Source organism: Anomalospiza imberbis, chromosome 1 (genome assembly GCF_031753505.1).
Source record: "Anomalospiza imberbis isolate Cuckoo-Finch-1a 21T00152 chromosome 1, ASM3175350v1, whole genome shotgun sequence".
Taxonomy (NCBI): Eukaryota; Metazoa; Chordata; class Aves; order Passeriformes; family Viduidae; genus Anomalospiza; species Anomalospiza imberbis.
The window spans coordinates 147477810-147969368 of NC_089681.1; the positions used below are offsets into that span (position 1 = coordinate 147477810).

The following is a 491559-nucleotide window of genomic DNA, read 5'->3' on the forward strand; positions in this document are numbered from 1 at the left end:
ATCAAAAGCAGTAGATTTACAGATGCTGGGCATTTACAGATATGGCTGTTCTGCCAAACTATGAGCATGATCAGATTAAACGTCTGTTTTTGCCTCAGAGTGGAAATTGGCACTCATCCATCAGTTCCCCAAATTCAATTCAACAGCTCCTACAGATTGCAAACATGTTTCCTCTGTGGCTGGCCTGTACCAGGGTCAGGGGTACAGATGCAGGGGTCAGATACCTGCCAGCCCTCAGCATCACCCAGAGCTGTGTCTTGTCCTTAGCTTCGTCACAAATGCATTTGTCTGTAAGTTAGCATGTCATGGAGTAATCGGGCAGGATGCCTTAACTGGAAGCAGACACACAATTATCTGTCCTCAGGTCCCCAGGTACAGATTCCCCCCAGGTGTCCGGTGGTGGTGGAGAAGACTCAAGGGATCAGGACAATGGAAAAATACTTCTCACCACATCAGGAGCTTTTTCTCAGTGCATTTTTCAGAATGAGAGCGAATAGGGTGGGGAGGGATATGGATGGCCCATCTAGCACAGCCCTTTACTTACTGCAATTCCATTAAGGCATGCAATCGAAGAGTTTTAATTTTATGGTGTCTGCACTGGGGACAGAAAAGCTTTTCATTTACCCTTCTCCATTGATACTTTGTCTGTGAACCAAGCATTAACAAGTAGGTTTTGCTGAAGATGCATCCACCAGTAAATTGCTCTGCTACAATGTGGGACTAGAGTGGATGGATTTCAATTTGCAGAACTCCTGGCTTCTGTTTCAAAATCTGCATTAACTCCTGAGTTGACCCTTGGCCTATCATGAGCTGAAATCTTCTTATCTTATTGAAGTGGCAAGGAAGAGAGTGCCAGTCTCATTAGACCCTTTCTGAAGTCATTTACTCTGGGTTCTGCCTGCAATATTTCTCTCAAGTCTCTATTTTCATTACATTAAATTTGTCTTGGGAGGGAAGAACTCCTTTAATTCCTCACTCGGCCCAGTGCCACGGGGCTTCCTTCCCTCAAGAAGGACAGGGGATATTCCAGGTCTTTGCCCTGCTCTTCAGCAGTCTCACCTGCCAGCTTTGTTTGGGGAATGATCTCAGAAGATGCAGCTCTGTCAGTGGCAGTCCAGCTCCACTCTTTGCCCACGCAGGTTTTTAATGATGCTTCTTTGAGCCTGATGTCTTTTCTGCGTAGAAGCAGAGACCCCACCAGCCCACCAGCAGCACCCCAAAGTACCCTTTTGGGTGCCTGCTCCTGGCACTTGATGAAGAAAGGCAGGATGCTTCTCCTCCAAACACTCAAAAGGTACAGAAAATCTTGCTCCATCAACCCCTGCAAAGCTAGAAGTCTCATGTTTCACCTGCAGGTGCTACCCCAACCAAATCCCCTCTGCCACCACTTTTGTGAGAGCTGAGATGCTGTTTTCCAGAGGTGCTGCATGGTGAGGTGCAGATCTGCTCTGCCTGGTCTTCACCAGTTCACAAGTATTGTAAATGCAGGTGAACCCGGTGGGAAGAAATGCTGATGTCTGACTCCAGTCCAGAAGGCTGAATGATTTCTTTATTATAACTATGCTATAATACATTAATATACTATTTAAAGGAGATACTAAAACTACATACCTACTTTTTCTAACTACCATAACTAACTCACTCACAACTTGTGACCCTCTCTGAGAGTCCAGCCACAGGTGGATTGGATTTGCCATTAGGCTCAAACAATCCTCACCAGAATCCAATCAAGCAATCACCCCAGGTAAACAATTCTCCAAACATATTCCACATGGGAAAAATAAGGAGCAGAAATAGAAATTGTTTTCTCTTTCTTTCCTCTGTGCTCCTCTATGAAAAATCCTGAGAGAGAGAGAAGAATGTGCCTGCCACACACAAGGGCTTGTGCAATGCTGCTGCAGGATTTATTCTGCCCCAAGTTTGTTCTCAAAGTCCCTCAGCCTCACCAAGCAGGTGACTTCACACCTTCATGCCTCTCCTAAACTTCACGCATCCATTTCCTAGACACCCTGTGTCATTATTGCTGCCCAGATCCCACACAACCCACCAGAAGGGCCCCTCCACACCCCTTGAAAACCTCCCGGTCCTTTAACAATCAGTTCAAAGCACGAGGCACCGCTGAAAGCCCAGCGATGGAGCACGGTGCCGGCAGAGCAGATGTGCTGGGAGGCAGCAGGGCAGGGGGCCCTGGCAGAGTAGGGGATGGCAGCTGGAAGACAGACGGCCTCTCCACTGCCTCGTGCCGGGGACGGGGGAGCCCCTTCCAGCCTGTCCCTGCTGCCGTTGCACGCTCACATCCTCGTTAATAACATCCAGCGGATGTGATGGATGGGTAGCGCTCGGGGATGAACCACGGCCAGCTGCCTGGAGCTGCCCTGAAAAAGCCATATTTAGCCAAAAGGCCAGCGGGATATTGTCCTCATCCTGCCAGGTTTGGAAGTACAAGGGACATCTTTGATGATATTGTCCCCATCCTGCCAGGTTTGGAAGTACAAGGGACAGCTTCGATTCCCTCGCTGAGATGATGTTATTTGAACTGCCTGGTGTTTCCCGTGGGGTGGGTGACGCTGTACTCCAGAGAGCAGAGAGGGTTGCAGCTGGATCTCTTTGTGCCAGAAAACAAGGAATAGCTTCTCCTGAGTGGATGTGCTGCTGTTACCAAGGTGTTTTGCCTCTCAGTACACAAAAACACCTCTTAACTGGGAAAATAACTGCCAAATTTAAATATTGCTGTTTCAAGATGTTTGTACCTCTGATTTTTGAGCTGCAGCTGGGTAAGTGAAGACCAGAAAATAAAAGCAAACCAAGCAACTAAAAACCCACACAGACACACAAACTGGAAGATGCAGGCATGAAAATGATAGAAAATTAAATCCATAAAGGCCCCCTTGGTCTCAACCAAGTGTGCTAAATGATGGGTGAGCATCATCCTCCTATGGGTCTTTTAACAGGGATGCTTTTAAAGTTCACAGTTTCACACAGGAACTGGATGCGATGCCAATATCATGTCAAATTGAAAAGATTCATTGAAACAGCTTTAAATGTTTATTTGCTTCTCTGAAACCACTCTGAGGATATGCAGAGTTGTTTCTGACATGAGAGTATCATGGATTCAAGTAAATATAGTCCTGCTATCAATAAATAAAGAAATAAAAAAATAAATAAACACAACAAGTGCAGCAAAGCTCCCCTAAAATAAGATATTTTAGAGGAAATGGGCCAGATCTTCCAGTGGTGTAAATAAGTGTCTGCCCACTGAAGCAAACCAACCTGTGCTGATTCACCTTAGCTGAGCACCTGGTTTTAATTTCAATATATTTTATATATGAGAGTGGCAGACACTGAAAATAGCTGCCTGTCTTTAACAAGGGGCTGTCATTGACCTGATGGGAAGAAGCCAAACAGTGCTGCAGAGCTCATTGCTCCTACCTGGGACAGGCACAGTCAGACACAGCTCTTGGCATCAGCTGGGGTTTTTTGGCATGCTGGGGCTTCGGTGGGAGTCCTGGAAGGTTTATAAAAGCAAATGGATGTGAGTGGCATTGGGAATGCCATGATATAAATCACCCTCCTAGCAAAGCTGATTTAATTGCTGCTGAGTCTCTGCTTTCTCTCTGTATTCCCACAGCCCCTCACCAAGGGGCTACGACAACCTTACCACCTCCTCTGTGGAGTAAGAAATGGTGAGATAAGGACATGAATTCCAGAGCTGGAAACAACTCTGAAGAGCAATTCTCAGAGCTGGAAACTCTGAAGTTTGGGAAACTGAGGCAGGGATGTTATATCTTGCAGGTTCATCCATCAGAAACTGTTCCTTCCAATTCCCAGTGACTCTCTTCCTCTGCCAGAAAAAGTTATTTCTTTTAATCTCATCCCTGCCACACCTTGAGGGAGAGGCCAAGGGGTCATGATCACATGGGGTTTGATTTCATGGGAACATAGGATAAAAACACACCGAGATTTGTATTTGATTCCTTCATTTGCAACTGATTTTGAAACCTTTGGAGTTGTATTTCCAAGCTCTTTCCCACAGAGAGCAAAGCTGTGAGTTTTCTTAAAATATATATTGCACAAATCAAAGAAACAGATAGTCCTCGAAAATCTGAAGACTCCAGGAGGTGGGGATTGAAAAAAGAGAGACACACTCCTATCCTACTGCTCTCTGAAAGCTCACACTGTAACCGCTACATCTACCAAAACAAGCAGCCCTGCAACACGCGCTCCCACCACCCCATCTCGGGGATGGGGATGATACTGGGGGCTGAATGCTGTCCCTAAACCCAGCTGGCAGCTTTGGGACACTCACTTTATCCAGACAGATGCTCCCAAGGGTGACAGGTTTAGTGACAGCCCACACTGGGTCAATCCCTGTCTTCCTTCCCCTTCCACCTGTGTGGGATCACACACCTACACCCACCTCTCCAGCGCAGCGTTGTGCAGGGAGTGAGCTAAAATTAGCTGGGTGGATTTCATGTCACACAGCTTCCCTCTGCTTTCGAGTGCTTGGCTTCCTGCTAAATTTAAATCAAAGGCAACTGGTAAACAAAGGTTTGGTGCGCTCTGCTCTGACAGAAATAGGCACTGCAGCTATTTTTATCCTGCAGACTACACACAATGTGTGTCCAAGTTACAAGCAGCAGCAGTAAAAATATCCCAAAGACAGTCAAGACACCACTGTGAGCAGTGAACAGCAATGAAACCACTCTGCTCTCTGAATGCCAGCAGGGCAGCCTTATCTAGACCCTAATTTCTCCCTTTGAGGCTCATCACACAAAAGCCTCACAGGAAGGAGATGAGGTTGTATGTCATGCTTTGCACGTTTGGGTTTTTTTTTTCCCCTCAGGTTTTGTATTTTAGCTTAAACTGAATAGTGCACTGGAAATAACAAAGCATCTTGATCATAGGCTGGATCTACAAGGGCTATTTCAGCTCTGTGCAGTGCTGACACACATGGATGAGATACTCAAGATGAAGAAAGAGGTTTTACCTTTCAGGTGACTTTCAGGAGAGGCTCAGGCTCAGATGCTCCAAGGCAAAGGCAGGAAGTGGTGTTTATAGCACTCTTAGGGTTGATGATGTTTATTCTGCTAACCCTGGGGTAGCTGCCCTTGTGGGACATCACAGGCAGTGCTGAGCAGGACAGAATGCACTTACCTGGTGAGTCACACACAGTCACCTGGACACCTGTGACAGGAATGGACACTGGATTCAGACCCTCTGGGAGAGGGTACAGAGCACTGATCAGCTGGCCAGGACTTCCATCCTCAGAGTCTTCCCTCCTGTCTCAGTCCCCACAAGGTTTTAATGTCATGTCAAGGTCAGGCATATCCCTGGCCTTCAGCAGGGCTTTGTGGAGCATTGCAAAGGGGTCAGACCAGACAGTGCTGTCTTTAGATTTTTAATTTTCTTCCTAGTAGCTGGTATAGGACTGTAGCTGGTATAAGTTTTGATTTAAGATGAGAATAATTTTGATAACACACTGATGTCTTGGTTGTTGCTAAGCTGTGCTCACCCTAAATCACAGACTTTTCAGTGCTCAAGAAGCTGGGAGGGAGCGTGGCCAGGACACTGACCTGAATTCCTGAACGGACCAGAGGGACATTCCATACCACAGAACATCCTGCTCAGTGCATAAACTGGGGGCAGCTGGCTGGGGGTCCCTGATTGCTGCTCAGGGTCAGGCTGGCACCAGGCACTGGGTGGTGGGAAATTGTCTTGTGCACCACTTGTCTTTCTTGGGTTTTATTTCTCTCTCTCTTTTTGTTGTCTGCCTTTTCACTATGATTATAATTATTATATTTAATTGTTGTTACGTTTTATTTTATTTCATTTTAATTATTAAACAGTCTTATACCAATGCATGGATTTCACCTTTTCTTGCTCCAGTTCTTCTCCCCCCACCAGCAGTGGGGAATGTGAGCAAGCAGCTGTGGGGCACTTAGTTGCCAGCTGGAACTAAATCTCAGCACCACCTTGATTTGGACCTGCCTCTGGAGCCATTGTGCAGGCCAGCTGACCCCAGGCAGCAAGCCCACAACAGAGCAGAGATGGCTTCTCCCTTTCTCAGCCCTTTCTTCCCACCCTGGAGACAAATCCTGTGCCTGCCACGGGGGAGCAGGCGGTGATGGAGGGGTTGCCACCTCTGGCAGCAGCTGGGAGGGCAGTGCCCCACAGCTGGCACACTGGGCACAGCTCAGAGCTTGGGAAAGGAGAGACCTGGCTCCCCCACCAGCCCTGGCTTCTCCCTTGGCTCTCATTTATCACCAGTACAGGAACAGCAGGGCCCTTTTATTTTATGCAGCAAATCATTAAGAAGAAATGAGGGAGGAAAAAAACCCTTTTAGTAACAACTGTAGAAAAAAAAAAAGGAGCAGGGGAGAGGCAAGCATGCAACCACAGACAGATAAATGGAGTCTGGTTACAGAAGGCTGGAAGTTCAGCTGGGAAAGGGGACCATAAGGAGGGTGAGACCTAACAAAAATCCCCTGGGGCAGGGCTGGTCTGGAGCCAGCAAAGAGACCCAGTGTCCTCCTGGGGCCCAGCATCAGCGATCACAGACACGCGTGAACCTTTCAATTACCTTTGTGTGACCCTTCAAAGGAGACCTGAGCTCATCAAGACCTGCTGAAGGCACACAGGGAGGAGACAGAGTGACCCACTGAGGATGCTGGGTCAGCATCACTGGGAGGCATTTGGAGTGGCTTGGCTTGCTGCACCAGGCTTAAGGTAGGGCTGTGGGAGCCTGTGTGAGTTTGTGGGGTACCAAAGAAATATATCCAGGTCTGTTTGCAGCAGAAGATTCTCACCCATCTGCAGCAGGCTCCTTGCACAGAGCCACGTGTCTTTTTCACCCTCCCAAAGATTTAGCAAAGTCAATGCCCTGAGAAGGGCTTGCTGGGTTGGTTTTACAATATCCACCTCCTTGGGACTGAAGGTTGGGGTAGGCAACTGCCAGAATCTGTCATTACCCTCCTTCCTGTTCCTTGCCAGCTTTATTTTATACTGTTTTTTTTATTCCTCAGAGTAAAAGCTTCCCTAACTAGTCATTAACCTCAGTCACAGGACACAACCATTAAACATTATTGTGGCTGTAACATGGTACATTGGTTGCAAGCATTTCCTCCAGCAAGGGAGAATAAAGAGACCTGCATTAAGGTCAGGATTCTCCTGCACATGTATTAAATCAGCATCTGGCACCACAGACCTGTTGCAAGGAGTGTGTTTGAATGGAAAGGACATTTTATGGGAAGAGTGCATCTTTCTTAATTAAACACACAAGTGAAGAAACCCATCTTCAGTTTTGTTTCAGAGAACAACCCAGGCATTCAGATCCCATACTCGGCTTTCCCCATGACACCACAGCCCACAGCCACGTGGCTGATATGTCCTTTGTGGAGAGACTGTCCTTAACCTGCTCAAAACCTTCTCTGTACTCACAGCCCTTCCTGGGCTCTGGAAATAGCAGCTTCTACAGGAATCAATTTTGTGAATGGGACGTAGAGGGGTCCTCTGTGCCACACGCTGCTTGTAGACACCAACTGAGGGACGAAAAACTGCTTTGAAGCTTACAGTAGACACAGCTTTTGCTGCCCACCAGCTCTGCAAAGCCCCTAGGCTGGATCTCACAATCCTGAAACACAAAGAGAGGGAGGGATGCTCACTATAACCATTCCTTCATGTAGCGCTCTGTGCCTGCCTGATGCGGCAATCAGCTGTCTGGGAACGTCCTGCATTATCCAGGGAGCCTTCCTGAGAGGAAGACAAACCTCCTGTGTCTCGGTGCAGGAGGGAGCACAGCACGTGACCTCCTGAAGTGAAATCTCTGCGGACGCAGCCCCGGGCTGACGGGGAGTGGTTGCGATGGGTCCTGCCCGTTTCCATCCGTCAGAGGACCCAACGAGACATGACTGATGTGAGTGGAGCTGACAGAGGCTGAAGACCACTTCCCCATCTGGGGACGTGCCACCAGGCTAGGGGGGAAAGGCTGCCTTTTCCCACGTGGGGGCTGTTTCATCCAGCGCAGGGATCCTACAGCTGCAACACCTGCCCCACAGGCTTGGTACGAGCTCCCCTTCCACCTCGCTGCCTCCAAGAGCCCATCCTAAATTGGAAGTGGCATGACATGAATGGTTTCCCCCTCCAAACCAGGCTGACTTCCCACAGCAGGCTGGGGATCTGCCGGTGCTCCTTGTCACACATGGACGCCCATCGGGGAACACGGCCCCGTGACTGACAGGGTTTAATGAAGACCTTTGATGTTCAAGGGAAGCGATGGCTGCTGGGCAGGGTCGGTTGAGTCAGAAGAAAAGGACAGGCTGAGGCTGGCCAGGCTGAGCCCGTTGGGCTGGCAGGGCCCCATCTGGAGCACTTAAGAGCTGTCTGGCCAGAGCCAGGCAGGTTGGAGGTGGGCAGTTTTGTCTCCCCGAGTCACCGTCCCCGTCACTCACCTGGTGCCAGCACCACTGCCTGCAGGTCAAAGCCTGGAATCCTCTCTCCTTCCTTGTACCCCAGGGCTGAACTCACACCTGCTTTACAGACAAATGAAAATGTCAGTATTTAATCAGAGAAGTTGTTAACAAGAAATCTCATCAAGAAAGACCTGGGAATTCCAGTTAATGACCCCACAGTTTCAACCTCTCACTGGAGTCATTGACGTGGTGAGGGAAGCACTCATCTTTCTGCAGTCCCAAATTGTGACTCTGTCCCGTGAAACAAAACAGCATCACCCATCCCTGTGGCTGAACACCCTCCATGCAGGTGTCCAGCTCAGTGTCCATGCTCCCACACACAGGCCCCATCCCTGGAAGTGTTTAAGTCTGGGTTTGTTGTGGCCCTGGGCAAACTGATCTAATGGGTGTCATCCTTGACCATGGTGGGGGAGTTGGAACTAGATGGTCTTTAAGGTCCCTTCCAACCCAACCACTCTAGGATTCTATTATATCATTCTGTGATTCTATGAGTTAAGGCTCTTACACAACTGGAGCAGCTTTGGTGGGAAAATGAAGAAAAACCCTTGTTTTGCCCAGCAGTCTGGGAGTTTTCCTGGAGATGAGAGGGTAGATGAAAAATTCCTTTAAACAACAGGGAATTTTGCTTCCTTAGAGCGTGAAGACCAAGTCCATTCAGAAGTTTGAATTAGTAGCTGTAGAAAGAGCCATCTGGATGTTTCAGAAGTATGTCATCTTTGTCTACCATAAATATTTTTTCGACAATAAAAAGGAAAATTAACAAAAGACACAACAGCATTTTTTTGTCCAACTCTGGTGGTGACATATTTCAAATTTTTCCCCTGACAGAGTGTGTTTTAGCTACTAATTGCATTCCCATGTCCTTTCTAAGTGCCTTTTTCTTGTCACCCGTGATACAAAGGCAGGAGATTAAGGTAGAAGAGCAGCCCAGTTTTACCATGATGGCCAAATCTACAGGCACTGCACATCAGCAGAACGGGATCTTCTCAGAAACAGCAATGTTTGCAAACAGACAAATATTTTAAGCAAAAGGAGAGGAGCTGAGACAAGTTTGAGCAGGACTCCAGGCATCACCTGGTAAAGCCAGCAATTGTGGTTTTGCATGTCCAGAGCAGGAAGGAGGGGACAGATGGAGATTTGTGAGGTAGTGAGCTTTGTTGTTTCCTAAAAGGTTTTTCCAAGATTTTCTGCCCAAGTACACCACGTGGACAGATTACAAGCGAGACCCAGCCCCACCAAATTGCAAAGGACCTTGACTTTCCCTGTTAAACCCCACACTACTCCACTGAACAGTTCATTTCTCACTCAGAAGGAGGTTAAAATATCCTGGTGTGGTTTGTGGGGGAAGGCAGTCACTGCTCACACAAGTCCTGTGGAGGAGGCAGGTTGGGGTTTTCCTCTGAGTCAAATTTATGGTCCAGAGACTGTCTGTGTTTGGGGGAATGACATGGACATCAGCCTGCTCCAGGGGAAAGGGCTGAATGCTGCAAAGTCAGGGAATTCCTCTGCTCCTATCACCAACCTCAAGGGGTAGAAGAAGTCACTAATGACAATTTGTCTTGTAATTTCTGCTTTGGGAAGTCATTTCAGGGTAGCACTGCATTAAAACCACCTCCAAGACCTTTCCAAAGGCTTTATTACAATTTAGAAAGAATTTTGGTCTAGTTCTCTGAGGGGGTGAGGCTTCTGTGACTCTAGTACCTGTCTGTGCACATCTCAGACATGGCTTTTCCAAAAATGTCCAAAACCCTTGGGCAATTTTGGCCATTTGACCACCAGTCCACAAAGACATGAGGTTGCCACCAGCTTGTGAATGCAGGTGGGCAGGGATAGGAGGGAGGCACAAGAAGCAACACAAGCCCAGAGACACCAGCAAAGAGCAGAGAGGCCTCCTGGGTGAGAGACAAATGCTCTGGGGATGTTCCAGTCAGAGCTGTTACCCCGTGAGAGGTGGGACACTCTCTCCACAAGGCAAAAAGCCATGGGAAGACTACACGCGACCTGAATAAACATCTTCCTGGCTGAGGAAGAGGGAACCTGGCTGGCTGCTCATGGTGGTTTGGGTCTGAGTCCTTCAGTCTGGCCCCACAGGCTGATGCAGGGGCTCTGCCCTCCTCCCTGCACGGGCTGGTGGACAAGTGATTCATGTCACGAGAGGGGAAATGCAAGAGCAGAGCAGAAATTAATCACCCTCTGCCGCAGGTAATTTAATTCATTCTCCCTCCAGGAGGCAAGTGCCTTTGCACACTAATTAGATAGTTCATCCTAATGGCAGCCACATGATCTTTTTCTTTCCTTCTTTACAACTTTCAGCAAAATGGCATAAAAGCTGATGGGTGTTTAAAAGGAAAAGAAGCAGTGATACCCTGGAACAAGCCCCATGTGCCATATGGCTGAGACAGGACAGTTGCAAAATCCCACAACGTGCTTGCTCCATGGGTTGTCTACACTGTAGTGCTCTTCTCTGCTCACTGCCTCCTCTGCCCTAGTTCCCAGACTTTGGGGTATAATTATAGAAAAACAGCAACTGAAGCTGGTTTAAAAAAGATGGCCTTTTTCCATGGGAAAAAAAAAAAAAAGAAAAAGCTCTGAAGAAAATAACAAAAAAAAATTGGCAATGTGTTAATTTCTTTATCACTCTCTTTTTTCTTTTTTTTTTTTTTTTTTTTTTTTTTTGAGATAAAGAAAACAGACAATGTTCTATCTTCCTCTCCCTCCCTGCCCACCTGTTTCTGGGAGAAAGTGAGGAGGAGAGAGAAGGGAAAAACCCTGTGTTTATAAGCTTGTTGTTTTCAACAGTATTAAAACATTTCTACCGAAGCTGACACTTTCTAAGGAAATTCTCCTTTTACCTGAAAACCCCCTTTGAATTCAGGAAAGCACAACTGCTTGTCAGAACAAAAATAAGAAAAAAAATATCCCTGTTTTTTAACTTTCCTCCCCAAAGCTATTGCAAGGTGGCACTGAAAACACAGACACTTCTGGGTGAGGAGCCTTAGAATGCAGATTGTGCAGCCTGGGAGGTGAGGAGGATAAGATCTGCTGAAACTTTACCATCATGATGAGACTTCTGTATGGGGGCTGGCAAGGCTTAGTCTTTATGATTTCAACCACATTTTATTAAATTAAGCACAGGACTTGGGGCAGAGTCAGGGTCCTCATGACTGTTTAAACCTCAGTCTGAGAGGTTGCAGAGCCAGCAGGGTCCATCCAGAAGCTCACTGGGGATGCAGAGGCTGCAGGACCTCACTCCTGCTGAACGACACCAAGAAATGCCCAGGTGTAGATCTGGTGGGAGGAAGGCAGGTATGGCCCCACAGGGATGAAAAACACCTTTATTTCCAAAATAAAGGATGTCTGAGCAGCACTGTATGATCCATATAAGGTTTTGAGACCCTTTCAAGGAGGGTTTAATGCTGCAGAAGTCACCTCAGACTTGGGTCTGTTCACTGCTGGGTGCCAATCCATCCCATCCCAAGAAAAGCCATGGGCTGCAGTGCCTGCCCCTTTCTCTGTCATCTCCACCCTTCCCTTCTCAGCAGAACACTGAGGATTTTTGCAGGTACTGCCCCTCATGGAGGAGATCTCAGACCATCCCTGGGATACATTTACATTTCTACCAAAGTGTTGAATTTATTGTGGGATAAATAGAGGAACGCAGGGAACTGGAGGCCAAATCTCTCATGCATGAGCCATGCCCTTGCAGAAGAGGACAGAGCCTTTCCCCACACCTTCAGCAGGGAAACAGGTGAGTGTCCAACCCTGAACCCACCACCACCAAACCCTACTGCTTGGAGGCCCTGTCCCCTCCATCCAGGTGTGGGCTAGGAGGACAAGAGCCTTGCAGTGAAAGCAAGGCTTCTTGCAAAGGTTTCCCCCAGCAGCTCCCACACTTGGAAGCACAGTCTCAGCCCCAGTGCCCTCATCTCTCTGCCTCAAGTGCTGCCCTGCCTTTGATAGATGACTTTTATTAACATTTCCCTGCTGAGGCTCCCGCCACAGCCGCTGTGCCAGTGACACAGCGTGAGAACTCACAGAGGGGTAGATGACAAGTGATGAAATGTTGCTGGTCAGGCCAGAGAAAAGCTTTTTTGGGACTGCCCAGTGCTGTCCTGTGCGTGCTCGGGACTAATATCAGCCAGTCCACAAAGCAGTCTCTGATGGGAGAGGGAGGGGTGACTCTGCTCCAGCTCCGGCTGTGTCCTGCCTCAACCCTTCCCTGGTTGATCTGGTGCCTCTTCTTCACCATGGGGATTGTCTGTAAATCCCCTGGGGACAATTAAAGCCCTGCTGCCTGCACATACCCTGCATTTCTAATGTCCTTCTGCCCTCCACCGACAGAGGATGTGCTGATGCCTCTGGGTCACTTGGAGGGATGGTTGTTCCCTGAGGAATGAAGTGTTTTACAGCATCTGATTTGGTTTATTCTCGGGTTTTGTATCACCAATTCATCCCATTCCAATGAGAACAATCAGCCATTGGAACTATCTCCCCAGGGAAGAGTTGCATTCTCCAGTGCTGGACACATTTAAGATTCAGCTGGGCCATCTTTTACCAAGAAAGGTTGAACCAGCTCATCCTTTAAGTCCCTTCCAACCTGGTATTCTGTGATTCAATAAAATTGTCCTCTTAGGAATAAAGCAGCAGGTAAAACACTGCATCAAAATTTACTTCTTCTGGTTTTTTACTTTTTTTTTTCCCCTCAAGGGAGTGCCAAGGAAAGCTTATATTTATGCATAAACACTTTTCAGCCGATACATTTAGAAGTAAAAAGAACCTTACCAAGAAGGTGCAGAGAATGTGTTTAGGAAATGTCAGAACCTGTGAAGTCTCAAAAGGCCCCTGAGCCACACCAAGCCACACAGGAGGCATAAAGGAAATACAACAGCAAAACCCCCTTCAATTGCTTAGCACCCATGTCTGACATTTCACACCTGAGCCCTCCAGCTGCACGGGAGGAAAAAGCTTTCCAGTGGGATTACAGCTCCTAAAAGGCTGATTATCACACACCCACAGGCTTTGATCCAGACTTTCCCCAGCCTCTCAGGGGACAGGCTCCCTCAAGAGCCATCTCTCCCCTGATGGGCATCTTGCAGGTGTCGTGTCTGGTGTCACCAACCCTCCTGTGCACACGCTGCTGGCTCCCCAGGCATGAGCTCCAGAAATCCCAGCACAAAGGCAGGACTCCTTAGGCTGAAACAAATCCATCTGGGGATGTGCACCTGGATTGAACACGAGCTACGCTGATCACAGGAGTGACCCATGCTCCATCCATGGTGAACTCTCCCAGCTGACAGCCTCAGCCTCACACCTCCCCACAGAGAGCCATCCCAAACTTAAAAAGGCTACAGCTCTTCCTTCCCTGGGAAGTTTTGTTTCTAAAACTTCCAAAATTTGCATCAGTTCACGTAACACCCAGATTTTTTTCCATTTCTCTGCTACAGCAGTATCTTGGCAGCATAGCAAAGACCCCCTGGATCCCCCTGGAAAAGCAAAAGGAGAGAAATGGGAGTAAAAAAAGGGTTGGTGGTAGGGCAGGAGGGTCTGACATTTTTTTCTGATCCAGAAAACTCAGATTTTCTATGCCTTGTTAGGAGGCTGGAAGCTGCTGTTTAGTCAGAGGTGTCAGCCAGCAGTGCTGGCAGGAGATGGATGAGCTGCAGTGTGGCTCTGCAGAAGGTGCTGTGGAGCCAGGCTGCCCTGAGGAGCAGCTTGGGCAGAAGGCAGCAGGAGAAGGCTGAGGCAGGACAGAAATGCCAGGGAAGGGACTGTGTGACACAGCTGTGTACAAGAGCCAAATGCTCCTCAAATAGCCAGAGACAGCAGAGCTCTGGGATATCTTCAGGCTGAGCTGACAGCTTGGCTCTGGGGGGTCACGGGACCCACCCTTGGTGCCTCAGGATCTTGATCCTGTCTCCTGCAAGGTGCTGATGGGCCCTTGGTTGTAGTCCCCAGTCATCCATTTGGGCTGTTTGAAGAGAAGGGAGATGTGTCCTCCAGCATGTCCCAGCAGGACCCCACCACACTGCCTGCTGCCAAACCTTTATCCCAAACACAGCATCTCAGGCAAACCCACAAGACAAAGATGCTGAAAGTTCTGCTTTATTTTCTAGAGTGTAACATTAATTACGAATTTACTTTGACATTCACTGCACTCCTAATGTCAAGGATGTGATTTCCCCCTGCTCTGGACTTGGGTACAATGCTGCCACTGCTCTGATGCAATCTGGAGGTTGCTTTATTGCTTCCCTGTGATCACTCTCAAGACATCTGACCCTGCCTTTCTCAGCTCTGCAGTGATGCCCTTGTCACACTGCTGGTCTTTGCAGGACATCTGCAGCTGCCCTGATGCAAGCCCAAAGGAGTCAGTGATCAGTGGCAGTGTAATTGTGCTCCATGAATTGTCACTGAAGAGCCTGGGCTCTTTTGTGTGGCTGTTTCTGAAGCGGAGGCTTGACTTTGTTTACACCAGATGTTCAGAGGCTTTGCCCTGTCAGTGTCCCCAGTCTGTTCTGGCCAGGAGAAGACCTCCTGCATGGACACTTCCTAGGTGGGAGAGCAAGTGCTGACAGAAATGTGCTTTGGGAAATAAGAAAAATATTTGCCTCTTTTGTATTCAGGGCACACACAGCCCCTTCCTACCCCCAGGACCTCCTGCTGCAGAGAGAGCCCTCAGTCCACATCTGAGGCAGCCTAAAAAGCTGCAGCTGTGCTTCTGCACCAGGTCCTCTGCTGGAACATTGGTGGGGTAGACACTCCAGCTGAGAAGTAAGAGAAATCCCTGGCTAACACCTGCCCTGGGATTTGGGAGATTTTTTTCTCTGATGTGCCAAAGGTTCCCAGTGACTTAACCCCTCAGCTCCTGGTCTGTAACAGAGGTGTTGATGTGCCCATCCCTCTCTGCCTGGAGAGCTGTGTGAGATGGTGAGGCAGCAGCCACAGAGGCAGCTTGAGCAGTCAGGCAGAACGAGACAACCCATGCCCAAGACTTTGATCCTGAAATGGTGTCTTAGGGTAAAATTCAGCCCCAGACTGCTCAGGGGTGATCTAGCCTTGGCTTGATCTCATCTGATCCCTGCGGCATGGTTTGTTTTCTGTTTGGCTCCTACCAGATGTTTTTAGTTGGGAAGTTGCATTCCCCTGAGGGTGGGATATGTGCTCCCTCAGTTTCACAGTCAGGGTTTTGCTGAACAAGGACACCATGTCTATACCACTAAATAAAAGGGGCTAAGAGCAGTTGTGCAGCCAGATGGCACAACACAGGTCCAGAAACCAAACCCTCTTCTCCTCTCCAAACCCAAACCAGGGTGGCCTCAGCCATGCTGACAGCTGGGGTTGGTCCCTGCCCCATGCCAGCCCTTGAAGAGTCCCCAGGCCCTCTCTGGGAGAGGAGGATGCCGTGCCAAGGAGCTTGATGACAATTTAACAGTACGGACCATTGTGACTGCCTGGTGCCTGGCTTAGTGCACAACCATGAATGTTGCCTCAGAGCTTCGGGGCTCCCCCTTGGTGCCTGTCCTCTTGTGACATGGAGGTCTTCAGGTGGGCACACCCAAGCATGAACCAAGCTTTGGGGTCCCAACTTTAAACCTCCTTTGTGGGCCTGCATAGAATTCCTGCATTATGGAGCAGCAGGATGCAAACCTTTTACCCTGACACTGTGCAATGCAAAGGGATGGTGTATCCCCACTGACTTGGCATCCCACTCCCAGCAGGTCAAGACTATGGGACCAGAGGCTGTCACACACACACTCCAGGAGCTGGACTGAGTCTGGCAAACACTTCCATAAAACCCTGCCTCTAGATCAGCTCTGCTCCACAGCTCCAGTTCTCTGCTGCTCTGAGTCTTCTCTCCTTTGTACTTGACAGGTGTTATTTTTCTCTGCTCAGGGTATCCAGGATGGGGTCTGGAGGGGTTACTCTGGTTACCCAGGATGTACAGTCAGTGTACAAATTGCCTTACTCACAGAATCACAAAACGGTTTGGGTTTAAAAAAAGGATCTTAAAGATTATCTCATTCTCAGCCCCTGCCATGGGCAGGGACACCTTCTGCCAGGCCAGGCTGCTCAAATGTGTGCAAACTTACCCAAAATGCACCTCCTCTCTCAGGGTCACGGCATGTGCACTTACCTGTTCATCTCCACTCACCCTGCGACTGTTTTTTCCAGGAGAATCCCGGGTGAACGTGGCCAGGAAAATCCGGATGCAGCAAAATCTAAACAGAGACAGGCACCTCTTGGAGTGCTTTACAACCCATTTGCTCAGCTCAGAGGGGCACGAGCTGCAGCACAGCAAAGAACAGGGATCTTGATGTCTCTCTTGGATCAGATACAGACAGTAGCCTGTCTAGTTACAGAGAGCACTTTCTTTGATTAAAAGCTAATAAATATTCATCCCTTTCCTCTCCTGCCATCCCTCCCAAATCCCCAGAGACAAAACTTAGACAAGCAAAACTGGTTCATTTGTGATGTATTCCAGTGCATTGCTCCAAAACACTTGGAATCCTTCCAGATAACAGTGCGTGGCTGCAAGGGCTATGGATCACCAAGGAAAGGGCCAATACTTTGCATTCACTTAAAACAAGGCTCAGGTCATAAAGGACATGCTCATTATTAATGGTGGGTGTTGGGAAGCAAAGTATAAAGCGTACACAGATCCTTATCCACAGCTAATTCCTCAGTAAATTGGCAGAGATGCATCACTGCCTGCAGAGCCAGAGACAGAGAGGAATTGGATGTTAAGGACAGCTCAGTTTTGCAGGAATACAGATGTGCCATCAGCTGATGAAAACCACGGTGAGGAGCAAGGGGAGAAGATATATCAGTAGTGAAGGCTGTCTCCTTTTAAGGCAAGGAAAACTAAACTCTCACCAGGAAAGAACAGATGCAAACAGATGGAGAGATCGTGGCCAGTGCAACAGCGCAGCGCCCGCTGAGCCAATCCTGGTGAAACACAGACTGCCAAACCAAGCCACTGTCACCCAGGAGGAGACCAGAGCAGCCAAGGGCTTATTCAGCACAGAGATATTGCTGGAGAAAACCAGCCCTGGCAGAGAAATATGGAATAGATGCAAGACTCTGCTGTCTCAACAGAGATTTAAGCCACAGCCCTGCAGGGAAAGTCCCCTGAGGGCACTAGACTGTGGATGGAGAAGAGCTCCCCATCTCTGCATGGAAGCCTATCCCGTAGTTATCTCTGAAGCTGCTATAAACCTCTGTTTTTCCACTTCTTGACTTCCAGTCAGAGTATAGAGCAATTATTTCTTGGGGAAGGGCTGCCTTCAGCCCATATTGGTCGGGGGTCCAGAAGTGATCAAACTATTAGTAAAATAGTATTATTAGGATAATAATTGATACATAAATAGTAATAGTATATATCAGTTATAATAATCTATAACTATGATTATTATTTCTTATGATTATTACATCCAAGCTTCTGCATCTTCCTGCATCGTGGGAATGTGCTGCTGGGACCCCAGGCATGGTGTGTGCTCAGAGTGAGCAGCAGCATGTTATCCATGTGCTTCTGCAACCCACCAGCCCCCAGCTCTGCACAGCACCAGGCTGGATGCAACCCCACCAGAATCACAGTCCTCAGCAGCCCAGAGACAAACCTCCATCCAATGATCTCCGTGCTGTTTAGGCACAAGTAAACCTGTGTCCACTTCCTGGCCCTGTAGAAACCAATCACTTGTGCCTTTCCTTGAATGCTCAGGCTTCAAGCTAGATACTGACAGCAGAAGTTGGTAGAAGATGAAGTCTTGCAATTTTCCAGCAATTTTCCAGCTTTGTGGGGGCTGTTGGGCAAACAAGAACCAAGAAGGTTCATGGTTGGGTTTCAGCTGGCACGAGTTCTGCAAAGCCCATACCGTGGGCCATTTTTTCTGCTGAGCTAAGCTTTGCTTGGCACATCCTGTGGTGGGTCCTGAGGGAGCCCAGGGTTGCTCTCTGATCCTCCAGCTGGGTCCCAGCCAGGCCCTGCCAAGACATCCCTGGTGTGGGGTCAAGCCTTGTCTCAAAAACAGCTCAGCTGATCAAAGCAATGGAGCAGGGAAAAAACAGTGGGAAACTGAGGATCCTCATCATTGAATGGAAAATCCTTCCCCAAGGACGGTATCCAAACACCCAGGTGGTACTGGAGAGCACAAAGGCACCACACACATGGCAAAGGGACTCTGGTCCTCAGTTTGCAGAGATCCAGGCTCTGGGGTAAGAGCAGGAAGCTTCTTAAAAAAAAAAAATGCAAACTGCCCTTTCAAAGAGCTTCCCAAGGAAATGGGATGCTTGCAGTGATACCCACATAAATAATCCCTTTTTCCAGAGCCCTCATAAGCTCCCTTTGCCCATATAAGCTGAAAGAGCTCTCAAGGGCAGAACAGCCCCATGAAATACATGGCCATGCCATCATTTTGGGATTTAAAATGATCAAGGCGAAAACCAGAAACTTTTTTTTTTTTTTGCTACCGTCACTGTTCACTGTTTCAAACCCTTTTTCACATTTACTTCCTCTTCCTCTGTGGGGTTAGTCAGATTTCAGCACTTTTAGACCTCTGGTAGATTCTCTTCCTAGGGGTGTCCTACAGCACAGACCTCAGGAGTCTTGGAGATGCTCTGCATGTTTCAGGGACTCAAGGGTGGGACAAATCTTCCGTACCAGGGAGTCAGTCAGCTACACTGGGAAATTAGTGCTTTTCATTTCTTCTGTGTACCCCAAATTAACAGGCTGGCAAACTCCCTTACTCCTTTGCAGGACTCTCCTTGATGTCACAGAAGAAAATCTTGGAGCAACTCAAAGAAAAGCACTCAAGGCTCCTCTAGGGCTGCCAAAATCAGTTAAATCTCATGCTTGACTTCATCTTCAAGGTCTTCAGTTCAGCAGGACATAACAAGGAAAATCCTTCAGTAAATCTGGCAGGGGAAAAGTAGATTTGGAGGCGTGGGGGGGGGGGGGGAAATTCTGTATCATCTCCGAGCTAACATCTTTTTTGTGTAGTCTATATGTGCACATATGTAGGTGTGCATGTATATATCTATATCATCTATATCTATATATATATTATATATATGTCATATTTGAGGCTGTTAGGCAGGTCAGACTAGTTCATGTGAGTAATTTGCACAGCTTTGCTTAATAGAAAATATTGTGTCCATCCACAAGCTTAAAAAAAACCCCATAGCTTTAGACAGGCAAAAATTAATCTTGGATGGGGACAATTTGCTGAAACATTCTCTAAAAGGTCCCAGATGTATTTTTGCATTTGTTTGCCATTTTGCAAGACCCTGGCTATGGTCCTTTTGTGTTCAGAAGGTTCAGACTTCACAAATGGTGTGGTTTAATGCATGACTGTTAATGAACTCATTCAGAATTTAAACCAGCACCAGAATCTGATCCACTGCATCTCTATGCAAATACACTCTCAAAAGTACTGTGCAGGAAGTGACCTGCTTCCACTAATGCCCAGATAATGAGGAAATGAGGATTTATGCCACCAGAGACACTCCCCTCTTGGAGCACATCTTCTGAGACATTCAGTCAAGAAATCACTTCAGCACAGCCTCCAGAGGGAAGCCTGATCATTAAGAAATGACATTTCTGCACCATGTGATGAATGACAATTGGGCTGGCAGCTCAGCTTTCATCCAGGCTGAGGATTCATCCCACCAGAGCACTGATGTCAAGAGAAACAATCCCTTCCATTTAGAGTTTGGGCCAAGCTTCAAATACAGGGAATGAGGGCGAGAGCTTGGTTTCCTGGGAGTCCCAGGATCTGTTGCAGCATATCCTCAAAACCCTTCCATAAACACATCCCACAGCTTAACTGCTTTGAGTCTCTTTTCACTGCTCCCAAAGCAGGCATGTCCCAGGCTACCACAGCTCATACAGCCCCAGCAGTGTCAAATTCCAAACCACAAACCACTGTCCCTTTGCACCCTAACCAAGATTCTTGAAGGTGGACACTGGGGGTCATGGTGTCTTCCTCAAAGTCTGTGTGTCCCTCACAGCAGGCGTGACGTATCCAGAAGGGCAGTGGTTTGATACAGATCCCAGCTAGGAAATACAACCATTCCCCAAACCCAGATTGCTTGGGACAGGGAGACAAGTTTATCCTTCACAAGGGAAAAAGTTGGGGCACTGTTGTGTTGGTGTTTCCCTTCAGTGGCAGAGCTGGGGTTCTGATGAGCTCAGAGCTGATGCGTTGGGAACCAGGATGGGACAGATGTCTCGCGGTGAATGACATCTGGGCTGATGTTGTCTTTCTGAACACCTCATGTGGGACTCCCACTGGAGACAATGGGGAAAAACAGATCCCTGCAAAGATCCCCCCACTTTCTTCTGCTTTGGTGCCCATTTTAGATGAGAAGAGTCTCATGGGATGGACTTTTACATAAAAAGGGCTGAGAGCACCAAATCCAATGCAGACCTTGTACCTATCCCAGAGGTGACTCTGCCTGCACACCTCACCTCAGGCTCTGAGCTCTGGAGGACCTTGTCCCATTTTGGAGGCCTGTCTAAATTCCCCACCAAAAACAAGAGCCAGCTCATTCTCTTCTTGTGTTTTACCACAGCTGGGACACACCAAACTTGCTTTTCATCCCAGCAATTCCTCTTCATGATCCTGCACATCGAACAGCACTGAGCTGCCACCAGACACTCCAAATGCTGAGATGTAATAACCAGCCTTGTGTCACATCCTAGGCAGGACCATTCCATCCCTCTAAAGAGGAAGACACATAAAAGTGTGAGGAAAGGGGAAAATCCAGCTGTGGTAATTCTGAAGTGCTTGCAAAAAAAAACCCTGAAACCAATGTAATTGGATTATTTAAGACATTCTTAACCAGTTTTTTTCTGCTTTCCCTCCATTGCAGCTGGAGGTGCCAGTCCCAACACATTTGTGATGTGCAGAGCAAGTTCTGTATGGTCCCAGGAAATTTCTTTATTGTCAGTACATTGCTGACCCCCTTGGAGATTGCTGGGGTGCTTAATTCAGCTGAAGAGTGATACATTGAAGTGTTCTACATTTTTTTAATTGCTGGTCATCTGGAAAAAAAAAATGCCTGTAGCCACCAAAGCTCTCAGTCACTTTGAAATGGAAAGTTTTCCCCTTTGCACAATCTTCCAAGTATTGCATGTGGCCTAATTCTATAATTACAAAATAGATCTGAATTGCTTCAAAGAAGCTGTTGTGTTCCAGCAGGTACATAACAAGTTTATAGTATCAGCTAACTGCACTGTTATATAAGGGTTCAGAATGACTTTTGAAACCAACAGGCAGACCTGCCAGGTATCAAATATATCTTGTTTTGTTTGGGGAATTCTTTATTAATACCTCATTATGAAAGTAACCTGTGCTTTCTCCATCCATTCCAGAGAGGATCTAAATGTTAATACTGTGCAGAAAGTGCTGGGCTTGATACTGAGCTCATGCACATCATCTCCACTGACCTCAGTGGTTAATTTTAGACACCAGCAAAATCCAAATTATGCATGTAAGTCAACATCTCAGAGCCCACATTCACCAGAGCTGTGGTGGCACCATCAAATGGGAATTACAATGGTTTAAGCAGCTACTGCCAACTGCTGTCCATCTGGAGTCAGGCTGGTTTGAGCTCATGTCTTCAGCCTCACTGGTGGGGATGATGTGGGAGCACCCAGCTGAAGGGGACATCTGGTCTGTCACAGCAGCTCAGTCATATCCAGCTGTGACCTTACACCCTTCACCCAAAGAGGACGTGGGAATAAAGGTGGGGTTTGCCACAAAGAAACTCTTGCTGTTAACTTCTCTCATGGGTGAGACTCTTGAGAGCTCTGGGTCTCACAGTTATGAAAAAAAACAGTTTTTTATAAAGACCGTCAGGGCCAGGCACCACTTCCTCATGCACCCTCAAGGATAAATGGCCAGAGTGGATCAAAACAATGCAGAAGGCCTTGGGAGGAGTCACAGTACTTAGTAGTTGGGATGAGGGACAGCGTCCTGATTTTCTGCCTGGCTATCCACATGTAGAAAGTTCCATGTCCAGCAGGTATCTGGGCATTACGTTCAAAGGAACTTGAATTCCTTCCCAAGCCTGAATTCCCCATTAGCCCCCATCTCTTAATATCTCCTTACAGGGCACTTCCCTGCTGCAGCTACTGCCTGTCCTGGCAGTAAAGGAGGGTGAAATCAGGAATCACCCCATCCACCTCCTCAAAGCTGCTGTGACAGCGAGGGGGGGGACCCTCTGACCCAGAGCACACATTTGCACTTTGTTATCAGCTATTCACCCTCCTGTTGCAATGGGATATCTGTGGAGCTATAACTTTGTAAAGTCAGCTCAGCCTTTCAGGAAGAGATTTCTAATTTTATCCAGGCCATTCATACACCCTTAATTTGCAACAACAACAACAACAACAACAACAACAACAAAGCTGTTGCAGGGTTATTATTAACTATTGGCCAAGACAGAATGAACTCCAGGCTTGGCTGACTCCCTCTTTGGTAGTGAGCAATTGCACAGACAGCACACACATTGCTGGTTTTCTTCCCAAACGTTTCTGCTCCTGAGTGAGGATGTCTGAAAGCCAAAGCAGGAGAACCTTCATCTCACAGGTGTAGCTGTGTTGTCCAGGCTCTACTTCAGCCAACTGGGTTTGGAAACTTCAGCCAGCCTGGAAACTTTGGCTCAGCCTTGCTCCCCTTCCACGCATTTATAATGCCCTTGCCCTGCAAAAATGAGTGGAAAAGTCCCCACTGACCTCACTCAGGGTCTGAGATCAGATCTCAGACACAGGGAGGAGTGGATTTTTACCATCAGCTTGTGAGGATCATGTGTCCCCACTCCCCTCTGAACGCTCACTGAGAGCTCAGTTCCCTATAGTACAGAAGGACAAATCCAAACTACTCTACAAGCACACAAGATAATCCTGGGCCTTGGTAGCAATGTTTTAGTCTTCCCCAGCACTGCTTGCCAGGGCAGAGATGTAAAATTCCCTAACCTGGATACCTAGAGCCAGCCAGGAGAGGATTTCCAGCCATACCCTCATATGCAGCTATGCCATTAGTCAGTGTGCCTGTGACATGTTGGCAAGCGGTGATTAATGACAAGTGTTCAGCTGTGAGAAGTCTTTTTAATAAAACAGCTAAAGTAACAAATAATAGCAGAAAGAAAAGTCAAGAAAGCCACATCCTTATTAACTGAGGTGGTAGACCAAGGATTCAAGAAAACCCAAACGATCTTAACCAGAAATATTGCAAAGGTTGTTACCTTTTCCCTGGAGTGTCCCAAAAAAACCCTAGCTATTCTTATACCCATTGTTGTGGGATTTGCCACTTGCTTCACACCTTTGACTTTGATGAGATAGAGGTTTTATCTAGATTGAGCTTTTAGAATATAATGAATACTCTCAGAGAGAGCCTACAAAGTAATATTTAAAAAGCACTGATACATGGGCACAACAATTTATCTTGAAGAAATTCATGTACAGCTCCCTTGATTTTATGTATTTTTGTAATTCAGGTTGCCCTCAGCTGATTATCACACTTTAGGTAATGTGTATCTATTTATTGTAAACATAAAATCCAATACAATTATAAGTTATTCTTTCCATACAGCGGCAAGAGTTTGTGATGAAATCTTTTTGACAGTGCTACTTTTCCCCACATTCACCCTAGAAAAATGCTCTTGCTAACACAGCAGGTAATCTCATGGCTCCAGCTGCTCTTGCTTGCATCAAGAGAGGATCCACACAGCACCCAGGAAATCCTTCACCACAGACATAAATCAGTTTGCATCCCACATCCACCCGAGAACCTCATCCCAGAACTTCCTACCAAATCTCACCAAACTGAGAGGGGAGACAAATCAAGTCCAGGAAAAATGCACCCTGGATTTGTGAGTATGCAAAGTTGTGGGGCCTGGGGACTTCCATGGTAACTCTGTGTATAAACAGGACCAAACAGCTTGAAGTAGCTGCTTTCCTTGCAAGGCCGATGAACAAAATATCTCTGTAGCTTGGCCAACACAGCAAGCTCCAGCCAAATGTAAATAGCCCGTGGGGCTTTTTGGCACTTTGCTCTCTATTTTGCATACAGCTGGTAATGTTTTAAAGGCCAGGCCCAGCCAAGGGTAATGCTTCCAAGAGCAGAGCAGGAAACACTTTGTGTACAGAAAAGAGTCCCAGGAGAAATCAGTCAAATCTTAAGGCTTTTTGTGTTTCTTTCTCCCTCCCCAGATCAATCAAATCATTTTTATGTTAAAAATTTCCAGAGCTCCAGGTAGATGCGGCCGCCTCGCTCCGTGTCTGGGTGTTTGGTGGGAAAGGGAATATTTTGGCTCCTGCAGGCACATAAACACTTGCTGTGTGTAGGCAAGTCCTGCAGGGCACATCCATGACGTCCTTCAGGGCAGAATTTCTGGAGCTGGCTGGCAGGAGTGCCACGTATGACAGAGAGCATCAAGAGAGGAGCAAGACTGTAATAAGCATCTGGTGACACTCCTTGAGTCTTCCACAGGAACAACACCAAGGAAATACCACAGTATTTCCAGTTATCTGGATATCACTCAGCATTTTGGTAAAAATTAGCAGGACCTAGGACTTAGGATGGGTTAGTGTGATAAAGTGAGGCAGTCACTACTAAAATGCTACTAAATCCTTGCTCTCCAGCGGCTTATCCTTGCCCCTGGGATTTCCCTCTTCATAGAATGCTGAGGAACTGGGACTCCACAATTTTGTTTGTTTAGAACCACCGTGTAGGGCATGGAAAGGACAAATCTGGCTCTCCTGCAGCCTCTCCTGTGTGCAGAGGGCTGGGGAGGGGATGCAGATGAATTGGACAGAGCAGAACCACACCGAGCATGCAAGGCTGAAACAGGCAGTCACGAGGATTAATATTGCAGCAGAAATTTTATTATCATGTGTTTAAAATCACGGTGTACCACCAGACACATTTTGCCCACCTTGTCCTCTCCTTTTCAGCCTCATTGTGTGTGAGCACATTTGAACATCAGGACCACTGTGTCCTAGAGGGAGACTGTCCTTCTGTTAGCTGTCCCAGTCCCTTGATTATTCAGGTTTGATAGATGAGTGCTGGCTGAGTTAGCAGCAGCCATCAAAGCTGGCAGCAAAAGGGAATATATGTCAATAACTCAGAAAAGGGAAGCAGAAACAACTTGGAGAAGAGTCATTGCTACACCCACATGAAGTGAAATCAAAAGTCCTGTTTATCAGAATTTAGTGTCCTTTACTTTGCATCTTACAGATGTCTGTCCTTCCACAGGTAATTCATATCTGCAAAGCCAAATCACTGCCCTGCAGACACGGCTGGAGCACAATGGGAGGGTCACACTGCAGAGGGACCCCAGGGGACAGATGGGGGCTGTGTGCTGCTGTCAGATGGCACAAAGGGATGTGTTTCATGTCTTTGTGTTGTGGCTGCACATGGTGGGCCAGCCAGGGAACAGAGAAATGGGGGGGAAACAGAGTTGGGTTCTATAATGAAAACCATGCATTTGACCCCTCTGGCTGGGGACATGGCCAAAATCTCATTGTTGACTTTAAAGATGACAGAATTGTGTCCTCTCCCCTCAATGCTTTTCACTCTGACTGGATTTGACACATGGGTGTTGGACCATCCACAGGATGCAGAAACTCTGGTACTGCCAGATCCCCAGGAACCAAACTGTCCTTGGCCATGGGGGCACGATGTTACACAAACATTCAGCCAATCCCTTCCTTCCAGAGCAGGTACCCATGGGCTGCACCAGACATGGTTCAAGATCTCATCAGGCTGCTGAGCAGGTCCTATCCCAAACTGCTGAGAGAGGCTGGGCTCAGCCCCAGCAAGGGCCTGCAGAGCCACTTGGTTTGAACCCATAGGAAGCCAGCTTTAAGCTCAGTTGTCCCTTACTGATGCCAGAAGAATTTTTGCCTGGATGCCTCCAGGGAACTTCAGTGTTGCCCAGCATAAGCTGCAATATCAGAATTCATCCCTTTGCTGGTCTCAGGGAATGGAGGTGAGATGGCCTTGCAAGACAAGCAAGCACAAACAGCTAAAAAAACAGGATAAATATGGGACATAAATATGTGATGTTACAGGAGGCGGTTGCATAAACTTATTTTATTGCCACTTGTCTGCAAAGGCCAACATAACTCACTCCCTTTGCCTCACTCTGTCATTCCTGAATAATGAGATGGCCCAAGCACGCCAAGAAATACTTCCTCACACCCTGCACCTGGGAAAGGAAACAAAGGAATGGGGATTTTTAATAATGATCAGTGCCCTGCTCTCCATATCCTGCATATCTGATGTGGTTTGTACCGATTACCAATACAATCTGGTCATTCGTGTTAGCTCCTCTCCAGCTGCCCCCTGACTTAGCCCCTCTCTCTGGAGTTCTTCAGGGGTGATCCAAGTACAGCAGAGCCCAGATTCTGCAGGCAGGGGGTCACAGTGTCTCATAAGCAGCTCTCAGCCAGCACAGCCCATGCACTGGTCTGTGCAAAGACAGCCAGCACAGTGGCAATACCTGTCCTGGGGCTGAATTAACCTATCCTGCCTCTCTGTGGGGCTTTTGGTTCACCACAAGCCATACAGGAGTACTCACAGAGCCAGGCTGTGCCCAGAGGTGCTGACAAGGGCTTGACCTGTGCCTCCAGCAGCAGCAGGGAATCTGCCTCGTGGTTTTAGAGAATTGCAGACACTGTGCTAGTCACACTGGCAGATGAGAAATTAATATTTACTACAATTCAGCTGAAAACCATCTCCTTCCTACCTGCCCCAGAGGACTGTGAATACAGGTGGTGTTCTCCTCACTCCCTGCCCTGGCCAGCCACAACGCCACAGCCTGCTCCAGCCCCTGCATAAACCAACACACACCAAGAAATGTGACAGGCATGTGTGGGATCAACTGTGCCAGAGCCAGAGGGGACAAAGATGGATGAGGTTTGCAGATATGCAAGCCACAGAGAGGCTCTTGGTGCCTGTGGTGGGGCTGCCCTCCCCAGCCCATTGCTGTGGCACAGGGGTGGGTGGGCATGCCAGAGCCCACATCCATCCGCAGCCTCTGCCTCCCGAGGGCAAAGCAGAGACAGAACCTCTCTGCCCTGTGCTCGCAGCCTCCACAAGCAGGAGGAGTCAGAGCCAGAGTCACTCATCCTATGCCAAAGGGCAAAGCAAGAACAAAGGGAACAGGGGTCAGCAAAGGGAGCAGGGCTTTTTTCCAGAGCCCACAGGGGAAAGCTGCTGTGACACCATGCACAGGACATCAATGTGCAGGAGGTGCCTGCTGGATGAGGCACAGGCAGAGAGCTGGTCCCCAGCACCAGTCCTCTTTCCTCCTGTTACTTCTGAGCCACCATGGTCCCAGGGACAAAGGAAAACAGGCAATTCTTGCTGCCTTCCCACAAGTGGGTGACAGCAGCATTTCCCCAGCTTGCCCAGGCTGCATCCCCTCCTCTCTCTGGGCTGAGAGACGGAAGCTGTAAATCAAGGTGTCCAGTGGAGGTTGTAAGGGGATAAAGCGTCCTCAGTAAAATTTGTCTGACAAGTAGTCACAGCTGAGATATCACTTGATGAATGGCAGCAGAATTCCCAATGCGAGGTGATGGATTCTCCATGGCTGTGAGCAGACTGAGCTCTGGAGAGGCTGGCAGGGCTTTAGGACATCTGTCACTCGAGCAGGTACACGTGAGGATGTACCCAGTCACACACCCCTGACATGTCCCCCTACACCCCTCAGCAGGAGCAGCACAGGTAGCTTTTCTTTCCCAGTCACCCCCAACTAGGGAGAGCTGACTTTGTCATTGAGCCATCAAAATGGAATCATTAGCTTTGCTCCTATCTGGAGTATTTTTCTCTGCTCCACTTCGTGGTCCATGTAGATAAGAAAGAAATAAGTAATTGCCTCACCTATCAAGGGTGGTTTCTCCAGAGCAGAGCCAACAAGAAGTGACAATCAAAATGGGCACCTCAAAATGGTTCGATCTCTTTTAGATTGAAAAAGTGTTAAAAGGTGGAGCTACATGGGCCATGACACTCACACCGAGTGCCAGGGCACGGGGCTCACACTTTATCAGATTATGTCCCTAGAACTGGACCCAACACCACAGCTGAGCTCTGCTGTGATGGGAAGGTTCCCAGGGGTGAGTTCAAGAGATACAGGAGAAAGTTCATGTCCTGATTAAAGCCAAGAACCCCAAGGGTTATTTTCAGGATGGTGAGAATGTCCTTGGTCTCATGGAACAAGCTCCAGCCAAATGAGGATGTACAGCCACCCTGCAATAAATCCTCATCCCTGTTTATGACATGATTATAAATGTTATAGCAGGAACTGTAACAGAGAATATAGTCCCAGATATGGCTTGGAAAAAATAATCAGAGCAGGGCTTTCCATTTCTTTTTGCTTTACTGAAGATACCAGGAATTTCAATAGTTGTGCTACATCTCTGAGATATTCTGATTCTCAGAATATCCTGAGAATTGTCTGCTGAGCAAGAGTCCTAAGAATTATTTAGGCTATAAAGAAGTGAGGTTGTCATAGGCATCTTCTCAGAATTAGAATTGCATTTCAACTTCAAAACCACTTACAGTATCTCAAAAATAAAATACAGGTGCCTAAATTCACCCAGCTGGAGCACATATTAGGTAGGTTTTACTTTGTCTGTCTTCTATCTTCACAATTTTTCTCTGCCAGCTTCATGAGCCTCAATGTCCTGACTTTTTATCTTCCCTCTGGGGGCATGTACCTGGCACTGCCTGCACAGAGAGGTCCCACTAAGAACCAGCTCTCACCCAAAGAACAATATCATGGTCCTGATCTATTCATGACACCAATATGCCCACGTTGCTCTCATCAGACCCAACAAAGAATTATCTTACACATTGGGGAACAAGATTTCTGAAAGGCGAGTCTTATTTTTCAGCTCAAGATTTCATCGCTCAGCAGATGTGCTTGGTGGAACAGGAATTTAGGCAAAAACACTTGCTTCTCACTAAAAAATAAGTATTTTGTTTCTGGGAAAGGTCCAGTGTCACTTTGTGACTGGTTGTGGGTGATGCATAACTCAAGCATGCCGGAAAACCAGTCTGGTTTGCACCAAGGGACAAAAATGTGCATTACAGCTGAGGTCGTTCCATCCATATTTCCTTTCTGCCAGGCCCAGCCACAGAAGCTTGTTCAGCTGAGAAGGAGAGGGATAGAGCAGCTTTGATGCTGGCATCCAGTCCGGGTCAACACACTACAACATGCTACAGTGATGCTCCAGATACAACCTGCACTCAGCAAAAGTCTCTAACAAACACCACTGCAAGGCAATCCCTCTAATTTCAGTGGGAGTTTTCTCAAAGAAAGCAAAAAAAAAATTAAAATCCAGAGATGCATGAAGATATCCACAGACCAAGATGACACTTGGTTCAGGTCCTGTTTTAGGTTCTATTGGCTGGAGCAGAGATCCAGCTCTGCTGTGGGATGTCCAGACCCCCAGGTGAGGGACTTCTGAAAGTCACTGAGTGCCATGAGCTGCTAAGCAGCATCTGGGACCTACAAAAAGTTACCAAGCCTCCTAAACTCTCTTCTTTCTTCCTTTTCTGGATGATGAGAAATTTTTTGAAGGATGAACCGACCTTGTACTTCCCTCCTTTATCCTTCCACTCTCACTGTGCCCTTCCCTGGGTTTGGTACCAATCTACAGCGACAGCACATCATTTAAGTGAGGGGAAGGCTGACATTTCCTAAGCACTGGGACTTTCTGAGGTTTGATAGAGATGACAAACTTCATCAGGATGAAGATCTGGGCTTTCTTGTGCGTGACCCTAAAACAGGGAGAACAATAGACTCACATCTTTGGCAGAGAGGACACCAAGGTGAAATTTTTATCTGGCACCAAGTCCCCAAATAGTCCCCACTGGTGTGACAACCTTGGTGAGCACCAGGGTCTGCTGAGGGGCTGAGATGTATGAACATCTCAAAGAGGGGTCAGCTCAGGCACTCAGGAGGATCTCAGCTGTGCTTCCTAGCAGATGATGCTCGAGAATTACCTTCTTCTGACAGACATTGAGTTGGAGCTGTAATCCAAAATCTGTCACTGCTACAGAAACTGCTACACAGGAAAAAAAAAATCTCATGTGGCTCTTACCCTTTAGCACTTTGGCTTTATCTTCACAGTAACTTGCCTTGCTGCTGATAAGGATTAGATTAACACTGACAAGGAACATGATGGAGTCTAACCATGTCAGGCAGCTGGAGAGCTGCTCTGATGATGTTTAAACCAACCAGCACATTTTGGGGGGATGTTGGTTCTGGTTTAGTGTGGAGGACAGGGCCAACCCAAGGCAATGGGAATAAGGGAGAGCTGACATTTTTTTTATAGGCATCTTTTCCTATATCTGTATTTTTTCATGCATTTATACGCCCTTAAAACCTGCAGCCAAAGTGGGAAATTCCTAGAAATACGTCTTCCCTTTTAAGGTACTCTCTGTCTCCAGGGTCACATCATCAACTGGAGTACATGGAGCTACTCTGAGAAACTCTGCAGTGAGGGTGGAGGGGCACTGGAGCAGGCTGCCCAGAGAAACTGTGGCTGTCCCATCCCTGGAAGTGTCCAAGGCCAGGTTGGATGGGGCTTGGAGTAACCTGGGGTACTGGAAGGTGTCCCTGCCCATAGCATGAGATTGGAATTGGATGACCTTTGAAGTCCCTTCCCACCCAAACCATTCCATGATTCTGTGGTTCCATTGCAGACACAGCTTGGAGTTTTTGTGATGTCAGAGATTGGTGTGGAGCATCTAGGTTGGGCCAGCTGGATACCAAAGAGGAAGAGTGATTATTCCTGTGGGGCATGAAAAGTGTCCTGGGCTCTTTGATGGGATCTGTCTATCCTACGTTAGGTCAAAACACCTAAGGAATTTAAACAGTCACTTTCAGAGGGGGTGACTGCAGAAACCAGCCTCACAGACTCAGCTGCCACTTCCCAGCTGCTGGAAGAGGTTATCGGAGATGGTCAACTTTTAAGATTTGTCTGAAGCAACATCTGGAAATCCCTCAGTGCTTTCCTTGGACTTTGGCCACTACAGGCAAGATCCAGGTTGGCACTGCTGCACTGCTTTTTGCATTGTTTTGGTGTCTGGCTACAGTCTGCTTTGAATAAGTGAAAGATGCAGCCCTGATCATATGTTGCAGTCATTTAGGTGTTGGCCAGGGGACAAAGGATTAGGACTGGCCTTGGAAGTGCTACTTTTTTATCCCTTTTACTCTTCCTGTGCCAGGTGGCCTTGGTAAACTCATTCAACACTTCTTTTGTAGCATCTCATTCACAAGAGGAGCATTGCCCTACTCAATCTTTCCAAAATTTGTCCTCTTTCAGTGTTTGGCTTTATTATTGATGATATTTTTCCTGTGTTCAGGTAAAACACTAAAAGGTTACATCTTTTAAAGTACTAAAAGGTGTGAGGAACCTCTTCTCCATGCGTTTATAACTTCTTGCATATTCTGGGATTGGTGTAATTTAAATAAAAAAGGGGGTTGGAGGAGAATTCCAACCTAATTACACATTACAATGGTGTTGTGCTACTTCTGGGAGACCAGCCAGGCATTTGGAAAGAGGTTCAGCTCCCAGCGGGGATGAACTGACAGGACAAAGGAGAGAAGGCTGGGGAGTAATCAGACATAAAATACAACCAGAGGAGGGTGGCCCAGCTTCAGCCAGGAGCTGGTAATATTGCCCACACCATGCAGCACGGACACAGCAGGCACATGGCCAACCTCAGAGGTAAATCTGGGTCACGGTGGTTTGAATTCAGGTGCCCCAGGCTGCACCTTCACTGAAAGCCTGGCACCAGGAGCACCCTTGAGTCACAGCTGAGCCTCTCACTTGCCACGGGCCTCCTCAGAAGTTGTTTCAGTCATCCCAACACAGTTCCTAAGAGCTCTGCTCCCTTTGGAACACCTGAGGGGTTGTTTCAAACAGCCATCCCAACACTGTGACAAAGAGTTTTGCTCCCTCTGGAACACCTTGGAGAACGTTTCAAAGTACCATCCTAACACAGTGCCCAAGACCTCTGGTTCCTCTCTCATCGATGCAGCAGCTCTGCACGCTCTGGCAGAACCTCACTCACTTCCAAGATGCTGTTAAAATCATCTCCCAGCTTATCTCTCTTGCACAAATTCCCAGGGCAGAGACAGGACTACAGGACCACCTTCCCCATATTTTCCCTACTCCCACGAGGTTTCCCTGGCTGAGACCAGCTGTTGAGGATGGTTTATAGGCAACGAACTCATGTCCCTTGCAGGTCTGGACTTTCTCAGCATACAAAGCACAGAAGAGGGGTGTCCTGGCAGCTGCGTTTGAAAGCTCTGCTTAAATGACTGTGAAGGGCCAGATGGACTCCAGCCCTGAAGACTTGAGTGCCCTATTTAGTGGGGATGCAGTGAGTTTTTGTGTGCAGGCTGTCTCAGTATTATTCTCCAGCCCTGGTTAGGAGCACTCCATCCAGGCTGGATCTCCAGATCCATTCAGCCAACAGACTGCAGGAACAAGTCTGGTGAGCTGAACAGTGAGGAGCCAACCCATTTCACCAGCCCTTCAGATGGTAACAATCCTTTCCAGCCCACAAGCCCGTGAGCAGAAGAGAGGAAAGACTCCAGATTTTATCCTTAATTCTGAAAGTTATTCATACTACCCCTGTTACCCAGCATTAGGAAGGACAATGTTCCCTTATATGGTGAAGAAGAATTGGGGAATATCTGCAGTACATTCTCACATCTGTGCTCAGCTGAGCCTGGCAGCACATCCTTGGGAATGCAGAGGTTGGAACCGCCAAGAGCTGCGGAGCAAAATGCCTCCATCCTGCTGTGAAAAGGGGGATGAGCAGATATGGGTGGAAACACTGCAAAATGGGTCACGTTGAGCAACGCTGCTCCATGGGTCTGTGGCATCTGATCTGGGATGTTTTCCCCTGCAAGTCTGGAGCCCAGTGGGAAAAGGAGACTGGCAAATGTGAAAACAACAATAAGAAAACACTGCAGGGCCAGCTCCCGGAGAAGTCACTAAAATGGGGCACGTAGTTCCTCAAAAGACCCAGAAGGAAACTGGTCCTTACTAAAACAAATAGATGCAGGCTCCCCTAATGAAATCCTTCAACATCTACTTGTCTGATATGAAGGTCAAGGTTTGAAATTGTGGAGACTTAGGAGGAAGAAGAAGGGTTCAGACAACTTCTCTAGGAAAAAATGGACAAGACCTTTGGGGAGATCCTTCCAGCAGATAGCATTAGGGATATAAAGAGGGAGATGTTGCCACATTTCTCTGCTGATGGAGAATTTTGGGGTTTCAAATACCGATACCTAGTGCATGAGACACATCTGAAGGGATGCCCAGGCAGTTTTTGCCCAATTATTGACAAAGCTCTTCACCACATTGATTTCTCACACCCAGATGTCCAACCCTCTTTCAGAAAGGATCAGCCATTCAGTAGAAGGGTTTAGGTTTTGCAGGAACTTTGTATGCACATTAAAAAGACCTAAGCATGTTTTTAAGTGCAGTCCACGAGTCTGAGAGTCCACTGGGACAGCAGAGAGGAATGTTCTGTTTAGGTCACTTGTAGCTGGCTGAAAGAGACACACACAGTTTCAGAACCCAGCAATGCTGCTCAGAAACCCGCTCACCACCTCTACCCCCAAGGATCTACAGATGCTCTGGAAATCAGAGCCTGTGTCAAGCTCCATATTTGAAAAACTAAACAGAGGCACTCTGATTTTCAAAGGTGCCAAGCACTTTCGGTTCCTTTTTCTCCTAATGGCCTTTGTTGTTTTTTTAAAAGTAGAACACTTGAAAAAACCCTTTAACATGTAACCAGTGTTTGGGGAACATCCTGTTCCAGAACACAGCTCCACACATCAGAAAATGGCCTGATTTGCAGGAAAGACCTTTCTTCCCATAGAGCAGTTTTTGAAAGACAAGCATCTTAAAAGTATCTGGATTCAATAGTCTTAAAAAAAAAAAACAAAAACAATAATACCAGGCAGTAACCCATCCAATGTCACCCAGCACAAAAGCCCACCACCTCCACATGCTGGAGATTATGCAGCTCCAGGAAATTCTAAAGCCCTGCTGTTGTAATGGAAGTACCCCAGCACTCTGATTTCCTCCTGCAGGTTGTATGAGATGTGTCTGGCAGCACACTCTGTGCCTTCTTCAGGTCAGCCCTGCTCTGCCTATAAAAACTTTGTCCCTTTCTGCCAGCTCTGTAGCAAAAACATCCCAATCCAAACACCTGGAGGGAAAATTGCTTTCCCTGTGTTGGGACAGAGGTGATCAGACAAGGGTGCAGAAGAAAAATTGGGTGCTGGCTAATTAGGCTTTATTTATGAGCAGGTAATTAGGTGTAGCTGTAGTAGTCATGTTGCAATGTATTCCTATTTCATGGATGTGCCTTAATTCTGGAAGTCTCTAGGAACAGCCACGAAGGATGATGGAGGAGGGAAAGCAGACTCCAAGGCCCAGGAGTGAGCTAGCACAGGAAGGGAATTCTGAGACTGCCTGTGTACAACCCCTGTTCTGCAGCCTGGACTTTCAGGCTGTTGTCCAGACTCCAGGTATGGAGCTCTTGGATAGAGCAGCAAATAAAGAGTTCCTTTCACTGCCAGTGCCGTGGTGTGTGTGTGTGCACTGCAGGTCAGCCTGGGGATCAGGGGTCCTGTGCTCTCCATCTCCTGAGCATGGCTGGGTGCAGCCACCAGCAGGCAACAACCTTCTCAGAAAAAGAACACTAGGGAGGGAATGGCCTGGATTAAATGGGTTCAGGCAGGTTCCCCAACCTCTGGCTGTTTTCTTACCTGTTCTGCCTCCTCCTTGGTGGGGGGATGTCACATGTGTGATGTGCTCACTGCACACCCTCTGCTGCCACACCCAGCAAAATCCATTCCCTTTCCTTTTCAAAGGCTCCCAACTCTTGTTTTTAAACCAAATTTCCTCTGGATCTGTCAGTTCTGTTACAGTCAGAGAGGATGCCAGCAATGATGCCTTGACGTGTCTGTGTTTCTCACAGTGAATAATCAAAACCAATGACATATCTCAGTGCTAAGATCCTCTGAGACATCCTCTGAAAATTCACCAGATCCTGAAGTGGAACAATCCCTGTTTCATACACATAAATATGATTTCATTTGCTCTGTGTGAGGCTCTGGGGATGCTGCAAGGATGGAGCTCCTCTCAGCCGAGGGCCTTGCAAACACATGTAGAGACAAGTTCCCTGCTCCAAGGACCTTCATCCAACCTTCCACGGCTGATGGGGTGAAGGCGAGAGGAAACCCTGCTAAAGTCTCCCAAAAAATGAGGTGGAAGCGCCCTCTTGTGTTCTTGGAGAGGCTGCGTGGGATCGTTATCCAAAAATAGGTGGGTGCACGTTCTCTTCAGATCGTTTTGCAGAAGTAGGAAGCACCTTGGCTACCTAAAGGATAGAAGGTGGAGGACAGGGAGTGCTCCCAGTGTGACACCGTGTGATGGAACCCAAGCTCCATCTCTTACTGTAAACGCAGTGGAAAAGAGCTTGCAGAGGTAGAATGGAAATGGGTTCTGTCACAACATCAAGACACCCAGCGAGGAGCCCACCACACTCAGGCAGAGAATGTGGGCAGGAAAATGCCAGATGGGGGACAGCAGTGAGGGGATTTGTGAAAACAAACTGCACATAAAGTTAAAATAGACTACAATTATGTTTTCAGAGTATTTTTGCCTTCTAAATCCCTTCTAGAGTGGGATGTGGTTGGGAGGCTGGCTCAGGGCATCTGCCAAGGAAGATTTTATGCCCTGAACCAAGTAAGTTGCTCTAGTACCTCCCACTCCCCACTCTCTGCTTGGCATAATGCTCCTTCAAGTACAGGGAGAGCAGGGAGGTGTGGGACACTGATGCTCAGGGAAAAAGGCCCTGAGCAAGGCTCTGCCTTGTCCCTGGACACCTTTACAAGCAGGACTCTTGAGCATCAGTGGAGGAGCCATGTCTTGGGCTCTGTCCCCTGTGCTCACTCAGCTGAGATGCATCAGGGGGAGCAGGTGGGTGCAGGTCTCCATGAAAAGGCAGAAGCAAACCCTGGGCAGGTGGTTCAGGACAACCCTCATTGTAAAAAATCTATTTGGAAAAGACCTACCTGGAAACAACACTTTGATAGCCCCAAAAAAACTACCATTTTTAATTGTCTGCCTTCGTTGAATAGACAAACTTCCCAAATGCCCTTGGGGGCACCCTTGGCTATTTTACAATGGACCCTCTGAAGTCAGGGGAGCAGTGAACAGCAGTCCTTCGAGGTGAAAAACTAACAACCCAATATTGATTATGGAAAATGTGTGCAAATCTCATGACAAACACCCTATTTAGAGTATTTGCCTCTGCAGTTATGAAGACAGGACAGAGAACAGGGTTGTAAACAGAGAAACAAAGCTCAGAAATGCAAAGATGTCACAAGCAAGGAGAAGGGAGAATGAATCAGGGCTTTGAGCCTCTGCAGTTGGGGGTTTATCCACAGCATCTGTCCACAGGTAACTCTGTTTCCCATGCTGGCAGCAGAAATATGTGGCTGAGCAGAAGGAAAACCCAACCTTCCCCCTGCTGTGTGTGCTCTGGGCTCTCTGACCCCTCTCCATCAACAGCCCACACATCCCAGAGGGTTTTTGTCTTGTCAGAGGCTGCCAGCACACTCCTCCCTGTGTCCCCATGTGGCTGCAGACAGACTCTCTCTGCTGGTGGGGACATCCCCAGGCTCCATGTGTTTGGCAGCTGTGGGATGCACAGGCAGCCCCCAGATCCCTCAGTGCACCATTTCCTGTGGCCAGAGAGCACTTTCTGTATTTTGAGTTAATGGTGGCACCACGGGCTGGGTGGTTTCAGGCTTCACAAATCTATTTACAGAAAAAAGAAGAGCTGGAAGCAATCTCTTATTTTTACCTTTTCTGCTTTCCAGAGACCCACAGAAGCACACCATTGTTAATAATAACAATAATAATAATAATAAAAATGCTGAATAAATCTCACTTGAAGCCTGCTTTGGTATGCAAATACTCCCTCCCTATTTGCATCTTTCTAAAGATGCATGCAGATATGAAACCAGATCTATTCCTTAGCAGTTGCATAAGGTTGGCATGTGAAGACCTTCAAGGTAATTATATAGGATTCAGGAATGCAGCTTCTCAGTGAGGACTTGCAGGCATTAAAGTGAAATAAAACTGATACCCAGCCAATTCATCTATGGCTTGCAAGCCCTTGCAGCCCACTGCAAAAAAACCCAAACATCTGCACCTTTTAACCTTACAGTTCTATCTGACGTCTGATCTTGAAGGTCAAACTAGGCTTGATGGAAGAAAAAAAAAAAAAATAGTCTGTTTTTTAGGCTAACATGAGCAGTTTGGAGTGCTGGCACATGGAAGACTGATGCAATTCTGCCCCATTCCCCATCCCCTGGCCCAAACCCCTTTTTCTGCTCCTAACCACGCACCAGGAGGGAACTGAGCCCGAGGAGCAAGGGGAGGGAGGCAGTGACAGCTGCCAGGTGCCCTGGCCAGCTGGAGAGAGGCTGAGGATGGGGCAGGGCTGTGAGCCGGGCCCTGGGGAGGTGCCCAGCATCCCAGCATCCCTGGGTGCTGTGCTGCAGATGCACTCAGGGCCAGACCCCAGCTGAGAGCGATGGAGCAGCACACATTTTCCTCCTCCTGAGACGAGGGAAGCCGGGTTTGCTGCCGGGCTTTCAGCAGCAGGGCAGTGATGCAGGGCTTGAGCTGCTCCTTGGCTCCCTGCCCACTCTGCTGAGCCTGGAGTGAGGAGCAGCTCCCTCTCACCCAGATACGCCCTCGCTCCCTTTGCCCAGGCAGATCTTCAGAGATTTCTCACCTCTTCCCTGCAAGGCTCGTGGTCAGGGCTGGCAGGCAGCAGCCGCTCAGCCAGATCTCCCAGAGTTGCTCCTTTTCCTCTGAGTCTGCATTTTCAGGTACAAGAGTTTGGGCTGCCAAGAGTTTCTAGTGCAGGCACAGGGGGAAAAAAAAAATACACAGTCGTGGTCACCAAACCTTTGCACTCTTTTCAAACAACCCAAAAATACACTGCAAACTGTGCACAAGGCTGTGTTTACCAGGGATGCTGAGAGGCTGCTGTTGCCTTTCCCCTTCCTTTATCATCAATCAGGGCAGTGTGTATGCTCCAGGCCCTTAAACAAAACAGGGATAAACCTTATATTGTGTGGCTTTTGCCTCATATTTGCCCAAAGAGTACAAAAGCACAGGGTGTGCACACTGTGCAGTTTGCAGACACACACACACAGAGCCCCCATGGTGTCTTAGAGGCAGCCAGGAAATATTTCCTCCTCACAAGAAATGTATTTTTGCTGGTTTTAATTTTCAGAGCTTCCCAGGGGGGAAATAAAAAAAGATACTTTTCAATGAGAAGCTGAAGCCTGAACAATCTGTGGTTTCACATTTTGCTGGGTGGAAAGAGGGTGGAAGGAACATCCACCTCCAAACACTTTCATAAAGCCATCACATGCAATCACCCCTTTTCACAGGGAAAGGTCTGTGAAATAAAAATGTGATCAGCCTGATGGGACACTGCAGCCCCATACAGTCAGAGAATGATGGTTTATACACTAAAGATTGAAAAGATGAGGTTTTCCCTTGAGAAAAAGCAGTGCCTGGGATGAGCAGAGCACTCAGCATAGGAGAGTCGCCCAGCTTTTAGCTGCGTGGGCTTATTGTGCTCAGAATTAAAGGTAGCTCTGGTTCTTCCTTTCTTTCCTTCTTTTCTTCCTTTGTCCCTTCCTTACTTCCACATAAACAGGCAGTTTCCCTGCTGTGATAAGTGAGTGAAGACTTGGGGGATGTGACCTGTACCAATGGAAAGGCATGGGAGAAATTAAGGGGATTTGGGGGACAGTCATTTGACTCTGAGAGCAGCTCAGGAAAGTGTGGGGAGTTGATCCACAGATATGGTTGCAGCAGGGTATCCTGCTGTGTGGGGGAAAGCTGATGTTCCCCTTCCCAACGTCAGCCTGGGAGATCCATGGTCAATCAGTGGATCCAGGAGGAGTGGATTCAGCTCAAGATTCCTCCAGATTGAGACAGCCATGGGGGTGGGCACAGAATCCACCTGGGAGCAGGGCAAGGAAGGGTTTAAACAGCAGCATTTTGGGGAAATGAGTCATGTTGTAAGTTCTAAGTTCATGTTCTAAGAAAGAGATCTCATACCCCTGGCATTAAGTTGCACCACAAGAGGCGGTGAGCATTGAGAGGAGCCCATCAAGGTGCAGCATCTGGCCATGGTGGAGATGGCTGACCTGCAGCTGCCTGGAAGGAGCACTAGAGAGGTGGGGATTGGTCTCTTCTCTCAGGTAACAGGGATAGGATGAGAGGAAATGGCCTCAAGTTGCACTAGGGGAGGTTGTGGTTGGAACATTTCCTTCACCAAAAGGATTCCCAGGCACTGAAACAGGCTGCCCTGGGAAGTGGTGGGGTCACCATCCCTGGAGGGATTGCAAAGGCGTGTAGATGTGACATTTGGGGACACATTTTAGTGACGGACTTGGCAGTTCTGGGTTGATGACTGGATCTGCTGCTCTCAAGGTCTTTTCCAACCTAAATGATTCTCTAATTCTCTTTCATTCAGAGGGGGATGCTCTGCTGTGACAAGGAGAGACATCCTCAGGTATTGCTCGAGGCCAGCTCTGCTCCTCAGGGAGGGGGAGGCTGTGTGAGAGCAACCCACACCATCAAAACCATCAAACACCAAAACCCATCAAACACCAAACACACCTGCTGCTGTCCCACAGCTGGGTGCTGTGCACCACGAGACAGTCACAATTGGGCAGCATTTTAGGGTGCTATCTACTCACAAACCCTGTCAGGACCTACAGGCTGTGCCAGTGCTGTTCTCAAAACCAGACCCTAAAACCCTAAACTAAGGGCACCAGGAGCCTTCTCTTTCAGTGTTTCATTTCTCACAGTCCAGAATGAACTTCATTTCACACACCCTGTGGTGGTGATTGGATCTATCACTGATGTCCTGAGAGCGCTCCACTGAAGTCCAAGATTTGCTGCATTTCACTTACTGAGGCCAAACAGGAGCTGGAGTTGGCCTGGGATGTCCCCATACCCCTTGGCCATCTCTGCAACCCAACCACCACCTGAACTTGAGAGCATGGAGACCAAAAATCTTCAAAATTTGTATCTTTTCATTACCCTGGGGAAGCCAGAGGCTTCTTGAAGTGGAAATTGCCACCACAAAACCCAACAACTACAAAGTTCCCCCCCCAAAAAACCCAAGCTTTCCAACCTGCATGAAAGAAAATCAGAAGAAAAACCTGGCAATCAGGGAATATTCAAAGGGAATGTGCATCCATGAAGGCTCTTGCACCAGTTTTCCCATGATTCCCACAGATAAGGCATTTGTGTTCCTACATGTTGGGATGAAGCTGGAGCCCCACAGTCCCAGGGGGCACAGGGTGAGCACACGTGGGGTCCCTCCCCAGCACGTGCCAGGGCTGTGGAAGCTCATTAAAATGGACCAAGAAATGTGCCAGCTGCAAATGCAAAGACAAGACTTTTCAAATAAGCCCCATTAGTTCCACATGTGCATTTGATAGATAATTTTTATTTTTTCAGGTTACGTAACATGAAACCAATAATTATGGAAATGAGTGTGAGGATCCAGATAGTCTCCAGAAAAAGCAGGCAGAGACAGGGAGAGTGAACAATACCAGAGACTTTGCAGGGATTTTTCCTCCCTTAATGCACCCATCCTTAGCAAACTGCTCGTGCAGAGCCCTACTCAGCAGACCAAAGGAAAGCAATTGGCTCTGGGAGCTTCATCTCCCTGGAGCTGCACAGGGCCTTCAGCTGCAGGATTAAAATCTGGCTGTGCAGTCACATATCCAGCCCTGTGGCCACACAGGCAAATGGCTCTCCTCACCCCCAAAAAATGTGGAGAATGTGCTGGAAAGAGTGCAAAATCTGCTTCTTCCCTCAACTGCTTGTAGCTAGTTTGCTGTGAATTCCTTGGTTGGGGATCAAATCTGGAGGAAACAAACATCACAATCAGTATTTTTCAGAAAACCATTTATGCATCAATCTGTTTATAACAAATAGCAAATCTCTATTCACACCCAAACTGATTTATTCTCTCATGCTTGCTCACACCCCACCATCCCCACTCACACTCCTCTGACAAGCAGAGTACAAATCTGTGTGCAGCAAAGCTGGGCACATGGGGAGGAAAGAAAGAGGAACACGCAGGTTTTTAGTGGGGATACTGATATCAAAACAACATTTTACGATTAGGGGGGAAAAAGTTTAAAAAAAAAAAAAAAAAAAGTAGAGGTGATTACGTAAACTGCTGTCCCTGTCTGGTCAGCACAAATCTCGTGTGGGCTTAGGTCAGTCTGTTTGACACAGCTAGAAACAGTTGTCTGTGTTAACCATTAGCAGCTCCCAGTTCAAAGTTCCCTGTGAGCTGCCTCTGTTCCCTGCCAGCATTCCCTGTGTCTGCCTCAGGTAAGGTGCAGGCAGCACTGCCCACCCCTGTCCGTGTCCATGTCCATGGAATGAGGCACCAAACAAACCTCCCCTTCCAGCCTGGATGCTCCCTCCAGAGTATCTGACTACAGCAAACAAAACCAAAAAGCACAGCTTATTGCTCTAAGTGCAGTGGCCAGGCCTCAGAGTGCCTGGAATAAAACTCCAGCCCCTACCCTGGAAAAGTCCTGGGATGCAATCACAGGACAAGGAAGGGTGGGTGGTTCTAACAGGTAAAGGTGTGATCCAAAGGAGAAGCATGGAAGTGGCATCATCTGCTGCCTGTGGAAGCATCTGGAGGACTTTCTACCACCCTCCTCATATTCTGCAGGGAAACCCCCATTGTTTGAGGGAAAAGGGTGTGATGTGGCTCTTTGTCACTAGAGGAGAGAAAAGGAAGCTTGGATTCTTAAAACCTCTCAGCTGCCTTTTCTGTCCAGCTGTCATCGGGATAGAGACACACAGAAGTCACGTGGTTGTTTCCACCTTTCCTCCTCAGGAAACTGAGGAGGTATTTGAGGTTGGCTGCTCTTTCAATTTCAGCCCCCAGTTTTTAATTAGAGTTGATGACATCTGGAAAGGCCCTTTCAGAGGTACAGTCAGTGCTAAACTGTTTGTTTCCCTTGGAGAACAGGAGCAGAGTAGCCAGAACACAGTCTGTGTCCCAAATATGTCAAGGGTTGCTGGAAAGAGCATTTGGGGACCACAGGGGTGCTGAATGATCCTCACAGCACCTCTTTACACCTTGTCCTCCACCTGGGGGAACTGCTGGAGCTCAAAAAATCACAACCCAGCAAAGCTTCCAGTTTCTTCAATGTATCTCTTCCAACTTCTCACAAGGCAAGACACAAACCCCAGGAGTCTTCAAGAGTGATTCTTTCCCTTCCTTGGTTGTTGGAAGAAAAGTTGTTTTGCGGACTCGTACATCCAGTCCCTCCATCCTCCTAACTACTCCCCCACTGCCTTGATTTGCTATTTGGAGGCAGATCAATGTGATTCAGGCCCCTCTTCCTAGTAACATCTCAGCATCAAGATTTCCTGCCCATCTTCCCACAGATCCTTGCCAGCAGAGCAAAGCCAGAGCACCGCTAATGGCGAAGGCTGAAATCGCCATGAGATGAGCAAGGCCCCCAGTAGAGACAGTAGCTGAGGAATCAGCCTGAGGCTCTGTAATCCTGGCAAAAACAGTTTCAAAACACACTTTATCTAGTGAGGGTGCCTCAGAGCTGTGCAGGGAATTGTTTCATGCAGCCCTTTTATGGAAAGAGGCGCTGGAGAGCAGTAGTCCCCGAAATAATTCACGAGGCTTTTAGCAGCCTCTATTACTCACTATTGGAAGGACTGAAATGCTCATTGTTTCATTCTGGCAGCCAAATCCTCCTCCACTAAAATAAATAGCTATCAAGGATGCATCCCAGCTTCAGAGGTTTGGGTTGCCCACAAAATTAAAATCCTTCTATCCTCCATCAGGTTTGTCTCTTGATAATCCAGCAGCTGCTACAGTCGCTGGAATTTTCCCATTACCATGCAGGGCATCCTGCACAGTCCTCCATGAAGAATTGTCCATCAGTTCAGGGAGACCCTGGGAGAATGTCTGGCACAAACCTGAGCATGTACAAAGCCAAGGCTCAGCTCCAGGCTGGTCTCAGGCCCTGCTGAAAGGAACACAACTGACACCATGACCAGAGTCCACCATGTGGAACCAAACTTGTATCTATCCACAAGGCAGAGAATTAAAACCATTCGTGCTTCTCAGTTGTTCTAGATGCCGAAATAAAAGCTGAGTAAGGAGGTTTGTTCCAGTAAGAGCTGAATCAGAACAGATGGAGAAGTGCAAGCTATTATTCCTACAGCAATGACACGGACACTCCATTTGTTTATCCAGATCTCTGCCTTGCCCTGACTCACTGGCTTCCCATCTCAAAGGTTTCTTGCTTAGTTTAGTCATTTCTGGGTAAATTATTTTCCAACTTTTGATGTCAAATGAAGCTTTCTTGTTCATTATAAACCAACATGGTGATCTGCTCTTGTTTGTGCACTGGCTTTGCTGCTTGGTCAACTTTCCAGCATGAGCAGAAAAAATCCCAGGGAGAACCTTGCAGTAACCTAGTTATTGTTAGGTGAAAAGCAGCTCTTTTTGTGCCATGGTGCTCTAGAGAGGTTGAGGAGGCAACTTTTGCCCGATTCTGACTTTAATCAAACTTAGATTTTGGCTAAATCAAATCTCCTCAGTTGGTCCTGCCTCTGTTTCCCCTAATGGTGAATTATTTCAATTCATTTCATCTGGACCCTGGCCTGCCTTTCATTTTTGCCAGGAGTGTGTTCCCTGGAGCTGTTAACACCCCAGAGAGAAGCCTTCTCCTGCAGCTCCTGCAGAACCTCCCCAGCAAAGCCACAAGCCCAGGGGACCACAAATTGAACTGAAAACATCCTTGGTTTGGAGTATGGGTGTATGACCTGTGCCAGAAGCATCCATTTTAAAAATCCCCTTATTACAGTGGAGCTCATTCTGAGACAAGGTGGGGACACAGATTCCAGCAGCTTCCCACCTAAATCAGACTCCAGCTTTGGGTCTAGATGGCTGTGGGTGCCCAGCCAGGGTCTGAACTTATCTGGTGATTTTATGGGGAGGAAGGAGACCTCAGTGGTTGGCAAAAACCTGACGGAAGGAGGGAGGAGGCTTCACCTCCTCCGCTCTTCAGTGTCAGCTCTCCAATTCAACACCATCCCCATTTGCACATCAGCTTTTAATATTTAATTGCAGCTCTGCCAAGGGACTTTGCCTCCTCTCCTGCACAGGAGGGGGAGAGGAAGGAGGCAGCAGCGTGGTGCTGGAGAGCCCCAAGGAGACTATCAAATGGCAGATCTCAGGCAGAGCGAAGCGCTCTAGCATGTAAGTGATTTTACACAAAAACCCCTCCCAGATCACAGGAGATGGAATGAATTAATATCAGAAAAATCCTGTAAACCCTTAGCAACTGGGGGGATGCTGTGCTGGCTGTGGGAACTGTTCAGGGTGGGCTGAGAAGGGTATTTTCATCGACTGCCTGTATTTAAGGGAAAGGAGGGATAGGGAATACTGCTCCCTAACAGGCTCATTTTGCCACAGAGTAAATCCCTGGCGGGCCCTTAACCTGGAATTGTTTAATGTTAGACCACAAAAATGGGAAACAACCCCTTAACTGTGGGAGGTGGGAGCCTGTGATCTGCAGATCTGTCTCTCCTCTAACACCATGGGAAATGGCCTGGAAAACAAACAAATAAACAAACAAAAAAAAAATTTAAGCAACTAGTGAGAGATGTATTTCCCTCCCTCCGGTCTTTATTTCAGATGTCTTAACAGGCATAAGAAGGGAAGCAGATATTCACAAGTTGCTGAATGATATTCTTATCTCCCCTAAAATCTGTCCATTTTGAGTGCATCTGAAAGTGGACACCCAAACATGGGTGGACAATGACTAGACACTGAATAATATTCAGGCCAGAGCCACAGAAAATGCTGATGAAACATTTTTTTTACAAGCAACGTGGCTTTTAGAACAAATACTTTCAAAATGTAAATACAAGTACTTCATAATCCCATAGTTCAAATGTCTGTGTCAGTAATTAAAAAGCAATTACATATAACTTGTAGGTCCCCAGAGCTCTGTCTACACTCAGAAAATGAACCCCAGATGACCTAATGTACTTCCAAGTGTCAGATCAATCACTGCAAATACAATGCCTGAGACTTCTGCTGCACATTTTTGAAGTCTGGAAAACAAAAACATTTTTGGCAGAAGAGGCCAAGCGGTTCTTAAATCTCCAGTAACTGTCTGAATCCAGAGCTGGTTCAGATCTATGTGATACTGGAAACATCAGAAAATTTTAACTGATGATGCATATGCAAATTGCATTAAATAACTTTTAAATTATTTAAAGCTAATTTTCTTCACGTCTTTTCTTCCTTCACATCTCTCACTGTCACAGAGGTGAACTTGGGGATCTAAGAGAATGAGATAAGTGGTAGACAGAGTAGAAAAGACCATTTCCCTGCATTAAGTGTGATTTAATTTAACTTGTGTCTGCTTTAGCCCCATTTTGTTTTTCAAAAGTGAATTTCAGTGATGAGGTTTGCAGATGGATCTGTAGAGACAGCATTTGTTCCACAGCCTTTTGCTGATGCCCTGGTCCCTTGAGTGGAGATGGACACACCAATTTTTGGCCTCTTTTCCCCGAGTCTTCACATCCAGCACCATAACCTTTGCTCTCTTGTTTCAATGCCAGCAGCTCTCTTGTTTCAATGCCAGCAGACAGAAAACATGGAAAAAGCTGAGAAGCTGAGGCCAGCTCAGTCCTTCCCTTCCCTGTGCCATTCTCCAAGGAGCAATCCAGAGCTCAGGGCAGTTCTCCTGAGGAAAGCTGTGTCCGTCTCAGAACTGGTTGCCAGGTGGGTGGTGTTTAATCTGTGGTTGAAGTTCACCTCAAATCTGAGGGGGTTCCAGGGAGGACTCTCCTTCTCCACCTCTGTAACAAACAAATCTCACTCAGATAAGATCTTTCCCAAGCACAGCATCCCAAATTGTCAGGTCTTAAGTGAGAGGTGGGTGTTTTCTGTCACAAGTGCTCCTATCTGTTCTATATTTCCAAATTATGTCTTGAAAGACAACTCCTGATTTAAAATCCAGACACACTCGACAATCTTCACTAAATAAAATGACACAGAGGAATTTACCCTTGACCCCAAGGACTGGAGCATTCCCAGGTGGACAATTAAAGTTTTTAATCTTGGTAGTTTGTAAGGTGCCACAAGGGAAAAGAGCAAATGCTGGAGAGATGAGCTGATGGGGAGGAAAGAGGGGTATGGGCACTGCATCCCCTCCTGGTTTCTCTCAACTGTCTCTTACCAAAAGGCTCCTGGGAGAGTCACATTTCAGCCCAAGCCTCTTAAGGGCTGATTTCTGTTCTTGTTACAACCCATAACTGAGATCAGACCAAAACGCTGCCAAGCGTGAGACAAGATTAGGAACAGAACCTAAAGTACATATCCCTCTATGTAAGAGTGACAGAGAAGCTGTCAAGTCTGTCTCTTGAACTTCCCCATGGGACAGTTTGGTTCCAAATATCCCAAAATTGGTTCATTTCCACTGCAAATAGCCATGTCTCTGACAGGGTCTTTGGAGAAAGCTGAGAGTGCACTCCCCCCAGCGCGGAAGTGAAGGAAGGTGGTTTATTCTGTGAAGGTCTCACTCACCACTGGTGTTATGTTGGGTCAGGTACCAACTTGATAAATCCCTTTACTTTAGGTTAAAGTTGAATAAATCGACCTTCTGGAAAGCCCGAGTTCAGCTCCAAGCTATAAATCAGCAAAGTGCAATAATACACCTCGTTCAGGCAATGCAAACCCCCTACACATCCCCCGCCAGTGGGGACATGGATGCTCCAGGGACACTTCTGCATGGAGCTTGAGAGGAGAGGGCTCACAATGGCTCTGGCAGTACAGCCCTGAGCCAAAACCAGTCCTCTCAGGGGGATTTCTCACCTCTCTGTCACTCTTCAAGCTTCCCTTTGTAGTTTATTGGCTTTGATATTTTCCAGAGGGTAGGGGAAGGCAGAACAAGCCTGTCCACAATATGCAAAAACATATTCAGGCTCAAAAGGGACTAAGGTGCCATCTCCTGTCTTCCCTGCAGGTACCAGCGCATCTTGAACGGTGAAAAAAACATGACCAAGCAAGAACATGGCAAGGTGAGAGCCAAAGGCTCAAAGCTGCTGGTGTGGGCTGTCCTCACAACATAAAGCTGCAGTCCTTGGCAATGAGAGACAAACAAAAACTCAGCATTTTCTGCAAAACCCAGTGCTGTTCTGAGAAAGCCCAGGACAGGTCAGACCCAATTTCCTCTTAGCATGTACAGATAGACTGGCATACATAAGATGTCCCAGGATGGAAATTTCAGGTTGCTGTGGAATGAAAAAAATTGTGGAGGTAGAGAATAACAGAAGATAATCAGGAAGTGAAGGACCTGGCAGAGGATGCATCTCAAATTAGGTACCTGTGTCATTTCTGCCATTCTACTCCACCATTCTAGCACCTTCTTGGTGTTTTTTACTGTAATGGGACTTAAACATCAAGTTCATGGGTAGATTTTGCATTTAGGGGTCTGCAACTCAGGATCTTAAATGGAATTCCCCCCAGCCAGAAGCTGTGACTACTGTTCTCACATCGTGACAAAGGGACACTTCTCACCTGCTAGTGTTCCTCATATTTTGATTGCAAACTCACTGGCATAATGTGCAGTTCTCAGCTCTGTGTTTGTTCATTTGACCCTGCTTTGTGATAAGGGGCCTCTTACAACCTGGAATAAAAAGGAGAAGATAACACAGGGGAAGCCAGATATTCTGGATTTCATCCAGCTTTTCTGCTAAAAATGGGGGTGATTCCCACTGACGACAGAAAGATGAATTCCACCTAATTAAACAAAAGGCAGAATCTGAACATTTTTATTTTCAGTTCAGGGTTCTAAGAAGAAACTGCAAATTTCTTATTAAATGATAGAGAAGGGGATTTTCTCCTGTTTGGAAACACATTTTCATAGAGTAGGAGGATGGAGATGGGAATTAAGCAATGATCCAAGAGAGGAGACAATCACTGGCCATATTTTTTCTACACCAAGGCTTTCTTACATGTTCATGGACAAGTCAGGAGTGTTCACCAGAAGCAGGCAAGACAGAAACTTCAACACTTCAAAAACAAGCTATTGTGTCCTTAACATTCATTTCAGAGAACATAGAAAGTGGAGGGGTACTCTTTCATTCCACAAAGTTAGAAAATCAACAGATGTGGTGCTTGAAGTAGAAAAGTAGGAAGGAAAAATTTCACATGGTTTATTATTTAAATTATATAAGAACCTATTTTGATGGTTTGGGGTTGTTGTTTTTGGTTTTTTAGCTCATGGAAGCAAGATATCCATCACAGAACAATGCCATTCCAGTGGGGAAAAACTGTACCTTTCCTCGAAGTCATCCCTGCGATATGTGCCCAAGCAAGCCCCTGGAGGGTGTTCCTATCCCTAAGACTGGTGCTCCAGCAAGGAATTTCAGAGGACTCCTGGCCAGCTCTGACATCCCTAAAATCACCCCACGCTGTGAGAGCTCACCCTGTGGTCCACTGGAGGCACCATCTCCCAAAGGCTCTTGGAGGAAGAGGGAGGCTGATCACACCAGCATCCTGACAACAATCCAGCCCCTGAGCTTGGAGAGCAAACCCCCCAGAGACCCAACCTTCCTTTCCCCTCTCCAGAGCATCCAGAGGAAGGCACGATGGAGTCCTGCCACCACCACAGGGAAGGAGTCTGCTGCAAAGGTCAGTAGGTGCTCTTCTCCAAAAGGCCCTGGAAATACTTTTTATCCCTATAAATTCCTGGACTTCATGGTGGTGATTCATCACCCACTGATGTCAATCCCTAGGCACAAGGGACAGGTTTCCCTGTGGATGTTTGTCTGGTGCCATCCAGCCCTGGGTGATTTAATGCCACCAGGGGCAGAGGTCAGATGTTCAATAAACTGTTCCTCATGATCATCCTCTTCCTGGAGGGAAGGAGTTGGTAGGAATGGGCAGCCTGGAGAAAGACCTACATCCAGAAAACATGGGAAAGTCTATCAACCATGTTGATATCATCTGGAATATCAGTTGTGGATGAGATCTTATCAGAAATTATCTTGTCCATCTCTTTGCTGTATGCTATCAGCTCACATGAGGGACTGGTCCTTCACTGTGAGTGCGGCAAAGGGCAACACCTTCCACTACTGGGTTTGAGACACAAAAATCATTGTGGGAGTTGGTAAAGGAAATGGATGGATAGTCCTGTCTCAGAAATCAAGGCCAGGTAGGGAAAATACCACTTAGCTCTGGAAATGAGGCAGAGCATCAAAAAACTGTGAAGCACAGCCCTTGGAGAGAATAGATCAAAGGCTGGGTCCTGCAGGGGGAAAAAAAGCCACCTTTGGCTCTGGAAAGCCTCTGGTGCTGTCACTTTCCCCACACTGGGTCTTTGTGCAGCTCTTCTCCTCCATTTATGGGAATTTACCTGTTTCCCTGCTGTTGTTCCCACACAGGAAGGGAAGCAGTCCTGGGACAGGCAGGGGATCATCTCCTCGGTGCCAGATCCAGCTGATGACTCAGGAACGGGCAGAAGCTGTGAGTTGGATTTATTTTGGTTTCCAGGCATCATTGCTACCCTGTTTCCACCTCTATAGATGCAGCTGGGAAGGCTCTGCTTGGTCCTTACACGGAGCTGTGTTTCCCACAGAACCCCACAGCAGACACTGACCAGGCAACGCTGGCTGGGGACATGTGGGTCCTGCCAGGACAGGACACTCAGGAATATGGCCAAGGATAGGGAGCACAGAGAGCAGACAAGCCCTCGACTGCAGCCCTGATCAGTCCCACTGCATGGAGCTGGCAAATCCCAGCACAGCCGGGATCTGGGCCAGTGATGAGTCCACAGAGCCATGCTGGCTCTCCCTGTGCTGTTACCCCAGCAGTTAAAAATAGCTGCTATTAAATACCAAGGAAGAAATACATCCATGTTTAGTTTGGGATGAGTAATATCTCCCTGCACCTCAGCCTTGAGGAGAGGAAGAGGGAGAGGTTCCTTTGTACCTAACTAAGGAGCCTTGGCCCGGCTCCTTTTTGAATTTGGCAGCAGCGGTGTATCAGAGAGAGTCATCCTTGGCTTAAGATAGGGCATGTAAGTGATCCCTAATGTTATGATATCATCGGGACTAAAGCAGGTCAGGGATATTTCAAGGCAAGAGGCATCTGTCAAGAGTGAAAAATCCAAGGTTTGCATGGGAAAGAGTAGAATTTTACTGAACTTTGCTGTTTGACTTGGTGCTGAAAAGACCAGATCGCCAAAAAATCCCATAATGACTGAATTAGAGACCACTGGACCATCCCAGGATTTTTGCCCTGGATCAGGAATCCAGAGTCCCCTTAAACCATGTATTTAGTATTTGTTCTTTTTTCTTTCCATTTCTTTCTTGCCTTTCACACAAGAGGGGGAAAAAGGATCACACGCTGCCTGGATTTGAGACCCTGTATTTAATTACCCAGCTGCATGGGAAAAGAAGTCTCACATGAGCACACAAGCGATGGAGTTTTCCACAGCATTGCTGGGTTTCCACAGCATTGCTGGGATTTTTTTTTTTTTTAGTATCAGAGCACATGATGTCACCAGGCTATCTAGCTCAACGCTGTCACAGATTTGTGTGCCTTTTCGAGTGCCAGGAACGTCTTTTCCCTGGCTGGCCAGGGGTGAATCATGGCCTATCTTAGAGCCTTACACCACTCCCCAGCCCCTGACTCAAAGGCCTTGTAAATAGCCATGGCTTCATGTGGTCGTGCTTCATTGGAAGGGCTTTGTGTGAGGTCCTTCTGGGGAGGCAATTCCATCCAGGGAGCTGGGAATACCACAGCTACCACTGAGGTGGGTGCTGGATTTGCTCAGAGACAGGAGTTGTAATGCTTCCTAAAAAAGTCCAGGAGCCAGCTGTCCCAAATCTCTCTGGGACCAGACACACCCAAGGCTGTACCTGTGCTGTGCTCTGTCATTCCCATGGAGCCAGAGAGGTGCTGGTGCTCCACGAGCCCCAGCAGTGACCAGGGCAGATCTTCCATGGAAGCCTCCTCACCACCCCACAAGGGTGGGGGACAGCCCCATTCCTGAGGGATGAGGAGGGGACACCCCCAACTTGGGATGGGGAAAGCAGTGTTGAGTGGTTTGGAGCCACACAATAACACAATCTACGCACAGACCACAGTTCTCATGGGCTGGGGTGTCTGATATGAAGGACAACAGCTTGGCAGTGTGTGAGTTTGTGGGCCCCACGCTGGGCAACTCCCTGAGGGCTCCCCTGGTGGGGGGAAACCCTCCTGAAGCAGTTCTTTGTCAGGAAAAGCAGCAGAACAGGATCTTTTCGGTCTTCAGGTTCTTGTTTTATTGTTATCTTATCAAGGCTTCAGCACGCTGTCTGCGCCCAGACCTTGCATGCAGGAAAACAGCACAAAAATGGCCAACAATCTCTTGTTACAAGGCCTTTTAAGTCTAATCAAAAACTAAACCACCCAATTAAGAAGTGACACCTAGATTATTTCCCTTTCTAATCCAGTAACTGACCCCTAAAGGTCCGCAATGCGGATTTTTCTGCCCAATTACAAGATACCACCCAAACCCAAGAAGAAGAAGGAAGAAGAAGAAAGAAGGAGCTCGAGAGAACACCCTGTATCCTTCATCTTGTACCCACCTACAATATGCTAAAAATCCTAAAACCTAAATTCCTCACCCATGTGACATACTAAACTACTCTATACAATCTCTACACTCTATTTCACACTTTTGTGGTCTCTAGTTTACTTTGAAGCTTAGGAGGCCTTCTCCATGAATGAGGGTCAAAGTCAGTGTTTTCCTGGGAGTCAGAGCACCCCAGGGCAGACAGGGAGATATTCCCCTTGCCCTGGGTTCCCACAGCAGTGCTCAGGACAGCTCTGCTGACTGGAGCTGGGTTTATCAGCAAACACATGTCAGTCTGGAGCTGAATAACTGTACAAAAAGTCAAAGCACCAGTGGCTGCATCTCTTTCCAGGCACAGCACCTGAGACACTGCTGCAGGGCTGAGCAGTGCTCTGGGGGATGGCTTTTACACCCCTTAGAAAAGTACATTCCCAGGCAGCCAAAACAGCTGGGCTGTGTGTCCCTGGTCACGCTGGAGATATCAGATGATCCAGAGGAAGCTGCCACCAAGGACGTCACCAAGTCACGGATTAAAGGGGTCCAAGTGGCCATAGTCTGCAGTAATGAGATGAAACTGAGCAAAAATCTTCCCAGGAAGGAAGATGGCAAATCAAGGAACCATTTTTCCCAAAGGGAAATAGTTGAAAGTTTGAGTCCTTTAATATTCAAAAGGAGAAGGCACCAACTAATTCACTGCAGGTAGAGTCTCCTGAGTGCTCTGGATTTAAAAATCAACAACTTCTAGATGAATTTTGGCAATCAGAAAGAGGGAATAGTGGCCAGGGAAGAGAGGAGAGGGACATGCACAAAGGTTTGTGTGTGTGTGTGTGTGTGTGTATTAACACTGTTCCATTATCCAGGGCTGAAGGGCACACGGGGGTGTTACCTTGGTGCAGAGCAAAGATGAAACGGGAGCCTGAGGTGACTGCAAATTGCAGAGCATCCAGGCAGCCTCAAACCCACCTGCAAAGCCCACCTTCCCCTTTCTATTCTACTCTACTCTATTCTATTCTACTCTATTCTATTCTATTCTATTATTCTATTCTATTCTATTCTATTCTATTCTATTCTATTCTATTCTACTCTATTCTATTCTATTCTATTCTATTCTATTCTATTCTATTCTACTCTATTCTATTCTATTCTATTCTACTCTATTCTATTCTACTCTATTCTATTCTATCCTATCCAATCCATTTCGACCTCTGCACGAGGGGAATTTTAAAAGCAAGGAGAGGAGGCGAAGGAGCGGACAGGAAACAGGGGCGTCCCCCATCCTGCACGCAGAGAGACTGGGGTTTGGCTTAAGGGTTTGCTGAACAGGGGAGGCTTCATCCCCTGCTGGCTGCAGCACCCGCACGTTCTGCTGCGAGGGGGTGCGGTGCCATCTAGCGACAGCAGGACTGACTCACTGCCATCCCAAAATCCAGCTCCGCAAGGATGCTCCGGACGCTGCGTCCCAGCCCCAGCGGTGGGGGAGGTTGCCACCCTCCCTCTCGCCGTGACCCGGGGCTTTGCAGCCATCGTTCCGCCGTCTGCACCATGCTGCTCAGCAGATGGGCTCGGCAGAACATCGCTAGTGAGCTGGAAAGGTCTGAAAGGCGGGGGTCGGGGGGGGATGCTGATTTAAGGTAAAAGGCTGGGCTTGTGCCAGAGACGGCTCCGAGTTCAAGGAAGCTCCAGCACTTGCCACGATAGAGGCTCGTACAATCAAAATGATCCTTAAAAGCTCATTTACCTTCCAGCAGCTGCTTTTCATGGGCACGAGAAGCAGGAGCTGAATATCAGGACTCCTGTACCTGTCCAGCCCTCGCTGCTTTGTGCCTCTGCAACCCAGGCAGGAGGGAAACTTGGGGTGTTTAAGCACGAGATCCATCTCGTGCCCCAACTCTAACACCTCACATCACAGAAAGAAGGGGCAGCAGGACCTGCCACCCATCCCCTGTCAGCTCTGCCAGCCCCTGTGACCGATTAGGGAAGCGGGGATCACAGGCATTTTTTGGGGAGGTTGTCACGGGAGCACACACTATCCAGGGCTGAAGGGCACACGGGGGTGTTACCTCGGTGCAGAGCAAAGATGAAACAGGAGCCTGAGGTGACTGCAAATTGCAGAGCATCCAGGCAGCCTCAAACCCACCTGCAAACCCCTCCTCCCACTTTCTATTCTATTCTATTCTATTCTATTCTATTCTTCTATTCTATTCTATTCTTCTATTCTATTCTATTCTATTCTATTCTATTCTATTCTATTCTATTCTATTCTATTCTATCCTATCCATTTCGACCTCTGCACAAGGGGAAGAATCCAGGGATTCTTGGAGGGCAGGGGAGGGATCAGCCTCTGCTGATCAGCCTGGCTGATATCTGCCAACAATCAAAGCAGACAAGCTTGTCCCTCCTAATTGGCTTTTCCTGCAAGCTCCAGTCTCTGCTTTCGCTCAATCTAACCTAAAGTGCCTTTCCCTTGCTAAGACCCTCCTGCCCTCTTCACTGGGCTTCCAGCAACAGCCACCCCATCTCAGCCAAGAGCTCAGGGCTGCCCTCTGCTCCAGACCTGGGGCTGCTGATCTCTCCCCTCACACACTCAGTGCCTCTCAGAAAACCCCAGTGCCTCCGTGATTTATTTTTCCTCATTTCCTGCCTTCTAATTAGTGCTGTGTGTCAGACAAGAGGAAAAAACCCTTTCCCCAGGAGCTGTGCAGAGCTGCCAGGTAGCTCGGATCTCTCAGGGCTGCAGGAGCAGTTTGCAGGGGCACTGATGGGGACACACGTGGAAGTCACAGCCCACAGCAGAGCAGGTCCCTCACCTAGGGATGGAGAGGGACAGCAGGAGAGTGAACAGGCAGCCATGTGTGCAGACAGAACACACAGATGTTGCAGATGAGAACAGAACTCCCCACAAATACACCCTGTGTGCTCCTGCCAGGCACAGGCAGCCCATGACACACAAATACCCACTGCCAGCTGCTGACTGAGCTGATTTGCTCTGCCCTTTGCCTCTGGCATTTCTGTCCCTCCATCCACACGGAATAAATAAGATATCTCAGTTCCCAGTGTGCTGCTGTGTTTGCAGACACCACTGCCACCCACTTGTGCTACCTGAGCGGGTGTGTGCTTGCTGACAGCCCCTGCCACCCCCACCCCCTGCCCCACCACCTGGCTGGCCATCAAGGACCTGCCTGTCACCCTCCCAGCAGCTCTTTTTCTGATCCTCATGTATGGAAGGAAGCAACAAAGCATCCAGAGAGCATCAAAAGGAGGGGTGATGATCTCCAGAGGCACAAGGGGTAACACGGACAGCAGGGGAAGAGCAACTCATGGCCCTGCAGGATGGATAAAGAAACTGGGCTGTGGTAGAGAGGAGCTGGGCCCTGCCCAGCCCTGTGAAAACAGATGTTCACCTGCAGCTGGACAGGCTGTGATGGGATGCGATGGCACGTGATGGTGGCAAGGAAACCACAGCTCATGCTGAACTGCAGCCTGAGTGATGTGTGGTATCCTCTCCTGGTACCTGCAGACCTACAGGGATAAGAGACGGGCAGCAGCCCCACCAAACACCCCTGAAAAAGTCCAGCAAAACTACTCAGGAGAAGTGCATGGAAAAACTTAAACATCTCAGTGCTTAAAGTGGGCATATAAAATGAGGGAAATGAACGTTTTACGTGGGGACATAGTGAGAGGACAAGGGGGCATTATTTAAAACTAAAGGAGGAGAGATTTAGATTAGATGTTAGGGAAAAAAGCCTTTACTCAGAGGGTAGTGAGGTATTGAAATGGATTGCCCAGAGAAGTTGTAGATGGTCTAGTGGAAGGCGTCTCTGTCCATGGCAGGGTCTTGGGAATGGGATGATTTTTAATGTCCCTTCCAACCCAAACCACTCTGGGATTCTGTGAAACTGGAAAATCAGCATCAGTTGCTTGGCCCTTTTACAACAAAGAGCATGGAGTGTTTTATCTCAGGTGATGGGGACTTCTGGAACTGGCACAGCCAACCCACATCTTCCATTGCCATGGGGTGGTGTTCTCAAATATGCACTCTCTAAATGTGCCAGAAAAGCAAAACAAAGAGAGAACAGCTGGGCCTGGTTCAATATTACTGGGTACATCAGTCAAATTGTATCCCAGCCTGCTGAAGCTGGACTCTGAAAGCCACCCCCAGAGCCTTTGGTTATGTTTGTATTTGTGAGTGAGCTTGGCCAGGCAGGATCACCAGCTCTGGCACACAGTTTTACCCACCATTTACATGCTAAAATAGTACCCTTTGCCCAGCTGAACTTTGAGGGCATCCAGAGTCCTCCAGGTTTGAGTGCTTCATTATTATCCCTCTCCAAACTCTTCCCAGAGCAGCTTCCTGTGACGCCACATTGCTGCAATGATAGGAGCAATTCCCAGCTCACCATAAAACAGGTAGAGTGGCTGCCCTTCTTTAGTCACTTTCCCCAAAGAAATATTTTTCATTCTTGCCTCTAAAATACTGGAACTGATGAGGAAATAAGGAACCAGAAAATGTAGGTAATACCTCTCACCTTCCCAGCGTTTCTCTTAAAACTTTGGCTGTGGCCAGAGGTGACAGGGGGGCCTGGCTGTGAGGATCACAGCCTGAGGACATGACAGTGAGTCAGGGAAATGCCTCTTCCCCATTGCACCACTGCCTGGATGCATCCCCATCCCGTACCAGGTTACACCAGGGGTATTTTGAATGAATAAATTCTGAAAATAAGCCAGGGCCCCAGCCTTTCCCAACCCCTGCGCAGGATTGCTGGCACTCGTGATTGACTCAGCCTGGTGGAAGAGCAATTTCACTGTTCCCTAAAAATAGACCAAGTGGTTCATCCTCTCAACATAGCCCAGCACCCTGAGATAAAACCACCTGCCAGAGACCACTGGGAGGCAGTGAACAGGACTGAGGGTGTGGGGTGTGGAGCAGGGCTCCTTTTGGGATACACAAAGGGCTGCCTGGCCCTGGGTTTCACACAGATTTTCCACTGGGGCTGTCTGAGACGTGACTCACCTGTTGGGACTACAGAGACCTCCCTGTAAGTAATTTTGGGGTAGACTGGAATGGGGTGAAGTGTTGCATGAATGTGAACCTCAGACTGATCCTAAAAGGCAGGGCGAAGGAGGATGGATGCTTAGTGTTTCATGCTATGAAAGCAGTGCTGCAGCTCATGGAAAGCCATGGATTTTATTCTGCAGGCCTGGCTCTTGGTAAATCCTGTTCTGTGCCAGGTGTGTTCCATGTAGGGTGGCTTTGGTTTGGTTCAAGACCATGGTTTAGGGCACCTGGGTGTGTTCTAGACAGAACTAGAGCATTGTAACTGTCTGCTTTTCTTCTGTCCTAAAATACTGAAAATCCCAGCTTTGAGCTTAAATTCATGGGGACAGATCTTAGTGTCTACTCTGTCCCCCCAAAAAAATACTGTTATTTATGATCACTCTGACCACTTTGAGCACAAGTAGGGGGAAGAATCTATATGGTATCCAGTTGAGCCAGAGGGATGCTGGGGGTGGAAGGGACACCTTCCAGACCCAAATCCTGTTCAGGACTAGTAGTGGGTAGGCAGCAAAATGTGAATTATTCAGAAGGAAATGAGCTTTGCTTCATCTTACATCCCTAGGGAACAGGAGACAGGGAGGATTAGTTAAGGAGGGAATTTCTTTCCCTCTTTCTTCAATCCCCATCTCCAGAGAGGGTTGAAAAACGTGTTTGCTACCCTAAGCCAAACAAAGGGCTGCAGGAGCCTGTGGGGTCAGCAGCACTAATATGGCCATATCCCACTCCCTGTCTGTGCTCACATGTGTGGAAGGACGCTCCAAAAACCTGTGTCGCTCTAAGATGGAGCAGAAATGTGCCCCTGTGTGTGCACGTGTGTGTCTCCCACCCGATTATCCATTTGCCTTTTGGCCCTAAGGGCTGTCTCGTGGTCACCAGGAGAGCCAGGACTTCAGGTCCACCCCTGGGGATGCCCCTCAGTCACCGTGGGAAGGGCCTGACCTCAAATGAAAGCAGCTTTTTTTTCAGCTCATGTGTTTGTCAATGGCCAATATTTCCTTCTGAGATTCGTGTCTGGCTGATGGTTGTGAGAATAACAGAAATTCTGTGGCTTTCCCCAGATCTCTCCAGGCCTCCAGTTTTCACCCAAATCTTTGTATCGAAAAAAATGAAAAGTACCTTCAGATTTTTGTTAGGAAAAAAAGGGATTCAGGGAAAGAAATATGGAGTTGTCTTCTTTTCCCTAAGCCTCAGGTTCAGATATCATTTTGTGACAAGAGCAAAATATAAAAATCCATATTCCTGTTCAGGCAAAGTGGTAAATTAATCACTAGTGGCAATTAAAGGATTCAGCACAGGTGGAAATTTGTAGGAACATCTTGCAAAGGCTGTTTTCAGCCCTTGAACAGACTCAGTATTTTACAGAATACAAAAGCTGGTTTTGGGGGGAAGCCCAGCAAGGAACCAGAATGCCCTAAACCTGTTACTAAGAGGGAGAAAATCCTTCTTTAGCACTGGTGAAAGTCCCAGGACTGGGTCTGAACAGAGTAGTAGGAATCTTTCCCTGAAGGACTGAAGCCTTACTGGTATCTTCCACTTTCCAGCCAACCATTTCTCTCCTCTTCCATATTCCTGCTGGCGATTTGCCTCACTCAGAAACAAATGGAAATTCCTGGGAATCTCAGTAGCTACAAGTGGGTTTGGGGTTTTCTCTGTAAAGGATACTGCCAAACTGGTTTGGGGTGTGACCCTTTCGTCCAAAACAGTGTTAAGTTTTCTTGGCTGCCGGCGATACAGAGCCGACAGCAGCATGGAAACACCAGGACAGGAATAGAAAGGCAAGGCAGAGCCTTGGAGCTCCTCGGGGCACATGGCATCCCTGCAATGCCCCCACGTGAACACCATGGCATGGCACAGAAATGCTGAGAGATGCACGGCCCCCATCCCAGCTGGGCCCTGCATCCCAGGCAGGATGTGAGGCTGGGGATGCTCGCGGGGCTCGCGCCTGCACACACATTCCCAAGGTATCTCTTCAGAGGGGTGAGAGAGGGCTGCCCTTAAAAGGTCTGGTATTTGTGGCATGCCAAGAAGCCCTCTCCCCAGGCTGAGGCTGTTCCAGTGGGGAGCTGGGTGTTGCTTTTCCTGGGGAAGGGGGTTTTAGGGGGAGGGAAGCTGCTGTCGTGAATGGTCATCCTGAACTCCTGGCTGTAGGAGCTGAGATGCTGTGCTGCAGGAGGGAAAAGATCCTGGGAGAGGGGTTAGGGATAAAAGCAGTGCTGAGGATGGGCTAGAGGAGACAGAGAAGCAGGGGAATGGATGTCAAGCAGGGGTGTTCATCACCATTCCAGTGAAAAACCCCTCTGTGAATAGCAGATAAAGAGTCACTGGAGGGCACGAGAATGAGCGGGGAGTGATCCACGGGGGGCAGTGACACACAGCCAGGGACAGAGTCACTAAACAGCCACTCGGCCTTGATTAACCCTTTATTAACTTAGCAGAGGGACACAGAGGAGGCAACGCCGAGGGCGCAGTCGGGGCTGCACCCACCTCCTCCAGGCCCTTGGTACCCAAACCTTGGGGTGATGCTGGAACCCTCCCTAAGGGAAGACAAGCCCGCAGCAGTTGGCCCACGCGGGAAGGCCATGTCCCCAAACAGCAATGCCACTCGCAGCTGTCTCTCAGCAGAGCTTCTTGGCATTTTTTTGCTGCCCGGAATAGAGGCCTCCACATTCCTGGATTTTTGCAAAGCCCAGAAATAGCCCTGAGCTGTCTTGGGGCAGATACTCAGCTCCGCCTGAGGCTAAATTTTCCCAACTCTTCTCAGAAGCTCTTTAAATTACCTGGCGGGTCATGATGCTGCTCCTGCAAAGGACATTCCAGCTGATACCAAAGAGCCAAAAACATTTGCAGAAGTGACCAAAGATCATGAACCTTCAGTTTGGAGGTGCTGGAAATTGCAAAGAGATCTGATTTTGTAAATCAAGGGCAGGAAACAAGACATTGCTCAATAGATGTTTTTTCCTTCACCCCCTCCCACCCTCTCAGATGTGCAAATGCATGTGCAAAACATTAATTATTTTACTATAATTATTACATTAATTATTTTACTGTAATTAGTGGACAATTCCTAAAAGCATGAAATTATAATTTAAATCTTATTTCCTCTTCAACATAGCTGGTCTTTAGTTACATTATTTTATTTTACCTCTTTGCCTAGCACCTTCTTCTGTTTCTGGTGCTTTTCTTTTCAGCCCATTTCCCACCCCAGAAATCACCTATTAACTCTGTGTATCAGAGCTCCTGTAATAATTGCAAGATATGGCTTGCAAACAAGGCAAAATCTCTCTTAAATCCTTTCAAAAGGGAATAATTTCTATTTATTTGTGTTAGTCATTACATTTATGTTCTATACCAGCAGGGCTCCCGACCTCTAAATCAGGGATTTATTGTGTGTGATGCTGGACAAATTTATTTGAAAGGACGAGGTGTGCTCATGAATGTTTGGAATCAGAAAAAAAAAGGCTTGTTGGGTTGTATGATTTTTATTAATCATCCAGCTGTAATCAGTGCTGTTCTTATATCTGGTAGGAGTTGGTAGGTGAGCATGAGAAAATCTCAGTAACTTCCTTTTAAAGGTGGATTCCTAGCCCGTATAGTTATAACAGGTGCTCTTTTACCAAAACAGCAAAAAACCACATGAATTCTATGCAAAAAGAGCATGTTGACAATTGTCACTCTGGCACATAATGGGCCGACCCACGGCAGAAAGAAAAAGCTTGAATTTCAAACAGTCGCAGTCCTTTGTAGGACTGAAAATGAGAGAAAGCACTGCCGTTTGAAAAGAGAACAAAGTGTGATCCAGGCATCAGGAGGGAGCACCCGTGAGCGTGTGCAGGGTGTTTTAGAGCACGACTGGTCCTCAGTCTTTGCTAGATTCCAAAATCCCATCCGTGCTCCCTGTTGCATCTTTGTCCCACCCTTTTTTCCCCTTCCTTCAGAAAAAACAGATGATATTTTAACATCCTTTAAAGCCTCATGAGTGGGTCATGAGGAACAGATAGAGATTCTCTCCTGCCCAAATCCTTTCTGTCCCAAAATTACCCTTCCCTGCCCACCCATCACTGAAGCATCCCAGATCCACTCACCTTTTCAGCAGCCTCCAAACTGGGGTAGCAGGGAGCCTGCCCTGCTTCCCACACCTCCCTCAGAATGTGTCCCCTCTGGCAGAGCTTCCCTGTGGACCAGGGCCGCTGGCAGAGGGGTTAGGGCAGAGATTTAAACCTTTCCCTGCTGGCTGAGCATCCCCAATGGGCTGCCTGGCTCCTGGATTAAGCAGCAGCACTGATTTCCCAGCCAGCTTTTATGGGTGCTCACCCATCTGTACAAATTCCCCCAGCCCAGCCATGGAGCTGTGCCGGTGTTTAGGAGTCACTTTTGTCAGGGAACTGATTCTCTGGGGAGAAACACTGGGAGGAGGATGGGACAGATGTGATTCTGCGCATGGAGCTGCCACCTCCAAGGGCAGAGGCACTCAGAAATGGGGTCCTCATCTGCAGGGATGTGCTTCCAGCTTTGGGACAGCTCAGTGAGGTGCTAATGTTTCACTGGGATGAACAGCAGGGACAAGCAGGGGGTACTGGCAACATGTCCAGTCACACAGGGGTGTCACACACTCCTGGGTCAGGAGGCTGAGTTGGTAGTGACCGTCTGATGGGGGTAACCCATGGCTGATCCCAGGCAGGGGGGAATACCTGCCCCAAATTCCCAGGAAAAAACCAGCCCAGAGAGCCACAAAGCAGCTCTTCCTTGTCAGTTCACCTCCATCCCCTTGGAGCAGAAAGTTGTTTTCACAATCTGATGAGATCACTTGTTTGCCTGCCCTGACTCCCCTGGTGCTAAGGAGCTCCAGGACAGGAGTCCCTTTGCTCCTGCTGGTCTCTGAGAACTGGGGTTGGGTCCCGCTCCACGGCATGCACCAAGTGTCTCGTGGTACTGGAGGCAAGGCATAGCCAAGGCATGAGGCCACAGCACATCAGTGCTCCATGGCACAGGACAGCCCAGGCCCAGCAGCCAACACAGCAAACCCAAAATTGACCTGCAGAGCAGCAAAGTCAAGCAGACACTGAGCAGGGGATGGAGGATGCCAGATTCAGGAGGAGATGCTCTCTGCAGCACTGCTCCCATCAGTGAGCAGTGGAAAGGGGCAGGACCCTGGCAGAACTTGCCCCACAGGGCCATCCCTTTCCCTCTGACTTCCACAAGCCCTGTGCAAGCCCCCATCTGATCCCAGGCCCCGTTACACAAGCCCCAGCTCCCGGAGCGCCGTGGGGCGCGCGCGGCGGCACAAAGGGCTTTGCTTAGCAGCTGTGTTTGCTCAGGGCGGCTGATTTTGGGAGCACAGCTGATGACATGTGGTTGGCCAGGCGACCCGGGAGACTGGTGCTGAGCTTGCAGCTTCCTTTTTTAAGAGGTGACTCAGGCGCTCGGTAGCTCACTGGGGTTGGTGGTGGGAGCCGGGCTGTGAAGGAGTGCCAGCAGCAGAGGTGGTGGACACCGACAGGTGGGTAGCGTTGTTTGTTCGTTGGATAAAGTGGTTTAAATAGAAAGTAGATGAGACAGAGCTGCCCTGTTACTGGTGAGATGGGGTTTTCTCAAGAGAGGGAGGGTGCAGAGGTTTTGTTGGTGATTTGTTTTCCACTTGTTAGGAGTTGGCTGCCAGGTGTAAGATGATTCTGGTTCAAGAGACCTGCAATATTATCTCCAGCAGGAGAAAAAGCAGTTGAGTGATTTATGGGCAATAATTGGAAAGGAAGTGAGTGAACTTTTAGATGAATATATATTAATCTTTTCCCCCCACTGCCTTGCCTACTCCCCCTGTGATTAGAAATATCAGTGAGTACGAACGAATACAAGGAATTATTTTCCCCTGTTGCAAGTTTCCTCCCTGCCTGCCTGGGGTGTGACTTACGGGGCAGAGAGGCTGTAAACCAAGCCCGACCTGCACATACACGGGGCATGGGAAGAACTCAAGAAGGCCAACAGCTGCTCCTTATGGACAGTCCAATCATTGCAGCCCCTCACACAAAATGTGCAGATTCATCCGGCGCCAGACAGTGACACGAAGGACATGTTGGCGACAAACGCCAGCAGGGAGGAGTGTTCCCTGTATCCTTCATTTGGACAGCAGCGCCGTCGGCCGCGGTGCCAGCCACTGTGTGGGATGGGAGGAGGGGGGCTTCAGGAGATCTTTTCCTCCTATTTTAGCTCACAGGGGATGCTTTAATGCCTGATGTATCGTGTTTAACACCCCTGGTGCCGCAGTGGTGCAGTCAATCAGCGCGGCGCGGGATGCATCACTCAGCGCTGGAGCGGATGCCGAGCGCGCCAGCGGAGCCCTTTCGCTCAGCGAAGCAGAAATGTGCAGCCTGGCACTGGTTTCAGACTCGGCTTCCACCTCATACACAACAAATATCACCCTAAGCCTGGTGTGCATAGCGACCTTTAGCTGTGCTTCAGCATCTCCGGCTGGGAAGCTCCCTGCTCCCTCCCAGGGGATGCTGTGAACCTGCACCTTGCTCCCAGCTCCCGAGGGGTCCTTGGTGCCGCTCGGATGTCGCTATCCGCGCACACGTGACAGCTCAGCCCTCTCATTAGCGGAACGAACTGTTGTTCTTTAGCTCTTATCTATAATTAGTGATTTAGAGGGAGGCAGCAGCCTGTTTCGCCAGGCAGAGACCAGATTTTTGTGCAAGCGCAGAGCCAGTACAGAGGGTTGGAGCAGCTCTTCTCCAAGGCAGGAGGCTTTGTGAGAAGTGATAAGCAAACACAGGGCTGTGCACAGCCTGTGCACAGAAAAAAAATCAAAAATGAGAAGGGAAGAATAAAAAAAAGAAAAGAAAATAAAAGGCAAGCCGTAAGGGGATGCCTTCAACAAAAGCCTTGTGTCTAATTATATCTGTCATTAAAACAAGCCCTGTGGCCTTTCATCCATCCAAGCTAAAGGGTGAAGGAACGGGCACCACTGACACTGTGCTATTTCCCACTGCCTGAACTGGAAATCTTCCTCCAGCTGCACTATTTGTTCGTGGCTGGAGGGGCATGTTGCTTTTCTTTGTGCAGTATGTGAACCTACAGGCTTATAGGTCAGTATAAATTATATCATCTCAGCAGTAATACCCACAGCCCAGGGTGGGAGGAGACCGTCAAATGCCACCAGCCCAGCTCATGGACACAGGGATGCTTTTGCTCAGCACTTCTCACCAAAATGGTCAAGCACAGAATCACTTGTCTTAGCCTAGGTGGGGTCCCTGCCTTGCCATGAGGTGTTCCCATCTCCTAGATGTGGTTTTCAAGGCAACCAAGGGCTTGTGTTCATTTTCCCAGCCAGAAAGGCTGAAAATGTGTGCTTGGTTTCCTTTCTACCTCAAAGGTTCACTGTACCCAGTTCTCCCCATTGCTCTTACTGTGGGACTTAGCCAAATCTCATTACCATGCAAAGAAGAAACTTGCTGTTTGCCAGAGTGATTGGACTCCTTTTTGCCTTTCCAGTAGGTAATTCAGCAATGTAGGATGAAAGAAAGACATTCCCAGAGAAGATTTTTCAAATTCCTCAACAAGGAATTTTCTCAGATTCCCCAAAGGTTTCTGCAGTTAGTTCAGCACACGCTGCAAGGACCCTTCTGATGTCCCTAGGACAAAGGGGAACAGTTTTAAACTAAAAGAGGAGAGATTGAGATCAGATATCAGGAAAGAATTCTTTACTATGAGGGTAGTAAGAATGGGTTGTCCAAAGAAGTTATGGATGTCCCATTCCTGGAAGTGTTCAACACCACTTGGACAGGGCTAAGAGCAACCTGATTTAGTGAGTGGCATCCCTGACCATGGCAGGGGGGTTGGAATGAGATGTTGTCCAAAATTCCTTCCAACACAAACCATTCTATGATTTCCTGGATGCTGCTCATCTCAAAAATACAGGATCTAGTCAAAGTTTGGGGTGTTTTGAGCAGACTGGGGGAAAATGATGCAACCAGAGGGTGGTTGAAACCTCACAGCCTATCTCAGGAGGCACCTTGTCTGCCCCAGCCTTGCCACTGTCTGCAGTAGCTGTAGACAGATAATTCCCTTTGACTCAGTGTTTAAGCTGTGGACAGCAGAAATCAGGGAGAGAGGTGATCTAGATGGAGATTTAGGGGGGGGGGGAAAGGCATTAAGGAAATACCTTCTGTTTCCTCCTCTTGTGCCCTAGTGACCTCCAGCAGAACTGGGCAGCTAAATCTGTATTGCATCCCACTGCTTCCCCATGTATCCAGCTTTGGTTCTGCATCAAAATGCCTGCACACCTGCAGGAGCAGCTGCAATAAAGGGCAACAGAAATCTTGAGGTTTAGCACCTTCCAGCAGCACAGCTGTCAGGGTCTGACAACTCACTGAGGTCCCTCTGCTCTTATCATCATGGCTTTTTGGTGCATGTTTGTGCCTACAGAAACCGGTATTTCATTTGAAGCACATTTTTAGTGCATGGAGTTGCTTCCCATCACATTAAAATAAAACCAGAGTAAGTTTCCTTCAGTATTTTAGAGAAAAACTTCAAAATCTGAACTTAAAATTCAGAACACAGAGAAGAAGAGTCATTAGCTTGTTGTTTTCTAATTTTTGTGATTTGGGGACTGAGGCTTTAGGGCAAAGAATGCTGGAATGGCTGCAGTGCTTCTAGTGTGCACATATTAAAAAGTACATCAGCCCTTTCCTGCCTGTGCAATAGCTGGATTTGTGGAGAGAGAGCCCATTGTTCAAACCAAAAGCATTGCAAATACCTCACTAAATCCGAATGCAGCAGCGCAAGCCCTGCAGAGAACGGGAGAACCTTCTCGTGTTTTCACAGTGGGAACAGAGAAATGACAGCCCTGACTAACCTGGAGGGCTGAGATGCACCCTGTAGGTGTAAAGCTCTACATATTATGTATGTCTGTGATGGGAGGTGGAGATAACCATCCTCACACCTGGCAGATTAATGCAAAAAGAAAGTTATTGGCTACATTTTGAAGTTGCTTCTTTCTTTGGAAACTGAAGCTCCAGTGGGGGGACCCCATGAAAGCTGGTGTAGCTCAAAATATCTAAATTCAGAGCAGGGTTTGAGGCTCTGCCGAGGGCTCCCTGGTACATAATGTGGCAGATCTCAACCTCTTCATCTCTCCTGAAATGAGCGCCCAGGGGAGAGGCAAAGATAAGTGGATGTAACTGTTTGTGAGGCACACCCACAGGAGAGTGGTGCGGCCACGGAGCAAAAAAAGTAGGAATTGGCTCAAGTTGGATATGTGCAGCTCCTCCATGTCCTCTGACTCGCTCCTGTTTGGTGATGGCCTTGCCCAGGGAAGCAGGAATGGGACTATCAGGTCACTGCCAAAGTGTCACTCTCACCCAGGCTCAACAATCCACCTCAGCCACGAAGGAGATGGGAATGTCCATGTTTTTTCCCTAAGCCAGAAGGGTGTGATGTTAAGTTTTGGGGGACCAGGGAGGGGGTTGTGGGAGGCCTCGGTGTGCAGTGCCAGAAGCCCCGCAGAGCCCGTGGTAAGCGATGCTGGCCCTGCCCTCCTGCCTGTGGCTCACACACCTCTGTCCCTGTTTCAGATGATCTGGCACGGTCACTTTTAGACCCATCAGGCAGCACCAGCCGCACACTTCAGCAAGGACGAGGGAGGTCCTCTGCGCCCTCCGTGAAGGAGCTGTCGGCTCTGTATCTCTCGCAGACAGCTGCTGCTGCCGACGCCAGCCCCACACAGCCGGTAAGGACCGGGTCCCCCCACTCCCCAGCCACCAGCGGCATCCCAGCAATGTCCCGCCAGCAAGTGGCTGTGAGAGGGTGACACAGAAAACGTGTCTGGTTTCGTAAATCTGAAGAAACACCACGTTTGGTTTCCCAAAAGTGACCATTTTCCCCTTGATGCTTGCAAGTGTAAGATAAATGTGTACAAACACATGGGTATATCGCATATTTATTAAATTCACACATGCACACACACACCAAGCACACACATCCACTAGCCTGTGCAGTTTACCCATAATAAGATTTCCTCTTTATTTGTTCATTTATATTCACATACATCCATGGAGGAGGTAATCAGTACAGAGTAACACGTGTCTCCATGCTATCCCCATTCTGACACACACACACACACACACACACACACATATATATACACATATATATATGTCCATATATGCCACATTCAAGCATAACTTTGCAGTGCAACTTCCCTGGGCTTCTCTGTTTATATCCCTTAGTGTGGGATCTAGGGATTTAATCCCCCACTCCAGGCTGATCATTGGGTCACAGGATAACACAGGTTATAAGGGTTATGAGGCATATTTTTTCCCATTTCCCCAGTTCCACTGGTGATCCAGGAGTGACATGGGATGGGATTTCATATCTGGACCCTTCCTGCAGGCACGTTCAGGTTTCCCCACACTCTGAACCTTTTATGGGACCCCTGTTCAGAGATGCAGTCTCTCGAGTGATTATCAGGGAGTGGTCCAGATGAAGCAGACTCAGTTGAAAATAAATAAGTTGACACTGCAATTGTAATTTGGAAAATTACAGCTGATTAGATAACCAATATTTTTTTTTTCAAAGCAATAAATTACACAATTCATAATGCAATTACAAATGTTGATCAGATTAATTTTTTAAAATATTTAAGTATAAGAAAAAATATAGGCTAAATCAAACTTTGGAGAAATCAGTGCTAATTTTGTTTTTCCCCTAACTTTAAAAAAAATATGTTTGGGATTTTGCTTGTTGACTGAGACATTAGGAAACATATATCTGATTAACCTGGAATAAGTCTGCTTTCTCAGCTGTTCAGAACTGCCAATGAACCAAAGGAGAAAATCACACCTGCATGGTTTTCAGTTCTCTGTAATTGATATAGACATTAGCACACATAAATATATAAAAATATATATGCAGATAATGTGTCTTGCTGTGTAGTTTAATGGCATTTCTCCTCATATCTTTTCCAGAGTACTGAGAAGGAAAACTCCATTCACTCTCCCCACAGACAGAAAAAAAGCAAGGTAGGAAATGTTTAAGATAAGCACCGTTATCTAACCAAATATTTGTGGCCTGTGAGTGTGATCTAAATACCCACACAAGGCAGCCAGGAGCACTTACATACTGAATATAGCTATCAGCTGCTCGGCTGCCCTTCCCCACATTCAGAAGCTCTTCACAGATTTAAAAAAATAAATAACAAACAAACCCCTTATTTTAAAAGTGCATTCCAACTACGTTGGCTCATGTGAAAGATTTGCGTTTTTCACTTGCTGCAAAATATGCTGGTTTTGGTGTTCTGAGTGTGGGTTTCTTTTACTAATGTTCGAGACTTATTTTTAGCCAGAACAATCTGTGTGTAACAGAGTGAAATAACACCGTGCACCATTGCTTTGAGCAACAACTAATAATATTCCAGGCATAACTCTGCAGACATAACTGCACAGGCATGCCAAGGGTCAGCAGATCTGTTGACTGAAAGGAAAGCCACCAGGATTGCAGTCTCTTTTAGACAACGATTAAAGGCTTCAGCTTCCCTGTGGATAAATGCCCAGGCAGTGCAGGTTGCAGGTATTCAGTTCAGTGTTCAGTGCCCAGGATGCACAAACTGAGAAGAAAAATTGCAGAAATGGAGGCTCAGAGGGAGACTGGACACCCACAGCCCACTCTGTTCACTTCTGTACCAACACTGCTGTGAATTTGAGATGAGCTGAGTATAAACAGGCCTAACTTTCCTGGCCCCCAGCTACACGTGTTACTCCCAATCTCTGGTCCCTCAGCCTTACTTTTCCTCCTCAGGCAGCACAGATCATCCGGCCTGCTGACTCCAGCAGTTTGCAAACCTCAGTTAGCCTCATGCCTGTACAAGTCTGCAAGTCAGAAGGGCTTTATTTAAGTCTCCAACTGTGTAAATGTGTATCTACTCTTGTGCAAATGGGGCACACTTCTGAGTGCAACAGAAAAAATCACTAATCAGATGAACATCCTTCCCCAAGCCCTCCCTCCTGAGCAGTGAGTGGGCACCCCATAGTGCTACCAAAAGCTCATCATGTTACCTCACCAGCCAACCTCATCAGTTCAGTTTGACACTTTGGTTCCTTCTCCCCATTCTCTTCTTGAGACCTCTTCACAAATAGCTCCTTGGCTTTCTCCTGCACCCAGATCTTTTGTTCCCTGCAGGTCCTCAGCCAGGGACACAACATCTCTGGACACTGGCCAGCAGGAGGGAGAAGTTAACTTTTCACTGACTTCCCTAAGTCAGCCTTATCCTTCTTGTGGTCACTCTCTCTTGGTCTCATAGCCCAAATCGGGCACCTGTGTTGTGCTCTAGCTGGACTGAATCCTGGGAATTGTAGACTAACCACCTCACCTGGATTAGAGACCTCGCTTTGCTGTGGAACCAGGGCTAACACCAAGCCTGGAGCGTGTGCAGTGATGTGATGTTTTGGAGTGCTGTGTGCTACTGAACCAAAGGTATGAAGCTTACTGGGTGCATGGATTTCCCCTGTTGGCTTTTCCCTTTGCCATTCACTCCATTAACAGCCACGGGAATGGGGGGTGAGAGGTGATGCTGACGTTTAAAACTGTTTCCCCAAAGATGTCAGAGGCTCAGAAATCATCTAAAGTTGCCATCCAGAAAATGGAAGATGACTTGCCTCCCCCTCCAGCCGTTGGCTCAGTCCAGGTCGTCGCTCCAGGGGGCCAGGATCTCAATGCACTCCCTGTGCCTCCTCCAAAGCAAGCCTTCTCCAAGTTCTACCAGCAGCGCCAGGTGAACGAGCTGAAGAGGCTCTACAGGCACATGCACCCCGAGCTCAGGAAGAACCTGGAAGAAGCTGTGACTGAGGACCTGGCAGAAATGCTTAACACCGAGGATCCCAATGCACAGGCCTCCGTGAACCTGGATAAAGTTCTCCCGGGAGAGGTTCAGTCTATGCGCTGGATTTTTGAGAACTGGGCACTTGACTCTATTGGGGACCATCAAGCCACGAAGAAGCTGACAGAAGAAGAGATCATTCCCAGTGGGGATGTGAAAAGCACTTCCCTGAGGTTTGAAAGCCAGTCCATAAATGGATACAACCTATCAACATCAGCCAAGGTGTCAGAAACAGACCTCGCCAGAGGGGATGTTCGCACTGCCCGGTGGCTCTTTGAAACCCAACCACTGGACACATTAAATAAACTGTATTCGGATGAAACCGAGGTGCAGGAGGCAGTTCTCAAGGAGCCTGTCCAGGGAGGTGACGTGAAAGGCGCCAAACAGCTCTTTGAAGCACAGTCCTTGGATGCCATAGGACGCTGCTCCTCGGTGGAGGAGAAGAGCATCCTACAACTCAAGTCAGAGATCCAGGAGCTTAAAGGTGATGTTAAGAAGACTGTCAGGCTCTTCCAAACAGAGCCACTCTGTGCCATCAGAGACAAAAGTGGGACTATCCATGAAATCAAGTCCGTCTGCCGCGAAGAAATTCAGACCAATGCAGTCAGGACAGCTCGCTGGCTCTTTGAGACCCAGCCCCTTGATACCATCAACAAGGACACTTCCAAAGTGCAGATAATCCGTGGGATTTCACTGGAAGAAATTGGAAGGCCGGATGTCAGTGGTGCAAGGTGGATATTTGAAACTCAGCCTCTGGATGCCATCAGAGAAATCACAGTTGAAGAACAGGACTTTAAGGCTTCGACAGATTTTGTCACAGGAGCAGATGTCACTAAACAACGATTGCTCTTTGAGACGCAGACTCTTGACTCTCTGAAAGGAGAAGCTTCAGAAAGTGTTGCAGCCAAAGAACAAGTCATTGGAGGTGATGTGAAGTCTACGCTCTGGCTCTTCGAAACGCAGCCAATGGAAACCCTGAAAGACAATTTTGAGGTGGGACGTTTGAAGAAAGTAGAGCTTTCAGCAGAGGAGAAGGGAGATGTGAAGCAAAGAAAACATGTCTTTGAGACCTGTCCCCTTGGCAGTATCTCCAAAGCATTTGAGGAAGAAATTCCAGCCACCAGCATGGAAGAGGTAGTGAAAGGGGATGTGAAATCTTTCAAGACCCTGTTTGAAACTCTCCCCTTAGACAGCATTAAGCAGGCTGATGCTGAGCCCGCCACCAAAGAAGAGGAGGAGAAGATTCCAGCTGGCAATGTCAAAGCCAACCAAATCCTGTTTGAGACAACACCCCTGTATGCCATCAAGGATAGCTTTGGCAATTTCCACGAAGTCACCTCTGTAAGCAGAGAGCAGATCGTCAGCGGTGACGTCAAGAACTACAAGTGGATGTTTGAAACCAGGCCCCTGGACCAATTTGATGAAAGCATCAAGAAAGTGGATATAATACGGGGGATCACAAAGCAAGAGGTGGTGGCTGGTGATGTCAGGACAGCCAAGTGGCTCTTTGAAACTCAGCCCATGGATGTCATTCATCTCCAAGCCACGGAAGGGGAGAAGCATCCCTCAGTGAAGCGGGAAATCTCCCAGAAGGGGGATGTGAAGACCTGCCGGTGGCTGTTTGAGACCCAGCCCATGCACACCCTGTACGAGAAGGCTGAGAAGAAGCAGGAGGAGGATGGCAGCGTGCCCCAAGCCGATGTGAAGTCCTACACATGGATGTTTGAGACTCAGCCCCTCGACTCCCTGAAAGGCCAGGAGGAGCAGTATTTGCAAGTCAGTAAGGCCTACAGTCAGGAGGAATTACAGGGAGTGGACGTCAAAACTGTCCGGCACCTGTTTGAGACTGAACCTTTGGGCAGCAGCGCTGTCAGTGAAGCTGACCGGAAAAAAACCATGCGGTACTCCAGTCGTGTGGAGTTCCAGTCTGGAGAAGTGTCCAGAGTGAAAGAGTTCTTTGAAGCCAAGCCCTTGGACACAGCCACCAAGCCAAAATCCCAGAAGGATGCTGAAACAATTGAAGCTGGGTCTGTGCACAAGTTCACGTGGCTCTTTGAGAACTACCCCATGGACACCCTGAAGGACAACTCTGAGGGCATCCAGGAAATACCTCCTGAAAAGGATGCCAAGGGGGGAGATGTTGGAGGAAAAAGGTTCGTATTTGAGACCTATTCCCTTGACCAAATCCATGACAAAGTGGATGAGACAGAACTCCAGAAGATCCAGAAAGACACCATGAGCAAAGCTAATGTCAAGTCCTGCACAATGCTCTTTGAAAGCCAACCTTTATACGCCATCCAGGATAAAGAGGGAGGATACCATGAGGTCACTTCAGTGCAGAAAGAAGAAATCATGAAAGGTGACATGAAAGGTGCCCGGTGGTTGTTTGAAACTAAGCCCCTGGATCAGATCAAGAAGGAAGAAGAGGTGTTTGTGATTAGGGCTGTCACCCAAGAGGACATCAAGAAAGGAGATGTCCAAACTGCACGGTGGAGGTTTGAGACAGAGCCTCTTGATTCCTTCTCAGGGGGAAAGTTGTCTGTTCCCAGAACAGTGGATGATGTGCAGAGGGGAGATGTTCAGTCCAACAAGCAGCTCTTTGAGTCCCAGCAAGTGGGCCAGAAGAAGTACGTGAGGATGGTCAGTGTCAGTGATGTGCAGCGGGGTGACGTGAGGACATCCACTTGGCTCTTTGAGAACCATCCTGTGGACTCCCTGTACGGGGATGCAGAGAGAAGCTCATCCATGAGCACAGTGCAGAGAGAGGACAGCCAGAAAGGGGATGTAAAACGCTGCACCTGGTTGTTTGAAACCCAGCCCATGGACACCCTTAAGGACACAGAGGTGACGGTCAGCGCTGGGGCCCAAGAAGAGATCCCTCGTGCAGATGTGAAAAGCACAACGTGGCTCTTTGAGAGCACGCCTCTAGATAAATTTAGTGCTTCTGAAGGTAACATAGAAATAGAACTGAAAGAAAGAACCATGAAGGAGACTTTAGAGACTCTCTGCACTTGCCAGGCTATACAGCATGATGGGATCCTCATTGAAGCTAATGATACAGAGAGTGTGAAGATGGTGAAGTACCAGCTCAGCAGCCCAGGAGCTCCAGAGATCCTGAAAGAGGAGATTGTGGGAGGCCACTTGCAAAGGATTATGCTGCAGCTCCTGCACAGGACCAATGTGGAAGCACAGAGTATGCTGGTGGAGGAGGACAGAGAGGGCAAGATCAAAGTAAGCCCATTGCAGCTGTTGGACCAGAGTGAAGCTGTTAAAGGCAAAGAGGACTTGAGTGGAGACGTAGCCAAGGCCTTACAGGGTCTCCTCAGTCAAGATGCTTCCATCAAAAAGGGGATGGTCCTACAAGAGACAAAGTCGGGATCACTGAAGATGACTCTCTATTCCCTCCTGTTCCGTTCTGTCCAGCAGAAAGTCGTCAAGGGGGATGTGAAGTCAACAATTGGGAACTTGTTGGCTTCTTCTCAGGAGCAGAAAGCAGCAGCCACCATCAAGCGTGAGGACAATGAGAAGGGAAACGTCCAACTTTTTGCGAGCTGCATTGAGAAGGGAGACCTCAGCTACCTGAAGAATCTCCAGCAGGAGTCAGAGATACAATCCCTCATCTCTTCCCAAGCAGAGGAGGAGGGGGCAGATGAGAGCAGTCCACGGGTTGTGCATGGGGCTAACATACATGTCTTGACAAATAAAAAACAAATGGAGAAAGTAATTGCAGGAGGGGAGCCAGGGGCTGTGGAGGGAGCAAAAAAGGGATTTGTATGTGAAAGCTTGGGCAGAGAGGGTGTGTTAGAGAGAGAGGCTGTGCATGCAGCAGGTGTGGCAGGCACCACTGTGCAATGTCTTGGGAAGCCCCTGCCCACAGCGATGGGAAAGGAAGAAGTTCTGTCTGGAGGGCTTAGGGTGACTACAAAGTCAATCCAAAGGGTTGCTGATGCCAGCAAGAAGGAAGAGAAAGAAGAAGCCACCGCTGCCCATTTGAAGGAACCAAAATCTATGATACAAGGCACATTTCCAACACAAGTGACAGCTCAGAGGGCAGAAGTGGATGGGAAACAACTGAGTGTGGTGCCTGGGGAAGCCAGCCAGACTCAGGCAGAAGAAAAAGCTCTGGGGACTGATCTCCAGGCTGCGATGCAAAGCCTGAGACTGGCAACAGCAGAAGCAAAAAACATTCAGCACCACGTTCAGAGCAAGTTCCAGAGGAATAGGGAGGAGGTCCACACAGCCTGCAGGCAGCAGACAGTCAGCTCACAGGGGACGATGACTCTTCAATCAACCGTACACCAAAAGGACTCCTCATCTACCAAGCAGGAGAGCAGCAGCACTGCCACCAGGACCACCACCACTAGAGTCCAGGAGGCATCCAAGACCCATACAAGCGTGTCTCAGAAGAGCATAGCATCACACAAAAAGGTCAGTGCTTCTGAGGAAGTACAGGGACGACACCTATTGAGCCAGGAAGTCCAAGTTGTGCCCAGTAGAGATTTTAGCATTAAGGATGGCCTTTATACTGCCACACCCGTGAAAACCTATATAAACCCTTGTGTTGAGTCTGATTACAAAGAGCAATCAGAGCAAGAAGAAAGAGATGTTGATGTCAGAGGGGATGTGCAGACAGCTATCAGAGCACTGCAAAGTGCCGCCACAGAACAGCGCCTGGTAGAAAAGGAGGATGTTGTCCGAGGTAATTTAAAAGCCACACTTCAGTCGCTGGAAAAGTCTAATGTTAATGTCTCCAAAGGGGATTTTAAAGCTGCTATGATATACAGAAATGCAGGGCAGTCCTATTCTGTGTGTAAAAAGAAAAATGAGACTCAACTCGCTAGTAACGAGACTGCTGTAGTGGCTTCAGGGTCACAGGCTGATAATGACTTTCCTCCTCCTCCCTCAGTTGCTGTGATGAAAGCAGAGCATTGCCCACCCTCAACTAAAGCAACAAGAGAAGGTGCCCTTCCATTACCAACCAGCAAAGATGAAGCCCCAGGATGTTCTGCACTACTCCAGACCCCTCTTCCTCCTCTCCCTTCTCTGTCCTGTAAACCCAGTGACCAGAGTCCTGCAGAGAAGACCAGGATTCCTCCAAAACCAGAAACTACTGTCCCACCCAGGAAAAAACCTGTTCCCCCTCCAAAACCTGAACACCTCTTACATGAAGCACATTCTGCCTCTGCAAATTACAGCACAAGCAGATCAACAAAACCCATCCCTCCACCCCTGCCTCCAAAACCTTCAGGCTTGAGGGAGATCAAGCCAAGGCCTTCCCCCACAGAGCTGGGATTAAGCTGCATGGAAGTTCATGAACAATCAGGCTACGAGGAGGTTCAAGCAAAATGCTGCAATTTAGAGACATCTGTGAAGAAGTCTGTCACAGTTCAGGGTATAAATCCAGAGAGAAAGCTCCCAAAATACACTGCCAAAACCCCTCTCCAAATAGCAGAAGAAAGGTACAAGGCCAGCAAAGGAGGACAAGGAAAGGTAGAACCAGACAATGCTAAGACCTCAAAGCCAATGAAAAATGGAGTGGTTGGTTTTGAAGTCAAGCAAAGAATGATGAGTGATAAAGCAGCTGCTCCAAGGAGATGCCCAGGCGAGGTGGCTCAAAGGCAGATAGAGCTGTGCCGAGAGGAGAATGGGTGCTCTTCACTGTCATCTCCAGCCTGTCCTGGCAGAGCACTGGCACAGGATGTGCCAGGACAAACTGAGCCAAGCACCTCCCCTGTGGGTCACAACAGCCCTCCAAAAAGAGGAGATGGCACTGCACAAAATGCCTCATCGAAGGTGGAAAGGGAAAGTGTATCTAATTCCTATGGATTGTGGGATAGTCAGAGAGTCGTGCAGCAGGTGCATGAGAGGAGGCAAATGTCTCATTCAATGTCCTTCCATCAGCAGTCAATGAACTCCTTTGAGGAGCACCAGCAGGGAAACAGCAGGCAACTGAAATGTCCTGATAGGGAGGCAGAGATACCTGCCCAGGAGATGCCAGCCGTTGTTATGAGAGAGAAAAAAAAGAGAGAAACAGAAGATGAGCGTCGGAAGAGGCTGTCAGTACACAAAGAGGAGATCATGAAAGGCAATGTCAAGGAGGCTATGGAGATCTTTGAGAACCTCAGGAGACAGGAGCAGCTGCAAGAGATCTTGAGCCGAGTGAGGGAGTTTGAGGAGGAGACAAGCAAAGTGGATGTGAAAGCTCTGAAGAGCTTCTTTGAGAAGGTCCCTGAGTGGGTTGTGCGCCAGAAGGCCAAGCAACAGGACAAGGCTGAGGCAAAGGAGGACGCTGACAGTGTCTCCTCAGTGGATCTGGTTTTTGAGGACCTGGAGCGAGCAAGTGCTGAGATTCTCCACCTGAAGGAGCAGACACTTGCCCGCATCCAGGACATCGAGGAGGCCATCAAGAAAGCTATTTATTCCGTTTCTAATCTCAAGTCTGAGTCAGACATTGCAGGGCTCTCAGGGCTGTTCAAGGAGTCTCTGGGGAGCGCCCAAAGCTCTGTGAGCAGTAGCAATATCCGTAAGATCAGCATTGTATCAAGCAAAGCCAGGCAAGAGGAAGTCATGCTGGAGTCAGGGGAAGCAGCATCTGTGGAAAGTGCAAAGGTGGCAGAAAAGACAGAGGCAGCCAAGACAGAGCTAGAGGTCCCCCGCCTCATTCAGTCTCGTGTCAGCTCTCCCTCCTCACCTTCCTACATCTCCATTGAGTCTGCTGCCAGGAAACCAGCAGAATCACCCAGGACAGCACATTCCCCCCAGGATGGCCCTTCACCAGACTGTCTTGACTCTCCAGGAAAGAGGGAGGCTTTTGCTCAGAACAGCTTTAGCTCCTATAACCACCCCTCAGCAGGGTCTGCTGGGCATGACACAAAACCCTTAGAAAAGAGATCAGACTCTGTCCAAACAAAACCTGGGCTCAGCTCCATGAAACAGCACATGCTTGGCAATGCCAGCCATCCAACCAGCGACAAAGAGAAGTCTTCTCTGGACACCTCCAAAGACAGCTGCCACTGTGGGATGAAAGGCAGCTTTTCAGAATACCGCTCCAGCCCACAAAATCCACGGAGGCAGAAAAGCATCTTGGAGCTGCAGACAGGGCCTGACGGGTCCAAGCTCTACGGAGCCACCCGGACTGTCATGGAGCAGTATGAGGAAATGGACCAGTTTGGAAACAAAATCATCACTTCGTCCACCACAGTCACCAAGCAATCCGAGACACAAACGTCTTCCACACGCGATGTGGTTTCTCATCCCCAGTATGAGGTATCTGCCTCACCTGTGTTTCGGAGGTACTTGAAGAGCCCAGGTGAAGACTTCCACACCAATGGGAGTTTTCAGGAGCCAGGAGTGGTCTATGTCACCTTTGGCAACTCCAAGCCAAAGAAATAGATTCTGGAGAACAAGAGAGGACTGTATAAGACAAAAGAGAAAGGCCACGATAAACATTTCTCCTGTTTTATCCACATTACACACAGGGATTTACCTACACCCTAAGGACTTCTCAGGGTCATCGTCTTGGTGTTTGCACACAGACAGGACAAGTGCAGCCTGCCTTGACACTGGAGAACAGCCCTCACCTGGACAACCCAACAGACTTGGTGCTGCACCACAACCCAGAGTCCTGGCACTGTTAGAAGCACAAGGGAAAAATCCATCCATGGGCACTTTAGGGTACTTCCCCTAGAATGTTTGGTGGGGGTGGTTGGAGGTGTTGGATCAGGCTTCTCTGAACTACTGCAGAAGGAAGGATAGGTAGGATCAATTAAAGAACTAATCAATCTGGTCATTGGCAAACAAACACCTTTATGGTACCTTCTTTTTCTAATAAGGGCATCCTACACACACACACACACATATTTTTATATATATATATATATATATATATACATACACACAAGTTCATATTGATGGGTGGGTTGGATAGGTTTTCTCTTAGCCAGTAAGAAAAGAAAAGATAAAAAAGAATCTTGAGTTTTTGTCACTCTTGGACTTGGGGGAGTTATTTATCAGTTTGTTTTTCAGTTCTTGGAAAGTGTTTGATGGTACTGGAAATAGTAAAGCTAAGACCTACAGCTACTATCAATGCCATTCCCCCAAAGACAGATGCTATAAAAGATTCTTGAGTCAGAATGGCTACTGCTTTATTTTCTTTATTTCTAGAATTATAATTTATTATTCAGTATACACAAACCCCTTAGTTTAGATTTTCCATGATTTCCTACATGTTTACTGTTTAAATTCATTTTGAGACTTTGTAAAGTAATTTTTCTTATTACAACTTTGTTTTGTACATTCTCAACTCAAGATTTTAGATCTTTTGTGGCTTTTTTTAACTTCTATTGCTGCGTTCTGACGGTAAACTTTACCTTTAAAAATACTTTGGTCTGGTTGAGTTTCTTTTGTTCAGTGCTTGTTTCCTCTGAAAATACCTAAAAATCATCTCTCGATGGACCAGCTGAATCACACATTGAGAGCACTCTGAGTCACTGGAGGGATTTGGTCTACATCTGCTTTACAATGAGGGTGGATCATCAGCCCTGCAGCAAAGTGTTCATACTCTTATCTGAAAAACGAATCCAGGGTGATACAGACCCCCCAGTCCAGGACTCTGGGTAGGATGGGTACACCTGGAAAGGTCTGGACACTTGTGTGTATCCCTTTCCCCCATGGGAGAAGGTAGCTGAGGTGTTGGACCCCCCACAAGCCTTACAAGGAGGAGCAGCTGATGACCAGTCCTTCCTCACTGCTGTGCCTCAACTTACCTCACACTGAGCTCAGAGGTGGGAGGGTGGCAAGGAGTTCACTCCAGGTGTGGGGAATGTGAGGAGCCCATGGAGGGACCAGACTGTTTCCCACAGAATCACAGCATATTCTGAGTTGGAGGGGATCCTCAAGGACCATCAAGTCCAGCTCCAGGTCCTGCACAAGAAATCCCAAAAAATCCCACCATGTAGCTGAGAGCATTGTCCAAACACTTCTTGAGCTCAGGCTGGTGCTGTGACCACTTCCCTGGGCACCTGCTCCAGTGCCCAACCACCCTCTGGGGGAAGAACATTTTCCTGACATCCAACATAAATCTCCCCTGACAACAATTTCAGGCCATTCCCTCAGTTCCTGTCACTGGTCACAGAGGGGAGATCAGTGTCTGCCTCTCCTCCTCACGAGGAAGTTGTAACGGCAATGAAGTCTCCCTTCAGTCTCCTCTTCCTCAGGCTGAACAGACCAAGTGTCCTCAGCTGCTCCTCCCACTGCTTCTCTTCAAGGCCCTTCACCTTCCTTGTTGCCCTCCCTTGTCCTTCTTGTATTGTGGTGACCAAAACTGCCCACAGGACTCGAAATGAGGCTGTGGACCTGTGTCCTACAGCCTGGCTCAGACTTAGACTGCCAACCTCTGGGTCTGATTGTAGCTCTTCTGATTGATCTACAGGCAGACATCTCTTTGCTCAGTCCATCAGTTTATCTGAGAATGAGACAGTAATTTCATTTTAAAAAAATAACTAAGTTATCACAGTTAATGTTTGCCTTTTTTCCTCTGAGGAAAAAGAGCCCACACTAATGAATTAGGAGCAGGACACTGGAGAAGAAGGGACAGTTCAGTGTCTACCACTCCATATCCCTAAGCTCATAGTTAGGTTTTAAATAGCAGCTGTCATCTTGCATTATGAGCACCTTGTTCAAGGTGTTCTAGACCACATCAGAGTTCTGCTTCCTCCCCAGAAAAGAGGTACATTACCAGAATGCATTGATTTGTACCTAGAACCCCATAGATTTGAAAGACATGCCAAAAGAAGAACAGGGACATCATTTTCAGTTCCACGCTAAAGGCTGAACCGGAACAGCAGATCATAATAAACTGAGCAGACCTATTTTCAGGCAATCAGTAAAAAAAAAAAAAAAAACTACTTAGACCTTCCCAATTCCTTTAGTAGGATGAGTCTCAAAAATAAGGGAGACTTAGTTATCTGGAGATCATCTTCAAAATTTTTTAAACACTCCTTTCTTCTCCCTGTTTGTTTCCATCACACAGGGATGTTGTTCCATTTCTCTTGTTGTTTCATTTCTCTTGAAGGACTGTGGACCAATTTTAGTAAGCTGCATACAGGTTATTTGGGCAATGAAAATTACTCCACATAAACTCAAATAAACCCAAATGTCCTGCACTGCCACTGCTTAAAAATGCCAATCTTATTGTTTGTGTTTCTGGTTTTACAGGATTTTTAAATGTCTCAAAGAGCCATTTATGAGGCTACAATCATTTAAGACTAGTTTCTTTCATGGTATTTCCATCAGCTAGAAACTGAAATATGATGAGGAGACAGATGCTGCATTATTTCAGCGCCATACATGGCTCCTTGAGACACTGAAAGAGCTGGAGAGAAAAAACAAATGCAAAGATTTGAAACTCAAACACAAGCTGAAGGATCGGTTCACATTCAGACTTTGCAATAATAAACCAGCAGAGCACATACAAACTTTCAGATCCCAAATGAGTTGTCACAGATTTTCTGTGATTTTGGGGTACAAGACATGACATTGTTCACTGTTCTTTGCCCTGGTGGGTCTCTGCATTCTCACACAGCAGATATTTTCAAAAGTAAGCAGGATGGAAGAGTTATCTGGACCAGGAGGCAGAGAACAGTTGGTATTGTCAGAACTTTACCTCCTTGAGGGGTCAAAGGACAAGTCCAGCTACAGGTTTGGTTCTTTTGCAGCAGTGGACAGGAAGCAGGCTTCATTTGAAGTGCCCACAAAAAGTACTGCCCTTCCCAGCTCTGTCAGTCACTGGCCTCCCTGAGGGCACAGTCTTCAGTCTGAAAGATTCGTGCTCGCCAGGGAATCACAGAATCGTTAAGGCTGGGAAAGCTCTCTAAGACCATCAGAGCCAACCATTAACCCAGCACCATGCACATGCCACTAAACCCTGTCCCCAGGTGCCACACCTACACATCTTTTAAATCCCTCCAGGCATGGTGACTCCACCATTGCCATGGACAGCCTGTTCCAAAGCCTGACAAACCTTTCTGTGAGGAAATATTTTCCAACACCAAATCTAAACCTCCCCTGGCACAAATTGAGGCCATTTCCTTTGGTCCTATCACTTTTCTACTTGGGAGAAGAGACAACCCCCACTGGGCTGCACCCTCCTGTCAGGGAGCTGAAGAGAATGAGAAGGTGCCCCTTGAGCCTCCTTTTTACTACAGGCTGAGCCTCCCCAGCTCCCTCAGCTGCTCCTCACAAGCCCTGTGCTCCTGACCCTTCCCCAGCTTCTCTGCTTATCAATAACACAGGCATTTTCAGGCTGACCTCCACTGCTATAAAAAGGTTTTAATTCACACAAGGAAAAAAAGGCAACAACTGATAAGCCATAATCCAGCTGCAGCTTTCAGCACTGCAGTAATCAGCAGTGTGCTGGAAGAGCCTTCCAGGAACACCCTGTAACTGCTTTCCACAGAAGCCTTAGGATAATTTCCTTGCCCACAGTGCCATTCAATTGCTTCTAATCACCTCTCTATCTTCCAGACCATTGACAAGTACACCTCTGAAGAGCAGGAGTGTTTGCCATGTGTCAGACAAGGATCATTGAAAATAAATCCCCCTGTGAAAGAGACCAGTATCCCCTATTAAAGGTTACCCCACTTTGGAAACACACTCCAGGAGTTCAGACATTCATTCCCTGCTCAGAGGAGAGATCCTGCTTGTTTGTTAAACAGCTCTGCTTCCTTCTTTGCTCATGATTGAAGGAAAGCATTTTTTTTCTTATATAACACAGACATATTAAGTTACTCTCTTCTCTGCCAGGACACAGACCCCTGTGCTGGGTGAGAGCTCATCGCCATCAGAGGAAGTTCTGCAGTCACACTGGTGAAATTCACCTTGCAAGCAGATCGATTTTGTACAGCTACATGGGCCTGTTTCAGAGTAGATGTTTTAGATTCTTTAGAACCCTTAGATTGCCTTAACAGGACCTCCACTGAGAATACTGGGAGTTTAGACACCCATTACTGCTGTAGTCACTTACAGGCCTATGGTCTGCTCTCTGCAAAGGACTGGAAGAGCAGAGGGGTGCTGGGATCATTTCAGACTGAAGGAAAGACAGGGATTTTGCTTACATGCTTCCCTCTAGAAGGAAGAAAGAAACCTCAAGATGTTAAACTCATCTTCTTGAAAGTCTTCACAGGAAACCAGAGATGATTTGGCCTTAATGGTATGTTCAGACAAATGGAAGTTAAAAGTTAAAAAGTTAAGAAGTTAAAAATTGGTTCCCCAGGTGTCTGTTGCAAGGGAAAGACGAGGTTTTGTTCCCTGTCTTGTTCTTGTTCATGTCCACTCATCTCTTGAGATACAGAAACATCTTTTCTGTTTCATTGATACACAGAGCCAGAGAATGTTTTGGTTTGGAAGGGACCTTAAAGATCATCTAATTTCAAAGCCATGGGCGGGAACACTTTCCACTAGATCAGGTTGCTCAGGGTCCATTCAATCTGGCCTTGAACATTTCCAGGGAAGGGGCATCCACAGTTACTCTGGATGCCAACTTGTTTACTCTGGTCACAGCTAAAATCTGGCCATCAGCCACTCCACATGAGAGCAGAAAGTGAACTTGCCTTTTCTTTGAGCTGAAAATGCTGCAAACCAGAGTGGGAGCATATGGGAAAAAAACAGAGGGATCAGAGAGCCCCAGCAAAACTGTGGCAAATAAGCTCCATACAAAGAGGCAGAGCTGCCCTGATGTGAGGGAGTGTCAGTACTTAGAGCACTGATCTGTCAGAGTTAGGCTGGGCCCAGCTGTCCTCCTTCTGGGGCTTTGGAAAGACCTGCATTTCAGATTAACTCACCAGCTGAGCCTCTGCTTTGCACCACAGGGAGGGATGCACAGAGACATTCTCACTGCCACCTGCATGCTCTGGGTCACTTGACCATGCAGAACACCTGGACCTACTTCTACAGCTCAGCTGATAGCCAAGATTCTTTTCCCCCCCCTCTCTCTCCACTACTGTGGCTGGTGCTGGCAATGAGTTCCAGAGAATCTCTCTGGAGATTCTCTTCATATAAAGAGATGTTTGGGGAATCAGGTTATGGCACACAACACAATCCAGAGAGTAAAGACAGTGGAGTAAACCACCAGATCCATAGAGCTGTGGAAGCTTTATGCTGATATGAGCTGCCTTTCCAGGGCTTGGACTATGTCTGTGTGAGCAGCCATAAGACACCAGTGATTCCAGGAGTTTTTGACTCAGAGCCACATTTCTCACATTTCTCACCTCACTCAAGGTTTTTAAATAATTCAGCTGAATGAATCATTTACTCTCAACCAAATGAACATATTTTTTCTCATCAGAGATCCAAGGGTGTTCTGTCTTTCTGTTCTGATTGAAAATTAACACTGACCCATCCAAGATGACAGGCAATTTGAGTCAGACAGGAATCTGAACTCTCACAATAGATCTGCAAGAGAACAACAAGAAAACGCAACGCAAGCAGAGATTCAGTAAATTACCTTGCAGATGCACTTCCAAGTGGTCATGATTCAATTATTTAACCTCAGTCTCTCCTTCTTCAGCCCATGTTGAAAGAAATGTGTGCCTCCTGCCTGAAGCCTGTCTACCCCATGGAGCGTGTGGTCACTGACAAGGTCTGTGTGCACCGCTCGTGTTTCTGCTGTCGGGTCTGCGGGAGGAAGCTGAGGTGAGTGGTCAGGCTCAGGTGCATTTATTTTTAAGGGATGCCCAAGTAGTTTCCATTGAATTTGTCCAAGGGTAATTCTGACAGAGCAGGACTCAAGAAATGAGAAAAAGGGCAGGCGGTTTCCCCGAGTCCATCTGCCTCTCCATCACTGGAGGCTGAAGTCTGCCCACCTCAAGCCTGCAGACACCTCTGGATCAGGAATCTGCATGGATGGTGGTGCAAGGGTAAGCTGAAGTTACAATAAATATTTACAGTTTGGGAATACTGATAGAAGATGTTCTTGGAGGAGTTATTTGGGTGCCTCCTATGTTCATAAAATCATTAAGGTTGGAAAAGGCCTCTAAGATCATTGAGTCCAGCCATTTATCCAGCTCTGTCCAGCACCAAATCATGTTCCCAAGAATCACATCAAGCCAGGTAGGCTGGAAAGCACCTCTGGAAGCCTTCTCAGGCCCAAGGAGGGCAGGAGTTCAGGAACATGTCCAGGAGAGGTGTGAATGGCTTCAAGGCTGGAGGTTACACAGTCTCAGTTGGGGCCCCCCTTTGAACATCTGACCACCAGTGAAAATGTCTTTTCTTGCATCTCATCACAATTCCCTGTGTCACAACTTGTTCCCATTGTCTCTCATCCTGTTTCTGCCTGTCTCCAAGAGCACGCCAGCCCTGTCTTCTCTATAACCTACCATAAAATAGACACACACAACCATGAGTTTCTCCCTCCTAACCTTCTCCTGGCTAACCCAGCTCTCAGCCTCTCCTCAGATGACACAGGTCCCTCACCACTTTAGTGGCTTTTTGCTGGATTCCTTCCAGTACAGCAATGTCTTTTGCTGTGAAGAGCCCAAAACTGGATGAAGTACTCCATATGGAATCCTGAAAAAGTCAAATATAGAGGAACATTCACTTCTCTTTGCCATGCAGCTCAGGACGTAGTTGGCTTCCCTGTCCCCAAGACACAATGCTGACTTGTTTTAGCCTGTCAGTGGCTGAGACAGCCACCCCCTGTGAGGCTGCTTGAAATCCTGTTGCCCCCAGCTCTGCAGACACTTCCTCCCATCCTGCAATTGCTGTATCATGGGAGCCCTGGGCACTTTTACCCATAAGGTTCACGCTGTGCATTCAGGGGCAGAGATGAAGTGCTGGTATGTAGCCTGGCCTTTAAATGAGAAAGGGCTTGCACATAACCTGGGCTACAGCCCCCAGAGGTATTGCAAGGAAATGTTTAATTTTTCATGTTGTTTTGGTGTTTGAAAGAAAAATCAAACACATTCTGAGAAAGCCAACACTACTTTTGAAAGGTTTCGTTCTTCAACCCCCTCCCTCCCTTCTCCACTGAGAAATGATTTTGCTGAAGGCCTGTCCATCAGTGCCACAGCTCCCCTCCCACACAGCCGCTGACAGCTGTGCCAATGTGTGTTTTCCAGCTTGCAAAACTGTGCTGCTCTCCACGGGGTGTTTTACTGCCAAGTCCACTACAAGCTGATGGCTGGGGCTGGAAGCAGAAGGGAGATGGAAAAGCCGGAGCACCACCAGGTTCAGCATGGACCACAGCCCCGGGACTGGTGTAACAGGGCCAAAAAGACTGAAACAAGAGAGAAACCCACATCCTTCAATGTACAGCGTGATCTGCAGCTGGCTGAGCACAGGAACAGCAGAGCTGTCCTCAGGGGGAGCAAGCTCAGAACAGTCTGGCCACCTTCAGAACCAGCCTTGGCTGTAGATGGGAAAGCTGGAAATGGAGTGTGTTCCTGGAAAAAGCCTGCACTGAGCCTGCAAACTTACCAGGCTGCAGGCAGCAGGGCAGGCAGGATGGTGCTCAGGAGTCAGCAGGGAGCAGTGGAGAAGGGAAGATTCTTACCTGGAATCCCCTACACCAAGGAAAGAGAGCAGGTGTGTTCCTGGCCCAAGAACAGAGAGCAGAGAGGCCGTGAAGAGACTGGGGATGGGGATGTGCCTGAAGGGAAGCGGGGTGGGAAGGTGTCCCAGAGAGTGGCTGCAATCCAGCAGGGCCAAGCCCAGCTGAAGACTGGACCTGCCTGTGCCTCCCTCCCTCCCATCCTGGCGCCTGTGAAACCCCTGCCTAGTGCCTCACTTGCTCCCCACCCCACACACCAAAGCACTAAACCCACCCCCAGGATGTACCTGGGGGGCACAGGGGGCTGCACTCTCACTGCCACGGAGGTCCCAGTGACACAAAACAAGGTCTGTGGGTCGCTGAGCACACCCAGTGAAGGAGGCACAATCACAGATGACGAGCCTGAGCTGATCGCAGCCACCCCAGATACCAAGCATCACCTTGGAGAGGGAATGAACAGCACACAGACCACTCATGTGCCAGGAGAGCCCAAAACCAGAAACACCACGAATATAGAGCTAAGATGTGTAGCTGAGGATGCTGATCCCTCTGAAGATGAAGCTGAACAAGCCCATTCCCCCTCTGGAGTGTTAAGGACCTCTTCTGTATCTTCTGGTCACCTGGAGCCAGGAGGGCCGGGTGTGTCACCTGAGATCACTGAAATGTTAAATGAGAAATCAAAGGCAAACACCAGAGAACTCCCTGGCAAACAGATGCCATTAACTTTGGGGGAAGTTATGCAGCCATCCAGCAGAAGTGATTTGCCTGGAACTGAGAGCAAAGGGGCAGAATTTGACAAGACAAAAGAAGAGAAGCCAGTAACTATGTCAGCTTCTCCGGAAGAGCCCAGTCCTGAGCATACATCTCAGGAAAATGAAGCTGAAAAGAACAGAGACTCTTCAGCTGCTTGTCCAGACAGAACAGATGATCAAAATGTGTCCTCTTTACAAGAAACAGAACCTCAGGACACATGTGGCCCACTGAAAAGTAACACTCATGAGAGTATTTGGAGACATGACACTAAATCATCTGGCAAGGATTTTCTAGTATCAACAGACACACCTCTGAAAGGAACTTGTGCCCCTTGCCCCTCACATGATGAAGTCAACAACTGCAAGTCAAAGGAATCCAGGGAAGTTCTTAGTGAAAACACCTTGCACATTTCTGAGCAACCAGCCAAGACATCAGAATATTCCAAACCAGATACATCCTTGGACAAATGCAGAGGCCATCCAGTAGGTGAAGAAAAAGTGGATCTGAAACTTCCAGGGGACAGCACTGTGCCTATGTCACAGACTGGGGCCCAGAGCAAGGAGGCCAGAAGCAGCCAAGCCTGTAGAGAGACATCAGCTAAAGGTTTCAGGCTTGGGAAAAACCCCTTCATCACCCTTTTTGGCTCTGAAGACAAAGGCAGAACTCCCAGGAAAGAATCAACAACCCAGAGAAAACCCACAAAACCCCAGTCAGCCCTTGCCATTTTGTTTGGTCACTCCTCAGAGAAGAAGCAGAGTCCACCAGAAAAACCTGCGGGATCCTCAGAACAAGTAAATATTGATGGCAGGACAGAAAAGGCCCAGGGCCTCCTCAGCTCCTGCAGCAAAGCAAAGCAAAATGCCTCTAAGAATGATCAGCTGCCAAAGCCTGGAAAGGTGGAGGTGTTCCCTAAACACATCCAGGAGAGCTCTGGAGGATTCTCAGGCTCTGCTAAGGGCAAGGAGGCTGATGTCCTGCTGTCAGCTCCCAGCACAGCCATGTCACATGGTGATAAATGTGAGAGAATTGAACTTGATATTCATGACCAAGAGTCTTTAAATAGTCAGATTTGGCAGCAACACGACAGCTGTTGGTCCCCTCTCATGCCAGCACAGAAAAGTCAGAAAGAAGCTGTAGGAAGCTCAAATCATGGAACAAACCCTCTACAGCTTCCTCCAGAGCTTGTGCCTGCAGCTGACAACAGCAAAAATCTCACCAGGGAAGGAATTCACCATGATGCTCATCTGCCAGGAACCCAGAAGCTGTTGAGCTTGGATGTCCAGGACACAGTGGCACAGGATGGAATATTTTTTTCACCAGGCAATTCAGAAGAGTTACCCAAGGATGCTGAGCTTCAGTTTGGCAACATGGATTTTCTGGGGGGCGGTAACTTGTACTTTTCTGGACAACAAGATTTCCCCAGTGTAGCAAATGAAACTCCAAATTCAGATTTGCAAAACTCAGAGGCAGAAACTCCACCTTTCTTTGATCCAAATCCTTCAGATTTATTCCAGGAAATCTCATCAGAAACAAACGTCTCACTAGAGCTCTGGGACACCTCCAGCCTCTCACTTCTTGATGGGCAGGATGAGATTAATGTGAGAGACCTGGAAGGGATTCAGAGCTGTGAACTCCTGCTGCAGGTGGATCCACAGCGCCAGGCTCCAAAGGCAGCAGAAGAAATGTTTGGAATGGGTCTCAGTGCTGAAGGCTTCACGAAAAAGCATCTCCCTACTCAGGATGACAATTGTCCCTCAACATACATGTTCAGCAGCTGTGCTTCTGAAACTTCTAATCAGGGTGTCTTTGATCATTTTCATGTTGATTCAAGCAAAATGGGCCAGGAGGCTTCTGAAAAAATGAACAGGAGCAGAAAAACATCAGGAGACAAAGAAGATTATGACAGTCTGTCTTCTGAAGACTTGGAGATGTTAAATTATGACCTTTCAGAGAAGGAGTTCTTTATATAGGTTAAAAAAAAAAAAAGGTTAAAAAACCACACAACCCTCCCTTCAGCACAAGTTTGCTGATACAGGACCAAAAGTGATTATTGAAATCAGCTGCACAATGATAAGCAAAGAAAAGTGAAATGAGTTTGCCAAGGTCAGAAGGGCAGAGGAGGGAAACGAACCCTGGTGTCTTAAAGTCTTGGGGTGTGGGGACATTGCTAAATCTGCTCTCCCTGTGCCACTGCACTCTGCTCCTCCCTGAGTGCCCTTTGCATATATATTACATAAATTGCATAACATAAATGCTATAGGAGTTAACAATTATACTCATGATAAACAAGCTCAAGAGAAACCCCAGAGGATCAAAGCATGAACACATGCACTCTGAAAAGGGTCATAGAGCATATCAATTCACATGTTTTAATCAGCTGTCTGTAAAAAAAAAAAAAAAAAGATAAAGGTGTTAAAATGATTAATTTTTAAAATGGAACAACAACAAAAAAAAAGAAATAAAATTAAAATAAATAAATAAATAAATAAAATACAAAATAAATAAAATAAATAAAATAAAATAAAATAAAATAAAATAAAATGAAATAAAATAAAATAAAATAAAATACCCCAATAATCTCCTTGCCTCACCAGTGCCAAAATAACCCTGGCTCTGTCAGATCTGCTGGAAGAATAAAGCTGCTTGATGACTGCATCTACTGCAAAGCAGTATCAGTTCTCTGTGCAGGGAAACTGCTCAATCAGCATAAATCAGGGAAAAAAGGGATATCCTTGAAATTTATATGATTCATTAAATGCTGAAGTCAGTCTCACCTTGGGGTGGGTCAAAGAGCTCAGGGTAAAGGAACGGTTGGCTCAGAGCTGTGCCTGAAACCTGGCCAGGCAGTACTTGGTGGTGGAGAGGAGAGATCACAGAGATCAGACACCTCTCACTGGAGCAGTGGGAAGTGGGTGGCCCTGTCACCTGTGCAAAGAGGCTCAGAGTGATGGTCCAGATAAGTTGTCACTACCAGATGACACCCATAAACCTGATCTCTCCCTGCCAGCTCTCAGAGGAGGAGGAGGGAAAAGGCAGGAGCACCACAGTCAGTGGGTATGAATCTATTTCCCCACAATTCAGCCCAGCACAGAGGTGTCCAAAGGGGTCTCCAGCCACTGCCACTCCTGATGTAAAGAGAAAGCCAAGTCCATGAATGAATGCATCAGTGCTCTGTTTCCTGCACCAGGCCTCATTCCCAGGCCCTGGTTTCTCTTCCTGAACTTCTCTCTAGGACGGTCCCCCTCCCTTGTCCTTGACATGGATGTACAGGCTCCCAGCTGTCCAGTCCTGGCCTTCCCTGAGGCCTGCTGGTCTCTGATGCTCCCTCATAGAGGCTTCTCCATTTTCAGGAGGCTTTGCAAGCCTTACTGATCCACCTGGGCAGAGCTGCTGGACAGAGTGGAATAAGGCCAGGATCCCTACAAGTGGGGCTGCAGCAAACAGCAGCTTGCAGGACTGCCCCAGCCTTTCTCCCTGAGAGATCTCCACCATGTAGGATTGCCTCACTCAGCCCTAGATGATGGAGACAGTTATGAAGACATCTTTCCATGAGAAATGTCATCTGAGGGTGACAAAGGACTCAAGTTCTCCCAGGGCTTCAGAAGAGCCTGTCTGGTCATGGCTGGAAGAAGAGCTTTAAGGAAGGAGTCACATCTGCATTAGCATGTGAAACTCACTCAGGTCTGGGTCGTTCTCAAGGAGGTTTTATAGTCATAAATTGGACCTCTACCAGAGAAAATTCCTCAGCTGGGGGCTGAGAAATGGCAGGGAAGACCATGAGCCACACACAACAGGGTGAGCCTGAAGACTTAAGCTTGTTGCACACTGATGGAGAAGGCAGGACAGGGACACAGTGTCTCTGCCAGAGCAGATCTCCTCGGCCAAGTCATCCCACCAAACAGCCAGAGAGCATTTAGGGTAAAAGGAATATCTGTAAATCGTGTAGCTCAGCCTCCTGTTCAGGGATTTTCTCTGAATAACAGCAAGTCCACTCATCCAAGGATAAGGATGCAGAGCTGAGTGATGTTTGGCTGTGTGGTGTGTGCAGATGATAAATGCACAGCACTGGTGTGAATTTACACAACTCTAAGTAACTTTTACTCCTTTCTTCCTTCACTCTGAACAGCACTAACCAGTATGATCTCACTCTCCCACTCCAGCTTAGAGGTGATGCTTTAAAATAAAATATTCTTCTCCTTTACTGACTTTCATAAGCACAACAGTGCTATTCCCACTCATGAAACACCACTCCAGGTTGTGTGACCCAGGAGTGACTTTGCTGGAGGCTCAGATATACTATGGGCATTGAGAGTGAAAAACAAAGCATTGGAGAGGAGATTTGAACTGAGCACATTAGTGATGTGCTCATGGCTCTGGTAAAAGCAGCCGGGAGCTCTGGTAAAACCAACTTTTGCCAAATTACACACAAAATTTCACATACTGAGGGCAATCCAGCTAGCCAGTTTAACAGGAATAAAGACACAAGCCACTCGGGGAGTCTACCCAGGAAGCAGCTCAGATGTGCAGCAGAAATCAGGTCAATCTGCTTTTCAAGTGACATCAGAACCTCAGGCAAAGCCAAGCTGGTGTCATTTCCCAAATCCTGTGTGCTCTGAAGGTCTCTGTGTGTAACCTGCTGTTTTCCCTGAGGGTACTCTCTAAGCTAGGTCTATTTTAGGATTATCATCAAGAAACTGTAGCTTAGATCCAGTTTTATGACTAACCAGGGTTTCTACAAATGAAAACAGAGAGCTTGGGACACAGCTGTCAAGAGCAAGTCTATTGGACTACCAGATATATTTCCAGGTCCAGAGGGGAAGTGTTCTTCTGCTTCTCTCACATATTCTCTTACATATCTCTGTCTCCAGGATGTGCTATATAGTCATTAAACCATTAGTGGGAGCAGCAAATTTACTCTGTTTGCATCCCCACTCCCAGCAAAATTAACCCTCATTTGTAGAATCCCAACTTCATACCTCAGACAAAAACCTTGTGCTGCAGCACGGTCACCTTCAGGAAGCCTTGTGACACTTCCCGGGCTGGAGAAGGACAAGATGTCACTATACTGTCTCCAAGAGTGGCAGTGCTCTGGCACCTTTGTTCTATTCCCAAGAGCAGGGAGGGAAAGGCAGGTGACAAAGTGCAGCCTGGAGCACTGCACTGTATCATCATAATACGGACTAGTGTGCCAGTCCAGGTGCTCATTTTATCACTCTGGATTAGGGCTTTAGTGCCCACACAGTTTAAACATTAATATTTGCCTATTTAAACCATAGGCACCAGTGCAGCCTGGCCACAGAGGTGCTTGCCATGGCTGAGTTTGGGGATCTTTTATGTGCTCTGGGGGAGTGTGGGCTCTATCAGAAACTGCTGATCCTGCTCCTCTCCCTCCCACTACTTCTCAATCCTTTCCAAATGGTTGGCCAAGTGTTCATGGTTGTGGAAGTGCCCCACCACTGTGACACCAGCTGGATCCGCGCCGTCGGCCCCAACCTGACGGAGGAAGAGCAGCTGAACCTCACCCTGCCCCGCGGCGCCGACGGGGAGTTTGAGCAGTGCTCCATGTTCTCCCCGGTGGACTGGGACCTCGATGCCATCCTGGCCTACGGACTGAACGACACGGAGAAGTGCAGCAGTGGCTGGGTGTACCCCTCAGAACAGCCACCGTCCCTGCTGACCGAGGTCTGTACTTGCTGCTTGATGAGACAGGGGCATGGAAAGGAGGGGATGGGAATATCCCAGCTTGTGGTTTGGTCAGCCAGTGCCAGCTGTGGTGGGAGGGGGTGGAATATCCTGGCCTGTGGTTTGGTCAGCCAGTGCCAGCTGTGGTGCAGTCAGGTTGAGATTTACTGTGGGATTTTGCCTCCATCACACAGATGGCAGCTGGAATCCCTGGGAGCTTGTCGCAGGAAGGCCATGATGAAGATGCCTGGGGAGGGCACAGGCAGTGACCGTGGGGGTGTGAGTCCAGTACATGTTCTGCCCACCATCTGTCCCGTTTCCACTATCCAGACCCTTGACTTTATGATGTAACTGCCTGGAGAGACCTTTTGGGCATCCCTGCCACAGTATCCCCTGTTCTTCAGCCTGGTTCTACTCACATCAAATTCTCTGTGAAAGACATTTACCTTCCAAGTGCTGGTCATTGATATTTCTTGGGCCTCCAGAAACCTTCAGGGCTGCAACAACACATGCCAGGGCCCATGCAGTTGAGCAAAAGCCTTGTTTATCAGCATCCTCATCTTCTCCATTCTGCCTTATCTCCCACCTTCTAGTTTATAGGGTAGTGGTCTGTCAAAGGTTGTACTTGATGTTCTTGGAGGTCTTTTCCAGCCTAAATGATTCCATAATTCTGTGATTCTCCCTCTGAGGACCTTTGTTCCTTTCTCACTTTCCCTCATTCCTCCTCCCTCCTTTCCTATCTGCCAGCTCCAGCACTTTCTCACACATACCTTCCATGGAGCTGGGACAGAGGAGAATGTCCAGCCTCTGGCATTTGCAAAAGCTCCTTGGTGTCCCTGAAGCACCAAGTCCATTTCAGACAAGGCTTCTCTGGAGGTGTCAGCAGCTGCATCCCCTCCCCATTCCTATGCTGGTCCTCCTTTATCAGTAAAAAACACTGCTCTCCTCCTCTTTCTGCCCTGCCTTTTGAGCCAGAGAGGAAAGCTGATACAGATCTCATTCTAAGGCCACAATTTAAATAAAACTTGACAACCAGGACACTCCCTCAGGGACCTTTGGGCTGGAGGGGAATCCTGCAGATCCCAGCACCCAGGGGATGGGTACCAGCATGCGGAGGCATGCTGAGCACCTCGTGTGCCCATCCCACCGTTGATTGGTGTCCTAAGTGCTCACCATGAAAGGCTCAAGCCCTTGTGAGGGGTTCTCTGCTCCCAGGGGCTGGAGCAAGAGCTCAGGCACCTAGATCCTGGATCTACCACCAACCAGAAAGGCTGCCCAACCCTGGAAAGCAGCTGGAGTTTGTCAAAAGCAACAGCATCTGTGTTTTCCTTCCTCCAGTTTGACCTGGTGTGTGACAGGGCAGTCCTGAATGATGTCTCCCAGTCCATCTACATGGCTGGGCTTCTCATTGGAGCCATGATCTTTGGGATGCTAAGTGACAGGTGAGGAAACACAGTTCCTTCCCAGAGACACTGCCCAGCACCAAGGGACAGCCCAGATCCGGGTGCAGACTGTACATGCACTGCTCCCTTCACAGGATGCAATCCCCTTGCCGGAGATAGGGCATCTTGACCCACCTGAGAAGTCTGGAAATGTCTGAGGGTTGAAAAGAGAGGTAGATACAGCCTTGTAGGGGGTAGGGTCTTCAGGAATCACAAGTTTAGCCCCTGCTGTGTCTCAGGCTTTGCCAGAACCATGATGGGTCAACATTAGAGACATTGATTTTTCTGCACATTATTTCTTGGGGTGTATAGAAGAGCTATGTTTACATGGATGTCAAATCTCCTCTGGTTCTCAAATCACTTTGCATCCTTCCTGGGCTCATCCCTCTCCCCTTGGGGTCTCTCCAGGTACTGACTGGGTCTTCCCTCTTCTTCCACAGGATAGGCAGGCGGCCAGTCTTTCTCATCTCCATCCTCATCCAGGGGGTATTTGGCCTGGGAATTGCCTTTGTGCCCCATTTCTATGTGTTCATGGCCTTCAGGTGTGTCGTGGGAGCTGCGTTGTCAGGAATTATGATTACAGTCGTATCCCTGGGTGAGTGGGAGGCCCTTGCCCTGAGGTAGCAGATGAGGCCTCACAAGATACAATAACAAAAGAGTGCCCAAAAAAAAAGCCTGAAACTTTGTTTTTCCTTTTAGCTACAGAATGGGTTGGTGTCTCCTACCGGACAAAGGCACTGTTGATTACTCACACGGCTTTCGCCATCGGGCAGATGATGGTGGCTGGTTTGAGTTACGGGATTCGCAACTGGAGGCTGCTGGAAATTGCAGGATCTGCTCCTATGTTTGCCCTTTTCTTCTACATCTGGTAAGGAGGAGGGCAGACCTTCAGGAGGACACAGCACTGATGTGAGGGGTGTGAGTGAGGAGGAGGCAGCAGCTCAGAACCAAGCTGGGTCTTTCCCATTGCAGTGCGGGTGCTGGAGGAGCTGCTGCAGAGCTCAGCACATCTCCCTGCACACTGGACGGCTGAGAGCAGCAGCTGCTTTGCTTCAGGTCTCCAAATGTGGCCTTTGGAGCCTAAATTTAGGGGACTTAGACCCATTGATCCCATGGGCCATTCCCTTTAGAGTAGGGCTTGATGATCCTTGTGGGTCCCTTCCATTGCAGAAGATTCTGTGGTTCTGGGATCTGATCCTGTGGTGGCCAAGGCTTGCTGGACATGGTCCCAGAGAAAGGGGCTGTGGGGGAACTCAGCAGGACACAGCAGCATGTCCTGGCCTCCTCTCCTGGCAGGGTGCTCCCAGAGTCAGCTCGCTGGCTGGTGACCAAGGGCAGAATCGAGGAAGCCAAGAAGGTCCTGCAGAAGGCGGCAGCCACCAACAAGCGCAGCCTCCCACCGGAGCTCCTGGAGCAGGTACTGGGGGGTTCCTGTCCTCAGACACTGCCCTGGGCCTTGCAGCAGCCCCCGGAGCTCAGCTCATCCCAGAAACATCTCTCCATTCCCACTGGGGATGGTCTGGGCACAGCCTGGGGGGGACTCCAGCTCCAGCTGAGCTCCACAGGGATGAGGTCGGGGAAGAGGCCCAGCTTCTGCTGAGGCTCAGCCTGGAGCCTTCTGGGGTCCCCCTGGGGATGTGGGAAGGACTGAAATGCTTGCCTGCCTTTTCTCCCGTGAGGATTCCAGGAGTGGGACTGATGAGCACAGAGTGTCTGTTTAGTCTCTGGGTTTCCATGCAGAAATGCCTGAAGGGGAGTTCCCTCCTTGCCAATCACAAAGTTCCTACGCTGGGGAGATGTTCATCCTGAGGAACCTCTCAGTCACCACCCCGTGTGCTGGGCAGCCAGAGCACAATGGGGCTGCCCTCCCTCCCAGAGCACTGCGGGTCACAGGCCTGTCCTACTGGGGCTTTCCATGGACTGCAGGTGGAAAAGGAGCTGGACATGGGCTTCCTTTTGCTACTTTGACTCTTTGACTTTCTGTATTTTGAAGTTGAAGCCTGAGAAAGAGGTCAAGTCTGGAAGTTTCCTGGATCTCTTTCGGACAAAGAACCTGCGGAATGTGACTTTAATCATGTCGTGTGCCTGGTAAGACATTCCCTGGTCCCCTCTGCCAAAACTAGTAAGTGAAAGAAAAGAAGTTGATGCTTGAAAAGAACAGTAAATTAAAGTGATTTTTCTAGTAACATACATATGTATGTCTTTATCTGCTATCATTCTACCTCCACATACTGGAGCATTTACCATGTCTGGGCATGGGAAGAAGATCATTATCCATGATACTGTGGGTTTTCTTAGAAATGCTTGAGTCATTCCAGCTTTGGCAATCCCTGGGCCCTGGAGGAGTTTTGCACCTATCTAGACGCTTTGTGTTCAGTCTAGAATTTGCTGACCATATGGAAATCCATTCTGCTTTATCTCTGGCAACTACGTCTAACACAACTGTCAAGGATGCTGACTAGAAACAAAAAAGAGATTGTTGGGAATTTAAATAAGTTGCATGTATTCTAACCTTTCTAATTTTTGGTTATAAACCCCCAGAAAACCATCTGGTGACATGTTCTATTCTGCTTTACTTGAATTTCAGGTTTGCAGATAGCATTGTCTACTATGGGCTGAGCCTCAGTGTGACAGATTTTGGTCTGGACATCTACCTGACACAGCTGGCCTTTGGGGCAGTGGAGCTTCCAGCTCGAATTTCCTGCATTTTCCTGCTGGAGTGGTTTGGGAGGAAGAAAGTGCAGGGCATTCTCCTGCTGCTGGCTGGCCTGATATGTCTCATCCTCACTGGCATTCCTGAAGGTGAACCTTCCCAGCCTGTGAGCAGAGCTGGGCAGTGCCTGCACATCCCTACCCTTGTTCAGAGCCATCCTCCCATCCTGGCAGACCCACAATCACTCCCACAGGCTCAGCTGCCCCCACTGTCACAGCCCAGGCTGCTTCATCCCAAACATTCTGGCTTCCCCTCACCTTGGATTCCTTCTCCCTCAGGGCTGTGCCTGGTTCTTCCACAGCTCCTGGTCCTTGGCTGGCCGTGTCCATTAGACATCACCCACCCACTAGACACTACCACCATCTAGCAGAAAGCTATAGCAGAAGAAGTGCTTTAAAAGCCACCATATCTCCCTTTCTTGGATGAAGAGAAAAAGCAAATGCCCACTCCCTCTCATCTGTTTGCATCTGCTTGTGCCCCATTCCATACCCCACCCCTGCTACTGTGCCAGGGCTGTGAGTGAGACTGAAGGCAACAGTGGGGCTTCCAAATGCTTTCCAGGTCAGGGACATGGCATTTGCAACCAAGCACTCCCCAAACACCTGTGCTGGCTCAGCATCTCACTTCAGTTGCAGATCTAGAAAATACCCAAGGCCTCAGGAGAAATCTGGGTTCCCTTTGCCAGAGGGTATTTTCCAGGTAAGGGTATGCTGGGGATCATTTCCAAAGGGTTAGGTGGTATGTTTGCTTAGCAAGTCTATTAGAAAGGGCCATCCCAAGAAATGCCACTGCAGTGAGTTCTGGTCCCAAATGGACCATCCCCCTGGAGGTTACAGTGGTCGTCTCTCCTCCTCCCCTCAGACCAGCCCGTGGTAATCACCGTCCTGGCCATCATCGGCAAGTTCACAGCCACGGCCGCTTTCTCCACCTCCTACGTCTACGCCGCTGAGCTCTTCCCCACCATTCTCAGGTGAGATGTCCCCACACATTAGAGCTTCCTTCTGCCATGGCTGGAGGTGGCCATGGGGCCACATTCAGTGCAGGAGTGCTGACCCCTGCCCACACCTCCCTCTGCCCCTCTCTCCCCCAGGCAGACGGGTGTGGGGCTGTGCTCAACCATGGCGAGGGTGGCCGGGATCCTGGCCCCGCTGATCATTCCCCTGGACCAGTACCACCGGGCCATCCCCAAAGCCATCTTTGGGAGCATCCCTGTGGTGGTGGCCCTCTTCTGCATCCTGCTGCCCGAGACCCGCGGCATTGACCTGGCAGATGACACTGGGAACGAACAACCTCCATATGAGGTGGGTACATGGAACTCTGAATTTCAGGGAAAAAAAATAACCAAAACCATAAATTTAAGGCAAAGAAAAAATGTCAGAATCGGGGATGAATACAGTCTCATCTCCTCCTCTTTCCTTCTTATCTTCAGGAGCAGAAAACTGAAGTGTCTCTCTGAGACACCAGAGATTATGACAGACTTGGAGAAGGACATCTGCAGATGCTCAGAGAAGAAGCAATGATTGGACAGGCATCTACCAACAGTCTAGTCTGATTCCATCATTCTTGAAGCAGACCAGGGAGGCATTGCTGCCTGGAAACTGGTCTTTCAGATGGCGAACACAATATCCATGGTCACAGGGAGAGGAGATCTATTTCACTCTGCCTTTGGAACAGATGCACTTCCAAGTGTCCCTGAAACCCAGTTTGGTCATGCCCGGCTGGCCTCTCAACATGTTCCCCAGTCCTTTGCAAGCTGGTACCACTGGAACCATCCTTGTCGTGTTTTACAGCAATAAAGAATCACTGTTGCAGTAAAGACAAGTTTCTTCATCCACCATAGCCAATCTTTATTCTTCACAGCTCATATCCATATGGTTTTCTAAAGGCATTGTGTTTAATTCTAATTGGTTAATAATTTATTGCAACTCAGTTCATTGGTTTGTAGTTGCTCGTGTCCGTGCATGCTAAAGGCTTTCTTCTTTACAGATGTTTACTTTTGTCCTTCACGGATTCTCACGAGTACAGACTTCTTATTTTCACAGGTGTTGGATGGTTCTCATGGGTAAAGGTTGCCAGGCTGATTCTCACAGATACCTGTCAGGTCAGCTGTTAGCTGTACCCAGCAAAGCAGAAAGCCTGTGCTATGATTTTACAAGGCCTTTCTTTGTAAGGTTTTACCCGTATGCAACAAATCACCAGTAGAGTGGCTGTACTGGGTAAAAGCGGGCGCTGGGTTTGTCCCTCCTGCACTCAATCCCTTGGGTCGTCGGGCTGCGCGTCAGCCCAAGCCTTGACGTTTGATCAGGATGTCACTGCACCCCTGTCACACACGGATTTAGCTTTTCTTTCCATGCGGTGTTGAAGTTGAGTTTCTACATGAATAATATAAATTATGCTCTGAGTTTGATAAGAGACACTTGTAATGCAATATGTGAATAATAAATGGTGTTGACTCTTTTTTTTTTCCTACTGTTTCACAGTTGGCCTTTGTAACTGCTCTTGGCTCTGGAGTGTTTTCTACACAGAAGTTGTAAGTCTGTAATTTAACATGCAGATGGAAATGAGACACAAACAATGCAGAAATAGAGTGTTAAAGCAGAGTGGCTGAGTTCAATAAGGACTTTTTTCTTTTTTCAAAGTCTTCCAATGAACAATCTGCATTTATTTTCTCTTCTAGCAGCTGCCGAAGTTTTCTGAGTTGCATGGGAATGCTGCAATCCAATGCCAAACTGGGTGGGCATTTGGACAGTTTTCCCAATCACGGTGAGCCTTTTACAGTGCCCTTTAGTTGGCTGCTGCCAGCTCAGTCATGACATTTTAGTGTCATCTAGTGTCATGCAGAAGGAAGAGAAGTGTGGGCTCCTCTCCTCTGCTAATTTGTTTGCCAGCAGAGGATGTATTTCAGTGCCCTGTGATGAATCTATCTCCTCAAGCACATCAAAGAAGGAGAAGGCTGCTCACTCAGATTTGCTGCACCCTTTGGTTCCCAATCTCTTTGTGCTCTAGTAAATGGTGTTTTGAGGGCTGGGGTGTCCCAAGTCCAGGCCAGATGTTCCTGGAGCTGATACTCATTTTGTGCTTTGGCTTTGGGGCACAAAATCACCCCAGTCATGTGAAACTTGGCCATGTCTGGAGATGGGATAGGGAGTTTGCAAGATCTGGGCTTTGGCACTGGAGGGAATGGAACTGGGGAAGGGGCTGGAGCACCTGGAACAGCTGAGGGAACTGGGAGAGCTCAGCCTGGAGAAAAGGAGGTTCAGGGGGGACCTTCTCACTCTCTACAAATCCCCAACAGGAGGATGCAGCCAGGCGGGGGTCAGTCTCTTCTCCCAAATAACAAATGACAGGACAAGTGGAAATGCTCCCAAGTTGCACCACTGGAGGTTTAAATTGGATAATTGGGAAAATTTCTTCTCCACAGACCTGTCCAAGAATGGAACAGGCTTCCCAGGCCACTGGTGGGGTCACCATACTTGGGGGTATCTAAAAGACGCATAGCTGTGTCATTTAGGGATGTGGATTCATGGTGGATCTGGCAGTGCTGGGATGATGGCTGGAGCTGGAGGTCTTAGAGGTCTTTTCCACCCTAAATGAACTAATGATTCTATGGCTTCTTGCAGAGTCAGGAGAGCAGCTTTAATGCTCATCTCCTCACCTCCTCAGCCATTCCCTGCTGGGTCCCTTTTTGCAAGCTTTGCCCTTCTCATGGGCCTGGGGCTTTCCAGCATGGGGTCAGGTGAAAGGAGAGGGTGATGTCCTCTAGGTAAAGCGGAAGGTCCAGGATTCTGACACCTCTGCCCCACAGCACAGTTTGTTGGTGTCACTGACACTGAAAATATGCTGATTATCTCAGTGGTCCCTGTGGGGCTCCTCTGACAACAGGAGCTGTTTTGGCCCTGCTTCTGTGTCTTGGGGTGATTCTATGATGATACTCTATTCCTGATCATTTCCTTTATGTTCACAAATGGCTGCTGTACTTCTTGGTTGGTCTGGGGGATGGTTGTGAGCCCTGGGGGCTCCTGCACGGACTTTGTTCAAAGACTCACTCCAGGGTGTGCTGGGTGCAGTGCAGACTGGAGGTTACTTTGCTGCTGTCTCGGTTTAGAGACAAATTTAGGAGAAAACAGTCTGGAATTAATGTTTCCTCCAAGAGAAGGGCTTCAGTAATGCCTTTTGCCAATGAGAGAAATGAATACCAGTGGGTGAAAGTGAAAAAAAACCACCCTGATTATTAACAAAGCAAGGTGCCTGCAAGGCACAGAAAAAGACTAAATAAATGCTAGATATTTATTTTCAGAACCTTACCCCCTACCCAACAAAAAAACTTTAAAATGCTCAGAGAATAAATAAACAGGCTGGCTGGCCATATGGCTGGGAAGGCAAAAATGGCAGTGGCCCTTTGTCTCAGGGAAGGAGAAAAAGAAAACGAGTTCATGTAGCAGCTAGATGGGAACCTGCTGAACCTCTGGCATTGGTCTCCTCCTCACAGCAGATGAAGTTGATGGATTTTGATGACTTTTGTCTTGTTGGTTCAGATTTTTTTTTTTCCTGAGGCCTCAGGCTTGGAGCAGCTCCCACCAGTCCCCTGCAGGTCCTGGTCCATCTTGGTGATTGTCTGATTTTTGACCAAAAACCAAGCCAAAAGAGTTCAAGAAAAACAAAAGGAGGATCGCTGCTGCAGATCAGGGAAAAGGGTGGGGAAAGAGAAAAAGAAACTTCTTGCTTAAGCTACCAAAAAGAAAAGTTAGTTAAGCAATAAAGTAGCTGCCAATGTCCAGCACAGGGCACCGAGTGGGCACACCTGGGAGTGAGTCTTAAATTGCAATGCAAGATGTGGCTGGGGGTGTGTGTGCTATTGCCATCTGTTAAAACCAGGTGGGGCAGTTTTCTTTATCTCTCCCACAGCCAATCCTCCCTCCAGGAGATCTCTTCTGTTCATGGCCAGTGAGTGTCCCTGCATGGCTGAGAAAATTCCTTCATCCCCTGGGGAGATGCTCCGCCCAGGGGGAGGAGCCAAGCATTCCTACCTGGATACAATCTGATTCCTGCAGCACCACAGCAGCCTTTGCCCACTGCATTCCCAGAGGAGCAGCTTTCTTCCCCACTGCATTCCCAGAGGAAGCCCAGGCCCACCTCCAGCAGCCCTGGAGCTTCAGAGGAAAACTCCACCTTTGTCCAGGATCCCTGCTCCAGCAGAAGCACAGCTGGCACTGCAGGAGGGCTGAGCCACCATGGGATGGGACTGCTGCCACCACCCTGACCCACAGGGTGCCAGTTCTGTATTACTGCATTTTTATTTTCCCAATGAAGAACTGTTATTCCTACTCCCATATCTTTGCCTGAGAGCCCCTTCATTTCACAATTATAATAATTGAGACAGAAGGGTTTATTTACATTTTCCATTTCAAGAGAGGCTTCTGCCTTCCTTAGCAGATACCTGTCTTTTTAAAACAAGACAGTCTTTGAACAAAGCCCCCACTGGGGCTCCCAGGCTCCCAACGCTTTCCCCAGATCCATCTTAAAAGCTACACCAACCATTTCTGGGCATAAAACAGACAGGGAATAGAGCATCATCAAAAAATCCCCCCAAGATAGTTGCTTAGCTAGCTTCGTTTTTTGTTGGCTTAAGCAAGAAGAGTTTTTTTTTTTCCCCTTTTCCTGGCCTGAAGAGACTGCAGCAGCAATCCTTTGGTGGCTTTTGGTTTTTTTCTTTAATTGTTTGGCTTGGTTTTGGTTCAAGATCAGACAATTGCCAGAAGCCAATCAGGCAGGAGTGCTCCACTAAAATCCACCAGCTTCATTTGCTGTGAAGAGGAGACCAACGCTGGAGGCTCCACAGGCTCCCATATGTTTTGCCCGAGCTGCTGCATGAACTTTTTTTCCATACCCTGAGACAAAAAACTGGGTGCCATTTTGTTCCTCCTGCCACACAGCTGGTCTCTTTGTTTCTTTCCCTGGCATTTTGGGGTTTTTGTTGTGCTGTGGGGTGTGTGTTGGGTTTGAGGTTCTGACGGTTCAATATTTAGCATTTGTTCAATTTTTTTCCTTTGCCATGTGGGCACTTTGTCAATAAACAGTTGGTTTTTTCACTTTCAACCACTGGTATCCATTTTCTGATTGACAGGAAAAGGGATTACTGAAGCCTTTTTTCTTTAGCAGAAGCACTCATTCCACAGCATTTTCTCCTAAATTTGTGTCTAAAATGAGAAAACCTGCTCTTCCCAGCTAAACCTCTCTACCCTATTTTGTCCTTATCACTTTGGCAACTTTTTGGCTCCCTCCCTTCAATATGGAATCATCCTCTTTGCTTTAGTTACTCCTTAGGTCACATTTTACCCTTTGCCCATGGCCTCACAATCATGATAGCCCAGAACACCCCACTTTGTGCATGCAAAAGTGTATTTGCATTCCCACAGGTTTATGTTTGCATTCCCACATGCTGTTCCAGCACTCCTGCCTCCACTTTGTGCTGTCACCTCTACTCATTACAGTGCAAGGCCGTGTGTGGGCTGGCTAGGAGTGACATTAAGGCACTGCAAAAACATTGGACATCCTCCCACTTGTGCTGAGCTGGGCAAAACATGAGTCAAGCTATTCAGGTGCTCTTCAAGTGCACAGTACAGAGGTATTCAAACTCACAAGATTCAGTGATCCAGAGAAAAGCAGATAAAATATAATAGAGAACTGTTGGAGTGAGACCAGAGGAGGCCACAGACATGATTAGAGGATTGAAGAACCTTTCCTCTGAGGAAAGGCTGAGAGAGTTTGGATTGTTCTGCCTGAGGAAGAGAAGGCCCCAGGGAGACCTTAGAACCTCTTCTGTTGCCTAGAGGGGCTCCAGGAGAGCTGGAGAAGGACTTGGGACAAGAGCATGGAGTGACAGGACAAGGTGGAGTGGCTTAAAATGGACAGAGGGGAGATACAGATTAGATGTTAGGAAGAAATTCTTCCCCCTGAGGGTGGTGATGTCCTGGCACAGGTTGCCCAGAGAAGCTGGAGCTGCCTGTCCTAGGGTGGCTTTATGATGCTTGTATCCCCAGCCATCTGTTCTGTTTATGCTGGATATTAAGTTCTCCACCTTTAGACTGGTTCTGAGAGCAAAGGAGGGGAGAAGAAGCACGGAGTTTGTTATCAGAGACTGCACTTGCTCCCCCACATCCTTCTCCTGGACTGTGTTGTCTGCAGCACGGACAGTGGGAGAGAGCTCTCCTTTGCTTTTAGTTAGTTTTTAGCTAGCTGAGGCAGGAATGTTTCCTGGGCTGTGGTTTTTATTTTCCTTGGAACTGTTCAGCCCTTTTCTGGACTGAAAACCCACAAAAACACTGGGAGATCACGCCTTTGGCCCACTGGGTCCCAGGATGTGGCATTTTCCAGAGCAGGAAGGACTGATAAGAGACTGAGTGATACAAGCTACACCCCACAAAAAGTTCTTTCTAAATTTGCTGTCTCTTCAGAACAGCGAGAGGTTTTATTGTTTAAAATTTTTCATTTTTTATGTTTGTGAATACTTTGTTTGTTTAAAAAAAACCAACAGGTTTTTCCACTTTTCACCATGAAAATCTTTTCCCAAACCAGCTGGGGGAGAGGCCACTTGAATCTGCTTTCTAGAAGGACCCTTTTGGAAGTTTCCTCCCAGATTTGCCCCAAACCACGACACTGCCCCATCCCTGGAAGTGCTCAAGGCCAAGCTGGATGTGGCTTGGAGCAACCTGGGATAGTGGAGGGTGTCCCTGCATGTGGCAGGGAGGGACTGGAACAAGATGATCTTTAAGGCCCCTTCCCACCAAAACCACTCCAAGATTCCATGAAATGGATCTTCAGCCCACAGAGGCCCACGGAGGCACAAATGAGCTGGAAGCAGAAGTACATCAGCTGTGCTTGGATGCCTTTATTTATGAAATGAGCTAAAACCGAGTCTCAGAGTACAATTTCCGAAGTGGTTCCTTCAATAACTATACATTTGGCTCCAAGCTCTTCCCTCAGCCTTTACCTTCAATGCCTTGTTTTCCATAAAAGCCTGAAGGAGGCACTCCCCAGCTTTTCCAATGAAAGGGCAAAGGACTGAACACCCTTGTTCTCAGGGTACTGAAGGTGAGCACCACAGTAAATCCTCTGAAAAGCAGTGCCAGAGAGAAAATGGCACCACAGTCCCCTCCTGGCAGGACAATGTCACATGGCACTGATTTTATCCAAAACTCTGTCTTGATCAAACTGAATATCCTTGAGGTACTTTGGTCCATGGAAAACATTTAGGCATGACAATGGAGAGAAGAAATACTCTGGTTTAACATTTCTTGACACTACCAGAAAAAAAAACCTTTGAGCTATACAGTCAAAGACGAAGAACCACCATGCGCAACTCCCAGGCTTCTTCTGTACCCATCCAGTGGGAAAAGAAAGTTGGACTGAGGGGCATGAGATAATATGAAGGGAAGCACAGGAAAAACACATTTTTTTCTTCACAGTATAAGACAAAAGCAGTCCTAAATCTTTTAAAGACAAAATGGATCCGGCAAAAAAGGAATAGATTAGAACAGAGTAGAAAAGACTTAACATTTCCCAGAAAGATTTTAATTTTTTTTTTTCTAAGAGACTAACTGCCACAACATCCCTCAGTTTCCTGGAATGGACAAATCAATTTGGTCCACACTGTAGCCCAAGAGCACCATTTTCCATGCCCAAACCATCATGACAGGCATCAAATCAAAGCCACTAGCACTGAAGGGAAAATTCTACTGCCTGTTAAACGTCCTTGCTCTCTGCATGCTGTTATGCTGTTTCTTCCATCACTTTTTTTTTTCTCAGCTGAGTATCACAAAATAAAAAAAAAAAAAGGAGTGTTTTTATGAGAGAAGGGGATGATCTTGCTAGACAGTCACGATAAATCACTCCTTGCAAGTGTGAGATTATTTTCAGTGCTGCATCTGCTTCAGCTCTCCTGTTAGTGAGCCCAGTTCTCTCCTGCAAGTTTATTCAATGCTCTAGTGAGTGTCTCACTGGACAAAGTATAGTCTCACCTTCTTGGAGACATAACAGGAAAAATGAAAAGGAAGTTCCTCCATTCTAATTCTTGATTTCTTTCTTTTTTCCCTCAAGTAAAAAGCACCTAATTTTCTCTGGTGAGAGTACTGTTGGACACCAGTGACAGCCTGCAGTGCCTGAGGACAAGCTACAGAGGGAGATACAGGAAGGCAAAAAAGACAAGGAAACCCAAGAACTGGCAGTGATGGCCTAAGCAAAGGTAGTGTCCTGTGGTGGAGAGACCCTGCCTGTCCTCAGTGTCCACACAGCACTGGGCTGCCCTTATCCACAGCCACCTGCAGACCCAGCTAGAAGTATGTGGTCTTCGTGCTCTCATTGTCCTGGCCACCACCTTTTCCTTTTACTTGCCCATTCTGAGAGCCGCTGGTGGCATTTTCGCAGACCTGATGAAAGGGAAAAGGGTATAAAAGCAAGGAAAGGTGTGTGAAGAACTGATGGTAGCTGTCCCTGAGACAAGCAGCCTTCAGCAACTTCCTGACTGTTCCTGTGGATACCCTTCTCCCAGCAAGACAACAAAAGTATTGGGGTGCAATTCCACCCGGTCCCATGGGGAATGCGGGCTGGGAGCTATGAGAGGGTGACAGCCAGAGGATGTGGCTACAAGGCACCAGCGCTTCCCTGAGGAGGGCAGAGGGAGGAAGCACTGGCCGTTCTATCCCATGGACAGGAATGAAGGGATGACCTCTACGTGCAGGATTATGGAATCTCCTCCTCCCCTCCCTCCGCAGTGGGACAGCCCCACTCCATGCCCTCCCACCTCTGTAACTCCTAAAGAAACCCCCAGCGCATGCAATGCCGAGGGGCTCCCCCAGCGCTGGCTGCCCACATCCCCACCCCAGAGGCAGCACCAGGGACCCACCTCAGTCGGGGGGTGGCCGTCCCCTGTGTCATCTGCCAGGTCGGTGCCGCAGGTCTCGGGTAGCAGGACACAGAGCAGCCCCCCCAGCACGGGGGCGCTCCCGAAGATGGCCATGGGGATGGCCCGGTGGTACTGCCCCAGGAGACGAACCAGCGGGGCCAGGATCCCGGCCACCCGCGCTGACATGGAGCACAGCCCCACGCCCGTCTGCCTGTGGGAGCGAGGGGCAGCAGGAGGCGTGGGCAGGGGTCAGCACCCCCAGGCCACCACGGGGATGAGCGTGGCCATGGGGACAAGTGGGATCCTGCTCCATCACCACTGCCAGCCCCGGCAGAGGGAAGCTCTGATGTGTGGGGAGAGCTCACCTGACGACCGTGGGGAAGAGCTCGGCAGCATAGACGTAGGAGGTGGAGAAGGAGGCTGAGGCAGCAAACTTGCCAATGGTGGCCAGGACGGTGGTTGCCACGGGCTGGTCTGAGGGGAGGAGGAGACACAGCTGCTGTGGGATGGGGGAGAGCTCAGCACCACTCACGGATGGAGACTGGAGATTGCAGGGACAACTGTGTCACCTGCAGGGAGCCATTGCCTCTGACAGGGTCTGAGCATGGACCAGACTGCTCTGGCCCGGTGGCCACTTTCAGTGCACTCTGCATCCATCACCTCACTTCTCCAGGGATTAATTTTCCCAGAGCACAGCTCTGTTGACAGAGTGCCTACTGGGCTCAGCTCTGCCCTCCACTATCACCATCAGCGAGAAAAGTTTTGGTTTTTTGGAATGGGCCCTTGTGGGTTCAACCAGGCCCCTGCGGCCATAGGCAGCTCAGGGATCCTAGAGGGATGTGAGCCACCCTGGCTGGGAGGACGGAACCAGCAAGGGAAGGGTTGGGGCTCTGTGCCTCCCTGTCCCAGAGGATGTCCTCTCTGTGTGGGACGAGGTCATTCACCTTCAGGGATGCCGGTGATGATCAGACACACCAGGCCACTCAGCACCAGGAGAACGGCCTGCGTTTTCCTCCTCCCGAACCACTGCAGAATGAAGATACAACCAACACGGGCTGGGATTTCCACTGCTCCAAAGGCCAGCTGAGTCAGGTAGATGTCCAGGCCAAAATTTGTCACGTTTAGACTCAGCCCGTAGTAGACAAAGCTGTTCACAAACCTGAAAGCCAGGCAGGGTGGCACTGAGCAGGTATCAGCTATGAGGAAATGCAGCATTGATCTCCAGTGACAACATTTTGACCAAGCCACAGCATTTCAAAGGAGTTGTAAAACCAGAAGAATAGCACAGGCCTGCCAAAACTGGAAAGGCTATAACCTTTCCTAAAAAGCATCTTAAACAGTCAGAAGCAGAAACACCCATCAAATAACACTCAAAACCCACAAGGTGAATTTCTTGATGACTAATTGTCAATCCCTTCTTTTCTTTCATCTAGAATTTTGGGAAGAATGCACCAGGGAATGTCTTACCAGGCACACGACATGATTGAAGTCACGTTCTGCAGGTGCTTCTTCCTAAAGAGATCCAGGAAACTTCCAGACTTGACCTCTTTTTCAGGCTTCAACTTCAAAACACAGAAAGTCAAAGAGTCAAAGTAGCAAAAGGAAGCCCATGTCCAGCTCCTTTTCCACCTGCAGTCCATGGAAAGCCCCAGTAGGACAGGCCTGGTACCCGCAGTGCTCTGGGAGGGAGGGCAGCCCCATTGTGCTCTGGCTGCCCAGCACACGGGGTGGTGACTGAGAGGTTCCTCAGGATGATCATCTCCCCAGCATAGGAACTTTGTGATTGGCAAGGAGGGAACTCTCCTTCAGGCATTTCTGCATGGAAACCCACAGACTAAACAGACACTCTGTGCTCATCAGTCCCACTCCTGGAATCCTCACGGGAGAAAAGGCAGGCAAGCATTTCAGTCCTTCCCACATCCCCAGGGGGACCCCAGAAGGCTCCAGGCTGAGCCTCAGCAGAAGCTGGGCCTCTTCCCCGACCTCATCCCTGTGGAGCTCAGCTGGAGCTGGAGTCCCCCCCAGGCCGTGCCCAGACCATCCCCAGTGGCAATGGAGAGATGTTTCTGGGATGAGCTGAGCTCCGGGGGCTGCTGCAAGGCCCAGGGCAGTGTCTGAGGACAGGAACCCCCCAGTACCTGCTCCAGGAGCTCCGGTGGGAGGCTGCGCTTGTTGGTGGCTGCCGCCTTCTGCAGGACCTTCTTGGCTTCCTCGATTCTGCCCTTGGTCACCAGCCAGCGAGCTGACTCTGGGAGCACCCTGCCAGGAGAGGAGGCCAGGACATGCTGCTGTGTCCTGCTGAGTTCCCCCACAGCCCCTTTCTCTGGGACCATGTCCAGCAAGCCTTGGCCACCACAGGATCAGATCCCAGAACCACAGAATCTTCTGCAATGGAAGGGACCCACAAGGATCATCAAGCCCTACTCTAAAGTGAATGGCCCATGGGATCAATGGGTCTAAGTCCCCTAAATTTAGGCTCCAAAGGCCACATTTGGAGACCTGAAGCAAAGCAGCTGCTGCTCTCAGCCATCCAGTGTGCAGGGAGATGTGCTGAGCTCTGCAGCAGCTCCTCCAGCACCCGCACTGCAATGGGAAAGACCCAGCTTGGTTCTGAGCTGCTGCCTCCTCCTCACTCACACCCCTCACACTGCTGTCATGTCTGCAGGAGCTCTGTCCACATCCTACTTACCCGACACAGAAGAAAAAGGCAAATATAGGAACGGATCCTGCAATTTCCAGCAGCCTCCAGTTGCGAATCCCGTAACTCAAACCAGCCAAAATCATCTGCCCGATGGCGAAACAGCAGTGAGAAGTGAGCACTGCCTTTGGCCGGGAGGAAACACCGATCCATTCTGTAGCTGCAAGGAAGAAGGAAGGCTCAGAGTCATCTAAATTATTTCCCCTGAGGCAAACAGGTGTTTCCCTGGAGAAGAATTATTCTGGAGGTGAGGATTAGACTGACCTCCTGTGCTGGAACACTTGCCCTCCTCTGAGCACTGGCTGGGGAGAGATGCTCCCCAAAGCTCTGACTGAGGGCTGAGAAGTTGCCAAAGTACCAAAGGACAGTGCAGATCAAGACCTGTCCTCACCGTGGTGTTTTTCTAGCCAAACATGAATTTTTTTTTTTTTTTGAAGACTTTTCTATTGCATCTTGAGATGCCCCAGGGCAAGGGCATCCTACTCACCTAAGGCCAGTATTGTCATGGTGATTCCTGACACGGAGGCCCCCACAACACACCTGAAGGCTATGTACACATAGAAATGGGGCACAAAGGCAATTCCCAGCCCAAACAAGCCCTGGAGGAAGATGGAGATCAGAATGACTGGGCGGCGGCCGATCCTGGGGAGAAACAGGGAAGACAGGATCAGTGTCTGGAGAGACCCCATGGAGATGGCAAGGAGCCCAGCAGGTTATAGGGTGATTTTTATCACCCTGATAAGGCTCAGAGTAGACTGTGGGGTGACAAGCAAAGCACTGTGCACACATGCTGTGTCTCTCTCCCTTCCCCTCCCTGTGTGGCCATGTCCTCATGGTACCTGAGGACTTTGGTCAGGGTCCCAGTAGTGAGAAGTGGTAACAAAATGCACAGGGTGCACAGTCCAGACAGGCTCGCACCACCTGGTCAGTGCTGTGCTGGCTTTGCACAGACTCTGGGCAGAGGGCTGTGGCTCCTCACCTGTCACTCAGAGGCCCAAAGATCATGGATCCCAGGAGCAGCCCTGCCATGTAGATGGCCTGGGCAATGTCATTGAGGTCCTTCCTGTCACACACCAGGTCAAACTGGAGAAAGGAGAAACAGATGCTTTGCTATTCCCTCTTCCAAGGATGTGAATCCCCACAGTATGCACAGGGCATGCAAGTCAGAGGTGGGACAAGCCCTTGGGGCGCTCAGTGGGCTCCCTCTCCCATGCACTGGGACCTGCAGGAGCCCCCCTCGTCCTGCCCAGCCAAGCCAGGGGAGCCTCCTGGTCAGCAAATTTTGCTTTAGGTGGGCCTGGGAACAGAAGCAGCAGCTTGCTTCCTGCCAGACCACCTGAGCTCCCAGAGGAGAAAGGATGCAGTGCTGATTCCTGGGACAAGCAGTTTCTGTTAAAGAGATGTCCTGCAATTGCCAGCTTCCAGAGGACATCAGTGGAAACAGTGACATAGGAAGGATCATAGAACCATAAAATGCTTTGGGTTGGAAGGGACATTAAAGATCATCTAATTTGAACTCTCTTGCCATGGGCAGGGCACCTTACACTAGACCTGGCCTTGAACACTTCTAGGGATGGGACAGTCACAGCTTCTCTGGGCAACCTGTGCCAGAGCTTCACCACCCTCACAGTGAAGAATTTCTTCCTAATATTTAATCTAAACCTGCTCTCCTTTATCTTAATTTAGCATTTTTCTCAGCTGATAATTGTGATGTTGTGGGCTGGACTAGACAACTTTTAAAGGATCCTCCTGAACCAAACCATTCCATGATATTAAAGTGGAAAGGTTAACCCTTGTATGCAGAGGGATGGGGAAACCCAGGGGCAGGAGATCCCTCCAGGAGTGATTCATCTCCCCACTGGCACCTCTGTCACAGCCTGCACCCTCTCCAGGAGCACACCTGGGGCCTGCATGGTGGGGCCAAGGTCCCCAACCCACACCTGCTGTAAATCCCAACCGCACCACGGTCAGGCACCAGCTCTGAGGGAACTGTGGCCATTTGGGTGCCTCGTCCCTTCCACATCCCAGCACATCGAGCAGCAAGTACAGACCTCAGTCAGCAGGGACGGTGGCTGTTCTGAGGGGTACACCCAGCCACTGCTGCACTTCTCCGTGTCGTTCAGTCCGTAGGCCAGGATGGCATCGAGGTCCCAGTCCACCGGGGAGAACATGGAGCACTGCTCAAACTCCCCGTCGGCGCCGCGGGGCAGGGTGAGATTCAGCTGCTCTTCCTCCGTCAGGTTGGGGCCAACGGCGCGGATCCAGCTGGTGTCACAGTGGTGGGGCACATATGGGACCATGAAAAGCTGGCAGAACTGGTGGAAAGCCACACTGAGGCAAGGAATCACAGACAGCAGCACCAGGCATTTCTGGAATCGTCCAAAATCACCAACTGCTTTCAGAATTTCCCCGACACCTGACATTGGTGGCTGTGTCTGGGACAGGACAGTGCCGGGACAGACTTCCCAGAGGGCTGGAATTAATGTTTAAACCTCAGATAAGCTCTGCAGTCATAGGCAGTCATTAGAAGTACTCCACGTAATATATTAATCATTCCTGTGCCACCCACGATCATCCAGTGCTGGCTGGAGCAGAAGGACCCCTGCTTCAGAGAACCTGGGCCACCTCCTCTGCCAGGGCCAGGTGGCATGGACAGGGAACGGACTCTTCTCCACAGGGACTACAACAGCTGCAATTGCTGAACCACTCAGGAAAGCCAGGTTCAGAGGGGCCAAAACGAGCCCAGCAGTGATGCAGAGCTGGGAGAAGCCCAGAGGAATAAAGGGAATTATGTTAATGGATGGGCAGAACCAGAGATGAGGAAGGGCAGCCAGTTCATTGTGATTCCAGGAGACGGGAGCTGCCATTTCCTTCATCTTTTGCAGCATCCCTGTGCAACACAAGCAAGCCAGGCACAGGATGTCCCTTCCCATCAGCTCTGGGCCACCCTGCAGGCTGCTGGGAGCTAAATACGAGGAGGGCTTGGGGAAAGGGTAAAGGGATGGAGAAATTTGACACGGGGCAATAGTGCTTGAGGCCAAAACACCTAAAATGATCACCAAGAAAGAGAGTCCAGCATCGCTCAGCTCATCCCTCATGTAGGTAAAGCATTTGCCTGGGGTCCCTTTGAGATGTCCAGGAGGTGCCCAAAAGCCACTTGGATACTCCTGCTGCCCACAGATCCATGAGAAGGGCATTGCAAAGCATGCTGGAAAACAGACCATGGGTGCCCCACTGGGGTTGACCAGGGCACCCACAAAGAACAATAACTGTGGAGGAGAGGAGGGAGTGCACTTCATGCTCTCACCACTTGTCAGGGTATAAATCCTCCCAGTTTCACACCAGCCTGTGTCATCCTGAGGCATTCCTGGACAGGGGAAGCTCATTCCCAGTTGCATAGGCCATGCAGAGCTTGGAGCAAACCTCTCAGCTGCAGACAAGCTCTCAGGGCACCATCCTGAGTGCCTTCCTGGCTCCATTTCCGCACATAACTCCTGCAGAGATGCACTCATGGAATGGTTTGGGTCAGAAGGCACCTTAAAACTCATCCAGTTCCATCCCTGCCATGGGAAGTGACACCTCCCACCAGACCACATTACTCAGAGCCCCATCCAGCCTGGACTTGATCTCCCTTTCCCCACTGAGTCTTCCTCAGGGCTGTCAAACCTCCCACCACCCCAAACAGAAACATCCCAGGGGCTGCAGACACCACTCAGACAAACCCGTTCCTCAAGACACACCAACCGACCCAGTGACAAGGAAGCCACACATCAAACACCTGGCAATGGACAATTTGTTCTTTATTGATTAAAAATTAGACACATGCAGTAAAATACAAAGTCCAAAAAAGGAAAAAAAGCCTGACTATTTTACATCTTTCATTATAATCTACAATACACCAAAGTTGTGAAGAGGATCCATTTTCATTAACAGAGCATTGTCCTTAAAAGTAGGAACTAACTTAAAATTTCCACCTGCGTCCAGGTTCAAATCAGAAATTTGCACAAAAACCAAATTCTTAATGACACTGGAAAACAATTATGAACAGCATTGGCACTTACTGGAACAAAATCAGAAAAGACAGTTGTCTAGCACTGTAATAGCCCAAGTAAATATTTTGGATCCCTACCCAAAAGATCTGGAGATCCATAGAGCAAAACCCATCGGCTTCTTCCTCACTTATTTTCTCCATTAAAGAACTACGGAACCTTGGGTTAGTGTGAGCTCAAGCTCTCTAAGTCCTGGCTTTGGGAAAATGGGGAATAACAATAAATAGATGCTGCATTGTTCCATTTGAGCAGTTTGAGTCCTAACCTTCCTCAGCACCAGTACACAAATGAATGAGGAGGTCCCCAGGGCATGCAGGCAGAGGGAAAATAATACTGTACTACAACTACCTTGTCTCTGTATTCTAAAGGCTCCCAACACATCCACACTGAGCACAGGGTGATGGGAAAATCAAGGTGCCAGCCTGCTCCTCCCAAGCCAACAAGCTCAATGGGGGACACTGTAGGGAGTGCTTTGTGTCAGGCAACAGGGAATGGTGCCAACACACACTTGCCAACCCAGCCACCACCAACTCCCTGCTATCGGGCACTTGCTTCCTGGGCTCTAGAGAGCATCGACTCAGCACCCCAGGATGATCTCACTCCCCAGTTCTCATCTTCCTCTCCCTCCCCTTCACACTCACCAGCCATAGGGCTACAAACAGCCCATGGGGACACACCCAATATCCACCCAGAGGCTACAAGCAACAGGGGGGGTAAAAAAAGAACATGCACAATTCAGGAAGCTTCCACAGCTGCTCATAGAGAACAAGATATAAATACAGATTGTTCATCTGAAAACTTGGAAATTAAAAAAAAAAGAAAAAAAAAAAAAGGAAACAGAACAAAAGTCCTAATTGAACCTAGTCATTCCGCTCTGTTTCTGCATTGTTTGTGTCTGATGGAAACAAAGCTCGTTTCCATCTGCATGTTAAATTACAGACTTACAACTTCTGTGTAGAAAACACTCCAGAGCCAAGAGCAGTTACAAAGGCCAACTGTGAAACAGTAGGAAAAAAAAAAAAAGAGTCAACACCATTTATTATTCACATATTGCATTACAAGTGTCTCTTATCAAACTCAGAGCATAATTTATATTATTCATGTAGAAACTCAACTTCAACACCGCATGGAAAGAAAAGCTAAATCCGTGTGTGACAGGGGTGCAGTGACATCCTGATCAAACGTCGAGGCTTGGGCTGACGCGCAGCCCGACGACCCAAGGGATTGAGTGCAGGAGGGACAAACCCAGCGCCCGCTTTTGCCCAGTACAGCCACTCTACTGGTGATTCTTTATTGCTGTAAAACACGACAGGGGTGGTTCCACGGGTACCAGCTTGCAAAGGACTGGGGAACACATTGGGAAGCCAGCCAGGCATGACCAAACTGGGTTTCAGGGACACTTGGAAGTGCATCTGTTCCAAAGGCAGAGTGACATAGATCTCCTCTCCCTGTGACCATGGATATTGTGTTCGCCATCTGAAAGACCAGTTTCCAGGCAGCAATGCCTCCCTGGTCTGCTTCAAGAACAGACTATGTCTAAAATGCAGAATGAAAGCAGCAGGAAGGACTGCTGAATGTAAATTAAAAGGTTCAGCCCTCATGCCATGCCTGGCACTCATGTGGAGAGAACCAAAATGATAAAGAAAAAAGAAAAAAATTAAGGCAGTTTACATAGGGAAGCTGACTTCTAACACCTCAAAGTCAAGGAACTTCTCCAAAACACAAACACAAGGGAAGGAAGTTCTCCCTCCTGTGGGTTAAGACTCTGCTTGCTTTCTCGGGTGCAAGCATTCAAACCAGCAGTTTTAAAACACACAGCCAAAGAGAAGCAGATTTCTCAGCACTCCAGGTGACCCAAACAACATGTACACTGGTGTTTCAGATAGAAGGAAAAGCGGGTAAAGAACGAAAAAAAAAATCCGTTCAGTATTAAAACTTGTGCAAAAACAGCAAGTGAAAAAGAATGAAACCACATGTAAGCAAACACTTAGGCAAGATCATCAGAGCAGTGGAACCCCCTGCTTCGTACTCAGTAGTATTTTTCTTTAAAGTAAGGCAATAATAAAATGAACATGCAGGCAATGACGTGTTGGGTCTGCATGTTTGAGATGACAGATACAAAAACATGAGAGTTGTTTACAAAAGGTGTAAACGTCATCAGTAATTTCAGGAAGGTTTGTGATCCTATTAAGGAAAATGTTAAAGCTTCTAGGAAGGGGGCTGTAGTTCAATTCTTTGGCAGTAGTGGTTTTTTTTTAGGCTAACAGAAGCATTACGAATATGCACATGTGGGTTCTCTGTTGGGAAACATCTCCTGGGACCAATGTTTAGCTGATGCTGAGCTGTGCAAATCCTATAAGTTTGCCATCATCCGGAATTTCTGAGCCGTCGACACCAGATGCCTGAAACAGGGAACAGAGATCCAAATAGCAACACACGTGCTCTACCTTCCAGCAGAAATCACAAGCAGGTGTATCAGGGTGGGGGGAGGAAGCAGACACAGGACAGCTTTGCACTGTATTCAGCAACTTGCAGTACCCAAAGTTAAAACTGTGTGCTTTCGCTTTTTTTTTTTTTTTTTTAAGATATGAAGGGCTGGGACTGAAGTTTTGCCAATGCCTGCTCCAACTAGATATTATACGTGCAGTAACTGGGGTAAAACAAGTGAAAACTCCTTACAGGAAGAGTAAAAAATAAAATAAGAGCACTTACAGCTTCACTCCCAATAACCTGATTATGCCCTTGCTTTGCCACTGTAACTCCCCCTGAATTTCACCACCTCAAAGATTCACCTGCTCTACTCCTAGTTTTGGCTCTTTTCTTTGGCCCACCACTCTTTTATTTTCCTTTTTTCTTCTTCATTTCCCCCTTTCCTCCACAGGGACAATGTATTTGGACCCTCCCTCATTCTCTTCCTCCAAGAAAGGAGTCTGTGGCAATTCTTAGCCCATCCACCTGCCTTGAAATATTTCTGCAAGTGCACATCCCAAGCCCCAAAAATACCCCTCTACAACATTTACATATATTAATTAGCACATCATCTCATGCTTATTTATCCCAGGTACTGCTCAGAGGATACAAGCAGGGAGGTCTGCAGTGCCTACAGTTATAGAACCAGTAAGAAGCTTTGAGAAAGAAGGGAGGATTTAGAGTCCATACATCAGATGCCTGCAGTAAACATCTACATGCAATGCCTTCTCCTTGCAAGGGACAACTTGATCAATTAGGGAACAGGAATAAATACCAGTCTGAAAGTGATGGATCTGTTTGCCTGGGGCTCTTCCACAATTTTCTGCAAATTAGCTGCAACTGAAATCACACAGATACAAAGAAAATGGGCAAATATTAGGACAGGCTGGAGAAAAACATCCCAAACTCATTAGTCCTCTTTCTACTACTTCACAAACTTTGAATTTTTACACTGATAATGAAAGGTTTAGGTCTCAGTCTACTTAAATCTAAAGTGTTGAACTGTGAAAATGCTGTTATTGTTCCTACATTACTCTTTCAGGGGTTGTTATTTTTCCCAGGATGTGATGGGACAACAGTAATAACTGCCCAACTGCACCTGGAAATCCAGGTAATTTTGCACTAGCAGCTTTCCTGTGTACAAGGAACAGCTTTGCTTGCTGCAGTTGGAATACACAGGCAGTGCAGGCAGTTTAAAAGTCTCACCTGCTGCACAGGAGGATTCATTTATTTAGCAAACTGCTGTTTGAGGCAGCTGTTCCCCTCATACAACTCTGCTGCTGCCCCAGGGCACTTGCAACTCACACTTCCTTCCCCAGCCCTAATCAAACCCAAAAAGCCTGGCTGATTCCAGTCCCACAGCTCTCTTGCACAGGACCTGTGAGCAGGACAGCCTTGTGCAGCAGTTTGGTGGTGCATCTGTCAGATGATAATGATTTGGCTAATGCATCAATTAGACTTCATTCTGCATTACAAGGAACATTTGCTTCACAATGTTACCAACTAAATCATCTTCCTGTGAACTGGGGGTTGCCTATATGTTGGCACAGAACTGTCACCAGAATTGACAGCAGTTGTGCAGGGCCACTGGGGTAGAGACAAGGCCAGAGGAAATTTTCCTATCACCCACTAACCAGGTCATTTTTAACATGTAAAAAATTACTGAAATGGTTAGAGCAGAAAAAATAATTTGTAATTACCTATTACCAGATCTCTGCCATCAACAAGACCTGCTGAAATGAGCTCCTGAGACACACCATCTGCAGTATCTGTTGGAGAAAAACCCAAGAGCCATCACCACAGAGCAGAAATTGTCCAGCTGGTGAAGGCACCACACAGAAACCTGAAGAAGCTTGTACAAACTAAATAGCAGAAGTGCCCTTTACAAAAGACAGAGATCAGGGTGCACACCAGGTGCTGTGAATTCACTGAAGGACTGCACTTCAGCCATATCCATGAGTTTTACAGCAGTGCTCCAAGCCCAACCACAACAAGCCCTTTAGGAAGGCACTGTGGACAGACACTCACACAACAGCACAACACCAAACACAGAACTTCCCCTTCACACTGGAATTTCCCACCAGCTCACCTTTCCCTGGGGTGAATTCAAACCGAATATCATGGAGCTCTTTATTTGAATTCCTGTGGAAAGAAGAGAATTTTATATAAAAGAGACCATTTCATGGCATGACAGGTGGCCAAAAGAGAGTGCTGCCATTGAATAATCAGCCTGTGAATTCATTGCATTCTACCCCCTCAAAGGCAGAAATTCATCCCCTGGATGTGCATGTGGAAGCAGCACAGTCTGCCTCCCAGCCTGCCAGAGCCTGGGCCAGTCCAGGACAGTGAGTGTCACCTCTCTGCTACTAGGCCATGCTGTTCCACTGTCTCAACAACTCATATCCCTCAGCACAGATATCCTGGCAGCACATGTTTCAGAGGAGGGAAGTGCTCACTGGCTGCAGATGCACACACATTATGGATGTGATGCTCAGAATCCCCACTCCAATGCCTACCAACAACCAGGATGCCTCCAAAGATGAGAGGCAGGCTCTTTGAATAACAAAAAGCAGTGTGTGGCATGAGTGTAGAAAGATTCTTTTTTCTGCCTGTTTCCAGTGACACAGAGCAGAATCCACTCTCTGAACTGGGTAAAAGCTCTTCACCCTCAGAACTGGCTGAAGTCTGAAGTTGTACATGAAGATTAAGATGGTCCAGCACAAGGCCAGAACCCCTGGATCCCTGAATCCTTTTAGAAAACCCAGCTAGCTCCTCTTTCCCACTCCATGAGAGTTTAGCAATGTTTACACAAATACCAAAACCTCTTTCAATACAGGTTTTGCCAAACTGACGTGGATGTGATAAACTGCTTTTCCAAGTCACAGTTTCAGAAGAGCAGGTGAAATCCAAGCTGACACACACTTAACCACCACCCTATTAATTAACAGGCACAGAAGAGTGTCAGTGGGCCTCTCTACAAAGGCTCATGTTAACAGAACAGGTCACTTTTGTGTCCTTACCTTAACCTTAATACAAGGTTGATGGGGACTCTCTCATCTTCCGGTACCAGAGCTGCAGCAGGGGCTGCAGGTGGGGCCTGCAACAGGATTACATCATTTTAAGGCAGGTTAACAATACCTTGCTCCAGTTTAAAAACTAGAGCTAACCTTGATCAACTACAGATACAAATAAAAGTTAACTCATCATTGGAATCATGGCACTACACTGAGAAAGATAACAGGCCAATGAACCAGGAAAAGTTCATACTTAAACAGGAGGGTTTCTGCAATTGCCTTGGAAAGAGTAAAAGCTGCACAACTCTGAGAAATGCCAAAATGGCAGGAGACTTCAGAAGTGCTAAATGGAAAAAGATTACTTGCTTTGCATTAAAACTTAAGGTTTTTGGATATTCCTGACAGCTTCAAGACCTCCTGTTTTAATCTCTGCCTCAAACATCTGATTTAAAAACCTGATACAACTGTATCAGGAAAAAACTGAATTGGCAGATTAGCATGTACTCTCAGTTACCCTTTTTTTTTCTCCATGAAATCAAAGTCTTTAAGAGCTTCTAGCAGCAATTTTATAGCTGCCTATTTTCAATTCTAAATTACCTCTGAGTAACTATTGGAACATGTAATCAAATAATTTCATATTGGTTAGCAGCAGATTTCCAATAGGGATGATCCAGGAGTTGCCCTGCATTTGTTACAGCACTTGTGATATTTCCAGTACAGAGCTAAGTGTTATTCAATCTCCACCAAACAAACCCAAATAAAATGGAGAGGGGTCAGTCACCTGTACTGCCCATGCTGAGATAAGTGTTTTATACCTGCAGGAACTAGACAGACACAACACCAGGCTGATAATTTAGGCACAGAAGTCTTGACCAAGTGTTTTTTATCTAGATTACTTGTTTTTTCACAAGAGAAAAGGAAAATAACACTTTGTTTAAAACTAGCATTTTACTTCAAGGTGCTAGCAATGCAGCTCAGGGTTTGTGATCACAACCTGGTTTCTGTTGAAGCTGAAAACCACCAGGTCAGTGAAAACAAACAAGGTTTCATGGAGAAACCCAGAGCTCTCAAAACAGTAACCACTAAGCAACAAGAACCAGAGGAGAGCCATAAAGAATAACACACTGACACAGAGAGCTGTGAGGAATAACATATGTAGAGCTATAAAAAAGAGCATATTGACACTAAGAGCTACAGAGAAGAACACACTGACACAAGTTCATGAAGTTCAGCTTAGGACAAACTACCAAAAAATAAGATATTGGGCACTAGTGGCAGATATGCTGCTAGTGCATATCCCAAGTGTCACTGACACCAACACTGCTCTAGCCTTCACTGCTGCTGGTGTTTCAACTGCTGCATAAAATTCAGGGATTAAATACTGACCTTTTTAAGGAGATTTGAAGGGGGTTGATTTAAGTATCAAAGCTATTTTAACATTGCCAATAATATATCAAACTTCCACTGTTTCAGGTTGCTCTGGCACATCTGGAATGGAACAGCTAAGGGCAAACCTGAAAGCTGGCAGGAAGGGTGTCTGCTCTTACCTGGGCTGCTGCTGGGGCTGCTGCTGCTGCTGGGGCTGCTGGAGGAGCCTGGCTGGGTGGAGGTACAGCAGTTGGAGGTTGTGCAGGTGCTTGTCCTGCAGCCTGAGGTAGTTCAGTAGGTGCCTGTGCTGGAGCATTGAGTGAAGGACCTGGAGGCTCAGCTGATGGAAACAGCTGCAAGCAAAAAGGAGTTTTAGTGAGAAAGGGAACTCAAGAGCTCTGATTCAAGCACCAGCTTTCCCAGAAGTGCTTGTCTGCCACATAAATCACTTAGAGAAGTTCAGTGCCCAGGGCATTCCCAGGCCTCCAGGACATTAATGCTGATCCCAAGTTGGTGTTCAGGGGTTTAAGGTGTCCTTATGTCCAGGGAACCATTCTGTCCTGACATTTGCAAGTTTTACTCACCAGTAAACCAAGATACCAGCATGGCTGTGGATCTTGGACTAAAATTACACTCTGTGGCAAGGCTGCATGTACATAGACATATCCAGCTGGGATGAGAGCACCCTCTCAGTCTCCCTCTTCCCTGGAATCTGAGTCCTACTTGTATTTTCAAGCAGCCATGCCCTCAGAGCAGAGCAGCCCTGCTTTGACTTGTGGTTCCTTTCAGAGAACAAACCCCAGCAAAGCAGTGAGATAACTATTGACAACTGAGCCTTTCATCAAGCAAATCTCAGAGTAATTTGGGTATCAATGGAAAGTGAATTCAGAGTTCTTCAAATTACGCTAGAGAAGATTTAGGATTGGACTTTACTTTAGTCTCTTGCAAAAAACAAATCCAACCAATCAAACAAAAAAAATCCATATGAAATTAATTGGAGGGTGAGGAAAAGAGCTAAATGGAAATTTAATCTCTTTTTTACCTCTTGTTATTCAGTACAGAGAAACCAATTTTGGCGAGGGAGCCAAAGAACTGTCAGCTTGATGGCACTTCAGTGTGCCCTCCAGCTTACTCTGGCAGGTTGTAGGAAATATAAATCACCTTCTATAAATGCTGGAAACCTGGACAGGAGACTTCCAATGGGAAAATTCATCCCAAAGGGATTCTGGCTTTCAGCGCTTTTTTTTTTTTTTTTTTTTAATTTAGAATTTATGTCAAATTACAGTGCCAGAACTGTAGTCTTTCTCAAAATCACCCTTTAGAAACACTTCTTGGAAACAAATGAAGGAAGAACAGGACAGCCCAACCCAAGACTAATTTCTAGGAGACAGCTCTGTTTATCTTTCAACACAGGTAGGGAAAGACAGACATAGCACAGTCTCTGGCAGATAAGCTGTCCCTATCACTGAAAGATGAGACATACTAATATTCCTAATGTAGCAAACAGTTCAAAACTGAAGAAAGACGATAAATTGCAATTGAAGTTGTGTTTGCTATCAAATACTACTACAGAATTCCTTCACAGTTCTGAGCACAGGTTCCAAACCAGAGAATTAGACAATGTAAACCAGACATCCTAAAGTTGTGTTCTGTTGGGTTTGTGTAGTTTGGGTTTTGTTTTTTTTTAAGGAGGAAATGAGAAGACAGTTGTTTTGCTCAGATTATTCTTGTGACCTATTCATTACCTCGCAACAAACAGACTTTTGCCACAGCAAGCTGACAAGACATACAACAAACTTACCTCAAGAAGAGCTCTTGGCATTACACAGCCAAGGATTCCTTTTATAGGGAGCTCTTCAAACAGAGCTCAGCTAGATACTGGCTTCTACTTCACACAATATTGCTTTCAAAGGCTAATAAAGCATGTTCCTTGAAACATTTGCAATTATAACTTACCTCGGAATTCTGTACAGGTTCTTTCACTCTGGGAGACTAAAAAAAGAGAAAAATATGTCATTGCCTAGACCACAGTGAAGCTTACTGACTAGGAGGACTTGTCAGAACCATACTGAACATGAGAAACCTACATAATTGTTTGAAGTTACACGTGTATTAGGATGCATGATAAAAGGGACACCACACAATTTGTTGTCACATTGTGCCACCCAGAAGCACAGCCACGTTTCAGACCCTGCAGTCAGTATTTCCACAGTGGAACACAACACCCTAAGTTGCTATCACTGTTACTTGTTAGCAAAATCCAGGACTCTTGAAGATCACTCACATTGGATCAAATTACTTAAGCATCAAGATGGGAAAATCCATTTTAAGCTACTCAAGTCTGGCAGAAAAAAATAAATGTAGATCTGCCTGGCAGAATCCTGCTAAAAAACAAGTTCCCTTCACTTAGGGTGGTAGTTTCCAAACCAACTTGCTTAAAACATACAGAACCTCTGTAGGGTGGGAGGGAGGAATCAGCTTTGCTTGTGCTGCTTTTTAGAAGGAAATCCCTGGCCTGCTCCCCCTGCCTTGGACCCTGCATTCTGCTGTGCTCTTTGTGAGAAAAAGCAGGGAACTGACAGGTAGGTGAACACTCAGCAGAGAAACAAAGAGACCAGTGGAACAATGGGGAAAGTGCAGGCAAAGCAACGTGACCAGCTTGTGCTTATCAGTAAAACAAAGATAACACTGCCCTAGCTGTTTCACATGAGCAGGGGGGAATTGCAAAGTACTCCTGGAAAGCCCTGCAATTAAGAGAGCCTGCAACTTTGACTTCCAGCAAGTCCATTTAGTGGAGACAGGTGGAATGGTTTGGTCCATGCTGGGAATAAAAAAGCCCTGCTCCTTGTCCACATAATGGTCTAACAGGTTGCTGTCTGGACAATACAAGCTGGACAACAGAACATTAAGGCTCATCATGCCCCTACCCTGAGAGTGTTTCTCCACTAATAGAGGCCACTACCTTAATGAGTGCAGATCAGAGCAATTTGTAACATTTGACTCAGAGGCTTCTTGTGAGAAAAGGTTAAAAAGTCTCACTCTCAGAACAGCAAGTTTCAAAAAGGCCTCTGGACAGGGGGAAAAGGAACAGTTTTCTCAGTATGACTATATGTATGGTGACCCACTGTCAGGGTAAAAGTCACACAGCCAGAAAGGTAAAGCCTGAAATCCATTTTAGTGTGCTTAGCCTTCACTTGACAGTTACCAAGTGGGATGGAAAATGGCATTGCTCGCCGAGAAATAGCCCTGCTCCACATCTGCAGGCCACAGCTGCTGCAGAGTTCTTCCAGGAACAAAGCTCATACCCAAGAGTACACAGATGCCTCAAAGAATTACCTAAAAGGAAAGATCAGTGTGCTAAGCACTGTACAGATGAGTATGGAAACACTGGCCCTGCCCCTCAGCTGACAACTGATCCAGATAAATGACCAACAGAAGTGGTGAGAGCCACTTGAGTATGAGCCAGCAAGTGCCCAGGTGGCCAAGAAGGCCAATGGCACCTGGACTGTATCAGGAATAGTGTGGCCAGCAGGACCAGGGCAGTGACTGTCCCTTGTACTCAGCACTGCTGAAGCACCTTGAGTGCTGTGCTCAGTTTTGGGCCCCTCACTACCAGAAGGACGTTGAGGGGTTGGAACAAGTCCAGAGAAGGGAAACAGAGCTGGGAATGGCTCTGGAGCCCCAGAAGCAGCTGAGAGAGGTGGTGGGGGGGCTCAGCCTGGAGAAAAGGAGGCTCAGGGGAGACCACTTCATCTCCAGAACTCCCTGACAAGTGGGTGCAGCTAGGTGAGGATCAGGCTCTTTTCCCAGGTAACAAGTGAAAAGAAAAAATGGCTTCAAGTTGCACCAGGAGAGATTTCACTTGGATATTAGGAAAGATTTCTTTACTGAAAGGGTGCCCAGTGAAGTGGTAGAGTCACCACCTCTGGAGGTGTTCAGAAAATAGGAAGAGGTGGCACTTGGGAACAGGCTTAGTGGTGAACACAGTGGCTCTGGGCTATCAGTTGGACTCAACAATCCTGGAGGTCCAGCCTTAACAATTCTATGATTTTATTAAACACATGGACAGAAAGAAAACAGGACAAACATTAAAAAACATTTACCTAAGGCACAAATAGGATGACTTTGGAGATTAGTTCTAACTAATTTTTGCTTGTGTAACCAAAGATGATGTGAGTAAGCAGTGAAATGTGACCAACATAAATCACCACTGCACAGATTTATCAGGTAACAGAAAGTGCACAATTTAAAAGCACACAGAGCACAACTGCTTTAATTTTAATTCAAGGTTTTAAATGCAGAGAGGAAGTTCAGAAGGTCTTTATATCCAAAAAGTAATGTTGACCCAGCAAGTCACCACATTCAGTGAATTGAGGAGATATTTTTGGCTTTGGGTATAATAAATATTTGCCTGCTTTCAGGTGCAGTACTAGGAGGAGACTTGTAAAATATGTTTGTATATATTAAATTCACCCTATTTTTTCTGTGAAGTGGAAACAAGTAAAAAATACCAACCCTTTCCAATTTTGTTGACGATTTTATGCAGGTTAATACTTCAGTATTTTGGCACATTAAGTCAATCAACAGGGCCTCCTTTTACTGCAGAAAAACGCAGGTACAGACAGCATCACAGAATCACAAATTGTTTTGGGTTGGAAAGGATCTTTAAGAATCCTCTACTCCACCCCCACTGCAAGGGACAGGAAAAAAAAGTGCCACCTAGTTATTCTACCCAACAACCTGGTTAAAATTGCAGAGGGATTTACAGACAGGTAGAATTTATACCAAGTGTTTGAAATACGTCCAAAACCACAGGATAAACACTAATTCTCAATAACACCACTGTATTCATGGCAACAATTTGGCAGTTTGGATACAAGTCTTAGGCCTGCTTGAAAAGGAATCAAATTCAAGTACCCAGGCAGACATGTAGAGAGGTCTGAGGTTCCACAGTGCCCTTCCTGACATCCTGGAACATGCAGGTGCCCCAGAGTGCTGTGTTACAACATGGGGTGCCTCCAAAATGATAATATACATCTACAGGGAGGTAACTGAATTGAGACCTACTACTCCAACATCCTTCCTAAAGGTTTGCTGAATGGGAGACCTGCAAGTAAGGGCCAAGCACAGCCCAAATGAGAGTGATCAGGACAGGCAGCAGCACAAGAAAAATATATCAAAGCATCAAGAAAAAACTGTCTTGAAAAGGAGCTTGTAAACATGTGTGTCAATCTGCTTTTTCCTGTCTAAGAGGAATGAAACAAGTAAGTACTGTTCAAAACACAGTAAACAGTGTTAAGTCATGGTAGCCTGAGCTTTGAGACAAGACACAAGAAGTTCTAAATAATCTCTGGAACAGAATTAGGGTCTTTTACAATACTGCCTCCTAACATTTGATGGTATTCTAGCCTACAAAATGAATTTAGAAGAATTCAGCTTACATCTTATAGCTTATTAATCAAAGAATTTCACTAGTAGCTACCTGGTACCAAGAGATTTTTCCTTGATCGTGTATAATACAAATCTGGACACAATAAGCTCTTTAAGAAGTCACAAGAGTTGCTGTCACAAATAATGCATTTACTGTATCAAATGGTTTTTTAAAACTAAAGCATTTCAGAAGATCCTGAAAAGACGCAAAATCTTGCATTTAATACTGAAGTGTCTATTCACAACAGCAACAGATGCCAGAGTAAGGAAAGAGAAATGAGAGAAGTTGTAAAGGGACAAATGCTTCAAACCAATACTGCTTTTTTCCCTTTCATACTGAAAAGCTTCCTCTAAACATCCTTCACAGTCTCACTAATTCAATTACAGGATGATTAAAACACAGTCCATTTCCAGCCACCCGCTGTAGTGAAAAGAGACCAGGCAAACCCACAGTCAAAACCACACAGTCAAAACCACACAGGTGACTGCTGGGGGAAGACAACCTGAAAATTCATTGTAATCTTTCAGCTGATCATTATACATTACTCCTCTGAGTTGCTGGGGGGTTTGTATATGTGTTGGGAGAGGGGAAAGTGGTGTTTTCTTGAGGATTTTCAAGCACAAGACTAATCACTCCTGTGACTTCAGGGATGCTGTGAGGTTTTCTACCAGGATTAATCAATTTCAGTGTCACTGAGGGGCAGAACCAGTCATGTTTCAGGAATCAGCCATAAGAACAGGCCCTATTGATTTCAGCTCCATCCTGGAGAGGGCAGTAGGATAAAACCTCTCCTGACACTCCCACAAGAAAGCATCTCAAGCAGTAAGCACCCTTAAAGGGAATATCCTAGCTTGCAGTGTATTAGTATGCTGAGCTGGGAGCAGGCTGTCTGAATTAACATTTCCAATTATACTGAACACTCCTGAATGAGACCAGCTGTGCCCCACCACAATGACAAAAAAGATCAATACAATTTCTTCAACCTTCAGTCTGCTTTCTTTGCTTCAGCTTCCAACTCGAGGGAAGGGATTACAGATTGCTGTGTATAATGCTGAAGGCCATGTGCTCCCCAAATATTTTCAGACCTACCACAAATGGACAACAAAACAGAGACAGTGGAGTTTGAGGACCCACCCTGAGCTGTGAAATTGCTGCTCTGCCTTCCTCACTTTCTTCATCAAGCTCATCATCACTCCATTCCCAGCCACCATCTTCAGTTTTATGAAGACGCCCACTGGAGCCTGGGACTCTCCGGACCTGCCCAGCACAAGAACACAGAATTTACATCTCAAGCAAATAGTTTCCTCAGTTGATTTTAGAAGAAATAGCACCAGAACATCTTCATATTCTATCACCTGCCATGGTGTCTGACTATTTTGTTGAAACTAATAGCTCTACCTAGAAAAAGCTGTACTCGAGTCGTTATTATTAAAAACATGAATACAAGCACAAAAAATAGTACAACTGTAACAGCAAGAGCCCAGGAGGCTTTCAGTACCTTTTTGGATCTTTCAGTGATTGTTGGTGCTCTCTGCAACATCTTCTCTTGTAAAAACTCTTTATTCTGCAAAGAAAAAAATACCAAACATTTGCATTGCTGAAAATGTCCTTTGATGCCTTCACTGTCTCTGATAAAGTAACAGTTGTTTCTAGCAGAAAGTGGTTTACATGTCTCAACCGTATTCCCCCAAGGATATTAACCACTCCCCTACTTTGGCCTGCAGTATGTGATATTTCATCCTAAATACCTTTTCAGTGAACAGTGGCACTCTCCTTATGCAAAGTGACATGGAATTAACAACAGAGGAGCTTGATATTATTCTGATTTATTTGGAAATATACATATTATACTGCAGTATCTGGTACCCTGCTGAGGCATTTGGCATTCTTCCACTTGCAGCTACTACACCATCTGGATTCAAACCCTGTGCTTTATCTTACTCCTAAATTTATGCCTGTCCAACTGTCAAAGACAAACCTCAGACAGGCTGGGATGTAGGAATCCCTCTGTGCTGGAGCAAACAGAAATTGGGACAGCAAGATTTAAAGTGGCTGAAAAAATGTACAGCATTTATGTTTAGAGAGGAAGTAAATGCAGTGATCACAACTGAATATTGGGGAACTGCTGTGATGCTTTATTGTATTAAATTTCCTCTTCAGCAAGCTGCTCCAGACTGGCCAGTTAGGGCTTCTGAGAATACAACTTTCTCACTGCTGAACTGTGGGGCCAAACTTGTGGCAGCAGGGGAAGCAGGGCAGTCCAGGCCAGCACCCTGGCATTTGGCTGGGTATTCCACACCACACCAGTGCAATTGGAAAGCTCTGCTGTCCCTGCCCACGCAGAGCTCCCAGAATTCCCCCAGGATGGTTGCTTGCAGGCAGGATGGAGAGTCTCAAGACACACTCTGTCATTCCTGATAAGTGGCTCCCAGCATTATCAAACACACTTTTACATAACCTCGATGGTATTTACATATATGACTCAATATAGATGTACAGAAGCTGCACTCTTCAGCCCTCAAGTTCCAGCTGTCAGATTGGCAGTGGCTGATGTGTGACAGTAATTTAACCCCAAGTGTGAACTGGCACACGTTTGCACTCCAGATGCCGGGTTAAGCAGTGCCTCATTTACAATAATGTTAATTTTCTATCACCACCCTGCTAATATGTCTCCAGCAGCTTAATGAAAGCACGAAGGAGATTTAACACACAATGAAGTGTAACATGAACTAGAACTTGCAGAACCAAATGGAGAAAGGTCAGCAATGTGTAAACCATCTTGTCACTTTGGACACCAAGTGTGCATCCAGCATACAGATGCAGACTAATCAGCTGCCTAAAAATCCCACTATGGACAGTGAAACCCCAGTTAATACTGTCAAGAGCCCAGACATCAATTAAACTTGCCCTCAAGCAAACTTCTGCATTTCATCAACTGGATCACCCTCCAGACTTCTCTGGTTCACAGAATTATCAAATCACACAATACCTGAGTCAGAAGGGACCCACAAGGATCGAGTACAACTCCTGGCCCTGCACAAGACACCCCAGCAGTCCCACCTGAGAGTGTTGTCCAAACGCTCCTGAAGCTCTGGCAGTCTTGAGGTTGTGACCATTTCCAGAGCCTGTTTAGTGCCCCACCACCCTCTGGGGGAAAAACCTTTCCCTAATATCCAAACTAAACATCCCCTGACACAGCTTCAGGCCATTCCCTTGGGTCCTGTCACTGGTCACCAAAGAGATCAGCATTTGCCCCTGTGCTTCTCCTCAGGAAGAGGAAGTGCAACTTTCCCTGGGTTGCACCTGTAAAGATTCCTGTCAGCTTTAATAGGGCATCCAGCTCCTGTACAGATATCTGGCATGGCCAATTCCATTTAAGCATCTTAATCTGGGCGTTGAAAACTACTCTGATTAATTTGTGATGCTGCTGTGCTATGCCAAGTATGCAGTCTCTTTTTGACACATTAATCTGTATTCTGCTATAAATCCTGTGCACTTTGATCACAAAAAAAAATAAGCAAACAGAAAACATTCCCCATGCTCATGGAAATGCAAATCCTGCCCTGTGCTACTGCTGTCTGTCTCCCGCAGTAAGACCTTGCACGTTGCAAATGCACTAATCTCCAGGCAGTAATTACATAATGCTCGCTGGCAGCTCACTCCAAGGCTAGAAACGGGAGTTTCCCACTGTTTTGTATCACAGGATCTTCACTTTCCATAAGGCAACACAGGGTGGAATATCTTTGGTAGCTCTTGCACAGTGGGTCTCATTCAGCCCCTCGCACACAGACTGATTAGAGAGTTCACTAAAATCTAAGTTACACTCACTGCAGCAGAGACCTTTATGGTTGGACAGGCAGCCAGAATGGCACCATTGCAAAGCAAGAACAAACCCAAAAGGCACTGAAAGACAGTTAAATGCTCAAGAATTCCTAGATAATTTCTGTTAACAACAGCATACACAGGAGATACAGAAGGGGGGTTTTATTCTGCTCCTTCACAATGACCCATTCAACTCACTCAGCTCTGCTGGCTCCAAGTGAAAGAGCCCACACTCCTGACAGTAAAGCTGTCACCCACACCTATCATGCTTCTGAAAAGTCCTTTCCATAGCCTCTGCACAAATCAGTTTAGGAAGTGTTTTCTTACCTTTGCTTTTGTGAAAAATTTGTGTCTTAGGAGTTCTGCTGCTGTTGGTCTGTCAATAAAAACAGATGTAGAAAAGACAATTATAAATGCTCCCTTTCAACCCAACGGTCTTCCAGGCTGCTGCAGCTTGTTGGCATCTTGTGAAGGCATCAGCTTCTCCTGTATAATTCCCCTAAAATCAATGTATTCCAAGTAAATTTTACACCAGCAATCTTTTAAATTACCCAGTGTATTCTGAACAAGGCCTATTCTGTTCAAAAGCAATGAATGACTTGGGACTGGTGGGAAGAATTTGCTCCCATTTTGATGCTGAACTTGAAACTCTTAGATAACAACAGAATCACAGAAAAAAATTGCTCAAAATGGAAATCACAGAATCATCACTGGAGTGCAGTATTCACCCTGTGCAAAAGTTATTTCAGAGATACTTGATTAAATGTGTGCAATTCATTCTATTAAACATAAGCAGAATGATCAATCTTGGTCTAAAAGAACATGAACAAGTATAAACTATTTTCCCCTTTAATTCAGACTTCAGAATAAATACTGGAAAGTGACAGACATCCCTTGGTCAGTTTAGGAGGAATTTGCTAAAGACTCAAGCCTACATGAGAAAGTAGCAGCTTACAGCATTTTCCACACTGCAAACAGTGCTTAAATAGTAGCAGAGTTTAATCAGTGACTTGCAAAGGCCATTCATCACAGGGTTTATTTCATCACAGAGTACTCCAACAAAAGGCATCCACCTCAGAGCAAGGGAGTCCCTAAAATAATGAAAAAGGAATTGCACTAAGTTCTGCAACATGCCAACATCCTGCTTCCACAGTCAGGACAATGCCAGTGGCTGTCAGAAGTGCTTGAGGAGAGAAGGGGTGTGCCACGATTCAGTGATTATGTATAACCTGATCAGCACACATCCTAACCTGCACAGATAGGATATGCTTCAGAAAGGGGAAAAAATGTCATGCTGGGGAAAAAACCCAGCTTTCAACTTTTATCAAGCACTCCACTGGATTCATTATGCATTTCAAGTGTAATGCTTGTTAGAAGAGAGACTCATTGCACAGTGCGTGAGAAGCCTGTGTTCCTGGATCTGACACAAGAGGGAACTGAAAAGTGTCTTCATTATTATTATTTTATGAAAGCACTTTTTCCTTTCCAAAATTAAGTCTGCTTACTGAGGAGGAAAAAAAAAAAAAAAAACAACCTAAGAGGTATTAAAAATGGCACAGCACACACACCACCCCCTTGGTAATATTTCCTACATCACTGAGTGGTCAAGGTACTGTTCAAGGAAGGCTGAAAGTGTCATCAGGTCACTTGAGCAATCAGTATTGAGGAAAACATGTTGGTAAAATTTGTCAGTGTTTTTCCTGATTTCCCATCCAAACCAAATACGACATATAATTAAACACGTCAAAGCTACACTGAAAGCCTTCTCTGCACTGCTAAATTTTAAAAAGTTTATTTATGTAGTTTTGCAAGTAAACACACATTCCCCAACCTGCAATTTCTGATTTGTAAACACAAAGCAGTTTTGACTGGGAACAAAACATGAACTGAAGTCACCTGCTGGAGGTGGCCAAGGGAGAATGGCCCTACCCAGGCAGTGGACTGGGATGCACTCTCATTAACCCAAATGGAAAATGTGTGCCCTGGCCAGGCACAGTGCCAGACATTTATCCATAAAAATAAGGACAGCCAAGAGAATTTGTTGCCACACAGCAAGATTGCTGTTTTCCTTGTGACTGAACGTTTGGAGGGGCAGAGAGTATACCAACTTCAAAAACTAGGGAACATAATGGTGTTTGTGAGTTAGAGGGGTTTTTTTGTTTGTTTGTTTTAATTTATTTTGGTGTGATCCATTCTTACCTTTTTTCAGGGTCTTTCTGTAGGCACGATGAAATCATCTTCCTAAATGATTTCCCATATTTCTTCAGCATCTCCTTATCTTGCACACCAGTTTCCAAAGATGGAGGATCATTTTGTAGTGTCAGCATTAAAACCTGAAATAATTATTGCTATTGGCAATGAGATTTTCCTTGGGTTTTGTCAGAGACAAATCTTGGGAAAAATATATTTTAGACAAGCACTTTCATCAAGCATCTGAGTCAACAAGGATGTGTTTACAACAAAGACCCCCAGTTAAGTTACTGCTTTCCATCCCATCTCTTGGCCCACACTGCAGTCTGTGGGCCAAGCACAAGGCTGGAATGTGTTTTCAGGTCTGTTTTTTGGGATTAAAACTGCAAGCAGAGAAGAACTTCTACCAGTTGTCCTCATTCAAGATGAGCAGTTGTGCAAAGCTTTTGATTCAGTGTACCTCCCTGAGGTATTTCTTAGCTAGATATCAAATTAAAAACAGAGAGGCAACATAAAAAAATACACGAGTCCACTTCCATGTACCAATGTGACAGCAGGTGAAGGCATTCCTCACATAAGCAGCTATCAAGCCAAACTGGTTCTTTCCCTCACATCACTTAAATATTCTGAAGGAAAGGAAGAAAATTACTCATTTCCATTTCCACTTGTCACCTACATACAGATGAATATCTATTTTTAGAAAAGGAAACAGCACATTTAAATAGCTTTCAACAGCTATATTGCTTAGGGCAGCAAAAGCCCATCAATCTAGCTGAAATTACACAGCCCATGACAGAATTCCCTGCTTTCTTCCCCACGCCTTGAAGGGTCAACTTAATGCATGAGTAACTTTCCTGCATAACAAAATTAATCTGCAGTGTAATAAAATGACATTCAATAGATAAAACAGAGAAGTCTTCTTGCAGGCTGCATGTCTGGAACCCAAACCTCATAGAACTGGGGACTCAATTCTATCTAGCATATGACAGCACTAAGTAGGTGCTGTTGATACTAAATAGGTGATGTTGGTATTCAAAGCTTCATCCCATGCATTAAAACCAAAATAAACTGAAGTAAAATTTGCAGAAGCTGCTGTAAAATGCTACCAATAATCACAGCCCAGAAGGAAATATCAATGAAACCAGCAGCATCTAAATCAGCAGCACTTTCCCCTTAACTGCTCTTTGCTCTGGCACAGCCACTGATATTGTAGGAAATTTAATGGCATTTCTGAACTACTGAGCCTCTCAACAGTCCCTGCATGTAGATGGCAATTCTTAAAAGTACTTCTCTTCCACAGGAGTTAAACCTGTGCAAAGTCCATCCATTTTGCATGGATGTGCCTGCTCTGAGTTAGGAGTAGCTGGATTTCCAAATGCCATTGTGACTGTGGTGTGGAAGGGGATGCACCCAGGCCCTGAAGAAGTGACACCCAACTCCCACAGCTAGACTGAAAAAATGGGAGTTTGCCCACTGTGTCACTAAATGGTTTGGGTTAGAAGGGACCTTAAAGCTCATTTAATTCCAATTCCCCTGCCATGCACAGGGACACCTTCCACTAGCCGAGGTTGCTCCAATTCCCACATAGCCTAGCCTTGAACACCTCCTGTGATGGTGCATCCACAGCTTCTCTGGGTAACATGTTCCAGTGCCTAACCACCTTCATTCTAAAGAATTCCTTACTCATATCTAATCTAAATCTCTCTTCTTTCAGTTTACAGCCACTCCCCTTTGTCCTATCACTATCTGTCTATGTAAAACATCACACTCCCAATGCCAACAATGGAGGGACTTGAAACCCACAGGCCTCATATCCCAGGTCACTGCTCTAACCATCAGCCTTGGGGGTAGAACAGGCTCTCCACATGCTCATGTTTGATCCAAAGGACCACGCATCCCAGGAGGGGAACCGAAGTGCCCTTCAAGAGGATGGGCCAAAGGGGCTTAAAGTTTTGTGATCCAGACAAGGCCTCATAAGATATCACAAAGGAGATAAGGGAAAAGATCTCAAAGCTCAGTAGAAGGACAGGATGCTTCAGACCCCAGCTGATGGGTGTCAACTCTTAAATTTGAGATGCATCCTCCCCCTGAAAGATCAGCATGTTAGAAGCAGCTCCTGGTTCAAGAGTCAGGAAACAGAAAGTTAGCCAAACTTATAAGGTGATCTAATATTCAAGGTATTTGAAAAAGAATTTTGGTGTGTCACAGTTTAAATAAGAACATTTCTTTCATTTCAACTCTAAAAAAATACTATTGTTGACAATACCACAGTTTCATACTGATGTGGTACTTTGAAGTGGATCAGTGATTGACAGGATTGTCAGTGTTAAACAAAATTAAACATTCTTTCAGATAACTGGTAACAGGAGAGGTATCAAGAGAATGTCTGACAGGCATTAGCAGTGCAAGAGAAAGAATGGCTGGCCAAGTGTCACTGGGTGCCCATAAGGTATTCTGGATCATTATTTATAACCCTAAAAACATCTGCTGACTTCAGAGGTTTAAAACACACAGCACTTTCCTTAAGAACGGTGAGACTCAGGATCTAAATAAAAGCTGCAGTTTCGGATAATGCTGATGAAGTGGCGTATTTTTAAAAGGTGACTCGATACATCCAAGAACATCATGATCCACAAGTGCAGGTTGAAAGGACAAACTCTTCTATGCAATGTACTAAGTTGAGAGGACGAACTCTTCTGTGCAACATGCTAGCCAAATTCTTGAAAACATCCACAGAACACAGTGATCCCTTATCTTCCACAAATATCTGGAGATCTGCTCACCTTCATCGGTGGGTATTTATGGTAAGGAGCCGCTCCCGTGGCCAGTTCAATAGCAGTGATCCCAAAGCTCCAGATGTCTGCCTTGAAATCGTATCCTCTGACCTGAAAAATGTTGGAGGATGTTATCATGTGCCTCTTGCTGCCCTACACTACCATCCCTTCCCCACGAATTTGGAAAGACCACCACTACAGAGATGTAAACAATACTTTCTCCCTTCTCTCCCCTCAGCTCCTCATACCTTCCAGGAGGTGTTGCAGAAGTCACGGTCTGGTGAAAATCATGGCTGTGCACTGTACAACCAGGACTGCTCTGCCATAAACTCCACTGCAGAACATAAAGGGGCACTGGGCTAACCCAGGCTCTGACTTCTACACACAGCCACAGCGAGTCATTACACAGTGCAATAAAGCTCTCAGAGTTAATAGATGGACTGCTACCCCTTGGGACACCCGCCTCACTACACTTTTAATCAACCTGACTGCAAATATGCTCCATCCTGGAACTTCATGACGCACCAGCCCAGTAAAAGCCCCTCATTCCTGCCTGCAGACAAATGTTTCCCTCCACTAATTAACAGTAGCTTCTGCACTTGACATTAAACACAGGCTTGTTCAGGAAAATTTATAGCATTTACTTCCCCTCCTGCACAGGAAAAAATATTTCATATGCCAAAGCAGTTACTTCCTCATTATCATTAGGTAATATTTTGGCACTTACTTTCTCCACTGCAGGGGAGAGACATTATGTACTAACTTCAAGAGCAGCTCCGAAAATTAAAGCATTTTGGTTGCTTAGGATGGTTTGTGTTTCTTCTCACTATACTATGGAAAAATGAAAATTGCAACAGAGCAGAGCTAACAGAGGTACTGTGCTCAGCTAACCTAACAAGCTTCAGAAAGACACTCCTTGTGATGCAGCCAAAAAGCATTCCCCAAGCTACCTTAGAGATGATCTTGAATCTTGGCAAACTAACAAAAACCCCTCCTGCACTATTTGTCATATAATACTAGAGCTGGACTGAAACTTGTTACAGAGACAGGAATTTATATCCTGCACTGATTTCTTCCACTCTGTAAGCACAATTTTCATGAGCCCTAAAAGTCTGAAATGGTTCTTGAAGTGCCTCAGTTTATGGATGCCATGACTCTGAACAGATTTCAAGTCAGTTAAATAAACAAGCAGATATCTAGTAACATTTAAAAGAGCACAGGACGAGAAGAAATACATTGTAAGGGTGGGTTTTTGTCTTCTCACACTATTTTTAGGATTTGAGAATAACTTTTGGGCATTTCTTAGCTCCATCTTTCAGCTACTCTTGCAGCACACCAATACACACTGCACATCTCTACATTTCCTGAGAAGAGTTTAACAGTTTAGTACAAGGGGTTTTTTTTCATTATTTCACATAATCCTGCCTGCAAGTGAAAGCTATAAAGCTCAAAACTGTCTGCAGTAGTTCATCTTGACATTTGTCCAATACATTAGTCACCACCCTGCAGTCAGTTTATATCAACAACATTTATTTTTCTCATCAGCTTCTTTTTTTTGCCATAAATTCGTCGAGTGACCATACATTAAAATACAATGTTGAGCAATCAAATATTAACATTCTGAAGGAATTTAATGGTGCTGAAGTAAACCAGATGGAATTGGGTCAATAATATCTACTTGTGAAAGGCTAACTTAGAGCAAGCCCTCTGTCCCTCTTCCCGGCTGGATCCAGTGGCTCAGAGTGACACCTGCTGGAAGGCAGCAAGATCATCTAATGGACATTGAAGGATTTCACATCAGCATCCCAAATACTGCTTTAACTTGATATTTGCAACTGGTCAGATGTGCACAACCTTGGTGGAGGTACTGCACTCCGTAAAAACCTTACCTCCTTTGGAAACACATTTGTGGGGAACCACCTCTCACTTTGTCACTGAAACCTTTCTTTCCCATTTTTAGCTCCCTCCTTAAGGTATTTTTCCCTTTTGTCCTGAGGACTGCAGCTGCAAAGAGCCTGGAGCAGCACTGCCCAGGCTGCTGAGGCCTGGGCACGACACACAGGACAGGAAAGCAAGAGACAGCTCTGATCTAGCTTCAGAAACACCAAATACTCTATTTTTATTTACTTTTAACTCAACCTTAAATATAAAAATCCAGAAGAATATGACAGTGAGGTAGTTCAGAATCAAGTTTGCAAAGACCACCCTGACTTGGGAAGTGTGGCTTTATCCTGCCCTGTTAGACCTGCACTCTGAGGAGGCTGCAGCAGTGCTGGAATGCACTGGCCCCTCAGGCCCACCATGGGGAGCCACTGAAAAGGCCAAATATTGAACAAGCCTTTCATCAATAATATATTTAACCTACTCCAAAATTATCTCCATTCCTCAGGGAGTTTTAGATATTGGAAAAAATGCACTTTAATGCACTTGTGTTTAGCTGCATTTGATTTTAGATACAGATATACATGGGGGTCTTATTCAAGATCCTCCCAAGCTTCAAAAATATTTTACTGAAAACAACAGCGAGGAAAAATGTATCAAGGTGGATTTACTTTAATAAAACAAATCCTTAAATATTTTTGTTTAAAAATTTTGGAAAGAAAAATGGAAACCCATTTATAGCCAGTTATAGTTCTGCTTAGCACACCTCTCAGAAACCCAGGCCTCTGTCAAACTGATGTTAAGGGGATGAGGGATAATTTTCAGAATGCTCATGGCAGTGTACATCAATGCCATTGACAGCTACTGCAAATGCCTTGGTAAGACTGTGGTGTAATTTTCTCTGTGAATCTTTCTCAAAAATGGGCAGCAGTTTTACATTAAACAAAGTTTCCAGGTGTCCTTCACCAGAAGTCACACAGACAAAGCTTCTGTAGTTTAGTCTAGAAGCAGTGGAGGAGAGTAAGTGGCATTTCTCCATGCAAGGGGAAGTATGACATCCTTTAGTGAGCCGAAAGAGCAGAGGAAGAAGGGGGAGATGCAAGCATTCCTCAGCATTTAGATACTCACAAGCCAAAAGAAGTTAAAAACCTGAAGTCAAATGCATGTTATTATACTGAATTAACGCCCCACTCTGACATATCACAACTAACTACCCCAAATCTTATGTTTGCAGATGCAGAAGATCACATTACTGAGCTGTGTATGGCATATTTTCCACATGTGAAGCTATTTATATTCTACCTCACCTTCATGCAAAGGGAGGGGCAGGTTTATCTTCTTTATGCAACAACTGAGCTGTCTCATCCTCACCTTAGGCAGGAGCCTGAAAAGAAGCAATGGGGCAAAAATCTACTGAACACTTAACATTCCCCAGTACGAGTCTGGCTGCAATAGGCAAGTCAAAGAAAATCCTGTGTTTAAGAAAACCCTTCAGGATGTCAAAATTTTATATTGGTTAGAAATAAATATAGTAATTGTGGTAACAGGGAATTCCAGGTGCAGATCAGCTCAGAGGAGACCGGGAAAAACAATTCACCTGTTCCATAACTTCTGGTGCCATCCAGCAAGGTGTGCCCACAAAGGTTTTCCTGACTTTATTCCTGGTAATGTCACCACCAGTGGCCAGGAACGCACTAACACCAAAGTCTGAAAAGAAAACAAAAGCAAAATTTATTAAGAACACATCCTGAGCAAACTGAAGGGCTGTCCCTTTTTCCCCCTCATATTCCCAGCCACCTATTAAGTACCAGACCATGCAGTCACACATGAGGGGTTTCCTAATAAAGGAAGAATGAGCAACAGTTAGCTAAGAGAGCTGGTACATGAACTGCCATTCAGCAGTTCATTCAATTGCTGGGGACAGCAGAGCTTTCAGCCCTGGCTGGCAGAGAGGAAAATTCCACTTTCCATTACAGCCCACTGGTCACATTAGAGCCTGCCCACACTCCTCCAGCAGCCCTGCTGCTGTACAAACCTGCCCTGCCAGCCAGAGCTGTATTTACATTTGCATACACACATAACTGCACTGACCCTCAAGCAGCATCCTGTAACATCCACAGCAATCAAACTGGGTGTACAAAAAGTCCCTTGAAAACATTTAACTGTCCTGAGTTATCAGCCCTTTATTCTGGATTTTTTATTACCAGAACATGCTTAATTTGATAATCCTCCACGGCTGAACTGCTCAGTACTTTAACAGGACCTAGAACTGGTTCCTGATGATACTGAACGTGTCACAAACCAGCCTGAGCATCCCAGGGAAGCCCCACAGACACTGATTCACACCTTGCACAGCATCACCCACCTGAAACACCTTTCAGAAACCTGGATGCTCATGGATGCCCTTTGTGCTCACTGCTAATTGCATTTCTTGGAACAAATCACTCTTTTATGTGAAAACTATGCCGTAACCTCATGTTTTATGCAATTAAGAATGGCATGGAAAACAGAATCTGTTACCAGCAGCAGCATACAGGGATAGCAATGAAGTATGTTGTTCAGAGAAGAGCATTACCAAAGATCTGGCAAACAAGTAATTCAAGAGAGGATGGCACTTTGTTTGGAGAAAAAAAAAAAATCAAGTGACAGGGAAACTGTTAACACAGAGCTGCTCCAAACCACACTATTTATGTATTGCTGAATTACAGGCCTGCAATGGGCCTAAAACTCAATATACAACTCAATTCTCCGTAACTTTATCCACGCACACACTTGTTTTTTTAGACACAGTACAAGCAATCAAAATCTCAAATGCCATTTTTGAGACTGATGACAGACATGGTGGGCAAATTTCTGAAATTCCAGGGCTATTTAACATAAAACCAGAACACTATTGATCACAACTGATTTGAAAATTCTTGAAACTCTGTTGACAATGCACAATGTAAAAGCCTTTGCCTCTGTGGCCAGAGGAGCCAGAGTTACTCCATGGCTTAAGGATGTTAAATCAGAGAATTAACTGCAACAAAGATCCTTCCTTACAATGTGTAAGTCATGGTATCCATACGAGGACTGTCCCAAGTTCCCTCTGCATCACACCAGCAGTGCAATGACTCACTTCTCATTAGAATTTCAATATTTGAGAAACACCTCTGAAGTTATCACTCAGAAGATGCTGAAAGCTTCCAGCTCACTTCAGTTAGAGACTTCCAGAGAGAAACTTAGAGACTTCCAGAGAGGAACTTAGTGCTCACTGAAGTACTAAACGTGGGTAACTGCAAGGTGACATTAAATAAAGTTGCATAGAAATCACAGGGCTAAAATAAGCACTAACAAAAGCCTATCATTAGGATTCAGCTCTTCCAGATGTGCTGACCTGTTCTTTTCCTGTTCCCAAAAGCATTTTGGCTTCCTGCTATGCTTGAAGTTTTAGCATTCCTAGATGGATCACTGTCCTCATCAGAACTGCAATCTGAATCTTCTGGAAACACACTTTTTGCAAAAGTGACTTTTGCTTTGAGATCTTCCATGTGAGTATCCATCATTATTGCTTTTCTCAGAAACTGCAGGAGCTCCCTAAAAGATTCAGAGTAAAGCTGCCTTTCACTGCTCATTACAGGAAGTCTCCCAAGATCTATTGTTCTAAACACAAGAGCAATCAGAAGTTATTTTAAATAAGATAATACTAACAGAAACTTGTCCAAATGCCATCAGCATTTTATTGTGATGTGCTGTATTTGAACTTGCACATATTATCTTACCTCAAGTTTCCATGCAGTCATTTTGAGGGGAAAGGAAATGCCATTCAAAGCAAAAGCATTCCAGCAGTAAAAACACAAGTCCTTCACACAGTATTCACCACATCTCACATCAAACCCGCGTTTATAAATTCCAGATGGAAATCAGGCCCTTACATCTGCCATCTGAAGAAAGCTTAAATGGAATTAAAGTTTATTTCATTACATGGTTGATTTATTTAATGTTTTCCCAATTAATTCCCCTCATTTCCAGTGGGCTAAAATAGGCTCAAACAGCCTGTGCTACTCCCCTGTAAGGAATGACTTTGGGACCATCTTCTCAAATGTCATCTTACTAACTTTATCCAAGCCCCAGCCATTCAGATAAGAATGTGCCTGCTCTCAGGAAATATCTGCAAAGCAATAAAACACAACTCCAACCACAAGTTCAGGTTCAATTCCTACTTCTGAGCAGCTGGGGCCATCTGTGCCTCAGTCTCTCTGCCCCCAGAAAAGTTAAAGCAGAACTAGTTTATTGCAAATGAACTGAACTCTAGAAAATGGGGAAATCCATGAAATTCAGGATAGCTCTGAAGTGTTTACACATTTGTACTCTTCCTTGGCAGCCCGTAGTTTATATTGGCTCACTACGGTGATAACTGGCAAGGACTGAATCACCACAGACAGGGAGGAATTGGAAACGCTTGGACCTGGCTTGCAATACCAGTAACCACCACTGCTGGGGATCCACCGACTGTCAGATATCCTAAAGGAGCCCAAAACCTGCAGACTCCCAGCAATCTGATAGCAAATAACAGTCTCCAGGGTGTCTGGATGGAAGCAGTGAGATTTTTTTTTTCCCATTTTTCTGATGCAATGTAGAAAATATTAATCTGTTGAAGCTGTTTCAGTCATTTAAACCAAAGATTGAAAACAAAACAAAACAAAAAAACCCATAAATATGTATATCTCCAGACTTGCATACCACAGCAAAACCAATCCAGGATGGAAATTCAATTCTGCTGATGCAGGCTTTACACAAAATATGGCCAATTTTGTCTGCTCCAGCAGAAACATGTTGCAAACCACATATCCTACAGGACACTCTACAGTGGCATTGAAGTTCCAGAGTAGTGTTTGAAAAAGCATGCCATGAGGCAACAATTCTTGGTACTATGGTACCCAAATTGTCAAACTTAAAAACTACCCTGGCCACTCAGGAAATGCAGAAGTTGAAAAGGAAGACCCAGCACAAACAACTCAGAAACACAAGAATGCTGTGGCAGGACCACATCACAGCAGGCACCACTGCAGGTGTGTCTCTCAGGAAGATACATTTCTACCATATTCTATATTGTTTTATCCAAATCTAGAAGTCAGCTGTTAAAAACAATCTCACCTTGGCCCTCTCATATTGTAACATTACCTTAATCCTAAAAAGCCCCAGTACCTGCTACTACATGTAGCTACCTACAAGGTACATAGAAGGGAAAGAAAGGAAGAATGTGCACTAAAAACCAGGACTAAACCTGCTGATATCACAGGGGTTCCTACAGAGTTTGGTGTGCTTGAATCAGACCCTAAAGCAGTTTGCAACTTCAACAGGGGCAGAAAAACAGAATAATTCAAGCTTGACTTCAAAATCTCTTCGAGTTGTCTTTAAACAAAAAGCATTTCAGAAGACAGAACTAGATGTTATTTTCACTGGTCACCTTCCTTGTTCAGTTGTTCACATCAGAAAATATCTGCAGTTGTAGTTAGTGCTTTCCTGCAAACCTTAAAGCTTTTAGAGCACTGAAGATGAATGAACCTGGCAGCAAGAGGAAGGCAGTGATAAACGGCAATTTTGTGCTGAGAACACAGCAGGTGGTAGGATACCAGATAAAAGCAAGATTAGTGAAGAACAAGAATCAAAGGCTTCTTTCCTTTTAAAGTCTAGATTGATGTGCAGTGGTATTGGATCTGTAAATGCACTTGTCCTCCTATTTCACAAAGTAACTTCAGGATGACAAAGCCCAGGCTGGGTGACGACACCCACTGCCCTCGGAGACGTTCACAAGTGGTTTCAACAATCAAACTGTGCAACATCTCTTCAGGAAACACAGATCGTACCAGTGACACAAAGAAAAACTTATTTCACAACTCGCCACTGCAGGAAAGGCCCTAGAAGTCTCCACCAATCATAGAGAAAAATACTTTTGGCCCTTTTTTTGAAAGGCAGAAGAGGCTCCAAGGTGTTCATGATACAACACAGGCTCCTTGAGCGAGCCCTGCAATCAATACTCCCCTCCCAAGTTAGATTTGTGCCTTGCCCCTTGTTCAGGCAATTTAATCCCCAAAGTTAGAGTTTCCTAAGGGAAAGTGGGGAATGACACTGCCTGCATCATAGCTCTATGTTTATGTAGAGCGCTATTTTAGTGCCGTGAATTAAGAGCAGTCAGGAACACAGCGAACCGGTGACAAGCTGGCATGGATTTGTGGAAAGTTACACAAATTCAGTTACACAAGTTTTGCCTGGCCTTAACTATCCCCGTTTTATAAATAGATAAAGAGAGAGGGGTTAGGCAATTTGCCCAGGATCAATTAGCAAGTCCTGAACAACTTAGTGAAATCTCAATCTACTTCAACTGCTTGGCAACACGGCCTGCCCAGGCCAGGCTGACGCTGCAGGCACCTCTCAGGAGTGCATGTTCAGAATTCTCTGGTTTTAAATCCTGAAGAGATCATATTATTGTCTCCAGAACCAAAAAATCCACACATGGAGGGATGAGTGCCTCTCAGCCTTCAGCAGACACTTGTATCATCACATTCAATCTCAGAGGGTGGGTGAGGTGACAGCATTATTGAATATCCCAGTGGATAAAATCAGGGGAAAACAAAGATATAGTCTGAATTCAGTCTCAGGAAGATGCTCACATCATGCCATGGCTGAAGCGTGGCTCATACTGAGCAAGTCTCATGCACCCTGGGAGAGTTTCTCCTCAACCTCTCCCATCCCTTCCCAGTCTATCAAGATGTTCATTTCACAGTAATTTATAGGTCCTGCATAATTAAATAAACTGACAAATGCAAAGCCTTGCTTACTGTGAGAAGCCATCTCCTGGTTTATGCATCAATACCGATGCCAATGCAGTTTTATGTTGACAGAGTGTTTTTATCCGTGCACTTTTAAGACTCCAGGGAGCTGATAAATGCCAGAGCAAAGAGGTTTTATGCTCTGATTAAAAGAAATGAAGTAATTGCCATGGAGAGGCTGGAACACAAAAGAACGTGGCTATCTCCATTTACATTGCAACCACTGTCAGCACAGCTCAGAACAATGGTATCTGGGAAAGAGTCCTGCTCTCTCCACAAGACAGATTAATCCAGTGTGAAGGAGAACACTTCAAACTGAGAAAGTGATACTGTGGATTGTAACAGGCTTCAAAAACTTGGTGCCAAGCCACAAGCCCAAGTGCCCTGGGGGAAAAAAAGAGAAATGTTAAGATAGAAGCAAACTGCCCCACTTTAGGTCTCGCTGGTCAGCTGGATCTGTTAAAGGCAATTTTCTCCTTGGTTCAGTGGATGCACTTTTTGAAAGACAAAAGAGCTACACAGTTAGAAATAGAGTCATGAGTAAAAATAAGACTTGGGGAGGAGTTTCAAGCTGGGAATCTGTGCAAGTCATTAGAGGAATTTTTAGAATTCCCACTTCCAGCAGATGCCCCCAAGCTCACAGATCTCTCCATCTCTTTACCTGCAGCGACCTCAACTCACAGTGCTCCCAACAGTGGCTTTCCCCATATGCACAAACACCAACTCAGGGTTACAAACAGAACCTGAGAAATGTCTGACACACCTTCATCAAGTTGCTTTTTCTGTTCAGCCTTAACAGAATTGCACAGCCCAAAATTCACAAAAGAGGCTTTAATTTTCACTGGTTAGAACTGTGTAATACTGCAGCAAAATTACTGCCATGAATTCCACACAGTGAAAGTTTCAAGCAATTAAATTCACTGACACGTTGTGGAGGTGCAGTCCTACAGTGAGATTTCCACCACTCAGTCTCAAATGTACCTTTGCTTTTTCCCCTCAAAGGATTTCCAGATTGAGATGTACATTCCTCATTTACATTTGAGAATTACATTTCATCTGGGACAAGGAACAGGAATTGTGTCAAGCAGGAGGAAACGCACAGGAACACAAGGTCACAAAGGCCAAAGATTGAATAAGACCTTCATAACAACTGTTCACAGGCAGTTTGGACAGAGGAGTGGCAGAAGGGAAGGAGTCCTTATAAAAGAATGGAAGTCTTTCTTCCCTGTTACACGATTTAAATTTTTCATGTATACCAAACCAACTCCTTGTGGGGAGGTGCCCCATTCACTCCAACCCTCAAGGCTACATTCCACAGCTGATCAATCTTTTGTTTTTTATCTCGTGGTGTAACTTGCCAGAGAAACTTAAGAGGGTTTGTTTCATGGGAATAAAGTGATGTCATCCAGCCCATAATTGAAGCACTCAACAATCAACAGAATTATTCATAATATGCATTAATATTATTGTCAAAGGCAAGTGCTTTGATCTCGCTGAAACAAATCTCATTTTATTTGGATTGGTTTGTTTCCAGCATTTTTTCCTCCTCAAAAAATTCCCCAGAAATTCTGCTACTTTATCCTGGGTCAGGAGGCAAGGAAGTTTAAGTGTCAGAAATTCCCACAGAAACAAAATCTCATGTTATGACCAGGTCAGGCTCTTCTCTATTATTCATTCATTTATTTTCATTTCTTTCAAGTCATCAGCTGCCTCCACAGAAATTAAAGTGCTTCCTGCCACTGCAGTGAACCCTCTGACCTTGGTTTAGTGGCCCTGCTGTGGCTGATGAAAGGTGGCAGGGCTGGTCCTTCTGCATGTTCAAAGAAAGAATTTATAAAGAGGGAACCTTGTACATCTCTAAGTGCTGCTTTCACAGGATATGCAGAGAGGTGAATTTCATCATTTAGGTGTTGCACATATAAAATATAAACTACGAGTAGTTCAGTCTAGGGAAGGTGTACAATCACAGACAAAAGTAAATTCTCTGAAATGCACAAAGCTAAGACCAGTCAACCTTAAATGTTTTTATCAACTGAAAATTGCACAGCAGAACAAATCCACTAATGCCTATTGCTAGTGAGCCTTAATACAAAAAAGCCTAGCCCTCACAGCCTTGTGGAAGAGAAACACAAGCAGCTCTCTCTAGGCTGGCAGAAACACTCAGAGTTACACCTTTTTGCAGCCTCTCCCAGAACACCATCAAAAGCTCCGTGCAATTACAAATCCAACATGTTATATCTTGGTCCTATTATGGAAAAAACTGTAGGATTTCACTGTATAAAGTTTGCTCCTTTGAGCATTTTAGAAGCCACTCCCTACTTTCCATCAGCTGCCACATAACTGAATTATTTTCACCTCATTAGAAACATAACAGCAGGCATTAAAGGCACCAGGAGACTTAAAAAAGAAAACAAAGGTACTTCAGGTTTTTAAACAGAAATAGGTGTTATGTCCTGTAAAAGGGCTTATTGTCCTCTGCAGAGAGGAGAGCTACCCTGAAAAAAACTGCATTGCAACATGTTCTACTTCGTGGTGGAAAATCTATGCCTTTCATTCCAAGATGCAAAGCCAAGCATAGATATTCCAAAGGAATAAACAATGCTACAGGCACTTCTCCCTCACACAACTGTCACTGCCTCGTCCCTAAACTCCCACCACACTGGCCTGACCACTGCTGGGACTCTACCTGCAGGACAGGGCACTAAAGAAGAGACCTTGTCAGACACAGAAATGGCTCTTCCCAATTAAATACGGGATTGAAAATGTTACACATGTACATATGTTTGCCAAGCTGGCAGGAGGGGACAGAGCTCTGCTCCCCAGCTAGAGCTGGCACTAGGACTGGAAAGGCACTACGAGATCCACGGGAAGAACACAGTACTGAGGAAAGGAGAACTGGAGAAAAATTGTACTCAGGATAGGAAAACAGCATGCTGGGAAGAGAAGGAAAAACAAATATCACAGGTTCTAAATGTACTCTCTGAAAATCTTGGCTTACTTAATAGTCTGTAATAATAATAATCAAAAAACCAGTTTGGGTTGGAAGGGACTTTAATGGTCATCTTGTCCAACCCCCTGCCATGGGCAGGGACACCTTCAACCAGAACAGGTTGCTCAGCTCTTCAATCTTGAATTCAGTTGAATTGAATTCAATCTTGAATGTTTTCAGGGATGGGGCATAATTCATGATTTCTGAAAAGAAGACTGAAGTCTGTAGGAACATGTATGAAATAAAATTTCAGAAGAGGATCAGGAGGGCAAAACACTCCACACAGTGCCCTTTTCCACATGGTCTATCCCCACCCAGGACTGTTTCCAGCACAACTCTGTTGCTGCAGCTCCTGTCAGCAGTGACTGCAGGAGACATCTCCAGACACATCTGTATTAGCTAAAGCAACTGTCTTCACAGTTTTCCTTTGCATGACTGCTTCCAAGACTTCCAGCTCACCCCAGTTTGGGCTGGGCCAGGGCAGCCACTTAAACACTCTCTCTGCCATCCAACTCAACTGAAGCGGAGCAGGGAGCATCCACGGGAGCAGTTTGACCAGCTGATCTTTCCTTAAATGACTTTTACCATCAGATATGCCCATTTCCTCCTGATGGATCTGTCCACCCTTCACCAGAGACCTGTGGAAAACCACCTCACAGGTCAATGATAAATCAGGGAGGTCTCTGCATTCCTCTTCCAAGCCCATAAACTTGCTGATGTAAAAACCTGACTAGCTTATGCCAAGAACTTTATCTGATCTATTGATTCTGAGGACTTCACAATCAAATGATTTTTATCTGCTGATTGTCATTATTGCAAGTAATAGTATTTTAAGATAACAAGACATAATAAACACTGGGTTGGCTTTTTGTTTTGGTTTGTGGTTTGTTTATTGTTGGGGTTTTTGGTTTGTTTTACGAACTGTGGGGCTTTTGGATGCTAACATTTTTATTCAGGTTTCTCCTTGATCATTAAACTACTTCCTTGGATATGCAGTTATGCCTAAAGTTTACTCAAAGCTACCAGGGAAGTTACCTGCAATTTGCACTGAGCCATCTTCTCCAAGAAGAATATTTCCTGCTTTCACATCCCTGCAGAAAGATAAAGCAACAGTAAGTGGAAGTCATTAAATCTTTACTTCAACCAACAAAAATACATTAAAAGGTTATTATTTCTTATACTTTGTTTCTTATATTAATATTTCTTGCCTCAAATCATGCAGAAATAGGGACTTAATTGTAACTTCAGTAGATAGGCACTAAGTAGTATTCGTATGATTTATATTCTAGGTACTATACACAGAGAAAAAAAATTTAAACTTTGCAGAAGGTATCCTTAAAAATGCAAGGAAAGTGGTTTGTCCCAGGTTCTTAGAGCTAGCTAAAAAGGTGAAAAGTGAACCTAGCACTGGTCAGATGTTCATGTACCCCCTTAGGGGGAGCAACTTCAAGAGACAGTGAGTTGATCTGGTTCTCACCCAGCCCCACATCTCACTGCTCTCCAGCCCTGCAGAAGTTCTTGTGCTTCCTCAGGAAATCAGTTTAGCCTCATGCACTGGTGAAAATCCAGAGAGCAGAAAAATGTTGTTTGCTTATGGCTTAATGAGCCTGGTCACTGAAAAAAGTCTCCCTGTTAACTTTTTTTTTTTTTTTAAATGAACAAACACACAAGAACATCCAGCATGTGCTATGAATGTTTTGTACTTTCCTCTTTCTAGCCAAAAGCTCTGGTTTTCAGGTTAACAGCAACACTTCTCCATTCTTGAGGGGAACACTGCTTTCACTGCAAACACTTCAAAGATTTCCAGTTTATTTTCACAGGCTGCTCCACATGCCAAGCCAAGAGAAGCACTTCATAGTTGACACCCCTGTTCATCAGCACAGGTTGCTAAACTTGCACTGCCCAGGGAACCCACATGGAACGGGAGCAAAAAGAGGAAAACAACCCCAAAACAAGCAGATTTTCCCTCCACTGCCTTTGGCAAATATTCCAAACCCTTTTACATACAGAAAGAAGTCCAAAGCTATTTTTTTTTCTCTTCTCCCTAGTGCATCATGAGAACAGAACTGGTGTGGTAGCCTGGCCAAAGAGCCCCAGTCAGGCCCTGGAAATCTCCTCCTTCCTGGCTTTGCTATTCTGAAGAGGAGGCTGGGCCGCTGCCAGTTACAGGCCAGGATAATTTTAAATACATCCTCTCCAGCACTAGCATTTGTCAGATTAATCCCAATACCCAGTCTAGGACAGTGCCATGGCAAGGCTTTTCCCCAGCACACAGCAGAAAAAAAACTGTCCATAAAACAGTCCCACTAAAGATGAAAAGCAAACTGCAGCTGACAGCACCTTTAGCCTTCAAACTGGTATTTCAAGTCATGCCAAATATACACCTCTTGCTAGCAGTGCCCATCCTGGAGCCTAACCCCAGTTTGATGCACAGGTATGAGAGCAAGTACAGGAAAAATTCTAATTTGTTTTAATAATGAAGATGTGTCACATAACTTCAGAGTTTCATACAGATCTGATAGCCTCAAGAAGCTGACTTTCCCTTCCAGAAGCATGATTTTTGTTTTCTTCCTGCAACCAGCACCTGGTAGCCACTGCAGACAACACAGCATCAGTGGATGTTCTTAAATACATGAAGGACCTGAAGGGATTAAATGCAGAATAAAGCAGGTGGCTACACTACTCCCCTAGCATCCATTGGCCAAATCCAGTATAATCGGCGCTGTTGAGCTAATTGCCATGAGAGACACAAACCTGACTGAGCCCTGCACTCCCACAAACTGCTCGTGGTCCATAAAAAGGAGGAATGGAAAAGCTCTCTGCCAGTATTTAGGTAGAAGATGCCTTTGGGATCCAGCCCCAGGAGCGCAGGGAGCCACGAGAGCACAGCACCAAAGTCTGCTGTGTCCTAGGTGAGGAGCTGGCTCACACAGTGTGAAATGTGCTTGGCACAGGCACAGCCACCTCCAGGAATCCCCCTGCACACCAGCACTAATTCAGAGGGAACACAGGGCGTTCCGGAAATTCTCCAATCCTACTGGAAATGTTTACCTACAGCTGATTCTCCTGTGACAGCCAGGATGCACCAGGCCCTGCCAGTTCCAGCTCATGGGGAAAGGAATAGCATGCATGAGGTTACCTGTTGAAGTTATTAATTCTCTTACTGGAGTAAGAGTCATTTCCTTTTCCAACTGTACTCCAAGGTAGCCCAGGATGCTGCAGCATTTCCCCAGTAAGCTGGGCCATGCACTATTGTGCAGCCTTTCCAAACTTCCCCTCTGGCAGAGCTGCACATGTGGCTCACCAAGCCCCCATAACAGACTACACTCAGCCATGCAGGAAGTGCCAGGGAACATTTTAAGCAAAACTAAGGATGACATCTCAACTATCACACACTTCACAATCCAAAACAACTTAGGCAGGTTTCACTGGAGTAGCATCAGCAGTCAGAAACCAGCAGGCATTCCCTATCACCAAACTATCCCACCACAGCAGAAAAGCTGGACAGGTTTGGAATGCAAGAAAGTAGCAAAACAAGCACTCAGATTGAATCCCATAGAAAATTGAACCAAAGGACTCCAGGCCCTTAACCCCCTCAAATCAAGAGGCTCGCTTGCTTTTTAACTTCAGCTTGGATTAATTAAAATTTACATATTTTCTCATTGGAAACAAAAGTCAGTGAACATTCTTAAAGCTGGTTTAAGAAATTAAAACAAGTCGTGGCCACAATGTGAAATCCAGGAGGCCAAAACAGCCACTGCCAAATATCCAAGCCAAACTACGGAATTACATCACTACTTCATGTGGCACTCCCTCACAGAGACCAGCCCTCTGCAAAGGCTGTCACTCACCCCAGCCTGGCACACTCACCCAGAGCAGCAAAACTGATGGGGCAGCAAGATGTTTGGGGAGTCACTGTTTCCACTGAGGAGTCACTGCTCCATAGAAGCATTTTCCAGCTTTCCCATTCCCTATCCCAGTGTAACAGCACTGCAGCAGCATCAGGTGAACACAGAGCAGCCTAAACACTGTGTGAGCGCTCACCCCTTCCTTTTAGCATACACTGGTGCAGTAGCAACATCTTTGAAGCAGGTTCTCCTCTAAAGTCGTATTTTAAATTAAGTGCATTTGAAGCAATGGGGCGGAGGAAAGACGATCAGTGCTTTCCTGTTTATTTGCATCAGGAGATGCTTATAAACTCATGAGCTGAATGGCGAGAAGTTTGTTACTCCAGGATATAGTTATTGCCAAGTGTAACAATTTGAAGGCACTTCCCATTAATGTGGTAATGACCATATCCTGGGCTGATACACTGGGAATAAATTGTGTGCCTCTGGCATAATTGCTATAGTGGAAACAGGAAGCAGCTTGAGCGTAAACAATAATTATATCACATTTTAAATGAAGTTACAGAAGGATAGAGTAAACTTTCTTGTCAATAGCTTAACAAATGCTACAGTACTTCTGGACACTCCTGCTCCACAGCTGTAATCTTCCTCTCTCCTAAAGACTTCAAGAGCCTTTCCACAAAATAAAGCCTATGTTTTTATTTACCTTGTACTTCACAACCAGAGTGGGAAGAGAGGCTTGGACTCGCTCCAGTGCAAAGCTGGATTCTCCACATCAGCCTTGAAAGGTTTCACAGCAGGGCAGAAACCCTTCTTCATCTGCATTCCAAACTGGTTTAACTTCCCGGTTTGACCAGACAAGAGTTACATCACATTAATGCCTCCAGGATGGGGCTGGGCCCCAGGCATGAGGTGCTCTACGAACAAATCTCATCCCAACAAAACTATGGCCGAGCTCCAGCTACAGGAGATCTGGGAGCACCGGAAGGCAACGAGATGATGCTCCCCAGTTTTAAGTGCCGTGTTCCCACACTCCCCTCAATTAATTTTTCAGTGGGGCACAGGAAAAGTACATGAACTGTACCCTGGTGGCTTGTTCCCACGATAAGGAGTCCTTAAAATCCTGCTAAATGACCAGATCCACCCTCATCTGTAGCCCTCAATCCTTGGCCTAACCCCATATTAGTTGTTACAGCCACTGCAACCACAAAAGAAGGGACCTGAGCAAAGAGTGTCACCCCAGGAGCTCTGCGGCCCAGCAGTGAGAAGAAAACTGTCACAGGAGAGGGGAAACAGATAAGCCCTGTCTACTCTGCCTCTGTTTCCAACCTGCTAGCATGTGCCCTTCGAACACAAAGCTGGCTGTAAGCACAGCCGTGAGTCATTTGCCCATTAGATGCAATTTACATCAACTGCAACAATAAATTTTCATGGACTGAACTCTATAGTGCATAATTTGGCACGAGGAAGGAGTGGTTGGTCCTGCCAAGTTTCATTTAAAAAAAGAGAAGGTGCAAGATGCAACAATTACTATTTTCTTTTAATGGTAATGAATAACTCAAAATATTTATGCTGAATGCAACCAATTGCCGGAGTTGACATTGTTCTGAGTAATTTGTAAAATACTTCCAGGACAATATCTCTATATAGAGTTAAATATGAGGCAATCTGTGATATTTTACACCAAATGAGTGCTATTGTCCCTCTAGCATCAAACATTTCTCTCTCTTCAATAGCATGCTGTTACCTGTGTCACCTCTTCCCTTTGCCTTATAAGCCAAGATATAAAAAGCTGGTGACAGGCAAGAGCTTTACCATTTAGAGCTGCAAAATGTAAACTAGGCTTGCAGTGTGCAGGCAGATCAGTATTTTTACCCCCTGAAATGTCAGCACGTTCAGTACAGCATAGGAGAAGGCATTCAATGCAGTTGTACTGGAAGTGCTATACATGAGCATGTCCCTGTTCCTGCTCAGAAAAGCTGTGTGCCCTAATATTTTCATGCCACAGGGTTGAACCTGAAGTCCCAAACTCTTGGGTGAGGTGCAATTACTGCCTGTTTCAGTGCTGTACTGAACTGCAGAGCCAGACTCTGAAACATCTCCCAGAGCTTGAAGGTTTTCCAATGGCAGAGATCTGGCAGAGCAGCTTCCATACTCCCTGCTGAGCCCAGCATAAGAGGAGAGAAGAGAGGGCCAAGTCCACAGCTTGCTTCATCCCTGCTCATCCACAGCCCTCTCAGCAGGTCCTCGTGGCCACTGGCAGCCAGGCCCAGCAGCAGCAGCCAGGCTGCCATAAATTCCAGCAGGGGACCAGCCCAGTGACATGCTTTATTGCCCAGGATCAGGCAAGCACAGCAACTGCAGCTTCCCTCTTCTCCAAGCTGCTCTGTCAGCTGCTGGGCTGTGGTAAAAGACCACGGCCTCCACACAGGAACTGAGCCAGAGGCACAAGGCAACTCATCATTAACTCCAAGACTCAAAACAGTGGAAGCATTTTTGAAGCTACACCTTTATGGGGGCTACATAGGTGGGAATAATTAAAGGCTTCTGAATTATCAATTTAATGGCTGGAGGAAGTTAGATGAATAATCCAATGTTACCATGAACTTTAAAAGCTTTTTTTTTTTAAAGCAGTCTGAAGCAAAGCTTTGAAAGGCAGAAGTGACTGACAGACTGTGGTTTTGCACACAGAGCCATGTGAAGACAAAGCCCACTGGAAAGGACTGTCAGCTTCCATCACAGAGAGCTTTAAGAGTACAGCAAGTACTTGTTTTCTCCCTACCCTACCCATAAGATCCAGGCAGATCACTCTGAGTGCAGTGAAGGCCTCTTGGGAGAGATAACTCCATCCTGTCGCCTGGCACAGGCAAACAGAAACCCCAGTCAGGGCTGCTTGAGAAATTAATCTCCCATTGCACTTCATTATAAAAAAACAAAATATCTTTCAGAGGTTCCACAATGCAGTTACTAGGTACACCCCCTCTCAATTTTCTGCCCTCCAGTGCTGCAGAAGTGGACTGCTGCTTTAAGTAGAGGGTTTGGGGCCCAAGAAACCATGACTCAAATTTGATTTCTTTTAGGTCAAGTCGCTCTGGCAGCTCAGACAAGGGACGACTCACTAAAGAAAGCTGCAGGAGATTTGCCTGAAATTCACTGTCATCTTGGCTGTGTGAATAGCTCCAGGGTCTGGGAAGATGCTGAGGCAGTACAGAAAGAGTTGCAGACCTTAGGCTAACTCTGTGCAAGCCTCTATTATGAAGTGAGCCAGGCAGCAGTGTGTCACATCCCTCACCGTGTCCCTGTCTGTCACACAGCCACTGTTATCGCAGCGCCTGCAATATTCCTTTATCTCAGCAAATAATGTCCAGCTCACACTTCTCATTCCTGTGCCAACTTCATCTCTGATGGTTTGGTGCTCTCATTAATTCCTTCTCTTGCCATGTGGTTCAAGCCTAACAGAGGATTAAAGGGAGGTTCAAGGACGGATCCTGCCTGCCTTGGACTCCACCTCCCATCCATGACCAAGCCTCCAGCCCAGCAGCAGTGCTCAAGTAACCTCAACTGCACATCAATGTGGGGCAAGTTGCTCCAGCTAAATCCAAACCTTTAAAAAGCAATTTTCAGACACATCATGTCCTTCAGCCAGAAAACAGTGCTACAAGCACTGGACCTAGGCTGCCTCCCAACATGGAGATCGTCGAACCATACCAATACTTACAGCCCCACTTTTCTTCCTCCTGCAAATGAGGCCTTTGCTTCACACGTTCACCCCAAAGCACATCACTGCTGCGACATCAGCTCTTGGCAAAGAGGATTTGCCAAACAGCCCACGCTTCTAACAATCCTCAGCAGTTACTGCAAGAGAGAAGCTCCATCTCCAACTTCATACACCACTTTTAAAGTTTCCCCTATTCTGTCAGAACTTCAGTTTTTTCCTCTTGCATAAGGAAAGGACTCTGCCCAGCAGGCTTTAAAATCAAGCTTTCATATGTTGAACAGCAGCTAAAAATGTAGCAGGATTTCTTCCACAAATGCATTTATTCAGCCTGTCCATTTCCTGATCCTACTTCCTAAGGACTGCAGTGGGGACAAGGCACAAAGACCCTTTAACACCTGCTGCATGAAAAGCAATACACAGAATGAGCTGTGGAGTCACAAGGTCTCTTCCTACCCCTGGAGGCCCAGACATTTTTGGGACACCCTGCCTTAGTCATTGGCAACAGAGGGAAATTGCCAAGTTATAACGTGGTCTTATTTCAGTATTTCATGTCAAATACTTTCATGTAGAAGGAGGTGAGTTTGCTTCATGTGGCAACACCAGTGACACCACCATGCTGCAGTATCTCCTGCATGTCAGAATTTGTTCCTAATGTGCCCAGAAATAGGAATTTCAAAAAAATTACCACATGTACATCACCCCAGTTTGAGTACAAGCTGCATCAGGTAGCAGAAGGAACAGGAATGTCAGTGATTTACACAGCTCTCTGCCATGATGGAAAGATGAAAGGCATTCTGACAAAATCAGAACCAATTTGGATCAAATTAGGCCACAAAAAATTGACATAGGTGAGCTCAAAAAGGTCTCCATTTCCTAAAGGCAATAAGCATCCTGTTCTGGAGAAGCAGTGAGTCTATCTCTATACACACAAGGTCCGAGGCATTCCCCATGCAGCCAAGAGCTGTCCCTATCTACAAAGCCACTCACAGCTCCTGCTCAGCCATGTCTGCAACACGACACAACAGGAGAAAGTCAAGACAGCCAGGGCTCACATGAAACCTGTCAAAAAGACTTCCTTCTCCAAAATCTGTAAGGTGACAGCTTTAAGCATGACCAGCATAGGAAGAAAGGCCTCTATTTCATCCAGTTATTCCCATAGAATGGAGAAAGCAGTTATAAAATCAGGTTATCTGTACAATGGAAACTGTAGTTTCCACTGTACAAATAGTCCTGAAAATTGTTCTGAAGTCCTCACTGCACTCTCAATTCACTTGGTGATGCTTTCCAGGCTACCATGAAGGGATAGATTTCTCTGTGGCAGTTCTTTCTTTGTTGTCCTAAATGTGTGTGGATTTTGTCTCATTTTTCTTTTTGAAAGTATTCACTTTTCTTTTTAATATCAAAGTTTTATTAGAACTCCGCTAGGCAAGATATAATTCAATTTAGTAAACATAAAAAATAATTTCTGATGCAACCTTGCAAAAATTTTCAAGTGTGTTTAATATATTACCATACAAATTTAATAAGTGGCCCTTTTCTCCTGCTTTAGCATAAGACACGAATGAAAAGACTGCAGTGGTCTGAATAAATGTTTAAAGAATCTCTACATATGCAGATTTTAGGATCTATGAAGGCCAGAAATTCTGGTGCACCAAAACAGGGAACAATATCCAAAGCCATCTTTTTGAAGTGAGTTATATTCATGTCATGCATCATCCCAGTAGAACAGATGAACAAGACAGTTTAAACAATTACTTGGCTGCTGGAGCGATGCTGCAAGAGCCTATATTGGGTGACCTGGTCTCAGCAATCGACACCAGACAAAGGCAGTGACATCAGAAAGGTGTCACAAACAGTGTTGTACACGTGTGCCTAGCACTGGGTTTCATCAGAGTAAAAGCTAAGAGTTACATTTTCACTTGGCACATTTAATGCTGCAGACAGTGAATGATTATTCCCCCTGGAAACACATCAAATTCAAACACTCCTGACAAATTGAGAATTGCTAGAAACCACCATTATTTGAGTGTACAACTCAGTCATGGATCACTGACCAAAACCTGTCACTGCTGTAGAACCTTTAGGAGATCACCCAACCTCTATTTTCCCACTCTGAATCATACTTTTTCTGCTTCTCATCTCCATGTAGCAAAGCAGAGAGAAAAACCTAAAAACTCCTCTCCCTTCTATAAAAGGCCAGAGTCGTTCTACCAAACATTTGGGTTTTCCTTTGGACTAAACCAAAGTTACTTTGAGCAACTGCAGGACACCCAGTGACAAAGTTCAGAGGTAGCTCCTGGGTGTGAGGGAAATGACAGGGGGACAAACACCTGACTGCAGCAGCCACAACTTCAGGCACCACCCTGGAGCCCACCCGCACCATAGTACTGCAGGGAGTTCCCAAGAGTTGGGGCATCACCTGGAGCTGCTGCAGGGCCCCCAGCACCCCCGTGATTTCAGCAGCAATGATATGATATTTTATCATCAGAGGTTGGAATTGCCAGTTTTTAGACTTCAGAGCAAAGACTGTCTTTATCCACTTTGAGGAAAACTGTCTCCACAGGAGTCATTGTTTCTGGCTGTCTGCAGATTTGGAAGTACATCTGGTTTATATTATCTCTCCCCAACCACAGGGAAGTTGGTGTTTTGTTTTTTTTTTTTTTTTTTTTTTAAGACAATGAATTTCTGGATGATGCAGTGGAAGAAACAGCCACCAGGAAAGCGTGCTGGTGTGCCAAACCACCACAATACACCCCAGTCTGACTGTACAGAGACTGGGGGTTCAGTGGTCCTTGGGCCCTTGACACTGCACAGCAAGGTGTTTATTTGGGGAACAAGTCACCCAGTACAATCTAGAGCAGCCTCTTCTCCTCCTTCCTACTGAGACACACAAAATAACATTTCTATTCTTCTGGCTTCTGAATTGTTTAGAAATTAAAGCTCTAGAATGTCTATTAACTACCAGCTCTAAAGGTTATTTCTACCCATACTGTAAGAGAGAAGAGACCAAAGTACACCTCTCTGAATAAAAAATTGCACTTCCCACAGCTAAGCAATAGCCAACTTTCAAATTACTGCTCTCCTGACTGAAAATCAAACTGGCAAGTTAGAAGTGGAAAGGCTCTGCATCCTGTTATCCATTCCTCAATCCTCCCCTACCAAAGTTCACTTCCAAAACACACTCCCCAAAGCAACATCTCAGCACTGCAGAGAGGAGGGCCTGAAATTCTTCCACAGTATTCCTACAGAAACACCAAAGTACACTATTTCAGAGGCATATTGGAATCCAGTTTAACCACAATACCCGCCAGCATGGCTATCAATGCATTAGTCAGCTACATGAAAATTAAACTTGAATCCTGTAGGACAGCCAAGTTCTGCCAAAATACATCCATCAGCTCCTTCATCTTAAATCAAAAACTTGCTACTGGACGTGAGCTCCTGCAAAATCCCACATGCAAGTATTGGTGATGTGTATGTGCAGATAGATAGATGCCCATTTTTCAGAAGTTATTTATTCTTAGTATGGGTAAAGAGGCAAAGAATTAAACTTTGATTCCCTGTCAAAACCATCCTAAGGTCCCCAAAAAAAATTAAAAAGTGAAACTATCTGGCATAAAAGCACAGCAAGAATATTGTTTCCAGGGTCTCTTCAAAGCCACAGTCAAACAGCTGTCCCAGCACCCTGCTGCCCACATTCTGATTTTGAAAAGACACCAAAAATGCTCCAAATGTTTTGTATGACAGCACAGGCTGATCTAGTTCAGCATATAAAATATGTTGCTGCTCCTCTCACCCTGTAAGAAGTAGAGCTGCAAACAAACTAATAGCTGTATTGCTGTCATGCCAATAGTTCAAGTGCATGCAACTCTAAACCACTTCCCAGGCTTTTTTTGTTTTTACAAAAAAACAGTACAGTATCACATTTATTGTGCTGCAACAGGAGAATCTGGTTATATTTAAGCAGTGTATTATTTCACCTGGACTAACTAAAATATTCTGTTACACAACAGCTAATCATGAACAGAAGATAAGCTCAGAGATAAAAATAGGGAGAAAGACAGAGAGACCTTGTAGCAGTTAATCAGCATGATTCATTTGTCACCCTGCCATACGCAGCACCACCTGAAAAATAAAGCCTTGAAGTTCCCTCCAATAAATCTTTTTAAACAATAAAACCTCTTGGGTTGGTTTTGCTTTAGTTTTATTTCCAAGTCATTCATCAAACTCCTGCTAATCCCCAAATACACAGAAGAATCAGAGTCTAAATGGGGAAGAGGTACAACATACCCTGAGTGTCACCCAGCCCAGATTAGCCTGGCAACGACCCCTCACAGCACGTCAGTCTTGTTTGACTTCCATAAAGAAATGTGGCCGAGCAGATTCCTGCAGGACAGCTTCATCCGAGGGCTTCCGAGTCTAGCCCTCCGTCCTCAGCGCTCTGGCTGGTGCCCAGCTACTTAACTCACTTAACATGAGCCGGATCACTGGGATTTCAAATCCTCACTGGGATCACCGTGCTACGCAGGAAACCACAACAGGGACAGTAGCAGCTGGCACGGGAGAGGGGGACAGGGACAGGGCAGTGAAGGCAGGGAGCTGCCAACTCCCAGATAAGGCTGGCACTGGTGATTTTGGAGGAAGGTGGGGACCATTTGTAATCAATTGTTACTGTGGTATAGAGTGTTGATGAAAATAAAACTGATTTTGTCTTCTCTTTTGTCTTTGCCATAAGGCCTCAGACACTTCCCATCAGCCCTTGCAAGATGAAAGCAAAAAAAGTATCACTTTGGGCAATGTGGGAGACTTCAGCATTTATTCCTGAACAATGGCATCTATTCAAGTTTCAGACTCACTCTGGCTGTTAATTAGGAAAGTAAACAAGAAAAAAAAATAATTTGAGCCTTCAATAGATATTTGGCTTTCTAATCTCCTCCAGAGAATACTGTCAAACTCCTCTCCTGTCCAAAGCAGGGATTTGTACTTCCACACCAAGACAGCTCCCCAAACCTTAATTGGAAGTGGCATTAAGTTCAAGGCAGGCACAGACATAGCAAGATTCAGCAGCAGCAAAATTTCATTAAGTCAGTTTTTCATGTGTTAACTTCATTTACCCATTTAAGATTATGCATAATTTAGAAGTATTGAGCAGCTCCACTGACAGAAATATGTTCTCTGATCTCACCGGTGATTTACAGCCACACTTCTGGTCTACAGTGCCCACAAAATTACATTTGGGACCCAATATTCATCGTTTGGGCTGTGCCACTGGCCTGCCTGTCCAACTTCAGATGTGCTAATTACAGTCATTCACTCATACTGTGTCTCTAATTTTATCAAGTTGTTTTCTCCAAGGCGTAATATAAGCAGAGTTTGGATATTTAGTGTAACCAGCTGAACATTTTTTCTGCTGGATGGTTGCTTGCTTTGGGCTGGCTGTTCCAGGTCTTAACTAAAACCCTTCAATTTTGACCCTTCACAGCTGATCTTGCTCTGGCCTAAAGTTCACCCCAAGTACAGCTGCCCCACACTACAGATACGATAGCTGCAGTTCAGCCATCACTTGATGTGCCTTTCTTTAGAGCCAGATACTTTAAGCTGACCCAGGGGACCAAAGTTCAGTTATTTTAAACACTTCCTCTGAGAGCATCTCAGGCATGGCTGCAAGATTTCCACCTGCCTTTCCCATCAGGCATGACCAGTATTATGACCCCTAGCATTAAGCAAAATGGGAAAACCATACAGATATTCCTAGGGATGAGGAAAGGTCCCAGCTGCACTACAACCTTAAAGTGTGCTTTCCTCAGCAGCACACACACATCTGGATAAAATGGAACACAGCATGATGAACTCCATTAAGGAAACATGTTTCATCCCTCAAAGGCATGTCAGCTTGTCTTCTGCCAACAGCCAAAACAGCTTTGCATCACAGGTAGGAAACCACACAACTTTCCTTCTGTATCCCACTTCTCCAAATTTCCCAGACCACTGTGCCCAGCACAATGACATAATCCAAATCCTTTCCTATGATAAAATATTACACAATTTTTGGAGCAGTCCCAAATAAAGGGATGAAACACTTGCAAAGGGGCTGATGCATAACCACAACCTTAAGCTGCAGCAATGACACAGCTCTGATTTTTTTGCTAAAATTTGGGCAAAATGCTTCAATGAGCAGGATGAGAATGGTCACAGCAGGTTTGATCCAGTTCACTTCCAAATGATTCAATATGAATCATATTTTCTTCAGACCAGCAGTTTGAATTTTGTGAACATGGTATTTTTGCTGAGTGCAGTAAAAAAAACCCACACCACACTCATAAATATATTATCTCTAATCTTTACCACATTTACTAGTTTTGCTTTTCCACTGCAGCCAGCCAAATGGAGAGCCACCTCTCTTCAATACATGAAACATTATGCAGTATCTTCCAAGAAACTGAGATTTAACAGGTTTCTGCTGCTTTAACATACAAATTTCTATTTCACTAGACCAGAAGATAACTAAATCAGCCAAGCAAACCTACTGCAGGTCACAGATGAACACAGTTCTGTCAATTACTTATGGCAAAGTGAAAACTTACTGCTATGTAACTGTAAGTTGGTTTATTACTTTACTCTAAATTCCCAGAGCTGCCTCAAGTCTTATCTCAAAAAAACAAAGTTAAGCAACAAGCAACCAGCTATGAAATCAAAACTGTCTCCAATGAAGACAATGATTCTTGTTAAATCAGAATTTTAGTTGAGACTGGAAACTGAAATTTGAGAAGAAGAATTCCACCTGAATCATTTCCATTGTTTCTTTCGTTTTAATCCAAAATAACCTACAAAAGCCAGTCAGTTTGATTGAAACTATGAATACTTCTTGTATTTTCTAATTAAAACAACATTTTGGCAAAAAAATTACCTCTTCTTGTGCAGCTGTAAGAGGACAGAAACTTACTCCAGCACAGCAGCAGCAATGCTTATAATGGCATTGTACCAGAAGAGAGCCAAGCTCACAAAATTCCCAAGAAAGAAGAGGCTGTTCCAGTAGCAGTCTGTGGCTGGGATTGTGTATATTACCCATAAGCAGTATATTCTATTTTCAGCACATATTTAGGATTGCAAACTCAGTCTTTTTAACACAGACCAGACCAACTTAGCATCTTCTCCTACTGAACTACACCACACCTTGACACCAGGAGAAAGGAAAATGTGATTCAAAAACACATCCCAGACAAACAGCAGAAACACACAAATTTCAGTGATCGGACAAATCACAGGCCATTAGTTAACTGGGCTTTGCCTACAGAAGAAGTTTTTCCATTATTTTTATTTCCTTTTTTTTTTTTAATGAAATTACTCAAATTCAAATTTCATGATGTTGATCTCGCAGTTAACCTCAAAAAAAAAAAATCAGAGCTGGAAGGACTTTTTATTAAATTGCTCAACTCTGCCTACGCAGTGCTCTTGGTAATTTGTAGCTCTGCAAGAAACAAAACCAGTGGAAGTTTTCCAGCTTTCCATCAACTACACTTTGCAGCTGAATGTTGACATTTAGAAAGACATTCCCTATATTAGAACTTTCAACACCCCAAAATTTACCCAAATTTGGCCTAGTCATTGAATATAGACATAGTATATAGAATATAAACATTTGAATTCTACATTTTAATAAAGCTCTCACCTTTACTTTCCTCTCTTTATGCCCTCAGCAATTTATGGGACGAGACTCTGTGCTCAGCTACTCTGCTTCAATAACATTTTATGACAAAGTGAGAAAAACATAAAATACCTGTGGATTTGCCCGTTTTTATGCAGGTAGTCCAGTCCCTCCAGCACCTCCTTAAGGATTGTGGCTATACAGGCTTCATCCAGGACACCAGTCTTGTGTTCTCCTTTGGCCACAATGTGCTTGATAATATCCAAAACAGAGCCTAGAGAAGAGTCAAACATCTTAGTTTAAACTAGAAGAACTGATTCACAGTTAATTTATGTAACTTATCATCGTTTAAGACACAAGAAATTCACTGATGATGGTTAGGATCAGAGTCAGAAGATGAAGCTTTTGCTGCAGGAAAGCAGAGGCAACAATGCACCCCTGGTGGCAGAGCTTCAAGGTGGGCTGTAAAACCTCTGTGAATACAAGCAACTGAGAAGTTATTTGAACAAGCCAAAATGTAAAATGTACACACACATGACACTTGGAAGGTTTTTAAGTAGATACTGATGCTACAGCTGGCTTAGTGCTGAGTACTGGAGAAGCTGAAGGGGGAAATGGAAAAAGCAGGGGGCTGCCAGGACTCACAAGCTGAAGGCAACAAGCTTGATAAAATTAGGCACTATTTTTCAGCTCCTACAAATTCTGTGCAAAGGAGTATCAGGAAAACAATCTCAACTGTTAAGGGCTGGAACAACCCTAAGAGGAAAAAAAAGTGGAAATCATTAAATAGAGAAGAAATTAAGCTGAATTCTGACAATAAGTCCCTTCTTCACTGTGTACAAACTGGAATAGCTTAGATCCTTCCCTAGAAGCATGTTTAGTCTCTCTCCCAAGCATGATGTGAATTACATCATCTTCCATGACAAATCAGGCTTTAGAGAGCAAACCACTTCTTCAAACTGCACCCAGGAATAAACGGAACCGGTGACTCGCACCAGGCCTCTTGTGCAAGGCCCTGCTTTTCACAGACACTGGGTACTGCCCTCTTTGTATTTGCATCTGGACTGAAGAGACTTCTCAGAACTTTTTATTGCTCCAGCATGGGATGGCTAAGCCTCTTTTCCAAAGCCTGTGCCATTTAGCTCCTTCAAACTTGGGTTTCTATGGTTTAATGGCTGGATAGGGACTAGTAGGGGTTTTACAGCTATGGGCACAAAGCAATGTCGGCAGTGCTGGGAAGTTCTTGAAGAATGAGGAAAGCAGGCACAACTGGAGAGCACAAATTGCAGCTTTGTTTGTCTTTGAACAGGAAACTTACAGGGAAAGAACATGCCAGTATTAACTCAGCTAGTTTAGAAAAGCTGGGCTCAGTTTTAGAAAAGTTTAGAGAAGTTAGTTCTTCTTAACTCACAATCAAAAACATAAGAGAAAATTATTTTTGGATCTGAAGAATGGAAGCTCTCGTGAATTTGGCCCATGGGAGAATTAGAAGTTTCACCTTGTAAATTCCCGAAGCAAGTGAAAAATACAAGACGATTTTAGTTTGATTTTCTTTTCACCCTTCAGGTTCAGGTAGACAGAAAAACCCTTCCTCTTTAACATTTATTTTATTAACTATCCCAGCTGAATTTCTAGGCCAAAACAATTGTGCAGATCAGTTTTCACTTAGAAGAGCTATTTTCCGTAGCTTCTCCTACGAAAGCAGAAGCTGCAAGGTTTGAATACAAACACCATGTGGAAAGGCTCATTTTGCACAATTCAAACTGCACAGGAAACATTTACATGGGTGCACAGTGTCCCTTAGTTGGTATAAAGCAGTATATGCTGAGCTCATCTAAAAGCTTGCTGCAGCCAGCAGAGCTATTATTTCTCACTTTCCATCTTCTCTGGCCCACTGGCACCAGCTTCACCTAGACACCAAGACATCCAGTAAACCCAGTGGAAATAAATTGAGGAATAAACTGGTTGCCCTGAACAGCAGCTTCAGCTTCCTCTTACCAAAAAATCTTTGGTTAGTTCAAGATATTTGCAGAGGACACAATCTTAACACACAAGACTCTAACAAAAATAGAAAAAAAACCCTAGAGGAAAATGAAAAAAATACATAAATGAAGTTACATAACATTGCCCCAACATTTTATGCAAGAATACTCAGTGTTCAGCCTTCCTTTATCCCACCCAAGCAGAGAAACACACTCATGTTTAGTGAATTTTGACATGGGTCCTGCCCATTGGTTTCACCCAGACATAACTCAAGTTGTTTTGACATATGTTGGACTTCCTTCATCCGAGCAAGGATATCTTTACTGAAGAAAGGTAAGATTTCAGATGTTGGAGATGAACCCCTTCACTGAAATCTCACCTTTATGTTCTGAGAAAAGCATCTTCTGCCGTGTGCCATAAGGACTCACCTGGCCTTCAGCCTGTCCTATCTTCACATGTAAAGAGTACATGCTCACTAACTCTGAGGCTTCTTATTCTGGACAAGAATTTCTGTGATATCAAAAAAAATCCCACCAAAGAAGCCCCTCCACATCCACTGTTCAGGTTTTTCCTCTGAAATGTGCCTTAATCTGGAGAACAAACTGTCACTTGTTTTAGAAGTCCAGTGAAAATATGTGGTTCTTCACGTACTCGTTTTGTCCTCTTTCCACCCACGACTCCGTTAGCAGACTTAGTTCACAAACATTTCCCTTCTCCTGCAAAGGGCTCAGGGAACATGAGGAGGCAGATCATATGGTGCTCAAATTCATTTGGTCAAAAAATCCTCTATTTAGCCAAGTTAGAGGTTGCATTTAGCCCTGAAAGGGGGGTGGAGGGTAGACAGACAAGAGGGCATGCACAGAGCCAGCCCTCGTTGTGAAAAGGCTGATTCACACTCAGGCTATATATCTGCTCCCAGTCCTGCCTGACACTTTTTAAGCACATTTATTTTAAAACCACTTTCACATTGAGATGTTCATAGAAGTGGGGGAATTTGCCAGTCCTCTACAAAAGGAAGAACAGCAAAAAGGGATCAGCAAAATGCCCACTGCAGGAAAAGGCAGAGAAGCAACCCAAGAGCCACCCTTCTGCTGGAAAAACTGTTCTTAGGACCATCCCCCTTTGTCTGCTCAGGGTTTGGCCACTGGCACCACAGCACCATGAAACTGATTTTTCCAACTCACAAATCAATAAGTTTGGGAGTTGGTTCTGACTCACAACTCAACTGCAACTTCATTAAGCACAGTACCAGAGAATACACAGAACAAAGCCAAGCTGCATTTCCCAGCACTGCTCCATGCAGTGTTCCAGCATTCTGGCTCAGGAAGCCTGGCATGGAGCAACAGAATAACCAAATCCCCAAACAGAAACCCACAGCCAAGGTAGGAGCTATTTTGAAAGGAGAAGTCATGGGAATTTCACTGTCAAGGAAAACACCTCCTGCTAGAAGGCCAGGATTGGATTGCAGCATGAGGCTGATAAATTCAATGCAAAGTTGATGCCAGAGGTCTCAGTTACGTGTGTGACACACTCACTAGGGCAAGACCTCCATTGCCTAAGGACACAGACAAATTCCCACACCAACTCCACTATACTGGACCAAGAGATGAGGGAATCAGAATCTAAAGGGGGAAATGACTGTTTTGCACAGTGGCCTGTTCCCAATCCAGCAATACAATAACTGCTAAAATTAACTGGAAACTACTCCAGCTGAACTGGAACCAGGGCCTAAACCACACCAGAGGATGTGCTTAACAAACTGACCACACTGCTGAGAAACACCAGCATGACTGCAGAGACTGCCGGCTTCTGAGCCAGCTTCAAACCAGTTCAGGAGTAACTGGGAAGAGAGAGCACATCCAAACACAGCTGGATCTCTGCTTAAATGCAGTTTCACTATGGATTTGTGCTCCATGTGCAAACTGCTCAATCTCACTTTAAGACAGAACCTAGTGGCCAGAGGATGAGGTTCACACTGGAAATCAGGTACCCTGCTCTGTATTAAAAGTTACAAGATTTTCAAAGAGAAAACAAATCCACTATAATGTCTCTAGAAAAAAAAAAAAAAAAAATCTTTGACTCCTCCCTAAAATAAAACCTCTATTTTAGATAATGCTATGAAGCACTCCAGTGTGTATTATACATGGCGTTAGGTTTGATTACAATTCCCCCATGATTTTTCTCATTAAAAATTCACAAGTAGCAAGTATGGACTCAAAGTACAGGGAGGTGAACCCTCAGTCAGAGAAAGGAGAAAAAAAAAAAAAAAAAGTTAGGCTGAGGCTTAATGGAAAGCTCTTCCAAGCCCAGAAGGGCCACATACCAAGAAAAGACAAAATAAGACACAGAGAAAAGGGTCAGAACTGGAGTCTAACCATAAATATAAATAATGCTGTCTTTAACAAGGATGCTTAAAGAAAGCTGGTGATGAGCAACTGATCTCAAAGCCCAACGGAAGACAAAGGAAAGGAGACAAGGTTTAGTGATTGATATGGAAAAAATGCAGCTAAAACAAATTCCTGCCCATCAAATATACACTGTGCAGCACATCAACAGGAAGCCTACAAGAGATACTGTGCAACCTGATAAAGCATTGAGCATGACTTGTCGTCCATCATCCAAGTGTCTCAGTGTACTCTGACACCAATGGTCATGGAAATGCACCCACTTAGTAGAGAGAGCAAGCTCTCAGTGCAAACTGTACAGCAGTTGAGAGGGAAGTGGTTTTCTGCTCAAACGCACAAGCTTCCCAGTTTGCTCCAAAAGCTGCTAATGCAGTAGCTCCTAGAGGACAGCACGAGTCAGAAGGAACCTGTACACAGACTCACCCTCAGCTGACAGAGCCCAAGCTGTAACTACTTGTAAAAGAAGGATATTCAGGTTTTGGATATTGACACCAAGCAGACTGCTTGCAATGGACAGTCTTGGATCCCGGCAAAAGCAGTCCTGACTTGCACCCCACACATATCCAGTAAAACTGACTCTTTCAGCACCACGAATTATGTGAATTACCAAGGATTACCTATGGTGACAAAATGAGATTAAAGTTCCACAGTTCACCACCTCACTGTTGTGTCCCTACATCACTTACAAAGCCCTACTATAAAATGGGATCGTGCAGTAACTGGAAATCCAGTTTTCCAGGCAGGGTGGAGACCAAAGAGCCCGGAACTCCTTAAACCAGCTTTGCTGCTGAAGAAAACTTCTGTGTAATCGCACCCTCGGGGCAAGAAGTCCTAATTGTTCCACTGATTCGCTTTCAACAGCAAACCACCACAAACACTGAGGCTTCCTGTTCCAAATCCAGAGCACGATTCCTTGACCTCACCTACACCAGCAAGCCTGTGAAATGGCATTTAGGAAGCCTGTTTCTGACGTTTCTCCTCAGCAGAGGAAGAAAACATCCACAGTCATCAGTGACACTGCTTAGTGCTTCAGCACACTGGGGCTGAAGCAGAGAAGGGCATGAAAACCTGAGCAGAAAGGAAAGCTTGTTTGGAACAAGATTATAGATAAATGCAGGAATATTCCAGCTGGAATTTTACATGCCCCCAGAGGAACAAAAAAATGTACAGCAGAGCTGGTTGCTATGGGAACCGTATCTTGCATGTTATAATATAACTAAGTGACAGAACCAAGATATACTTTAAGTTGAATGCAAAGAAAACTCCTCATTTAACTTCATCTGGGAAGCAAAATGGGAAAATTTAAAAAAGGCAGGTAACAATACCTGCATTGATTGGCCATTTAGAGGTATGGCACAAACAGGCTTGAAAACAGTGCTGAGGAATCACCACACAACTTTGTGAGAACCAAAATCTGCCCCAAACCTGACAAACACTAATGCTGAACAGGCTGAACCTTTGAGAAGGGGGAGTTGGCAGATTCACTGCTGCTTCTTTCAAGACATCTCAGCATTGGCCAGTGGTTTCAGTGAGCCAGGTTGTCATTAGAGCCAAGAATTAAATCTGCACCTTGTCATTCTCTGGCAAACAGATGAGGAAAATACATAAGAAGGAGGAACTGCTTGGATTCAGTACTTCTGGGACTGAAGAATACAGATACAGCTAGAGAGTAGCAAAGTAAAGGAAACTACAAGTTATACAAAACAAAGGAAAAGACATTAACTCTGGTTAAACCTCCTCAGAGAGACAGCTAAGGAAACATCCACTTCTTGCCTCCTTCCCCCCAGGGCATGTGCATGGATGCAGAAGAAATATAGAAAGATTAAGGCAGAAAACAAGATAATACAATAAAGGGAGCAAAACAGCCTATTGCTGTTGTGATCAAGACATTTATAGGAGAAAATCTGAAGACAAGCTAATTTTTCATGCTTTTCTTATTACAGTTAGGAGTGGCAATGTACCTACACACTTTGCATTCTGCAATCATGTACAGTCCCTGCCATCCCCTGTTTCTGACTTATCCCATCCTTAATGGTTTGAAATTAAGTTGTGTTTCTACAAATAAAATCAAAACCCCTCCAGATGAATTAAAAATAGCATATCTCTCTCCTAAGAAAATAATTCAATATAACCATGAAGATTTCTAAGGACCTGTGGTTTATGCTTTGATCATAACTCTCTGTTGGAATTAGGAGGAGCCAGATCAGAGATTAACACAGCAGAACAAGATGTCCTAACTCCCTGGTAGAGAACTAAGATTTGCCTACCTCTTTTGGTCTGGCATTCTGAGCTTCAGATCAAAGGTTGAAGTAAGAAGTTGATTAGCTAATCTTAAAAACTTTTGGAAAATAAAAGGTTTAACTATTTCAATACAGCAATCTCCTTAGCAGATTTCATCAGGAGCCTTCAGGAGGGCAGAATATCCAAGAGCCCTATCTGGAAATGTTTCAGTATTTAAAGGATTTGCACAGTTTAAATGTATTTTGGAGGTTACATCTGCTGCAGGCTAGGACAGGAAAAATTGTTTTGTGATGTAGCAAGTCACCAGGGCCAGCTGTTTCATAGGAGCAACTGTTTTATAGAGTTATCTACAGCCATGGGTCACCTGTGAAATGAGAGCTCTTGTTAAAAGCAGAAATAATTTAGAAGAGCAAGCAGGTCACAATCAGTAAAAGCACAAGAACAAAAGCACAGCTGCTCCTCTTCCTACTAAAAAGCCACAGGAGTTTGAGAGCAGGACTGGGCTTCAGCAGGCTTTAAAAAGGCATGAGTAAAATTCATGACAGGAGAATGCCAGGGAGGCAAAGAGCAGGTCAGCAGATGTCTAGAAATAGCCACTGGATTTTAGTTTGGAGTAACACTGGACTCAAAGGCTGGGGTGTCGAGTTCACGCTGCTAAGCTTAGAACCCTTCAGAACTTCCAGCATTAGAGAAAAGGGTCTGTAATTTCTAATGAAAGGAACAGAAACAGCAAACACTTCACAAACCTGACACAGACACGCATCACCAGACCTGAAAGAGGCTGTCAGTAACTGGACACAGCAGCACCCCTGGTCTCTACCAGCTGCATCTCATCACTGCCACGTTTCTGCCATCAGCAGCTCCACACCTGCTTTGGGCTCAGGGCTGCCAGCTCAGAGGGCTCTGAGCAGTGGCTCCCACCAGCCCGGCTGGGCTCTGATGCACATCAGCTCCCCAACACAACCTCCTAGCTGCTGACAACTTTCAAATATAGAAATCTCCCATCAACACAGTACTTGTGGAGACAAATAGTTCTGTTTCAGTGACAATGTCAGTCAAGTAATTAAGGATCTTTGAGTGCACCCTCTGGTTGTCAGAGGAGCAAGGCACTGTTAGACAACAGCAATTCGTGGATTTAGAGTATTTTCCCTTAGAGACATTTCTAAAACATGTGAATGTATGACCAGGTTAGTATTTTAACAAAAGACTGCAGCCAGAAAATAAATTAAATTGCACTTACAACAACAACAAAAAAGGCTTGCATTACAGATTGGGCTGTCTTGTGGGCCGTTTGTCAAATTAATAAGGTCAGTGTTTGCAGGCTGAAATTAAAACTAGTTTCAGCCTGAAATCACACACCAGCATACACTAACAGAAAAGAGGCAATAAAATTCTGAACTTTACCCAGAATAAATTATCACTAACAAAAGCCATGATCAAAACACAGAATGGACATCAGAATGTATTTCATATGTACTTATTGGGATGTACAAATCTTTTTGAACAGCTAAACAAAATGAACTCTGTTGTTTTGTACTCTGCTTTGGGTCTGTTTTGGTGGAGGGCTTTTTGTTTGCTTGTTTGTTTTTGGTTTTGTTTTGAGGGTTTTTTCTTTGCTTTTGTTTTCTGGTTTAAAAACCAGCCCAAAGGTTTGTTCTGTTGAGAAACCCAGATCATTATTTTTCCCACTGGATGACAGATGACTGCAAAACGAGCCACTTTATTACTGATAAGAACTAAGCTCAAAGGAATGAGAGGCAGTTTTAGAAGTGTCTCTTGTTACACAAATCACTCAGCCTAAGACCAACTGAAAATAGGCTCATTAAAAGTGAATGAAAATGCTCTTCAGTCAGAAAGCTCCAATCACAAGTTTCTTCCCCTGTCTTAAGATTGTGCTGCAGAATCTGCCTATGAGATCTAATATGAGATTCCTGAAGCACCGATATAAAAAAGTGTGAAGTAAAAAGTACATGGAAGAAAACAGCTGAAAAATACCTCACAAGGTATCCTCCTGCTTAGAAAGGTCATTCTCAAAGTCTTTCTATTTACTTTAGTAATTCCTCCAGCCTTCAAATGATTCCTTTTAAGTGAGAAAATTTAACCCTGACTCACAGAAATGCTGGGGAGAGGGAAGAATTACACTCTTACTGGCCTGTCTTCTACTGTAGGACCCTACTCTTCAACATATGCAATAGAATAAGAAGCAGGGAGATTTCCTAGCACTCCTTTACTGCAAGTCCCCCACTAAATGCCAGAGCTGCACATGGGTCAATTATCAGGCCAAAGAACATAAAAGCCCATTCAAAGGGAATATTAAATGAGAAGCAGGTCATCATTTGCACCAGCAAGAGGCTGGTTCTGAAGCAGTAATTATTTTTCCAGAAATTTTCCAGTGTAGTCGTTACATCTGTGTTGCCCTGATAATGATGGTCTGACTTTTCCCCAGCTTTATACAAAAAAAAAAAAAAAAAAAAACAAACCACCTCCACATAAAATTGAGAACAAACAGAGACAACATTTGGAGGTTCAAGGATGAGCCTCATCGTGACTCAATTGTGACAGAAAACTGCTGTGAAGTGATGGAGGCAGCTGTGCATTTTCTTCAAAGAGGTCGTGTACTCTCCTGGAAAAGGCCAAACCCATTGCTGCTGCCTCTCCAGCACCCCTGAAATGCCATTTCCCCGTGTTGTGGAAACTTTCCCATAGATACACTTTCTATACACACAGCAACACTGCTTGCTCTAAGCTGGCACGGGATTCTTTTCCACTCACAAACAGTCATCACATCTTTAATGACCTGTTACACATCTCTCTAAGAAAACAGAGTATTGCTTAATGACACATGAGCACATGAGACATTAAAAACCCTGTAAGACAGACTTAAGGCTGGCATGGAATTTGATTTCTCCCAAGAGAACTGCTAAAATTTTCTAAAGAACACCTTCAAAGAGACATGTTTTATGGTCACTGTTGAGCTCTTGTAAAAAATGCAAACAGGTTTAGCCAGATTTTTCTACATCATCTCCTGGCATTTTACAGCCCACAAAATTAAGCCAAGAATAGAGAAGCCAGGTTGGGTTTTTTTCAAAAGCAAGAAAATAGAGGTTATTTTTTTTTCAGTTTTCAATTCCTGTTTGCTGCAGTTCCAGGAAAATGAAGTCTTCCTAAAGACAGGCCCAAGATTTAGCAACAGCCCTTTGTGTTAACATCCAGAACTTGATTCCATTTCTTGTCTCAACTGTAACTTAAACAGGGATCCTGGAAAATATTATGACTTCAAGTAAAACATTACTGATACAAAATTTTCAAACTGACTCTCTCAAAAGAAGTTATTTCTCCAGTGTCTGAGAGAATAAACTCAAAAAAGGGACGTTTCTCTGGCTCTATGTTAACCAGGCAGTGATTTTCAAAAGACTGCTAGGTGTTACTACTGATGGACATAACACGAGAAGCTACTTCTGAGCTGAATGGGTTGCCATCAAATATTATTCATACAGAATGGCTGGAAAGATGCCAGGTGGGAAGGGACCTGGGGGGTGCTGGTTGACAGTGGCTGAACATGAGCCAGAGTGTGGCTCTTGTGGGCAGATGGGCAAGAAGGCCAGTGGCACCTGGCCTGGGTCAGCAATATGTGGCAGCAGGGCCAGGGCAGGGATTGTCCCCTCTACTCAGCACTGGTGAGGCCACACCTGTAGTCACTTTTAGGCCCCTCATGACAAGAAGGACATTGAGGGGCTGGAGCGTGTCCAGAGAAGGGAACGGAGCTGGGGAAGGCTCTGGAGCACCAGGAGAGGCTGAGGGAGCTGGGAAAGGGGCTCATCCGGGAGCAAAGGAGGCTCTGGGGGGACCTTGTGGCTCTGCACAACTCTTGACAGGAGGGGACAGCCCGGGGGGACAGGCTCTGCTCCAAGGGAACAAGCAGTAGGACAAAAGGAAGCTGCCTCAAGTTGCACTAGGGGAGGTTTGGACTGGATATTAGGAAACATTTCTTCATGGAAAGGATTGTTCAGCATTGGAACAGGCTGTCTGGGAGGTGGTGGAGTCACTATCCCCACAGGTGTTTAAAAGCTGTGGGGACAGGGTTTTAGTGGTGAACTTGAAGCCCCAGTGCTGGGGTAATCGTTGGACTTTCTGATCCTAGAGGTCTTTTTCAACCTAAACAACTCTATAATTTATGAAATGCCTTAATTCACAGGTGGGAACCTTAAAAGGTAAAGAAGGGAGAGAGGAAGGAGGGAGGACCGGTTTTTATACTGCCTTTAGGGTAAAGAAATTGGACCACTCACCTCCACTAAGTAACTTCATCACCAGCCAAAGCTCATCTTTCACCACAAACGATGTGTAGTAAGATACAATGTTGGGGTGATGGCACTGACTCATGGCTTGAATTTCTTTCTGTAGAGAAAAATAAAACATTAGCAGTTGAACAGTGATAATTACTCCTCGGGCACAGAAATTATATTCCTCAAGACACAGCAAGGGTGCAAAGAAAAAGGATACCTAGAAGGTAAATGTAGAAAATCCAGAAATACTCTGAACACTCAGGCTGCATTATACTAGAGCCAAAAGGTATTTCAGGGTGTTCTTCCTGTCTGTCTACAGGAAGAAAAAGTTAACAAAAAAAAAAACCTGGTAAGGACATCAAAGTGGTGGCAATCAAAATACCTCCAGGCAGCTACAACAGAACATTCCCAAAAATTCCCTCCAGTTTGTGACCTAGGAAGTTCGTGCTGACTTCTCCTTTCAGTAAAACACGATGCAACAGATGCCTAATCTGTTGAAGACTATCATGTGGATGAGAAAGGGAAATATTGGCCTCTGGGGGGAAAAAGCCTCTTATTCCTTATGTTTCTTCCCAGCAGGAAAGCAGATGGCTTAGCTCTATTAGGTTGAAGGCACAAGGGACAGCTACTGTATCCTTTGTCACACTGGAAGAAGAGAGAGATCACTTTGAGATTAGAAAGTCAGTAGCTACTACCAGTTGAGGAAAATATGAAATAAGTTGAGATATTAAATTGTTTTGAGTTTTGACTGTGCTTAGTCTTGTTTTGGTGATGGGTTCAGGGTTGAAGTTTTCCAGGTTATGGAGGGAACAACACCACAGAAAACACTGATTTCATTATGCAAGCACAAATCACCACTTTGGACAGAAAGACTCTAAGTTTCTTAGCTGTCCATAGACAAAAGCCATCCACTGAGCCAAGCCTGGCACCCTGCACTGCACCCAGCTGAGCCTTTGTGCTTCAGCCAAGTCCCCCGACCTGACAAATTGTCCCCACCCCAGACACTCATCCTCTCATACCCTGAACTTCTGCTCTCAGCTACAGCATTCCTCCATAGAACACACAGAAGGAGGAGAGCAAGGGCCCTTCACCCCTATCCTTCCCTCCCTCTAAGCACAAGACTTCCCTGGAACTGAAGTACAGGAAAGAGCTCTGAGAAGAATTCACTCGTGCCCAGGACACCCCACAAACGCAGCACATTTTCCTCCTACTCCTGTACAAAGCTCTGCTTGTGACTGAGTTCAGAGTAAAGCCACTGCTTCCCCTTGGCAAAGCCTGAGCTGGCAATCACAGCTCCAAAGGAACAGGCTCATGTTGATTTATCCACTTAGCACTGCTTTTCAGGGAGTAGGTGCCTTTGAGGAATCCAAAGCAATTGGTTCCTCTTTCTGCTTCCCCAGGAGAGGCACCAACTTTCCAGGAAACTTAGCAAGCAGATTAAAGAAGAATCCTTCTAAACAGGAAAGGATATTTGAAGAGGAATAAGCTATTCATCTCCATGTAGCATACTCTGACTAAAAAACACTCTGTGAAAATAAATACAGCCTAAAACAATATATTTTGCTTATTCTGACAGCTCCAGCTCCCTTCCTTGCAAACTTTCACTTGTGTCAAGTCATTTTTCACAAAGGAAATAAAACAGCGACTTTGGAGTTTTCTTTGGTTCTCCGTAGTTCTCTATCTGAAAATTAAAATATACTACACAAGATCAATTTGCACCAGAGGAAACCAAGGTGGAAAGCAGCAAGTAAGGACTGGTAATCCATCCCGTCAGCCAGACCTACCCCAAATCCAACACTCTCAGAAAGTATCAGAGGAGTTGGCTTTATATTTTCTCAGCTAGACTGCCTAAAATATATTGAAGCAGTTTCCTGGGAGATCGAGAGAGTAATATGAGAAATGTATACAAACATTGCATATTTAATATATATTTGTATATGCTACTGTAGTACAGGAGGCAATGAGACAAAGTCTGGACCAAGTTTACTTAAGATCCTAGACCTAGATCAGATTTTTGCTATTTAAGCAGCCCCATACTACCGAATTTTTCAGGCATTTGGTGGCAGTTAACATTTTATTATTATTTTCTAAGAACTTCCTCTCTTATTCACTACCACAATCTGCTCCCTGGGCTGGGAAACACAGCTAAAAAAAAAAAAATAGCTGAAGTCTGTCATGTGCACCAAAGCATAAAGAGGGAAAATAAATAATCATAAACCTGATCTGTGCAATTAAACACCTCTGTCAGCCAGTGGATGTATAATACAGGCAAATTAATCCATTTCTCTCACAGTGTAGCACAGCTCTGAATAATTAATTGCATCACAGCCCACGATTTTCGGTGTTTTTACATTATTACCAATCAGAAGGAGCAGCAGCCAGGCAGACTTTCCCTCCCACCCACAAACCCCCATTTCATTTTCAGCAGTTTTCTAGGCTAATCTCACACTGGCTACATCAAAGCTTGGTTTCTGTTCTCCCCCAAAGAGAGTACCAACATCCTGAAAGCTCAACCCATACAACTGTTTAAAGTGATAGTGGCAAATCACAGGGGCTTTGTGGTTAAAATGCTTCCAGGCATAACTGAAACCAAGCCAATTCTGTCATCTATCCACAGCCTGCTCCAGCAGTACAAATGCAGGGGCTGAAGGGCTGTAGCTAAAGCAGGGATCCCACTCAAGGATCACTGGGCAGCTCTGCTCAAAAACAGAGTAAGAAGGGATAAAATGCAGCAAAACAGCCATTTTGTGAGTAGTAAGCTCAGTTTAATACTATTCCCAAAGCTTTTGGGAGAGTTTGCTGCTCTTCAAACACAAAGTCACAGCAGGTAAAGGTTTCCTCTTCCCACCTCCCTAATAAGATTGCTATCCCCAGATAACAGAGTTACAACTGTGCTTGCCATATTTTCCCCAGCATCAAAACTATATTGGAAGACTGCTAATAAACATCTCAGTGATTTCCACACCTCTGTGATAATTTATTTGGGCTGCTCTATACAAGGTTGCTTTATTCCCTCTCTGCCAACAGCCATGGGTCACTTGATACAGACCCCCAAGCCATCCATAGATGCAGTGGGAGATAAGCAGCTCTTCCATCCAACACCCCTCACACTTCACGGCTTCAGTGATGAGAGACAGCCTTCCTGCCAATTCCCATCAATTCCCCTGCTTTCTGCTCAGCTATGGAGAATGAATTCCCGACAAAAACATGTCTAGACACAGGCAATGGTTTGGAAATGGTTACATGCTCACCCTGGGCGAGATATTAAAAATATCTGTATTGTCAAGTACCAAAAGCAAATAGACTGGGATTAGCTCTAAATGCCTCCATGGCTTCCATTAAGGGTTCTGACAAATGTTTTCAGTACTTCTACAGGCAATAAAAGAAACATTTCAAGGCTTGCAAACAGTCATAAAAGTGCAGTGAAGTACAATCTAGAATCATAAGCAACCTATTAGTCTCCTGTAAGTCAGAGATCAGCTATTTTGGATGAGGGTTTATTTGCCCAGTGACACACAATTGAAGTTTGAATTAATAGGAGCAGGTAAGGCTGTGTTTTAGCTACCAGCTCAAGTTTCTTAATGGTATTTTCTTTTCACATCACCACCTTTTACTCTGTGTTTACCTGCCCCTGAGGCTTGCTAGAGAGGCACTTGCTCTCAAATGCCAGGATAGAAATTATGCTTTATTTAGTTTTACTTCCTACATGTTGACATGAACTCCAGAGATATAGCACAGCAGCAGAGTGCTTTCATGTGGCTACCTGCAACTTCAGAGGAGTCCAGAGAGCTGTTAGCATGGCTACCCTGTTTGAAGAGAATCACAACCATAAGAGAAGTGGGGAGGGAAAGCATGGCTGGGGCAGAAATCAAAGCAGGTCAAATGTGATCACCCCTTGAAAACACCAGTGCTTCAACTGTGGCTGGCAAACATCTTATACCATGAGATTTCAGCCGAGAGATAAGGCACTAAAGCTTCTCTTCATCCTTTTAAAGCAGGATTTAGAGCTCCAGTCCTACAGGCAGCCATAACCATTCACATTCTGTTCCAAATGAAATTTTGACTTTAGCTAAAAGGTTGTAAAATTTACAATAATAATTTCTTTGCCTTTTGAGGTGGCAACACAACTAAAAATAAAAAACAAACCCAAACATCTTCTCCTATCAAAATTAACACAATGGACATTTTAAAGAAGGTGAGGGGAAAGCAGAAAATCAGATTCTAATTCAACTCCCACTCCTTGGATTATCCAGTTCAACTCCTTGCCTTAAATTGCTACAGGAGCAAACTGGCATGAGTAAAGAGGGGTTAGATTAGCCCTAGAACAGCAGTGGAAAAGAAACAATTCTGAAAGGGATAAACACAGTTCATCCATTAAGTAATCTTCAGTGATGGGAACAAAATAGTCCCATGGCAAGTCATTCAGCAGTTGTCCATTTTAATGGCTGCTCTTCAGACTCATTCAATGGTCAGTCCCTCTTTCAAAGTCTTCAGCATTAGTGAAAATGTACTGAAGGAAGCAGGTGTTTCTGAACTGTTGTGGTGTAGCAATTCCTACATGGCCATTTTTTATTGGTTTCAGCCAGAAAGCAAAAGGGTAAGTGACTGCCTCCCCTCACAGATACAAGCAAGCCAGCTTTACCCACATCCCCAACTAACCTATCACTGATCCTTACAGCTGTTCAGGTCAATACCCAGTGCTTACAGCTCAACAATGCTTTCAATGTCATTAGTGCCCACAGACAGCTGCAAACTCTCTGAAGTTCTTTACATGCATCATCTCATGCTCATCCAGTCCAAGAGAAGGAAGACACTGGATATTCAGGACTTCACTCACCATTAATTCTGATGTTCATAGTGAACTTTACACAAAAAACCCAAAACAAAACCAAACCAAAATCTCAACCAGTCCAGTAATAAGACTTCTGTTGCTGCTTTGATAAACAATACAACCAAGCTGTACCCAGCATAGGTTTGTCTTAAGCTGCAATCCCAACATGCAAGGAACATGTAACACAGCAGGTCAAATAATCATTTAGAAACCACATGTCATTAATTAGATTCCCTGGCACTGACACTTGGAGACTTATTTTCCCTAGAGCAAGTGTGAAGGTCTCAGGCCTGGAAATGGAATTATACTGGCAATTCCTATCAGATGACAGACACGGATGAAACATCTGTACTACTTCCACAGCAATCTGCTGCTTTGTCCCCAGCAACCTTATAGTCTGGTTAAACCACTTGTAGGAAGTGCTCCATCAGATCAAAGGCAGTTCAATATCCTGTCCAAGTCTTCAAAAGAAGGTGTAAAAACTCCATAAAAAGCAGTTACACAATTATCTGCCCAGAGGGTAGACTTCTGACTAAGCCTAGGCAGTTAACAGTTGGCTTATGATTTAAACCAGGGGAGTTCATAATCCTTTTTTTAAATCCTATCTAATTTAACCTTCTCAACTATAGGTTGATTTATTTAATCTCATGCAATGTTTGATCTCCATGCTATTGGCAGCCAAGTTCCCTGGGTTATTTCCATGAAATTCTAAAGGACATTTCTGTTTAACTGCAGTTCAGCTTGTACCCTCAGCCTCCTTAACTGCCCTCTGGCCATAGCACTGAAAGAGTAGTAAATTCACCTCTTGTGTGCAACCTGTCAGGCCCAGGGCAATCAGTCTCTGGAGTAGGAAGAATTGGGACTCTTTCTAGGAACAGCAACACCACATCTCCAATGCTCTTTCCTGAGCCTGTCTCCTGTTGAATCATCTTAGGGAATAAACAGGCAGTATTTCCCCCTAGCTGGGAAAGCCCAATGTGAAACATCCCATAGCTAATGTTTCCCTCTCTGCTGTTCAACATTCCTGGTAACTGCTAAGCTGACAACCCACGTCATCTGCTACTCATGGAGAAAAAAGTCTCCATCTGGATGAAAGAAAACTCAGCTTTAATTACATGAAAATGAAGTAGAGCTTGTAGAACAGAGCCGGGATTTAAGGCCTTTTAGATGTGTAACTCTTTAAAACAAAAAAACACTTTTACAAGAAAAAAGGCTGGAAGCATGGTTATTTTGAGGCAGATGTTCACCACTGTTTCAAGGATTGGCAACAGTAGCAAAGCAACCAGCATCCCCCAATGGAAAAGAGTCAGAGCAAAACAAAGCTCTGGATGGTGTGCAGCTGTGAAGTACAGCACATGAGCAAGCAGACCGTTTGCAAACCCACACCAGTGTGGTTGTTAACTGCTGTGGGTTGCAAGACATAAAAAGTGGCACTTCAGCAATAAATCAAAATGTCCAAGACCATTTGCAGACAACACTGTATTTGACCACCTCTCCCTGCACTCCACTCCCAGTCACACCCCTGAGTAAGAACCCCCTATAAGCTACATTGTACTTCTCTGTCAGCTGAATCCCACAGGAAAAGAAATGAAAATGAAGCATGGAAATAAATTCCTGACAAATATCATCTAATTCAGTAGCTGGGTTAGAAAAAGGCACATCTCTGCACACCATTACTCCTGCTGGCTACGTTCTTTACAGCAATTAGCACTTCAGCTGAAGAGCTGAATGCCCTTGACTTGGCCTGCTCATGATTCAACAAAGCTGGCCCTTCCTGCATTTTCCATACCCCATAGCAGCAATAAATAAATTTACTGCATTAACCTAGAATGTCATACAATATATGCAAAGTGTGCAGTTTATTCCTGACCACCCACACGGCTCAAATGTATATTGAGATAAAAGGATCGATACCTTTAATGAGCCAAGTCATAGCACTTTAAGCACAGCATCTCCAAAGCAAGGATGTGATCCCAGATTTCCTGGCCTCTGGACACCTGCTAGGCTTCAAGGAAGCTCAAAGCCACTCATCCATCCAGCTGGTGATAGAGCCACTTACTCTGCATTTCCCACTCCAAATGAACCTTTCTCTTCTCCTCCATCCCAAGAACTACAAGTGCAAACCACTAAAAAGCACAGACATTGAAAGAGGTGTACAACAACCAAATAATCTTTTTAAGGATGGCAGTATGGTTTGCTGGTCTCCCTACCCTCTCCCAAGCAATGTGAGACTGCTCTACCCTCTTGGCTATGCAGCTTCTGGGAATAAAGAAGCTTGCTTCAAGAGAGAAATCTGCAAGTGTGAGGCACTGCAGAAAAATAATTATTTTATCATTTAAGCACAGTTTTCCCTTTGCTGTCACACTTTGCTGTAACCCAAGAGCACTCTCCTGACCCCAGGCAGGAAAGCAGAGTTCACCAAAAGCTGACTGCTGTGCCCAAATGCCTTCAGTGCAATAGAAGCCCCATGAAAGCCCCAGTCTGTAATTTTAACTGCACTGGAGGAGAGGAGAAAGCAAGGCAGGGGCATAACATACCCCAGTGTGAACTCATCATGTTTGTCATTGTATTTGCTTCTCAAAACAACTGTAACCTACAACCCTCTACAGTTAATGTGTTTTTTGTTTTGTTTTGGTTTGGTGTTTTGGGGGTTTTTTTGTTGGGGTTTTTTTTTTTGTTTGTTTGTTTTGTTTTTTTGTTGTTTTATTTTGGTTTGGTTTGTTTTTGGTTTTTTTTGGTGGGGAAGGTGCAATCCTGCAATATGAAGTAGTTGCTCAGAAAAGTTAATTAAACTAATTGGGAAAATTGCCATGAAGGGAGACTACAAGACTGTAAAACTTGAGAGTATTTACCTTAGGGCAGCAGCAGATATGGAAACAAGATAAAAAGAAGTGAAGCACACAGAGCTGGGAAATCAGGAACTTCCATTCTTTGGGGTCTTGCACTGAGAAACAACACTGGTGATCCAACAGACTGACAAATTCCGAACCAACCCAAGGAAAACACTTTTTCACACAACACGGCTACCTCAGCAACCCCTGCTCCTGGAAGCTGCTACAGCTCAGAACCATCTTCATGCCCTACCACCCCTCCACGCCTTTTAAATTCAAGAATACTTAAAACTGCATACTTAAGCCCAGAGAAGGACCCACACCAGATCCAGTCACAAAACTGGAAGCTCTGGAGAGCTGACAACAGCAATATATTGCAGGCCCACCCATAACAGGAAAAGTCATTGTGAGGAACAGGTCAGTCAGAGACCTAAATATGCAATTAGAAGTACTTACCTAAAATTACACATCAAGTCTCTGCAGTGTCCCTTTCTCAGCCTAATGTTTTTAGTCAGAATTGGCAATTACTCAAAGAATCATAGTCTCAATTACTACATCCTGATAATGCAGTCAGGAATGCCACTGAGGCAGGGTAGAATGGGCAAGCCACACAAAAGTCTTGAAAATGATACCAAGGGTTGGTATAAGGACAGAAAGACCAACTGTGAGAAGAGATCTTGAACTCCTACACTAGCATGAGCCATAAGAGGATTTGAGCACAGGCCATCTTGAGTCCTACATGCAACCCTCCACAGGAGCACTGGCAGCCTGAATGGGGCCTTTCCTCTTAACCAGGGCAGATTTGCAGATACTCATAATGACAAAAATACCATTAGATACTAGATGGAAACTGGAACTGTGGTTCAGGTGATTTGCTGAAGACTGTACAAATGTAGAGGTAGCAGGACTCCCAAGCTCTGTTTCTGTTCTACTTTCTAATTGCAAGCACCAAAACAAGTGCCTGAGGTAAACTACAGAAGTTGTTAAGGGGGGACGGAAAGACAAGGCAGGATTATAAAAATCCTAGAGGTGCTTCAGAAGAAAAGATGGTACCAGGCCTCATCTCCATAATGCCAGTATTTACTGTGGAAAATTTTGCCCCAGAGAGCTTTCTCATTCTAGTGGAGACATCTCAATGTTCACAGGAATGTCTGTGTCTGCCTGGCTTAAATTCAGGGACCTTCCAGATGTGAGGTGAATGAGACAACCACTGCACTGCAGAGGCACCAGCTCACACACACAAAGAGAAGAAAACCAAACCTGTCAACACAGGAACGAGATGAGAAAAGGGAAATTTCAGTTACCACAGCTTCTGCAAAATTCTGTTTTTCATTGAGACAACCTTGAGAAAAGAGGCACAGAGCAGCAGAAAATTACAGTGCTGCAGCTCCAAAGGACTCTGTATCCTGTCCTGAACTCAGAATTATGGGGGTTTCCATATGGCAGCCTGCAATATGTCAGTGATCCCTTTAGCTGGCATCAGTACCAGAAAGAGATTAGGAACAACAGCTAATTCACTCAGTTTTTTTTTTCTTTACAAGTGAATGGAAAAAAATGCAAAGAACTGCAGGAAAGGAAAAGAAATCAAAGCCATTCCCTTAAATTTTAAATGTTCTGAAAGCATGTAGCTCTGGATCGCCTTCAAACTTCAGAGCTCTTGTGGGTACAGCAGAGCTTCACACTTGCACATTAACTCAGTTCAAAACAAAGGGATTATACAAAGTGCTGAGCTCTAAACAAACAGTCTGAAGTTTTGCAACAGTTGATCTTTTTAACATTTTAAGTACCATGTCCCACAGCCAGGACTACTGAGCTGCCTCTAATGAAGTCAGTCAAGTTCCCTCACCTTCACCCCACCTCAATGAAGGTTTTAAGACACTTGGCAAAGAAATATCTCAGAAATAACCGAAATACAACTCCCCAGACAATTCTGATTGCGTACCAGGAGTTCATCCATGCTCGTCTGACACTTCTCAAGATTGATCCGTTTAATCGCCACCTTCTCCTTCTTCGGAGCACAGAAGGCTGCCTGGACCACTGCAGTCGCTCCACTCCCTGGGGGGAAAAGAGAGAGTTACCAACACCTTACAGATTTCAGCAGGAAGGGAAGGAGGCCAGACAACAAAATTCTCAGTGCCAGATAGCACAGACAGCAGAGACTGGTAAAAACCCAGTGGAAGCTCTCTAGGCACTCCCCACTGTGCAGCTCCATGGGTTGGCTCAGCCATCACATCCAAGTGCTGGGCAAACTGAAGGAAAACAAGTGGATCTTTATGATCCCTTCCATGGATCATTACAGCTCTGCAGACCAAAAACCCTCTCCAGACTTGAGCTTCCTTATAAAAGAGTGATTCTACTAATGTACTTTTAAAGGATATGTCACTGAGGTCACACAGACTTTTAACCTGATGTGTTCACCCAAAGTGTCAAAACAAGCCACTCTTTGCTACCAACGCTAATGAGATTTTTCAAATATTTTTATGCACTAACTGCTGTTCTCATCTCTCCTCATTTTCTGCAAAGACACGAGGTGGGTTTCATTCAAGCAGGTTCAGTGCCAGCTCTCACACTGCCTCAGTTTCTGGGTTGAAAACCACAGCCCCAGAACATTTAAATTCCAATAGGGAAAAAAATACCACATTTTAACATAAAGTCCTTCAAACTGCTACAAGTAGGGAGTTCTGGATTTAAAGTACCCAGCACCATCATATCCTCTGACATGCAAGGGAGTTTGCAATAGTGAGACTTAAAATCTATTTGATGTTAAGTTCATTTTTGTTGGCTTCCAGAAGCTGTTGCAACATTTACCTCTCGTCAATAGGACACCTTGTTGTTTTACTTTCTGCCTTCATCATGGTTGCCCACATTTACACACTTCACTGGAAAGGAGTAAATCCACAGTAATAAAATGGGGGTAGGATATGTGGAAAATAGCTCAAGTGTTCCTATTGCAAATACCTAAAAATGCAAATAAAAATAAAGATAAATGAAAACAACTATTCTGTATTTTGGTGTGACACACCTATTTTAGCAGATTCTCCTATTTTTAACACTATAAAAACTACTTCCAGGTTCTGCGATTCAGGTAAAGCACATTTTTGCAAGCTTTGTGATTTTTTTCTAGTACATTCACATAAACTGGGGGCAAAAACTTTCATTTTCAAAAAAAGGCTACTGAAGCTCCCTACAATCACTATCAAGAGTCTTCTCACACCAAGTTGCCCCAACTCAAAGTTCCAGGTGAGGGAAAGAGCTTGAAACTCAGCCCTAAAAGACAGAGGAAAAAGTGCTCCATTCTGAGTCACCCTGAAATAAATTGAAAAGCCCTGAACTGTGGGACTCTGCTCCTGTAATCTTCAACCAGCACCTGCTACAGTGGGAGCTACAGGACTTTGACTTCACTTTATATGGCATGGCCAGTGCACCCTGGACATCAGCATCAGCTTGCCAGGACTCCCTGTACTCAGGAGTTTACATTTTAATGGCAGAAGGCAGAAGTGTGCAGAACACAGAATGCTAATGTTGCTAAAGCTTTATTATTTCCCAAAGCAAATGGGTTTTTAAGAAGGTCAAGACTTAGGCCACTTATTAGTTGCACATATTGCTTTTCAGGGACTATTCATAGCACAAGGCAAAACAAAGTTATTAGGAAAAGGACAGCAGTAACAGCAAGAATATTTACAAAGGGCTTTGAAAACAAAGTTTGAGTGCTGTAAGCAGGTTCTAGAGCAAATAACAGATGATGGAAAGGTCTATGCAGATATTTAATAGAAAGTGCTCAGAAAGAGCAAGAAGGGGAGGTTTTGACAGCAGAGTTTGGTTAGACTGCCAGGAGCATGGCTGAAATACACAACATTAAGCACAGAGCAAACACCCCAAAAGCAAACCTCCATATGCACTCCCAGTAGTCATTCTGCCCAGCAGGTGCAGGAATCCAGCATGAAAGCAGCAGTCCCAGCATAAATGAATTCCCACTCACTGGGAATCCTTGGTGGCCCTGACCTACTCCTCTTCACCCAGTAGCTGCTTCTCTTGGTTTGTTTCTGCTGCTTCTTTGATGGGAGAAAAAAGTAAAAACACAAGGGCTCAAGACAAAGAGAGCAGCACACACAGAAGGAGTGACAAATGGCAGAAGTGAGTTTGCACTTCCTAGCACTGCTGGTCCCCCTACAGCAATAGCCTTTTGGAAGTCAGAACAAAAAAAAAAAAACACTGTATCAGTTCTTTGGAAAGAGTTAGATCCCAGAAGAAATGTTGCTGCTGACACATTCAAAGAGCCAGTATTATGACTTCTTTCTTTGGATGTCATAGTGCATAGTAATAGAGGCTGAAAACACAAGTCAGATGCTGGAAGAATATATGACTGTGTACCTCAGAGGATTGTCTTGTCACACAACCCTTTTCACTCCCCATACCTCCAAAGCTACCTGTCCTCATAAGCACAGGTATCTGTGTTCAAAGACTCTTTCTGGATATCTCAGACACTCAGTAGTGTCAGCATACTCCTGCTTCCCCCTACAGCATGACATCCCAGGATTTCTGTGCCAGTTAAACCCAGTTTGTGTAAGCAAACTGGCAGAGGTGCTTCTTACAATCCAGATGCAACATCATTACTGTGAACCAAGTCCGTCACAAGATGAAGTCCAGGGCTTTAAAGAAGTCACCACACAAAGAATAGCTTTGTGTTTTATTCTTTTAGGAGGTTACTACCAGAAACAATAGATTCAGCCTAATTAAAAGCAGGACCACTCGTGCTACAGCTCCTTTCCAGTCCTCGAGTCTGCAGGATCAATGCTCACTAGGACTTCAGGGCAAAAACTGCTTTTCACTAAGTGCTGGACAATGCCCTGGCCTACAGGGACCCGATCTGTTATGAGTGTATGGCATTATTTGAACAGTAATGAAATCCCAAACTAAATCCTTCTGGGCACATGGCAGGGAATCATCTAAACTCGAGACTCCTCCCATTTAATTCCCTGCTGCTCCTACTTTTCTGGCAGCTCTCTTTAGTTCGATCACCACCTGCTCTCCCCACTCCCCCCTCTCCTGCTAATTCGTCATTTCTTTCAGCTCCTCTGTAGCACTAATTATAGAGAAACAATGAAATCTCAAAAGCGTATCAAGCGAGGATTAAGCCAAGCTGCAGCACGATGTGCCACAAGCAAGCTGCTCTTTGGTGGCAGCAGCAGCGTGCCATGCTTCTGGGACCAAACAAAGACTGGTTTCCATGCTTCTTGGGAGAGTTCAGAAAACATGGCAACATGGGCACTTCAGGCTTTGCAGCCACAGAGTTTGTTTATTAAATGCCAGGGTGGCAAGAGAAAGAAAGGAGAGAAACTGCAGCAAGGATGCTGAACACATTGCTAAGTGAAAACAAGCACAGGGAGAAATGACACCAACAGAGAGAAAAAGAAAAAGCTCATTGAGGAAGTTATGCAGAGTTTGGGAGCAGGTAACTAATATGTGGGCAACAGCAGGAAGATAAGAGATTTCCTGGGCTGCTATGAACAACCTTCAATGAGGAAAAACCCCAAGGGCAGTTTGTGCCAGGGTAGCACAACTTGGACAAACCAACTCTCCCAGCAGTCACAGATCTGCTGCAATCGGAGCCAACTCAAGTCCCAATGACATGGGCAGCACAGGGTTAATTGTTCCTGTGCTGGGTTCCTGCTCACTCCCCAGCTCAAGACACTCTGATCAAGGTCAGTGCTGAGGCTCTTCCCTCCGCCTCTCTCAAGATCAGCTTTCGGAGAAAATTTGCTCCCTGCTTAATCTCTCCCAACATAAGGGCTTAGCAAAACAATGAAAACTGGTCACAGCCAAATGCTTGCTGCTTTATTCCTGAAAAGCAGGAGATCATTTTGTTCAAGGATGATGGGGAGGAAGCAGACCCCAAATGGGTATTAGGATCTGCTTAATACCCCCTTGCTTTTGCCTCTCTAAGGCTCTCAGATATAGTTCCAACCCTTAGGATAGCAGCTGCAAAATTCCTGCATAAGAGGGTCATGACCTACTTTAGAAAACACCGCCTTAAGAGGAAAACATACCCTTTCTAACCCCTGCTTCTTTCATGTTTCTACGATTAAATGGCTCTTTCTGAAATAAAACCAACCTCTGAAAGGATTAAAATAACCCAAATAAAAAAGTCCCCAAGCACTCAGTTACTGAAGCCTGATTTTCCAGGTTATCTCCTCTAGATCCCTGGATCCATGGTCCCTGTACCTTCAAGCATCCACAGCTCCAGCCTGACCTCCTTAAGTTGAGACAAACTCCCCATGAAAGCCCAGCATCAGCTTTCAAAGGAGGCTGGATACCATCTCTTATGGTTCCACAATTTACATGAAGCTTCTGTTTTTGAAAATAAAGACAAACCTGCTGAGATCTCAGCTGAAGTTAATGGAAACCAATTATTTCAAGGCTAATTGGAGGAGCGGAAAGACAGGGGACTGACCAGAAGACACAGCATGTTCCTATACACTCTGTCTCCAATTTAACTGAATCTCTGCAGCCACATAAGGACATTGCAGCTCTCCCAGTAAGACTGGGATGAATTGCATTGATGCCTCTTCCCAGGCAAATGCAATTGAAGCCAGAGATCCTCTTGGCAGAGAGATCTGCTTAAGCAATGAACAGTCATGCCAAATGGTCACAAGACAAGCATCAAATCCTGGCTCCAGGATAGTATTCTCCTACCACGTGCAACAGCACTTTGAAGTAGTTACATGGAAGGAGGACTCACAAAACAGTGTTGCCCAAGCTTTACATTTATTTCAGGCACCCTCAGATATATGAAAGTTTCCCTTCATTGTAACTTAGCTGCTCACAAAGCTGTTACAATCAACAGAGGACATGTTCCCTTAACAGTCTCGGAGTATCAGTCCTTATCCTACTGCAGTATCAAATCCCCTCTGTAGAGGAAATATTCTTTCCCAGGGTCAAATGAACATTATGAACCATTTAGGTTTGAAGGAACCTCTAGTCCACCCTCCTGCTGAAAGCAGGATCAAATCCCAGCTTTGATCAGATTCCTCAGCATTGAATTCAGGCTAGTTTGGATTTTCTTTAACAAGAGATATTTCTACAATCTTTTTGGCCGTTTCTGTGTTTGACCACCCACATGGTAAACTTTTTCCCCCCCTTGCCAACTAATCAGATCTCCCAGTTTTTCTCCCAACCTTGGCCTTTCACCATGCACCTCTGTACAATTCAGCTTCATCTCCTCTAGAACTTCCCACTAGATAGCTGAGGACAGCAACAACTCTTCTAAGGCTGGGGAAATCCAGCTCTCCACACCTGCCCCATAAGTCACATTTCCAAGTCTCCTTCAGCATGGGGCACTGCTCAGCCGAACACCTCTGCACAGCCCTGCCCAGTGCTTCCACCCTCCCCTGCACACACACGACCTCTCTATTTTTAAGCAAGATCTGGAATCCATCCTCCACTATCTGGAGTGCGGTGCCAGAAAGCCGCTCGTGACGCAGGCTCTGTTTATAATTGTGCCCCCGGGTTTTCCTCTTATGAACAATGCACACAAAACACTTCCCTGCAAGGCTGCTCTGGACCAAGAATGACTTTCAGGTTCCAGGTACCCCAAGGCCCAGGAAACCTTTAATGCTTTACAACCCAGGCTTGGTATCTGTGTCTCCACAGGCTCACTCCGTCTCTGGATGCTTCAACTCTTTGACAGCCTCATGCCAAAGAGCTGTGGGAGCCCTGCTCTGATTACTCATTCCAAGGACAATACAGCAATATAACAAGAAGCTATAAGACTGGGAATAGAACTTCTTATGCATTCTTACAGAGCACAGGGCAAATACACATCTAATTAAATACTGGATGGCAAATTCAGACCAATCTTGCATTGTTTGGTCCATTTCCTGTGAAGGCAAAATGATGCCTCTATTTTCTGCTCCTCATTTGAGGCTTCTGATGAGAAGAGTCTTCTTGCAAAGAATGAACTGCTTCTAAAAACAAGCTAGCAAAAAAACAAAAAGCCTACTCTCGAATTTCTAGCCAACTCAGCATGGGGTGGGAATACTCCTTTCCCCAAGCAGGACTTGGTAACAAGAGTCCATTGGATGTCAAAGTCTTGCTGGCACAAGCCCCACGATTCAGGAAGAGTGAAGTAATGCAATGTTAATGGTCCTTGAATATGTTTTTCAAGCCATCTCCCCACTACACGCTAAATTCTTACTACAAAGTGGAAGATATCATCTACAATAACAGCTACAAATAGCATTAATAAAACCAAAGGGAATCCATAACAGGACTCGGACATACTCCTAGTATTGCCACAGAGAGGGTGCTTACCTGCGGAGAGGAAAAAGCTTTCACAGCAAAGTATCATCAACTCAGCATAGGACTGCAGGAAGAACGTTAACAATTCTAGAAGTGGAGTTAAAGCCCCTATTCAGCAGGAGGCTCACTTGGGTGCTTCTAGCACTGCTCAGAGTGAGCTCAAACAGCAAGCTGGCTCTGAGTACTGCTTTTAGACACACTGGGAACAGCAGCAAAACCAGTAAGGGAGAATTCAGCTGGCTTTGCTCTGTGCCTAGTTGGGAGGCCTGTGATAAACTGAAGCAACAGCAGAGCAATAATCCATGGCCAAGACACAAAAAAGTTACAAAAGCACAAGAGTGAGCACAGCTCCCCTCCCACAGCAACAGGGGAGTGCAGACATGCACCTACCCCCAGGAAGTTCCCAGAGCTGCACCAACACAGCCACACTTACTCCCAAACACCTTTCCACGATTCATTCCCAATACAAATTGACTGGGAATAGTATTGCCTACTGAGAGAAGAACCAGGGCTTTACATTCCTTTACAAGCTGAAGGATGACACATCCACAGCACAAGCACCTATTTAAAACCCTGGCAGAGGTAGTAAGAGGCCAGGTTTAACCTGGTGCACCTTCTCTCAACTCGAGTTATGAAGTGCTTGATCAACTGCAGAGATGGAAAGATGCTGTGTAGAGAAGAGGGAGAGAAACACTTGCTAAAACAGTGCAGGGAAGAAATAAATCAGAGAAGCATAAGCAAAGGCAGAAAGTGAAAGCAGATTTAACTGGAAAGTTGTGAGGGAGCCAAATTTAAAGCCTATATGGGGGGGGGGGTGGAGGAAAACCAGCAATCCCCATGGACTACATATCACAGCATAAGCATACACTATATATGAAGACACCTGCACTATGTGCATGCTACAATCCTGCAGGCACCTTAAGAGCTGAACTCTCACATTTGCAAGGCAGTGGCTACCCTCGTATTTCTGATGAAAAGGCTTTAGGAACAACAGCTCAACCCTGATTAAAATAAATAATTTTAAAACTTTGCATTCCGTGTGGTCAATGTCAAAATGTCGCCCCGCCCTTCAGCCCAGGCTAACTCCCATCACTGCATGCAGCAGGTTCATTCGTGGTTCAGGCTCACCTTGAGCACAGCCCAGTGCTGGGAACACTCAGCTGGGTTCAAGCCAAAGGTGGCTGCAGGTACAGTAAGACACAGAGCATGTGCTGGACAACACCCTGAGAAAGAGTAAGGATGTGGAGGTAACAAGTCCAAGAATTAAGACTTAAATACAGGTGACTTCCATTTCACACCAGCACATCTAATGACTACAGTCTAGACCTTTTACTGAAGAATTGGAAGGAGGAATAGGAAAAAGCCGTTTTCACTCCTGAATTCCTGTTTCGTTTAAAATGCAGGTGTATCTCTTTGCAATGTTCTCTGATCATTTATTCCAGTACATCCAGAGCTCAGGCAGTTTGAGATTCTGTGCAAGTTGTGAGGCCAAGGATTTCAAATAGTACTCACAATACAAGGGATTTCTGTTATTAAGACACCATTATGTGTCTTTCTCAAAGCCTGAGAGTCTTTGCTCAATTTATGTCAGCACCTGCAGTGTCCAACAGACAACTGATATTCCAGCCTTAATCAAGCATGCTCAAAGAATTTCAGAGAATAAGGAGAAGCATATTCTGAAAGTCTGCTGTCCAATTAGAAATAGAGCCAAAACATTTGAACAGCACATAAACTTGCTGACAGTGAGTTATTCAACATCTTGACAAGAGCTCTCACAGCTGAGAATACCACTGAAAACCACACACCATGTACAGAGCTCAGAGGTTTCTGCCCATGTAAGACAATGTATTTCTCAAGATTCCTAGTGCTCCATGTACAGTGGAGAAGGATGATAAGCCAGCAAAGATCACACAGCGCTGCCAGCACTTGTTAAAACATGCTTCCCCCACAGTGGTCCATCAATACAGAAACGCTCGATGCTGCAGACTTATTGCCCAAGTCTTTAATTCATGTCTCAGACTCAGAGGAAGGAATATAAACCCAAATCAAATCACTCGTAAGAAGTCCAGTATTATTTTCAGAGCCATCAGCAACTGATGGGCAATACCCCAAACCAGGTACATCTCCCCATGGCCCCACTGAACTCTAAACTATAAATAAATAAATGACATTGATTTCTAAGCTGTAGAGAGGTTAGCTACTGTAATCTAAACGACTCAATACCAAGGTTTCTGCAGAAAGTAAGGGGAGTCTTATGGAAATTTTCACCCCACCCCATACAGCAATTGTTCTCTCAAAAATCTTTCAGTGTCTCTTAGGCCCTGAACACAGAAAAATGTCATCTGTTTTCCACCTTTGGCAAACATTCAGGTTGAGAAACCTCACAGACTAAGCAGAGAAGTGACAGGCTTGGAGACAAAATGGTCAGCCTGTCAATAAAAACAGGCCAGCACTAGAACAGAGGGAGAGGAATAGTGTTGGCCATGCAAAGCATGTCAGCAAGATATGTGACAAAGCTGTCACTGGGTCACTTTGCTGTTTGATTTCATCTGCAGTTACCAGCCCACACACATGCAGCCAAGGCGAGCTTTCCACTGCCTCCCTATGACAAAGAGCTGCAGCCCCTCAGCATCAGACTCCACGCCAGAGCAAGACAAGCAAGGAAAACAAGTCCAGAGGAAAAGCCACTGGCCACAGAATGTATCAGCAGAGAGAAGGATTGCCAGGGAGGAGCATCAGCCCACCTGACATTCCTCCAAAATTTCCACTCCAAACACCAAAACACGGAAGAGAGGGTGGCAGAAGGTGCTGCTCTTGGCTGTATGCCTAACCCCCTGCAGCCCTCACGATATCCCAAATAAGTCCAGACTAGCAGACATTCCCATCATGCCTTTAATAAAACACCCTCCAGCTGTCCAAGGTACCTAGGTGATTTGGGGAACACCTCTGAGACCATTTTCCCCAAGGCAGTAACTACAGTAAGCTCCAAGGGCCAGTTACACAAGTCCTGCGTGACCTGCCACATTTACTTAAGATGCTATTAGCATGCCTAAATTAGATTTTTAGTTTGAAACCAATTATATTTATTTGATTTTGTGCCAATATCTCTGGCTAATTTAAAGGGCACTGCAGCTATGCAGTGTTAATTCTACACGATGGAAAGCAGGCTCAAACATCTCATTTCCAAACACAGCAACTTTAGTGGAGAAAGTTCATCCTTCCCTTTTAATCACTGTCAGTTGCCTTTATGGTATATGCAGCAATGTAAATATCATGCTAGCTGTCATCAGGTATTACCAAGGCTCAAAACATAGCACTGGTACAGTAGCCAAGCCAGTGTTCTCCTTTCTTCCCTCCCAATTTTTATCTCTGAACTCTGTCTCAGATGTAATTGTCAGCTGTAGAGGATATTTTATTTGGCAGGGTTTCCACTTAACAGAACAATCTGCCTGCTTACAGTGCAGATGTTTGATAGTACCGTGGTTATTTTAGGTAAATAAGCTTTTAAGTATCAGATATATCCTCTCTCAAAGGCTATTATCATTTCTTTTCAGCAAATATCTTGATCTAGCAAAGATTTTCTGCATCTATTAGTCCATTCAGCACAAAAGATTAGCCCACTAGTTAAAATTACATTCTTTAACCAAGAGTAACAAGAACCATCCTGAGCCTTAGGATCTAGACAAATAACTGAGCTGAGGTTGCCAGTTCATCAGGCCTCTCAGCTGTTGAAATAAGAATTGCACTGGTGAGCTGTTCAACAGGAAACCTGTTCATGCTCAAGATGCTTTTTCCAGTGAAGTACAGCTTGCTGCAAGTCAATACGAAGGTATTAATTAGCTGTTAATACCAAGCTATTTATTAGACAGCAATTGGCATCCTCAATGACTATTTTTACTTTAGTGAAAGCTAGAACTTAGGGCTTCACCTTTCCACTTGTTTGCTGCGCCTAGTGGGACCTTATTGCCCTCTACAACTCCCTGAAAGGAGGCTGTAGCAAGGTGGGAGTCAGTCTCTTCTCCCAGGTAACAAGCGACAGGATGAGAGGAAATAGCCTCCAGGTTCACCACGGGAGGGTTATATTGGATATTAGGAAAACCACCTTCACTGAAGGGGCAGTCAGGCATTGGAACAGGCTGCCCAGGAAAGTGGTGGAATCACCATGCCTGGAAGCGTTCAAAAAAACACTGGATACGGTGCTTGGTGAAGGGGTTTAGTGGTGACCACAGCGATGCAGGGTAATTGACTGGACTTGATGATCTAAAAGGTTTTCTCCAATCTTAATGATCTCATGACTCTACAATCTTATGACTACTTCACATGGTGAGAGACAGAAAGGGTCACAAAGAAGTGGCCTAGGAAGTAAAGACAAAACACATCAAGTTTCCAAAGAACTCCATTTCCATTGGTAGATCTTGAGGAATCACAAACTGGAGGCATTTGTATCAACACCTTTAAGGTTTGCAGACAGCACAAACACCAAGGTTCAGCTTCCCTGCACCTTCACAGGTAATTGTCCCTGCAGACAAAGCCTGAACATAAAGCAAGTAGTGTAAGAAAACCACCAAGCCTCAGCCACATGCTACAAAAGACAAGGCATTGTTACTTCCCACTGTCGTGGGGAATCCATTAAGCAGCTGTTTCATCCAGAAATGACAGGGTCTCAGGGAGGTTTGAGTGTTTAATAGAATGTGTGTCAGTAATTCCCCCATGTGCCATTTCCAGCACAAGCATTCATTAATTCGGTATAGGGATTATACAATTTGGCATCAGCCAGAGCAGGGGACTGAACTCCACGACCCTGGGAGTCCTCACTAGCTGAGTCTCAGCAAAGTAAGTGACAGGAGCTTTCTGGTTTTGTTCTGAAAATTGACATCATTAAATCCATCTCTGTAGATTTTGCAGCAAAGGTGTTTACTCTACAACAAGAAGCATTGTCTTTAATTGACAAATTTTCAAGACATCAAGATAACCTAATCCTATGTTGCCTGCCTGAAGCTGGAGACAGCCTGAAATTCCCAATTGTGGTTTCAGCTGCCCCACTCACCTCAACAGGTATCAGCTCAGAGCACAGCCGAGCCAATAATTTTGTTAAGAAAAATATTCTGTAAGTGCTCTCATCCCACAGCCATTAATGTGCCCTCTCACTTTTCAATTACCATCATTTTCCAATACCTTCTGCACTGTTTTCAAGGCTTCCTTTTCAGAAAAGCTGGAATGAACCCCAGAACTTAAGGAAATGGACTTAAAATCCCCTGAAGACTGAAAATGAACAAGAGCCTAGCTCAGAGAAAATCAAAACTGAAAACGCATAACCTGTCCAACAGTAACTATGGAGCTTTCATCCAATATTTAGTAAAACATCAGCTTTACAAACATGTTGAACTGCCCCAAGATGCAATAATCTCACACCCTGCCTCAAGTACCTCAAGATAATTCCACATTCACAAATAGTTTTTTCAGACATCTTCCTACCTGACAACACCCTCCCCTGTAATGAACTGTAAAATTTGTCAATTAGCTCTGCTCTAAGGCAAAAGCCAACTTCAATTCTTCCACACAACAAAGCAGCAGAGGATACAACCGGACAAGCCACGTGCTCAGTTAGATCTCACCAGAAGTGAGGTGGGTATTCAAGGTCAAATTTTCACTCCGCAGTTTTAACTTAATTCAACTCTGTGGATGGATGAAATGGGAACAGCACCCTCCCACACAGTTTTATTAATAGCAAGGTGCTAGCAATAAGAGTAAAGTTTGTCCTTAAATTACCATTCATGACTATAAAACAGTAAAACTCTGGCAAAACCCAAGGAGAGTTTACTACAGTAAGAGACGATCACCGAACTATTTCAATTCACACTACTCCTTAACAGCTGCTTGTACCTCTTCTTTCCAGAATGAATTTACATAGGCTCATTTCCTGCCCAAAGGAAATATCCATTGGGAGAATGCTATAAAGTCAGTCCAGCATGGAACAGTGAAATTAAAGAAAACACTAATTTTTTCTCTCCCCTGCCCCAAACTCTCAAGACAATGCAGTTGGAGCAGAAAATTGAAATTTGGCAAAAAATTAAAACCTCATTCAGAGAAACTTTTTTGTATTCCCTCACAAATGCATTTTAATTTGACTGAGTTATCAGACTTTGAAGGTGTCATTTCACAAGCATGCAGTACAAGCTGTATAAAACTGTAAGGGATGGGAGGTGAAAGGAAGATTTGCCTAATATGGTAATTTGGTGAGAAAGTGAACCAGTGCTCTGAATTTACGCTGTACTTCATTCACAGATGGGATCCTGAAGCCTTTAAGAGTGGAAAAGAATCATCCCCTGCAGACTGACCAGTGTGCAGAACCAAAGTGGTCTCAGAAATCCTGGCAAGGCACATTAGGCTCCAGTTTGATGGAGGTTGATACACAACCAAGTATTTTTTTCCAGGATGGAATTTCTTTTAATTACAAGAAAATTCACATTAAAAAAGAATTCTGTGTGCAGCGGTGTATACCAGGAAATAACAATCTCCAAGAATCTTGGGGAATGGTGAGAGAAAGGACTTGGAAAAAAAACCTTCGCTGGTTGTTGCAGCTGTTGAGCAGTAGTGAAAAGAAGCACTGGATTTTTCATTTGTGCTTTTGTATCACCACAAATCTCTACCTGTTTTTACAGTGTAACAGGACCACCTAATATAGTTAAAACCAAGAAATATGCAGGCTATGATGATTAACATGAAAACCTCACTCATGAGCAATGTTTCAAGGCAAACAATATGCTCAAATTAAGGGATCAAACTTAGGGCTGACAGAACCCCACACTAAGTTCAATCCCTTCATTTATGTTCATGCACACCAGGGACACGAGAAATTCTCACTCAGTACCATGGACCCAGTCAGGTACTTATATCCCTGCTGCCATTCAGCTGTAGTTACACCATTTACTAAAGTGATCTTGTCTTACTCAAGCCAGACAAGTTGGATTTTGCTCTTAGTCTGGCTCCCTTCATTAGTATATGCATTGTTTTGCCTACCAGAGGAACCCCATCTCTTCTCACACACCAGGAGCTATGACCTTCTGATTAAGAGCCTGGACTGCCTGTCAGCCAGGGACCTAACCCTGTCTCCAAGACTTTCCCCTGTGGCTGCCAGGAAGAGAGACGGAGTTCCACGTGTTTTTTAGAAATGTCAAGGCTGAACTCCCTTAGGTGAAGTCACAGGAAACTGCAGCAACTTAGAGAGCCAAGTCCTTCATATCTCCATCTCAGTTGTTTGATTCTAAAGGCAACGCAGGATAATAGGCTGAACTTGTCTGGAAAGCCCCAGCATCCTGATATTTCAAAGATTTTGCAATGCCAAATTCCACTGTTCCAACAGCTATTCTTCTACACCCACAAAGCCCTCAAGTCTGTCTCTCCCTATTAAGAAAGTTTAATAACACCAAGTTTACAAGCACTCCATTAGCATGTGCACAGCTAAATTTATTGCTGCAGAGATTTACAATGGATATTGTCCATTTTTGGGGAAATCGTCCAAGAAAATCTGACCAAGACACAGTTTGTTGCAATGCACTAATACAATTAGCAATAAGTGTTATTGCCATAATTTTAAAGAGCTCCATCTTTTATTAAAAGATTACATCTCTACACTCTGGCTTAGTGGGCAAGCTGCTAACACTCAGAAAGAAAAGAGATGCTGCCAAGTTTAAAAAGACAAATGTTCCAGGATTCTCTTCAAGATTTCATCAGCTGCAGAAGCAAAGCCTCCTAGGCATGCATTTGTCAGGCAGCATGTACATCCCTCAGGTGTGCTCAGGAGCACAGTACAGCCACACTCCCCAGCATTAGCCAAGATATTTGCATTAAACTGAAACTATTTAAATGGATTCTGAGAAATGGAAGTGTTAAACATTAATCAGTCCAAGTACCTAACAGTACTGGAAGCAACTGCTACATAGAAACCAACCCCAGGAAAGTGTGAACTCTTCCACATTAAACACCCGGCTGTTTTTTTTTCCTTAATACCCTGGAATAGCTGAAAGCAGCAGGATCTGTCTCTGCTCTCCCCTCCAACCAGCAGGCAAGGCTAACAACCATATATTCTTCCCAGCCAGCCTCCTTCATCCTTGCTTAGCTTTGTAAGCCCTCATTTTGCTGCCTTGTGCATTTTCTCCTCCTTCCTATCAGGACACAGACAACAGAGGCACTAGAAAAAGGCACGTGCACAACCAAACACCTTTTGCTTTCACTTCCTCAGAGGTGAAAAGTGACTTAGTTCAGCTCTAATTCTAGCAGGGCAATGGTATTAAAGGTCTTAAAGAAATGAGATGTTTCAAGTATCCAGAGGAAAGGTAGCTTGGATGCAGGAGCAGCTTGGCTATTCTGTTGCACTCAGGATCACACAAGATATATTTGTCTATGTCACAGCAGCAGAGAAACCCGTACTGAACATCTCCCTCTTCAATTCCTAAGCAGACCAAGTACTATGAATGACCACTCATTTTTAACCTATCTACAATTTCCCAAAGTTAATTTAATGTAAGTTTTAACATAATATAAAACAACTAAGGCTTTTCCACCAACTTCATGTGGAAAAAATGACCACACAAAGAAAGTCTTCAAATGAATTAACCAGCCTGAGTACTGGGAATACAGTATAGGAATCAATTTTGCTCAGCAAAGCTGGGGGGATGAGTGGGAATCTATGAGGAAATGCTAAAACAAAACATATGGCACCAAGACTGAATCCTAAACACTCCATTTAGAGCTCAGGCAGTTCTATTTTGTACAGTGTAACATTTTTCTTGAATGGATTTTAAATATCAGGCGTGTGAAACTGGCTGCAGCACACAGGCACCACAGCTAGCAATGAACACCACGCTCCAAAAACAATCCCAACCCCTAAAGTTGTCACTGGACAAGAGCCTCCCATTCCAGCCTGTTTTTTACATCCAAAGACCCCAATTGCTCCTGCTCAGCACCTCCAGGCTGCTCTTTTTCAACAGCCATGATTTCTCAGCACAAGACTCCTACACAAGAACCAGACAGATTACCATGGACATCTTGATAAAATTTGGGAGAGCAGATACCTCAATTCTAAGAAGTTCCTCTCTACCCACAAAAAAAACTTCTCCCACACCGGGCTGGGATAAACACAGATAGAAATCTAATTTTCAGCCCCAAAAGATCAACATGATCACATGCAAAACCCAACTCCAAAGCAACATGAACCACAGTCATTAAAAAAACTAATCATTCCTAAAATGGTGACTTCAATTTTCAATTTAGCCTTGATTTCTGATGGGATAAGAAACTCCCACCACATCTGTTCATGCAGCCTGCGCTGTCCTCATCGCTGCAAAGGAATCTGTCAGGGGAGAAAGGGCACAGGAACAGAGCCTGGGAGCACTCCCACCACTAATTTATCTCCTGTTTCTGGCATGGGCTGTTTGTAGCAAAGGGGATGCTCCTAAATCAAACAGCCACGGTCAGCACAGCTCTAATCTTTCCAAAAAAGTAGCAAAATGAGAATGACCCAGTTCCAAGCAACTTCACTCCCGCTACCAGCACTTCCAAGAGGAATTGTGAGATCCAGGGGAACCTGAATGTGCGAGTATCTGATCAGCACAAGCAGCATGAGGTCGAATTTTTTTCAGGCTTCAAAAAGAAGACTGCAGTAATTTATATGCAATCCATGCTCAGAAGATCAACCACCTTCACAACCACAGCACAGACTATATCCTGCTTTTTAGATAAAAATTGCAGCAACTCCAAAGGCCCTATTCACCTGCAGAACCATTGCTACTCGGGGGTACATTTCACTGAAATGCTTTTTAAATTGCTTCCTCTACCCCACCTGCATTTTATCCTTTTTTAAAAATGATATCAGGTTCTCATCTGATCTAAGTTCCTTGATTCAGTATACCAGAAGTTATTTAAGCCTAAGGAGGCTACTCAGCAGTTATTAACATTAACCAAGCATAATCAACACGGATTTTAATCCACACCTTTATAATGGCATGAGTCATCCCCAGTGCTGAGTAATCCTTTTTTATTTATATATAGTATTAGCCAGAATCAGGGGAGCACTTTTACAGTAGAGGTTCTCTTTGCAGGTAGGAAACTTGCTTTTTCTATTCCTGCACTTGAGTGGTATGGAACCATCCACATCCAATAAAAGCCACATATGGCTATTTTCAGGCAAAAACAAATTAAAGTGCAAATACAAATTAAAGAACTGGACTACAAACGGACTTCCATTATTCCAAAAAACAGCTGAGCTGGTAATCTCAAAATTTACTCTAAATTTTAAGACTAATGGGGTTTTTTTCATCAGGAAACAAGTTAAATCCTTTAAAAGCACCGGTACAAGGTTCATATCTTTCCACACCACAGCGTCTCTTAGTTCCGTGCTGAAGAACCTTTACAGCTCTTCAGTTATAAAGAGAGCTCAAAAAAAAAAAATCCAACCAAAAAACCCTGGAGGTTTACAGGAGACATGAAGCAGGAGGCAAGGCAGTCCAGCTCAGTTAACACAGTGACATTTTGTCCCACAAATCATATACGTGCTAGGAAACTTGCGTCACATCTCCATCCAGGCCGCTGGCAGACACACCAGTGTTTGAAATGAGTAAAGGGGGGGCAGGGGACAGGAAAGTTAAAAAGAGAAACCATATGTTTGCAATATACACATCTCAGTGTACACTCCATCACATGCCAAAATGCCAACACAACCTTTCAGTGAGCAGGCGACATCCAGAAACTCAGTTTGCAGAGGGACAGGGAAAAGATAAAGAAGAAATTAAACACTTTTTCCAGATTTCTCCCCAAGATCTGTCAGTTAACATGAGACAACACATCTCTGTGTGTCTCCCAGTACTCCGAGGCTGTGGGATGTGTGTCTCCAGCAGCAAGTTCTCCCAAGAGCAGAAGTGTATTTACATTCCCTTTTGTTCCATCCCACCCTGCTCCCCAGCTACAAAGAGATATTCGCTCCTATCCTTGATTACTCAGGTCCAAATCCTTGCTTTTGCCACCAAAACACATCCCTTTGCAGGCTCTCAAAAGAAAAGGAAGTATTTCCTATGAAAAATTCAGTTCTCTTTCCCCAGGAAACTGATGGCATGTTCTCCCCTTTCCTCCCCACACCTGTATCTCCTGCTCCTCAGGGAGGCTGAACATCCTCCTCCCCTGGGCATATTATCCAGCGATTTAAAGGGTTGGTCTGTAGGATTACATCTTCCCTGTCTTTACAGGGAGATGTTCTCCTTCCTAAAGCACTGCTGCTCCCTCTGAGCAGAGGGAGAGGACAAAGCCTGATCCCACAGAGCAAAAGGGATTTCCAGAAGGATTTCCCCCTCTCCGCAGCTTTAGTTCCTTCCTACTTTTAAACAATGCTAAGAATTTAAAACAGCATTTTCACAAACTCTCCCACCCTCAACAGAAAACAAGCCTCCCCACGAGGCAGAGTGGAAAGCCTGGGCATGACAGTGCTACATCATCCAGAAACTTCAAATAAAAGCACTCCACAAAGATTACCCAAAGAATTAATCTCCTTCTTAAAATCCTTTGGCCGGGAGCCTGCCCTGCCACTCTCCTGCTTCATTCCGAGTCTCCGGAGGGTGAGACGGGAGGCACCGACCTTAGAGTCACCTGTGGCACCACCTCTGATGTGTCACACACTCGCCCTAGAGCCATATATCCCTCAAACACACCCCGACAAAATGGTCGAGACAGCCAATAAATCAGTACAGCGGGAGGCCTGTGGTAACTGGGCAGTTTAACGCCAAGAGAGAGTGAAGAAGGAAAAAAAAAATCATTTAATGGGGAGAGCAAGGACTGGGGCCTCGAGCTGAGGACAATGAATGAAAACGCACGGCAGCAGCAAAATCCCAGGGTAAAAGGCTCGTTCAGCAGCTCTACCAAACCCTCCGTGCAGGGACCAAAGCAGCGCGGGGCTCCGAAACTGCTGAGAGGCGCGATCGCCCCAAAACGAACCGGGCTGCCCTGCACGGAGAGAGTCCACGCAAGCTCTGGAGTTCACTCCCGCTGACCACCTCAAGCCCAGCACATCCCAGAGCATACCGCGATGGGAAGCAAAGCCCCCCAGAGAGGATCCCGTCCCACTCAGCCCGACACCAGGAGACACAGACCCTGCCCAGGGAGAGAGCAGAGGCCAGGGAGGAGCCCTCTGCCAGGGGGGCATCCCCGCGACCACCACAATGTTCCCCTGGGATAGGGCAGACCCACATCCCCTCCCGTGGGCCCCACACACAGATGAGGAGGGGCAGCAGCCTCAGCAGAGGGGCCCCACAGATCCTCACACCCCTCAGAGCCCCTCGCAAGGCGGGGGGACAGATCCTCTCACATCCTTCCTACATACGTGGCTGGAGGAGGAGGGGTGGTCACACAGTCCCAGTCCGTGACGGGGTGCGTGCGACGGGACCCCTCCAGCTGAGGGGCACCCCAGAGCCTCACACCCCTCAGAGTGGGGGGACAGACACCCCCCTCTGCTGAGGGGTCCCCCAGACCTTCACACAGCGTGGGGGAACAGACCCTCTCACTCCCTCACATGGCTGAGGGAGGGGGAAGCCGCACAGTCCCACTCCTTTGCGCGGTGTGTGACAGGATCCCCCTCAGGCGAGGGGGATCGGACCCTCGCTTCCCTCAGCGGACTCACACCCCCACATCTGAGGGGCACTCTGTACCGCCCCAAACCCCAGTGACCGCTCACCGATGACCTCCTGCAGCTCGTAGTCATCCTTGTTGATGGACCAGGGCAGCGCGCTGGGCTCCTCGGCCATGGCCGCGCCGCGCCCGCCGCCCTCCGCGCCGCGAGGGGGAGCGTCCCCGAGGGGCGAGGGAGCGGAGAGGAGGCGCTGCGGTGTCCCGGCTGTCCCCGAAACACGGCCGAGTCCGAGCCCCCTCCTCCTCCTCCGCCTCCTCCTCTCCCGCCGCTACCGCCGGCCCAATTCCGGCCACCGCCACCTCCTGCACCTGCCCATGCCCGGAGCGCTAACGTCACCCGCGTGCGCCCCGCCCGCCACGGCGGGGCGCCGCCCGCCGCCATCTTGAGCGTGGCGTGGCGACACCCCGCCCGCCGCCAGAAGGCGACTACGCCACGGTTTTCTCGGTTGTCACCACCGGTCTCAGGGGACGGGCCGGTAAGGGATGACTGCAAAGCGAAGGACGGAGGAGGAGCCCCTAAGGAAAGGGCGGGGATGCCACACACAAGATGGCGGCTGTGACCAGCGTCCCCGCCCTCAGGCACAGGGCGGGAGCGGGTGCCGGTTTAAGAGCAGCGAGGGCAACGATTGGCTGCCCGCTGCGGGATCCGCTGCTCCTATTGGTCGGGCGGCTGTCAATCACGTGCTGGCTTCTCCCGGGTCCCTGGGCCCGAGGGGCCGGGCCCCGCTCCTGCCGTGAGGGGATCCCGAGCCTGCGGGCGGCAGCGGCGCCCGGCCCAGGCGCTCCAGGGATGCGCATTCCGTGATTAAAAATAGTGTGTGGGCGTGAGCGATCAGGAGACGTGGTATGCTCGCAGCCCCCGAGGATGGGCAGTTCTCTGCTCCACGCTGCAGTTCCAGCGTTCGTGGTTATGTCCGGCACTCTCATGGAGATGTCCTGCACGCTCATCCTATGGTTTAAGGCTCCACAGCCGGAGCTTTTTTTATCTGGATGCACTCAGGAGTACATCTGGTGGTCATCGAGGAAAAGAAATTGAAATTTAAAAGAGTGAGGAATACAAGGCTGAGTGGCAGCATGCTAGTGTCGAAGGCTAGTGTCGCTCTCTAATAGATATACATTTAAATGGTTTGTAGTTTGAGGATTATTTGCTTTCCCCAACGTGAAAAGAGATAAAACTGCATCTCACTATTGCAATGCAGCACCGTAACCATCAGGAGAACCGACTTGCAATCTGAGTACCAGGTTTCTTCCTTTGCTGGTCACTGTTCTTGTGGCTTGATGTCAGGCCCTTCTGTGGGTCAAAGAACCTCAGTTACATGTATTTTTAGTTTATTAGGACGAATTCCTGAGATGCCTCGGGTGAACCAGGCTTGCCAGTGCCAAAGGCATGGTCTGACCGCGGTGCTTTCACTCGAGCTCTAATGCAGGACACCGGCTCCTTCCTTTACTCTTTTTTGTCTTTACAAAAGCCCCCCGGCCCCATCTCGCTCGCCGCTGTGCAGGCACTCCACAGCTCTGTCAGAAGGCTGAACCTCCAACTGAAAAGCTGTTTGTTTTCCTGCTTGTCTGTGTTAAACATTCCCCTGCTGAGCCATTTTTAATATTTGCTAAATATGCCGTAATTACTGCTCGGAACCATCTCTGTGATCTTTTAACCATGTTATAGAAGGAGTTTATATAGCAATTAAAAACAGGTTTTACCCCAGAGCAGGCACCCGGGTAGCCAGTGTCGTATTTCTGATAGCTAACAGCATGTGAAAAATGGATCTGAGCCAGGAACCAACTACAAAAAGAGGCTTATACACTTAATTTTACCACATGCTTTTAAATTCAGAACCATCTTTTGGACTCTCTTATTCTGGACTGAAAATCCTCTCCCTGAAGGCAATGCTAAAACTTACTGCTCCAGACCACTGGGGTAGGATTAGGTCCACAATGTGCCTTGTTCTTTAAGAATAACCACAGGCTTTGATCAAAATTAAAATTTAAAATGTTCACTGGCACGATCACCAGTGGCCACGTGAACATAGAGAGATGAGTGCTACATTTTAGTTTTCCAGTTCTGCCATGAAAAATGCATTTCCATATTTTTAAACCCAGATCTCTCATTCGCTAATAATCTCCAGATCGCATAAATTTGGCATTATTTTTTTTTTAAATGAACTCAGCATTTTGAGTCTCTCAAAAGTCAGAGATTGCTGTTGCACTCATTCATTTAGTGGGCTGTTCCAACCTGAATCTGCTGAGGGATGAAAACATGGAGCTGGATTCCACAAAGCTTTTATTCCTTAGCCGGCTTCAGACCTCCAAGCAGCACCTTCTCTTCTTTCATCGCTTCTGCTCATCCTCTTCTTCCTGATTTGCTGAATTTTGCCTGTCTCGTGTAGGCTGTGAGCTCCTCAGGGCAGAGCAATGCCTGTATTTATAAAAGAGCTGTGAAGTGGTGCTGCTGAATCAAGTGCTCTTTTGTATTAACAAGAAATTTTAGTGGAAATATGAAGTGGAAAATCAGCTTCCTGGTGTATCCACCTCCGCTCTGGACTGGGCTTTAGTGGAGACTGAGAAGTGGAAAAACTTCAGATGTCTTTCAGGTGGAAAGGCTGCAGCCTGAGAAAAAAAAATCCCAGAGAAAAAAAAAATTCCAGAGCTGGGTTTCCTGCATTTTTTGACTTCCAGTAAAACACCATGGATCAGGGCAGGCAGGTCCCTCCTCCTCCATCAATTCTGCAGCAGAATGGTGGCTTTCTCCTGGCTCCTGCATTTCACTGATATCCCGGGGCTGGTGTTCCACTGCCAAAGCCTTGGCACACCAGGCACACAAGGCATGCTCACACAAAATGCTCCCCTTCTCGTAAGGCACGTGGTTTCCTGCTTTTCTGGGCCAATTACTTATTGTTTCAGTGAAACTTACTGGCACTGTCTAGCTCTTAGCTTGGTTTTTCCATCCATGTAATATTGTAAAAATGATGCTTAATACCCAGGTTGGTTTTCGATGCTCAGCACACAGGCATTGCTGCCTTTAGTACCTGGAAGGAGTCCTTGATGGGTTTTCTCAGCAGGCCAAGGGAGGTGATTCTGCCCCTCTACTCCAATCTGGTGGGACCCCACCTGCAGAGCTGCATCCAGCTCCAGGGTCCCAGCACAGGAAGGACGTGGAGCTGTTGGAGCGAATCCAGAGGAGACCACAAAGATGCTGGAGCAGCTCTGCTGTAAGAAAAAAGGGAACAAGCTTTTTAGCAGGGCCTGTTGCATTAGCACAAGGGGCAATGACTTTAAACTGAAGGACTGTCAGTTTGGATGAGCTATCAGAAAGAAGTTTGTTATCATAAGGGTGGTGAGGCACTGGCACAGGTTGCCCAGAGAGATGGTGATGCCCTATTCCTGCAAATATTAAAGGTTAGGTTGGATGGGGCTCTGAGCAACCTGGTCTGGTTGAAGGTGTCCCGGGTCATTGCAGAGGGGTTGGGCTGGATGTCCTTTAAAGGTCCCTTCCAACCCAAACTATTTTATGATTCTATGATCATCATCACAACTGTGAACATAAACTAACTTAATTTACGCGTGGGTCGCAGAAAACTAATTTAAACTCCAGTTTGTGTATTGAAATCTGCCCTGCAGATATCATCTTTCTAGTCATGTAGCCTCTCAGATACATCATTTCCTTCTTGTTAGAGTTTAAGCCAAAGTTGCTCTTTCAGCACAGCCACGCAGAGACATTTGCTGTCACAGAACTGTTCGGCCTTGGCGTTTGTTGCCGTGTTTATGGTTTAAGGCTCTTTAAGGCACCATAAACCTCAGTGTGTAAGTGCAGTGGCCCCCAGGGCTGGTGCAAACAATGGCAGTTCATGTGCCTGTGGAGCTGCCTGGTACAGGCCTGGGCTGAGGGAAGCCCATCAATGCCTGTTTTATTGCCTTCGGAGCTGGACAAGCCCATGTCCTCGAGCAGAATGCCTGACCTTGTTCCACTGCAGAATTTGCCTGCTGTTCTCTCTTCATGGAAACATTTCCAGGTTTATTGAAGGGACCTTACTCTATCAAACTGCAGCTGATTACTTAACTAAGTACAAGGCAGTTTCCTCTCCAACAAACAAAGGCAGGCACTGCACTTGATCTCCAGGGGTTTCTGCTGGCAGCATTGCTTTGGAGAAATGATGTGAAGACCCTGCAGTGGAGGAAGGAGCAGTAATTTCAAACCCTCCAACTGGAGCAAGCTTTTAAAAATAGGTGTTTTCAAACCACAAGCTAAATTCCAGTCTAAACCACACCAGCAGGTTTTCCTAAGTGATCTCGTGTGCTGCCCTGTATCTCCACCCCGTCACAGAGCCATTTTAAATTCAGCTCTGAGGTCACTTTGAAGTCAAGTAGCTGAAGGCCCAGTTTTAACAGGTGAATTCTGGTTCTCACAGGGTGTTTACTGAAACCAGCTTTTGCTCTGCAAACACACTTCTCATCCCAGCACCCTGCCTCTCAACAGAAACTCTGTGCTGCTCTCTAACTTCCTTCACTGAAAATATCCCCCAGATTTTAAGCTCCAGGAAACAAGAAAAGAGTTTATCTCCAAGACAAGTTTTTTTTCTTCTTACTCGTTTCTTCTAAGTTTATGATTTTTTTTTTTTTTTAGTATATAAATTGAAAGCCATTTAACCCTCTCTGTAACAAATTAAAGCTTTGCTGCCTCCTTCCAATCTAATCTAAAATCAATGCTGGGCTTGAGAAATAATTATAAGATCTTGATTAGCACATACCTGAACCACCATTTAATAATCAGCCCTTGCTCTGCTCTGGTTTAAAATAATGCTGTCTTAATACTTCTTTGTCTTTACAGAAGCCAATGAAAGACACTTCACATGCCTGTACCTCTTTTCACCCTGGGAATGTCGCAGTTTCTGAGGGCAGAAAGGTTTTCCCACCACCCTCTTCTGTAGAGGGTAAATCTCCATCATAAAGCATTTTCTAAGCAGCTGACCAGGACAGGGATGAGAATGTGTTTCAGAGCTTTTTCCCTGGTTCCTGAAAGTGCAAAATAAGCCTGGTGGAAGCAGCCAGACCCTGAAGGATAAGTGGATACATCTGGCCTGACCCTTCTGCAGCTGATGAAGGGTGGCCAAGGACTTAAATACACTGTGTGTATTTAAGACCATTTTGACATATTATTATTCAGCAAAACTCTTCTGGAAAAAACTCAGTCTGGGCATAGCCCCTGACAGACCCTCAGAAGGAGATTGAAGTACCCGGGGACACATGGGACTTGTCTGCTGCCACAGCAAGTGGCAGGGAGGGCTGTCCATGGCAGGACTAAGCACAGAAAGTAGCTTTTGGAGGTGCTCCCAGGTGGTACAGCATGGATATTCTCTCAGCTGGGAGTGCTTGGACCCAATTTACAGCTGGCAGACTTGGAAGAAATCAAATAAAACTTCTTTTGTAATGTTACAGTGAAGTAAGAGGAGTTCTCTTAAAAGGCAATGAAAAAGAAACCCTAGGAAGAGTAAGATAGGATTGAATAAGATTTCGTTCATTTCTTGCCACCTGAGAATAAAATTTGTGAGGGAATACTGTTCTTATCCTTATAAATGGCCAATATCTTCTCAAACCCAGCAAAGCAGAGGGCAGGCAAGGTTTATGGTTCACATTAGCAGATTCTAGTGACATGAGTTTACAATAATGGTCTAATAATTCAGTGTAACAGTGACTCATGTCTTATTACTGTGGTAATAGGAATGTAAAGAGATCTCATTTAAAAAAAAATATATATTTGGATAGTTCACATCCTTTCCTCCCTACTCATGAATTCCTGTGCCATTGACTGCTAGCTGCTAAAAATAGGATCCTTTTTGTGTATCTAAAGGAAAACCTAGAATCAGAGAGACAGTGGGAGGGGACCAAGGTCCTTCCACACAAGGCCTTCAGAAAATATTTGTAATGAAATCCCTCTGAGAGTGCAGGAATGTTTTTAAAAGATGGGAACAATCTCAGAAGGTATCTGGAAAGAAGAAGGAGAGGAATTAATGAATCGCAGCAGTTCCCAGCTTTGGTATTTTGCACCATAGGGGTGGGAGGTACAGGACTAAGCTGCAGCTTTGTCTTGGAGAAGCTGTTCCACTTCAGCAGCAGGAAACTCCAGGGAACAGCCCAGGAACAGCCCTGTGGGCTGATGAAGAGCCAGCCACAAGAGGAGACTCACTAGTAGTCCTTTGAAGTTGTACAAGTCCCTTAAGGACAGCAGCAGGAAGGAGGATCTGGGAAGACATGAGTAAGGTATCTGCAAACAAAGTGGATTATCACCACCACCCCTTCGAAAAAGAAAAAAACCCACGTGGCACCTCAGAAACAAACTGCTGAAGTGTGAAATCATGCAGCAGGGAGAGCTGTCACAGAGAATCAGAAATTTATTTAATAGACACAAATTGACTGCTGCATGATTTGTACAGATTGCTGCTTGCTGAGAGGGAGAGAGATGCACAGCTCTGGAGAGCTGAGCGCAGGCAATGCCTGGCAAAAGGTGCGGAAAGCAAAAATTTTGTAGTTGGTAATTGTACGTGTACTGAATGCTTCCTCTTCAGTAGGGAACAATTAAAATCGATGGCAGGATGCAAGGTAACAAAAGGAAATGACTGATCAATATGCATGTCTTGGAGCTGAAGACAAGCCCGTCTGCCAAGAGCAGCATGCTGATGAGGCAGGATTCTGAGAGGGAAGCTGAAAAGCTTCCACTCCTGATGCTCAAAAACACACCACAGCTGAGCAGATGCCAGGTGCAGTGCTAGGAGAGAGGTGAGGGCACCAAGGAGTCTAGAGAATAACTGTTAGGAAAAGCAGGGAATATTAATTTTAAGACTAAATAGATTTAAAGTAAAAAATGTGATGCTTCTCTTCTTTGCCTTTCTAAAGATCTCAAAAGCCTTTTACTGATATTGAAAAATTATGGTCTTTACATAACTGTGCAAGGTTTTAGAGATACTGAGACTGATATTTTAAGGTCAATGTCCAGTTTATTGGCTGAAAGCACTTGAAATCTCATTTCCCTGTATATTTCACTGGGTGGGTCTCTGTCAAGTGCTACCAAAAATCAACCACTAAATCTTTCATGATTAAGTAGTTTTAAATCTGTCACCCAGATTTCTGAATACTTTTGAAAATGTTGCTGTAAAGCTGACTGGAGGCTCTACGATGGCCCCAGTGGGACAGGGAAGAGCACGTGGAACACCAGGTTTGCTTTCCCAGTTTTTCCCCTCTTGAGTGGTATTTGTTTCTGAGGCAACAGCCTCAGAAATGGCACATGAGCAGTTAAACACCTCAGGTTTTGCAGCTCATACATCTCATTCTGCTGATACAGACAGAAGGTGGACACAGCTGAAGATCAGAGCCAGAAAAATGCTGCAAAAACTTTGTGAAATTTCACTTCATGGTAACCCCACATTTGCCTGAACATATTTCCCATGAATTCCTGACTAGCATCCTAAACAGTGAATAAAGACCTATTTTATCACCTCATGACTTTGATTTCTTTAAGAAACCACAGAAGATTGGTAGCATTGAGCCTCCATGTTCTCACTGGCCATGAAGCAAGGGTTTTCCTCGTGGTCCTGCATCATGTCACCCACTGCCTCCTCTGCAAAGCCCTCCTGCTCTCTTGGCACAGGTGAATAAGCAGCCACTCCCCCGAGGAGCCAGCAGGACCCAGCGCATCTTTCCCTGGAGGCTGGCACCCAGTCAGACACTGCTTTACTCCTTCCTTGTGGGAATGCACGGAAGGACTGAGCGCAAAATCTGTCTGGTCAGGGATGGTTTGGACTGATGAGAAAACGCTGGCATTTTCTTCCCAGTGCCTCTGTGCTCCCAGCCATCTGCCACCTGCCTCCTCGCTGGGGGTTCTCTGTGTTTGCTGGGAAGAGGAGGCTTGGAAGCACAGGATGGAACAGCTGTGCTGTCCTTGGGCTCAGCTGGACACACTGCACATTGTCCTGCTCTCCAAGGCAGTGGGAAAGTGTGTAGAAACAGGAGGAAAAAGTTCCAAGCAACCTTTTATAGAGAGCCATAGTTAAGTTTAGGATACGTTCATTTCGTCCTTCCAGTCCAGCCCCACCAAAACCTACCCTAAGCAAGACTAGGAATTGGGGAAATGGGAATCAAAACCCCTCCACTGGCTGTGAGGCAGGAGAAACTCCATGAGCAGCTGATACTGCCTTCATGCTCTGAACTCAGGGATGCATCCCCTGCCTTTGTGGAAACAATCTACCCAGCTGAGATAGAAGGATCAGGATGGGCAAGGACAGCCCCAACCTCTGCCATGGCATGAGCAGCTTTATAATGGGAACAGGATGAGGGAAAGGCACTGGGTTCTGCTGCAGAACAGAAACTGCATTGTTAGTAAATCAGACTTTGGAACTGCTTAAGACTTAAACACAGCTTCAACTAATTAACCTTTCACAGCACAACACAGCCCCAGAGTGAGTACAACACTATTCAGTCCCCTGACTGCAGATTTTGTTGCAAAATAAACAAGTTTTTCCAGGGCTGGGCTTGATAGTGCTGATCAAGAGGTTGGGTTGGGTTCAAAGTCATCTCAAAGTCCTAGTGGGGATACGAAAATGGTTGTAACACCTAGAGAAAATTACCTTTAGCGAAATATTTGTACACGGCACATGTTGTGAAGCCCCAAATGGTGTGACAGAGGTGCTCTTTAATAAATTCTATCAGCATGTTTCCCAGCAGTGTGAACCTTGTGGGGATTGGTTTTTATTGCCTTATTAAAATCTGTTTCCAGGATGCTCAAGTAACATTTTTCCAGCTATTTTTTATGCATAATTACTCTTTCTTCCTTATGCTAATTTTATTCCTGTAAATGTGCCCTCTGGACCAAGCAGTGCCTCCCCCATGGTAACACAGCTCTTGACACATTGGTGAAAATGAAGGATGGAATTTGATCCAGTGAGGTCAATACTTGACCTCTCAGCCTTTCTTTCTGAAGCTGAGAACATTCTGCAGCAGTTTTACCAGGTAAATGCTGTCCTCCAGTAAATGAAGAAATGGCACCAACATTCTTCCACCAAAGTAAAACAGAGGACTGGGAATAGTTCTTCAGCACAAGGGGAATGACAGCTGTAAAAGAGCCACTGCTGCTGGACTCCTCAACCCCCCCTGAGTCAGAGCTCAGGCTCAAACACAGGCAAGAATCATTAACTGCTCCAAACCACAGAACAGGGCAGTGTGTAAAGCTGCACTGGGAATGATGGGATACCAGCACTTCCAGGGAATGGGACCCTCCTGGCAGGCTGCTCTTGCCAGCAGTTTCCATCTAGAATAATCCATGCAGGGATGGTTTCCATACTGCTGTCCATATGTTCATAGTAGCCATAGCAGAGACACGACTTCATATGCTTTATATGGCCCTGCAAGTGGCTTAGGGTATGGCCCCTCCCATGGGGAAGAGCAGCTCGGCCTCGACCTCCAAGAATTCCTTCACTTCTGTGATGCAGTGATCCTTCATCTTTTCCTGTGGCACGGCCTTGGCCTGACAGCTGCTGGGTTTCTGAGTTACTTCCCTGGCTTGAGCTGACTGCAAGGCAAAGGAAATAAAACTGCCTGAATCCCCCGGATCGCTGCCCTGTCATAATCCCTGCTGGGGCCTCCAGAAAGGGTGTGGACCAGGAGCAGCATCCCAACAGAGCCCTGGCTCCATCTCCTCCAGCCTGATGGGCACCAGGGCTGAAGAAATCCAGGATGGCAACACAGATCACTAAACAAAAAACGAGACCTGGAGAGGAACCACATGTCTGAAGTATAATTCCTTGATACATTTTCTTCCTAGCAGGCCATAACTCTATTTCTCTCTCTCCCAGGCACAGCAAATCATCCCCTCTGATGAAGTTACTTAGCCAAAAGATGAAAAGAAAATAACTATCTCATATCATTCCTCACTTAAACTTCATTTTGAAGTTTAAGTTTTGTTCTTCGATGCCCACAAAGCAGATTCAGCCTGCTGGGTTTTCATCCTTTATTTTAAAAGGTTTTCACAAGTAGCAAAAGTTTGGATTTTTGAGGAAAAAAACAGAAACATTGTCTATTTTCAGAATGCCTATAAAAACAGATGCTTTCCCCCTTTGTATCAGGACTCAAAATTATTATAAATATATATGTCTGTATATAAAAATAAATGATTTGGCACTAACAGATTCAACTAAGACAATTTCAGTGAGGAACAGAGACAAAATAAACCCTGTACCATCACAATTTTATAAATCCCTTTTTTAAAGGTGTCCAAGAATTTTCACCTTCCACTGAACATGAAAGAGGGGAGGAGCACCCAAAATGCCACTGAAATGGGCAAATGGTTCACAACAACTACATTCTGTATCATTCAAAATGCCACACTTCAAGTTATTGTGACAAGGCAGATATGAAAGTGTCAGAAGTGCATAAACTCTGCGGTTTACATAGAAAAGGATACATATTTAAAGCATATTTTATGTTTCTTTACCCCAAAATAATTATTTTAGCCTATAACATAAGTAGTAACTTGTAATAAAGCAACAGCCCCATAACAGTAAGACCTTCCCAGCATCCAAGCCAAGCAGAGAGAAGGGCCAGGGCACCACAAACAGGGTGGTAACAAGATCCCAACATCTTTCACCACTAACTGGAATATGACATTTACCTATGTGAACTCAAAACATTTAGAAATTCAGCTCCTCTGTTTGCTTTCCCTTCCAGAACCAGCACTTTCCCGTTGGGTGATCACCAAATCATCTATTACAAACCTCCTCATTTTTCCTGCTGTTACTTTCCCCTCATACGCAACACACAAAGTCCCAAACCATCAGGACTCTGAAGACACCGCACAAGGTTCAAGCTGCCAAAATTCTCGCTGGTCTTGGTATACCTTGCTCAGAAGAGGGAGCAAGGGGAAGAGGAGGAGAACCCACTCGCGGCTTTTCCGTGCCAGCGCCGTGCTGGCCCATCCCGGCCGTGTCTCCCCATCCCAGCCGCGTTCCCTCGCAGGGAGCAGCGTGGGCCATGGCCTCCCTCTAGCGTCCACAGCACGGGCTCCTCTGCCTCAGCTCCCCTGAACGAGCCACCAGAGCCCTTCCAGCTCTCCAGGCAGGAGGGATCTGCTTCGGTCCTGCGAGTAATGACCCAGAATTGATGTTTATAGGCTCTCCAGAGTATGAGAATTCACTGAGCCCCCGGAGCGCCTGGGGATCAAGCAGCCTCCTGAACCTCTTCTGTAATTACCATTTAACGATTATGCAGAGAGCCCGAGGCAAGCAGCTGTCTCCACTTCTGCAGGAGAGGCCCCAGGGCAATAAAACAAACTATTCAGAAACCCCTCATCAGCTTAACTTTCCTCCTCCCGTGCCCACAGACTTCTCACTTGTTCTAGCAAGACAGGAAGGTGCAAATGTCACCTTGGCACGATGGCAGCAGTTACTTTTGCAGAAGAAACACCCAGCTCCTGGGTCTATCCAAAAATGGCTCCTGCTGCCAACACGATGTGCGTGAATGAGCTTCACCATGCTCTCAGGTCAAGGGCTGCTGCCGTCAGCCAGGAGGAACCAGCAGCAGCACCTGGACAGGATTTGGCAGCATCCCTGCTAAGGGTTCATTCACTGGCAGGGAGTGTGAGGGAGGGGGCAGGAGCCCATTTCTGTCTCAGCCCTGGTAATGCTTTAAAACAAAGCTAAAATTGAAAAAATAAAATCACATCCAGATGCAACCTTAAAAATGTAAACTAGTAAAACATTAAGCTGTAAAATCAACATTAGTCAGTGGCTGAAGTAATGAACAAAGGGGCAGAGTTCAAGCAACTGCAGACACATAAGGAAGATTCCTCTCTTCCCCAATTTAAAAAGTCAATATTTACTGTAAATCTGTTTAATACACCAATGGATTGCTTTAAACACTCCTTTGGGTAGAACTCCTGACCTCCACCCTGATGAGATCCAGTAGTCACAGGCAGGATTCAAGGCCAAGTCTAACAAACAGAGCGGTCTCGACATTGCTCTGAGCCTTAGTCACAGAAATACAGTAATTATTGTGGCAGTTAATTAAATTAGGCTCTTTCCTATTAATGTATCATTCGCTTCCATATTTTAAACAGCCCAAATGTCAATTTAATACACTCCTTATTCAGTGTTTAGCCCTGTGCCTTTGAGGCATCCCAAAAGCTGCTGTGTTTTGGAAGGTTTTTAGAGGTGAAAGAATTTGAGATCTGGACCCACGGATGTGCAGACCTTGGTCAAGTCAATGAGCAACAGCAACCCCTGATTTGTGCAGTAAGGACTGTCACTGAAAAGATGTATTTTAAGACTCTGAATTTCTCCTGAAGGAGAAGTAAAAATTTAGTAATATCTGGGAATATTAAATGCTGGTATAAGGTCACTGAATCAAATGTGACCTGAACAGAGACAGACCCGTCCAATATGGTAAACCTCCCACAAGCCTCAATGTTATTGTAGCTTTAAAACATTGACAAAACCTGAAGTTTGAGGCTCTGAGGTCTTGCTAATTCTTACACCAGAGTCTTCCTGTATCAGACACTCTTTAGATGTGTATTTTCAGTATTTTTAGTGAAAGTGCTTAGTCAATAAATGCTGGATGCTGCTGCTCACTGACTTAACCTGGAACACCCACACAGTTGCTTTATTTCCCCTCACAGTTGTGAAGAAGTGCTGGAGAGAGTTCTTTGTTCCCAATCTCAGGCTCCAAGCAAGGATCCAGGTTCTGAAGTGGTGGAAGAGCCTGTGTCAAGGCCACCCCTGGTCCGAAGGCACAGCCAGGACAGGTTACAAGAGCACCCAGCTCTCAGGACTTTGCATCAGGGCAGCATGAGGGATTTTGCCAGTCTCGTCCAGAACCATTTTTTGGTGCAAGGATTGGTGTAGTCACAAATGGTAATGAACCGTAAGATACTCGGAAACTCGTTCTTCATGGATTTGTACTTGACTGGAATCAGCCGTTTGTGACGAGCACCTAAAGAGAGGTCACACAGAGAGGGTTACACAGAGAGCCCACATCCATTTTCTCCCCACCACAACACCCACGTGCGCTCCTGGTTGAGCATCATCTGATTATATTGCAACCTGCTGTCACTCTGGAGAGCAAGTCTCTGAGTCCTGATTTACTCAGGCTGCAGATGTTCCCCAGTGAATCCCCCTGGTATCTGCTGGTTTTGAGACACCATGAGGTGAAAGCACCCTCCCTGTGACTGCTGCTGCTTGAAGGAGCAGCTCTTCTACAGAGGAGCTTCTCCCCTTGTAGCTCTCCACCTGCCACCAACTGCACTGTGCCCAGCACAAGTGATGACACTGAGACCAGCATGAGGCAAATAACTAAGATTTCATAACTTCAGCAGATGCTGGAGTAATCCAGAGAGCTCCCAGAGCCTGCCACCAAACCCTTCTGTGCATTACCAACACCCCAAACAAACAGGAAATGCTGTGACTTCTCTAAGCCTGTTACTTCCACCTGTGTTCTCACTGGCAGAGCTCAGGGCATTCCATACAGATGGAACTTCTTTTCCTGTTCTAATGGAAGGTGTGATGCCCACAAAAAAAACTGGTGAAGAACTCAAAGGACTTTTCTACAAATCTTGATTACTGGGGGCTGATACAAAGTCCTGGGAGTGTTCAATGGATTAACTGATGTCATATGAAATTACTGTGTCAAGGAAGATGAAGTGAATTCCTGTCTCTGCCACCAGCTTCCAGTCTAACTTCTGGCATGTCAGATGCCTCATCTAGAAAAAAGACTTTATATCCAGATACTCTTCCCAGTTCTACATATCCTCCATACTATTAGGCTGGGCTGCACTTACTCCCCAGCAACACAGACAACTGTAGAATGACTACTGGCTAGAAAAGAGCAATCACAACAGACTTGGCAAAAGTAAATTGGGGGCTTTTCAATTCAGAACAAAATATGTAAAAAATTTACCAACCTAAGTTGAACATTCATTCCATATTTTGTTTACCTATCCACAATACTCAAGGATCCCTGCAAGAATCATAAAATGGAATGGGTTGGGTTGGAAGAGGCCTTGAAGATCATGCAGTTCCAACCCCCCTGCTATGGGCAGGGACACCACCTAGACCAGGTTACTCAGAGCCCCACCTAGCCTGGCCTTGAAATCTGCATGTTCATTACTTGTCACCTAATTCCCAGCTTTACTCACATCCTGGATTTATTATACTACTTGTCTCTTTAGCAGCAATTTTTCCTGTGGATCTGGAAGCCCTCCACAAGCCTGACACGCAGCTCTGACATTTCTGGAGCAGGCAGCATTATCCCACTGACAGCTGGAGCAGTGCAGCACAGGCAGCTTCTTGCTCGTGGGGAAGGTGAAGAGCAGGGCAAGGGACTCAGCCCAAGCCTCTGTTAGTTCTAGTGGTACAGTGCCCACCGGCCTCAGCTGAGGGTTTAGATGTCACTATAATAAAAGGATAATGTGCAGCTGTAAATGGGATATTTGTGTGATCTTACCTGGGGAAAGACTAAGAGCAAATTTGGTCTGGAAATCACATTCGTCGCTTTCCAGGTAGTCATCTGAAACAACAACCACCATCCTTCGACACCTGAAGATTAAACAGGGGAGAAAACAAATAAAATGTCAAATGAGATGGTTTTCATTCCCACAAGCAGAAGCATGTAGTGCTCTGAATTGCTCCAGTGGAGAAGCACCTGTCTGTGTTCCAGCAGGAATTAACTGCAGAGCAGGAACGACTGACAGACACAAAGTGATGTTACACAGAAAAACCTGATTACAGATACACACTCACATACCAAAAAATGAGGAAACAGTGAAGTCCAGACTGTCTGTGCAACCTTTATGTGATCCTGTGTCTATATATGACACACAAGGCAAAGAAAAGTGATTGAACATAAGCAGCATCACCACAGTGGCACCTTCCTCATGAACACAATGAAGCGACACACTGGGGAAAGCCTGAATCGTCCTCCTTGAGCCAAGAGCATAAAGCAAACCCCATTAAGACATTCTTGTGGATTTTTGCTGTTTCACTGGCACCACGCTGCAGACGTCACTGTAAAATGAATGTGATGTTCCACTACACTCACAGCTGGCCCCAACAGCCACAGTTCACTTACCTCCTCTCTATAAGTTCTCCGCTGATGGACCACACACAGGCTCCTGGCAAGACATCCCGATCAAATACACAGAGCTTCAGTTTGAACTCTGTCTGCTCCAGCTCCCTGATCATCTCCTGGACAAACTGGAGGTCTTTCTGACAGTAGCAGATGAAGGCATCAAATATCTCGGTTCCACTCCCTGAAACCATTAAAAATGTAGCTGTCATCTACTATAAATGAAGTTCACTCCTGTAGTGAACTTTCAAGAGCTCCCACAGACTTTAACTCAGAGAATCATGAGTCTGACAGAAAAGCTCTGGCCAAACTTGCAAAGGTAATTTAGCCTTTTATTAGATGGGCTGCCCTTCAGCCCAGACTCCTGTCCTTAACAGGGCTGGCAGGAGGTAACACTCATCAGTGCCCTGGCTGCTTTCACTGGCCAGGCTGTTCACACACAACCTCGTTGCCTGGCAGGGGTCAGGGAAAGGAGCTGAGGTGCAGACAGGCAAAATCTGTGGAGGAGTAACATCCAGCTGCAGGGAGTCTGGGTGGAGCTGGAGGGAGCAGAGTACCCCAGGGGATGCAATGCAGAGCCCTCACACTCTGGGATTTCATTGAGAGTTTCACATCTATAGTATCCTTGTGGCTCTGGGTTCTTTGTCCCGAGTTCAGGTCACAGAGATTCAAACTTCCCAAGCAAAACAGCATTCAGCAATGTCCTGCCATCTGCTGTGGATGGAGCTGTGGGGTGAGCCTTGACATTCGGAACCTGTCATTTTTATGGCTAAGATGTCAAGTCTGGGTACCTGAAGTCATATCCTAATGTGCCTGTTTTCCAATTACATTAATGGCTGGCAGCTCTTGTTTATTTAGCAGTTATCCAAATATTAAAGTGCTGCATTTTAAGGGCAATGTTTCTCATAATTAAGTGCCTTAATACTGCTGGATAGTTTCCAACTGTGTTAGTTTTTTTCCATATCAATGTCACTACAGATATATTCAAATCTTTATGCCAGTTAAAGCCTACCACAGTGAAAAAATAGGTCAGGCTCTAAAAGCTGCTGAGGAAAGTATCAACCCAGCAGGCAGATTCAGCCCAAGAAGCATCCAGTGAAGCAGAAGGGGAATGTCTGCCAGGTCAGTCAAACTGAGGGTACTGCTGCAGAGGCACAATGCTAACCTGGGGGTCACATCAGGCAAAGCTGCCGTGTACAAACACCAGAATATTGCTCTGTGGACATTTGGGGATGATTAGTGATGTCCACACATGCAGCAAAGGTGGCCACTCGAAGTCAGATTGGCCAGCACACACATGTGCACACACCTGGCTGCACATGCAGGGCTGCACACACACAGAACCCATTTCCTCTCTCCACCCACTGCACACCCAGTCCTAATCAAACCCACTTCCTTTTTCATTCAAGGTGGTTCCACCTGCCAAAGACAGGGCAGGGAAATCACCTCTGACACCATTCCCCCTGGGCTCCAACCCCTTGAGCTTTCAGCAGCTGCTGCTCTGGGCCAGGCTGGGCTAAGGGACATATTTCTGTGAAGTCTCTTCCCATGTGTGTCCAGTGGCTCTGTGCCAGCCTGCTCCTGGCTGAAGTGTTTCCCAGGGTTGCTTTCCCTCTCTGCTCTAAGAATCAGGAAAAATGAAGAAAGCATTCTGGCCTGGGGTATGTAAAGTTGTGGGAATGATGAAAGCAAACAGGTTTTCTGTATTTCCCATGGGGAAGGTGATTCCAACAGGAGGTATCAGGCAGCAGTGGAAGCAGGGGCTCTTACCATATGGATCATCCCTGATGGTGATGCCCATCAGTTCCGACGTCTTCGGCACGCTGCTGTCCACTGCTGGCACTTGGAGAGGCTGGTTGGCCTCTTCCTGCTTCCTCTGCAAGTACTTCTTACAGTCCTCCTCTGCAAAAACACACAACCAGGGCAAGAGGCTCCTGTGACGTGGGTTTACACTGCTGGAGTTCATTAAAACAGGAATAGCTGTTTCATGGATCAGGGATGCTGGAGGAAAACCCCCTGTCAGGTTTTTTCAGTATGTAGAATTTCTCTCACCTCTTTCTGAACATTTTGATGCTGCCTTCACCACCTCCTCTAGAAATTAATTCCTGAAAATCACTCTTGATATTTTAATACTTTCTTTTACTTGTTTTATTCTTCCTCCTCCCCTTACCTGTACTATGTCCCAGTACAGCTTTAATACCAGGAATAAGGTACAGAGCAGGTCCCAACTCTGCTATCTGCTCACTCTGTTCTGCATTTTGGAGTATGTGAAATCACAAAATAGTTGGGGAGGTTTTCAAGGTGTCAATCTTTCTGCCCATGTAAAAAGCCACAAGACAAGACAAAATGGCCTCCAGTTGCACCAGGGGGGGTTTAGATTGGATATTAGGGAACAGTTCTTCACTGAAAGGTGGTCAGGCATTGGAACAGGCTGCCCAGGGCAGTGGCGGAATCAGCATCCCTGGAGGGATCTAAAAGGTGTGGCCCTTGGGACAGGATTTAGAGGTGTCCTTGGCAGTGCTGGGTTAATGATCCTGTAGGTCTTTTCCAACCTTAGCAATTCTCTGCAGACACACAAGAGCTGATTCACACCCCAGCCTTTGCCAGCCAGGACAACTGCAGGTGACAATGACTATCCACACTCACCACATACAGCAGGACCATGTAGAATTTTAAGGAGCCCCTGAAGCAGCTTTTATGTTGTGCAACAGGAATAGGGATCCTCTTATCCCAAGCAGAGTAGACATGAACCCCCCCTTGAGATAACTGAAGGGCAAACCTGTCACAGTCACTGCTGTGAACTTCCCAATCAGGTCAGTGATGGGCACACATCTATTATAAACAGACTTGGTTTAAAAACAAATCATAAATCTAAATGTGAGACCTTTGGAGAACCAGCAAGAAACTCTGCAGCCCCTGCTACTCTGTAATTACAGAAGAACTGAAAGTAAAAGGAGATTTGAAAACCAGAATTATGAAAAAGATGAAACTCCCTAGAGACTCTGCTTTTACTTAAAATAAAAAAAAAAAAAAAAAAAAAAAAAACAACAAACCAACAAGTGTTAATCAGTACTGATCAGCTGGCACAGCTGACTGGTGCAAGAGCAGAGTAAAGGATCCCTTGGAAGTGCAGGATGCTGTTGGGAGCCCAGTGAGACCTCCTGTACCACAACCTGGCACAAGCAGGTCTGCAGGAGCCCCAGTCCCCTGCTTCTATCTCAGCTTTGCATCTTGTTACTGGATTATCTCCAAACTAATGAGGCTCAGATCTGATCAAAGCTTTTCCTGAGGCTGAGGCATTCCCAATCTGCCTTTCTCTTCCCCTCAGCCTCCCCAGTCCTGCAGAGGGGAGAGTCAGCCACATTCTTTACCAGCCAGAAGGTTCAGATTTCACATCTTTCCTCACTAAAGCCCTAACTCAGGTCCCACCTCTCTGCCAGCTGCCTGTTGCGTGAGGTGTGTCAGCTAAGTCAGTATCTTTGAAATCATGATTAAAGTCACTTTGAAGTTGCCAACGGGTTCAGCAGTCTCAAAGGAAGGACTGGCACACAGCCACCACCTCAAGTGTGCCTTGATTCCCTTGGGAGCCAGTTTCACAATCCAAAATACTGCTGAATAGGCAAGAAGAGGCAATTATTTAACAGCATTGCATAGTACTCAATACGGAAATGTTCATTTTCAGTGTATTTGCTCTAAGTCTTCACTCCTTGCCTCTGATTCGGGATGGATCAGTCCCCAGCTGGAAACAGCACCTGATTGTACAGGTTCATGAGAGTGAACAAGGATCAGGGATGACTTTGGGACCATAAAATGAAACTCCTCCAAGCTGTCCTCCTCCACCAAGCACCAAACTAGGCTTTACATCCTCTGGCAGTCAAACAGGAATTGGAAAAAAAAAAAAAAAAGGAATAGAAACATGAAATTTAAAGCACAAAATCAGTAGCATGATGAGAACACAGAGAAAACAGATCCAGGATATTTGGCATATATATCCAGGCAGGAAAGTAGCACTTTTGTAACAGGTCAGGGAAGAAACAAAAATCACTGTGTTTCAGCAGGAAAGAGCACAAATGTATCAAAGCAAAAAGCTTCACCTCCCTGAAGATGGTTCTACAGAGAAATAAACTGCTAAGGAGATCACAGAGCAAAGCTGCTGGGACATCAATACTGATATTTTCTGATTCTGAGATGGATCCCACTCAAGAAGTTCCAGAGGTACACAAAGATGGCCCTGGCATCAGGAATACCATGCACAGGAATACATGAAGCCTTTTCCTTTTTCTCCTTTCCTTTCCAAGGAAATATCCACCTTTGTAAATATCTATGACTTCTGCAAGAGGTCCCAGCAACAGGTCACAGCCTCTCAGTGCAGTTCTCAGCCAAAAATCATAAAAGAGGAACAGTCACACTGGTAAGGCCCCAGACTTCATCCTGTCTCATGCACCGCACAAAACCAGGTGTCCAGGAGGGAACATAAGAAAAAATAAGCTTACAGAGATATTTCCCTAATATATATATATGTATGTATTTCCCTAAAATCTATATTTTAGGTATAATCTACAATCTATTTCTATATCTTTCAGACTATTCACAGTTAAGGAATTTCCTGAGCCACAAAGAGTATTTTTGTTGAACAGCCCTTAGTAGGCCCCTCTTCCAAGAATTTACCTGTCTCCTCTTATCAGCATGACCCAGCTCTGGGTAAAAACTTGTGATTTCCTGCAGCCCAGGCTCTTCCCACTCTTTCTGCTTGAGTCTACCCCAGCTCTGACAAAGCCCACCCACAACACTCCCTTCCAGTGGGACAGACAGGTCCTGAGCTCAGGGCCAGAACCAGCCTGGGTGATCCCAACATTTTTGTGAAGCCCCAGATCTTCTGCACAGCTGGAAGCTCCCCCAGATTTGTTCGGAACCTCTGATAAGCAGATCACAAAGCACACTGATGCTTTTGTCCTTGCCAAAACCTGGCCTTCAGACTGTGATCTTAAGTAGGAAGAACCACAGGACCAAAGGGAAGTCCTCCATTGCTTTTTGGTCAGGCTCTCAACAGAGACGGATTTCTACATCTTCCTTTATCTCCATGAGTAACAGGAAGTGACATTTATTACTTCCTCCCTGCTAACTCAGTAAGATCTATTATACAACACAGGCCTTCAGGGAGTTCTCTGGCTTTGGAAATGCTTCGCTAAAAAATTTCCCCTTCTGATGACAGCTGGGTTCCCTCTAAATTTCTCTGACCACAAAGACTACAAAGAGCCCAAAAAGAAGTTATCAGAACAGCACAAGGACCTTCATTCTTCTCATTGACCTGCCTCAATTTTTTCAGTTTGCATGGATTTTTTTCCATTACATTATCCAGTGCCACACATACCTCATCTCCCCCAACAAACATCTTCCTATCACACTATACCCACGCACCATAACTTTCACTCTGTCTCCTAGCTAACCTGGCTAAGAGCATCTTTTGACACACAAACGTTTTAATTGTGGTAAGACAGGGCTCCAGGTTACTTTGCAGGGCTCATGGTTAGCAGAAACACAGCACAGGTCTCTCCTGGAAGCCAGGTGAGATTTCTGTGAATCACTGACTGGTTTGGGTTGGAAGGGACCAGGTCATCTCATTCCACCCCCTGCCATGGGCAGGGACACCTTCCACCATCCCAGGCTGCTCCAAGCCCCATCCAACCTGGCCTTGGACACTTCCAGGGATGGAGCAGCCACAGCTTCTCTGGGAACCTGTGCCAGAGCCTCACCACCCTCCCAGGGAAGAATTTCTTCCCAATAGCTAACCTAATATCTAATCTTCCAATATCTAATCTAAAAATCTCTTTTAATTTCAAACCATTATCACCCTCCAGCCCTGTAACAAGTCCCTCTCTCTCCTTTTACACGCCCCCTTAGGCGCTGAAGGGGCTCTGAGGTCTCCCCGGAGCCTTCTCTTGTTCAGGCTGGACACCCCCAGCTCTCTCAGCCTGTCTCCGTAGCACAGGCGCTCCAGCCTTCGGAGCACCCGACAACAAAGAGGATGTCACTCCATCATCTGGACAGGGCTTTTCTTCTCGAGGGGGATTTTTTCTTCACCTCACCTCAGCGGACAGAGCAGCGAAGAGCGACACGAACAGCAAAGATCAACACGAAGACGAAGGACCAACGCGAAGAGCAAGGACCAATATGAACAGAAAGACCAACACGAACAGCATCCCCTCCCTCCCCAGGCATCAAGGAGGGGACTCCCCGGGCTCTCCGGGACTCCCCGGGTTCTCCGGGACTCCCCGGGCTCTCCAGGACTCCCCGGGTTCTCCGGGACTCCCGGGCGACCCCAGCTCTCCCCGTTCCCAGCGCCTCACCCACGCTGCCGGCCAGGTCCGTCAGGACATCGTCGCGCCCCAAGCGGCGCAGCACAGCGAGGAGCTGCCCCACGGTGGCCCCGCCGGGACAGCGTCCCGGCCATTCCTCCAGCAGCGTGGCCGTGGGGTCGGGCAGCCTCTCCAGCCGCCGGATCTCCAGGAAGCTGCAGCCCAGCGCCTCCGCCAGCGCCGTCCAGTCCGCGGCCGCGGCCGCCCGCGGGTTGAGGTAGAGGCCGAGGCGGCGGCGGACGCCGTAGTTGAGCGCTACCATGGGCACGGCGTGCAGGTCCGGCGGGACGGGGCTGGGGCTGGGGCTGGGGCTGGCAACGGGCTCCGCCGGGGCCGTGGCCATGGCCGTGCCGCGCTCCCAGCTTCCCCTTCCCGGCACTTTCGCTTCGCGGCTCGCCCCGCCTCTCCACCGCGCCCGCAGGGCTCTGCCCGCCCGCCCTCCCCCGGCGAGCGGGGCCGGTCCGCAGCGGGACAGTTCGGCCTGCCGGGGCAGGGAAGGGATGGCTCCCTGAACAGCCCTTAGTGGGACCCTCTTCCAAGAATTTACCTGTCTCCTCTTATCAGCATGACCCAGCTCTGGGTAAAACTTGTGATTTCCTGCAGCCCAGGCTCTTCCCACTCTTTCTGCTGGAGTCTATTCCAGCTCTGACAAAGCCCACCCACGACACTCCCTTCCAACGGGACACACAGGTCCCACCTCGAGCGCTGTGTCCGGCATTCAGGGACTGGAGCGGGTCCGGAGAAGGGAATGGAGCTGGGGAACGGTCTGAAGCACACGCCCTGTACGGCGTGGCCGAGGGAGCTGGGGGTGTTTAATCTGGAGAAAAGGAAGCCAGGGGATACATAGGGGATACATAATCTCTCTCTAAAACTCCCTCCTGACAGGAGGCTGTTGGCAGGTGTGGGCTGGCTTCTCCCAGGCTATAAATGATAGGGCAAGATGACAGAGTCTTAAACTCTGCTGGGTACGTTTAGGTTGGACATCAGGAAGAATTTTTTCACAGAAAGGATGATTGCATTGGAATGGGCTTCCCCAGAGAGGTGGTGGAATCACCATTCCTGGAGCTGTTTAAGGAAAGACTGGATGTGGCACTCAGTTGAGATGGTGATGTTGGGTCACAGGCTGGACTCAATCTCAGAGGACTTTTCCAACCTAACTGAATCTGTGATTCTCCTGCTGGGCTATGTCCAAAAATAGTGCCCTGCCCTCTGGAGTGGCCTGGAGAGGGATCTGTTCTGTGTGTCAGGAGACACTTATGCCAGAGAGAACAGTGCTGTCACTAAATCTGTTTCATCCTACTCCTCCCAAATCACCCCCTGATGGCTACATTCCTGCCCAGGCCCCTAATACAACAAATGGTAGAATTGTTCATGTGGCCCTGTTTTTTCTGCTTTTGGTGGAGCAACTTGCTCTTGTGTTTAATGTCTATTTATTTCTCACCCAGACCTGAACCCATCAACCCAGAGTGCTCAGAGATTTTACAGTATTGCAGTTATTCTTTAGAAAATGGGCCCAGTGGATCTCCAGTAGCAGTAAATCCAGAACCACGTCCCATCTTTGGTGGTCAAAGTGTTCAGATCTGGGCTCTCCTCAGATGACAGTGCTCCATGACAGCACAAATATGTCCATCTCCAAATTCCCAAACTCTTCCAGCAAGTTCAACATTCTGCATAAAAATAAAATCCTAAAACTGGTTAGGGATCCATTTCAAACTGCTTTTGATACCGAGTACCAAACACAATTCTTGGCTATGAACTGAACATTTTTCAGCTTCCAGGATGGTACCAAAAACAACAGGGTACTGCAAGGAAATTTTCAGGAGGAACACAGTGCTTCTCCAAAATACTTCAAGATACACAGTAAAAGACCATCCTCTGCAGCCTCTATCTGTGGAGCTCTGTGGAAATGAGGAAGATAAAATATTCCAGTAGCAAAACTTTTAATTGCACAACGACTGGTGGGTTTGAAACTTTAAAAAATGAAAAATAAGCATAGGAAGTTTCAGTTCTGACTGAAAACACTTGCCACATAAACCACTGGCACCAGATAGTAAGGAGAGGTGCTAATACACAACCTCCAAACACCCACATCCAGCAAGTGTCCCTGGGAACACCAGACGGGCAGATCCCCTGTTACTTTACCATGCCAAATGTGTATCTTTGGCTTGTTCAAGGTGATTAACCATTATCCAGGCACCCTCAGCAGCAAAGCCTCCTGCTGAGCTCTCCTTCAGCCTTCAGCAAGCATCTTTCTTGCGAGAGAAGTAAAAATCTATCCCTCTGTCCTTGCGCTGCGCTGGTCCCCTCCTGCCCCTGGGATGGGGACTTCCTCCCTGTGGCAAATGACAAGGAACAGTGAGAGATTTACTGATGCTGCAGAGTGGGTTTGGCCACAAAGCAGTGCTGACATCCAGGTGAATGTGCACATGGAAATTCTGCCTCCCAAGTTCACTCAAAAAGGCAGGACGGCCTGACAGGCACTGCTGTAGGCTGGGATTTAGGAAACCAGGGTTTCTGGTAAAGTGAGCTGGGAAAGTTGATCAAAATGGAACTTTTGCCTGATTGAGAAGCTTTTTGGCTTCAAGTTTCATCACTGCCTCAAACTGGTGTCTCACTAAGGTGCTCCTGCAGAGTCCTTTCTCTCATCCCAGGAGGTTACTAATCCAGGCCCTCCAATAGCACGGGTGAAGCAGAAGGCTTTGCTTCCACAGAACTTTCCACTCATGGCAAAGGAATCTGGCCTAAAAATTTGGCACTGCACCTTGGGATTACAACCTGAAATGGGGGCATGCTTCATTCTTCACTGACTTGGTGAAATACCTAAATTTGAGCCTCCACAAAGTATCTTCACTCAGGAAGAGGCAGGGTAGATGCACGGGGGAAAGGCAAAGTGCTGAACACTCTTATAATACACAACCCTTGGTTACATCCATTTCCTTCCATACCCATCTCCTCCAAGAACAGCGTCCCAGGCAGCAGATAAAAGCCTTGACATGTTGCAGGATCAAGAACTCATTCTGCCCCCATTTTAAAGGGAAGATACGCTCAAAAAGCATAGTGCAAGGAGCAGTCTCCATATTTACAGGTCTTGCTGACTCCAGTTTGGACACACTCAAGCAGGAAGCTGGTTGTTTTTACTTCCACCTCCTGAACAGGAAGGACACTGGGTTGTTTCTCTTCTGTCCACCTGTACTGGGGGGTGGTCACACCAGTGGAGGTCCTGGAGAAACCCCATCTCTCTGGTGGGGCTGCCAGGGCATGGAAGGATGCTCAGAAGGACAAGCTGTGGCTAAGCCCTGCTGACTATACAAGGGACAGAGAAGCAGCAACAATTTACATCCTTCAGCACCGTGGGTAGGACAGACAGCTAAACAATCCTGGCTGCACAATCCCTGCTGCAGTGTAATGTGAGCTGGCATTAAAACAACTTTTTTTCCCCTTTACACCTGAGAACAAGAGCAGAACTCACAGAGACTGATGCAGAGCAGCCCCTGGAGCCCTCCCACCCCCACCCCAGCCCTCCCAGTACTCACAGGTCTCTGGTGGATGTGTCGGCTCCACTCTGGGGCTGTCACCACTGGCTGTGGGTAGGTCTCACCTAGAGTTACTCCTGCCTGGGAGAGAGCAGCACTGCTCAGTGCCCAGGGGGTGTGGATGTCTGCTCCCTTTATGCCCTGTAGTTCTGGCACCCACAGCCGGACATAATCCCCCTGCAAACAGAACCAGTGGACAGGATCCATTCAGTGACAATCTCTAAGTGCTTCCCAGCGAGGCTCTTTCTCAATGGGAAAGAGAGGAGCCAGATTTCCAGGTAGAAAAGCTGATGCTGTACAGCATCAGTTACCTCTGACAAGCTTTAGCCCCTCTTGCTAAATCCTCCACCCAGAATTAGTGCCTAAAGAGAGACCTGGATGCTGGAGCTCTTCTCCCATGCTCACACTGCAGGCACAGGAGGGAGGCAGACGTGCATTTTCAGCACTGTTCACCTGTCCTGTTTAGGACATCCTGAAATTAAGTCACCCCCAAGAAGTTTCCCGTGACTGAAGGAAAATAGGATGGCTAGCTCAGCTGCACACTCTTGTGTTCCTGAATCTCTCCTATTAACTCTAGTGCTGTGTCCTCTACTAGGACTAATTTCTGATTTCTTGTTAAATCCTGCCAGCTACAGTGCCAAAATGCAACAGCACAGCCTGATGTGAAGCTAAGGAATAGTGTGGAAACACGTAATCCAGTATGTCAATACTGGCTAAGCACAAGGAAAGGGCAATTTATCTGCTCCTACCATTTCACAGAGGACAGTCAGAAGAGTCACAGGTTTAACCTACTCTTCAGCACCTCTCAATGAATGGTTCTGTCTCTCAGGTAACTCCTGAGTTCTCCAAGAAGCTGCTCTGTGCTCAGGGAAGCATCTGTGTGACGCTCTGATGGGATGTGGCTGTGACTTGGAATAAATGGTGATGAAGCACTTAACACACTGACCAGGGAGGGTGTGGGGACATCCCTGGGGACAGCAGCAGGTTGTTAAATTACATTGTCCTGTACACACCAAGGAACCTGCCCAACTGCTGGCCAGGAGACACAAGAACTGGTTTTGTATCCACGCAGCACATTGATCTCCTCTGCTCCCTGAAAACACAAGTCCTTCATGCACTCATCCCTGTAAAACAGCCACACAAGACTTACATTCCCATCATAATCCAGGCCTTGTTTGATCATGTTAAACTTCCTGTTGTCCCGTGGGTCGTTGCCAATGCCAGCGCTGTATAACCAGTTGCCATAATTGCTACAAACATCATAATCCACCTTGAGAACAGAGGGAGAAAACTGTCAGAAGAGCTGGGCTGGCCCTTGGTCAATCTTCTCATCCATTCTTTAGCTCAGGGGGAAATCTCCTGGAATGGGATTCACTCCAGCCAGACTGGGGTGGTCAGAGCTCCCCCATGTTGGTACAGGCATCTGGCTCAGAAAAGGACCTGCATGGCTGCTTTTTAGTCTGGCATCAGCTTCCCAGACTACTTCAGTTCATCGTCTTCAGGTCAGAAAACAGGTAAAAGTCCAACCAAAGCCTTTCTCAGTTTCCTTCCTTTTAAAGGAAAATCCTTCTCTTTCTGCCATCATTTGTCAGACATCACAAGTAGCCCTAGCATTTGAATGATCATATCCAAAATAAAGTATTCAAATATGAGAGAAAATTCTTTCTGACCAGTTACCCAGACACAACACACTGGCAAAATCATCTCTGCAGACCCTACTAGGCAGTTTGGAGAGAAGTCTAACTCAGACTGCAGACAAACCACACAGTGTATTATGAGGATGCAAACAATACAAACACTGCAGTTTTTTCCCATTGTCAAGCTATTCCTTCTCTAAACAAATAAAAAGCTCTCAAGGAGGCTTAAATACAGTGGAGCAGGGCTTTTGGAACAAGCACAGTTGAGAGCAGAGCATGATCCCACCTGAGTGCTCTTCATCTGGGTAGGGTGGCTTAAATCCAACACCAGAAGTTTTCCAGTTGTAGGACAATTCAAACCCTGCTCAGGAGGGGAGTGGAAGTGATAGCAAGGAGGGTTTGGGATCAGGGAGCATTCCTAGGGATGTCTGTGCTGCAAAAGCAGCAGCTGTGGCAGAAAGAGCTGGTTCAGTGCTATTCTCTTCTCCCTTTACTGCAGCCACAGCAGCGACCAGTCCACAAAGAGATGCTCCCAGGATCTCAGCCACTCCTTGGAGTGAGGAGCTCAATGCTCCAGGATGGCAGAAGGCTCAAGGAACAGGCTCTGTCAAGCTGCCCTTTCTCTGCAGAGCCAGTGAGTGCCGGGGTCAGGGTGAGCAGCAGCCAGCTCTGCTCCCTGTGCACCAGGCTTCCCTTCCCAGCTCACTTCCTCCAGCTGGTGAGATAAGGAGGGAAGAAAGATGCCATTGGAGGCCTGATTGTGTGATTAACATGCAGGAAAGCATGTGTGGGAGGTGAGGGCAAATCCAAGGGGGCCTGGGGGAGGCAGGCTCATTTCCCCCCCAGCCTTGCCCCTTCCTGGCATTCTCTTCTGTTTGTTTCTCTGCCTTTCCTTGGGGCCTGACCCTGGGAATGAAATCAATGAAGTCAGAGCTGAGATAGTCTCAGTTCAGGACACCAGTGGTCACTGGCATTTTCCCTGGCTCCAGCGGGCTGCAGAGAGCTTGTGCCTCAGTTTCCCTGCCTGTCTGGTGTGGATGGCACACACAAACACTTGGTGGGCCTTTGCTGGCAGTACTGCAGATGAAATAGGCATTGCTTTTCTTTTTTTAGAGGCAAGTGAGATCAGTTTCAGTTCTGTATTGGCCTCTACCCTTCTACAGCCATGTCTTCCCCACCAAGCTGATGTCTCCTGTGTGCTGCAGAGCTGTGTGACACAGATGGGACCAAAGGGCACAAGGATCAGCCTGTGCCACACCAATCTACAGTGGCCATCAGCATCTAGGTCTTCCTGAGGTGAAAGGGACAGTGCTAAATTCTGCTTCCAGCAAGGCTGGTATTCATCTTCCTTAGGAACAAATGTAGATAACACAGGCAGCATCTTTCTAGTGTGAGACCTTCCAGGTCTTCCTCACTTGTGGAATAGGACACACTTGTAGAAGACTCTTGCTCTTATTTGTAAAAGCATCACTGCATGGTGCTCCCAAAACCCCTTCCTGGAGGATCCTGATGTCCTGCACTGTGCTGTTGTCCAAGCCCACTGCTGCTCACAGCACTGGCATGGGAGAGCACCCAGATTTTCCTCCTGCAGCCAAAGCCATGTCAGAGCCCAGCTCCAAAGAAGTTAAAAAAAATACATTAAAAAAAAAAAAGTCTCTTTTAATTGCAGATATTGGCAAGGCAACTGGCCTTCTCTGCCCATCCAGCATTCCAAGTGAGTGGAAAGTTTTCTGATTGCCAGTAGCCTCCTGTATCCCACAGATGAGACCTTTAATGTGAGGCTGATGTATTTGGCCTTTTTCAGTCAGTACCATGAGAATCCACGGGGACTGAAGTCAGAAAAGTGACTCACCTATTTAACAGAGCTCACACAGCTGCTGATTGATATATGAGAGAGGAATTGGTGCTCCAGTTGGCAGGGAGGCCTGTAACACCTCAGAATGAAGAAGGATGCCTCCAGCCAGGGTGGAGCTCTGTGGAAGCTGATCCAGCTATTGTCCCTGCTTGCCTGTGCTTGACTAGCTGGCTTCCCAGTCCACAGCCATCAATGCACAGACACTGTGCCAGCACACACTCCTTTTTACATTCTATTTCTGGGCTGCCCTCCTCCCCAGCCTCTGGGGTGAGCAAATCTCAGCATTGGTAGCATAATTCATGTTTGAAAGTTTTGTCAAGTACAACAGGACTCTAGCTAAAACCCTGCACAGAGGATCAAAGTTTACTGCAAACTTCCTAGCTGCATCTTTGTTGGTGGCAGCTCCACTGTGGCAAAATTCCTTTTACTTATGTGAGCTTTGGGAAGCTCACACACTGCAAAAAGTATCTACACAGTATTTTATCAGCCTGAAAATTACTGATTATCACCTGTACCCTTTCTTATAAATCAGGGCTGCCCTCCTGCCTGTCATTAAACTCCAAGCACACAAAGGGCCCAGTCTTACCAGCAGGTACTCAAACCATTCTGCCCCCATCCTCCAGTCCAGCCCCAGGTCCTTGGTGAGGAAGCTGGCGACGTTCTGCCGCCCTCTGTTCGACATGAAGCCCGTGGCACTCAGCTCCCTCATGTTGGCATCCACAAAAGGAACCCCAGTTTTGCCCTCTGCAGAGACAAAGCACAGCACTGGAGTGTCAGGATGCTTTTGGGCACTCACAAACCAGCCTGTGGTCATGTATTCACAGCCGTTTCCAAGGCAGTGCCAGTGCACAGCAGCAGGGAGAGATTTCAGTGTGGTTTAGCTGGAGTGCAGCCACTCAGATGCACTGGAAATTAAATTGGACATCATACTGAAAATTAAGCTGGGGAGAAGTTTTGGCAAGAAGTAAAAAAAAAAAAGTACAGAAAAATCTCAGACTGGAAAAACAATCAGGTGGGTTGCAGGGAATTTTGCAGAGTAAAATAAATATGCAGACTATAGTGAGATGGGCCAGGAACAGGAAGATTCTTGACAGGTGACTAACAGAAGGATGTACTGGGCAAATCCCCTAGGGTTAGTACCTGAAAAGTAGAGTTTGTCTGTTGTTAAGGAAAAGATTTTCTGTGCCTGGATGATTTATTTTATCCTGTGTGCAAATGGGTACACGTGGCATTAACACAAAAAAAAGATACAGAGGTGTGTATTACACTGATTATAATACTTTAATCTGTTAGCCCCTCCAAGTTTTGAGATATTATGCTTGCTATTCACGTTACAACAACAAAGTTATAACAGCTTAAGAAAAGGCTGTGGGATTACAAAAGATGTGATTTAGTCTAAATCTGTTGTAACCTTGGAACCAAAAGCAAACAGAACCAAACACGGCAGGCCTGGCAATCTAGTATTGATAAGAAGGGCTGGTCAGCCTCTGTGTGACTAAACACAAAGAACCAGCAGGTCACAAACACTCCTTCCTGGGCAGGAAAATCCACCTGCAGCGCACCTCAGAGAGCAGGGTAACCCTGTGGGCTGCTCCTGTATGGCCTCAGTCTGGGAAGGGAAGCCACACACGTTCATACCCTGGTGATGCCAGTTTAAATGGCAGCCCTGACCACGCTGGCAGCTCCCCTCCAGAGACTGAGTCAGTGTTAGGGCACATGTGAGCCCCATCAGACACGTGGAGAACAGAACACAGCCAGCCAAACCTGCGGTTTCTACCGACCTTTCCAACAGCTGAAGAGCTGCAGGTCCTTTTTCCAGGGGATGTCTTTACTTTGAAGCCCTGTGGAGGAAAATAATGACCTGCTGATGAAGAAATACTGACACAGGCAGTTACTCAGACCACAACACAGCCAGGGGAGCTTGGTTGACACAAGGAGTGAGGGTGAAACTGGGCATCTCAGGGCCACTACAAACAAACCTTCTGCACAGGTTTAGAGATGATCCATTCCTCCCCTCAAAGTGTTGCAAAAAGGGCGGCTTTTGCACACAGAGGGTGCTCAAGCCTAATGGATTTGTCTATTTGTTTTGCTGATGTCTCTCTTTTTTTTTTTCCTTTAATTAAATTTACTCAGACCTCACAAGTAGACAGCTCTGGCCCACGCTGGTATTTTCTTTTTCAGCTTTACTCCAGGACAAAGTTTATGTGAAATGTGTTTCTGTAGCAGCTACTACAGCCAGAATTACCTGGCAGAAGCCCTGGGTAACACTTTGCCCCTGCAAATGGGAGAGGAACAGATGAGGGGGATGAGTTCATGTTTGCAGGATCCAGCGGCAATTACAGCCTTCTGTGCAATGGAGCAGAGGCAGCAAGGACAACTCAGCTCTAGCTACAAACATTCAAGATCAGGCGCACCACTGGCATCCAGCGCCATCAGAACAGCCACAAAGGCCTGGCAGATGTGACACAGGCCCTGAAGGAGACGTGTCCCTCTGCAGCCACAGCTGGATGCCAGGTAGGCTGCCCTGGAGCCTCTAAGCCAGTGCTGCATCACCTGCAGAGCAGCAGGGTGCAGGGTCTCCTGCACCTCTGCATCGCCTGCAGGGTCTCCTGCACCTCTGCATCGCCTGCAGGGTCTCCTGGCACGTGGACTGGGTATTTGCTGTTGCACTGAGTGCTCAGACCCCCATTTCACATGCACACTCCTGTCACTGGGGCTGGAGCCAAATTTCACTCTGACTCCTACTACATAGTGCAATATCTGATTTCTTTGGATTCACCCTGCTGGGTCAGCTCCTGCTCTGTCCCAGGTCCTCTGGAGACCTCAGGCAAGCCTGAAGCCTGGATTCTGCTGAAAGGTGGAATGTCTCTGGAAACAGCACCTTCACTCTCCTTGTGCTGCTGTTTCCCACAGACCTGTGTCAATAATACTCCCTGTATCTAATCACATTTGGGGGTCAGTGTCCAGGACGATAGTGCTGAGGCACTCTGTGCTATCAGAGTTCCCAGCAGCATCCCAGGGTGGTGACACAAGGACCATGAGAAGAACATTTGTACATCGTAATGCCAACAGCCGCTTCTCTTACTTTCTCTGTTGTAAGAGAGTCCCTTTCCCCCCTAAATGTGGTGACCCATACACACCTCTTAATGAGAAAATCCTCCTGCCGTACTTCAGGGCCACAAACCGAAAGTAATCCCTCCACAGCAGTTCAAACAGGACCCTGAAACACAAAGCCATCTCAGCATTTCACTCTGGCTCACATATGGTCACTGAACAAGGATTTTGCTTCCATACAACCCACCATTAACACCGTGAAGTTTATTCACAAGCAGCCATTTCAGGCACCTTCCCCATGACACCAGTTCTTCCCCCAAGCCTGCTTACCTGGCTTCCAGGGAAAGCAAACTCTGCATGAATCACTTGGGAAGCTTTCCTTAGCTCACGTGCAGGAGCAGAGTTTCAGGAAACACTGTTCCTCCTCCATCCCTGCTGGGATGTAATTCTCCACAAAGCAGGGTGAAGGCCTGATTGAGCTTCACACTTCCACAGGAACGAGCACATCAGCACATTCCTGAGAGCTTTGTGTTGATTTATTTGTGTTGATTTAAGCAATAACCTTTGCAAGGGACTCTAAGACACCTTTCAAAACTGGTTTACAGTGCTCCAGCCCATTAGATCAGATGCTAAGCCCACAGAATAAAGGACAGTTTTATATAAAAACTTTTATAAAATGATGTCGCATCAGCCTCAGAGACTGCTTCAACTCTATGCTATAAGGGAAGCACTCTGCTCGGCTGATTTTTAGGCTGACAAGATCCTTCTGGATAATCTGGTTATGGAACAGAATCCCAGAATCAGGGAATCAGTTAGGTTGGAAATGACCTCTGAGACCATCCAGGCCCATCTATGACCAAACACCACGGTGTCAACCAGACCATGGCACCGAGTCCAGTCTTTCCTTAAATGCCTTCAGGGACCGTGACTCCACCACCTCCCTGGGAAATCCACTCCCATGTCTAATCACCCCTTCAGTGAAGAAATTCCTCCTAATGTGGAGGAATTCCTCCTCCAGTGTCCAACCTGAACAGGACACTGTCCAAGTCCTAAAAAGTAGTGTCATAACACTGAGGTTCAATGAGCCCCTCGTGTGCAGCCACCATGACCTGCACTTCATTGTACAAGTGACTTCTTGGGAGCTTGACAGCTTCATTTTTATAATTCCTGAACACTTTAAAATGCTAAAATCACCATGGCATGCCAGCTGCCAGCAGGCTGGCTGACTGTTAGATGGAAAACAGGAGTATGTTCATTTCTTGAAATCGTTCCTCTCTTAACTGTCTTTGAAGTAAAAAAAAAAAAAAAAAAACAAAACACCCAAACATACACTTCATGGGTGTTGATATTTTATCTGTCGTTTGAATTTTAATGAAACTGAGCATTTTGGCCAGAATGGTTGGCAACATTCTGCCTGTTCCTCACCAACCACTGTGCTGTTTGACATGTTGCAAATGTAACAAACCAAAATGAATATTTAGTTCTAGCTTTTGCACAGACGTTATGGTTTGGGATTTTTCCCATCCAGGTCTAGTGTTAGGCCAGGCTCTAGCATGAACCTGTTTCTCTATCAGATCTCCAGGTTCTGATTCACAGTGCTTGGGCAGAGCTGAACAAATTCAAGGCCAGCCCAGGGATGGACAAACTGAGAGGTGAAGAAGAGCATGGGTGACAGGATGGGATGCATTAAACCCGATTCCCAGTGCCCTCTTCCCCTCTGCTCTGATGTGGTGGTCATGGCCAGGCAGCTGAGCAAACACAGAGCCATTTGCTGGACTTGTGGCCATGGGACCCTCAAACACCATGAGATTTGCATGAGTCATAGAGTCACTGACACTTTTGGGCTCCTATCCTCAGTCTGAGAAACCCTTTGGCTTTTATTTGTAAACTATTTCTCCTTCTCATTTAGCCCATAAGAACACAGATGGATGGTGCTGATTTGCTGACATTGTTTTCAAAAATCATGAGCCACGGTTTCCCAGCAAAAATAATGACAACTGGCATTGATAATCTTTACTCACAAAGTGCCTAAAGCCCCTGGGTGTCGAAGACAGACTAATAAATCTGTACTGAAAGAGAATTACAGTGCAACCCAGAGGAACCAGCAGGCAGGCACAGGAAAAACAAACATTAATTACAAAGAGAGTTAAAAAAATCACTCTCCTGTGCATGAAATGCCAGGTTCCTTTTCCGAGGAAATAAGCCATGCTGATGGTGCAAAGACATACCAGTATGTGCTCTGATTTGCTGTTCTCTCTCTCTCATACTTCTGGATCTGCTCATAGATGTATCGAGGTGAGATGCAGCCCAGTGCCAGCCTGAAAGCAGAACAATGATGTCCTGAATGCCACGCAGGACTGACAGCTTGATGGCAGCTCAGAGGGAGGAGAGGGGCAGTTTTGTGGCTAGAGCTGCTGTCTAAAAATTTTGTTTGGCTTCCAGTTCTGACCCTGACTTCCTAAATGGCTTTAGTCAAGTTGTAACTTCTCTGCAACTCTTCAAGAGAGAAAATTCTCTTCCAAGAACCAAGATCCTGTCCTTCCTGGGGTATGACTGTTACAGGAGTCTCCCAGCTATGGAGACAAATAATTTTACTCAAGTTTGACAAGTTTTGTCTAAATGATTTAACAAACTTAATGACACACCCAGAAAAGAATCTCAAAAGTCAACCACTGCACCACATGTCCTACTTGTCCTTTTACCACAAACCTCCTTATCCTATGCCCAGGGCTCCTTTTCCTGCAGAACCTCAGGGGCTCCTTTGAGCAACCACAGAAGGCAAGTGACTGCTGAAAATCTGAGCCCTGGTAGGAGAACTAGGGAATCAAACCCTGCTCTGGCATTTCAACCCACTGGGCTCCTTCCATTTGTTCCCAATCAGTGCTGTTGCAAGACAGGAAAGAACTTGTAGGCTCCAACTCCATAATACAGGGTAATAAAGAACAACTTTTACCTTGCTTTTCCTAGAAATGCATTTTACTGCCATTTCCACTACAGCTTGTGGAAACACTGGATGTTCTAATGAATTGTGGAAAACAGAAAGAAGGATTTTGAAGAGTTTTTCCTTAATTGCTGACCAGCTCTAAAGGCCAGTATGAGATGGGAATGACTGGCTGCAACCTGAACTGCTCTGATTTTGATTATGTGACAGGGGAACATTTTGGGGCAGGCAGATCAGGACTGTTTGCTCTGAGCAAATGGCCAGCTTGGAAAAACTCAAGTGGAGGCCACAAATAACAAACTTCCACAGAGCCAGCAGTCCTGGGATCCCAAAATGCCACCAGATGGAGCCACCCACTGCAACCATCACAGCACAAAGCTCGTTGGAAACAAATCCTGACCTGCAACAGCCTCAGAAATTTGGTTCTCATTGCAATTCTGTTGGGAGAATCCAGATGCTCTCAGCTTACGCTGAACTGGGTTCTGCTGCTGCTTCAGTTCCAGTCTGGAATTAACTCTGCCTCTTCCAGCACCAGGAACTAAAGCCCCTAATTAAAAACCAAAATATTTACCCGCACAGAAGATCCTTTCCAACAGGAATAATCAGAAGTGTCTCTTCACCCCACAGAGTGGCAGTGAGGTGGGGTGACCTGCCCCGGACTATGCAGGAAACCAGGAATAGGCTGAGTTCTGCTACAGCCCTACCAACACACTGAAGCTGTGCTGCTTCCCTGCCTTTCCCTTCCCACACAAAGCAGCACGAAGCCAAAGGCAAATGGTGAGTCCCTCCTGCTCCCTGTCCACACTGTGCTCCCAGCACAAACAGCTCTTGGCACAGTTCTGCCTCACTGCAGCAGTTCCAGGGAAGTGCAGCCTCAGAGCTGCTCTACCACAATAAAAAGGGCCAAAGGAGCCACACCTAGACCCCTACCCATGCCCAGCAGCACTCAGCAGACAGGTAACATCTGTTTGGGATGGGAGCAGAAAAGGATTTTTAAGTGTCAACAAAAATCTTTACCATGGTGCGAATTTCGTTGAGTAATCCATTCCCACCAGCCCATTCCGAGTCTCCTTGTAAGAAGCAACCAGATTCTGTGAGAGCAAAAGAAGAAAAAGTTTTAATACTTCACAAGCAACCTGCTAAATGTTCTTTCCTTCTGGAGCCAGAGCAATCTGGCAGGGCTGGGCTCCCTCTCATGGCTGCCTGCAAGGATTGCACAGCTGCCCAATTCCTGCCTCCAGCACACAGGCATGAATCAGGCCAGCAGTCTTCATTATAGCTCTGGGGTGTGTCACAAGCTGTGCTCCCTGCTTCAGCCTACAGCTCCTTTCTCTCTACAAGCACTGTGCACCTGGCCCTGCTGCTCCCTGCCCATTCCCACCTGATTCTGGATCAAAAACCCACTGAACAGCACCAGTGGAACTGGCAGCCTTGTGGCTGCTTGCCTGGGGGTTATAGGATCAGTGTGACAGCCCCCAGCACTCAGCTGCAGGAACTCTGACCACTGCTGCTTCTGTGCCCCACACATTTACAGCAGAAGGCAGATCTTGCATGTTCTAAGCATTCCATGGACAATGCAGAGGACATAGGGAACACCATTCTCTCCGTGATCACCTTCACTGCACAGGTTACAGTTGCTTAAGGGCTGGTGTAGCTCACTGGGGAAGACAATATTGGCATTACAAAAAATAGAAGGAACAGGTTTTCCAGCCCTGATTATATTAATACTTGACCAAGAGCAAAAGCTACATACACTTGTACTCATTTTGGCTGGGATGGAGTTAATTTTCTTCATTGCAGCTAATCTGGGGTTGTTTTGGATTTGTGCTGAAAACAGTGCAGAGAGCACACCAATGTTTTCCTTACTGCTGAGCAGAGCTCAAACAGCCTCAAGGCCTTTTCTGCTTCTTTCACCACCCCACCCTGAGTAGACTGGGGGTACACGAGGATTTGGAAGAGGACACAGCTGGGATAGCTGACCCCAGCTGACCCAAGGGATATTCTAGACCATATGAGGTCATGCTCAGCATATAAAGCTGGAAGTCAGGATGTTTGGAGTGATGCCATTTGTATTCCCAAGTAACTGTGATGGAGCTCTGCTTTCCTGGGGATGGCTGAACACCTGCCCACTGGTGGGAAGAATTAAATGAATCCTTACCTTGCTTTGCCTGTGCAAACAGCTTTTGCTTTCCCCATTAAATGGCCTCTAACTCAACACGTGACTTTTCTCACTTTAATCCTTCTGACTCTCTCCTCCATCTCACTGGCAGGAACTGAGGGAGCAGCTGCTGTAGGGCTGAGCTGCCTTATGGGGTTAAACCAGGACAATGCTCCCCAAAAGCAAAGGAATGCAGGAATTCAGGAAACACAGCTGAAAGGATGCCCCGGGGGCTGCCCCAGTGAGGCACTGGGAACACCACATTTTTAACCCATCTCAGCTGAAGAGGTTCTCCCTCCTTTACCCAGAAAACTTCTTGGGGTCTGATGCTGTTGGAAATCAGCACATGTACCTTTGAATTCAGACATGGCAAATTTAAGACAGTTCCTCAAACTAGACCAGAAAGAAGTTCAAAAACTGTCTGACAAAATGCAGTCAGCAGGAGCTTCACTCCACCAAAGCAAGGAAACAAATAGTAGCTGTCATTATTGGCTGCAAGATTTTAAACCAGACTACAGAAACCTCCCACTATTTATAACTGCAGGCAGAACTTGGGTTGGTTGTTCCTCACCCCAGTTGCAATTCCAGCCCTTCAGGCCACTTTTCACTCCTCCAAAACAGAGGAGCTACATTGCTGATGATGTGGGACATGAGCACAGAAGAAGCAAATCAAGGTAAAGCAGCTAAAAAATTTTGTCCCAAGTCCCAGAAGTTAATGGAAAAAAATACTTCAGAAAGATGGCCAGTAAACTAGGTTCCTAAGTATTTGGCTTTCCGAGTCCTAGAGGACTTCTTTTTGGTCTAGTTTGTCTCTCTGAAAACCTGAAATAATGCTAATTCCCTCCTTTGTGAAGTTTTATACGGGAGCTAAGGAAATATTATTCGGAAGTGAAATTGCAGCATCACTCATTTGCACAGCCACGTGTACAAGGGGGAGGATGTAGGCAAGGAAATGTAGGAGTTACCGTGTCCCAAAAATAATATTGCAGCCTCATTAAAGCCTGGGTCTCTCCTCCACTGCACGGGAAGGCTGTTCGGGGATCAGCCACGGGATCTGCCACAGAAAACACCAACACCTTGTTACCCCCTGGGAAAGCTTCTCAAAGGCAGGGAGCTTAAAATCTAGGCATGCTCAGCAGTGGGGATGTCTGCTTTGGGGGCATAAAAGATTATGTGGTCTTCCTTTAAAATAAGGGTCGTATCCAACATATTAAAAATCACTAAGGGTGTTTCCTACCCAGGTGCAGGGTAGGAAATTCCCATACAAGGAGTTTACCTGCATTTGCAGTGTGAGTGAACTGAGGCTTAATGACAGTTTGAAGGGCAACCACTGCTTCTGTGTTTTGGTTCTCTGAAGAGACATATCATAGAATCCCAGAATGGTTTGGGTTGGAAGGGACATTAAAGATCATCCAGATCCAACCTCCTGCCATGGGCAGGGACACCTTCCTCTACCCCAAGTTGTTCCAAGCCCTGTTCAGCCTGGCCTTGGAACACTTCCAGGGATGGCACAGCCACAATTTCTCTGGGCAACCTGTGCCAGGGCCTCACCAGCCTCACAGGGAAGAATTTCTTACTCACATCTAATCTAAATCTACTCTTTTTTAATTTGAAGACAAATATCTGCCTAACCCTGCAACTAAAGACAGATGCTTCTACAGCACCTCCCAGACTGAAAGGGCCATGATAATCCAGTCATCCTTAGGGACTTCTCATGTATCTCTCAAGCACGAGTTGCCTCTGCATTTTTACAAAAGGATATCTTTTTCTGTGACAGAATATAATATGCACTGCAAGATGTTTGGTTTGTATTAACCATCAGAGCTCAAGTGCAGCCAGCACAGGTACCTGACTCAGCCTGGCTGAACATCTGGGAATCCGGAGCAGCAGGAAATTATTTACTTTGTAAACCACGTTTTTCAAAACAGACCTAAGTAGGATATTTTTAAGAACGGAATCTAAGCAGGATTTCATTAGAGCAACTTCCAAATTAAGGTTCCTCACCCTTGTGCCCAAAATCCTCCATTGCAGGGATACTCCCTTCTTCCAGCCCTGGAGCCAGGGGCTTTAGCTGATCTGCCATCCGCAGGGTGGGCCGGACCTTGGCCCCGGATTCCAGCGCTTTTCGGAAGTGGGTGTAGACATCAGGTAACCTGCACAGATGGGAGCAGCCAGGTCACTGCCCTGGCCCTCCACACACCACACACCCCTTCCTCAGGAGCAGGATTAGCATTCCAGGCTGTCCTCTCCCCTTTGTGATGCCTCTTTGAACACTGCCAGGCACAATAGGGGCAGATGCCCCCGGGGGATAACAGCCACCAGAAGCTCAGCCCTTCGCCCAATTTCTTTCTGCTTCTGATGCAAATTGTGCCTTTTCAATTTAAGGTGTGCCCTGGTGGGGAAATCCCTGAGAGCCAGATTTATCTCACCTAACTTCTGATTAACACAGCTGATGTCAGTGTAAAAATCTACATCCTCCTGGTGCCTTTTCAGTCAAAGGAGAAAAACAGGCATTTTCATGGCCTGACTTGTCTGCCCTTATTATACACATTTTCTACAGAATACCATGCATCACTCAACTCCATCAACCACACTTCAGGTGACTACTGAGGGAGCAGTGAAGAGTACACACACCAAGGAGGGGCTGGAAATAAATAACCTCTTAGGTCCCTTCCAACCCAAACCTTTTAATGGTTCTATAAAGTTGCCTCAGGTGAAGTTTAGATTGGATATCAGGAAAAGTTTCTTCAGAGAAAGGGTGGTCAAGCTGGAACAAGCTGTCCAGGGAAGGGGTGGAGTCAGTGTCCCTGGCAGATTTAATAGATGTGCAGATGTGGCATTGAAGGATGTGGTTTATTGGTGGGCTTTGCTTAGTTTATGGTTTGATTTGATGATCTTAGGTCTTTTCCAGCTCCTTAATGAATGGCCAAACACACACCTTGGCTTTATACATACAGAAGCATAAATCCTACTAGTGCAGAAGGCTGAATGTGCCGCTTCCCCTTTGTGCGCCTGAGCATGATGGCACTGCTCCATAAAAGCACAGATGGACTAATAGGTCCTTTCCCTGTGGGACCAGAGGACTGGGAGCCCTCCTGAGTGAGAAACAAATGGCACAGTGGAGCGGTGATACCATGGAGCAGCCCACCTGTCAATAGGCCTGAAGGGAAGATCATCCCGATGATACAGCGTGGAGCCCCAAAATGTCTGAACCTTCACCCCGTGCTGCCTGCACACCTGGCACAGCCCCTTCTCCACATCCAGCTCCTCCTGCGTGGCCTAGGGAGAACAAAAGAGTGAGGCCAGGGCTGCACAAACGCAGCTCCCACACGCACAAAGACCCTGGTCCCTGCTCTTGCCCTTCTCGTGCTTCTCCATTGCCTTCCTCCCACTCAGGGAGTCCCCATCCCAGGAACTACCCAGTTCCCCCAAGGTTAACAACACCACAGCCAAGAAAGGCTCTGAACACACAGGATCTGCATCACCAATTGGTCATGGAAGAACCGTTCACAGCATGATTTTATTTTTTAACTGTGTCACTCGAGTATTTCCCTTACCTCTTCATGGAAAACCACAGCAGTGACAGAGCCCAGCTGAGTAATGAGATCACAGACCACATCTTCCGGCTTCCCCTTCCTCACAACCAGGGTACTAAAATACAAAATATTGGCCTGAAATAGGTTTGATGTTATTGTTATTTATGCGCACAAGAGGCCATCATCCCAGCCCAGGCAAGCACTCGTGTCCTAGTTTTCTATGGAGCACAAACTGTGTATGGAGGCAGACAGACAGGATTTGACCAGCCTGCATTTTTTAGGAGCCCCTGAACAGAGTTGGTAAGCCTCTGGGGCTTAGTTTGTGTCAAACACATTTCTGCCACTCTGGATGCCTCAGAAAGGATGACTGGGCACAAAGCCAGGCTGTTACCTAAACGTGAATCTGTTCATCCTCACACACTAAAGAGATTCAAGAGCTGGCTGACCCACCTTGTCCAAGTTTCTCAGAGAGGTTGCCCCATCCCTGGAAATATTCAAGGTCAGACTGAACAGGGCTCTGAACCTGATTTGGTTGAAGATGTTCCCTGCTCATTGCAGGGGGACTGGACTAGATGGCCCTTAAAGTTCCCTTCCAACCCAAACTACTCTATGACTCCATGATCTTTTGCTCTGCAAAGCCAGATATTAATTATCTGGTAGTGGATTCTTCAGGCCCTGGTCTACCCCAACAATGGTTCTAAAGGCATCATAAATAAGGATATCTGAGTCCAGAGACTGGTTTAGTGGGACAGGGCATAAGGAAATGTTACTCTCCAGTCCCAGAAGCCAGGCTCCATGCTGGTCTGTCTCAAGCCAACTCCCAGGGACAGCTCTCCAGGAAGGCTCCTGGCCACAGTGGCTGCTGTAATTGCCCACATCTCAAAATTCTGCCGTTCATGTTTCCCACTGTCAGCACTCTGGGCAAAGCACTCAAGGCTGACACTCACCTGGGGTACCTGAGCCAGCAAACCCCAGGTGGCACAGAGCCTGGATGGCTCTTTGTCCCCCGAGCAGGTGACCACAGCAGGGGCCACACACGGGACCCTGCTGTATCTAACACAAGGGCTGTGGCTCTCTGAAATCAGCCACCCCGGAGCCAGAGCACCCGACACGATCCGAGTCACAGCACAGGTATGTGCTCAAAGAGGGCAGGAAAACAGAAACGGGTGCGTTATTAGCACGCTGCTTTCTCAACTACCTTCCTTTTTTCTTGAGCGTTTCCCTCAGATCCTTCACACTTTCCAGCAAAAACCTGAGCCTGTGGGGGCCGGTCTTCGGCAGGCTGTAGCAGTGGGTGCCCAGGTAGTGCCGCGGGTCGAAGCAGTAGAGGGGAATCACGAAATCTGCGTTGTGCTGAGCCCAGTGCAGCACCTGGAAACACGGAGCGGGCCGTGAGAGCTCCCGGGGCGGGACGCAGGAGAATCCCTCCCCATCCTGCCCAACAGCAGGGCTGTTCCTAGGGGAGCCCGCGGCGGTCCCTACCTGGTTGTCGTGGGCGCGCAGGTCGCAGCGCAGCAGGCAGATGGCCGTGCTCGCCATCCCCGACATTCTCACTCCGTGTGGCCTCTCCCACCTCGCCCGGGCCGGCTCCGTGCCCCTGTGCCCGGCCCCTCATCCCGCCCCGCCGGGGAGGAGCCGTCCTGCTCCGGGTCCCCGTGTCCGCCCCCAGCGCATCCCGCGGGACGGGCGCGTCCCGTCCCGCATCCCCGGAGCGCAGCGGGACCGCGATGAGTTCTCTTCCCTCGGTCTGCGGTCCCCCTGCGGCTCAGCGGAGCCCTGCCCCGGCCGGTCGCTCTTATTGCTGCGTGGTTTCCTTAACCTCTTTATCTTCTAAAATCTCTTTATCTTTCACACAACAGCGCCAGGGAACCGCCTCGCTCCGCGCTGCAGCGCGGCCCCGCTGGGCTGAGGCTCCCCCGTGCGACCCCGTGCTGAGGTCGGTGACACCGAGCCTCGCCCTGCTCTGACAGTGTTGATCCTTTAAATGCCACCGCTGCGATGTGATGGCCACTAGCACAGGAACCAGCTTGCAGAGAGCTTGTCACCTGCTGACCGACAAAAGGCGAGCTGTAAATTAGCAATATTTAATGTACTTGGTTCTCAGCACTGACAAAAGTGGCTGAAGTGAAAAAGTTTTGCCTCATCCTCTGGCTTCTGTCAGCTGACGTTGGGCACCAGTGGTCACACATCCCTTACTCACTGAATTGTCCCTCAGGACCCTTTTAGTTTTTCATTCAGCTACTCTCTTAAGAGGAAACCAAGCACAGGAACTGCCTGCCCAAGGAAGCAGTGGAGTCACCATCCTTAGGGACACAGCTTAGTGGTGGATGTGGCAGTGCTGGGTAAACGGTTTTACTTGAAGTCTTTTCCAACGTAAATGATTCTGTGATTCTATGAAATGCTTGGTTTATGAGTTCTCCAGGCACCTGCTTCCCTTGTGTAACTCCACTGATTGTCCTGGGATGGGAGAGAAATGGAGAAGGGGTTAACACGTTGCAGCAAGGAGCTGGTGATGATTCAGGATCCAGGTTTTCAGCAATGAGTTGCTGCAGCTCATTTAAGTACCTGAATTGCTGAAGTGGAGTTTTTGGTGAAGCCACATGGACTCTGACCAGCTGACCAGAGATTAAATGTGGTACCCAGACCCCAGTGGGTCCTGGGGAGTCCTGGCTTCATGTCCATCTCCTCCAGGCCTGGTGGTGCTCTGCATGCAGCCTGGCTGTGGGAAGTGATGTGGTTCCCTGTGTAACCCACATGACACATCATCTCCTGATCCCTTCTCTGTGCACCAAGGGCTCCTTTTCCTGGCTCAGCAGCTGCAGCCCATTGAGAACCAGTGACTCATCCCAGAGGGCTCATGTTTGGTAAAAGAAAAGAGGAGCCAAAACTTTGGCTCGTGCCCAAGGGAAACACTGCTGTCGGATTGCACTGCTTAGAAGACAACACGTCTCTTTATCATATTAGAAATAATGAAAAAAACACAGTTTATAAATCTTCCCTGTTTGCCTTTGCCTTCATTTGGACGAGGACAAACAGTGCAGTTGGCTTTGCTTTTGTTTGCAGTCAGGCTTCCCCCACAGTGTCTTGGTTGACATTAAGCTGGGCCAAGTCTGGCAGTGCTGACATCCTCTCACAGCTTACTCAGAGCTGCGAGAGAGCCACCCACGTGCACTGCAACGCCAAGAGCCTCATCAAAAGGGTGTGCAAAAAAGGGGTGCCCTGCTGCCTGCAAAGCGGGTATTTCCCTTCCCACTGGCAAGGAAGGCTGGTTTCCACTAAACACACACCTCTGCAACATAACACAAAGAGAAGATTTGAAACTCTTGATGTGACAGTGAGGAAAGAAAAGTGGGTTTAACAGCGAGTCTCTGCCAGCTTTCGATTTGTGTTGATAGAAAAGGTGTGAGGTGTCCAACACTGGCAGCAAGAGCAGCACAACAGACTCTGCACCCACACAGCTGTTGGATGTGGTGATCCAGGCAGCAAGAGTGGGCAGGAAAAACAGATGTCTGTGACATTCACATTCTGTGGACAGAGAGACATAATTCTGTCTCTCAGGATTTCTTGGAGAAGCACAGAGAGAAGAGGAGAAAACAATCTTTATCTCTGCTCCTCTGTTTTCCCCATGTGGAATGTGGTGTGGAGATTGTTTACCTGCAGTGATTGCTGGGTTGGATCCTGGTGAAGGCTGTTTGGGTTCAGTGACCAATGGGACCCAGCTGTGGCTCGGGCTCCCAGCAGAGAGTCACGAGTTTGAGCTAGGTAAGTGAGAAGTAAGTATGTAGAATAGGATAGACTCTCTTTAAATAGTATATTAATGTAATGTAGTATAGTTTTAATAAAGCTATCCTTCAGCCTTCTGATCTGGAGCCAGGCATCATCATTTCTTCCCGGGTCCGGGGTTCACCGCATTTTACTATAGATGTCCATAAGGGATGGGCAGTTTGCTCAGGCCCAGAACCCAGATTTATACCCAACACCCTTTCTGTCACATGAATGGGGGTTTGTTTCATTTCTTTTGCACTCTTGTAGGAGAGTACAAATCCGGTTGCACACTCAAGTGGGTGCTTCCTACAACAGTGCTGATCACATCCACTCTGGATTCTACCCTGAGAAAAATGATAGTTTTGTTTTTTTTATTGGTTTTTTTTTTTTTTTTACTTACACAGTTTCTTCTCTTCAGGTTTTGCAAGTACATGTGCCTAGTCCCTGCTTCTGTGAGACCTTATGAAATCATCCTCTGAAAATAAGTGCAACAGGGGTGTTTGGGAAAGGCAGTGTGGGCAGGAGTACTTTGTTCTAAAATTAGAAACCAGGAGACCTGGCATTGTGAACTGCAGGCCTGCCAGTCTCCTTGCCTGGATTTTCCATTCAGATGAACACAGTCAATGAGAACAAAAGCTTTCTTTTTTTCCCCACTGACACCTGCCTCTTTACTCCAGGATGGTGTTCCAGCTTTCCATTCTCCCTTTGGGAAGCAGGGAAGCATTACTTGCTTGCAATACCAGCAACCTGTATGCCAATATGAGGGAACAAGCTGTCCACTGTCATTTTTGTTCTTCTAAGCATCCTCCAAGAGGCAGCTCCTTTCCTGGCGTCCTGAAGTTAGGCAGTTCATGGGACTTGGGAGGAAGTCTGTGAGCTTTGACAAAGTTACACAAGGGACCTATAATAGAAGAATTGGATATCAATGTTAACAGCAGCGTGTGAGCTCTTTGTTTCTCAGAGAAAACCCTCTGGGATAACAGGTCATGGACAGACCCCAACTTCCAAGTCAATAATCATTCAACAGTCCTTTTTCCCTGGCTTCTTTTGGTGTCCTTTTTCACTCATTAAAGCCATTTATGGTCTCTTGTTTATTCCTGGTGTTAAGTGTGACAGTCAGAAGTGCCTGTCGTACCCATCCTGGCTAACAGAGTCAGAGCATTGTACCTCATCACCCCTGCAGTAAGGTCACCTTTTATGGCTTTGGCTGAACAAATACAGAAATATCTCAGAAATATAGCCAGTTTTGTGACATTTCTCTTTTCCTTTCCTCTCCTTCCCTCCCCTCCCATGTTCACAAGCACCTGTGCCCAATTTCATTCACGGTGTGTACCCACCATCTTAATTCAGATGGTGTTTCACCTTTCAAAAGCACAAATTGGCCTGAAAATTTTCCTTTATCATTTTGGAAGCAAATCCCAGCTGTTGATCCTTTCAAGTCTCTGCGAGAATGACGCTTTTGCATTTAGCTGGTCACGCATGAAAAGTCTGACATCGTTATTTGATGTTTTACTGATTCTCCCTCCGAGCCCTTCACAGAATCTTGAATCACGTCCTCGTTAGCTGTTTTCATAAAAGCATAAAAGCTCTAGGATCAACACAGAGTGCAGCTCTGCTCAGGGACAGACCAGAGATTCTGTTACCAGTCCTGTTGCATCCAAGCGTGTGCTCTAAAGGCTCTTTGACTATGACAAGCACAGTTTGAGAAGCATGATAAATCCTATCCACCAAACACCTCTGTCTTTTCATGCATGTCTGATACTGCACCTAGATCTATCTTTCAGCTTTTGGAACCATTAGTAACAGTGACAACCTGCTTTTAATGCCAATTTCCTTCCAGAGGCAATGCTTTGATGTTTGGACTGCAAAAGGCTTGGCACTCTCTTCCCTGGTGGAAGCAGAAGGACATTGCCCTGCTCCAAGGGTTCAGTTCTCTGCCTGCAGAAATGCAGCCACTCTTTCTACGGGTCAAAGGCTTTTCCCTGATGCCATTTGTCATTCTGGTTTGGAGGGGTCTTGCCATCAGAGACAGTGCAGGGACTGTCTGGCCTTGGTTCTGCTATGATTGTCCTTGTAGGAAAACATAGACACCAACTGCTCTTTGTAGTTCAGCTTGTGACCACTACTCATTAAATCTGTCATTTCCTCTTCTGCCTTTCAGCAGTGCTTCCTCCATCAGGAACCTAATGACCCTCTGCAAGCTCTCATCCACCTACAATTACTGGACCTGTGTAAGCTTTGCCAAGTGGCTTAAATACTGTTAGTCTCCGGTGTCAGCTGCTGCTCATAACTGGCACACAGGTTTGCAACACACTCTCACCTGGCTTTTATTATATCCTCAAAACACTAGAAAAAATATCCACCAAGGCAAAGGACCAGACATTCCCCGCTGCAACTGAAGTAGCTTAATATCAGTGGAGTGTACTCACATCCTTGGCTGATGGAATTCAACAGAGCCAACCAAGGATTTACTTCAACCCTCAGCTGACAAAAAAAAAAAAAAAATCTCTGTTCAAGAAGCTTTTAAGGTGAAAAAAAAAAAAAAAAAAAAAAAAGCAGCTGTGGTTTTGTGGTCACAACCAGACCTGCTGGGAACACAGGATGTCTGTGTTGTTTTCTGCTCCATGCTTCTCCCTGTGTTCTTGGGATGGATCATTCCAACCCTGTGCCTACAGCAGAATTTCTTCTGCTGGAAAATGGATATAACATCACTTCCCTGTTGCACAGGGCAGTTTGGGTGGTGACTGCCTTCAGATCAGACACCCAGCCCTAATGGTGCTATTAAAAGCACAGAAAATTCTAAGAAAATATATCTGGAGAGAGGGTTACAGTCAAATCACCTTAGATATTTAAAAACATCCAAATGTTCCTGTCCACTGGGTTAAAAATCAAGTGTCACCAGGCAATTTCAAACATGCAGGCTGTGACACAAGGACAAAGACTGCAGCGCTGTGTCTGCCCAGCTCAGTGGGATATCTACAGCAGATGTGGGCACTGCCAGGGACAGAGGAATAGGTTACAGTCCTGCCATGGGTGCTGAGGATCAGCTGTCCTACGCACCCTTTTCTTCTTCACACCTCCACTGGACAGAGGGTTCATGTTGAGTTTTTTTAAAGGGGGCAGTAGTTCAGTAGCCAATAATTCTGGGGATCACATAAACACTTTTGCAGGGTAATCGTTATTAGAAGGAAATGCCATTTAAAGGTGTCACATCTATTGGAATTTTCTCTTGGAGACAAACCCCAGGGGGAACAGGGTCCTGCAGCCATCTTCTCCTTGTCCTGCAGAAAGTGAGGCTCTTTGCTGGAGATGGGAAGAACCAGGGATGTGAAGCACTGGCCTGCAGGCTCAGTATGGAGAGCTTAGTGCTGCTCCTGCAGGTGACACTGGAATTATGGTTTGGCTGAGGAGAAGAATAGCAAAGGAATGGAAACAAATAAAAAAAAGACTTGAAAAGAAGGCCTTCACTTTCTCCACTCCTCCCCAGTTCATATTTACTGTAGTCCCCACCAAACTACACCTAAAATAGCTTTTGTCTGTTGCTATTTAGCCATTTAGGTCGGATCTACCAGCTGCATGAACTTGCCTCTATTGTACTACTGCAGCTGGACTGTTGCCATCCTCCCCCCATGGGTTTTCTACAGATCTATATTTCAAAGTTATGGCTCTTGCAAAGCTCTGCTCTGTGAGTTCAGACAAGCTAAAAAAAAAATTAGTCATGTTTCCTCTAGTCCTGCTGCTTTACTAGGCTTCCTATTTGCAATCAAATTATTTTTAATTTTGACCACGTTCCTATTGTTTGCCAGGAAGATAATCATCTTATCTCGCCGCCGGGATATTTCTCTCCTTTCTCATGTAGTTTCAGATGGATTAAATAAATACCCCTTACACAAAGCACACCAAGCTGGGCAAAAGGGCATTTCACCATTGCTGGCTGATCTGAAATTTAGGAAATGTCTCTTTTTTGAGGGAAAAAAAAAAAAAAAAGTTTGGAATGACCCAGACATGCCATAACAGCAGCTGTGCTAATTCTACACTCTCAGTTAATCTTTATCCATCTCAGAGTGGCTTTATGGAAATTTGTGGGTGAAGTTAAAAGTTAGTGAGTGACACTGGCTTGTTTTACCAGTGCCAACAAGGGCCACAGGTACAATCATCTTGAGTTTTTGGTCTGAGAGAAGCCAAAAAACTCTGTGTGGTCCTCTGGGACCTTTCTGTTCCTTCTTCCCAGATGAAACTGTATTTGGTCCATGCAAGGAACAAGGAATCCCCCATCTGTCCATCCAAGGAGAAGGATTTTTCCAGGAATTCCAGGAAGGATTTTTCAGTGGGTGCTTTTCTCCCCCTCTACTTGCCTGGAGATCCCATCAAAGGGACTGAAATGGGACCAGGTCAGTTCACAGCCATTTGAGCTCTGACCTGGAGTCCTTTACAAGGCAAGGATTTCTGCCCAGCAATGGCCAGCAAGGAGGCTGCCAGCTCAGAGCAAACCAAGTGGGGAAGACCAGGCACCCTCAGACCCTCCCAGTGCTCCCAGTATCCCCTCCGTGGAGGAACTGGTTTGTGAACACGTGAGCGACAGGCGCGCAATGGAAAGCTGTGCGGACGAGTGGCACGGCTCGAACCCAAACTGTTCTGCTTTGTGTTTTGCAACCTTCACCCACATCCACTTTCCTCCTGCTGGATGCTGAGTGCTTTACCTCCAGCTTCCTAATTATCGGAGCGCCACCGCTTGTGTTTCACCGCAGATGAGGAAATGAGGACATATGGCTTTTGTGATAAGAGATTTATGTGAGCTGTCTGTGCAGAAGCCCTGCAACTTTCTATACAAGTCCATTTGTAAAACAAAACATGTGTAAACAGCCAGGTTTTGATTGTTTCGGTGATTTCTTCCCCCTCGTGACAGATGTAAAGGAAAAACTGGAGGTTTCCACTTGGTGCGTGCAGATAACTCTGTGGCAAATGGGAGAGATCCCACTTGCAGTAAATCACTCAATCCTTCCTTTGATTTCTGTCACCTAAAATCCAGCTCCATGTGGGTAAATGGGAAGAAATACAAAGAAACTGGGGCTCGATGGCTGCTCATACATGATCCCCTTTCAGCTGCTGGAGCACAAATATTCCTGAAAAGCTCCTGGCAAGAGTACCGTAAATAGTGCAAAATACCAATCAAAAAGGCAGCCAAAATCCAGTGATTACAATGGGTGGCTTTGACTACACCCCTGTAGATTGGTTATCTTTCAAATCAAGAGACAGATTAGAGAAATAGGGTCATGTTCTCAAGGAACAAAATCCTATTATCAGTGGGGACAAAGAGCAGGACAGTCTGGAGACACATACTTTTATCCATGTATGGGCTGTGCTCTTTCAGTCCTGCTCTTGTCCCTTGCACTCTACTCAAGAAAAGCCAGTTGCAGGGTGAACAGTCTTGGTTCTTTTCAGGGAAAGTCTCAAGGTTTTCTCTGAAGTTTCTGGGGAGGTGAGATGGAAACACAGGATGTCCATTGCAATTTTTTGCTTTCCTGCAGTCTCAGCTGCAAATGCCACAAGGATAATATTTCTTGTGCATTTTTCCACAATATTCAGGTGCCAGATGAACCCATAAATATTCTGGAATAGTTCTGACCTTACCTGAGAAAGTTTAAACTGAGCCTGTTTGCAGATAAGCAGGGTAATTCTCCAGGGCTTCCAGCTTCACACCTCTCAGCAGTGTGACAGAGTCACCTTGCAAATACAGTTTGGTTTGGTTGACATAAATTCCAAGCACGACCCACATGTGAAAAAGCTTCACAGAAAAATGCCCTCCAAAGACATTTCCTTAACAACCCAGCCAGAAATCAGACCCTCTTCACTTTCACTCTGTCAGTTTTGGAGATGTTTTTCCCTCTGTTTGGGCAGAGAAGGTGAGTCATGGAACAGAGGCGGTGTGGAAATTTACATTCAGCTATGAAAGTGCATGTTATGATTACCATGAAAGAAAAAATCATCCACACAACTCAATCTCAGTGTAAGCCACACCCAACTTTGAAGAAATCTGAGTTTAAACCTGTTCTTTTTGGTTGATTGACACCGCTGGCTGCTGCAAGCTGCTTCCTCTGCGTGTCACATGCAGCCTTCAGCCTTTGCTCTGTATGATCTGAAATCTCTCTCCAGGCAGCCGTGTCCAACCAGGTGGATGGACACAAATGCTGGTCAGAGAGGGCTGGGGGACATCTATTTGCTTTGACCCCCATCACGGAGCAACTTCCCAACCCCTCAAGATGGGGCGTTGCAGTATTCCCAAGTGTTTGATGGGTGGCAGTGCCTGGGAATGCATCAAACATTCCCAAATGTTTGATGGGTGGAGTTTGATGGTCTCCAGTGCCTGGAGAGTGGCTCCCTGCTCTTGGGTTTTCATGCCCTGAACCCTCTCCTCCAGGATGGGCACTGATCGTCTTCAAGTGTAGGACTCACCCTTTCCTTTTAAAATATAGTGCCTGCTGCTGCCACCTACCTTTTGTGATGGAGTGGATCCTAAAAATATTTAATATATTGAGTCTGGGATTTGAGGATTTCCTCCTCATCCCAAAAGCTAAACCCAAGCTACAAACCACGAGGTTAATTTGTTGTGTGGACAGGAGGCTTTATCTGAAAACATTTCCTGCCATGGAAGAGGAAAGGTTTCAAAACTCATTGAGAGATCACTTCTTGCTCTTGCCTGGTTGTGAGGGCTTTCATACAGATTTTGGCATCTGCCCTGCAGAGCAGGTGGTCATATCATGCAGGGAGCATTTCATGCAACAGGAGATGCAGAGAAAGGTGGCTGGGAAGTGTGTGGCCCCACAGCAAGTGAGATCTGAACCTGACTCTCACCCTTCTCAACCACTCCACAATATCGTGACAGTAAAACAGAAGCAGAGGTAGGGATGAAATGCAATCCCCAAATGTTTGTCCCCAGAAAACCTCTGCATACCTGTGGGCATTTCTGAGGAGGAGCACAAAACCCTTAGGAATGCTGACATGAGTGGTTTGTGCCACGTTTGTCTATCAGGCAGCCCCCAGTTCACTCAGACCATGTGGGAAATATTTAAGCAAAATAAATGTGGCTTTTCTATGGGTTCTAACAGTAAGAAGGACATAGGAGAGCTCTAAGTCTCCTTTTCCACCTGCTTTTCTGCAGCAAACAGCAGACCTGCAATTCCTTTTTGGTGAGGAGGAGCTGCAGCCGACTCAGATCTGCCAAGCCCAGGCGCTGCCGTGCAGAAGTTTTGGCACCACAGGCTTGGATTTATGTGCTCACGTCTCTTCAGGCCCATCCCCAGCTCCAGCCTTCAGCTGAGGAGCAGCTCACAATCTCTGAGTAAGTAATTGGTTCCTTTTCTTTACCCCGAGACAGCATCACTCCTGTACATTTTGGAAACTAAGTATAGGAATGATTTCACCCACCATTCTCAGCCATCTTGATGGGAGAGAAGGCCTGGCAGACAACAGCTTTATGCTGCTGCTCGGGGCAGGAAGCAAGAAAGGATATTATATCAAACAGAAGGCATGGGAGAATTTCAGGTTAGATGGAGCATACTTAGTCACAGAAGAATCGGGTCAGTGCTCTGGGACCTGTGTTCACTTCCTGCAGGAACCCTAACACAGCCCAAAATAGTAGCAGTTAGGTAAAAGCCAAATATCTTCCCATTTTTCTCCCCACAGCAAATACTAATGCTTACGTCATTAAAGGAGAAGCATAAATAGAACAAGCCTGGGGCTGTGATTTGCAAAGTTCTTGATCTGTGGATGAGCCATCAGCTTTTCTTATAGCTCACTATTACCCACTTGTGCCATCAAACTTTGCACCGAAGATGCTATCAGGATGAAATAGGCCTTCATATCCACCTGACATTTACACCAGCCAGCTAAGAACCACAGCACCCATCTATAGGTTTTATGTGTGATGTGGTTTTCATCTCGCTGACTGGGACAGCATGCACCAAGGAAAGTGTCCTAGTGGCAGTTTGGACAGTGTTTTGGAAAAGAAGGGGGAGTTTGGCTCTGTGAGTACAAGGTGTGCCACACCTGTTGTCCTCAGGGGCACAGAACAGCCCACGCCTGTTTAATGTCACCGTACAGAGCCACGGCAGCCACTGCCTGCAACATTGGGCTTGGCCACTGCCCTCCACCGTGCCCTCTCCCCCAGGTGTTCACTCCTCTCCAGAAACTGGCAGTCAGCATCTGTAGAACACCTGGAACTCTGCACAGAGCCACACACCTCTGCCCATCCTTCCTCCAGGCTTTGGAAATGTTTCCAAGAGCGACTCGAGCCGGCAGAATCCAGGGCAGGTCCTCAGCACACCCATCAGCAGAGAGCTGTTGACATCAGTGGAAACAGCCTTGACACACACCAGGATCCTTATATTGTTCAGGGACACCCTAGAATTGAAATCCCCCTAGCAGGATTCCTGGGCCACCAGACACATTCAGGGAAGAAGAGATGCTTGGAAGAATTACGGCTTTCAGCAGTAACTGGTGTGTGCAGAATCAATTCCCATTAAAACCAGGTGCTTTTAAAGGAGCTGCTTGTCGCTTTAGTGCCTTGTAATACTTGAACCTCAAGTCCTGGGGTCCTGTGCCTGGTTCCCAAGGTAAACACATGTGATTTATTTCAGAAAGGCATCTGCAGCACAAGAATTCATGACATACATCGCTGATGGGCAGCAGCCAACTTTTCAAATGTGCCAAGTTGCCAGAATTTTATTAAAAGCTGTTAAGAGTTAGAGAGAAGGTGCAGAGGAAAGCACCCTCCTTCCCAAAGCCAGGTGGCTTAGGCTGGACTCACGCTGCTTCCCGAATGGATGAGGCAAGCTGGAGTCAGAGGTTCCTTCCAGCAACAGCTCAGTCCCCCTGGACGTGTCTCTGTAAGCTGCACAAATATTCTGGGGAGGGGGAGGGAGAGAGAAAAGAGTGAAACCTATTCAATTACATCAAGATCACGACTGGCCCTAGTAAAATCATTTATGGAGTGAGGGAAGCCGGAGCGGTTTGGGCTGGAGCCATCTGCAGTTATTTGGTATATACAGAATCGGTTTCTATGGATTTTATTAATAGGTCACGCGATTGTATACGAGGATGTGAGATCTGAATCTCTCAGGAGGGGTCCCTGGTTGGGGTTTCTATTGCCTTTATAGGCAACAGCTCAAACTTTCTTGCAGCAGTAACTCCTTAAAAACTTGAGGGGAATGGGGCTGGCTTTAGCACGCAGCCCATTTTTTTTTTTTCTGCCCCACCAAAATCTTGAATTTACTTTGTTCCTCTTCCTCTCCATAACACATTTACTAAATGGGGAAACAAGGAAATAATCAGAGAAATATTCTTACTTACATTTTCCATTGTCTGCGTGAATTTTCTCTCTTTCCCACCAGTCTGAGGGATATCTGGTGCATAACTCAGCTCCCACTTCCATCTGTTTTTCAGCCTCTCGTTGGCCCTTTTTAGGGGTAATTTTGCTTCTATGCCATTGTTGGCTCCTTCCACACAGAGAGTCAAGCCCAAAGGAACTTGGACACACAAAAGAGATTTGGGACAGTGGGTGTAGATCAGAACAGCCCAGAGGCTTCTCTACCTTCCCAGGGATGGGCCCAGGGAGCCCTGAGCTGTTCTGGAGAGCGAGCTGTGACTCAGGAACAGTCTAAAGCTCTTTGGTCTTAACTATGGCTCAGTTTGACTTTAATTGCCCAAAAGAGGCAAACCCAAACCAAGTTATCAGAGCAATTCCTACACATCCCACCTGGGTGGAGAAAGCTGGGCCCTGCAGAGGGCTACCCTACTGCAGCAAGATACCACCATCTTCACCAGCATTCCAGCTGATGAAGCCTCATCCCAGAATCAAAGGGTTTCACCCCTGTTTCTCATCATCTCCTGATTTTTTGTGTCAGCCCTAGGTAGGACAGCTCGCATCCAGCTCTGTTTTTCCAGAAGGCAGGAGAACCTCAGCTAGAGCGCAGAGGTCACATTCCATCCTTCTTGAAAGCACAGCCGGGGATCCCACGGTGTCTCACCAGGGCTGATTTGACCTAAGGGTGCACGGGAAACTGCACCTGGACCGAGCGGGGCTGAGGGATTGGGCATCATCCGGGCTGCGAGTCAGCCGGGGGGTCGGAGCTGCCCCGGCATTCGGAACCGCCCTGGGCGTCCGAGCCGAGCGGGGGTCGGAACCGCCCCAGGCGCTGGAGCGGCCCCGAGGGTCGGAACTGCCTCGGGGCTGCCCCGTGGGTCACAGCCCACCTCGAGTCTCACCGGGGCTAACCCCACCTGCAGGGCCAGGGAAGCACCACCGGCACCGAGCGGGGCTGCGGGACGGGGCATCCGGGCTGCGAACCCGCCCGGGGGCCGCCACTGCACCACGGATCGGAACCAAGCCGAGGTCCGGAGCCGCCGCGGGGGTCGGAGCTGCCCCGGGGCTCGGAGCCGCCGCGGGGTTCGGAGCTGCCCCGGGCTTGCGGAGCTGCCCCGGGGCTCGGAGCCGCCCCAGGCTTGCGGAGCTGCCCCGGGGCTCGGAGCTGCCCCGGGGCTCGGAGCCGCCGCGGGGGTCGAAGCTGCCCCAGGCTTGCGGAGCTGCTCTGGGGCTCGGAGCCGCCGCGGTGTCGCCCCCCGGCGGCGGGGCCGGCCCGGCCCGCGGTCGCCCCGCTCGCTCGGTCGCTGGCGGGGCCGGTCCGCCCCCGTCCCCATCCCCGTCCCATTGGCCGCGGCGGCTCCGCGCGTCACCGCTTCCTCCCGCTTTTGTGCGCCGCCCCAGCCGAGCTCCGGGCGAGCGGTGCCGAGCCGAGCCGAGCGGATCGGAGCCGCGCCAGGCGCTGGGACCCGAGGTGGTGACACCAGCCCCGGGTGGCCGCGCATGTCCCTCCGCGGGTGACTCCGGTGAGTCCGTCCTCAACCCCCCCTTTCCGCGGGCGCCCGGTCCTCGCCTCCGTGAATAGTTTCGTTCTTTTAATTATTTTACTGTCTGCAGTGGTGGCCGAGAGTTTTGCAGCCGGGTCTGGCTTCCGTGGGTTTTTCTTCCTTCCTTTCCCACTTGCGAGTGGGAGCTGGTCCCTGCGGCTGTGTCTGGGGAGCCGTGGGAAGGGAAGCGGGGGGTCCCCAGGTGTGCTGCCCAGGAGGAGGGCGTGGGTTGCCGTGTCCGTGGGTGCGCAGCGGATTGAAGGACTGACCTTCCCCGGGGCTCCCCGCTCACCCCTGCCTTGTGCTGGTGCTCTCGGGCCGCTGTTTTCCCCAGGTTGTTGCCTGGGTGCGTGTCCCAGCTGCAGCTGCTGACAGCGAGCGCCGGGATTGGACTCCAATAGCCGTTTTGGGATGCACTGGCGTCTGGAGCCAGCGGTTTCTGGATGTGGTCACTTGTGGTCCTGGCTCCCTGGAAAGCATCCAGGGAGGTGCGGGGGTACTTGGCGATCCCTCACTCTCCCGCAGAGCTCTCCCTGCACCGTCTGTCCGGAGCGGTGAGGATGGGGTGAGCGCGGGGAGGAAGGCTCCGCGGCGGGCATGGCCCCGAAGCCCGTCCCCGCGTGCTGCGAGCGGCCGGCGGAGCCGGGAGAGCTGCGTTTCCACCTGGACGGAGCCCCCCTGCCGTGGGGCTGGGCCACGAGCCGGGATGATGCTCAGCAAGGTTTTGTGCTGCCGGCGCCAAAACCTCTGCCCTCCGCGGCTGTGCGGGGAGGAGCGGAGCAGCGGTGGGAGCCGTGGACCAGCAGGGCAGGTCGGGCACGGTGGCCAAGTACAGCTCTTGCTGGCCCTGACGCAGCTCGGAGAGAGGCTTCTCCCTCCGCTGCTGCCTTAATCCTCCTTTTCAATCCCTGTCTTGTAATCCAGTAGTTTTTGGGAGTGGACCTGCTCCTGGTTTGGGGAAGGGTCTTGCATGTGTTGCTGGTGCATGAGCCAAAAACACGGGGCTCACTTGGAATTTGGAGGTTTGGGATTTTTGCAGGGCTTAAGTGATCTCAGAGATTTCCAGGGTCAAGCTATTTCACTTCTTTGGTGAAAATGAATGGTTGGGGGGAATTTCTTTCTGTGACACCTTCTGGATTTATTTCCAGTCTGGTATGTGCAGTTTGACGTAGCTCCGTGCAGGATGTGTGCATGGAGTGCAGCTCTTGGAAGCAGCTCCTCGGGTGTGCATGAGATCAGTTGCACTTGGGGCTTTGCTCTGCCTGTGTCTTGATACCTGTGTCAAATGGTCCAATTTCCAGAACCCCTAATTTAACATTAATTATAAACAGGGATTCAAGGTTTCCCAGGGCTCCTGCAGATCAGAGCAGACCTTCACAGCTGGGCACAGCCTTTTGCCCTGGGAAGGTTTTGCAGCTTGTAAAAGCTCCTCTGTTGAGGCAGGACGTGAGGCTGGATGGGCTGCCAGCCTGGTGGGATGTGGATGTAAAGGACCTTTTATACCTTCCTCGTGTGAACGGGTTTTGGTGCCGCAGTTTTTTCCATGGGTCCTTAATCTCCACCAGAAGCCCGCAGCTCTGCCGTGTCAACATGAGCTGATGGGCAATGCATTTATTTTTTTGGAGGCTGTCAGAGCCTGTGAGGGAAGTGCGCTCACGCAGAGAGATGTGGTCTGGATTTTCACCCAGACGAAGCGACTCCGGCACAAAAAGCCAGCGATTGTGGTGGCCAGAGGAGCGGCTCCATCCCGTCCAGAACGTTCCTATTGCTCGATGATGCTTCGTGATTTTAGCCTGCAGCTTGGACTCGATGCTCTGTGAATTTTCCCGTCGGGAAGACGCCGGCGAGGCTCCCACGGTGTGTCTGGCTCCCTGGCAGAGCCGTGGGATGGAGTGTGCTGCTGCAGCCTGGAAAGTGATGTGCTTCCAGCCCCGCTCTCCCCAGATGGACGTGGGAACGAGCGCGAGGGCTGGCAGGATCTTCTGTTCTGGTGGATCTGGCCCTGCTGTCGGAGACCTGCTGGTCGAGGCTAGAGGGAAGTGAGTCAGGGTTTGCTGTTAGAAGGGATATCTTTTATTAGACTGCTCGGAGAAGGCAGGCTGGCTTTGGGTGCACAAGCCTGTCTACACGTAGAAGAAAAGAGGGACTGATTGCTTGGAGTCTGCCTTGGCTCTCCAGACTGAGGGAATCATCTGAAAGAAAACGAGGGAAAAAAAAGACACATTCAACTGCAGCTTAACCTGCAGGAAGCACATTTCATCCCTCTGCAAATCTCTGGATTCCTTAGATCCTGAGATGCAGCACAGGACAGGGACATGCATCCCACGTGCCAGCCCTTCGCAGGAGGTGGCTGAGCATTTTCCAGCCTGGCTCCCACAGCGAGGAGCTGTGGGGGACAGGGATGGTGCTCGCTGATGCCTGACGATAGCAGGAGGCTGCTGGGCTCAGTCCCTTCCACTCCCCGCTTGGCACAGGGCACAGGCCAAGCACAGTTTGCACAGAAATGTGCAGAATGTCAGCTGTGCACTGGGGAGATGAAGAATGCAGTGTGGAGCCATAGGAAGTGGAATATGGATTTAAACTTTTTTATTTTTATTATTTCCCCAGACAGGGGGGAAAAGCTATAGATGGCCCACTGATACTGAACCTGGCAGGTTCACTCTCAATCCCCAGGCTTTATTTATCTAGCTATTTAACCTCCACAAGGGAAAATGTGTGACCAGGTGTTTTTGGTGAGTCCCTCCAAGGAGCAGCTCCCCTTTCCCACAGCCCAGGTCAGTTCAGCATTTCTTTCTAGCATCTTTTCTGCCTTTTCTGATTGCAGTGTGAGATGCAGAGGTGGTGAATGTCATCTCAGTTGTGCCTGAACCACGCTGTCTCCACAGGCTGGCCCCATATCCCACGTGGCATGAGCCTTCATCTGGTGTGGTCAGTGCTGTGGTCAGCATCAGACAGGCAAGATAAGGGGTTTTCTGTCTGTGAAGGTGCAGGTGAGCACGCAGGAGCGTGGATATGTGGGCGTTTTTGCTTGTTTTCTGTCGTCCCTGCAGGTCTGATCTGGTCTAGCCAGGTAATTTTCCCATTAGTCACTAAAATGCTGCTGGTGCCCAAATCAAAAGGGTGGTCAGGCATTGGCACAGGCTGCCCAGGGAAGTGGTGGAATCACCATCCCTGGAAGTGTTCAAAAACAGTGTAGATGTGGCACTTGGGGACACGGTTAGAGGTGCACTTGGCAGTGCTGAGTTAATGACTGGACTCGATGTCAGAGGTCTTTTCCTGCCTTAACAATTCTATGATCCAATCAGTCTGTCTTGGTTCATCTTTAACGACACAAGAAAATAAAAGCTAAGATCTCCTTTAAAAACCAATGCCTTGCTCTCCAAAGGCCCTGGGAAGCTGTTCTCTGCAGCAGACCTGTTGCAGGGGCACGAGAAACGTGGGAAGAACATTCTGGAGGGGCTTCAGGCAGGGGGTACCTGGCTCTCTGCTTTGTTTTGGCAGTGGGGATGTTGTTCCAGGATCTTCCCCTGGAGCCACAGGGCTTGGGGCCAGGCTGAGACCTGGATAGTGGAAGAGGCAGCATCAGCCTGGCCCGTGATGGGGACCCTTGCAGCTCTACATCCCTCCCTCTGTGACCAGGGTGGGGACACAGCATTGCATGTCATCGTTGTGTCTGTTCTCAGGTGCCAGCTTCTGTTCCCAGGGCACTTGGAATGTCTGGAGCCCAGAGGGTTTGACCTGGGCTTTTTGAGGCTTTTAGAGGTGAAGGGTGAAAGGTATACCTGTACCCTCTAGAAGGAGGGAGTTCAGCTCCCAAATGCCTTCTCCAAGCACCTCTTTTTCTATGCTGGAAAATGCTAATATAAATGTTAGTGGAGACAAAGTGTCTCAGAATTTAATGAGAAGCTGTGGTTGGTTCTGCTCTCCTGAGTTAAACCCCAGGCTGGCCACCATTTTATGCAGAACTAATTGTCACTTCTGCAAGAGCCTCTCTGATTTTATTCTCTCCACTCTGGGCAATGATTCTGTGCAGCCCAGGGAGAACGAGCTGCAACAGCAGTGAACCAGGGTGGAGCTGAGCCAGGGTTTGGCTCAGAAGCTGCCTGGGACAAAGTCTGGCTGGCAGAGCGCGCCGTGCCCAGCAGCTCTGGCAGATCCTGGAAGGAGCTGGCCAAGCTCCTGCGTGGGCTGCTGTGTAAACACCATGTGTTCAGGCCAGGTCCTGGGGGGGTGAGAGGACGGGTCAAGCGTTCAGGTAGTGATTAAACACCAAATTGCTTGAAAAAAATTAGCCCTGGGTGGGTGGATTAGAGGCACTCTGCAATGCTCCTGTGGCCAAGTGACAAAAAGTCATCTGATTGATAGTGGGGTGATTCAGATGGAGGAAAGACTTTGTACCGTTGCTTTGGGAAAGTAATTTGTGAGATAAGAAGTCTTTGTGATGGAGGTAGGAATGCCTTAAACCCATCAGTGCTGCAGGGTGCAGCGTGGCCCCTGCAATGCTCCTGTTTTGGTATGGTTATGTTTGTCTTAGCCACATGCAAGTGTGTAGTGCACAGTGGCTTTCAGGTGCTCCCAAATCCCCAAGGAAACATTGAAAACTTTGCACATGACTGTCCTTAGCACAGATACTGTGTGTGAGAGTGAACCCTGTGTTGAGCCTGTGCAGAGGGTCAGAGGAAGATGCTGCTGCTTTGGCACATCTGATGAGGTCTGTCCTTGTTGAGGTTGTCCTCGTCCTGAAGTGGTCGGGCCTGGATGATCACTGTAGATCCCTTTCAACTGAACTGTTCCATTCTCTGGATGTGCATGGAAGTCCCTTGTGATGAGGATGGTGGATTACTCAGATTGCTTAGTACTTTTGTGCTGCAACCTCTTGTTTTTGGGGCTTTTGTACTGAGAAGAAGTCAACTCACACTCTAATTGCGAAATAGAAATAGTGCAGTGCCATCCATGGTAAATAGGAGCCCAGAAGAATTTAGCAGATCCCTAATTCTTCACAGAGGGCTTTCTGCACCTTTTACTGTGCAAGGTGGCAACAGGGATGCTTTATCCCAAGCCTTGATTATTCTGCAGAAGGGTGGTGGACACAGGGTGATGGGCACAGCTGGCTCTCACCACCTCCTATAACAGTGATATCTTGCCCAGATATAAATTTAAGGGTTGGGGCATCCCCTGCATGGGACGGTGATTTGGTAAGGAAGGGTTGTTTGGGTTGAATGGCTTGGGGAGAAGGTGTGAGAGTGAGACTTGTTATCACAGGTGGTGAAGGTGAACGGCAGAACAGGTGAGAGTGCATGGAGAAAAACTCTCTCTCAAATACCCTTTTCCTTTCCGCCTCTCTCCTCTTCCTCTCTTGTCACTAACTGGGGAGTGCCCTGGGGGGAACTGTCCCTCTTTTGCAGGGTCAGTGCAGTGTCATTGCAGAGGGCAGCTGATAACACTGTTATCTCTAGCTGGGTGATGCAGATGGGGGCTGATGATAGTGTTATCTGCAGAGGGGTGATAACCCTGAAGTCACTATGCTGTGGGAGTATGTGGCTGGAGGGAGGATCTGTGGGAAAGAGAGGTTTGGGAGTGTGTAAGTGATGAATAATCACCAGTACCTCAAATCAGAGATTTGGGCTTCCTTTTGTTGAGACTGATCTGTGCATTGGTGTCGTGTGGAGCTGTGGAGCAGGGCTTGTTTCATGGAGCATCCTTCAATTAAGGTACCAGGCTGGGCCAAGCTCCTGGAGAGCTTTCCTTGCTGGTGGAAAGTGTTCATACTGCAGCTTCAATGCCTTCTGTTTGCCTTTCAGCACAAAACTACAGCTTTGGTCCCTCTACTAGAATCCTTCTGTTGATTTCCTCTTGGAGAGTGGCTTTTGGGAAACCTCAGCACCTCGTGGTTAATAAACCACTGGTTTGCTGCTCCTTGGTCTTAGTCCCTCCGTGCTGGTGCAAACAGAATAGCAAGAGTCATTAGAGAAATATGCAAGATATTCCAGTTATTTCTCTTTGGATGGTGCTGGTAGCAAGTAAAAGAGATAAACAGAGCTGTGCTTAGCTTATTACATCACTGGCTTTACTGAAAGGGTCAAGGTCCAGCTCTGGATGTTGTTATAGGATGCATTTGAGCTGCTCCTGAGCTGTGCTGTATTGTGCCAGAGGGAAAATGTTTGGGAAAGGCATCATTTTAGTGCTCTCTCCATGTGTTCCTCCTGAATGGTGGCCGTGGCTGAAGTGCCTTGGTAGAGTTCATGATGGGACAAGTCCTGTCAGGTTAATTTCTTGGCTTTGCACTGGAAAGCTCTGCACTTGGCTCCTGATAAGCCCCGGGAGCTGCTCCTCCTCTGGCAGAGGCAGCCAAGGGAAGCCCTGCTGACATCTGCTGCAGCCTGCTGGGTGTTGGGGCTGGGAGGGGACTCCCAGGGCTCTCTGGGTGTGGAACCACAGGCACAGAGTGGTGCTCTGTCCCACTCCTGTCCTCAGCTTTCTGCTAGGAGGGCTCCTGGTGGCTTTGTTGCCTGGCTGCATCTGCTTCACTGGTGGCCGAGGCTGAGGTCTGCTTGCTCCTCTTGTGACATGGCTGAAAGGAAGGATTTGAGGAACCATGCCCATTCTTGCCTATTTTTGTTTGGATTGGTGATGCTTACTGAGACTCTCCGCAGCGCTCTTCCCGAGAAGCTGAAATGTTAAAGATGTGCACAACTCACATTGTGGCTGATGACACAAGAGAAAGAGAGAAAACGTTTGTTTAATCATTCCAATATTTCAGCAACTTCACCTCCAGCATTACAGGTGTCAATAAAATCTGCTGTGAGCCTGTAAGGGCTGAGGATGCGCTTTCACAATTGGCTTTTGGACTTAGCACAAACGGTGCTGAAGATTGTAACTGTCTTCATCTCTGGATGAGAATGAGCTAGTTCTAGTCTTAGTCTGTGTCCAGGAAATCCTGTGCTGGAGAGCTTCCCTTTCAGGAACCCAGTGAAGCTGTCCCAGGGAGGTGGTGCGGTGCACTGAGGTTTGATGAGATGGAGCAAGGCTTCCTGCACCTGGTTCATCATCACTTGGGAAGTTGATTTGCCTTTCAGGGCAGGTGTTGCCAGAGAGGCGCAGTTTGGTGTCTCACCCCTGTGGGAGCTTCCCAGGCAGCAGTGGCTGTGTTCCCAGGTTGCTGTGGGAGTCACCAGGAGGTGATGAAAGGGGGAAACGTTTGTGGAAGAACATGGGATGTGTTGAGCAGGATTTCCCCTTGGTGCATGGTGATACTGCCGCCTCCCTGACCTGTCTTGGGCTGGATTTCCAAAACCTTGGACATGTATGGTTGGAGGGCTCTAGGCTGCATCACAGGACATCACCACCTTCATGGCCACGTTCAAGAGCGTCACCAGGGGCTTGGAGTGGGGCCCCTGCCGGAGTGTCTCCAACCCAAGGAGGGCTCTTGCCAATCCCTGCCTCTGTCTGTGGCTTCCCTCTGCACTTGCTGCCTGCAGCAGGCAGCTCTGCCTGCCCCAGGTGTGGAGCACGGGTAACGCCCCTGGGTCAGGACCGTGGGGGATCGGGGCTGCTGAAGGCTGTGCTAAATGCTTTCATGGGACACAGTTTGTGGCATCTCCCATAAAATCTCCTGCAAGGTGCCTTGCTGCAGAGCTCTGTTTTGGGGCTGTCTCTGACGTAATCTGTCAAGACACAGGCTGCTCTTTGACTTACTGCTGAAGGTCTGGTTGGGGATGGATGACCAGTTGCTTACCTAGCATTACCAAAGCAACGAGTTGTTGCTTTCCATGACTCATGAAAATGCACTGTAGGCTCTCTTAAGAATGGCTGAGATCATTTTTTGGCTGGCTTTGGGCATCTGGTTTCCTTAGCAAATAGCAGTGGGGGTGGAGGGAGGGGGATTTCCAAACTCGTTTCTTTGTATGTGTGATCTGGTTTTTAGAGCTCGGCCCAGAAAATACTTCATTTTAAAAAGGGGATGAAAAGAAAGGACCTGTAACTTCCATGTCTGTTTAGTTTTTGTAGCATGTTTCATTTAGTTGTGGTTTGGTGTAAAAAGGGGAAAGGTGCTAATAACATTACAGAGCTGTAGGCTGTGGTTCTCCTCTTAAATAAGCAAGGATAGAAACATGATGAGTGGTATTTTCCTTTTAGAGCAAGTCTTTCTGGGGAAGGAGAAGGAGGTACAGAGGAAATTCTGCAAAGAAAACTGTAATTTTTTTTTTTGTTTGCTCAAATAGGGGACTTTGGTGCAGCAGAGCAGTCTTAGCAAGAGGTGTTTTAGTGTTTGGCTAATCTGATTATTATTTTAAAAATATTTATTTATTTATGTGCAGACTCTGGATTCACTTTCTGTTTTTTTCCTGTGTGGTTCAAAGGCAGCAGCACAGACATCCTTGAGAACCAAGTGCAGCAAGATAAGCATTAACCAGAAGAGAATCAGAGCCCTGTGACAGCTTCAGAGGGCAGGAGGTCCCCAGGTGTTCTGAAAACTCTGCAGCAAGGTTGCAGCAGCCTCTGTGGTAATCCTTCCCAAATGCAGCCACCGTCTGCAGGCACCTGCGAGCAGACAGAGAGAAGGGAGGGGAAACCCTGGGCAGGCAGAAGGTCATTGTTTGGACAGGGAGATTTGTGGTGCTGTGGGTTTGGTGTGCCCGGGTTTGGTGTGCCCATCCTTTGCAGGGCTGGCAGGAGCGAGGGTTTGGTGTGTTCCGCACTGTGCAGCCAGTTCAGGAATCTGATAGCTGTGAAGCCGCCTCTAATGCTGGGCATGGTCTGTGCTGGAGCTTGGCTGGGGTTGATTCTGCAGCCAGGGCAGGCAGAAGCGTGTCCTGGTGTGCTGAGGGACGGGGCTGGAGCTGCAGATGTGTGCTGGGAACACAGCAGCTCAATGGCCCGGCGCTGGGCCAGGGCTGAGCAGGAACAATGTGACTGAACAGGTTTGTGCTCACTTCCCCGCAAGCTCGGGGCCGAGATAATGCACAAACCCGGAGGCTTTGCCAGCCAGCAGCGAGGTTTCCTCGCTCTGTGCCCGGCGAGCAGGAGGAGCTGACCTGCTGCTGTCTCAGTGAAAAGCTGACGAAAAGCAAAGCCTTGGAGCTCGAGGAATGGCACGGCTGAGCTCCAGTGAGGGTGGTGGATGGCACCCCAGGGCTTGGCTCGGGACTGCTGCCTGCACAAGCACCCTGTGCCAGGAGCTGCTGAGAGCTCCACAGCTGCTCAGGCCCTTCATCTCCTCCTCCACCTCTGAATCTCTCTGCATCTTTGCTGGTTAGTCTGGACAGAATGGGTAAAGACCACTGATTTAACCAGAAGTGTAGTCTATACCCTCTTTTTTGCATGGATATAATGTATTTAATGCATGGCCTAGCACGCCACAGATCTTCTAGGTCTTAATTGTTTTGTTCCGAGAAAAATAGGAAATAAACGTGACCTGAGGTCTTGTGCTCTTTGTGGTGCTTGTGAGTGTTTGAACATGTGGCCAAAGTTTATTTTTCTGAACTGGTGGGCAGCTGCAGCCCAGGTGCCTGTAGTGCTATGGTCACACTGCCCCAGGCTTAGCAAGACCACGGGATGAGCTCTCTGAGATCCACCACAGGCTTTTTCAGAAGCTCAAGCCCTTATTTATAGACTAATTTTTACCATTAGGTAAATTTCTGCTGGGCAAGATCCACCAGTAGCTGTGCATCTGGTGGTTTGGTGAGCAGGGAATGCCAGGAGGTGAGCTGGCATAGCTGAGTTCCATGGCTTTACCCTGCTTGATGCTGGACAAAAGAAGTGGGAACAAAATTTGGAGACACGTGCTGCTTATTATTTTATTTTTTTGTAAACTGCAGTGCCTTGGTATCGTCCCCCAGTGCATAATGTTCTTTTGACTAGGAAAGCCAGTATCAGGGTACCCCAAAGGGGCTGCTGAATTTCTAGGCAGGTGTTGCTAGGAAAGCTGTATTTTTTGATCTCTAACTTGCAGATGGACATGTTGAAGGAACCCACCTCTCCCCAAAATTAAGTCATTCCCTGTCCAGGCTAATGATCACATTCTTTCCTCCAAAAAATACAGATTTATTTCTTTTAAAGTAGATGATTCTGTTCCTTCTTGTTTGAGCATTTCAGACATGACTTACACGTCTTTAACTTTTGACATCTGCAAATACTTCTTTTTAACAAAAATTAAAAAAAAAAGGGGGAAGTGTGGATTCTGATGTAATCATGTGACTCTAGGAACAACGTTCTTACGAAAAACACTGAATCCTGTGAGAATTTGCAATGCTCAGGGTTATCCCATGGTTCAGCAGAAAATGAAGTAAAACCTTCTGCTCCCAGCTGCCCCATCCCCTGGTGTCCATCTTGTTGCAAGAGGTATTTAGGCTGTGTGGCTTTTAGTAGTTTTGTTTTGGTTTGGTTTTTTTTGTGGGTTTTGTTGTTAGGGATTTATTTTTAATGGTATGGGGTCTTTTTTGTGATTTATATGGTGAAATTTTTTTCTCCTTTCATGGTGAAATTTGCAGATCTGTGTCCTTGAGGCTCTCAGCTGCTCTCTGGATTATGAGTGAGGATAGTCTCTTGTGGAAGCCTTTCACTCTTCAGGCATTTTAAAACCAAGAGAGAGCCTTGCTGCTGCTGTTGTGGCATGAATCAATGCCAATGGAAATTGCCATGTAAACATGAACACCTAAGCTGCGTTGGAGCTTCTTCTCCCCAAACCCTTTGGTTCCTTGCATTTCCATTTCTGGGGTGGTTGGTGGTTGAGGTTTTTTGAGCTTTTTTCTGACAGTCTCTCACAGGAGGCTTGACCTGGATGTTTGCTTTCTGTGCTCTTGCCAACCTGCCCTTTGCGAAAGTAAATGAAGTGCCTTTCCATCTTGGACAGCAGCAGACTTGAGAGCTCAGAGAAGTATTCTGATGGTACAAAAATGAGGTTCCTGTGCTGCTCGTGGCTGTGGGACAGGAATTAGGGGACTTGCTTGGGTGCCTCAGAGCTCGCTGAAGCTGAAATCCAGGCTAATGCAAGTCCTCTGTTGTGTAACTACCCTTGGGTAAGCCCTGTTAGCTGTGTCTGGAGGTATTCAAAACCTGCCTGGACTCGATCCTGTGCAACCTGCTCTAGGTGAGCCTCCTTCAGCAGTGGGGTTGGACTGGGAGATCTCCAGAGCTCCCTTCCCACCACAGCCATTCTGTGATTCTGTGTGAACATCTGGAAAACAAAACATCTTCAGAGGGCAGCTCTCCCAGCACAGGCAGGCGAGCAAAGCCAGCGTGTTCCTCTACAACGTGGGAGATATTTATCCTGTGACTAAGCAGAAAAGTTAAGGGATGGAAAAGGTCCTATTAGATCATCTGATGGCGAGCAGCTTTTCTCCCTGGTGTATATTTATTAATAGGCTGCTGGGCAGACAGGAGGGGTTTGCCCAGGGCTCTGAGGAGGAGCAGCAGGCAGCCTGTGCAGGTGAGGGCCACTGCACGCACGTGACTCAACCTGCACGTGCACAAGTTGCTTGCAGCAATAGGATTTTGTAGTAAAAGGGTGCCAAAAGCTCTTGACTTGACGTTCTTGGCGTGTTTGGAGCCTCCCCCTTAACTCGCTGTCAGTTTGTGCAGGCATGAGCTTGTCTTTTTATAGCATTCTAGGAATAAGCTAATTTTACTTTATATTTATGATGGAGTAGGTGCCTTGAAAACTAATAATAATGGTGGGGGGGCGAGAAAAAATAGAAGCCTTTTGGAAAAGCGAGGTCAGCCAGCTGGACCTCTGCACAGCTGGCCTGGGCTCTGCTGGCCATGATCTACAACAGCGGTGAGCAAAGGCTCCCAGGGGAGATGTCAGAGAGGTGCAGGTGGAAATGCTATTGCCATGACAAACAGAGCAGTGCTGGAGTGTCAAGCCAGAGCTTGGGGACCATCAGCATTGCTTGGTTTATCACTGCTTAGTAACCACGGCACGGTTACTAAGCTGGTTTGGTTTTTATTTCACATTCTCCAACTGCAGCTCAGAGCACTCGGGTTGAAATCGCCGAGTGTTGAGAATGAAGGGACAAATTGTGCCCTTAACTAGATCAGGAAAGGACTAGAGCATGTACTCCTCTAGGGAATGGGAGCAGGAATTTCCTATCCAGGCATGTGCTGAACTGCCTTCTCCTACTGAGACTGTATTGGTTTTTGCACTTAGGATCACTTTGCTGGCTCCAGAGGTGTCTCCTGGTCAACACCAGTGTGAGATCAATATTTAGGGTTAAGGATGAGAACTGTTCTGTGGTGCAGGTGAGCAGCCAACCTTCCTCTGCACCTGTGGCATCTTTTTGCTGGTGGTGGCACTTGGTTGGGCGCCAGGGGCTGTTCTGCAGGGTCTGATGATCTATTTCCTGACACCATGGTACATTCTGTGTGGTTTTTGGAAGTGTTGTGGGACGTCTCTTGGCTGAGCAGCTGCTCTGTTGCATGGGGAGAAGCTCTCCCAGGTCCATGGAGGGTGTTTCATGGTACAGGCAGTGTCCCTGGCACCACTGGTCTTTCTCTTGGCTTGTCCTGTGGAAGTGACAGTATCACAGATGACGTTTTCCAGGAAAACTTCCAGCACTTGCAAAGAGCTCTGACATGGGCTTTGCCTCCCTTCTCTCCACCAGACATCTTCTAGGGAGCAGGGAGCTGGAGCAGGGCACAGTGCATACAGGGAACAAATCTGCCTTATTATTATTTAATTTAGAGAGAACTTGGCCTAAAGATGTAAAAAGGAATTGCAAGCGCTGTCTGGACACCCCTTCTCCTCATCAATTAGCAGCATTAAACTCTCAGCAGGGAGGATTAATTAGAAAACTGAACTCTTTCTATCATGACAGCCTTCTGGTTTCCACTGAAATGCAGCCGGAGGACTGGAAAGGCTTCTGTATTTTGTTTTGATACGCAGGCATATGTTTCTTTCCATCCTGGAAATTAATTCTGTCTGTCTGTAACGGAGCCGTGGGAATCAATATTGAGCTGAACTGTATTTCTCCAGAGCTTTCTACTGAAAGTAGTTGACTGCTTCCCCACTGTGCCTTATAAGTGACCTGATTTTGGAGCAGCTGAGCTGCTGGTCTGCCAGTTCAGAGGTGTTGTACAGCTGCCTTGATGGTTCATGGTCTCTCAAGGGTGATGGGCTTCTCTTTTCTGAAAGTCTCCAGGTCAGACTTTCTCTGAGCTGGACAAAATGCCCACAGTGACTTTCCATTGCTCCACACAAGGCTGGACATGGTAGGAGAGGAAATTACTCATCCCACTGCCTCCCCTGCAGACGGCTCTTGGCCTTGGTGAGCTGTCATGCTCTCCATCTCAAGTTTTGCAATGCCCTGATCTGGGTTTAGAGGCAAGATACGCCTTTTCCTCAGTGTCATCATCTTTCCTTCCCTCCACTGGGCTTGGGGAATGAAGTAGAGTGAGTGCAGCAGCAGAGAGCTTGCTGCCTTGCACTGGGGAGCACTGGGTGATGGCCCAGCTTGGGCAACTCCTCTGGAGAAGAAGCTGCCTTGTGTGCACTGCAGCAAGCAACAGGCTGTGCTCAGACTCTGCAGAACCACAGCTTTGGGAAAATTGGGTGGGGAAGGGCTGGCAGGAGAGGCAGGGCAGACCTGGGAGGCCGTGAGTGCTCTGAGTTTTGTGCAGTGTGTGCTCTGCAGGCTGCAAGGTTCTGTGAGTGCGTGGCTGTGTGCTCACAGTCTGGTTCCTGCTCTGTTGGTGGCTCATTTGTTACTGTGAAGGCAAGTGCGCTTGAGTTCATGTGATACTGCAAGTTCAGAGGACAAAGACAACAAAGCCTCAGTGCAAGCTGCCCCACATGCTTGTTTCGTAACCCCATCACCACCCCACTGATGGCAGGCACGAGCCAGCAGCTCATGGAGGCAGCACCATCCTGGGGCTGTGCAGAAACCTGGTTCTTCTGCCCAAAACCACAGCTGGCTTTTAATCTTTGCTTGCCCCTAAGCACTCACTGAGCTCTGCCTTCTCCCACTGGAGAAATCTCAATTCAGAAGTGGCACGAGCAAGAAAAGGACCTGCCAAAATTTGTAGTGGCTGTTGGGGTCCTGATCTCCCCATGTGCTGTGGAGGTTGTGCTTCTTGCCCACAGAGAAGGAGCAAATCAACCAGGTGGCTGCTGAGAGAGCAGAGAGTGGTCAATTAGTCCTGAGCCCTGGGCTTTGCAGTCGATCAGAAAGTCTCGTTGGGATCAATAACAGCCGGGCAGGCTGCGGGGGAGAGGCTGCGGCTCGTTAAAGAGGAAGCTGTGCAGGGGGATGGCTGCGAGGGACTATCGATCCCGGCTGAGGGCTGAGGGGACATGCTGCAGTACAGGGGCTGGTGGCACGGCTCCTGGGATGTGCAGCTGCGTTATCCTCTGTGCTCTCAGACAGTGGGTCAGAGATGAGATGGGGTGAGTGTGGGAGTTGGCACAGTGCCTTCAAAGCCCTGATCCTGCCACGATGTCATTCCAAGGCCATGGGACGGATCTCCCTCCTTCCCAGTCCAGAGCTTGGTCGCTTAGTGTTAAAATCCACATTGGATCAGCCATGAGGTGGGTTATGCAGTTGATACTCTTCGATGTTGAAGCTACAGAGACACGGTTGGTTTCTGCCTGTCATCCCAGTCGCTGGTGCAGACTCCAGCTCTCAGGCCAGGTTCTCCGTGGCACAACGTCAGCTTTGCAGCTCTCTGGTGCAAAGCTCCATTCATGGAGACTCTTTGTTTCTGATACCAGATGATTTTCCCCCAATTGCTTTTCCCAGGAAAGATTTTTTTTCTGAGACAAACACTTTTCTGATGGCTTATTTCACCAGAAGGTTTTAGTGTCTACTCCTCCTTTTTGGTTTCTGCTCATTCTCCTTCCTGTTTTTCCCAGTAACATGGAGGAAAGAGGCCTGAAGCTTTACTTTTCCAGATACATGGTTTTGCTTTAATTTCCCTCCCACAAAATCTTTGGTCATTTGAGGAGAAAGACAAAAATAAGGCAATGAAAACCTGCAGGAGGAAGAAATGAAAATGTTCTTCTGCATTGGTTTTTATATTATATGTAGAAATACCTTCTCTTTGCTGTGTTCACTTAGAGGGGAATGTTCATTGGAATCAGAAGGTTTCAGTAGGTGTAACTGGCATCAGGGTTTCCCTCTGATTCATAAGTGCACAGAGAACTACCTGAGGACAGGATTTTGCCCTGTGGAAGGGAAAATCATGCAGGACAGGTCTTCATCCTCACAGGCAGGGCTGTGTGTGTAAATAATCCTTCATCTGGGGAGGTGAATGTTCAGGCTTGCAGGAGAGGAGGATCCTTAAGACTTGGTCACTTCAGTGCCTGATTTCAAAACTTGGATTTAGGCACAGTGGGACTGAGGTGGGCTTTGGGGTGTAATCAGGGTGTCTGCAAATTGGTTCATCTCCACCAGTTGCTGGGGGAGGTGGTTTCTCTGTAAAAAATGTGAGTTCAGTAGACACAATTCTGTGCTCTGCAGACCCTGATAAAAATAAAAACCCAAACAGGTGGGGAACATGTGTATTCTCTGGGCACTTAATTTGCTTGACCTGTCTGTTACATGTAAAATAGATTAACTGACCTGATGGGGCTGTGGTGTCTGACCTTTGCTGCTAGAAGAGTCCTTTCTAATCCTTTTGATTTTCTTATTAGTTTTATTGTTCCAGACGTTTGAGATCTGTATGGAAAATCAAAGCTATTTAATTTGCCAGTATACGTTACTGATTACTGCATTGGCTTTAGTAAAAGGAATTTACTGCAAAGCAAGAAAGGGGACTGAGAATAATACCAGTACCTAAAGGGGCTGCAAGAGAGCTGAAGAGGGACTTCTTACGTGGACATGGAGTAATAGGACAAGGGAGAATGGTCTTAAACTGAAGGAGGAGAGATTTAAATTGGGTATTAGGAAGAAATTCTTCCCTGTGAGGGTTGGGGGGCCCTGGCACAGGTTCCCAGAGAAGCTGTGGCTGCTCCATCCCTGGAAGTGTCCAGGGCCAGGCTGGACAGGGCTTGGAGGAAACTGGGATAGTGGAAAGTGTCCCTGCCCATGGCAGGGGGCTGGAACTAGAAGATCTTTAAGATCCTTTCCTACCCAAACCTCTCTATGATAACTTAATGGAGTGTGCTCTCTGGAACATTTCATTTATAAAAAAGTAATTTCTGAGACGAGGATTTGTTTTAAGATCTCAGTGGCTTCTTTGAAGGGCTGTTGTGGATGTTAAGAGCAGGACTCAGGCAGGTTCTAAAGCTCTTGTTCTCAGTACGCGTCGTGCTAGAGCGAACAGGATGGCTCAGGAGACTTTTCTTCAGAAGCAGCTGTCAGGTGCAGCTGCCCTGGCTGGGTCACTGAATGAAGGAATCCTCCACTGAGCATGATGGCTTTTAAACACAGATCTGATCTCTTCTCCCAGCAGCAGATGTTGTGGGAAGGATTCTTAAGGAGTTTTGAGGTGTCATGCCCAAAACTGGGGAGAAGGCGCCTCAGCTGATGGGTACTGATAGAGAATTTCTTGTTGGGTTTCATGGGCTGTAGTTCCCAGGGCACGGGCTGGCTCCTTCCATGAGCTCTGCTGCTCTGTGCATGTCACCTCCAGCTTAGCAGCCTGATCAGGAGAGGTTTTATTCTCCTCATGAACTTTGTCCCTTGAGCTGTCTGGGGAGACACACCTGCAAACCTGGCCTGGTTACACACATGTCTGCAGAAAGTCCATCCCAGCTGCATGCTCATAAACATGGAATCAGAGAATCATTTAGGCTGGAAAAGAACTTTTAACATCACAGAGTCCAACCATTAACCCAGAACTGCCAAGGCCATGACTAAACCATGTCCCAAAGTGCTACATCTACAAAGATGCGCAGTCTTAAATTGCTGTTTTTTTACTTCCCTTGCATGGTATATCCTTTGGATAACCTTTGGAAAATGCCATGAGGGCAGGGTCTTCTGTGTCTGAAGAGGCACCAAAATTTAGCTGTTGTTCTGTGTATCCCAGAGTATGGATCCAAGTTCCAGGGCAGTTCTAAGTACAGCAGTTGAATGTTCTGTAGTGTCTAGAGCAAACTGTAAGGATGAGATTGGGATGATCAGAGAAAACCTGTAATATTCCAACCACTCTCCCTTTGCCTTTGAATCCCTCTTTGCCAAGCCTGCAGGCTGCCTGAGCTATCAGCACACATCCATTTGTGTTCTCACCATTAAAACAATCTCATTTGCTTTGCTGTTGTTTTTTGCACTACCCCAGCGCTGGCCTCTGAAGCTTTTTGAAAATAACATTTACAATAATATTTTTAACAGTTCCGTAGTATACAAAACTCCAGTGCTCTGGCAGGACTCCCGGAAACTTGCTGAAAGTTAATGTGGTCAACTCTTAAAAAGGAGAGATTTTTTCCGCTTGACTCTTGCTTGTTAAACTCTCTGAGCCCAACATGTTCCCTGCTGCTTGAAAAAACAAGGAAAGTCCCAATTTTAGCAATGCTAGTTTGAGTAGCTTTCCAGCCGAGCCCTATTTCAGGGGCAACTGTGGCTTGTTATTATATATATTTTTTTTTTACAGTGGTGTGTCCCTACACCTCCAAACCAAAGTGCTAAGTGGTGCTCAGGCAGGAATAAGTAGGTGCTGCTTTCCCTGGAAGCCTGGGGATGATAAACTGCAGAGGGAGATGCTATTTTCTTGTGCTGCAGTAGTGGCAAGACATGCTGACATGAAGTCTGTGTTTTATGGTGGATGCTGAGCCTCTGTGGGGTAAGAACAACCCTTTTTGGGGTAGGTGATCCTGTAAATCCCATGTATCAATAGCACACTGCAGCTCTCCCTGCTGGACTGCACTCTTCCTGCTTTCCTAACCTTCATCCTACATAATTCCTCACAGTAAATCTCCTGCTCACTTTGCTTTATCTTCCCTTACTCCCAGGAGAAAATCACACTTCTCCATCCTCTCCTCCCCTGCTTTGCTTTCTGTAACTTAGATCCACAGAGGCAGGAGTCGTGGATGCACTGACATGTCACAGCTGAACTGTTGTCTCCCTTGAGCTCAGTCTTGCTTAATCCCTTCCCAGCCAGGAGTATGGGAAGAAAAAAAGAAAAGCAGGGATTAATTTTCCATGTGGATGAATAACCTTGCATCCATCTCTCACGTTGGTACTCATACCCTGCACTCATGGAGCCATAATGAAGTTGAGCCACTCTGTCTGCAAAGTTCAGCTCAGGCAAATCAAAACTGATAAACAGTCAATTATTGTAATGTTATTATGATGCTAATTCAATTATTGTTATATTATTATTATATTAGTTATTATAATATTCTATTATTATTGTTTTCCCCTGGATCAGAGCATCTGTACTGGGCTTTCCTGCAGGTGAAGTAACTTCCAGCAGTTCCCTGAGCAGACTGGAGCAGACAGTGTCTCTTGCATGCACAACACAAACCTGGAATACATTTCCCCAGCACCCCTGGGAGCCAACACCTTGCTGAGCTCTCTCACTGCTTGGCAGGTGCTTACCAGGGAGATTTTGAGTAGATTTCCAGGGTTCTGTGGGCTGTGGGAGGGGTGCAGTGCCAGTGGGAGCCTAGTTTCAGAAGCTCACTGGTTTTGTGTCCCAAACTGCCAGCACTGATCAGGGAGCTGAGTGGGAGGAGAAGCTGCTTGGAACAGCATCTGTAGGAAAAGGATTTTCCCTTTTAGTACCCTCTTATTTTTTTCCCCCATCCCTGTTTTTTAAGGGACATAATAATAGGACAGAATTTGTACTAGAAACAGGAATTTGTCCTTCTGGGACAGGAAGCTGCTGGTATGTATTTTTGGGAAGCCACGGAAATGGCCAGTGTTTGCAGTCCAGTTTGAAGGCTGGCTGTCCTCAGCATTGGAGAGATCTGCTAATACAGAAAACCCTTCTTTCTCTCGTGTATCTGTGGAGATTTCCTGCTTGTGTGCAGGGACTGGTTTGCTCACGAGGGGCTGGGCTGTGGGGTCTCAGGGGTTTGCTGTGGCAGAGGTGATGGAGAACAGCAAGGGGAGGGCTCTGCTGATGGAAAGGTCACCTGTTTTTTCCAGGACTCGTTTGCACAGTTCCTGTAGTTGCTTGTTTTTGTGACTAGATATGGTTTGGAAAGGTCTGGAAAGTCTCCAGAAAGACATTAGAAAAATCTATTACTCGGATAGGAGAGTTAACCTGGGCTGTCCCAGGAATTTACAGTTGATCCATGCTATCTGCCTGTGGCCCTCGGTGCAAATTAGGCACACAGCTTAATTCCTGGAAGTGTCACAGCAGTTTTGAAAGCAAAAGTGAAGGTTTGGGCTGTTTCCTGCTCTTGTTATAATCAGATGGAATTTTTACTGTGCTTTCTTGCTGGTTTTCTGCTCCCTCTTGATTTAGTGTTGCATAGACTGACTGATTCTTTCTCAAGGTAGGATTTTTAACCATTCAAGCTGGATTTTTAACCATTCCTTGCCTCCTCCTTGGTGTTGGAAGCGGGCAAAGCAGAGTTCCTGGTGGCCCTGGGCTCCCAGGCTGATGGTCCTGTTCTGTAGGAAGCTGCAGGAGAAGGAACAGCGCTCTCAGGGGCACTTGGATGTCTCTGCCTCTGCTGCTCTCTTATCAGCTTCCCTTCCTTCTCGTCTCTCTCAGAATAGGTTGGGTAAATATCCCTGTGCTCGCCAGCACCGAGGCACCAGAGCTGCAGAAAATCATTTTAATCCATGCTTGGGACCATTCCTGGTCTTCTTCAGATTTGTTGCTGTGTTTGAACTGATTTGACCAAGCCAGGAGGTTTCAGAGTGCCTTTTCCTTCCACTTCTGACCAATGCCTCATATTTAACACTCCAGGATCCATGTCAGTGTCCTGGAGCACGTGGCTCTCATTGACTGCAGGGCAACCTGCAGTGACTGCAGGACAGGAATGTCTTACTCCCTGTGCCAGTCTGATCAGGTTCTTGAGGTGTTTCTCCCTTTTCTTGTGCTATCACACAGGTTTATGACCAAGAAATCTGAGGGCTTATCAGGCAGCTAAAGTGGAATTTGATGTTGTCTTCTATCACAGTGTCCTGTAAAAGGTGCCCATCTTTAGGTGGATTTTGCCTTTGTTCAGTCTAAAATGAGGCTTTTCATTAGTGAGCAGGACAGGCTCCAGCAGGCTCAGGCCTGCTTTAGTTTCTTGGTGACCAAAAAACCCCAAAAAACCTTACTGGGTGCAGGAGTTTGGCTGAATGCAGGATGGCAGGTCACTGAGCCCACTTCTGTGCTGGTGTTGGGGGCAGATTGAAGGCAGAAACTCTGGGAGGGCTCCTAGGGACACACCTCCCATGAGGGATGCACGGGGCAGTCACTGCTGCTGAGAGCTGCCTGCACTCAGCTTTTTTCCCATGCAGTCAGAGGAAAGCTGGTCTAGCCTTGGGGAACCTTGGTTGCCATTTGGAAGGCCTAAATTTAGGTTTCTGCTGTGATTCAGGACTGCTTTTCCATGTCCTGCTGTCAGTCTGTTCCCCAAGTGAGTGTTATCCCACAGGGATGCTGTGGAATCTGAATGTTAAAGATGGTATTGCTTTAGGGTTACATTAATAATGTAAAAACACATAAAAAATACCATGTAATTAAAATGTTCTTCTCTTAAGGAAGTACAAGGTGTTTACTCCAAGATTTTAAAACCATTAAGGTCCCAGGTTTGTGGTGTGTTACCTTTGGTGTGTGCAGAGGAAGGCAGACTCCTGGTCTCCATTCCTAAATAAGGTTCTCCTCTTTCCCAGAGGCTTTGTGAATAGTGGTCCATGACCCTGTTGCCATGTCAAAATTAATCTGTAACCTCTGTGTATGTTTGTTACAGGGTGGATGCTTGAGAGAGGAGGATAAGGCACAAGAGTCTGGGACCAGTGGAATGGAGGCCTGATGTAGATGGAAAGATGGGTAAGAACTGGATTCCCCTGGAGAATTAATTTTCTGCAGCCTGCTAATTTTGGTTGGGACTACCAAGCGTGGCAACAGACTGGGGGAAATTGCTAAGATGCTCTGACTATTACATTGCTTTCTAATTTATGTTTAGCATTTTAGTGGTGCCAAAATTGGACAAATTTTCTTTTTATTCTGAGCGTGATCTGGTGGTCATGTTCTAGGTGGAGTCTCTTCCTAGCCAAGTGTGCCTTGTATTTCTCTGCAGAGCATCTTCATTCCCTGTAGATCTTCTCCCAAGGAATTTTCTGTTTCAAACAAAGCTTGAATATATTGCTTTTCTAAGTGGTGACCTGGATTGCTTCCACCTTCTCCCTCTTCTGCTGGAATAGTTGTGTATCAGATGCTCTGTGGTGCTGAGGGAAACTTTTTAAGGTGGGAATTATTTATAGTTTGGAGGTACATAATGATGTTGATCTTATCTCTATAGATAAGAACTTTCTCCTAAAGAAAATTCATTATGTCAGGAATTGGGACCACTTGGAAGTGCTTAAATGGCTTCCTGACCTGGTGACCCAAGAAAGGAGAAGAGATCTTGGAGGAGTCCTGGTTGAAGCTTCACTTGCACGTTTGCAGCATTTACACAAGCTCACCCAAAACTTTTCAGGGATGGCTGAAATGATGCTTTAAAGAAGAAGAAGAAAGAAGGAGATATGTGTTAAATTTAGGGTTAGAATCACACAATCACAGAATGGTTTGGGCTGGAAGGGACCTAAAAGATTGGAAGGGACCTCATTCCAACCCCTTGCCATGGGCAGGGACACCTTCCACGATCCCAGGTTGCTCCAAACCCCATCTAACCTGGCCTTGGGCACTTCAGGGATCCAGGGGAAGCCACAGCTTCTCTGGGCACCCTGTGCCAGGCCTCAGCACCCTCACAGGGAACAATTTCTTCCTGATACCTAGTGTAAATTTTCTCTCTGTCAGTTTGAAGCCATCTCCCATTGTCCTGTCACTAACTACCCTCATAAAAAGCCTTGTACAAATGGGATTCAGTTTGGTAGTGGTCTGAATTTAGAAAATGAAAAGTGTGGAGCCACTGCCATACCTTAAGTATTTATTCTCCCCTCTGGACAAAGGAGAAGAGTGGTATTTACCCCACCCTGGCTTTATGTGTTGTTTTTGCTCTTTTCTCTGTTACCTAGAAGAGAGATTTTTATCTAGAAGGGAGATTTTTTGGGGAAGAGAACTAATTTAAAGCTAGCTTAAAAAAAAAAAAAAAAAAAAAAAAAAAAAAAAAAAAAAAAAAAGGGCAAGTCCAGATCTTCTTCTTCAATATAAAGAATGACAAATTTCAGTTTAAAATCTCTGGTGACTAACCCCAAAATTTTTTAGAAACATTTTCACTTTGAAGGCAAAAGCCACTGCTTTGTCTCAAGGAAATGTGGGTTATTTTGACAAGGAAGGCTCAGATTTGCCCTGAGCACCAGCAGGGGAGGAGTTGCTGGCTCCTGCCCAATTCTCAGGACATTGTCAGTTTGGTGATTTGGTACATACAGTGCTTGATAGAACCTGCTCAAGGTGCCTTCAGCCTGCCAGCTGCAGATGTAATATGGGTGCACCAGGGCAGCATTAATTGTGGGAATTCTCTAGTGAAGAGAGGCACTGTGGCTGTTTTTGGGAATTTTTGGAGTCTTGTGCAGGTGTGGAGTTCTGCTTGCACTTCTGTGTGGGTGGAAGGCACTGTACGTGTCCCCTCACCAAGGTGTCATTGCTGTGGCTCATCACCAGCAGCATCCACACCTGTGTGGGGTTAGATGTGCCAGGATGCGTCCAGATGGGATCATGCTGAGATCCTGAGTCTGCTCTGTGGGGATCAGGTGGGTGAAGTGCTGTGTGTCCCCATCAGTGCCACTGAGTGGTGCTTGCCAGTTAAAGAATCGCTGCAGTGGCTTTGCTGATGCACAGGAATTTGGGCTAAATTTTGAGGGTTTCTTAGTTTCACTTCTCTCCCTCTTCCTTGTATATGTGTTTGTTTACTCCATGCAATGGGGTGAGGGAACATTTTCAAGGGAAGTGCAGAAAATTTGCAGTCACATCATTGATTTCCTTCTGGAAATTTCCTTCCTCCTTCAGAGGAGATGTGTTGGATGAGGTGACCTCTGACAGTCCGTTCCAGGTCTGCCTTTTTGGTTGTTTTTTTTTTTTTTTTTTGCTTTTTCCAGGATCCTATTTATAGTCTGCTCAGTGTCTCAGAGTTCAGCACAGGACTGCTCACTCCTAGACAGATTCTAGGGAAGTTGCATGACCTTGCAGGGAGACCACAAGACGGGAAGTGAGGACTTCTGGCGTCTCTGTGTCATGCAGTGCTTGGACCAGCCCTGTGCAGCCGTGCTATCCTGGGGCTGTTGCAGTATCTCTGCATGTGGCAGCTTGGGACCAGCCTAAGTCCTTGGCATTGAGTCTTTTTATTCATTTTGCAGTTCATTTCCATCTGCAACCTCTCCTCAAGAGTCCAGGACTCTCTGTAATTTGATCAAACGGATGCTTATGATACTTTTAAAGGTGTCTGTATCTTCAGTGCAACACAGTGGAAAAACCCTGCCCAAAAAGTATTAAAAATTGCTGTGTTTAAACATGACATCACACTAAAAGTAACATTAAAAAAAAACCTGCAGAACTTGGTGCAAAAAGCACCAGCTTGTTTGTTGCTCAAGTTTTATTCTTTTAGTTTTAAAAATGATTTAAGTATTCTCAGTTGTGGTTATGAAATGCTGTGTGTGTGACTGTGATGATAAAAACTCCAGGAAGGCTGATCTGTTCTGCTCAGTGTACGTCCATACAACTCAAAGGTTTAGGTCTTTAGTGCTTTGCTGGAGCGAGTGTGACTTTTGCTTCAGCAGAAAGGTCACCTGAGGTGTGGGAGATGGGAGAATGATATTGTTTGCAGTATTGACTTGACAGAGTGTGGCTGGCAGAAGGCACAGCAGCTTGCAGAGGGCTTGTTTGAGCAGCCCATTCAGCCCAGTTCCTTGGGTTTTTTGGGGGCTGCTGAAGCAGGGAAGTGCTAGAGCTGCTGGGGGCAGAGCAGACCCTGTCCCATGGATGTCTCAGCCCTCCCATGCCATGTTTTCCTCATTCCTCAGCAGTCAACACTTTCACTCTTCACTTCCTTATTGCTCTTAGCTTTCTCTTTGTATGCTGAGAGCTATTAAGGAAAAATTAATTCATGTTGAATTCCAGCACTTCTATTATAATGAAACACATCAGGCTTTCTAGCTCAGGTTTTGTTCTTTTTGAGAGGTGTCTGAATTAAAAGGTGCCTGTGATCTCCTTCTCCCTTTCCTGGCACTGCACCCGTTGTGCCCGGGGATCAAATTTAGGGAGCCCTGGGTGCTTGGGGAATGTGGGATTGGACCTGCATCACATCTGGGATGTTGCAGCTGTTGCTGCAGCAACAGGATAGGAGTTCATGGGCTCTGGGCTGAAGCTTTGAGCACTGGAAGTCGCTGGGCTGGGAGGGAGAACGAGTTCTTTATGATCCCTCAAATAACCTTCAAAAGTATCAGAGTCAGTCAGGGGAAATAACTTGCCAGTTACATTTCTTTGCTGGGTAAACACTTCTCTCCTTTCAAGTGTGCTCAAGAGAGAGGTACAGGTTGTGGGGAGAGGTAATATCTTTTATTAGACCAAATGATAGAGGTGGAAAAAACCAGGCTGCCTTTTAGGCACATAAGCCCTCCTTCAGAAGGAGCAAATTTTAAGCTTAGCAGGGAAACTGCTGGAATAATTGGCCCAAGTTTAACTCAATTATGTTAATCCATTAGAGGAAAATTAGTGTTTGTGGAGCAAAAGGCAGAGTTAGCAAAAAAGTTGTGAAAGTTTCTTGTGGGATGAGAAACCTGGTGCCTTTGAAGTGGTGAGGAGTAGCAGAGCTACAGGCGTGCAGAAATTTTCTTAAATGTGGTTAGTTTTGCTTTTTAAGATTCTAGCCCCTGCTTGCAGCTCTCCTAAGACTAACTTTAATTCACAAAAGCAAAGGAGAAACAAGGCGTTTGTCTCGAGCAGTGTTGGGTTTGTGGCTGGGCTCAAAGGCAGCATCCCAGTCACTGCCTGGATGTGAGGGGCAGCAGCTGCTTCCCCAAACTCTGCCCTCTCCAGCAAATCTTCCCCCACCAAATGCCACCCAATTCCAACGCAGACATTTGCCCCTTTAGCCAAGAAGGGGTGAAGGCTCTGAGGTGGCTGCACCTCCACAGGTTGTGCTCCTGAGCTGCTGGAGGTGAGGAGCTGAGAGGAGGAAGGATGACTGCCAGGATGTCGCACGGGCTGGACCCGGGGGAAAACTGGATTCTTAGCTGGGCTTTGCCACCCTCCAGGTGTGTGGGGATGTACAGGGGACCCGTGGTGACAAGCCCCAGGGATGGGGCTGCACCGGGGAGCAGCGTGAGCAGAGCCTGGGGAGGCTCTGCCAGTGGCTCCGGTCCCGTGGAATTTTACTGCGCGCGGCGCTGCCAGGGATGGCTATTTCGGGAGTGGAGGCTTGTGGTGAACCACAGGCAGAACCTTGCTTTCCCTCCCCACTGGGCTGAACCAAGCACCTTCTGCATCCCAAGTCCTTTTCCATTGCAAAAGTCCCTGGTAAGCTTCTGGGGCGAGGGAACGTGGGCATTGAGCCACGGCGCTTCGCCACTCGTCAGGAGAAGCTCCTTGTATGATTTTATTGCTGGATGGGGGACTATGTATAAATTACAAATGGGATGGGATGGCCGAGGAACGTGTTTTGAGTGGTTTTATCTTTTAGTATTAGTTTTATTACATGGTTATGACAATGGGAAGATGCCAGCAGCTCACATCCCTGGCAGCAGACAAAGAAATGAATGTTACAACTTACTTTAAAAGTTTTTGACCGATCACACAAAGCAAAAGCATATTGACAGTAGTTCTATCCAACCACTATAAGCACACGTACCTTCAGTTAAAACAATGCTCGCTTATTTCGAACACAATACCTGCTTGTAAGCCTTAAAACACAATGCACAGAGCTCCATGATTAAGCTTAGAACTTTTTAATATCTTGCTAGATATACTTTTCTGTAGTTTAAGGAGTTATTCTAGCCAAGCATTAATACACTGACCATTGTTCAATTTGTCCTTACTTTCTACTTCTTGTATAATTTTTCTGCTGACAAATTTTATGGCTACTGCTTGCTTTTTGTAGCTTTCTCAAAACTCTCTGATTTTAAGGATTCCCACATGATTTATGGCCTAACCACTGAAACTTTTAGGTGTGATAAAACTTGCCATGCCAAATGGGTTTGGTGTTTGCAAGGTACTGATTACTCAGGGTTTTAAGGGCATATCTCTCCCCTCTCCTAAACTGAGGTGCAGTCCCAGTAGCTTTGCCTTTGCTTTTGGTTTTTCCTGGGGAAATTCAGAGGGCATTGAAGTTCTTCATAATCTCACTCTGGCTCTGAAATGGGTTCTGCCATAATACACGAATTTATCTGCCAGTTTAGTCTCTTCTGCTGTTTTCTCAATGCTCTCATTAATTGGTTGGAGTCTTAGCATGTCTGTGTTACATTGGGGGTGTTTGCTTGTTTGTGTTATTTTGGAGACTGGTTGGGTCCTGTCATTGGTGATTTGATTTGATTTACATATTCATCATTTTAAAAATAACTGGTTTAGCTTTTTTAAAACAGATTTTTGCCTTCCCCTCCAAGCCCATTCCTGAGCTCTCATTTCTCTACCATTTTGCAAGGGGATGTAAAAGGAAGGGTTGTTGTTGATCTAAACACAGTCTCCAGTTCAGATATGCAATTTTTCCAGTAGCTGTATGGATCACCTGAGGGCTAGCACGGGGCAGAGGGGCAATAGGAGGAGGGAATTCAGTTTTACCCCCAAGAAAAGGGGTGTGTGGGATAGTGTAACTGTGCCCTAAACCCACACATGTTCTGTTGGGCACGTGGTGTGATGGACCTCTGTAGCTGTCAAAAGCCTCTGATGGGTTTGGTTTTGTTTCTTTTCAAAAAGCAGTTACTGATGGTGCTATGGAAGTGAAATTAAAAATCCAAACCAGTGTCATTTCTGGAGAGCAAAAGTTGAGCATCGATTTGTCAGGTTGAGAACTAATAATCTCCTCTACCTGCTGCCCCCTTTAGCATCATAATTCTCTGAGAAGAAGAAATGTGCTTACAAGAACCCCCAGCACATCACAGCACTGGTTTTCTACGTGAGTTTGTGTGTGCTGAGCTCAAGGCATCAGTGAGAAAACTCCTGCCAAGAAGTCCAGCATATTAGGAGGGTCTTTCCTCACTTCCTCCTGTATAATTGCTCTGCTTGACCTGCTGGGCTGTGCCCTGCCCTTGAGTCCTGCCCAGGGGTGACCTTGGTATCCCTTGGGTGGGGTTGCAGGAGGGAGAACAGCAGCAGGATCCAGCTGCTGGTGAGCCTTTGCTGACTTGCAAAGGGAACGTGCTCCACTGGTGTGTCTGCTGCACTGCAGTCTGCTCTGGAGGAGGTTAATTGGATAATTTTTCTCTTTATCAGACTCTGGACACAGCTCCAGACAGTGGCAAAATGCTTTGTGCATGTGGGTTGAAGTTATGGGGAGGTTTGTCTGGATCTCACTAGATGGGTGCAGGCAGCACTCTGCTTGCCACTGATCATTCCCAGACAGCCCTTCCAAGGGGGGTGAATTGCACAACAGTACTTGCAGCTGCCTGTCACAGTGTCTGGGTCCCTTCTTTGCTTGCTTGGGGGCTTTTGTCACGGTCCAAGTCAGGCTCCTGAGCCTCTGGCTCACTGGGCTCCTTCCTAGCATTGACTGGGACAGTCAGTGATGGTATTTTGTTACTAATTGATCCCTTCTGTTAAAAATCAGAATAATTTCGTTTAGAAAATACCCTCAAGATCATCAAGTGTGTGCTGGCTTGGTACCTTGGCCCCTGGTGTCTTGTGCATGGCCTGGATGCTGGTGGCTGTACCTGCCTGTTCATGGTGTTTGCAGGTACTGAAGAGACCCCAGGTCTGGGTTTTAATTTGTCTCCAAGCTTTCTCCCCCTCTGGCTTTTGCAGAAAAGGCAGCATCTATCTTCACCAGCAAGTTCTTTGACATGTGCTCTCACATGGATGAGTGTTGTCCTGTTCCCTGGACCAGGAAAGACCTGGCCTGGTCTGACACTGACCTTCTGGGAAGGCAGTGGGCAGCCCAGGTGGCTGCTGGTCTGATAGATGTGGACTGCCTGGAACACGTGGGCCAAGTTTGCTGTTAGCCCCTGCTCACGCTGCAAACAGACATGAAAAGGTGCTTTGGCCACTGAACGTTATGTGCTTCTTTGCTATTTCCTCTTGATAAAAAAACCCCAAAAAACAAAACACTGGAAAGAGCTGCAGAAATGATTGAAGTATCACTCTAATGGCAGAAGCTGTGTATTTCCAATTACTTAAATGAAGAAGGGTTAAAAGGAGATGAAGTCACAGCCTGTGAGTACCTGGAGAAGATGAGGAGTGTCTCTAAGATACAGGGGTATCACGATCTAATGAACAGAATACAAAGCAAGCTGTATTCTCAAACTGGAACTGAGATGTTTGTTGCAAAGAGGAGTAAGTGCATGAGCTCTTCCAGCTAAGGCTTTCTGAAGAGGCTGTTCTGTGTGATTCCAGGTCAAGGCTGGGATGTGGAGGCTGCTAAATAAGTTGCTGTGCCCTTTGTATACAGCCAGGAAGGCCAGATCAAGTTAAGTCCTCTCTGAATTTAAGCTCCTTTAATGTGTTTAGCTCTGGCTGCAGACTCGTGTGGTCTTGAGCAAGGCTTTTGTCTGTCTCTGATTTCTGTCCATCAAATGAGGCATAAAACCCAGCCCATCTCCCTTTCTGGCAGTGTAGCTGGAATTCCATCAGGACAGGGGCTGCTCTTTGCAGGAGCTGAGTGATGCCAGGGGAGTGAGTCTTGTCTTTCAGTTCAGGTTCCCTTTGGTAAGTGATAAATGTTGTACACCACTCCATCCAAAATTGTGTATTTTCAAAAACCAGCAAAAAGGAAAGGCTGATGTCTCTTCTTCAGCATTGTCAGAGTCATCATCATGTGGCTCCATATTTATTTTCACAGTGTTTTATTACATTTCAGTATTTTTGTCACTATATATTCAAAGTCTAGCCCATGAATGGGCTTTTACTGGAGGTGACAGTGTTTATGTGTGGCTCCCCATCCTCTCTTCATCCCCTTCTCAACTTTCACAGAGCTCTCCCCTCTGCCTGGGGACATCCCCAGTGGCTGCATCACCTTCTGGAGAGGTGGATGCTGGTGCTGGAGGGTGCTGCTGGAGTTTACACAGGCCAGTGCACCATCAGCACCACGGCTGTGAAAAGCACAGTGGGATCCTCAGTGACCACGAGTGGTCACAAATGTGGTTTTTGTCTGGATCCAAGTGCCTGCAGGGCCCTGGAGCTGCATGCTCCAGCCTTGTTCAGGAATGACTCACGGGACAATATTTTTCCCTCCTGCAACGCCCAGGGCTTTTCCCCCACTCTTCCCAGCCTTGGTTCTGCCTGGTGTGTGTGTGAGGCCCAGATCAGAGCTCACCATGTTTTACAGGACTCTGCTTTGCTTCTGCAGGCTTTCCCGTGGGCTTCATCCAGCTGCTGCCTTTTTTTTTTTTTTTTTTTTTCTCCTTTCAGGGTTGAAGGAAGCAGCTTCATGGAACTGCCATAAACTGCCTCTTAGCAATGACCTATTAGTGAAGCCAACAATAACAGCAGTGTCTAGACCATCTGAACACAGCTAAATTATTCCTTTGTCCCTTCTTCATTTGCTTTCTCTCCTGACTCTTGAATTGTTTTGGGTGGTCCATGTTGACCTTCAGGCTTTCTATTTCTCCCTTTTGAAAAAAAAAAATTAATTTCTTTGAGCAGTGAACTTGCTGTACTAAGACTGAAAGTCCAGGTTCCTCTCTCCCTCACGCAGGCTGGAACCAAGGCCACGTAGCAGCACTGGAAACGCGTCTCTGAAGGGCAGAGAGATGTGTCATCTGCTGGCTTTTTGGTGTCACTCCCTGGTTGATTTTGCCAAGTAGCCAAATGCCCCAGATTCACAGAATTCACAGAATTCCCAGAATGACCAGGTTGGAAGAGACCTTCAAGATCATCAAGTCCAACCCAGCCCCAACTCCTCAACTCAACCCTGGCACCCAGTGCCACATCCAGGCTTTGTTAAACACATCCAGGGATGGTGACTCCACCACCTCCCCGGGCAGCCATTCCAGAACTTTATCACCCTTTCTGTGAAAAACTTTTTCCTGATATCCAACCTAAACTTCCCTTGGTGCAGCTTGAGACTGTGTCCTCTGGTTCTGTCAGTACCAGATTCACACTGGTAGTGCCTGGGGCTTGCAAGTCTTAACATCTTGCAGAACTGAAAACCTGATGAGAGAAGGAGGCATTCTGGTTTTGATATAGGATCCTGCCAAAATGGATGAGTGTATTTTAATAAAAATATAAACCCTGTCTACTGGAGCTCCACTGGTCATTGCTTCCTGGGAGTGCTCTTGGCTTTCTGCTCCTGTGTGTTCTTCTCTTCTGCGTGGCTATGGATATCTCCCCTCACCCCCAAACCCCTGGGAAATTAATCTTTTGAAACATCTATTATTTTTGGTTGGAAGTGATCCTTGGTTGGATGGGCTGGCAAAGTGATCAAACAAGCTTTGTCACAGGAAGCTGATTTAAAAAGCACAGAATTAAGTGTGTTGGTGGAAAGTAGAGAAGAAAGAAATGAGTTTCCTACTAAGGGAAACAGCTGAAAGCTGAGGATCGAAAAAGAGACACTGGGGACAGAGGGACAGTACTAAACACAATTTACTTTTATGTTTCATTTTTGCTGTCTCTATAATCAGCTTTTCTCTGTCCTGATCTTCCATGGTAGAAATAATCCTGTTTTCATGTTGTGTTGGAGATCAAATGGGATTTGTTGTACAATTCATCCTGTCAACCCACAGTACCTTAAGTGAATTTGTGCAAAACGATGCCAGAGTGGAGCTGGGCCAGGAGGTTGTTCAGGAGCAGGAACCTGCTCACATTGCACAAAGATTTCCAGGAGTCTCCCAGGTCCATAGAGCTCCAAGGATACTTCATCAGTGTTGTGCAACTCACAGATGTTTTGTTCTGGAGCCATGGCAGAGCCTGGGGAGGTATTTGCTGTGCAGCCTCAATGCTGCCTTCTCACAAGGCTGAAGAATAGTTGGGTCCTGCCAGGGCTGGATCAGGAGAACAGGATTTTTCCTGTCCCTTGGGCACGGGATTCCTGACAATTGGCGTTTTGTCCCTGGGAGAGCCATCCATCGTTCACCCTCTCCCGACTCAAACCCAGCCAAACAGAGAAGGAGCAGCCTGTGACACCCCTTTTGCTGGAAATGTTTGGGAGTGGCATTTGGATTTAATTATCCAGTTCGCTTCAGTGCTTGTTTGAATTTTGACTGCACTGGCTGAGCTGGCTGCGTATTTCCATGGAACAAAGTCCTCCACCCTTCTTGGGAGTCAGCTGGGAGACCCCAAGAGCAGGAATTAGGATGGGCAAGAGGTTCAGTCTGGAAAGCATCAGGGCCTGTGCAGAGCTGTCCTGGAGAGGACTGGGAAGTGTCGGTTTTGCAACCGATGATGCAAATTGTGCTGCTGCTCAGAACTTGCTTCACAGCCTGGTGTGGGGGGTTTTGTTTTGAACAGTTGAGGCTTTGGTCATTGCCTCCCTGAAATCACAGTTCTCTTGGAGTAAAAACACACTGTTAAGAGCAGCTGGGAAATACTTAAGCACATAGAAATACATTAGTTGAAGGAAATATTGTATTTCTGCTCGTGCTTGTCTTTCACCCTCCAGCAGCAGAAAACATCCTTTCCTTTGATAGCCAACCTTCCATTGGATAGGAAGAAGTTTTCTTATTCTGTTTTGCAGCAGTGATGTCATGGATGTGGATTATAGTTTTTTGACAATCAACACTCATATTTTGTAATTAAAAATCCTCAGATGTTTTTCAGAATGCTCTTTTGCATTGGTTTCTTAGTAGATAAAGGAAGGAAAATGCTGATTTGACAGTCAAATACAAGAAATAGCTTCTCTTTCCTTTTTTTTTTTCCTTCAGTACCTGATTCAGGACAGCTGGAGCTCAGTTTTACACCATTTATTCTAAGGCCTATTCAGTTGATGTTTGGGTATTTCTGGAAACCAGCTGAATTTAAGCAGCTACTGAAAGTGAGTGGATTCTCCTTGCATTGCTGTGTTTGGAGAGATGCAAAAAGTCACTTCTGGCAAAGATTTTTAGCCTGACTTCTTAAGAAATGTGACTTATCGTGAACTGGGTTTGCAGCACCAGGAATTTTTAAACCCGTGTTTGGTGGGCTCAGAAGTCTGTTACAAAAAAAGTTTTGGCAAGACTGCTGTGTAGCTAGAGGAGGAAGACAATGTGATATAAACCACGGCACTGGTGGGTTAACCAGAGATTCCTCTCCTGGCAGATGTTGCCAGGGAGGTTTGGAGGTGGGAGAGGGGTGGGGAATTGGGTGGTTTGACTCTGTCTTTGCCTGCTGGCCCTGCTGGCCCATGACATTACAGATTGTGTTTTGTGTCAGGCCGTTCAGGAAACTTTTGTTGTCACTCGCTGGAAAAGAAAAAAAAAAGGGGGTGAGGGGCACTGTAGAGATTAAAGCTTTGGTGGAAAATTCCTAGAGGGTGGCGTAAGGGGGTTTTGTTTTTGTGGGTTTGTTTTTGCTCATCCCTCCCCCTGTTCCCTTCCCCCTCCACAAAAATTTAAAAATGCCTTTTTTTTTTTTTTTTTTTCCTGTTGGATATTTTCCTACTACAAAAATCTGTGTGGAAAACTATGCTTGTCCCAGAGGTCCTTAAAAAAAAACCAAAACAAAATAACAATAACAAAAGAAAAACACTCCAAACCCAGACTTTGGTGATATTCTTGATGTGTTTCTTTTCTGTTGTTGGGTTTGTTGTGGTTTTTTTTTTTTTTCCTGAACTTGAACTGAAAATTATTTTTTCTTGAGTTTTTTCCTGTAGCACTTCAGGTTGTGCTCCCTACCACCCCTCTGGAAAAACATATTTGTCCTTTTAGTAAATAGGGAAATGTGGAAGGCAAAAGGGATTCCATTTTAATGTATTTATGTATGAATTTTATTATTTTATCAGTTATATCTTTCATATTGATGTACAGATGTAAGCTTATATATTAAATATGTATACACAAATTGCCTACAGGAAAATGTAGGCTTTTTCCTAAGAGTTTGATGTAGGCTTTGGAGCTCATTTCTGAGCTTTAAAACGTGAGACTGGATTTCAAACATTTTTCCCCCAGTGTTTCCCCTTATTTCTTTAATATACTCTGGGAGCAGAGCATGCACAAGAAGTCTTTTTCTCACATATCTGGGTTTTTTTCATAGCTTCATTGCTCACAGAACCCAGCAGGAGGAGCAGAACAAGAGGAGATGGTGTTATATCTGAGCACAAGGATCCAGGACATAAACCTCCCTGGGGAAAGATCCTCAGTATCTGGGTCCAGTCCTGTCTGATTTCATATGGTTTTTGTCATTTTTCACATATTTGTGGACTTTGAGTTAAATCTGCAGGCTGGCCTGCCGTAGGGATGGTTCATTCCCTGGAGACACTCATTTTTATACAAGATTTGTAGCTGTATTTGTATTTTTTGCAGTAATAGCTGCATGTGCCTAACATTTGTCTTGACTGTGTCACGAGCATGGAGTGTGCAGTGGGTTCTCACACCCTCCTAACGAGTGTGCCCTGCCCTAGGTCTTGACAGGGTTCTTGCTTCTTGTGGTTGGTATTTTGCCTTTAACACTTCATAGCAGCTTTAAGAGGCCATAACCACAGATGCTGAAGTGTTGAAGAAGAGGAGATTGGTTTCAGATCCAATGGTCCCTCAAAGTTCTCCTGTTACTGCAGAAATCAGAAATCAGTGTCATCTGTCCAGCATTGCTGAGTTTCTCTCTTTTCCCATGGATTCCTTGCCCTCTCCCTTGGTTTCTCACTGCTTCTGGTTTTGAAGGTCAGTTGGGGCTCTTGAGCACCTTTAATGAAAAGGGAGGAAAGACAAGGACACCTTTCACTAGCCCAGGTTGCTCCAAGCCCCATCCAACCTGGCCCTGTACGTGTCCAGGGATGGGGCAGCCACAACTTCTCTGGGCAACTGTGCCAAGGCCTCAGCACCCTCACAGAAGAAAACTTCTTTCTAATATCTAATCTAAACCTGCCCTTTTTAATTTTAATGGCATTTTCTTGTGTCCTGTCACTGCATGTCCTTATTGGGAATCCTTCTGCAGCTTTCTTGCAGGCCCTTTCAGGTGGGGACAATGAGATCTCATTATCTGTCTCACCCGTGATGAAGGAACCTGTGATTTCAAGACAGACTGGGCTGGGAGAGACTGTGGTGTGGTCTTGGAATGCCTCTCTTAATAGGAAGGCTTGACATTTTGTCTTTTATCCATTTGTGTTGAAAGTTTATGTTTGCAGTCCTGTATTTTCACTCTGCACGTCCGAGGGCAGGGTTGCTTTCCACACTTCAGTTGTCTCTTCTTTTCTTGCAGATGAAGAAGAAGCTCTGAACTCTATTATGAAGGATTTGGCAGCGCTGGGCAAATGTGGGGGGCTGCTGGACAACAACAGGAATAAAAACAGTGTCCACTCCAACAAACAGGTATGGCATTGCTTCTTCAGGCCACCCCAAACTCCAGCAGACCAGAGAGGTGGGCATGGTGCTTGCCATGCTGGCAGAGCTTAAATGTTAGAACTGAAGTTAACAAGTGCTCAGCATGTCAGAAATACCATAATTTTACCAAGCTACAAGGTTTATGACCTCTTTTTGAAGAGCCAAAAGGAATTTACAGGCATCCCTCTATCACAGAGGAGCAGAAAAAAGTAATGCCCCAAATTATTCGCAAATATAACAACAGGGCCTGAAACTGGGTTTAAATCTCGAGTCTCACCTCAAGGCACTTCTAACTGTTGTTTAGATCTGAAAGTAGCAGAACTTGTTTCAGGCTGTGCAGCTTTAGGACTTGGATAAGTCAATTGTTTTCTATTGACAGCGTTAATGAAATACAATATTTATTATGTGCACATTTTGCTTCAGATATTTGAAAGACAGACTGCCAATTCTGAGCTGTAGACACCCAGGCTCTTTGGGGAGGAATAATGTCATTCTTATATAAAGTGTTTAATTATGAATTACTGCTGTTTATCTTTATGCTCCTAAACACAAATATTTTGGCCCTGTTGCACATTCAGAGTTGTTTTGGTGAGCAAAAAACATTGTCCCTTGAGCAATGTCAGAAATTATTTGCTGACATCGATACAATGGCTGAAGTGGATTTAATAGCATGTTTGTGTATGGAGCAAATAATAAGCGAACATGAAAGTTGTGAAGAAAGAATTCAGTTGTCAAAATAGCAAGAAAAAAAGGGAGGAAAAGATTGGAGCAACTGGGGAGCTGCTGGAGAAGCATGGCAGCAAATCCACGTGGAATTCCACCTCTAGTGGTTTAGAATGAGCTTGCAGTCAACTCTGCAACTGCTGGATGCCTAGCAAGGAAGAAAACAAATTGTCATTTACTGTCGTCATGCATTTTTTAATGTCACTTGTGCTACAAACAAAGAAGTCTGGGTGCAGAGAGGAAAAATCCCTTCCCGAATCCCTCTGGACTTCCCAGCCACATGCAGACGAAAACACGTGCGCACGTCTGGTTTCAAAGCGTGTCCTGGCGGTAGCAGCTGTCCAAGTTGAATCACTGGGTTTGTGTTCAGCTCATGCTGAAAGAAGTCCAAGATGTTTACAGAACTGACCAGAGAAACTCAGGGCTGGCTCCCTGCAGCTGCAGGAGAAGCAGAAAACCCAGAGCAGCTTTGGATGGCTGCAGGGGCAGCATCTTGTGCACAGCGATGGGTGGGGACCATGTGGAGCCAGCTCGAGTTGCTTTCAGGTTAGCAAAGCTTTTCAGGCCTCCTTTTACAACATTTGTTTTGTGCAATGGGGGAAAATCCCTGCTGTTGTTTTTGAGACCTGGGCTGTTAATGTGGCACATACACAGTTAACCAGATAATTAGTCAAAAATACGGAAAATTATAGTTTTCATTGATTGAATTCTTATCTGCATAAAGTTGGCATCTAGCAGTCAAATCCACACCCACAGCCCATCTACTCTGCATCTTCATTTATAAATCACCCATGGAGGTATGCCGTGCTCTGATACCAGCTTTAGAACAGTTGGCTGCCAGTTGTGTTTAATTTTATTACAGGAATTTTATTATATTTTATTATATAGGAATCAAACTTTCATTCTTATTAGAGCACCGATGCTTGGAAAAACACTTCCTCCTTTAGGATTTTTCTTTTTATCCACAAGAAGTGGAGCGGCCGTAGCTGCGTGCTCAGGGTTGCTCAGAGCTCCCTGATGGAGGAGATGTGGATGGTGAGGATCCTGCTCTCCTCGCACATGCGGAGCTGAGGGGTCAGGCCAGCAGGTCCCAGGAGATGAAGGGCGTTGGAGGATGTTGAATTGTTGCCTCACCGAATTGGACTAGCTGGAACGCGTCTGGCTTGCGGCACGGCGGGAGGCGAGTTTGGGAGGTGGGGAGCAGCCAGAGGAGGTGGAATTAGTGGGAACTTGGTTCATGTTTGTAGCTCAGTTTAATCAGCTTGTTTGGGTCACTTTTAGGTTTTTTTTTTTTTGTTTGGTTTTTTTTTTTTTTAGGACAGAAATTGATGTGGAGGAGAGATTGCTTTGGAAGTGCTGTTTTCATGCCTGTGATTTGTTGTTCCTTTGGTATTTGGTTTTCCCTTTTCATTGTTTACTTTTCCCTGTGATTAGGTTGGCCTGTTGGGCTGAAGGATGCCCTGCACAGTTCCTTTCTTGGAGGGAGAACGAGGCACAGGGCCATTTTGGTGATAAAATGTCCTCTTGGTCATCTAATTGTTGGTGCCTCTCATGAGGCCCTGCAGCAACATGCTCACATTGAACTACTTGGGTTTGGGAGTTCAGTCAGTAGATTAATAAAATAATATTTCTTTTTCTGTGGAAAAATGTTTTTTCTAAGGCATGGGAATCCTTTAGTCAGTGTTCCAAATTTCCACTGAAACACAGAGTTCACAACAAGAATGTGTTGGCTAACTAGCCAGTTCTTTGTGGCTTGCAGCAGATTTTTGGTACACAGAGAAGCACAACTGAAGTGCTATCTCATTCCTGTCTCCTGGAGGGCTTCCTCAGTGCTCTCTTGACACAAGCTGAAAATTGAATCCTGCCAGATTGTATTCCTCGTAGGCCTGGGCCACACAAGAAAACAGCCTGTGGTTGTGTGTACTCCAAAATATTTCTTTCCCAAAATATCGATAGTTTTGCTTCAGTTCATCTTAAGAAGTGAACATCCTTCGGCAAATTTCATAAAAATCTTTCTTTTCTTAGTTTTCTTCCCTCACAAATGAGTTTAGGGCGAAGGCCGAGTTTCTGGATGTGCAATGCCTGGTGGCAGAACAGGCTGGAAATCAGAACAGGAGTTTTCCTCCCTTGAATTGCCCAGGCAGCTGGCAGCAGATGTGATGACTGAGCTGGAATCTCCTGAGTCCTGGTCAGGTGTGGCAGCCGCTACACTGTCCTGCCTCTCTGCCTTGTGGGAATTATAGGGACAGACATGGACACCCTTTTCCTTCCTCATGTGAGGTAAAGCAGAGCTGTTCTTTGGGAACAGAGGGATCGTTCTGACATTATTCCTAGTGCAGCTTCCGCGCTGGTATTCCTCTGTTACTCCTTTAATCACTCCGTTATTCCTTGTGCATCCTCTGGCATGGCTGGAAGGAGCCCTTTCAGGCTGTCCCTTGGACTGAACAAGAGAGTTTGTTCATAGAAATGTCTCTGAAGAGGGGAAGAAGGAAACAGGAGAATGAAGGTCTGCGTTGTGTTCATTAATGAAAAAGATGAGTGGAATAAGAAGGGAAACCCCAAATAATTAGGAAATCCTGAACAAAAGGATGGAGGGAGAAAAGAGCAATTAAATTAGCATTTATTTTGTATCTATTTATGTGCACATCCATTCATTTCTATAAATAGCACTTGGCAACTGGCAGTATGAAGCTGCTTGTCAGTGGGCCTCTGTCACAGCCAGTGACAGCCAGCAGTTCCTCTGCCACCTTAATCACCATGGCAAGTTCTCCCACGGCAATTAAAAGTTTGTAGGAAATGTTTCTCCATGTACATCAAATGTCAGACTGTCCTAAAAGTTGTTCTTTTAGTAAATTACCTCTGGACTGTTCTCTTTGGCAAGCTGCATGCAAGGCAAGGCTTGCTCGTAACTCCAGTAAAATACAGCTCATTTTGTAGGGCTCTCTGTGGGTCTTTGAGCAGCCTAAAAAGGAGTTTGGCTTTAACACCTGGAGGATATGGGGTGGATGGGGGAAGATGGGAGTCTCCATGAGGGGATCTGCAGGGATTTCCCCACCTGGGGAGCAGAGACAGAGGGGCAAATCACTGATTGGGAAAGCCTTGGCTGGAGATGGCAGAGGCAGTGGAGTCCCAAGGATTTAAGAGGCTTCCCCATGTCTGAGTGTGGAGCTGAACTGGGTGCAAAGAGGGTGATACCAGTGAGAAAGCCAGCTGGAGAAAAGCTATTCCCTGCCAGGTGGGTGGTTTTAGATACACATTTTGAAGCCTGTGATTTCTACTGCTGTGTGAAACAGAAATGTCTGTAGCAGGAAGCAGTGAACCTTCTAGACACCATCTTTCCACTGTCCTCTGAGCTGCTCAGGTGCTTTCAGAGGAAAAAAAGCTGCAAGGATCCGGGGGGACTGGGATATATTGTGCTTTCTGCCCCAGCAATGATAAAGGGCAGTGCCAGACAAACTCCTTTCTGTCTGACTGCTGAATAACCCGGCGTGCGTGGGGGTTCTGTGCGGATAATTCCCAATGACGTGCATTAGTCATCTCCTCTTGCGGTCTGGGGCCGCGCTCCAGCTGTCTGGCGTGTGGGGAACGTCCCGCTGCTGAGGGCAGGGGCGAGCACAGGGCTGATGCAAATGACCTGCACCTTGGGGAAGTGTAGGAGTCCCCTCAGCCTGGCCCTGTGGTGTTGATTCCTCTTAGCCAGAGCCAGGAGCTGAGGAGGAATCCCACCGCTTTGTGGCTTTGTACAAAGGGAGTGACTCGAGCGCTGGTGCCTGCGCGGCTCCGCGGGGTTTTCTCGTTGTTTCCTAATCCAGCGAGTAGAAAATGAGAGAAGTGAAAACAATCCCTCTGATCACCCTGTGGCATGCAAAAGTGGGTGTATTTCATTGCCCATGTGTTCTCCAGGGGGGACACTGAGGCAAAATAAGTGCCTAAAATCTTGTGGGTAGATATGAGCAAGGCTGGAATGAGCAGCACCAAAGGGAATAGGAGGCCCCTTGTGATGATTTTTCCTGCCTTTCTTGACCACAGAAGGGTTAATGCAGAAGTCAGAGGCTTTGTCCCAGTTGGTTTGGGAGGCAGCTGTGGATTTGGGTGGAAGAAGTGCTCTAAAGGCCCCATCCTTGTGATGTCTCATCATGGGCAAAGCTGTCCTCTGGTTAGATTTGACAGGAGCAGATCTAAAGCAAGCCACAGAAGTGGGGTCTGGACAGAGCACTGTTTCTGATGGCAGCAGAGTTTAGGAGGAGTAGACACGACAGGGGGAATCTTTGAATTTGTGCTAGTCTGGGATCTTCCAGAGCGGCAGTTTTAGTTGTTTCAGCAACACTGACAGGCATGGAGGTGTAGGGCTGGCTCCCCTGGCTGCCTCAGCCATTAGACAGCCTTCTCCACAGGCTCAGCTTGGACCTGTACCCCAATTTGGGCAACCTCCTGGCTGTTCAGCAGAGAGGGTGCTCAGCACCCTCTGCTCCTCCAGAGCCGCTTCCATTTTAGGACTAACTGCTTGTTTTCCTGCTCTCTGTGTGTGCTTTTATTACAAACAGCAGTCAGCTCTTCAGGGATCTCTGTATAAGATCATGATTCACCTCGTTTGGAAACACTTTTTCTGTTTTTTTCCAACGTTTTCCTTAATCTAAACCAGCACACAGGGCTGTTGCTCCAGATCTGAGGCCCAAGCTTGGCCAAGCCTACTGGGGTACATGGACCCTAGCCAAAAGGCAAAAGCAGTTGCCCCTTTTCTCCCCAAATTCCCATCTGAATTCCCTCTCTGCAGCTTGGCAGTCGTGGTCTTTTCTCTGTGAAATCCAAAGTTTTGAGGAAAGAGCCAAAAATACCTCAAGGAAAGCCTGGAAAGATGGTGATGGGTTTGTGTCCACAGCAGCGGCTTTGCTTTTTCCTTTCGGGGGAATATGGCAAGAACGAGTAAAATACCATTTGTTTGTGGGGCTGGAGGAAATGCCGGTACAAGTATTTTGGAGAAGAAATTATTGTAGAAACGAAGGGAATGACTGTGGTATTTCCTGTGAGGGCTGTCGCTGGTTTTGTTTGTGTCGCAGCAGGGTCTGCAGGCGCCAGCCGGGCCGCGGGCTCCTCCGTGCCCCGCACGGAAACGCACACAGAGAGGGAAAGCTGCTCAGTGCACACAGCCCAGGAGGCCAAACACCTTCATTCTGTGCTTCTCTCTAGCACCCTTCTTCTGCTTCAGAGAATGAATCACACAATGGTTTCAGCTGGGAAGGCTTTTAAAGGCCAGACTGTCTGCTGTGGGCAGGGACATGTCACTAGACCAGGTTGCTCAATCCAGCCTGGCTTTGAACATGTCCAGGGATGGAGCATCCACAGCTTTTCTGGGCAACCTGTTCCAGTGTCTCAGCAACCCAGTGGTAGAAAATGTCCTCCTTATATCCAGCCTCAATCTAGCCTCTTGCTGTTGAAAACTGTTGCCCTCATCCAGTCACTACAGGACCTGGTAAAAAGTCTCTCTCCATCTTATAAAACCCCTTTTATGTATTGAAATGTTGCTAGGAGGTCTCCATGGAGCTTCCTCCTCAGGCTGGGCTTTCTCTTCATACCCTCAGCCAAAACCCTTCCTGCCTTTGTGCCTCAGTTTCCCTTGCTTGCTCCATTACCTGCCTGAGCTCTTACAGTGCCGGTGAAAATATTGTTTAAATGCTCTGCCAGAGCTCAGGGTTTAAGGCTGGAGCCTGTGGCTGTCCTTACCCCTCTCCTGCACTGTATTTAACACAGGCCTTTGGATGTCTCAGCTTGTTCTCCTACACCCACTAAGGACCTCTTGACGGAAGGAGAACAGGGCTGCCCTTGACCTCATGTGACACCTGATGGCAGGGACAGTGAATAGTACAGCCTGGGTTGTGCAAGGGGGAGTCACATTCCTCACAAAATTGCAAAAGTGAGTAGGACCCAGCAGCCTTCACCACCCACACCTCTTCCACCTCAATATTTGGCCACTGTGTTGAGTTCCTGGTGGGGAAGGTGCTGGCCCTGCGTTCCCCCTGGTTGTTCATTTGAGATGCTGGGTGCAGACTCACACGAGGTTCTGCTCTAGCACTTGGCAGTGCCCCAGGCTCCTTGTGTAATCTTAAACCAGTTGCTGCAAACCAGACTTCCATGGGTGTAAAAAATCACAGCCTGCTCCAGCATTTAGGAAGTGCTTTGCATCCCCTGAGATTTCCTAGTACTTTGGGCACTGCCCGCTCTTTTTTTTTTTTTTCTTTAAAAAAGGAAAAAAGTATTTGTTGCTCATAGCAGTGATGAATTCAGCTGGAGCTGTGGGTCAAAAACATGAGCAAGCCAAGGGAAGCCTGAAAAATTAAATTGTAATCAACTTCTCAGACTGATAAATATGAATTTATTCCTCTTCCAAATGCTTGCGAGCTAAAGGTCTTGGTTTCTTGGAGGGAGGCAAGAGGTTAGTGTGTTTTGTATTAAAGAAAAATGTTATCTAATTAAGAAATGAAGTGGGTTTTCATTTCCCTGTTGGAACCAATGTGTTTGTAGCTCTGCTCAGAAGCAGAGCAGTGTGGGGCAGCTGGCGTCCTTCTGCTGGCGTCGGGCCACGGCACATCAGCCTTGTTGTTGATGTAGAAGAAAAGGATGCAGCAGGGTCGTGGCCCATTTTTTTTTAAATTTTCTTCTCTCTCTGGAGCTTTAGACAAGTGTTCTGACATTTTCCAGCCACAAGCTGTTTTTCAAAACTTGTTTGTCTGTGAAATCTGTGCTGCTCAGCACAACCAGGCAGCGTGTGCTACATCCCAGCTCAATGCAACGTTCGGGGCTGTGCTGAAAGTGAAACCTGTGTTTTGAAAGGTTTCCTGCAGCGAGGCCAGAGCTGTGTGAGCTCTTCCCCTTCCACGTCCTGCTCTTTTGTAAGGAGAAACCTCGAAAGTTCCTTGCCCCGATTTTTTATTTTTTTCCTCTCTTTCTTTAGAGAAAGGTTTTGTGGTGTTACAGTCAGTGAACCCACACTGGCCAATTTATTGCCAGCATCTAGGAGGAATAAAGCAGCCAGGCCTGCTCAGAGGGGCATGTGCAAATAAAAATTGGCATGAAAGAGCCTGTATAATTTCTTTTGCAGCACAGATAATCCAAGGTGGCAATTCCACCTGTATTTGCCTGTCTCTCCAGAATGATTTGAACCTTCAGCACTAGGTTGGTTATGGTTATATCTTCTCTTTTGGAATTTTGGACTGGTTTAGAATTAATCTGGTATTTTTACAAGTTGGGTCTTGTTCTGGAAATGAATCTGGAGACTCTCCAAACTTTGTGGGTCTGGAGAACTGGCTTTAGCCGCCGAGGTGATGTAAGTGCCTGTTTAGCACAGGCCTGTATCACTGCTGGAGTGCCCCACTTGGTGACTGTCCCAGCACTGGTTCTTCCCAGCCCTTCTGGAAGCACAGAAAATGCCATGAGCAGAGATAACAAGGATGCATTTTGGGTGATGCACCGTGTTTACCCTGAATCTGTTTAAGCTTTTCAACAGAACCGCCTCCAGCCTCGACTTCCTGAATTTCGGTGGGTGTTTGCAGAACTCGGGGAGCTGTCGGTTGAAAAACAAACCCGAGGGCGCCGGTCCAGCTCGTTTTCCTCGTTAGGAACAAAGCTGTTTCACTGCAGCTCTGCTTTCCCTCTGAGAGGATGGAAAGTGTGCCTTCACACGCTGGCAGCCCAGGCCCAGAGATAAGTCCTGTGCTCAGGAAGGGCTGTCACCCACCCAGCTGGGAGTTATCCCTGCGAGACGCCGGCGGCGCGGGACCGAGCCCTCCCTGGGGTTACACCTCGGAGGGAGGTGGCCAGCACTTCTCTCTGCATGGGAAGAGAGCTGTTTGAGGAGGCTGGTGGGCACTGTGGGGAGGAAAATGCTGGTTGAGTGGGGTGACTAGACCTGGTCTGGGGAGTAAAGAGGGTTTTGATCTGCGTTGGAGACCGTCGGAAAGTCCTGGAATGATCTGAGGGATGCTAGAGGGATGCTTGGTTCAGACTTGGCCTGAGAAGCTGAAGGAATGAAAAAGCTCCTTGTGGTCTTGATTGCTGCTAAATATGCACAAATATCTCCCATCCTCTGATGGGAGAAGTGGTTTTTACTGGTCCTTGCACAGCTGTGTGCCTGTGATTCCACTGGCTCTTCTTTGGGCAAATTTTGTGGTTTCTCTTGAGGTGAGCAATGGGTCAGTTCAGGGTGGGCATTTGCTGTGTATTGTGTGTTGGGCCTGATACACTTTGCATTTTGTAGGTCCTAACAAAATAGCAACCAGCCCTTCAACCATCCTAGCACTGCTGGCTTTAAAATTTTAGACTGTCTCCACTTCCCTTAGAGAATGCTTGCTTTTACTTCTTAACTCTTCACCCCAAATATTCCTGTGTTCTAGTCAACACCCTCTGAGCTTTGGTTTTTGGGTTTCCAACAGAAACGTACTGGGGTGAAACTATGGGAAGCACTGAAGGTCGACAGGCATCAGACACTTGCCATATTGGCCTCTTTGATATAGTGCCTTGTTCCCAAGAGTTCAGAACAATTTTCAGCTTTGTGAATGAATTTTACTAAAACTAACAGTTATAGAGGTGAGTGTCTTCTTGCTTACACGGGAGCTTATTTTTTGACAAGCACGTTCCTGAGCAATGTGGCGTGTCCTCAAAGGCTATGAATCCACCAGGCAGCTTGGCCTAAATAAACCAGATGCCTTACAGAGAGTCAGGAGAGGCTCCCTGAGAACTCCTGTCAGCTTCGGGTCTAGTCAATGCAGGATGCAGTTTGGGACCTCACCATTCTCTGCTCTTTCTTTCAGCAACGAAGTGTCAGGATCAAGTTTGAGTATGAAGGAGAGAAAAGGTAGGTACCTACTCCAGTCCTCTGTGAATACAGGAACTAATTACCTTTTCCACTCAACACTGTCCTGCTGACTTCAGCCAGCTGCAGCTGAGCTCACAGCAGGATTCATTCCCCTAAAATCAGCTGCCCTTTTATATGCAAGAGCCCTGCCTCATCATCCCATTTGCCACAAGAAGCTCCTGGGATTTGCATGCAGGCAAAATGGTTCCAAGCTGGAAGTCATTAAATGCTTCTTGGGTCCTTTTCTCTTGTTAATTCTTGAGCCCTGCTGAACCACAGTGGAGCTGAAACTCTACAGAAATGTGTCCTTTGATTAGCAGTCCATGACACTTACTTAAGATAACCAGATTTTGGGCATGGGTCCCATAAAAATAGGGCTGGGAGTTAAAGCTTGTCCGCCCTTCCCTGCTTGACATTTTCATGGAATCACCTCTGCTTGGTGGCTGTGACAGGGCAGGACACAGGCTGATGGTCCAAGGTGCATGTTAAAGCCAAAGAAAATTTAAGTAGTGTTATTTTAGGGTTAGACTGTACCTGCTGTAAGTACCTCTAGAGGTGCTGTGTGTGATGGTACAGGAGAGTCACAGGATGCCAAACTGCATCGTCCCCACTTCCAGCCCTCCTCCCTATTCAGAGCCTCTTGCTGAAAACAGAGATGACAAATCACTGACCATTGCCTGATCTGGGGTTTCTCCAGTGGAGGGCTGCTGGACTTCCTTTTTTTCCACCTGTACTCACATTGGAGGGAGGAGCAGAGGAGCTGCACAAAGATTTTTGGTAGATATTTTTGCAGGGTAGTCAAATCCCCTCTTGGGCACAGCAGAGGAGCAGCATTTCTGTGAGTGTAAAGGCAAGGGGCAGTCTTTTGCTTTGAGATGGAATACAAGTCCTTTCTTCTGTACTGTCATTCAAATCCCAAATTCCAGTATGCTTCTGCTAAACTGAGACTGTTGTTGTATTTGTTTGTGTATACAGGATTATCCAGTTTCCAAGACCAGTCAAATTCAAGGAGGTGGTGCAGAAGGTCACGGACGCTTTTGGGCAGACGATGGACTTGGTCTGTGTGAACAATGAGGTACTCTTCTCCTCACTGCTGAGGGGCAGCTTTGGGTTGCCTGCTGCCAACTTCAGAATTGAGCAGTGGTTTGTTCTGAAGGCCCTGATTTTGTGTTTTACTTGGATGTGAAGAAAAATAACCTTATTTTGTGGTTCCCAGCTAGTGAGTGCAGAAGAGCTGTTGTCCAGACACAGCTCAGATGGATTCTCAGCCTCCAAGCCAGGATTTTCCTTTGTCAAAATTATTTCAAGTAAGGCCTGTTACACAGGAACATTGTCTTTTCCCCAGGACAAAAGATCCCCCTCACTCCATCGGGGATGTGAAATGAAGTCTTCCCACCTCGAGGGCAGTTGCAGGAGTGTGAAGTGCAGAGCAGGAGGGACAGTGCTGCTCACACAGTGTTCTTTTATCTAGCGCTGACTTTGTCTCACCCAAACCCCCAGCACGACGTGCACGTTCTTGTGGCTGGGTCTGCAGTGAAATGTGCATCACTGAACGTTCCTCCAGCAGCCCCTGTGGCCACATAAAAGCAGCCAAGAAACCCTCCCTCTGCAATCCTTGCATTTTAAGGCCAGGAGGTCTTTCTCCTCCATCATTCATCACATAGGCCTCTGTGGTTTTCCCACTTTGGAGCCCAGCACTGTGTGTGAAAGGCAGGTCCTGCTGAGGGCAGTTAGCAGAAGGGAGAAATCCTTGGCATCTCTTTTGGTGTGCTCAGTGTTTTCTCCTGAGGCATCTGCAGTCCCTGGACTCTCAGGGTGGGTTTGGCTTTAGGAAGGAGGAGAGGGCCAAATGGCAAAGATGTGGGCTTTGAAACACGGATCCTTTTGGATCTGCCCTCATAGGTGGCTTGTTCAAGTATTAATTGCAGATGACCTGTAGCCTTTGATTAAAGTATGAATGGAGAGAGAGGTCCTAAAGAGACCTTTCTTCTATTTTTTCTCCTATTTTTTATTTTCTCCCTTCTGTTTCAATAGAGATTTGCTCCACAAAGAAAGTTCCTATTCTTTTACAATAGGTACCTCATGATACCAAAGTGTCCACTGGGTTTTGACTTTGAATGCAGTCAGGTTTCTAATCTTGGGCATTCTTTGACAGCCCTCTTGGGAAAAGCCTGCCATTGAATTCTCCAGGAATGACTCATTTCATTCCAGGTTTCTTCCCACTGGAAGAGGATTTCTTTCCAACAACAGCAAACAGAAGCTTAAATAATGCATTTTATCCCATGTTAGAGACTGTCTTTTTGGGCATGTGCACAGCACACAGCAGGGCCATGAGCAGGCCTTTGGGTACTCCTGATTTCTTAGGGCAGTGCTTTGTTTTTCCTACACTTAAAAGTTCCACCTCGTGAGAACCCAAGCTTTTGGAAGATGTCTGAGGAGTGGTAACTCAGGGTTGTTGTTCTGGAAACACTATAAACAGACAAGAGGGATTTTTGGGGTCATAGCCTACATGCATATGTGGTGACAACCCAGCATCTGGCTCGTGGGTCAGGGTTCTGGGTGTCATGACTGCAAGTTTCAGAGGGAACATGGCCACAGACTCATTGCAGTTAAATATTTCACCCTGCCTTTATGCTCCAGGGGAGCTGTGCAGGAATTCTTTGCTGCCATCAGACACCTCTCTTGCAGTGGCACCTTGTAGACCAAATATAGACTGAGGTCAGCAGACCCTGCAAAATCTCACTGAGTGGCAGTCCCTGTCCTGGTGGAGGAGGCGTCCTGAAGCCAGGATCAGTGAGATGAGCTTGCCAGCTGGGTGGAGCAGGGGCACGCATGAATCACATCCTGGTGGGACCACGGAATCAGCAGGCTGGGGCTGGTGTAGATAAGAGCAGGGCCTGGCCATGGGTGTCCCCCATGGGGCATGTCTGTGTTAGTTCCAGGCTGGGCTCATCTTTCTGAGGAGTGGGACAGCAAAGCCCAGCCTGGCCAGGGCAGCACAGACACCAGCTTGTGATGTGACCTTGGGCAGAAGTTCACTGAACCTCCGTGTGCCACCACTTCTCTTCTGACCTCCTGCAGTCTCCTCCAAGGCTGCCCCTCAGCATCGTTCTGGGAGCTTAGGGAGAGTTACAGCCTGGGGAAATGGCAGAGGCACCATTATGGGGGGGGAGGGAGGAGATAAAAGCATATTTAACAAACATTTGTCGAGAATTGTTGATGCCAGTTGGTCCTGCGTTGGGCAGGAAGATGAACTAATTGACCTCTCCGATTTTTCCTCAACCCTGTTTCCTACAATTCTTTGGCATTCTGTGGTGTCTTACGGAGTGAGGTCTGACAGTGCTGCTGTAGTTGGTGAAACCTCACCCTTTCCCCTCCCTTTTTCAACCTGCAGTGGAGAGACCATCAAGTCCCCCACTAAAACATCAGGCTCCAGAAGAGGAAACTATTTAAAAGCAAGAAAAAAAAAACTCCAATAAGCTCTGTTTGTGCAACTTCTGTGTAGGTAAACTTTGCTGTTAATCACAGCTACTCAGTCTTTAGATCAAACAAACCCAGTTTCTGGAAATCCACCCTGGCAATTACTTCCATGGTTCTGCACGAGTCTGTTTTGAGTTTCATGCCTAGCAGATACCTGTTCCTGATAATCATGTGTGCCACAGTCTGGAAGTCAAATGGAGCAGAATTTTCTTGCCAGATGTGGGTAACAGGTAAAGCCAAGCTAAATACTGGCTCCAGTCCCTTTTACAAGAGGGCAATTTCTCCCTGATGTTTTTGGCTCCTCTGAAGGAGGCATGCAAACATGTTCATGTTGTGATGTTGGAGAGAGATGGAGAGACCTACAGAACATTCTGTTCAGAGCAGCAGCTGGGGGATTGCTCTGAACACTTGTCAGGAGCTCAGTGAAGGGATGGGTGAGCAGTAGGGCTGAGCTTAGAGTTCAGAGTCAAATTCTGCTTGGTGGTGAAACTAGGGAGAGCAGCTCTCCACCATTCTCAGTTCTCTCTGGGGGTGTGTAGAGGAGGAGCCTTGTCTGCTTGAGGCAGAGCCTTTGTGAACCTCAAGAGGGTTAAGCAGTGCCCCAAGGGAATCTCTCCACCTCTCCTGCTTAAGGGAGCAGGCTGAGCGCTGCATTTAGGAGACATACTCAGTACCATCTTTGTCTGATATCTGTGGGGAATACAGGTTGTTCATTCAAATAGGAATGAAGGATGAGAGCAAATCACAGGATCACAGAATGGGTCAGGTTGGAAGGCACCACAGAGGGTCATCTGGTCCAGCCTCCCTTCTTAAGGAGAGTCAAGAAGAGAGAGAAGCACAGGGCACAGGATTGTGTCCAGATGGTTCTGGAATATCCCCAGTACGGGAGACTCCACAGCCTCTCTGGACAATCCTCAGAGCTCGGTCACTGCACAAGAAGAAGTTCTGCCTCATGTCCAGGGGGAACTTCCTGGGCATCAGTTCCAGCCCCTTCCTCCTGTGCCATTGCTGGAGCCCACAATGCAGACAGGCACAGCCAGGGTGAGGTTCCCTCTCAGCATCTCCTCTTGAGCCTGCAGACAGGCACAGACAGGGATGAGGTCCCCTCTCAGCATCTCCTCTTGAGCCTGCAGACAGGCACAGACAGGGATGAGGTCCCCTCTCAGCATCTCCTCTTGAGCCTCAACAGCTCCAACTCCTTCAGCTTTCCCTCATAAGACAGATGCTGCAATCCCTTCATCTTCCTTGTAGCCTCAGCTGGCCCTGCTGCAGGATCTCCCTGTCTCTCTGGAGTCCAGAGCTGGGCACAGTGCTCCAGATGTGCCTCACGGGGCTGGGCAGAGGGGCAGGATCCCTTCCCTGACCTGCTGCAAGTTCTCTTCCCAGTGCACCCCAGGATATCACTGGCCTTCTTGGCCACAAGGCCAAGAGCACAGTCTGAGGTGTATTTGCCTGCAGGCCAGCAGCCAAACCCTTGGCAACACCCTGGGATCAAAAAGGTTGTCCCAGTTGGCTTGTGAGTGTCACCTTGTGTGGCAGCTGCTCTGAGGTGGGTTTGCTGTGGCTGGTGGCAGGAGCTCTGATCACCCAGAGGGCTGAGCCACCTTTCAGCAGTTCTGGGAAGCTGTGGCTCCCAGTGAGAGCAGTGAGAGCCTGCTGGGAGCTGTGGCTGCTCGGTGCCTTTGGTCAGTGGAGTTACAGTGTACTTTGGCACAGGCATGAGAATAACATGTGCTGTGTTGGCCAGATTCAGTGCCCGAGGCAACCTGCAGAGGCTGGGGCCTGTTTGGTATGAGATTAGGCAGAATATCCCAGAATGAGGGCAAGAAGTTGTGCTTTTAATCTTAGCCCAGGGCAGCGGAAGGCCACAGAGCTCCTCTGAAGTGCAGCTGTGTCGGGCGTTGGAGGCTTTGCAGGCTGTCTGCAGGACATGGTACACCACACAGCAAGGTTGGGAGGGTCAAATTCCCCATGGAGGTGTGAGGGCAATAGTCTGCCATTTCCCAGGAAAGCATCACAATTTTTTGCTGCCTGACAGACACGGCACTGTGTAGTTCTCTGTTCTTATAAAGAGCAGAACCTGAATTTGTTCTACTGGGAGTGAAAGAAGTGGTTCTTGGAAGGAGAGCAGTGCACACCTTTCACATCAAAAGGGAAAAGACTTTTATTTTTGGGATGTTCCCGGGTTTCACCTGATGGCCAGACACTAGGGAGCTATGTCAGTGTGCAGGAACACAGGTTGCAGCAGTAGGGAAGGGCACCAAGCATCTGCCAGAGTAAATCCTTGGGTGCAACTCACTGGTGTCTTGGAGCACCACTGCATGGCCATCAACCCAGCAAGAACATGTGATGTTATTTTGGGGCTGGCTAGCAGCAGATCCTGCCTGCAGAATCAGAGCAGCCCCAGAGTAGCAGGCAGCAAGCCCAAGGTTTCATCCCAGCCCTCTCCTTTTCCCACTAGCTGGATCGCTGGTGTGACCTTTAAGCTTTCTCCTTGCAGATGTTGTTTGTTGTGACTTTTTTTGCGTGTGTTGCTTGGTAAATGAGGTCTTGGAAGAAAATATTAGAGCTGGAGGGCACGGGGGCCCCATTTTCCATCGCTTCCTTGGGTTCCTCCCTCATCCTCTGATTCCCAAGCTGCTCCCTGTAAGAATCTGCTCCTGTTTACCCAAAAGTGTGACATTGCCATCCTCCGGTGTTTGTTTAATCCCTTCCAGCTCCTGATCCCACTGAAATCCCAGGAAGATTTGGACAAAGCCATGGAACAGTTGGAGCTGAGCCCTTCCCTGAAGAGCCTGCGGATCCTTGTGAGCGCTCCAAAGAAAGCGAATGTGAGCCCTTCACCTTCTCTGCTCTTTTGTGTCCGGCCTGAGATGCCTTGTTATTGTGTTGGGGAGTGGAAAAGAGTCTCCTGATGGTGCAGAGCAGAGGGCAGGCTGCTTATGAGGGAGGTCAGCCCTGCTCTGGCTCAGCTGCTCAGAAATCTTCCTGTGATAGTAGCCCAGATGCTGAGCTCAGCTCCCTCTGGCTCCTGCATCCTGTGAAGGGTTAAATACCAGGCTGACCCTCAAACAAGGAGAGGACTCCTTGTGTTTGCTTTCTAGAGATGCTGCCACCATTCCTTTTCACCTCTCCTCTGTATTCAGGGCGATGCCCTGGCCCTTGCCATGCTGGGTGGCAGTGTGGGGACTGTTCCCCCCACGTGCTGCAGCGGTGCTAAAGGCTGGGAAGAGCAAACTGGAGAATCCTTCGGTCTCATGCAGATCTGTCTGGGTTTTTTCCATCTTTATTTATTTATTAGTTTTTCCTGAGCTCAGTGGTTTTGCAGTTAAGCCTGTTAGCTTGACCTCGCTTGCACAGAGTGTCTTGCCAAAGCACATGTCGTGCTGCCCCAAGCACAGGCTGTAGAGCAAGGGATTTGTAGATGTTGCAACTCTGATTCTTCTTTTTATTTCCTAGAAGTACTGGAGAGACTGGGAGTCTTGAAACTCACTTATCCCCATTCTGCTGTGGGTGCTCACAGCCCTTGGTGCTTCTCCACTCCTTTTGAGAGGCTTGGGAAGTGCAGGGAGCAGAGTCCCAGGGGAAACTGAGCCTTGAGTTGGGGTTTCCTAAACCCTGGGTGGAAGTGGGGCAATTTGTGGGAGCACAGCAGTACTGCAAGTCAGCTGCTGAGAGCAGAGGAGCCAGGTAGATTCCTGCCTGCCTTTGAGAGCAGCTCCATCTCTTCCTGAAGCATGTGGCCATGCTCCTGTGTGTGAGAGCACACAGTTCTGAGGTCATACGTAAAATTATCATAAAATCACAGTGCACTGTAACGTGTGGTCTTAGAATCTTAGTAAAACCTGGCCACTACCAGGTTGCCAGCTGGATGTGCTTTTGTTTGCTCTTCCCTTACCTGTCTTCCCTGACCTTCCCCTCTCTGTCCCTCTGCCCTGTTGCAGAGGAACCTGTGCAGTGCCTCAGCTGCCACTGGAGTCTAGGGAGCACGGAGGAGAGGTGCTGATTTTGGGATTGCAAGTGTTTTCAGTCCAGTGATCAGTCTCTGTACCTATCTGGAGATAATGGAGTGTAGTCTTTTATGTCAAATATCTGTATTTGCCATTATCTGTGGGAGCTTAATCTTATTAGAGTGTTTTATTAGCAGATGTGAGTTGTTTGTGAATGGTTTTGGATCACTCCAGATTACGTGCATGTCTTCTTTCTTTCTCTCTTTTTTTTTTTTTTTTTAGTAGTTCTTGGGTAATAGGGTCGCGGGGAGCCAAATACAGGATTTCACATGGTGTGTCCACAGGGCTCTGGCCAATTCTGATCATTCCCTTTGTCTGATTACCAGCTCCTGCAGCCCAACAACAGCAAGCAGCATGAGATGAGGATCTCCAGATCCATGGGCGATATCATGGGATCCCTGTACAAAGACTCCGAGAGGACGCGCAAGTATTCCACAGGTCAGTGAAACACAACGCTCTCTGGGGAGTTCTGTGCTGTTTCAACCTGGCCACCAGCCTCTCCCTCCTTTTTTGTCACAACCCCGTGGGTGTTACAGTCTGGATGGCCACCCTGATGTCCCCCAGAGTGACTCCGTGCAGTTGCTGCTCGTCCTCAGGCTGAGGAAGAGATTCTGCAGGTCGGGCGAGGCTGTGCTGAGCAGAGTTACTTTGAGCACAGAAGTGAAGAGAATGGGGGACCTGGGGTGTAGTTTGGGGGTGGGATATGCAGTGATAAAAATTTCCAGTTAATTTGATTCCACTGAGGTTTATCAAAGTGAAGAGTGATAATCTGTAGAAAAGGCTGTTTGGGACCTTCGGTTATTCCTTTAACTGTGTGTGCTGTTGTTCTGTGAGTATCTGTGCCCCTTTCTCAGGTGGCAGGATAATGTAGCTGAGTGGGCTCAGGCTCCTTAGCTCCTGGTCTGGGACCAGCTTCACCACATAAAGACCAAATAAGTGTCTGTCTGCCACCAGTCTGTTCTTGTGGGTGAAATGACATCTGTGGTAGCTGTTTCTGGGATTTCTCAGGGGCATGTATGCAGTGGTGACATTGCAGAGGAAGGGGAGCATCCCTTTCCTTCAGAGGTGCTGGAAATAGGTACCTGCAACCCCTGAAACCAGGCTGGCAAGCACCTGATCTGCTCTTGCAGCCCTGCAGGGACTGGAGTTTGTTTGTAGCCTTGTGTGGTTTTCTCTTTAGTTTTCTGGGCTTGAGTTTATGCTTTCCTTGCTTTCTAAAATTCTCTGAGCTTTTTGAAATCCTGTTGGTCAGCTGTCTGTAGGAGCTTTTGTGTGAAGAACTTTGGAGGATTTTGTAGAGAGCAGGGTGCCTTGTGCAGAGCTGGTAAAGCAGCATGTAGGACTGTATAGCAGAAGTATAATTATTCATATTCCAGCCTTCAGGCAGGATGAATGAATGACTTTTTCACAAAGTGAACGTGCTCTGCTGTGTCTGTGGGTGCAGGTTATAGGGTAATTTCTACAGATCTTTATCATTTTCATGCAAGCACTTGCCAGCTGTAGAACTGACAGCCTTGAATGAAGTGGGGCCCCCCTTCAGAAATACACATGGAGAAATACTTCATCCTCTAAAGATCCTCTGTACTTATATGGCAGTAAATACTTCCAAACTCTTCTCTGTGCAACAAATGAGTGTTTTTCTCCAAGGACTCACCCCTTTTCTATTTCATAGCCTGTGCTGATAACGTATCCTGTGGTTTGCTGCATCTCAGACAAGATGTATAGAAAATGTTCTTCTAGGGTAGGTCCAGCATACCCTTTGTGTAACCATGCTCAGCTCTCACTGATGCCAGGGGTGGATGGCACATGTGCAAGGGCTCTCCTTGAGCCTGGTGTTTGGATGTACCAGGCTTGTCTTTTTCTATTTTTTTTCCTAGCTCACATGGTTTTTGAGAGTTTGGCAGAGTCACTAGACGAACCTGAATGAAATGCACACATAAAGCACAGAGTCTCAGCAGAAAGTGCTTGAGCAAAACTTCTCTGCTGCCCTTTTTTTTTTGGTACGTGTTAGGCTGTTAATGAGCAAAGAGCTGTGGCACTGGGAGCTGTCACTGATGGGTGAGCCTGAGCATGATGGGCAGCATTGATTCCATGTGTAGCTGTGCTAGTGGGAAGATGGGTTCCTGCAAAGTTAAGCCTTTCCTACCAACTGTTATTGCCATGCTTTGGCCTGTCCTTCCTGTTCTGGAGCTGCTGGTTCCTCAGCTCTGCACCACTGACCGTGAGGTGTCCCTGCTTTAAGAATGCCCTGAGCCAAGGCAAGGCAGACGACGGGTGAGATATCAGCTCTGCAAGGGTGAGAGCCTGAGGTACAAATGGATTTTGAGGGAATGCTTGAAGAGCAGAGTGGAGGAATGGATATAATGTGCTGCTTTAGTCACGATAACAGAGGAGGAGCACTGGGCAGCACCAGCTGTGGGATGCAGAGTGTGCTAATGTTGGGGTTTTCAGGAGCTAATGTGCTAAATTCTGAGTCCTTGGCACTTTTACGTGGTCAGGTGGCAAAAGTAACCAGCCCAAGCATCCGTCATACCTGTTCCTTTTTCCATGTAAACCATCAGTCTTGCCAAGAGGTTTCAGCAAGCCCTCAGCATGACGACGGAAGGTCACTCCTCTCTTTGGGTCATCTGGGTTCTGTAGGAAGCTGCTGCAGCTCTACTTAGGGGGTGCTCACAATCCAGCAGATACATTTTTGACCTCCTGAGTCAGAACTGGGCGATCCGGCAGCTGGGCAGAAACTCCAGCAAGCTGAAAGGCAGAGCAGCATCTCAAATGGAGCGTAAAACCCAGCGTCAGGGAACAGACAGACAGACAGACATGATGCTGTGTTTTGTTTTCCTGCAGTGGGGATTTCACTGAACTTGGTGCACAGTCAAAAGGCATCCTAAGAGGCTGGGTATTCTGCAGGAGAAACTCTTCTTCCCTTGCAGTCACAGGCATTTCACAGTGTTTTCCTTCTGCTGTCATCAAAGTGGTTGCTATCAAAAGAGGATCTTAATTCAGTTCAGCTTTTTTCTTGAAACCACATTTAAAAGGAGATTTAAAGTGTCTTTATAATAAAAGGTAATTCAGGGTCATGTTCTCTGTGTTTCTGAGATGTCTCATGTTTTTCTGCTGACTCTGCCATGTAAACAGCAGTGGAAAATAATAAAACTGTATGTAATTGGCACAAGCACATTGGAAGGGAGGTAGATGTTCTGGGGAAGATTTAGCTGTTTTTGCTTCTGCTGGGCAGAAAATGTCTTCATGCCGTGTCCCTGAAAAACCTTATGCAAAGTCAATATTTTCTTTTTTTTTTTTTTTTTTTCCCATAAACTTTTTCAGTGGAAATCCCCTTTCAGTTTTTTGGTGGCTAGCAAAAGCACAAGGGAACTTGGACTGAAAAAAGAAAACTTTTTGGGTTCTGGATTTTCAGATAACTGAGGATTGTTTTTATTTACTTTGAAGAAATACATGTTTCAGGACAGTATCCAAAAATTATTTAACGGCCCTCTTCCAGCATCACCATTTCAATAGAAACATTTACTAGAAGCTTTATTTTATTGTTTTTTTCATGAAAAACTAGGCTGCTGAGCCATGGTTTCATGTGTCTGCCAGCTCTCTCCAGACCAGGAGTATTGCAGGAGTTAGGATGGGTGACACCTGCTCTGTTTTGAGAAGAGGAGGAAAATTTATCTATGTGCATCATGCCAGCTGCCTTAGAGCTAGAAAGTAGGTTCTGTCTTGCTTATTAGTTTAAAAGTACCCTAAATTTGCCTCAAATCAACATGTAGAAGTCCATGCTCAGAAGGATCAGCAAGGAGAGGAGGGAGGCTTGTAGGGATCCCTCTGGAGAAGAAGAAATTAAGGAAGATTTGATCCATCTGCTCGCAGCTCCTCTTGACAGACCCAGAGAGAGAAATTTCCAGCAGGTTTCTCTCTTTCTCCCGTGCAGCCCCGTCCTGAGCCTGGTGTTTCTGCCAGGGCTCAGAGGAGCAGCACATCTTGACGTCGTGTCCCTTGTTCGGGAACGTCATCCCAGGGCTGGGCTCCCTGTGGCTGCAGCTGTGAGTGGTGGCAGCTGCCAGCAAACCCTCCCCAGCTCTGTCTGTTCAGGGGCTTCTCTTCCCTGCTGGATGCTGGTCGGTGGTGGGTGAAGTTTTGGGAAGAGCAGGGGAAGATGAAGCCAGGGAATGCGGGGGCGGAGGGAAGCCAAGCCTGGCACGGGGGAGCTGGCTGTACGTGCAGCACCACGAGCTCTGCACATACTGCATGAAAGGCACTTCTTCAATAAAAATATCAGAAGGGAACATGAAAGGCCCCAGTGGGTGCCAGCAGTGACTCTGAGTCTCCGTGCTGTCCTGGTTCTCTGTCCTCAGGACACGCTGTGCTCTCATCTCAGATCTGTGGCTTTACATTCGTGTGTGTAACGTGGAGCAGGAATCCCTCCCCAGAGCACCTTGCTGCAGAGGGTAACTGAGGCCAGCTGCTCAACCAGGGCCAGCTCTGAGTTCAGGAATCCCAAACAGAGCTGCTGAGATCTGACCAGCACTCTGCCTGTACAGAGGTGCCTCACAGCCAGCCCCATCCCCACTGGAGCTGAGTGTTGTCCCATAGACCCCAGGACAGTCCCCTGGGGGCCTCCTCTCCCTGCCTGCTGCTGCTGCTGCTTCTTGAGTATTAGGTCAAGTGTGAAGAGATCTGTGATGGGTCAAACTGGCCCATCTGGGCTTTTCTGTCTGTTTCTTCCTCTGCCTCAGGGTGGATTAATCAGCATTATCCAATGCATCCAATGTGTTTTCCCCACTATGAATTAAGCCTGCCATGAAGTACCACTGTTGCTCTCTTTCTCTGACCCCTGTTTTCCATTCCTCCCCTCCTCCAGCAGCACTGGGATTGCCTGAGGTTTTGTTAACAGAGCAGGATAGGGCTGGAGTGGGGAATCAACCCTGAGCTCCAGAGCTCTGCTGCCAGCACCTCCCCATGTTTCTCCCAGGTGGAAGAACATGTATGGATGCAAAGCAGCAACAACCAGTGCTCCTGGAGGTGTGAAGCTGCAAAAATTACTTTGGGCAACACTTCTACCCAAACAGCCTGGCTGAAAAGGGATCTGCTTCATTCCTACAGTTTCCAAGCATGCAAAAGCCTAAGCACTTTGTTTAATTTCCTTACCTGCTGGGAAATAGCTGGTGTCTTATTCACTTTAAAAGTTTTTGGCAGGAAATGTGGCTCTGCAAGGTCAAACACAGCTGATCTGTGGCTGGGAGTAGTTGTTACAGGCAAAGGCTTAATGGGAAATCATGGGAAGTCTTTGTGCTTGTGATAAATCTGGTTTAACTCCCTGGGTTCAGAGTCAAACAGGCCGTGTACAGATCTTTGTATAATCCTAGTCAAAGGGTTTCTGGATAGCAAGTGGGTTGTTGGAGCAAGAGATCCCAGTAGTGCATGAGCAGATCCACACCTCATTGCAGCAGTAACAGAAATGCTCAGCAGAGCTACGATACAGCACTTACACCTCACTAAATCCTCCAGCAGCTTTTTGGGGCAAGAGCCACCCAAACGTCCTTGTGCTGCATTCCAGATTGGCATCTGCTAAGCAAACGAGGGGCTGCTGATGCAGTGATTTATTCAGGGTGCCTGAACTGCTCAACAGTTAAAAGTTTATTTATTTATCTTCAAAGAGAGGATGCTGTACTTCCCAACTGGTTTTGTTTTAGGGCTGGTGGAAAGCCAGTTCGTTATGAGTGCTGCAGCACTCGAGAGTCTCTCTCCTCTTGATCTTGGCATTACTTCAGTTGGACTTTTTTTCTCTGTGTTCTTATCCTGCAGGAAATCTGTGAAGGAGAAAATAGGAAGAAGAAAAAAAAAAGTAACTCAAAGCCATATGACTTTTATTTTTACAATCTAAGCAAGGAGTTAGAAGGAAGATGTAGCATGGGACAGACAAATCTGTGTGTTTGGTGCAAATCCAGCAAAAAGGCCTGATTTAATGATCTTTAATGCTGGTGTGACACTGTTAACATTCAGAGCTCCTGATGTGTATCTGCTTAAGTGAAAGGTGGGAACTCGGGCTGGTAGTGTCGATCACGCAGAGGGATTTATTCCAGAGATCCATCTGGCACAGTAACTGCCATGCAGAAGAGGCAGAAGTGCTGTGTTGGCGGATCAGTGTTGACTTTCCATGATGGGCTAGGCCCCCTCCCTGTACCTTTCTCTTGTGCTCAGCCCTGGGCATGTTGATAGCAAATGGTGGTAATGAACCCAAGAACTGGCGAGAGTGCCACAAAATGGACACAAAATATGAGGAAACACATCTCCACGTGCTTTCTGTCTCCTTAAGGATGTGTTCTTTTCAGAAGTCTGCATGAAAACAAGTTGTTGTGTTGTGTGAAAGCTCATGTTGCAGGATGCCAGCTGAAGCTCCAGCACGGATCCACACGGATCTCTGTGAGCAATTCCTTGCCATGGAGTGATGACAGCCCAGGGATGGAGGGGAGGGACTGCAGGCATTCAAGCAGAGACAAGGCTGTGCAGCTGGGCCAAACAAGGGCAGCAATCCCTAAAGCTGGAAAAGGCACAAGGATAGAGTGGATTTAGGGGAATAAACAGCAGGAATGGAACAACTTCATAAAGAAGCTGTGGGGTTCTCTCCCAGGTGCAAAATGGAAATCACCTTCTGCTAAACGAGCCCCTGAGGGAGCCACTGGAAACTTTGCTGTCTGTGCATAGGATGCACAGGATAGAGGCTCTGGGGTTATAGTCAGGGGAGACAATTCCCTTGGCCAAAAATGAGACAAACTGATCCCATAGGTCATTCGTGGCCTGGAATTTTTGGGTTTGAGGGCTGGTTTTCCTTTGTCTTTACTTTCATGTAGGGAAAGAGGGGAGAAGAGGGTATTTGAGTGCAAGTTGTTTTCCATATAACAAGTGTTTCAGTGATGTTGCACTGACCACAGCCAGGCCGTTTCCCACGTGTCTGGACAAGGCAGTGACCTGCTCCAGGGGGGGAATGCCCAGAGGTCAAAGAGGAGGGGGGTTTGTGGTTTGCTTTGAGACTGACTGACTGTGTCACAGCAGAACTCCCAGACCTCTTTCCTTTCTAGCGTCACACCTGGGTACAGTGACAGCTCTGAGGATCCAGGGTTTGTTGAAGGTCAAGTCTGCTACATGTTGTATGGTCCCACAGTAACAAACCCTCCCTGTTGCTAAAGCTTTACAGGATGCCCATAAACAGCATCACACCTCTAACTCCATTCCCATCCTCATGAGTTCACACCCAGCAGCATCTCCAGGAGCTCTGTTGTGACATTTTCATTCTCTGGACAGAGAGACATAATTTTGTCTCTCAGGAGAAGCACAGAGAGAAGAAGAGAAAACAATCTTTGCCTCTTTGTTTTCCCCATGTGGAATGTGGTGTGGAGATTGTTTACCTGAAGTGATTACTTGATTAAATTCTAGTAAAAGTTATTTAAGTTCAATAACCAGTGTGTCTCAGACTCTCAACAAAAAATCACAAGTTTTGTTAGAGTTAGTTAGATATAGTAAGTTAAAAAGTAAGTATGTAGAATAGGATAGACTCTCTTTAAATAGTATATTAATGTAATATAGAATAGTTTTAATAAAGCTATCCTTCAGCCTTCTGATCTGGAGCCAGACATCAGCATTTCTTCCATCGGGGGTCGCTTGATTTACAATAGCCTGTGGTCACTGGAACAGCGTTTCTGGAAGGGTTTGGGTTGGTGGGTTCCCTCCCTGAGCCGTGTCTGTCCCTGTCCCAGGCTCTCTGCACACTGGCCGGAGCTCTCCGCCGCCGGGCAGCGTTCCCGAGGAGCAGCAGCAGATCGCCCGCCAGGGATCCTACACCAGCATCAACAGCGAGGGCGAGTTCATCCCCGAGACCATGGACCAGAATGTGAGTGGGGCTGGGGCGTGGCTGGAGCGGGGACAGCTCTGCTGGCTGCGAGGAGGCTGCCCTGGGAGAGCTTTTCCCACCGTTGCACTCTGGCAGTGCCTGTGCTTGGGGCTCAGGCCGGCTTTTTCCGGGAATGGGTGCCCCCGGGCTTGACACGCCTGGGAAAGTCTGATTTCCAGGAACCCTGAGAGCCAGTGGGAATGGCAAATGTGCCCGAGCACCTCAGGTAGCTCTGGAGCAGCAGCTGCCAGGCCCTTGTGGCAGCAGCATTCCCAGATCCCAGGACCATGAGGGAATGTGCCAAGCAACCGATTACCGGCGATTGCGACAGCCTGGGGACATCGGCAGCTCTGGCTGCTTCCCATGTGGTGTTTCTGCCTGAGCTCCAGTTACAGTTCTTGGCTCTGCCCAAAGCCTCTATGGTTTTGTGTTTCTATCCCTCTCCCATTTATATTTTTTTAAACTCTCTTAATAAGGAAATTGTATATTCCAGTGCCTCAGTAATAAAAGAGCAGCAAGTTCCTCAGTGCTGAGCAGTACCTCATCCTCCAGTCAATTTGGTACCCGCAGTGAAGGAAACTCCGCAGTGTCAAGGGACCACAGTGGGAGCAGCTTATACTTCCCTCTCATTTTTGCATTTTTGCTCAGCCTTTAGCTCTGAAGAGCTTAGTATAGATCCTGTGAAGTCAGCTAGGCTGTCTGAGCACATGCCATTCTTACAAAGCTCTTGGAAACACAGGACCAAGTATCCAGAGTTTGCAGGAGGGGCGTGGAGGGACATCTGGAAGGCACTAAACTCAATCCATCAGGCTGCTATGCTGGATGCTCCTGGGGAGATGTGTGTTTCCTACACTCAAAAGCACCCACTAGCTCCACATTTGCATGCAGGCTGTGCCAGTGTTTCCACGGCAAAGTTGTGTTTTCAACAGTTTATTATACAGCCATTAATAAAATAAGAAGTCACTCCGGGTGAGTCTTGGCAGCGTCAGAGTGCAGATGCATCGTGTGCTCCTTGCAGCCAAAAGCTGGCTCTCTATTGTTTTCACATGCCTCCAAAACATGTCGGGGAGGATTAAGACAAAGTGTGTGTGTGTGCAGGAGGAGGGTCCCCGTGACCCCCTTGGGTGTAAATCAGCCCAGCTTCACTGGCTGTTTGTGGAGCTCCATTAATTCAGAGCCCTGAGCCGGCTCCGGATGAAGGTTCCCAGATGCTCTCCTTGCTTTTCCCCAGCATCACACTGTGGGTGGCCCATAGCCCTTTGCTGGAGAATTAAAAGCAGGGAAAAGGGGTTTGGGGAATAGTTTGGGGTTTATTGTCTTTCCTCTTTGAGCAGCTATGCTTTTCCCTATATGGGCTTTGCCTTCAGAATTTTCTTGTACTTCTGCTTCCATATGTGCTTCATGCAAAACCACTCAGGAGCTGGAGCTTGCTGCCTTTTGGGGAATGCCCCTGTGCAAGCCTGTGATGTAACTGTGGTCTTGAGACCAGCCTGGCAGATGAACAGAGGCTGAATATGGAGCATGCTCCAATTCCCAATTTTATGCTTTTGAGAAATGAGTCTGTTTCAGCTTTAACTGCTGGAAGAGACCTGGCATGGCTGGCAGAAGTGGGGAGTGGCTTCTATCAGAGTGCTTGCTCCTCTTTGGCCTAGTGCATTTTGAAGGAGGTTTTAGGGTAAAAACTAGGGTGCAGAGAAGAATTGCACTTTGCAGCTGGGACTGCCTGGCCAAAACAGCACGAGCTGTGCTGACAGCTGGCTGAGGAGGGCTGATGGAACAGCCTGTGGAAAGGGAGCCTGCTGGGGAAGGAGGAGCGATGTGGGACGCAGCAAAGTGTGGCTCCACATGCTGTTTAACCCTCATTGCTCAGCTTTCCCAGGAATGAGCTGTGGAGCAGGGGTTAGTGAATGTCCACAGCCAGGAGGGAGCACGGCACCACCGTGGCACCGCTGGCAGCACAGTGTGGCCCGGAGCAGGCTCTGCTCCTTGTGGAAGTGCACGCAGCTCCAGGGTTTACCACTCCATACAAGCCCTCTATTGTTACTAACCAGCTATAAATAACCCTGGCCAGTACAATGTCTCATCCAGGAAGCAACACAAATGCAGCTTTTGACTCACTGAGCTGGTGAGTGCCAAGCCTGTTCTTCCAGCCAAAAACCCTGATGATGCTGCGCTTTATCAGCAGAGAGGAAGGCTGGGCTCGTGTGCCAGGGCAGCTCGGGAAGTCAGGAGCCCAGGGCTGCAGTCCTGGCTGTGGTACACAATATCCACTTGGCCTTGGGCACATCATTTGTGTCCTGGTACATATTTTCCTTTAGTAGTAATATTATTATTTCTCACAAATGCTTTGAGCACTTTGAATCTCCTTGACTTCTCCGCACGCTTTAAACATCAGGGTGCTAATGATCTTTGCTTCAGTTTCCCTACAAGCAAGTAGCAGTTAGGAAGAGCAATAATGCAGAGAAGGCATCATAAATGGATGACCCTGCCGAGGTCTGCTAGTTCTGGAGCTTGGAGAGCTACAGTGCATGGTTTTATTGTTTCCCCTTTTCTTTCTCTGTCAGATGCTTGAAGCTTTCATCAGCCCCGATGACTCGCTGTCTGGGAGCTGCCAGTCGCTGGACAGGTCTGTGGACAGGTGAGTTGTGTGTGTCACCATCTTCACAAGCTGAACTGCAGCCTCTGCTCCATAGCGGGAGAGCAGCAGGATCGCTGGCAACCCCTGAGGTTTCTGTTGGGATGAGGATGCACCTGAGCAAAACAAATTTATCCTTATTGCTGAAAACCAGATCCTAGCACAGACGTCTGTGCAATGGTATGATTTGAATTGCAGTAATCTGAGCTGGACAAAGAGAGCCTAGCTTTGTGTCACCAGGTTTTCTTTTTTGCCTTTTGAGATGAAAATTCTCAGAGAATCACACAATGGTTTTGGTTGGAAGGGACCTTAAAGATCATCCAGTTCCAATCCCCTGCCATGGGAAGGGACAGCTTCCACTAGACCAGGTTATTCAGTGCTCCATTTAGCCTGGCCTTGAACTCTTCCAGGGATGGACATCCACAATTTCTCTGGGCAGCCTGTTCCAGTGCTTCATCACCCTAACAGCACCTCCTTCCCCCCTGGCTCTCTGCAGTCACCAGGCAATATTCCATCAGCCTCTCCGTGCCTCCTCCTCCCCGGGCACGCTGTCTGCTCTCCACTGACCACTGGCAAACTCAGCAGCCCCTGTGCAGTGCCAGCAGCCACAGACGTGTCAGTCAAGGTGCTGAGGACACCAGATGAGCAGTAACTAAGTTTAGCTACTCAGCAGGAAGCAACTGGGACATGTTGTACTAACCCAGGCTGCGATTCAGTGCCTGGTGCCACTGAGCTGGATCCCAGCTCACACGTGCACAGAATCCCTGTGTTTGCTGCTGTGCAGGGTGAGCTGTGGATAAGACACTGTGTCCTTTTGGGAAGCAGTCTATTTTTTTTTTTCCATCTGCATCAAAGGTTGTCTATTTTTTTCCGCTGTTGCTGTTGCCGTACAGCCCCAAGGCTGCGTTCCAGCAGCCTGCCTTGGGTAGATTGTGCTTCGGGTTTGCAGCTCCGTGTGCTTTGGACCTGTCTCAGCATCAAGGTCCATTTCCTTTTTGTGGCTTTTAATAATTTCCTGTGATGTATTTGCTCATTGTTAGGGCTGTATCGAAGCTGGATTCCTTGTGTTCCCAACCTCTCTGCCCCAGCTTTGCTTTTGCACAGATTTTGCCAAAAAGAACAGCAGAAGGAGCACAGGCTGTTTGTAACACTCTGCTATGAACTGAGAGGAGAGCTTTAGGCTTTTAGCTCTCTGTCTGTGAGAGGGTGGCATGGCCTGATTTCATGTGCAAAGCAGGCAGATGTGTCCAGTCATGGGTCTAGGAGCTGGAAAAGGCACAAGGAGGGCTGTGTTATTCCAGGGAAGAGGAGTAAGTGGGACTATTCCTGCAAAGAGGTGGTGGAGGCCTTGCAGCCAGTTGTTTGGGATGGCATCAGCCCAAGAGGACAGAGCAATTTACAGGCTCAGTGACCAGGCTGAGGGTTAGGAACAGCACCACAAACTGCTCTTTGCCACAGCAGTGATCAGCTTTGACATGAGTAGGTTTCAGAGCACTTCACAAAGCTGATTTCTACTCTGTGCCCATATTGTTAAGAGAGAGTGGAAAACTCACATGTCCAGCTCACTCTTGAAGAGCCTGGGGTGAAATTGGGATTGCAGAAATGCCCTTGCAGCTCTTTTCCATCCTCTCACTGTAGTTTAAAGACCTTGAGCCTTGAGGCACCAGTGCCACACTCTCCCTCCTGGTCCCGTGGGAGGCTGCATGTTCCCAGTGGTGGTGCAGAGCCCGTGTGTGAGGGAGGTGATGATGGACAGGAGGGAAACCTGCATGAGCTGAGCATGGCTGAAGGACTCTGGTGTGTACACCTGCAGCAGCTGGGCAGTGTTCAGGGAAAGCAGAGGTGTGTGGCTGAACACTTGACATTGAGGGAGCAGAAGCCTGTGGCCCTCCTTCTGTGCTGCCTCCTGCACAGGGGTGATGATCCTTGGCTGCTTCATTTCAGCCTGGTGACTGTGGGTTTTGCAGCATCCCTTTTGTTTGCCACAGGAACAAGCTGTGATCCAGCCAAAAAAACAACCTTCATTCTTGTGCAGGAGGAGGATGGGAGCTCAGTGGTCAGTGCAGCTTGTGGTTTATCCTGTCCTTTCCCTAGTGTATTAGTTCCATAGCTGTTCTGATATAATAGATAAATCCTTTTTTTTTCCATCCCTTTGCAGCCCTCCCTTTCCCCAAACCCCTGTTCCTGGAAGGAAGAGCCATCCCAAAGACAGTCTTGATTGCATGGGTAAGCACTCTTGGTGATTTATTATTTGCTGAAAAGTATAAAAAGCATACAGTAAAGAGGCTGGGTAAAGACTATTAGAGAGATGGCACTGCATGAAAAGTAATTAAAAGCAATCAAGCAAGCCAACTCCATGGCTTGGGTAGCCCTTCAGAACTGACCCTGCAATGATCAAACATGAATATTCTCTAAAATCAAAAGGCCCAGAGCATCAAACATAGGCAGGACTGCTCTTGTCTTCCTTAACCCTTTGTGATTCTGCAGCAATACCTTTGGGACTGGTTTGGGAATCAGTTGACAGCAACAATAGTCCAAACTGGGCAGCTGGGGCCTTGAGGTGGGTGGGTGCAAACAAGCAAAGCTGTCGAGAGATCTGTGTTGGAAGATGTTGCTCTTGTGTTTGCAGATAACTGCAAGGTGCTGACAAGCTGGGAACAGCCTTGTAGGACCAGCTTTTGTCTCTCTTTTCTCATCTGGGAGTTGCCCCTTCAGGATCTCCACTTCCTACATAGCAAACCCCAACTCTCTAGGGAGTTACACCTCTTCCACTTGCATGAATAATAATCTGCAATAGTGCAAATGCTGTGAGAGAAACTGTATTGGTGCTTGCAGAGATCATAGGTTACTGCTTCATCACCTAGAAACATCCAGCTGGTTAAATAATGGAAACTCTGTAATATTGTAATGACTTGCACTATTAAAAATGAGCAAATGGCAGCCAGCCTGTGGCAGGAGAACTCATTGCTGGCCTGAGGCAGGATTTCTAGATTGAGCTGCAGAGATGAAGCAGCAGTCAGCCCTCGTTGCTGAAGGTTTTAACGCTTCCCCGGTGGCACTTGGCTTTGAGACACCTCTGGGCACCGTTGCTCACACTTGGCTCACCGAGAACCTCTTGCCCTGTCCTTGTTGCTCCTCTTGCTGACCATATTTCAGCCATTATGTGCTCTTTTTGGCAATCACACCTAAATACAGCAGAGGCCAGCAATGGCCTCTGAGGAGCGGCTGCTGGCCCCAGGCTAAGACAAACAGTCAGAAGGGGCCGCGTCGTTAGAATTGGATGGAGGAAAAGCAGCAGGTGAAAGAAGGGGGTGGAATGACAGATATTTTAATCTCAAGTTATTTGGTGCTACCAGCAATGGCTTCCTGTGCTGTGGTTTTTATTAAAAAAATATGTCCTTATCTTGCATGTCCATCCATCTCTCCCATCACCCAGTGTCTAAACTCTGATGGTCTTTAATCCCTTCTGTATATTCTATCTCTCTAGTATTTAATCAAATAAATATAAAAGTTTGGAGGTCTGGAAGTTTAAATTGGCTTTCAGAGGGAAGGAGTCACATCTGAGAAGAAAGAGGGGAGATATTATCTGGTGTTAGTCAAGTGCTGGAATTTTTGCATTTCCCTGGAAATAGCTGAGATCAGAGCAAAGGTTTTGGAGGGGATGTGTGTAGGCCTAATCCCGCCTGACAGCTCTGTTTCATTTTTTTTGCATTTTCCAAGTGCAAATAAGATGTTTTAGTGCTCTGCCTTGGAAACCAAGCCTGATCTGTTTTAATCCCCTGCCTTGCACTTGAACAATGTGGGCCAAGGTCCATAAATTCAGCAGTTAAACCTCTGCTTTAGGGGCAGTAAGGGCAGTGTGCCTAACCCTGATTTTCCACTGAAGAGTTTGTGACTGTGGGCAGATTTCACAGGGAGCCTTGGGGTATGTAGGGTTGTGTAAATGAACACCTTGTCACCTCCTTCTCGCCTCTTAACTCAGCGTTTCCCATAAGAAACACTGTGGGCATTTGAAACTGAGCTGATCTCAGAAATAGCTGTGTCTTCTTCCCTCCTGCCAGATTTTGACATCCCATTCTGTGAGAGGTTTGGGAAAGGTGGGACCTTCCCGAGGCAGTACCATCTCTCCCAAAGTCGCAAGGACTACAGCGATGGTAAGGACATGATGGGGGCTCAGGGAGGGAGGTGATCAGTCCGTGTTGGCTTCTGACAGTGCCTGGGGCTGGAAACACTTGGGAAGGAGAGGTTTCTGATAAAGGGAGAACCACCAAGTGCTTTGGGATTCACTGGTGTATTCAGAAGGGTGTTCTCTGTGAGACCTTGTGGCTCTGCTCTTGGGAAGTGCTGAGCCTGTCCTCTGCTTACACCTCCTATTTTAATTTGGCCATGGGCATGATTGGCATTTCTCATCCCTGGCAGTATCAACCTTCCTATTCCCCTAAATTGCTTGCTTTTGAGGATGATTTTTGTGACCTTTACAGCAGGTTTCTCACTGAGCCACAGGAAATCCCCAAGCAATTTCAGGGTAGCAGTATCTGTTTGCTTCTCTGTTTCAAGCTGGTGAGCTCAGAGCTTTGAGGCCAACTCCATCATCTTTTTCCTGCTCATTCTTTCACTGTATGAGACTGCAAGTAGTGGGAGGCAAAAATTCCCTTGGGAAAAATGTACTGAGGACGTGCAGAGAGCTTATTGATCTTTCCAGAATGAGCTTCATCTCTCACTGACACCCCTGTGAAAGCAGCTCTGGCCCTGCTGTGTGGTCATTTGCATGTGGACTTAGGGGATGGCAGGGATAATTTTCAATGTAAATCTCTGCCTGTTCAGTGTTTAATTGTGATTAACAACCAACCAACCCCCTGATGTAATTAAACTGTTGCAAACCCCTCTGGAAACATCTACATTAGATGTAATGCCTGCTGTTATCAACTCTTAAATTGAATTTAAAATCTTCACAGGCTTTTGCTTCAGTTTCATTACACTTGCTTTGCTTAATTTGAAGAGGTGGGGATCTGGGCAGTGATGTGAGAAGGTGGTGACAGGTGGATCCAAGCTGATGTGTGTGTTCTGGCTGTAATTTTACCCCTTTTTCCCCTGCAGGCCGGAGGACTTTCCCCAGGAGTTACTTCCCACAGGAGAACCTGTTTCAGCTGGTCCCTTCCAGCAGAACCAAGAGCTTTACTGGGGACAGCAAGCTCAGCACCTTGCAGTATGATGAGTACAGGCCCAAGTGTTGGAACAATTGTGAAAAGGGTCTGCAGGCATTCAGCACCTCCCCTACCAAAGCCAGGAACTGTGAGTGAGCCAAACCCCTGAGTGCCCGAGAGTAGAGCTGGGATTTGACACAAAACTGGGTTTTTGGGACCTGCTGAGTCACTGGACATCAGCTGAGCCAGCCATGGGTAAACTTTGATTGCACCCCCACCACGGGGCACACTGCACCAGCTCCCGTGCCATGAGCAAGGCTCAGTCCAACACTCTGTGTCTTACCTTGGCCTTTGGCTGAGAGCTGTGTGGGGTCAGCTGGTGTTCATTGTTGCAGTTCTTTAAGGAATGGTATCACCCTGCAGCAGACTCCCACAGATAGGAATGTTAGAATGACCCTTAAACCCTAGAGGGAACCTATTGGCCAGAGGCCAGATGGCCCCAACCCCCCAGAACCTAGATAAAAACCCACTCCGCCATTGTTCGGTCTCTTTTTCCTCCTTCTCCCCAGAAAATAAACACATGGAAACTGAGCCTCTCTCTCCTGGCTTCTAAAGCTCTGCTCCTCGGCCGTCCCCCAAGACTGAGCTAGCGTAACAGTTCAGGGGGGCAGTCAGAGGGCATTGCATCAGTTCATCACTTGCTGGGCTGCAGCTGATTGCTTGTGTGTTGGACTGTCAGTGTGGGGTGTGTCGGATTCCCACAAGACTTGGGATGTGGGAGCAAATGCATCCAGAGTTTCTGTTCCTTGACTTGCACTGCTGTCACCCCAGCACCCAAAGATGGTCTTGCAGGCTCTTCTGCTATTGCAAGACTGCCCATGATATAGAAGCTGGTGCATTTTGGGTGTGTTTAGTGATGGATAACGTCCTAGAAATGACCAGTGAGATAAAACTGCTCACTGCTCTCTGCCTGGGTTGCTGTTCAGCCATCCTGTATTCTGCTAAACACTCCCACAGCAGAAGGGAAATTCCAACGTTGGCTAAGAAAACAGTTTTTAGAGGAAAGACTCTTAATGAAATAGGACTTTTCTGGATTTGTTTGTGCTTTATGCTAATGCAGACTGGGAGACATTCCCCCCACACCAATAGCACCAGTGCAGTTAAAACTGGTTTGTCCTGGTGCACCTGGGAGAGAGAGACTCCTGACTGCCCTGTATGGTCAGGTGGACCCTGATGCTGAAGGGTGCTGTGCAGGGTCTCCCTGCTGTGCTCTTCTCTCAACCCTCTCCTCTCCCCTGTAGCCCTGCAGGCACCTGTGAACTGGAGGCTGGGGAAGCTGCTGGGAAGAGGAGCTTTTGGGGAGGTTTATCTCTGCTATGATGCTGACACTGGGAGGGAGCTGTCAGTGAAGCAGGTGCCTTTCGACCCTGACAGCCAGGAGACAAGTAAAGTGAGTACAAGGGCCAGGGCTGTTCTGCAGCACCTTGGGGAGCTGTGGGCTGGGGGTAGAGGTGTCCATGTCCCTGGAAGGCAGTGTGTGGAGACAGGCTGTTGTTTTCCCTCTCTGGAGTAGTCCTGAATGGCTCATGGCACCAGTCACAGTGCTCTGGTGACTTCTGTGCCTCTCAGTTCCTTGGCTACATCAGCCTGCTCCGTGTCAGGTATCATCTCTTGCAGGTCAGTCTGATCTTCCTTAGTTTTGTCCTTCCTGCTCCCTTCACCTTCTCCCCCTTCTGCTTAGTGACTATGTTGAAATATTTCCAGAAAAACTCCTTAAACACAAGTAATAATAATAATAATAATAATAATAATAATAATAAAAGCCTGTCTCAAAGCCAAGCCCTGTCTTTCTCCTTGCCTTTCCTTTAGGGCAGTGCTCCTTATTTCTGAGCCTCGTGTGGCCAATGTCTTTGTGGACAGCTTCACAGCTGCTGCAAAAACTGCTCAGCATGGAGCAGTATTTATATCACGTTCCCAAAGACACCATCATTCCCTTTCATCAGGAAGCCTGTGTGGTTTGTTACAGGAGGTGAATGCTTTGGAATGTGAGATTCAGCTGTTGAAGACTCTCCGTCACGACAGGATCGTGCAGTACTACGGGTGCCTGCGGGATCCTGAGGAGAAGAAACTGTCTATCTTTGTGGAATACATGCCAGGGGTAAGTGTGGTTCCTGCTAAACATTGTCCCGAGTGGCAGAAAACAGATTTTGAGTTTCCTGGACTTTGGTGAAATTTGTATCTGTCCAGCTGAGCTGTTTTGTAGCTGATGAACCAAACCAAAGCAGTGGATGCATCCCTAAGGCTTGGGAGAGCTCCGACGTGAGTCAGATGTCATGGTGAAGCCCCTCAACAAGCACTGGGTGAAATAAGAAGCCTTGCAGGCAGGTTTTAGGTTTGAATCCTGAAGCAGGGTGTGTTCACAGTCTGGAATCTGAGCTTGGTGAATGCGGGACATGATCCAGATCCTGCTCCAAACACTGTGGTCTGAGCCCATCCTTAAGTATTTACTGCAAATCCCTGCAGGACAAGCTAATAGTACAACTGTCCACCCACAGCTGTCACCAATTATTTGTGGCTTTCAGCACGTGTGTATTAGAAACAGTGGTATTCACTTAGAGTCTTCTGTTGAGGACAGAGCTTTTTGTGGGCAGCATTATCTTGTGCAGGAGTGGCTTCAATTTGTGGCTTTGCTGATATAGGGTGAAACAGTCACGGGGGGGAAAAAGATCAGAATGCTTTGAGGGAGTTTAAGCAGGGGCTGGAGAATGTGCATGGGTGAATTGAGCATCTCTTTGTGTTTGGGAGCTTGTGAATTACATCAGCCATTAGACTGATGGTGTAAAACAGCATAATGCTATTTACATTGCTGGAGGATGTGTTCTCCTAAGTCCCTTCTGTCCAGCTGGATTTGTTCCCCAGAGCGTGGGAGAATAAACCCTTGTTTATACAGAGATTTGTAAGGTCAGAAGGGACAATTAAGTCATTTGGTTGCAAACTATTCTAGTCATTAAGTAAATGTGCTAGAGGCTCTCTGAATGCATCTTGCATGTGAGTGATCAGGTGGACTGCCATGCCTCTGAGTCCCTCCCAAGCCCTGTCCTCCCTCTGTCCCTGTGGGCATCTTGCCTTCAGGCCCTGCCACAAGGCGTGGACCCAGAGGAGTGAATCCCAGGAATTCCAGCAGTCCCCTTGCTGCTTATTCCACAGCGTGCTGATGTTTGTTAGCAGCCAGGAAACCAGCATTTGATGCTGGGGCAGTGTCCAGCAGGGCTGGAAATTCAGTGTTTGGATTTTTTAATGATAAAGCTGAGCTCTGACCAAATACAGATTGACTTTGCTGCTGCAACAACAGCTCATTTGACAAAAGCAGCTCGGGCATCTGGTTTCCAAGGCCAGTGGAAGTGAGGGAGCTCCCAAACCGTGCAGGACAGCAGCTCTGCAAAGCTGGGTTTGGCCAAGCTTCCAGTTTAAGACAGTCAGCTTGGCAAAACGGTTTGGGTGCACCCTGAGGCTGCCATTCTTTTGACAGCCCTCAGTTAATAGCTGACTCTGTAGTTTCTGTCCTGCCCATAAACTGTTTTTAAAATTATGCTTGGAAAACAGAATGGTCCATTTGACCAAGGCCTCAAAGAACAAGTTTCCCCTTCTTGTTTGATATCCCCTCGTCAGGGTGGGGGAGGGCAGGATAAGAAATCTGTTTTGGTTGTGGTGAGGGAACGTACCCTGCATACAGCTTATATTGAGGGGTCACTTAGAGCATCTCAGGATGCTTCAGCAGTGCTGAGAGAGGAGGAGGAGAGGCCCATCCACAGGATCAGCACCAGCCTCAAAAGAAGCCAAAACAGTAGCTGGGCAGAGCAACAGCAGAGATGGGTGGATATGGAAAAGCTGATAGAGTTGGATGGGCTGGCTTGGAGCAGAGCAGCCACTGTTCCCAGAACAGGACTGGCAATCTTGGATCAACCCCAGAGCTCAAGGACAGGCAGAAACAGGATAAGTTTCCCCTCCCACTTCCCAGCTAACCTGAGTACCAGAGGTAGAGCTGAGTATGAACCCCAAATCTGCCTCTGGTTCATCCCTGCTAAAACCCAGCTCTCTGGCACAGTGAGACACATCCGTTTCCAAGTGGCCTAAAAATCCAGCTAAAACCAAGGGGATCAACCTGCTGCAGATGATAAATGTCTGCACCCCTGCTCCCTTTCCTCTTTGATCAATACCATCAAACCAGTATGAGCCTCCATGCCTGGGTCAGAAATTCAAGGACTTGCAAATTATCTACTCTGGGTGGTCGTGGTGCAGTCCCCTTTGGGGCTGGTTGTCCCTCGTGGCTGTGGGTGTTCCTTGCTGTGCAAAGTTTTGGGAGGAGTGTTTCATTGACTGACTCATTACTCTGACCCTAAAGAACTGGCTCTCTACAACTCCCTGAAAGGAGATTGTAGACAGGTGGGAGTTGTTCTTTTCTCACAGGTAAGAAGTGAAAGGAAAAGAGGACATGGCCTCAAGTTGCACCAGCAGAGATTTAGATTGGGTGTTAGGAACAATTTCTTCACTGAAAGGGTTGCCAAGCATCAGAATAGGCTGCTCAGGGAAGCGGTGGAATCACCATCATTGGAAATGCTCAAAAGAACACTACTACGTAGTGTAGTGGTGGACCTGGCACTGCGGGGTTAATGATTGGAATGGACGGTGTCAGAGGTTTTTTTCCAACCTTAAAGATTCTATGAATCTAATTAATCGAGTTGATTTTCTCGTTTGGGTTGTAGTTCCTCATCAGTTTTGGTCCTTCTCAGTGAGCTGTCAGTGACCCCCCTGCAGCCACTAGAGGGGGAAAAAGGTCTGTGGTGTTGGCAGGAGGAAGCTGTGCCAGGCACCAAACCCCACTTCATCTCCCCAGCGATCTGGGACACGAGGTCAAGTCTTTGCTCTGTTCCCCACTTGGTGGATTTCTGCTGTTTCTACTAAGAGGGTTTGGGGTTTTTTTTGGGTTGGAAGACAGAGTGGTCAGGAAGGTGCTGTGATGTGATGGTTTCTCTGGTCCTTACGGTTGGTGTGTGTTGTTTCTTGGCAACAGGGCTCAATAAAGGACCAGCTAAAAGCCTACGGTGCTCTGACCGAGAATGTCACAAGGAAGTACACCAGGCAGATCCTGCAGGGAGTCTTCTACCTACACAGCAATATGATTGTCCACAGGGATATTAAAGGTGAGTGGATAATAGAGAGGCTTCTTGTTCGCTTGGGTTTGTTCAGCCCAGCCTCCCCCTGCCCCAGTGCAAATCCTTGTGCACAGCATAGTGCTGGGATCTGCTCTTTGAAGTATTCTAGCCCCTGCCCTTCACCAGATTGAGCCATGAAAATCTTGAGCAAGCAGCTGAAACCAAAAACTTGGGCTGTTTTCTCTCTCAGGGAATTATTGTTGACTGCCCTGACATGTCTGAAAATCTGGTGTAACATAGCCAAGAACTGAGAGGCTCTGGCATTTGGAGAGGTCTGATGCTGCTTTCTGCTGTCTGTGGGTGGGCAGGATAATCTGTTGGCCCCCATGCACTGCTCATTTTTGGGAAACCTGCTGAGTGAGGGGATGCTGGTGGGAGTCAACCTTCTTGGAGAACAGCTGCCTTAGGAGAGAAGGATTTGAAATGATGCTGAGTCCAGCCCCACCACAGCCCTTTGGGCTCCCCTCTGCCTCCTCCTCTCTGCCTGTGCCCTTCCTGCTCTCCTCACTGTAGCCACTTCAGGTTCCTGCTTCATTTCTTGGGGGTCTTGTCTTTGCTTCTCACCCCAGGTGCCAATATTCTGAGAGATTCTGCTGGAAATGTGAAACTTGGAGATTTTGGGGCCAGCAAACGCATCCAGACCATCTGCATGTCTGGGACTGGGATTAAATCTGTCACGGGAACACCATACTGGATGAGCCCAGAGGTTATCAGTGGAGAGGGCTATGGAAGGAAAGCTGATGTGTGGTAAGGAAAGCAATAAAAACCCCACCATTGCTACTTAAATCAAGCAATCCTTTTGGGAAGCTGTAATGGGAGCAACAGGTATAGCTAGTAGCTGGAAGCAGTGCAAAAGATGGAAAATAGGAGATTACATGTTAGGATCAACTGTGCAGATATCCAGAGGAAACCTGTTGTAGCTAAATTCCTAGAACAGGAGCACTCAGAATCACAGCTTGCTTTCGGAAGCTTTTATCTTGTGTGAGTCTCACATCCAGCTCATCCCCATAACTGCTTTCTGATTCTGGAAAGCAGGTTGATAACAAAGCTCACTAAAAGACCTGTTGAGTTTTGGTGGCCCTGATTTTGGGTTCACTAAGCCCAGCTCAGAGGCTCAGGGGATCCTCATGGTCTTCCCAAATCTGCTACTGCATATTTGCATGTGGCTCAGGCACGAAGACAACCAAAATCACTGGCTGCTTGTGAATGCCATCCTGTGCAGGATGACAGATGGAACCTGGAGGAGTTGGGGTGGCACTACTGATCTTCCCAGTATATGAGGAGGAAGCAATGTCCTCCCAGTGTGCTTTCTGTTGGGTGCCCAAGCAAAGAGAGCCAACAAAAATAATCCTTCCAAGAGAAACCTAATTGGGTGGGAAAACCTAGAAAGTCCTTAGCAGGGGTCCATGCACGCTGCACCACCTGCACTGGCTGATGGGAGGCAAATGTTTAATTTTAAATTTTTTTTGGATCAATAGGATAAGTTTAATTTTTTTAGGATTATTCATGAATAGAGGTGGCAGAGTATTTCTGCTGAGACCAGGATCCTTGAGCAAACTGAGGGAAACCTCTCAGTTTGTTTGCTGCTCATCCCACCTGTTCCCTCTCAGGCACACCTCAGAGATGAAGTTGGATGTGGGCAAATATGTTTCCTTCTGGCTCAGTTTCCCTGGGAACTACATGCCATTGCTGAAACTGTGCTGTCTGAAGCTGTGCATGGGTATCCCTTCAGGGGATGCTCCAGTGAGCTTTTATGAGACTTAATATCTGCCAGTTAACTTATTATTTCCCTGAGCTTTTATGAAACATAGTACCTGCCAGTTAAAGTGGGCAGAAAAGCCACCAGCTTTAAGGCAAGGCTCATGCATTCACTCCTGCTATGGGAGTAGAAAGTTGAGTGCCAAGGACCTGTGTGACCAGGGAGCTTCAGGGGACCAGACATTCCAGGGGTTTGTGCCCATCTCCCGCAGGCTTGCTCCCTGCACAGTTCCCTTTAGGCAGGTGCAATCCCAGCGCTGCGGGGCCACCTCTGCAGTCCCTCACCCTGTGCTCGCCGTTGTTGCAGGAGCGTGGCCTGCACCGTGGTGGAGATGCTAACGGAGAAGCCGCCCTGGGCAGAGTTCGAGGCCATGGCGGCAATTTTTAAAATCGCCACGCAGCCGACCAACCCCCAGCTCCCCGACGGCGTCTCCAGCTCCTGCCGCAACTTCCTCAAGCAGATCTTCGTGGAGGAGAAGCGGCGGCCGACGGCCGAGGACCTGCTGAGACACCCTTTTGTCAACTGCGGGCTCTGAGCGCCGGCAGCGGGCATGGGAAGCGCCGGCGGGAGGTCGGACCTCACCCGGGGCTGTCCTGACAGTCCCTTCTCGCTCGCTGCTGCCTCGGCCCCGCCGCGCTGTTGGATTTTCGAGCTGCGCTCGGGACTGTCGGGAATTCAGAGCGAGGGATTTCCCGGCCTGTGCGGGTGCTGGACCACGTAACCTCCCTGCTGCCAGCGGTACCGGGGTCATTCCCCCTCGCCAAGTAACTGCTCTCTTGGGGGAAGTGTGGCAAGCGGGAAACGTCCCCCCAGCACGGCGGCGGTGCTGGCGGCATCCCCAGGACCGGTGGGCGAAGCGGATGCTCAGTGGCCATCACCGCCTTTCGCAGAGGAACAGACAGGGCCTTCAGCCAAGCCGGAGGAGATGATCCTCAGACCGCAGAGTCGGGGGGACCTGGGCGTCCCCGTTCACAAGGGGACCAACCCCGCCGGAGCAGCCGGCGGCTCCGGCGGGGCGGCGTTTCACGCTGTCCTGTGCCTTACGCGGTTACAATCAAGGAGTGACGCTCGGCGCGGATCTGGTGTGAGGATGCGGCAGCCGTGTTGACTTTGCCTTGGCGCGTGTGTGTGTGCGTGTGTGAGTCTGGGAACCAGGGGGTCTTCTCGGGGTGCAGGAGGTCTCTGCCGGGTATGCCCGCGGACGGATGCCCAGGACCCCTGCCGTGGGCCGAGGGATGGGTAAATGATGGGGATGGTGTTCAAATGCTGTGGTGGGCAGGGCTGAGCAGCAGCCAGGTTGTGCTGGGAGCCATCAGGATTCATGTGGGAGTCGAAGGGAATCTCAGCAAGGATGGCTGTGCTCACAGCCACAGTTCTGCTCAGCCCTGCCCGTGCTGCTGCGCTGGGACTGGAGGGATGCCGCCGTGTTCTGGAAGTGGAGCTGCAGGGAGAGCCCAGTGCATCTCTGTAAAACCCAAGAGAGAGCCTAAAATTAGGCAGAGAGGACTGATGCCTGTGAATCTGGGTGCGTCCTCCTCTGGGCACCTCCTCCTCTGTGCCTTGTGGACCATCCCCAGGTACGGGGGAGAGGAGCATCACTTCTGTGGTGGTGCCCAAGGGAGCAGCTGCAGGACAATGGAGCCTCAGGCTGGGAACGTGGAGCTGCAGCAGTGGAGGGCAGCTGGAAGCAGATTCCTTCCTGCAGTAGGTTTGAAGTTGTATGAGAAAACGGGCCAGTCAAAAGCAGAGCTGGGCTACAGCCTCTGACCTGCCTTAACCTGCTGGGAAAACTGGGCAGGAAGCACGCACAGAGTCCCTGGAAGCTAATTAATTAATTAATCAATCAGATCTTGTGGGGTTTGGGATAAATTATTGCACCATCCCATCTCCCCCTTCTCTGCTGCATTAGCTGTTTCCACTGACTCAGCAAAGGGTCCAAAAAGCAGCTACCAGGGGGCTCCATCCTCAGGCCAGTGTGTCAGACACAGGTTTATTTTAATGCTGGTTTTCAGTGAAAATGAAAAGTGTTGCTTAGACTTAAGAGGAAAGTGACAAATTGGTTGCTTGTGTGAACACATCCTTGAATTCTTCACGTGGAAGAGACCAAGACACTGCATCGCTGGTGTGGTGGTGAGAGCACGTCCGTGTCCTCAGCTCTGAACAGAGAAGCAAGGTTTAGGAGGTTGCCCAGCGTAGCTGTGGATGTCCCATTTCTGGAAACGTTCAGGCTCAGGGTTGGATATGGCTCAGAGCAACCTGGTCTAGTGAAAGAGTGTCCCTGCCCTGTGGCAAGGGGCTGGAATGAGATGAGCTCTAAGGTTCCTTCCAACCCAAACCATTCAAAGATTTTATGATTTTAAGAATTATTTCCGTTTTTAAAAACGAAACACTGAGTATTAGGGCAAATTATAAGAAATACCTAAAAGAATTGCCTATAAATCTGTCTGAAAGCTATCGAGGCCATTTATTCCAGGCCAGGTTTCAGGGAAGCTGGGGGGCAATGCTGGAGCAGCACCGGGGGTTGTGTCAGTCAGCCATGGGGGTGATGGGCAGCTCCCCACGGGGAGGGGGAAAAGTCTCCTTTTGCTGAGGGGAATGAAGAATTTTATTCTGTGAATAGGACCAAATCCACCAGTCTGGTCAATAATATGGGATGGATGGAAACAAACACAAAGGGGGGAAAAAAAAATCAGCATTGTCCGGGGACGGGTTTGGAAGAAGAGGGTAACAAAGTGTGTGTTCACCAAAGCTTAAAAAAAAAAAATCAAAACCAATTTTAAGCTGTTTTCTCTTCTTTCATTAAATGTTTGGTTTGGGTTTTCTCAGTCCTTCAGTGGTGGGAGGGTGTTTCCCTTCTTTCCAAAGATTTGAGAGCCAAAGGGGGCTCCTGGCTGCCCCAAAAATGCTCCCAGAGCCCTCAAACCACCTAAATCCTCCCGTGGATGGATGTGGCTTGTCTGAGTGTGTGTGTGTGTGTGAGTGTGAGTGTGAGACACTCCTCAGGTGCCTTTGCCTTTCTGGTTTGTAAAACCCTTGCAGTGTTCTGATGTACAGAATGGAACTAGGAAAAGCAAATGGAATTATTCTACCATGTAAAGTCATTTTCTGTTTGGTTTGGTTTTGTTTTATTTTGCCCGTAGCGGGCCCTGCGGCTTTCCCTGCGCGCTGCCGCCTGTCCGTGGAGAAATTAATTCCTTTTGGGGGGCGGGCTGGGGCAGGACATGGGAACAGGCTGTCCAGGAGAGTGCTGGAATCACCATCCCTGGAAGAGTGGATGTGGCATTGGGGATGTGGTTTGGTGATGAACATGGTTGGATTCCATGATCCTGGAGGTCGTTTCTAACCTTCATGACTCCATCAGCCTGCGATCCTATGGCCTGTGCCCTGCTCAGCAGTACAGCCCCCTCCCAGCATGGGTGGGGGGCACAGGGGGCATTGGTGTGACCATCCCCGGGGCAGTGGAGGCGGAGAGTGACGAAGATTGGATGGTTCCTGGGTTTTTCTGGAACAGATGGATCTGTGCAGCTGAGCCGATGGTCCTGCGTGTCCCTTGGTCCTGACATCCCACCCTGCACTGCCAATACACAGGATTTTGTGCTTCTAAACTTAATTTTCATTTATTTTATTTATTTCTATTTTTAAATTTTGAGTATTTTTCTTCCCACTCCTCCCCTAATTCCTGCCTTTTCTCTGCCCTGTTCCTTTTCCCTCCCTTTTCCCCCTTATTTTCCCCCTTTTCTCCCTTTTTCCTCCTTTTTTCCCTTTTTCCTCTTTTCCTCCTTTTTTCACCCCTTTTTCTTCTTTTCCTCCTTTTTTCCCTTTTTCCTCTTTTCCACTTTTTTTTCCCCTTTCTCCTTTTTTTCCCCTTTTATTGTTCTTTTTTTTCCCCACCTTTTCCCCCCCATTCCCCCCCCCTTCTTTCTTTTTCTTTCTTTCTTTCTTTCTTTCTTTCTTTCTTTCTTTCTTTCTTTCTTTCTTTCTTTCTTTCTTTCTTTCTTTCTTTCTTTCTTTCTTTCTTTCTTTCTTTCTTTTTCCTTTTCTTTTTCTTTTTCTTTTTCTTTTTCTTTTTCTTTTTCTTTTTCTTTTTCTTTTTCTTTTTCTTTTTCTTTTTCTTTTTCTTTTTCTTTTTCTTTTTCTTTTTCTTTTTCTTTTTCTTTTTCTCTTCCCCCCTCCTTTTTTTCCTTTCTTTTCCCCATTTTTATTTTTTGTTTATGTCTGTTGGCTTCGGGGACGGAGCGCGCCTTAGCCCGGAGGGGCGGGGACATGCAAATGAGGTGGGCGGGGAAATGCAAATGAGAAAAGGGATCATAGCGCTCTGCTGTATGCAAATGAGGGGGCGGGCTCATGCAAAGGAGCGAGCCGCTCCCGTGACAAGATGGCGGCGGCGGCGCGGCGGGCGCAGCTGGTGCTGGGGCACTTGGCCGGGGCCGCGCCGGGCCCGGGGGCCGCCCCCAGGGCCGTGCCCTGCGCCGGGGGCCCCCCGCGGGCCAGCAGCCCCGACGATGTGGTGGTGGTGCACGGCCGCAGGACCGCCATCGGCCGCGCCCGCCGCGGCGGCTTCAAGGTACGGCCCGGGGGATCCTGCCCGCCGGGCGCCCGCAGGTGCTCGGCGTCCCCTCCTTCGCCTCCGCGCCTGGGAGCTGGGCCCCTGCTCGCCCCCCGACAGCAGCGCTCTGCTCTGGAGGAGTCTGAAGCCCAGCGCTGTTTGATGGCTTCAATGCTGGGGTGGCAGCGCCAGTGGCATCCCCCGATGTGTCCCCAGCTCCGCGGGGAGCGATCCCAGTTCGCTGTCCCCTGCCCTGCCACGCGGAGCGGCCGCGGAGCTTCACCGGCACGGCTTGGCACTGACCTGCCGCCCTTCTGGAACCTGCTTCTCCCTCCACGGCGTCCAGGGAAAGAACACGGTGCCAGGGTGACCCCAAAGGGTGCTCGTTCCCTGCCATCCTTCCAACCGGTCTCCTCATGCTGGCGGAGCTTCCCACCAGCTGGAGTGGCAGAGGGTCACCCTTTTCTTTCATAAAATAAATGCAGGGGCTCCATTCGCTGGGTCTTGTCATATAAGTCTCTGTAGTTGTGTAATTTTGAAGGCCCTGCAGAGCACGCTCCTATAAATCCAAGGAAGGTGAGAAAGCAGCATGTGTGTTGCAGTGCCCGAAGGAAACCTGGGGTAAAAACATGCAGGTAATTCTGCTGTGGTAGGGAAACAACAAGCACAGTGAGCTGAGAAGTGGAGTAAAGCTGCCTTAGCACCACTGGCCAGCCCTCTGAAGTGGTCTGAGGCTCAGCTGGTGACAGGGCACTTTCTGGTGTTCACTGGTGGTGCTGATCCCCTCTGCTTTTAGGACACAACACCTGATGAGCTGCTGGCTGCCGTGATGACAGCTGTCCTTCAGGATGTCAACCTCCGTCCTGAGGTGCTGGGAGACATCTGTGTGGGTGAGTGACAGCCTCTGCCTGGTGGAACTGCTGCCCTGGACAGCTCTGTGGGACAGGCTCCCCGCGTGGGTACTCACAGGTCTCATGGGGCTGCAGTGGGTTGGTGTGTAGCATTGGGTTTTCACGCCTGCCCTGTGGGTGGTGGGGCTCTCACAGTACAGAGCTGTGGTGATGGGAACATCCCTTCCATGCCTGTGAGGGGAGTGCAGCCAATTGACTGGAATTGTGTCTTTGCACTCAGGGAATGTGCTGCAGCCTGGAGCTGGTGCCTTGATTGCAAGAGTTGCACAGTTTCTAAGGTAAGTTCTCAGCTAGACTGAGGTTCTGCCTCTCCTCCTTGGGCCACGGAGTAGCACAGGGTCAGAGATTGCAGTGAGGCTCTTGCACTCCCAGGAATTACAGCAAATCACCTTCTGCCTAGAAACTGGACTTTGATCGAGCGCTCGGAGAACGCTGAAGGCAAAGAGACAGGGAGGCAGGTGAAGCTGTGTAATCTGTTTGTGCTGCCTGTGCTGGGCTTCTGAAAGAGACATGATGTTCTGTGGGCTCCCAGCTGCACTCTCTGAGGCTGCACCTCTCTCTGCTGTGTCTGGTCCCAAAACCATGGATGGGCTCAGATTTTTCTGTCATTGCTCAGTGCTGGTCGATGGCTCATACTGTGCTGGACCCAGATTCCAGATATTTTTGCTGGATCCCAGATTACAAATAGTCAGTTTCTGTTGCCATTTTTTGCTTCTGTCAATCACTGCACAACTACCACTTTAGAGAGGTGCAGGCACAGCCTGTCAGAATTATTAATATTAGAGAGCTTTTTAGGGTTTCTGGCCTGGGTCAGAGCACAGGATCTCTAGGGCAGGGTCTTGCTTACAGAGCACCTTCTGAAGACAGACCCATGGGGAAACAGCACTTGGAGCCATTTGCAAATGAAGTGAAGAAATTATCTTTGAACTTTGCTTTCCCTTGGTGTTGGACCAAATAGATCAAGAAATGGATAAAGGGATCTGCCTGGAATTTGAGGGCTAAAGTTTAATCAGGTGGATTAATGCACTCTTTATAGCTTTGGGTTGTTGTTGTTTTTTATCACTGAGTTTTTGCCAGCATTCCCTTGTTTTCCAGTGGCATTCCAGAGACTGTGCCATGCTCCAGTGTGAACCGGCAGTGCTCCTCCGGGCTGCAGGCCATTATCAACATAGCTGGTAGGTGTTGTGGGCACTGGCATCAGAGTTGATGCCTGTCCCACCCCAAGGGGTCATTCCTCCTGTCCTCCAGTCTCCCTGAGCAGTAAAACAGTGATAATGTCTTGTGCTGTAGGGAATTTGCAGTGTGGTGTTAGCTAAATGCTTTTATCTCCTTGAGTGGCCGAGTTTATCCCTAGAGAAGTAACTTGGTTTTCTGGGGATAAGTTCCACCATCACCTCCATATCGGGCAGCTTCCAGAAGGGCTCTTCCAGTTCTCTCTGGCCCCACATTAGCCTTCAGCCCCATCAGCTCCTTGGCCTGGCTCTCCCTCTGGCAAGCAGGAGGGTGAGGAAATGCCCATTTGGCTGTGCTGGGTGCTCAGGTGTTTGGAAACTGCAGCTGGGCTGGAAATGCTTTTGCTGCTGATGACAGTAAGAATATTTATGCACTGCTGTTACAGGTGGCATCCGAAATGGATCGTATGACATTGGCTTGGCCTGTGGGTAAGGAAGTATTTTCCTAGTGCTTGCTTAGGCTTCCTGAAGGTAACACTCTGTCCCTGTGCAGTCGGCTGCCATAATTAACTTTTTAGCTAATCTCCAATTAACTAGCCTCTCGAAAGACCAGCAGCTCTCTTGGATGAAGAAATTAATATTCTATGTGTGCTAATGAGTATTCTGCAGCCTTACAGGATCTGTTCTGTGTGCTTCAGTCCTAACATCAGAAGCAGTATTTATTTTTTGGAGGATTGTGTAAACATTAGGTTGGTTTTGGGGAAATACTAGTGACCACATACACATTGACTTCAGAAGAAGGAGTAAAAAAATAACCTATTCAGTAATCCTGGGCCCAAAATACTGGATTTCACTTTTTTATAGCTTGATGACTCTAACCTCTCATTAATTATTACTGCACACAGTAATGTCCACCAAGATGTTGTGCTTAAAGGGATTGATGGGCTTTGCACCCCTGGGTGTGCCAGACACCGGGTTTTGCTGTGGGAAGCTGTCCGGCCTCTACCCTGCAGAAGACATACAATCCATAAATTACAAATAGCTTTTGGGAGCTGGGTTTATCCTAAGTCTTACTCTTCCACAGAGTAGAGAAACTCTGGATTCAAACACAAAAGACAGTAGCTGTAGGGGTTTCACTTATTTAAAATCCAGCCCTGTACCTTCCTTCTGGAGCAGATGCAGCTGATGTCAATGAGGGAGTGTCCGATCTTAGAGCTAGTTTAAATTGCTGATAGCACTTACTACCAGCTGCCTTACTTTCTGCTTGCCTTTCATTTTCCAGGAGTAGTTTCTTTGTTATTTATTCTTCATGAAGATATTTGTGTGGTGCAGAGTAGAATTCAAACCCTCTTCCCATTTGTAGGCTTCATAATCTAGATTGACCTTACAAAAGCTCATGAGTCTTAAATGATGGCTTTGTATTTCTGCAAAAAATTTGAGTATCTTCAATGTGTTAATTCATCTGTGGGTCAAAGATTGCACCCTGTGGGATCCATGTCTGAAATTCTTTGTATTGCGAAACACAAATGGTGCAACTCACTGAAATCTCTTTGCCATGGTTTGCTCAATACTTCTCTTTCTACTGCCAACCTGTTCTTAAGATCTGAGTGGTATTTTTATGTCTGTTGGCAATCTCACTGAAAACTCCAGTCCTTGAACCTCATTATGTTTGAGGACAAATGTGCCAGAATCATAGCAATTCCTTCCTAGCTGTGGAAACACAAGAAATTAACTGCTGACATTGGTATCCTGTTCTAGTGAAGCAAGAACCAATTGAATCTCACAATCTGTTTTCATTTCATAATAATTCTTAAACTGATGATTAAAGAGCTTCTGCCTCAGCCAGTTCCTAATTAGCAGCTGTGTTTCTGTGGTATAATGGGAAAGCATGTTGTCAGGGTACTGACTTTTGATCAGTCTTAATGGAGCAATTCTAATTTTTCTTGTGTTTAGAGTGGAAACAATGTCCCTCAGAAGTGCAAATAACCCCGGTGATATCAGTTCCAACATGATGGATAACCCCAAAGCTCGAGATTGCCTTATTCCTATGGGGTAAGTGTTTCCCCTTCCCACAGCTTAAGGGTTTCACAGATGCTCTGGCTCCTTAGACCATAGTTACAAATCAACCTGAATGTGGTGAGCTTGGAGCTGTGTGTGTTGGCATCCTTGGCTGTGGTGGAAGATGAATGACGTGAAATGGGGGGAAATCAACTCTGATCAAAGGTTTTCTTGTCTTAAGATCAATGGCTTGTAGAGCAAGGAGAATGGATTTGAGCCTTGTTCTGGTCCTAGATTTGATTCAGGATTAGCTTCTGCCAGCAGTTCTAAGTCGAGAAGGCAGCAGTTGGCTTTCAAACTAAAGCTATTGCTTATATCTCGTGTGATCTTAGTAGAAGCCAACTGCAGCTCCATTAGATGTGTCCTTAGATTAACTCTGTGATGTTTCTTTCCCCAGAATAACCTCAGAAAATGTGGCAGAGAAGTTTGGAGTTTCCCGGAAGAAGCAAGATGCCTTTGCCTTGGCTTCCCAACAAAAGTAAATGCTTTTTTTTGTTACTCTTATTGGGGTTTTTAACCTTTAGTTTAGAAATAAGAACAGCTAGAAAACACACTGCCACTTCCTGGTGAAGAGCAGCCTTTGTGTTGCCTTCCAGTCCTTAATAGTGAGCAGAGAAGCTTGAGGGGGTCAGACCAAAATGCAGTGCCTGTGCAGGGTTGTGCATGATGGGGGAACTGGAGTCCAGAGCTGTACTGGGCTTGTGTGACTGATCTCACACAAGTATCACTGGGCACACAGACCCTGAACAGTGAGTGCCCTGCTTGTTCCAGCATCCAGAGGTCCGTGCCCACGGCAGTGGGGGTGGAACTGGATGATCTTTAAGGTCCCTTCCAACCCAAACCATTCCGTGTTTCTGTGACAGAACCTCAGGGAGGTTTCTGGAACGAGTGCCTGGTGAGGTATTTTCATAGTGGCTTTGGCTCAGGATCACTGGAACCTGAACGTGGGAGCAGCAGCAGAAGGAGCCTTTCCCATGAGGGAATAGTTGAGTGTGGCTGTTGGTAGAGAACTGCTGAGCTTGTGAGAAGAGTGGCTTGTCCTCGCTGCAGGTGTTTGGCTCTGAGTGAGTCCAGTCCTACCTCTGATAACCTTCCTCTTGGGTTAAATCACTGCCAAAGTCAACTGACCCCAGAATCCATGGGGCTGTGCTGCCAGAGCAGCGGCAGGTGATAGGGTAAAGGTTCTGCCATCAAAGAGTTAAACTTGCTTTCAGAGCTCTGTTTAAGCATCAGCCTGGTCCAATTATTTATCTAACACAGGAAGCCACTGCACAGGGTAGTTAACCTTTAAATTCCGGCCCTGCTGCTCAGGGAACTTGGCCTGCCAGCCTTTCTCACTGCCATGGAGCTGATAACCAAAAGGGTATGTGAATGTGATCCTCACACTCACAGGAGGCAAGGGCTGACTTTCTGGCCTTGGTCTCAGGATATCAGGATATCTGTGCAGGTACTGACCTGTCCTTCAGCACTTTGCTCCAATTCTCGCTTACCTGGGAGCATTGCATATTTTCATTTTATGGGTAAAAGTGCAAAGTGATGAAGGGGTAAAACAAGCTTTTAGTCTCCAATTTATATTCTCAATGAAGCATTTACCTCTGGAAGGTAAATCTAAATAAGCTCTGCTTTGAAGGCTTTTAAAGTATCTTGCTAATAGGAAAGATTAAATCTACATGGCTTGAGCTAATCCTGGCTTAGTTAATTGTATTCTGCTTGGTTATGACAGTTGTTGACTGCTGATAGTTCAGGGTTCATTTATTCTCTTACAGTTGTGATGTGGCTATGCCCCTGAAAAAAAATAAAACCTCATGTTGGGGGCTGGTGGTGGTCAGGCACAGAGGTGTTGATGGGAACAGAATGGGGATATTGCTCTGAAATGAGTGATCCTGTGACCCAGATTTGGGGACAATGCCCATAGTGTTGATGTAGAAGTAAAAAGTTTGTCTTTCCATGAATGGAAATAAGATTTTACCTGTTGTCTTGACCACCACTCAGCAATGATGTACCAAATCCCACCTTAGTTCATTCTCTAACTGCTTTAGTTTCACTTTAGTTCTCCTGTGCTTCACCTCCAAAATATTTTAACCTTTCATACTCTTTACCAGAGCAGCAAAAGCTCAGCAGATGGGACTGTTTAAAACAGAAATTGTTCCAGTGAAGACCACTGTTGCAGATAATGAGGGCAACAAAAAAACAATCACTGTGTACCAAGATGAAGGGATCAGGCCCTCCACAACACTGGAAGGCTTGGCAAAGCTGAAACCTGCCTTCAAAGAGGATGGAAGCACTACAGCAGGTCAGCTCAGCTGTTAGGTTTGTGCTGTTCTTCTGGTTTACCTGCCTTTACTAGAACAAAAAGCATGTTAATAAGTCTCTTCCAACAGGGAATGCCAGCCAGGTCAGCGATGGAGCAGCTGCTGTTCTCCTGGCAAAACGCTCCAAGGCAGCACAGCTGGGACTGCCGGTGCTGGGGGTGCTGAGGTCCTTTGCTGTGGTGGGGGTTCCACCTGATGTGATGGGCATAGGGCCAGCCTATGCCATCCCTGCTGCTGTGGAAAAGGCAGGTGAGAACAACCTGTCATTCAGGCAGTGCTGGGCACAAGCAGATCAGACTCCTTGGACTGAGATTTAAGGTTGTATTACTCAAGTATGTGCAGCTGTTTGCCCCAGGAACAGTGAAGTTAAATCTGAAACCTTAAAAGAGGTCCTGCCTCAGATTGTTGCAATGCTTTTCCCTTGTATTGGTGTGTAAATTGGCATTCACTCACCTTTGAGAACCTCAGGAGTAAATCCCTGCACAGACTCAACAAGAGTTGAGAGGTGGCAAGTGATTCAGTGTTCACATAGTGGTGTTTTCCCTTCTTTCTCATGACCAGCGTGTAGGGGGTGGTTTTGTGTTTGGTTTTTGACATTTTTTTCGCTTTACAATTTTGTCATTTTAGGTTTTTTACCACACTCATTGGGTTAACCAGCTTTTGTAGCTGATGAGCTGATTTAGCCTGGCCTGGCTACCTGCCCACCTGTAGCTTTATCTTTCACTCTCCGAACACCCTTCAATCCTTAATCCCTCTGCAGAGAAATCACACTTAATCTGAGGAATCTGAATCTTGGCAGACTCAGTGACACAGTGCCACAAACTGTGACGTTTTGCAGTCTTTAGACACTGCTGTACATAAACCTGTTCAAGTGTAGATACCCCACAGGGACCTTCCTCTTTCTTAGATGGAGTAGAACTCTAAGATGGAATTCATAGAGGGAGACTGTCAGGCAATTACTCTCTCTGATATAGTCATGAGGCAAAAATATCTCCTTTTAACTCCTGACTTTTCTGGCCCATAGGTCTGACTCTGAATGACATTGATATATATGAAATTAATGAAGCCTTTGCAAGCCAGGTGAGTGAGCATCATGTTTGTGTTGCTGCATTGCTTGGCAACCGAGTGTGTTTCAGCTTGGTCTCCAGGTTGAGATTTTTAACTTGTTCCGCATATTACGTCTTCAGCCAAATGTTAATAACATGTGCAGACTCTTTCCTTTTCCTTCAAATAAAAATGACCAGGGCATTGCTTATACAGCTTAATATTAGGAAAAAAAAAAAAAGTCCACTAAGTAAGAATTGGCTATTGTACTCTCCTACCAACTTGCAACATCTGTTTCACCAGGGCTGTGATTTATTGTCAGGTTGTCTGAATGTGTGTGGGCTCAGTTTGAGAGGAGGTGGACAGTTTTAGCTCACTTCTCTGTGCTTTAGATCAGTTCCACTCCTTTCCCCTGAGAACAATGGTCTAGCTGGTGTCAGGCCTCTGACCTGGAGGAGGAGAGCTGAGAACTAAGGCACGAGCATCTTCATGAAATCATTCCCTGTGTCTTTGCAGGCTGTGTACTGTGTTGAGAAGCTGGGCATTCCCATGGAGAAGGTGAACCCCCTGGGAGGAGCCATAGCACTGGGACACCCCCTGGGCTGTACTGGTGCTCGGCAGGTCGTCACTTTGCTCAATGAACTGAAGCGCAGAGGGAAGAGGTGAGTGCTGAGCATCAGCACTGGCCTCACACCTGCTGCCTGTGCAGCTCCCACAGGCTCAGGGGTCACCGGTTTGGGTTAAGCTTTCTCCATCCCTTGGATGAGGTAACTGTCCCTTTGGGTTAAGCTTTCTCCATCCCATGGATGGCTTTGAACCTGAATGCCCCGGGGCTCTCCTAGCAAAACAGGAGAGCAGTAGACAGCTCAAATTGATTGTGTTCTTTTCTCCCTGGATGATGTAAACCTGTCTTTTTCCTTAATTCCACGTGTTCTTTGTTTCAGAGCGTACGGAGTCGTGTCCATGTGCATTGGAACTGGCATGGGCGCCGCAGCCGTGTTCGAGTACCCGGGGAAGTGAGCTCCAGTGCTGACAGAACAACACCACAGCTCCCTCTCTGCCTTCCCTAAGCATAGCAAGTGATTGCCACTGAAATCAAGTGGGTTCTGGGATTTGTTACTAGAGCTACAAATTTTAGGCAGAAATTGTGAAGTAGAATTAATGGTGCAGTTCTGCGAAGAAGGTGAGGAAATGCAAAACTGGCACATGGCTTCCTGACATAAGAAATTAACTCAGCTGAAATTCAACTACAGCCCCTGGTGTGGTGATTATGAATGAATATTTTTAATTTAATTGATCTCTTTACTCTATGAATATTACCAGAGGGAAATAGTTCATGGGACAGTATTTTTGTATGACAAATTGGCAAAAAGAGTCACTCAAAATGAAGACATCAGTCAACGTGAAAAGACTTTTCCAACATTTCCTTAGAAGGTTTCACCATTTTGTAAGAAGTTTAAAAGAGCTTGTTTTGAAGCAAAGACTTGACATCCTTGCCTTTACAACTGTGTCTGTCCTAGCCCAGGCAGAAGTTGTGTCTTAATTTGTCCCTACACTGGAGGATGGGCTGTAGCTCACTGCTGGTGGAGCTGCTCTGAAGCCTCTTTCCAGCAGAGGAAAGTGGAAGGACTGGAACATAATTTCCACAGGAAATGCCTGAATGGAAAGGTTCTGTTGAATTGCTAGAAGCCAGGATTTGGATGTGGCCATTCCTTCTTTTACATGTCTTGAGTATCAGTTTGTGTGACTCCAAGGACAATCTTATGCTTAATCATATTTACTTACCTAACATAAAGCAAATAGCAGCATTACATTTACTGCAAGCACTACATGAACATCAGTGACAGCTCAGTCCTTCGGTGCTAATACAAACATGTGCTATCCTGTGTCTTTTGTCATCCCTTATTTCTTCTCTTGTCTGAATAGGAAGATCACCGAAACTCAGCTAGAAAAAGAAATTTACTCATTGCTGATTTGAACTTGTAACAAACTGAAGTTCTTTGTCCTGACTTTTGTTTTTGCACTTAATACAATTGGGTTCTTGCAATACATTTGTTTCCTTTTCATGATGATTTCTAGTTGAAGGTCATGATGAGTTAGAGCTCTTCATTTTCTTAATCCCATGCTGTAGCCTGTCTCACCCAGCAATCACACAGGCCATGTCTTAGAGCCAAAAAATTGAATTATTTAGAGGGGATAATGAGACATTTACAAAAGCCTTTTATTTAATGGGAGTGGAACATTTAACAGACTCAGAAGTGGGAATTCCAACGACCTTTAGCTAAAATAATACTTAAGTAATTTAAAGAGAAGTGAGAGTAAATGGGAACCATGTGGGGCGAAAGAATGAAAGGGAAGAAGGGTTCCTCCCTCTGTTGCTGAAGGGGATGTTCTCAAGGCCCAAGCATGATGAAACACACAGGCTGGTAATTTTCCAAGGAGACCAGGGAAAATTGACTCTTCCCCTTTTCATGTAAGGCACTGAGAAAACAGCCTGGGAAATGCTGGCCTATTCACCAATTCTTATTTTATTATGTGCCAATGTCCATTTTAATGTCAAACAAATAAATGAGGCAGAACAAAAGCTACTTTAAGGTATGAATAGTCTTTAGCTGTGATTCAAGGCATGCTGGGCTCTGCAGAGGGCTTTGGCCTGACTTACGCAGGTGCTTTACAATTTAAAACCTTGTTCTGAGCCTAAAGCTAAGCTTATCACAGCAATAAAAGTAACAGTACAGTGTGATTACAATTCGTTGAGGTACCATGAGAATTTCTTTCCTCATAACCTAAATTTTCATTCTGGTAAAATTCCAGTTCCCACTAAAAACAACAGAAGTAGATGAAAGTACAGGCTTAGCTGATGGCACATCTGCATCCAGCCTGTTACCTTGACATTTGTCCCACATTGTCCTGCTTAATGCACCTTCCCACGGTGCACTCCTCGCCCTCTGAGGTGCAGCTTGCAAGGCTTCTCTTCCAGCATTCCAGAAATGGTCACAATAGCTTCATAGTCAGCGTTGCTCCTAAAATGCACAGCAAAAAGTTCAGTTACAGCTACATGCAGTCCTGTGTTTAGGGATGAGATGAAAAGGGGAGAATGGTGTCCTAAGAATGTACCAAGTCACAAGCACAGGTCACTAATGTTAATGCCAAGTCCACAGGGCTGGTTCCACAGATACAATGCTTGGTGTTTGAAAATAATGTTCAGGTCTGTGCCTGAAGACATTGGATTGATGTTTGAAAGAATGAGAATATCATCCTACTTGGGAAATTCTGGTTTAGGTGAATAAATGAAATGAAGCTCTGCTGGGAGCAAACACCTGCACTGCCTTGATGTGAAAACTCCTCCCTGCGACAAAGTTTGAAGGGAAAAGTTTCTGTCACTCCCCTGAGACAAGGGGTAGTCAGTGGAGTCCAGATTGTAAATTAACATCAAAAAGGTTACAACAACTCTAGTTTTACACCAAGTTGAAGAGCATTATTTGCCCAAGGCTAATGCCACTCAGTGCTCCTGAGACCGTTCCTGTGAAGGACTTCTCTTGTGTCCAAGTGCCTGCTGTTTTAAGGGCCTGAGGCAAATGCCTGTTCTGCCAGTCTTTGTTTTTTGCTTCTCATAAAATAATTCCCCTGCAGAAAGACCACTGATTTGGAGAGGTGAATTATTTAAATCACCTCACACCTTGCATATTATTATCTCCTACTGCCACACTGATCCCACACTCTGTTGTGTTGGGAATTCTTCCTATGGAGCCCCACAGATGAGCTGGTTGCTATACAGCAACATCTTTGCTTTCTGCTATTTCCAGGCATTTTCAGCCATGCTGATTAGTGTATTTGTCAGACAAAAAGAAGTGCTTCAGGCATACTCAGCAGAATTCCAGAAAAATGAAGGCGGTCAGGAGCTGGGGGAGGCTTCTGGTCCACCATGCTCCTCTAAGTAGGGACAGTTTAGTGCAGCTGCTCAAGGCTCCATCCCACTGCAATATCAGTGGCTCCAGTGATGGAAATCACTGGATTGTGTTCCAAAGAGATGGAAGTTATGACAATAACTCATCTACAGTTTGCTTGAAATTTCCCTGTCAGCAGCTTTCAGAGCTCACTGAAATCACTAGGATAGACTTACTTTAATTTGCTGCCATCACGTGATAACCTCCAAAAATACTTTCTAATGGAAAATGATTTTTTTTTTAATGTGAGTTGCATCTCCCTAATCAGAACAAAGAAATTAAAGTCTTTGGGTCATCATAGAATCGTGGAATGTTTTGGGTTGGAAGAGACAGCAAAACTCGTGGGCAGGAAAACCTTCCACTAGAACATGTTGCTCTAAGCCTCATCCAGCTTGGCCTTAAACAATTCCAGATATGGGGCAGCCACAGCTTCTCTGGGCAGTCTGTACCAGGACCTCACCACCCTCACAGTGCAAAAGTTCTTTCTAAGCTAACCCTGCCTTCTGGCAGTGTGAAGCCATTCCCCCTTGTCCCATCACTCCAGGCCTTTGTCCCCAGTCCCTCTCCAGCTCTCCTGGAGCCCCTTTAGGCACTGGAAGGGGCTCTGAGGCTCCCCAGAGCCTTCTCTTCTCCAGCCAACCCCAGCTCTCTGTCAACAGCACAATTTCAGTCCTGTTAACTGTACCTTGCAGCAAAGCTGATCTGCAGAATCTGTCTGGTAGGTGCCTCCCCTTCACGTGCCTCCAAAATGCCTTTAGTTGGGAAGATGGAAAATGCTTGCATGGCCTTAGGGCTTTCCTGTTCATCTGCAGTGGAAGGGGCAGATGTCAAAAAAAGCCATTTAAGTGCACTTAGCAAGAAGCACTCATGGCAATGCACCTCTTTGCTGAGCAACTAATACATCATGTCCCACACTGTCAGAAGGTTTCTGTGCAAGTGCCCAGACTCTGTTTTCATCTTCTAATCAAGGGCAGTGATCAGTGGTCTCCACATTGAAATAATAAGGCCCTGATCTTCTTTCCTCTGGAGCCCATCTATTATTAACAGCATTAGGCTCATGCTCAAACTGAGCCCATGAGGAGTTCCTGCTTCTTGCTGCCCCTCAGGACTAATTTATAAATGAGCAGAGCATGTCCAAGAATTGTGAGGGCTGAGACTCAGTCTTTTGGTTAGATGGGGAGTAACTGCTGAAATCAGTAGTGGTATAATAATAACAAAAAAGGGGAGGGAAAGAGAGGAGGGGGAAAGTCCACTTAAGTGAGAACAAAAGCAGACCATATCTGTTTGCACCCAAGATCATCACATATTGCCCCATTATTGAGTGAGTGAATGCAGCCTCAATAAAAACAATGAATAGTGAAACTCTGTAACAAGGAAATCAATTGAAAAACCAGAATACCCAGGACAGCAATCCAGTAGCTTCTGCAGCCACTCCTGTTATACAGGAAGACGTGTTCTGTCTTGGTCTGTGCAACAAAGCAGGTCTGGAAATCAACCCTGTCACAGGAGAGCTCCAGGACTGGAACAGTGAGGTAGGCAGTCACTGGGACCAGCTGCCAAACAGGGGAAAGGGAAAAGAGAATAACACCCACCTCATTTTTATAGAGCTTTAGTAATTCCTGCTCTAGCTGGATCATTCTTAACCCCAAACACTGAATCAAAAATCATTGTTCTGTGTTCTTTCACCATAGAGTAAATTCCCATTCTACAGCTCTGAGTGAATTAAGTTGTTGCTTGTGTGTTACTTTTTTGGGACAGGTTTTCAAACCAGACACTGTGGTCCTAATGAAGTAACACAGAGTGAATTTTTCATTTGTTTTTAGGGTTTTCTGTGGAGCTGCAGACATTACAGCATCTCCTGGTCCCTCAGGACTGTATATGGCCCACTGTGAGTCATTCAGTTTGTGCAGATTGCCCAAGATTATGATTCACTTGACTGTATCTTAGATATGGTGCTCAGTCTTACACAGGTCATGCCAGAAATACCTGGTATGAAAAGAAAATAGAAGTGCCTGCAGTGTACTGGGATGCTGAAGGCTGGGAAGGGGGTTATGGATTTCTGACCGGAAGGGATCAGTCTTTAAATGCATGTGGGCTTTGACCACACTGCAGGAGCCCAACAGACTCAGGAGCCTTTCCAGAAGCCCTTGGTTGCTACAGGAGGCATTGCCTGGTGACTCAGGCATGGCTTGTTCCCTGAGACAGCCCTGATCCTGTCTCAGAGTCATCCTGTCACTGAGTGTGTGGCCCTTTGAGTGTCACCCGGGCTGCCACGCAGAGCTGGGGTACCAGCACCAGGGTGTGACCCCAACCTGCACAGCCCACCTGGGAATCACCTGCAGTCTCAGCAGAGAGCAACCCCACAGCCATTCACTTTACCTGGATGACCCCATTTACTCCAGAGGTGCCTGTAATTCAAGGCTGAGTAAATCCTAATCCAAGTCAGAGATGCTGCTGAAACAGCCCTTTCCCAGGGCCCAGAGACCCTGTCCTGACCTTACCTGGGTAGTGTAGTTACTGTGCTCAATGACCAGATTTTGATTAAACTTCAGCTTTCTCTCTCCACTCTCCAGCTGGAGCACTTGGCATCCAGGAAGCAGCTGGGCCTCTGGCAAATGCTGATACCTGAGTAACTCCAGAGTTGTGTGGAATGACACTTTCACCTGTGGGAAGAGGAATTCCGATGACCATCACATAAGGTGACAACTGTGTGCAGGAAATCCAAAGTACACATTGCACAAAGGCCCAGGCACGCATTTTCCCACTGGAACCCAAAGGTGTCATGCCAGCAGCCAAATTCCCACTGGAACAAAGCAATACAATTAAAGAAAAAAACACAGCTATTTCCTATGAATCCAGTACACAGAGATGGAGTGTAAAGGTGAACAGCTGATCTCTGAACCACAGGGGAGAAACAGTCTCTAGCAAGCCAAAGGTTTTGAGTTCCTGGGGGTACAAATACCATGTTCCAAAGCTGTCTTACACTTCTAAATCTTCTTTCTTCCCATACATGCAGAATTGAGATTTGTGTATCTCCATGAGAAAAAGAACACAGCCAAATGAGCACACTTCAAAAATGCAACAGTTACTCATTCTTTGCAGGTCACCTAATTATCTACTCTGGAGTTCATTTCTTTTAATGTTATTTGTACACCCAAAACTAATCAAATTTTCCTCTCCTTGCACTGCCTGCATCTAATTTAAGGAAATGAGGGAATACTGCAGTCCTTGGAAATCTTTTAATTTGTCCAACATGCATATGGCTATTGATTTAAGTGAGCTGCAAACTCACAGGGTTTTCTGCAGGAGTTTACAACAGGTCAGAGTTGATAGAAAAAGCACATCAGGAATAGAAAAATATTATTTGCAGAAAAAGAATAATCTGCACCTGCAATGTAGCAGGCAAAATGGCAGTAATGAGCATTTGCTAACACACCACCATTTCCCCTGAAAATGGGGAGACTTCTATGCCAGTTGTGTTTTTCTGTGGTTCCTCTGGTCCACACTAACACACCGATTACTAAATTCTCTGATCTGGCACAGGATTATTATTTTTGAACCTACCAGCATGTTTTGCTGTGGATAAAGTACATGTTGCAGTTGCTGCTCCCTTTCCCCCTTCTTGCTGTGGGATGTTTCAGTGTTCTTTTTGGGATCCGTGCTGGAGAGGCTGAAGGGTGTAGAGGGTGTAGACAGAAAGAGCCTGAAGTACAGCCGAACCTTGGTACAATTCATGAGTTTCAAACTCTGAGTAATTACTGCATCTGTCAAAACCTGGGAGAGAAATGATTCAGAACTGGTCAGTTTTAACTCCCTGGAGAGGTTTGTGTTGCTCTGTCTGGTCATGGAGTACCAGCAGGGATTTGAAGGATTTTACCCAAAGCAATCCAGTATTTTCTACCTGTGTTATTCAACATTTCTTGAGTGAAAAACCAAAATAGAAGTAACGTAATAAAGTCTTAAGTTTTCAAATGTCAAGGGTCACAGCAACTGCAGTGACTCATTTTGCTTTTGGACCTTTATATCCTGAAAACCAGAACTTATTTTTCTACTTACAAACTCCCCTACAATGAAAGAAAAATTTGGATAAAACAGGCATTTTCTGAGCTCAGCTTTTCTTATTCCTGGCTAATAAGTACTTGTAGTGCTTTTTTTTTGTTCCCTATCTAGTTATGTACAACATAGAAAATGAGGCTACTGGTGATTAGGATGCATTTTTACAGCCATGTGCACACAGCTCCGAATTCTCCCAGCAGCACAGCAAAACAAAGCAGCCAAATATATCAGTGTGGGAAATACTCACTCCAAAAAAAGGCCTAGCAGGTAGGAGATCACTCGCCACCGAATAAAACACCATTCCTCTGTCGTGATCCATCTCCACTTCCAACCTGAGTGTAAAGAACCAGGGCTGGTCACAGCCCTGTCCCAGGCTGACCCATTCCAAGAGGGTGCCAGCTGTGAGCTGTGGGACTTACAGGGGATGCCTCAGGACAGCCTCCATGTGCACACGTAGCGGTGGAGCTTCGTAGCCGTGACTGCGCCGCACCTTGCTGGGCACCCTCCTTGCAAGCTGACAACAACATGGAAACAGAAATCATGTGGGAAATGGTAGCACTAAGCCTGAAATGCTGCTTTGAGCCCGAGAGGCTGTCAGCCGAAACTGCATTCTGCTTGCCAATGCAGTGCTTGTTTGTGAGACAGGATGGAACAGCAGAGGTCAAGCAGTAGCTGAACTCTGAATGGCTGTGGGTGATACAGATGCAGGGCAGGTTTAGATGAGATGTCGGGAAGAAATTCTTCACTCTGAGGGTGGTGAGGCCCTGGCACAGGTTCTCCAGAGAATCTGTGGATGCCCCATCTCTGGAAATATTCCAAGGCCAGGTTGGATGGAGTGTGGAGCAACTTTTTCTGGTTAAAGATGTTGCTGCCCATGGCAGGGGGGTGGAGCTAGATGGTCCTTTCCAACTCATACCATTCCAGGACTCTATTATTCTACAATTCTTTCTTCAGGAATAAGGATTATTAGGGTTGTTTTTATTGAACATTCTATTAGCATTCATCCAGGTTACCCTGCACCTTTGCAACAATTCATGTCAGAGAATCACTGAGCCATTCATAAAACACTGTTCAAGCCTCACATCAACAGTTGTAGAAGAGGAAGTTTCCCAGAGGAGAGATATGCTGTCCAAATTCACACAGGAAGGTGGATGCAGAGCCAGGAACAGGACTCAGCAGTCCCGAGTCTCACTTCCATTGTTAACTATTGTTATCAATAAAACCTGATGTTGTGATAGCATTTCAAACCCTGGGCTTTTGTCTGGGGTCTGCTGCCCTAGACAATGCAAGAAGATGGTGACATTCCCAGCCCAGAATGCTTGCAAGCTCAAAGAGAAATGCAACAGATGAACAACCCTGGTTAAGGAAGGATGTACAGGATAGCAGGAACAGGACTGTTTACACAGACTGGCCAGGTAACAGCAGGCTGTCCATAAATTACAGGAAGGGCAATTCTATTCCCCCGTCACCTTTGGCCTTGCTGTGACAGTCAGTTTACCTTGTCGTCCAGGCTCATGAAGCCCAGCAGCAGCCCGTCACAACGCAGCTCAGCCTCGGTTTCCGGGAGGACGAGCGGGGTGAAGGAGATGTAAACGTCGCTGCTGCCACCTCCTGGAACCACCTGCGGCCGGGAGAGAGTGCTTAGTGCTCCGACCCGCCGGGGATTGCACAAGAACGTCGGGACTCAGCTGCCAAAACGGAGTTGCACAAGCAGCATGCAATCCCCCGGGCACGGGCTCGGGCTTGCACGAAAATACCAACATGTGACAGCAAAACTGACAATTACTTCAACTCCAAATATCAGTGTGGCCACTTTTTAGCATCAACAGAGTTTAAGTGCAGTCACAGACCAACCCTCTAAGTACACAAACATATGTACACGTCTGTCTGTTTTTAAAAATACCCAGTTCTGCCCACTCTTACTCCCTAGCTGCCTCAGTTGATTATTCCACAACTTACATATATGAAACATTTGTTGAAGGGTTACAAGTGTGAACTAAGAGTATTTTACAGTTCAGTTTAGTCTTGGCTATTTTTTAATTTTACATGACAGCAGGGAATGCAATCACATGCACTAGCCAGCTGCAGTGGATTTTCTGGGATTTACAGGTGGACTAGATTCTGCTTTCTTGAGGTGAATTGTGCAGGTTATGGCTAAATCCCGATATTGCTGCTGCCTACCCCCCACAAAAGCTGTCTCCACAGTGAGGCACCCGTTTGTCTGAGCTTTCTCAGCCACCTCAGAGCTGACTGCAAACTTCATTTCTGCCATCATTTCTTTTATGTAATCTTTAGCTCATTTTAACTTGTAACTGAAACCCTTTGGCAAAAATATATTTAAAAATAAAACTGGCACACTGATGTTTTGGGCAACCCTGCCACTCATAACTAGATCTTTCCAGTGCTGTCTTTACTTTATGATATTCCTAAGGGATTGTGATAGTGTGGCCTGTATTTGCACAACTCACTTGTGAAGCACTGCGGGTTACAATCGTTTATCCATGAGTTATCTACAGAGTACCCCTTTCCCAACAGCCTGATTTCCAGCTCTGCGTGTTTCCAAAGCTTCAGGCTGGATGGCTCCCACATTTCTCCATGCCAAGCCAAGTGAGAAGACCAGAGATACAACTCTGGAGTACAACTACCACGGAAGTCCAGTCATCAGGTCACTGCTCAGATGTAGATAGGACACTTTTTGTTGACCTTGCAAACTCTTCTCATGATCATCTCCAAAGCCTTCCAGCCTGATGCTTCACTGTTTAGTAGAATCTACCTCAAACCAAACTCAAAGCTTTCTCCTTCTCCTTCTCTGCCTCCTCTGCCCTGCAGAATATGTGCTAAATCTAAGCCCAAAGAAAATGTAAAAGCTTACTATCTGCCTTGGAGCAACAGAGTAGGGGCTGTCTGCAGGCACCCCCTCATGAGGTTGGATAAGTACAGAGATATTTTTCTCTCCTGCAGACTCCTGACTGCTGATTTCCATCTCTTTGCTGTCAGAACCTGGAGGCTGCAGAGACACAGGGGTGGGGAATGGTTAAAAGTGTTACACTGCAAGGGAGGAATGTGAGTGATGTGCACAGGGAACTGGTCAGGAAGCATGGCCGGCTCCACTTTCTTTCTGGCACAAGGGCTAGACACGTGGATGTGTCCTGTACATCGATTTTCTCATCCACAGAGTAGGTCTCCTGAAATTGCTCCTGAATTCCTGGGAAAATGTGCATGCTTGGGTCCTGTTCTACCTAGAGAAACACCCAATCATGACACCTCTGGCCCATTATACAAACCAGCACTCTGGGCAGTACCATTCCCTTTGTGCACAAGAAAGGTTAGAGCTGTGGTCAGAACAACTGTGCACGCTGAGCTGAAGCAGAAAAAATGTGATTTTACTATCTTTTGTGTGAAGCTTTTGGCAGACAAATAGACAATATCCTGGGGGATACCTTCTCCCTGTGGCTCCCAGCCCCTCAAGACACTAAATTGCCGCATTAGAATCAAACATCATGTGTAATAGATGTTACCACATTCTAACAGAACCAATCTCATTTTAGCACTGGGATAAATACCTCCGTATCATTAGGTGCAATTTGAAATTTACAGGGTAGGTTCTGCTCCCTGACTAATGCACATGTTGGCACCAGAAAGCACCCACGAGTAAAGCAGAGCTAAAATAAGGAGTTTTAGTTATTTTAATTCTTTCATGTAATAACGACAGTAGTTAGTCAGTGACAGTATTTTAAATAGTATTTCTTTAGCTTTTTAAACACTTTTAAAGAGAGCTAATTGCTTATAGATCACTCTGGAAACAGATTGCTGATCCCCGTAGCCACCTTCCCACATATTGCGTGTTTGACTGGGAGAGGAGCTGACACTTCTTTTAACAATCCAGCTCTTAGTTACAAGTTCTATCTCTTGTTATTGTTTTCAGCCCTTCATGCCAAAAAACCCATCATGTATCTCAGCAGCAGTATAAGAAACAGGCTAAGAGCTGACCTCATCTGTGGTTTCCAAAGCTGGATAAATGCTTCCACAGGGAATGGCAGCTGGATCCAGCTTTAACACGACCTCTGACCCTGAGGTGCTACCACTTGATGCAGCCTCATTTCCAGCCATGTCCACAGGAGGAAAAGGGTCTCCAAAGAGCACCAAGAGGTCCACCAGCTTTTCATCATCTGGCTCTTGGTTGTAAACTTCCAAGTCCAGGCGGATGTCTGAATGGGAAAGAAAAAAGGACAATTACTTCTAATCAGTGAGAGGACTCATGGCTTAGTTGGTACCAGAATATCAAGTAAGAAATTTGTGTTTGGCAACTGGATTTGTATTGAAGTGTATCTCTTATGTTTCCCATGTTTGATGTAAAGGAAAATTATTTAAGAGCTTGCTATACTTTGGCCACTTTCTATGTCCTAAACTATAATCAAAATAAATGATGAGTATTTTTTGTAAGCAAATGGATTTAGTAGAATTAAAAAAAAAGGTGATTGACTTTGCTCTGAAAAGCTTACAATTTCACTCAAGAGCTAAAAAGACTAAACAGAAGAGCCAGATGATGCCAGTAAAAAGCAGGTAGTACATCTGATTGATAAGGCTTGTGTTGTGAGAAATTCATAAAAACAGGATGGAAAATCCTGAATTCCCACCATTTCAACGAGGGAAAACCCAGCTACATCAAGATGAGATGGGCAATTGCATAGTGGCAACACATTGAGTCACTTTTTATGTTTTTTCACTAACAACATCTTCATTAGGAAACAAGAATGCCTGTCAATTAACATGTTAATGTGTCCTTCTACTTTTATTTCTGTAAGGAACACAATGAAAGCATCAATGTTTGCTGTACAAAAGCCATCCTTACCAAAGGGACTGGGATTGTTCAACTGGACCCTCCGAAGCACAGGGGACCCTCCTGAGACTTGAGTGCCAAACCTGGGTAGGGAACATTGCTGTCAGTGCATGCAGAGAACAGAAGTGTCTGAAATCTCTGAAGAGTTGTTTAAAAGTGGAAACTGATCTGCCTGCACTGGAGTGGCTCTCGGGTAAGGCATGGCCTACGCTGTGAAGTACAATATTGGTTTATTTCATCTGTCTCTTTTCTTTTTTCCCATTTTTTTCAGTTGTCTCAGACATTTCAGAGTAACCACATGCAGTGCTGGGGCTCCCCAAAAACCAGCCCTTATCCCTCATCCCAAGGTGCAGATGCCATTTGCTGTATGAGAGGGTTTAAACCTTCCCCTGCCACTATTGACCTTAGGGCTGCATTTCTCCTGGTCCAGGTGAAGGGCCAGGGAGAAATGAGCTGTGGGTGATGAGAATTGCCACCATGTGCCAGTTGCCATCTCCACAGAGTCAGATGAGGCTGCACTGGGTGAAATTCTACAACTGCAAGCCCAGAATAGAGACTGCTGGCAGACTTCAGCAGTCTTGTATTGCAGATTATTTTCTAATTGTGTTGGCTGAGAAAAATGTATTGATGTTCTAGAAGCAGATACTGTACTTTGACCATCACTTTGCTGACCTTCTCATTATATCACAAGATGGAACAGGTGTGTATGTTTGCTGCAGTCCATTGGTATTTATTCTCTGATTTGTCTGACAGTATTTTGCACTATACCTGATAATGGGTGGCTCTGGTTTTGGTCCTGTCATCTGCAGGAAGATTGGACAGCCTTTCACAGTCATTTGCATAGGAATTGTTTTAGGTTTTAAGTCTCCCACCTATTAAAATGAATTTTTGCTATTAGAATCAAGATAACACCTTAGTTCTCTGTGTTATAAGATTGTTTTGCAAACTGATTGGATTTTCAAATATTTTTGACTAGCTCACTTTGACAGCCTCTAATTCATATGCTAACAACAACTCTTCTCAGCAGGAGAATGCAATACCTCATGCGTTTATCAGCTTTCCTGCTGCTTTTCTACACAACACAATCTATGGTATTGGTAGAGCAGAGCAGTGCACTGGCCAGCTCCCAAACAGATGTTATAAATCAAAACTACCCTAGTCATTTTCAAGGAACATGAAAACCTCCCAAAGAATAAACATGTTCCCCTAAAACCAAACAATTGCTCCTTACATGTCATTGGAAGTAGTGGTACAGCAAGATCCACCCTGAATTTTTACAGGAGTTCTAAAAAACTGAAAAAAGTATTTCTAACAGAAAGGCATCTGGGAAATATAATTGGTGTAAAATCTGCCACGCTAAAACCAAAACCCCACCTACCTTACAGACAAGATTATCCTGGTACTCTCCCCACATGTTGTTGTAAACTGCTATTTCTATGGTGAACTGCTGGAAAGCTTCCAGAGTTCCTGTGGAAGGTTGGATATAGAAAGCTGCTCCCTTCCCCTGGGACAGCAACGCTGCTGCAAACTCTGAAGGAGCACAGCAAAGAAGCATTTCATGAATTCTGAGGAAATTGAATAAAGTTAGTCTTTCAAAGAATACATAGGACCATGCTTTTAGTTGCCTTTAATCAGCTTAACCTCACTCACTTAGAAACCCTGGGATCATTTCCACAGCTCCCATTTATACCACTTTATCCAAGTTCCCTTCTGCAGTGGGTCTTTGTTTTTCAGACTTAGTGCTTGCCCAGAATATTTTACAGCAGGACAAGCCTTCCAACAACCTGATCCTTTTTAGGACTCTTTGGGATATGCAAGGCACTAACTGGTTACCTGAAAAAATTTGAGAAAAATAGGCTGGGATCTGTGTTGACTGTTTCTTGTTCCACTAGCAGCTGCCTGTTTACCTCTGTGTGCTCTTCCATGCAAAGAATTAATTACAAAGAGCAAAGCCTTTCCACATTCTGAGTCACCTAGGCCTGCATGGAATCTGTCAGAACAGCATTTTTCTAATCTTAAGCACTAATTCAACAGCTGAAAAGCTCTGTCTGTGGAACAGATACCAAACTCTATGGCAAGGTACCAATATGTGCAAGTTTTATTTTGGATACAGAAGACACATCCACACTTCACAGCTTTTTGCTCTCATTTCCTCCCTCCCTCAGTCTCATGTGGCTGTAAATATTATCATTTTTCAGTACAACACATCAGAAATGACAGATGGGCTGTGCTGTAGCTTTCCACAGTGGGGAGGGTATAGTAAAGGGTTTGAGGGAGAAAAGCCTGCTGCACTGGTACTGGAAAACTGTAGGAGCTGCAAACCAGCAAAACCAGCACAAAAAGAAAGAGCCAAACATTCTGTATGTCATCCATCCCATGTGCCGGGAGTGTTCTGGGAGTGAACTGTCACCAGAATCACCAACTTTGTTTCATACTGCTGTTTGCAAGGAAAAGATGAAGAAGAGAGACAAAGAAAGGGAGGAGAAAGGATATAAAAGCAGAAGGGGAAGAGAGAGATTGACCTAATGCTTACACAAGGTGGGCTTTCAAACTCAGGAATGCACTGAGGATTTAAGTAATTTAACAGTTTAGACTTCACCAGATTCACAACAATGAGAAGATGTGCCTGACTGGCATATTTAGTGCTGAAAATGGCAGTCAGCTGGCTTTCACCTTCTCTCCACTGAAGAGATATTTTCATACCTGACTTTACTTTTCTGGCTGCATGCTCTGTAACAGGTCCCCTTCTTTTCACCAGGTACCTTGGAGAGCATGAAAAAGAAAAAAAAAAAAAAAAAGGTTTCAGGTTTAAGCCAGACCTAAATTAGTATTTGAGTCATTATGCAGAACAGCAAGACTCACGGGCAGGCTCCTTGTTCTGGAGGCAGCAAGCAGGCACTAAAATACTCAGCTTCCAGTGAGAATGGAGCACTGATTGCAGTGAGATTTGTAAGAATCACCTGATGCTTTACAACATCTTTTAGTGCAACTTCAGACCCAAAGTCTAAAAGAAGCTCACATGGGCTTTGTGGCATTTGTCCTTCATCACTGCCAGAAAAAATAGAAGTAGTACTTAGACACAGGTCTTATTTTCTTACACCACAGATGATTTCAAGAGATTTAAAAAATGTGCAACATGCAATGTGGTTGCACAGTGTAACAGGACCATGCAGTCTATGATTTTTGCCATCAGCATTTTCTGCTTTTCATTTTTTCACTTCTACCCATATAAGGATTTATTTGGGGTCAAAATTTTACCCTGTATAACATACCAGTCTACCAAATTAAAGACACATTTACTTATATGAAAAGATATAAAGATGAGCATGTTCCAAAATATAGCCATCATTCTATGTATCAGGAAAATGAAATAAAAATCAGTCAGATATTACCTGTCAACTCCACTGCCAGAAGGTACTGAGTATGTGACATGCAGTCCCTTCACTTCTCCAGAAATGCTCAGGAAGAGGGGTTCAGCCATGTCTTCTATGCTGCAGGAAAGTGTGAGGTCTTTCAGCTCACCCTGAAAAGCAAAAAATCAAGTTTCCTTGTGAATGAAGCATGTATCACAGAAGAAAGGCAGACTCTTTAGGGTATTTATTTTTAAAAAGTGTGTAATCTTCCCTGGATTGAACCCAGAACAATAGAATTGTGAGAAGTTTTACTGAATTGTTTTCAGTGCATTTTCTGCAACATCAGAGCTGCTGAGAAGTCAGTAGTAAGGTAAAAATTTGTGGCTGTTTCTTGGCTTTGTACCTGCAGCTGTCTGTGAGCCTCAAACTGCTCCATTACTGATTTCTGACATAATTCCTATGTTCCAAGTATTGAATCATAGAATCATTTAGGTTGGAAAAGACTTCCAAGATGACTGAGTCCAAACATTAATCCAGCACTGCCAAGGCCACCACTAAACCATATTTCCAAGTGCCACAGATACATAATTTTACCTACTTTTAAGCAAATAAATGAAACCCAAGTCTCCAGTGACTGTAATGGGAACTAAGACACCATATCTATAGGAAGATCCTGTATTTAGCTGCATTAGCTCAGCTATTTGAATGCCCTTGTAAAGGATTTTTCTGAATTCCTGGAATTTGTAAGCTCTGCTCCTGTATTTTGCAGACTCTTGGTCCCATCAGCCCCTTTTAAGTTTTCAAATATCAAAATTTTATGAGCCTAGCTGCATTCAGAAAACCAAATATACACTGTACATGCCACTCTGCTCTATATCATTCCAGTTAATCCAAAGTGAGGATCTGTATGCTCCAAGAAGAGTGATAAGCATTAAGAGCAATTGTACAGCACTTCAAGAAAGGAAGAAAACAGGAACAGCTGAGATATAAAGAGGCAGGGCAGAAATTGCACACTAGGTGCACTTTTTTAATTCTTGCCTTCAACTGTGGTACCTCTAAGGCAAAGCCATTTCAGAGATATTTTATGGGAAAAAGAGCATGTGGTTTTGTACATAGAATTCCCCTTCCTTTTGCCAGATGGAGGTGAGATGAAAAAGCCAGTGTTGCTGTTTTTATAAAAGTGCATCAGTTTGTAAACTTACCACAAGGTTAGCTGACAGCTCTATACAGAATTCCTTCTCTTCATTTGGGCCTAAGGTGCCACGGGCAGGGGACACCACGATGGAGCAGGAAGCTGCCTGGCTTCCAATGAGCTGCCAAACAGAAAGGACATTCAGCTCGTGCTCATTCCCTCACATTGGATCTTCTAAAAAGGCCAAGCTATTCTCAGGCTTAGGACACTCTCAGGCAGCAACACCTACAGTTTGACAAGACTGGCATTACAGTTCCCCATGGGTGATAAGATCCTCATGCCTACATTCACTCCAGGTAACTTCAGGTGCCCAGCTGAGGCTGCTGGGCTGGGAGCAGAGCCACTGTCATCTCTCTCCAAGTCTCAAGCCTTTCCAGGGTGAAGCCAATCTATCTGATATCACAGCAGGGTCCCAGATGTGCCCCACCTCTCTCCACAACAGAGGTGGGGGAGACACAATCCTGGTGTTGGCACCTTCCCTAAGTGACCAGCATGGAATGTACCCAGGGCTTCCACTCATTTGTTCACACATCAACATCCCACATCAGGAAAAATGCTCTACATATTCCCCCTAGGCTCCAGATGCTCCAAGGTGTTTTTCTGTATATAGGTCCTATACCATACACATGCTCTGTTAGGATCCCTTGGGCACCCGAGGACATCTTGAGTGGCACTGAGTGCTTTTATGTAGAGCTGAACTCTGGATGTCAGATGTGATGGATGCCAGATCTCAGTGACCAAGGCACTGACAAATTTCCATTGACTGAAAAGAGAGTTCAGAGCACAGCTTAAATACCGACATTAAGTTTGGGCTCTTATGCTGTAAGCCAGAATGTGAAATTTAAACAGAATTCAGACACAATTCAAAAGCACCATAATTTCTTTGTTTTCTGCTATGGTACTTTATTTAACACTCTGGTGGCTTTACAGCCTGTGACCTCTCACATCTGCTCACCCATTTTCCCAGGGATCCACAGACAGTAAGAACATAATGACATCAACTGGTAATTAATCTTTTAATAAAGGTTGGTCTAAAGCTCAAGTTCTGCTCCCAAGCCAGTAAAACAGCAATGAACACTCAAAAGATACATCAGAAAAGCTTTTAACAATAGTCATGATTTGTATTCCTACAGAAATTGCAATTTCCATCCCTGCTGTATGCTTCACCCATTAGAAGAGCATTTACCTTTCCCCATAAGTATTTTGCTGGCAGCAGTGTCTGGTTAAAAAGTTTGCTGGTTGCTTTGACAGGAACTCCAGTGTAAATTTCAGTGAATACTAGATGACTAGATATCAGGCACGCTTGGGGGGTCTGAACTTCAACAAAAACAGGAAGATGACTGGAAATAAACACACAGATGGTCTATTGTTATTGTTAATGAAACGTGCTAGACATAAAACAGCATGCTGGGAAGAATGATGTTTATGTTTGTTTAGCAATATTAGAAACTTGATAGTTCATTGATAGGTTACACAACCCCACTGTGAGTTCATATTTTTGTTTTAGGAGAGAAAACTACCTGAAGTGAAAACCAGATGTGAATCTCAGGAAAAACAAACAAATGCTGTTTTTCCCCCTTACCTTCCTTCTCCATTTTCCACCTCCAGTTCCAGCACTGTCTGGAGACGCTGGCACTGCAATGATGTGAAGTGAACTGAAACTGTGCATAGACCCAAAGGAGGAATTTCTCCAGCTGATGGCTGGATGGTGAAGGTGGATACCTGGGAGAGGAGAGAGGGAGCATAAATTTTTTTGACATGTGCAAAGCAAGGGTAAAATGTTGAAGCCACACAATCTAATTAGGGCTTCCAAGTGTCTAATTTTTCCTCAGATGTGTCCTTTCTCTCTGCCCCTCGAGTCCCACCTGGATTGATATCAGTGCCAGATTTGTGAAAGCCTGGCTACACAAGGAGGCAGGGCTTTGCTTCTGAGAGAAGGGCAGTCAGAGCCAAGGGCACAGCAGGGTCAGCTGTGCATGGACTGACAGAGAACGTGAAGGAAAAGCAATCAGTCTCAGCAGCAGCACCTGCTCCCAGGCAGCAGCAAGGTGCCATGAGTGGGAAGGGATCTTGGGCAGAAGGGTGAGGAAGGAGGGTTGGGAGAGTGGACACAGGAAGAGCATCAGCGAGGAGTGGGGGCTGAGATTCTTGTCCAAGATGCTGATGTGGTGTGTGGGAGGAGTATTCAGCAGTCTCAGCTCTACTAAAGCCTTGAACTCTTACTTATAGCAGCAGCAGCTGAAATAACTGTCATTCAGGAAATACTCTGTGTCTCTTTGCATCAGGCTGGCAGGAGATTTGTATTAAAGGGAAATAGAGAAAAATTGTAAAGAAGCATTCAATCTCAAAAGAGCTCATACACTTATGAAACTGTGCAGGACTAGTTTCATAAGAAGTCAAACAAATTAGAACTTCAGATAACTGGAATGAATAAAACAACTCCTAAGCAGAAGAAATAAAGTAGCTAAGGAGGGAATACAGCCAGCTGTAGCAGTGACTTACCTCTTCATTCCTTTGAGCTAGAAAAACCTGGCTTTCTTGCATCCTCCACAGTGCTGGCACCTGAGAGAGATTTTGAATCTCAAAGGTTCTTGACACAGTCTCACCCTGCTTAGTCAAACCAAACCGGAGTGATGGAACATCAATACAAAGAAATGGACCCTAGGACAGTAGGAAACAGACATCAGAATGGACACCTCTGCCAAAACTGCCTCATTAAGAAACATGTATTATCTAGGATTAGCATTTGATTTCACAGAGAATATCAGAAAGCAAATGCACTGTGTAATGCAGAAAAATTCTGTGTGTCATGGGAATATCAACATTGACTCAATAGTCACTACAGCAAAAATAATTCCTATTTGTAACCACTTAAGATTTCTCAAGCCATTGAGAGGCAAAAAAGCTTTATTTGGACAATGGCCAGGCCACACAGCTCATCCTGCAAGACTGAACTGCTCCTTACCTTAAAAGCAGCCTCAACATGCAGCACAACTGGCTCTGGACACTGCTCAATGTGACATGGCAGGTTACGGCTGACGACCCCAGGTTTGCTTCCAGAAATTGCCAGCACAAATTCACAGCATTTATTCACATCTAGAAGAGAAAATACCAGGCTCCTGTCTCACTTTTTTTAAGAAACCACCTGCTTCAAGAGTATTACTGAAGCTTCTGGAATCAAATTAAGTCTCCTATTGGCTCTAGTGGGCTAATTTTTCAGTTTGCATTACAACGCTCTGACTATCATAAATTGATATAATCAATTAGTGTCATGTCTTTCATTAATTACTGCTTTCAAATCACAGAAACTTTACCTATGATACCAGTACAAGGTTCAACTTCGATGATGTCCCAGTCCGTGATGTTCTCCCATGTGTACTTGATCAATGTTTTGCTGTTGTTCCACAGCTGAAACAATTAAAATCAATGAGACAATTAATGCACTTTAAGCTTTCAGAGCAGCAAGTCAATTTGCTGGGAGCACTAATACACTGCAAACTAGGTTCTGAGAGTCATCATTTATTATAACAGTGTCTCCTTCACGTGGGTAAAGGTGTCCCCTCATACCTGAAGAGAATCCATTAACAATTCATTCCAAGAATTCATTCATTATCATATTTGAGACTCCTAAACTTCCCTCCATTTTCCAAAAATGTAACAGAATTTCTAAACATAAACTGAAAATCTTTTGAGTGCGGGTTTGTTTTTTTTTTTTTTGCCAAAGGCCCTGTTTGTGAGGGAGATGCAATCTCTTGAAATGTTTGGCCTCCTCTTCAGATCTAGTCAAAACATTATTTCTTAACTATAGCAAATAATTTTATTCTCTGAAGTACAATTATCTCTAAGCACAGTTCAAATTCTTATCTTTTTAAGACTAAAAAAAACCAATTGGAAACTGCAAAGGATGTTGTTACATCATCAGTAAATGGCTTAATTACCTCTATCACATGTGTAGTTATATTGGGTTACTAGGAAGTATGAAATGACTGCCTTAAATTGAAAAAAATAAATTCTAGGGAGAGAAATCTTAACACCAAAGGATGACTAGCAGGATTTCTAAGAAAAAAATAGGAAAACCATTAACTGGGAAATGTCTTCCTGCCTGGCTCTTGCTAACAGGCCTGTTTTCCCAAGTGAGTCTAAGATCAAAAAGATCCTGATCTGTAGTGAAGGGGATGCTGTGTGAGGGGACAATTGCAGCAGCATTTTGTCCCAGAATGGCCAAAGAGAAATTACCAGAACCTGCAGGAAAGAATAACATCTAGTAAGCTGCAGCAGATGTGGTTTTTTAGCTCTTCTGTGCTTCCTGTAGTTCTTTGCATGAACAGTGCCTCATTTATGAACTAATTTAATCATCCATTGATTATTCCTCCCAGCTGGAAAACTTTTACACTACAGGAGTGACAAAGTGATAAGCAACAGGTTAGTGACCCAGAAAAACACTGAGAAGGGTCAAACTCTGTGGTATCAAACTGGAGAGATGAAAAAGGAACAAAGGCTGCTGCCTGGAGTGTAGAGCTGAGCAGGCTGGGTAGGGCATTTCAGTGCAGACCCTTCTGGATTCATGGCCTCCTTTAAAAACATTTCAGGAAAACTAAAATAACACTGACTGTCTGATATCTTCTAATAACACCTATGACATCCAGTGACACAAACCACATGACAACAGTGAAGTCAAAAGCACACAAACCTTAAATGTTTTCTTGACATTTACACCAATGATATTTTCTCCAGGGATGATAACAGCATATGGTTCCAGAAGAAGATGAAATGGTTCTGTTGAGCCTTTAACTTCTATTTCCAGTGCTATTACATCCTCTACTCTGCATTCTGGGATGTTTTGAAGCATCCTCTCTTCTACTGAACTTTGGGAGGAAATATGGTAGAATCATTAAACATGTTAAACCTGTGTTAAATTGGATCCTGTCTTTTAGTTACCAGATCAAACTGACAACCATCACAAATTTCTCAAGTACAGACTGCCTGTGGGCAATTAGCTCAGCCAATTAAAAACTTCATTATACTTTAAGGTATTCTAGTTGTTCCAGTCTGTCCATGAACAAGTATGTAAGTCACATACAGCTGTGACAAAGAGTAATAGCAGGAAACCCTGGAAAATAAGCAGAAAAAATGACAGTATTATCTTTTTCCAAGAGGGAAAAAGCCAGGGCCAGGCATGTGTCTGGGCATGGGGGAGGATATCAGAGATGCTCTTTGTACCACAACTACTTGTACAGATAATATTCTTTATACTTGTCAATCCATCATCACCAGAAAGAAGAAAAATCCCACTAACTTAATGTAATAGCACAGATAAATTGTGGCTACATATCTTACTGGGAAATGTTTCTCAGCTTACCAAGGTGATTCTGGGATGTCCCTCACTACCATCTGCATCACACTGTGATAACTCTTCAGCTGCACAGATGAAGTAGAAAAGGATTTTAGTGTCAAGTAATCATTTATGTTGAAGATCAAAAAAAGATGGAAAAGTGGTTTACATGTAAAGGATAAATGATCATCATCAGAGTACTAAACTCTGATAAACAATATTCTAACTCTGGAGTTACTAAAAGAAAACATGTTTGACTGCAAAACATTAAGCCAGATTCTGATCTCATGGTGTATGGTTCCAAGAAAAATACTCATTTTTGACATGCCTGTTATTATTTCCCCTGTATATTGCATACTACACACAGGCATCTGCAAAGGCTCCCCAAATTAAGCTCAGTACTGCTGTACTAATTAAGAAGTTTCTTCTAACTGCTCCAGAGTATTCAGCTTAATTAACCACCAATCTAATCTTGAGTAAGAAACATGACTTTTCCATCATGGGAAGAGAATGCTTCTGTATTCTAATGGAATGGGGGGGGGGGGGGGGGGGGAAGAAACACAGAAGGGGGCCTTAAATCTGAAGGGCTATGCAAAAGTTTCATTTGTTTGTAGAAAGATACTAATTTTGATGTATATTTTAATTCAATACATATTCTATGAACTAATTATTTTTAAAAAGCCAGGTAGTTTCTCTTCCATACATATTGGAGGTATTTCTTATGTCTGTCAATCAACACTGCATGGGGCATTCCAACTCTTTAGCTTTCTTTGGATCAGGTTTCTCTAAATACAGTGAGCTCATGCTCCTTATTTACAGGGACAGGGGAGCAGAAACTGAGAGAACAGTCCCTGGGATAAATGCATTCCAACATCCTTGCACCCCTCTTACCCACAGCTGCACACAGCATTTCTCTGCCAAAGGCTCCTACTATCCCCTTAATTCACCACTCAGCTGTTCATAGGACCCATTTCAGGCCAAAGAAACTACAGCTGGAAACAGTTTAAATAATCAGTGTTTGTTAACCAACTTATTTAGACTGGAGTAGGTACAAGACACATCCCCCAAGAAGAGGGGGAAGGGTCAGGAGCTGGTGGAGGAGGAGTGAGGGTGGTAACTTCACCAGCCAGCGCAGCTGCAGAATGAGGATGTGTCCACAATTTCAGTGTCAAATTAACTGCGTCCAGTCAGTCCCCAAAATGACATGAGATCAGAAACTGTCTCACAATTTGCAGTCAAAACATGTTTTCTTTCAGTAACTTTTTACATTTTGAACACTGTTTATCAGAGCATAGTACCAGCTAATTAATTTAATTTAGGAAAGTTGCACAGCAAGGATTTGATGGCTTGAATAAAAATACACAGCTGGAGTTTGTAGATAGGAAGGAATCACAAGCCATACCTCCTGTGGAGCATAAGTGAGAATAAACTCATGATCTGCACAGGGAAGCAACATTCCCTGCTTAGGATTTAGGGAGAAGCCTGACTCAGGGTCTTGATCGTTTTTGACCTCTGTGAAGTCTGCAGTTTCTTCTGGTATTAATGGTTTCAGATTAGGCTTTGTTATCTGCCAGAAGAAAGGAAGTTCTAGATGCCTGCAAAGAAATCAATAAACAACAGAAAAGCTGTGATTTAAAAAATCAGGTATTTTTGAGTAAAATACATTAAGAAAATGTTCAGATCCTTTTTTCAGGTAGGAAATTCCTCTCTTTACAGATTACAGGGGTTTGACTTCCCAGTTTTTGTGAGTCACAAAGCTGCTGAGGCATCATAGAGTCAGAGTATGTAAATCATACAAAGAACATGCTAATATGTGTAGCAGCCTGAACTGCTGCTACTAAAGTCCACGGTAATATGTGAAATTAAATTCTATAAATGTGTAAGATATTGTAACACTTTCTTGTCTTATTTGAACTTCTCATGTAATCCAGGTTTTAGAAACTCTGCAATTCTTTTTTCAAAGACCTGGGATGAACAGGTCCATTCCTGCTGACACCAGTACATTTGCCTTGGATCAGCGCTGATGACCTACATCACATTCTGAATTTAATCCAAATGCAAGATGTGGTTTTTAACATGTCAGCAAAGCACAATGGCTCAATCTAAAATTATAGCCATGGCTCTGCCCCACTCTCTGCAAGCCAGAAAAGGTTGCTTAACTAGGTTGTTTCAGCAGAAATGTATTCCATGGGATGTCTTCATGGGTTTGAGAATCTTGCTCATGCTGATTTCAAAAATTCTGCTTAGTAAGGGGGAGGAAGGACACTGGAACTTGAAAGTATCACTGATAAAACTGGACATTTACTATTTCTTGTATCATTTTCTGTAGCAGAAAGAATGTTTCTTCTTCCTGATTCTATGGAGTTTACTCTCAGCCTGGCCAGCTTTGTTTTATACAAATGCTGATACCAGATGTGCAGCAAGTGCTGTGGTGATTATAGCACAGAGAAAATGTGGAAATTGGCACAGTCACATCCTTTGTCAGTTTACAATATCCAGTTCACCAATCACACTTTCTTTACTCAAACATCAGCCTGTTCTGGCATTATGCATGTGTGATTTCCAGGCCACAAAATAAACTGCCAGATATTCACTGCTTGTGAACAGCAATTTAGATTAATGGTCCTAAACCCAGCACTGACCTTCTCACTGCTTTGATGGTCTACATCCTCTATCTGCTGCAATCATGCACAAGTGTATTCTTGTTAAAGTCTGATTGATTCTGAGCAACATCAGGATGCCACTATGTTCAGTATGGTGTAATTGTCCATAAGGACACATTTGTTGAGTTCAAACTGAATTTATATTTAATTCTTTAAGGACTCAATAGTAGGAACCATGTGAGAGTTTTAATGTGAGTTAATTACACGGGGCTCCCATTTGGATCCAGTGGAGTCCAGGATGTATTATGACTTTTCTATGAGAGATGTCTACAGTCAGAATTGTATACCTGGAAGCATCTATTCCCTGCACTATGAAAGGAAAAGAGTGCTTATCTCAGTTGCACTAGTATACATAACAGACATTTACAGTTAGATAAATCTCACTTGGATCACCCTGTAAGTATTTCCTGCAACCATGTATATTTACGATTTTTTTGTAGATTTACCTCTATTGAAGCAAATTGATTGACCTTGGCTAATGGTTGCCATAATGCTTGAACAACGTACAACATTCCTTCAACCTTAATTACCAAACAGAAAGGAGCAAAAAGAAGCAAAGACACTGCAAAAAGTTTGTCACAGGCACAAAGGTTTCTCCAGCTTGAGAGAGCAGAGATGACAAATAAGATCCCTACCAGTATGGGCACACTGCAGAGCATTACTCTAATAGCAGCTACCTACGTGGAGTTCCTTATAACCAGTCTCTTCTCCTTAGTGCTCTGTGGGTTTTGGGGCTCGAATCGTATGAGGTGCTGTGCTGTTGCATCAGTGACTTCACCCAGTTGAGCTTTGCTTTCTCCACCCGTGACAAACAAAAGCTCCAGAGCAATCACCTCTCCAAGCCCTGGAAGAAATAATTAGGTATTACTGTTTACCATCTGACTAATAACATAGCTCACATCATCAATAGCAAATGTCATTAATGTTCATTATTGATTATATTTGGTGTTTCCTCACGTTTCAGAACTCCGGTGTGTTAACTGTACAATCCTGATGTTGTGTTTATCAACGTGTATTAACAGAGACCTTCTGTTCCTAAATTTCATAGACAGGGATGTCAGGGCCATGGCCTCAGCTCACTTACATCAGCATGGTTTCACTGAAGTGAGCAGGGTGTTTACAGTGGTTGACAATGTGGCTCCCAGATGTTTTGAGCAGTGTATTAGAATTAAAATAAGCAGCAAATGAAGTATTTAAAAAAATCCGAAGTAAATACATGTGATAAAGTGATTCAATAGCTGACAAACCAAGCCTCATGTTAGAGCACTCACAGTTATATTACAGTACTAGCACCAACATTTATAAGAATTGGAATTGCTTTCATTAGTTAATCCAAAGACTGCCTACCCCAAAAGGTCCAAATGTGGTTAATTTCTGCCCTGTTACACCTCATGTTTCATAGCTTGTCAAGTTATCTTATTAACAGAAAAGTGAAAGAGATGAGTTGCACCTGGCAACCGGAGTTTTCTTTTCTGTGACTTGGTGACATTTTACATTTGGATTTTTGCCTACCAAACGTTAAGAGCTCAATTTTTTCTGAATCCAGTGTATCCATGCACTGGGAAGCAGCAGTAATAACAATTAAAAAAAAAAAAAAAAAAAGCCAGCATTTGCTTAATCCAATGACCCAAAATGTTACCATCACTTCACACCAACAATCACCACTCACATCATCTGAATATCAACGGAATTAGAAAGGTGCTAGAAACAAACCTGCGACTGTAACATAATTGATTGGATAATTGTCACACAAAATGGTGAATGTTTGCTGTGAGGCTTCTGGCAAAGAAGGGAAAAACACTACCTGAAAGAAAGAAGGGAATAGCAAGGTCTGTGACTATTTCCTCTCCCCTAAGTAATACACTTCAATTTGCAAATATTCCCTGAAGGACAGTTTTAGTAATTAGTAATTAAAAGTAACAGTTGCAAGAAACAGAGTCATTTTTTGCTCACATAAACCCAAACTTGCAAGGTCCAGCCAGGTCTTCTGAAATGATCTTGCTTGTTAATTTATTTGGTGAAGTAAAAAACCTTTCTATAGCAGTTGGCACTAACCTCTACTGTTGCATTCTGCCCTGGAGCTAGCTCCAAAACAGCAGGCTGGATCCTAAAAGGATCCTGTATCACAAAATCAGCAGTGGCAGCCACCTAAGGTATTAAAGGTATTAAAACAAACAAACAAAATTTAAATTGATCAGATTGCTGTGTTTAAAACACAGTTACCTGAAACAGGCAGTATACTACAACATCACTGTTTTACCTCTTACCATACATTTTTTTCACACATCTCAAAAGAGTGTGGCTAATAAATATGGCTTAATTTAAAAAATTGCTCCCTGCTTTATAATTACCTTGGTGAAAGCAGAAGGGAAGGTGCAGTCTCTGAAGACAAGTGTCAGAAGCCCTAGTATCCATGTTCAGAGCACAACAGCTCTGCCCGAGAGAGGGGCTCTGTCTGTTTCTCCATGCTTAAAACGCTGAGTTGGAACTGTAAAGTCTCTGGAGAGACAACTTGGCTCATCTGCTCTTTCCCCAGCACTAAAAATGCCAGTCTACGTGTTCCATTTTATCTCCTTTGTCCACCCCACTTAGGCCCTGGTTTGTGATGGGGAGCTACAGACAGAGCAGGACTGGATTGGATTGCTGTGTCTACAGGTGCAGCAAGGTCAGTAAAGGATGGTTTTGTTGAGGAGGGAGAAGAAATTACCTCCAGCAATGCTAGAACTGATAGCATTTCTATTTGCTTCAAGGGCAAGGTTAAAGTTTGAGCCAGTTTTCCTTTCCCTCATCTGTGCCTCAGTTTACTTCTCCCCTGAGCAAGACAAGCTCTTCCACAGGAAAGCCAGAGCACAAGAAGGAGGTACAGGCATCCAGGGGGATTGGTTTTCAGGAAAAAGGTGAATCCCTGAAGGAATGGCACGATGCAGATGTCTCCAGCATGGTCTTATGACTTCTGTGCTAATACAACATGACTGGCTCAAAAGGCCTCCACACCAGGACACCCACACCTTGCTGGGTCCAGTATTTCCCTTCTAATCACTCACCCCAGAATCAGGAGCTGGCCAGGCTTTCTCTGGCATTACAGAGAACTTCCCAGTCCTACCTCCCTCATTTCTGCACAAAACTGCTGTTGTTTTTATTCCTCCAACATGGCAGGAACCACAGTCTATAAAGTCAGGTACTGCAAGGAGTAACACAGAAAATCAGACTCCTGAGAGAGTGAAGGCTGTTGATTAAATAACTTTACAGACATTACTGCATGAGACCATGCCAGATTTTGCAATCCTAAACCCCCTCAAAGTCTTTCAATTTCAAAGTTGGACAGTGTGAGATGTATATTTCTACATGCATCTTACATTTTAATGATGTAAGATGATCTTTCCTCCTTAAAGATTATTGAATGATAAAAAGTAAGATGAAATTTTTTTATAAAAACTCAGTATAACAGGAAAGGTGAATTTGCAAAAAAATCAAAGCAAATTTTTGCAAAAGTAATCCTATTTATTATAGTTGAGCTTAGATATCTGAGAGGTGCAGGTATACCATATCCATTTATAATTAATTTCACATTCAATGAACATTAGTTAATAGCATGAACACTAATTAATCAAATGGTTATAACTAAATCATAATTCCATAATATTTAGAATTCGTAATTACAATTGGGAGTTCAGGAATCAACAAAAGACAAACCTAGAAATGTGGCCCCTACTCATTTCTCTAATATAGTGAACAAGAAGAGACTAAGATGGCAAAAACAAATAATTGAGGAAAAATCCAACAGGAATAAGTTTTAATAACTAATAAATCTATGATATATGAAAATGAGATAGATATCAAAATGTAGAAACTGCACTGCCAATTTTTTCCATGTTTTGTGACACACAACTGAAGACAGTCAAATTTACAAAAAAACAAGTCTGCTTAACTTTAGAGAAATTTAGTATGTGAACATTACTGACATGTTAATACTGGAAGTGATACTTTAGCTTGGATTGGGATGACAAAAGATTCTGATACTTGACTCTCCACTAATATATGATCTTCATACTCTCCCAGATATTCAGGAATAAACTGGACTGTATACTGGCATGCCATCCCAGGAGCAATCATTCCTCCCTTTCCTGGATATTTTCCTTGGGGAAAAAAAAAAAAAAAAAGGCAGAAAATTTAAAAAAAAAATTAAAACCTCCCCAAATTGGCAGTAGTATTTATGATCACATCCTCCTCTGGAAAGATGCCTGTAAACTCCCTCTATTTATTGCCTAATTCAAGCTGATAAAAAGGGATGAGCACAAGAGGCCTAGCAGTGCAATCTGGGAATGTGCACATGTTCCAGGGAGCTCAAAGACTGCTTTGTCTGAAATATACTTCTCATAAACACAGAAAATAGTGAGGAGAAACTTAGAGACATTACCCACTTGTGCCTTACCACAAGACAAAAGGGCTTCCATGGAGGCAGCTCACTTCTAAATATTCCTCCAATTCTTGGGGTATCACAATCTCCTCAGGGAATCTATCCCAGTGCCTGGCTATCCTACTGTAGGGAAGGTAATTTTCTTAACTTTCCTCTAACCTATGTTTCTTTATTGCAGTGTGTTATTTCTTGCCCTCTCCTCGTAGTTTTTTCAGTGGAAACTACTTCTGTTCCTAGATGAATTTTGGATAATATTCGATTTAGGTATTCCACAGACACATTTCAATCTAACTTCAAACACTTTAATTTAGTCTTCTTGAATTCCTCATTAGACCATTTCAATCTGCTTATAAATTGCATGTGAATGGCCCTAAATCAGCTGTCAGCTTCTAAAGAACTGAGCACTATGGATAACAGAACCAAACAGGACTTCTCTGGAAAATCTTTGTTAGAGCAGGTAAATTAGATTTTGTATGTGTTAACATTTGAAAGGCAGACAAAGAACCCTTACCTGGCCAAATGAAAAATACTGAAGTAGAGGGAGGGATAAGTCTGACATGTTGACCTGTTGAAGTGATGTTCCGTAGCTCTACAGTCATCTTCATTAAAAAAAATAAATAAAATGCTCCATTGTATTTATCATCATTCATTAAAATATTTGCAATTCCCTGGTACTACTGCTAGGAATAACTACTTCATCATCACAACCAAGCCCAAAACCCCAGTTTATTCAATAGAGGCTGAATCAGACAGTATGAAAACAAAGCAGAGACTGAGAAGAGCCCATTTAGTCTTCAGTGGTTTGTGTGTCAGTGGCAGGTGTGATGGAGTATCTTCAAGGAAGTTAGAGGGTCATAAATTTAATATACAGAAGAAACTCAGAGTTTTATTAAAATTCAGAAAGGCTAAACATTGGGTGAAATATGTAGATCATGACAGGATATAATTCTTCAGGGAGGCAGAATTAACTCTCTACAAAGACCCTTCTCACCTCATAAACCTGCCCAGCTTTATCATATGAAAACAGCACAGAAGGTGGACTGGCAAGAAACACAGGAACAAATGAGGTATCACTGAAAGATTAAAAAAAAAAAAAGGAGATATTATCTTAGTTCCTGGTTCTCTAAATACTGATAAAATGAGAAATTCCAAAATGTCTCCTTTGGCAAAACTAAAATATCATACAGACATAGTTTGTTATTAAGAGACTATATAAGAAATTTAGCACAAAATATCTCTGGGTAAATCCACAGCAATTCTATGGTGGAGCTCTGTGCATTCCAGCCCAGAATCCAGAAACTGTAAACACTGCATACCCTTTGGTATCTTCTGCTTTTCTTCTGGCTACGATTTCTTCCACTTTTTCTTGAGAAATTACAAGAGATTTGCCTCCATCCAGAGTATTCGGTGGGAAAAAGCGTGGATTCTTCAAGTAATTCTGTCTTTTCTCAAGTCTGGAGAGGTACTCACTTGATTCCTCTGCTTTCCAGGACCTACTCTCTTTCCTGGCTCGTTTCTGTGAGGCTTTAGTTTTCTTTGAAAAACAAGAGTGCACAGTGCAACATGAAACAGTGATTTTGAGGATGAGGGAAAAGCGAGCTACACGTGTAATTAAAGCTACACAGCAATGACAATTGATAAGGAAAATACAGTATTTCTCTTTTTTTAACAGAGTAAATGTAAGTACTGGGGTCAAATCAACAATGGGTCAATATTCACCCTTTGTTTCGGGAAGAGCAACAGGCCTTACAGATCAAAACTAACTGGTTAGTTTTGGCAGACTAAAACTAACTTGTAAAATGTACCTTACTGATGGCTTTAGCCTCAAGGCTGGAGTCTGGAGTCGAGGATAGAGCTGAAGACACACTTGTCACACTCCCAGATAAGCAGACACTCTCATCCAGTGAAAAAGCACGTTGTTTACGTGCCCCTTTCAGGTATCCAGGTTCTGATTCTCCTGCAATTCAAAGACAAAAAATAATTCTGTAAGAGGAAAACATGAATAACAAATACTTAGTCTAAGCATAGCTGTATGAGTTTATTTTGAGGTTTGTTGCTGGCACAAATCCTCTAGAATTTAATGTACTTTTAGAACTTATTTTGTACAAACAAAGCTTAGTACTTTAAAAATAAAGCTTTTAGAAGCACTAATTAAACAGGCTGTATACTTATATTACTCCCAGAAAGATATGTTAACCTTATAAGGGATGTGAGATTTTTCACTTGGTTTGGAATTACAGTGGAAAAAAACAAAACACAAATCTTGAAATTTGACTAAGCTGATTATTCTGAAATGTTTGTTTTGGCTTGACTGAAAAACTTCATTTCAGTGATCCTAAAACCTTTCATCTTGGCTCGCACATGAATAAAAGAAGTAGTCTTGACATTGTCCAAAATTTTTTCCTTACTGATCATCACGTGTAAATAAAACCAATATATTTCCAGAACTGGAAAACTTTAAACCCTAAATAAAGAATGCAATTTTATTTCACTGAAAATAGTTTTTACTTTAATGTAACTACTTCTCTGTATACAAGATGTAGTTGCAGCTTTTGTGCTAATGAAATTGGATGGAGACAGAACACTAATGCAGTTTTTGTGTGAGAGGGAAGAACTGTAAACAAATGTGCACTAATGATCAAATATATCTAAGAACATCTAAACTCAGCAGTTTTGAATTTATCAATTATACTTTGAAAATGTATTCTTAGTGGAATCTTAAGCTTAAAATACTTGAGTCCCTTCTGCTTTGGCAGAAAGCTATAAAAATATACTCAGATCTGCTACATCCTCCAATACTTCAATTATAGAATGTTCTAAAAAGTCTAAATTACTTTGTGCTTCAAAACTCACCTTTTGGTGCTTTAGCAAGAGGTAATTTCTCAGTGATGTAATCCTCATGACAGATTAAATTATTTTTTCTGAGAAGTTCATTATCCACAATCCACCGAAAAGAGGATGCCACTGCAACAGTAAAGCAAACAAACAGAAAAAAAAAACAAAGAAAAAACCAAAATCATAGCCCCTTAAAACATACTATCTTGATCAACCCAAATTAATCTTGTTTTTACACCTCATCCTGGTCAGGTAATATTTTTAATAGAAAATATTACATAGAATATAATATCTATTTTATAGGAAATAATATTATAGAAACAAATCTGGTATTTTAATGCCAAGATTTGGACATGCATCTCCACAATTCTAAATTCAGTTCGAACACAACTAAGCACCCATTGGAGAAATATTTAATCTGTTGGTTGCTGCTACTATCAAAGTATGTATGCTTGTAATATTTAGGTGGTAACCCCTCAATCCAAATTTAATACCTTGAACATGACCTGGTTGTTTAGTTTCTCAATGTTAAACAGATGTTACTCTACTTGAACCTCTGCACAAAATCTTTCCAAGTTGCTCTGTTGATGTAAAGCCAACTCCAAGTCAGTGTCCAGGTACTACAAGAATGTACTGAGGAGCAACATTCCAGAATCCTCACCTGGTGGCAGCCCCAGTTTATGGAAATCTTTCCCTGCATCAATCTTCATCTGGTTTAGAACCCTTTCCTCTTCATCTTTTGCTCGGGCCTGGGCCTGAATGATCTCCTCTTCTGCTTTGTCAGCTTCTGTCAGTCGGCTCTTACACTCAGCCAGAAGCTGCCACAGGCATGGGTGAATAAAGAGAAATTTGAGCTGTTACAAGCAGATGTTTTCTATTTGGTTTTGAGAGGTAAACATAGACAGACTAGTAAACATCACCATTTTACAAGCATCAGCTGGCCTGCTAAAACACTGTCATTCCACAATGACACAAAACAGAACAAAATACCTGTGGCTCAAATCATCCAGCATCAGCCTCTACTTTTATACACCGACAACAGCTATTGGAGTGATGACAAGATAACAAACCTGGGCCACTGATCAGCAGGTACAGGGAAAAGTTTTCAGCCAGTACAACAGGCATTTAAAGGGCTACTGCTTTTACTGGTTGTACTGTGTGTCTGAAAAGCCAACTAGAGATAACAATACCGTGAAGGATCATGTGACTATTAACTTGAAAGGTTCTGTGGGAAACTGTGCTCAAGTAAATTTCCATTAAAATGTCAATTGTAGGATCAACACCTGCCTTTAAATTTTATTTTATAGAAGATATAAGTAGAGACTAAATAGCTGCAAAATCTCACTTGGTTTGGACTTGTACCTTCTCTAGCTCATCAGTGTAATTGTCTTGATAAACACTGTCTCCTCCTTGGGACTTAATCCAGTTTGTTGTCATGTCCACTTCAAAAACATCTCCAGTGTACAGGTCCTTGAAGGCAACAGCCAACACATGGGAGATATCCTGGGGGGGAAAAATGAGGATGTTTAGAGTTTAAAGCACGAGATAGAATGGGAAGAGATCACTGGGTGCATACAAATGGCTGTAATTAGCAAATGGGAAAAGCTACCTGGAAAGGAGATGTGTGTGCACATGAGCACAGAGGTGTGGATGTCAGTATGTGTGTGTGTGCTGTGGGACCGTGTGTCTGTGCTGGCTGGCGGTGTGGGTGATGGTGATGGACACAGTTCTCCGTGTGCGAGTGTGTGTGATGGACTGTGCAGGGATGGGGCTGTGTGAGTGGGGAGAGCCTGTGGGAGTGAGACAGGAGCATGCTACAGAGGATAGGTGTGTCTGTCAGTCCTTGTGCAGGGCGTGTGTTTGTGCCCCGGGGTGTATGCAGGGGTGTGTGGGTGTGTGAGGCTGTTTATAGGGGAATTTGTGTGTGTGTGAGGCTGTTTGTAGGGGGGTTTGTGTGTGTGAGGCTGTTTGTATGGGGGTTTGTGTGTGTGAAGCTGTTTGTAGGGGGGGTTTGTGTGTGTGAGGCTGTTTGTAGGGGGGTTTGTGTGTGTGTGAGGCTGTTTGTATGGGGGGGTTATGTTTATGAGGCTGTTTGTAGGGGGGCTTGTGTGTGTGAGGCTGTTTGTATGGGGGTTTGTGTGTGTGTGAGGCTGTTTGTATGGGGGGGTTATGTTTATGAGGCTGTTTGTAGGGGGGTTTGTGTGTGTGAGGCTGTTTGTAGGGGGGTTGTGTGTGTGAGGCTGTTTGTATGGGGGTTTGTGTGTGTGAGGCTGTTTGTATGGGGGATCTGGATGTGCAGGGATGTGAGAGGCTGTTTGCAGTGGGGTCTGTTGAGCCTGTGGGTGTGTGTTTGTGAGGCTGCTGATGGCGGGGTCTGCGTGTGAAGCTGACTGCAGGCTGGTCAGTGTGCGATGCTGTTTACAGGGGAGGCTGTGTGTGCAGGGGTGTGTTTATGTGTGAGGCTGTTTGCAGTGGGGACCTCCGTGTGTGAAACCGATTGCAGGGGCGGGGTCTCGGTGTGCAGGTCTGTGAATGTGGGTGTCTGCGTGTCCCAAGGATAAGTGCAGGGCTCTGTGTGTGGCTGCTTTCAGGCTGTGTGTACAGGGCTGAGTTGCTACTAGGGGCTACGCTATTTGTGCCCGAGCTGCCCAGCCCCGCTGCCTTACCTGAGGGTCGGGGCTGGGGCTCCCCTCAGCCATGCCCAGCCCGGCTCCGGAATCCTGCGTGTCGGAGTTCGGCCTTCACTCAGCCATGCCCAGCCCGGCTCCAGGAATCCTGCGTGTCGGAGTTCGGGCTTCACTCAGCCATGCCCAGCCCGGCTCCAGGATTGTGCGTGTCGGAGTTCGGCCTTCACTCAGCCATGCCCAGCCCGGCTCCAGGATTGTGCGTGTCGGAGTTCGGCCTTCACTCAGCCATGCCCAGCCCGGCTCCAGGATTGTGCGTGTCGGCGTTCGGGCTTCACTCAGCCATGCCCAGCCCGGCGCTGCGATCCGGTGTGTCGATGTTCGGGCTCTCCTCGGCCGTGGCCGGCCCGGCTCCTCCTCAGCCTCCCGCCGTTGCCGAGTGACCGTGCGGGCGGGCAGGGCACGGCCTGGCGGGGTAATGGCGGTGCCCCCTTCCCTCTTCCCGGCGCCATCGCCCCTCACAGCCCCGCCGGCGCTCGGGAGGGCTGAGTGCGGCACCCCGAGGCTCTGAGGGGCTCGTAGCCCGTCTCTTCCCTGCCATGTACTTGTGAACTTTTAAGGACCGGTAGCCTCGTGACTTAATAAGAAATAAAATGCTGACTTGAAACCTGCGAGGGGGATCTGGACTTGGGGGGGTTGTTCGGCCCTCGGCCGCTGTGCAGGTGGCGGGTTGGAGCTGAGGGAAGAGGCTGAATCCTCTCCTGATTGCCCACACGTGGGACGAGGAGGCTGGGCTCATCCCTGCCGCTGGAAGCGGGCAGGAGATGGGAATATTCATCAGCAGCCCCAAGCCATCCATCGCCGCGCTCTGCCTGCGGCGCCCTGGCAGTATACACTGGTTGCTAACAACAGGCTCCGCTGAATCCGGCCGTATTTTCCATAGAAACCATCCCGGGGTAGATTTTTTTCCTTGTCCTGCTGCCTTTTTTTTTTCTTTCTTTCTTTTTCCTCCCCCTCCTCCACTGTTTTTGCTCAGAGTGAAGGAACCTAACTGTGGCCCCCGGGCTTTTCCATCACTAAAAGGGTGATTTGGCTCTATAGGGTTTTGGAGGAGTTGGGCAATGTTACACCCTGAAAATAATTATGGCAAAAAATAATCGGAATTTACCAACAGGTGTTGCTCCACCAGCAGATAGGCCAAAGGCTGTGGGTGTAAACCCCAGGGCAACCATGGGGTTTAAATTCAACTTGTTTTTTTTTAAGGATATGGCACATGGGCTTGAGACTACAGGGTGTCACAAGCTTTAGGCCCTCAGCTCACCGAAGTCTACATTTGGAATAAAACACCAAATGAAAGCCAGAGGCACTGCTGTGGTTTTAATTTCCCTGTGAAGAAGGGAAGCTTGTCCAAGAGAAAGCTCGGCAAATCTGCAATATCCTGTTCCAAAGATTAAGGCAGAGAAATCACAGATGTCTGACAGGGATAGGACCAGGTATCTGTTTTCCAGAAAAAAAGGTTCACAGCTTTCATAGAATCACAGAATCACTAAGGCTGAAAAAGATCTCTTAAGATCATTGAATCCTGCCATTACTTCACTGCTGAGATCACCACTAAACCCTGTCACCAAGTGCCACATCCACACACTTTTTGTAGTGGGTTTTGAAGTCTTCAAAGGGGTGCTGACTCCCCCACTGGCTTGAGCAGCCTGTTCCAATGCTTGATAAACCCTTCAGCAGAGATATTTTCCCTGATACTCAACCTAAACCTTCCCTGGTGCAACTCAAGACCGTTTCCTTTGGTCCTGCCCTTATTCCCTGGGAGCAGAGCCTGACCCCCTCGGCTGTCCCCTCCTGTCAGGAGCTGTGCAGAGCCACAAGGTCCCCCCTGAGCCTCCTTTGCTCCAGGCTGAGCCCCTTCCCAGCTCCCTCAGCTGCTCCTTGTTCCAACTAGTGTTCTCAAACAAGTTTGTTTCTGTGCAGGCTTGTAGGTTCTCGTCTTTATGATTCGCTGCATGCACATTTTTAACACGTTTCCATATTAGAAGTCCAGCTTTTCTCATCATGTGCTATCACAATTGATTTTAACAGCTGTTTGCTAACTGGAACATTAGCAAAATCCAGCATTTTAAAAAAGAATTCTTTCCCAGCCTTTAAAATGGTGACAGTAAAGCAGATGCTTTTGTTTAAAACAGTATATAGAAGCACATGAAAACCAAGTGTGGAAAAAACTTTCTGTACTTTCATCTTTACTGTCTTTCAGTAACTTGCCAAGAACATCATCTCAGCTAAGAAGCTGGATTTTGTTTTTCAAACTACAGTCCATAAAATCTGGAAGTGAAGGTGAGATCCATCTGCCCAGAAGCCAACTGCAGAATCAGAAGGAGGGGTGTAAACCACTGTTCCAGAGCAATGCACAATTGTTTCCCATATGACAATGGGATATTTTTCCTTAGATTTCCATTTTTATGCCATCATCATTTACTCAGATAAACTTAAAAAATAAATGCCACAGTTCCTAATGTAAAACTGTTTAATTCACATATCTGTATGTCACACACATACATTTTCATAAAAATATTATGAACGTTAAAAACAATTTGCATCTATATCATCCTCTTTATCATAATTATAAGATATTTAACTTCCAAAGGCTGAAGAGAGACTCATGCATGTAGGGAATGGAAAAAAAAAACAAAACCCAAACAGCAACTTTATCCTACATTTATAGGTATAAATATACAGGTATAAATATTTATATATTTGTAATTGTACACACTTTCTGTAACTACCATGTATGACTTCTGCCAGGTGTTTTACCTTGGCTTTGCCCTCTGTACCATGTAAGGCTGAATTTTATGGTGGGTTTTAGGTTTGGATTGGGTGTGTGGATCTGAACAGACTCCCAAGGGCCCCACCTTGATGTTTGTTGCAGTGTGGAGCACAGGGGGATTTTTCTTGGAGGAAACTAATCTAAACTGAACTCTCCAGGATCACCTTATCTGGAGAGGATCAGGAACAGGACCAGGAACAAGCTAATTTGAAATAAAATATGCCCAAATGCCTGCCACAGACCTTAGAGGAATCATAAATTCTGCTAAAATACAGATTATTCCACTTTTTAAAGCAGTCTCCATGCCTTGTCAGGATCATATTGCTTTTCTGTATTTGTTTTGGTCACACTCCCCAGGTGGTCCCCACACATTCTTTGTTATCCCATGGGGACTGTTCAAAGTTCTGCTGTTGTCTAAACCCCTTCTTTTTTTCTGGTAGCCACATGATCAGGAAAAGTTCTTCCCATTGTCATCTAAGAAAATCAGAATCCTGGAGGTGATTTGTTCAGGCATCTAGGTACCAAATGGCACGATGATAGGACAAGCCCAGCTTGTTCTTTCTCCTTGTTCTAAGGCTGAAAATAACAGAACATTTTTGCATGTAAAATGGCTGGATGTGATTTAAATACAAAAAGGGAGCTCAGTTACTGAGCAAGAGGTTATGTGTATATAACAGAATTGCAGAGTGGAACTGTAGCTTACATTTTTTACAAAAATATCAAGCTCCCTACCAGTTTTATTTACCTCACTCCTCTCTTATCAAAAATATAGATAGATGTTATGTCTTGAGTCTGTAAGTCAGCCGGTACATTTCTTATTATTTCTATATTTACAACCAATGGACTACTGTGTCTGACTGACTAGAATCCTAAATTATTGTGAACGTGTATTCCTTAAATGTGTAAACACTGGACTAATAATAGCATTCTTTCAATGCTTGGGGAAAAGTTCATACATTTCTCTTCCTAGTGATCCAAAATTCTTCACTTATGTCAGTGGACTTCTTTAGAGAGGGAGCACTCACTACACTGATTCCACTCACTTGGTGTTTGAAAGGTTTCTTTGAAATTATAAAATTTACAACACTCTTAAAAATAAAAATCAAAGGTTTGCCCCCCTTGTGTTAATACAACAGTATGGATTAATTTAGAAATATGTACCTATCTCAAATGTAAACACAATTCAAATACATATATATACAAATATATATAAAATAGCCTTCGCTTGTATATTGATTAAAAAAAAATTCTTGGGCTTCAGAATGCATCAAGACTCCACATTTTTAAAATATATTTTTAGCATTTTCTGGCAACAAGACAAGTCCTGAAGGCTTCAGGTGGCATTCTTTAAAAGTGGAAAATCAAAGGAATGACACTGCAGTGCTGCCTTTTGCTCTGGAGGCATTGCCCTGATTTGCATGCTTGCATCTGGGAAGCAGAAAATTATTTCTAATTATCTATATTTTTTTGCTAATTTTTTTCTGGGGGGGACGGATTTCATGAAGTAATTCCCAAAAGTGCAGTTATGAATGCTTCACTTTGACATTGCTGCCCTCCAGTGGTCCTGTTAAGGTTTCCATGTTTTCAGGAAAGCCTTTAAAAACAAGCATCGCATTAAATCTTTGTTTTGCTCAGGCAACTGAACTGGCATTAATATTTCCATCTGTGCAATCTGGCATATTCTCTTACCAGTGTATTGGGTAAAATGCTTTTCATTGGTGAAACTATGTATTAACTTGTAATTAGTGCAGATGCAGCCAAACAGGTATCACTGGAATGCACTTCTCCTTTGCATGTTACCGTGGAAGTCACTCCTCCTTCCTTCTTCTTGAAGAGGAGCTAAAGCCAGCCCTCACAGAATGACTTTAAAACCCAAGTAAAATTTGCAGATAAGGAAAATGGAGAAATAACCTTTCACTTTCAGGTGAAAAGTGCTAAAGAGCTCAGTTTCTAAAAGCTGGCTTCTCCCAATGCACTGCTTTCCTGTCCTGCCAAAGTTGTTTTTTTCTTCAAATGTCCTGGTTTGGAGACAGTCCCTGTCTTAGAGATGTGACCTTGCTGGATGTGCTGTGGTTATTTCCAGTTCTCCTGGAGGCAGTCTGAAATAACCTGCAACTGGAAGTTCCCCTTGGATATTTTTCATTATTTTATCACTCTTTCCTGATATGAGTCAACCATATCACTTGCTTCCAGTTTACATTTCCTGATTTTAAGCACTTCTGTGTTTCCTGCACTTCTTTCCTGTACCTAGAAGTCTGTCCCTCTCTAAAACATGTCAGTGAGGTATTGCTGTGCTTCTGCTGAAATACTTATGCTGTAATTTCACTCAGGCCACATGGGATTTACAAACCAGACACACCCAACAAGTAGGAGAAGCATGTGGAAAATGCATACACAAAGGAGCCAGTCAGCCCTTTTTGGCAGTGTCTGGGCAGATACATCACTCTAATTAAACCGGAAATGGGCTATGCCTCCACACAGAGATCCTGGGATCCTCCATGAAACCACTCCACGCAGAGATCCTGGGATCCTCCATGAAACCACTCCACACAGAGATCCTGGGATCCTTCACACTCCCCTCCACACAGAGATGCTGGGATCCTCCATGAAACCACTCCATGCAGAGATCCTGGGATCCTCCATGAAACCACTCCACACAGAGATCCTGGGATCATTCACACTCCCCTCCACACAGAGATCCGGGGATCCTCCATGAAACCACTCCATGCAGAGATCCTGGGATCCTCCATGAAACCTCTCCACGCAGAGATCCTGGTATCCTCCATGAAACCACTCCACACAGAGATCCTGGGATCCTCCATGAAACCACTCCACACAGAGATCCTGGGATCATTCACTCTCCCCTCCACACAGGGATCCAGCTGGAGGATACAGTGCAGGTGTGACACTGTTACTCTCAGTCAGAGCAGAACAAGGGGCTTCCATTCCACTGACATGTTCCCAGATCCCTGGGTCAGAGAGGGTTGTTGGATTACAGAGTCTAACCTCCTTTTCTCAAAAGTTATTACCTCTAAACCAAAACAATTTAACCCAGTCACATATTTTGTTAAAATTAGAGATTTTCATTTTGTGCTCCCATGACTATATGGAGTTCCACCAATTATTTGTAAGGAGTCTATGAAAACTAACAAGGAAATAGATTTACAAGCCAGTATTTAGCTTCTTCTTACAGATACACCTTTTGTTCTCAAATAAAGAATAAGGTTAGCATTTTCACACTCCAGAATATTTTCCCCTGTGATCATAAAGGCTCTACTCAGTGCTAGTTTTGATAGAAATCCAATTTCTTGGCACCTGGTGGTGGATCACAGCATTCATCTCTCCAGATCTTAAAGATTTTGCTGTAGAAAAATGTTTAACTGATGCTTAATAGTGTTCATCCACCCGTCAGGGGCATCACTGGGGAGATGTCTGCACCCAGATTCCAGGTTTGCACATACATGGATTTAGGTTTGTATGAACCTCTTCTGTCCTCGAAGCAATCTGGCATGCCATGGCAGAGCTCCACAACAGCTAATTTATGCTGCTGGGAATAACCCAATGATTGACACTTTTTAGTAGAAAATATGGTTCTTTCTTCCCTTCTGGGTTTCAGTTCTTTTGGAAGTTCTTTCTACACAGCAGCCAGGATTTCTATAAATGCAAAAATAAACCTTGGAAGAGGAGAAACTTGCAGTCTGTTCCTTCTGCTTTTCTCATCACCCTTGGGAGCTCCTGTCTGAAATCACCCTACTACTTACTTTTTATCCTCTTGTGATTTACCTGTCTGGGCTCATTCATCCAAGCTATGGCTGTCAGAAAACCATGGTTTGGGCCTGTCTTGTGCTGTCCCAGTGCCTCAGTACTTGACCAGGTTACCCCTCTTGCCTTGTCATCTTGTGCACAAGGAATTAAACTTCTTTTTTCTTACCTTTATCTGGCAAGTGTTTTCTCAGCAAACTGTCAGACACAACTGATTTGCAGATATTCCCCTGCTCTCCTGGTTTGGGTGAGTGAATCAGGTGAATTAGTTAGAGGGAAAAATGCAAATCATTCTTCCATGCCTGTCTGTGCTCCAGGTGTCTGTAATGTGAGGATGTGCTGAACAAGGCCCTCAGCTGATAAAGGATGGGGTGAGGTCTGAATATTTGGAGTAGAAGATTCAAAATCTGCTTCCTGTAAAGTGCAGAGCAATGAGGAACTGCCACCTAACTCAGAAGAAAAAGGAATCTCAACCCCTCTAGGAACATCTGGAAAAAATATTTTTACATTTTTACCTTGAGTTATTTTCCGCTCCCAGAAAACTGCTAATTTAGGCCAAGCTCCAAACAATATCTTTCCTGGTGATGTTGTTTCAGGGTGATGAATAGGGTAGGTTTAAATGGATTTTTATCCCTTTATCCCCAGGAACTTGGGCACAGATGAATGACCCAGAAGGCCAGCTGAGTTAAGGCTGCACAACTGACCAAGAACATCTTGCTCTAGTTTCAAAACATCATCTCTAGGAGGCTATTTATTCACTTTGGGACAACATGAGACATGAGTATGGCTTGCTAGAGCTATTTCTAAAAGCCCTTGCAGAGGTAGTTTGAGACATAAGTAAATTCATCTCAGGAAACATAATGTCATCTGCTGCAAAGGGCTGGAGGACAAGGAGAGGGTATGAAGCTGTAGCAACTTTGAATTGGTGACAGGAATGAAAAGGAAGAGATTTGGATTTACTAAAGAGGCCTGGTCTCATTTTTAATTTCTCCAAACTGTGCCTTAGTTCCTGTGGATTGGGAGGAATCTCACTTGAAATAGTGTTTGTAGCAGTCAAGATAACTCAGTATGAGAGAAAGAAAATCCATCCCACTGGGATGGGAGAGAGTGAGAGGTGGTAATGTCCTGAGGGCACCCAGAATCTGTCATCAGCAAAATGCACAGCTGTGTTATCACCTTGCTTTCCCAGTGTATTATTTCATTTTTGCTGGTAGGGAAAGATAAGGCTGGTTCAGCCAAACCATCAGGCTTTTCCTGATCAAAGGCAGTGAGTTCACCAGCCAGAGGAACTGGGACCTGCCTAGAAAATCAGCATCTTCTTTCCTGCCCAGGATAGCAGGACACAATCAGTGGTACCCTTTTACCATGCCCAGGAAATCATAAAGCAAGGTGTATATATATATATATATATGTCATTTACCTTCATTTATTGCCATCTAACTGGCCTTCACTGCAGGCACTGGGACAAGGAACAGCACCAGTGGGGAGGTCCCAAAATGACTGGTTTTCTCCATTATGCCCACAATGAACCACACCTAACAACCCATCTATTAAGCTGATTGTGTTTGTTTCATAACATGTCTCTGGGCAGGCTACTCTAGGAGCTACTTACATTATATTTTAACAATTTAGGGCTTATTTCTAACACAGGAGTTCCCTTAAGGCTCTGAGTAAGGAAAAGTCTCCCAAGGGAAGGTTTTGCTCTTAGGACAGTGCTGCTTCTAGTTGCCCCCATGTCATGTAAGATGCCCAAGGACACATGATACATGTACTAGGGTCTGGCAGGATCCATACATTGATCCAGGGTCTCTAGGGACTGGCAGCCTTGAGGAATAAAAACAGGTGGCCAGCTGGGACAACCTGCAGCACTTGAAATGACACAGAGACTTCTGTGTTTACACAGCCAAGTAGTGTTTTTACAGTTGTTAAGTTCAAGGAGCAGCACTTTTCCCCCTTCCAGGAGCACCCAGAAACTGTCAGCAACTGATTAAAAATCGAAGTATGACCTAAAGTTCTGCACTTTCACATGAAATTCACTACAGTGTTGATTTTGACCTGGAAAGAGCCAGTTACCTAATAAAAGAAGAAATTTTTGCATTTGAGGGCTCCTCCATTTTTTTTTTTTTTTTTTTGGTATTCAGTAGAATGGGCAAATTCTTTTTTGATAGCACTTGGCCTTAAAAATACACATTCCTGCATTCCCCTAGCAGCACAGAATTATCCCTGCTTCATCAGAAAGTGTGAAAAACCCTTCAAAAGCTCATTTTAACTCGAACTGCAGCTGGTACCGTGGAATGAAATGCATCAGGTCTTCATCCTGAATGGAGTTGAAGAATACAAGGCATAAACCAGTGAGAGCATGTCCCATCACATCCTCCTGGCATGGCTGTGTGCTGAAACTCCACAGGCTTTCAACACTTTAAAGTGAAACTGTTCGTTAAGCAGCCAAAGCTGGTTTGTTGGGTTGTCTTATGTTTTGGCAGAGCAGCCCTTTTTACCTTTCATCCAAAGGAGATCCAGCACCGATGAAAAGCAGGAGTCTGTCCGCTATTTCTGTAGAAAAATAGATGTCTGATGGGAATTCTCCCCTTCTGCTCCACCAAGCAAGTGGCCAGAGACAGCAAGGAGGGTGAAGTTTTCATAATTCAAGTATCACCTGGTGGGCACAAGGATAGGTGACAGCATAATTCGGACTAGGTGGATGAGGGAAACCCTGAGGAGCTTAGGGAGGTGCCTGAGGTGCCACAACCTCAAAGGCAAAGCCCAGATGGCAGTTCCAGAGCTGTATTCTCTGGTTCTTGTACAGCCCGCAGGCTCGGAGCTGGGATCCCACCAGCAATGCTCACAGCAGGGGGGCAGCTCTGTGTGTGACTTTCCGGGAATTGTTCCCAAGGCACGTCCGCGTGCAGTTGCACAAACCAGGGCTCCTCCAGCCAGAGGGGGGATGTGTCTGTGGGAAGGCTTTGATGGTTGAGGTGCCTGACAACAGGAGCAGGAAGGAAATGAGTCATTCAACCTTTCTGCTTTGGCTGCACTGGGCTTGCAAAACTGATGAGGAGGCACCAAAACCCAATAAAATACTTCCTCAGTGGGCAACCTGTGTGGTTCTTTCTATATCCTGATATCCCCTTGGTGTTTTCTTTTCCAAAACCCAAATAACACCACTGGCCAGAGGAATGAGGCTGCATTTGACTCTAGCAGGTCATTTGACTCTAGCAGGTGTATAAATGTGTGATTTTGGAAGTGGCAGTTGTATTTTTATATATAAACTTGAGTTCTACTTTGCACTTAAAGCAAAGGTTCATTATTCCCTTTGTAAGAAAGCTACAGAGTGTGATCTTAGACTTAAATCATCACCTCTCTGAAGGGTATTTACTCTATTTTGAGATACTTCAGCATCTTAATTTGGTCTGCTTCATCCTTTTCAAAGGCTCCTCTCTTTTCAGTGACAGTTTATTGAACTGTGCTCCTAACTCTCATCTTATGAAATAAAACTAGACCCAATAAGAAGCTAAATCAGAGGAGATGAATACTCTTTTTGAATACACTTGATGAGATTTTACAAGTTCATCCTTTTATTCATTTAGGAAATATCTTAATCTCAAAATGAATCTAGTAATAAATTGGCATCTAGTCTGGGTTGTTGGGTTTTTTTGGCTGAAGTTTCAGTTTGTGTCGTTCTCTTCATCTCATATTTGGCTGTTCAAAGAGCATGGCTGATTATAAATTAACACCAAAAATGCTGGCTGTCAATTAGGGTCAGGAAGACACAGGAATTCCTTGCATACCTTCTGCATAAGCAGCTGCTCTGGAGATGTTAGGAGTTCACAAACATTTTCTGGTTCTGCATGACTTGTTCAGATGGAGGTGGGGAAGTCTGATGTCACTGTGTTTATGTGAAGCATAGTTTTAACTCTTTGGAATCAGAAATAAAAGTGCATTACTTGTAACAGCCCTGATTCCCCATGTTGCACACTCTGCAATCACAAGATCCTCATGTGCAGATTAAACCTGTGGGGCATTCTTGTATCTCATAGAATTTTCTATAATATAGGTGTAATTCAGACTTTCCATCTTTTCTGCACATTTAAAAGTCACGTGAACCGGCTACAGTGAAAAAAGCTGCAATTAGGTAATGATCTGAACAATTGCATCTAATTATTGTGATTATCCCAGTTGCAGGGAATTAAGCTGACAGATGAAGTATATTAAAAGGAGCCATTATGACATTAATCATCAACCTTCCCCCATACTTAACCTGTAAACCCCAGTGCTGTGGGCTGGAAAGAGGCCATGGTGCAAGAAAGAAGAGACACATGTCAAGCATTCCTGACAGCAGATGTTTGGCCTAAGGACTGTGGACTTTTAAGGTCAGAAATGAGTTTGCTGACCTGGACATCAGTGGTTGTGAAGCTGGGGGTCTGTGCTCAGCTGTAATTTGGGATCAGACAATCAAAGAATCACTAAAGGTGGAAAAGCCACCAAGATCCTTGAGTCCAACTCTAAACCCTGTCCCTGCCGCCTGCTGCCACATCCACATGGCTTTTGAGCACTTCCAGGAATGCTGATTCCACAACTTCCCTGGGGAGTCTGCTCCAATGCCTGACCACACTTTAAGTGAAGGATTTTTCCTAATATCTAATCTCAACCTCCCTTGGTGGAACTTAAGGCCATTTCCTCTCATCCTGTCAAATATCAGAATGAGCCATTAATGGATAAAAGTGGCAGGAACCTGGGACCAATCTCCTGCTGTTCCTTCCAAACGAGAGATAATCACTCCATGTCATGTTTTCATTGCAGCAAGTCTAGTACATCATTAGTTTCCCCAATTAGGTTATTGTTTCTCATTCATGCAACAATAACTTCATGTTAATGGTCAGATTCACAAACTCATTCACACAGTTATAAATGATAGCATTGTGGGGCTGATTCCTGCGGTTTACTGATGCACTGAACTGAGAGGCTGATGAAGTAAATGCACCATGTTTGCTTTGAACTTCTCATTCACTGTTAACAGATGAGCTTTTCAGAGCTTTAAAAGAAGTCTCTAGGGTCCCCATCTTCCAAAAAGTCTTCCTATAAGTGTTTTAGACTGAATGTACTTTTCTGTACAACTTTCTGGTAAAGACATTTTCATTCTCCCAGAATCAAAATATTTGAAGTCAGGGAATTTGACATAAGAGGGTCTACTTCAACCTACATTTGTTAAAGCATGGAAATGCATAACAATTACTCTCAGAGACTCATAAAATCTGTCCTGTAGTGGGAGAAATGAGGTAAACAAATACGAAATTAAAATTTCAGCACAAAATTAGTCTGAAGACAAAATTGGTGAGATGTCCAAATATCAAGCACTGTCAAACTGATGTAAAATTATTTAACTGTCTCCTTTCTACTGAAATTCTAAGAGTTATAATGAACTCTTTGGAATAAGCAGAGGAACCTAGGACTTAATTTGTAAATCTTATGCATAATCTTGCTTTTAATTCTATTTTCTTATACTTTTTCAGCCTGAAATCAATGCGAGATTTGTTGAACTGGCAACTCTCTAAGTCTTTAATTGTGACCATACAGTAATAAATGACTCCTTTGATTGTTTTATTGCTTTATTTGGTGGTTAGAACTGCTCTTGATTACTTAATCTAAGTGGAGGGAAAACCCTTCGAGATACTTGAGATATAGTAAGTCAGGTAGGTGTATTTCTGGCACAGCAAGCCAAATTTATCTTCTGCTCAAGCAGAAATACCTCATTAATTTTAATGGGACTCGTACAGGATTCTGCCAGCAGCAGCTTTAGCTTTGCACATCCCAGCATCTGTTGCTTCCTTTTCCTGTGGCCATGTACAGCTCTCCTAAATGGGAGTAACTGCTGCAATAAATGGTTTAAATGCAGATGTATACATCAATATCATTTACTCTGAAGGTACTTTGGCACAGCAGTCCGTGGTGATAAACAAGGCATCTGGCTGCCCTTCCCATTCCCTGAGCTGCATGATACTGGTGTTAATTCCATTCCAGCTTAGTTTATAAACTACAGTGTATTAATCTGTCCAGTGACTTGTCCATAAACCAAATAATCTCACTGGTCTTACAGTCATAAATCCCATTCATGAGCTTTTTTCAATTTATCTCCTAAGGGAAGCTGATTTCCAAAGGTGCTGATCTCCACCAGCTCCTGCAGATGCACGAGGCTGCTCTTCCTCGCAGTTCTGTGTGTTCCTTGCAAGTGAGGGACCTGCAGCTGCTGCAAACCTGGGAGTGCTGGGAAAATTTGCAGATAGGTAAATATTGGGTGGAGCAGACTCAGGGGTGGGATCAGTCCTAGGAATCCCAGGTCTTGCATGGGCAGGGAAGTGTTAGCAACAAGAGCTGTGTCCACCTAAGGAACGCACTGATAACCAAAGAGTAATGATTGCATCTGTGGCAGGTGAGTCACTGGGGCACTGGAGCTGGCCTCCCACAGGGGTGTTCAGGCTCCTTGGTGAGAGTTCTGGCAGTTCCCAAAATGTAAAAGGCAACTGACAGTTTGATATTTGGCTGTCCATCAACTGTAGACTTATTTATTCAGCCTAGTGGAAGGTGTCCCTGCCCATGACCGGGGGTTGGAATGAGATGAGCTTTAAGGTCTCTTCAACCCAAACTACTGTGATTCTGTTACTCTATTTATATGAGAGTTGGATTTAAAGAGATCTGATGATCTGAGGATAGCAGCACACACCATCTAAACCAGTAAACAGACTGGGAAAAGACATAAAAACCCCACTTCAGTGAACAGCCAGACCGTAAGTAAAGTGTTTGAGAATTCCTGTCCCACTTCTGCATTGACATGAACCCTATTTAATATGACATTTTCTTTTGTGTTGGTTTTTGTAATTCTCCTGCTGACAAAAACAGCCCCACGTGGCTGCCAAAGCTCCGTGCTGGACATATAACCCCCAAATGCTTCTTTACTCTGTGTAACTGTGGCAGGAATCCTGAGTCCTTTTAGCAAAGCAAACAAAGACCTTTGCTGTTATCCTTTGGAGAGGTGGTTGGGAACATTTCAGTGGGGTGAGGAGGGTGTGTGTGAGACTCTGAAGGGCAGAGGGAGCCAGGAGGCATCTTCTCCATTGGAAACACTCCATTGTTGGGGCGGTGTAGCATTCCTCTGAGATGAAAAGCTGCTCCTTCCACTGTGTGCAATTAAGTCAACACTTGAGTCATGCTTTCAGAGTGGAGACAGGTAAACTGCTTTGCTTTAGTTTTGCTGTGATTTGTGGTTCACCGTGGAACTGAACCCTGCAAAGATTTTTGCCTCTGAGCTCTGCGACTGCTCTTTGCTGCTTGGGCTGGGCTATGTGTGCAAAACAAAGGAGGAGAATGCAAAGGGGTGCAGGAGTGAGAGAAATGGGGGAGCTCCTTGACTTTGCAGGGCTCTAGTTCAGCTGAGGATCTTGGCACCTTTGCATAGGGTCATCTGTGTTGGAGGGTGTGTTCCAGAGGCTCCTCACCCAGCCTGTCTGACATTTAACTCCTTCCAGCCTCACCTCTGTGGCTGGAGAGCAAAGGGGATAGTCAAGATGTGTCCTGGCTTTAGGCCTTGTCCCTCAGTAAAATATCACAGCTCTGACCTTGTACTTTTCCCAAAGCAAAGCTGCAAAGGTGGCAGCTTTGCTTTGGGAAGGCAGTGCCAACCTCTAGCCCTTCTCCAGGCCTAGAAATGCCTTGACTTTGCTCCTCTATGAGCACAGTAGTGATGGTGTGGACAAGACAAAATGCATATTCACACAATATTCTTAAATTGCTATATTATTCCTAGCACGTTTTTTATTAGTAGGATTTCTGCAGCTCACAGAAGCTCACATCCCTTTGGTTTCATTGTTATTCTGGATGTATATTGTTTTCAGCAATGCAAAGGAAAGAGAATTCAAGCACATGCAGAAACACAAGTCAAAGGACTGTAGCCTTCTGAAACAAAGCTGTGATGAGACCTGTGCTGTGGGATCTCCAGTTCTGGGTGTCTGCTGCAGCATACCAGCGCTCTGATGGTGACTGCTGGACTTTCTGATGAATGCAAGAAGTGCAAGACTGTCTGTCACTGCCTGGCTTGCTCTGAGCACACACACATGTCCAGCCCATCAAGGATTTAGAAATGGTGATGACTTAGCTTAGGGTGGCAGAAAGGTCCCCAGGTGCTCCCAGCAGCCTAAGTGGTGATGCTTCTGCATGTGCACAGAAGCAGGGAGAGTAAATGGAATTGCAAAAAGTGAATAGTACAGCAAGGTTTCGTGAGGCCTCCTGGCAGGCAACATTTGGATGTGGCACCTGGGGATATGGTTTAGTGGTGAGCATGGTGGTACTGGATTAATGTGGAACTTGATGATCTTGGGAGGTCTTTTCCACCTTTAGTGATTCTATGGTTCCAGCTTCTACTTCAGCTATGACCGTGGAAAAGGCAGCATGGCAAGAAGGTAGAGATACAGTGGGCTCTCATGAAGGGGTAAATGCAGGGGATGGTCTTCTAGTCTCAAGGGATGATGGCAGAGAAGCTCAGTTGTGTTTTCTTGGTGAAGCCCTGTCCAGCCTGAGCTAATGATGGCTGTGTTCACAGCAGTGATGGTGCCATTGTACCCCATGCTGCTGTGAGAGGGTCTAACCACAAGATGGTCCATGTCATTTCTGGGAGTGCTGGAGCTCTCTTACACTGCTCCCTTTGCCACAGAGGGCACAGGGACACTGGCCAGTCCACCTCTGAGTGAGGACTTGTGCCAGACAGTGTGAGGGCACAGTGGGGTGTGACACAGAGAGCAGGGAAGGAGTTACTACAATGCCATTTTGTGTCACCACTTTCGAACTGCCCTTCTCTCCTTTTCCTCTCTTGTGAAAACCATCATGACCTCAGCATCTCAGCTTTACTGGAGTTTCCAGTCTGGCTGGCTCCTCCAGCAGCCTTCCTGTACACTCCCTCCTGTACTCTTCCCCATCACCTGAAAGGGTGACAGGTTGTGAAGTGTCCTCCCAAAATCCCCCTGCCTTGAGACTTTTAGAGCCCTACTAGGAATCTTCTGGGTGCTTCCAGCTGCTATCCTGCCTGCCAGCAGCTGCCAGTTTGCCCCATCTGAATCAATGTCTGTGGGTTTGAAACAAGAATGTTCCTTCCTGGGTCCTTTGGAAAGTGTCTAGCAGGAGATGAGCCCTCCCCATGCCATGCTGGTGACTGTGAGGTAGAAGAGTGGACTTGGGAGGAGTCATGGGGTGAAATCTCTGCTCTTTTATTGCTCCACTTGTTTGGCTTTGTTAGTTTTGTCCTAGCATGAGGAGTTTTGCTATATTAGGGCTATTTTCCTTGGGTGGTGGCAGCAGCCTTGTATTTGTGGACTGTAAAACTCTCTGAGAGCAAGGTCTGGTCTCTCAGAAGAGCAGCCCAGTTCCTGGCAGGGAGGGACAAACTGTCCCACAGTATTTTTCAACACATGTTTTCTAGATCTGTCACCATCAGGAAGAGACTTTTCTGTCAGTGGAGCTGCTGAGGAGAGAGGGCTTTGAATTTGCCAATTACTCCATCAAGTATTTGCATCAGGATAACCTAAATAACCAGAAACATACATAAACAATAACAAGCCAATTACTAAAAAACATTCAAGTAGAGGGAAACCTTATTTCCCCACACTGGTTTCCTTACCTTTTCCTCTCCCTGTTTGCCATCACCATCTTTCTACCCTTCAAAGATACCTGATTCAGGAGGAGGGAACAGAGTGGAAGAAATCAGTTCCACTCACTGAAAGCCTCAGGACAGTGCAGTTTTTTCTGTCTCACTGTCTCAAATGCAAAGCTCGACTTTTTTTCTGCCCTAAGCTCATGCCTTTGCGAGCCTTTGTGGTTACAGTTTCTATTTCTACACTGGCAAGTTCTGGGGTTTTTTTTGGTGTTTGGTTTTGGGTTTTTTTGTTTTTTTTTTTAACTTGTGAAAAGAATTATACCTCCACCAGCACATAAAAGTGACAGAGGTCACACTCTGGCCTGTGGCATCTGCTTAAGACCCTTTCCTTGATTTGCGGACCACCGAGGACTGATTTCGGAGCACGAACACGCGGCAGCCACAGGAAAAGAAGCATCGCTGGGAAGCTCCAGGGGCAGGAGGAGGCCGGGCCAGCGCCGAAGACGCCAAATCCGAGCAGGGAGGAGCCAGAGCCGGAGCGGCGCTTGGCCGCGGCCGGGGCGCGGGGCAGGCAGCGGCGTGCGGGTGCCGGAGCCATAAATGAGGAGCGGTAGATGAGGAGCGGTAGATGAGGAGCCGTAGATGAGGAGCGGTAGATGAGGAGCCCCAGCGAGGACGCAGCTGCAGCCGAGGGCACGGAGCAGCCCGTGCCGAGGGAGCTGCCGGCGGGGAGCGCTGCGGCGAGGAGCAGGGGGAGCCTGGCGGCTCTGGCCGCCGCCCCGCGGCAGCGCTAACGTGTGGGCACAGCTGCTGGCCAGAGCCCCGCTGCCGCTGCCGCTGCTGCTGCTGCAGCCATGGCATCCAATGGCACATTCCTCGCCTGCAACAGTAAGTCTGGGGAGCTGTTCTTGTGTTTCAGCTCTCTTACTTTGTCCAAGAGCTTTATTTTTCCTCCTCTCTTCGCCTCCCTTCTGCACTTGCCCGTTCTCTCTGTTTTGGATGGAATGGGGCATTTCAGCGCTGTTGCAGAGAGGGAGGACAGATTTTTCTCTGGTATTTTGTGTTGGTAGGAAGAGTGCCTTGGCTGGGGAGGCATCTGCAAGTTCAGAAAAGTGGATCCAGATCTCCTCCCCTTTATGGGAAACTGAGAGTGGGATGGGTGCGCTGCTGAATAAACTCTGTGGGCTCTGGTGGAGCCAGCAGAGCCTGGATAAACACCTGGGCTCAGGGGCTGTCCCCGAGACACTGCAAATACTATGTACAAAATAAGTAATGTTTCTAAAAAAAGAAGTTCTCTCTGCCCTTGCAGCAAGTGAGATTTAGGATTAGTTCTGTCGGTGCCAAGCCCGGGAGGCTTGTCTGATAGAGTAATAAAATATCCCCCCTTATTCCCTCACCTGACTTTATGTACTGCTTTGTTACCACTTCATTGTATTTTACTTACTCTGAGGAGCAGAAAGAACTCAGGGCTGTGACAGCTACAGGTTGAAATGGAATATTTTGATACCGAAGAAATGGGAAAAGCCTCCAGTATTTCTTTTATTTAATGAGATGGGTGCTTTCTTACTACAAATAAGCTATAAACAAAAACAAACTGATAGAACAATAAGTGATTACCCATGAACATAATCATTTTAGTGTTACCAGCAGAAATGTGGAAAGATTCCGCCAGGCTGATGAAATCTTCACTCTGATTTTCCCAGATGGTAGAAATATGACAGGAGGGTGAACCAGAGGTTAATGTTATACTTTTTGTAGGTATCTCATTCATTATACAGCCACTGGGGAAAGAAAGCTAGGAAACACATCTGGAACTTTTAAAACATTTCCCATTTTGGCCTGTGGGTTATTTTTCAGTGAATATTATTTAATCCTCTGGGTTTAGGAACCAAGAAGAATTCAGTGGCTGGTAATCTACTATTTTGTATGAAGCAGAAAAATACACAAATGTTGAATGAGCCAAGAATTTTAAAAAGTATTTACTGAAATTCCTTGACACATAACACACATACACACAAATGCCAAGGTCACTCCAAATGCCAGACTACTTAGACAAGAGGAGTTGTTCACATGTGGAATTCTTAGCAGGATCAGACTTTGCTATGTAGTTTGTCAGAAATTTCTGATACTGTGAGTTGTGGATATGCTTTGTCCCTGGCTCTATGTTGAAATTCAGGTTCTTTCTTTCAGGTTTTCTCTTTTTTTTTTTCTTTTTTTCCCCAAAATACATAGAACAACAGCTGTATTTACCATGTCAGAATTAATGTGGGCTATTAATACTCTTGCCTCGTGAAGTTGGTTTGTTTCTGAACTGGGAGCCCTTGTGCTCGAAGATTGTAGAATAGCTAATTTGTACTGTGCCTTATTCTTATACACTGACTTTTCACCCAAGACACTGTACATTGTGAGGGGAATGCCCTCTGCCACAGTCCAAGGGGAGAATCAGCTTGTAAAATCCTACAAGACAGGCCATTTCCTTGTTTCCTCTGCCAGCAAGTCCTCAGGATTAACATCTATATTGAAATTTCCACATGAATCCTCTCCACCTGCCCTTGTGAGCTGGGAGCACTGAGGAGGCTCCTTCTGCACTTCAAGCGAGGAGGTAAATGCAGCTTGGGATCAGCTGGGATCTGCTCTGGAGCAGTTGGTGACTTTGATCTCCTTTCCTAGCAACAAAATGCTCCCAGCACACACCTTTGATGCAGGTCGTGCTTGAATCCACCACGTGGGAGTTTTGTGGGCCATAGTTCCCCATAGTCCAGAGGAATTTGGGATACTGACACATCCCATTACATTAAACAGTCAACACGTCCCTTTCTCAGACAGGACAAGTAAAATTCACTTTGGTCATTTTTATTTTGACACAAAAGCTGCTGAATTTTCCATCTGAGCAATGTCTTTTAGTAAAACTAAAGCCCACAGTTGGTTCTGAGATTGTTGCCAGTGTGTAAAGCCCCATCAGGCCCAAAAGTAGCTAAGACAGGGCTAGAGGAGGATGATTGAGGAAAAACAGATTTTAATGGGGAAGTGAGAAAAGAAGAAGAGGGAAATGCAGTCACTTGGAAAAGTGCTGCAGGTAGCAGAGATGAAAGGATTCAGCCAGCTACAGGGAAAAGCAACAGGGAGAGGTGTGTGGGGAAGAGATGGTTTCTGTAGGAATGGAAACTCAGCTGCCTGGATAGGCAGTGCTGGGAGCCAAAGGTGTCAATGATGTGGGGGCAGAATTGATGTTCCTGTACAGGGATATCAACTTTAAAAGGTATTTTGGAAGGAAAGCTGCAGATAAACACTTGGTGATCACGTGGGGTGGGATTCAGCTGGGTCTGTGCCAGTGTCTAAGAAATTTTAGGCTTATAGGGATCTAGGCAGGAGGAGTGTGTCCTGTCTTCTCCTGGCCCCTTGCTGGCGCTGTAGATAATTAAATCCTGCAGACTGACCCTCAGCCATGTGTCTCTGAGGTGCTTCCCGTGGGTGGAAGTTCTCAGTCCTCACTCAGCCAAGCCACCAGACTAGGCTGCAGACCTAGGTTAGACATAGAGGTTTCTTTTTTTCCTTTGTGCAGGCAGAGAAGATTTTGACAGTTTCTTCTAAACTGAAATACTTCCACACCTTAAATGAGCCAGCCTAAATACTGTGTGTGGAGAAATTCTCACACCTCAGGCTTTCCCTCACATGGTACCTTTTAAAGCCCTGTATTGAGGTACCACACAAGTCTCAATGGCTGGTTTTGGCTAGAGTTACAGAAATTCCAGATAAATCCTTTAGGGAAAAAAAAATCCCTAGTTTTGCATAATTCAGTTGTGCAATTTAATTATTGCACAAATTTTGCCCTGCTACAGTATGGTGAGAGCGCCCTGCATTTTGTCTATTAAAGAAATTTCAGCTCCTGAAGAAAATGTGGAGAAAAGCTGTTAAGTGGCCTTTAGAAAATCAGGCTGGGACCCACCTACAACTGACTTTGGGTTTACGAAGAGAACATCTTCATCAGCATGTTCCCAGAAACATGACTTGGGAGTCGGGCAGTTGAGCTGTTCGAGTACTCCTGGCTGCTGATTCTGGTCTTTTCCATCAAGCTGATATCCTTCTTTTCAATTACTTTCTTTCCACACCAGCTACTGGAAAAGCTGTAATTTATTGCAAGCCAGTATTTTTTTTACACTTTCTTTGCAGCCAAATCTCTGTGTGCACTGTGATGAAGGGACCAGTGGAAGCAGCAAACCAAACCTTCCGTCTGGTTTTGGGTTCCCAAGCACGATGAACTTTAGCTGACTGTTTTGTTTTACCTGGATTCATCAAGAGCTCAGGGCAGTAGCTTTTGATGGGTCACAGCTTGTTCCCTGCACTGATCCAAGCTCACTGGGAGGGACCTGGACTGGCAGGAAGATGTCTGAAGATTTTCACAAATAAAAGTCATGATTTGTGTGTCTGTGAAATGTCTGAGCAGGCAGCCTGGCTTCGTTTACACCAAGCAGGGCCAGGGCTCTGCACTGTTTCATTTCCAGCACATTCCCCAGCCTGGATTTGATCCACAGCAAGCTGGCAGATGGCATGGTCTGGGTGATGGGCTTGCAGCCCTTCCCAGTGGGCACTGTGGATATGACCAGCCTGTTTAGGGGAAGGACGGGCTGCATGGACTTGTTGGAGCTGGAGGAGGGACCATTCTCCTGCCAGAGACCGTTCAGACAAGGTGAGACATCCAGAGAGAAAGTGGGGCTGAGAAATGCTGGGCAGTGCTGATCCCATCACACGGCTCCTGGCCAGTGCGCAGGCAGAGGGAAGCTTTAGGCAGTGGTCTGGAGATCAACACAACACGAGACTTGGGAGAACTCCTCCTGTATGGATTTTTAAGGTTTATTGTGTATGGTTTCTGCCCCAGCTCAGCAGGACCCCTCAGGCATTCAGGAAAGGGACAGGGCTAGAAAAGCCAATGTAAGGTTTGCCGCTGGAGAAGCTCGTTCTCAGTGTGACCACAAGGTGGAACTTGGTACATACCACATGCTCTGCAGAGGCACCCACTGGGAACGAGCAGCAGCATCCTTGGCCAGGGATGCACCCATGAATCTGGACTCGGCACCCACTCCCTGACCCCCACTTCCCCACAGGGAGCAAGAGGGAAAGTGCTGGTATAGAGGATCCACAGGCATTTTCTGCTGGAGTTGAGAAGCTGTGCCAAGCAGCAAGGCTTGGTTCTCAGAGGATGTGAGGTGTCACTGGGGAGAATAAGCTGAGAGCGGTGAGTGGGGTCCTGGAGGTAGCAGAGAAGGAGGAAAGAGGGTTTCTGCAGGTGGAATATGGCAGGGCATGGATGAAGTGAGGAGCAGACTCCAGAGGGAAGGACAGGGCAGGTGGGACCCTGCAGATATGGAAAGCACCTTTCTGTCACATTCTTTAGTAATAAGAATGGCATCATGTAAAATAGACTTTTTTTTTTTTTTTCTTGGTAACAAATACAGGGCAAGACACAACCTTTGGCTTCTTTAGGGGAAAATCTCCCCTGAACATGACATTTATTATTTGATATGTAGTTCCCATAGGCATTACTAGTTCTAATTTGCATCATGTGCATGATGTGATGGGGAAGTGGTGAGGTCATCACCAGCACAGGTATTTTTATTCTGCTGCTAAATTATCACAAGTCTGGGCAAATCAGCAGCTGAGTTTTGTCATGTTATTTTTGTCAATGTGTTCTTAAGAGACTGTGATCACAATTTGGGTTGTATGACTTTTGGTGTTGCCTAAATATGATGGTGGTGGGAGAACAAGTGCAGGCCTAATAAAGAACTCAAAAGCCAACCTGCTTCTCCCAGTGTGAAGCAGAAATAGTGCTTCCTTAGCTCCCTTGTGAAAGGATGTGATGGAGATTAATTAATTTTGGAAAATCATCTGAAGAGCAGCCTGTGGATTGTAGTGTTCTCACACAGCCCATTTCCTACCAGACACTGCAGCCACTCCATCTGCAAGTGCCTGTTTCCTGGATATTCAAGCACTTTGCTAACTTTGGGACCATGTTCTGCCATCCTTGTTCCCATCAATTTCCATTTGCTCTGTGAGTAATCCAGCTGGAATCAATAGGTTGATGAGCACAGCCCCAGTCCTGGGCACAGGGACGTGGATAACTTCATTCATGTGACCAGGGCCATTTATTTAATTGGGATTGGTCACATGGGTAAAATTGCACGACCCACTGAGGTGCAGTTACCTGCAGTGAATAAGGCTTGAAGAATTTTTCCACGAGCCATTTGCAGGAATCACTTCCTCCCATGCAGGAGTGTGACAGCAGCATCGTGTAACATCAGTACCCATGTCACACTTACCCAGCAGGCTTCTTCTGTGAGTTGTGACAATGTCATTAAATGACCTCAAGACCACAATAAATCCAGCTCAGTCATTTCCCAAAGGAGGGAATTTCTGTCCCGATTTATCTCTTTAATCTTCATTTTACAAACAAACTGATTTGAACTGCTTTACATCTCTGAAGCCCTCACAACAGCAGAACTTGCCCATTGCTGTTCTGGAGAGGTATCTAAACTCATTGAATGCTGACCCTGTGCTTAGTGTGTGGGCAAATTTCAGGGCTAAGTACAGTAAAATGTTCTCCAAGGGCATGGAAAGCTTTGAGCAGAGCTGTCACTGGCACTGCTATTAGGAATTAATGAGAAAGTGAAGCACAGGGGCTCTCTGTGTTCCCAGATCAATCCCTATGGGATGCTGGTTGCTGCTGGACCAGGAGAGAGCTGGTGTGTAGAAGTAAATTGTTTTGCTAAGGCAATTACAGGAGACTTCCCCACTCCTTTAATTAGATCAGTCCCCTCCAGCACAATGTGAAATATGGGAAGTGCTCAGAGACTGATAACTAATAAATATCATCCAGCCATTACATCATGGTGCTCGCCTCCTTGCCAGGGCAAAAACAAAGCTCCCAGGAGAGTGCTGTGAAGATTACAGCTCTGACATCCAGCCCCTGTCTGTGCAGGGGGCCAGAAGAGCTGGAGGTGTTTCCCAAACACACTGACAATCTGGCTACCGTGTTCAGCAATGTCCCATCCAGAAATTGTCTTTATTCTCCTTTGCTGTCTGTGGTCTGCAATGGCTGTGTATAAATAAAGAGTTATTAGATGTACTGCTGTTCAAGGCCATGCAATGGCTCTGTCTTGTCCCCAGAGAGTTTCTCACCCGTGGTGTATGGCAGTGATTAATGACTCTGACCCTGTCCTTGTGCTGGTCAAACAACCCAGTGCTCCGTGCTTCCCTGTGAGGGCTGCTAGGGCTTCCTTCAAACTGCTGAGAAAGAAGGGGAAGATGTCTGGATTGACAGACACCAGAAACAGAGATAATGTTCATAAAACCTGTGTTGACTATGATGAGGGGCTGGTGTTGGAGAGCCTTCATTTTGGTCGAAAACAGTGACTAAACCAGTGTGGTTTTGATATTAAGTTTCTTGGGTATGTGCTGATTCTACCATAAGGGACATCCCCCCCTGCTTGACCCCTGTCCCTGCAGGACCTTCACCCTTACAGCAGCAGCTTGCAAAGGCAGTGACAAAATAGAAAAAAAAAAAAAAAAAAGTCTGTGACAAGGTGTGTGTGTGTATAGCTGCTGTTTTTCCCTTCAGAAAAGGTCGTTGTTAGGGAAGAGATGGATTTAGTCCCAGCCATTGCCAGGACAATGGGGAATGACTGAGTTTCAGCAAAGGAAATTTAAACTGCTCATAACGTAGAAATTCTTCTGAGAACATCTGAGCTCTTGTATGGGTATCTGAATTGGTTTTGGAGTCTCTGTCCCTAGAGATAATCAAACTCACCTGGACAAGGCTGCAAGCAACCAGATCTCCCTTTGAAGGTGACTCTTCACTAAGGGTGGTTGAACAAGAGAGCCCCAGAGGTTCATTCCAACCTGAATTATTCCGTGATTCTATGTAATCAGTGATTTGTTAAATCCCCGAGGAGGATTATTCCTATACCAGGGTGCAGGGTAAATCTGAATTACGAGAATAAACCCAAAGCTATGCAGAAATGTGGGGTCAGTGACTCACCCAAGTCACACAGGAAATCGGTGGCAGAGAAGGCACTCTCCGCACCCTTAGGAAAATACTCTTCCGTTGGTGGAAAAGGAGGAGAATTAAAACTCAGTTTCCGAGCATCTTTCGGGTCACACCTGCCCTGGCTAGGAGGTGTTCTAGGCACCGTGTTCAGTGCCTGTCGCCGGGAACAGCACGGAGCAGCTCCGCACAGAGGAGAAAGGGTGGAGCCAGGCTCGCTCGCATCCAGGCGCTCGTGGGCAGGACAAGCTGACAAGCCCAAGGCAGCGATTAGGAGCCACAAACAATATCTGCGACTCCTCCAGCCTCTGGAAACGATGCGTAAAATCCCACTGGCGCACGACTGGTGGAAAACTTGTCCCTTCTACCTGGGCAGCTGCCGGCAGGCTCCTCGGCTTAATTTTGCATCCAGCGTGTGAAGCAGGAGGAGAGACTTGCCACAGTCCCACCCCCAGCCGGACTCTGCCCTCCCCTGCCGTGCTGCGCTCCCGCTGTCCCGCTGCCCGCGCTCGCTCCTTGGAGCCCCGTGTGACACCGCCGGAGCTCCTGGATGAGCAGGGATCCCTGCAGGGGTGGCACGGCCCCCCAGCCCTCCCGCCGGCCGCCGCCTCTCCCCGAGCCCCACGCTGGATCATGCAGTGCATCCGGAGGCAGCCCAAGCGCAGCGTGTCCCAGGAGAACATGCTGCTGGAGCAGAGCCGTAGAGTGGCCGCGTTGAATGGCATCAGGCTGGGTAAGGGACAGCTTGGGCAGGCCCGCCGGCCGCTTCCTTTCTCTTTTCCCAGCGCTCCACCCTAAGCACCAGGGTTATTTTTAATTTCCCGAGGTTTCCTTTGCTTTCGTTTGCCTGTAACCACACGCCAGATGTGTGAACAGCTTCGTTGGAGGCATCAAAGAATGTGGGCTAAGGCTCGGTTCCCAAATCTCTTGCTGGGCTTTCTGAAGTGCCTGTGATTGAGGGTGTTTGCGGGGCAGTGCCCTTCTCCTGCCCAGTTTTAGCCCTGCTCGGTGGTGTTGCCTGTTGCTGTAAGAGCCCAGGGAACCAGGCAGAGGCTGCTGATGAAAGAGGAAACCCGGGGAGTTTCATAAGTTGTGTGCCTGGCTATGAACTCATTGCTAGTTCCTGCTCTCTGGGGGCACAGCCCCAGTGGATGCGAGTGGGACGCACGGAGTGGTTGGAAGTGGGAAATAGTCATTTACTCACCCGAGTTCCTTAGGTTTTACCAGAAGGGCTTTCTACCCTTTTAAACCAAAAAAACTGAGTTAAACCTGGTCTGTAAGCAGGTGGGAGGGGGTGAGTGGGCAGGAGGAGACTTGTTTTATAGCACCTGTAATTGAGTTCTATCAGATCAGCAGATTTGTGAGAACAGTGCAACAATACAGATTAACACTGCCATCCCTAACTAGCTCCTCAGTGAACTCAAAGCCCCACTCCTGCCGTGACAGCTATTGTTTTATTTGGCTTCCTGCTTGCTGTAAACCTGAGCTAGATAAGCCAAAGGTTAACATTTCTGATGTCTCAGTGTCTGAAGCTTCCTAGTGCAGTGTATTAACACGATGGTTATTGTGGTGCTGTGTGTGATCAAGGCACTCCTGCCTTGGCCAAACATGATTTTCCCTCTGAACACCACTGTGTGCTGAATATATTTTGTTCAGAAAGTGTGTGATTGATGTTTTGCAAGTAGGGGGGTCCTGACCCTTGAAAGGCACTCTGGAATTTTGCATGCTAAGTGTGTATTTGGTATTTTACAGAGGATGCTAAGCAAGACACAGTCTTGCCACATGCTTCAGGCAGGATTTGCACATCTATTTCAGTGCAGTGATTGTGCTTCTCATGCTAAATGATGTTATAGAGTTGGGAGTCAATGTCCTTGCCCTGCTGCACAGCATTTTTTAACTTTTACATGATGTCGGTGTACAATGACTCTTGTTTCTTGGATGTATGTTTTCATTGTGGTGAGATGGAGCTCTGGACCACAAACCTCCTCAGCTTCAGGCTTTGAGTAGTCTGGTCTAGTGGAAGTATCCCTGCCCATGGCGGGGGGGGTGGAATGGGATGACCTGTAAGGTTCCTTCCAACCCAAACCATTCCATGATTCTCCATGGGGTTGTTAGGAAGAAATCTTCAGGTTTCTGCTGGGAAAAGGTGGTTTTTTTCTGGAAAGAAATTCAAATAACCAGCTGAGAGTAATGTCCCGCTGACACATCAGGGGTGTGTTTGTGGTTCCTGTGTCAGCAGACCAGAGTGTCTTATGCTGCACTATGGCCTAACAAAAAGCAGGTAGGAACACAGAAGTGACTCACCCAAGAAAACAGTCTGTGCCAGTGCTTGGTTGGGCATAGGAGGCAGAGCCTGAAGCACCGGGGAAGGAGAAGAAGGGGAGTTTTGACCATGCTGTTACACTGACTGGGCTGTGCTGGTGAACGGGATGAAGAGCTCTGAGCTCCAGCTTGTGTCTGAACTCTGTGGTTCAAGCCTGGAGGAGAGGAATGTGCCCTTGGCCACCACCTGTGCCCATCCAGATTTATTACATTGGTGCAGCTCTTTGGGATGTCCTGGTAGCAGGACACATTACAGATGCTGCACGTAGGGTCTGTGGAACAAAACATGCCCTGGTTAAATGGATTTCACATTCCACACTTACAAACATCAGCATCCAAAGGATTTGGTGGGTTTCCTGCTCTCCTCGTCATGTCACCCCAGGATGACTTGTCCTCCTCCTAGTCCTGTATTGATTACTCGAGTGGTTGGGATCTGAAGAAAAGGAAGGAATCGAGCTGGGAGCCAGAATAGAAGTGTGGGTGAATAGGGAGAAGGGAGAAGTCAGTTTCCTCTCCAGGAACCTTGAGGGGAGCCCCAGGGATGTTAGTGAGGCTGCAGTCTGTGCACTTGGAGCACCCTTGCCTTAGAGAAGAGACCAGCTCAGGAGACAAGAACCTGTGAAGCTATTGTGGTGTGTGTCCTTCCTCCAGATGATCTGGCCTCTCATCAACCCCTGGGAATGCTGTCCCAGGTCCCATAGCTGGCCTCAACTTGTCACCCTTCTGTGCTTTGCAGGAGACAGCTTTTTTCCTTCTCTCCATTAACTTTTTTTCTGAGGTTTTCTGTGGGGGAAGCATTCAAATTCCCCTCTGAGGAACTCCAGACCACTCATGAGCTGGGGAGCCAAGCAGTGCTGTAGCAGGGAAGACAATTAAATGAGATACCTCTTTTAGCTTTGAGGAAAGAGAGAGGCCAAAGCCACCTTTGCAGGATCTCCAGCTTCTGCTCTGATGCTCTCAAGTCTGGATGTTTCAGCCTGGCTCAGCTCTGGGCATGCTCCTTGAGCTCTGTAAAACCAGTAAATGGTGTGAGCTGCTCACAGAGTGGACACTGGACACCCCTAATATTTATCTCTGATGTAAATCTCAGGCTTTGGCAGCCTAAAATGCTCTCTTTAGGCCAGTGCATCCCAGTTACAAACTCACAGTGCTGGTTTTTGCTGCTGCCACCATGACCCACACCGGTGCTTTGCAGCACCTGGCGCTTCAGTGTCCTGTATGGAATGTCAGGAGACTGGGAAATTGGCCACTTGGATCTCAGGTTTTTGTTTTTCAAGCAGGCCTGAAGTGATGCCTGGTAGTTTATTGTCTTGCCTTGTTTAAAAGCCAGTGATTCAAAGCAGCTGTGAAGAACCAACCCAGCGTCATAGAGGACACTGCAGTGAAAAAGTGTTATTTGGGAGACTCCACATTATGTTTGTATAATGTGTAATACTGAGGAATTTCCCTGGAGTTGAGTGTCAGGTGGCTGCAGGTGGCCAAGTGGCTACCAGCACTGGCAAGGTAAGGTTAGAAAAGTTTCCTCTGAGTTGGGATGTGCATGGGCAGCACTGCAGAGTTAAATGCTGCTTCACCAGCTCTGAACCAGCCTTTCATGCAGTGTCACAGAGCTGCAAGGTGCCTATTACAGAAAGCCCAGGATATGTTTCTTGTGTTTCATGCTCTCTCCCTTCTCAGTTCTACATGCTTCAGATCTGTAATTAATGGTTGGTTTGAGGGACAGATTCTCCAAGGTATTTAGGTATGTGGAAGTCATGCACTGCTGAGACACTCAAAACCATGTAGAACGCCAAATCTGTTTTCAGAGTCTCAGTAGGTGCCTGTTGCCTCTCTAGATGTTCTAAGTGCACTCCTGAATCTAGGCTAAGTTGTGAAATCTCAAGTTGCCACAACCAGAAGGTTTGGTTGTTATTACTTGACATTACATTGGCCTTGTAGTGTAAGAAAGACAAAGACCCTTTGGATGGTTGAGCAATGAGGAGATCGTGCCTGCTCCTTACTGCTGTCTTAGTGATCTGTTGCTGCCTGTCACCAAACTTCTTTCTCCTAAGCTTCATCTGATCTGCAAAATTCCCACGTGGATAGGAAGGCACTGTTTGCCAGAGGAGGATGAGAGATATCTTTGTGTATTCCTGTTTCCACAAAGGAAATTTTGTTGCAGAAGAGATTTGAAATAATTTGAAAGTTCCTGACAGCATTCCAGATTCAAGTTATGCAATTTTCCTTTCTCTGCTTTTACTTCTCTGTTGTTGGTTTTGTTGTAGTTTTTGCATCTTAACAGTATTTGCTGGGAAGGAGGTATTTTATCTTTGTAAAACACCTGAGAATTATAACACAAAGTGTTCAGACTCAATCTGAGAAGCACACAAGGCTTCAGCCTCTTTTGTGACCATAAAGCAGCGTGGAGGATTTCTGGGTCTCTCTGCTCTGCTCTGCTCTGCTCCCCAGACCTGGCTGCCCCTGTGGAAGGGAAAACTCTTTGAGCATCATTTCTTGAGCTGTCTCTTGAAGCATTACCACTTCTGTTTCTCCACAGGCCTCAAAGATGACAAGGACCTGAAGTTCCTCCTGAAAGGCAGCCAGCTGCTGAAAGTGAAGTCAAGCTCCTGGAGAAAGGAGCGGTTCTATAAGCTCCAGGAGGACTGCAAAACCATATGGCAGGAGTCAAAGAAGGTGCTGAGATCCCCAGAATCGCAGATCTGTGAGTAAAGTTTGCTTTGTCAGAGGTGCCTGGGGTGAACGAGGACCATCATGGAGGGTTTGGAGCAATGAGAGCCGGTCCTTCATTCCTCCTGTGACACACACACTGAGTGATGCTGTCACCTCTGGGACAGCCACGAGGAATCTGTCGTGTCAGGAATGGTCACATTGCCCAGGCTCATGAGCTGCTGCCTCAGATGGTTGTGGGGTGGGCTGTGCTGGTCTCAGCAGCCCTGCCTGGCTCGTTTCCTCCCCAAATTGTTCAGCTCACTCAGGTGTCCGAGCCTGAATGCTCGGTGTGAGACACGGTCTGAGCACTTGTGGTGTGGCATGTGGCTGTTGCACCTTTCCTGCCTGCAGCTCCAGGGAAAAGTGGCATTTCAGCCTCACAAGGGAACTGCAGAGATGTGGAAATCCAAGGGCTGACAGGAGATGTCTCTGGGAAGGACAGCCTATTCTCATCCTTATCTTGGAAACCCAGGATCTGCTCTATTGTAAAAAGTCCAGATACTACAATCACCATTTTATGGCACAGGAAAAACCATTATGTTCCAGCAGCACCCAGCTTGGCGCTGTAATTGGGACCCCAGTTGAACCCAATTGTGCAGTCAAAATGGAATCAGGCAGGGTGTGTCTGTTTATATACATATATTTTTTCTTCTCAGTCCATATTTTTCTGATACATTTCTCCATGTTTTCTGACATTTTTTTCTCTCTTATTTCACTAATCATTTTGGTCTTGTAAATCCTGGAGATAAATAAGTAACATGGAAGATGTTTTATGGCATGTTGAAATGTGTTAATTACACAGGATTTTTGGTGATGATCACAATTAACTAAATGAAGGGTGGGTCTTTCAAATTACCTCCCTTCCTCCCACAAGCAGTGATAAGATTTCCAGTAGGAGGAGTAAAGTAGCAGGGTAAAATATGTTTGGTTTGTAACGCTGATGACCAGACTTTTCTCACATGATCTTGGGCACCTCATTTAATCTCTGTGCATCCTTCTCCACACATTTTCTTTCTCTTCCCTCTAACTAACTGTAAAAGGCTTTAAATCATAGAATCGCAAGGGTTTGGGCTGAAAGGGATGTTAAAGATCATGGATCAGGGAGTTCCAACTCCCTGCCATGGGCAAGGACACCTGGACCAGGTTGCTCCAAGCCCCATCCAGCCTGGCCATGGACACTTCCAGAAATGGGGCATCCACAGCTTCCTTAAGCAACCTGTGCCAGTGTCTTGTCACACTCTGAGTAAAGAATTTCATTCTAACATCTCATCTAAATCTCTCTTTTTTTAGTTTAAAACCGTTCCCCCTTGTCCATCACTATCTGCCCTTAGAACAAATCCCTGTGGCTCCTTTTTTATAAAAGGGGAAGGCTGCAGTGAGACCTGCCCTGAGGCTTTGGGCTGGAGGGTGTCCCCTCCTGGGTGTTTGGATGCCCAGCCTGGCGGGGTCCTGAGCTCTGCTGGGTTCTGCAGGTCTCCCAGGGCAATAACCGATCATAACAACAGCAAACAGAAAGTCCTCAGTGAATGTTTGCTCCCTGGGAATGCCTGCTCTGCTGAGCTCTGTCCCATATAAAACCAAAGTCCTTTCCCATAATATCTTTCTCTATATAATTTATCTTGCTAATATATCTTGCTCTAAATCAAATAAGGGTGTGATTTGAGAAGAATGACTTTCAAAGCTCCCTTTCCTGTGCTCTGAGCCAGCAGTTTCCGCATTATGGGGTCTGAGAGCACCTACAGCAACAGTCCTGACCCCACCTAGTCCTTGGAAGTAAATGGGAAGGATCCTTGTGCTGTTGCTCCAGGTACCCTGATGTTTGCCTGGAGAAGCCCTGGTGGATCCATGGCTGTGGACCTGGCATGGAGAAGGGCTGCAACTGGGACTATTTTATAAAGAAGAGTGAGATCAAATCCTTTGAGCTGGGCTCTGAGCACAGGCTGGGAGTGTGTGGGTGTGGATTTACAGCACTCCTGAGACACTTTGGTAACTGGGCACAGCCAGCATTGCCACACTGCTGGAGACAGGCAGTGCCACTGTGGGCAGGAGAACCTGCTGTGCCCTGGCAGTGTCCTCAGTGACACGTGGAGATGGAGTAATGCTACCTGCTGGCTCACAGCACGTGCCTGCTCCTTCACACCCCGTGCAGGCACGCCTCTCCCAGGGAAAGATTTATTTATTTTTTTTTGTCATCAGGACAACAGCAATGGAGACAAGTCAGTAGAGGCAGAGCTTGTCCTTGCAGCTCTGTGAAGGCAAGCTAGGCCAGGCTCTGTCCAGTCTGGCTTTTGCACCCATCTGGCTCTGGGAGCTGGACAGGCTGTGCCCCACGTGCTCCTGGCAGGATGTGAGCCTGCACTTGTGGTGCCAAGCTCCTGGGACGGTTGGAGGGACACCTGCAACCCTCTGCAGGTGCTCTGGACACATCTGAGCCTGGAAATCAACAAGAGAGATGAATACTGACCCCTACAAAGTCCTAAGCCATAACATCAAAGAGGTTCATTTTCATAAAATCATAGAATGGTTTGGGCTGGGAGGGACTTGAACATTTCCAGGGATGGGGCAGGCACAGCTTCTGTGGGCAGCCCGTGGCAGGCCCTCACCACCCTCACTGTAAGGAATCACTGCCTTATGGCTAATCTAAACCTGCCTTCTGGCAGTGTGAAGCCATTCCCCTTTGTCCCATCACTCCAGGCCCTTTGACAAAAGTCCTTCCCCAGATCTCTTGAAGCCCCTGAAGGTACTGGGAGGAGCTCTAATGTCTCCCTGGAGCTTCTCTTCAGGTTGAACACCCCCAGCTCTCTCAGCCTGTCCCCAGAGCAGAGGGCTTAGCCCTTGGAGAAGCTTTGTGGTCTCCTCTGGGCTTGCTCCAGCAGATTCACATCCTTGGAGGCCCTGGAGCTGCAGTACTGCAGGTGCTGTATCATGAGAGCAGAGGAGAGGGACAAAATCACTTCCCTCAAACTTCTGGTCATGTTTCTCCTTGCCTTTCTCTTTTACTGATCCTCTGATACCTTCGGTTCATGAGTTTTCCGAGTGATCGTTGTGTTTGAGTTTCATTCTGGAGCTTTTAACTTCACCAGGCTGCTCTGTGTCCAGGTACAGAGTGGACCACCCCTGGCTCGCGTTGTGGCCTCTGGCAGGCTCTGTCACCACGTCTGCCTTCTCACTTGGTCCAGTGTGAAGGCTGTCACAGCAGAGGAGGAGTGCAGGGTCATGATTTGAGACCCAAAATCAGGGACTTCAGGGTGAGTCTCTGCAGAGGGTCACCCTTCCTTGCTAACAAACACTGACTTTGCTGTCCAGGACAAAGCCTTTCTAAGGCTGCAGTTAAACTCCCTTTTCAGGATGGAAAAAAGGATGAGCGGAATGGAAACTGGGAGGTTTAGCAGAAGGTCTCTAATCTCATCTGCAGCATTGCTGACAGCCATGGATCCACCTCAGAGGAGGGAAGTCTGGATAGGCTAAGGGTCATGTTTTTGTTTGGATAGTTTCTTGTTATTCCTGTTGGTATTCTTATGACCATGTGGAAAAGCTATTTGTAAACCATTGTGTGATGGAGTCCAGTAGATAAAACTGGGGACTGCCAAGGTTAGACAGGAGAATCTCAGACGTTTGAAGTTCAAAAAGCCCCACTTAGCAGGGTTGTGACAGGAACAGATGTTGCCTGGATCAGATACATGGGCTATAAGCAGTACCTTCCTCTGTTGTCTTTATTTTAAACAACTGTGAATTTAAATTAGATGCTGTCTTCATAGCTGCATTACCCAAACAGGGCTTTGGGGATAAGCTGTCCTTCCAAAATGGTTTCTGATCTGGTAGAATAATCTATTTTTTCCTTATTGTTAATAATGCCTTATTTTTCACTATATTCCATTTAGGCCCCAGGGCAATTTTTTTCCACCCCCCAAAAGCCCTTGAAGCATCTTAAGCCAGTTTTCTAGCAAGCATGTTCTGCCCTGTGTGTACTCTCTGATTGCCTCCAGCAGAAACACAGGAGTGCTGGGCACCAAGGGCTGCTCAAAAGCACCTTTAAAAATCCATTTTGCACCACTGGCTTATCCTTCCTGTGGCTGAGCTACAACCAGATCCACAAAGACACTGCTGCTCTCGTTATCATAACTGATGAGTAGGGCTATGGGAGGCTGGATGCTTCTTTGGCCCATGAGGCTTTTGCAGTGCTTTCTCCCTGGCCTCCAGAATCGGAGTTAAAGTGGCTGGATTAACAGCTTTGGTGTAAAGAAAAGGTTTGTGTGAGGAGCTGGAAAACAGTTCATTCTGAGGCAATTCAGCTGAGCATCACTGTGGTGTGAGGGAGGAGAGCCAGAGCGGGCAGAGCAGCAGCCTGTCAGTAGTGTTGTCTCTTTCAGCTGTGGTCAAATATCAGATCTCATGTAGGTGAAATTAAAAAAAAAAAGAGCAAAAAGGCATTTGCTGCTTTCAGTGAAATTGATTTTTGAAAGTATTTTCTTAAACCAGCTGTAATCTCTAGTGTGAGCTCACTTAAGCCAGACTCAATCCCTTTAAAAACTCTCTCAACTTGGGGATTTGTGGGAATGGTTGAAAACTTTCCAGTGAATCATCCTTTTGAGCAGCTGGTGGAGAAACAGGGTATTCAAAGGCAGAAGGAAAAGGCTGAACGAGTCAATTAAGTTTAGGGGTGCTACAGTGGGGCCCCAGAGATGGTGCTTTGGTACCTCCTGCACTGTGTCTCTCCTGGAGGCTCAGGGAGGTGATGTTTTCCATGAGAGCCATGAAAAGCTTCACACACTGAACCAGGGATGATTCACTGGGGCTGCGTCGTTGAGTCACGAGCAGTGAAGTCAAGAGAGAACGTCAGGAGTTGTAGCTGAAATATTTCCATTTCTGGCCAAAAGCTTTACGTGAGAACTTCTGTTGTTGGATTTTTTTCTTTTTCTGTTTTTTGATTAAAATAATCAGTTTTTGGAGGTGAGCTAAACTCAGTTGCACTACTGAGTGTTGCAAGTGGTGACGGTATTATTACTTAAAGTCATGAAATTGGTCTTTTGATCTGATGATTAGTTATTCTCCCTATTAAAAATGCACAGAATTTGTTTCTGTTCTCTTATTTCTGGCACAGTTATAGGATATTTTTTGCTTGGTTTATGTTTATAGCCTAGTACCAGTGTTCAGCAGAAGACTTCTTCATTTGCTTTTGGCTTGCTGTGAAATTTATGAATATTCTTAAAATGCCATGCAGTGAACATATCATACCACTTTTGCAGAAGAATAAATTATTGTCTCCAATGAATTGACGTCCTGAACTCACTTGCAGAAGAACAGGAAGGATGTAATATGGCTTTGTGTTTGCTGGAGTCACGAAGCGAAAGCTTGAAATTGTTCCTGATAAGTGTCTAAAGTCAACAGAAACTCTCAGCAACCTGTGTGCACACAGCAGGTAGCTGGCTGCACCAACAGCTTCCTTCTGCAGTTTCTTGAGGAATCATTGCTTTCGTGGTCAGACATGTATTTATCCCTGGAAAAATATTTGCTGATGCGAATGCGTTATGCAAGGCGGCCGTCAGCTGTGAAAACAAAACTGTCTGTCTGTGGGTCTCATCAGTTTTTATCAAAATCAGTGAAGCCATCAAACACGTCATTTCAGATGCAGAGCTGCCTGTTTCTTCGATTGAGTTTTGAATCAGGCCACCGTGGGCGCCGCTGGGACAGTTTTCATCACAGGCAGCGCGCTGACAAATATTGACCTTATTCTCCGTAGCGTATGTTAAATGCAAAGGCAGAAGTGTTGAGAGGCTCAGATCCAAATTTAGCGGTGCTGTGATGGCAGGGGAAGTAGGAACTGGTCGCCAAAATAGTTTGCAGGGCCCTGGTTGTGTGGAAGGAATGTAAATAGAGATCATTCTCTTTGCTTCAGTGCCCCAAGCCATGATGGGTAGACTGAAAGACTGGGTAGAGACCTTATATGAAAGGCTATTTCCAAACAACCTGTAAAATTGCATGTGCAGTTGTTGTCAGCTGGTAAACACATGCGAGCAGTGAGGGCAGACTGCTGTGCAGCAGATCTCGAGGCAGAACAACCTGCTGAGCATGTCGGTGGAGGGGGAGAAAGGAATGGATGAGGAATCAGCAGCTGGGACCTGCCATAATTCACACACAGGGAGATGAAAGAGCAATGCAGGCAGGGCTGGGAGGGCACTTCGGGGCTCCTGCTGAACCCACCCGTGAGCCATTGTGTTGAAGTATCCCTCAGGGATGAGGGTGATGGGTAGCCTTTGGTATTCCCAGCCCGGGGGGCTGACAGTGCTCCAGCTCCCGCTGCTCATAGAGGTCCTGATCCCTTTGATCCCTCCCTGATCCCAAACGCCAGCTGGGGATTTGGCCATTAGCATCAGCCACCCCTGGTGAAACCGAAATCAGATGAACTGGGTGAAGCCAAAGCGAGGAGCAGCACATGGGGGCACGCTCGGCGTGTTGTGAAATCCATGTAGTGTCTCTGCAGGATGGTCCTGGGGTCAGGAGCCAGCTTTCATCTGCTCCTCACAAGATGCTGAGCCGAGGTGCAGCTGGTGAGGGTCTGGCCTCTCTGCAGATGTGCAGGATGGTGTGCGGGCTCTGTATGGCTGAGCACGTTTCTCATCTGCATTTCTTGACAGTAAACAGAAGTGACTAACTGAGCCAGTTAGAGTGGGATGGAGTAATTCAGTGTGACTGAGTGCCACATTGCACAGATCACCTGTTACTGACAGGGGGTGGGATAAGGAAGGGATCGGAGGAGTTCTTCTTGGACTAACTCAAGGAATGCTGTTTTGGTAGTGCTCATAGAGTGACCCTCCTCTCCCACTTCATCAGCAAAGGCACAAGAAAGGAGAAACACCTGCCAGTCCTTGTCCTTCACATTCTCAGTAGTTTGCAGCAGGTGCAGGTTCAGTTTCCTACTTTCTCTCTTGACAAAATGTCTCATCTCAAAGGGCTGCCTGTCAAGCAGGAGGGAAACACAGGGATTGTTGTCTGCCTTTGTTCCTCCTTTCCCTCTATTCCTTAGGATTAGCAAAGAGTCTACTGTTCATGCTCCCAGCACAGTCTGGACATTTCAATTGTGGAGCAGTGATGAGAGAGGAGATGGAGAGGCCAGGGCTCCTCTCTGACAAGTGCTTTCATCATTAGGAATGTTGTCAGGCTCATCCTTCTGGGTCTTCTACACCAGAATCATAGAGTTGCTTGGGTTGGAAGGGATCTTAAAGATCACCCAGCTGATTTCCTTTAAGAGGTGTTCCTTCTGCATGAGGAGCTGAGTTTACAAATGTAACATCAAGCTCCTTGAAAGCAATGAAGAGAGAAATCCAAATCAAGAGAGATACCCAAAATTTACATGTTGGTTGCTTGAAAATACCATGGGCTGTCAAAAGAATCCTGAGGGCCTGAGTCATCCCTGCCTGCTGATGCCAGGGCTAAAAGAGGAGAAGGGTGCTGGGCTGAAAATCAGCAAGGGAGAAGCACAAGAGCAGGAGCCAGTGATGAAAACTGAAAAGAGGGCTAGAAAGAAAGTTCTCAACATCTCCCTGAGAGTAGTTCAGCCAGGAGGAATTCCACTGGCTCCAGGGAAGGCTGCTGTATGTCCATGTCAGTGGGGAGCCTTTGGCTGGCTGAGCAGCATCCAGAGCAGCCAGGAAGGCTGACCAGGATGTAACCTGTGTGAGTCGGTGTCTGGAGGTCAGGAGGAACACAGGCTTCCCTGTGCTGCGCGTCATGTTTTGGGCTCTCTACAAACCACCTCTTCAGCAGACGAAAACACTCAGAAGTAGATGCAAACTTTCCAGATTCTCTTCTGCTTGCGGTTATCTCCCCGCTGTGGCGTGATGGGGAAGGAGCAGGGAGGCTGCAGGGAGCTGTGATTGATGGCTGTTTGCTGCGAGTGTTCCTCTGCTGTGAAACATCTCTGTGTCCCAGTTATTTTTGATTTCTCCTTGCAGATAGCTCAGCTGAGCACACAGTTTGGGACTCCTAATAGAGTACAGTCGCTGCCTGGGAGCAGCTGATAAAGTACTCATGCTGGGTTAAGATTTTCCAGAAAAGAGATAACTTTAGCAGATGGCTTGGGCTGAGTCCTTTGGCGTCAGTTTTTTTATTGATAGATGAAAACAGTACACACAACCAAGCTATGGAAAGCTATAAAAAGTGTCCTTCCTTACCCCACATTTTAACAGTTCCTGTGGTGATAGTTACTCTCCTTCTCTCTTGTGTGACTACAATAGACACCAGTCATGCTCTTCAGCCTTCCTTGGACCCTTTCTGTATTGAGGAGCTCTTTTATCTCCATCATCCTCTTCTCAGCACACCCTGAAAAGATCAAGGCAGCCCTTCCAGACACAGGTTTTCAATCTTTTTTTTCCTCCCACACAGCTCTCTTTTCCAGTGGATTCATGCAGCCACGTAATGGTTTCCAGAGAATCCATTCTAAATTTCCAATATTTAACATCAGATTTTCTGGTCCTGGAAACACGAGGCCATTGCCAACCCGAAGTTTAGGGATTGATTGCACAAGCAGACTAAGGAGCCATTCTGCAGGACAATAACTCTTGTGAGCCAAGCAGTGGTGAGCAGCTGGCAGGTGAAGAGGAATAACAGGATGATCCTTCCACTTCACTGCCATAAGCAGAAGAGATCTGGAGAGGAGGAGAATTCCATACTTAAGGACAGTCTGCATATGAGATGCCCAGCTTGCACTTCCTTTCTGGTCAAGGGTCCACTGTAGCCATGGATTAAGGGTATAACTTACCTTACCCTGAAATGTTTTGTTTGACTAGGACAGAACAGCTGTGTTCCAAAAGCTGCTTTATTTCCCCCTGGCTGTAAAAGAAACCTAAATAAACTTTAGACTTTTTGATTGAACTGAATCTGACCAAACATAATAAGATGCTTTACATTGAAGGTGAAGTTCCATTTTAGACACAACCACTATAATTTGAATAATGTCCTGGTTGAAGGGCAAGATCACCAGGAAGGCCCAGCTGTGGGGGAATTTCAGCCCTTTTTTTGTTTTGAAGCTGGTTTTAGTACTCAAACCCATAAACTTTCACTCGAAGGAGAATTGGCCAGATAATGTAATTCCACAGCAGCCCATCCCAACCCAACCTTTTCCTCCTCTCCCCTCAGCTGATCAACTGTTGGCCTTTACAAAGTGATAATCAAAGACCGCACAGAGATAACAGCTCATAATTGTCAGGGAGAAGCTTTGCCAGCTCCAGGGAGCTCCTCATGGTGTGTTCTTGTGTAGGAACCAAACCAGCAAAGTGCTGTGGAAGGTGTTTGACCACCCCAGCATCTGGTGAGAGCTTGAAGCAAATGTTAAGTGTTGCTTTTGGAAAGTCACTGATTTTTGAAGACTGAAATTTCGGATGCTTTGTTGCAGTTTGTTTTTTTTTTCCCCAGCAGCTGAGCATTATCATGATTGCTCTGGGAAAACAAAGAAAGTTTTCAAACCTCTAATGAGCATCTGATTTTGGATAATCCCCAGGCAGCCATGCAAAAAATGTGCAGGTGGCTACTGAGTTGGGTCTTTCTACAGTGTTGACTTTGAATGGACTGAGCATTTTAATGGTGAAATGGATGTTTAAAGGCAAGTTCCTCCTATTCAGCTAAACTTTGGGGGTATTTTGTACTCATGCACTGTTTTTTAACAAAGCTCCAGACCAGATTGCTCCAAGCCCTATCTAACAGGTCCTTGAACACTTCAGGGATGGGGCATCCACAACTCAGGGCAACCTGTGTTAGTGTTTTGTAGATGTATGAAGTGACCCATGAAAGACAAAAAGAGGCTGTGGGTGCTGCTGGGAGCTCACCTGATTTCAGCCCAGTTTGAGGGCACTGATTGCTCTCAAGAGCATTTTAGGGTTGTCTCTGTTACCTGTATTTGTTTAATCAAAGTCTCTTCATGCATTGCTCCTTCTGGATTGCCTTGTGTGTGCATTTTGCAAACTTGGAGCAACTTCAGGGTTCATTTCCACCAGCTGAAGAGCAGAGATGGAAGTGGGGAAGAATGATCTTGAAAACAGCGTTTTGATTTCTTACAGCAAGGAGGATAAATTCTACCCTTGACAGGGTTTTGGATGGAGTATGGGTGACACCAGACTGCTCTGAAGCTTTGGTCTTTGCCTCCTTAATTTGCACTACCATGACTGAGAGGAACAGATGAGATCTTAAACTTTACCTTCTCACTCTTTTTGCAACCTAAAGAAGGACAGTTTTGTTCCTTACCCTCCTCTTATTGAAGTCACCTCTTATTTTGCCCAGGGAGACTGTGGACTTCTCATCCCTGGAACTGTTGAGAGCCAGCTTGGAGCAACCTGATCTAGTGGAACGTGTCCCTGTCCATTTCAAGGGTTTGGAACTGGATGATCTTTAAGGTCCCTCCCAACCCAAACCATTCAGTGCTTTTAGGATTTTCCTGTGGGGTGATGTTCACAGGGAGTCACAGCTCCACTCTCCCCATTCTTGGGGGGAATGAGTAAAGGGATACTCAAGTCAGGGATGCTCCAAGGACTTGGAACCAAACTCTGGGCCGTGATTTGTGTCTCATGGACAGGACATCACAGTACCTATGGCATATTCTGTTTCTTTATTAAAGAAAGAACATGGAGAAAGAGGTTTTCTTTTTAAGATTTCTTGCTCTTTCTGGTCCTTTTGAGTTGAGTTTTCTTTAGTACCAAAGCTTGGGGAAGGGGGGAGAGGGAAGGGAACCCTCCAGAGGCTTCAGGAAGAGGAGAAAGTGTAGTTTTTTAATATCCCTCACCAAGTAGAGATAAGGCTGACTGAACCCCTGCTGACAGCAGGCTCTGCTTTCTTTCCACAGTCTCCATTGAAGATATCCGGGATGTGAGGTCAGGCCATAAAACAGAAGGTATGGAAAAATACGCCAAGGATGTCCCAGAGTATCGCTGCTTTTCCATCATCTTCAAAGACCAACGGAAAAACCTGGACCTCATTGCAAGTTCAGAGGATGATGCCAACCACTGGATTGCTGGCCTTGGGAAAATCATAGCCCACAGCAACTCCATGAACCAGAAACAGAAACTCCAACAGTATCCTTTGCCTTATAAAGTGATTAATCACGGACAAAGATGCACTTGTCTTTCCATGTGGGTGGGGATAGCAGACTAACCTCCTTTTTTCCCCTATTGGCCCTGGGCACTGGGTTTTCTCTTGCATTGATTTTGCACCCAGGCAAGCTCCCTGGTTTCCAATGCTTTTTCCCCCTGTTTTACAATGATACCAAGCAAGAGTGGAGTCAGGCTTAATGTGGCTCCTTAAGCGAAGAATTCCCTCTTTCATGGTGCTCCAGATAAAACAGTCATTTATTTTTTTGTGTTCTTCAGGGGTCTGTTTCACTTGCATTGCAGTAAACTCCAGGACAGGCACTTCTTGGCAAGGCATGAAAAGCCCGCTCTGTTTACCGTGTTTCTCAGTAATACAAGGAGAGGGAACTGATTCTGCTCTTCTCACTGCCAAATTTACTCCAGGGTAGCTCCACTGACTTGAGTGAAATTACTCCTTATTAGCCTCAGCATGGGAGGAAGTTTTGCCCTGAAAAAAAATCTGCAGTTGCTCTAGCGACAATGCAGATATCAGAATGGAAAAGGCACAGAGCAGGAAAGGAGAGTGAATTCATTATGAAGTGGAGAGGGGTTGGTTATTGGGTGAAATCCTGGTTCTGCTGAATTCACAGGGAATTTTCCCTGAGGCTGCATTTCACTCAGTAAGTTGCTTTGCAAACAGAGGTCTCATGTATAAAAAGAGAGGATATATGTGGGTGCAGTTTTGGATGGATTTGAACTATGACCATGACATCTGAAGCTGTTGGCTGATTCCACCCTGATTTGACAGAGCCACATTGACAGAGCCAGTAATTGTAAAATATTAGGGTCCTTTAAGCTTCCCAAAGGTAGATATTCAGCTATCAGAGAGGAAAACAGATATCACTCTTGGGGAGAGAAGGGCTGGGTGGGCTTCATGACTTGTTTGACACCAAACGCCAGAGAGGAGGGGAGATGAAAAATCCTCAGCTGGGAAAAATCACAAAGCTGGAGCTCAAGTCTGAGAAGGCACCAGGAAGTCTTGCCCTCAGTTAAGGCTTCACTCCATGTGGGTTCTCTGCTGGGTAATAATGTACTGATGGAGAAGGAGATGGTGCATAAATGCTGAGCTTTCATCAGGCTTTACTCTTCTGTGGATTCTCTGAAGTCTGAGAAGCATTTTCACAGCCACAGTGCTGTTCACTTAAAGGAATCAGACTCCATTAGTTCTGATGTGCCTGGGACGTCCTGTTTGTCTCTTGCATTACGAGTGTCTTTTTTGGATGGCTTTTCAAGCTCTACAGGGCTGTAAGGTCACTCCTCAGCCACCCCACAGTGTGTAGGGGAAAATCTGGGCTACAGAAAGTTGTCCCTGGAGCACATCAAGTTAAATATATTGCTGAAAAACTTGCCTGTAAGAAGATACAAGATTTTTAAGGGGGGGAAATAACAATGACATTTGCAAAGGAAGAAGGCTGTAAATTTCCAGCATGGAAAAGTGCCTTTCTGTCTTTGGAAAGCAGAATTGAAGCTAAATAGGGTGGGTAGGCAAACCATATTTCTGGAAGAGTAATTACTGTGCAGTGCTGGCTTCCAATCTGGGCTTGTCTCAGGCCATTTAACGTAACCTGGAATTACAGAACAGCATGATTTCTCATTTGAAATTTGATGATGTTTAATTAAAGCCTGGGATTTTAAATTTAGTCTGCCTTCCCTGGGTTTGCTTGGCAGCGTGGGCTTGCTCAGATCTTCCTTAAACCTCAGGAGTGTTCTCAGCATCTGTGAGCACAGAAGGGGAAGAGTCAGGACATGAGATGTGTTGTGTCCCCTGCCTGTCCCCCATGACTGGAGAATTGCCTTGCAGGGTATCTTTTTCAGCCTCCCAAAGCCTTGCAAAACAAGTAAGGAATGTGCAAGTTTTTGAAATCAAGGACTGAAAGCAAAAACTCTTCAAGTTTCAGATGGGGCTCGTTCAGTTTGGAATTCAGTGGAGTTGCCTGTGGTAGAAAGGGACTGGAATCAGTGTCTTCTGTATTTTTCCAGTCCTAAATTCCTACACAGATAAAACTCCCACATGCTTGATGAGCATGTCTGATGTTCTTATAGACAGAGTTCTGTTTTAATAAGCCTCAGATTCAACCTTGCAGCAGGCTGGCGTAGGTAGTTCAGCAAATATTGCAGGTATGTGTGCAGGGAAGACTTTAGACCAGAAAATACAGAGGACTTTTCATTTGAGCAGGGTGGCACTGTCTGCTTTGGTTCTGGGGTTTATGTGTGAGTTTTTCTTCTGGTTTGAAAGCACTTACCAGAAGTTCTGCAGCATTTCTGTTCTGAGCACAGTCATGGGATATCTGCCAGATAGAAACCAAAGAGGGATGACTGAAACTCATCCCTGGAGTTGGCACAGCCTTTAAAAACAAGAGGCAGGAGGCAGGCTCTCCCTGGATGCATACAGAAATGGGAGCAGCTGCTTCCTAGTGCACTCAGGCCCACAGAGGGGCAGGAGGTGAAAGGAAGACCCACAACCAGGACTGAAAAATGGTGTTTGTACCACATGAGAGGACTTTCAGTTGAAGTGTTTTGTTCATCCAGCTCCTCTAAGCTCTCCCAAAGCTGAGGGGATCCAGATGGATGGGGAGTTTGGGTATTTTGGGGCCAGAATGCTGCTATTTACTGAGATCTCAGTTATTTGTACTCTCCTTTTTCCCTCTTTGCTGCTTGCCCTTGCAGCAAGAGGACCCACTGTGTGTGCCTGGGCTCTTCTTGGGCTCTCTGATTTCCCTCCTGCATTTCTCAGCCTCCTGGGAAGGGCTCTAAGAGAAAAGCATCCTCCATTAACAGGTAGGACCTGGGCATATTCTTCTGCAGATGCATTTACTGCCCACATTTTGCCTTCCAGAGAGGACTTTGGGTATGTGCATGACCTCTGGGTGCTCATTATCAGAGGAAATAAAAAAAAAAAAAAAAAAGGTGTGTTTTTTGCAGTGGTCAGCACAAAACCAGTAGTTTCTATGCATAAAAGAGTAGTTTCTCTCCACCCCTACTGCTCACCTCTGGCTGTGGCAGACTGGATTTCCTCTTGGCTCACCAGAGTTGGGTGTTTCTCCTGCCTGTTGTTTTTAGGGAAGGCTGGGAAGGGGACACAAGGTGCAGGGTCAGGTGTGAGTGGGTGGCACCAGGGTGACAGTCTGACAGACCCTCTCTGGAGCAGAGCTGGTGGAGGGGGTGTTCTGCACCCCGGGGTGGGTGTGGTGTGCTCCCAGCACAGCATCCTCTGCTCATGGGAGCTTCATGACTCAAACTGGATTTTCTGGGAAGAATCAGTCCAAGCCAGACCCTGGTTCGGGGCTCTGGAGCGTCCTTGTGAAATGCAGCCTCTCTTTATTTTGGTTTCCATGTCTAAAGAAGGGGAATATTAATATTACCAGGCTGAGACGGATGTGGGGTGAGGTCATTGCTTAGCACCTGCCAAGATTTTTAAAGTCAGAAAGTTCAACTTTCCATGAGACAAACAATACTCACTAACAGTTTACACATATCTCCATCACTAGGAAATATTTCAGTGCAGGGGTAGCTCTGGTAAACACTGTTTCAGGGTTATGTTTAACAGCCCCTAAAGCTGTTAATGCCCTTTTCTGGGGTCATTTTGAAAGGCCCAGTTTAAATGTTACAGCACCATATGCCTCAGCTGGTATTTGCTGATTCTCAGCTTTACTCTGATTAGCATTCAGATTGAGCTTTTTTTTTTTTTTTTTGGAAGTTTTTCTGGAATGAGTTTGAAGCATTGTTTCCTATGTGAGACATGGAAGGTTATTATTGGAGATCAAATTCTTACTTTGGTCTTTTTTTTTCCTGTTGAAAAGTAGATATTTTTCTGGATGACCTTTCTTATTTGACAGTAAAGCTAATTGGACAGACAGTTCCATGATGCAAAAAGCATGGGGTTTTTTGGTGTTAAAAACTGCAATGTGTCTCAACTGTCTAACATGATTTTAGAGACTGAAAGAAAATGGAAGTCCCAGTTCAAATTATCTGACATCTCATTAAGAAGATCATTCTTGCAGCAGTTACTCCTGATCCATAGATACACTAAAGTGATTAAAACCCAAGCTCTTATGAAATATTATCACAGTACAGCACAGTAACAGACCCTGTGCATTTCATCAGGGGAAGAAGGCAAGACCCACAAAGTTTGGTTTGATTCCACTCACAACAAAATTCTTAGGAGATATAGGTAGAAATCCCTAAAAATATGCTGAAGGTGAGTTCAAAAATTATTATTGATACTTCTTCTGGAGTTCAGTGTTCACCACAACACACTGAATGTTGAACAAATCCATGACAATGAGTTCACCAAGCTTCTCTTGGGAGCTCTTTTCATTCTTTCCTTTATCCCTTTTTAACCACCTGGAGCAGAATGTACTTTCTGTCATAAAAGAGAAATCAAACTGTTTCTGGCTGCAGCCAGAAACTCCTACAGGGTAAAGAGAGCTGCTCTATCTTGGCCAGATGGTGAAAAGCTTCTCCCAGGTCGTGATCAGTTGTATCACAGCGCATTTTCCTTCTTCCACGGCACCATTGTGCTCTGTGGGAGCAGAAGGTGAGGTGGTGTCAGCTGCTCGGGGAGCCCACGCTGATTTACAGCAGCTGGAGAGGTGGCTCAGATCCTTTAGAAGAGGATTCCCCCCCTGCTATGTGCAGCAGAAGGTATTTAGGTGTTCAGGCTAGGCACTGACCTGGAAAGATTTCCTTACATCCCCCTGCAGCTGGATTCACACCTGCCTGAGGAAAGCTGACAAAAACAAAGACAACAAGATGAGCCTGAAAGAGCTCAAAGACTTCCTGAAAGAAGTCAACATTGAAGTCGATGACTACCATGCCAAGAAGATTTTCCAGGTAATGGGAGCAAGCAGAAAAAGGGTTTGCTGTTGGCTGAGGTCAAGGTGTCTCACAGCTTTCAGCTTGGGTTGGAGACCTCAAGTGAACTCCTGGCTTCTTTCCTTGTACCAAGGAAGGGCTCTCAGGTTTTGGTGCTCAGTAATTTATTGCTCAGAGTAATTGATTCCCACTAAGTTAGGCCAGCACAATGCTTTTGATGAGGGTATACTAAGATCTTTCTTCATAGTCAATGCCTAATTTTGCCACAAAGCAGAAAATGAGATGCAAACATAGATAATGCAAGAAAAAGGGAAACAAAGTTGATGTCCCAGGGATTTCAGGACTTTTGTTAGCCACAGCTGCATGCCAATGCCTAAGTTTGGCTGAATTTTGTTTGGATAAAATTGTGAACCCAGAACCTCGCCTTCTCAGACAAAGGCAGGGGGCAAAGTGACAGGTGTAAACAAACAAACAAAAAAATTGAAGTGCCAATTAAGAAAAAAGCCTTTCCAGATTCATGATAGATACACAGTGTTGCACCCAAGCCTGGACTAATCTGATTGATTTAATACTCCCAAGGCATATTTAATCTGGTCAGGGATGTACACTTCTAAATTCTCAAGATTCAGCTTGCTGGCTGAGCCTATCAGAAGATAAGAAAGGGATGAGAATTTCTCAGTTGTTAAGCTTTGGGTTTCTCTCTAGAGAATCCATCCTGCTGAGGGGAGATAAAACATCTGGATAATTTCCAGACTTCCATCCTGTCTGAATTAATGTGTGTGCAGTTTCAGAAGTGTTTTTTTCTGATCAGTAGGTGGTTTCTGATCAGTGGGCAGGAGTTCTGCTCCTCCATGTGAGCTGGCAGCCTTCCCCCAAAGGAGGTCCAAGTTTCCTTGTCTTTGCTTTATAGACATCTCTCTTTATAGACAGCTCCTCAGGAATCAGGGGGCAGGTCATCAGCACATCTTAAAGAATTTCAGCTCACAGAACATTCCAGTTGTACTGCCTGCTCTGTCTGGTGGATCCCATCCTTTATCCTTGCCCAGGAAGATCCTGGAAGAGTGGAAATAAGGCTGGGAATCCACGGATTGAGGTGCATGTCTCAACTGGAAGTAGTTGCCAACACTTCCTCTGCAGTCTGTGCAGGTGAAGCCAGTAAGGACCAGGGTGTGAATCTCCTCATCCTAAAGGATACATCTCACATACAGGAGATGAATCACTCCCACATCTTCACACATCAACAACCTGAAAAAACCACCCTTGGTTTGTTTTTTTTTTTTTTTTAATTTTACTTTCTTTTTATTTTAGAGGCACCTAAGTCTCCTCTTATTTAATGGACCTTTTCTACCGTCACAATAGTTAAAAGGGAGCTCTAGGAGAGGAAACTTGATTAAATTAATCCTTTTTGCTGAAAGACTCGGAGTAATTCCTAAACCTTGATTCAACCCGTGGAAATGCAGGGAGTTCGTTGAAGTACCATCATTAAGCAAGCAATTGTTAAGTTTCCCGTATAGCCACTGGAAAGAGAGGCTCTTTGGAGGTTAATTCAGATCTCCTGAGGGCTGATTTGCCTCCAGGAAGGGTCTGTGTTGCTCTTAAAGCAATTACATTTTCAGTTTGCATCCTGCCTCAGCTTAGATGGACTAGGGCATTACAGCCTATTGAAGGGTGATCTTTTCTGTCTCAGAGAGTTTTTCTTCCTTTAGTCACAGGAAGGAAGGGTGATCAGGGGCTCAAGTGGGGGCTGCAGGGCATGTTCTCACATTATTTTTGCCTCTCATCACGTGGCTCTGTGCCCACATTTAGGTTTGAGACACGGGAGTAAAACGTGTTGCAAAGCAACCAGAAATTATGCAAAGCTCCTGTCATTGCTCACTTCATTTCAACCTGAATATTCATTCTGATGCATCAGAAAGGTGTTTTTGCTGGCAGGCCAAGGGTCCTGCAGAAGTCATGGCTTGTGATGCGTACATGGGAGGTAAAACACAGTATTTTGGGTTGAGAGTCTCTTTCTAATTTGGACCTCTTGCAGCCAAAGCAGAAGTCACCCACTTTTATACCATGCATCTGATCTGTCCCGGAGTTTGACTCTGATTCCAGTGCTATTGCTTTGTTTTCATCACAGCCTTTAATGGCAACTAATGAATAAACTTCCCCAGGCACACCACTTAAAATGCCAGTTTTCTAGGAGGAATATCTTGTCATTTTCCCTGTCATGTCTTAAAGAAAAGAACATTTGTAATTCACAACATCCCTGCTGTCTCCACCAGCTGCTTTCCCTCTTTATATTCCTTTTGCAGTTGCTAAGCATCATGCTCAGCTTAGCTTGAGGGATCTGCCAGAGCCACAGCACAGGATCACAGACATGGAAGGCAGCGAGGAAAAGGCAGTTCTTGAACTCTCAAACCTATTTTGGAGTTGTTTGTAGTGCTGAGCGTGTCACAGGTTGTCCCATCCCTGAGATGAGCCTGTAGCTTCTACCCAGCAGGTTCTGAAGTCAGGACAAGTTGAACTCTTTTTTTCTGTCACTTCAGTTTGTGAAATGCTAGGCATTATGGTAATGTTCTTTGGTTTTATATCTGCTCCTTCAACAGATAGTGAAAGATTTGCAGGGCATGAAGGTCCCTCCTTATCATCTTGGGACACTGCCAAAGCCACTGTGGCCATTGCTGAGATCACTGGCAGAGCTAGGTTGAGATTAGTGTGATTACTGGTTAAACTAAGGCATTTTCATCATAAAAAAACAGGAAAATAGCTCTATCACAGGGGATCAAAGATGGAAAGCAGTTTAATTCCTCTGGTTTGACAAGTTGAAGAATTCTGCTAGGAGCAAACAACAAAATTAATATCAGGATTTGCTACAGAAAATAAAAAACATTGTTTCTGATGAAAAATTGAACCTGGGAGTATTTAAAATAAACTAGAAAAAATGTTATCGGAAAAGCTGTGTCCTTGATGAAGACATTAACATGTATCTCTCAAGCTCCCCATCTTTCATGGTCAATCAAGTCCTTGGCTGTGGTGCTCTGTCACAGATGGTATCTACTGGAAAAGTTCAAACCCCAGAGGAAGATGGAGAATCTGAATTACAGCTCCTTGTGGGAAGATTATATCTGATTTGAAATCTGTGGGGATTTTGTTACGTGGCAGGTTTTGGATGAGAATGGAAAATTTCCATGGAGAGGTGGATTTTTTCATGGCTAAACATGCACATCTTTAGCAGTTGTGGGGGTTTAAAGTTGTTTTTGATGGCATTTTTGCAAACAGCCCTATTGTGAGTCTTTATAGCCTCTTGAGGTCTGAGCCACTAAGGTCAAAGGAAGGGTTCTTTTCACTTAATTTCCTGGGTTTTTTGCTATACTTTCTATCATTATTTAATGGAGTCAGTTGTTTCCCTTTACTCCCCCTGAGATTAAGAATTACATTTCTTTTGACCCTTGATTTGTGCTTGGATCATTTTGAGCTGTCCCAAAGCACACCAAGTGCTGGAACTCAAGGCTGGTGCTTTTGAGCACACTGATAATGTATAAATACTAATAACTGGAACTGTTTTATGACTGTTGGCCTTGTCAATGAGAACCATTGTCATTGACCACGTGCTCCTCACTGGCTGGCCAGTAACTCTTTGCAATTATTTTGTGTTCTGCGTTGTGTAGCCCTGGTGCAGATTACGGCTGGCCTATGCCAGAAGGAAAGAAGGTTTTCACTCCTTCTCCCCTCTACGTTTACAGCACTGTGACAAGTCCAAAACAGAGGCTCTGGAGGATGATGAGATAGAGGAATTTTACAAGATACTGACAGAAAGGAAGGAAATAGACAGCATCTTCCAAATGTACTCGGACCCAGAAGGGTTCATGTCCTGCCAGAACCTGGTGAGGTTTCTCTATGAGGTGCAGCAGGAAGAAGATGCTGTTGTTGCTGCCCCTGCCTTAATTCAGAGATATGAGCCCAACGAAAGAGGTAGGTTGAAAACCCTGGCTGGTTTGCTTAAAAAATCTTGCTTTTTTGATGAACTATGAATTGCATTGCTGCTGCTTTTTTCCTGCAGTGATGTGCATTATTTTCTCCCCACAGCTGCTTCTAAAACACCGCTCTCCTAGGGGAACATTAACAACTCTAGGAGAGGAGAGGCTGGGAAATCTCTGGCTTCAGTTTTATTTTGGGTGCACTGAACAGCAGGAAAAAGGGATTGATACAGGTTTGACTAGAGCATGATGAAAATCTTGAGAGAAAGACTCAGATGGGTTATTCAGATGCCAAGATCTCATGTGGCTTTTCAAGGCCGATAATGTAACAATATTTGTGTTCTCCAGAAGCTGGAGTGGAGGCAGATGCCCTTGATGGTGGGCACCTGTAAAGCCATCTGCAGATGAGATCTCTGAGTAGAGGCCAAGGAGGTGACAGCTGTTTAGGAGGCAGACACTGAATGTCTGTCTGCTCAGACTGTGGGTGAATCATCAGTCTGGAGCACCTTGGAGGATGTGTTCCAAGAGCCAACTCAGAGTCATGGGCTGGTTTTCTACTATCCTGCTATTCCTTCAGGAGAGGGATGAGGCTTTGCAACTGTCAGGCTTTAGGATTAGACTGAGATCGAGTTCAGTCCCTCATAATGGGGAGTAATTTTGTATTTCATCTTTGCAAATCATGTCTTTCATTGGATAATCTAGACAGGATTTATCTGGCTGTGTTTAGACGTCTGACAGCTTCTCTGGGTTGGCGCAAAGAAACCTTGAAATGCTCAAACAGAGATTTTGTGCTGTAAATCTCTGGAGACAGATGAGGTAAGGTCTGTCTTTGACACTTTTAAGATGTTATCAAGGACAAGTAAAGTGTAATAAAAAGCCACGTAAGTGTCATAAAAAGCTGTACTTGGCAAGGGGCTTTAAAAGCATTTTCAGGCAGCTGAAGGTGTCATCCTTGTCTGGAGAGCATTGATGTCTTTGCTTTTACTGAATGCCTGGGGAGCACATTTTGCCTCTGGGATCTCCTGGAGAGCAGAGGCACCGTGGTGAAGGTGGTAGCATGACCTGGTGGCATCTCATTTTCAGTGTGGGGTTTTCTGTTTCTTACCTGGCAGCCAAGAGGGGCAACGCCATGACCAAGGATGGTTTCCTGATGTACCTCCTGTCAGATGAGGGGAACATATTCAACCCCTCCCACCGGAAAGTTTACCAGGACATGACCCAACCTCTCAGTCACTACTTGGTGTCATCCTCACACAACACCTATCTCATGGAAGACCAGATCACAGGGCCAAGCAGCACGGAGGCCTATATCAGGTAAAGAATGTGTGTGTTTGTGTGTGTTTGGGAGGTTAACCTCTTTCTTTCAGAAGACATGAGTGTCTGTGTTGATGGATGTAAGGGATCAAGAAGCAATCTTCCCCCAGACCAGGTAATATGGGCTGGCCCATGTTTCCTGGCTGATCTCTTTCCAAACCAGGTTGGCTGTGCCCTCCTTTTCACAGCTCTTTGACCTAGGTCTCATCTGGTGCTCACCTGAGCGTAGGATGTATAATTGCTATATTTGGAAGCAGCATAAAATATCTGCAGTCACATGGAGGCTGGATTGCAGCCCTCTGGCCTGGTGTTTTCAAAGCGTGATGCTGAGGGGGTGTCACATTCCCCAAAATATAACACAGGAGAATGCAAGGAGCTTACAAGATGGAAAGATTCCTGGGACAGAGCTGCAGGTCTGGGAGGAGCCAAAACGATTCATAGTGTCATGGGCTTATGCTCTGTACTGCTTTGGGAGAGGCAGGGACTGTCCCCACAACCATGCTGGGGTTTATTTTGGAGAGTCCTAGTTGGAGCAATCAAAAAAAAAAAAAAAAAAAGAGAGGTGGGATATGAGCAGGGTGAGTGATCGGGAGAACTTACACCTGGTGCCTTTTTAGCATCTCAGATATTCCCACAGCACCCCTGCGCAGAGCTTTAGGTGTTGCCCACGTCTGCCTTTAACAGCATCTCATGGCCAGATGGGTGCAGTGACCTTCAGTAGTTTGCACACCCACCTTGCATTACTCCTTGTTTTTATCAGATGAGACAGTGTTTCCTTGTGAGCCACTCAATGGCTGCAATTCTGCCTTGGTTTATGACTTACCTCATTCTCAGGAGCAACGGCTGACTGGAGTCACAAGGTCAAAAGTGTTGAGAGTGAAATCTGGCACAAGTTATTTCTCAGCAGCTCTTTGAATTCATCTTACAGAGTCTTAAAATTATAGATGTATGTTTGGGTTGCACCAAAAAAAAAAGAAATCCCATGATTCTGGAACAGGTTTCGCAGAGATGCTGTGGATGCTCCATCCCTGGAAGTGTTCAAGGCCAGATTGGACAGGGCTCTGAGCGACCTGGTCTAGTGGAAGCTGTCCCTTCCCTTGGCAGGGGGTGGAACTGGATGATCTTTAAGGTCCCTTCCAGCCCAAACCTTTCTGTGATTTTATTGCAATGAGTTAAAGGAATTGTGTGATCTGAAATATTTAGGGAATTACTGTAAAAGAGACGAGATCACCTCCTAGGTAGATGGGGGGGAATCTGCATTTGAAAATAAATTGAAATAGAAGCATGGCTATGTAGAGGTAGTAATTTCACATGGAAATTTGGTTAGACTTGGTTTAGGAAATTGGCCCTCAGCATCTCCTCAGCTATGGTGGAGTTCCCATAGCTCCCTCCCTCCCCTTCTCCTAGCTCTGAAGATTCATCCCTCATGTCATATCAGATGTAGATGAGGAAATCATGTAATCTAAGCTTTGTGACCTGGCTTCTAAGGCTGATTGTCATTCTTCTACTGCAGCCACTCTTGATTTTCTCTTCACCATCTCTGGGGAAAGACTTGGGGCACAGTCATAAGTGTCCTTTCTCATCTGACACTCACTATGTCTTATTCTTTGGATAATTCTACCTTGGACTTCACTACCTTATTTCTCAGATCCTTCTGTGCTTTCCTTGCTCAACCTTGAGCTCTCTTTGCTGACACTGATTGCACCTGATCCCATCCTTTATCTGATTTCCTGTTTTTTCCAAGCTCCTTTCTTCTCCCTTGCTCCTGAACTTCCTTCTAGTCTTCCCAGGCAGCACCTGTGCCTGATGTACCCTCACTTGGAGATGGAGCAGAAGGTGTAGAACCCAACCAGGTCCCTTCTTTGTTTCCAGAGCCCTGACCAAAGGCTGTCGCTGTGTGGAGCTGGATTGCTGGGATGGCCCCAACTCAGAGCCTGTCATTTATCACGGCTACACTCTCACCTCCAAGATCCTCTTCAGCGATGTCATTAAGGCCATCAAGAACTATGCATTCAAAGTAAGGATGAGGGACTTTTTCTCATGTTGCACAACCCAGGACTGGCAGTAGAGCTCTTCCCTCCCAGCAGAGAGCAGAAGCAATGACAGCTGCACCTCATGGGGACAAGATGTGTCCTTCTGTCAGAGCATCCATGCTCTGCTTCCGCCAGAGATCCATCCCTGGGGGTTGCTGCACAGGGAGAGCACCGTCTGCGGATGAGTTTGAACCTGTGCCAGCACAGCTGCGTCCTGGACCCCACTACAATGAAAATGATTCTCGTAATCTTGAGCATACCTGGTGGGAAACGCCAGCAAGCCCATGATTCGTGTGGCTTTGATGTCTCAGGGTCTGTTTCTTGTTTAGAGGAACCCAAGTGCATGTTTTGGATGTGAAGGACTGTTTTTATTCAGCTTTGAAAGGGATGAACAGGGCTGGAGTCTTGTACGGCACCAGGCTTCAGAAAATCTTAGGTCTGTCCAGACTCACTGGACTCTGCTGCTTTCCTTCAGTGCACTTGGGAGCTGGTGCCAAGCTTTGTTTGGGGCCATAAAGGAGTGACAATGACAATAACGACAATGTCTTCAGCACACAAAATGATATGGGGGGCACAGGGAACCAGATCAAGCCTATGAAGGAATGGAGGAAGGATTGATATCACTCAAGGGTTTGAGCAAACCCTGTGATTTCAAAGCCCCCTTCCCAGTCCTTCCTCTGAAGGTGAGTAGGAAGGCTCTGGCCCACAGTGCAAGCAGAGAATAGAGGCACAGGGAGTGCCCCAGAAAGTCGGTGAGAGGCAATCCTGACCCATCCTGGTGCCTTCTCCATTGGACCATCATCTCTGGAAGGCATCAGCACAGGTCTGAGTTAACTACTGCACGGTTAAACTTTTAACAAATTCCATTTTTAACAAATCCTTGCTCTGGGAGAACATCAGCCCCTCCTGTTGACACACTCATTCCCAGAGAAATGGAGTTCATACCAATTGCTGTAGACTGGTGAAAGCACAGAGTTCACTGATGGTGTGTGTTGCTGTCTTGTTCCAGACCTCGCCATACCCCGTCATCATCTCCCTGGAGAACCACTGCAGCGTGGACCAGCAGAAGGTCATGGCCCAGCACATGACCACCATCCTGCAGGACATGCTCTTGGTTGCCCCAGTCGATGGAAACAAATCCCAGTTCCCCTCCCCAGAGGTAAGCAAGGCCACTCCAGCACTTCCTGCCTTCTGAGGGTTGGACAAGAGGGAAGTTTTTCTTCTTGCTGAGTGCGAAGCTCAAAACTCAAGGGGAAAACCACTGCAAGGAGCCTGAAGGTGTGTTAAACACAAAGTGTCCGGCCAGTGAGAGTGTCCTGGGGGAGCCACTGGGAATGGCCTGGCTTGGTGGGGATGGAGATGTCCATGGAGGAAAAAGGGAAGCAGGAGGCTGCCTAGAGATGCCCCTTTTATTCCCAGGAATCAGGGCAGCTGACAGGCTGGGAGCTGAGCCCTGGCCTTGCAAGAGGAAAGAGATACACAGCACTCAACGGTGGTTCACCACTAGAAATCATTAGAAATCGTTAGCTGACAACAAAAACTGGAAATGGAATCTTGATATGAAAAATATGTCTCCAAAACAGGAGCCAAAAGGAAACATTAATCTTTTTCCACCCATGTGGTTTGTGCTTGCTTTCTGTCTTTATTTCTGTTTTTCTTAGCACTTTGCAGGAGCAGACTCCTGTACGGTTAGCTGCAGTTCCCTTTAAATCGCATTTCTTTGCTCATTCTCCAAAAATTAGATGAACATGCCTAGTCAGAGCTGGGAGGAGTTTGTGGGTGAGATAAAGCTGGCAGTCAGCAGGGGAGAAAGGAGAGGAAAACAATCCGCCCAGAATATCTTCTATATTAGTTCTCCCTCTTCCTTTATCTGCTTTCCCTTTCTGACTTTCCCCTTTTGTTTGGGAATGTCATGCCTCGTTTGATACAATGCCTGGCACAGAGGGAAGCTGCTCTGGGCTGGTCTCTAAGCACCAGGGCAATAAATTAGGATGAATTGTAATTTTTACTGCTGCTGCTTCAGCAGGACCTTGGCTCTGGCACAGACAAGGTGCCTCCACTGGGAGAAGTGACTCTCCCAGGGCGAGGACACTCCCAGCACAGAGATCAATCTTTGCAGGCACTTACTGAGTTGGAAAAATATGTCTTCAGTGTCCCCTCCTGACTTGTTATTTATCCTGGTGCAGGATCAGGAAAACTGCTGATGGCTTTTCAGCTGATGGCAATGATATGATGAAAGAAAGGAGAAACACCAAGCAAAGCAGTGTGTGATTTGTGAGTGGAAGGAGATGACCCCAACTTCCCAAAGATGTTATTTCCATGCCTGTGCTCATCTAACCTGCTGATTTTGATTGCCAAAAAGACACTTGGCCCCTGCTGAACACAATGCCCAGATCTACCCTAGGGGATGGATTTGGGCTGATGTGCTCTATTGCAGGGATTGATCCGTTTAGTTTAAACAGAGAAAAATTGCCAATGCTGAAACACCTCTCCTTTTCCTTCTGGTACTTTTCCTCTGCTTTCCTGCTTTTTGAAGTAGGACAGTGCAAAGGGCTGAAATGTTGATTTTTTTCGAGTGTAAAATAGATTGAAACTGAAACATGAGGGAAAAACAAACAAACAAACAAACCAGGAACCTCTTGGCTTCTCTCCCCCTTGTTGACATGAGGAAACCAGGGACAACAAGGTATTTTTTATATCAGGAAAAGGGTGGGATCTGCCACTGGGCAAAGGGCTGGAGGCTATAAACATAAACAGTCGAAGGATTGCTGCCGATTGTGTCAGCAGGGCAAGGTTAGTAATTAAAGGAAGATTGACACACGGTTTGGATTTGTGCTAACGATTCACACCACAGCCCCGGGGCAGGAATCTGATTTATTCGGCTCCATTCAGGAGCAGTGGTGGGCTACACAGATTATCTAAATATCTCCCCCAAGCTGCTGTCTTTAGGTCCCAATAGTGAATTAAAGGCTGTTGGATGAAAGGCCAAAAAAACACATAAAGGCTCCAGGCAGCACCAGGGTTGTAGGGAGGAGCTGATCCTGGTGCTCTGATCCTCTGCTGCTGGTGGGTTCTTACCCTTCTGTCCCATCCCTGCCAGGGTTCTGCCAGGCCCCTTGGCCCTGTCCCTACATCCCAGCTAGAAATGCTGCAAATTCACAGTCCTAGAAGGAGACTAAAACTGCTCCCAGTGTTGGAACTATTCAGTGTATCCAGTGTGTCTGAAACCCCTACAGTTCTTTGTTCCTGGAATTCCTCGTTTATGAGGACAGTGCCTTTGGGCATTACCCACACATTTCGTGTCAATGTGGCCTCAGATCCATCTGCACATCTCTCTTTCTCCAACCTTAGCCAAGCTTGTGTCAGTCTTGTCTGCAGTGCATCTTCTTGCCTGAAGTTCTTGATCTGAGTTTCCTTCAATGCTCCAAAACCTCCTTCAGTAACGTGTTTCTTCCCCTTTCCTGGAGACTCTCGTCATCCTCTGGTGCCACTCCTTGCTGGTGCGACACTTCAGTTTGCAGCTGAAGGACGTGCACAGATGGAGATGTGACACCAGTTAGTGCATCTGATCTGCACATCTCCTCATGAATGGGAACATGTTATTCCTCACAGCTTCCAGAAGTCTGCAGAGGGGCATATCCTCATCCTGAGAGTGGGATGTGTGTCAGGAGGCAGTGCTCAGACCCTGTGTATCCATGTACCTGAGCACTTCACTTAGGGCTCCTTTGGAGAAACAGTCAGAGGAGTTGGAGGTGTGGTCCACCTCCTCCCAGTGTTTGTCCAAACAGAGGAGGAATCACACCCTGGGAGTGTTTGGTTTTCTCTGTTGACTCTAAAGGAGGTGTTGAAGCCACAGAAAGTTTGTTGAGATGGATCACTTTACAAATCTTCCATTCCCACTGAGATGAAAACGAGTTCAGACCTTGCTGTGGCTCTCAGGTTGCTCCTAGGGGCTGGAAGCTTTCAGGTAGGATAAACCTGTGTATGCAGATCTTTTAAAATCCTCTGCTCATTACAGCTCTGCTGTTTCTGATAAAATCAGTGCTTTCCTTTAAGATGGTTTCCTTATCCCAGTGTCAGAACCATTTCATCTGCACAGCTGAGCTTGTTCAGGTGGGAGAGCAGATGAGCTCCACTTCAGGGGGACTAAGGAATGCCATTTATAGGGCATGTGAAGAAGGACAAGTGTTGCATCTGTTCCAGCAGCCACTCCACTGTGTGCTCTCAGTGGAGTCCAATGTCCTTGTAGCCTTTCCTGAGGTTGTACTCCACCTTGGGCTTCTCACAGACAGTTGGAATGGCTTTATGGTCTACATGGAGAACATTTACTGAGTATTTCAGTTATTGCTTCCTCCTAAGACAAGGGATCTGCTCAACAGAGCTGAACTGATGTGCTGAGTGTCTTTTGCCTCAGGCTAGAAATATTTAATATCACATGAAGGGGAATCAGGAGAGACTGAGCAAGGGCACATGCGTGTTTGTGACTGTCTATATCAGCTTATTTAAAACCTCAGTAAAGAACATAAACTCTCAAGATTTAGGACTTTGCTTCCTCTGCAGGGGGGATTCATGGCAATGCTACTACAGGATAGCACCTTTTGCAGGAAATGGGGATGAAAATGCCTCTCTTTGGGGTGAGTCTCACCCTTTCTTCTGACAAATAATAAATGGATCTCCTCTGAGTTAGGTGGCACATGGCCTGCTCTCCCTTGTAGGTGTAGGAGCAGTGTCCTGTGCCCATGGGGAGCATCTGTACCATATCCAAGGTTTCCCAGAGGAACCACAGGCTAGATAGGATAACAGCAGCACTGAGGACCTGCTGCTGGCAGCTCTGGAATGGGTTGTGGTGAGGAGACACAGTGGAGGCTGTGTTGCTGTGCCTTCCCTCTTGATGTTCTTCAGCCATGTAGGATTGGTCTGTGCCAGGAACTGCACCTCCCACTTGCTGTGCAGGCTGAATGGGAGTGATGCTGAGAAGGCTGACCTGGAACAGAGGCTGGACAGAGCTAAAGAATAAAGTAGGGATTTATTAAAAGGCCTCAATGGATCCACCTTGGGCAGCACAAGAGCCCAGTCAGGGCTGCACCCAAGATGAACCAAAATGGTCCCAAAATGGTCCCAAAATGCATGACCGCTCCCGGGGGCTCTCACTGTGATCAGCTCTGCTCCATTGGCACATTGGAGTTCATTGTCCCATTCCAGCTTTAGCCCATGCAGTCCCATGGGCTCTCCAGCCCACGTTGTTTGTGCTCTTGGGCCTGAGATTTGGATCATTTGTCCTTGGTCCCCAGATGGAGAAGGAATTGTTTTGTCTCCCTGCTCTTTGAAGAGAGCTCACCATCCCCTAATATGAAGCTCAGAAGTACACACTAAAGCAGCACAGAATGTGAAAAATATAAAAGCTCAAACCTGAGGGATCACTCCTTACTGTCCCCAGTGCAATCCTTCCAGGTTTGTCCATCCCAAGTGCTGAGCAGAGCCTAAAGGCTCACACAGAACTGGATTTTTTGGTGGAAGAGCAGTGTAGAGCTGGGTGTTGAGGCAGGAGGGTGGGAAGGGACATGAGAGCAGCAGGCTGAAGTCAGGCTCTGAAGATGAGCCGGCTCATCTCCCAGCCATGGATGTGAAGAAGCAGAGCACAGCCCTGCCTGGAAGGCTGGGAGGATGGTCTGGGGATGGGGGGGAGGATATTGCTGTGCTCTGACTGCTCCTTTGAGTGCAGCTTTTGAGTGACTGGGAAAGTGCCCCAGTGTAAACAGCTCATTTGTGGTAGCTGAATTAAAATGCTCTCGGCTGCTGCCTCAGGTGCCAGTGTTGGATTTCTGCTCAAACCCAGCTTCATCCACAGCTTTGCCAGGTGGTGAGGAGTGGGGCTGGTCTCTATAAAAATGTGATGCGATTTGCTTGAACCCACAAAGGGTGCAAAGGGGGAATGGTGGCCTTTGAATATGCCTGTGTTGTTTTATAAAAGATTCTTGGTTTTTCACAGTCCTGTCATTTGAATGTGGTGGGGTTTTGTTGCTTTTGCTGTTGCAGAAAAGGTAAATATAGGGTGTTGCTGAGGAAAAGGGAACGTGCTACACAGACTGAGGGGCTGTGCTGGCTAATTCCAAGATAGCACTTTTCTGGAATAACTCTGGAATAACAAAGGCCAGGAGTACCAAACACATCCAGGTGGCAGCAAATCTCCTGTTCCTCAAAGCTGCCAGGCCTAGTGGTGCTCTTGATTCTAAGGCATAACCCACACACCTGGAGATCACCCCCAGTCACCTTTTCCAATGCTTCACCCTGTCCCAAGCATTTCTGCTGCCTTGTTTGGGCTCTAAGTCATCCCTGTCCAGGCTCCAGCCTTCCCCCCACAGCCAGGGCCTGTGCAAAGGATGCATCAGTGGTGAGGGGTTGGGGATTCTTTGGTTTTTTTTTTTTGCCAAGGTCAGGATTAAATGTGTGAGATGGTATTTCTTGTTCAGACTCAGATGTTTATTAGTTCTTATCTCTGTCACAGTCTCACAAACCCTGACTTCTACAGCACTTCACTCTAACAAGCTAAACATGGAGCCTCATCCCTCTCTCTACAAGGCCTTTTAGGGATAAACTGTCCAATTAAGAAATGAAACCTAAATTATTTTTACTTTTAACCCAATAACCAACCACCCATGCCTGCAATGGGGACTTTTTTATCCAATTACACAAAACCACCCAAACCCATGGAAAAGAAGGTGAAGAAGAAGGAGCAGCCTCTGCCCTAAAACCTCTATCTTAGTTTATATATACTACTATTTTCTAAACCCTTAAACTCTTAAGTTTCCCACCCTGTGATATCACACACTTCTATTCAAACTCCACCCCCACAATCCCAGTTCTGTCATTCCATTTTGGAAGCTTCTCCACGGCCTCAGGTCAATGCAGTGTTCTCTTGGGGGTCAGTGGCTGTCAGCACAGAAAGTCTGAAATTCTCAGCATCCAGGGTTCCAACAAGGGGTTTCATGTGAACCTTGAAAGAGGCTGGAGAGAATTGATTCAGCACAGAGAAGGTGCTCCCTGGACTCCCTCTGCACCCAGCTGTTGGTTGTGCTCAGTGTTGTACCATCAGAGCAGTGGCAGGAGAAGCTGTTCCCTGAAGAGGAGGTGGCTTTGGAGAGGGTCTGGGAAATCCTCCTGAGGCTGTCAGCACCCTAAGGCTTCACCTGCAAAATGCCAAATGTATTAAAATTCCATGTCTGCTGTGCATGAGGCACCTGTCCAGAGTTTACTGGAGCTCTGTGCCCATTAAAATGTCTGTGGAGCAGAGGCTGCACTGCCTCAGTCCCTGCTTGGATCTCAGACAGTTTCCAGAGTTGTGCACAGGTCTATAACCACACACTGCAGAGCAAGGGGTGCATTAAATATCAGGCCACACAGAGGGGCAAAAATTGTGCCACAAATTTCTTCCAGCAGCCCGGACCTCCAGGCTCAGCCTTGTTTGTTGAGCAACATTTCAGACTTGGGGGGAAAAAGGAATATATTTTAATTGTCTTTGCCAGCACAACTGTTTAAGTTGTCTGGTTGAGGGGATGGTCAGCTCTATGGCAGAGGGGAATCACTGGGCTCTCTGGGGTTTTCAGACTCATGGCTTGTGGTCTCAGAGGCTGGGCAGGGCCCCAGTGTAAAAACAGACTTATTTTTACCTGTGTCTCTGGGATATAACCAGTCACTGATGCAACTGTAAAAGCACTGGTTACAGCTGAGGGGCTTTTTCAGGGTGGGCCAGAACCTTCTCTAACCACCAGGTATTTTGTCCACTTCTCCTTGTGCAGCAATTGAAAGGGAAGATCCTAGTGAAAGGCAAGAAGCTGAGCAGGCAGGAGGACCCCATCAATGGGAACAACAACCTGGAGGCTGAGGATGTCTCTGATGAAGATGAAGCAGCTGAAATTGAAGATGAATCTGTGAAGACCAAGGTAGAGCAGAAAGGAAAGGTAAGTGAAAGAAGAAATCACTGAGAAATCACTTTTTAGGTGGGTTTTGTACCACACCTAAAGAAATAAAGAAAGAAAAGCAGTTGAAATACAATTTTTCATGTGTTCCCAGCCAAGACAGATCTCAGAGTGGTTTCAGATACTCAGCTGGGTTGAAAGGGTGAATTGTTGAAATTGCTGGGGCTGAGGATCCTGATGCTTGCCCAGCTTAATGATCTCTGTCCCAAGCACAAGCAGAGATCTTGCAGAGCCAGCCGAGCAAAAAGCTTGGCTTCTTTCTCTAAAATGAGACTGGAGGACCTTGCAGCAAGGACAGACCACGTAGCAATTATGGAAGCAGTGGAAGGACACATGTTCAATCTCTGTCTTATTTCCAGAAAGCTGTTTGTCATGGGACTGTCATGACTTTGGCTTTTACGGTCACATTTTGGGATATGCCTGCAGCCTCACTGGCTGTTTGTTTCGGACCTGGAGGAGGGAGGGAGGGAAGATCTATGGGGAAGGGGTAGCTAGTTACTAAAGCAATTTGTATGATGATTTCTGGAAGGAAAAGGCTGGCCTTTACACTAGTGTTCTGCCCCATCATGTGAGGAAATGGATTTTTCCAGTGTGCAGGTCCTTGTGAAGCCCATATCCCTCACAGGGTGGCTTCATAGGTGACACAGACACATTCAGCCCCACTGATGGCAAAGCTCTTGGTGTTACCTCTGTATCAGGACTGATCTATATTTCTCTTTCATGAGCTGCTCCCTCTTTGCAGGTCTTAATTATTTCTCTGATCTCTAGTCAATAATGTGTACATTATTTTGACATTCTGACATGTTTTGATTTTCTTTTCGTGCCCCTGATGGGAGATGGGGACTCTCACTTGCACCAATAAATGTGGCTGTGGAGTTGGAGTCATCAAAGCATTGTAACAACTTCCTGGTTCAAGGGGAAAAAAAGCCCAAGCTCTGTGGAGGCCAAAACACCCTTCACTTCCCTTTATTTCCAGGTTTGCATGCCTGGGATCAGGACAGTATGGAAAAGTCATTGCTAAGGCTCTGCTGTAAAGTTTAGCACCTGGAGACAGACGTGGGTGCTGAAATACAAATGATCCTGCAGAGAGCAGCAAAGAAGGGTATCCCACCAACCAAGGGGGAATCCTCTTCCAGCCTTTCCTGCACAGGGTGACACAGGGCACAGCACCAGCCACTGAGTGCTGAGAGTGTGCATCTTTTCCTGGAGGAAGTGGTGGAGAAGAGAAGTCCCAGGGGTCCTATAGAGAAAACACAATTACCACTTCAGAACCTCCCCACAAACCTCTTGTCTCCTGTTTTTAGAGTGACACCTTGAAGCTGGCCAAGGAGCTGTCAGACACAGTTGTCTACTGCAAGAGTGTCCACTTTGAAGGCTTTGATGACCCCAGCCATCCTCGAGCTTTCTACGAGATGTCATCGTTCTCGGAGAGCAAAGCTCTGAAACTGGCCCAGGAGTCTGGTATGTGTGTTCTGCCCTCCTCTGTCCCTGCTCCCCAGAAAGGGACAGCTGCTGGTGGAAAAGGCATCCCAAAGACATGGGTTATGATCTCTTTGGTCAAGCATGTCACTGAGAAAAGTGGGAAGAACTTAATATCCTCGAGGCTGTTACCAAGAAGGGCGTTTTTGCAGGTGGTTCCCACTCAGCCAGACTTGCCAGGCAGAGGAGAACACATAGCAGCAGCCAGCAGAAATAAAACTGAAAAGGATCTTTCCACCACTGAAAGGGATGTTTTCTTCTGTTTTTCCCTTTCTTTGTAGGAACCAGTTTTATTCATCACAACATCAGGCACCTGAGCCGTATCTACCCTGCAGGCTGGAGGACGGATTCTTCCAACTACAGCCCCGTGGACCTGTGGAACGTCGGCTGCCAGATCGGTGGGTGTCACTGGGAGGCTGGAGGGGGTCACCCGTCTGGGTCACCGCTGACCTGGCTGTGGAGGGGCTCCAGCTGAGGCAGAATCTCAACCCCTTTGCAGCCAGAGGCTCAGCAGTCAGTGGGAGAGACCAGCTTTCCAAACAATGCCCACTGGCTTTCCATGGACCATTTTCTACCATTTTCTGTCTGCACAAATCCATTAGGTGAGGCTTTTCTGCACATTAATGTGCAAATCCCTGCAACTTTGCTGTCAGCAGACTTACTGCCATTTAACAAAGGAGGAGGGAGCATGAGCTCTTTGGGTCCTGCAGCCCCCATGGGAACACAGGTAGCACCCCTTGCCCTGTCTGGCTTCAGGACAGTCCTTGGGAGGCACCATCCGTTCCCTTGGGGTACAGGAAGGCCAGACCTGAATCCAGTATTTGGGCACACAAAATAAGATTTTTAACAAGCCCTGAGTACTTTCAGCACCCAGGAAAACCAGTGTGCTGCAGTTATCAAAGTCTTGCTGCAGGTGGAAAAATAAGAGAGTGCCTTAAAATGCTCTCAGCCTTCAAGTATGACCAGGTATGAAGCATGTGCAACCAGGATAAATTTCTGTGTCTTAAGAGATGTCTTAGATGTTGCTAAAGAGTTTAAAATCATCCTTGAGGAAATCAAGGGAGCACTGAGGAGCTGCTGGGGTCCGTGTGTACTCCCTGTGGTATCACAGTGAGGCTGTTCACAGAAATTGTTCCAGGTTTTACATCAATGCCTTTAAAAAGTTATCGACAAATTGGGAAGAATAGAAGCAATGTGCCTGGTGTTAGGACACCAGTGAGGCTTAATCTATTTTGGGCAGTAGACAGTAAAGAGGTGATTTGATCACCTCTTATGAGCTTATGTGCTGCCACCTGAGGAGTGCAGACAATGAGGAGCTCTCTAGTCCAAACAACAGAGGCATCAATGCCCCTCGGGATGGCAAATGAAAACAGGCAGATCTGGGCTGGAAAGGAGATTTTATAATGAGGCTAACTAGCCAGAGAAATGATCTGAGATGGATTTGCTGGCTTCACTGCAGGAGAGGACCCCTTCAGCATAAAAATGAAGAGGTTTATCTAAAAGATGCACTTGTTCTAGCTAGCATAAATTCCTTGCAGGACAATTTTTGATCTTAGGGAAGGCTGTAATGGCTCCTCCCATCTCTCTCACCTCTGAATGCAAGAAATCCTCAGGGCTCGCAGGCTGTGAGGGTCAGAGTTAACCACTGCTCTTTGAAGCGTGGAAAAGCCAGTGTTTATGTCCATGAAGTGCAGTTTCATGTGAACAGAATCAGCATGAAAAGATTGCTATTGATTTATCTGAGTGACTGAAGTTATTTATTTATGTTGCAGTTGCCCTAAATTTCCAGACAGCAGGCACAGAAATGGATGTGTACCAGGGTCGGTTCCAGGACAATGGGTTTTCTGGGTATGTCTTAAAGCCGGAATTCCTCCGGGATGAACAAACCAAATTCAATCCAAAATCCATCACAGAAGGAACATGGGGGACAAAGAAGAAGCTGCTGCTTAAAGTAAGAAAAGAAGTTGGAAAACATCTCAGTAACATCCACTTTTTGGGGGGGTGTGTAGGTTGTACCTTCTCCTTCTTCTGGTCCTACCTTCAGTGTTGTCTAACCCTACTGATTTCCCACATCTGGGGGCTCTCATGGGCTTGGATCCTCCAGGGATCTACTCACGTGTTTAATGCTGGGCAATAAGTTAATGACAACATTTGCTGTCGTTCCAGAACTGTGCAGGGAGACATGCAATCAGCAGTCACCTCTGGTGTTCCCAAGGACCAGCTGAGCACTGTGGGGACAGTCAGAAAAGTTGCCTGTCCCAAAGCCAGCTGGCTGGGCTGGAGCAAGGTTCCTTAGGTGCTTTAGCTCATGACAGCTTCCTCTGAAGGATGTCACAGCACCAGCTCCAAAAGGGCAGCACCAGCCTTCACCAGCAGATCCTGCACTCCTGGGGAAGGAGAGGGAATCCTCCAGGGAGCCCCCTCTCCTAATGATGTCCTGACCTCTTCCCCTGTTTCCTCCACAGATAATCTCTGGTCAGCAGCTGCCAAAGGTGAACAAAAGCAAAAACTCCATTGTGGATCCCAAAGTAACAATAGAGATCCATGGTGTCCAGCAGGACAACAACAAGAAGCAGACCAAAGTCATCGAAAACAATGGTGAGGGGGTTTTCTCCAAGCTCTGCTCCCATGAGCAGGAACCTTTTCTGTTCCTTGGCAAGACTGCTGCCCTGTGGGCAGACCTGCCTGGGGCACCCAATCCTGCCCACACTAAGCAGATACTTGAGGTGTTGTTGTTCTTTCGTTTGAAGACAGAAATTCCCTGTAAAACAACATCAGCCACGTGAGTTGTTTGGGGCTCGCTGCCAGATTTGCAGAGCTAGAGCTTTGGAAGTGCTCTTTACCTCCATGCAGTTGGATTTGACCTGGTGTGCAGGAGTTCTTACCAGGATCTTCCCAGAGGAAGCTTCTTGTGGGGCTGATGGTACCCCAAAAATGTCACAAACTCCCAAAAGATTGATGCAGGGAAGTTCAGAGGTGTCTGTTCCAGCCTCTGCCTAAAGTAGGGCCATACAGAGTTTACTCAAGCTCCTCAGGGTATTGCCTAGATGAATTTTGAATATCTCAGAAGTTTGACGACCATTTCTTACCAGTCAGACGTGGCTGTGACTTCCTTCTGTGCAGTGAGGGTTTGGTATTACGGCCTTCTGCACAAACACACACACACTGCTTTTCTGTGTGGAGTAAGAGCCAAGCACTGGAAAGCTGGTGCATATTTTCCTGCCTGCAAACAATGTTTCCCTTTTCCTCTTTCCTGTTTGAGTAAATCTGGCCTGGCTTCTAAAGCTCGTGGCCATTTCCGTCACCTACAATAATTTTTACAGCCTGTCAAGTGAAAGTTATGTAGGGAACATTTCAGACCTGCCAGGCCTGTTCCTCAGGGCTGCTGAGCGCTCCCAGCCCCAAGGCCAGCCCTTCTCTAGCTGGAACAATACCGGAATGATGCTGGAATGATAAGTGCTGCCTTGTGGAAAGCAGATCAAACAATAAAGACACCCCAGGCCCATCTCAGCACCTTCAGGACCAGATGAAAGATCCCTGTCTCCCGCTGAATCACTCACAAACCCTGCATGACCAGCAGGCTGCAGGTGACATTTTGCTGTCCTTGGTCCCTGCTCTGCACAGGCAGTAGGGTTTCCAACAGGGTGTCCTCTCCTGTTTGCTGCTGGGGAGTGGTTTATTGACACTGCACCTGCCATGGCCTGCAGAGAGGGCACTGAGCTTGCTCTACATTTCATGTGTAGGTCTCAGTTTTATTTGCTTTGTGATTCTGGACCACGTGACCCTTATCCAGACTTGATTATGCTTTTTGTAATCAGACACTCCTCATTAACTTTTCTTGCAGACAGGGAAATTGGGGCACAGAGTGGTGCTTAGATGGATTATCTCAAGCAGTTGGAGAGGCTTAAGGCCCCAGAAGGCTGTCTCAACACAAAAGCACAGCTTTCCTCTCTTCCCTCCCCTGGTTTAGGGCTATAAAATTTGCATCTGGTCCAATGGCAACCGAAGACATCCATGTACCATCCAGCAAGAGCCTGTGGAGCAGAGCTGAGTTCCTCCCCTCTCCTGCTCCTCACTCCTTGCTAGGACCAAGGTCTGCACTGAACAGCCCAAGCTGAAGGATTTATTAGTTCCAAGCTGAAGGATTTATTAGTTCCAGGTAGCAAATCACAGTATGAAAGCTGGGAACAAAGCTCTTGGCACCTCCTAAGAGCCTTGGTCTAGGTCAGATTAGGTTGACAGTCAGGAAAAGTCTCCATCCATTTGCAAACACCTCAGACCACCATTACTGCTGACATCTCTGACCTCCATCCTTGTCTGTGTTGCCCAGGCTTTAACCCAAACTGGAACGAAGAGTTTACATTTGACATAGAGATCCCTGCACTTGCCCTGGTCCGGTTTGTGGTGGAAGACTTTGACATGTCGACCAAGAATGACTTCATCGGGCAGTACACCCTTCCCTTCACGAGTCTGAAGCAAGGTAAGGCCCTGCTGCCTGTTCCTCACAGCCACTGAGCCCTCTGAGAAGCTCCAGTGTCCTGGATGAGTGGTCCAGATCCATCAGAGCTCGGGTCAGAGTGGATTTCAGGAGCACCTGTTAACATTGTCTCTTGTCACCAGCGGCCTTGGGCATGTTGTGTTACCCATACTCAGAGCTGTGCCTCTGGGACCTGCCTGTTCAGGATCCTGTGGGAAACTGGGAACAAAATGCTCTGAGATAGGGAGATGTTTGTGCAGGGTCTTGGCAAACATTAGCAAATACTTTTCCAAGTGGACTAAAGGCCATTTTCCATCCGTGTGTCTGCTTCCAGGTTATCGCCACATCCATCTCCTGACCAAGAACGGAGACCCGTACTCCTCCTCCACCCTCTTTGTCTACGTCAATATCCAGGACTGTGATTAGCAGCCTGGCTCCTCCAGGCCACCGTGGGCCTCCTTACAGACCTGGAAGGAATTGAGTGTGTGAACCCTGCCAGTGCCAGGGTCAGTCCCCAGCACCTTCCCTGGAGCAGCACTCGGTGCTCCGTAGGATCCCCGACGTGAAACAGCTATCGACCTTCTCCCTGCTGCTGGAAACATCCTAATGCTGCTGTTGAGATTAATCCTTTTGTACCTGTTCTACCAATCCAGCTGTGGTTTTAGTTCACTTTATTTAGATTTTTTTTTAATGTTGCTTTTAGCGAGAGGATAGGGACTCCTTTTTTAGTGAAGTACAGCTCTGGGGTTGGGCTCAGTCAGGCATCTGGGCAAAGCACCCAACATCTGTGCAAGGAAAAGTCTCCCTCAGCACTGCAATCAGTGGCCAGGTGCCAGGTGGCTTCTTGCAACTGCAGGTGTCAGCCGTCTTTCACCATATGAAGTCCTAAACGGGGACACGATTCCCCTCCTTTCTGTTACAGATTAAAGAAGAAAGCTGCACTACAAAGCCCCGTGTTATGTAACCCGAGTTTCCTTTTGTGTTGTAATAAAAAATACATGAGCACTACTCTGCCTGTGTGCCTGGCTCTCAGCCAGGCCACTTTGCATTCAAAGCCTAGCTCTCATCCTGTGGAGGAGAAAGAAGCTGCCGAACAGCAGATTTCCCTCTGACCCAAAGTGAAACCCACTCAAAGGGACCTCAGAGAAGGTCTTTTGCCAAAGACAGTGGGAACATGCTCAACTGCCAGCAGGGCTTTTTGGTTTTGTTTTTTTGTTTTTTTGTTGTTTTTTTTTTTAATACAGTAAAACTTCCTTTGTGTTTTTACAGAAAAATGTAATTTTTTAACAGAGAGGAAGTAGATGTTTTAAGTGCTAGCAGGTCCCAGTTGCACTGGAGAGGTAACCCAGCATGAGAGTGTTTGGAGAACAACACAGTATTTATGGCAACGACTGATTTGTCTTCAAGTAGAACTACAGAGTTAAGGGAATATTGTTGAAATAAAATAATATATATTTTGAAGTGCCAACTGTGTTGCTAACAGTATGTTAGACAATTAAAAGTTTAAAACAAATTCTGGAAGCGTTCAATTACTTGTTGCTATTTGCCTCTTTGTCCTACTTGAATGCAACATGCATGAATTTGGAGATACTGATTTCTTGATTTCTTAAATTCCTGGGGGTTCTGATCCCTGGTGTTGAAGATGAGGGGCTAATACCAAAGATGTTAATGTCCTTTTAAACATACTCTGGTCATCTTATTTTTTTAGTCCAAAATAGCCTGGATTTAGTGATTCTTATGCCCACTGCAGAGCTGGGTTTCTTTTAGCCCTCCCTGGAGTTTGTTACGCTGCAGCAAACACTGCTGGACACATTGATTTTTCCTCTTGACTACAATGCTGTGTGATGTAAACCATTGCCAGATTAAATGTGAATTAAGCCCACGCCTCAAGGGCTGATACTGCATTAACAACCAGCCAGGTGGAAGAGCTCGAGAGTGGCCAGTGAGGCAGAGCAGGGGGCCCTGCAGTGGCACGGGCTCTCCCAGGTCACCTCTGGGATGGGGCACATTGGTGGAGACACATTTGAAGGCCAAGGATGGAGCATGCTTGACTCCTACCCGGGGACAGCCTGAGTTTGGTCCCTGCTCCCCGTGTGCTCTCAGCACTTTGTTTTAGGGAGCCATGGGGTGAAAATCATACGTGAAGGTCCTAAGAAGTGCTCCTGCCTCCTCACTTGTATCAACACCAGCTGTTGTGGGGCAAGTTAGAAAGAAATTCTTCCCTTTGAGAGCAGTGAGGCACTGGAAGAGGTTCCCCAGAGAAGTTGTGGATACCCCATCACTGGGAATGTTCAAGGCCACTTTGGTTGGGGCTCTGAGCAACCTGGGATAGTGTAAGGTGTGCCTGTCCATGGCAGGAGATTGGAACTGGATGATCTTTAAGGTCCCTCCCAATGCATGCCATGGTGTGATTCTGTTCCTCTGTGAGGTCAGATCAGCCTGCTGGGTTGGCTGTGAACTTGTTACTTGCATTTTTTGGGTGGCAGGATTAGATTTCAGTTGGATTATTGAGCTAAAGCCCTCACCTGCCTGCTGTGGCTGGCACTAGAGAAGTGGGGGACCAGGTGGCCAGGATCAGGGTGGACTTGGATGGATTGCACAGGGAGGCTGGGTTTTCCTCTGCCTGTTTTGCACTTAGAGGTAGGCAAGATCGATGGGAAGAAAAAACATCCCTTATCAGGTAGGAACAGCTGGGGAAAGCTACTATAGCCAGATGGGAAAGGAACTGAGATGGAGATGGGATGGGCAGAGCATGACAATGCTGCAAGGGCTCTCTCCCCAGAGGAAGGGACATGGTCCATGTTGTTATCAAGTGAGCAATTCATTAATTTGGGAGCTGGCAGCAGCACTCTTCAGCGAGGCAAGGCAAATATTACTGATTCCAGCAGTACCAACAGAGGTTGAAACATGGGTAATGTGCACTGATTGCATCTCTTGTGAACACAATAGGAGCAATCACAGGTAATTCAGCTGATTTGTGTCTCTGGCTTAACGTACTCTGCACAGGGGGTTCCAGTGGGTCTTGGGCTGGACCCTCAAGCAGATATGGGATGAAGTGGCAGTAGGAACAGGGACATAACAATGGGGTTGGGGTTTATTTTAAGTTAACTACCAATTCTCAAACACAAAGATCTATCCAGAAGACCCCATCACCTGGAGGTCCCTGCTCCAGCCCAGCCAGATGGTGACACTTCAGCACAATGATGTGGTCCTGGATGTTGAGTGAAAGCTCTTTGCCCCTCAGTCAACAGCCTGGAGCTCTCCAGCTCCATGCCCACATCCCTGCAGGAGGGTTGGGCAGTCAGGCCAGCTGCTGAAGTGCCAGGTCCTGCTGCTCACTGCCAATGAGGGCTTCAGGAGCAGGGTACATGGGCATTGGGGCACAAATGGCCCGAGCTATGTGGAGTTTGGGAACAGAAGGGGCCCCACCTCCTCAGTTTGTTCTTTTCTTTTCAAAAAAAAAATCCAAAATTCCATTGCTGACTAGGTGTTTGAAGGATCTGTGGCCCTGCAGAGCTTTTATCTGCTGCCATCCTACCCCCCATGCTGATCAAGGACACTTACAGTGCTGCTGCTGGATGTTTATTTGGAATCATTGATCAGGTTGGAAATGGAGTAAAGCTGCAAACCCACATTGTCTGAGTTTTTAAGGCAGTGCTTCTGCCTTTAGTTTACAGTTTTATCCCGTAATCACTGATTGCTTACATTTCCCACTGCCCTCCCCAGTCAGACTGATCCCACGGTGTGGAACCAGCACTCTCAGCCCCATGGACATCACAGAGATGGAGCCCTGATAAAAGCCTCAGTAGGACACCCTCTGCCTCAGGTCATACTCAAAACCCTCCTGGCTTTCCTCAAGCCTCTGGTCTGTGGGCAGGTGGACTCTGACATTCACCTGGCCACGGTCAGGGAGGCCAGGTGAGATTGCAGATGCTGTCTGAATGAGAAAAAAGAGAAAAAAAAGTAGAGTCTTGTCTGGCAGTCAAAAATTGATATTTGTGTCTAGCCTTTAGTGTCATCATCCTCTGGAAACATCAGCTAATAAATATGCTCATAATAAGTGTTTTTTTCCCCCAAACCAGGTTCTCATGTGTTTTACCTGCCCTGGGCTATGCATGTTAATCTGGAACTGATTCTTGCTGTTTTTTGGTGAGTAGCTTTTCTACAAGGTGAGAAGGGACAGAACTGTCTGGTGTCATTCCACAGACTAACTCATCAGTCATCTGGCTTGTTCCTGACCTCAAGGCTCCCCCTCCATCCTCTTAGGGCTTCCCCCTCCTCTCCCCACCCAGAATACACAAAGCAGCTGCAAATGGCCTTTGTCTTGACTAAATTTAAACTTCTACAAATGAAGGAAATCGTGGCCTCGTGCATGTGGCAATTTGCAAAAGGGAAAGATGAGGCTACAATGCAGTTGTGTGGCACACACTTGTCTTCATGGCTATCAGCAATAAAGTGTCAGGAAGAGGCAAAAACATCCTGTCAGGCTGTTCCTGAAAAAGGTTTTTCCTCCTGGGGTTCTGGGTTTGCAGGGAGAAAGGAGCCATCCCCTGAACAGTGGCTGCTGGAATAACTGCGTTGGATTGGGGTGCTGGGTTGGGATCACTGAGGAAATGCCTGCACTTCTTTCCTGCAGCTCCTAAGGGAGCAGGGGCTGGTCCCAGAGTCATCAGATGCCCCGTCAGATGTCTCAGAAGAGTCCAAATTGTTTCTTCTCATTCTGCTGCTTCCATTTGGGCATCTGGTAGAACTCGTCCTTGGACTTCCCAAAGATATCGTGGAAATCGGCATCGGAGAGATAGCACTGCAGTGAGGAGAGAGAAGGACAGGTCAGCTTTGGCTTTTGCAGAGCCTGGGACACTCGCACAGCTGCATCCCCTCCCCACTATGCCAGTGCTGACCTCTGACTCCAGAGCAACAGCTCCTGTTCAGCTCCCTGTCCTCGTGGTGGGAAATGCAACATCCCAGCCGACTGTTCCTCATCCCACTTCCCAAAGCTCCAGGGGAATAAAAGCCCACCAGCCCAAAGAGATGTTCCAGTTTTGAGGAGTTGGCTGGAATTTAGCCCCTGCTGAGCGTACTGTAGCCAGGACAATTTATGGTCCACCAGGGAAGCTCTGCTGGCCAGTGTTTTAGGCAGTGATTCACAGTGAAAGCATCTCCCTCCGCTCAGTCCCCTCCCCTAAAATATTCCCTGGAAATGTTCACTCCCATTGCTGCAAAGACAGGGTTTGCAGAAAGAAGGGATGCTGACAAAGGCCCTGTGGGAATGGGAGGTTGAGGTTTTTCCTCGTATTTTGGGTAGAAGAACCCATGTAGAGCCCAGCTGTGGATCATGGCTCTGGCTCTGGGTGTTGGCCTTTGCCAGATCTGTTGGGCAAGACATTGGTCAAACAAGGATTACAGGGAATAGAGGGAATCAATCCTCTGTCCCCCCCCATCAGCTTGCTTGGATTCAGCTGCAGACACTGCCAAAATCCTTGGGTTGACTGGAAATCTGGGATGTGTAATTTCTTCTGAAACTGAAAATTGCTGAAATGCAAGCTTTCTGACAATTAAAAAAAAAAAACCAAACAAACCACCCCTTCTGGGAGGAGTTTCAAATGAAAACATTCACCTACAGCTCAAGTAAAATGCAAATTATGGCTTAGTTCTCAGCTGTGTCACCTTGTCCCCCTGTCCTCCTGAGGACAGAAGTTGAATGGCAGAGCAAAACAATTTTACCAGAATAAAGCATTTTTTAAAAATTACTACTTGAAATTATTTTTTTTCTACCATAGAAACCCCGTAATTACTTCAACTAGGCTAAAACCACCACAAGTTGTCCCTGTCCACAGCAAAGGGCTGGAACTAGACCCATCTTTAAGGTCCCTTCCAACCCAACCATTCTATGGTCCTAAGAACTTCCTCACACAAAGCTCCTGCTTTTGGTGACACCTGTGTGTCCCGCCAGTGTCCCTCTGAGTCTGAGCAGGACTTGGTGGTCTAAAGTACACTTAGCCACTTGCAGGTTAAGTTAGAAAGGGATCAAACCAGCAATGCTGTCACCTCTTTTTTCGTGGGATCCACGCCTTCGGGAAGTTCATCCACTGTCCTGTGCATCAGCACCTCTCGGGAGTAAATCCCTTCCCCGTTGGGCACCATGGCAGGGCTGTGGCTGTGGCTGTTGCTGTTGTAGTTGTTGCTGTTGCTGTAGCTGTTGCTGTCACTGTGGCTGAAGTGAGATTTGTACTCCGAGGAGGCATTTGCTGCAGCTGAACCAGCCAGGTTGGTGGTGCTGAGGGTTCTCTTGTTCAGGCTGAGGTTGTTCAGGTCCTGCCAAATGGAGGAAAACACGTCATGACGAGATGCTCTGGCAGAGCAAGTTGGGGATGATCCCAGGATCTTTCTGCTGGGGCTGTGGGGGGCTATTTCTGGCACAGGCTATCTGTAGCTCCAAAGCAGCAAGGGGAAAGTCCCAACTGAAGTGTTAGTGCAGTGCCTCCGTAAATGCTACACCTTGGTGTTAGGACTGCTAAAAGCACACACTAATGAGAGCTCTTACAAAGAACTGAGGATACTTACAGCAGTCTCATTCTTCTCAAGATAACATCAGGGGAAGGCACATGTGGGACAACAGAAGGTGAGGTTAGATGTCTACCATGTCTAAAACATCTAAATTACCTGCACACCCCTCCCTGATGAGCCATCTGTCCTCATCCAAACCTGCCACTTCCTTCCAGCCTTCATCCTGCCCAGGGCAGAACTGACCTATGTGACAATGGCATTTGGGACTGCTGGGACTTCATTTACTTTGGAGGATCCCCCACTGGGCTATGCCCCTCTTGACCAGAGGACCCTTGTTTGAGGTCTCAGGGGCTCCACCACTGTAAACTATTCAAAAAACACTTAACTACACCCTCTTAGAGCTGCACACACCTTAATTTGTTCTGCATTAGAGCAGCTGGACAATGCCCTGCTCCCAGATACCTCTGGGCAGCACTGGAAAGAGCCCAGGAGGTCTGGGTGTATTTATGGGTAATTTATCACATCTCCCTCTGCTTCCCACAGAGGAGCACAGCTCTGATGCTGGCAGCCTGAGGTTCCCATGCCTGCCCTGATCCTGGTGTCCCCTCCTTGGTGCAAAAAGGCTGGGGGATGTGGTGGTGTGTGAACCCAGGTGTTTCCTACTTGTATGGCCAAGACACAACTCACCACTTTGATCTCGGAAATGGCCGACACGTCTCCCAAGCTGTTCTTCATTTCCTCGTAGGACTTGCCATCCTAAAGGGAAAGAGAGAGTTGTGAGAGCCATGGGCTGCCTTTAGCCCACACTCCTGGTCTCTAACCCACACTACTGGGTCAGGAGATCCTGAATTTTAAAGCCCAGTGATGGCCACTGATGTGGCAGCTCCTGCAAACCTCAGCCCCTGCAATCATAAGAATATGAGCTTTCACTTGAAAACAAAGAAAAAAAAATGGACTTCAGCCTTAGCAGTTGTACAATAACAGGTGAAACCAGGAAATTTAAAGACTTTAGAGCAGAAGGCAAATGAAGAGAAATAATATTACTGCTTGTTGGATTTTAATATTTTAAATTTTTGACGAATCTTGCAGTGCATGAAAGTATTCCTTTTTTCTAACTTTCCTGATTCACTTATCTAAAACAACATATTTTTTCAAAGCCTCAAGTCCCGACTTCTTGTAATTAGGTGCCATGTATTACCAGATACCTCTTATTTTCTATTAAAAAAAAAATGGAATATGCTAGATAAATTGGCAAAGCTCATGACTGTGTTTTCCTAAGCAGCCAGGAGATGTCAGTTCTTAACAGAATCATCCAACCAAGTTTCCCAACAAGAATGAGCAACATAAACACATGGACTGCAGAGAAAACAGATTTAGACCCAAAACTGAGCAAAGAACACACACCAGATGTTTCTGGGATGTCAACAGTTTGGATGGCTTTTCTGTAGTTGCTGAAGCTGCCTACAGGGGATATTTTTAGAGGCACATATTTTATGAGCTGTATCCTTGTTTTTCAGCAGTTCTCGGGGAAAAAAAAATATAAAACAAGCCCACAAGTTTTGACCTTTGTTCTAAGCATCAACATATTTTAAGGGTCACTGTGAGTTGCTGTCTTATCTCTCCAGATCCAGCTGTCAGACTAGATCCACCACCACATGAATTGGGAAGAAAGACAATGCAAACTCAGATACAGGAAATAAAGTATCTCTGTAAGAGTTTTCCTGCAGTGTGGAGTCCAGGGGAAAGAGGGGAGAAAGGAATTTTTCCTTCCCAGTCATCTCTTGGAGCAGGTTTCCATTTCTACATAGGGAGGAGCTGGTATTTGTAACTCTGCTTTTGAAGGCTGATGTGCAGGGACAAGGGTGACCTTGCTCAGGAGGTCCTGGTCTCTGATGGGCTTTCCACAAACCTGAACATGAGACCTGTCTGCTCACATCTTTCATTTCACCAGTTTGCCCTTAAAGCTGGGTCATAAATTTGCCTCTGTGGCTGCACTTTCAACAATGAACTTCTGTTGTTGCTTTGGTTTGTTTTGGTTTTTTTTTTCCTTTATGATGTGGGTTGGTCTGTTTTCCATGTGAACCCAATTTTACTACTCATAGTCCCCACCTCTTTTTGGCTGAAATCAAAAACTTGATTTGGAACCTAATATTTATGAAAACACGAATATTGTGAATTCAAGCACATTTGTAAAAGCCTCTGTTTCACCACACAGGTACTTTCTTATTGGTGAAGGAGCAGAAGCTGCTCAGACAGCACCAGGATCTCATGTCCCTGCACATGGCAGGGGGCTGGAACTGGATGATCTTTAAGGCCCCTTCCAACCCAAGCCATTCCATGATTTTGAGAAGTTCAGGGCATGTCCTAGCAAGGTCTCACTCCATGCATCCTATATTCACCAACAACAACCCCCTCCAGGCACTGCTGAGAACACCACAGGGTTTTTCCAGCAACTTACACTCCATTTGTAGGGGTCCCAAGCGTTGAACCATCCTGTGAAGTTGAGGGGTTCATAGCCCTGCTTCACCAGGATGATGGGGGTTGCCAAGTCCCTCCCAGCTGGATGGGTCTTGAGATACTCCTTAGCCGAGGCAACGGCCTCGTTCCTCTCCTGTGCGTTGGAGGCTTTGCCAACCCAAAGGAAAATCTGCAAGGGGAGAAGGTGTTGAAGGTCAGTGAGGCATTGGAACCTGTGCAGACACAGCTGTTTGCTCTCCCCTGCCAGTGGGAGCAGAGACAAGATTATAGAGAGTAGTATAGTATGTCAGGTGATAAATTTAAGTTTTAGGATTTTTAGTATGTTGTAGATGGGAACAAGACAGAGGGTATAGGGTGTTGTCTCAAGTTCCTTTTTCTTCCTTCTTCTTCCTTCTTCTTCATAAGTTTAGGTAGTGTCTTGTAATTAAGTAGAAAAATCCACATTACAAGCCTTGAGGGGTCAGTTATTGGGTTGGAAACAAAAATAATCTAAGTGTCACTTCTTCATTGGGTAACTTAGTTTTTGATTAGGGTAAAAATACCTTGTAACACAGAACTGCTCCAACAGAGTTTCCCCCATCAGGGGAGGCCCCAGGGAGTAGTGCAACTTGGGACCAGCAAAGCCATAGAGATGTGTTTTCCCAATAGCCCCCTGTGATTCTGAGCCCAAATTTACCCCCAGCCAAGGAAGATTTTGCTTTTGAGACAGGCATGGAGCATAAATATTTCAGGTAACAGCTCTGGTACATTTCAAGGTAGCTGAACCCAGTCACGGGCCAAGATCCAACTCAATAAACACCAACTAAAGCCATAACCTGTTTGAAAACATGTCTGAGAAGAAGGGGAGGAGGCTTTTTCTGACCTCTTCCCATGTGTCCAGCAGCATGACATCATCTTCATCCAGGTCCTCCTGGCAGAACCCGACCACCTCCGTCATGATGAACCGACCCGTCTGGTTGGAGCACTCAAAGAGGCGAGGCTGGTAGTGTGTGATCTGCTCCTGGAACCTGCCTCATGCATGGCAGGGAAGAAAAAAACAAGAAAGGTGGAAATCTTTCCCTCCTGGCTTATTGCAGGGCCCTGAAGCTACTTGTTGTGGCCTTGAAGGAAGAGGTGGAATGTGGTAACACTCATCAAAAGGCCTGAAAGTCAGCAATGTCAGATATCAAGGGATTCTCTGACCATTTTAATGATTTTCAAAGGTCATTTTTTTCTCCACCCAAAGAGGCAAAAGCAGAACCCTTCCCTCATTGTGGCAATAAGCTTGATGTCAGGTGAAAACCACACCAGATCACTTTTTGCAAAGGAAACCATCACCAGCACAGAGGGCTGGAGAAATCCATGTTGTCCAAAAGCAGATTTAGTCTCATGATTCTCCTGGGACTGCTGCTGATAATGGCTGGACATGGAGCATGTGGTTCCTGTAGCCTTCAGGACAAGATATGGGGTAGGTTTACAGGGAGAAAGTAGGATGTAGCACACCCTAGTCTGCAGGCTTTGGACCTGTAGCTTCCACTTCAGGAGAACTCCTGTCCCAAAAGCCAGGAAAGAAACACCTTAGTGTGGTTTCTGACCAAGGTCTTGGCCATTTTCTAGCCTCGCCCTCCCTTTATTGAGGACACAGTACCAAAGTATTCAGTTTCCTGAAAAGTTTTGATCCCTTGCTTAATGTGCCCTGGCCAGGCCCAGAGGAACAAGCAGGTCACTATTACCTCTTTTCACTGGCATAAGGTGCTTTGCCTCCCAAAGCTTCCCAGAACTCTGCTGGCTCCTGTCCTTCCAGAATGGTGTGCTTGTCCCGTCTGGAAACGATGTCAGCCACCATTTTTGCCATCTCCCGCTCATCTCCGCTGCATCCCTGTGTTCAGGATAAAAGATGGAGGTGCAGTTAGGGGCAGACTGGCAAAATTTATCCTTGGGGAAAAGCTGGCTTGGTCCTCTGGAGGGCTTCAGACCTGCTTGAATGCTCTTGAGCTGATCACTCAGAATCCATTTCTAGTCCTGGAAGGGACATTTAGTGCAGCCAATGGCACCTAGAGCAAAGCTCACAGAATGACAGAATGATTTGGGTTAGGAGGGACTTTAAAGATTATCAGGAACACCTTCCACTCAAACAGGATGCTCCAAGCCATATGCAACATGGCTTTGAACACTTCCAGGGATGGGACATCGACAACTTCTCTGCTTTGGTCTACCATGTCATCCTGACATACGACTGAAACAAGAGAAATGAATTTGCTCTCATCCCAGATGATTTCTTGCAGCTGGAAGATCTGGGATGATTTATTTATCTGAATGAAAGCTGTATGAACACCTACAATGAGGTGAGGTGAACCCCAACACGGGTTAATTTTGTAGATAAGGCTGACCTTCCCTTTCCTGGGTGCACTGTCCTCACAGAATCATTGAATCATTAAGGTTGAAAAAGACCTTTAAGATCATGAAGTCCAACCATCAGCTCAGCACCACTAAATCATGTCATCAAGTGCCACATCCACACATTTTTTGAACACTTTTTACTCCACCACTGCCCTGGGCAGCCTCTTCCAGTGCTTGACATCCCTTTCTGCGAAGAAAACTTTTCTAATATGTAGTATTAACCTCCCCTGGCACAACTTGAAGCTGTTTCTCCACTGAATTAATGGGCCACCTGCCCAAGGATTCATCTCCATGACCTAGCAGAGGCAGAAGACTCAAGCCCCACCTCACGAGTTTCAGATCCCTTTGGCTGCCTCCCCATGTCTCACTGCAGACTCACCTTCCCACACCACAGGTAGCACACCTGACTGGTGGTCAGCAGGAAGACATCGTTGGAGTTAAGGGAGGAGGCTCGGGCTGGCACCTCTGTTGCCTTTGTGTTCACCTCATCCGTGCCCCTCACCTGGAAGAGGCGGATCGCCGGCTCGGGGCCGCTCTTCTGAGCCCGGCTCGTGCCGCCCTGCAAGGAGAGACAGAAGGGTGGCACTGGGAGGTCAGCAGGACACACAGATCCAGGGTGTGACTAATTTGAGGAAGGCTTTGGGCTCACAGCCCTGCCCACTGTTGCAATGATGGACCATGGTTCTGCACTGAGAAGGCGAGGAAATCCAAGTATCTTCTGATTCCGGGTCAGAATGAAACCTACATGGCACAACTCCCACATTTCTCCCTGATTACAGAGTCTTGGCCAGCTCCCATCAAGATCCTCAAGATCCATGTGACCAGATCTTGGTGTCTGTAGAGGATTTGCCATGCAAACTGGGCGAGGCATCTGTGCCCTGATTTCCAGCTGTGTTCATCTTAAATGAACATCTGCCAAGGAAACCATATTGTGGGACCAACACTGAGAGCTGAGGGCAATCCCGTCTCCCACAGCCACAGGTGGAATTTCTCCACCACATATGTCAACAGCTGTCGCCCTGTTCTTTTAAAAGTTTTAAAGTTCTTTTAAAAGTTTTCTATGCCCTCTGATGTTTACATATTTCTACTAGAGTTCTCACACACTGTTCATGTAAATAATGATTATTTCGCATTCTTCTCTGTGGGAGGAGAGAAGTGATGGACTGTTAGTTTAACCAGTGTAGTTGGAGAGGTGGCAATTTCATCCTCCAGTCCACTGTCACTTTTAGAATTCTATATATTGGAAAGTCAGAAATAAAACTTCCTTTTGTTCTTTTAATCTTAGTGTGAGTGCGTAAGTTATTTCTTGTCGTAGTATGACAAACAGCCAAGGCAGCAAGCAAAGTGGGTTGGTAGTTATGTGATGTAATTCGGACAAGGACAATGCAAATCATGTTTGTAGGATATTTTGCAGGACCCTCTCTGGATAGCAGCATTGGTAATTCACAGGATGACTGCCTTATTCTAACTCTGCAAAATATTTTGGGACAGAGTCGGAATGAACATCACTGCTGGAGCTCAGGGGTGGGCGGTTGAGTTGGGTCAGTCCAGGACTGTGTTTACTCCAACAGTGTTCAGACTGCTTGAGGAGTACTAGAAATGTCCCCTCTGCCAGCCTGTGCAGGGCTGGCAGGCTCCTTTCCTGAATATCTGCCCGTTTGTGCTGGACTATTTCCACTGCAGCTGCCAAGCCATCGCTGGTGCTCCCACCTCCCAAAGCCACGTTACCTCGTAGATGACCAGCTTGCCCTTGAAGATGGCCAGGAAGTGCCTGGGCTCCTTGCCCATTGTCACTCGCACCTGCACGGCCTCGTCCCCGTATTTCCTGTCCAGCTCGATGGCATTGAGGGCACAGGCAGTGATTTCATCCACGGAGGCGTGGCGGCCCTGGGGGACAGGGAGGTGACACACAAAGTGTGATGGGAGAAGGGTACAAACCTCTTCACAATTCAACACTTGGCAATCCCAAAGTGTGTAATATCATGAGATCAGAGTTAAAACTTCCAGACAGTTAAATTTCACTGGCATTCTGGTTTTGTAGACTTTAAAGCCCTGTTTTGAAGCTTCTCTCTGCATGAAAATAGACTTCAAAAAGGAAAGCAGAGATGTCCATATACCCACAGAACTCTAGGAACTGAGGCTTTAAGGGACAATCTGACTCCAAATTTTGACCTCAGCACTGTAAGCCCCATCATCCTTCAGTCTTTTTGCCTGATTTTGCTGGTGCTCAGTCTGATGCCAGTTTGGGATGAGTGTCCATATTAGCTACAAAGGACAGCTTGGGATATTTGAAACTGGTGAGCAAAGTGTATCTGAGTTCTTCTGGGTGCTTGGGCTGGGATTTTTGTGTGCAATTGCTTCCTTTAGCTTTAGGCTTGTACAGCAGGCACAGCACAGTGCCCTGTGCTCTGCTTTGACCTACCTGCCACATATAGAGGACGTAGTGGGGTCTGCCTGACCTCAGGTAGGTGTACAGGACCAGGTAGCAATCACCCCCGTAGAACTGCCCGTATGTCTTAGGATTCACTGGCTGCATTTGCAAGTCCTCAATCCTCCACACCTAGGGACAAAAAACATCTTGGTGAGCAGTAGCGGAGTCAAGGTGAGGACAGAGCACAACCCTTTGGCTACCACACCACTGAAGCTCCAGGTTCTCCCTCAGGTCCCATCACTGGAGGGAAGAGATCAGTGCCTGCCCCTCGTGAGGAAGCTGTGAACTGCCATCAGGTCTATTCTCAGTCTCCCCCAAGCTGAACAAACCAAGTAATGCTTGGAAACAGGCTGATTATTGCACCTTCTTTCAGCCAAAGGAGCTCTCTCACCTCAATCTCCCCGGAGGCATCATCAACCATCCTCTGCTCAGCTGCGAGCTCAGGTCTGGCGTGGAGCTGGGTTGTGTCAAACTTCACCTGCTCCACCTTGGCTGCGTGCACCAGCAGAACAAAAACAAGAACGCAGTGAATGCACGACAACACACAAACCCTCCCCACAACCCTCACCCACAACCACTGTACAGAAAGTAAAACCCAATCTAGGTTTGCAAAAAGCCACTCCTGCCCCCAGTAAACCAACGTTGATTTTTAGAATATGCAAGAGCTCACTCACATCAGTGTTGACCTGTGACAGGCTGGAATTGGCCACACAGTGAGGGCTAGCTGGTAAAAATATTAGTAGTCCCCTGACTGAAAATTCTTAATTTTTCTCCAAATCTACAAATATTTTCCTCCTTTTAAAATGCTGATTTCAGAAATAAAATACCTACATTTCTCCAGCTCATGACAAAGAAAGAGAGTATTTATGGACAGCACAGAGAGAAACAGAGATGGAGAGAAAAGAGAGAACTTGCAAGGGAAAGAGATTTGTGGCTCACAAGCTGTTATTGATGGAGACGTTCAGCATCTCTGTCACCTTCCCATCATTTATCAACAAGTTCTCTCTCTTTGGAATTGTTTAGTCTTGGGGTTAATGCATTGTAATAGTCCCTTCAGCAGTGTGATAAATACGCCGTTTACACCCATGCAAAGGCAGCACCATTCTATTGACGTCAGGAGGGGACTGGATGGATGCCAGTGTAAATGAAAGCAGAACTCCTTATCAGGCTCACCATTAGCCCTTTATAAAGGAAATTAAGAAGTTCTGCAAGTGGGAAATTTTGCATACAATTCTTCAGAGAGGAGTGACTCTCTGCCAACATTTACATTCAGAGTAAGTGGCAATTTGGTTCATGTAAGAAAATTCAGCAGAGATGAATGTCATTCAGTTCATGAATCCATCTACTGAAGAAGATGGAAAATACAAGGCACTAGGAGAGTGTACATTAGATTTTCGAGATCCTGAAGGCAGGAGACAGTTGATGTGAATGATGTTCCCTCAGCTATTGCTTAGCACAGGTAGGAAAGCCAAATCCAGGACCAATGTGCTCACCAATTTTGCCTGTAGTGTAGACCTTGCCCAGCCCTTGTGTTTCGTTCTTTTCTGTCCACTTCTGGAACAGCTGTTTGAACATGGCTGACTCTGCTCCATCATTGATCACCTCAACGTTGGTGGATGAAGGATAGCCTTTGGCTTGGATAAAACCCTGGTGGGGTTCAGAAAGGTTATTAGTGAGCTTTTGACTTTTTACAGACATGAGCAGAGGGGTGTGGACCTGAACCAGCTTGAAGAGTGTCCTTCACTGAACGCAGGGTGGGATTCAGTCCAAGATTTGCATTCAAACTAATCAGAAGTAACTGAAGACTCTTGCTGTAGTATCCATGTTTACTTCTGCCTTTAGGGGACTGAGCCCTACCCCTACCCCTTTTCTCCAAACTTGTTATCCCTCTCTAAGCCTGGAAAACTGTTTTACCTGTAGCCTGGTAGCGAGCACGGGAGTGAAGGGAGGCAGCTCAGCACCCCCAGAGCATGAAGTCTGTTCTGAAGGGACTAAACTCTCACACTAAACTCTCACAAATATTTTTTCTTCTTTTTTCTATTTTCTTCCCTAAACCCATATTATTTCTTTTCAATAGTGCCACCATTGAGTTAAAAGACTATTTAAACAGAGGTGCTTGATACAATATGAGTGGGAAGAAAATGTTCTGTGTTCTGCCACAATGTCAAAATCCTTGTTCAGTTTTGGGAACTGTTCCTGTGTTTATCTCAGAAGGCTCCATGATGACCCGAGGTGCAGTGCTGGCAGCTGTGGGAAGGAGCCTGATTGTGGCTTTCTGAGCATCCAACTTCTGCTGTAAAAACTGCAGCCACACACTGCCCTCGGGGAAAAGCAGAGCAGATGGTTCTCCCATCCCTCCCACCTGCCACACTGAAAGATAGACATATCTTTTGTTCTACATGTGTAGCTCAGGGCCAGAATTTGCAGAGATGATTGCCTACTAAAATGAGTCTGAGTCAAGCTCCTGAAAGGAGCACAGAGGACAGAGAGATAAGTTTTAAGGCATTTTTAAGCTTTTCTTCTCTGAGACAATAGATGCAATCCTATTGAAGCAGGGTGGCTCCAGGTAGGACCTTACTGAAGGTGGACCCACTGAAATTCAGTATCTCCTAGTTGGATCTCATGGAAGATGAAGCCATTTATGGTCTTCCCATAAGTAAATGTCTAATTAAAAGCCATGTTCCCTCATAGTCTTCACTTTAACATGCTAACTTGTAAAAGAATACCAAATACCTTACTTGCTCAGGTTCCCTTGAGGCAATTTTTTTTCTGAGAGGAAGAGCTGATGAATGCTCTGACAGAAAATAACACATGGATGTCAGAGCCCCTTTACTATCTGTTTATGCACCTTTTTTGGTCAAATTCTTGACCCTACTGTTCCTCTCTGACTCCACCATCCCTTGAACCAACAGTTCCCAGAAGTTCACTATTTGCCGTGTAGAAAAGTATCTTCTTTTCTGCTTGATTTTCTTTAACCATTTTTTTCTTCGTTTTAGTGGCAGGTGTTAGTCCTAGCACAATTTGATGACTAACAATTTTTTATTTATGTCATCATGCTTCCCCTAGACATTTAACTTCTCTCTCTGTTATTACACAGGCCAGCTCCCCAAGACCTGCACTCAATTGTAATTAGTGGTCAGATCTAGATCAGCACATATCAACCGCCCACGACATTGTTTGCACTCTATTACAACTCACCACAGCTCGAGTGAATGCTGCTTTTTTCTCTTCTGGGCTAGAGGCTTTTCCTCTCCAGACATAAATTTTGAAGCCACCTTGGTCTAAAATGTAGCAGTCCTGAGGTTAAACCGAAAAAACAGGAAACAGAAAAAAACAAAGGTGAAAAACTCTGTGCAGGAAAAGCTCATAATTTGTAGCCCAATCAGGTGGATCCTTGTTGAAGATTTAAGTTAGATGCATATCCAGCTCATTTCTCTGCCTTGCAGAGCTCTAACCCTGCTGCAGCCATTATCAGAGGTGACAGACAATGAATTTCTTATGATTTATAAATGGAGTACAACTACCACCAACCCCACAGGGTAGGGGATCACAGGTGGCACACCTGGCCCAGGCTGCTGATTTACAATTGTAACTAGTTGAAGTATGTATTTTTCTTAGGCTCTAAAAGGAGCCAGGAGAAGGGTATGCTGAAATAGCCTGCTGCTGCCTGCATTTATGCCCAAATCTGCTACTAAAGGAGCAGGAAAGGTCCCAGTTAGACATCTTCTGCATGAATATTTTGTCCTCACTGACATCCCTGATCTGGAGCTCAGTGTTGCATTGCTGTGAACACAGCAGGATCCTGAACCCAAAGGGGATGAGGGGTGTGCTGAGCCCGTCCCCACTCCAGACAGCTGGTGCTCCAAACACACTGTGGGACCAAACGCTGCTCATTTTTTGAACTTAACTATGAAATAAGAAAAAGGGTTTCATATGTCTGCAAAGGGAGGCTGAGATTTTAACAAGGCTGACATCAGGATGGAAAGGGGAGTGGGAGCCTTGTGGCACAGTGCTGCGTTGGAATAGGCTGGTCTGCACTGCAGAGAATTAAGGATGAGCAATTCTCTGCCAAATTTTAATCAGAAGAAAAGCCTCTGTTTTCTGAAAAAACTCTGCACAGAGGGTCTGTCAGGAAATCTTCCAGGGTGGGTCATTGAGACCAGCCACTTGCTATGGCAGGAAAACAAATCTCCCTGGTTTTGTGAGCAGAGTATTTATTTGCTCTGGAGTCAGCAGAGGGAAGGCTATCCTTGAACATCGGTATTAAGAAGCCTTCATTCCATCTGGAATTTATTCCTGGTATGCAGCTCTCCCTCACTGTGATTGCCAAGCTAATATAATCCTTGGCTGAGAGCATCAATTTGCCATCTCTTCTTGGAACAGCTTCAACACACCACCTACCTCCGGCTGCTGAGACTGTAGCAGGGCTAAGCTGTCCTAACCTAACAGCAGGGCTAAGCTCTCCTAGTGATGGAAAACCTGATAATTTTCAGGAAACAGGTGCTCAGCTGAAAACAAAGTGAGCCACAGCCTCCTTTTCTTGCTGGAAAGGCCACTCTGGCTTTGTCTCACCTCGTGCTGGAGCAGATCCTGCGTCAGGGGTCGGGTGGCGATCTCCTGCACCACCAGGTCATTGTCCTTCTCATAGACACTGCAAGACAGAGCCACCGAGCTGAGTTAGACCCCACAGAGCCCTCTGTGAGAAGGGATGGGGTTTGGGGCACAGCCCAGCACTCACTGGTAGAGCCGGACGTTGGCTTTCTGCAGCTCGTCGGCTTTGGTGTCGGGGATGGCGTCGCGGAGCTCCCCGCGCCTCTCGCCCAGCACCATCCTCATGATCTGCATCAGGTCTGGGGAGTCCCTCTCGTTGTCAATGATGCCAATCTGAGCACGGCCGCCCCTCTCGCTGTCCCTGATGCTCCGAGCCAGAGCAAGACCCTGCACAAGGAGCCACAGGGGTAAGGCCTGAGACACACCCCAAACCCAGCGAGCCCCAGACCCCAAGCAGTGACTGAGAACCAACAGCCCAAGCCAGATTACCACAGCTCTCTGGAGCTCCTCGTGCCCTCCAAATTTAGCTATTAAAGAAGCAGATATGTCTGCAAGGCCTGATTATTAACTAACTCAGAGAAAAATAGTGCTAATTGCAGTCCCTGCTGACACCGCTCCTGCAGGGCACAGGCATGTGGGAGCTACAACAGGCACTGCCTGTGTGTGACTGTGCACCAGCAGGTCCAGTGGTCCCGTGGGATGGTGTAGGGAAGAGATCAACACATGCTGAGGCCAACGAGGCAGGATGCTGCAGAGCTGCAGGACCCTGGCCGCCCTGCTGTGACGTTTTACATTTAAACGTTTCAAGTGCTCAAAAAACGTGGATGTCTTCTGTGAAAAAAGCAGCATGAAATGTCAAGCAGCTAATTAGGCTGAAATCTCCATCTTCAGTTGCATTTTTTTGGTTCCCATGACTCTTACTGCAATAGCTTTGAGAGACTCCTCTCTCTATCAGACATAGGGGATGACCTGCTTGAGGCCTGAGATGAACCCAGCAGCCACAAACCTGCTCCCCCTCCTGTGCTGAGGATTGCTTTGTATCTTCTTCAGTATCCACAGGATCTCCACTGTGCCCCAAAAATGGCATTTCCTGTGGAGATTCCCCATCTCCCAGTTCATCGGGGGACACCACACACAGAGCAGACCCATCTGCCTTTTAATGTTATAATGACCACAAGCTTGGCCACCAGCTTTGCTGATGACCTGTTGCTGTATCTTGCTTTATTAGATCTCTGTATCTTGGTTCCTGTATCAGTAAAATAAGGGTAATGATCCCTTTGCAAAGTATCTTAAGATCCATAGATCTGACCTATCAGCACCTGGGTTATGTATTCCTGCTTGTCTCATACTGACCAAGCCAGAATTCCCTGTTGATGCTGTAAACAAAAAATTAAAATTAATCTACCCTGGGGTGGTTACTGCAGTCAAACCTACTTGAGCTTCTGACTTCCTAATCCTGTGCCATGCAAACAACAGGGCACAGAGGGATGGAGGTGAGCTCCAGAGGGAGCTGGATGACTTTCTGGGGCTGGAACTAGTGATGCGCCCTTGGCTGCCTGTGAAATGCAAGCTGAGGCCAGGTCTGAACTGGAGCAAAGCAATTCCATGGGCCTCTAAAACCAGCAGATGGGCAAGTAGAAAATTTATGATTATTTACCTTGGTCATATCTATGTTATTGCTCTTAAGATTTTTTCACTGTGAAAACACTGTGAGTTTTTTCTTTTTTTTCTTTTTTCCCTAGGCATCAAAAAATGCCACCTTAAGCCAAGTGGCTTTCGCCTGTACTCACCCTGGATTTCTCAGCAATGCTGCAGCTGGGTCCATTCCACTGGATCAGCACTTTACCAAGGTCCAGCAAGAAAACATCTCCCTTATTGAAACTGTCCCAGGAGAGCGCTACCTGTCACAGGGAAATGAGAGAGTTTGGCAAAGCTGGGAGGAAAAGGAGAGCTGCAGGTGACAAGTCACAGCCATGGCAAACATGTCCCTGGGGATGTAAGAACGGGTTTGCAGTGACTGCTCATTCTGCTGGCACTCAGCTCTTCACTGAGCACAGTGGCTTCTCTTGTGGTAACACCAAACCCTCAAGTGAGGACTTGAAAACTGTCCTGAAATTGAAGTTCTTGAGCAGAAATGAGATACCCACCAGGCAAAATGAGTGTAGGAGGAGAGGAAAGGAGAAATGATCCATAAGAAGAGCAGAGTCTTCTTCTTACCTCTGTGGCTGACACATGCTTCTTGCCCTTGACATGAAGAAGACGTTTGATGTTGTACATGTTGGTCTCCACGTGCTTAAATCCTGAAGCCACTCCTCCCTTCTTGTAGCTGTTGTGTAGCAGAGAATAAAGAGTTAGAGCTGGTTAGAAAATACCTTCCCCTCTATCCTCTGAGAACATCCCAAGATTTTGGTGGCAACTAAAAAAATCTAGAGGCAAAATAATCTCAAAGTCCTAAAATTGCAGTGGCAAATGCTGTGTTGCCTCACTGCTGTTCATGGTCCTTATCAAGGTGTCTGTCTGCCTGCTATGGGTATTGTGTTGCTGCTCTGCACACAATCATAGAATCATTTAGCATGGACAAGACTTTCAAGATCATTTCCAAGCATTACACATCCTGGGAGAAGATGAGCAGTCAGGTCAGGGATGGCAATGGAATTGTAGCACAACCAAATTGAAAATCCCATTGACCATGGCAGTGGCATCTCAAAATTGAAATATTCCATAAGCATTCAATTAAAATATGAAACAGACTTGGCAGAAAACAGACTTCTTGCTAAAATTTTGTTTTCTTCAAAATAGTTATTTTATTAAAAGCAGCTTAGACAGGAAACTGTGGCCAGAAGCAGAACAAAACTGTAAGCAGGTACAGGACACTGTCTTTCTCTCAGATTTTACCTCCCAATTTTTTTCTTCCATCCTTGAACACACACTTTGCAACAGCCACTCTCAGCACTATTATCACCTTATGCCACAATGCCATCCCCTCTCTTGTGCAACTTTGCACAATCATGAGAGGGCACAACCCCGCAGAAGTCCCACAGCCCTTTTAATGTTTTTTGGGTGAGTCTAATCCACTCTTACATATCCTAGACCATTTTAGAAAACAGATCCATTGTTCACACCACAGTAATAACTGACACAATGCAATTGCCATTGAGGGGGAAAAAGGGACAATTGTTGATTGCAGTTTTTGCCATGTGGGTAACAGATGTATTTTATTGTAGCTGGAAAGGTACTGGCTAATGTGGTCAGAAGTGTGACTCACAGCACCCTAGACTTGTTTGGCCCAGCTTAAGATATCCACAGAAGGATGTTGTGGTGATTAGTCCACCTGCCAAGATGTGGAAAAAGCTTCCTTTAATTTCTCATTCTGCCTCAGACTTCCTCACTGACCACAGGGATGTGGTTTAGACCCAGATGAATTCTAATTCATGCTGATTTCAGAGGCAGAGAGGTCTCCAAACAGACTGGTTTTGAGGGTCTGATTTTCAGTCCTTCACTGTCCCCTACTCATCTTCAGGATGAGGCTAAAAGCACTTTTCTCTCTCAGAAAAGTTCTGAGGAGATTCATGAGAGGTTGTTGAGATGCACAAGACAGAGATATCCAGGCAGACTGGGATGGAGGATATTGACCCAGGATCATCTGAGTTTCCTTCAGCTGTTTGAAACCAAAGCACTCAGGCTGTTTATTGCCAATGAAGATCTTCCTGGGAGGACAGTAACTGGAGTCCTTCCAAAAACCCCAGAGTGAGCAAAGACCCTGGGATTGGATTCAATATATCAACATATCATATATTCAACAGTATCTTTTAGATGACAAAAGTTCAGTCACTTTTTCCTTCCACTACAGGAATATTACACCCAGTATGAGCCAAATCAGCACTTCACTGTAAGGTGGATATTAGTCTGAAGTGGCACTTGAAAGTCTGTGGAGGAGAGGAATAGGGAGGTTAAGGGTGAGGTGAAGAGAGGTTAAGATACAATTACTGCAAATATCTGGGAAAATGATCAGTGGAACGGAATGCCATGGCTCCACACTGAGAATAGCACTATTCACTGAATACACTGAATAAGTAATTCCTTCAAAATGGGAATTCTTTGCTCCCAATTTTAACCAGCATCAGTACTGACTCGGGGAGGAGGGAGGTCATTCTTCCCCTGTACTGGGCACAGGTGAGGGCACACCTCCAGTCTGTGCCCAGCTCCGGCCCCTCAGTTTGGGAAGGACCTTGGGACGCTCGAGCACATCCAGAGGAGGCAATGAGACTGGAGAGGGGCTGGGAACACAAACCCTGTGAGGAACAGCTGAGGGAGCTGGGGGTGCTCAGCCTGGAGAAAAGGAGACTCAGGGGTGACCTCAGCACTCTCCACAGCTCCTGAAAGGTGGCTGTGCTCAGGTGGGCTTGGGCTCTTTCTCCAGGAGCTGACAGAACCAGAGGACACAGTCTCAAGCTGCACCAAGGGAAGTTTAGGTTGGATATTAGGAAACAGTTTTGTGCAGAAAGGGTGATAAAGTTCTGGAATGGCTGCCCAGGGAGGTGGTGGAGTCCCCATCCCTGGGTGTGTTTAACAAAGCCTGGATGCGGCACTGGGTGCCAGGGTTGAGTTGAGGTGTTGGGGCTGGGTTGGACTCGATGATCTTGAAGGTCTCTTCCAACCTGGTCATTCTGGGAATTCTGTATTTTTCACATTTTTGAGATATGGATGTCTCTGAGACATAGAAAGAAGCAGAGGGAACCCCAGGGGCCACGACCCGCCTCGCTGTGGGTCGTTTAGAGCCACTCACATGATCCCGTTGCGGAAGTAGCTCTGGAAGGTCTCGGACTCGTGTCCCTGCACCTCGCGGTGCTGTACGGGGCTGCCCCCGAGCGCCGTGTCCAGCTGGGTGACGTACACGGCCGCGGCACCTTGCTCGTCCTGGGAGGAGTCCTTGCCAATCCAGTAGTGCAGGTCCACGGCGGAGCCATGGGAGGTCCTTTTGGTCTGGAAGAGGTGGGAAGGACAAGTCTGGATGAAGGCACAGCTCGTTTTTGTGTTGGAAAACCAAGTGACCACAGAGCCCTTTCCCAGTTCTGCCTTTCTCCTGGGCAAGGGGAGAGAGGACAGAGCCACAGGTACTCCCTGGGAGCTCAGGCTGGAACTCTCCTTATTCAGCAGAGCAATTAATGGATTTTATAAACTGAACTGAAGGATGTTTCTGTTTGATATTCTTTTATAACTCCTATTATCAATGAAAACTGAGTGCCCGTGCAATTAATGTGTTCAGCTTGTCCTACTATTGTACATTTTGATATGAAGACTTAAAGCAAATTCTTCTCATAGACCACCTTTTGAAATGCAATGCACACTGCTATTTGTTTGCCTGGAGATGCTACCCTTTCTTTCCTGTTGTTGTTCTCATAGCACATGACAGAGCAGCACAAAGTGCCTCAGAATTCCTGCTGACTTGCAAAACAGACATAACTCCAAATGAAGCTGAGCCAGTGTGTGCATGCTGGGATTCATCTTATTACAGAAAACTCCAGCCGCCTAGAAAAAGGAAGCAAGCAGGCTGAGAAGAAGGTGTGCTCAGTGTTATCTGAGTTGTGCCAGTTATTTTTCTGCACCCACTGTGTTAAATCCCATCATGGACACCTGGGAAAGGTAATAAAAGCTCATTTTATAAGCTGGATTTGACACTAAATTCTGTTTATTTGCTTTGTGCAGTGATACCACAGAGAAACACAGCAGAAGGAATTGAATAAAACACAGCTCTGTTCCTCAGGCACAGATAATTAATTTGTGGAAAAATCACTCAATTTAATCCATTGCTATTGAAGATGATCAAAGTCCCATTGTCCCATGGACAATCGTTATTTGGAAAGGCTCCAGGAAAGAAGCAGAATGCAGAGATGAGTGTTTTTACCCTCCTGTCTTCCAGGGAAAAGGAGAATAGTGGGCTGATGAAGGGTTCTTCTGCCTGGGGAAGTTGTTTAAACAGAAGCTGAGCCTGTGAGCATCAAAATAAATCCATATTTACACTGCCAGCTCCCTGCAGGGACTCCAGTATTCTGCTCTAAGCGTGTTTTCATGGGCCTGTAACTCAGGCTTTCAGCACTCAGAAGGTACCCTAAAGACATGTGTGTGGGGCATTTGAGCAGGAGACACATCCTGTGTTGCTATCCCAGCCCGCTTTCCCATCCTGGCACATGGGGGATGTGCAGTTGGTTATTGTGGGGCACTGGAGGTGTTGCTGCCTCTCCACCGACAGAGATGCTTGCAGGAGGCACACTCAGACCCAGGAAGTGGGAAGTGCTTCTGGTCTCCACCATATGATGGGTTTTGGTTCAATGACCTGGGTTGCTCTATGCAGATGAAGAGATTTGGAAGGGATTTTAGGAGGTAAGTGTAACACATCATCCTCCTGCCAAAATCTGAGAACACAAGGCAGTTTGCACAGAGCAGAGCTGGTTCTCAGCAGTCCTTCACAGCCAGCTCAGGTCCAGCTGGTTGCAGGTAGGTTTGGACCAAATCAAATTAGGGTGGGGCTGAAGTGTCCTTATGAGGACATGGGATGGGCTGCAGAGCCTCTGCTGCTTACATGACACACGACACGGAACATCTTCATGTCTCACGTCACCTGCTAAAAATGAGACCCTCCAGCTGGTCACATCCCACACCCCTCAGGGACTCCCATAAATCATTTAAATGTGGGCCTTGATTGAGTTTTCCAGGAATGTACTGGTCATTTTGCCATGCCTGGGCATGACTCGGTTGATTGGAAGATAAACACTTTTAATGAATTACTAAGTTAATGGCTTCTCTGAACTTCTGATTTACTAAACAGGCAGTGTTGTCACAACAGCCATGTGAAATTCAGATCCGTGATTAGATGGTGAGCACACATGCACAACCACTTCAACAGTGCTTTTTCCACAGGACAGGTACCTAGGAACCAAGGCAGATCTAAATAAAAAGGGTTGAACCAGTTGCCCAACAGAGAGCAGTGTTTGCTGCCTTACTTACATGCAAAATGATGTAACAGTCTCCTTCAAAAAAAGTCCCATAAGCTTTTTCAGGTATAGGAACCATCTTCATGTTCTGTAAGGAAACCAGAGTTGGGGTCATTGCTAAAAGTGAAGAGCCAGAACTTGCTGTGTATGAAATAGGACAGGCTGGGGTGCACAAAGCACTGAGGTGACAATCAGGGCTGAGTTTGTGAGCTGGGAAAATCCACCTCTGGAGGGAATATTAAAATACTAAGGAGTGAGAATAGAAAATGATGATTTTGCTTGGACAGACTGACAAGTATGTTTTAGTGTCCTTGCCCTTGTGCAATCCTATAGATCTAGATCTGGGGCCCAGGATGAAGTGCTCCAGAGCTTGGATTTGTAGGGAATTTCCCAGGAGAGTGAGAACATCTCATCCTAGGTTTAGTTTTGGGCGCAGTTTTTTACTCAGTGCCTGTGAGTTCAAGGGTAACTTTCAGCACTTTTTGAGGATAACCTCTCTGCTAGGGGTTCAGGGCAACCAGCTGAGCAAAGACAGAGCTGAGGACACTGATGGTCCCCCACCCCTCCACACCCTAATTGCAGATTTCCTCTGGCACAAGTGCATAATTAACCAGCCATGCTTGCCCAGCACAGTGCCTGGCTGTGCCACCCACCAGTCCACATGCAGCTCCTGGGCTGGAGCTGGCTCTGACGTTCCCTGAAATTAGAGCCAAGCATTCTTCTGCTGGCCTGTCTTCTCTCCCAACATACCAGCTTGACCCCTGTGAACCCACACAGCTCTAATTACAGATCCTCTGGAAAGCAGCTCAGCACAGTGCTTTGCAGAGAAATGGAAAGGTGAAGACCCTGTGATATCTGGAACATGGTTGTGACCTGCTGAATATCACTTGGAGATGTTGGAGCCTCTTCCCACTGCTTCCCTGAGTGGATTCTGTGCCTCAATCTAAAGCCACTCTCTTTGCAGGGGAATGTTCTTGGTGAATTGAGGCAGAAAAGGCAGAGTTGAGCACAGCCTGGGTCCAATCCAAACTCAGATACCACCACCAGCAAAAAGGCAACCTCACAAGCTGCTGGATCTCTCCTTGCAGTGACACAGAAAAGAAAAGCCAAGGAAGAAGTACAAATAGACTCCATGGAATGCCTTTGCTGCAAAAATACATGTCTTCCCCATGGCAGCTGCTGGTGTGGACAAAGGCTACGTATGGATAACCCACCTTGGTGAAACAGGGAATTTTTGGTGCGTTAAAGCTGCCTTGCATTGATTCCAAAAAGGGGTGAGAAAAGCCTCAAGTGGAGGAATTTTTTCAGTCCCACCACATTCCTGTTTCCTTTGTAAATATTATCATCTCCGTTTTACAGAGCAGGAAACCAAAACAATAACATGTTGAACATTTCATGGGGAAATACCGAGTCCGTTTCCCACTGCATCTTATCTGTAGGACCCTCTTTTCCCACACAGATTACTGCAAGAATTAATCTTCCCTGAAACATAAACACACAGATGTGCAGAGGACATGTGACAAGACTGTGACAGAGGACATGTGGCATCACTCTTGTCCTACCTCTATGCCCCATATCTGCAGTCCCAACTTCCTCTCGATGGTTGGGAGATTTGTGTCGCCGTCTGTCATCCTGCAGTCTGAGCTAGAAGGCAAAGGAAGAAGAAAACCCAAAAAAATAATTATATCATTAGATGCAACAGTGAGTGTGCTGGTCAGCTGGGTTCCTCTTGCCATCAGAGCAGGTTTCATAGAGAAAATCCACATTTTGCTGTGTCTCTGTCTCTTTGCTAGCAATAGTTAGGTGGGAGGAACCCCCATTCCCAGGCTATCCATGCTCATGGAGGGCCAAGCAAAGTGTAGGATCCCAGCCCAGCAAACACTGGATAGGACAGTGTTGTTTGAGAGGGGAATTATTTTCCCTGGATTTGAACAGGTGGAAAGGATCCATTGGGCAGTTGGACCTGACATCAGTACTGGTTTGCTCCCACCATGGCACGAGGGGTGGAGGAGACACGAGTGGACCTCCAGGAGTCCTGTGCCCTCCTGGGCCAGTCACTGCAGGTCAGGTCAGGTCAGGTCTCCTGGCCTTGGGGCACTGGGAGTCCAAGGAATGAAGCCCTGCTACTTCAAGCCAATTTTCAGGTCTACATTGAGACAGGTATCTCAAGGCAGGGCACCAGGCTCCCAGCTCCATGCAGGCACAGCAGCACGCAGGGTGATCCAATCAATAACCAGAATGTCTCTTTTACACAAATCCCAGCATCTCCCTAAGCTCTGCTGCCTCCATGGGGAAGAAGCAGGTTTCAGGTTGCCCACACAAAGGTGTCTGAGAATATTTGAGATGTTTTTTGTATCTTTAGCTGCCCCTCTGATGGTTGGAGGTCTCCCATCCATCCTCTATCATACCTACCAGTTGTGGGAAAAAAAAGGGCTACACTTAGCTATGCTCCCTGTTCCTACTGCTGAGGTTTTTGCTCAAGAAACAACTTCAGAACCCAGCTTGTTTACAGGGCAACTTCCAGAAACAAATGAAATCCCAAAGCAATGTCCATAAAAACGTGGAATTAGATCCTATCAGAGCTGGCTCCGCTGCAGCAAACACGGGACAGGCTGTGTTTGTGCAGGGTCACAACCCACACCAGCCTTTTTGTGAGCCAGTCCTGCTCACAAATCCAGGCCCAGCCTCCAGAGAAAACACAGCTCACTGCTGTTCTGAAGGAGGGGAAGAGCAGAGGTGTGATCCCTGCCAGAAGGTGTTCATTGCTCGTGTTACAAGCGCTGCGTGTGGCACCACCAAGTCCTAACTAGTGCTGGTCACCCTGAAGAGCTTGCACACTAAGGAAGAGCACAAAAAATGCTGCCACAGGCAGGAACATTGGTCCATCCAGAGCTGCCAGACCCTGGCTCCTTGCTCAGGCAGTAGGGAGGTGCAGTGTTTCCTGGGGTGTTTTGAGCACAGCCCCAGCACCTCTCTGCTACCTGAGCAGGCACAGCCTGGCAGTGCTCAGCACTGCTGGAAGTGCTCATTCCTTCCTGATCACAGAAGGACTGCTGGAGACTGAGTTCATGTGGCCTCAGGAACACATTCAGCAACCTTCAGCTCCCTCTTAGGTCCTCCAGAGAGCTTCCTGGCAGCAAGAGAAAAAAAAAATTCAATTCCCAGAAAGGTGATTGACAGCCACGCAGATTAAAAGCCAAATCCAGGAAGATATTTCAGTGTCCACAGAGGAGACAGACAGTGTTGTAAATGGTGTCCTGACTCAGCTACAGCCCTGGAGTGCAGGGCTATCAGGAACTAAATGTAAAAACATGGTCTTAGCTCAGATCTTTAGCCAAAGAACTCTCCTTTCTTTTAATATCACATTCAAAAGGTCTCTATCAAAGAAAAACCCAAGTGAAGCCTCCTCCCCTCAGCTATCTTTTTAATTTATTTAGGGGTTTTTCCTTCCAGCATCAAAACAGGAAGAACCTGAAAACAAAGCCAGTAAGGACATTTATATGTGAGGGCAGTGAAGTTTTTAGCACCACTGACACTTCTCCCCGTGGAAGGCAGCAGGCGTCTTGCTCTCCTGCTAACAGCACAGGAAACCAGCAGCTGGCCAGCTGTGAGACACAGCTGGATCCCTGCTTCTCTTAGCATCCCAGCCTCTCCTGGAAAATTAACCCAAAGGATGCTGAGATTCCTCTGGCCACAGGCAGTGGTGTTGGGCAGACCCCTCTGAGAGCCAGCAGTGCTCCACAGACCCCCAGTCAAACCAATCTGACTAAAAATGAGGATCTTGGATCTCCTTCACTGCTGGGGATCCTTTCTCCATCTGAAACCTCACAATTAGTGCTGACTCCCTACTTTTCTGAGAAATGGTGTCCCTCCCTTCCTCCTAAGTGTTTTAGCTGGGGAGTGTGAATCACAGACAAGGTTTGCTGTTTCTTTGGACTTTCCACCTTCTTTTGGCCGGTGGCCAAGTTAGAAATAATAGGAATATGACTTATAAAATCAAACAGCTCATTTCATTAATGATTTAATGTGGGGCTTTAATCAGATGATCCCATAATTCAACTCCTGTCCAGACATGAAATCTGGTATTTATGGAGTGAAATCTTCCCATCTGTGCTGAAATCATGAAGGGCAGAAACTTTTAGAATTTAAAAAGAAGAAGAAGGAAAAAAAAGGAATGTTAAGAGTCTTGGGGTTAAAACTGTGGGGTTTCAGCAGCAGTGTCTGGGGCAGCCCTTAGCTCAGTCAAACCAGTTTTGCTCAGCATTAGGTGACATGCAAATTGGCAAGAAGTGTGAGTCAACCGCCTCTGGGGCAGGAATTCACCAGGGAAAATCACTGGTTATGGGGATGGATTTGCTTCCTTGGGCAGACACAGCTTCACCTGTGAAGGGAGGAGAGAAGCAGCTGTAGCTCATCTCTCTGCTCCCACATTAGTAACATGCAACTACTCAACTTCCACCTCCAGGGCCAGCCTATCCCATTGCCACCATTTCCAGGGAAATCTTCCTCTCTGCACGGGAAGAGGAGAAAAGTTCACCCCTTGAATGTGGGCTGAGAGGTGGCCACTGCATAGCAAAGACAGCTTCTGGCTTGGAGCTGCTCTGCTGGCTCATCACCACTTGGTTAAGGTGCTATAAATTAAATTGCAAAGATCAAATGCTGCTCTTGACTGAGGGCAGAGAACCTGGAAACGGAACGTCAGTGGCTAGCCCTTGACTGGATGTTACAGCCAGGGGCACCTGGAGTCTCCAGAGCTAAAATCAAAGCTTTTCCTCTCACGATCCAGGCAACAAAGCTGGTGGGTGAAGGCAGATGGGTCTCCCTTACACCCACTGCCCTTCGTGCACTGCCAAAATCACAGCAACGCTCCTGCTTGCTAAATCCAACTCTCATCCCCTCTCCAACCAGCACAGCAGGAGGAAAAGCTTCGCCTTCAGGGAGGACTACATGACTGATTAAGTGTCAAGGTCACTCCCAAGGCTGGTTAATGATTAATAGCTGGGGGGAAGTGCCAGCCATCACTGGGTCAGCTCGGTCCACGCTGGGAACCCAAACCTAGCAGGACGTTTCTCCAGGCACTCTTGGGCTGTTTGGGTGGGGAGGAAAAACCAGGACTCAGAAAGGGGACAGGGGAACATTTCAGAGTCCTGAAGCTCATTCTGAATCCGGGCTGGTTTGGCTTGCCTGGGTTTTGGCGCGTGCTTACGGGGCTGTAGTCACGGTAATAAAAAAGCCCCAGTGAAATGACTAATGCTCTGTACAGCTTTGGGAAAATAGGAAGCAGCTGTGGCTCCAGCCTTTCCAGGCTGAAAGGCCTAATTATTGGGAATACTTGGACTGGCATTAGATGAGGTAAACCAGGGGCTGTTGAATTGCTTTCATTGTCTCCACTATAGCTGGGCATCTGGGCCCAAGTAGGTGCCATTTTTTGTTTGCAGAGGACAGTGGTTAACTCTTGCTTTGCCCAGAGGAGTGAAATTCAACACTGGAGTTCCCTCGAGTGGCTCATCAGCTACAGCTCAGGAGCAGTGACTGTCTCTAGTGAGTGACTGTCCAGAAGTTCAGCACTCAGCCTGGGTAAGCTGTCATTTATTTCTCTGTTCCAAGAGGAGAAAAAGCAGCTTTTCTACCACAGGAAAATCATGGGTAGGGAGGGCCAGCTATGGGGCTTGTCTACTCTCTCACAATGTCACACACTCAGAGCTGTAAGACCTTCCTCCAACCCATGCTGGATGTGCTGGAGCCTGGTGGTGAGAGCAGGGAACAGGATATGCATTGTGGGGATGGGAAAAGAGGAAAAAGCACAGCTCGGCTCATCCTCCTGCTCCAAGTCCTGTGAGGTCCAGGTTCAGGAGCTCAGTGTGGCCCTCAAGCCAAGGACAGGGCTCTGCCCAGACACGCCTGGGTGACCACAGAGAGCACTTCAGCCTTCTTGGAAAGAGCTGTTGCCTGGCAGCTAAAATTACGTAAAGCAGGCCTTGAAATAAGATGCTATTTCTGATCACGGTGAGCAATTAAACATTGGAACAGCTTATTAGGGAAGCTGGCAGGCTTGGCTTTACTTAATGTCTTTGAAATGAGATGGGTGAATGGCTGGGCTGTGCTCTCTGGGCTCAGCTCCTCGGGCTCTGTGGCCAGGAGCTGCTGCTCAGGTGCTGCATTTCCAGCAAGCTGCTCCTTCCCATGGCTTTGGCAATAAGGGAAACACATGGATTGGCCCTCGTGCTTCAGCCACCTCCACTGGTCAGAAAAGATCCCCTGTCCATGCTACAAAACCATCAGGATGGATCTTGAAATGGTTTGAAAGGTTTTTTTAGACTTAAGTAGTGCTGGATCAAAACCTGAGATGGGGCATTGGATGGGAAGAACTGAGATTGTGCTCCTCTCCTCAGGGTCAGTGGCTCTGGAGATAAGAGGGGACTTCACTGGTTTAAGTGGGGCAGGTTTTCCCCTTTTTCAGTGAAAGGCTGCCAGGGCTCACCACACCACGAGGTACCTGACACCACAGGAGACTGGTGTTTTCTGTTCTTTGCTCGTGGGCTGGGATGCTGAGGTTAATGTGAGTGAGGATATAAGAGCATGGCGTGAAGAGATGGTTTAATGTTAATGATGGCCTCTCAAACTGTAAGTGCTCTACAGCCCAGGAGAGGTTTGAATTCCCTATTCAGTAAATTCAAAGGATGCAGGAACCTGGATTCACCGAGCCAAGGAATTTCTCAGGTTCTGAAAGAGCAATAACCATTTTGCCCTCTCTGAATAAAAGCTGACCAGTGTTTCTGGGACCCAGTTGCTCTGTCCCTTGAACCCTGGGAATTTACCCCATCTCCAACCACCAAGCCAGGCCTTACAAGAAGCAGACTGGCATAGTGTGACTTCTTACATCCTGTGCCTTCACCTCCTGGCCATTTTTGGCATCTCAGACTTAGCAGCTGATACTCGGTCATTCCAAGAAAACCACTGAGGCTGTGAGCTTTACCTTTCAGCTCCTTGTGAGGATGGACTTTGCACTAATCCTCCAGTCCTTCCATTGTTCCTAACATAAAAGCAAAGAGCACAAGGAAATACCAGGTTGCTGGGAAATAACCACCTTCCCAGCTGCACTGGCCCTCAATCTGTATCTCATCTCCCTCCTCAAATTCCTCAGAGGACATCTGATTTAGAAAGGAAGGCATCTCATGATTTATCTCCTCTGACTTTGACCAGTCCCTGCAGCTGCATTTCCACCTGCCATAAATTCTAGCTCAACACCTCACTCCATCCAGGGAATATCGCTCATCTCTCCACACCTCTCTTCATGATCCCCCTTGTCCCCCTCTGTGTATCTCACTGCTGGTGGTGTTCCAGCAGCCTGATCTTTAAGCAGATGGTCTTGGAAAACTGATTTGTAAGAGCAGATTGGTTTTCCCCAAACTGCTGCTATTTCTGAGTCTTCCCTCTAAAATTTTACCAGCTGACTGCTCGTCCTGGGAACGATGGAGCTGCATTGTCCCAGCAAACTTCTCAGTGTGGGAACAATGCACTGACAATTAAATCAGAACTTTGACTGCAGCCCCAGCTCCCAAGTCATGTGGTCTGAGTTTCCACATTCATCACGCTGGATGTGGAGCCCAGGGCTCAGCAGTGACTGGCTCTGGAAAAGGCAGAGGCTCTTGGCTGAAGGTGGGGCTGTCAGGCTCGCCTTGGTGTCCTACAGAGAAGGTCAGAGCACCCATGCAGCTCCTGGCTGAATTCTTTCCCAGCAAGTCCTTCTTCCCCAGGATGTCTCTGAAAGCAGGAGGCTGTTCCAGGCAGGCAGGATCTCTGCAGGCTGAGGGCAGCCCTAAAAGATTCAAAGCTTTCCCAAGCAGCAGCAGAGGGCGAGCTGCAGGAAGCTCTCCCTGAGACCAGCCCCTGTAACCAATAACAAACTCTTGCCGTGCAAGCCCACCTCTCTGAAGGTCCATAAGAAAAAAAAAAACAGGCACAAGAAGGTGTTAAAAACCTTCTGCGTACAAGCCCCCTGCAACAGCATTGTGCTGGTGTGGTGCCAGGTGCATTTTTGCCAAATAATGAATTTCAGCTTGGTGCACAGCTACTTCAGAGGCATCCACTGCACCTCCAGCCCCTCTCCGTGGGGTTTGTGAGTCAGCAACAGCACAGAGCCACCCAAGGGAGAGGTGAGCAGGTAACTTGCCAATTCATCAGGAACAAACCTCTCCTTTCTTTTAGTTCTTTCTCCTCTGGTGAAAGGGAGAGATTCCTGGCTCAGGACCAGCCCTGCATCCAAAGGCAGGGCTTCACGTCCTTCAGGGCAGGAGATGCACACAGAAGGAAAGCAAAGCCATTTTAATTCCTCTTCCTGGTTTCCAGGGAAGTGGTTCAGGTTCTAACTAATTCCTAATTACTCACCACCTCCACAAAAAAAAGTTACTATCCTCTCCCACATCAGCATTTTAACAGAGCATTATTTAACCCCATGGCTGCAGGTGAAATAAAACTCTTAGAGCTGAGACATCAGGGAGGAGAGAAAGTGTGTTTGTTCACCTGTGTGAGAGCAGCCTGCGGAGCACCTGCTCTTCAAAAGCTTACAGGAAGGAGAAAATCTCAAAACCAAAAAACAAGCAAACCAACCCAAAAACACCTAAAAAAACCCCCAGAAAAGTATTTTCCCAGCTGAAACTGAGGAAAAGGCCACAGCTTCCTGTGCAGAGCCTGGAGGAAGGGGAGGAGAGGGGGTCAGAGACTGGGATTTATCCACCTTCTCTTGGGTGTCAGTTTCACAAGTCTGAGGAGGGCTTCCCCTGGGTGGTTCCCATCCTGGTGTTTGCTCTAGAGCTGATCCAGTGAATCTTGGACAGGAGGGAGGTGTTGTTCCCTTTGCCTAACAGGAAAACCTCTGGGTGGAGAGCCCAGCTTGCCACACTTCCCTCCTGCTCTCCCAGAGTGTGGGGGCTCAATCCCTCCACTGTGCCCCAAGATTCTGCCAGCACGAACTGAGACAAATACCATAAATAAAACCTCCTTTAAACCCCAGTGCCAGGCCCATCCTTGTCAAAAAACAAGTCTAAGAGTTAGGATTTTTGCGGCTGCACGTAACAGTTTTATATTTATTGTAAGAATTCACACGTGTGTATGTGAGCAAGACCAAGAGCAGCTTTTCCCTGGTGCACAGTTTAATGAGTGCAGTTCAATAAGCCCTTGCCCACGGGACATTTTTTTGGTGGTGAGATGCTCTGCCTCCGCTCAGACCAGCTGGAGAACTGGTTCCAGAGCATTGGCTTCCCAGTGGAAAGTAGCAACATTAGTATTAACTACCAAAAGGCAGGGACTGTTTCAGTTTTGTCCCAGTTCAGACCTGCAAGCATGACATCAAGCTTGGGAAGAGAAACCCAGGACTCCCATTAAAACAAAACAAAACAAAACAAAAACCCACAAAAAAAAAAAAAAAAAAAAAAAACCAAAAAAACAGGTTTCCATTTTGGATTGCAAATGAAAAGTCCTGGACCTGAGCAGGTGCTCTGTGGGTGACTCTGCACTTCCATCTCTGGCCCAGTGAGATGTAAAAGGTTTATTCAGGGGGAAGTTTTGTTTCTCAAGCAGCACAGGGAAGCTCATCCCTTGGGAGTGCTGGCTGACACAACTCTAATGAAAGACAGCTGACCTGTGTGAAAACAAAAGGGGACCAATTAACCCAGCCCAAGCCTCCATTGGGATGGGTGCTGAGCCAGGCTGTGAGTGGCCTTTTCTGAGCTTTAAGGCATTAGAAGCAGGGCCAGCCCTCCCCAGGATCTCCTCTCAGGGGAGCACCAGCACCAGACACCTTTTTGGTAGCAGTCACCCCTAGCAGTGTTACCCTCCAGGCTTGTGCTCACCCCACACCCGAGGTGTGTTCATCACTGTGTCACCCAGCCCTTCCAACCCCGAGGGGGCTGTGAGGCTGCTCTTGGTTCTCCTGGCACCTTGGAGAGGCCACTCAGCTCCTCTGGGCAGAAATGAAAGCAGAGAGAGCAGCACCTCACCTGCACAAAGCCAGGTGAGTAAAACATCCCTGAAAACACTGCAAAACCAGCTTTGGACAGAGCCACTCATCCTGGACAACCTTTCTCACCTGGAGCTGCCAAGGGGAGTTCTGTCTGAGCACCAGGAAGGGAACCAGGCTTCTGAAAGACTGGCATGGGTGGGATAGCAACGAAGGACAGTAATTCAGGCTCTGCACACTCCCAAAGGAAAATGGGTACCCAGATAGTCTCTCTAACCCAAAAAAGAACATGATTTCCAGCACTGCCTGCTTCCTACCCTGTGCAGCTGTTTTTGTAAGAGCAGTTTTAAATAAAGTGCCAGGCACAAACCTCTCCTTTCATCCCAGGGCATGGCAACAAGACATTTTTAGGTAGAAGAGGTCAACTGCTCTGAATAGCTCCTTCCACAGGAACTGCCCAGGATGGAGCCCAACCATGCAATTTAACGTCCCCCACGTGTCACATCCCTGACGTGGATATAAGGTAATAACAAGTTCCACTGTCACTGTACCCAGCTCTGCCTCAGATAAGCCTGAAGAGGCTCAGATAAAGACAGATAACAAATGAGAGGGTTTCTGTTACAAGCAGAGATCCTCAGAAATCAAGGCAAGTGAATGGGATGCACATCACCTGGTGCCTGGACTTTTCACAGTGAAAGATGCCAAAGACTTTAAATGATAATATTCACCCCTTTCTGCATCCCTTTCACATCCAGGATGGGCGGAAATAGAGTAAAAATGTATAATCAACCATAATTAAGCCTATTTCCAGGGTTGTATTATATGGAGGAGAGCTCTCATGAGAGGAGAGGTTTTAATGAGTTGTGGGAGAGTGTTTCCCCTCATGACTGAAGGATCTGTTCCTCTGAGGGGACAACAGAGCCTGAAGAATATACATGAATAAACAAAGAGATCTTTTGGGAGTGGCTAGACTGGAGTCCTTCCTCGGGCAGATGGACATTTCACACGTAGAAAGCCCATCCTGTGGCTTGTGTCAGTCGAGTGAGAACCTCAGAAGGCTGACACAAAAATGTCATGATAAGGGACCTTGAGGAGGGTCAGTGGTGGCACAAGTGTTCCCCAGGGGTGACAAAAACGCAACTGGGGCAGGTAACACCAAGGCTTTGGCTGCACCCTGAGCTCCCTTCACTGCACTGAGCACTCCAGGGCTCTGCTTCCAAGTGGGTCACCACTCTGCGGAAACTGAGGGAAGGATCTGGTCCAGCAGGATGTGCCCAGCACAGAGCACAGCCCCAGCACATTTCCAAGCATGGGGCAGATGTCCAAGCCAGCCTGCTCCTCAGCTGGGGATGGATCACCACAGGATGGGTGCTCCATAACAGAAAAGATAACAACTTCCACACTCAAAGTCCAGAAAAGCTTGCACAGCTCCGTGGAAAAGAACAGGAGATGCTGTGAACATCTTCAGCAGCCCTGGCCATGCAGGAGCAGGGATTTATTGACTCAGCCTAAGCAGAACCCCCGAGGTACAGGAGAAGGCAGGAGATCAGGGTGACACTGCTCACAGCCATGGCACAAAACCTTTGCTCCCAGCTGGGAGATCTTGGCAACTGCTGCCTCAAAGTCCTGCCTAGGGAAAAACATCATGAGACCTCTGTGTCTGCTGCTGAGAAGGGCGCTGGGCGAGGATAAAGGCATCCTGTTTGTGCAGGGGGGAGGAGGGGAGGCTCACCTGGCTCTGCCAGGAGGAAGGTGAGGGAAGACGGTTATAGGGTTTTTTCTGATCTGCCTGTCCTTGCATTCCCTTCCACCTGGCATCCCGGGGGAACGGTAAAACCCCGCGGAAGAGGAAAGCCAGTGCCCTCTGATTGTCTAATCTCTACTTCGCAGGCTCTAATCAGCCCATTTAGCTGCGGTGTGTAAAAAGCACCTGGATGATTCACCATCTAAGTGCTGCTCTGGCAGGGCCAGTTTGCTTCAGCTGCTGGAACACTTGTTTACATCTGCGTTAGGGCAGCCTTGAATAAGCGTGAACCTCCCACAGATGCTAATTCATATCAGCTCTCCTTTGTGTTAAATATTTATGTTTCTAATAGGCACGCCTAAGAAAAATACTGGCAAGTGAGCCTGCAGCTCAACTCTATTACAACTCAGTTCTATCTCAGTGCAACTCGCATCTCAAACGAGCAGGATTGAGAAAACATTCTATTCACAGAGCACAGCAGCCCAGCTGCTCGGCCATTAGCAATCTGTGGATCAGATGGCAATAAAAGCCATCGATGAGAACTTCCAAAGAGTTTCTGTGCCTGCCCGGACCCATAACTGCGCCCCAAAGGCAGCAAAACATAAAACAACCCAGGCCCAAACAAAACGCTGTTAACTGGTTGCTGCACGAAATCAAAGCCAGCCTGTGCAGAGAGCTAAAGGAAAAGATGTGTCCTCGGAGCTGATCCAGAGCCCGGACGGGCTCTTGGCAAGCTCAGAGCTGCTTGTTCCAGCCCCAAACGATGTAAATCAGGGTGGGCTCCTTTCAGTGCACACATCCTGGTTTGTCACGGGGCAGGATTTTTATTTTTTTTAATTTTTTTTTTTTTTAAGTATGAGGCATATTAATTTTTTGTTTGTTTCTTGCTATCCCACATAATAAAAGTCACTAAACAGTTCTGGCCTTATTAAAACTGGCAGGGGTGCAGGGACCTTGCTTACCTTGCTGCAAAGTGCGCGGTGTCCTCGCAGGTGTCCCTTCCCCACCAAGCCCAGCGCCTTCTCTCCTCTCCGCCGAGTTTCAAGGCACTTTTGTTCACTGTTCTGCTACCTTGTCAGCTGGGGAACAGCACTGTTCGGTAATTCAATCCTCGACTTAACCGCAGAGACACTCCTACCCGGAGATCACACCCATTCCCGGGCTCACGGAGGGACAAAGAGGGAGCCGGTACGGGAGAGTTTCAACCAACTCTGTTTGCATCAAATATCCGCCACTCTGAATTCACTGAATAGTGATTAAGTGCTGCTTTCATTAAAAACCTGTTTTGTCCAGGTTAGGAGGGATTTCCTCCCCCTTTTCTCGGTCTCTGCGGGACACAGCGAGGTGCGGTGCTGCTCAGCAGCACCTTGGTTAACTCCTGGGGCCAAAGAGGTCCAGCTCCAGTCGCTGGCTCTGGCTGTCCCGAATTTTGGCAAAGCTGTTCCAAGGGGAAAAGTGCTCGGGGAAGATCCTTGCTCTTCTTCTCCCTGCAAGGCCGAGCTGGGTGTCCCTGTGCTCACAAGGAGCCCTGGGTGAGGACTGCCGTCAGGTTTAGTGACTGGAATGGGGCTGTAACGGAGCATTGGAGTGTTTAACTGGGCTGCCCTCCCAGGAGAAGAGTAATGATAAACCAGACAGCCCCAGCAGTGTTTGCTGAGCCACCTCCAGCAGCACAAAGCTCTGTGTGTGGACACTTGTAGCTCATTGCTGAGAAAAAATTACCTGTGAAGGATGGCTGTAATATCACAGCCACTGAAGGCTGCCTGATGTCACTGGCTGGGGATGAGCTGAGGAAAAACCATCTCCTGGCATTCCCAGCTGTTCCTGCCTGCCCTGGGCATGCTGCTGCTGCTGCTGATGGAGGCAACATCGCTGTCTGGAGAAGGCACCACGTGGTACCTTGTCATCAGCCACCAGCTCTGCTTTTGGGGGACCCAGGGCTGTGTCCAGCTGTGTCCTGCACATCTCTGAGGATGGAGACTTTTGGGGGACCCAGAGCTGTGTCCAGCTGTGTTCTGCACATCTCTGAGGATGGAGACTTTTGGGGGATGCAGAGTTGTGTCCAGCTGTGTCCTGCACATCTCTGAGGATGGAGACTTCTGGGAGACCCAGGGCTGTGTCCAGCTGTGTCCTGCACATCTCTGAGGATGGAGACTTCTGGGGGATGCAGAGTTGTGTCCAGCCGTGTTCTGCACATCTCTGAGGATGGAGACTTTTGGGGGATGCAGAGCTGTGTCCAGCTGTGTCCTGCACATCTCTGAGGATGGAGTCTACACACAATCTCTCAGGACTGGCAACTATCCAAGGCCTTCCCTTCAGATACATTTTTCTCTTGTCACTTCCTTAATTTTCTAGATTAGCCCCCACAATCTGAAAATAAATATGAATCAGCTCACCAGCTAAACCAGGTGGTTGAATAGGTTTAAACCACAGTTCCCACAGGTCTCATCCACTGCCCACTGTTAGACCTCAGGGACCTGTAATGGGGAGAGTGCCCAAAATACCAGTGACGCTGCCTACAGACCGGTGTGCCACTAACCACGGGAGCTGCAAACCAGGGCGTGGGCTGGACCTGCTTATTCAGCCTGGGTGTGCCCATTTCTGAGAGGTGATCTGCAGATCACTGCAGAGATCTGAGTTTCACAGGTTTAAGATGCAAAATCAACCCCTCACAAGTGATTTCTCCCTTTATGTCTGCAGGCTACAGCTTATAAACACATAACAGCCTTCACCTTTCATTTTTCATTCTTTTCATTCCATTCTTTTCATTTCACCATGCTGAGAGTGTTCATCTGTTGCAGGTGACAGGGGAACAATGTTTTGTGTTTCCTCCAGTCCACAGAGGATGGGGACCTGCAACAGGGTTTGCTTTTATCTTTGGAGTCCACCCTAAGCCCACTGCTGGCCCAGCAGTGAGGGTCACACACCAGCACCTCTGGTGGGAGGTGTTGGAAGGTGGGGTGAAAACACCTGGAATCTCGGAGGATCAGCACCAAATCATGGTGTTTTCCCACCCCCTTTTTGCCACATGGACTCGTTATCCCCAGAACCAAGGATTTAATTAATAGTTGTGTGTCTGGGTGCATTTTGGTGCTGATGTAAATCAAGCCACTTCCATGGCTGTGGCTACACGAATTTGAGCTCTGGGATGGAGCCTGTCATTCCTATACCCACAGCTTTGCTAATGCATTTCAGGCTCCCACACAGGTGATGCCTGAGCTGCCTGCCCTCTCTTCCTCTCCATTAGTGCCACAGTGAAAAAGCACTAAATTATCCAGTTGAGCTTTTAAGGAGCCCAACTCTGCAGAAATACGTGCAAAGCAGTTTAGAACAGTCAATGCCAAGGGAAAATAATATCTTCATCCTAAAATGTGGGCTCATTTAGTGCTGAGCTGTAGGCACTTTTGCTTCCTGCTAATTTTGGTCATGCCATGGGGTTATAGAGCAGAAAACGTTATTTCTGAGCAGTTTAACTCAGTAGTGCTGGAAAACAGCATAGCCTGACTCTCAGAACTGAAACATGATCTGAGATGTCCCTGTCCAGCTGTGCTTCCCGTGTCCTGGTCCCAAGCCTTGCCCTGGTATTCCCAGAGCTCACAGACCTTGTGGTTTGACTTTTTTTTCGTGCATGCAGGTGGCAGATGAGGCTGTTGGCAGTGTCCCAGTGCAAGCCCAAGACACTGAAAGCATTGTCACAGGTCCACGCTGGGGTAAATCAGAGGCTGCTGGGAGGAAGAGTGCAGAACTGCAAACTCAGGGTTTGGCAGCAGAATGGCCCAACATCTGCCTCAGCCTGGACCATCCCACGTTCCTGTGGACAAGGTTGACATTGTGCATGGGGAAACAGGTTCTGCCAAGGATGTGTTTGCAAATGACACGTTCCAAAGGTATTTCCAGCCCGCTTTTGGGTTGGAGCTCTGGGAGGAAGAGGGAAGGGCCAAGCCCTGCAGATGAGATAACACAGAAGGGGCCTCATGCCTTGGAAAAGCAAGGGAAGGAGTTAAAAAAAACCCACATGCTGCTCAAAACACCAGCGTTTCAGCCATCAGTCTGAGGTTAAAGACCCTGACCTGTAATAGCAAAAGCACTTGCAGGAATTTCTGAGAAGTTTTCAGGAGAGCTTTCCTTGACCCACAACCCAAGCAAGTGACATTTTTCTCCAAGTCCCTCGTGTAGGCTCACTCAGGCACTTCTCTGCCCTCAAAAATCGTAATGTCCAAATGAAAATCTGCATAGTGCCTCTTACAGGTGTAACTGCTGACCTGATAGAAGAGGATTGGGCTATAACCTACTGCTCCCTCACCTCCTGTGCCCCTGGGTGTGGGGGAAAAGAGAAGGCAATACAAATGCTTGTGTGCTGGCTGCAAGATCATCTCTCAGATGAGACTTTATCACTCTCTGCAACTCCGTGACAGGAGCTGGGGGTTGGTCTCTTCTCCCAGGTAATGAAAGAAAAGAGGAAGTGGTTCCAGGTTCTGGCAAAGGAGGTTTAGCTTGGATATTAGGAAAAAAATCTCTTCACCACAAGGGTTATCAGGCATTGGAACAGGCTGACCAGGGAAGTGGTGGAGTCACCATCCTTGAAGGGATTTAAAAGATAGAGATGTGGCACTTGGGGACAGGACCTAGTGGTGGCCTTGGCAGTGCTGGGTTTACAGCTGGACTTGATCTTATGGGTCTCTTCCAACCTAAATGATCTTGTGATCCCGTTCTAGAGCTCTGTGGGCAGCAGCTGACAGGCAGCACAGAGCAGCCCCTGGCAGACATCAGGGTGCTGGTTAATGGTTGACAGCAGCAGATGGGAATATCTGGGGACAGGAGAAGGTGCCTGGGCATTCAGGTGGGGAGCGTGGCTGTGCTGCAGTGCACAGCAGTGCTGTCACACACCTCTCGAGCCACAGGGAGTGGTCGCATCCTCCCCTGGTCGCCTCCTGTCAGTCAGTGTCTCCCTGCACACGGAGAGCCCTCAGTCCTCCTCAGGAGCCCTCCCAGCACAGCTCTGGGGCACTGCTGTGCTCCAGCCCTGGGAACTGCAGACTCTGTGGAGGCAGGGGCAGGATGGGCCCCGTTCTGAAAAAAGGAGTGGCCTTGGCAAGCCAAGGGCACCAGGGTAAATGCTGATTTGGGGCAGGAGTAGCTTTGGCAAGAGCTCTGGAGATGCAGTTCCCCCTTCCAGGGCCAGCAGCTCACAGCAGGTTAAGACAGGAGCAGTCTCTGGCATGGGGCAAAACTGTAGCTATTTCTCCAATTTATTACTTGGCCATGTTAGTGCAAAATCCATTTTAAGCCATCCGTGTTGGGCTGTGGACTGGAGAGATGGGGCTCGAGTGTCCTCAGGCTTATGGGCAAAAGTGTCCCCTGAGAGAGAGACAGAGGTGGTGACTTCTTGCAGCATTGCCAGCAAGGTCTGACAGGGCTTCTGGTCCATCTTGAACCCTCTTCTACATCCTAAAATGTCTCTAACCCATCCCTGAAGGTGGGATGCACCACTCTAAGTCTCTGCTAGCCAGGAGAAATACCTCAGTGAATATAACTACAACAATACTGATGGAATGGCTGTATCATGTCCCTTGGTCTGTCCCTGTGAACTCTGGCTGGAGATTTTGCAGAGGGATGTACAGCAGCATGTTTTCCAAAATTACATTTGGGAGAATTACATCCTCCCAGGCTTTGGGGAGGAGGTTTATTCCAGACTTCTGCTGCTGAACAACTCTTATCTTGGAGCAGGAGAGCTGCCCTCCCCTTCCAGGAGGTTAATCTGCAACTGGCTGGGTGCAGGGGAGGTGGCAGAGGAGGGGCAGCTGTCCCTGCCTGTGTGCACTGCGGGCGTGGGCTCCTCTGCACCTCTCCCGTTTCAGGAATCAGCAGGTGCCCTGAGAGAACAGGATAGCCCAGGTGGGACCCTGACGTGGCAGCTCTGGCTGCCTTCCAGCCAGAGGAGGAATGCAGCACAGGAGCCCCAGGCCAGATCTGGATGTGCTCAGACCCTTGTTTTATCTGGGGAAACTTCCAGGAGCACCCAAATCCCCAAGGCCTGTCACCCCCACGTTGCTGTTAAACCCTGCTCCTAATGCTGATGGGCACAAGATGTTCTTTGGGTTCTCTCACTGTCTGCAGAGATGGATGAGGTTTGTGCTAGGAAAAACTTGGTTTTGCTACTGCAGAAAATGAGCCTGCTTTTCCAGAATGCCAAGAAACTTTAGGGAAGTGCTTGGTGGCAGCGAAGACTCAGCAGGATCTGATCCTTTAGGGAAAGAGATGGAGTCTGACAGGATGAGTTTGATGGCAGCTTCACAGAGTAACCATGGGGGAACAGTGTGCAGGAAAACAAAGCTGGGCTGTTCCTGTTCCTGAGTGTTTTTCTCAGCTGTACTCAAGCCACAGCTGGCTGAGCCATTTGGACTATCACCTGCTGATTCTTGGTATTAAATGGCAATATTCTAGAGATCTTAAATCCTGATTCAGGACTTAACTCCAGGTAAGGCATTGTGGGAGCCTGGCACTGAGATGTTTTCCTGTCCCACGTCTGTCTTAAGAAGGCAGCAGGGATTATTGCTTGCCCTGACAGGGATGATAGCAGGGAGGGAACACAGGATACACACCGAGGTTTTCCAGGACCACTGGCAGGAACTGGGTAATAAAGGCAAAACCAAAGCCAGATTACTCAAACACAAGCCTGGCAACTTGGTAATGGTACCCCACCTCCTCCTGATCATCCCGTCACCGCCCTGTCCCTCAGCCACAGAATCATTAAGGTTGGAAAAGACCTCTCAGACCACTGAGGCCATTGGTTCACCCAGCACTGCCAGGTCCTCCACTGAACCACGTCCCCAGGTGCCACATCCAGGTGGTTTTGAACACTTTCCAGGGATGGTGACTGCACCACTTCCCTGGGCAGCCTGTGCCAATGCCTGACCATCCTTTCAGCCGTAGGGTGGATCAGATGTTTCCCTTAAGATGTGCACCTTGAAGAGGGAGACAGATTAAGTTTCCCTTAAGATGTGCACCTTGAAGAGGGAGACAGGGGGAGAGGAAGGAGAAAAGCCGAGAGGATCAGTAAAAACCAACACCCCTGCAGAAAGAACAGTTTTGCAAATCGCTGTATGGATAGTTTAGGAGTCTCACAAACCTCAGGGGCTCTCTCGCAGCCCTAATGAAAACCTTATGAAACCCAGCAAATTCCAGCACACTTTGGTCAGGGTCATCAAGCAGAGCCTCTGCCATTTCCAGCGTCAGCTGGATCCAGCAGAAAGGAGACATTTCACAGGCAGGGGAGGCTGAACCCAGCTGGTTAATGGGTGTGTGAGCCTGACAAAGGTCATCCCATGGCATCCTGTGGAGGAGGAAATCACTTGTGCTGTGGCAGTGACAGCCCTTGAGGTCCAGGTTCCTTGGAACTGTCCTTTCATGGGAATCACACCACGAGCAAGCAAGATGAGGGATTAATACCTTGTTCTAACATGGGAGCTGAGGCAAACAAAGGTTATTTATGCCCTTTGGACAAGATTACCTGGGATGTCCATGCAGGAACCAGAAAGTTGGCTCAGTTTCCCCACAGCTCACACCCATCCTGCAGGAGCCTGGTTTCTCCCCTGCAGAGTACAAGGCTGCTGCTTTAGCACTCAGTAATCCAACTGGGATTTAATCCCAATGGTTTCACTGTGGGTCAGGATCACTGGATGCTGAGGTAGCTGTGGAACATGTTGGCATTCTGATGAAGGCAGCTGGAGTACTCACCTTCACCGTTTATTTCCTTTTTTCCTCGGGCAGACCAGAAGTTTTCGCAACTGTGGGAAACCTGGTTGCTCCTGTTGGTGGCCATACCCAAGTGCCCACAAAATAACTCCACCCTCCCTTGCAAACTTAATTTTTAACCCGTCTCATTTCAGTGACCAGGCTGCACGTGTGAGTACAGAAAGTCACCGGGTGCTCAGGTATGGGATGGGGGTGAAATCCTGAATCCCTGCCTTTGCCAGGGCTCACCAGCCTCTCCCAAGAAATTGTTAGCATCACAGCAGCTGCCAGTCTGGAGAGCATAGGGGACGTCCTTTTCCTGTGTCAGGTGGGAATTGTGCCCTGGGAGAGAATTCAAATTTTTCTTAGGGACTTTTGAGTTTGTTCCCCAAAACAGAGCAAAGATTTCTCCAGGACAGGTAGTCTGGCAGCTGAGTTGAGTTCATCACTGCTCTTGTTCACATCTGCTAACAGAGCTCATGAATCCAACTCTGAGGAGGTGCAGGATGCGAGGACAAAGCCTGCAAGCTCCTGAGCCCAGGATCCTGCAGGCAGAGCCGAGGTTGTGCCTGCATGGCCAGGGGGACAGCGGGTGGCCAGGGCTGGGGCTACCCGGGCGGAGCTATTGTCTGCAGGAATGCAGCCCTGCCTGTGCCAACCAGGAAGGAGCAACAAAAATCCACCACCCCTAAAGGCTGGGAAAATGCCACCCTGCTGTCACCCCTCCCTGCTTTGTGCAGTCACTGTCTGTGCCTGATGTCCTTCCTTGGCCCATTACCCCCCACGTCAGATGCTGTGGTCACGTCAGGCTGCTGGGAGGAGCTCTGCCACCCCTGCTGCCAGCACCAGAGGGGATGATCCCCAGCACAGCCTGGGTTCAGCTGGGGCATGAGCAGCAGGCACCCCAGCGGGTGCTGTACACACCTCCCCGTGTGGCCCGTGCACTGCTGCACACCATCCCCACCTCCTTCTTGTAGATCAGCTCAAGGATCACAAACTGGGTGGGCTGGGACCACAGAGCTTCTCAGAAATGGAAGGTAGAATAGTTAAGGCTGGAGATGACTTCTAAGGTTGTCGGGTCCAACCATTAATCCAGCACTGCCACATTTGCAAGCAGACCATACCCCCAAGGTAAAGTGCAAGTCTGATTTGTATTGTTACAGCTTTCCAATGAGTGAAGAATTCAAGCAGCCATTCTTTAGGCAACGTCACAGTCTGTAGACTTCAGCTGCCTTATCAGAAATGATCTCCATGGAGGCCAAGCCAGAGCTGAACCCCCAGCTCCTGTACGCCCTGTCCTTCTGGGCCACACCTCCTGCTGTGCTGCAGGAGTTAAAAAGCCAGCCACGGTCTTGGGTGCCAACAAGGATTGGTGTCCCCCAGCTGTGGCAGGCACATTCTTCTCTCTCTCAGGATTTTTTATTAATAGAGGAGCACAGAGGAAAGCAAGAGAAAACAATTTCTATTTCTGCTCCTTGTTTTCCCATTCGGAATGTGTTTGGAGAATTGTTTACCTGGGGTGATTGCTTGATTGGACTCTGGTGAGTATTGTTTGAGCCCGGTGGCAAATCCAGTCCACATGTGTCTGGACTCTCAGAGAAGGTCAGAAGTTATAGGTTAGTTAGATATAGTAGCTAGAAAAAGTAAGTATGTAGTTTTAGTGTCTCCTTTAAATAGTATAATAATGTATTATAGCATAGTTATAATAAAGAAATCATTCAGCCTTCTGGACTGGAGTCAGACATCAGCATTTCTTCCCACTGGGTTCACCTGCATTTACAATACCCAGCCACCCCCAAGCTGTGCATGACAGGCTGGTGAGGAGCAGCGCTGCTGCCTGAAACCCTCTAATTTGCATTGCCACAAGGCCGATACACCCCGTGCTTCCCAGGAACCTTTTGGGGTTATTCCATGAGAGTAACTGGAATGGTCACACTGACACCCCCCAGAACCAGCTCAGAGCTCAGCTGAGCCGAGAGCCTTTCCCAGGAAGTTCTGGTTACTGTGTTTGAACACCAAACAAGCAGCTCACGTTACTTCCCTGTGGGACGGGTCTCCTTCTAATACAAGTGAGAGGTTGTTCTTGCGGCATCCCTGTGCCTCGCCCCAACAGGAATTGGCTGGATTCTTGTGTCTCCTTCTGACTTTTCCAGGCTCTTCTGAGCAGCAGCACTCACTCAAAGAGCTCGTCCTGCAAAGGGCAGTGTTATCTCACCTATTTTTGGCACCAGAGGAAAGCATGAGAAGTTGCAGAACTTGCCTCTCCTTACGCCCAGGGTTTGGCTGATCTGGATTAAACACATTACCCAGTGGAGCAGATGGGCACCAGCACACAGCACAGCACAGCAGGCAACCAAAACCGCCTGGGGACAGGCAGTGATGGCACCGGTGACATCAGCACGCACCTGGTGGCATCAGTGTGCACTGGCACACTGTGGGCCCTCCCATGGGTCTGTGACTGCTCGGGCTTTGCCTGGCCTGCAGACAGAGGCATCACTCCCTTTGCAAACATGGAGGAGGAGGAGGAGGAGGAGGAGGAGGAGGGTGGCACCGAGGCTCAGCAGCCAGGGGAGGAGGGAAGGGCAGGGCACTCACCCCTGAGCAGGAGTCCTGGCCCTTGAGGCAGATCTGCTGCACCCACGCTTGGGTCCAGGATGTTTTCTCTCCTCAGCAAGGATCTGGATGAGGCTGAGGATCAGAATGATGAGAGTGGGACTCGTCTCTTTGCTCAAAGATTTACTGGGGAGGACTTTTCCAGACCACATTCCTTGCGCACAGAAATGCAGCTCCAGAAGAGGATTTTGGGAGAGGCCCGCAAACGATGCCGCCAGGGTTGCATTCCTGTGCTGGTGGATGAATCATTTCCCAGTCCCACAAGGAAAGAGCCCAGCTCTGATGCACTGAAGGCCAGGAACCAGGGCAGGGAGGGGATCGGAACAGGCTGGACTGGTTTGCAAGCTTCAGGCAGCTGAGTGAGGGGAAGGAGAGCAGCCAGCACTGAGCACGGAGTGGGTTCGCACAGCTCTGCCCGCCCTGTCCTGGCAGCTGCAGCCCCTGCTCCTCACAGGAGCCGCAGGGACACAGGGACTGGGGAACAGAGGGATTGGGAACTGCAGGGACACAGGGATTGGGGAACAAAGGGATTGGGAACTGCAGGGACACAGGGATTGGGGAACAGAGGGATTGGGAACTGCAGGGACACAGGGATTGGGGAACAGAGGGATTGGGGAACTGCAGGGACACAGGGATTGGGGAACAAAGGGATTGGGAACTGCAGGGACACAGGGATTGGGGAACAAAGGGACACAGGGATTGGGGAACAGAGGGATTGGGAACTGCAGGGACACAGGGATTGGGGAACAAAGGGATTGGGAACTGCAGGGACACAGGGATTGGGGAACAAAGGGATTGGGAACTGCAGGGACACAGGGA

At 46.6% G+C, this 491559-nt stretch overlaps 11 protein-coding genes and 4 long non-coding RNA genes across 29 annotated transcripts; 8 read left to right on the top strand and 7 right to left on the bottom strand.

Annotated features, from left to right (window-relative positions):
- Positions 1-16062: 16062 nt before the first annotated feature.
- On the bottom strand, positions 16063-21248 carry LOC137464081 (uncharacterized). Its single transcript, XR_010994069.1, has 2 exons — positions 21047-21248; positions 16063-16684 (listed from the first exon to the last, which is right to left on the bottom strand). It is a non-coding gene; the product is annotated as an uncharacterized lncRNA (long non-coding RNA).
- Positions 21249-44755: 23507 nt separating this feature from the next.
- XIRP1 (xin actin binding repeat containing 1) lies at positions 44756-78560 on the top strand. 4 transcript variants are annotated; one of them, XM_068175416.1, is made up of 8 exons: positions 44756-44881; positions 46278-46417; positions 47661-47715; positions 48917-49330; positions 50083-50164; positions 66882-67036; positions 68274-68327; positions 69902-78560. In XM_068175416.1, exons 2-8 carry the CDS (start codon positions 46290-46292, stop codon positions 77570-77572), a joined length of 8559 nt encoding a protein of 2852 aa, XP_068031517.1. In that variant the 5' UTR covers positions 44756-44881; positions 46278-46289; the 3' UTR covers positions 77573-78560. The 4 variants fall into 4 exon arrangements, with proteins under 4 accessions (XP_068031517.1, XP_068031525.1, XP_068031532.1 ...); XM_068175424.1 differs by lacking the exons at positions 44756-44881; positions 46278-46417; positions 47661-47715; positions 48917-49330; positions 50083-50164 and adding an exon at positions 57048-57295; XM_068175441.1 differs by lacking the exons at positions 44756-44881; positions 46278-46417; positions 47661-47715; positions 48917-49330; positions 50083-50164 and adding an exon at positions 62691-62812.
- Positions 78561-83501: 4941 nt separating this feature from the next.
- LOC137464153 (solute carrier family 22 member 13-like) lies at positions 83502-112553 on the bottom strand. 4 transcript variants are annotated; one of them, XM_068175485.1, is made up of 10 exons: positions 110965-112553; positions 109893-109996; positions 109401-109555; positions 108905-109073; positions 108354-108474; positions 107683-107777; positions 107160-107374; positions 106581-106689; positions 106216-106422; positions 104179-105739 (listed from the first exon to the last, which is right to left on the bottom strand). In XM_068175485.1, the coding sequence occupies exons 1-10, from the start codon at positions 111334-111336 to the stop codon at positions 105697-105699; spliced, it is 1590 nt and encodes a 529-aa protein (XP_068031586.1). In that variant the 5' UTR covers positions 111337-112553; the 3' UTR covers positions 104179-105696. The 4 variants fall into 4 exon arrangements, with proteins under 4 accessions (XP_068031590.1, XP_068031586.1, XP_068031585.1 ...); XM_068175484.1 differs by having other exon boundaries at positions 106216-106426; positions 110965-112456; XM_068175489.1 differs by lacking the exons at positions 104179-105739; positions 106216-106422 and adding an exon at positions 83502-83851.
- LOC137464088 (solute carrier family 22 member 13-like) lies at positions 88971-98811 on the top strand. 2 transcript variants are annotated; one of them, XM_068175400.1, is made up of 10 exons: positions 88971-92159; positions 93498-93601; positions 94042-94196; positions 94301-94469; positions 94898-95018; positions 95595-95689; positions 96189-96403; positions 97176-97284; positions 97405-97615; positions 97744-98811. In XM_068175400.1, the coding sequence occupies exons 1-10, from the start codon at positions 91788-91790 to the stop codon at positions 97768-97770; spliced, it is 1578 nt and encodes a 525-aa protein (XP_068031501.1). In that variant the 5' UTR covers positions 88971-91787; the 3' UTR covers positions 97771-98811. The 2 variants fall into 2 exon arrangements, with proteins under 2 accessions (XP_068031501.1, XP_068031507.1); XM_068175406.1 differs by having other exon boundaries at positions 97750-98811.
- On the top strand, positions 102688-105554 carry LOC137464184 (uncharacterized). The gene is made up of 2 exons (XR_010994077.1): positions 102688-102913; positions 105411-105554. It is a non-coding gene; the product is annotated as an uncharacterized lncRNA (long non-coding RNA).
- Positions 112554-112694: 141 nt separating the features above from the next.
- OXSR1 (oxidative stress responsive kinase 1) lies at positions 112695-200785 on the bottom strand. 4 transcript variants are annotated; one of them, XM_068175462.1, is made up of 18 exons: positions 200514-200785; positions 181440-181552; positions 171839-171947; positions 161056-161197; positions 146748-146803; positions 137509-137618; positions 134040-134141; positions 131266-131399; positions 129394-129442; positions 126743-126808; positions 126379-126501; positions 121770-121805; positions 119993-120166; positions 118452-118528; positions 117521-117573; positions 117132-117200; positions 116207-116271; positions 112695-115364 (listed from the first exon to the last, which is right to left on the bottom strand). In XM_068175462.1, the coding sequence occupies exons 1-18, from the start codon at positions 200581-200583 to the stop codon at positions 115290-115292; spliced, it is 1623 nt and encodes a 540-aa protein (XP_068031563.1). In that variant the 5' UTR covers positions 200584-200785; the 3' UTR covers positions 112695-115289. The 4 variants fall into 4 exon arrangements, with proteins under 4 accessions (XP_068031563.1, XP_068031568.1, XP_068031552.1 ...); XM_068175467.1 differs by lacking the exon at positions 200514-200785 and adding an exon at positions 187808-187859; XM_068175451.1 differs by lacking the exon at positions 200514-200785 and adding an exon at positions 186693-186843.
- A 773-nt stretch (positions 200786-201558) lies between these two features.
- Positions 201559-209185, top strand: LOC137464254 (uncharacterized). The gene is made up of 2 exons (XR_010994132.1): positions 201559-203058; positions 205293-209185. It is a non-coding gene; the product is annotated as an uncharacterized lncRNA (long non-coding RNA).
- Positions 209186-211396: 2211 nt separating this feature from the next.
- Positions 211397-222323, bottom strand: MYD88 (MYD88 innate immune signal transduction adaptor). Its single transcript, XM_068175509.1, has 5 exons — positions 221914-222323; positions 217337-217468; positions 215570-215750; positions 214946-215037; positions 211397-213436 (listed from the first exon to the last, which is right to left on the bottom strand). The coding sequence occupies exons 1-5, from the start codon at positions 222263-222265 to the stop codon at positions 213282-213284; spliced, it is 912 nt and encodes a 303-aa protein (XP_068031610.1). The 5' UTR covers positions 222266-222323; the 3' UTR covers positions 211397-213281.
- A 1012-nt stretch (positions 222324-223335) lies between these two features.
- On the bottom strand, positions 223336-242238 carry LOC137464203 (cryptochrome DASH-like). 2 transcript variants are annotated; one of them, XM_068175515.1, is made up of 14 exons: positions 242119-242238; positions 241835-242007; positions 240658-240751; positions 240249-240379; positions 239105-239253; positions 238066-238154; positions 235960-236033; positions 234230-234319; positions 232088-232167; positions 230729-230788; positions 229534-229691; positions 226606-226725; positions 225456-225632; positions 223336-224255 (listed from the first exon to the last, which is right to left on the bottom strand). In XM_068175515.1, exons 1-14 carry the CDS (start codon positions 242182-242184, stop codon positions 224160-224162), a joined length of 1557 nt encoding a protein of 518 aa, XP_068031616.1. In that variant the 5' UTR covers positions 242185-242238; the 3' UTR covers positions 223336-224159. The 2 variants fall into 2 exon arrangements, with proteins under 2 accessions (XP_068031616.1, XP_068031622.1); XM_068175521.1 differs by lacking the exon at positions 226606-226725.
- A 12914-nt stretch (positions 242239-255152) lies between these two features.
- LOC137464270 (mitogen-activated protein kinase kinase kinase 3-like) lies at positions 255153-332256 on the top strand. Its single transcript, XM_068175561.1, has 18 exons — positions 255153-255285; positions 276098-276177; positions 289756-289865; positions 299405-299448; positions 300424-300523; positions 305646-305759; positions 307265-307376; positions 314696-314829; positions 317394-317467; positions 319623-319690; positions 321526-321618; positions 322562-322756; positions 323910-324058; positions 324635-324766; positions 327680-327809; positions 328391-328568; positions 329887-330848; positions 330897-332256. The coding sequence occupies exons 2-17, from the start codon at positions 276174-276176 to the stop codon at positions 330113-330115; spliced, it is 1866 nt and encodes a 621-aa protein (XP_068031662.1). The 5' UTR covers positions 255153-255285; positions 276098-276173; the 3' UTR covers positions 330116-330848; positions 330897-332256.
- Positions 332257-333923: 1667 nt separating this feature from the next.
- Positions 333924-344211, top strand: ACAA1 (acetyl-CoA acyltransferase 1). The gene is made up of 12 exons (XM_068175541.1): positions 333924-334144; positions 334923-335016; positions 335258-335315; positions 336133-336212; positions 336656-336698; positions 338163-338261; positions 338665-338745; positions 340370-340560; positions 340649-340828; positions 341604-341659; positions 342140-342285; positions 342568-344211. Exons 1-12 carry the CDS (start codon positions 333956-333958, stop codon positions 342641-342643), a joined length of 1293 nt encoding a protein of 430 aa, XP_068031642.1. The 5' UTR covers positions 333924-333955; the 3' UTR covers positions 342644-344211.
- On the bottom strand, positions 344134-377054 carry DLEC1 (DLEC1 cilia and flagella associated protein). Of its 2 annotated transcripts, XM_068175527.1 has the most exons (38): positions 376925-377054; positions 375621-375761; positions 374920-375076; positions 374277-374387; positions 373229-373380; positions 372740-372957; positions 372415-372496; positions 371935-372022; positions 370969-371142; positions 370051-370187; positions 369062-369154; positions 368720-368810; positions 367688-367850; positions 365746-365938; positions 364371-364429; positions 363702-363876; positions 362326-362419; positions 361977-362107; positions 361514-361672; positions 360594-360733; positions 360198-360351; positions 359022-359132; positions 357859-357989; positions 357329-357514; positions 357170-357228; positions 355845-355996; positions 355235-355338; positions 354479-354549; positions 353617-353834; positions 352499-352633; positions 351125-351247; positions 350046-350140; positions 349874-349958; positions 349135-349344; positions 348072-348233; positions 346970-347123; positions 346256-346376; positions 344134-344646 (listed from the first exon to the last, which is right to left on the bottom strand). In XM_068175527.1, the coding sequence occupies exons 1-38, from the start codon at positions 376955-376957 to the stop codon at positions 344538-344540; spliced, it is 4971 nt and encodes a 1656-aa protein (XP_068031628.1). In that variant the 5' UTR covers positions 376958-377054; the 3' UTR covers positions 344134-344537. The 2 variants fall into 2 exon arrangements, with proteins under 2 accessions (XP_068031628.1, XP_068031633.1); XM_068175532.1 differs by lacking the exon at positions 370969-371142.
- LOC137464249 (uncharacterized) lies at positions 359290-360811 on the top strand. Its single transcript, XR_010994097.1, has 2 exons — positions 359290-359613; positions 360519-360811. It is a non-coding gene; the product is annotated as an uncharacterized lncRNA (long non-coding RNA).
- A 12586-nt stretch (positions 377055-389640) lies between the features above and the next one.
- On the top strand, positions 389641-444866 carry PLCD1 (phospholipase C delta 1). 3 transcript variants are annotated; one of them, XM_068175558.1, is made up of 15 exons: positions 389641-389755; positions 406008-406172; positions 417012-417240; positions 421998-422127; positions 425841-426069; positions 427187-427388; positions 429261-429405; positions 430431-430580; positions 437218-437379; positions 438702-438858; positions 439158-439274; positions 440649-440827; positions 441342-441474; positions 443207-443356; positions 443688-444866. In XM_068175558.1, the coding sequence occupies exons 1-15, from the start codon at positions 389656-389658 to the stop codon at positions 443777-443779; spliced, it is 2340 nt and encodes a 779-aa protein (XP_068031659.1). In that variant the 5' UTR covers positions 389641-389655; the 3' UTR covers positions 443780-444866. The 3 variants fall into 3 exon arrangements, with proteins under 3 accessions (XP_068031659.1, XP_068031660.1, XP_068031657.1); XM_068175559.1 differs by lacking the exon at positions 389641-389755 and adding an exon at positions 393879-393999; XM_068175556.1 differs by lacking the exon at positions 389641-389755 and adding an exon at positions 401548-401882.
- A 2056-nt stretch (positions 444867-446922) lies between these two features.
- On the bottom strand, positions 446923-475692 carry VILL (villin like). Its single transcript, XM_068175555.1, has 20 exons — positions 475668-475692; positions 470254-470335; positions 468705-468779; positions 466486-466682; positions 463917-464025; positions 463490-463600; positions 461887-462086; positions 461721-461799; positions 460347-460445; positions 458642-458795; positions 457540-457640; positions 457140-457277; positions 456446-456604; positions 455097-455276; positions 454051-454196; positions 453201-453345; positions 452319-452507; positions 450548-450616; positions 449402-449668; positions 446923-448157 (listed from the first exon to the last, which is right to left on the bottom strand). The coding sequence occupies exons 2-20, from the start codon at positions 470320-470322 to the stop codon at positions 448044-448046; spliced, it is 2601 nt and encodes an 866-aa protein (XP_068031656.1). The 5' UTR covers positions 470323-470335; positions 475668-475692; the 3' UTR covers positions 446923-448043.
- Between the last annotated feature and the right edge of the window lie 15867 nt (positions 475693-491559).

Excerpts from the sequence above, each read along its gene's own strand:
- LOC137464203 (XM_068175515.1), bottom strand. The coding sequence starts at position 242,184 with ATGTCGGGGATGGCGAGCACGGCCATCTGCCTGCTGCGCTGCGACCTG. Across the intron at positions 230,789-232,087 it reads GAGGATTTTCTCATTAAGAG|GGCTTCAAAGTAAAGACATC; the intron begins GTGTGTATGGGT and ends TTTCCTCCACAG. Across the intron at positions 225,633-226,605 it reads GCCTGGATTATGATGGGAAT|GGGGATTATGTCCGGCTGTG; the intron begins GTAAGTCTTGTG and ends TTCTGTTTGCAG.
- LOC137464153 (XM_068175484.1), bottom strand. The coding sequence starts at position 111,336 with ATGTCAGGTGTCGGGGAAATTCTGAAAGCAGTTGGTGATTTTGGACGA. Across the intron at positions 109,074-109,400 it reads CATGACAATACTGGCCTTAG|CTACAGAATGGATCGGTGTT; the intron begins GTGAGTAGGATG and ends TCTTCCTTGCAG. Across the intron at positions 107,375-107,682 it reads TCAATCATGTCGTGTGCCTG|GTTTGTGAACAGCTTTGTCT; the intron begins GTAAGACATTCC and ends CCTGGCTTTCAG.
- MYD88 (XM_068175509.1), bottom strand. The coding sequence starts at position 222,265 with ATGGCCACGGCCCCGGCGGAGCCCGTTGCCAGCCCCAGCCCCAGCCCC. Across the intron at positions 217,469-221,913 it reads GGACCTGGCCGGCAGCGTGG|AGGAGGACTGTAAGAAGTAC; the intron begins GTGAGGCGCTGG and ends GTGTTTTTGCAG. Across the intron at positions 213,437-214,945 it reads TGCTCTTAGTCTTTCCCCAG|GTGCTCGTCACAAACGGCTG; the intron begins GTAAGATCACAC and ends ACCTCTCTTTAG.
- PLCD1 (XM_068175558.1), top strand. The coding sequence starts at position 389,656 with ATGCACGAGGCTGCTCTTCCTCGCAGTTCTGTGTGTTCCTTGCAAGTG. Across the intron at positions 422,128-425,840 it reads ATGCCAAGAAGATTTTCCAG|CACTGTGACAAGTCCAAAAC; the intron begins GTAATGGGAGCA and ends CTACGTTTACAG. Across the intron at positions 440,828-441,341 it reads AGAAGAAGCTGCTGCTTAAA|ATAATCTCTGGTCAGCAGCT; the intron begins GTAAGAAAAGAA and ends TTTCCTCCACAG.
- LOC137464270 (XM_068175561.1), top strand. Across the intron at positions 314,830-317,393 it reads CCGAGACCATGGACCAGAAT|ATGCTTGAAGCTTTCATCAG; the intron begins GTGAGTGGGGCT and ends TTTCTCTGTCAG. Across the intron at positions 317,468-319,622 it reads CTGGACAGGTCTGTGGACAG|CCCTCCCTTTCCCCAAACCC; the intron begins GTGAGTTGTGTG and ends ATCCCTTTGCAG.
- XIRP1 (XM_068175416.1), top strand. The coding sequence starts at position 46,290 with ATGGAAAAAGCTGAGAAGCTGAGGCCAGCTCAGTCCTTCCCTTCCCTG. Across the intron at positions 47,716-48,916 it reads CCAAGCAAGAACATGGCAAG|CTCATGGAAGCAAGATATCC; the intron begins GTGAGAGCCAAA and ends TTGGTTTTTTAG. Across the intron at positions 68,328-69,901 it reads ACAGACAGAAAAAAAGCAAG|ATGTCAGAGGCTCAGAAATC; the intron begins GTAGGAAATGTT and ends GTTTCCCCAAAG.
- OXSR1 (XM_068175451.1), bottom strand. The coding sequence starts at position 186,828 with ATGCTGAAGGAGACTTGGAAATGTGACTTATGGGGCAGGTGTGGAGAG. Across the intron at positions 146,804-161,055 it reads AAAAACGGGCAAATCCACAG|GGATGTGAAAGCAGGAAATA; the intron begins GTATTTTATGTT and ends ATCTTTCTGCAG. Across the intron at positions 137,619-146,747 it reads TGGCTCAGTGCAAATTGCAG|ACTTTGGTGTTAGTGCGTTC; the intron begins GTAACTTCCCTG and ends TTTTCTTTTCAG.
- ACAA1 (XM_068175541.1), top strand. The coding sequence starts at position 333,956 with ATGGCGGCGGCGGCGCGGCGGGCGCAGCTGGTGCTGGGGCACTTGGCC. Across the intron at positions 335,017-335,257 it reads GCTGGGAGACATCTGTGTGG|GGAATGTGCTGCAGCCTGGA; the intron begins GTGAGTGACAGC and ends CTTTGCACTCAG. Across the intron at positions 335,316-336,132 it reads AGAGTTGCACAGTTTCTAAG|TGGCATTCCAGAGACTGTGC; the intron begins GTAAGTTCTCAG and ends CTTGTTTTCCAG.
- LOC137464088 (XM_068175400.1), top strand. The coding sequence starts at position 91,788 with ATGGCTGAGTTTGGGGATCTTTTATGTGCTCTGGGGGAGTGTGGGCTC. Across the intron at positions 92,160-93,497 it reads CACCGTCCCTGCTGACCGAG|TTTGACCTGGTGTGTGACAG; the intron begins GTCTGTACTTGC and ends TCCTTCCTCCAG. Across the intron at positions 95,019-95,594 it reads CACCGGAGCTCCTGGAGCAG|TTGAAGCCTGAGAAAGAGGT; the intron begins GTACTGGGGGGT and ends TGTATTTTGAAG.
- VILL (XM_068175555.1), bottom strand. The coding sequence starts at position 470,322 with ATGACAGACGGCGACACAAATCTCCCAACCATCGAGAGGAAGTTGGGA. Across the intron at positions 458,796-460,346 it reads CAGCATTCACTCGAGCTGTG|GGTTTTATCCAAGCCAAAGG; the intron begins GTGAGTTGTAAT and ends GAACCCCACCAG. Across the intron at positions 454,197-455,096 it reads GCTACCTGTGGTGTGGGAAG|GGATGCAGCGGAGATGAGCG; the intron begins GTGAGTCTGCAG and ends TCCTGAACACAG.
- DLEC1 (XM_068175527.1), bottom strand. The coding sequence starts at position 376,957 with ATGGCTGAGGGGAGCCCCAGCCCCGACCCTCAG. Across the intron at positions 375,077-375,620 it reads ACACTGATGAGCTAGAGAAG|CTTCTGGCTGAGTGTAAGAG; the intron begins GTACAAGTCCAA and ends TGCCTGTGGCAG. Across the intron at positions 361,673-361,976 it reads ATGTTGAGGCTGCTTTTAAG|GGTCCATTTCTTTGTATTGA; the intron begins GTAAGGAGCAGT and ends CTACTGTCCTAG.